Raw genomic sequence first — 557,957 nt, 5'->3', positions numbered from 1 at the left:
ATGGTAAATTAATATTGAATTCATGCAACCTTCATCTAGATTAATTTAGGATGGTAAATCAATATTGCATTCATGAAAATTTCATCTAAATCAATCTAGGGTGGTAAATTGGACAAGTTTCACATAGATTAATCTAAGAGGTCAAAGAATCACAATTTTGATGGATTAATTTTGATGGTGATTTATAGTTCTTGAGTCTCTAACATTGTTGGCAGCTATGTGGCAAACACAAGTCAAAGTTTAAAGTCCAAACTACTAATTAATTTGGTGTAGGACGCAGTCAAAGCATTATACTTAAAACACTTGTTTGTGTTTTGTAGCTTAGAGAACATTTCGATTTCTAAAGGTTAATGAACAAGTGTTTGAAATGTTTTCTTTTATATGTTTTGCATGCTTTAACCTTTAGAGGGTCTGCCTCCCAAGTAGCCTATAAGGACGGGTGAGAGGAAATGACCCAAGTGGTAATGGGCTAGGGTCAAGCTCTTCTAAGCCACTATAAATAAATGTGTCTGTGAGGAAACTCATAAGAGATAGGTGTCAATGTGTCAAACCGACGTAAGTCTCCCTCAATATTTGTGTGATACATAAAACCCAAAAGGGGTGGGAGGCCTCATTAATTTGACTGAAACATAGCATATATGGCCACCTGAACAGATGCCCTTGCTAAAAACCCCTTGTTTTAGAAGCCAAAAAGCTTCTCGTTGTTGTTACAAGAGGTCAGACCTCTGATATCGTCTCACATCCTTACAGTTCTTAGTAGAGATACAAAGCTCACCATTGGGAGTTTTCATGGGGACTGATGCTTGACTTCCCCAGAGAAGTGAGTGTTGTGAAGTGGAGCCAATGGGGTAAAGCATCAAGCATAGTTCAGGAAACCCAAGTGAGATCCAACAACTATTTTCCTTGCCAACCTTAGGATTTGTTGTCGAAGGTGCATGATTGTCTTTTGTCAAAATCAAACAAACATTTTCTCTTTCGTGCTTGTCAAAAGGTGAATAAAAATCTTGGTTATCAAAGTTCAAACAAGTTCCAACAAGTCAAACACAAGTTTCAAATGAAAACAAAGGTTCAAATCTTGTCCAAGTCTTCATCCAACATTCTATGAATATGGTTTGTCAAAACATTGGATACCCTTGTTTCAAAATTCATGTCACTTAGGGTTAGCTCTTGCATAGCTCAAACCTAGGTCTTAGGACATTCATTGCTTTTTATATCTAGTCCATTGCATTTCCATAATTACCATTTTGGACTTAGGTTTAAAATCATTTCCCTAAGTCTTCATTGCAGTGTCATACCAAAGCTAGGTTTTCACTTAGGTGACATCTTGCATTATCATTGTCATACCCAAGCTAGGTTTTCACTTAGGTGACGTTTTTCATTATCACTATCATACCCAAACTAGGAATTTTCTTAGGTTGCATCTTGCATTATCATCCCAAAATTATGTCTTCAATTATGTCATATTCATTACATCTCACAAATCATTGCCTTGCATATGTCCTTCTTGCATTAGGTTATAATATTGCATAGTTCAACCCTAGGTCTTGTCTTAGGTTAACATTGTCACTCATATCCCAAGTTCACATTAAATAATATCATATCATATCATAAGGTCATATCATATCCCAAGTTTTGTCAATATTATACCCCAAATTCATCATACCTTAGGTCATATCATAACCCTAGGTCATATCCTTGCATCATAATCAACTTTGGTCCATATCATAGCATAAGTTTGTATTATATCCATGGGTCATATCATACTTTTAAGTCATTTCATAACTTTGGTCCATTTCATGTCCTTAGGTCATAACATATCTCTAGGTCATAACACATCTTGAGATCATATTCATATCATATCTTGGGTTCATTCCCTAAGTCTAGGTCATCATCACTATCCTCTTGCATAATAGTCTAAAAATTAGGTTTTGTCAAACTTCAAAAATCAAAACTTTAGATTAAATCATAAGTCATTGTTAGGGATGTTAGGTCCCGGAGACAACTATAAATAGTTGTACTAGTAAGGATTAATGGATAAAACATAAACATAAAGTCATCCACAACACATAACACCAATATTTGTACATGGAAACCCTGTAAGGGGAAAAACCACAGTGGGAAACCTTACCCACAATCAGATGATACTACTACAGATAGTAAGTGTACATAAATGTGGTCTGCACATGCAGAAAGGCCAACAGCCTAGAGCTCACTGCTCAATCACAAAATGGGAGTCACACTGACTATAGTTGGATGGTTAAATCCAATAAGAATGTACTGCACAAAATAGCATCTTCATATGCTGGATTCAGTACCGGTGTAATGATTGTAGACACCTAAAATTGTCATGTCTAATTAAATAAATATTCTATTTATTTAATTATCTAAGCTTGATTCTTCTATTAATTAAATAAATCTTTATTTATTTAATTAATTCATTTATCCTCTTCTAGCCTTATTTCTCATTTAAATAAATACATTTATTTATTTAAATTATCCTTTTCCTAAATTAAATAAATATCTTATTTATTTAATTGATCCCACTTCTTCTATTAATTAAATAAATCTTTATTTATTTAATTAATTCATTAACCTTTTCTACCCATGACACATGTCATTCATCTCTTAATGCATACACTACCTACCCCTTTCATTATTTTATTATTTCTTTTACCTACCCTCTAATCATAGCCGACCTCCTTTTACACCTCTCAATCTTATCCCTCAATTTCTTATTGTGTCTTCTATATAAGGAGATGCTTCCTTCATTATCAAACCCTAATCATCTTTTATGCACTTGATTACATTATGATCCTACTTGCAACCACATTCCGTTCTTTGTTGAGCTCTTGTGCACATAAAATCTGAGAGCAAATATATCAAGCAAGATCAATGGAGATAGGAAGAATGGAGATCTAAACCCTATTGGACATGTGATGGTATAACCTTTTTGATTTCATTTGATTTGCATTGTCTTAGGTAATCTTCATATGTTATGGTGGATCTTTGTTGTTGTTAGGCTAGGGTTTTGTGGTTGAATTCATTTAGCCTTTCAATATCATTATTATTGTTATCCATTTTCACCATATACAATGATGATATGCTTATACAAAAACCTAGCTTCACCTTCAAATGATGTCTTCATGTATACCTCTGTTTAATCTCGCATATACCTTCACTCAATTCTTTTTCACATTCCACACCTGATCTTACAAATAAGATCTTACATTTATATCATAACCTAAGACCAATTTTAGTAGGTCGGCTCTACAAGATATTACAATAAACATTTCACATACAATATAATATCTAATGCAATTAACCGATTAAACATGTCAGCTTAATGCATTTACATTAATAATAAATCATCTCCATAGCGTGCCATGCTGATTTGGAAAAGATAAACCTACTGGTGTAACCCTAGATAACCCTGGACCGATTTGTCGGTAAAAGCAAATATGCAAATATGAATATACCAATGATCAATTCTTCAAATCAAAGTGTCCACATGATGTCTTCGACATTATCAAGTGTCTTCCATATCATTCCAGGTACCGGTGAACATTATATCCTGTCGGTGAACCATATACCAGTAATTGTGCAATAGTTACTTGCTTGCCGGTGAATGTTGTTGGATCTCCAAAGTGCTTGTGTTTCAGTAGGTGTTGACATCAATGACAAAACCATACCAAAATACCAACAATCTCCCCCTTTGGCATTGATGGCAACACAAGATGGAAAAACCATCAAAGTGCCAAAATATAAATGCCAAATACCAAAAACCAACAATCTCCTTTAGACAACAATTTCTCCCCCTGGGAGCAACAAGTGTTTATCCAAAGATTTATTTTCAATACCAATCTCTCCTCAAAAGATAATGTGTTTTTCCATATATATCTCTCCCCCTTTGACATCAAATGCCAAAGTTACAAAAATCAAGTTCATACAAAATACCAACTACTCCCCCTGAGAAGTAGCTTCCTCATCAAAGACCGGAATAAAATATTTGTCTTTTAATTCTATCGGTTGATGACAATCATCAACTATCTAAGTCTCTACCAGTGGTGGTATGACTCCAAGCTAATCTCTGAGATATTCAAAAGTCTTCTTAGGCAAAGGTTTTGTGAAAATATTTGCAAGTTGTTCTTTAGTATTCACATAAACCAGTTTTATCTCTTTTTCTTCAACTTTTTCCCTTAGAAAATTCAGTTTGATAGAAACATGTTTTTTTTTAGAATGTAATATCGGATTCTTAGATATATCAATTGCTATAGTGTTATCACAATATATAGTAATGGGTTCCTTGCATTTTACTTTGATGTCTTTCAACATTTGCTTAAGCCATAGTACTTGTGTACAATTAGTTGTTGCTGCAACATATTCTGATTCTGTTGTTGATAAAGATGTACAACTCTGTTTCTTACTCAACCAAGAAACTAATCCCTTTCCAAGAAGGAATGCTCCTCCAGTGGTGCTTTTTCTTTCATCCACATCTCCTGCCCAATTTGCATCTGTGTATGCACATAGGTCAAAGTTTTCATCTCTAGGATAACATTGTAGACACCTAAAATTGTCATGTCTAATTAAATAAATATTTTATTTATTTAATTATCTAAGTTTAATTCTTCTATTAATTAAATAAATCTTTATTTATTTTATTAATTCATTTATCCTCTTCTAGCCTTATTTCTCATTTAAATAAATATATTTATTTATTTAAATTGCCCTTTTCCTAAATTAAATAAATATCTTATTTATTTAATTATCCCACTTCTTCTATTAATTAAATAAATCTTTATTTATTTAATAAATTCATTAACCTTTTCTACCCATGACACATGTCATTCATCTCTTAATTCCTACACTACCTAACCCTTTCATTATTTTATTATTTCTTTTACCTACCCTCTAATCATAGCCGACCTCCTTTTACACCTTTCAATCTTATCCCTCCATTTCATATTGTGTTTTCTATATAAGGAGATGCTTCCTTCATTATCAAACCCTAATCATTCAATGCATTCTAATCATCTTTTATGCAATTGACTACACTATGATCCTACTTACAACCACATTCTGTTCTTTGTTGAGCTCTTGTGCACATAAAATCTGAGAGCAAATATATCAAGCAAGATCAATGGAGATAGGAAGAATGGAGATCAAAACCCTATTGGACATGTGATGGTATAATCTTTGTGATTTCATTTGATTTGCATTGTCTTAGGTAATCTTCATATGTTATGGTGGATCTTTGTTGTTGTTAGGCTAGGGTTTTTGTGGTTGAATTCATTTAGCCTTTCAATATCGTTATTGTTGTTATCCATTTTCACCATATACATTTTGGCACGCCCGGTGGGACTCTTGTCCCTTTTGCATTTGACATCCTTGTTGCAGATTTTGTATTTTGAAGTTGCAGATCTGACGTTTTTGGCAGCATTTTGATATTTTCACGTCTGCGTACTTTCGGATCGTGTTTTTGATTTTTCGGCGCGTCTGCGACATCTGGAGTCGCGTCTGTGTTATTGGCAATATTTTATTTTGCAGGTTCCAGGAAAGCACGTTTGTGTTATAAAGTCACGTCTGCGTTGTTTTTAGCCGCGTCTATGTCCAGAAGACACGTCTGCGTTCTGTAGTCGCGTCTGTGTCACCAAGTCGCGTCTGTATTGAGGGTAATCGTGTTTGTGTTCACCAGTTTCAAATTTTGGGTTTTTATTGATTCAGTTTTCGGATTTTGCATTTAGGGTTTCAGATCTGGTTTATTTTGAGCTAACATTTTTAGATCTAGCTAATGAAATTGGTGCAGCTTGTCTTGAAAGCTAAATCGTTTGGTTGAAGGCCCCTATTTTCACAAAGTCTTTTGGGTTTAAAATTTACCTAACTTGTGTGCTTGCAGGAAGAGGTGATTATTTGAAACAATCCAAACTACTAACAACTCTTTGTTGCAGGTCCTTGGCAAGGGTTTTTGGATTTTTATTGTGTGCCTTGTTTTCATAGACTAGCAAACACTTCAATTGGTGCACTAAAATTGAATCATTGTCTTTTGTGACTTGAGCAATAGGCTCTTTTTGTTTAATCTTTAGAGGGCCTGTCTTCCCATGTGGTCATTAGGACTACTAGTGAAAAGAGAACAACCCAAGTGGTAGCGAGGAAAACCCACCTCTTCCGAACCACTATAAACAAATGTATTCATGGTGAAAACTATGGATAACGTGTGTTGATTAGTTCATACCAACACTATGTCTCCCCATAAACCCGTTTGATCAAATTTATTTGATCATTTGTAGGGCGTAACCCCTACCGGCTGGGAGCCTTCTGTATTTACAGAGCTAAAAGTGCCGCATGTATGGCCACACGAGAAGATGCCCTTACTAGCACCTTTTTGTTTTAGAAGCCCAAATCCTTCTAGTTGTTGGGGCTGGAGGTCAGACCTCTGGTAGCGGCTCACACACATACGGTTCTTAGTAGAGATACAAAGTTCACCACGGGCAGTTTTCGTGGGGACTGATGCTTGGCTGACCCGAGAAGTGAGTGTCGAGGGTGGAGCCAGTGAGGTCAAGCATCTAAGTATCCGCTCTGAATAGCATAGCCTCGGGGGTAAAACCCCATGTGGGATCAACAACTATTGTCTTGGCCAGCCATAAGAATTGTGCTTGACTTATTTTAAACATTCAAAACAATCCAGACCAAACAGCAAAACATTGTGTCTTTTGTGTCTTCAAGTGTATGCAAAACATTTTTTACATCAAACAACACACTTTTCTTGGAGTCATTTTGAGTCTAGACACTTGAAAACATTGGGTCTTCATCAACACTATGTCCTCTTGTCACGAAAAATAGTCAAACAGTCAGATTTGGTCACAACAAAAACAATTTCACAGATTGAAAAAAATTGCACAAATTTTGCAGAAACGCGTCTGTGTCTGACATAATAGCATTTGTGTTGTATAACCGTGTTTGTGAAGGGCAGAATCGCATCTGTGTTCCCAGAATAAACATTACACTTTGCAAAAAAATCTCAGAAACGCGTTTGTGTTGAACAGAGCCACGTCTGTGTTGGGAAATCGCGTCTGTGAAGTATACAGGCGCGTTTGTGTTCGGAACTGAAAAACTGGTACAGTCTAGCAAACAAACACAGTCAGTTTCGGAATTCTTGAGCTTCCTAGGTCATTTCTCCAGGTTTTCATCTAGCATTCAACTTGTCTTTGGGTCTCACAAAGTCCATCATTGCTTCACACCTTACATTACATTCACATTTGTCTAAACTTGAGTCAAAAGGTCACTTTCTTGTCCTCATCATACTTTGTCAACACACTACATACAACAACACTTTGCTAAGTGGTCCCTCATCAAGGTTTCTTACCTTTGGGTCTCATTTGGTCTTACTTAGAGTCAAGGTTAACTTACCTCATCAAGAGAAACTATCCTCTCTTTGGAAGTCACACCTACTCTACTACATACATACTTGGTCTTACACTTTAGACATTACAAGTACACCTCAGATTCATTTACATTTCATCCAACCCTTAGTCTTCCATACTTTTTCCATTTTCATCTAGTCTCACACATTTTGGTCAATACCTAGTTCACGGTTGAAACCTGTCTTCAAAAATCTAGGAGAGAAACTAAAGAGGCTCAAGAGTCCACAAACATGAGTTCTTATGAGTATGACAATGATATCTTTTTCAATTCTGATCATACTACATTACCTGACATGGATGCCTATAGAAACATTCCAAATGTTGAGAACATGGACACTACAAACAATAATGCTACACACAATGACAATATGGACAACTTTTCCGTACATTCAGCAGATGTGGAAGAATCCATTATGAATCCCCATTTCAATCGATTGGTTGAGGAAATAATGAGGAGGGATAGACAATACTTCTTACAAATGATGGCACAAAGTGGAGCCAAGATACCTCATGATTTTGACATGTCTCAAATAATGGAAAATCGACCTTTACAACAACCTCACTCCAACATGGATCAAAGAAGGCCTAATAGTGGAGGCAACAGAGGACCACATATGGTACCTGAATCACCATCATCTTTGCTTCAAAAACCAGAGGTCCTGCATACACATGGTCAAGCATATGATACTCACCTTCGTAGACCATTATGGAAGTCTTATGCAGACAGATATGCTCAATCACATACCAATGCTAAGGATCAACCACCAAAGCAATTGGATATTCAAAGGCATGCTCAAAATTTGGACACAAGGAAACCCCATGTCAAATTTGGGGGCAACACATTAGAACATGACATGCCTGTAGAGTATGGTATACATGCACAAAATAGATATGGTGTTCCTCAACATGAATTTATACCAAGTGGTCCATATACACAGCATCACTATAGACCTCCTCCATATGAACATGTGTATGATCAATATCATCCATATATGCAACATGCTCCTCCTCCAATTGGTGCCTCAAGCATAGGGTATGGTCCAAGAAGTTGATCTCCACCTAAGAGCAATTTGGAACAACAAATCAGGGACTTACAAAAGAAAATGGAGGACATAAATACACCGAAGCCAACATACACAATGAGAGACATATGTCCTTATCCATTTGACAAGAGCATTCCAATGCCTCCTTTTCCTACACACTTTGTGACGCCTAAATTTGATAAGTATAGAGGAAAAGGGGATCCTAAGGCACACATAAGACAGTTTTTCACAGCTTGCATTGAGGTAGTAGCAGAAGAGACATATGTGATGAGATTATTCCCACAAAGCCTAGGTGATCAGGCTATGGAATGGTTCTCCCAACTTCCACCTGGAATTAAGTCATGGGGTGACTTAGCAGAGGCATTTATTCAACATTTCTCCTACAACATAGAGACAAACATATCAGTCACTACTTTGTGCAACACCAAGCAAAAAGAGGGAGAGTCTTTTGCATCATTTTTACAAAGATGGAGGAATCTAGCTAGCAGATGCTCTTGTGAAATTCCACAAAAACAAATGGTAGAAATGTTCACCCAGAATGTTAACAAAGATATTGGTTATGACTTAAGGAAAGCTTGTTTGTCCACCTTCAAGGATGTCATTGAAAAAGGCTTAGCAACAGAAAAGGTCCTAATTGAACAAGGAGTCATTAAGATATTCAAGGAAAACAAAGATGACTTTAAAGGAAAAGACAAGCCAAGATTTTGGAACAAAAACAAGAATATAGTCAATGATGGTGTTGTTGATGCCAATACAGTGCAACCCAAATTCATCTTTTCGGGATCAAGTTCTACAAACAATCAAGTGAATACTCAAACAACTTCCAGATCACAAAGGAAGTACACTCCATTGGGAGAACCACTTGAGTCAGTTTTCAAAAAGCTAGTGGCAAACAAGGTAATCACAGTTCCAGATTTTTGTCCATATGAGCCAAAGGTTAAGCCAAATTGGTGGAATGATGATGAGTATTGTGAATTTCATAAGAGCAAGGGTCATAAGACAAGAAATTGCCATCGACTGAAGAACATCATACAAGATCTCATTGATAGAGGTGACATTGAGATTGAGGGACACTCCTCCAATCAAGAACATGAGATGTTTAAGGAACCATTCCCAAAGCATGACAAGGGAAAAGCTAAAGCCACAGATGACCAAACCAACTATACCAGAGCATCTTATAACTATGATTCAACCATCAATCACATCTCGATGGACAATTATGTCTCTACCATTATCATCAAGGACAAAGCGTCTGAGAATTCTACTTGGAGACCCAGGATTGTCCTAAAAAGTGTTGGATCTTCTTCCAAACCTACCTCTGAATGTCATGTTACAACCCGCCGAGGTAAAATCACTTTGCAAGGTGCTCCAACTAAAAACACCACTTCTTCATCAACCAAACTTGAGCATGACCTTGTAGAACAGTTAGGGAAGACACCCGCGCTAATCTCCATTCTTGAGCTTTTACGCATATCTCCCGCACATAAAGCCATTCTTGACAAAATCTTGAGAGAAACTATCGTTCCTACTGATCTGAATGTGGACCAGTTTCAAGCCATGGTGGGATACCTTTCCGTTCCACATTCACTTACATTCACAGAAGCCGATGACGCCTCCGTAAGTCAACCACATAATGCACCATTACACATTGAAGCCTTCATACACAAACATCAAATAAAAAGAGTCCTGATAGATGGAGGAGCAGGTCTAAACATTTGCACATTGAGCACTATTACACAATTGGGATATTCTGACAAAGCTGTGAATTCTACAAATCAAATCACCATTAAGGCATATGATGACGAAGAGTGTTCATCCAAGGGCACAGTCACCTTACCTCTCAGAGTTGGACCAGTTATGAAGGATGTGGTTTGTCAAGTCCTGGATCTAGATCTCACTTATAACATATTGCTAGGACGCCCTTGGATTCATGAAATGAGAGCAGTCCCATCCACATATCACCAATGCATTAAGTTTCCTCATAATGGAGTGGAAGTAACAGTTAACGGTGATCCTAATCCATTCATATACTGCAATAACCTGAAATCAAAGACTGAGACCATCATTCCCAGTAATCGTGAGGCTGTTCCTTCATCGGCATACATTGATCCTGAGTCGTTAAAACCTTCGACATCAAAACAAGGTGAGCTTAAAGGCAAGTTTCAAGACAAGGGCATGGGGGAATATACTTTAAATCAGACCATGTACTTACGACAAGTCATGAGTTCCCCAAAAGAATATGGAAGACCACATCCTAACAAGCAAGTATCCATCATGATACTCAAATGGGACCCTACTACCTTTCAAAGATGGGGTGAACTAGAAGAGGAAGATTTATACAAAATGCTTTTCAGAGACAATGAAGATGACACACAAGATCACATCAGTCTACCATGTGAGAAATATGGAAAAGGCTTCAAAATTCTACAAAAATTCGGGTATGATGGAAAAAGCCCTCTTGGGTTACGAAAGGAAGGCATCATTGAACCTTTACAACCTGAATTGACTTTCAAAAAGGAACGCTCGAAAGGACTTGGTTTCTTAACTTCCAAGGTCCACACCCAAAGGACAGAAGAAGCCTTGCAAATCAAAGCCACTAGAATTCAACAAGAGGATTACTATTCCACAGATTCCAACGAATGGGAATGGGGTTCAGACAAGTCCTCCAGTGACTATGTGCTCATCAAGACATTCAGAGAGCTAGATGAACCAACAGAAGAAGAGGAATTTTATGACAAGTTCAAAGTTGGTCAAGAAACAACCCATGAGGATTCCACATAGTCCTTGTCTCAAGGTTCCAGGTTGAAATCACATAGGATGAGAACACCTATCCCAGAATGCGCTACTAGTGATGATAATTTGGATTCGTTCGCGATCGAGACTGATGAGGAGAGTGCCATCGATGACCTCAATAATTACCTTGACATACTCGAATATAACTCCATCTTCACTCTTAGCCCCACTAACTTTGAAGACATTAATGGCCTTCCCCTTGTCCACCACCAACTCATTGACTGGGATCATGAAGGATCTGCACAGTTTGACACATTCCAAAATGATGAAGCTTTTATTGACTATCTTTGCATACGAGATGATCTTCCTCCTGGGGACCATAAAGCAGGATACGCTATAGAACTCAACAACGTGGCATATTTTGGTGAGGGTGTCGGACCTTCTAGTCGCAAAAATGTGAAAATAAGAACAAATCAAGGGTCTTATGGTGAAAACCAAACTGTGGCGCTGTCTGACCCCAAAAAAGTAAAAAGAAAGGATGTATCTGAGGGCGAAAACCTCTTTGAGGCACCCGAAGATGGAAGGCTCAACATTCTCCCAGCATCATATGAGGAAAAGTCATCCATGTTGGTAGAGGAGACTATCAAAACAAACATTGGTACAGAAGAGGTACCACACAACATATTCCTAGCTCAATCATTGACAGAGTCTGAAAGGTCAAAATTCATAAGTTTCTTCAAAGAACAAAAAATCAACTTTTCCTGGTCATACGCTGATATGCCTGGATTGGATCCGAATTTGGTAATGCATCATTTGATAGTCAAATCGGGGGCAAAACCAGTAAAACAGAAATTAAGAAAAATGCATCCACAAGTGGCATTACTAGTCAAAGCAGAACTTGAGAAATTATTGGATGTCGGATTCATACGCCCAATCGATTATCCCGAATGGATCTCCAACTTAGTGTCTGTCAGTAAACCAGATCGCAGCATTAGAATTTGCACAGATTTTAGAGACATCAACAAAGCTTGTCCAAAGGATGACTTCCCATTGCCAAATATTGACTTAATTGTTGATCTCATAGCAGGTCATGAAATGTTATCGTTAATGGATGGATTCTCTGGTTATAATCAAATAAGGATCACGCCCGAGGATCAACACAAAACATCATTTACTTGTCCGTGGGGAACTTTCTATTGGAATGTCATGCCTTTCGGGCTAAAGAATGCAGGTGCTACATATCAAAGAGCCATGACTACTATCTTTCATGATCTCATGCACGTAACCATGGAAGATTATGTTGATGACCTCTTGGGCAAATCAATAGACAAAAATACACATTTGGACATACTTTCAGTCGTCTTTGATCGGTTGGAAAAATACAAAGTAAGATTAAACCCCAAGAAATGTGTCTTTGGAGTAACCTCCGGGAAGCTCCTAGGATTCATTGTATCCAAAAGAGGAATTGAAGCTGATCCAGCAAAAGTCAAGGCCATCTTGGAGATGCAACCACCAAGAAATATCAGTCAACTTCGATCCTTACAAAGCAGACTCCAGTCCATCCGAAGATTCATAGCACAACTTGCAGATAAGTGTAATCCTTTTCAACACCTGCTACACAAAAACATCAAATTCAAATGGGATGATAACTGTCAATAGACTTTCCAGATGCTCAAATATTATCTTCTAAATCCGTCAGTTCTGATGCCACCAGTTCCAGATCAACCACTGTTACTATACATATCAGCTACTCCAACAGCATTGGGGGCACTCTTAGCACAACAAATTGCTGAGGGCAAAGAAAAAGCAATATACTATATCAGTCACACAATGGTAGGATATGAGCTAAACTACACACCAATTGAGCATGCATGTCTCGCCGTGGTCTTTGCTTCGCAGAAATTATGACATTACATGCTTACTCATAAGACTAAGTTGGTTGCAAGGATAGACCCACTGAAATACCTTCTCAATAAAGCAACACTTACTGGGCGACTGGCCAAATGGGTAATGATCCTGAGTGAATTCGACATCGAGTATGTGGACAGAAAAGCAATAAAAGGACAAGCCATCGCAGGTCAATTAGCAGATGCTCCCATGATAGATGATGTTCCTCTAAGTTCAAAATTTCCAGATGAATCCATTTTGACAATGTCACATGCAAAGCCATGGCAACTGTACTTCGATAGCTCATACACACAACATGGGGCAGGAGATGGCATCCTCTTTATAACTCCTCAAGGGGATTCTATACCAACATTATACTGCTTATCATTTCCTTGCACTAACAATATAGCGGAATATGAGGCATTAACAACAGGATTACGAATTGCAGTTCAATGGAAGATCCAGGAACTTCGTGTTTTTGGGGACTCCCAACTTGTCATCCGTCAAGCAACTGATGATTACCAAACAAAAGATGAAAAATTAATGCCTTATAAACAAATGGTGGATGACCTGAAACAACACTTCATAAAGATAGACTTTGAGCAGATACCAAGAGAGCAGAATCGCGCCGCAGATGCCATGGCTACAATTGCTTCCCTGATTGATTTACCTCCAAACAAGACCTGCTATGAGTTCTTGGTGGATAACCTTTTGATTCCTTCATATGAGATCATGCCTACTGAGACAATATGTGTTGTCGGTCCCGAATACCAGTTATATGGTTCCATTTTCACATACCTACGTGACAATACTCTACCTCCTGATCTATCAAATAACCAATGTTGCACTTTCATTCGCCAATCCTCTCGATATGTCATTTTAGCTAATATCCTATACCAGCAAGGTCTAGATGGCACTCTTCTTAGATGTTTAGAAAGCGACGAAGCTCAGATTGTGTTACGAAAAGTGCATGAAGGGATATGTGGTCCACATGCTAGTAGTCCTACCTTGGCCAAGAAACTCATCAGGACTGGATATTATTGGCCCAATATGGAGAAAGACTCATATCAGTTTGTCAAGAAATGTAAGCAATGCCAAATTCATGAAGACCTCATACATGCACCAGCACAAGAACTTCAACCACTTGTGTCTCCTTGGCCCTTTTGCCAGTGGGGACTCGATCTCATAGGTTGGATTCACCCTCCTTCTTCCAATGGTCATAAATTCATTATCACTGCCACAGAGTATTTTACAAAATGGATTGAAGTCGTGCCTCTCACACAAGTCACAGGAAAATAGATTGCTACATTCATCCTCAACTATATTATTTGTCGATATGGTATTCCTGTTTCCATTATCACTGATAACGGGCGTCCCTTCAAAAATCAGGATGTTCGTGAACTCTGTGACCGCTTCCATATTTCCCATCGTTTCTCCACACCATATTACCCTCAAGGTAATGGCCAAGCTGAGGCATCTAATAAAACAATCCTTAAATTCCTAAAGAAGACAGTCGACGATGCTGGTCGTAATTGGCATATCCAACTTAATCCTGCACTTTGGGCCTACTGCACAAGTGTCCGCATACCTACAGGAGCTACACCCTATTCACTTGTCTATGGCACTGAAGCCATCTTGCCTATTGAGGTCGAGCTACCCTCTTTACGGGTTTCTTTGCAAAACATCATCAGTGATGAAGACTATAGGGTCTCTCGCTTACAAGAGCTGGAACTATTGGATGAACGAAGACAAACTGCTTTTAATCATCTTAAAGCTTACCAACAACGAATGAGTCGCAGCTACAATCACAAGGTCAAGCCTCGCACATTTGAGGTAGGTGATTTGGTCCTCAGAGAAAATCCCAAAAATCAGCAAGACAAAGAGAAGAAGGGTAAGTTCGAACCAAATTGGCTTGGTCCTTACATCATTACAGCAGCATATGGATCTGGGGCATATCAGCTCTCAACGACAGAAGGTGAACCTTTGGAGGATCCTATCAACAGCATGCACCTTCGCATGTTCTACACATAGCTCTTCAGAGTATCCTAATTCAAAAAATTAAAAAAAATTTAAAAAAATTCAAAAATACAAAAAAAAATTATAAAACAAAAAAATCGTTACTTGGTGAAAACCTGGCAAACAGGCGCCTTGTGACACAAAAAACATTGAAAAATTAAAAAAAGTAAAGAGAAATAATTTCGTCCAACGGTGAAAACCACTTCGATGGCGCCCTGGGCAAGTACCATGGTGAAAACTAGGTCACCAGCACCATGCGTAGAGACATTGCTCCTCCCTCCTTCAGGATTCACTTTCATCCTTTCACTTTGCACACACTCACAACATATTCGTTCATAATAAACTTACCCATTCCCATCATGGCTTGCTATTGATCTCCCTAAGATTGGTTAGCCATTCATAATAAACCTCCATTTTCATCCCTTTCCATCCATAATAAATCAGATCCTATCTGTGGCTAAGGCAAATCCTACGTCTAGTGATGGGTGTGGAACTGAGAACATCACATGTTTCGAGGAGTACAATTTCTTCCAGTTTCTTCAATCTATCCATGCACAATCCGTAATAAAGCAACATTTGCATCACAGATCTGCAATAAAGTTTCATCTTCTCTACAATGAAGTATCGATTTCATGGATTCAGTCAGTTTTAGATGAGACACAGTAGCAACAATGGGCTTCAACAAATCAAATCTTTCAATAGACTCAGACAACATATGGTTCGGTGCTATCTATCCTTTCTATGAAAGTAAACATTGTGACCACAATCAAATAAGACTTATACAAGTGATAAGAGACACTAAACTTGAGGACTACAGTGGATGTTGGTGTCGAGTCTTGGTTTTCTTTTGATTTTATCTTTTGGTGACATGTCTTTTAGCTTTTTCGGGATGTCTTTGACTAGAAAGGCGAGGATGGGGTATCGTCACCTATTCATATTTTCTATCTATGGATTGTCTCTTAGTAATGCTAAGACTGGTCCAAGGATATGAGGACATTGTGAGTCTAGTGTGAACTGGGGCATTCCTTGTTTGTGACTATCTTATCTCCATGCAAATAGGTACAATGACTTTCTGGGTCGAACATATGCCTCGATTGTCATAACCTACTTGCCATAATAAAGCTCAATGATGATAACGCACAAGAAGCTCTTTCACTTTCATATCTTCTATCTTTCATCCCCTTTCTTGATTGACTTCCATCATCCTTCTCGAGTCCGCGTAGCCTGCTATCATATGACTGAGTATAATGACACACCAAAAACATTTGCATTTCATGTAGTTGCACCTGCATTACCACATATAAGCATTTCATACATACATATAGATATCGCAACTACATCACATCTTGCACACAACACCTGTCAGCACAATTTACATTTGCATTGTCATATTCATCCACATTTCATACATTCACATTTGCATCATGCATACACATATAAAACATAAAAGAACAAAAAATATATATATATTGCATTGCATCATATACATATTTGCGTCCATATCATAAGCATCACATAAGAACATCTCATCACATAGGTACACATGCATATAGCTGCTGCAAAGATGAATCATCTCATATATATAATCATAAAAGTGTCATGATACAATGATGTCAAAATCATATGGCTACAAAAGCACCCGCAGGTGTCTACATCATCATACAAAAATGGTACAATACTGATACATAGGGAGCCCTCTGTGGCTATGATGAACTCCCTCCCTCAGAGCCGCCTGACCTCGACAGAATCTGAGCCCCTGAAGGACCCGCCCCAAGATCATCCCTCCTGTCTCCTCTATCTGGTGGTGGTGGAGGACCCATAACCCCACCACTCGATTCTTGTCTCCTCCAGCTCCCTCCCGTAGTTGTTGCTGTCCGTGATGGTCTATGGAAACTCCTCACCTGTTGATCCGCTGGCACTGCACCATAATAGAGATCCCGCCAGTAGGAAATCTCCTCCCCTGCCCGCAGGACATAAGCATATCCTGCCCTTGTGTCCTCCGCTGCCTGTCTCCCCGCCCTCAGTGCTGTCTCAGCCTCTGTATAACGCTAAATAGCCTGATCCCGCTCCCACTCAGTATCTCTGAGCCTCCTCCTGAGCTGATCCCTCTCCCTCTCCAACTCTTGGATCTCATCTGCCTGTCCCTGGTAGATCTCCCTCAGCTCTATCAGCTCATCCTCCTCTACGTCAACCCCCTCCACCTCTGCCTGTGGCTCCCCCTGTACAGGTTCCTGCCCCTGTGCCTGTACCTGTACTGGTACCTATCCCTGTATATGTCCCTGTCCCTGTACCTGTACCTGTCTGGGACCCTGTGCTGCTGGCACCTGTAGCGGCAATCCACCGTGACCCCTCACCACCCGAGCCTGTCTCTCCTCTCCACCCTCCCTCCGTGGTGCAACCTTCCTCTCTCCAACCGCTCCCCTCCTCCTCCATCGGCCTCTGCCCCCATCACCTCCACCATCATCATCATCTCCACCACCGTCTCCATCTAATGGCTCTCCCGGATCCATCAGGCGTGGGAATGGATGCTCTGCCCAGTATGCTGTGTACTCAGAATCCATGCCGACATCCTCAATCTCTGGCCACATGTCCCAGGGTAGCGGCATCATCTCTACCAGCTGCGTAACTGCCTGATCATATGACAATAGGGGCCCAAACTGTGCCTGATCTCTGACAGTCCATGCATACATGCCTGAGCCCCGGGGCATCCTCTGGATCCTGCCAAACTGTCAGCCAACCCTGTCCACTAGCTGCCTCTCCAGCACATAGGGCGTCCGCCCAATCAGATACCTGCTCCAGAAGGTGTAGGGAAGCTCAACTCCATCGTCCTCCCACTGCTCACATCCCAGATATGGCCTCCATATGACCACATCAATATCATCTATCACTCACCGCCAGTGCTCCAACTTGTCAATCTGTGGCTGCAACGTGATCATGTCATATAGGTGCACAAAACTGCATCCATGTCCCCTGCCTCTGAAGTGTATCGGCCTTGTCACTAGCAGATGCTCATAAGCCCACACCTATAATAATGTCACCCCGCAGCCCAAACCCACTGATCCATGGTATACGAATTGATGCAGCTCATAGTAGAGGTGTGCCAACACACACGGTCTCCAAGCATATCTGGTGTGCTATGTCACCAGTGTCTCCAGTGCTCCTCCCCAACCCACAGCCAACCCCCGTGTCGCCCTATCCGGATAGAGGAACCCACTGATCGCTCCTCCTACCACTGCTGGCAGCGCTAGCCTTGTGGTTGTCATAGTGTCCCACGCCACATGTCCTACCCTCATCTCCAGTCTTGGGTCCTGGAATACTCGTCTCAGGGCCTCCCTATCTCCATCTCGATCGTATGGGATCAACTCCCCATCGATCAGTATCCTCAAGATCCTATATACATCCTCGAGGGTGACTGTCATCTCACCCATCGGCAAATGAAAAGTACATGTCTCGGAGTGCCATCTCTCCGCCAGCGCAGTCAATAGTCCCATGTTCGCCCAAAACTCAAGCACATATAGAACATGTCTCAATCCCATCGCCTCAATAACAGCTCGCTCCTCGGCTGTCAGCTCAGGTCGCAACCTCCGAGTAGACGGGAATCTCTCCCGTGACTCCAACATCAGCAAATACTCCTACAGTCAAGCAAATCAATCATGTCAGTCATAGTGGCATTCATTGTTCATCACAAAATGCTACTTTTATCTAAATGCATATGGCTATCTATCCTAGTGACACTCACTGTTCATCACAAAGTGTTGCTTCTATCATAGTGGTACTCCCTGTTCATCACAAAGTACTACGTGTTTGGCACTCCCTGTTCATCACAAAGTGTTACTCACATTTGCACTCACTGTTCATCACAAAGTGCTGCTCATTTCTTAGTACTCTCTGTTCATCACAAAGTACTCTATCTTGGTACTCACTGTTCATCACAAAGTGCCTTGATCTATCCTAGTCTTCCTAGAGGACCTGCTTGAGTGTATCCTCTCAGCAGCTTATCCAATCGACAGCGTATGTTCATCACAGAACTGTCAATTTGACCTAGAAGACGCAACTTCGCACTTTTTAAACATAAACGCACTTACCTGACATAAACGTGCTCAAAGACTGCACAGACGCGCCTAAAAAACATAGACGGGCCTGACAAACACAGACGTGCCTATGCTCTGCACAGACGCGCCTGACAAACACAGACGTGCCTTCTTGGCACAGACGCGCCTGACCATCACAAACGCGGCTGCATTTGACACAAACACGGTTTCAAACGCAAATGCGCCTGGCACAAACACAGACGTGCCTCGCGAGCACAAACGCACCTGGCACCAACGCAGACGCGCCTGGATGTTTTTGGACATTTTTTGGACCCTAGTCTAAGTGCATTTATTGCTCTACCTACCATGCATTAATGACAATATTAAATGCGTCAAAGTACGAGGAGGTTTGGTGGTACTTACCGGCTCTCCTGCCTCTGTTGGCCTCTGGAATCGACGAACGTGGTCAAATCTATGAGTGAAGGCCATCGCTGCTGACTGCTGCTGCTCTATTTTCGCTCTGCACTCTGCTCTTGTGGATGTGTAGATGACAATGAGGATGTATTTTCCCCCATGGTCTATCTTATAGACTACCCCAGCCCTAGCCCTCGTTTCCCGAGTCAGTCTTCATTATCCCGTGACTCTGTCACTTTATCCGGTCAGTCCATTTTATCCTGTCTTTCTTATTGAGAGATTGTCTGCGATCTTTTCAGACATTTTCATCCAATCTCTCGAGGGACATATCATTCCCATCTTGGGGCAACTCTGTATCAGTTCATCTTATCTTCTTTGAAACAACGCGACAAGCCGCATTGTCTCAAAGAGGGGCAAAATGTAGACACCTAAAATTGTCATGTCTAATTAAATAAATATTTTATTTATTTAATTATCTAAGCTTAATTCTTCTATTAATTAAATAAATCTTTATTTATTTAATTAATTCATTTATCCTCTTCTAACCTTATTTCTCATTTAAATAAATATATTTATTTATTTAAATTACCCTTTTCCTAAATTAAATAAATATCTTATTTATTTAATTATCCCACTTCTTCTATTAATTAAATAAATCTTTATTTATTTAATAAATTCATTAACCTTTTCTACCCATGACACATGTCATTCATCTCTTAATTCCTACACTACCTACCCCTTTCATTATTTTATTATTTCTTTTACCTACCCTCTAATCATAGCCGACCTCCTTTTACACCTCTCAATCTTATCCCTCCATTTCATATTGTGTCTTCTATATAAGGAGATGCTTCCTTCATTATCAAACCCTAATCATTCAATGCATTCTAATCATCTTTTATGCAATTGACTACACTACGATCCTACTTACAACCACATTTTGTTCTTTGTTGAGCTCTTGTGCACATAAAATCTGAGAGCAAATATATCAAGCAAGATCAATGGAGATAGGAATAATGGAGATCAAAACCCTATTCGACATGTGATGGTATAATCTTTGTGATTTCATTTTATTTGCATTGTCTTAGGTAATCTTCATATGTTATGGTGGATCTTTGTTGTTGTTAGGCTAGGGTTTTTGTGGTTGAATTCATTTAGCCTTTCAATATCGTTATTGTTGTTATCCATTTTCACCATATACAACCATAATCCAAGATTTTTTGTGCCTTGTAAGTACCGGAAAATCCTTTTTATTGTTGATTCATGATTTTCCCTAGGATTAGTTTGCAATCTAGAAACAATACATACTGCATTCATAATATCAGGTCTAGTTTATGTTAAATACAATAAACCTCCTATCATAGATTTGTATCTAGTTGGATTAACAGGTGTAGATTCATCCCTTTGAGATAATTTGTCATTTGTAGTCATAGGTGTGCTTACCGGTTTAGAGTTCTCCATCCCAAATTTCTTTAGTAATTCTTTCAAGTACTTGGATTAACTCAAAAATATACCTTTATCAGTCTGTGAAATCTGCAATCCTAAAACGAATTTTATTTTTCCAATCATAGACATTTAAAATTCTTGTTGCATTTTAATAGAAAATTCCTTACATAATCCATCTTCTCCTCCAAAGATTATATCATCAACAAATACTTCAATAGTCAAGATGTCATCATTAGTTATTTTGTAATATAAATTACTATCTGCATTTCCTTTAGTAAATTTAATTTTTAAAAGATACTTATCCAACCTTGCATACCAAGCTCTTGGGGCTTGTTTTAATCCATACAAAGCTTTTCTTAACCTGCAAACCATATCATTGTCATCTATCAAGGAAAATCCATCAGGTTTTTCAATATATACTTCCTCTTCAAGATCTCCATTCAAAAATGCACATTTAATATCCATTTGATAAACTTTGTAGTCCTTGTGAGCTGCAAAAGCCAAGAATAATCTGACTGCCTCAATTCTGGATACCGGTGCAAAGGTTTCATTGTAATCAACTCTTTCTTTCTGAGAATATCCCTTACACACTAGTCTTGCTTTATTTCTGACAACTTTACCATCTTCATTAATTGTGTTTCTAAATACCCATTTGGTTCCAATTACATTTTTATCTTTAGGCCGGGGAACTAATGTCCAAGTATTGTTTTTCTCAATTTGTCCTAATTCTTCTTCCATAGCTTTAATCCAAAATTTATCTTCACATGCCTCATTGACAGATGATGGTTCAATTTGAGAAATAAGACATACCTCTTCATTTGTCAATCTTCCTCTTGTCATAACTCCTTTAAATTTGTTTCCAATTATCTGATCTTCAGAGTGATTCAATCTTACATACCAGGGTCTCTTAGTTTGTTGTTGTTCTTCAATTACTGTGGAATCCTCTGATGATACCAAGGTAACTAGATCTCCATTATGTACCGGTGGATTCGGTGTAGGTTCATTTGTCATGATTTCTGTTGCCGGTTCAAAGTCTATATACCTTGAAGTTCCTCTGAATTGTTCATCAATCTTTACATTTGTACTCTCAACAATTTTCTGCAATCTCTTATTAAAACATGTATATGTCTTGCTCTTAGATGAATAACCAAGAAATATTCCTTCATCACTACTAGGATCAAATTTGCCAATATACTCATCTCTTCTAATATAACATTTACTTCCAAAAATTCTGAAATACTTAAGAGTAGGAGTATTACCAAACCATAGTTCATGAGGGGTCTTACCGGTTTCACCTTTGATATGAACTTTCTTGAATGTATAGACAGCAGTGCTAACTGCCTCTCTCCAATACACATGTGGTAGATTTGCTTCTGATAACATACTTCTTGCTGCATCCAAGATAGTTTTATTTTTCCTTTCAACAACTCCATTCTGTTGTGGTGTCCGAGGTGCTGATAACTGTCTTCTGATTCCATTCACTTCACAGAATGTATTAAAGTCCTTAGATGTGAATTCTCCTTCTTGATCTGATCTTAAACATTTGATTTTCTTACCGGTTTCATTCTCAACCATTGCTTTGAATAGTTTGAACTTCCCATGTGCTTCTGATTTTTCTCTAAGAAAAGTAACCCAACACATTCTGGAATAATCATCAATAATTAGCATGAAATATCTATCACCTTGTAAGCTTTTAGTTCTAGTTGGACCACATAAATCAGTGTGAATTAAATCAAGAGCATTATTGGATTTTTCTGGAATACTTTTGAAACTAGCTCTAACTTGTTTTCCAAATTGACATTCCTTACAAATTGTATTATGAGGTTTCACAATTTTAGGTAGATCTCTAACTGCCTTAGAAGTACTGGTCTTTACCATGCAATCAAAGTTTACCTGACATAGTCTCTTATGCCATAACCAACTTTCATCTATATGTGCAATTAAGCATGCCTTTTCACTGTTATTCAAATGAAAGATATTATCTCTAGTCTGATTACCGGTTGCAATTTTCAAACCATTTCTATTGATAATTTTGAATTTTCCATTTTTAAATTGTAATTGAAATCCTTTCTCAACTAATTGACCAACACTTAAAAGATTATGCTTTAATCCTTCAACATAGTAGACATTGTCAGTGTTATGCTTACCATCAAGAGATATTGAACCCTTAACTTTGATTGAACGGGCTTTTTCATCCCCAAATCTTACTAAACCTCCATTGTATTCTTGAAAGTTCAAGAATTTACCTTTGTCTCTAGTCATGTGATGTGAGCATCCTGAGTCAATGATCCATTCATCCTTTGCTTCAACTTTAGCTGCTAGGGCTTGTTCTACTAGTTGAGCAGTAGGTGTCGGTTGATCCTCTATTATAGCAACAAAAACTCATCCATTGTCTGCTCGATCCTCATCATAATCATCAGTCACACCTTCATCAGCAATGTAACAGGATTTGTCTTTGTTCTTCTTAAATTTGTATCTCTGATATTCAGGATTAGGCTTGTATGTTCTTCTAGCTTCTTCTCTTAGTCTAGCATATCTATCAGGGCATCTTGAAGCCATATGACCAATCTTATTACAGTTAAAACATTTAAAGGGTGTTTTACCTTCATACTTACTTCCAACTGGACCTTTTTGCATTTTTCTTGCAAATAGTGCTTTAAATTCTTCAAGCTCTTCATTCTCCTTCTTGGTTTCTTCAAGTTCTCTTGCATAAAAGGCTCTCCAGTTTGATTTGTCAAATGATGGAGCAGATGGTGTTGATGCTTTAAAGGCCAAATCGGTTTTTATAGTAGCTACAAGACCAAATTCCTCAATTTCAAAGGCTGAAAGTTTTCCAATCAATCTATCCCTAGTTACTAATGTATTAGGCATTGTTCTTAACTCATTTATAGCAGTAACCTTCATTTTATATGCTGGTGGCAATCCTCTTAAGATTTTTGAAACAATTTCATCCTCACTCAGAGTTCCTCCACAACATTTAATACCCAAAACAATTTCATTTACTCTTTCCATAAAAGCAGAAATCCTTTCATCTTCTTCCATTTTCAGATGTTCGTACCTGACTTGGAAGCTTTCAAGTTTTGCAATCTTGACTGTGGAATCTCCTTCATTTAGTGTTTCCAAATGATCCCAAATAGCTTTAGCAGTAGACCTATCTGATAATCCCATGATTTGTTGATCTGATAATGCGCTCAAAAGTGTTTCTCTTGCTTTGCAATCATTCTCTTCATCTTTAGCTAAGGTAGTTGGAGCAGTCTGACCAGCTACAACAGTAGTATAGCCATTCTTTGTAACTTCCCAGATGTCTTTACCAATGCAATTCAAATGTGTCTCCATCCTGATCTTTCATATCCCATAGTTGGTTCCATCAAGTTTAGGATTGTCCTTCCTGAAGTAATTAGTAGACATTGGATCTCCTCAAGTTGTTAAACTTCTGCAAAAGAGGACTAAGCTCTGATACCAATTGTTAGGTCCTGGAGACAACTGAGAGGGGGGGGGTGGGTGAATCAGTTGTCTAATAAATTCAAACCAAAAACCAATTAACCAACTTGATGCTTAATACTGGTAAACTAGTTAAGTATGCTGGTAGACAGTGTTAACAGTAAATAGCTATACTAGTAAGGATTAATGCATGAAACATAAACATAAAGTCATCCACAACACATAACACCAATATTTGTACGAGGAAACCTTGTAAGGGGAAAAACCACAGTGGGAAACCTTACCCACAATCAGATGATACTACTGCATATAGTAAGTGTACATAAATGGGGTCTGCACATGCAGAAAGGCCAACATCCTAGAGCTCACTGCTCAATCACAAAATGGGAGTCACACTGACTACAGTTGGATGGTCAAATCCAATAAGAATATACTGCACAAAATAGTATCTTCATATGCTGGATTCAGTACCAGTGTAATGCTGATATGCTTATACAAAAACCTAGCTTCACCTTCAAATGATGTCTTCGTGTATACCTCTATTTAATCTTGCATATACCTTCACTCAATTCTTTTTCACATTCCACACTTGATCTTACAAATAAGATCTTACATTTATATCATAACCTAAGACCAATTTTAGTAGGTTGGCTCTACAAGATATTAGAATAAACATTTTACATGCAATATAATATCTGATGCAATTAACCGATTAAACATGTCGGCTTAATGCATTTACATTAATAATAAATCATCTCCATAGCGTGCCATGCTGATCTGGAAAAGATAAACCTGTCGGTGTAACCCTAGATAACCCTGGACCTATTTGTCGGTAAAAGCAAATATGCAAATATGAATATACTAATGATCAATTCTTCAAATCAAAGTGTCCACATGATGTCTTCGACATTATCAAGTGTATTCCATATCATTCCAGGTACCAGTGAACATTATATCCTGTTGGTGAACCATATACCAGAACTGTGCAATAGTTACTTGCTTGCCGGTGAATGTTGTTGGATCTCCAAAGTTCTTGTGTTTCAGTAGGTGTTGACATCAATGACAAAACCATACCAAAATACCAACAAGGGAGTTTTGACCTTGTCCAACATTTGTCCTTGTTTCATCAATATAATTTTGTCAAACCTAGCTTAGTATCCAAGCATATAGGTGAGACATTGTCAATTTCACCTATTGTCATTTTGTCCTTTATCCTTTTAAGCTATAGACTTCATTTCAATTTCCTAAGGGTCACATCTTTAGGGTTGCATTTTAAAGTTTGTTCAAATCTTGAAAATTCCAAAACATAATTTGCATTCTCAATCATCTAGGTTGCACTTAGTTTCATACCCTTGTCATTCCGAAAATTCCAAAAAAAACAAAAACATAAGTTGCATTATCATTGCACTTAGTTGCATATCATTATCATTTCAAAAATTCAAAAATCCCAAAAACATTACATAGTGACATGTCTATTGAAACGAGATACCAAGCCCCTATGATACAACAAATTGACATATCAACCAATGATTAGTCCAATCGATAACACAATGCAATCAAAATTGTATCGAACCCAACAAAAAGGCAATATTGGTCAAACATTTTATGTTGAAACATGTATCCAAATATGAAAACTAGAGGAGAAACTAGCTCGAGAAAAAGAGATCTTGGAACAAAACGTATAAAACAATGAAAAGATTAGATCCCAAATGTCCAAAACATTTCAAAAATTTCAAGGTCCAAACCCAAACTTTGAGCCAATTGATGTAAAATCTCTTATCGAACGATCAAGCATACTAGCTCTCATCTCTCAAATAGAGATGATGAAACAATTTCAAGCAACAAACACAAATTTAAATCAAGTCCCAAATCAAACTTCATTTGATCAAACTTTGTTCAATCAAATTTTGAATCAACAACATATCCAACAACAACCAATGGTTCGACATATCCCACAACAATAGCAAATAGTTGAACATTTCCAACCAACATAGCCAATGGTCCAACATGTCCAACCAATACAATCGATCGTACAATTTCAATAATATTCTCAACCAAACACAGAATGTCAACAATTGGTCCAACCAACTGTCAAGTATCGACAACAAACTCAATATCGGCAAATACAACCAAAAGTTCAAGAACAAAAGTTGCAACACACATCAAGCCAAATTTCACACATGTCAGACCAATTCAACAAAGTCCTAGAACAAGTCCAAAATCAAATCCCAACCATGTCAGAATCTCTCAAGGATTCAAATGCATCTCCAAAGAAAGGTAGCTCTATTACAAAGCTCTTAAAGAGAGTCCTAAGTGATTTTTCTAAGAATTATCAAAATCATGTACCTATGTCTAGCAACAACTCACCATCCCCTCATAAACAAATTGACTTTCTAGTGGCCTCTATTCCTACACCTTTTGAAGCTTTTCAAGCACCTCCCATATCATCTCCTAAAGCTTCACAAGAGAAATTTCCACCATTGCCTCCAATTGATACATCAAATAATGCATCCTCCCAGGGGTTATCTACAACATAAATACATGCTAATATATGTCTTTATATAAATCCCTTGTACTATTTGGAAATGCAAGATTTAATGCCACCAGGTGATTCTCTTTTAGAGATTCCCATTCAAAGTACATCTCCCTCATGTCAAAGAATTGATCGCTTGCCAAAATCCCCCATGCATATCCAAAGTCCCACTCCATGTCAAGAGGATAATTTGGAGCACGAAGAAATGTGTCTTGAAATAGATCAAGATCAAGATCCCGAAACCTTATCATTCCATCCAATTGTTGACTATAATCCCATCTTCCCAGACACTTATGATGAAGAACATGACACCTTTTCAAATCCCATTGACATTCCACTTCGTAAGAAAGATCAAGATATCCCTTCCATCCTTTTCGATAATCCCAGTGAAATTCAAGAGCAGAGCACCTTTAAAGAGGAATCCAATGATCTTCCTCCTTGTCAAGATCAAAGTATCCTTTCAGATTCATGTCTACCATAAGACCCTATCATCTCTTTAAATCCTCCAAAATATTCCTTTGTTCCCCCATATCCATGTCCTAATCCTCCATGTACACTCCAAGATCTTTTTTTTTATGATCTCATTATTCCTCCCATTCCATCTCATGAAGAGTTTATCATTGATCCCGATCCCCCTTATTATTTTAACGTGTCAATGCAAGATGTTCATGAATCTCCTACATGCACAATTGGTTCCTCAACTTTTCTCCAGTCCGATTCACTTCATGATCCCATCATTCCTATCATATCATGTCCACCTCATAATGGACTCACATCTTCTTCTTGAAGCAAAGAGTATCCTATGGGTCAAAATATTTAGAAAGGAAAAGGAGTAGACCTTCACAAGGAAGAACCCCTCCATGTTAAATAAAATATTAATGGTCGTTTCCTTAGTACCATTCCTCAAGATGTTGGTATCCCTACCAAACTTGAATCCAAACATATGACTTCCCCTTCATCCCTTCCATCCATTTTAGGTCCTTATATCCCTTCATCCCTTATGCAGGATCAACAAATGCACACATCTTTGAGAACCTTCCACCTATCCAAAAGACCTTCATATCATTCCTATCCATCTATACATTCCTTTCCTTCTCCAAGCAATTTATAAGCCAAGCATAAAACTCGTAAGTCCAAAAATCTACATGTATTCAAGGATCAACATGTCACATCTAATCGACATGTCAAAACAAAGCAAAATATGATCCAAAAAGAAAAAAAGTATCCAAAAGGCCACAAAGGCTATATGGGTTCCTAAATCCCTCGTGCAAGCGATGCAAACCAAGGAACCACACAAAAATGAAAAATAAAAAACCATGTGGATCCCTAAGCAGCTCCTTGAAGCACAACGATCTAAAAAAAAGTCCAACTTGGCATCCAAAATTGCTACTCCTCCATCCAAATATTTCAAATCTATTCCTCCATCACCTCCTTCATCCATTTTGGATTTCTATGTCCCAAAATCCATGGCCTTTCCTCCATCAAAATCTCAAAATTTGAGATCCACTTTCCCTCCATCAGTTCATTACCCCTCAAGGTGTGTTGCAATGTTGATCTTGCCAACATTTCCATCTACTCAAGCCCAATTACTCCAATACCCTATCCATTATCCAATGCATATTTTCCATCCTTCCATCCCTCTAATCCAATCTTTTGCATAAATCCTGGTCTCAGTCCCATTTCATTTCCATGTCATTATCCTACCAACATCTTTGACCATACTTCTAATAGTCATGGTCCATTTTCAAGGCTACAATCCAAAAAAAAAGATTCGTGAATCCTTCTTCCATCCCCTATCATGTGTCCATTTTCTACTAAAAGTCAAAAATACAAAAAAAATTGAAAAAAATAAAATAAAATACAAAAAAATGATGAAGAAAAAAAAAAAAAAGAAAGAAAGAAAAGTAAAGAGAAATAATTTGTCCACTGGTGAAAACCTAGCAAACAGGCATCTTGGGAAAGTACCATGATGAAAAACCTAACAAATAGGCATCATGTGTAATCCATGAACTTCTTGCATACCATACTTGGGGGTAGGTTTCATTTATGCTATCACATTGTATCCTATCATGTCCTATTATCCTTCATTGTCCTATCGTACCCCTATCATACCCTCCATTATCCTATCATCCCTCATGTCCATATCCCGTTTTCCACCTTTGATCTTGACAAGGCTGAGGATCTTCATGAACGTCATACATCTTGTTCGCAGCTTTCAGTCTATCACAGCTTTTGGTTTTTATCCATTGGATTTTTAAAACCTTTCATCCATATTCTTTGGTTTATTGCAATCTTTTATCACCATCTTGTAGCCTATCGTAACCTTCAATCCATATACTTTATCCATTTTTTATCTTGCTTATCCTACCCATATCCTACCACCATCCATACACTCTTTTTTCGTCCCTTGACCTTGATCTAACATAAGGACGTAAAATGCAAAACATGGTTTCAAAACAAATCTTGACATGTCCCTCATGCCATGCCATTGCTTTACATTGTCATATCCAGTCCCTTATCCTCTCGCGTTATAGCCCTTGGAAATTGAATCTGATCTATCTCCAGAATAAATGGCCTTTGTCTTCCCTCTATCCACCAACATTTCAGCAAGCTTATTTATCCATTTATTATATTCCTTGCCTTGCTAGACACTGGGGGCAAAATCCTGAAAATCCCTAAAAATCAAATAGAGTCTTGAAAAAATCCCTAAAAATCGAATATCCCAAAAAAATCCATAAAATAAAAAAATGTCCTGAAAAAATCAAAAAAATCAAATAATAGTCCTGAAATAAAACAAAAACATTCATAAAACATCTTGAAATAATCCAAAAACATTGTAACATGTCCTGAAAAAAAGTACAAAAAAAAAATCAAATAATTCAAAACCCCTAAAAATTGGAAAGCATCAAAATCCAAAAAAAAACATTTTTATTTCATCAATAAACTGTCTCTTTTGTACATAGACAAACATTTGAGTGGAAATCGAATAGATAACACAATAAAACATTGCGCTTAACAAATCACATATTAACAGATGAACTTTTCAACCAACCAAGCATTCAAACTGGTCGAACGCGTCTTATCAATCAATCAACATCAATATCATCGGTCTGTCAACATTATCATGGGTCTTATACAAGGTATGGTATACTCGAAACCAGACTGTATTTAGTCTTAGACGAGGTACTGCATTCCCTGAAACCAGGCAACAAGATCGTCCTATCATCAAACAAACATTATCACTTTGACAACAAAGATTTGAATGGCTATTTGACTTGTTTGGATTTGTGAATCTTATTTTTCATTGATTTATCTTTGATCATGTTCCTATGCTACTTGATGACGTCACTGAGTGATTTAGAGTAGCCAGGATGGCTCATGGTCTTTCTTGTTTTTCATTTCCTATTTGTGGAGTGTTTCATAATATTCTGGGTCAAGTATGTCTTAGGATGCTTGGAACATTCCTTGTCTACAACATGTCTATTTTATGCAAAAGGGATTACATTATCGCCCTGGCCTTCATTGCCATGGTGCACAACATCCATTTTGCCATATCAAATAAAGATTCTCACCTACTATTTGCATTTGTGAAAGCAAGATTTCATCACACTAATCATTCTTCACTTCTCACTTGCATTTCTTCCAGCTAACATTTTTTCTATCCCATCAATCATTATCATGCTATCTATTCTATTTGGTCAATCGAGAATTTCTTCATTTGATATCAATCAACTCTTTTTCTACAATCAATTAACATTCTTTCGTTCTTACTAACATTTTTCTCTTTCATCTAACATTTTTCTTTTCTTTTGAGAGATCATTCATTTATTTCATACATAAACAATCTCTCGAGGGGGCATCCTACCTCCATCATTTAGTCTACTAGGGCATGATTTCTAAAAAAAAAAATCTTTGAAACAACGCTCAGAATCACATTGTCTCAAATAGGGGCAAAATGTAGACACCGAAAATTGTCCTAAGTCTTCGATGACACTTTTCACTAACCTTTTTTCGTCTAAACTGATTAAATAATTTTAATTATTTAATTGGTACTAATATTCTTCTTCTACTTTCCTATAATTAAATAATTATTAATTATTTAATTATTAAATTATTGTTCTTCTAAACTATTAATTAAATAATCTTCATTCTTTAATTAATATTCATCAGTATCTATTTCCAATCAATTAACCTTGATCTTAATCTACTAATCCTAACTATTCTTCTTTGATCAAATAATTCTCTAAGTATTTAATCCTTTAATTCTAAGCTAATTATTATTCCATTTTAATTATTTAATCCCCTTCTCCAAAATATTCTAATTAAATAATTTTTTAATTTATTTAATTGTCATGTGTGGGTGAAATAAATAAATTTTATTTATTTATTTATGACCCCACTTATCTCTTCCACTTTCTAATTTCTATCTCCCTTATCTCTTCAACTTGCTAATTCTCCACTAGTCCTTTCCTCTATTTCATTTTGTCATTTCTTGTTGAAAATGAATATTTCCAATATTCATTTTTACTTTTAACTCTTTTCATTTATATTTCTTCCTCAACATTGGAAATGCAATTTTCTTTTTATCCTCACTTAACAATTCCTCTCATTTAATCTCATCCATTGATTATTTTCAATCTCAAATACATCTTAGTCATCCAATCAATCTCAATTTTTCTATAAATTGAGCTCTCATTGCTCATTTTTGACAACCACGCTTCAAGTAACTTTATGTTGTTGTTTTCATCTCACAATCTTGCTTCCACTTGCAATTGCATTTGTAGGTGAAATCCACAAAATCACATTTGAAGGTGAAAGAAGGACAATGGAATCACATGGATGAGATTCTATGTTATGGTTTGCATTTAATTTCTGTTGAATCTTGTCTTCATGCTTTCATTGATTGGATTAGGAGAGTTTTTCATAGCTTGTTAGCTTTCATGGTTGGCTAATGTTAGGCTTTGAATCCTTTGTTCAAAATCCTAGTTACAGTATGTGTGTGTGTGTGTGTGTGTGTGTGTGTGTGTGTGTGTGTGTGTGTGTGTGTGTGTGTGTGTGTGTGTGTGTGTGTGTGTGTGTGTGTGTAAAGGCTGCAACATTCACAAAAGTGATTTTAGTCTATTGGAGGCAGTGAGCCAAAGGTAGCTAAAGTGGTGATAGCATGCTAGAGGTAGTGATCTAAACGTAGTCATAATTCAAATAAATCCTTTATTATATCTTTCTTTGAGGTATTGAATCAAACAACAATTATTTATAAGTCCAATGGACTTCAAGGAGTTGTAGCCTCCTTGGGTTGTACCCCTAAAACAAAGGTGTAAATCGGTTTAATTATTGTGAGGCTAGGTTTGGACATTAGCTCAAGCAACCCTTCTCAAAGTGTTTTTTCCCTATGGAATTTTCCACACATTTGGTGTTCTTTTTTGCACTTGTGTTGATTGCTTTATCTTTCATTTATGCTTATTAGGTTAAAGATCAAAATTAACAGGTGGTGTAGAAAAATTTAAATTTTAAGGGATACTGATTCACCCCTACTCGAAGTATCTAGTGTTTTAAACACTAAACATACCTTTCACCTTTGTCATATCCTCATTCATTTACTTTGTTATATTTTTAGAGGTATCCATAATTTTATCCCCTTCATTCTATAAGTGTTGGTATAGAATTCTCTATACCATGCAAAATTTGGTTGCATATATCATCCACCCAAGATATAGGAACTTCTATGAAAGCACAAAAGACGTAAAATATGAGAGGATAATGCTACTTTTGTAGGGATTAAGGTGTCTCAACCTTTGAGTCTGACATTATTTATTTGGGTATTATTTGTTTAATATGATGCATATTTAATAATATCCCAAGTTGCTAACTTTAATAGGAAGCCATATCATTTTGGGACCCATATGGGAGGAGAATCCCACATGCATAATGAGGAGATTATGATAGAGTGACACTTGACATCTAGGTGCTTCATGAGAGACTTGTAGCTTGTGTGTACTCCTAAGAAGTGCACCATAGTGACACTTGTCACTTGGGTTCTCATTTGGAGAAACTAGTTTATGAAAACTTCTTGGAGTTGCATGGTGGTGGCATGTGCCAAGGCACTTGTGAGTTAACTATGGCTTGATCCCTAATTGGTAGGAAGTTGAAATCCACTTGGAGAGTTAAGTTTGTAAAGTGATATTATGCTAGATTTATGCAAAAAGGAGTTTCTAATGTCATGTCAAGTTTACCCGAAATGTAGGACACCTTTGAAGATGTAATTATTTATTCAGAAGGTGGTGTTTTGTATGTAAGTTTGTTAATATTTGGTAGTTGTTGTTTTTGCACCTATCATCAAATGGAAAGTTATTTTTGTGCATGCATGATGGATTTATCATCTTCCATGATTTATTTTCATGCTTAGGCATGGATTTTATAAACTGCTACTTTTTGCATTGTAAGCTCTATAAATGCAATTGTTTCTAGAGGAGATGTATGTGAGAGGAGTTCATTTAAAAGGGGTTATGCTATCAAATTTTCTCCAGGATGGGGTAGTATGTAAATCTCCATGTAAAGGCCTAGAACCCAAAATTTTTATTGTACCTATTTTATGTTGTTAAATAATACAATGGTTCTCTAGTTTTGGAGTGTGTGGTTTTTTACCTGAAATGGTTTTCCACACATGAGTTATGTGTTCTTGTTCTTCATGTTCAAATGACGTTGATAGATGAAGCTCTTATTTTATAGCAAAATGACCTTGATGCATAAGGTTATATTTTACACAATGGTTTTGTAGGTTTTAGATGACAATCATAGCTTATGGTTTTTTGGATCTGCAGATGGACTATATTCTAGACCCTAGCTCTCTTGGGGTGTTTCTAAATGAGGTTGTTACAGTTCTGCGTGCATGCTTCATGCATGGTGTGAGGTTTTCTTTCTCTCCATGGAGTGTTGGTATGTTATTAGTCACTCAATTTTTCTATGGTGATGTTTTTTTAGATTCCTATAATTTTGTGCTTGATGTGGACATGATTGGAAAATCCTATCTATGTTTGATTTGGTGATTGATTCATGTTGTGCACATGATTATTCTCTTTGAGATCTTAGATTTTCAAGTTATCGATGTGATTTTAACTTTACGTGTTTCATTGATTGGATCTACAGGTTGCACAACATTATGGGTTGTCTTTACCTACATTATTAATGAGATAACTCGGATGTGGACTATATATATCCACCAAGTTGATTCAATGTTGATTATGACTTGTTGGCTATCCTTTTTATATGGTCACTTGTGCATTGGCATGATTTCTTTTAGGTGAGAGGATGGATGATGAGTGAGTAAATGGATAGTCAATTATGGGGTCTTGTAGCATGGTTGTATTTCATTTCTTTGGAAAAATTTGTTGCACTTGGTGTGATAAGAAAAACACTTGTATGTGTGTGGATTTAGATGATTTTTCATATTTGGAATATGGTGTGTCATGATGCTTGGAGATTTTGGTATCATGGTTTAGTGGGATCTTTAGTAGTGATTGTGTATTCATCACTTGGTTGCAAATGATCTTCTTTAATGGTTCAGATGTTATGCAAGGACTTTAAGATCTTGTTGTTGCAAAAGTGTTCTTTCACATTTGTGTCTAAACATTATTTGAAGATGTGTAACATCTTGGAGCCATGCAGGAATTTTGGTTTCTTTGGTTGGGGTGGTGGTAGTGCTTAAGAGTTGATGTTGGTTTAGAGTATGTTGGTATTATGTCATGGAATACTCTTGCTTGCACATTAGAGTTTCGACATGATATATTTCTTTTTTAAATCATGGTATATTCACTTGGAGTTGGTGATCTCCTAGGTGGAGATGGTTAGATCACACTGTCATAATAGATTCCTAATTTAGATGATTGGAGCTTTGATAGGTCTCTAGTAGATTCTCTTTATATTAGTTGTATTGGTCATGTCCTTAAGACCTTAATTTGTAGTACCAGAGCTTTCTCCATTCTCAAATCCAAGACCTCTAGTGTCTCTAGGGTCTCTTTGATCCTTCAATAATTCATCAAGCCTTGCAAAATTGACCCTGAACTTTTCTTTGTATTCATTTGCAGCATTCAGATCACTTCTTAGGACTGTCACCATTCTTTCCAACTCTTGCTCATTGTTCTATGATTGCACCAGCTCAGTTCTCAACACATCATTCTCATGCGCTAGCCTAATGCATTCCTCATATCTGTCTTTTAGAGATATAGCAAGATTTTCTTCATTCTTCTTCTGGTCTTCAATCTCCTTGGACATCCTCATGGTCATGGCTTGCATTTCATTCTTCATGACATTTTTCTCTTAACTCAGCTTCTGACATAATTCCTTAAGGGCATTCTTCTCTTCATCATCTAGATTTTGTAAGAGTTCCTTTCTTTTAACTTGAGCTATTGATAACCTCTCCAACAGGGTAAGGATGAATTCCTTTACAAAATTCAACTCATCTTGCAACTTCAAGTTCTTCAACCTTTCAACATCATAGTTTTCAAGTGCTACTTCAAGTTCCTTCTTTAGACTCATCTCCATGGATTTCGGATACAGGATCTTCCTTAAGTTGTTAGACTTATTTTGAGGCACCAAGCTCTAATACCAATTGTTGGAATCCAAGAACACTGAGAGGGGGGGTGAATCAGTGTTTTGTCGGTTATAATATTTTTAGCCTTATTAACAAATCCACCTATTAACCAGTATGCATAAAAGAAAGTAACAACAAGTAATATTATTGCAACCACATGAATCAACACCATAACATAGAGATTTATATGTGGAAAACCTCAAAAAGGAAAAACCATGGTGGGATTGGAGACCCACAATATCTATCCACTGGCCAACTGAATAAATATTACAAGAGGGGCCTGCACATGTAGGAAGGAACACTACTCATCACAAAAGGAGCCTCACTGACTATAGATCCAAAGTACTGGATTACAAACAAAAACTAAACTTAGAATGTGCATCTGCTATGCTGGATGAGTTCCTATTTAAGCTCTATCTATATTGGTTTATACTGTAACCTCCCTTACTGATAACTTAGATCCCTTCCCAAACCTCTAGACAAATAATCAAGACTGATTACAGATCTTTACATTCACATTCTATTGATCAAGATCTCGCCTGCATAACACCATATAACCTATCACATATCTTATCTGTCATCTCCTTAAAATGACCTAACCCGAACTGACTTATATACCCATTTACATGAATAAACATAAATGCCTTATGTCGGCTTACAATCATATTTCAAATGATAAGACACATGTCGGCCCAAATAAAATATAAACATGAAATAATATGATTGTTGCCACTTCCATGCTTGTCGAATCAATCTCCCATGTCAGCCTTAGAATATCGATTCCAAGTTTGTCGGTTACATGCATGTCGATTCCCTGAATGTCGATTACCATTATTGCCGAATCTACCATCAAGTGTGTTGCCATCAATGACAACACCTATAACCAGGATGAGTGTCAATTGCCAACAATCTCCCCCTTTGGCATTGATGGCAACACTCATGTGAAAAATAGATCGTTGAAGTGCTATACCGGTTCCTGTCTAAAATTTGATCTCCCAAAACTGATCTCAGAAGGTTTCTCCCCTTGAGCTATACATTACTTCTTATGTCCCTTAACATTTTTCACATCTCCAACCTCTCCCCCTTTGACAACAATGCCAAAGGCCGGGGCAAAAAATAAATCAATGAAATTTTGTACAAAGAAAAATTGTGATTACCTGATCTAAATGTACTTGAAATTATTTGGATAAGCACCCTTCAAAAACACCAAATAAATATCCCAGCTAGATTCCAAAGTTCCCAAAATTGATACAAACCCATTCAGAATGTAAGTGTGCAATTCTTCTTCTGTTAGGGTTGCCGGTGTGGGCATGTTCATTTGGTCCATACATTCCTGCTTATGAAGTAACAAAGTATTAAGTCAAGGACTTACCAAACCTCTCAATTCTTTGGCCTGCCGGATTATCTTGTCCTTTTCTTTCTCTAGGGTTGAAATTTCAGAATCTAAAAGCAAAATTTGACCATAAACAAAGTTGGTCAAAGATTCAATACCATCAAAAGTGACTACAATTTGTTCCAACTTGTCCCTATCCGCCTTAATTTTATTATCCAGGTCTACTATTAGTTTTGTTGTGTTAGTGCAAGACCGATATATGTGACTACATTGATGAAGAGCTTCATCAATCCTTGTTATTTATTTTGTCATCTTGGCTTTGTTGGATGTGATCATATTATCACAGGTGACCTTCCTAGTTGTATTATACCTTTCCACCAATTGTCGGTTTGACACTTGTTGAAGAGTTTATACTCTTTTGCAATGTGTCCAGTCAAACCTTTCAATTTACCAGATGGACTTGCAACCTAATCTATCTTGCATTCTGATGCAAGTTGCTGCAAAATTGGAATAGCCTGCTCAATAACCTACTTATCCTCTGATCCTTCCTTCCTTAATTTCTGAGTTGCAACAAACATCAATTCAAAACTACTCAATTTTTCAATATTCTTATTCTCAAAACGATCAAAATATTCTTGACTAGATGAGTCAAGTGCCAATAATGAGGGACCAACAACCAATGAAGATGTCGGTACCTTGACTTCAGTCTGTTCAACCTAACCTTTCTCCTTTGTCTTTTGATCAACTGCATCCTTTACCTTCTCCTTAACACCGGTGGCTTCGCCACTTGGTGCAGTTATTTTTGTAGCCTCTACCTCATGAATTTCAATTGTTTCAACATCAATTACCAAAGGAGGATTGTCTTCTACCGGTATGTTGATCTCTACATCCTATACATGTCTTACTGTCGGAGGAATGTCCTCGGTTATTTTTTGTTCCAAAACCGGTGGATCTCCACCTAGTATACCTTTACCCTTAGCATCAATCGGGATGTCTGGAATGTCAGACTTAGGCAATGTATCTGGTGATGTAAAGAAACTTGGTTTATCAACAAATAACTTAACCCAAGCCTCATGGGTTTCCTTGACAATCTCATTTACTCTGCCCACCGTAAGACTTATATGTCGGTGTCTACTCCAAAAAATTATTTTGTTAGCAAAATCTAGACACTATTGCATCTCATCTCCAATTATAGCACCACAACCTTATGTGTTTTTCTTCCTCAATAGTAGACAATCTCCTAGCATCTAACTTATTATACAAATCTATCGGTATTTGCTTCTCAATATCAAGTAAAGCTTTCTTATACATGTCAAGTATAACAAAACTGATTCCTCTATCTCCTTTTTCTCTTTAACATCCATATCGACATAATAATGTTGTATGTTACTCAAAATGCCATCTTTTGTAATTTGATCAATTAATTCAGCAACAAAAAGAGGACCAATAACCTTAACACTTTTGCCAGATTCAAGAGTTTTATCTAGATCTGATTTCTTCTTCTTATCGGGGGTGGGAGAAGACTCCTTGGCCGATTTCCTTTTCTCAGTACGCTTCCTCTCCTTTGAAATTTTCTTCTAAGCTGCCGAAGGAGTGACTTTGGTTTTCTGCAACTTCCATTCCTTGGGCTTCTTCCTTTGAATCCTCATGTAGATCTTAGGAATATTTGGGGTTTCTTCCTTAGTCTTAGAACTAGATTCAACAGGAGCAATAAAGGTCTTTAGTTTCTTCCTGTTTGATACACCTTTGTCAGTTCCTGCTTCCAGAGAAGCCTGTATAGCTGTCAGAGGATATGTCTTTGCTAAACCAATGATTTTTTTGATCTCAGAGAACATCTTCTGGAAAGCCTATCCAACCTTCTTCATTTGTCCTTCCCTTTTCTTCTTACTAAAACCTATCTTTACTTCACTAAGTACCAAATTTTTTATCCTTCTCATCAATTGAGGCATCTATTAGCATCTTGGCATAAGCTCCAAGATCTGTGCATCAACCTCATAGCCCATTTCAATAACCCAGATAGATCTAGGTTGTACTACCTCCATTAAGGTTTCATCCTTCTTCACCATGAAGCATATGTCAGTAGAGTATTTGTCAACTATATGCTTAGGTATCCTTTCCCTCTTCTTCATTGTTTTCTAAAATGCTTTGAAATAACCCCACATAATGGAGTCTCTATCATATCCCAAATTCCTCAAGACATCCTTAATCTGTTTTCCTACCTATATATCAAAGGCCCATTGCCTCTTACCGGATCCCGGTATCTCATTTAAAAAGAAAAGAATTAAACAAACAATGAGATTTCTATATCGGAATGTACCTTTCTTTTCTCCCTTAATCTTTCCCAAATTTGAAATCAATTCATCGCACATCCACTACATAGATCATATATCACATTTTCCTTTACCATCTTGTGTGCACAGTAGATACGGGAACTAGAAACAGAGTTTAATCGATTGGATTGACTTACCTTGTATCGAATTGCCATGCTTGCAAATTGAACATCTTTATCCCTGATGGCGCTAATCCGCATCGACCGGTTGTCAAAGGTGGCACCGGTTAGCTTGTTCACTTCATTGTTTAGAATCTTCCTCCTACTCGCTGTCTGTGTGACCTGGGGTGAACCGGTGATAGCATGAATCACCTCCTTGGTTATTTTGCAGGGTCGATCAAGCCACATGAACTCACCATGGACTCGGCTCAGCACGTACCAAATCATCTCATCCTCAAACTCGGGCATCTCCAGAATATCGATGAAACCCTGATCCTTAAGAATTTGAAATTCCAGTTTGATCAATCCATCCTCGTTAAATAAAGTGGAAAAGTACATTGATTTAATCTTCGATGATCCTAGATCCTCCAGAGTATAGTGAATATAAGCTCTCACATTTTCCACATAGAGAACTCCGTCAGGAACCCTAGAAAATGCGTCGATGGAGTCATCAACCTTTGTAATTTGATGGCATTGCTTGAATTCCGGATGTGGACAATCCTTAATGTCCACCACAACAGGGGTAGCCACATCTTCCCGAGCGAGAGAAAATCTAGAAGCCATCACGATTTCAAAAAATTAGCGTGAAAAACAAAGAAAATACCTCTCAACCTAAGCCAATGAAAACCTTTGAAATCCGCTTAGAAAATACTGGAAATCGCTAGAAAATGCTCTTATTCGCCTTGATCGCTTTAAACTTGCTTTGCTTCACTTTGAGTATTGTGTGATCAGAATTGAAGCAACTTATCCTTTATATGCTCTGAAACCCTAATTTCTTCTTGACATTAATGCATGCCGACATATCATACCGGATTGAAAATCCATTATCTCAGCGTCGGTTATCCTTCAAACTGACTTCACCAAGATCTGAAACAAGCTTTCAGACCTCTATCGGGGGTAATGCAGAATTTGTAATTAATTTTCCTCCCCCTAAGGCTAATGCCTTAGTTACCGGATGTGTTTCCTACCAGTGCAAGAGCATTCGACTCTACCGGTTGAGTAACGGGGGAATTTGCCTATGTCGATTGATCATCAGATTTCCTAACCCATTGTTTAGCATGAGCTTGCTAGATTTCATCAACCTTTTTCTTTCCCTTCTCATTGGATGTGTCATTCCCTTCCGGTGTATTCTTGCTTCTACAATATTTAGCAATGTGTCCTATTTTGTTGCATGCATAACAAGTAACATTGTTCTTCTGAATTGCCTTGTTGAGTTCTTGAACATTCTTTGACCTACATTGATTAGCCATATATCTAATTTTTCCACATGCATGACATCTCACATTCATTCTACAATCTCCTGTCCTATGATCATACTTCTTACAATTTGAACATTGACCGGGAACTGCATTATAATTCTGATTTTCTCTATTCCTGCATTGACTTGCCCTATGACCAAACTTATTAAAAACAAAGCATCTACCATTGAATTTATGTGCATTGGGTTGCCTTACCGGTGATCTTTGATTCTGATTGTCTAATAGATTCCCTTGATTTGCAGTACCGAAGCTTTCTCCATGATCAAATCCAAGACCTCTAGTGTCTCCAGTGTCTCTTTGATCCTTCAATAATTCATCAAGCCTTGCAGAATTGACCCTGAACTTTTCTTTGTATTCATTTGCAGCATCCAAATCACTTCTTAGGACTATCACCATTCTTTCCAACTCTTGCTCATTTTTCTATGATTGCACCAGTTCAGTTCTCAACACATCATTCTCATGTGCTAGCCTAATGCATTCCTCAGATCTGTCTTTTAGAGATATAGCAAGATTTTCTTCATTCTTCTTCCAATCTTCAATCTCCTTGGACATCCTCATGGTCATGGCCTGCATTTCATTCTTCATGAAATTATTCTCTTGACTCAACTTCAGACATAATTCCTTAAGGGAATTCTTCTCTTCATCATCTAGATTTTGTAAGAGTTCCTTCCTTTTAGCTTGAGCAGATGATAACCTCTCCTACAAGGTAAGGATGAATTCCTTTGCAAAATTCAACTCATCTTGCAGCTTCAAGTTCTTCGACCTTTCAACATCATAGTCTTCAAGTTCCTTCTTTAGACTCATCTCCATGGATTCTGGATACATGATCTTCCTCAAGCTGTTAGACTTATTCTGAGGCACCAAACTCTGATACCAATTGTTGGAATCCAAGAACACTGAGAGGGGGGGTGAATCAATGTTCTGTCTGTTATAATATTTTTAGCCTTATTAACAAATCCACTTATTAACCGGTATGCATAAAATAAAGTAACAACAGGTAATATTAATGCAACCACATGAATCAACACCATAACACAGAGATTTATACGTGGAAAACCTCAAAAAGGAAAAAACATGGTGGGATTGGAGACCCACAATATCTATCCACTGGCCAACTGAATAAATATTACAAGAGGGACTTGCACATGTAGGAAGGCACACTTCTCATCACAAAAGGAGCCTCACTAACTACAAATCCAAAGTATTGGATTACAAACAAAAACCAAACTCAGAATGTGCATCTGCTATGCTGGATGAGTTCCGGTTTAAGCTCTGTCTGTACCGGTTTATATTGTAACCTCCCTTACTGGTAACTTAGATCGCTTCCCAAACCTCTAGATAAATAATCAAGACCGATTACAGATCTTTACATTCGCATTCTATCAATCAAGATCTCACTCGCATAACACCATATAACCTATTGCATCTCTTATCTGTCATCTCCTTAAAATGACCTAACCCGGATTGACTTATATACCCATTTACATGAATAAACATAAATGCCTTATGTCGGCTTACAATCATATTTTAAATGATAAGACACATGTCAGCCCAAACAAAATATAAACATGAAACAATATGACCATTGCCACTTCCATGCTTGTCGGATCAATCTCCTATGTCGACCTTAAAATACCGGTTACATGTCTGTCGCTTCCCTGAATGTCGGTGAAGTGAATGTTGATTACCATGATTGTCAGATCTACCATGAAGTGTGTTGCCATCAATGACAACACCTATAACGCAGATGAGTGTCAATTGCCAATAGGAATTAGATGAAATTAATTGAAATTCAAATTTGGGAGGGAATTGGAGGAATAAATTAATTAATTTAAATGAAATTATTTAAACATTAGAAATGTGATTAATTAAATAATAAAGATTATTTAATCAAGAAATTAATCGTAATTAATTAAATTAATAATATTTAATTAATATTTGAGATAAGGTTAATTGATTAATTAATTAGAGAATAAAATTGAATAATTAATAAGATGAAGAATGATGATTGAGTCAGGTTAGAAGAATAATTAACTTGATTAAATAATCAAAGAATTATTTAATTAATTAGGACAAATAATTAGTACATGATGAAAAATATTTTTCAGTGTCTGCATTTGCCCCTCTTTGACACAATATTGAAATGACATTGTTTCAAAGAAAAATAAAAATTTATGCCCCAGTATGCCCCTGTGACGCCTTATAATGTAAATATGCCCCCTCAGAAAAAGTGGTCAAAAAATTATGAAATTGAGACCATTTTTTTGATACCATGGTAGTGAGAAATTTGGTGAAGTTTCGTGTGATTTTGAGTTCGTTTGATTGTGCTATAATTTCGTTGAAGTTCAATTGGCTCATGATCGTTGAAGAGGTAAAAACCCTAATTTTGGCTATAAATAGTGAATTAGCGCTTTTAATTTGATCATTTGCATTCATTTGATTTGTGGAGCTCTTCTTGATTTTAGTGCTTTCCGGCAAATTTGGAGCGAGATGGCGGGCCACAGAGCGAGGTTGCACTTGTTCGATCGAGTGCGTTCATACCAGAGACTGCCCGGCACTGGAGGCATGGTACGTATTTTGAATATTTTGCTCATTTTTGCCTGTTTTTCCAAGTTTTTTTCCTTTTGATGTCAGAGATAAATTTTTCATCTTATGCGCAATTATATTTTGATTTATGCGCAATTGTATTCAATGATGCCCAATTGATTATTGAATGCACATTTGCCTTTAATAATTCGCATTTGTAAATTTTGACGCGCAATTGTTTTTAGTGATCCGTAATTGTGAATTTTAATGCGCAATTGATGTAATTGGTTCACAATCGAATGTTGTTGATGTGGATTCGTAAATATCAATTCACATTTGTTTATTATGAAATATTTTCAAAGTACTTGATATGATTTTTGTCATGCGAATAAATTATCTGATATTTTCTCATGTTTCGCTTGCAGGAGAACTTTCGTGTGTTGATAGGCAGATAGATGAGGCTTGATGGTCTTGATCAATGAGATGAGTTGTTGGAGGAGGATGTTAGCTTGATTAGGCATTTGGGATTATATCACATCCTTCATCTTCCAGAGGTTACGACAAATAGGGCCATGATCACTGCTTTGGTTGAGCGGTGGCACTCAGAGACTTGTTCCTTTCATTTGCCCATAGGAGAGGCATCAGTTACCTTGGAGGATGTGTGGTGTATCCTTCACGTTATGATCTTTGGTGCTAGAGTTACATTTGGTCTAACATATGGTATTTGTAGTTTATGTGATCTATTTGAGTGCACTGAGCAGGATCTCTAGATATGGGGTAGATATGATATCTCGTGGGATGCTTTGGTTACGATGATTTGATTGTTGCGTTATGCAGTATTGTAGCTAGTCCTTTGATTCCTGATAGGAGGACACATGGATTCCCAGTTGGTTGGGGTAGAGTCATCCATGATATGATCATACACAGACAAGTATTTACTTGGGGTCCGTGTTTATTGGCCACTTTATACCATTACATAAATGGAGTTGTTTATCTTGGACAAAAGTCCATCGGTTGTGGGATCGCATTGCTCCAGGTATGGGCTTGGGAGCATATAGCTATCTTTCGACCTGCTATTCATGTTGATCTTAGCATTGAGGAGCCTTATGCTTATAGATACACAGTTGGTATTAGACATAGGGCATCAGGAAACACCCTTTACTGGAGACACCAGATTGATATTTACAGTATTTCACTTGGAGACCATATCTTGAATTCTCCGGTTGGGCTAATGATGTGTAGCATTTTTTATATTGTTGACAACAGAGATATCTGATTGGGAGACATGTTGGCACTCATAGAGTTATTGATATTCATCTTCCTAGTCGTGTACTTCGACAGTTCAAGGAGGTACAAGGGGTTCCTGATGTTACTGCTTATTTTGCTTGTATATGTCGAGAGATCGAAGATTGGGGAGCTTGTAAACAGTCTCATGTTTCTATTGCACAATTTGATTCTCTTTGGTCGATACAGTGGGGTTGGTCTGTCAAAATTGCAAATCATGGTGCCACACTACAATATGATGCTTGGTGGATACATCATCTACCAGTACCTTTGATAGATCCTACGATTTCTATCTCTCCTCAGCAGATTCAACACAGGAGGGCATAGGGAGAGAGAGGTCAAGGGAGAGGGAGAGGGAGAGGGAGAGGGAGAGATGGTGGAGGCTGAGATAGGGGAGGTTGAGATAGTAGGAGAGGATGTGGTGTAGGTTAGACTGGTCTGATTGCAGTAGCAGAGGCGGAGCAAGAGGATAGTGAGGGTGATGTAGACATCGACGGAGACACTAGTCTATGGGTAGCTCTAACTGGGATGGGAGTGAGAGTGATAATTCTGAGACAGGATCTGTATACACCTAAAAATGGTCTGAAGATAATTAATTAAATAAGCAATTATTTAATTAATCCCCCTTCCCAATTTAATTGAATTCATTAGCAATTTGATTAAATTCCCTCATTCACCTGCTTATTAATAAATCTAAGGATTTATTTAATAAGTTCATTTCAATAGTCCCCTTTGATTAATTAATCTAAATTTATTAATCCCCCCCCATTTAATTCATTTCTTCTAATCCCCTAATTAATTAAAACAAATCAATTTATGAGTTGTTGAAAGTTAATTAGCCTTTTCCTATTATTTGAATTTTTAAATTCAAATTCCCCACATGCCTCCTAACTTATAACCACCTAACCTAACCACCCCCTAACCTAACCTAGTCCACCTAATCCTAGGTTTAGCTAACCCTATCCTAACCTCATCCTAACTTCCTTATCCTAACCTCCTATGGGGTGGATATTCTCCCCTTGAGACACATGGCACTTATGCCACATGTCTCCTCCCTTGGACACTTGTCCTCTTATGAGCAAGGCTCCTTGACACTTGTCACCATAGAGATGACAAGTGTCCTTCCCTACAACCTCTTCTCCAACTTCCTCCAATTTGACCCTTGATATCTTCAGATTCAATCTTGACCATTGATTCCTGCCACCTCACCCCTGACCTTGGAAATCCTATAAATATCCCCAATTTTGGAGCACAAAGGATCCCATCTCAAGCATGGTTATTATAGGCAAATCCCATCTCATATCATTCAAGCATTGTTATTATAGGCAATCACATCTTACATCTAGCTTAATTTGATCATATTCTAGCATAATTGTTGAATCATATAGCATAATCATGCATATCATTAGCATAATTAGTTTCTTGGATCAATCTAGCTTAATTATGCATTCATCTAGCTTGCACATCATATCATTTTAAATCCTCTGTCTTGGTGTAGTCAAGTCACTGGGATTTCTCATCTAGATCTGAGAACAAATCCACACTCACATCTCTTAGGAGGTGATAGGTCATTTTGTCATGGTTTATCTTTTGTTTGATTTCAATTTGCTAACCATGTTTGTAATGATCTATTGAGTGTTTGTGTTGCAGCTGCAGGTATCCTACTTCACACGCACGTACGAGTATATGAGAAAACTTGTATTAGCAGGTGAGAATACTCATACGATTTTTTGCTTCTATGTTTTGAAAACAGATTGCATTTAAGGGTTTTTTATGCTTCAATTTGGCTATTACTAATGCTAACCCTTGCCTGATTTTGAGTTTTCTAGCAACCTAACTGGTTTTTGCAAGACGATTTGTTGAAGATTACGCTTGCCAAAGAAATTCAATTCATCAAAACAACATGATTACTAATGTATTTTTTTTGCAGGTTGCCTAAGAGAACTCAACCAGACTTTGTGTCTTCTTTAATCTTTCTAGGCAGACTTAAATTTGCTAATGGTTAATGAACATCTTGTTTTTATGCTTGAGAAGTTGTCTAAAAGGTAGGAGAGTATGCTCTTGTCTATTTGGACAATTAGAAATCCTGACCCTTGAAGCGCTTCTATGTTTGAAATTTGAATACCTTTAGCGGGCCTGTCATAGCGGGAAAAAGTAATCACCCTGTGAAAACGACCAAAGTGAGTATAGCTAGACCTAAGTTTTCTGCCTCACTCTAAAAAATAGGCCTCTCGAGGTTAAAGTCTCGGAGGATGGGATTATTTGAGTCTTCTCTTTTGAGATCTCTCATATCGAACATTTAGTAGGGCCTCGTGGTCTCAATCACGCTTGTGTGACTACTTCTTGTTTCGGTACCTTGTTGGGCTATAGGCCTCAATCATGCTAGCGCGACTGCAAGGGCTAATTCCAACGGAAATCCTTACTACGAACCCTAAGATAGAAGCTACATGATTCACCTCCGAAAGGGGGATAATATTTATGCAAGAGAGATAGTAACTCTCCCAAGACACTTACCATATCGTGCCCCCTTTAGCATTTGGATTTGGATAATACGACATTTAGAATCCATTGCGTGAGACTCAGCGGTCGTATTCTGATTAGCTATTGGGTGTGTACCTATGTTTGCAAGCAAAGGTTTTCTCTCTTAGCCAACTTCTTTAGGATTTAGCATGTTGTGCTTGAGGTCACTTATCATATCGCGTGTTTGTTGTGTTTTCATCCCTGAAACAGAAACTCAGATTTCTAAAACTAGAAAACAAAAATAAAAACATCAAACATCATTGATCAAAAATCTGTCAAAGTCAAAAAAATTGTCTCTACTCTGTTCTCAGTTGCACGATCTTTCTAGTTTGTCATACGAGAAAGCTAGTTTATCGTACTATTCAGTGTTAATTGTCGTATGAGTCAAATTAGCAGAAGCTTATTTGTTGTCATTTGTCATATGGTTTTGTGGGAAGTGTCGTACGGGATTCCTAGTTTATCGTATGGGTCTATATGAATTGTCGTTTGGGAAAAGTGTCGTACGAATTTATGTCTCTGTCAGTCCAAAGTTGTCTTCCTGCATGTCTTTTTCCAGATCTATCATGTTTGCTTGGTCAATTTACAGTGAGCATAAACACCTGATATATGTTATTATCTGCTTAGGTTTTCTTCTTGGTTCGCGATCAAGTTATCTTTTGTCAAAACAGATTCTAGAACTAGACACCCCAAATTTGTCAAGTATTCATCTTCAACAAGTTCAAGATCCAACATCTCAAAGTGCATCATCGCTTCTTTTTTTGTTGATAAACTGATCACTCAAAACATAGTTTCTCATCAAGATCTATCATCCTCTATCACGAAACTACAACGTTTGGTCAGGATAACCTTGTTCCACACCATAGGATATATTGTTCCTATTGGACTTGTTTTTATCAAAATCATCATCATTGCACTCTGAACTGAGATCAAAAAACTTACAAATCTACATATATTTGAACTATCTTTTCGTGTCATATCACTCTATCATATCTACGTCGACAGTTGGTCACTTATTGAAACACCTCTTAGACAATCGAATCCTTGCACAATATTCAACACGTGTGTATGCCCATTTTAACTAGAGCACAAAGATGAAAGATCGCAAAAACAGAAATAGAAACATTTGAAATAGCTAAAGATCATAGAAACATGGCATGCCAAAGAAAACTAAAAGAAGAAGACATAACATATCAAAATATTAGAGAAATCAAATAAGTCCAAAATCAAAAGCCAACTATGTCAAAACCTCACAAGGATTCAAATACATCTCCAAAGAAAGGTGGCTCTTTTATGCAAATCTTAAAGAGATCCCTAAGGGATTTTGTTGAGGAAGATCAAAATCGTGCACCTATGTCTAGCAATGGCTCATCCCCCCATAAGAAAATTGACTCCCCAAAGGCATCTATTCCTATACCTCTTGAAAACTTGCAAGAACCTTCCATAGCATCCTCACCAAATAATACACCCAACGATGAAGTTTCCCAAGGGATATCCATAATGGCCATCAAACCTATTTCAGAGGATCATATTCAAAGCCCATCTCCTTCATGTCGAAGCATTGATTCCTTGCAAATTGAAGTCCTCATTCATAGAACACTCATTAAAAGTGTCCTAATAGATGGGGGAGTTGGCTTAAACATTTTCTCATTGAGTCTTGTTCGTGCTCTAGGTTGTTCTGAAGATGCAGTTGATCCCCAAAGAAGATCACATTCAAAGCATATGATGAATAAGAGTGTTCCTCTAAAGGGATTGTGGTATTACCCATCAGAGTTGGACCTTTGCAAAAAGACACAGCATGCCAAGTCCTAGACTTGGATTTATCATACAACATACTCTTGGGAAGACCATGGATACGTGACATACAAGCTATTCCATCAACATATCATCAGTGCCTAAAGTTTCCATACAATGGGCAGGAAATCATGATCTCATTAGACTCAAATCCATTAGAGTATTGTAGTAATCTGAAATCGGCTCAAGAGGTTAATGTTCCACATAATAGGGAGGCATCGTCTTCAAGCACACAATCCCAGGGAAAATCATTTGCCTCAATTTCGTCAAGCATGGAAAAACAAATACAGCTAAGAGATCGAGGGAACGGAGAATATTCACTATCACAATTACCACTTTCTCCTCAATCTTATGAAAAACCATCAAACTCTAAACAACACCCCATTGTGAAAAATCTTCCTATATTTGCTGGAGCATCTATCAGTGTTGGGACCTTAACTGAAGAAACAAAAGACAAAGATGTGCTGCAATGACTATACAAGGATGATGAAATCCAACAACAGATCAATCATGTCAGAATACCTATAAAAAAATATGCAATAGGATTTAACATCCTTTAAAAAATGGGATACACTGGAACAGGTCCTTTAGGAAAAAGGAAGGAAGGTATTCTAGAACCAATAGAACCTCATACTCAGCAGGCTACAAACAAATTAGGCTTAGGATATGGAAAAGTTACTCTACCAGAGGACACATCTTCTAGCCAACAACAAGATGAACATGATAACAGACAAGAGAAACTTGCAATTGAAAGGGAAGAAGAAGATGTAGATGTCGATGTAGTTCATGCGTATGCAAGGCAAACGTTAGGAACTAGCTCACTTGAATCAAGATCACATTCGATTGACTTGGACTTAATTGAGGATGATCAGGAGCTACTTGCGAGAGGTCATTCTGACGAGAGTATCGTTCTAGACATTGAAATACATATCAAAAACTTTGACATCTCTATCATGACCCTTAATACCTTCGAAGCATCTCAACCTGAGGACCCCTTACCCTTAATCCATCCTGAACTTATGGACTAGGAAAATGAAAGACATGCCACCATTGATACCTTTCCTAATGACCATGCCATATCCTTATATCTTAATGCAATCAAACCCACAATAACTTCCACCAGGGATTTTGCCAATGCATCTTCCAATCAAGTGAGTGCCAAATCTCCTAGTCACAAAAGTGAAAATAAAGAAAACAATATCAAGTCTACTACTGAAAACTATTTTTGGCAACACTAGACCCAGAAAAAGTAAAAAGAAAGGACGCATCTAATGGTGAAAACCTCCTTGAGGTGCCAGAAGATGGGATATTTGACACCTTACCTGAATACTATCAAGAGAGGTCATCTATCCTGATAGAATCAATAGAGGCAGTTACCATTGACACAATTGATCTACATCCAATAACTTCTCTATCAGAGCACGAAATGCAGCAATATATGGAATTCTTCAAACGATGGCAAATCAATTTTGTCTGGTCATATGCAGACATTTCAGGGTTAGATACAAATCTTATAATACATCACCCAAATATCAATCCAGGAGCAGGCATCAATAATGGAACACAACATGGATCAGGAGCAAGCATTCTATTCATCACACCACAAGGTCATACAATTCCAAAAGCGTACAAATTAATCTTTCCATGTACCAACAACACAGTAGAATATGAAGATTTAGTCACAGGAATCAAAATGGTCGTAGAATGGAACATTACATAACTTCAAGTCTTTGGAGACTCTCATCTCGTCACCAATCAAATCAATGACGATTATCAAACAAAGGATGAAAAGTTAATGCCTTATAAGAAGATTGTTGATGATGTCAAAAAATACTTTGTTGAAATAACTTTTTAGCAGATTCCAAGGAATGAAAACAAAGCAGCAGATGCCATGGAAACACCTGCTTCTCTACTATAGACATAGGAAAATAAAGAGTGTTACAAATTTCTGGTGGTAGAGTTGTTTTACCCTGCTCATAATTGTCCTGATTCCCAAACTATTTGTCACCTTGTTGGGCATGATTCATCCCGCTATGGTCAAACTTATATATACCTGAAAGATAATATCCTCCTTCCCAACTTGTAAAAGAACCAAAAGAGAAACTTTATTCTCCAATCCTCCCATTATACTCTTGTCACGGATACCCTTTTTAAATGAGGTCTAGACAGTACTCTTTTAAGATGTCTCGAGCAAGAATAATTTGAGAAGCCCTTAAATGAAGTACATAACGACATTTGTGGCACTCATTCAAGTGGTCTTGCCCTTTTGGAAAAACTCATACGCTATTATTGGCCAACTATGGAACGAGATTCTTTTCAGATAGCTAAAACATGCAAACAATGTCAGATCCATGGAAATTCAATTCATGCACCAGCACAAAGAGCTTCATGCTTTGACAACATCTTGGCCTTTCTACCAATGGGGTCTTGATCTAGTAGGAAAGATACATCCTCCTTCATCCAATGGTCACAAATTCATCCTTGTAGCTACAAAATATTTCACAAAATGGATCAAGGCAGTACCTCTCATCAATATTACAGGAAAACAAATTGTTGCATTTATCTTGAACTACATCATATATCGCTATTGCACCCATGACCATTATCACTAATAATGTCCGACCATTCAAGAACCAGGATGTACAAGAGATATGTGAGACATTCAAGATCTAACACAGTTTTTCCACACCCTACTATCCACAAGGGAATGGACAAGAAGAAGCATCAAACAAAACTATTCTGAAAATCCTCAAAAAGACAGTGAATGGTGCTGGCAAAGATTGGCATATTCAATCGAACCATGTTCTATGGGCCGACCATACTAGTATCTGCACACCCACAGGTGCCACACCTTTCTCTCTTGTCTATGGATCAGAAGCAATATTGCCAATAGAAGTAGAGATACCTTCTCTATGAATATCCTTAAAAGGCCTTATCCCAGATGAATAATAACGAGTATCTAGATTGCAAGAGTTTGAATTGATCCATGAACGAAGACAAAATGCCTTTGATCATTTGAAGGTGTATCAATAAAGAATGTGTCAAAGTTATAATCACAAGTTCAAATCAAGAACCTTTCAAGCTGGAGAACCGATACTAAAGGAAAATCCATGCAACCAGGCAACTCAAGAAAAGAAAGGGAAGTTTGAACCAAACTGATTGGGTCCATTTGTGGTCACAACAGTATTTGGGTCAGGAGCCTATCAGGTGTCAACACAGGATGAGGATCAGCTTGAAGAATCCATCAATAACATGCATCTAAAGAAGTTTTATATCTGGAAAAGCAGAAAAATCAAAAACAATGAAAAATAAGAAAAATCAAAAACAGTGAAAAAGCAAAAAAATAAAAAACAGTGAAAAAGTAAAAAAAAAATCAAAAATAGTGCAAAAGCAGAAAAATAAAAAAACAATGAAAAAAGCAGAAAAATCAAAAAACAGTGAAAAAGCAGAAAATCAAAAACAGTGGAAAAACAAAAAATACAAAAACAACGAAAATAGAGAAAAAAAACCAAATATGAGAAAAAGTGCAATAAAAGACAAATGGTGAAAACTTGGCAACGGGCGCTATCTGTCAGCTAGCTCTTCTATCTATTAGTTCATGCATCCTTCCGCTGGCATTCATTTCCATTAGCATTGTTCATATCCATAATAAAGCCTTTGTACATATGCAGGCATCGCGGGTGATTTCTCACCATGGTTTGGATCATTGGGTATATCTTAATAAATTTGTTTCTAGGCTTGGGGAAAAATATTGCACCTAGCTGGGGGCAAAACTTTTCATCATTTTGAGCTTAATAAAACAGGTAGAACAATAGTTAGACAACTCTTATCAAGCAAAACTGAGACACATCCAATGGTGAACACTTGATCAAATTATCAACCATCAACCTATCACATGTCGGTGTAAGCACGACACACACTTTTCAATGGATGATATCTTTTGGATAATGATTTTAACACTTTGGTTCAACTTTTATATCTTGATTTTCGCTATCGTGATTTCTGAGTCACTCCAACATGTCTCTGACTAGAGGAACAAGGATGAAACATGATATTTTTCTTATTTGTTGTCTGTAAATTAATCATTAATATGTGCAAATTTGTTTCAGGACATGATCATCGTAGTATCATTGAAAACATTTCCGATTTGCATATAGAAATGGTTAATACTGCTTGTTTTACATAAGCAACACTCGGGTCATCTTGGTTCAATTATACCTTGATGCTTGTGCTAACTTGCCATATCGAAATCCAGGAAAGTAGTGCTCAGGTCATCATGGTTCCATTATACCATCTATGTTTGTACTCACTTCCCACATTTTAAAAAACTCAATGATGACAAAAACACAATAACCTAGTGACTAGTATGATCGCAGCTTTGCATTTCATTTGCATTTAGCTTGCATTTCATTCTTGCACATGATCACAAACACTTATCTTAGCCAAGACCAAATCTCATGCAAGAATCATCAATGTATTATCATAGGTGTATACACAATCAGATCGATGACTCATCTCTTTCCAGATATTGTCAACCCAACGCACATCTTATGCTACTCCCTCGAATATACCAACATCGACACATCTGAATCTTATTGCAACAGAATATCAACAAAATGTCAATTCTTTATCCAATCAATGTTATCAATTCTATCAATCCATCGCATCTGATCCATTCTATCATGTCTTATGCAAGATGTATCTTTCCTGGACCCAGACATTTTGATCAAGTCTTATACAAGATATATCGTTCATGAAACCAAACGCTTTGATCATCTTTATTTTATACAGGAGGTGTCATTCCTGAAACCAGACTAGATCTCAATCTTATCAATTCAATCAAGCTCTATCAATCATCACATCGAGAACCACATCATAATGATCAAAGAACTCGCACTTTCATCAATCAATGTTGCAGAAATCAAATCATTTCTAATCGGGAAATCAATTTCACAAAGATTCAAACACTCCACGGGTCAATTATCTCAATTGATCTCTCGAGGGGGCATCATCGTACCACAATTTATCAATCAATGTCTGGGGCATCCTATCAAACCAATATCACATCAATATCATCAAAATGAGATTATTCTTTGAATCAACGCGTCATCACACCTCGCCTCAAAGAGGGGCAAAATGTGCTATACACCTAAAAATGGTCTGAAGATAATTAATTAAATAAGCAATTATTTAATTAATCCCCCTTCCCAATTTAATTGAATTCATTAGCAATTTGATTAAATTCCCTCATTCGCCTGCTTATTAATAAATCTAAGGATTTACTTAATAAGTTCATTTCAATAGTCCCCTTTGATTAATTAATCTAAAATGATTAATCCTCCCCCCCATTTAATTCATTTCTTCTAATCCCTTGATTAATTAAAACAAATCAATTTATGAGTTGTTGAAAGTTAATTAGCCTTTTCCTATGATTTGAATTTTTAAATTCAAATTCCCCACATGCCTCCTAACTTCTAACCACCTAACCTAACCCATTCCACCTAATCCTGGGTTTAGCTAACCCTATCCTAACCTCCTATGGGGTGGATATTCTCCCCTTGAGACACATGGCACTTATGCCACATGTCTCCTCCCTTGGACACTTGCCCTCTTATGATCAAGGCTCCTTGACACTTGTCACCACATAGATGACAAGTGTCCCTCCCTCCAACCTCTTCTCCAACCTCCTCCAATTTGACCCTTGATATCTTCAGATTCAATCTTGACCATTGGTTCCTTCCACTTTACCCTTGGCCTTGGAAATCATAAAAAATATCTCCCATTTTGGATCACAAAGGATCCCATCTCATTTCATCTCAAGCATGGTTATTATAGGCATATCCCATCTCATATCATTTAAGCATTGTTATTATAGGCAATTGCATCTTAGATCTAGCTTAAGTTGATCATATTCTAGCATAATTGTTGAATCATATAGCATAATCATGCATATCATTAGCATAATTAGTTTCTTGGATCAATCTAGCTTAATTATGCATTCATCTAGCTTGCACATCATATCATTTTAAATCCTCTATCTTGGTGTATTCAAGTCACTGGGATTGCTCATCTAGATCTTAGAGAAAATCCACACTCGCATCTCTTAGGAGGTGATAGGTCGCTTTGTCGTGGTTTATCTTTTGTTTGATTTCAATTTGCTAACCATGCTTGTAATGATCTATTGAGTGTTTGTGTTGCAGGCGCAGATATCCTACTTCACACGCATGACAAGATCATCTAGCAGTGGGGGGAGTGACAACGGGGATGGTGGTAGATAGGACATTGAGATGCCCCAGGTTTGAGATGCGCCAACTGCAGAGGGTGGTAGCGAGGAGGAGGGTGAGGACAAGTAGGTTTATAGAGCTTGGATTAGGAGCTTAGAGGATCTAGTTGTCACATTGTGACAACGTCGGATGGATGATAGGGAGCACTTCCACAGAGCATATGGTACTTTATAGATGGAGAGAGATCAGATTTCTGGAGAGAGGGATAGGGCTTTTGCGAATAGAGGTCATCTCCAGCGAGAGCGAGATGATGCAGTGCAGAGAGAACAGGTGGTTATGAATGCATATGATCAATTTTTTGGCCCAGGGATTGAGGAGTGGAGACATTTAAATTGATTCTTCATTGCTGCTCAGGAGGCTATTTATTACAAATGGGCATATGAGAAAGTTGTTCCCAAGGATCAAAGGGAGCCTAGTTATCGAGCTTTTAGATCTCAGAGTGAGTCTAGCAGGGACACTAGTTGACGAACGAGCAATAGAGGCATGATGGGTCCTCCTAGGGCATCATTGGGCCAGTTGAGACATTTTATCTTGTATTTGATATGATGTATTCTAACACTTTTGAGATATATATGATATGCATTTTGGTGGCGTTCTACATGACTTGTATTATTTCTATGATGTATGGTTCTATATGATGTGTATATGTGATGTGTTGTGTGTGATGCAATGTGATGATATGGTTGTGTAACTAATGTTTCTATGTGATAATTAGTCTAAAATGATATGATATTTATCTAAATGTATCTAATGCATTGACATGTAGATGAGATTAAGCTTGAGTAATAATGCAAGTGAATCTAAGTAACATGCATTTAAATGCAATCTAACTAATGAACTTAAAATGATATGCAACCTATATGAATGGTTTTGTTGTGACATAATACATAGTTGATTATGCCTCTTGATTTAGAAGAAGTGTTGGTAATAAAGATAGATTTGGATTAGACGATGAAGAGAGAGTAGAAAATGAAGAATCAACTGTGTTCACTTGATATCAAAATTGAATGATGTGATAGGAATGATAATGACGAGTACTCTTCTTTGCCTTTATTTGTAGTGCAATACATTATCATCATTGAGCCTTATTATGTAACAATGAATCTTAGTACACCAAGCTATAAGGAACCAGGATGTATAGATATCTCATTGCAAGAAACAAACACGTAGCAGACAAGGAATGAACCCTCCATTCTGGGAATTTCACTAAGGGTTGAGGTATGTGTGGCATTCACAGGCTGAATGCTCCTATCACAGACACCCACTAGATAAATTTCCCTAGAACTTCATTGGTTCACACCACAAAACAGAAAACAAAGTAAAGGATCATGCCCATCATGGCTGCTCTAGTCACTTTTTGGACATCCTTGAGTAGCATAGAAACATCATCTTCGCCAATTGATAAAAGATAAAAACCAAATTAGAAAAAATTCAGCAACTAAACTGACTGTGCCTTTGCTTTGATTTGTTTGATGTGATGGTTGATAATTCCAGGTTTCATAACTTTTGGACCCCGTTTAAGACTGATTTGTCTGGTTTCGAGTGTATTCGATTATGTTTAAGACAAGATAATGATCATGTTGATAAGGATATTTTGACGATTGATAAGACTTGATCAGGTTGGTTGCATATGTTTGATAAGATATTTATATCCTTTGTTGAACTTTGTGCGAAGTGTTTGTTGAATATCTGCTAGGCTATTTGTTTCTCACGAGACATTTTATTGCAAGTTTTTAACTATTTTCGATTTTTAGTTTGTTTTTGAGTTTTTTCAATGTTTAGGGTTTTGTGGATCATTTTCGAATGTTTTTCATTTTGTTATTTTTTTATTGTTTTTGGTATTTGTTCAGGATCTTTTCCTGATTTTTAGGTTTTTTTCATGACTTTATCTGAATTTTTTAATTTTTTAGTGTTTTGCAAATGTTTTTAGATTTTCATAAGATTTTATCTGAATGTTTTTGATTGATTTTGTTCAGGATCATTTTCTGATTTTTAAGATTTTTTCAGGACTTTATCTAATTTTTTTTCTTTCTTTTTAGGATTTTTCGATTTTTTTATTTTTATGGCTTTTTTCAAGACATTTTGTGATTTTATTTTTATTTTTTTATGACTTTATTTGATTTTTTAGGATTTTTTCATGACTTTCCCCCAGTATGTAGACCTATTATGACATGATTATCTAGGTGATGTGTATGGAGACAATGAATTTTTGATGACTTATGCTAATGCAAGATGCATGATGAAGATGCAGTTCCTAATCAAACAAGGGTGAGTATATGCGTCTTTCATTCTTAAATGTACTGATTTAATTAAAGGTGTAAAATGTTTCAGAGATAGGAGCTCAATCCATTCTCCGAAGACTATAGATCATCCAATATTAACACACTATGTAATCAAAATTTATGAATGGAGGCGCAGAAAACTTCTCCATCAATGAAACTTTGATCTTCTTTTGTCCATGTGTGTGCAATTGGATTTATTCCAACTCTTATAACCATCAAAAACCCTTGGAATCCTATGTGGCTAGCTATGTGAGTTATTTTAACGTCAAAAGCATCCCGAATAGAGCCTCTCTACCAACAAACTTTTAGAGATCCGATGAGGTTATACACTATAATTTCTCGAATATTGCTCCATTGCCAGCAGGTGTCCATAGCCCTGATGGAGTTATTCATATGTTCCCTCAGTCAAGCTTTTATTGCACATTTTTGCATGATATTTTGATATTGATTTTGGCATGTTTTCTTTTTTTCTTGCCTTGACTTGTAAGAATTGAAACTTACTTGGGTATGATAATTATAGTGGTGCTGAAGCAAAATCTTGGATTTTTCACTAGCCACATGACCAACTAGGTATCTGCAATGACTTAGAGCTATTGATTAATGTTTGAGATATAGCAATTGATAGATTTTAGGTAACATGACTCAACAGTGAAATCTCTACTCAACAATGAATAAAGCTCAATCAAAAGGTGACATTGAAGATAAATGAGTAAAGACCTCCTAAAATTTCATGAACAAGTATCTAGGAAATGAGACAATCTTCGCTCCTTTCAGTGCAGCCAAGTGAATTGACTCAAGCAATTGCCTTGTTTATTGATGCGACTATATGCAAAAACAATAATGATATGTAGCTAGATGTTGTGCAATATGAAATGCAACTATGATGCACTCTGAAGTAGAGATATGTGATGAAATGCAGTACTTGAAAATTTAAATGAACCCATCCCTTAGATGTAATATCTTTTTAGGTGTATGATGTTTATGGGTTTGGGGAGTGGATCTCCCTCCATTGTTGTGCAAAATTTTGCAAATGGTTGTTTGTTGTAGATTTTCTAACCGTTGAGGTGTGGTTGGTAACGGTATTCCATAGATGTCATTTTCCTCTGTAGTAGCAATCCAAGCATTGGGGAATGAAATTATAGAGTGGGAACTTACCTTTTCTTCCCATTGCTTTATGTTGTTCACATGATCTTCCTCATTATTGGGTATCTTGTCTTTGAGAAATGTCACCTGAACCTGCTGATATTTTGTGCTTCTTTCATCAAGAGATGTCATTCTATCTTCCTCATTACCCAAAAAATCTATTATGGTATTGTCAATAATGTTCCATTCTAGTTGTGGTAGCACTTGGGATTCCTAGTCAATTGGATGCCAATCAATTTTCTTTGGGTGAAGAGTTTCTTGCATCATACATATTTGATTATGATGATGTTTTGTAATGACACAACCTCCCATACTTGGATTGAGATGTTTTACTCTCTTAGCACTTGAACTTTCTTTTGTAGCGAGATATTGTCTTGTCATCATATCATCTTGCATTGGTCCTTTATTATTTCCTTGAGAAAGGAGTTTGATGTCTTCCATACATGATTGAGTTATTAGCACTGATGTTTTCGAGTGTTTTGACTCTTCTTGCCCCCAGCCAATTAGATGTGAATGTGCAAGAGGTTTTTCTTTGCTTTCGTCTGCTAGAGAAGTGATTGACATCATGCAGATCTAGTTATTATGAGCATCTTCATAGACAATGTTATTTATTATGTCCATTGTTCATGGGCTATTGTCTTGAATAGATAGAAACTCATAGTCATGAGAATCGGTCATAATTTCTATATATGTCCCACTATTTGAAGTTGTGTCGCTTATCTCATCTTGCTCTTGTAACATAATTTGTTCCTGACTTGAGTATCTTCTGAATGTGGTAGAAACTCTTCTTAAACTCGGTATTAGACGTTGCAATATTTCCTCATCCGACTCATTAGGTGGATCTAAACTTGTTTCCCCTGGTAAAAGTATTGACAAAATCCAAGGATTAGGCGCATTTGTAGGTAGTGACCCAATTTCTGCAACCACGTTTGCTTGTGAAGTTGTTTCGGGCACCATACTATCAGGTGGTGTCTCATTATTTTCTTGCAAAAGGCATCTGAGATCTTCACTATTTGATTTTGTATGAGGATATGTCATTACTTGCTTGCTTCTATGAGATGAAGAAGGGAGTCTCTGTGTTGATAACTGGTTTTGAGGTATATACTCGGATGCTAGGCTTAGCTTATTTAGTATATCCAGTGTTCGTTGCCTTAATTCTGTTATTTTGGTGACATGCTTATACCCTAACCCTTGATTCTTTGGGTTTTCTTGAGGTAGAATAGGCTCTAATCTCCCTTGTTGTTGTAGTCCCAAGCCCGTGGTACCATCATAACCATGTTTTTGTAGCATTTTAAAACCATTTCCATAATGATCTAAGGATAAGCGAGCTATTGTCATGCCATCTTCTTCTCTATAACCAATGCTTAACATCTTCTTCTAGGGATTCTTCCTCTAAGTCTCCCCATCTAATGAAAGAGCATGAATCTGAATATCTGACTATCTCCTTTACTTTATTTTGTTTCATTACAATATTCTGAGGTTTGTCGAAAGACCTTGGAGAAAGAGATAATTGTTTGGCATTTGATGTACTAGAGATAGAGTATTCCCCACAACCAATATATTTGATATGTAAAGAAGATGTTGTAGGTGTATCTTCTTGTACTTCTCGGATTGTCAATGAGTCCATGTGTGTAATAAGCGATGCTGCTATGTTATTTGGAACTTGATTATATGTGCTTGCTCTTAAAGTATTGCAATATTGAAAGTGGTAGGATCCCCATGCACAGTTATGTATACTCCATTGACTGGGAATTTGATGCATTGATGAAAAGTACAAGGCACTGCCTACACGACATGTATCCATGGGCGTCCCAGTAGCATGTTGTATCCCAATTCTTTGTCCAACACTTGGAATTTGATGTCTGTAGTAATTGGTCCAATTTGTACCAGTAATGTGACCAACCCTTGAGAAGGGCGTTCCTCATCATCGTAGGCCTTGATGTTGATCTTCTTGGTTAAGTCTATGTGAAATTAGGAATAACTTAATTCCTTGATCAACTTAAGAGTACAAATATTGAGTCTTGTCCCTTCATCTATGAGCACTCTTCTTATTCTCTTGTTATGAAGATAAGCTTCTAAATGTAAAGGATAAGCTTAACATGAGTATCCAGAGCATACGATGAAGACTAATCACAGTGGCAACACCACATGCATCAAGAAGATCATAGTGCACAAAGAATGATAAACAGTTCCTTTGTTTGATGAATGCAGTCACAGTCACAGAAAGATGAATACAATTTATCCAAAACAAAGAGATATCAGAGTCAAATGCAACATGCAATATATATCAAACAAGGATGCAGTCCCAGTCATAGGAATATGAATACAATTTATCCAAAACAAAGAGATGTCAGAGTCAAATGCAACATGCAATATATATCAAACAAGGAATAGTGAGATAACTAATGACCCTATCATAGAGAAATTTAAATGTAGCAAGCATGAGAACAGTGAACAATGATAGTTAGATCTCAGACCTAGGGACAACAATAAAAGATATAAGTCATTCACAATGAGCCATCATGCACAGTAAATGTATGGGCAGGGTTCTCAATGCAAAACAAGAGGGTTATCAAAAGAAGCCACTAACAGTTACAACAATAGCACTAACTGACAGTCATTTGAACAATGAGAATGCAGTCAACATCACAGTAGAATATGGTCATAAAGCAACTTAAGGAAAGTGCATGCAAGGTCATTGACAGTAAGCCCAAGCATCCACCATTTTCAGACCAATGGAGTAGCAACCTGGAACTAAAGAGTATTAATGGCTTCTTAAAGACAGTCTACCGAGCCATGAAGACAATATCTAGAACTTAAGTCTCAAAGCCAACACATAAATCAAAGCATGATTAAGACATGTTAGTGTAGTCAAAAGAAAGACATAGAATGAAAAAGTGACAGTCTTAGCAGCCTAATGATATTAGAAGTTTGAATACAGTAATATAGTACTCATCACAAAATTCCAAAATAAAGAAGCCTTTTAGAAACTCTGAGCCAATACATACAACTACATAGCAAAGATTAATAAATGGAAGACATCCTTTAGAGCATGATGTAGCAGTCAAATGTGAGCAACTACAGGTATTAAGATAGTGATTCATACCCTAGAATGGGGTTATAACAATCTAATGCCCTTGTCAAAAGAACAATAAAAAGTATATATTCAGAGTCTTAGTTAGCAAAGAGCCATAAGGAGACCATAATGCAATAAGAGGTGAGTCTCAAGTCTAAGACATCTCAATAATGATCATAGGAGTAGCCTTTTACCGTGGAACCTGTACAATAGGAAACAATGAGTACAATGGACAGACCCAAAGACAGTCTATATAATGCATGAGATCCCCGTACAAATACAATCCTTTGAAGAACATAAAATAAACAACTATAGGTTCACAAAGTTCAACAATACAGATCATCAGTCATGAAGGTCAACAATATAATGATGGAAGTACCATAAAAGATATGTAGAACAGTCATTGTCAAAGGTCAAAGCCTAAAAGTGCATTCATAGCCTTTAGGAAGCTAAAATACAAAGATCACAAAGAATATCATAAATACACAAAGACCAACAACTCAAAACATCAACAACAATCCAAAACAGTGAAAGACCATAGCAATGCCAGCCATGGTGTTCAATATTAGAGTAATTGTTTACAGTTACAGGGAGATATTCAAGATATATGAGTACATACCATCAAAATCATAGTTAGCAGTGAAGAGGTTTCTAGCCAAGAAAGCATATACAGTAATGGTGGAACATTGAAACTAGCAAGTATCATCTACCATGTCATCAGCTGTAAAGATATTTAGAAAGCCCTATCACTGCCAAAACTCTAGTCATAAAGAGTATACAAAACCCTCACAATAGCCCATAATGATATCAATGAGAACATTTCAAAAGCAAGGAGCAGTAAAAAATAACATCTTTCACAATAGTCAGTTAGGGTTTTTGACGCGGCAAATGTCAATAATAGCATGGAAGCTTTATCAATACAGAGAAATCCGATGGAAATACATGCAAAATGTCTCAAAGGAAGCGTATACAAGGAAATTTATAAAAACCCTAGGTACACACCTTGACACTTCTTTTTCTTTCTAGCAGAGAATGGTAACTGTTACATACCACAACAAAGCATGCAAATAAAACCTTGTTTGAGTCTCTAAACCTGCAAAAACTCAACTTTAGATCAAACCCTTGTTGCATGGCAGCCGCAAAGAAAAATTTCCTCATCAACAATGCAAAATCACAATGGAGACTATCTTTAGGGTTCAAAAATCTTTTTGTGGATGCCCTAAATCTTGGGCTTTGTATCACTTTTTTTTTTTTTTTTAAAGAAAACAAATATGCAAGTAATGTTAGGTCTGTGGATAATAACTTAGCTCTTTCGACCTAACACATGTTGTAAAGCCCACTCGTAAGCTCTTATTTTTATTTTATATATTATATTTTAATATATAATAATTACTATTTAATTCTTTAAAATTCTTAATCAATATATATTAAAATATAAGTGGGTTTTATTATATTTATATTTTAATATAATTCTATTAAGATTAATTTTTCTAAATAATATTAATAAATTTATATTAAAATATAAAAAGGGTTTAATTGAAGAATAATAATTTTATTTACACTTATTTAAAAAATAAATTGTTTTTAATTAAGTGATAAAATAAAATAATTCTATAAAAGGCAGAAGTAATGCATAAACTTCATGCAAAATTTCAAAGGGGAATTTTTGTTCTTTTAGGCTATTTTTAGCTATATTTGGCAGTGATATTGCTATTTTCAGAGGGGGAGGTTTTCTTTTTCTCAGAGCTATTTTTGGATCAGTGTCATGCAAATTTTCAGAGGGGGAGGTTTTCTTTTTCAGTGCTATTTTTGGCTGTGTGAATCATGCAGTTTGTTGGAACAAAGAGTTGCTTTTGAAGAGCTATTTTAGGCAGTGTGGCAGTTCTTAATTAGGTAGAGGGTATCTTTTACATGCAGTATTAGTGGTAGACCTATTTTTAGCATTGGGGGCTACTTTTGGCAGGGTTATGCTTGAGTTTTTTATGCTATTTTGGGCAAATTCGTCCAAGGATTTTTCTCATGCAGATTTTCATATTAGGGTTTTTGAAGGAGAGTTATCTATTTATTCTTTTCTCCTCCTTTTTTCCCCTCTAGTTCTTTCTTTTCTGCTACACACATAGTAGAAAAAGCATTGTATCTCAACACTTATTAGTTTTTTAGTTATTGTAATAGAGTTTTTTTTATTCAGTTTGCAATACAGAGTTATTTCCTTATCAACATTTCTTGCTTTTTCATTATTAGGTGAGCAATTTGATAGAGTTATTGTGATTTTTACAATCCTTTGCTCCATCTCATTTTTGCTTTGTAGAAGTAGGATAATTTAACAGTGATTCAGATTGTGGGTTGTGTTCACTTGGTCTCCAATTCTTTGCATGTTGTGAAAAAATCACTTTTCCTACATGTAGAAGTTGGATAACTTCGAACCTTTTCACAAATTGTTTATGGATTAGGTGATCTAATTGATTTGTGAATTGTTTTCATTCAGTATTGCAGCTATTATAGTTTTAGTGCAGTGGTTTAAAACTCCATAATTTTGGTGTATCATCTCCATTAGGATAGATTTTTCGTCACATACAAGCCTTTTTATCATTTTCCCATAAAAAATTTAGTTGTAGGAGATCCATCAAGACAGGAACCCGACCTCGTCTCTGGAGGTCTACTTTTAGTATTGGCAACCCATAGGCCTGAAAGTATTCCCTTGTTTCATAGGATTGCTAGGTTTCACACTTAGTGTTTTTCAGGCGCAATCCTCTGTGACAACAATGCCACAAAAAATGGTTTCATGAGAGCAAGAATGCAGATTGGGTTTTTCCTCTTCATCTTCAAGCAAAACGTGCCCTCCAAAGATGCAATCGGGTTTTTAAAACCCCTTGACAAGTTTTAAATTTCATCACTTTTCCTTCACTTGAACAATTTCGGGTTTTAGTGGAAGAAGAGCAAAAACAAACAACATAGCAACTTGTAATAGGGAAATGAATTTTTTTTTACAAGTTTAAAATGACTTAAACAAAAAGACTTGTAATAGGGAAATAAAATCCCCACAACAACTAAAAGGAATAAAAACATAAAAAACTTGTAATAGGGAAATAAAATTCCCATTACAAGTAAGACACGAGACATAAAATCGCTTTAAAAACTTAAAAAGACTTGTAATAGAAAAATAAGATCCCTATTACAACTTAAAAACACAAAGTAGGAACTTTTATGAGAACTTACAAGTTCTCATTAAATTTGTAATTTTAAATTCAGTTGCAATTTGTCGAAAAAGTTCCTACAACAACTAAAAAGACAAAAAGGGAAAAGGGAAAATAAAAAGCAAGTTACAAGTTACAAGTTTTAAATAAAGTGCACTTGTAATTGCTAGAAAAAATCCCTACAACACAAAAACATAAAGGAAACTCCTAACCTGCAATAGAAAGAAAATTTCCCACCTGCAGTCAGGAAGAAAAAACCCGAAATTGAAGGAAAGACATAGAAAACTAACTCGAAACGCAATGAAATTTGAAATGTGAATCGAGGATGGACTGAAGATCAGTCCAGTTCAACAAGGAGATTTTTTTTGCCTCGGGAAGTGTGCCTTAAGATTAAAATCTTCAACCTGCAGTGATTGCTCTGAAACCCGAAATTGCACAAAAAGCTAGGAAAAAGAAGACTAAAACTCACCAAAACTTGGACAATGATGGCAAAGAAACCCCCCAATGATTTGACACTAACAAATGTGAGTTTTGTATCTTGTAAAATGTTCCTTAGAGACAAAAACAACACATTTAAAGCAAAATTTTGTAAGGGTTGTCACATTTTTGAAAATTAAAAAATGAGGACAACAACAAGAGAATAACATACTCAAGTTTTCAAGATCTACCAGTATTTACAACCTAGATCTCTAAATTAAGATTAACAATAAGCAACCCCATGACGTTTAATACCATGTAAGAGTTGGTATATAATTCTCTATACCATGAATGATTTGGTTGAAGATTGTAGCCACCCGAGATCTAAGAAACTATATGAAAGCACAAGAGAGATCAACTATGAGAGAATAATGTTACTCTATAAAAGAATGAAAATATACAATGATGAATTGATTAATATGTAGATTAAGATTACAAGGGGAACTCCTCAGTTATATAGACTAATGTGGTAAATGGGAATGCATAATATTATGACAATTGTCTTAAAATCTTATGACTTGAATAGGACCTAGGTGATGAACTAGCTATTTCTACAAAAAAAATTACTCATGTTTAATTAGATTTAAGAGAGTAAACAACTAATAATCTAATCTAATTACTCAATTCCATAAGCACAATGAAATAAACAATAGAAATCAGTGACTTAGAAATTAAACACATAAAACTCCCTCATTGACTCCATTGATGTCTTCCATTGCTCTTCATCATTGTGTTGTGTGTCTCTCAATGTTTGTACACTGGGATTCCTACATAAAGATGGCACAATAATTCTGAAGATAGTGGTTCTGAAAATTAGGAGAAGTGGGATAAATTTATAGATTTTGGAGGATGAGAATTGATGATTGAGATTCATTCTGGAATAGATTGGATCAATGATTGAGATTGCTTGAGACAAAGCTAATTGAGAGTTTAACTCATTTGATTGATGAGTCAATTAGATTGATTGATCAGATGACCAAGTCGATTGATTTGTTAACTGAATTGATTACTCTGTTCCAAAAAGGTGATTGAGAGTTGAAAAAGGTGATTGAGGAGTTAATTGAGTTAACTGGGGGGGTGACTAAATAGATTGCTCAGTTGACTTAATTGATTGCCCAGTCAGACTAAAAGTGAGTGGAAGTTAGAATTTCAACATGTGCTGTAAAATTTTGAGATGAAATTCACATTTCATTTTTATTTCAACTTGAATTTAGATTTTCAAAAAGTGAAATGCACATGGAATTAATTGAAATTTGGGAAGAATATGAAATTTAGAATTTAGAATATTTGAAAAGAATGAGCTAGTTAATTAAATAATTTAAAGAAATTATTTAATTATTAAAAAATTAAATTAAATTAAATAATATATATTATTTAATCAAAGGATTAAATCGTAATTAATTAAATAATAAATATTTAATTAATTTAAAGAAAAGGTTAAATGATTAATTGATTAAGACATAATAGAAATTAAATAATTAGTAACATTGGAGAGCTGTGATGAATAAATTAATTCAGAAGAATAAGAATTAGTTTAATTAAATTAAAGAATTATTTAATGAATAATCAGTGCAAGATTGATGAGACATTTTTAGGTGTCTACACTATCTAGGTAAAACACCCCTTTCACACCAACACCACCAGACTCCACTCTTTTCCTTACTGCACTTTTTCTTATTGAGTTACCTATTGAAACTAGAGTTACAACTTTTTACTTTCTCTAGTCCATTTCCCATGGTACACTTGAACTTCGATCCCTAACAAGTGGTATGATTCAGTGGCATCCTTAACTCTCAAACTCCCACATTTTTACGCAAATCACTCGCACCTACCTCCCCATACAACCCAAAATGCCATTAATGTCTAGATTCAACACTACAACTTCTCCATGAGGTATTCTTCCATCTAGAAAATATTATTTAAATTTAGGGGCATAGATTTACAAATACTTACAGTGTTGGAGGATGAAGATTTACATGTACTTACAATATTAGAGTTTGGTCATCATTTCAACAAATTTCATGACCTCTTCTATGAGTTGTTCACTTAAATAAGATGTTACTTATATAATGATGTCGAAATAAATGACCATGGATCCTTTACTTGGGCCATTTGAATGCATTGAAGGAGACATGTTTTTGAATTTTCATTATTCATGAGGATTGTGCATATTTACATAAGATCTTGCCATAAATTATTCTAAGCAATTGTGTTTGAGCAACCAGATTTAATGACGAAAACCCTTGGATTTGCTAGAGATCAAAAGATGAAATTCCTTTGGTTTCAAGGATCAAGGTATGAACCTCTTTTCCCCTACAAGATGATCTCATTTAGAGCCTATGAAGGAGCTTTCATGGTTGCAAATTTTAGTAGTTTTAATTTTGAGTAATTTAGTAATTTGTTGTCACGAGTTTAAGTATTGTAATCTTAGAGTTGTTTTTGTTGTTATTGCACTAGATTGCAATGTATTTTAGATGCCTTGCCCTTTGTTGGCTTCATTTGTAATTTGGGTTCTAAATGTTTATGTTGAAATAATGAGAAAATATAGGTTTAAGTGAGATCTCATTAAAAAAAATAAAATCTTAAATTTATTTTCACAAAATATTTGTTAAGGTCATTACAAAATGAATAGTGTTAAAGGTGTGAGTTTTAGAGTTTTAGTGGTTATGGGTCAAGGATACGTCATAGCCCATAACATTGTCAAGGAGTTAGTGATTGAGAGTAAGGAATGCTTCGTTCTCAAAGCAAATAGGTAAGTGTATCTTTGCATCTCCAAATCCAATTTGAGGATATGTTAAGAAAATATTAAGGGAGTCAGGAATTGTAGGTATTGAGCAATTCATTCATTTAGAAATAAAAACAAGGATAAGTCCAAAATCGGTATTCGATAAGGTAATATAATGTGAGATGTTGGGGATTGTGAGTTTGAAGTACCTCTTACAAGTTACCCAAAGGATATGTCGAAACCTATGATCCCAGTCTAATAATGTAGTGAAAAGTGTTAGGGATGAGGGTTTGGAGTCGCTTCATACCTTGTAGTACATTAGAGGCATTCTTACATCTCCAAATTTAATAAAACATATAGAAGGAAATGTCAAAATTCAAGGTTTAAGGATACCAAGAAAAATATACCTTGATAAAGGGACTACCAAAATTGTAACACCAAAAAGAAACTCAGTGTAGAGAATTACAAAGTAAGGGTTTTCATGAAAAGCATATCGATAAGATAAAGTTAAAAATATTAAAAAAGACAAGGGAAAAGGTGGAGACTAGATTGAAAGGTTGCTGGAATGAAAAATTGTAAGCTCTTAGAGCTATTAGATTTCCACAATCCATTCAAATAATGTATGTAGTTTTTGTATTTGATTGTGTAAAAATTTTTAACCATCAAATCTAGAAATTGCATACATTAATTGTAAGCTCTAACAAGGAAAGATGATGTAGGTAGGGAAAAGATGAAAGGTATGCCAACGTGGGAAATCTTAAAGTATCAATATAGATAAATAAAAAAGGTAGAGTTGGACATAAAGACATATCAAGAAGAAAAACTCAGAACTAAATGGCATACACACAATCCCTAGAAAGTTGAATTAAAAAACCTCCACACTTATAACTCTTGAGACCTTAGAAACTTTTAACACATTGGCAAGCACATCGGGGATGACAACAAATTACACTTAGGAGAAATTCACAAATGGAGACCTATACAAAAATTTCTTGTATTTATTATATGTGATGGGTAAAATGAGGCCATTTCTTATATTCATTTTATGCGATGGGTAAAATGAGGCCTAAGTGCACAAAGGAGATGGGACTCGAGCAACATTTAATATTATTAAATTGAGTCCCAATAAAATCTTTCTTATTTAATAGAGATTTTGTCTAGTGCAAAAAGACTCTCATGTCTATGGTTGGTTGGTATGTACTTAATGCTCTAATCATAAAGCCTTGAATCATCAAAACTTATTTGATGAGTTCCATTATCCATTTCTCCACTCATACAATACTAATAAATGTAAATCTTTGAATTCAAGACTTGTACGTGGAAGAAAATTCAATTTCGCTGGTGTCATCTTATCTATTGCATCCTCTATATCCTCTCACACCTATCCCATAGATAATAATTTCCCAAATCTTTTGTTAGCTCCTTGCCACTTATTATCACAAAGATATTTCTCTCAAGTGTTGAAGATATTTTTGTGTTTACATGATGCCTTGTTGCTTATTCAACAAGCTCCAATTCCAAAATCTTTTGAACTGTTAATAGTATATCACATCCTCATAAGACCTTATACATGCAAGTATCTATAATTTCCTTGAGAAGCATACACTTCATATTCCATTTAATTGAATAAAGGTTCCATTCTAGAAAGACATAAATATAAAGAACTAAGCCTTGCATTTGGAATGAATGTTAATTACAATCTTGACACAGAAGATATAATCCTTTCATATGTGCTAAATGGAGATGAGTGCTATCTTGTATCCGTTGAGATGACTACAAATAAAAACTTGAAATGAATTTGATCTTATCGTGATTGAAGGATCATTATTGTCCTATCTGTTAGGTACTACTAATTATGTAATCCGTGATTCCCATAGTCTTCCCATGTTTCCATGTCTCCACTAATGATATGCTTGGCCTCTTGATTTATCCCATAGTATAATAAAGCGATCGACTATTTTGTTGCATTCCTTTAGGCAATGGTTTATCTAGATAAATTTGGAATTTTATCTATTGTTATCCATGCTCTGTTTAGAATATTTTTTATTTTCTGATATTGCGGTTGACAATTTTTGATACTAGCCATTGAGTCAACTTCAATTTTTTTTTTTTTTGTAAATTGCATAATATCACCTTTTACAAATCTAGTAGCAATGCTTATACTTTTACCTGATTGTTTGTACTTGGATAGATCTTCTTTGATACCACTTTAATCTATTTACTTGCATTATCCCTTGTCACATATTTGAATCCCAAGAACCTAGAAATTCCCCTTCCAACTCCATCAAGATTAAAATAACATTCCTTTTAGAATGAAAGTCCACTTAACCTAAAAGAATGCAAAGAGAAAGTAAACCCATAAACAGATAGGCCGTTGTCTTTCCAGCACCCAAACTTTATCATTAATTATGTTTTTTAAATAATTAAAAATTAAAATATAATGATTTTATTTTTTTTAATTAATTATTAAATAAGATCAATGATAAAGTTTGGGTGCTGGGTAGATGTTGCCCACATATAGCATAATAATATTATTAATCTAATGATAATTATTTAATATAATAAAATAATTCATAATTATAAAAAAAAAATATATTTCTTAATTTATATTATTATAGATGTATTGACGATAGATCTCGATACGACAGAAAAGAAAGTTAAAATCAGTAGAAGAGGAATTTAATACGCACTTGCTATTAGCATTTCGATAAATGATAGTATAGGTCCGGAGGGATTGCAGGGCGAACTGTATGCGGTATTTACCAAGCATAGCAGATAACAATGGTTGAATTGGGGAGTGGAGACGCAGACGGGTCAACTTCAGAATTACTGAAGCTGGTGAGCACTGCTCAAGCTCTCATTTCAGAGCTCCTCAGATTAACTGATCGCCTTCCTTCCGATTTCAACCATCCCCGCTATGCTCCTATTCTCTTTGACCTCAAGTAATTTCCAAACTCTATCTAATTTTACTAAAATATCTGCTACCTCATTTTATAAAATTTACGGTTAAATATCATGCTTCCGGAGAAAAACATTCCAGCTATAAATTACAACTGGACCCTGAATAGCAACGATAATGCTTTGTACTTTTCATTTAATTTTTCATTTGGAAATTGTGGGCGAAGTTGCGCGTCTTTTAATGCCGCGTGGGTTAAACATGGACTATATTCTTAAAATTTGTATACTCGGATTACACTGTAAATGTACAACATTGTCCTTACAGCTTAAACACGCTACATGTTCAGTCAATTGATGAATTGCCTTAACTGGTTGTTGCACTCAGGAGTAGTCCCGATTATCATGACACAATCCCTTGGATTTAGTTTAATCAAGTATATTTATGTTATCAGAAACCTGAAATGACGACAATGGGAATGCACTATTGGCTTGATTATTGGAGCGATACTGGTGATGTGTATGTGAAGCTGGGTTATACATGTGGCAGTATTTTTGCATTACGATCGCATCAGAGAAAACTAGTGGATTGTTTCATTTCAGCCGCATTGTGACATTGTACTTTTTCTTCAGTCGATGTGGCCCGAGGATGTCCGAATCGTCGTTGAGCTCCAGTGCCCCCGTTTTCTCTGTTTCGCATCTTGGCTTGCCCATTTCTGTTCTAAGGAAGTTCAAAACACATCTTAAGCTCTTCTCTAGTTTTATCAACTAAGAAGTATAACAGTGCACCTTTGAATCAAATACAGATGCATTAATATGAATCATTTTGGTGTATCTTTAACATTTGACAATTGAATTGAGTTATCAATTATCAGCTGTGCTATGTATTTAAATTTGTACATTTTGTGCAAACGATATATACATACACTTACACACAATACACTGAACCTGGGAAATAAATATCAGCAAACTGTTGAACCTGAACCAGTAACATAGGTTTAGGATTTACAGGTTACATTTTTTAATGTAAAATAATAAACATTTTATTGTTTGTGGGGGCATTTGATGCCTCTATGATATACCAAAAAATGGGCACGTTCCCTGATTTTTACATCAAAGAGGGGATGGAAAGAGGATGCTTCCTCCCTTTCCTGGTAACTCGAGATGTCTCAAACGTCCATCATGATCCCTGAACCCCGAGGGGTGTGTTGGTGTAAGCTTCAATATCCCTTGGTTAAAATTTACATGATTGTATTCCACATGCTACATATTAGTTTGAATGGCGTTTTATAAGATTTTCACGTGCTTTGAAAAGTTCATTTCCTCTTATGAGCAAACACATTTTATAGTATGTCACATGGCTTGTATATTGTCTTTAAAAATTATTCTCGTAGAACTGTAGGTCTTTCTTGTTAATTTTTTTGATATTCCATGATTCTTTGCAAGTACAGTATTATTGAAGTATGATGTTGTGCAAGCTTGGTGATGTCAACCTTGCTCTCATACCCTTGATATGGAGTCCTAGTTCATGGAACTTGTACCAAAGAACAAGGTTAAAATCAACAAGAAAACATCCATGTTGATTCATAATATTCACAATCCAGGATCCCTTGGGTGTAGATGGAATGGTTAAGCTGTTGAAAGGCACAAATAATGGTGTAAGAATCCCAGGGGCTTTCCAATTCCCCCAGTTATCAAATAGTCATAAACCAAGCATTGCTTACCTATTTATGATGGCTTCAAAACATTGCTTATTGCAACCGAGCAATAGTGTAGGGCTTGTTAGACTGATGTGCTCCATGGTCCCTTGGAAGTGCTTTAGAAAGAATAACGTAATAATTCAAGTAACATCTCTAGATTGAAATATTACATTATAAGTTATGGTTAATTTAGGCTTATTAAGGAATTATGACTTTAGCATAGGATGACCATAAAAGATGAGTTTTAGAGTGAGCTTAGATTGTGATCAAGTGAATGAAGAAGTGGACACTTATTGGTGGCAGGAGTTTACTCCTTCCAATGTGAGCAGCCGTGTCAAGATTCATATAATATCAAGTTTAGATCAATGTACATTTCCATTCCCTAAAGTAATATAATACTTGTTTTATCCAAAATAATAGCCTGTGGAAGATGATCAAGTTGATCCTTCTGGTTATATTGCGGAAATCCCTTTCAATAGTGTATCCACATTTTTGGTTGCCCTTGGATTCCCACTAACTTGGAATGTATATGCTTACATGTGCGCATACAGATAGTTATAAATGAGATCATGTTTTTTGGGTGTGGTTGCCATCCAGTAGGGATTGATTTCCTGCAATCATGCTGTCTGTATATGCTCTGCTTAGAGCATTTAAAGGTTAGTAATTTAATATAACTATCTTCTTTGACCAGAATAGTTAAGAAGTTGCTTTTGATAACTGCAAAAGCTACATCACTGGCCATTTCAAATATTTGATTGATGCCTTTCTGGCACATAAAATGTTAAGTTATTTCTGGATTTCTGGATTAGAGTGTGTTGTAGAAGTATACAAGGTTTATGATAGTTTGAGCATTTTGGAAAATGAGAATGAATACTTTGCACGCGAGACAATCTTACATGGTAGCTTGAAACCTTGAAACCTACAAAAGATGCACTAGTTACAAAATACATTGATATATTATTACTTGAAGGGAATTGGCACAGAATGTTAAACTTATAATTTCACTAGCTTGGGCTCAAGAAGAGGTTTGTTTTCATTAAATGCGATAAATCTTTTACAGAGTAATTATTTCACATGTGCTTGAATGGAAGTTAGAAATAAACATAAAAGCCCAGTTATTAATACGCAGGAGGCCATTTAGATATTGTTTGTCAAGCCTGATCTGATTGATTTGGAATCTGTCTCTTCCACATCATGTCTTAGCCTATTGCAGACATTGGCGAACTGATTTAAGGTCAACTTTCTTTATGCAAAGCCAGGCACTTTATATTGTTAAGGATTTTTAAATTTATATTATAGGCACGAAATTATTTGTCTATGAAAATTTATCATTTTAAAGTGGGTGTTGTGTGACACTCTTTTTCAATATGGTAAAATATGAATTTATTCTGTTACTTTCTTGATGATTTGATGTTTCTTTAAGATTTACTGCGATGGTTCATTTCCTTTTCCTTAATTGTTCACTTCATAGGATTTTGGTACTAAAAATAATTTGGAACCACTGTGTCAGATATCTCAAATCTCCAGAGGTTTTTGAGGAGGAAATTGAAACAAATCCTGAATTACTCGCTCTTGACGATGAATTTCGAGAAAGTTTCTCAATCATATTGGAGAGGTTTTTTCTACTTTTTAACAGCATCCTTCAATACTATCAAGATCTTGTACAATACCTTGATGATTTACAGGTTTGATTATTCCTACATTTTATCATATTTCTCTTATTTTTATCTTTGATGCAAATGCATGGATACCAAAGTTTGGATAAGATTTTGATAACTTTGATTTTGTAATCATTCATATGTAAAATCCCCCAATTAATCTTGCCCAAATTTTCACTTTTCTCCACACTCTAGGCATTACGTCAAATAGTTGGCATGTTACCGAGAATGATAAAACACTTGTTTACAGGTTTGTTAATTTTGTTATAATGGTTTTCAGAGCTTACTGAGCATTGTACCATGTCTAGGAAAATGAAGCCACAATATTACTGAATAAATTTGCAAATAACAAATTGCTGTTACACAGAATATACAATACAAATCTATTGCAGAAAAATTACAGAGATAAACAAATGTATTTCTGACCTCTTTCATAGATTAAGCCTGTTACATTGGGAAGCAGCATTTAATTTCAGAAATCTGCATCGGGCTTAATTGAACTGTATAACATTGGTCTCCTCCATGCCAAGGCACAAACATGACTTCTTACCACTTGATATCCAACCCACAACTGCAGTTACAGTCACTTCCATAAGAGGGTCTGTTCGATCTTCCAATGAGCAGGACACTAAGCCAAACTATTATGCATGATAAAATCGGAATCCAGCAATCAGCACCTTGTATTTCTTGTTATAAGGAAAAATTTGATTCTAAGTTCTTTCTCTTTGGTTTCACTTGTGGTTTTTTTGTAGATTTTGTTGGATTATTTGGATGGACTGCTTTTCTTGTGTCTCTTGGGAGGGCCAGACTCTATAAACATGGCCACATTCATGAGAAGTCTACATTCACGACAAATTTGATACTTGAATGGGATATTTTCAGAGTCTAGTGGTTGCTCCCATTCTATTTTCTTATTCAAAGATTATCTTGTTTGTCAACGGCTGACCAAATTTGATATTAACACTATTCAGGTATAGTTTAAGTATCTCAAATACCTTACAAACTTAGATTTTACAATGTACTCCCCTATAGCATCTATGGTCTTTTCAAGAGATGAGTCTTGCTAGTAATTGTTAGGGAATAGTGGGAGACATACCAACGGTGGCATTGTACTTGACAAATGTTTGGTTGGGTTGGAAGCTATTGTATAGTGCCTTTTAAAATTCTAGTCCTTGTTTTTTGGTAGCAATAACTTTGAGGAAATAGCTTTTGGCATCATCAACAATTCAATTTATCCTGAGATTTTCTATTCTTTTGATCCTAGATCTTAGGGTTCTTGGGCTCTAGGATTGCTCCCATAGGTGTGCATATCAGTACCCTTTATTTGAGTAGCTAGAGTCTTTGTTCTATCTTATCCATTCTAAAGGATATCTTTGGGACGTGTACTCCTTGACATAGCATCTATTTCCCTTTTGAATAGGGAAGTTGGGTTGTGTGAATTTTAACTTGGCATGTTTGCTTGTGACCGATTCTAGGGTTTTGGTGGATTGTTTGGAGTGTTGCTCTTGATCCAAGCCTTAGAAAGCAATCAGGTGCTAGGTGTTTGAGTGAGAGAAAGGCTGGTTTTTATGGCTGCTGTGATTTCATTGTGTGGTCAGGTAGGTATAGGACACAGTTACCATGAAGTGCAGTGAAGTTCTCCATAATGGTGAAACTCAGTCTCTACTACAAGATAAAGAGTTTGTAATGATTGCCATAATTAATTTTTTAAGGAGAGAGTGTTTTGGGTTTGGAAGGGTATATTTTAACTTTTGAAGTAATTTTTAAACAAGGGCTCAATGAAGCTAGATTGGTCAAGTATTTCCTTTTTCCTATGTTATTGATTTGTTTGCTAGAAGCCCTAGTTTCGGTTCCAAACACAGTTCGGGTTCTAGTTCAGTACAGCCAGCGACTGTTTAGGGCACAAAAAATGATTGTGTGCTCGTCTGAAATGCACCCAGATGAACCCAGAACAAATTGCAATTTACTTTCTTTAACATGCAACGAAAGTGATTTTTAAACAAGGGTTCAATGAAGCTAGATTGGTCAAGTATTTTCTTTTTCCCAGGTTATCAGTTGGTCAGCTAGGAGAACATCAATCTTATTATTTAAAAAACAACATTTCAAAAGATAGCACCTTCATTTTTTAGATTTTCTAGGCCCTGATAGATTATCCAGGGTCCATTGTTTTCCAAAGCAATCTCTTTTGCTGCTTCTCTTGAACGCATTTATCTTTGAGATGGCCTTCCTTGCCTTAAACCACTACCCACATCTGCCTTTGTGAAAGCTATTTTTTTTTTCATTTTTACTTCCAACAGGGGTCCAAACTAGATCTTCTTTTTCCAAAAGAGGTAAATCCAAAGAAGAAGGAATCAAAGGAATATCTTCCCCTTCCCCTTGTAGAACCAAGTTCTCTTGGCCATCAAGAAGATTCTGAGACTCTATACCATTTTGAGGGGCATTCTCTTCCTTCTGAAAGTCAAAAGTTTTTCTTGGGAGAGCAATTGAGCCGCCAACTAACCCTTTATCTTGTAGTATCTGATTGTTATCAGAAATTTCCCCATCTTCAAGAGGGGGTTCGTCAAGTGGGAATAGATTTTCTTTCTCCTTATCATTATTCACCAAGGTTTCCTTATTCTGATTTTTGTCCTTTTCTTTCTCTTTCTCCTTTTTTTCAGAAATCTGCAAAGTTTCCACGTGCTGTTCTTCTTCTAGATCAGTTTTTATTGATTTTTCTACTTGATTAACCACTAAACGCTGAAATTATAGTTGTAAAGGTGGGGAAGCGGCCATTTCACCAGCAAACTTAGAACCTTCACCTATCTCTTGGACTGACTAGATCAGAGGAAGAGGACCTTTCTCAACTACTTTATTCTTCAGTTCTGCATTCGTAGGAATTGGAATCTTACATCTATTTATTAGGTGACCAAATCTATTAAGTTTTGATAAAAGAACCCTGCATTCTCATAAACTATAGATTGAGTCCATTTTCCAAACTTGGAGTTTAGGGTTATATGCTGAGGGAGCAGCTTATGCATCTCAACACTAATACATAATCTAGCAAGGACCAGCCTAGACTTTTGAAGAGTAACTTTGTCAATTGTTCAATGGTGCCCAAAAGAATCAGCAATTTTCTGAAGGATTTTAGGACCCCGATGCTCCAAAGGGAGCCCAGGAAGGTGCACTTATGTGGGAGCAATTCTACCCAGGTACATTGAGAGGTCAAAACCTGTAATGTCCCCTTTTGGAAGGACACTAAATCTTGCCCACTATACTTGTAGAATTATTGTAGGTTATGTATTTTCAGTCTGCTGTGGTAATTTGGACAGATTCAATTTGATGCTGTTTCCCTCTTTGAAAGCTGAATACTGCTCTCTTGATGAGTTCTATAGCTGAATGGTTCGATCTGTATTTGATTGCTGAAGGTTCTTTGCTCTCTTAGGAGAATTGATGTTAATTGTATTGATTTCCTCCATTGATTGATTAATCCCCTTCATTGCTTGGAATGAATTCTCTTTTATACTTTATTGGTGGAAGGGTTATCACCTTTCATAAGAATTGAGTCACTACTTTTCATTTTTTTTTTTGATCGGTAATTGGGTCTCTTACGCTTCGACTAGAGCTATGAACCAGTGGGATCACATTGGGGGATCCCATCCCCGTGGTTACATTGCCGAGGTATTAACACCTCCTAGATTTGACTCTTGTGGCTTATCTCTCCGCATTGTTGCCCACAAGCAAGAACCCCTTATCACTCCATCAATCGCGAGACCGCCTTATCTCTCCATCCGGGAAGCCTGGGCTACCTTATCTCTCTGTAAAGTCTCCTTATTTCTCCATGCTGATTCTTCCTTATCTCTCCAATCGCTGCTCCCACCTTATCGCTCCACCAACTTGTCAGATCGTTCACTGCCTGCAACCAAAGTCGAGGCCTTAACACCTTGTACCGACTTTCACCGAGTTTGCATTGTTATTGGGCATTAACACCCCTTTGACTAGCACCATGGACCACAGACTGTACACACGTCACATCACCAGCTAGGAACACGGGAACCTGCAGGGACTCGAACCAAGGATCGCCCAAACAACAGGGCTTCACAATTGCCATTGCGCTGTGGGGACATCCCCACCACTTTTCATTGTTGCCCTTGAAAATAATATATTATTCCTCAAATTGATCTCCCCTTTTTTATCCTCCTCAAATGAAAACTTCTCCCCTTTATATCCTCCAATGTGAGGGAGAGGTCACACCTCTTCTTTATGGATGCCCTTTGGCAAGAGACACACCCTTTCACCATTAGCACCCTTTGAAGGAGTGCAACTCTTCATCACTTCTGCCCTTTGAGAGGGACACAACCTTTCACAATCAGATTTGTACTTTTTATTTAAATCAGATCTTCACTTCTGATTCCCAAAATTATCCCCTCAAATGAGGTTCTCTTCTCCCTTTTATATCTCATGTTTGAGGGAGTCACAACCTTTTATTTCATGTCTTTTGACCATTCATTAACTTAAATTAAAATTTAATTATATTTAATTATACTTTTATATTTTAATTTTAAATTTTATTATTATTATTTACCATTAACTCATATTTTGAAGTGGGGACATTACAGTCCGCCCCACTCAACATTGCTTGTCCTCAAGCAATGATCAATTTAACTAAATTTTCCCAATGCAAGGCTTCCTAACCAACCCCTGAAGATTTGTAATCTTAAGACAAGTTTTCTCTCATCAATTGTAATCGTAAGAACTGTGTTTGGTTGTTTCCTTGAGACAAACACAGGTGAAATCCTCGTTCATTAAGAAGAGGATCAGAAGCATGACAGGCATGTATGACCTTCAAATCCATTTTGATTCATTATTGTTATTCTCATATTATAGATTAACTAAAAATATAGAGCAAAACACGGAGCATACACTTGAAAACATGAAGTATACACATGAAAACACGAAGTAGACACATGGATATATTCGGATACAAGCATACACATGTAGATATAGTTTACTTGGTCCACAAGAAGCAGGAATGTCCAACCAAGACCAAATCCATCCCTTGGGTCAATCACTCTATCATTTCATCCACGAGAGACGGGAGCGTCCGACTAGGACCAAAACCATCTCTCGGAGAACCCAATCCACAAGAGGCAGGAGCATCCAACTAGGACCAAAACCATCTCTTGGGCCAATTCACTTTACTCTTGAGAGGCAGGAGTGTCCAACTAGGACCAGAACCATCTCTCGGAGTAACCAATCCACAAGAGGCAGTAGCGTCCAACCAGGACTAGAACCATCTCTTGGTCCAATTCACTTTATTCTCAAGAGGCAGGAGTGTCCAGCCAGGACCATAACCATCTCTCAGAGTAACCAATCCACAAGAGGCAGAAGCGTCCAACTAGGACCCGAACCAGGACCGGAACCATCTCTTTGGCCAATTCACTATACTCTCAAGAGGCAGTAGCGTCCAACCAGGACTAGAACCATCTCTTGGAGTAACCAATCCACAAGAGTCAGGAGGGTCCAACCAGGACTGAAACTATCTCTTGGGCCAAATCATTAACTCAATTATATGAGATATCTAACTCCATTAATGGTGTTCACCCATAAAGGGCTTGCTGCACCTTTGTGTGATGTTTTAATTAAGTTACTCATTGGCTAGAATGCATTGACTGGTTTATCTTTCCCCCTGTAGGCTGGCAGGATCATGCTCTGATACCACTTGTAATGTCCCCTTTTGGAAGGACACTAAATCTTGCCCTATACTTGTAGGTTATGTATTTTCAGTCCGCTGTGGTAATTTGGACAGATTCAATTTGATGCTGTTTCCCTATTTGAAAGCTGAATGCTGCTCTCTTGGATGAGTGCTATAGCTGAATGGTTTGATCTGTATTTGATTGCTGAAGGTTTTTTGCTGTCTTAGGAGAATTGAGGTTAATTGTATTGATTTCCTCCATTGATTGATAAATCCACTTCAATGCTTGGAATGAATTCTCCTTTATACTTTATTGGTGGAAGTGTCATCACCTTTCATAAGAATTGAGTCACCACTTTTCATTGTTGCCCTTGAAAATAATATATTATTCCTCAAATTGATCTCCCCTTTTTTATCTCCTTCTCAAATGAAAACTTCTCCCCTTTATATCCTCCAATGTGAGGGAGGGGTCACGCCTCTTCTTTATGGATGCCCTTCGGCAAGAGTGTAATGTTCCCTGGCCGTACGGTGTAAGTGGCAAGGGCGAAGGGACTGTTGAATTGGCAGGGGAAGGTTGTAAGGTGGATAGATCGTACGGTGGGAGAGGAGTGGCCATACGGTGGTATGAGGAGGGGGATCGTACGGTGTAATGCCGTACGGTGGAGTGAGGGGCCATACGGTGTAAGGGTTGTACGGTGGGGTGAAGCAAGCTGTACAGTGGATGTTGGATGGCCGTACGGTGGGTGCTGGATGGGATGTATGATATTGGTCCGTACAGTGGGTGTTGGATGGGGATGTACGGTAGTATGCCGTATGGTGGTTGCTGGGGTGTATGGTAGTGTGTCATACGGTAGGTGAATGTGTGCCAAGTTCCGAATGCATGCCAAGTTCCACGCTCGAGCCCTTCAGACACTTAATTAATTCGAAGTTGTATTGAGTGGTGGAATGAATTATTATTATTCCAGGCACAAGAGACTTAGGTGTAGATGATGAATACTCGCACATGCACAGGGAATTATATTGATAATGACGCACAACAAATTACACAGACTCGGAACAGAAACAGAATAGGGTGAGGAGAACTCCCACCGAAACTGCGGATGCCAAGCAGGGAGGATCTCTCACCTCCGAAATGACAGACAAGCAAGCTGAACTCCAACTGGAATTCGCACATACAAAGAAAAATACCAAATTCACATACCTATGACAAAGACTAACTCGGCCATATATATGGGCTCTGGGAAACTTCCTGAAGGGTTACAAACGGGCCGACACAACCAAACTAAGACTTGCCTAATCTAATTAAATAAATGGCCCGAAAGATTTGTTATTAAATTTGGGGCCTTACAATAGTTAATATTATTTAATTATATTGGGGACATTACAAAGAGACACACCCTTTCACCATTAGCACCCTTTGAAAGAGTGCAACTCTTCATCACTTCTGCCCTTTGAGAGGGACACAACCTTTCACAATCAGATTTGTACTTTTTATTTAAATCAGATCTTCAATTCTGATTCCCAAAATTATCCCTCTCAAATGAGGTTCTCTTCTCCCTTTTTAATCTCATGTTTGAGGGAGTCACAACTTTTCATCTCATGTCTTTTGATAATTCATTAATTTAATTAAAATTTAATTATATTTAATTATACTGTATATTTTAATTTAAAATTTTATTATTATTATTTACCATTAACTTGTATTTCAAAGTGGGGACATTACAAAACCAGGTTTTCATTTACATAGGGAAAGCCATTATGGTGTCCTTAATCAAAGAACAAGGGGGCCTTCTGTAAGCACCTTAATAAGATCTTTTTGATAGCAAATCTAAATAGAAAGAGACCATCTACCATGGCACTAACAGAAACACTTCCTTTCAGTTTCCAAGTTTTATTCAACCATTCCCTAAACACATCAATATTAGGTTTGAAAGTAAAAAACTTATTGATAAGAGTGCTCTCCATACCAGATATTGCTTCATCCTTAAGCAAATCTGGTAAATAAATCGCAATGCCTTCTTCAGAATAATGTACAGAAGAACCCACAAAACATTCACTTTTTGGCCATTCCATCAAAAAAAGGTTCAACATCCTGACCCGCAGGTTTCTTTGGGTCTTCAAGAAATTCTTTTGTTTCATCGGCTACGAGGGCTGAAACTGACTGCAAAGTCCCAGGGGCAGATTCCAAGGCAATCTTGTTAAGGCATTTCATAGCAGAAATGAAGCACAGAGATAGATTCTGTAGCAAGGGGAGCTCGCAGGCCCTCCCCCCTGCCATGATTTCCATACTAGCAATCCCGCCCAAGGGTTTCAGAATTTGAATTTTCTATCACACAATGTACTGCATATGTGTGTGTGTATAGTTGTACCCATATGAATTTTTCATATTATGAGTGTGTGTATATTGGTGTATCACATTCAAAAACTTTGTTGGGTCAATGTTGTGGATGAATTTGAGGTCAGAGGAAGTAATTTTAGTTGTCCAATAATTTGGCAATTTTCAGATATACGTTTGACAGATGTGGATAGCTTTTGATGCGGTTGATATCCTTTCTTAGTTTTTGAGGAAAAATGTTGATCAACAACCTTTGCTTGTGGTGAATTGGTCTAACAAGGAAACTTCTTCAATTCAAGAAAGGTGTGAATTAAAACATAACACACACACACACATATATATATATATATATATATATATATGTGATTTATAACTGATGGGTTGAATATCCCTGGTGCTACATAGGATTGCATTGCACAGGTGTAAAAAGAAGAGGTGGGTGGCAAGGTGAAGGTACTTTACACTGCAAAATGTATGATTTAATTATTAATTATGATCTGATTGGATATTCCTATTATATAATGTATTTGTAAAATAAAATAGTTAAATAGTATAGATGTACTGTTTTTTGTATTTGGTATTTTTGTTAAAGGATGATAAGGAGTACTGTCATGGCTCAAAGAAATTCCTTACTTTTATCTTATCATCCCCCCATGAGGATGATTACCTTTAACAGTATCTATCTGCATCATTTCAAGTGTGAGTTATATCTATTCATAGATTGGTTAAGGCTTTGAAGTCATAAAACATTTACATTAATATATCAGACTTTTGACTGTATTAGTACTGTCTTATTCTAAATAATATAGTCATCTGAAGTGATTGATTTGGTTGATGAGAAGAGAGCGTATAACATCTTTCTTTGTCAATCTTCCTTCCATCGGTGTGAAAAACTATTTTTGTCATTAGTTTTCCTGAATTTTCATGCTTTCTAGAAGTGCAGAAGAAATTACATATAGTCAGAAATGTTTGAAGATATGACCTTGTGAACATTGCATAACATAATTAGGTTCTATCCTTCTTTAGCGAATTAAGAATTTTCTTTATTGTGCGAAAGGTATGAATGCAAAATTATTGCTGCTTTTGTTGGGCAGTAAATTTGAATTCTTGAATTACCAGAAAGATTTGCAGAATTTATCCTTCTTTTGTCCCTCTGTTGGGAATCATTCCGCTTTCAAGAATGTGGCTCATGGAATCGAGTAATATAAGTTTCTTGTCTTTATATGTCTTTTGCCTTGATTAGGATCATCCTGCTTTAGTGTTTGGAACAGTTATGCTACTAATTCTCCCCACTCGATCACTTTTTTGAAATCATTGCATTTTAAAATTAATCTATGGAGTCTTATATTTGCTTACTTCAGATTCTCAGATAGATATTTTTCTAGGATAGAACAAGTAATTGCTGAGTACTTCAAAATCATTTTAGCTTCTAGTCGATTGCCTCATATGGAACTTTTCCTTTAAAGTGCGCATATTATTAAGAAATTTAAAGAAATCTTTCTAAGCTAGTTGGAACTTGCTGCTGTTATATTCTTTCATTATATAGGTTCATAATTTTCTTTTATTTTCTTCTAAATCTACTTCATGTCATCTTTAACAGGAACTCTACCTTTATAATATTTCTTGCTTTTGACAGGATGGGGTTTATGTGCAAAGCACTGTAGAAAGTGTTATGGAGGATGGGGATGGACGCCAATTATTAGTTGAAGCTTTAGTTCTTCATGGAGTTATGCTACTCTTATTGGAGCACCGTTTGAATGGTAGTTTGAGGGAACAATTGCTTGTGGCACATCTTCGTAACAAGCGTTCTGCTGAAATTTTGAATCTTGATAATCTATGTATGCTATGCCAAACATATTCTCCTGTGTCTGCCTCACATTTATCATCAGTAGCTACATTTGTTTCATTTCGTCAACCTTCACCATCACCCGTTACATCTACCATGATTTTAGTTCAAAGACCAGAAGACTTGTTTGCAAGGTTCCCTATACCAAAACCAATTGTTGATGTAGTTATTACCCGCTTGCGTGGTGATGATTTGTACAACCAAATTCGCCACTATCCAATCCCTGAACATCGGAGCTCAGCATTGGCTTCCCAAGCTGGTTGTGTGTATGTACTACTACATTATTCTCCAGAACTTTTTGCCAGTGGATATGTAATGAGGGAAATAATTGACAGATTTTTTCAAGATAACTGGATCATTCCAATTTTTATGGCTTTTACTGTGGATCTATCATTCGCATGGGAAAGATACAAATCTGCAAAGTCTGTATTGTCTTCTACTCTTGCTCCAGCATCAGTTCGTGATCTTTGTGATAAACACTACTCCAAGGTCAGTTATGGTGTATGATCTCAAGACCCAAGTGATATAAGTTTTTAATTTGAGTTTTTGCACGTTTCCTTCCTTTTCATGTAGAAAGAGGTGGTAGTATATAGCTTTCAACATGACAGTTGTCAAGGAGATGACATAAGCTTAATTTTTTGTATTCATTTGTTTGTTCATTATCTTCATACGAAAGATCAAAATCAAGCCAACTGTTGTGAAGAGAACAGTATAGAGCAAGATATTTGTGAATAGTGCAATACTTGATTTGTTTGGTGCCTTTGTTATTTATATTGATCTATTTTTCTTTGTGGGAAAATAGATAATTTTTATTATTAAAATATTCAATGTTGTTGTATTAAACAATGAAGATAAAGTCTTCTCAAATAGAAAAAGTACAAGACGATGTTTCTAAAAGAAACAATCGTGAACTGAAACCAAAAATAGAAACTACCTAAAGACGACTAAGATGACCATTAAAGAAACATTACAATATTCTAATACCCTCCTTTAATGGTCATCGTGCTAACTACCAAGAGAAAAATAGAGAAGGCTGCCCCCTTCTTCTCAAAACGCTTTGCGACAAGACCCTGCCACTGACCCTCCCAGAATTTGTAGAACTTCTGGATATCTCCATAAATCATTACAAATCATCCAACTTGATGTTGTGTGACAAAGGTATCACTCCCTCTAGCTAGAGACATTGAGATGAAATTGAAACCACGATTTTGAGGAAAAATCAGCAAACCCTCAACAAACTTTTCCAGATGAGCACGACGCCCCAAATTAGATTGCAAGAAGCCACGATTTTTGAGGAAAAAACCATCAAACCCTGAAATTGAAGATTACAAAGCATCGTTTTTTCAGAAAAAAAGGGTAAAAACCCTAAGACAAGAACATACACCCATGATTTTTGAGGAAAAAATAAAGCAAAATCCAGAATCCAACACGAACATCATGAATTATAGATGAACAGACACGATTTTTGAGGAGAAAAATCGATCAAAACCGGACATGATTTTTTAGGTGTAAAATCGATCAATACCCACAAAAAAAAGTAGAAATCCAAGGCACGAATTAGAATACAAAACTTCGTTTTTGAGTAAAACGGTAAAACCCTTTTACAAAAGCACAAAACCCACAATAATTTTTTATGGACAAAACTTATAAAACCTTCTCAGAATTTTTAAGGGAAAAAATTCATGAAAACCCATCAGAAATTTTTTAAGCAAAAAATTTATAAAAATCCCACCAATAATTTTTTAAGGGACAAAATTATAAACCCACCAAATAATTTTTTAAGGGGCAAAATTATAAACCGAACAATATGCTTCATCGTAGAAGGCATGAACTCCACCAAACCCTAGTTGCTGCCAAAAATAGTTGTAGGAGAATAGAAACCCGCTGAAAATTGCACAACCCTAGTCGAAAAAAAAATCGTGGGCTGTCGCAGAAACAAACCCACGAAAATCACGAGCTCAAAAACGTGAAAAAAATACGCAGAAAATTGCCACGATATGGCCGATAAATTGCGCAGGTGTTAGGCCGTAATTAGGAATAAAACTTTTAAGTTATTGTTTTTGTCATTTTTGTTATGTGTGGAGTCGGCCGTGTGGGTTCCCGTGACAGTTACGACGGTTGGTACCTCGGCCAACTGCTAGATAGTATATATTGCCATGTAAGGGAACTCGACAATAATGTTGATGAACTAGCTTTTGGAATGCAATAAAAAGAAAACATCTTTCTGCCATATCGTTGTGACTGTTACTTAATTAATGCTTTGAATATCATTGTGATTGTTGGTTGAATGTTCTATATGCATTTACTGTTTATTCCGTGAAGTTGAACAATTCATTGTAGGGAGTAAACATTTTGGTGCCGTTGCCGATTTGACTTCCAAAGATCAATATGGTGGCAGGCTGTAACCACTAATGGGCCGACCATTTCAACAATTGTTAATAGTCACTGAAGGTGATACACACGAAGGGCCCACGCAGGCAGAAGCTAGGGAGGATCAATTGACGGAGGATTTGGTGGAATTGTGGGACGTTTCTGTCACTCAGTACGTGCAGAGGGAAGCTTGGGAGAGAGCGGTCCCTAAGGGCATGGTACGCGAGGAACTCACAGTAAATTTTGCCATGTTTGATCTTCTTGGGAGCCTTCCTAGACTGTTGGCATGGAACCTCATTGAATGGCAAGAACAAAGGGAAGAAATTAGTTGGGAACGTCGTCGGCAGCAAATCCTGGAACAGTACGAAGAAAGGAGCCGTAGGGAAGAGGAATAGAGGGACATGAGCAGACGCTGTACCCCTGGCAATTAATGCCCCCATGTCCCAACAAAGACCGACGACGTGGCACCAACAGAGGAGTAGGCGAGGGGTCAGTATGAAGATCCCTACGTATCAGAGAACAAAACGAGCAGAGACGTCGGCTGAGGGAGATTGCTGAAGGCTTCGAGACTTTGGAAAGCTATAGCAAGAGTTGGAGCGTGAGTCGTGAGAGGCAGAAACTGTGTACGTGGAACCAGTTGGTAGACGTCGCGAGCAACCTACCACTGCCGGATGTAGCGGAGGATGATCTCGTCGACCAGGCTGCTCACTCGACATCGAGTGAAGAGTCCGAAACTCTGTCCGAGAGCAATTCATCAGAGCACTCCGACCGTGACGAAGGGGTTGTACGGGACCTACAGGGTGAGGTCGCCGAACTCTTTGAGAATTACTTGTACCGAATTGGAAATTTGTCCCTCGGGGAATACTCCAAAATAGGAGGGTCAGATCCAGAAACCCCGGGAAGGAGGGAGCATAGGAGTGAGGGTGACCAAAGCGAGGAGGATGCGGGTGGATGTGTAGAAAGCTCGTGGACGGAGCAATACAGTCCGGTTCGGTCGAACGCGTACGGTACCTTCCAGGCATGTAATACCTTCCAGGCGGTACATAAAACCCTCCAGACAAAGACAATGGCACACACCTCAGAGAAACAGAAGCTTCCAAGATTCATGGGAGACGGGTCGGAGGACCCCGTATGACACTGCAAGACATGCATAACCATTTGGGAGGCAAACGACCAAGATGACGAGGATTATTGGTTGAAGGCATTCCCAACCACCCTCTGAGGGGTAGCAATTGACTGGTACATGGACCTTGATGCCCAACATAAAACATCATGGAACAATTTGAAGAGGGCCTTCCAGGAGGAATTCAAACTCCTACGTGACGACAATGAAATTATGGTGGAGATTTACAATACCAAACAGGGAAAAAGTGAAAGTGTCCGGGCTTATAACCGAAGGTTGAAAGAACTTTTGAACAAAATGGAGAACCAGTCGACAAACGAGATGAAGAAAAGATGGTTTGTCAAGGGGCTGGTACCGTCCCTTAGGCGGAAGATGAAGGTGGTCCCTCCGTTGTCATATGATGAAGCTTATAACCGAGCGATGGATATTGAAAGCGAGAGTAAAACATCGAAGGGGAAACGGAGGGCAAGTGACGATGACCGTATAGACGGGAGTAGCGACGACGAGTCCAAATCCGTACAAGCTCTCTGGAAGGACATGTTGCGAATGATGAGGGAATTGAAGGCTGATAAGGAGAGCGGCAGAGACGGCAAAGAACTTTGGTGCACCGACTGCAAGGCAGAAGGGCATACGAAGAGAACATGTTTGAGGAAAGCTTTTTGTGACATCTGTTAGGTACTGGGCCATTCCACTAAGGAATGCCCGTACAATTTAAAAACACGGAGCACACAAGTGCTCTACACTCAAGGCGAGCAAGCTACGCCACCAACCACACCACCTAGACAATCAACAAACTCAGAGGCTTCACTTGGAGGATACCGTAATAATTGGCGCGGGAACAACCGTTCTAATAATAACACGCCAAGGAGCAAAATCCAGTACGATGCAAAGGGGAGGCCCATAATCCAATGTCGAAAATGCAATGAGTGGGGCCACTTTGCTCAGGAATGTCAAAGTGGGAACAATGGTGGAGGTTTGTTGTGTAAATGGTGTGGTCCTGGAAATCATGAGGACATTGACTTCTCGAAACAAAAGGGAGTAAATATGTTGGACGTGAAAGAGCCAAACGAGGAGGTACTGGCAATCACAAGATTGCAGAGTAAGAAGGCAGTGTACCCCGATCCCCGTACGGAGAAGGAGAGACTCCGAGAAGCTAAGGCCGATGTGGAATGAGCGATGGCGGAAGAACGTAGGGCCTCACACAACACTGCCAGTACCCCACTCTGGTCAGAGTTTGAAAAAACTATCATCAAACAGATGTTGCAAACCACTGTACCCGTATGAGTGTCTGACCTTCTAGAGACAATGCCACAATTGAAGATGGCTCTTACAAATGTAGTTGGTGAAAACATTGCCAACCAGGAACACTGTCAGACAACAGCAAAACCATTTGGTGCAGATCCCATGGCGGCAACAAAATTACCTGGTACGTTTGCTATAGACCCCATGCTGCTCACCGTAAGCATTGGTTGGAAGCCGGCCGTGGTCGAGATGGAGATAATGGGACAAAAATTGACGAACACCATTGTTGACGGCGACTTAGGAGTGAACGTGTTACTAGAGGAGACATGGAGGGGTCTGGGCAAGCCAACTCTCTGGCCACCAACATTTCATCTGGTCGGTTCCGACCAGCATGGAATCAAGCCCCTGGGGACACCCATGGCACAAAAAGTTGTTGTCGGTACTCAACACTTCTTCCTTGACTTCGTGGTTATACCATTGGAGAAAAAGGTGTATGACGCCCTTCTAGGGAGGGGTTGGCTGATTATGGCGAAGGTGAACCACAACTGGAAGAAAAACACACTCTCCATCGAGGGTGAAGGTTGAAAGTACGTGATCGACCTGAGGAATCAAGCCGTAAGTGAGGAATTGGCGTCGTCTGATTCAGACTCAGATGACTCACATAACTGGGAATGGGACTCACAAAATGGCAAGAAAAGGATGGAACCTGATGACGAGGGGGTTTTGGAACTGGAGGGATGCTCAGAGGATGAAACAAGTTCCCTCGCCAGACTCTTCCATTGGCAGATGGAAGACTACGAAGTATTTCGCCCCGATTGCCACATGTTGCAGATTTGTGAGATCGGGGAATCAAGTGCAAGTACGGAAGATGCAACTTCCCCCCCAGAGTACGGGGAGTACCGTGAGGGGGTAGCACGGGTGGATGATACACCCGCCCACTGGTTCGAACGGGACAGTCATCAAGTACGAGGAGTCCAACGTGAAAAAAGTGAATTTAGGTAATGGTGTTGATCCGAAGGTAATCTTGGTTGGGGACGATTGGAACCCCATACTAAGGCGGCGGCATTCAAAATTTTTCTGGAATACAAGGATGTGTTCGCGTGGACGTGCAAGGACCTGAAAGGGATACCCCCGGAATTGTGCGTATATAGAATACCTCTCGTACTCGGTGCCCAACCTGTACGAAGGAGACTATACAAAATGAATAAGAACTATGCAGCAAAGGTGAATGAAGAAATTGAGAAGATGTTGGAGGCTGGAATCATCTTTAAGGTAGAAACCAGCAACTGGGTATCACCAATTGTCATCTCCCTAAAGAAGGAAGCAAACCAGACTAGGATATGTGTGGACTTTCGATGCTTGAATGCCGTGACTATCAAGGACCCATTCCCAATCCCGTTCAGTGACAACATTTTAGAGGAGGTAGCAGGCCATAAGATTTATTTGTTCTTGGACGGATTTTTTGGATATAATCAGATCAGCATTGCCGAAGAAGACAAGCTGAAAACAACATTTATAGTGGAGGATGGAGTATATACATATACTCGTATGCCGTTTGCACTGTGTAATGCCCCGACCACCTTCCAGCGGATTATATTGCACATCTTTGACGGGATGTTGGTTGGAAGCTTCAAGGCATTCCTGGATGATTGGTCTATTTACAACAAACAGGAAACCCATTTGAACGCACTCGGAGAGTGCATGGAGAGATGTAGGTGGGCTCGACTGGCCCTGAATCCCAAAAAGTGCCGATTCATGGTATCGCAGGGTAAGTTGTTGGGGTACGTTGTGTGCAAGGAAGGGTTGAAGATGGACCTCGACAAGGTAGGGGTGATTGTGAACATGGAGAATCCGGTGGATGTCATGGGGGTGAAGTCCTTTCTCAAGCATGTTGGCTACTACAGGAGGTTTATCAAGAGCTTTGTGCAAGTATCTTGTCCATTGGACGAGTTGACGAGAAAAGGTGAACCATTCACGTGTGGAGCAACACAGGAGGAAGCATTCGAGGAATTAAAATCCCGATTGGTGAGTGCACCAATCTTGGCGTACTTTGATTGGGACAAGGAGTTCCATGTCCATGTGGACACCTCCAACTTCCCCATCGGTGCCACTCTGGCACAAGTAGGCGTACAGGGGTTGGATCACCCTATTTTTTTCACTAGCCGCCTGCTCTCCAAGGCCGAACGAAACTATAGTACGACAGAGAGGGAGGCACTTGGGATGGTGTACTTAGTGCAAAAGTTCCACCACTACCTCTTGGCGACACCATTCACCTTTTATGTAGACCATCGAGCCCTGATGTACCTGGTGAACAAACTAATAATCCAGGGATGGGTAAGCCGGTGGTTGCTATTGCTCCAAGAATTCACCTGAGGGAAGCTGAGGGTGCCAGGAAAACATTGGCCCACCACATTCAACAGAGTCAGACACAGTTGGCTCAGGAGCACTCCCAGGTTATCACATTGGAGGAGACAGTCGCCAAGAATATTCAAGAGTTGGAAGTGAGTGGCAAAGCGAAGGATGAGCTGGTGGCTAAGGTGGCAGGATTGGAGGCTAGATTCGCTGAGAAAGAGCAGCAGTTGCAGGAGCAGGGGCATTGGCTTCATAGAGCCCGCAACAAGATTGTTGAGGCTGCTCATATGGTTAAGTTGGCACGAGAGTGAGAATTGGCAGCCACACAGCGTCTCCAGCGAGCGGGCACATCTCAGTCATCTGTACTTCCAGGGACGCCCTCTCATCCCTCTCCACATTAGTTTCAGTTGCTTCCATCAGCTTCCATTTTGTTCTGTTGTCTAGAAGACTTCTTTTTTAGGGGGGCTGATGTTAGGCCGTAATTAGGAATAAAACTTTTAAGTTATTGTTATGTCATTTTTGTTGTGTGGAGGCAGCCGTGTGGGTTCCCGTGTCAGTTACGACAGTTGGTACCTCGGCCAACCGCCAGATAGTATGTATTGCCATGTAAGGGAACTCGACAATAATGTTGATGTACTAGCTTTTGGAATGCAATAAAAAGAAAACATCTTTCTGCCATATCGTTGTGACTGTTACTTAATTAATGCTTTAAATATCATTGTGATTGTTGGTTGGATGTTTTGTATGCATTTACTGTTTATTCCGTGAAGTTGAACAATTCACCGTAGGGAGTAAACAACAGGTTGCAGAGAATGCAACAGTGAAAATCACAAACAAAAAGCGAGGCGCGAAATACAAATCCAACCTTAGGAAAAAAATTGCAATTGGTGCAGAAAACGGCGCTGAAGCTCGCGTCACCAAAAATTGCACTGTGGACACACAAAATCCGCCCAAAACACAAACATAGGAACAAAAATCGCGAAATATATTACCGAAATGCACAGAAAAGGCCTCAGATGTAGAGTGTGAAAAAAGCGCGAAAAGCACATAAAATCACTTGAAATTGAATGCGAACTTTAGAAAACCCTTGGGGATTAATCGCATGTAGCAACCAAACACAGATCCGCCACCAAGAACCACCCAACAGACGGGTAAAATCCTTCATGGGTTTGAACACAGAAACCGACCCTCTTTTTTTTTCACACAGATCGCACTGAAACCCTAGAAAAATGGTTTTCCCAAAATCCTAAGCCCTCCTGTGAGGGAGACAGGCTCAGACTTGCTCTGATACCATATTATTAAAATATTCGATGTTGTTGTATTAAACAATGAAGATAAAGTCTTCTTAAATAGAAAAGTACAAGACAATGTTTCTAAAAGACACAATCGTGAATTGAAACAAAAAATAGAAACTACCCCAAGATGACTAAGATGACCATTAAAGAAACATTACAATATTCTAATAATTTTAACTAAGATATGCCACCGTCAAAGAAAGGACAATATGATATGCACATTCCCAAGTAGAATTGAGACAGGATGCCCACTTGACACTTCCAGACTACTAACAAGAGCAATTGATGCAAGAATTAAGCTCTATAGTAAAATGGCTGCAGCCATCAATGATAATGACATAGCAGCATAATTCTGCATCCTGGGAAAAAGTGTAGCTAATCAGAAGATTGCCTCCTTGTTTGAACAGAGGTTGTGTAGGTAGCATTGGAGGTACTTGGTGCATTTTGCATTGCCCTTGCATAGCCATCAAACATAGAGTATATTATGTTGCTGGATAGTTTAATACATAACTGCTTATTATGAGTTTATTTCACAAAGATTTTGGTATAATCCTTTTTCTGCATTTATGTGGACAATGTGAAGTGAAGGAAATGATTTTAGCTTAGCAATACATAGTTTTTACTTATTTATGCAATTTATTATTGTTACCATATTTCTGTTGTATATGTATATGCTAAACTTTACTAATAGCTGTTAAGAATACAATTAGACACGATTCACATTATTAGCAATCCACTTGATGGCCATGTATTCACCTTTTGTTGGTGGTGTTTATTGCTCTTTTCATAGAGGATTTGTGTGGTTGGAAGACAACTCAAGAACCGTAACCTCTGGTTTGTGCACTCAGTTTTAGCAAGTCCTAGTCGTTAAATACCTGGGTAATGCTTCACATTGTGAGAAATATATCTAGCTTCCTTCTCCCAAAGTCTGGAAGCACCATAATGGAATGGTGGTTGGGAATTAAACTTGTATCTATCCATTATTTCTTACACTACATTTGTATTGTTTGAGAATTTTGGAAAGAGCACAATATAAAATGAATTAGATTACTAAGAGGCTCAAATCTTCATGAGCGTGTGTTCAACATGGGAGGGTTTGTACTTCGTAGAATTTAAGTGCATTTTATCTAATCTATGTTGGAATTGAGAGAAAGGAGAGCCAAGGCTCAAACCTGTAAATTATTTATTCATAAAAAAACGCTAACTAACCAGAAACTATTTTCTACTAATCAACTAATAACTAACCAAACTAATCACTTACAGTATTAATTATTAACCTATGTTAAGCACTAATTCCTAACACCTCCTGCTAGTGCTAATGACTGTTTGTCCCCCTTTAATGAAATTTTTTCTTGGATGTCGATTTCCATTGATAATATGTAATATACTTGTTTATTAGGCCAGCCTTTTCTTTCCACTGCAATGGTAGGCTTTAGTATGAAACAGTATTCATGTGCTTGTGGAAGTTCCTGTGGTACTCACACACCCAGAATTTCGTTGCCTCTTCTTCACCTTTGTTCAGATCTGTGTTTTTCTTAAGATCCTTTACGACTTCACTAGATGCTTAGAGATCTTGTATGAATGTCAAATATCTGAAATAAATATGTTGCAACAGCAAACTCAGCTGCATAACTGTCCAAACTATTGCACTCCTTTTAGATCTAGAATACTGCACAATTACCTTCTACACAATAATTAAATTTTCATACCTTAACACTTTCTCAATCTGTAATTGTTTTGATATAAAGTTCTCCAAATGCACATCATGCAGATTTCAAGCCAAAATTTTCTTTATTCTCTTTGCACCCTTATATGCCCCTGGCAATCAGTCCTCAAGAATCTCGACTTCTCTTTCATCAATCTCCTTGATAGTCAGTGAGGGATTTTACCATGGATTGAGACCTCATAACCTTTGCAGAGGCTTTTGTTGGAGAGCAACCATAATACTAATATATATATTTAAAATTTTCTGATTATGAATATGAACACAATGGAGGGAAACTGAAAGAATGTATACAATGTAAGAGAAAGGTGATGGAAGTGAATGGTGACTATGAACAAGTTTGCTACATAGTCCTGGTATCTGCTAGTACCGTTGACAAATATGCAAGAAGGGTGGACACTACAAACTCCCGATTTTGTGTGAGGTCCGTGGTATCCGCTAGTACCGTTGACAATTGTGTATCTATCGTCTTGTACCATCCCATCAATAATACTAGCGGCCCACGTTTCCTTAGCATACTCAGCAGAAATCAACCCTCTCCAATCATCTGCAATCTCCCCAATAGAGCATAAATGGGGTCTACTCGATAGGGCATCAACAACAATATTCTTCTTGCCCTTTATATAAGCAATGTCAAAATTGTAAGCTTGTAGCTTACTCACCCACTTCTGCTGAAGATCATTGAGGTCCTGTTGACTAAGAAAATGTTTCAGGCTGTTATGATCTGCCTTAACTACAAATTTGCTCCCCACCAAAAACTGCCTCAATTTAGCTTATGCATGCATAATGGCTAACATCTTGTTGAATATACTGTAGCTCCACTTTAATTTTCGACTCTCATGCTATAGGGTGTTTGTCCTACATTAATACTGCATCGATCCCCTCTCCTGAAGCATCACACTGTAGCTCAATTGGTCTCTTAAAATTGGGTATAGCTAGAACTGGGCACGAGCTTATCAACTGCTTAAACTGATCAAAACACTGCTGTTCCTGCTCTGTCCAAATGAAGGCCCCCTTCTTCGTCAAGTCTGTGAGAGGTGCTACCTGTTGTGAGAACCCGTTGACACAGTGTCTGTAGAAACCATAAAGCCTAAAGAATCCCTTAAGTTGAGTGAGATTTTTGAGTGGAGGCCAATTAATGATAGCTCGGATCTTATCCGGATCAACCCTAACTCCCTCTGAGCCGATGATATGCCCCAAGTAGAGCAACTTTGTCATCCCAAACTCGCATTTGGACTCCTTGGCATACAAGGACTTTGGTGTGTTGAGGTTAGTCCTGTTGCAAATAGTACTGCTTGGACATTTGTCCCAACAACTGAGACATCATATCCTTTCATAGTATCAAATTTCCTCTCAATCCTAGTTTTAGGGCTGATTGACCTAGCCCTCTCCTTTTCCTTCTCAGCCAAAGCACATGTGATGCTCTCACTATTACTGGAACCCGTCCTGTGAATACCAAGAATTTCAGAGACTGTCTCCCCCTTTGGAACCTGTGGTGGTTGCCACTTGATGTGATACTCTTCCCTATTGTAAGTACGCAACTCTTTGTCAGACATCAAAACCCTTTTTTAACAGGATGGTAGGAAGAACTGAGCTCTGATACCACCGTAATGATCCCACCCTATTCTGATTTCTGTAACTTCTGATTTTGCTTTTTGTTTGCTGTTTTTTCTGCTTTTTTTGTGTTTTCTGATTTTTTTTTTAAAGTTTGCAAATTTTTGAATTTTTTTTTATGTTTTGTTTTTGCTGGGATTTGCAATTGAATGAAAAGTACAAGAAATAATTGCTGGAAATGATAAAGACAGCAAGTACAAATAATGAATGGAGGAAATTTTGACTTTATTGAAGTTTAATGGACAATTACATACCAGAACTAGTCATGTGCAGGTCTGATTATGATTAATACATGACAAAATTGAACTGATTTGATGTTTCAGAGGTCTGATCTTCTTCTTGTGGGCTTTGATACGAGATTCCTTAGGTTTGATATGCACTTTCAGAACTGATTAAAATCTGATCAGCTAAAAATGATGCTTGGAAACCCTACGTTCCAAGTGTAGGATGCTGTAAATGGTTCTAGGAATGTACAGCCAGCTATGGATGTTCACAAAATGCTGATAAATGATACCAGATCATCCAGATCTGCTCTTGGATAGGAAACTTCAACAAATTTTCTGATTCTTGTACTGCTGCAACCTGAAAATGTCCTACAATCTTTCTTGAATTTAAATGCTATTTTCAGACCCTTGGGAGATCTTCCACTCCAATAGGCCCTTTGAATTGAAGGGGTTTTCATCCCTACAACTTGTGAATGTAATCCTGTTTGCCAGAGCTCTGAATTTCCAACTCTAACTTGTAAAAATGATGCCAAGAATGACCAAATGGTGGTTCCCAATGTTACTTTATCCTCCTCAAACCGTAATCGAACCTTTTAGGGTTGCAAACTTAAATTTTAACAAAACATTTTTGATTTATTGTTTAAACTTTAATCTACCTTCTCCTCCTTGGGCGTACCTCTTCATGGGCTCACTTAAACATTGTTTAGCCTTTCCTCTTTTTAAAAGCAACTTGACACTACTAAAGAGGCATGCCATGGGGGGACTCTCTTTAATTTTTTACTATTATAAAGCAACTTAATAAGAAGTCCTTTATTTTATTCAATTAAAACATTAAAGTCACTGAACAACTGAAAAGGCTCACAATGACGCTTGCAAGGTTCCACAAGCTCAAGGTGGTCATTAGGTGAATTGCTAGTTTCCTAAAAAAAAGGAGCCCCTCCTCAAAATTAGGAAATTGTCTTTGAGCTCTTGAAATGCCTCACAAACCTCCCCAAAGGTCACCTGACTCCCTTAATGGGGCCCTTATCCACTGTATTAGCCTACAATAACCTTGATGACATTGTGTTGACGTGTCTAAAATCGTGGAACTACGACTTCATTAGGCCAACGCAAAATAGAAATGCTAAGAATCCTATCCTCTTTTGAGAATGACATGCAAAAACAAAGGATGCTGTATTGTGATAAACATCCCAGGAAGCGTCAAAAGTTGCAGAGCCTCAGCGAGAGTGTCCGTGAATGAAAAATTCTCTATTCTCTTTGCCAAAGAAGAGCCTTTTTGCTAAAATAGAAGTTCCTTTGATTGTCTGCAAGTGCCGACTATCAACAAGGAGTGTCAACAAGGAGCATTACTTTGTGTTAGTAGATGTGTGGCCAAAATAATATCCTCACTATGGTATGGGAATATTCTGACTTACAGCAAATAAGACTTGCTTCTTGGTAGCAAATGAAATGGGATTAATGGAATTAAAACATTGTATCCTTCACACCAAAATTTGGTACTTGACCTGAAATCTTCAACACATTGGACAATCCCATAACCCAAATTGAAATTGGAAATTGATATGAAATATTCAATACCTCCATAAATCTTCAAATGTATAAACTGAATCTAGAAACAATCTTCAAACTTTCAGCACAAATGCAATCCTTGGATGAAATCACCTGAAATGGAAAATAGGCTCTTTTTCTTTTCCTCCAATCCAACAATGGAAATCAAGAGGGTTTTCGTCCTCCAATTTCCCTACGCTGAAGGGTTTTCATCTTTAAGTGTGGAGCTGAACACAAGTGCTCAAACTCAGAGAAAAGGCTTTCTTCTTCTGAGCCCAACTCTTCCTTTTATAAACATTCTTTTATTTTAAAATTCCTTCTGCCTAAATCTCTCCAGAAGTGTGTAGAAACACTTCTTTTTAATATAACATAACATTACATTAGACCCTCTTTATAATAATAATACAAAGTCACCTGTTTATGATGTTATTAAATAAAGTTAATAGGCTAGCTTAAAATATTATTATTATATATATATTTTTTGTTTTAAATTATTTAGAAAAGGGTACATGACAGTCCACCCTTCCAAAATTGCTTGTCCTCAACCAATGCAAATCAAATACCTCTGACTCTTCCTGAATGATAATCTCAATTAGACTAGGATCCCAAATCATCCTTGGAAATTTATATGACCATTTGCCCAATTTATTTGTCTATGGGATAACTCCATCACCCTTTAAAGATGCAACATCCTCAAGTTGCTTTCCTTGCTGATCAACAATCTCGTACAAAGCTTTCGCAGACTCTTAAGATCTTTCTAAGTCAGTTGTTTGGTTTGTTCCTGAAATTTCAAGATTACCTGGTGGCTGCCTTACGTTTATCATGTCAATCAGGCTTCCATATTTGCAATATAGAAGTTTTAGGTAAATGGTGTGAATTAAATGAACAGCATTATAAACATTATCCTAGGATGTAGCACTTGGGGTGTGTTGTCTGCTGTTTATTTTATTTTTAAGTTACTGGTGTTATCGGTGAGTTGAAAACTGCAAAATGCAGTCAGTTGCATTTGGCATGTTTATTAGGTTTGTTGAAACTATCTTAAAGAGTTTGGAATAATGGTTACAAGTGAAATATGTTTGTGATATTTATTATGATTTCAAAGATGCTATTGGGTTCTTTAGGGAAGAAAGAGTCTAGGAACTTTCAAGTTGATTGAAATGTACATATTTAACTAGGCTTCTATGTTGTTTAAAATTGAATAACCAAAATTCACCATGCACATTATCCAAAGCAATGAAAAAAGGTTATCAGATAATTATTTTTTCTTCTCTTTCAGGTTAAGGATCTTTTAATCGACTTGAGAGGTCTTATGTCAGATGGTGTTTTAACCCCAGAATATGTTATGAGTAACACTCAAAATCTTCTGTCTTCTCTCAGAAACTGTAATGTCACTCTTCGTTGGCTCCTATTACATCGATGTGTAAGTAATTGTCGAATTCTCTTTTTTCTGGTTCTTTTTTTAATAATGTGTCTCTACTGATGTCCTAGATACTGATGTTGTGATTGTAATTGATGAAAATCTAGTTATATATGCAAACAGAGAATAAACTTGCTTCTTAGCCTTCAGAATATTATTATTAGCCATGCCTACTAATTAGACCTCTTTTTTTTCAAGGATTTCTGTTTTCGGATTAACTGTTTGAAGTAGTTTTACTGTTTTCTACTTATTCGATATATCCTTTTCAAGGATTCCTGTATTTGGGTTGCTTGATGTCACATCTTTGTAAATTGCAGACTGTCAACAAAAAGATTCGAGACTTAATCATTACTGTGGGAAATAGTCATAATGTGAATGAAGATGTATTGCTGTCATTGCTCCTAGAAATTGCAAAGGTACGACCTGCTTTGATTATAAAGCTTATGATATTCTGAAATAATAATTTTTTTTTGAGCAAGTTATAATTGAACTAAGATAGTTCCTCATAGGTTTCTTCCAAAACTCTTCTAGTTTGAACTTATTTATGTATTGTTTGCTAACTCACAGAGTGGTAACAGTTTAATGTTTGTAGTAATTTGTACATCTTTGATAACAAATTAAGCAGTATATGTGTGCTTGATATGCAGCTAGAATTTGAGTTAAAACGGGTTTATAGTAAGCTTTTGGAAGACAAGGAAGATCGCTGGCAGAAATGCAGGTCTCAAGCTGCAGAGCGCATGCAAGAACTTTCTGATTTCTTCTCTGGATCTAAAGTATGAAGCTTGTTATAATGTTTACGTCTTTGGTCCTGGCTTTTTAAATTTCAGTTTCATGTTATTTCTCTACTTTTGTAGTTTTCTCCCCAGGGCTTTATGGAATACTGTAACAAGGATATGCATGATGTTCATCTTTAATGTAGGGAATGTATTTAATGTTCTAGAAGACATGTAGTTATGGCATAAACAAAATTTTCTATAGCAAAGCTGGTCTTCAATCTGTCAGATGTCTCCTTCTGCAATGTTGGTTTGGATTTTTTCTAGAAAATTATTCAGGAAGGAATATCTCTTACATGCTTTCAGGCTCCAATAATGTGCAATTATTCTCAATTGTTTTTCTTCTTTCGTGAAATGTATTAATGCTAGATATACCCAATCACCTCTATCGACTTCCAAAATATTTTCAATCTTGAGCATCCACCCAATTACTATCTGTTCAAAATTTATCATCATACAGAGGATGTGCCTGGCTTTGAAAGATTTGGACTGCTACAGCTCTTAGCATGGTACAGTTTTATGGAATGCCCTTCTGTTGTTGTATATGCAAAACATACTTATAGTCACTGAAGATGTGAACGGAAGCCACTGCAAGGTTCCATCTGATTCTCTTTGAAATCATTTGGGGCTAAGATTCCATGCACAGATTAATTATGTTTTGAAGGTTCTTCATACAACAGCACAGTCCAGTTTGAAGATTTGGTGGACTGTGTGCATGTCCACCAAGTCTCCCCACTGTTGACTCTGAGAAATAGGGCAAAAGCAATCTTTTCAGTCAAACCTTTTTGATGTCTTTGTATGAAGGATGATACCTCTAGCAATGAAGAGTCATCAGATCTTGAATGATAAAAATCTTGATAACTGCTGGTGACCATTATAGCAATTTATTTGTTGATTCTCTAGAAATAAGGGGTCTCTCTCGACTTATATTAGGATGATTCTTTAGATATTCACCTTGTGACCATTATTTGAGGATCATGAGGCAACCCAAACCATAAAGTGGCAGAAAATTTACAAGTGACCAAGAGGTGACTAGTTTTTTCACTGGCTTTTTAAACATGACTAACCACAAGGATTATGGAAATTCCCTTTTCTGTGAGTTAGATTGAGTTAGTTCACAGCAACCATAGGAAAACTAAGGATTTTGGAATTCCATAACTTGACCAGTATGGCTTCCACAAATGTTTAGTGTTTCCTCCCTATGTTAGGAATTCATATCCCTCTTTAACCTTGTACTTACCTGTTTTCTCTGGCCTAGACTATTTATCTTGCCCTTTCCTTCAATGTATCTTGTCTCTCTTTCATGCTGTTATATTTTAATGCCTACTTGCTACCTTTTCAGACTAGGATATGCTTTTGCATATGTTTTAGATCCAATTGCAGTTAATATGTAATTCTTTTTTCCCATTAATGTAGCTTGCTGATTTTTGTATGCTGCTATATATTTATGCCTGCTTTTGATAAATTTTCAGCTTGGGATTCTTCTTTTGACATTTTTGAGGGTCAGTTACATTTTGAAAAGAAAAGAACACAGGGGATGTGTTACCAGCTTCCTACCTGTTCAGAAAGGTTTCTTTCTTATGTGGTTTGGTAGGATTTCTAACCACTTCCGTGAACAGGAGACTCAATGATTGATGTTTTATGTTTTTCAGTAGTAGTTGTTTCTTGCTTGCATGCTCCTTTCTGATTGATTTTCTTTGGCCCTTTGTGGACTTTGATATAGTTCTAGTTAGCTGACAAGTGGAGTCAATAACATGGTAAATTTGATATTTGAAAACATGCTTTTTTCATTTATGTTCAGAAATAATTGTTTTTTTGACTGAAAAACTAACTTTGATGTAATGATGGTTGATATGAGTGCAGGTATTGTCCAAGAAGATAAAGGATGAAAACTTGCAGCAGTGGTTTGGACAAATGTCCATACAGGTCAGAATTTCTTCTTTGTCTTTGTTAGATATGTAATATTGAGGAATTGAATTTAATGAGTTATTCCAAGTAATTAGTTCAGTTTCTTTAGTATGTAGACATAATTTCACCTTCTCTCCCTGTTGGTTCCCTAACTTGTATTCCAGCAACTCATAAAGATTCACCTAATTGTTATGCTCAAAGCTGTTGAAAGTTAGGCCAATGAACAGGAAACACTTTCAATCGTGTTTTCCTCTGCACTTTGGGCTCTGCAAAAGTTAGGTGGATTTTCCTTTCTGATGCCGAGTGTAATTATGCAACAGATGTATATATCGTTTTGTGATCAATTCTGATGCCATGGGAGAAACTGGACTGATCGGTGCCTATTTAGGGTGATAGAGTCAACACAGCATACATATTCATTCACAACACACTAATATACTCCACTGGTCAATTGAGAACTGTCAACTTTTAATAATTTGACCTGCAAAGGGCTAACAACATGGTCCTACTTCAAAATCCATTTTGTAACAATAGTATCCTTGATTATCTTCAATAAAAGAAATTACATTGTTACTTGAGCAAAGACTAACAATGAAAATAACATAGGTGCATCAAATGTTCACTGATAAATATCACAATACTTGATTATTTTGCTCAAAAGAATACTGAATTAGAAATTGGAGACAACACACATAGAGAGCTTGTATTCATATACACTCAGATCAGATTATGTATGATTATTATTTATTACAAAATATTGTAGTTATTGGTTGTGCACCCTGAAAAAAAAAACACAGAAACAATCAAGTCACTGCCCAAAGTCTTTTCAGATCCTTAAAAACTTTTTCCACAACCCTCAAAAATGGCATTGAATCCCTTTTTAAAGACAAGAGAATCCAAGTTCAAGTTGCTGTGAGGATGCAAGAAGGAGAAAACTATAATGGAGATAGCTTTGTAGCCTATTTTGATGAATACAGAGGTCTTGGACTCAAATTTCATGCATAAATGTCTCTGGCCAATTTTTGCAATTTGAAGATTGAGAGAGAGAAGGGAAAATGCGAATTAGCGTCACAAAGATTTGCAACATAGAATTGGTAAACTATTAATTTCCTGCTTTTGACAGGTCAAACAAATGTACAACTCATGTTTGGATTTACAAGTTAGATATATTTTTTTCACAAAACCGTATTATGAAAATTAGACTATAAAATTTCTACCTTTCATTTAAAAGGTAATAGTGGTGGTACCATGGATTGGTCCCCCAAAGGTAGTTTCATCGGTACACATGATGAATTTAGCTAGAGAGTAATAAACAAATTGAATAAGAAAGACCTTGAGATCTTTTTTAGGGAGTTGACTTAATTAAAAAAAAGTGGAATAGTGAATGTTGTAGAGTTCTGAAGATTATTAGTAATGGTACCTTATGTGTTAGAGAGGAGACTTATGTTCTTTTCATGGAAGGATTATCAGAACCTCTTAGAGACTTGGTGAAGGTCTTTGACCCTCCATCTCTCCAATAAACACTTAAGAAATCCTTTTTACTTGAGACTTTAGTGCCCTGAAACAAGTTTTACACAAAAGCACTCCCTTTGGATCAGCCAAAGAAAACTTTCCAGAAAGAAGCGTCTCATGTGAAGCCCTAGAAGAGCATACCACCATAACATAAATGAATTCATGAGGAGGAAATTGTGTTTCACTTGCAAGGAGCCTTGGGAACCTGGTTACAGGTGGGCCAAATACACTACATTGAGGTAGCTTTTGTGAGCAAGGAGTACAAGAACCTGAGCCAAAAAGGGTGGCAGAAGAACAAAAATCATATCTGATTTTTGAAGATGGTGACACTAGTGGAGTATGCTTGCTTCTCTTTCAAGAGTGCCTAGATATCATCCTTTAGAGTTCAGGGAATATTATTGCTGGCGAACCACGATACTCGTATAGTAGAGCTACCCACAACTTCATTAAGGAGGATTTGGTAGTCAAAAGTGAACTTGAATTTGCTGAATTTGGAGGATTCAATGTCTTAGTAGTTGATAGATTCACCATTCATTACACCAAGAAAATCAGGTAATCTTCAAAATCATAGGAAAATGCAAGGTATGTGATGATTTTTATGTTGTGGGCTTAGGAGAAACTGACATAGTTTTGAGTGTATAGTGGTTACACTCCCTCGGAGAATTTTCCCAAAACTATTAATCCATAGAGCTCAAGTTCTGGTTTAAAGGAAAAGAGATCGTTGTCGAGGGAATTTCAAATGAGTCACTCAGCCCTATCTCATAAATAATGATGGAAGTTTCCATCCACAAAGAAAACAATGTATGAGCAACCAAGGTTCCATTCACATCGATGGCTAAGAAAGACACTTATCATGTTCCAAATGTTAAAGATGAATATAGTATCAGTTTCAGATGTTTGTCTCCAAGACTATGACTAGATAAAGGAACTCTTCACATCATGAAGTAGTAATCAAGTTTCCAAGCTGCCAAATCTACTCAGTGCTACCACCCCAAGTTGTAGAAAAGAGAAACATAAACCTTTTGAAAAGAATTACAACACTAAAATCAAAAGCTTACAGAATCAAGTAGAAAGGTTTATGTAGAAGGACAGTAATAAAAGTTGGAGTTTTCCAATGGATCTCAAGATGCAATCAAGGAAATAAGCCACAAACTTGAGAAACAAAGAGGAGCAAAGTTCCTAGTGTAGAGAATTTGAAAGACTAAAGGACAAGATCAAGGAATATTTAAAACAGTATGTAGTTTGTAAGAGGCAGTTTGTACAAGAAGTAAAAACACTTGAACTCCAACTTGTAAGATAGCTAAAACTCAGCAAGAGGCATGCAGCTAACGACAAACAAAGGTACAAACATATTGTGATTAGATTTTACATTTTTTAGCTGAAGTTTAGAATAAGTTGGTAGAAAATGATAAAGTTTTCAAAGCAAAAGTTAGATCTTCCTCAAGATATTGCTGCACAAGAAAGTTTTGCTAAAGTTCATCCAACAACAATGGTCACATATCTATTTGTTCATAATAGTTGATCTTTTTGATATTCATGAAATAAATTACAATAAATCCTTATTTACTGTATGATGAATTCAAGAAGGCATTTTGAAGGTTCCAAAAATTTCATCTCAAGGTTACATTACAGTTGTGTAGCAGAAACATGGTGGTGAGTTTGTTTTTCTGATAAGGTAGTTTTGAAGAAAGTTATCTTGCGAGGGACAGAAGTTGCAAGAACAAAACACATAGCCCAAGTTGGGGATTTCTATGTAATCTACAAGAGCTTTGCAAGGGACTACAAATCAACAAGCAAAGCAATTTAAGAATGGGAATTGTGAAATGCATGCAACACAGAGGAATGAGGAGGCTTCGTAGGATTCACATGAATAGGCGGTAGCAGAATTTATGTAGTTGAAGGAAACTATTGCATGACACAAGAAATTGAGGACATGGATATTCTTAAGGATGATTTGGGATCCTGGTATTATAGAGCCTGCCATTTGGTAAGAGTTAGAGCTGCTCAACTTGCATTTCTTGAGGACAAGCAATTTTTTAAAGGGTAGACTGTCATATCCCTTTTTTTAATTAAATTAATTGGGATTCCATTTCTTTATTTCTTACGGGCTAGGGAATTCAAAGATTTGGAATATGAAAACCCTCTTGGTTTTCAAGCAAGAGCAAAGGATGAAAATCCTCTTGTTTTTTGAGGTGGTTTCATCTAGGAATCATAGTTGAGCTAAGAAGTTTGCAGTGTCTTTTCAGTTTCCAGTTGGTGTGTGAGTTCCATGTGTTTGCATTTCTGTGTGGTGTGTTTGTTTCAACATTTTAGTTTGTTGTAGTACCACTATAGCACTGCTACAATGCTGTCGCTATGGTATCTTGTCAGTACATTAAGTATTTATAAGAACAATTTGTACTAGCATATGAATTATTGTATTTTTATCAATTAAAGTAGTTCTGTTCCAATTTTTCTATATTCTGATATTTTTGTGAGATTTGTGCTGTGCAACATTGATTATTTAACAATTTCTGATGACAATCATGTTGTGCTCTGTCCACATTCCCCATCTCCGATAGGGACCCCCGTTGTTTTTGACCTGCTATCCGCATGTGAGAGAGAGAGAGAGAGAGAGAGAGAGAGAGAGAGAGAGAGAGAGAGAGAGAGAGAGAGAGCTTTGGGTTATGTGTACCAAAATCAGGCTTACTACTGTTTCGAAGTTCTTCCAACGCCCAACCAAGAACCAACTTCCTTCCCAAACTTGAGTTAAGTTCGGCTATGGCAGGAAAAAGTGAACAAGTCATATTTTAAGAGGTCCTTCCTATCCCCTTTGAGAATACCAAACTTCTCCAAGCTTGAAACAAATTTGGATTTAGCAAGATCTTTTGCTTGAAAAGTCCGAATCAAATGCTGAAATTTCCCCTTTTAGAGCCAACAAAAGCTGAGCTGGCTCAATGTGAAATGATGTGAATCTTAACTTTGGTGCTTTATGCCTGAAATTCTTCCAAATACCGAAATCGATACCGAATCTTGCCTCAGAATGATGAAAGTCAAAGTCCAAAGCGTAAGACTTCTGAAACTAGTGTTGGCCGTCAAAAGCAAAGTAAGACGCTTTCCACCTCGACCCTTCCAATGCCGAAATCTTTACTGAACTTTATTGCAGGCATTCAAAAAGCCAAAGTTTTAATACGAAGCCAAAGTTCGGTGATTGATGACAAGGCGAAGTAAAATCGTTTTTGACGGCCCTGCGCATATCGATAAAAGCACTGAGATTCCCAAGCTTAAGTGCTGGCAGATTTAATATTTCGATGTTCGCCTCCCCAAAATGGGAGTAAACGCATTTCCATCGACCTTTCAAACACCGAGGAGAGCATTGAATTTCGCCTTTGAACCATCAAAGGGGTCAAAATTTTAAATCGCCTAGACCAAATTCGGCTCATGCAAACCAAGAGTGAATTAAGGGGTTCTTTCCTTTGATCCTTCCAAAACCGATAATTACACCAAACTTCTTCTTGAAGTTTAAAAAGGTTGAAACTCCGACGTAACTTTGCAAATATCGGCCTTAGCATCGTAGGGGTGAAAACACGGTTTTTATTCCTCTTCAAAAGTCGAAAATAACACCGATTTTTTAGAAGTCTAAATTTAGACAGCCTTAGTAAACACTGATAGTTTTATCGAATTTCATCTTAAGCCTTGAAAAGTCAAAGCACCCAAACAAAGTTCGGTCTTAACTAGTCAAAAAGCTTAAGACAATTTTCTTAGGTATTGATTCAAACACCGAACTTTGTTTAGAGGGCCTGGTTTTCTAGACAGGCGTTTTTGAGCAATGAAATAAGTGCGTGTTCAAAGATGCGTTCAAAACAAGCAAGAAACGAATCACATATTGTGAGAGAAAACAATTGCTAAGGGGAAATCAAAATTGCGCCTCTTAAAGAAAGTGTTGCAGAAGTTTTAGTGGCGCGCTCTAAATCAGATCCTAGCACCTCAAATAGGGATAGGACGTGATATAAAAAAAAAAGAAACATTCCTAGTGCCGATATTTTCACTGAATTTTCTAACAAACTCAAAAAGGTACAGTCTGAATAGAAATTTGGCAAAATATGCTCCAACGAACTTTTTGAAACTTGAAGTGAATGCCTCGATAAGGAGTAGAATGTTTAGTCAACAAAACGACAAAGTGGTAAACTCAAGGAAATTCTCCAACATGTGTAAATGATGAAATCTTATAATCAATGTTTAAGTGGAGAATGTATGTAGATATGATGTAGCTTTATGCTTGGGGGGGTTAATTTGTGATTTTGATGACGTGGATTATGATTATTCACATGACTCATAATATTAGCTCTAATTATTTAAATAATCCATGATGATCGATTCAAGTTAAACTTGCTTTTGCAGATTAATATCATAAAGGAGGTGTAATGTCCCCTTTTTAGCGCAACATGATATGGGGTGTCGTTAGCCTATTTTGACATGGTCCCGAAGGCTAACAAGGACATTGGTGGGATCCTGAGGTGTTTTGGCCTAGGTGTTTTCAGTTTCAGGCCAATCAGTGCTGCTTTGACAGGGTTTCTAGACACTTACTATTTATAGTAAGTTAGTCCCCAAGCAGTGACTTGAAATTTTTAGTGTTTCCCTGGTTGGCATAATTATTAGTAAAAATGTTTGAAGGCGACAATGATTTAAAGAGATTATCAACAATGTTTTAATGTTTAACGATAAAGTGTAAAGTTAAATTAAATATTTAACTTTATCGTTATATTATAAGGTTGGGAATATAAAGTAATGTTTAAAATATTAAAAGTTCCCTTTAATGTGTACATTGTGGGAAATAATATTTTATTCTAAAATGTATTATCCCACATTCAGGAAATGAAGTGTTTTGCATCCAGGAAGAAGATATAAATGGAGGTTGAAAGCTCTCTTTTGGGGTATGCTGGGATGAGATTAATGTTATGCTGTTGGATTTCGTAGAGATCTGATTATTGGGCTTGGAGGACGGAATCCCTCTTTGCTAGCATTCTCTTCGCTGTTGAAAGACACAGTCAGGAGGATTAATGGTGTTTTCATTCAGGAAACACATTGGGCTTCATCTGGTGCTCTCGCATGAAGTTTTTACAGGGGTTTGAAAGTGCAGATTTGAAGATAGTGGTTTTGCTATAGTACCGAGTGAATAGTGTTTTTGCTACAGTACCGCGTGAATAGTGTTTTGCTACAGTGCCACGTGAATAGTGTTTTGCTACAGTACCGCGTGAATAGTGATTTGCTACAGTGCCACGTGAATAGTAAAAATGCTACAGTGCCATGAATAGTGCAGCTACAGTGTGTGAACAGTGTTTCAGCAGGTTCTATACTTGTGGAGTTCAGGTTTGAATTTGTTTATTATCATATAGTCTGTAATGCTCTTCAGATCTGATTTGTATGCTTGAAGTTGGAATTAAATAAATACCATCAGCATTAATCTTCTTGTTTTTGGTATTTGATATGTCTGGTTGTTTTAATATTGAATAAACTTTGAAAGCTTTACAATAATATATCAGCTTATCCAATTTATCCTATTGCAAATCAAGAACCAAAAAAAATCCAGTAGTCAGCTTGCAAGCCAACTGTTTGACAAAATTACACTAAGTAAACAGGACATAACTTTAGTGCCGAACAGGGGGTGTCCATTACAGTGGTATTAGAGCTATAAGTCCTGCCATCCTGTGGAGGTCTTACAGAGACTTTGGAACAGCTGGATAGAGGGAAAAGTGTTTGACAAAATATCAAAACACTAAAATCAGAAATTAATGAATTAAAAAACATGCTAAGCATGTATGTTTAAGCATGCAACAGGGGCCTTATAACTTCCGCCATACCAAAGCAAGACAAAACAGAAATTTGAACTCACAGAGCGAGCAGTCTAGTTCATCCGTGCAGGTGGACATAGAATCCAGTCTTACAGACATAGAGGAGATATTCTTTGATCAGGACAGCAGTATGGGTGACCGAGATGATAGGAATACCGGTCCAGATCAGGGAGAGGTAATGTTCAGACAGTTATTGGGAACATTAGAGCAAGGGCAGCGTATGCAGCAGGAGCAGAATAGGCGAATGGACATGATGTTGCAGCTTATGGCTAGACAGATGGGCATCAATATTAATCCAGGTGATGCCAACAATGGAAACAATAACAATGGGGGAAACGATAACAATAGGGGCGATGATAATAATGGAGGCCGAGGCAACAACAATGGCCCTGAGAATAACATTAATGGTAATAATGGACATGGCAACAATGGGAATGAGGCGGATAACTTTAGACATGTTGCACGCCCAGCTCGAACAGCGAGCTCGAGACCTCTTCTACCCACCTTCCCACCTAGGGGTCCGGTTCAACCAGTGAACGAACCGCAGATTACTAAGTTACAGGGTCAGTTCAGGAGGGACTGGGAGGCCAGTGGACCCGAGTTTTAGGCAGATATTTCCCTCAGAGATTATATGGACTTGAGGATGAGACATATGCCTAGAGCAGGAGGGAGGAATCAGAATTTTGAGCTGAGGAAGAAAGTTGGAAAACTTTCCTTGCCTTATTATGATGCTTCAGGGAAGATGACCGCACGAGCTTGGGTGCAGAAGGTAGATACATACTTGCAGCTTAATCCTATGCCTAAGGAGGAGGCTATCAAGTATGCGGCTATGCATTTGGATGGCGTTGCGCATGAATGGTGGCATCATGGCATGGTGACTCTGGGGCATAATGAGATTACATCCTATGAGGAATTCACAGAAAGATTGATTGAGAGATTTGACACTAGGGATCCCGAGTTACATTTCAAGGAGCTAGCACAGTTAAAACAGTCAGGTTCAGTGGATGCTTACATCGCCGAGTTTCAGCGTTTGTCTATACTTGTTACTGATATCTCTCCTAGGAGATTGTTGGTGTTATTTTGTGATGGGCTTGCTGATCCATTACGTGGTTGGGTGAAGGGACATGATCCACTCACCTTAGCAGAAGCAACTAAAAAGGCACGAGATTTAGCCCCTTCGGTATACAAAGGAAAATACCATTCAACAGATTCTTCCTACCGCAAGGACAAAGACAAAAAACCATTTCAGAAAGAGTATAACAAACCCAAAGAAGGATCAAAAGGACTAGACAGTGAAACCTTGAATGAACTTCGAAAGAAGAAACTGTGCTTCCAGTGTAGAGAGCCTTGGGACTTATCTCATAAATGCCCTCTCAAGGCTAAGGCAAATCAAATGGAGTATTTTTCAGCAGAGGAGTCAGAGTCAGAGGGGGAGGATCAACACTCCGATTCAGATGAGGGTAACACGATAGAGGAGAGCAGCATTCCTAAGGATGATAGATCGTTGGCACGCTTGACAGGGGCCCAAAAGGCAATCACATTTAAGGTCAGGGGTACTATCCAGGGGCAGAAAGTGATATCTCTCATTGACACTGGGGCTACACATAACTTTATAGATACACAGTTGGTAGCCAGGAGAGGTTTACAGATAGAGGAGCATGAGGGTTTTAGGGTCATGGTGGCTAATGGCCAAAAGCTATTATGTACTCAGAAGGTTTCAAATCTTCACATTAGATTTGGAGATGGCTATGAGTTGGAGGATGATTTCTACGTTGTTGACATGGGAGATTACGACGTCATCCTCGGTATGACATGGATGGCATCGCTGGTTGAGTTCACTTTCAACCTAGCAAAGTTGGAAATGAGGTTTCAGCATGAGGGTAGGACTGTTGTTCTTAGGGGACTTTCAGATGGGAGTTGCAGGGTAGTCTCTTTGAAGAGAATGGAGAGACTTTTTCGACATAATGACATAGAGTGGGCAACAGAGTGCTTAGTTATGCCAACTTCACCGGAGCCTCGGGTGAAGAGTCATCCACCAGATATACAGGAGATTCTTGACAGGCATGCCAAGGTATTCAGTGATATTCCTCACGGGGTTCCTCCTGACAGGGGTGCAGAGCATGTTATTGAGCTCGAGGAGGGAGCCAAACCAGTGATGATCACTCCCTATCGTCATCCTAAGAAACATAAAGATGAGATAGAGAAGGCAATTAAGGAGTTGTTGGAAATGGGGCACATCAGGCCTAGCAAAAGCCCCTTTGCTTCAGCTGTAGTTCTGGTAAAGAAGAAGGATGGGACAATGCGCATGTGCATCGATTACAGGGCACTGAATAAGAAAACAATTAAAAACAGGTATCCCATTCCTAGGATTGATGAGCTGATTGATGAGTTGCATGGTGCATGCTTCTTCACCAAAATTGATTTGCGATCCGGATACCATCAGATCAGGATGAGAGCAGAGGACATTGAGAAAACAGCCTTCCGATGTCACTATGGCCACTTTGAGTTTATGGTTATGCCATTTGGACTAACCAATGCACCCGCTACATTTCAGAGTTGTATGAACCAGGTATTCAGGGAGCAGTTGAGGAGATTTGTCTTGATCTTCTTTGATGACATCTTGGTCTTCAGTAAGACCTGGGAGGAACATTCACAACATTTGGAGGAGGTATTATCTATCCTAGAGAGAGAGTCTTTATATGCCAAGGAGTCTAAGTGTGAGTTTGGTATGACAGAATTACTATACCTTGGGCATATTATTAGTGCAGATGGAGTTCGAGTAGACTCTGAAAAGATTAGAGCTATAGTAGATTGGCCTACTCCCACGAACCTCACACAGCTTAAGGGGTTCTTTGGTTTATGCGGGTTTTACAGGAGGTTTGTTAAGGGGTTTTCACAGACTGCAGCACCTTTGACAGACCTCACTAAAAAGGGAGCCTTCGTATGGACAGAAGCAGCGCAGCGATGTTTTGACCACTTCAAACAAGTGATGTCATCTTGTCCGGTTTTAGCTCTACCAGATTTCACGAAGCCATTTGAACTTCAGTGTGATGCTTCAGGTGATGGGATAGGGGCAGTATTGATGCAGGAGAAACATCCCATTGCATTCGAGAGTAGGAAGCTCCGAGGTGTTGAGAGGAGCTATTCTATCTATGACAGGGAGATGTTGGCCATAATGCATGCATTGGCCAAATTCCGATCATACTTAGTAGGTGGACGGTTTGTGATCAAAACTGATCACAATAGCATAAAATATTTCATGAGCCAGCGTGATCTTAATGACAGGCAGCAAAAATGGATCACTAAATTGCAGGCTTATGATTTTGACATAGAGTTTGTCAAAGGGAAGAAGAATGTGGTGGCCGATGCTTTATCCAGGAGACCACATGTTTGTGTTCTAGTTGAGATTTCAGGGGATTGGAGAGATCGGATTGTAGCAGAGTATGCAGGGGATACTTGGGCTTCTAGGATAGTTGCAGGTACCATACAGGATGATAGGTATATGGTGTTGGATGGATTGATCAGATTTCAGGATAGGATTTATTTGATTCCTACATCACTGTTCAAGGGGGAAATTTTAAGGGCGTTCCATGATGCGCCTACAGCTGGACATCCTGGGATCTTCAAAACTTACAGGCAGATCCGTGAAAGGTTTACTTGGAGGGGACTTAAGGATGATGTGCAGAGATATGTGAAGGAGTGTGCAGTATGTCAGCAGAATAAGGGAGAGCACACTTTTCCTGCAGGGTTGCTTCAGCCTTTGCCCATTCCAGATAGGAAGTGGGAAAGCATATCCATGGACTTCATCACCGGACTACCTAAAGTGCAAGGGCGAGATTGTATATATGTTGTGGTAGACCGCTTGACAAAGTTTGCCCATTTCTTCGCTATACCATCTACTTACACAGCAGCGCAGGTGGCAGACCTCTTTTACAAGGAGATATTCAGATTGCATGGGTTGCCCAGGTTTATAGTGAGTGATCGGGATAGCAGAGTTTTGAGTGCTTTTTGGCAGGAGCTCTTTCAGTTGTGTGGTACGGAGCTCACACCCAGCACTAGTTATCATCCACAGACGGATGGTCAGACAGAGATTGTGAATAAGTGGGTTGAGGGTTATCTGCGAAATTATGTGACTGCACAACAGAGGGCCTGGGTGAGATGGTTACACATGGGGGAATATTGTTACAACACGACATATCATATGTCTATCAGGATGACACCCTTCATGGCACTTTATGGCTATGAGGCGCCGAGCTTTGTTGACATAGCCTTGGGGGATAGCAAAGTACCCAAAGCCCGAGACTCATTGCAGGATAGTCAGGACATCTTGAGGGCGCTCAAGGAGAATATACAGCAGGCACAGAATCAGCAAAAGTTGTATGCCGATCAACATAGGGTGGAGCGTAGTTTTGAGGTTGGTGACATGGTGTATTTGAGGGTACAACCATATAGACAGTCATCACTCAAGAAGAGCGGAGCTGAAAAGTTGAAGCCTAGATTTTATGGTCCCTACAGGGTGATTCGCAGAGTGGGTGAAGTCGCCTATGAGCTTGAGCTTCCAGAGGGCAGTCGGGTGCACAATGTGTTTCATGTGTCTAGGCTTAAGAAAGCCATTGGTCAGAGTGTAGTGCCTTCTGCAGATTTACCCCCTTTGGATGAGGAGGGGAAGCTTGTGTTAGTACCCGAAGCTATTCTGGATGTCAGGGAAAGGACACTCAGGAACAGAATCGTTAAGGAATACTTGGTGAAATGGAGAGACTTGCCAGATGAGGATGCTACATGGGAGAATGAGCAGGTATTGCAACATTCAGGACCGAATTTGCTTGAGGACAAGCAATTTCAAGGGGGGCGGACTGTAATGTCCCCTTTTTAGCGCAACATGATATGGGGTGTCGTTAGCCTATTTTGACATGGTCCCGAAGGCTAACAAGGACATTGGTGGGATCCTGAGGTGTTTTGGCCTAGGTGTTTTCAGTTTCAGGCCAATCAGTGTTGCTTTGACAGGGTTTCTAGACACTTACTATTTATAGTAAGTTAGTCCCCAAGCAGTGACTTGAAATTTTTAGTGTTTCCCTGGTTGGCATAATTATCAGTAAAATCGTTTGAAGGCGACAATGATTTAAAGAGATTATCAACAATGTTTTAATGTTTAACGATAAAGTGTAAAGTTAAATTAAATATTTAACTTTATCGTTATATTATAAGGTTGGGAATATAAAGTAATGTTTAAAATATTAAAAGTTCCCTTTAATGTGTACATTGTGGGAAATAATATTTTATTCTAAAATGTATTATCCCACATTCAGGAAATGAAGTGTTTTGCATCCAGGAAGAAGATATAAATGGAGGTTGAGAGCTCTCTTTTGGGGTATGCTGGGATGAGATTAATGTTATGCTGTTGGATTTCGTAGAGATCTGATTATTGGGCTTGGAGGACGGAATCCCTCTTTGCTAGCATTCTCTTCGCTGTTGAAAGACACAGTCAGGAGGATTAATGGTGTTTTCATTCAGGAAACACATTGGGCTTCATCTGGTGCTCTCGCATGAAGTTTTTACAGGGGTTTGAAAGTGCAGATTTGAAGATAGTGGTTTTGCTATAGTACCGAGTGAATAGTGTTTTTGCTACAGTGCCGCGTGAATAGTGTTTTGCTACAGTGCCGCGTGAATAGTGTTTTGCTACAGTACCGCGTGAATAGTGATTTGCTACAGTTCTGCGTGAATAGTGTTTTGCTACAGTGCCGCGTGAATAGTAAAAATGCTACAGTGCCGTGAATAGTGCAGCTACAGTGTGTGAACAGTGTTTCAGCAGGTTCTATACTTGTGGAGTTCAGGTTTGAATTTGTTTATTATCATATAGTCTGTAATGCTCTTCAGATCTGATTTGTATGCTTGAAGTTGGAATTAAATAAATACCATCAGCATTAATCTTCTTGTTTTTGGTATTTGATATGTCTGGTTGTTTTAATATTGAATAAACTTTGAAAGCTTTACAATAATATATCAGCTTATCCAATTTATCCTATTGCAAATCAAGAACCAAAAAAAATCCAGTAGTCAGCTTGCAAGCCAACTGTTTGACAAAATTACACTAAGTAAACAGGACATAACTTTAGTGCCGAACAGGGGGTGTCCATTACAGTAGGTCATGCGTAGATGCTTTGAACAAAGAAGGCTCTGCGATGCTACTGTTCGGAAGATTCCTAGGATAAAGCCAAAGAATGAATTCCATGCCAGCACCTTGAAGATGTCAATGGAGCCCAAGGGCGAAGCAAGAAGGGTTGGATAAGCAAGGACCCTTACCACCACCACCGGCAACAAGTTGAAAGGCAGGGCATGATATTGAAGGCAGGTGCTTGCACAAAATGCTATAGGAGTATGTAGAAATAGAAAATGAACAGCTGGAAATAACAGAAAGTAAACTTATTGCAAAAGCAATTGCTGTGGGCTTAGTTTAATACAATCTAAAAGGGGCCCCAAGTTAGTTATTTCCCAGCGACCAGACTAACCTTTTTGTGCCTCGAGCCCAGGGAAATTTTGTCTTCTAGTGAGGTTAATTGAAAACAGTTGTAGGTAGCTGAAAGGGTAGTTGGAGGTTGTTGAAATCATTAACCAGAAAGCTGCCAGAACTTCTAGAAGGCAAATTAGAGCCATTGGATGAATGGAATCCTAGCCATTGATTCAGAATGTAAAATCTATAAAAGGCCAGTGCCTCTCTCATTGTAAAGTGGTTAGAAAAGTTAGAATTTTAGAGTTAGACAGTTAGGATTTTAGAAGTAGCAGTAGTTAGAAGTAGAAATAGAATAGAGTAGGATTGGTGGACAAAATTTTTTGTAATGGCAGTTGGAGCAAATGAATAAAGCATTGAAATATGGTGTTTTGCCAATTGCCCTAACTTGTTTGCATGGTTTCTCTTCATCTAGCTAGTTGAAGTTCAATGATCTTAATGGTGAAGTGTGAGGGTATTTGATTTGATTTTAGGTTCATACCATTGGAGGCTTGCTGACTGTAAGTCTCTATGCATGGCTAGTTTGAGCCTATTGTTGTTCTTAGTTCAACTATGAGTATTTGTTTTGGATTGCACTAGAATTGGGTATCCAAAGAAATGTTCGTGGTCTGAAAATCTTTTACTTTCTCTTGGAGCTTGCACTATTCCTGTGGAGTTGTGAATCTATCTCTGGCTGAGCAGGAACTAGTTTTATTTGAAATTTGTGTATCTACAACATCAACCATTGATGTCATTGTCCCTAGGATCTCTAAACCTTGTCCCTTTGCCTTTTATTTTCTCTAGTTTGAGAAGTAAAAGTATCATCAGAATGCCATACGAGACACAAACCATCTTGTCAAATGCATTAGTCCCCTTGTGTTTACCAGCAAATCACATCAACCACTGAGTTATCCTTAGCAAGTCAAGACCTGACAGTTGGAACCTTGAGGTTATCTCCTATGATCAGTCTGAGCAGCATTAGAGATCTCCTTATTCAAGAGAGGATAGGATACACTCAACATTCTAGAGCAAGTTTTTGCCATCAACAAATCATTTATATCAAATTTCAGCATTTACATGTGTTGGTTAGAGTTCAATCATGAATCATCTTGCATCTATATTTGGTGCTGCTATTTGACAATAAATTATATTTAGTTTTTTTGTAGTAGTGGTTGATTTTGGTGTGAGGTGTTTATCTTTTTGTTTAAGGGTTTGAATAGTAAATATTGATTTTAGATGCTATTGTTCAATATTTCATAATTATAGCATAGATGGGAATCCCATAAAATTGTAGAGTTCATAAAATTATTATAAATAGACAATACATAAGAAACATAGAAAGAATATCTGCATATTAGTAGAGGTATTCTCTTCCTGCCGCTCACTCCAAAGAAATTGTCTTACCTTTCCCTAGAAAAGAAGAATCAAATTTGCAATCTGAAGAAATTCTCTACAAATCTCCAATAGTAATTGGCCAGTCCATGGAACTTCTGATTTGTGCTATTTTTTTGGGCATAGACTAATATAAAAAATGTTGCTAATCTTGGTTAGATTGACCACCATACCTTTTTTGAGGATAATGTTTCCTGGATACTCCACAGCCTTCTAAAAGAAATTGTTCTTTTACAACTTTCCATATAGCTGATGTTCTCTAAAACAGCACATAATTATTCTCAGGTTTTCCTTATGTTCTTCGTCAGTTTTAGAACAAATTAGAATGGTATCTAGAAAAAGAGCACAATTTGGTCTTTAGTTTTTATTGGAAAACATTATTCATGATGCTCATTAACATGAAGGGTGTATAAGTAACATCAAAGGGCAAAGCTACAAATTCATAATGGCCATTTCTTGTGCAATGGTTTGTTTTTGGTATATCACCTTCCTTGATTTACATTTGGTGATATCCCAATTTAAGATCCATTTCTAGAGAAGCTATGTGCATCACACATCTTGTTGAATTGTTCATCAATTTTGGGCAAAAAGCATATGCAACTTAGGTGCGGCCATCTTATATGGGCCTTTGAAAAAGGTTTTGTGCCCTACACCAAGTCTATGGGAACTAAATTTCCCTCTCTAGGGGCAATTCAGGGAGATCCTTGGCAAAAACATTTGAAATCTTTTGTAGGATTGGTTACTTGTCTAGAGTCAGTCCACCTTTTTTGTTAGTATAAACAAATCTCAAAGAATTATGTCTGCTAATTCCTTGTATTACCACCGTCTCCTAATTGTCATCTAGATGTCTTACAATTTTGTATGAAACAGTTGATGGTAGTTTTTTGGCCTTCAACTAGTCCATCTTGATTACTACACATGTTTCAAGCATTGTGTATTACAAGTTTGCCTTTGTATTATGATCCCCTAGGATCAATCAGGAACCCTTTACCAAACTATCAATGGATTGATTAACATTTGATGCCATTTCAGTGCTACCTAGGTTGTCCTATTACGGGCTTGCCAATCCACACCATTATAAACAATAGGTGATACAAAATACTGAATAGCACTTGGGTAAATCAAAACAGATACAAAAATGGGTTTGATTTTATCTGTAGCTTCTATCATTGTTGTTTGATGTTTTACTTGGTGAATTTGTACTATTGCATGAATTTGATTGTTGGGTACAATGCTGCCTTCTGATCTGAAACTTTCTAATACTGGTGGTAGGCGTTGTCTGAATATGTGTGGACAACTCCTTAGTAGTGTGTTCCTAACACTCAAGGATGCAGTAGAATTTCTCTTGTTAGAGATGCCACACAGTTTAGCCTTGTGATGTTGTTTGTCCTACTGTTGTGATCATCATTGTTCTGGTAATGTTGTGATCATTGACTTTGGCTGCCATGTTTCTTAGGAATTTCCATGGTTGGTCTTTTGTTTCCATGGACATTGCATCTGAATTCTTGCACTGCACAGTTGCTAGTTTTGGTGGTATTCAAACCCAACATAGGGTGAGGTGAAATGATTTTCATTTGATAGTGTTGAAAGGTTGTCTTTCCAATTATGATTTTTCCGCTGTGGGGTTCGTACTATTATCTTGTCCTTTGCCTAACCAGGCTTTCCAGAAGGTATCAAAGTCACAAGCTCTAAGGTGGATACTATGACCCTGATTGTGGAAGGAAGGTCATTGATGTATCAGTTTAGCTTGGTGGGTTCATCACTAATCTAACCTACATATTTGAGGACACATATAAATTGGGAGTCTTATTCCACTACTGACATGATATCTTGGCTAAGCAATTAGAATCCATTAATCTAGTTTGTATGATAAGTATCAAATAAATAATGCTTGCAGAGCAACTCTTCAAAATTCTCCTATGCAATTGTGTTTGTCTTGGTTATTTATGTGCTCCTAGTAGTCCCACGACAAGGAGGCTTCTTTTGTTAGTTGGAAGATTGCCAACTTGGCCTTACCATTATTGAAGAACATTTTGAGTCCAAAACATCATTGCATTCCTACCAACCAAGCTTTGGCCTTTGTCCCAAATCGTTTCCCTTTACACTCAGGGGGGTGTACCTTCATTAGTTCTCTAGTGATTTCTTCTCTTTTTGGTTGCATTCTTCTACTACCATGAGTTGCCAAAGAGAGTACGTTGCCACATGAAGGGCTGGGTGTCATTTCGCTATGTAAATTTCATTCTTGCCCAATAGATTGGTCATGGTATCTCAACATTTTAAATCTTGTTTCAGAGACATGCTAGGCTTGATGTCTTGTTATATCAATAAAATCTCTAATTCTATTGGCCTAGGGGGAGGATAGTTTTCTTTCCCTGCCACCCATGGCTCTAAAGGTTTTGGGAGTGCGCTAATCTTAGGTTCTACATTCTAACTATCTGCTTAAGTAGCTTCATGCTTGGGTCTATGATGGATCATTTCACTTGTATGTGCAAGCAATGGAAAATGAATTTGACTTGTCCAAAACTAACACTTTCATTTAACATTGCATTGAAACATTGGTCAATTATCTCACAAGTGTTAGGTAACTACAATGGTTCATCACTTTGCAAACAAAGACCATCATCGGGTTACCGATTAGGTCAAACAATGTCAAACTCAGAGGCCCTAATACCAATATGGAAAACCTAGTTAGTCTTTGAATTTGCCCTTTTTTTTGACAACACAAAATAAAATGTGTAATGATAAGACTTCTTCAAATTAGAAAGGAAAGCTACCTTGTAACCAAATACTAAGCATAACTCTAGAACCGATGAGGATCAACCTTGCTTTTTTAAAGTATGAACAATATAACAGTATGCAAAACAGACAACCTAAAGGAAATGCTTGCCATTTTGTTCCTAGGTATGGGCACAAGTCGAACCAACACTTCTACATCACAATGAGAGATTTAATATCTTTTTGACTAACATGAACAACTTAATCTATGCCATTAAACACACACACACACACACAGACAGATTTAATATCTTTTTGATTAACATGGACAACTTAAATCTATGACATTAAACACACACACACACACACACGCACTTTTTCACTAAAATCTGATACCAGAAAGAATAACTATAATATAAGAATTGAATTAGTTTGAAAACAATAGACAATACTTGATAATTTGAATGTAAATCACATAGAAATCTACTACAATCATGTTGTTTAAAACTGCAATAAAAAGCCTGCAACAATCATTAATTTCTAATCAATATGCCAAATCAACACATAAGATAACACAAGAAGCTTAACAGTAACTGCAAAAGCAATTAGGTGTAACATCACCATTGGCTAAAAATCTGAGTGCATATAGAACTTAGAAGTGTTTATAATATTCTGCATGTATAATTTATTAAAGATAAATAAAATTAATATTGAAGTTCCTATGCTAAAAACAAATTTCTTGCAATTGACACAAGCTCAAAATACAGAAACTGCCCATAAAAGATCGTCTACAACAAGAAGTTCTAAACTAGGATGCTTCTAAATAGACCTAGAAATTTATCTAAGAACAGTGATCCTCCATAATAGCAACAATAAAAAATAGCTAGTTCAATGCATGGACAGTCCCCTCTTAGTGGTTCTAATGTAGCTCCTTCATTTTAACTATGACTGATCCTTTGAAGAAACTTGAAATGTTGGTGACCACTAATGACTAACCATACAATATTGGTGACTTGAATCTGAATTTTTTTTGATGGTGCACTTACAAACTCTTGCCATCTCCAAAAAATTGCAAAGTTGGATGCTTTTAAACTCTAGGTCTTATTTGTAGATGAAACTCTTGAAATCTGCGCTCAGCAATACGTTTTTACAAAATCTTGAATTTGGAACTTTTGGGGTGTCAAAATTGCTGTTCACACTATTATAGGATAAATCCACTACAAGGTCAAGGATATGTCGTTCTTGAAGGTAGATAGATTGGCTTATCAACAAAGAATTAGTGATGATAGGCCAATTGTTGACAGTGGATAATTTCTCTTGGACTTTGGGCTTAGTTGCACCCAAAAGGGTATTCTTAGAGGTAACCTTGAACAAGATTTAAACACAAGTGAGGATAAACAAGTTGAAACAAGTGTAGTAGTATCTAATGTAGACATGGTTTGAAAAGTTGTCACTAGACCATGGACTAACCTATTGCACATCTGACCTCTATTAAGCTAATAAAGACATCATCATTGCAAGACTGCAAGATGTGGGTGTGAAAGACATGATTCTCTTAAGGTGAAATCCTTCAAGGCTTTCTTAGTGAAATGTTGAATCATGAAATGCATACAATCTTACTTCCTACTCCTAAACTACTAATTAAAGATATTATTCATTTTAAGTGTATTGTAATGCCCTGGCAGGAAACCCCGAAGGGATAAAGCCATAACACAAGAATAGAGTGCAATAATTTTTTTTTTAAAGATAAACACAACATTAAGATACACCGAGATATAAAAGATTCAGATTACATAGTGGAAGACATCAACTAACACCTCAAGAATTTCCCAACGTGATTACTTAATTCCACAATTCACTTAACTCACACTAATAAATCCAATAAGCTGATTATCTTATAACGAGATAATTCTTAAACAAGGGTAATTTCTTTCAGAAGAGGAAAATATGAATCACATGCTAATGTTTATCCATAATGATTCATTCATACCTTACATTCAAGCTTTTCATAAAAATATAAGCCATGCATCTAATTTAATAACACACTTTAATTTCATCATAAGCTAATGAGATCTTCCCATGCATACTTAATTTCCTTAACAATAACTGAATGTAATTTATTATACTAAGCTACATTCATTCATGATCCAATTTACTGCATCCAAGAGAGGACTGCATACATGCATTTAAAATTAATTCCATCTTATCCACTTATACATTTTATCAATATGTCAATTCATACATGCTAACACTAAACATGAAACATAAGAATAAAAACATCACATAACACCAAGATGATCTCGGAGTTCACCCCTAAAGGTCTACATCTCCGGGTCTGCTCAACTGCAAGACCCTTCTGATAAATAATAAAGTTACGAATACATGAGGTTCTCATAATTTACAATCCTGCCATCAAGGCGAAACATAATCAATATACAAACGACCACATCGGTCAATAAATACATAAACGATCCCTGGAAAGGAAAGGATCCAGCTGAACATAATCGAAGCTAATACAAAGGTCCATTAGGACATCACAAAACTGAGTCATCGCAACCCAAGGTCTAACATGAGACCAGGTACTCACAAGGGCATAAACAATAGGACGACCCACAAACGTGCTCCTATCAGACAATACAACAACACACTAGCGAACGTAGGGACAAGTGTCATCACACAAACTGGTATGGTTACCATGGCAGGTCTTCATAGGTTCCGGCCCCATACTCTGGGTTACCCTGGCCACCTAGTCCAAACCTCCGGCCCATCCAAGCCTCATGTGGACCCACACATCCTTTCGCGAAGACAAGGATGATGGTTTGCCATTTCAGGCCTTCTCATAGCACGTCGAGTCTGTGTTAGCACTCGTCCCATGTGTGAGGCACAATTATCTTACTTAGAGATTAACATTCTAATCTACTGTTAGGTTATCACTTATTAGACTCACTTTCGACGGGTTACCCAACAGCCACTTTGGGTGCAGCCCCCAATCGAAAGCCACTTTCCCATACGACACTAGACTATACTCAAGCGACCTCAGAAACCAAGGAATACACATGGTCAAGCAAACGGAGTTCAAAAAGGAGGGAACAACCATTTGGTCAAACACGACTCAAAAGAGGTACACTTACTGACGATGCTCTAACCAGAGACCTGACCAACTATGGTCAACCACGAATCATCATTCGACACCCACATAAAGGATATGACCAACTACGACACCACCACAATACGACAGTCAACTCGGAACCGAGGACTGAAACAGGTATCCAAATCAACCATACGACAAGGTCCAATCAAATAAAGCACGACTTGCCATTACTTAAGCAAAAGCGAATACAAAAATTTAAACTCGCATAGGCAATAACCAGAAGATACAATCTTTTCTGAATTGATTTAAACATTAAATGTCGATCAAGTTTTCTAAATAATCTAAGTTAGATTGTAGTTACCTACATAATCTAAGTATAGGTTGTTCTTGATTTTCCAACTCTCTAAGGTTCATTGCATCGAATCGTACATAAATACACCATTATGAGTTCTTAAACCAATTTCACATAAGTATAATTAAACAACCATTAACCGACTAAATATGATATCTAATCTTCAATTAAACATTGTTGTCATATTGGTTCAAAAATAATTTTCTCCAAGTTCATCTATCCAGAACCAAGTTACACTTTTTTGATTAATGAAATATACACATATAAGGAATCCAAGTAGGATAGTCCGTTCCAAATCTTAACAATTATTCCCTTACGCATATAGAAAAATGCCAGAATCAACTATTAATTAATATATGCATTATTAATCCATGATTAATAAAATATAACAAATTAATAATTAATAACACTATTAACAAATCAAGTAATTAATTAGAAAAATATTCATTAATAATAAAATAAAAATTTGAATATTAATTATTGTATGTTTTCCCTTATACAAATAATTAATAACAAATTAGTAATAATTTATTACTTAATAAACATTTAAATCATAATTAAAGAAACTTAATTAAAAATTAACATTAAAGTAAATAAAATATTATATATATATATTTTTTTATTATAAAAAAAATATATAAAAAAAACGTTTCTTTTTTTCTTTTTATAAAAAAAAATCATACATAGGGGAGGGTACCCACGTGGACCCACCCACGTGGCCCCCCCCCTTTGGGAGCTCACGCTGCCCCTTGGGGAAGCGCTGCTTCCCAACGGGAGCACGCAGCACCCCATGGGGAGCGCTGTTGCCCCCAAAGGGAGCACGCAACACCCCTTGGGGAGCGCTGCTGCCCAAAGGGGACACGCAACACCCCTTCCACGTGGTGGGGGAAACTCTCCCACGTGGTTGGGGTTAGGCATTAATCCCTTTTTTTTTTTTTTTTTTTTAATTTTTATTTTTAACAATAATTACTGTTAAACACACAATAAATAAAAAAAATACAGTCCCAGTGACTTTACATAAAATTTTTATTTTATTTCCAGAAAGCATGGGTTTCCAATATTTTCAAATACCCAGATTTAGGAAGGAAAAACTCTCCAAAACAACACCATACTGACAAAACAATAAGGATTAACATCCATTATTCAAACCCAAGCAGATTTATCTGATTAAAGTTTGAATTTGAAAGCATAAATTTGGAATCTAAACCAATTTCCATTGCAAACAGCCAATCTCAATTTTATTTTTGATTTTAAAAACAATCAGAGTAACCAAAAACTAAACTTGGAATGGAAACAACAAGAAGGGGTTTAGATTGGAAATAAACTTGCATCTGATTCATTTTCCCCAAATAAATGAGATTTTTCCCTCTTCACACACAAATTTCTTAAAAATCCAAAACGATTTCTTTAGAACAAGGAAATCAATGAAATTAACCAGAGGCCTACCTGGCTCAGCAATCCTGGCAAGATTGAAGAAGAGCCCCATTCTTCAGCTCAAGAAATTCCCCTTTCTTCCCAAAACCCCCAAATTTTCCATCCAAGAATGTTTTCCCAAAAAATATTTTTCCAAAAATATTCGTCCCCATATTTTTCCAAAGGTCTAGGTTAAATGGGAAAAGTTTGACCAAAATTTTTATTTTGGATTTAAAATTTTTATTTAAAATAAATCACAAAAATCTTTCTTTTCCAACTATATCAATAAATTTAACTTGCTTTTCAATTTAAAATTGATTTTCTCAAATAACTGAAATTAACCTTTCTATTTCCAAAATGCCAACAAGTTTAAGTTAATTCTATTTCAGTTAAATTAAAATCTTTCTTTTCATAGGCATAAACATAATACATTTAATATTTAAATTTAACCATTTAATTGCACTTGCTACCAAACTGAATCGAGCACTTCAATTAATGATTGATCACATAAAAAGGGAGCCCATTGAATTTGGTCCCCAAAATACTAATGCAAAAACATGCATTTAATCGATTTAAAGATTAAGGATTAATTACTCAATTTAACCACACACACCAAACACGCAACCCAAGAACGCCAAACAAACAGACGACCCGCAAACCCAACCAAAGGGAATACTGACGATGACTGACGATGCTCTCTTGAGCAAGACTATGGTCAAACGAGGGTCTTACGACCACCTAATCCAACTCTAAGGATCAAAGAGGTAAACTCAAACCTGCAAATTCCAGGTGGAGATGAACCTCGCACCCATGCGGTACTGTACCTGAAATCTCCTGCAACCAAGAGTCATACATGCATACATATATAAACTTAATGAAAGCGTTAGCTTGAGATAATAACACAAAATAGGAGAATTAATAACTTGCATACGAATTGGTGCAAAAACCACATTAACAGATATGCACTAAAATCAAAACATCTGACGATAACATTATATTATGATAAACTAACCAAGGTCAAACCGAGATTAGAAATTGATTAGGGCAGGGGTACTACATGTATAGAGGGTCAAACACTTCGAGGACCAGAACCTTATATTGGGTTATAGAGTCAAGATTACTAGAGCACACAACATGCAGAAATGACAAAAGAGATGTGATTTGACAACTACCATATGCCATAGTGGAAAGACCATTACAAATAACATTTACAATGTATCAAAGTCTTGTGACACTCATCAAATCAATATTACATTCACACCAACAATTGTAGTGAGAGAAAACTCTTGGCGAAGAAGAATCTATCAGACCTTGTCGTTTGTAAGACTTCCTAAAGATCAACAATTGGCCAAGGAGACATCCAATTACAGAAGTCTACTATATGCTATGTAGCTCTTCATGATTTGCAAAATGAGTTGGTCTAATGGCAACTAGACTTGCAAGTCTTGGAATCCTAGTTCTTTTGTGTTGTAGTCACATGGAAATGAGAGAATGATCCACCTTTGTTTTGGAAGACGAATTGGTATATATAGCACTTTGTTTGGTTGTTGAATCCCTGCAAAAATCAATTGAGAATAGGTTGTTAACAATGTTGCGTTTGGAACAAGTTGAAATCCCAGAAAATCTATTGAAATGTCATCTTCAAGCTTGCATGGAAACAACTTGTGTTAGGAACTTAAGCATCCCATTAATGGCAACGTGGTGTTCTAATCTTCCATCATTGAATTGTGTGTCAATTTGCACCCTTGAGACAAATAATTGTTTCTGAGTGGGAAAATCTCCTTAGTGTTGGTGTGATTTTTATGCACGCTCAACTTAGAATAAAATACCCAGAGATATCCTATTCTCTCTTGATCAAAATCTTCTATGTGCTAAACAGATGGATTGTGTGATCACAAAGATGACTCCAAGGTTCCCAAATTCATACAGATAGTCTCAGTTGGTTTGTTGTGATTTGTTGGTAATCTCAAGGGGGACTTACACAATTGTTGTGATTCTACTGATTTTTGATTTTCGTTTTTTTTGGAACGATTTTTCAATAAGTTCTATTGATCTTACTTCTATCAAGACTTGGAAAAAAAAGGCAAAAGAATGAGGGTTTAGGAAGATAGTTCTAATCCTAATCTAATCCTATGAACTATGGAGACAAAAATTGCAAAAGTGGAATTTAAAGCCAACTCTTGTTTCGCCAAATTCAACAACTACACAAGAACGGTGCTATCTTCTGTAATGTCCCCTTATGTTACAACTTAGAAAATAGGGACAATAACTTATAGAGGTCAATTGCAATGGACTTCTTCCCACAAATTCTCTAATAATACGAAAAATAACCATAAATGACAGATTTGATATGCTGTTGGTGTTATAATATATAAGTATGAATATCATTGACATCCCTGATTCAACACTTAAATGTATGTGAGGGAATCTTGACCCATACTAGGCTGCCTTAGTAATCAGATATGTGTATAACCTATCGTAATCATCCCCTGAAGTTTGATCCAGTCTGACCCAAACAGTTGACAGTATTATTTCCTTGGTTCTGCAATCAGGCTTTAAGCAGTGAATTCTTGGATCTACTAATGAATGACTCCTTGATATGTATTAATCAGAAAACTTCTTGAAGACCCAATGATGAATGACCGCTCCTCCAAGGGCAAATCTGAACTGGATATGGAAAGATATATATACTTGATCCATACCCTATTGAAATGAGTTGGGTTATCTTATTATATAATCAGGAAGGGTGTCTAAAGGGACACGATTCTTGCCTCTTTGAAATTGTTTTCCTTAATTTATCTTTAATCGCAACCTTTCACATATTAACAAATTTGTTATGTGTCCACTTAAATATAATCATAACTGTATCTTATATTAGGTTAATGATTGTAGAGTAATCCCTGTCATCTGTTTAAGTGTCCTCTCTCAAACTGAATCGTTACTTCCAATTATGACATAGTAATGTATTTATCCACACGGTTGCTCTTTTGTCTTAATATATTCACAACCTTCATTAATCAAGTTGCTACCTATCAAAAGGCACTATTAGAGTCGTCCACTATATTTTACATTTCTTTTTGTTTTATATTATTATTTGATAAATATGAAAATAATATTAATAAATATAAGTTATATATTTATATTTTAATTGTATTATTATTTATTATTAAATTCTTTTTCAAAGTGGGGACATTACAGTCTCCCCCACTCAAGATTGCTTGTCCTCAAGCAATGATCATGGAGTGTTCAAAATGATTCTTAATATGAAATGGATTTGGAAATACACATGGAGTAAACATGCTGAAAATACATCAGACATGAAACAGACACAGAGAATACACATAAAACACAGAGCAAACATATGCAAACACAGAGTATACACATGGAAACATATATTGTTAGGTTCTTGACACTCACTAAGAGTATCCCCTACATTAACTAAGAATGTCCTTAGCACTCACTAAGAATGCTCCTGGCACTTGCTAAGAGTGCCCCAAACATTCACTAAGAATGTTCCTAGCACTCACTAAGAGTGCCCTTGACATTCACTAAGAATGTCCCTGACATTCACTAAGAATGCCTTGTTTTCTTGCTGGATGTTTCTCCATCACAGTCTTCTTCTATCTTATGTATGTGTCCTCTTTTGCATTGATGGTTATAGTTCCATGGTTCTTTGCATTTGAAACATAGACTCTTCTTCTTTAATTCATCTCTGGCTTGGCATTGATGCTCCGTGTTCCATTGTTCATGGCATACATAACATTTTCTCCTTATATTGTCCTTCCTTGGATCTCGGCTACAGGTGTGACCTTCTTTCCACTTCTCTTTGCAATCAAAGCAAAGGCCCTTTTTCTTCAATTCCTCCCGGTCATTGTAAGAAAGATATGGTTTCTTGCGTTCATCTTCTTCTTCAAAATGACTATCTTTTGGTGGTACTCTCTTGTGGTGACTTTTTTGGGCAGAGTTGAGTCTTGTGGCCTTAAGAATTGCCTTTTGGAGAGTAGGAGGTTCAAAGGCGCTTACTAGCCCTTGGGTTGCATCATTCAATCCTTCTATGAATAGGTAGATAAGTCTATCCTCGGATATTCCGGGGACCATAACAACTAGCCCCTGGAATTCTGAAATGTACTCCTCAAGGGTCCCTTTTTGTCTAATCCTCATAAGATCTTTGAAGTACTTTTGGGGATGAGTGTGGTCAAACCTTTCAATGAGCCTCTCTTTAAAAGTGTCATATGTTTTGATATTTTTGTGGTCTTGTTTGATGAGACCATTATGTCACCATTCATGGGCGGTACCCTTCAAGTGTAATATAGCAAATTTTATGGCATCCTTCTCTTTCATAGGGCAAAGAGAAAGGTAGGTCTCCAAGTTTTGAAGCCATGATTGAGCTGTAACTTTCCCGGTTCCATCAAAGTGGGAATGGTTAGCTTTCCTACTTTTCTTTGTGTCTCACGGTTAGGTTGGGCTTTCCTCTCTTTATGACTCCTACTAGAATCTGCTCTACAATATTCAGAAAAGGGAATGCTCCTCCTGATTTTAGGGTCCAATCTTGCATATTCTACAACAAGCTCCCTTAACCTAGAGATATGAGTTCCTCCATCATCTTCAGGGGTTTCTTCTCCAATAAAAAAAGAGTGCATATTGATTCTATGGGTAGATTCTTGGGTAGCTCTGTCATTTCCTTCTGATGGGCTTGGTGACCTGTCCCTTCTATTTTCGTGATTTGATTTGAGATCATTTATAGTTGATGTAATGTTTTGGAGTGCTTGGGCAGTTTTTTCCATAAAGTTTCTAAATTCCTGTTCCATGGCTAAAGAGGTTTTCTTTTTCTCTCTTTCTAAAGTTCTTACAACTCGCTGACTCAATTGCATTAACTAGGGCCCTTCCTAGGTTGACAGGAATATGCTCTGATACCACTTGTAATGTCCCCTTATGTTACAACTTAGAAAATAGGGACGATAACTTATAGAGGTCAATTGCAATGGACTTCTTCCCACAAATTCTCTAATAATACGTAAAATAACCATAAATAATGCTAATCAATGTGAGAGTGACATATTTGATATGCTGTTGGTGTTATAATATATAAGTATTAATATCATTGACGTCCTTGATTCAACACTTAAATGTATGTGAGGGAATCTTGACCCGTACTAGGCTGCCTTAGTAATCAGATATATGTATAACCTATCGTAATCATCCCCTGAAGTTTAATCGAGTCTGACCCAAACAGTTGATAGTATTATTTCCTTGGTTCTGCAATCAGGCTTTAAGCATTGAATTCTTGGATCTACTAATGAATGACTCCTTGATATGTATTAGTCAAAAAGCTTCTTGAAGACCCGATGATGAATGACCGCTCCTCCAAGGGCAAATCCGAACTGGATATTGAAAGATATATATACTTGATCCATGCCCTATTGAAATGAGTTGGGTTGTCTTATTATATGATCAGGAAGGGTGTCTAAAGAGACACGACTCTTGCCTCTTTGAAATTGTTTTCCTTAATTTATCTTTAATCGCAACCTTTCACATATTAACAAATTTGTTATGTGTCCACTTAAATATAATGATAACCGTATCTTATATCAGGTTAATGACTGTAGAGTAATCCCTGCCATCCGTTTAAGTGTCCATCTCTCTCAAACTGAATCGATACTTCCAATTACGACATAGTAATGTATTTATCCACAAGGTTGCTCTTTTGTCTTAATATTTTCACAACCTTCATTAATCAATTCGCTACCTATCAAAAGGTACTATTAGAGTCGTCCACTATATTTTACATTTCTTTTTATTTTATATTATTCTTTGATACATAGATGAAAAACTCTGTTCTTTTTTAAAAGACTCGCGAGCCCTAGATGGTTGCGAGTCACTTGCGGTTAAACTTGGCATCGAGTTTTGTAAAAACGCGCAGCGATTAGAACCCCAGAAAATCGCCAAAAATCGCAAAAACTCACGGAAAAAATCGGCACTAAAAAGTAATGAAGGTTACTAAAAGTCTAAAACTGTCAAAAACCTAATTTTGGTTTCATATTTTGTCTTTTGTTGCGACGAGGAAAGGATTTGCACTGTTGCCAATGCGAATAGGGCACGACGACAGGAATAGGGCACGGCAATAGGATTTGCACCGTCGCTGACGCGAATAGTTTTAATCGATTTCCAATAGATTTCAAACAAATTTTTATTGATCTATATTAAAAGTTAAACTCTTTCCCATTGTAAAATTTCAGTTAGTTTCCATCAGCGCTTTAGGATTTGTAGAGTTCATAGCTTTCGCATGTTACTTGCTACATGTTTAACAAAAATGCACAGTTTATGGGCTCATCATTTTGTGTACATTTCAGATTTGTATATGTTATTTTAGGCTAAATTCACAAAATACCGGGAAGGAAAAATTTCTATAGGCGATATTAACAAGTTTCATGCCCAAACACATTGCGATATCAAATACAATTATACAATAATGAATAATCTATATTCTTTTTAATAATAGTTATAGAACAATGTAAATGTTTTTTTTAATAAATTGTTGTATTTTACATTTATATATAAAAAACAATCTATTAAAAAGAATAGAGATTAAATTATAAGAACAATTTATATAAAAAAACGTAGATTAAATTGATAGAATTCTATTGTACCGATTTAGGATTAATTTTTAAAGGTTATGCAAAACACCCACATCAATGTGCTCTTCAAAACTTTTTTGAATCTATATATGTAAGTAAATGTAGATTTGTGGAACTGAACTTCAATTTGGAGGAATATTTTTTGTAGTTATATGTTTGCTGCATATATTTTTCTGGTAAATCATTCATCAAAGATTTAGTTGTGAGTTTGTTTTCTGAGGTTATATTTTGAGAGTTGAGCCTAATCATCTCTTGGTTTCTTATTTATTTGTTTTTGTGCTTTACCATTTGCTTTGTGTTTTTTGTCAGAATGTCATTGTTCTTCAAGGCTTCTAAACTCAAGCTATGCATTACTAGAAGGTTTGTAAGATGGTTTAAGCACATGATATAAATTAAATATTTTCTATACAGGTAGGCTCTCTAGACTACATGATGGATAGAAATGCAGGTCGAAAAGTTCAACGCATGATTTCAGCATTGAAAGAGGTGGAGCAATTTCATCAGGTATTCGGAAAATGAGAGTGATGCCTAAATTTATTGTTTTTTCTAGTATTCATTCCATTTAAAATTGGTCTATTTTTTTTGTAATAAATTAATGTTATTTTGTGTAATTAACATAATAGAAAAATTAGACTATCCTTGTATGCCTGCAATTTCTTTCTTTGCTTGACTCGTGAATGACTTTTGAAATGTGAAGCATTAACATTATGCTTGACAATTTTTTACTTACCCAAATGAAATAATAGAAATATTAATATGCCTCTTTTCCTCGTTGCATTGTTTTTCAAAGTGAAGTGGATGTTATTATTTATTTATGCAAATGATCAATAGTTCCAGTAAAAATTAAGACATGATTCCGCCCACCACATTTTTAACTGTAACTTAAATGGGGAAATAGGTAAAACGTTCCAAAATGCCACTTAAAAAATCCAAAAAATTTAAAGCCTTTATGAAGCATTAAAAACATTAAGAACATTGAAGATAATGTGAGTGCAGCAAAATTTGTCTTGATATCTAATTGGGTTTGTGATAATCACAACCTTCTCTGTTATGGTTTGCCCCCTCAGTAGTGTTTGACCAAGCTTCAAGAGGATCTGAGAAAGCTTCTAGATTCTGATTTATCCCAATGAATTCTACTGTGTGTTCTTTTTTACATTGCCCAGGCTTGGACTAATAGCTTTCAGGCTTGGCACAGTCGAATATGTAGACTTTGATTTCTATCTAATATAAGGTTCTTTTTACCAAAATAAAATAAAATAAAAGTTGTTGAAATATATTATAGTTCAAGAGAAAAGTACATATTTGGATGCTTGGTGGACGAAGGAGAAGGAAGTTGAAAAGGAGAATTCAAAGAGTTTCTCAGAAGTTTTATAAAAGAGCAGTGAGAGACTCATTTGAGGCATGTTGAGTTTATTCATTTTCATGGTTCTTAACCCTTGTGGTTCTGGAGTTTGGATTTGATCCATCTGAGCCTCTCGAGGACAAAAACTCTCTTGGGAAGATCAGTGTCGGGGGTGAAAGATTCTTCCCTAGCTGGTCATTCAGATTTCACATCTGTACTTCAACAAATCGAGGGAAATTTTGTGAAGTCTCATTCTGAGACAAAATTGCAGTATATGGAGGTTCTGTGATTTCATAGAATTCTTTGCAATATGATATTAAACATCATTATGGAATAAGTTTTAATTGGAATTCATATTCCTTGAGGGTTTAAAAGGTATTATTTAATATTATGGAGTTTTGAGCGTGGCCCCTTGTGAAGAGGAAATCAAGCTATTTTATTGAATAATTATAAGCTGTTTTGGATGCCATAGTGGGCTCTATTAGTTAAGCAATTCATTGGTGAATTAGAAATCAATATTTTACTGAGATCTTTGCTTGGCGTGGTGTTTAACATTCCATTGTGAGCTTGTTTAGTGTGGTGAATGAATACATATGATTAATTATTTTACTTGGCATGAAAATTGGTTTGGTGGTCAGGAATTCTCTCTTTAATTCCTTCTTGCATTATGGAAGCTATGGGTTGTCTTTGCTTTTTCATGAGAAGATGAACAGCTGCACGGCATTTGGATTCTTGTTGTGCTTCATATTTTTGGCATGAGGGGTTATCTTTTGGTGTAGGTTGTATGATTCTTGGCGTGAGACACTATTTTTGTTTTGTCATGGCTTCCGGTAGTGATGGTGTGAATCTTCCAAGTGCATGTTGAGTCACTATTTGTAATTGAAATTGAAGATACTAAGTTTTCTACCATTTCTTATTCATAACATAAACTGCTGATTGAGAAACGGTTGGTTGAATGATAGTGGTGATTGCTTGGCATTTATCTTGTGCAGTTCCTTTTCTCCAATCGCAGGTCAGTTTTTGAGTTCATAGAACTCTATACCTTGGTGTGATTTCTGCTATTGGCGTTAGGTTTTGTTAAGGTGGGATTATTATATCTGCATAGTATTCATTTGCTTTGGTGCCGTGAGATGTGGTGTAGTGCTTGGCTTCAGCGTGAGAGTTTTCCTTAGTCATGGGACTCTCTTAGCGTGGATAATACAGCCAAAATGTGAGCTTTAGGAGATAGATGGGTCTGCTAGTGATATCATCACATAGGATATTCTTTCATTACATTGACCTGGTTCCTTGGCATAGGTTTATACAACCTGAGGATATGAAAGAACTTAAGAGCTTGGAGTGGATTCTATGAGTTTTGATGAATATCTATGGTAGTTGGATGATATAGATTTAGAGGTATTGATGTATTCGTATCTTCCATTGGAACGAGAATATACTATGTAATACCCAGAGCAATGGAAATGCAACTCTGAAGTCTTCTGGAAATACGTTGTCTGTTTGGGTCTACAAATGGTCCTTCATTGAGGCGAATGTTTGGAACTCAGTTCAGATTCATTAAGACAACAAACATCAAGCATTTTGGGTGCTCCTTTAAGTCATTATTGGGGAGATATAATTTTGTAGTTGTACTTCTGTAATGTATTCTCAGACCCCTATGTGTTTTAGTTACTACTGTTTAATCTCTGAGTTCTGCAAGTCATTCCTGGTCTGCTACATATATGATATATTATAAGGGAGAAGATTTGGACAAGGACATACAGTTTAGAACTGACAGTGAAGGTCAGCTTGTTCCATTACTGTTCTTGAAATTCTTCTTTGGTTAATGAAGAAGTTGTCATTTCATTTGTTTGCCAAATATAAATGTCAGTTATTGATTCTTCATTCAATTTTGAGCAAATAAATCTTCTTAAATACATGTGTGAAACATTTGCCATTATTCTTACAAATTTGGAAAGATACTTCTGCCAACTCTTTGACAAAATATTCAAAAGGAAAAGTTTAAAAAAATTGGAGAGAAATGTCATGCCCCGTCTTTGATCATCATATTTTTTCCCTAATCAATGAATATAACCTAATCGTAGCGATTAAATTACTGTTAATTAGTGGATGATTTAATATTTAATTTGAATATGAAATAAATGTAACAATTATTACTAATTAGTTAATATTTATTAATGTGTTTATTTAATATTATTATTAGTTAATTAATATTTATTTATTTATTAATTAATATCTGAAATTATTATTAATTGATTAGTATTTATTAATGGATTATATTCATGAAATGATTAATGAAATAAATTACTATCAATATCAAATAGTAGTGGGCCCCGATCCTCTAAGGGTCCCACATAAGGCAGCAATAAAGAAAGTTTGATTTGTCTAAATAAAGTGGGGTGATTTGTTGAAGACAATGAAGGATCGCAACCCCATCCTCCCATCTCTTCGTAGCATATAAAGGGATGTTAAACATCAATGCAGGGAGGAGCAATAGAACAGAAATAATAATTTAATCTGCAAACAAGCAACTGAATCGAATAGGGATAATAGAAATCAGACCGAGACATCATTACAGCCGATATAAATAAAGCACTACAGAAGACATCAACATATTATTATCACAGACATGAATATATACTGTGGAGCAGATTTGAAAGGTAGAATCTGCAGATTGAAGGAGACCTGAATTGAACCAGGGAGGCTCAATGAAATGGAATAGCATCTGATCCAAAATAAGGAATAGAATGATAAAGGAAAGAATTTTGATCTGAATGCTAATAATATGATGTAATATAATGCTGTTAATATAATGATATAGTATAAGGTTCTTAATATAATATAATGCTGACAATATGATGTTGTCAACATAATACTGATAATGTAATATAACATAATGACAGTTTAATGATGCCTTTCTTTAACTAGCTGTTCATATGACGATTACGTAAATTATATGATGGAGTTTGTAAGACCTTTCAATCTCACCATCCAATTATGGAGGGAGAATATAAGGAAGCAAGAGCACTAGGCTCCAGCAGGTACGCCGACCGTGAATGTGGGCTGAGAGGCCAAGTTGACAAGGTTCTTGGTGCTCTTTGGCCTTGTTGGAGAGGGATAGACTCGAGGCGCCTTAGGTGTTTCTCCTTGAGCTCCATAATGGGAACTAGTGTAGGGAGAGAAAGGGTTGTTGAATCCTTCATATAACTATGCAATATATAAGAATGCTGAATATATAATCTATCAAGGCATAATGGAAATGTTGACTAATCTGTTCCAGACTAAGCTTTAGTTGACATTAGTGTCCTTCTATTGTTATCTCTATGTACTGAAATTGTGATTCTATGACAGAATATAAGAGGGTCCCATTAGGGGACAATACTAGAAATCCATTGGGGATTTTACATAGACATTTTGGAGAGGAGATTCATGGTACTTTTTATGGATGGCTTGATAGATCTGTTGAGAGGTTGGATTAAAGATCTCAATCCACCTACCTTGCAGGAAGCCATCAAGAAGGCTAGAGATATGGAGGCTTCTACGTCTAGAAGCAAATTTCAGTCAAAGGGATTCCCTCAAAGAAAGGATAAGGACAAGAAACAATTTCATAGGGAATTACATTAGACATGTAATGATTCTAATAGATTGGATAGCAAGCGATTTAATGATCTTTAGAGTAAGAAATCGTGCTTCCATTGTAGAGAACCTTGGGACCCATCTCACAATTGCAATGTGAAGGCAAAAGCTAAGCAACTGGAGTACTTTTCTGTTGAAGAATCTGCATCAGAAAAATTAGAACAACAATTAGATTTAGAGAGCAATGATGGGGAAAGCTCATCTAAAGAAGAGCAAAAAAGTAATGATACCATTGCCCAACTTTGTAGTGTATAAAAGGTAGTTACATTTAAGTTGTGAGGTGTGTTACAGGGGCAGCGAATCATAACTCTTATTTATGCGTGTACCACTCATAACTTTATTGATGAGGGTTTTGTGGTTAGGAGAGGCTTACAAATAAGAGGAGCATGATAGATTTAAGGTCATAGCATCTGATGGGTACAAACTCTCTTGTACTTGTAAGATTTCTAATATGAGCATATAGTAGGGGAATTTTGAATAGAAGTATGAATTATGTGATTAGTATTGGGGACACCATTGTGGTTTGAGGGATGCATTCGATGTTATCTCTTGTAGAGTTCTCTTTCAACTTGCAAAAAATGGAAATGAAGTTTGAATCCAATGGGAAGAAGATAGTGCTCCGAGAACTATCAAATGGGGGTCCTAGAGTTGTATCCTTTAAGAGGATGGAGCAATTGATTAGACATGATCAGGTAGAGTGGGCAGTAGAGTGTCTTATCTTGATATTCAAAAGTTGCTATCAATGCATAGTGAGGTGTTTGTGAGTATTTCATATTGTGTACTACCAAAGAGAGGAATAGAGCATGTTATAGAGCTGGAGGAGGGTTCCAAATCAATGATTACTACACCTTATAGACCATCTTAAGAGACATAAGGATGAGATGGAGGAGGCCATTAACGAATTACTAGAGATGGGGCACATTAGATCTAGCAAAAGCCAATTTGCATCAGTAGTAGCTCTAGTGAAGAAGAAGAAGAATGGGATAATGTCGATGTGCATTGATTATAGGGCACTTAATAAGAAGAGAATAAGAAATAGGTATCACATTCCTAGAATTGATGAGTTGCATGGAGCTTGCTACTTTTCGGAGATAGATTTGAGATTAGGCTATCATTAGATTCGTATGAGGAAAGTGGACATAGAGAAGACAACTTTCAGATGTCACTTTACACACTTCGAGTTTCTGGTGAAGCCCTTTGGTTTGACAAATGCACCAACTACTTTCTAGAGTTGCATGAATCAAGCATTCAAAAAATGGTTGAGGAAATTTGTATTGATATTTTTTGATGATATCCCGATTTTTAGTAAGACATGGGAAGAGCATATGAGACATCTTGAGGTCTTGAGCATTTTGGGGAGTGTGTCTCTATATGCTAAGGAGTCCAAATGTGATTTTAGTATGACAAAGCTTCTCTACCTTGGTCACATCATTAGTGCAAAGTGGGTGAGAGTTGACCTTAAGAAGATCAAGCCTATTGTTGATGGCCTACTCAATACAAATCTCACTTAGCTTAAGGGATTCTTTGGTTTGCGCAGTTTTTATAGAAGAATTGTTAAGGGTTTCTCACAAACTGCAACTCCTCTTACAAACTTGACAAGAAGGGAGTTTTTGAATGGTCTGGTTCAGCACAAAGGTGTTTCGAGCACTTCAAACAGGTGATGCCTACATGTTCTATGTTGGCAATACCAAATTTCTCCAAACCTTTTGAGTTGGAGTGTGATGCTTCAAGAGGGGATTGGAATTGTTATGATGCAAGAGAAGCACTTTATAGCATTTGAGAGAAGAAAATTAAGAGTTGTAGAGAAGAGTTATATTTATGATAGGGAGATGTTGGCTATCATGAATGACCTAGCCAAATTCGGACTGTATCTAGTGGGAGGTAAAATCATCACCAAAACGGACTACAATAGCATCAAGTATTTCATGAACCAGAAGTATCTTAATGACAAGCAATAGAAGTGGGTTAGTAGACTACAAGCATATGATTTTGATATTGTATATGTCAAGGGAAAAAATAATTTAGTTGCTGATGCACTTTCTGTTATCGGGAAAAAGTGTATAGTTAGTAATGTTAATTATCAATAGTTAGTTAGCCGACGGGTAGGTAGTTAGAGTCGCGACGGTTGGGTCGCACCCCTTCGGCAGTCATATATTGTACCACCTTCGGGTGTTGAGGAAGGTAATGTTAGTCGTGTGACATGTAATATGTACGACAGATATAATATGAACATCCTTTGACATTAATGGAAAGATTATTCTGGTACTTCTTTTGTATTTGCATTGTGCATTACTGTTCGATTTTTGTATTCTTCCTGTTTACCTAGTGAGGTAAACATTTGGCGCCGTTGCCGACACGAACTCAGGACCGGAAGACACGGATGGCGCACAGACACAATGGGCCTACCCGTTGGTGAGGTGAATCCCGAGGTCGACGATGCCCAAACAGAACTCTATATAGGAGAAGACACTGCGACGAGAGAATTTTCGATTCTACTCCAAGTAGCCATTCAGACCCACGTGCGACGAGAGGCGGCGGAGGCAGGAGTCCCACCAAGTGCCGTGTGGACAGCGTTGGAAGTGAGTCCGGAGGTAAATCGGTTGATGAACCATCTCCCTCGACTGCTAGCACAAGCATCGTTGGCACAACAAGCTCGCCTGGAGGAGATTGCCCGGGAGGACCGACGCCAAGAAATTTTGCAACAGTACGAGGAACGGGAAGCAGAACGAGATGGCGCGAGGGGCATTTGAACCGTGACCCATACGGGACGGAATAAAGAACACTTACTGTAATAATTATGTCATATTGTTGGCATAAACTTGTCTTCCACATTATGAATGAATAAAAGTGTTCTACTTTTTATGTCATTAAAGCGGTCTGGGAATTAATGCCCAATACACTGAATAAAGACAAAAATAAGCAACAATATATAGATGAACGTGCAGTAGCCCAACGTGCCTTGATCCTTGAACAGCAAGCGGAAAGGCGACAGAGGTATAAGCGAAGAGAGGAGGAACGCTCCGAAGGGGACGGTGAGGCCAGAGGCCACCCACGGAGTCGGGAGGAGTTACTTGCGGAAACCCGCCGCAGGATAGAGTGTACCCAAACTCAGTTGAGGGAGTTGAGGGACTTGCCACACACACCAGAGGCTAGCAAAACTCCAAGGAGTGGGGAGGAGGTAGTAGAGGGAGAAGACACCGGGGCTGCCAGGAGTGTCGGAGGGACACCGGGGCACGGCGGTCAAGCACCCCTTATAGGATCTGACCCATCAGGAGTAGGACAACAGCCACCACCAGTGGTAAAAAGGCAAGGTATGGCACAAAAACAAAAACTTCCAAAGTTCCATGGGGATGGGAAAGAAGACCCTGTCCGCCACTGTCGCACGTGTGAAACAATTTGGGGAGCGAATGGTGTTACCGACGAGGACGATTGGGTAACACAGTTTCCCGCAACACTGAGGGGCGTAGCCATCGACTGGTTTTCGGATGCGGACAAGGCCAAAATTGGCACATGGGCAGACCTAAAGAAGGAATTTCAAGCAGAGTTTCGTCTCCTAAGAGACGATAATGAGATCGTAGCCGAAATCTACAGCACGAAACAGAGGAAGGACGAGACTGTCCGAACCTACAGCCGGCGGCTCAAAGAGCTGCTAGGAAAGATGGAGAACCAGCCGGCAGACGGATTGAAAAAACGGTGGTTCGTGGAAGGCCTAAAGAAATCCCTTAGACGAAAAATGAAGATAGTACCCCCTTCTTCATATTCGGACGCCTATAACAGGGCAATGGATTTAGAGAGTGAACAGAAGACGTCCAAGAAGAAGAAAAATAAATCCTCGACGGACGATGATTCCTCTTCGGACAAAAGTGATAGTAGTGATGACGACTCTAATCGGAAGGTACGGGCTCTCCAAAAAGATATGGAGCGAATGATGAGAGAGATAAAGGCAACGAAAGGAAGCACAAGCAAGGGCGACGAAGGGGAGTTATGGTGCACGGACTGCCGTACCGACGGACACACCAAGGGGTCTTGTCCGAAAAAAGCATTTTGTGATATTTGTCAGATTGCCGGACATCTTACCAAGGAGTGTCCGTACAATATGAGGACTCGTAGCCAACAGGTCCTCTTTGCAGAACCATCTGCGTCAGCTGGCACGTCCCAGCCTGCGAGCAACAACGCCTCGTCTGGCGGCTACCGAAACAACAGGCGAGGAAGAGGCAATAATAACAATACGAATAATAGAAGCCGAATCCAATACGACGCTAAAGGGCGGCCGATGATACAATGCCGAGCTTGCAATCACTGGGGGCATTTCGCTAGAGACTGTACGGTGGAGGAAGCACCACAAAAACTTTGCAAGTGGTGCGGTCCCGGGGACCATGATGATGGCAATTGTCCCAAATCTGGCGTGAACCTGTTGAATGTAGAAACGGAGGATGCACTCGCCATAACAAGGTCCAAGACGAAAGCAGCCACTTATCCAGACCCCCGTACGGAAAAACAAAAGGCACTGGAGGCACGAGCGGAATTGGAGAGGGAGATGTTGAGGAGCAAGGGTGCACAAAAGCTGGCGGGTACTTCTCGCTCTGAAGGAGAAACAAACATTATAAACCAACTGTTACAGGTCGAGATACCTGTCAAAATGAAGGACCTCCTAGAAAGTATGCCGCACTTGCGAGCGACGTTGTTGCAATCCGCAATAGTAACCCCAGTAGGCCAACCAATACATGGCAAGGACAACCTTGGCGAGACAGCAGCAGACCCATTAACCCTGACGATCAACAATGGTAGACACCCAGCAGTGGTGGAAATGGGTATATTGGGCACCATCCTGACCGACACAATTGTCGACGGCGGGTCGGGAGTAAATGTCTTGCCAGAGGAAACATGGAAAAAATTGGGTAAACCTACTCTCTGGCCGTCCACCTTTACTTTATTGGGAGCAGACCAACACGGCATCAAGCCGCTGGGCACACTCATGGCGCAACAGGTGACGATCGGAACACAGCCATTCGTCCTGAATTTTGTGGTCATCCCATTGAAGAAGAAGGGGTACGACGCCATCCTCGGCAGAGGCTGGTTGGTGGCGGCCAAAGCAAATCACAATTGGAAGAAAAACACCTTGTCCATGGAAAAGGCTGGCCGAAGGTATACCATTGACCTCAAAACTCAACAGGTCAGTGAAGAGTTGGCGTCGGAGTCAGAGTCCGACAGAGACGATACCGACGAAGGGAAGGAGGGCAGGGAACCAAATGATGAAGGCATCTTAGGAATTCAAGCCTGTTCTGAGGATGAGACGGATTCTTTGAGAGGGCTCTTCCATTGGCAAATGGAAGACTATGAATTATTGTATGGGTGCAATATGTTGGGGATCGAAGGACCTGACATGAACGAGTTTCCGCCAGAGTACGGACAATACAAGGAAGGGGATGTCCCTGTGGATGACGCACCAGCGCACAAGTTTGACAAAAGTAAGCCCATAAGGTATGAAGAATCCGCACTTCAAGTTACAAACCTTGGAGAACCTTCAGAACAGAAAAATATTCTAGTCGGCGACGACTGGAATCCCGTCTTAAAGACGGCGGCGTTCAAAATTTTTACAGAATACAAAGACGTGTTCGCTTGGACATATAAGGACCTCAAGGGGGTACCACAAGAACTCTGTGTACATCGGATCCCTTTGGTTCCCGGGGCCGTGCCCGTACGGAAGAGGCCATACAGAATGAACAAAAATTATGCGGCCAGGGTAAATAATGAAATTGACCGCATGCTGGAAGCAGGGATTATCTTCAAGGTCCAGACGAGTGAATGGGTATCACCCATTGTAATATCTTTGAAAAAGGAGGCCGATCAGATAAGAATCTGTGTAGACTTCAGGTGTTTGAATGCTGTCACAATTAAAGACCCATTTCCCATACCATTCACAGACACCATCCTCGAGGAAGTCGCGGGTCACGAAATTTATTCATTTATGGATGGATTCTCCGGATATAATCAAATTTCCATTGCAGAGGAGGACAAATTGAAGACCACCTTTATCGTAGAAGATGGCGTCTATGCATACAACCGGATGCCATTCGGGTTGTGCAACGCGCCAGCTACCTTTCAACGGATAATCCTCCATATCTTCGATAAAATGTCCGTGGGAAACTTCAAAGCATTCTTGGATGATTGGTCCATTTACAGCACGGAGGAGGCACATCTGGCCGCACTTGGTGAATGCATGGAGAGATGCCGACGAGCCCGCCTCGCCCTAAATCCCAAGAAATGCAGATTCATGGTGCCTCAGGGCAAGTTACTAGGGCACATCGTCTGCAAGGCTGGACTGAAGACGGACCCTGACAAAATACGAGTCATCGTGGAAATGGAGGCGCCCGACGATGTTACCGGCGTCAAGTCATTTCTTGGACACATCGGGTATTATAGGCGGTTTATTAAGAACTTTGCCCAAGTATCATACCCACTTGATAAGCTGACACGAAGGGGGGAGCCCTACGTCTGGGGGACGGCCCAAGAAGAGGCTTTTCAAGAGTTAAAATCACGATTGGTGGGTGCGCCAATCTTGACATACCCAGATTGGGACAAAGAGTTCCATGTACATGTCGACGCATCCAACTTCGCCATAGGGGCCACCCTAGCACAGGTCGGCAGCCACGGGCTGGACCACCCAGTATATTTTGCAAGTCGACTCTTGTCAAACGCGGAGAGGAACTACAGCACGACGGAGAGAGAAGCCCTCGGCATGGTATACTCCGTCCAAAAATTCAGACATTATTTACTGGCGACACCATTCACATTTTATGTGGATCACCAGGCGTTGATGTATTTGGTGAACAAGCCAATCATCCAGGGGCGGATTAGTCGATGGCTGTTGCTGTTACAAGAATTTACGTTCAACATCATTGTCAGACCTGGCAGGAGCCACGTCATAGCCGACCAGCTATCACGGATCAAGTCGGGAGAGCCGGCCGAAGGCATTAGCGAGGATTTTCCGGACACCCATCTTTTCCGCATTGCCATCCTTCCTCATTGGTACACCAGTGTGGGTGAATATCTGTCAACATCAAAATTTCCGAAGGAAATGCCACCAGGTGAAAGACGGAAACTTGCATTAAGAAGCCGAACATTCCAACTTATAAATGGTCTTCTCTACAAAATGGGACCTGATCAGATCCTACGACGATGTGTCTTGGAAGAGGAAATCCCAGGAGTATTGAGAGAAGCCCATGAAGGGGCTGCTGGAGGGCACATGGGACCGGATACGACAGCAAGGAAGGTCCTACTAGCTGGCTTGTGGTGGCCGACACTGCATAATGACGCCAGAGAATGGGTGACAAGTTGTGATACATGTCAGCGTGCTGGGCGACCATTAAAAAGAGATTTCATGCCACTTAACCCGGCGCATGCTCAAGAATTGTTCGAAAGATGGGGGTTAGACTTCGTTGGTCCACTAAAACCGAGTCGCGCCCGACGATGTAGATACATTGTCGTGGCGACAGAATATTTGACCAAATGGGTTGAAGCCAGGGCGTTGGCAGACAACTCCGCCGTCAGCACGGCGAAATTCATTTATGAACAGATTATCACCCGGTACGGAATACCGATTCAACTGACAAGTGATAGAGGAGGGCACTTTGTAAATCATATTGTTCGACTACTGACAACCGAGTTCAAAATTTTTCATTCTCTATCGAGTCCGTACTATCCCAGGGCAAACGGTCAGGCCGAGGCAACCAACAAAATCATCGTGTCGGTAATTTATAAGTCCTGTGGGGTGGAAAAGGAAGACTGGGAAGAGCGTCTGCCTTCGGTACTTTGGGCGTACCGCACAACTTACAAAGTAACCACCGGGCAGACACCTTTCCAATTGATGTATGGCCAGGAGGCTGTGGTACCGATCGAATTCATGGTGCCAAGTCTCAGAATCGCCATTGACAACAAACTGGGTGACATGGAAAGCCTTCGAGAGAGACTATACGCCTTAAATAAGTTGGATGAAAGACGGACGATGGCACAGTGGGTGACAGACGTGGCCCAACAACGCAGGAAATACTGGCATGACCAACACATTCGGCGGGCGAGGTTCACACCGGGCCAATTAGTCCTAAAGTATAACGGAAGGAACGAGATTAAGCCCGGCAAGTTCAAAGTGAAGTGGCTAGGCCCTTACAGGATCCAAGAGGTCGCCGCCAACGGATCCGTCAAACTCTCGACCCTCGATGGACAGGTAATCCCAGAGGGCGTCAATGGGTCGAAACTGAAAGTGTATCACCAGAGGGTGGAAGCGCACAGGAGCAGCCCGACAGGAGGTGCACAGTCGCAGTCAGCCAATAAATGAAAAAAAAAAAAAAAAAAAGAAGGGAAAAAAAAAAAAAATAATTAGAAAATTCAAAAAAAAAAAAATTGAAAAATATATAAAGGAAAAAATTGAAAAACATTGGAAAAAAAAAAAAATGAAAAAAAAAGTTAGAAAAAGGGCGAAAAAGACCACCGCACGGTGGCACCACCCACGGTGGACACCACCGTGCGGTGGCCACGTGGTGGGACCACCCACGGTGGACACCACCGTGCGGTGGCACCACCCACGGTGGACACCACCGTGCGGTGGCACCACCGTAGGTGGACACCCACGGTGGACACCACCGTGCGGTGGCACCACCGTAGGTGGAAGCCACCGTGCGGTGGTAGTCCGGAGATTTATAAAAGCCACACAAAGCAAAACGAAGACAAAACGCGAAGCAAAGGCACCGGATGAAGACAAAGGCACCGCACGAGACAAAGGCACCGCACGAGACAAAGGCACCGCACAGGGTTAACGCCGCACAGCCACGCCTACCGAACGAAGGGAGATAAAACGCTGAAGGGAGGGAAACAAACGCCGCACAGCCACGCCTACCGAACAGCCACGCCGAACCGAAGGGGAATAAAACGAAGCTACCGAAGGGAGAAACAACGCCGCCTACCGAAGGGGTATCCCGTGGAGTTACGGTAGGCTTAGGGCGTGTTGTATTTTGGCAAACGACCTTCGCATGTTACACCCCGCGAGCTGCTAGTATCAGTCGCTGAACCAGAATAAGCCCAAAGGGCTTGAACCGAACTTGGCAGCCGCAAGGATTTTTCAAAATTACCGTGCGGTGTAGTGCGGGAGGTGGACGAAGATTTGTTTTGAGCATTTTATTAGCCGGAGGTAGTTGAGGATTACAGCCGTACGGCCTACCTGCCAGGAGGTAGTTAGGTGCCTTCCATCCGACAAGGGCAAATCAAGAAGCGGTTAGCAGGTCAATGGAGTCTGCGGGAAAAAGAAACTGGAAAAAACAATTGCAGGATAGCAGCCATAAGAAGCCGGATGCACGTATTCTCCCTTCAGGTGTTCGAATAGCAGGTGGCACAATGGAAGCCAGGCAGAAGAAAAAGACACCACAGCAGTCCACTGTACGAGGGAAGAACACCTCCACTTCACAGAATATCACTTTTGAGGGATTGAATGGGGTGGAATGTCGGAAATGGTGGCAAGACACGCCGGATGATAATTTGGTGAAAACAAGTCTCCGCCGAGCAGGGGTAGAATGGGCTATACGGATGCCTGTGTTCGCCATTCGCGAGTACGAGGGAGCATTGCGGTATATGGTTGATACCTTTGATAGCCGCTCACGGACGAGCACATTTGAGTATTTGGAGAAGGATATCACCATATCCTTCAAACCTGCAGATTTCACCAGAGTATTTGGCATCCCAGGCATACATGGCAAGAAAGTGGACTTGAAACCGAAGAAGATGACACGGGAAGAAAAAGAACATTGGATTAAGCGAGTGTCTCGAGACTTGACCCCCGCAGAGTTGGCGAGCATCGTAGACGCCACGAAGGGTCGTGGGATGCGCAGGTCCTTTGTCGCAGAGGGTCACTGGCGATGTATTATGGACGTCATCAAAAGCAGGTTGACAGGGTCGGGTAGGGCATCAGACATCGCTCTACCACAGATAGTATTGATGAATGGGTTGATGAACGGAGTCGTCTATGATTGGGCTACCTTGTTATCCGAGCGGATGTGCGCCTTCTTGATGATGGAGCAGCGCACCTTTTACATGCCCCACTATGCCATTGGACTGTTCTTGGAGGCTACGCGAGAAGCAGTGCCAGAGGCTGAGTTGGAGGTACGGCCACAGGGACCCTTGGCGGAGGGTGAGCCTCCTATCATGCATTGGCGACATCTGGATATTGGACACTCTTCCGCGAAGCGGAAACGGGTATTAGAGACCACCGCAGCAGAACCAGATAGTGGGCGAGAAACTTCTAGCAGTGCAGAGGATTCCGAGGATTCAGAGGATGAGGACGACAGTAGTAGGGCCACAGACGAGGGGAGGATGGAGCCCACCGGAGAGCGAGTGTTGTTTGCACCACTCACACTCCCACTTGGCACACTTGTGGGGCCGTCCGCGGGTAGTACTTCGATTCCGGCATTTGGACAGAGCCGCACGCCCGTTACACTCAGGCCCATGCAGCCGGCTGCAGCACCTTCCGTCATACCAGCCGCAGGACCGATTCCCGCGGAGGCATGTACTGACAGCACGGCGGAGTTGTGTGGTCCACCGCAGGGAGGCCTGGCAGAGGAGATAGTTGAGACGGAGCCTCAGGTGCGACTGGATGTCGTAGGATCCGATGCAGTGGTGACGGTTGCGGCCTCCTTGTTGGAGGAGCCCATCACGGGACATGTCTCCAAGGGGGCGAGAGGGTCGGAGGTGTTGAGTGCAGTTCCATCAGTGGCGGCTATGGGGAGTTGGCTGACCCGGAGATTCCAGATGACAGTGACGCCACCCGTAGGAGCAGCTGTACTCTCACCTCGGCGAGAGCCTCCCACTGAGGTGGTGGATCTGGAGGATTCCTCGGCGGAGACGCAGGCACCAGCAGAGCGACAGGTCCTTGGAGAGGGTGTTCCTACCGGCTCAGAGCAGGCGACTGCTACACTTGAGGGGGCGGGAGACACACCATTGGGCCAGCAGGATGCAGTTGGTGTGGTTGAGGAGACTTTTGAGTTACCACGTGGGCCTCCTGTACCTACATCGGGGCTAGAGGGAGAGGACATTGAGGTTTATCTGGCAGATATGGTGACGAGGGGCCGACGAGTGGTGGCCGCGGCCCAGACACGGTCTCTACAGCAGGTTGTGGAGGAATTAGAGCAGGTCCTCCAGTTTATGCGAGAGGGCTGTCCCGCAGCTTTTACCTCATGTTTTGAGGCACGAGGGTGGCCAGTTACCCAGACGGAGGCGATGTTGGAGGCTTGGCGTGTGCCTCAGCCCGTCGTGGAGAGTAGGGTGACGACTCTCGTCCGGGAGATTGAGCAGGTTTATAGGGAGGCCTACTATACCTTACGCCAGACACAGCATGAGTCCGCGGTTCGCGAGGCTGCTCGAGTGGAGTTGGAGCGGGACACGGCCAGGCAACAAGCCTCGTGGGCAGCCGAGAGATCAGAGTTGGTCGCACAGCTTGAGGCAGCCCGTGCAGAGAAGGTTGCGGTGGACGCCCGTCTTTCAGAGGAACAGGGTGCGCGGAGTCTCATCCAGCAGGAGTTAGATGTTGTTCAGGCTCAGTTGGTTCGCATGACGGAGTCCGCCGATACCAAGGAGAGGGAGCTACTGGAGGCTGCGCTTATGGTGAAGACTGCCTTAGAGAAGGTGTTGGTAGCAGAGCGGGATGTGGCGGCACGCACCCAGCAGGTCTATGAGCTCCGCGCCTGCCTGGCGGCCCAGCCACCCGCATCTCACCCTTCGACTTCAGGGACGCTTCCTCAGCCCCCTCCTTGACTTTCACTTGGTTGTATATTTATATTACATTGTCTCCATTTTGTTGTTAGTCGTCGGAGACGACTTCTTTTTTGGGGGGGATGATGTTATCGGGAAAAAGTGTATAGTTAGTAATGTTAATTATCAATAGTTAGTTAGCCGACGGGTAGGTAGTTAGAGTCGCGACGGTTGGGTCGCACCCCTTCGGCAGTCATATATTGTACCACCTTCGGGTGTTGAGGAAGGTAATGTTAGTCGTGTGACATGTAATATGTACGACAGATATAATATGAACATCCTTTGACATTAATGGAAAGATTATTCTGGTACTTCTTTTGTATTTGCATTGTGCATTACTGTTCGATTTCTGTATTCTTCCTGTTTACCCAGTGAGGTAAACACTTTCTAGGAGGCCTCACTTGTGTTCATTGGTTGAGATTATTGCTGATTGGAGAGAGTTGATTTCAGCAGAGTATGCTAAGGATTCTTGGGCAGCAGGAATCATAGAAGGCACTATCCATGATGATAGGTACATGGTGGTCAATGAGTTGATCATTTATATGGATAGGATTTTATTTGTTGCTTTCTTCACATCTTAAGGTGAAGATATTGACAAATTTCCATGATGCACCTATGGCTTTCACCTTGGTTTCTTCAAGACCTATAGGCAAATCAGGGAGAGATTCACATGGAAAGGACTTAAAAATGAATTCCTTAAGTATGTTAGAGAGTGCCCCATATGCCAGCAGAATAAGAATGAGCACACTTATCCAACTGGTCTACTTCAGGCCTTACCCATTCCTAATCAAAAATGGGAATGTATCTCCATGGACTTTATCATCGAGCTACCTAAGGTACAAGGCAAGGATTGCATTTATGTTGTGGTTGACAGGTTGACCAAATGTGCAAAAACTTTGTTTTTTCTACAACATTACTGCAACACTGGTAGCTGATTTATTCTCTACATGGGATGTCCAAAAGTATAGCGAGTGATAGGGACAACAAATTCCTAAGCCTCTTTTGGGAGAGATTTTTTTATTGAGTGGGATTGATCTTATGCCTAGGACAAGCTACCACTCGTAAACAGATGGGCAGATAGAGATTGTGAACAAACGGGTGGAAGGGTGTCCTCGAAACTATGTTTCAAGACAATAGAGAGCTTGGGTGAAATGGCTGCACCTTGGGGAGTATTGCTACTAGCCTACTACCTATCAGATGTTTATCAAGATGTCTCCATTCATGGCATTGTATAGGTATGAGGTACTCAACTTCATTTGATTTGCTCTTTGGGGATAGTAGATTGCCTAAGGTAAGGGATTTGTTTCAAAAGAGCCAAGATATCATGAAATCTTTGACGGATAACTTTCAGCAGGCACAAAATCAGCAGAACCTATATGCTAATCAGCATCGGATAGATAACAGTTTTGAGGTGGGTGACACGGTGTATTTAAGGCTCCAGCCATATAGATAATTTGATGTGGGTACAGCCTTGGGCTAGCCCAGGGTACTACCTAAGCGCCTAGGTCTTTGTGCTGAACCCACAAAGAACCTGGGTGCCTGGGTAGTACCTTGGGTGAACCTAGGAATATACCAAAACTGGACTAGTACCTGGGCCAAACTAGGGTGAGAATCCAAGACTCCAGGGAAGAACTCGGTAACATGGATTTATCTTGAATAAATTACATGCGGGATATTATAAAGAATTTAAAAATAAGTGTTATTGGCAGTTAGATTTAAGGGAAAGCTAATTTTGCATGTACTTATTGTTGAGATTATTGTTTGAGCTTCTAGTGTTGTCTTATGTGTTGATTTGGTATATTTAATATAAATTAGTGATTGGTGTAGGTGTTGTATTGCAGTTTTCATTAACTTGGATATTAAATTCTGCAATTTCCTCTATTCAATTTTTTGGGTCTTGTGTATTGCTTTCAATCCAATCCAATTCTTGTGTGTTACTCATTCTTCTTGGTGTCTTGCTTTTAGCTAGAAAGAGTGAGTGTGTGTTAGCTGTCACAGTGAGATCATTCCCATCGGTCACAAAGATATAAAATCTCTTAAACATGTGTAGAATTGCTAATTAGTCTTGTGTCCATACCTGAGAACCAAAAGGTAGGCAATTTGTAATACGCAGCCCTGTTATCCTGATATTTTTTGAGTTTGGGGTTTGTGGTTTTGTGAATTGCTTGAGTTTGTATGATGATAAATTAATTACATTGAAACACAACAGAAAATGGTAAGGAAATACTCTGCAATTTCAGCAATGTCTGACACAACTAGAAGGAATACAATGGACAGAGATGTCCAGATATAAATCTCAGAAAATAACACTTTTGTACTTCCCAGAAAATCAGATACAGATCTGAAAACAATAATATTTCTCCCTTAAGTTCTTCACACATTCAAAATACTATAATTACATTTAATCATAGACATACCCATAAGCTGCAGCGTTAGAAATGGAGTTTTTTAAGACTGCCATCAGCAGGTTACTACTTCCAAACCCTTGGCGCAGCCTCCACAAATTCAGTACCGGTATGGCTGTAAGTGAATACAGTCAGCAGCAATATAAACATTCCCAATCTGCAGATTAAAGCTCTCAGAAATTAGTCGTCTCCTCTTCAAACCCTACAGACCCAGCCAGTGCTGAGATGATCCACAAGGGGCGGCTACAGCTGATATTATGACCCAGCTAAGTCTGAAGTATGGCCTGTAGTATGCAGTACGGCCTAACAATGTCCAGCAATATTCTTTGAATCGCTCCTCCCAAATGATGTGAATAGCTTTAGAATGATGAACCAATAAATTCTGGAAACTCTTATGCACGAAGATACTCCTTGAATGCTGAATATTGTATTTTTTTAATCTCCAGACTGTATGTTTCAACAGTGTAGAGATTGTTAGCAGAGAGGGATTTTGTCCTCAAAGCCCTTGAACAAACGAACCTCCAATGGAAATAGAAGTTATCCAAAATCTCCAACCAAGCATGAGAAATGAACTCCACTAAGTTGCTTTTATAACATTCTCAAGAGGCTCTACTCTCTTTACCTATCCATGTGGGATAAAACATTTCTTCCTAAATAAGCCTCACATAAGGACATAAAAGAGCTCCCTTTTTTAAAACGAAGTTGTGCAACTAGTCCAAAGGGGTACAAGTCACTTAAGTCATAAAGTGACAATATAATAGACTTAAATAACTAAAAATCAAAATATATTTCTTTTAACGCAATTAAACTTCACTCAACATCCAAGAATAACATATTTCACTGCTGTGAAAGTAGAGGTCGACTCACTGCTAAAAATTACACTTACAGAAATAGCAACTGCTAAAAATAGTAAGTGTGTCCAAACACTGAACTGGCCCAATCTCAGATGCACTAAAACTTACTATAAATAGTAAGTGCTAAAAATGGCCACTGCTAAAAATAGAAAGTCTCAGACAAGTTGTCTGAAATCACTCCAGAAGATGGCGTTCATCTCCATTAATCCATCTAAACTCATTGGTGCATTAGAAAACCCCCTAAAAGCCAACACCAACTGCACTACGAGAGAACCGTGAAAATGGTGATATTACACAATTTATTTAGTTTATTTGCAATGCATGCTCAAAATGCAAAGATTTGATTTGTCCATAGTGTAGAAAGTTGGAGTTCATTTCCTTAAGTTCTAGATTTTAGTTTGCTTTTTTAATTATACAGAAGTTCTGGCTTCTAATTTTAAGCAAGGTTTATTGTTATACGTTCCATTTTGTGTTGTTCTGAAAGGAACAAATAAGGACACTAACTGTTTTTGGCACCCATCAGGGGTGCTGGTTGTAGGTCAGTGGGGCAGACTCCATTATATAGGTGGTACCAGTAATATGGTTCTCAAAATAGTGTATAAGACATCATGACAAGGTTATGCATAAACTTTTTTTTTGTTGACAAAATAATATAATGTTTTATAAGAACTCTTTTCTGTCTTGATATTTTTGTGCATATATCAATATTAATATAGGCATTGCTATAGAACAAGTGCTTCCCTAGCAGATCTGATTTGAAGTTTAAATAGGTTCTAGAATTTTCTGAGAAATATTCTGAGATTCATAGTAGGTTCTAAAATGGGAATTATGGCAGTGATATGTAAATTCAAGTATTGATGAATTTCAGAGGTGTTTTATGGTTGAATTCTCCTTTACAGCTCTTTGGAATTTCTTTTCTCTGCACCAACATCTTAATTGTTTATAGTTGTACTGCTGTTGTTTTCACATGGTTGTCACTTTCAGTACTGGTGCTTCATCTTAGAAATTCATCGAAGAATTAGTTCATTTGTATATATAATCTGTTCAACAATAGCTAGATTTTTTCTATTAATGGAATGCCACTTTGTGCTGCTGCTTAAATAGATTGAAGGAAGCCTGGTGACAAAGCAATACTTGTTTGAGACACGCATGAGTTTACAAGAAATGCTTCGAGCATTCAGTGTGCAAGAGAATACTTTGGCAACAATATCTGTGGTATGTCTAACTGGAATATTCTTTTTGTGTGTAGCATTTTTTTCCATCTTTTGAATTATCAGGTGTTAGTGTTCCTTGCTTAGAGAATCAGATGGTGAAGTGCAAAATTTGTGTAGTGAAAATGGATTCATATACAGAGGCAACAGCCGCTTGTTCACACTAAGAGAAATGCCGTAATTTTGTCATTCCAGTGTTACGATAAAACATTAAAAAACAAAACTTAAGTAGATTATTGACACATGTTAATGGTCGAAAATAATGACAATTGAACTATTATGAGCATATACCAATCATGCATACAAATAGTTTTAGATATTTCACATTTGTTTATGAAAAATATGGTAGAGCCTTGGAAATATATCCTATAGAGCAGTGCATCTAATTATATACTTAAAATTAGTGTTTTAGGACTTGGTGAGTACTTGCCAGGACTTGCGAGTCCTAACGCTCAGCAAGTCAACTCGCCTAGGACTCATGAGTCAAGTCTTTCCAAGTCTTGGTGAGTGCTCGCCTGAGTCTTGGCCTTGGACTTGCTGAATCCTAGGGTCGGACTCCGGAGTCCTAGGCAAGGACTCTCGGGTCTGCCTGGGTGTGTTAAAACAGCAAAGAGTGAGTTCTTTTCCTCATATTTTGGCTCAAACTTGTCCATTTTCAATCACCCATTTTTTGTTATTTTTAGGGCATAGTTCCTGAACCCCCACTTCTAGTCCACGGGGAAATGAAAGTTTGTTCCCTACACCCCTTCTATCGTTGGGTTTTTCTCAAATCTAACACCATGTGCAGCTTATTATTGCTGCCCCTCAATCCATTAGGGTTCCCACTCCCAAACACCCACTAGTTATTGAGTATGAATTATAAATTTCAAATATTGAGTGTTTGAAGATCATAGGACATGTGTAATATTTGAATTATGACAAAATGATAGTCAAATTAGGGTTTTATGTTCTCTAAATGCATTATTTTTTTTTTCTTGTAAAACTATGGTTTTTTTTGCCTAGTCCTAGCTGAGTTTTTTGCTGAGTCCATGCCAAGTCCTGAGTCCAAGTCCTCTTTTGGGCTGCCAAGTCTGAGTCCTAAAAATTTGCTTAAAATAGCGATATGTAGATTCTAGAGATCATGTTATTGCCACAATCGACCTTGTTATTACTGTTGTCTCATTCTACATTGTAGAATAAGTGGTTATACAGATAAGTGACAAGCAAATTCATTAACCTCTATGTATGAACTTGAACTAGATTTAGATATTTGTTAAGCACTACATGCTAATTGTTGTGAGCAAACTTTATTATACAGCGGTATTTGTTAGGGGACATGTTATGTATACAAGATAGATCGTAATTTTGCAACTCAGTGAGTTTTTGATGAAACTCTTAATTGTGCATCCTGTGTTTCAATTGCCAAAAGAATGGCCACTATGCTTCTTAGTGTCCAAAGAATAAAATGGGGAAGGGCAAACGGTAGTAGTAGAATCAGTTTGCTGGAAGCAGAGAAGCTTGAGCAGTGGATGAGCTTTCCCTAAGATTGAGACATTCTTATCCATGGTGTCATGCTTAATTAATAACACCATTTTTGGTGCAGGGTGGTATGTAGGCAATGGAGCATCAAGAAACACAACCTTAAATAAGAAGGATTTCAGCAAACTTTGAGGAAAAGGCTGGTATATAGATAGAATCTAGCAATCATGCCACATATCATGTTACTGGGACTCGAACTATTTCTTTCCACATGCCTCCTAGTGATATTCTCGAGTTTAATGATGCTATTTATGTTCATAGATTAGCAAAGTGTAAAATCCTCAAGGAAACTTATGGCAAATTTTTTTCTTTCTACACACTCTGTCGTTGGTAATTTTGTCAGACTGTTTACAAGTCCATTGGATAGTGTTTTTGCTTGGTTACTTTTTTTTTTCGTAATGTGCTTTGGTTCAATGCATTCATGACACCATATTCACATGTAAGATTTCATATCATAATGCAAACATGGCTGAACACGACATATATATTAACTGTAATTAAAGATTACACAGTATTTTCTGATCACCAATCTGCTGCAAATGAACAGAATACAGAATAGACATACATAAATTGTGACCTTTTCAATCAGTCATTCACTGACTCTAAAGAAGAGCTTTTGAACCCCTCAGATGGCAACGACCACTCAGGAGGGTGTAGCAGACAATTTGGCTCATGTTGAAGTCACTGGCAGCTTCTTACTTCCACGCTAAGGTACAGAACGAGTCCACACTTGTCAATACATGCAAATGCACAGTTCTATGGCTTTTCGACCTTCAACTCCAAAGAACACTTAGCAAGGAAGGGTGGCTAGTATGGGCAAAGATTTATGCAACATGTACAATATGTTTTTGCTATGTATAGTTTGTACAAGTTTGTCTTTGAAGCATTTGATACAAATTTAAAATAAAACCAATCTTTTTGTTCTTAGGGCTGGCATAAAGTGATTTAGCACTATAGCTGAAAGAAAGAGTTCTTTATGCTTTTTCAATTGAATTTAAGCCCTACATCAGCTACCATGCTTATGCTATTCAGCTAAACACAAAAACTGTGTAGTGCAAGTACACAAGACAAGGATTGGTTTAAACAACACAAAATACTCGTTAAGTCAAAAGAAGGGAATCACATGAAAAGCTACCAAATCCACTTCACTAGGATCTGCATTAAATGTCTTATTGTTAATAATAAAAGTACTTAAGTTCACTTCATGTACAAATACAATAAATGTTTGAGCTAAACACAGTATTTGTATTCAAATCAACAAGTACCAACTTAATACCTATTACAGTACAAAGATTCTAATAACTTTTGTAATATCCCGGATAAATTTTTTTTTTTTTAAAGTGCAATAAGAATTACAAAGAAACACATAACCCATTAAGGTTAGAAAATATAATCTCAAAGCTTGTTGAAATTGCAACCCTTCCACTTTCTGATCACCAAGTGCCCAATGTGGGAAGGTGAGAGCATACGGTGACAAGGGGTTTGTTAGCTCACTAATCTGCTGGAAATTATAAAGCAAATACAATACTGGGCGGCAAGCCAGCCCCTTCCACTTATCCAACGGGAAAGCAAGGAACTTGGCGGTGAACCAGCTAAGAAAACAATACTGCAGACACAAATCACTCTACCGCAATATTTCAGCGGGAGGATTGAATTACAAATTACTCAACTCAACCGCTTATGCAGCAGGAGGATCATTACAACCAACATCACTCGACCGCTTATGCAGCAGGAGGACTGAATTACAAATTATCAGATATAGACGGCAAGCCAACCTCTTCCACTTTTCAGCGGGATATGAGATTACAATCCATAATGGGTTAGTAGTACTACTACTTAACCTTACAATAAAGAGAAAAGTGAGAGTAGAAGAATATTGCTGAACATGAGAGATAATGATCATGAAACTCATTCAACATAAAAAACAGCAGGGTGGAAATGCATAACCAGCAACCTATAAACTCACTAAATTACTCATATGTCGCTCAAATCTCACTCAATTCACTCCAAATCACTCCCAAACCAACACTAGACAAGCAACAACTAAGACAAACCAAAAGGGAGCTACAAAAACACTTCAAAATACCTTGCACGCATCCCAATGCACTCTCTAAAACCCATGCCTAGCTAGTATATTTCGATTTGCATTATTAAATTCAAGACTCAGAGAAAAGTGCCACAAACTTACAAGATGTATCGCCAACAACAAGAAGGAAGATTGAACTAGTACCCAGAATGATCAGTCGCTCAGGCAGAGAGGTATGATCAAAAACTTGCTTCAGCCACAGGGAAACCAGCAACTCCAGAAATCACTCCAAACTCCAAAAACACTGAAACATGCAATGAAAATATCATAGATTACAACACGCAACTAGGTACTATATCTCAAGTACGAAACTGGAAACACTAGGGAGCCGCACTCCGAAGCTTCAAAGTTCATACGCCAATCCGGCAGCATAACGACGCAAATTTTCAAGATGCCAAAATGAGAGCCCAAGTCTCATATTTATAACTTCACGCCTCCCAAAATGCAAATGCAAATGGCGCCCAAACTCCACTCAAATTCCCTTTCATTTCGCTTCATGTCTCCACCATGGCGCCCACTTTCCTCTTCCTAGGTGTTGTGACGTTTTCACACATCGCCCCATTGCAAATGGGGACCCTTGCTTTTTTACTTTCTAGGGTTTGTTTCTAGGTTTTTTTAAGGTTTTGTCCGTTAGCCTTTGCATTTTGAGTGTCGCCAAGGGGATCACATGGATAGCAAGTCCGGCTTGAGGAATGTCCTGATCCTGAAATTTTGGCTAAGTCTGGAATATCCTGATTCCGAAATTTTGGCTAAGTCTGGAATGTCCTGATCCTGAAATTTTGGCTAAGTTTGAAAGTCCTGATCCTGAAATTTGACTAAGTCTGGAAACTGAAAAACCTCCAAAAACTAGATTTTGCAATGTAACTCCTGGAGGTCTGAAACCACTCTCAAACATCCTGAAAGTATATATGGAATATAAGTTATAACTCACTTATACTTAAATGTTATATTCCATAAAATTATCCTGATAGAGAGTTCAAAAAGTCAAATTTCACTCCTGTCCTTCACTGAGGATCCAGAGCGAATTTCGCTCCTGTCCCTCTCCAAAGGTCCAAGGCAAAAGCACTCCTGTCCCTCACCAAGGGTCCAGGGCGAAAAAGCTAATTGGAGTCATTCCTGACTTGGTTTGGTCAAATTGAGACATCAAAGGCATGGTGGAGGACAAAATGAACGTGATAAAGCATCCAGATTTGATCAAAGATGATGAAATGATGGAGTTTTTGTCTAGAAAGGTAAAAGCGCTCCTGTCCCTCTCTGAAGGACCAGAGCGATTTTCTTTATATACACATTTTTAAACCTTTCTTGGGCTTGAACTCTTATTCATGACGTATAACAAGATGGTATCTTCCTTAGCCAAGAATTTCGAGATGAAGGATGAAGCACTTTGGCCTAGAAGACAAAAAGCGCTCCTGTCCTTCACTGGAGGACCAGGGCGAAAATCTTTAGAACACCAATTTTGCCTTGCAAAAGCAAGTTAAGCATGCATAGAATGGACGAAGGGGATCATTGCTTACCCCACAACGAGAATCGACAAATAAAAGGTGAAGGATCAAGACCAAAAGTGAAAAATCGCTCCTGTCCCTCTCCAAGGGTCCAGGGCGAAAAAAAATCCTATAGGCACTTTCCTCCTAGAAATCAAGTGAAATTAAACTCAAAGCTCCAATTAAAAATGCCATTTTAGATGCCTAGATGAAGTCTTGGACAAGAAAATGAGGAATGCAAGGCCTAGATTGAGAGTTCGCTCCTGTCCCTCTCCAAGGGACTAGAGCGAAGTTAATGGCATTCATTATTTTTTACCATATTTGGGCGTTAATATCCTCCAAATCGCATTAGATGCCAAATTGCTAACTTTGGAATATTTGAAAAAATTAATTAAATTGGCATTTAATAAATTAATTTTGGGCCTCAAAAAAATCGAATTTCTATTATAAAGGTATTTAAAATTAATTTTTGTGAAATTAAAAATTAAAAGTTGAGCGCACAAGGCATTATTTTGCCTTTATTTGACAAGTCGGCCTACTCCTTTTGAGGTTTTATTTATTATTTCACCTTTTATTTGCTAGGTCGGCCTCATGGGTAAGTGGAAGGTGAGCGCTCTATATATTGGAGGTGTTTTTTCACAATTTAAATCATTCAATCATCCTTTCAAGTGCGAATTTGGAGAGCTAATTGAGGGTGCGAAATCTAGCTGGAGTGAAGCGAATTTCTACTAAGTGTGGAGACTAAGGAGGGCGAAATTCATCTTGAAGGCTATTGGAGAGGCGAATTTCTCGCTAGATTGGAGGATAATTTCCAGTTTTTTTGAAGACATTTGAAGGCGAATTTCCAGATCTTGAAGAAGCTAGTGGAAGGTGGAATTCTTTTCCAAGCTAGAGGAGGCACAATTTGTTCAAGAGAAGGCTTTGATCTACATTTTGCCTAGCGAATTTCATCTATTTTTGCATCATTTCTTAGAGTTTAATTCTCAAGGGGAGGTATGGCGAAATCATCTTGACACCATTATTGAAGATTTGAATTTTGAACTTTTATTTTGAAAATTCTAAGTTTGGCATAGTTAATTAGGAAATGATAACTCAAGATTTATCATGAAGTTTCCTAATTAAAATCTTAAATCTTCCTTTTGAATCCTAATTTCTACACTTCAAGATATATTATTAATTGTGAAATGTTGTGTAGGTATCAAGATGGCGACTCCCAAGCTCGTAAGATCTACAAGTCGGAAGGCTCTCCTCAAGGAAAATCAAGCCAGATCAAGGACGGTCTCCTCCAAGAAGATCAAGCATCGACAGGGACGACTTTCTTCGATCAAACATCAACAAGGGCAACCTCTTCCAATCCAACATTACAAGGCGAGGTACATCAACATCCTGCACATCAGAGACAAAAGAAGTCGGAGCAAAGGGTTCGTTGAAGAAGCAGATAGTTTCAGAGGAGTCAATTAAAGCTAGCTTCCCAGCAACATCAAATTGACATCAACCAAGTGTCAGATGAGGTGGCATCCTAGTCATCACTTCTGCAGTCGGATAGGTCCACCTCAGCATGTCCAGATTCAATGTACCTAACTCATGGAAGGTGGCACAAACTTCGATGTACCTACCCCGGCTATCCATTGGTGGAATTTTCCAGAGAGGACATGTGTCCAAGCAATACAATTTTATCATTGGTCAAGCATTAAATGTTATGTAATGGTTGTAACAAACCCTAATTAGGGTTTTCATTGTTGAATCGTGGCCATTGATCTCAAATTGATCTCAGCCATCGAATTGTATTGAGGGCACTATATAAGCCCTGACATTTCATTTGTAAAGGCATATAGAAGCAGTTAATAGAAGATAGATAGAGAGTAGTTAGAAGGTGATTAGCTAGTTGATAGAATAGCAATTAGAGTAGAGTAGAGAGAGAAGGCAAAGATTGTTGCCAAGATGTTGTAAGAGACTTGTAAAACTTCATTGAAGAAATTGTGAAATTTATGGGTCGATTCGACAATTTGCATGGTCTTTATACTTCTCATATTTGATTTCATGTTATCAGATGAGTGGAAGAAATGTTCTTGATTGATGGTGGAATTCGTATATCCATACTACTAGCAGTTTGTTGATTGCAGACTTGCCTTGTGTAGTCAACTGGAATCATTCAGCTTAAGCTTAACTTCAATTGTCGCTTCTTCATTGATATGCATCAACCTGATGGTGTCTATGCCTGCAGTGATGATTTGAACATCATAAAGCTTTCCTTCGAAGATTGCACTAACCTTGTGGAGATGGTCCTGGGATGTCAAAACAAGACTTAGTTAGAATTCCATCAAAGATCATTCATTGCTCTTACATTCTTGGTGTTAGGATTAGATCCTTTCCTCGCCCTCGTTTTTTTTTTCTTTTTTTTCAAATCTAAGGCAGTAAAATCCTGTGTTCCAGCAATATTCAAAGCAAATCAGAAGTTCAGTCATCAAGTGTAAGTCCCCTTGTGATTCCAGCAAATTACATCATACCACAGAGAGCTTATCCACACGTAGAGATCCTACAACGAAAAACCTTGAAGTCACCCTGATTGATCCTTTTCGCGATATCTTCAGCATTCAGAGGCTTTACTCAAGAGAGGATAAGGTACCCTTGGGTATTTTATTCTGTGTTTGATAGTGTACAAAATACACGTCAACACTAGGCAAGTTCGAACTTTGCCTTATGGTGGCGTTTTTTGCAATATAAAAAACATTAAACAAGAGATGTTTAATCCTCCTAAATTGCCACCAACAAATTCGCCTTTTGACTTAGGAAAATAACACATGGATATCAATTAATTATTTTTTCCCTAAGTCATCCTCAACATTTAATCAATAAATGCAAATATTTAAATATTAAACCTTTGACAAGGAAATAATATTTAATTAAATTACTTATGACTCCCATACTGATCATTAACAAAAAGCAGGATGAAGCGGAGTAAAGAAGACCATAGAACTGCTGCAGGACCAGGACCCTGTCCACTGCCAAAAATAAAAATACTCCATACTGCCACTTACTAAAAATAGTAAGTCATGAATTACTACTCCGAAAGCATGACCTTCGCACCCAATGACAGAGCATGGAAAGCTCAGTAAGATAACATCATTCAAACAACCAATCCCTAACTTACTAAAAATAGTAAGTTCTTGCTTCACCAACGTTTGAAACCCTAATTCTTCATTCCACATAGCCTACAGGTCTCAGGAATAGGTCAATGGACCACTGAAAGCACATCATCGAGAAGGGGACATTATAGTCCGCCCTCCCCAAAATTGCTTGTCCTCAAGCAACTGTAAGGCTGGATGCAGTAAAATCTCCTCATTTTCCCATGTAGCATCCTCTGTTGGCAAATTTTTCCATTTGATCAAGTATTCCTTGATCACCCTTCTCCTCAAAGAACGTTCCCTGAAATCAAGGATAGCTTCAGGAACCAAAACTAGCTCTCCCTCCTCATCAAGCGGAGGTAACTCAGTTATAGCAACAACATTGTGTCCCAGAGCCTTCTTAAGGCTTTACACATAAAATACATTATGAATCCTACTGCTTGCCGGTAATTCCAACTCATACGCCACTTCTCCAATCCTCCTGTTGACTCTGAAAGGCCCATAGAATCGTGGCTTCAATTTCTCAACTCCACTCTTCTTGAGAGTAGACTGTTTGTAGGGTTGGAACCTCAAATAAACCATGTCGCCCACCTCAAAGGTGCGCGCAATTCGCTGCTGATCAGCATACAACTTCTGCTGATTCTTTGCATGGTGGAGATTGTCCCTGAAAATCCTCAGAATATCTTGACTTTGTTACATCATATCCTTCGCCTAAGGGGTTCTACTATCACCAAATACTAAGTCAGCGAAGCTATGAGCTTCATAACCATATAGTGCCATGAATGATGACATCCGGATGGACATGTGATAGGAGGAATTGTAGCAATACTGTCCTGGGTGAAGCCATCTCACCCATGTATTCTGCTGCTTCGAGACATAGTTTCTAAGATATCCTTCCAGCCACTTATTCACTATCTCGGTCTGCCCATCAATTTGTGGGTGATAACTCATGCTTGGAGTGAGCACAATACCACATAATCTAAAAACCTCCTGCCAAAAAGCACTTAGGAACTTGCTGTCCCTATTACTCACAATGTTCTTCGGTAACCCATGTAACCTGAACACCTCTTGAAAGAACACTTCAGCAACTTGGGCTGCTGTAAGAGAACTGGTGATGGCGAAAAAGTGAGCAAACTTAGTGAGTCTATCCACCACCACATAAATGCTATCTTTTCCTTGGGCCCGTGGCAACCCAGTGATGAAGTCCATGGATATACTTTCCCATTTTTGACCGGGAATGGGCAAGGGCTGTAACAAACCAACTAGCAGAGTGTGCTCATCTTTGTTTCTCTGGCATGTATGACACTCCTTGATGTACCTCAAGACATAATTTTTAAGTCCCTTCCAAGAGAACCTCTCTTGGATCTGCTTGTATGTTTTGAAGTAACCTTGGTGACCAGCAAGGGGTATGTCATGGAAAGTCTTCAAAATCTTCTCCTTCAGCTTAGACTCAGCCACAATGAAGATCCTTCCTTTTTATAGAATCAACCCCTCAATGAATTTGTATTTTTCATCATGGAAAGTACTCTCTACAATGTTGGTTGCAAACTGATTTTTGGCATAATCAGCAAGCAACAACTCCCTCCAATCAGCAGCAAGCTCACACAGTGAGCTCAAATGGGGCCTTCTGGACAAGGCATTAGCCACAATGTTATTCTTCCCTTTGACATACTCAATATCGAAGTCGTAAGCCTGTAGCTTACTTACCCACTTCTGCTGCCTTTCATTCAAGTCTTTCTGATGCATGAAGTGTTTAAGACTATTATGATCAGTCTTAACAATGAACTTACTCCCCACAAGGTACTGCCTGAACTTTGCAAGGGCATGCATTATAGCAAGCATTTCCTTGTCATATATCGAATACAGCCTGACAGGCCCTCTCAACTTCCTACTCTCAAAGACTATAGGATGCTTATCCTGCATGAGGATTGCACCAACACCTTCTCCAGATGCATCATACTATAGTTCAAAAGGTTTGGTGAAATCAGGTAAAGCCAAAACAGGGCAAGAACTCATGATCCCCTTAAACTGATCAAAAACTGTCTGTGCCTTCTCGGACCATTCAAAAGTTCCTTTCCTTGTAAGATTTGTGAGGGGGGCAACCAACTGAGAGTATCCTTTCACAAACCTTCGATAAAAGCCACAAAGACCCAAGAATCCCTTCAAGTGTGTTATGTTCTTAGGAGGAGGCCAATCAATGATGGCTCTAATCTTCTCAGGTTCTACCTTCACACCACTTGCACTGATAATGTGACCAAGATAGAGCAATTCTTCCATTCCAAATTCACATTTGGATTCCTTTGCAAACAGGGACTCGGCTTCCAGTATGCTTAACACTTCATCCAAGTGCTGCAAGTGCTCCTTCCAAGATTTGCTGAATATGAGTATGTCATCAAAGAATATGAGTACGAACTTCCTCAGTTGTTTTTGGAAGATTTTGTTCATGCATGACTGAAATGTGTCAGGTGCATTCGTCAAGCCAAAGGGCATGACTAGGAACTCAAAATGCCCAAAGTGGCATCTGAAGGCGGTCTTCTCCACATCTGAAGCTCTCATCCTAATCTGATGATACCCTGACTTGAGGTCAATCTTAGAGAAGAACACTACACCATGTAGCTCATCAATGAGCTCATCAATTCTTGGAATAGGATAGCAATTCTTAATAGTTTTCTGATTCAGGGCTCGGTAATCCACGCACATGCGCATGGTCCCATCCTTCTTTTTCACCAAAACAACAGCCGAAGCAAAGGGGCTTTTGCTTGGCCGTATGTAACCCATGTGAAGCAACTCCTGGATTGCTTTCTCAATCTCATAATTTTGCTTCTTGGGATACCGATAAGGAGTAGTCATAACTGGCTTAGCTCCTTCTTCAAGCTCAATGATGTGTTCTGCACCTCTCTCAGAAGGTCTACTAGGAGGTGGGTTCTCAAACACCTTACTCCTCTTGGTTATCAAGGCCTGAATATCTTCATGATAGCTCCGATTCTCTTTTAGTGGTTCAGAGGGCATAACCATGACCTTACTTCTGTTCGTGATCAATGCTTGAATGTCTGCGGAATAGCTGCCCTTGTCTACCAATGGATTTGATGGCATTATCAAACACTCTGCTGCCCACTCCACTTGGTTATGGTGGATCAGCCTCTCCATCCTCTTCAAAGATACAACTCTAAGTCCACCATTCGACATTCCTCTCAATACCACCTTCTTCCCTTCAGACATGAATTTCAGCTCCATGGTTTGCAAGTTTAATGTAATCTCACTAAGAGATCTCAGCCATTGAATCCCAAGAACTGCATCATCAATCCCACCAATGCTAACCACAAAGAAATCATCTCTAATTTCATGATTTCCCAACTTCAGAGACATGTTGGAAATCATCCGGTTGCAAGATATAGTGGAGCCATCTGCTACCATGACTTTGAAGCCTTCTACTTCCTCTGCCACTAGTCCCCTCTTTGCAACAATCCTCTCATCAATGAAATTATGAGTCACTCCTGTGTCAATGAGAGCAATGACACGATGCTCCCCTATCACACCCCGAATTCTAAAGGACTCATTCTTGTGAATGCTCGAGAGTTGAGCAACCACCCCTCTATCTTCTGACTCAATTTCAAGCCCTTCAGGAGCTTCTTCATACTCGTTGTCCTCAATTTCAGTTTGCTGTTTTGAAATTTCAGAATCTGATCCATCCGCAGAATAGCACTCCATTTGATGCAAATTGCCCTTCCCATCACACTAATGTCCTCGGGCCCAAGGTTCTCTGCAAGACTAGCAAAGATTCTTCCTTCGAAGCTCTTGACGAAGCTCATCATCCATTCGCGAAGGAAACCTCTTGGTCTGATTTGTAAATTTCTTCTTATTCTTTCGGAAAGGGAAAGGTTTGGACTGAATTTTGTTCCTTGGGGCAGCCAACTCCATGCTTCGAGATTTCTTAATAGCTTCTGCCAAGGTGGGCGGATCAAATGCTTTAACCCAACCTTTCAAAGTTTTTTCAAGTCCTTCAGTGAAAAGGACAACTAACCGCTTCTCAGAGATGCTACTTACCATAACTGATAGATTTTGAAATTCAGTTACGTAAGTGTCCAATGAACCTTGCTGTTTGAGTTGAGCAAGTTCTCTAAATTTCACCTCTAGATCCTTGGTGTCAAACCTCTGAATCAACTTGTTGGTGAAATTAGCATATGTGGTGATCAAGTTATGACAAAGGGTGACCAACCCATGGTACCACCATTCGTGGGCCACTCCATCCAAATGCAAAGTAGCGAACTTGATGGCGTCTTCTTTAGGCATAGGCCTCAAGGACAAGTAATTGTCCAACTTCTGCACCCATGCTTTAGCTGTGCTCTTAGTGCTCCCATCAAAATGTGCCAAAGTCACCCTTCCAAGAGCTTGTTTATAATCTCTTGGGGCAGCAAATCTGTTGTCATTCCTCCTTCCACGCTTCATTTTCTGATTCATGAATTGATCCATGGTAAGGATATCTCGGATCTCTCTAAGGAGTGAGGCATATTCCATATAGTTGTTCCTTATTTCATCAGCTGTAGGTATCTCCATTTCAACTTGCTGTGCTTCTCTTATTTCATCAGCTGGAGGTCTTGGGGCTGAACCTCCACTGTTGCTCCCATTGTTACTCCCATTTCCATTTCCTAAAGGAGCATTAGAAGTGCTGACTTCCGGTCCATTGTTGGGTTGGTTAGGGGTCCCAACAACATTCTGGTTAAGTTTGGCCAGCAATTGAGACATCATATCCATCATGGAATTGAATTGTCTCTCAACCTTCTTATCAGGTGCCTCATTCTGTTCTGTAGCCTTATCTGCCATTGGGTCCACTGAATCTGCAGAATCCAATTCCTTCCCTTTGTTTCTCAATACCTCTGAAAATGTATCCTCTTCCGACACTACAGGAATCTAAAATTGCTGTCTCTTCTGTTATCTGTTGTAGTAACGGACGTCTCTGTCACTCATTGAGGATTCTGAATCCTCTGAAACTCACAGGTTGGCAGGAAAACCAACTCTGATACCATTGTAATATCCTGGATATTTTTTTTTTGTTTTTAAGTGCAATAAGAATTACAAACAAACACATAACCTGTTAAGGTTAGAAAATATAATCTCAAAGCTTGTTGAAATTGCAACCCTTCCACTTTCTGATCACCAAGTGCCCAATGTGGGAAGGTGAGAGCATACGGTGATAAGGGGTTCGTTAGCTCACTAATCTGCTGGAAATTATAAAGCAAATACAATACTAGGGGGCAAGCCAACCCCTTCCTCTTATCCAGTGGAAAAGCAACAAACTTGGCGGTGAACCAGCCAAGAGAACAATACTGCAGACACAAATCACTCTACCGCAATATTTCAGCAGGAGGACTGAATTACAAATTACTCAACTCAACCACTTATGCAACGGGAGGATCATTACAACCAACATCACTCGACCACTTATGCAGCGGGAGGACTGAATTACAAATTATCAGATATAGGCGGCAAACCAGCCTCTTCCACTTTTCAGCGGGATATGAGATTACAATCCAGAATGGGTTAGTAGTACTACTACTTAACCTTACAATAAAGAGGAAAGTGAGAATAGAAGAATACTGCTGAACATAAGAGATAATGATCATGAAACTCATTCAACATAAAAAACAACAGGGTGGAAATGCATAACCAACAACCCATAAACTCACTAAATTACTCATATGTCGCTCAAATCTCACTCAATTCACTCCAAACCACTCCCAAACCAACACTATACGAGCAACAACTAAGACAAAGCAAAAGGGAGCTGCAAAAACACTTCAAAATACCTTGCACACATCCCAATGCACTCTCTAAAACCCGCGCCTAGCTAGGATATTTCGACTTGCTTCAGCCACTGGGAAATCAGCAACTCCAGAAATCATTCCGAACTCCAAAAACACTAAAATATGCAATGAAAATATCATAGATTACAACACGCAGCTAGGTACTATATCTCAAGTACGAAACTGGGAACACTAGGGAGCGGCACTCCGAAGCTTCAAAGTTCATACGCCAATCCGTTAGCATAACGATGCAAATTTTCAAGATGCCAAAATGAGAGCCCAAGTCTCATATTTATAACTTCACGCCTCCCCAAATGCAAATGCATATGTCGCCCAAACTCCACTCAAATTCCCTTTCATTTCGCTTCATGTCTCCACCAACATGGTGCCCACTTTACTCTTCCTAGGCAAGTTCGAACTTTGCCTTATGGTGGCATTTTTTGCAATATATAAAACATTAAACAAGAAATGTTCAATCCTCCTAAATTGCCACGAACAAATTCGTCTCTTGACTTAGGAAAATAACACATGGATATCAATTAATTATTTTTTCCCTAAGTTATCCTCAACATTTAATCAGTAAATGCAAATATTTAAATATTAAACCTTTGACAAGGAAATAATATTTAATTAAATTACTTATGACTCTCATACTGATCATTAACAAAAAGAAGGATGAAGCAGAGTAAAGAAGACCATAGAATTGCTGCAGGACCAGGACCCTCTCCACTGCCAAAAATAGAAATACTCCATATTGCCACTTACTAAAAATAGTAATTCATGAATTACTACTCCAAAAACCATGATCTTCGCACCCAGTGACAGAGCATGGAAAACTCTGTAAGACATCATTATTCAAACAACCAACCCCTAACTTACTAAAAATATAAGTTCTCGCTTCACCAACGTTTGAAACCCTAATTCTTCATTCCACATAGATTATGGGTCTCAGGAATAGGCCAATGGACCACTGAAAGCACATCATCGAGAAGGGGACATTACAACTTTTCAGCAGTATTTAACTCATAAAAGTTAAAACACATTAACATATATACCAGTTCAACATCAATTTGAGGAGCAAAATAGGACACTAAATTCTATTGAATGATAAAAAAAGTTAAAAGTGCCCAGATCTTATAATGTTTTGCATGAGAAATAAAATAAAAGCTGACTAGAACTTCTAAGCCACTAATAGTTTGCTGGTATGCAGAGTAAGCTTTTAACAATATTCTGTCCACAAATACAAAATCCTAACTCGGGATATCTTAGCTAGACTTCTTGCTAGGGATAAATGTCAACTGAAATAGAGATCTTCTATAAGATTGTCTATAAAAAGCTGTTTTTTAAATAGCTGCTACAAATTGACTTCTTGGAATACACTTATATTGAAACTGGTGAAAGATAAATATAATATGGCTAAATTTTGCCAAGTTTGACTCCTAGAGTGATTTTGATGAAGCTTTTTTTGTTTTGACCGTGGCAATTATGCTGAAGTTCTGAAACTCTAATAATCCATCTTGACGCTTTGAATCTGAAATGTCTTTGTTTTGATGATTCTGCATCAAACCCTTGCGACCCAGAAAATTATCAATTTTGATATTCTTGATGATGAACATCTTCAAACCCTATGCATTTGGAGAAACTGAAAGACTGATGCTTTGTACTGATATTCTGTTGGTATATGTCTGAGCACTTGCTCAAATGAAGACTAAGCCCTAAAGAAATCTGAGGATGATATCAAGAATGATGAATTTATCACAATAAACCTTACCAAACTTATATGTCATGAATGGCAGCACGATAACTGAAAATTGTCTTCAATATTCTAGGTATCTTTTGAGAATGTTATAAGTTGCCTCTATAAGTCTGCAAAACCATACCTTTAATCTGAAAATCTGCAAGGGACTCCTGCTGTCCTGTCAGAAAATGGTTCTTTTATATTGAAAACATGCTGATATTTGAGACTGAAATCACAGTTTTGAATCCTCTGCAATCTCAATGAAATGGTGAGTAAACCCAGCTGAAGAATGGTGCAACTTGTTGAAACAATGAAGTCTTTTTGCACCGGCAATGATGATGACCAATTTCAAAAAGCTTAATTATAGAATTTCCGTTTTCTTCCCTTAAATCACTATTTAAAAACCAATTTCCTTTGAACATGGATTGCATCTCTATAAATGGCAGACTGACGACTTCTGTTTTGGAAATGTTATGATTGTCCATAAGGGCACTGTCCTATACACAGGTCCAGAAAAACTTGACAAACAAAGACAGTTCCTTTACATGGCATGCTCCAGCATGTGAGTACAAGTTTGGCGAAAATCTGCCTCTCAATGCCATAGTACATGCTTCATACATACCTGTATCCTTTGTTTTACAAAATCCATTTGTCTAGTTTGAGGCATGCACCATTCAATATGCTTTGAAATTAACATTGTTGAACTCCAAACTGGTTATCCTTTAACAGGGCACACACCTGTGCATGCATAAATAGACTTTTTAAAACCCAAAATATGCTGGCCTTCCATGTGGTGTGCATCTGTCAATGGTGATGTGAGTTTGCTTTGTGAAATTTTGTGTTCCCTTTGAAGGGTGTATGCTGATACATTCTAATGTAAACTTTAAACTGCAAAATTTGGCTTTGTCATTGTATGGCACGTGCTAGGTAGTACTGGTTGCAAATCTAAACACTTAAAACTTGTTTATCTTCTCTATGGCATGCACCACTATACCTGCTTGTGAACTTTTCAACTTGAAACACAATCTGTTAACTGCTCTGTTAAGTGCATTCTCAGCCTTTAATATGTAATTTTGGACTTGAAACAAAAACCTTGATTACACTTCAGGAGAGTGTGCACTGGTTAGTACTCACACTATTTTTGTTTGGAACTCTATGTTGAACCTCTTGGTGCGTGCCTAGTAAGGAGCTGGCAGATTTCAACTTAAAACAAAATGGTTGACTGGAACAATGACATACACCTTGTAAGGAACTGACAGATTTCAACTTAAACAATTTTTTTGACTGGAACAAGGGTGTGCACCTAGGAAGGAGCTGGCAGATTTCTATTCAAACAAAAATGGTTGACCCAAACAGTGGTGTGCACCAAGCCATCCCTTTGCAAACTTCACAAGCTCAAAAATTGTTCTCGTGAGCTTAGATCTGCTTGCAAAATTTTGTCAAAAAGTAAATCATGGCCGCCTCCTTATACTGGTGTGTGTGTTGCTCCTGGAAAATATATCTATATGCTTTAATGATTTTCTCTGTTGCTTATTGATTAATTGACTTTGATTGACTGTTATACTTATTCACCTTGCTGGATTTTTTTGAAAGCTATATTCGGCAAATATATGATTGAGAGACAACAAAAAGATACAAACAAACAAGATATAGTTTGGAATTTGATACAAGACAATGAATTTTCAAATTGGTAATACACTCAGCAAGCTGCTTATTTAAGAGCAAGATACTTATGAGGACTAGAATGATATCTGTCCATGCATCAAAGCCTATGATGTATGGTCAACAAATTGAAGATCATGGAGGTAAATTGATGGGGAATACTGAACACTACTAAAATGAATCCATGTAACCAATCTTTTGGTATGAATTTGTTTGCAGAATATAGAAAGCAGAATTCTTCCTATGTATTTTTAGGTCTAAAAGCTCCACATATGAGATTTAGGCTTCCCAGTCATTTTGAAGAGTTTCACCTAACTGGAAAAGGTGGGTCTTGCATTCTATATTCTGGAAATTTTAATTGAAATAGTTTGCTTACAAATGGCTGCAACCAAGTTTGCTCTCTAAATGGATTAACCTCCCAGACTTTTGATCATGAACGTGTCATGATCAATATGACTAAGGATTTGTATGTGTTGCCATATGTTTAACATTTACCAAGGAGTAAGGACAGTTGTTTTTCACTTATTAGTCGTTGATTCAGGCCACCTTTATTAAGGACCATAGATGTCTCTAGAGTACATATATAAATTTGTATTTTTTCATGTACATTTTGAATATTCAATGTTTTTATTAGTACCCTGTTGTCCAGATTGGTCTTAATGGCTTCTTTTTCTTAGCCTGAAAAATCCAATTAATTTAACTAGTTTAAACTGAATTAATTTAGATTTAAGAAGTTGCCTAATAAAAAATTTGTTTAAATATGTATGCATTCACTTGAAAGTTGAAAATAATTTGCAAAGATGGATGTTATTGCTGGTTCAATAAATATAACATTTATAATCGTGTACTGTTATTGTAGGTCAGTGATGCAGCATATGCATGGGGTATAATGGGAATGTTTACAGAGAGGATACATAAAAGCATTGAAGAAGATCCTTTTACATTACAAAAGTTGCAGTGTTTGTTTGTAAAACTTCGATCCTTGTTAGACATACCACTGCTACGAATTTCTCAGAGTGACAGGTGCCTAATCTTATTCTTGGTGCATAGTCCTTTGTGATTGTAATACTGATATGCTTTTTGACTGTATTGATCTGTCATTGGACAATACATGTATTATATTTGTCTTTTTGTCATCTTGTTGAACTTGAATATTGTTCTTTAATACTATTCCTTATATGCTTCCATGTGTGTCATAAGAAATATGTTTCTATATATAGAGAAAGATCTTTTATCAGATTTACATATGAGAGAAATTTTATAATGATGTGCTCCAAAGTTAAAGTTGGCTATGTCCATATTTTTACCGAGGAATCTTACATGTGTTTTGAAACAAACTTGGAAAGAATTTAAGAAAGAAAGGAAGAAAGAAGTAAGCTATATTAATGTCCTCATATGACCAAATTAGATCAATGTGGAATATAATATCCATCAAACAAAAACAGCATAAGGAAGATTCACAGGCAGACAAAGAAAATAACAGAGTATATATATAAAAGTTGTGTTAAGAATCTAACCTTGATTGGCTTGGTAGGAAGATAGGATAATTGATATCTATTAGAATTATATGCTAGCCGTACAAAGCAGCTGGAGAAATAAATTTTGAGGAAGTTGTTAAAAAGGTCAAACCAGAAAAGGAGGCTCAATTTATTGAAGACAATGCTGCAAATTGTATGGTTACCCACAAGTTTCTAAAAGAGAGTTTCCCAACTTTATTTTGGAGCCTATTTGTTGCATACTGCATAAATTTTAATCCTGGTAGATATTTGCAAACTTCTATTTGCTAAATCTTTGTAGAGGGGAATAAATACTAGAAGATATATTTATGATCACACAAGGGATCTCATTATGATGGAGAATTTTACTGAGGGGATGAGCTTGTGTCCCAGTTTTGACCAGATTCATGAAGAAAAATACCCTTCCTCATTTGACTTCCAACATAGGCCTCAAGCATAATTAATGCTTGGTGGGTTACATCTTTTGTTCATATATCTTTACAAGGCCTAATGTTGTGAAGTGCCATTTGAACTGATTTATTCTTTCACTCAACTGATTCTAAGGAAAATTGCATTTCATTAAGTTTATATTGGGTGTATAGGGGTTTGGAAAATGCCCACACAAACTCCATAACGAGAGGCATTGTGAGTAGAAAGCTCGAAACCTAAAAATAGGTTAGCAAGAGAAACCAAAGTCTTGGCACTACGTTAGCTGGTAACCCTTTGCTTTAGACAACCTTTCCTTGAGAAGCAACGTTTTGTTTTAGAAAATCCCCTCACTAGCATTTTAAACTTACAAAGTTAAATATGAAAACATTCTGGATTTTCAGCCTCAAGGTTGGTGAATACTAGATTAATAAAGTTTATGCTAAGTTACCTAATTGGTATGGGTATGTGGGTAGGGTATGCCAGTACCATTTTTTTTTTCTTTTTTTCATGGGGGCTAGGTATGTTTTGGTACATCTGTATAAAAAGCATATAAAAATCATGAATATAAAAATGAAAAATTAAATCTATTAATTAAAAAGAAGTGTATTAATATTTTCCACCCAAAGGCAACTTTTCCAAAAGCAAGAAGGATCAAAGTTCCATTAGATGAACACTCCTCCCTTTAAGAAGACTGAAATTAAACTTCAATGACACCTCCAGAGGAAACCTGGGAGCATCAAGCGCAGCATACATAATCAGAAATTGCCTTGGGAATCTTATTTGGGCAGGCTCCACATAGCCGCTAGAGGGAACGTGTAATAACGCTGAATTTTTGGCATTACTTGAAGGCATCAAAAAATGCAGAGAACTCAACTTGGACATTATTGATATGAAATGGGACTCAGCAATAGTCATCAAAGCAATCATTTCTAATCAGGCATCAAGCTAGAAATTCAATATGCTGATCAATGGTGTGAGGGCTCTATTAGGCGAGTTCTCAAACTATTCTCTCAAATACATCTTTAGGGAGGGTAATGCGCTTGCTGATCTCTTATCCAAAATGTCAATTGACGAGGATGCTGCGTCCATCAACTCAAACAATAGTGAGTCTTGGGGACTGCTCAAAGCCATCTTAATAAGGATTGCAAGGACAATAAAGGATCTCCATGAGCAGATATTGGATATGGTTTCAACTGGTGGATCAGTTATGGCACTAAGGAATTTTAGAATGCATGTACGAATAGAAAAGTGACGGCGGCCCTTAGATGCTTCGGGCTCCATTCGGATGTGACTAGTTTCTATGCTTCAAGGTGGAATTTGTTTTTAAAGTGATCATCGACCCACTTTCTTTGCACATAGAAGGGAAGAATGGCGAGTTCCTTGGTGGGCACTAGCGCAAAGGAAGGCAGATACATCACAATCACGATTTGTGAATGTGATTGTGACAAGTGAGTGGTGACGGTTCAGTTAAAGAACATCTTCCAAATTCAAGGAGATACAGATGAAGACGTGGTTCAGCTCATCATTGGGAAGCAAGTGCTAGCATAGGCACACACACAACGCCAAACTCTTGGAATGTGTCGTTTACAACATTGCTCTAAGCTTGAACAAGCATGATTGGGTTGCCAAAGCAATCAACAAGATGGTAAAGTAGACATATTGAGCATCTGCATTGGCTACATTAAGAGTTAAGACGCCTCAAGGAGAAGTCAACGATTTGGTGTGTTGGTGACACAATCTGCATTACCACAGCCCTAAAGAACGATTTGTTGTTTGAGACTCCAACCGTCTTGCATGATGGTCTATCAAGAAAGAACATGACCACCTATCCATACTTCGACAATTTTTATCAAAATGTCTTGTCTCCAACACAAATTGAGAGATCTTAGGAGTTCATAGAAGGAATTAGGGTCCTGATTTTTTCTCTCTGTATCTAGGACCTTGATTTAAATTTGTTTCCTTGGTTTTAATGAAATGGGAGCTACCCCCATTGGTAGTAGTTTGCTCAAAAAAAGTGTATTAGTATTTTAAATAATGATGTATAACTTATACAAGTTTTTAATTTATAGTTTTTAAATTTTAATTTTTTATTAATTCATATTTTTATTAAATAATTGTTAATATATAGTTTAATAAATAATATACTAATATAAATAATAATATGTATATAATTGTTAATTTATAATTATATAATATAATTATTAATACAAAATTTAATAAACAATATATTGACATCCTAATATATTAATTACTAATATGATATTTAATATATATAATTATATAATCTAACTATATAATTTTATTGTATAATTATTAAAAACTATTTAATAAACAATATACTTTTTGTTAATAAATATTAAATGTGCTTGTCGATTGAGTCCCCATTGCAAGACCCATTGGTCGAGTGACCCAAATGGTTAGATATCTCATAATTAGGTGTTCTCATCGTACCTTTTTGTCACATCTGTAACCATCCTACCTTGCATATTCATCCTAAAGGTAGATATCGAGAAAAAATAGGTCTTAATGATCAGAGTATCCGAGAAAAAAACCTATTACTATGCAGATCGGATCCTTCCTATCTACATATTCATTGGTAGAGGCCTTCTCATTCCCTCGTTTCCATCATCCAACCTATCACTAAAATTGAGCAGACACAGGTAGTTTTAGGAATCAAAAATGTTGTTTAGAGTTTTTTTGAGGTAAAAATAATAATTTTGATTCCACATTGATTCCCCGTCGATTTTGAGTCTAAGGCATTTTGTACTTGGAATTGAGCTTTTTTTGTGATTCAATAACTTAGAGTTTATGAAATAGAAAATGAGAAAAAATACCTTATAAGTTTTTAAACTCATAATAGACTTCCAAGCAATATCAAGTACCTATATCAAGTACCTCTTGTCTCACTTTCTTTGCATCTAATTTGTCCTCATTCCAAATTTTTCCACTCTTCACAAACCACTATGGCTTGTAGAGCTTCTTGCACCTTTATCATGCTCTCTTGGAAAATAAAATAGCTAGAAAATCTAGTTTCCACTAGCTTGAGAAATTCCTTCCTCAAAAAGTCATGAAGAGTAACTGAGTTTTGGTATTAGCATACAAACATCTACATTTCTCTTCCTTTGGTTGCCATTGTCTTCACCCAAACTAATTTTCTAGTATCTTTCAATGGATTGTTCAATGCAAGAGCACATGGGGGCCAAAAAATATCCATTTCAAATGCTCATGTAATTTTAGTAGCATGTAGACATGCTTGTGTGATGTTCAATTAGAAATGAAAGAATAAATTGGAATGCTCATGTAATTTAGCAACATATAGACATGCTTGTGTGATGTTCAATTAGAAATGTTAGAAAAATCTAAAATTGGTTCAAGATCATCTAGTCACATAACTAACAGTATTCTTTGGGATTCATTTGATAATTGTCTTGAATTCCGGCAAGTGATGACTAGAATAATTGGTGGATATGCTTATTAGTTAGGCTTGTTCTATACGAATTGACCAATCTATAACTTGTTCTATCTTATAGCTAGTATGAGCAATGAGCTAGCTTACTAGATATGCACTTTGGGCTTTCTTTTGTGTATTGAAATGTTTTCTCTCAAAATTTCAACTTTAACTAGTGGACAAAGCATCGTAGATGTAAAAGTTTCATTATGGTCTATGCCATGCGAATCTTTGATTGGAGCTTCATAATTGTTATTACAAAAATACAAGACACAAAATGATTACCCATTTATTCGATATTAGTTATTAACAAAGAAGTAAAAGTCTTTTTAAATGAGAGATACAAAAGATCTATTCATAAGGGATAAGATTGACAACTAAGAAAGCAAAGGATAAGAACCTAACTAAAAGAATAAAGAATATTCCTAAAGTTTATCCTAAAGACTTAATTGACCATTATAAACTAAATATTAGGATATTACTTTATCACCATCCCTTAATGGTCAATCTACTAACTACACAAAGTTTATCCCAAAATTTCACAAATTTGTCAAGACTTGAGGACTTAGTAAGAATTTTTGCAGTTTGATGCTCAGTTTGACAATATTGCAAAATCACCGATCTATCTTTTACAAATTGCTTGATGAAATGAAAATGAAGCTCCACATGTTTGGTATGCTTGTGGATGCTTGGGACATTTTCATATCTGAAAGAATCCTATGAAGCCATACTACCTCAAATGTTGCTTTGAGTATTCCTTGATACTCTGCTTCAGTTGAGGAAAGAGCTAGTGCATGTTGCTTCGTTCTTGTCCATGTGACTGCACCCATGCCAAGATTCAAAAATATCCAGGAGTGGATTTTCTGCCATCGAAAAAACATGCCCAATTTGAACCGGTGAATCCAACCAGCCTAGGATCTTTGCATTTATTGTACAGGATACCAAAGTCAATCCTTTTCACATATCTCATCACCTACTTCGCTACAACCCAATGTTCTACCTTTAGTGCGGTCATGAAACGAGAAATGTAATTCATAACATAGCTCAAATCAAGCCTAGTGGTTGTAAGATACATAAGAATGCTCACTTGTTGCTTGAATGTTGACTCATTCATTATCTTTGAGTCTATTTTAGCTGAAAGCTTCAAGCCTTTCCCCATAGGTGTACATGAGATTTTGCAATCTGCCATCTTGAACTTTTTGATTAAACTCCTGACATATTTAGATTGAAAAATAAAAATACCAACACCTAGATGCCAAACTTCTACACCTAGATAATAATGGAGGCCTATGTTTGCCATGTCAAAAGCCTTACTCAAATTAGATTTGATTTGTTCAATCAAATGTGCTTCACTACCTGTAATGATGATATAATCTACGTAAATGATGAGTAGGATGATCTCATTGCCTATGCGTTTGACATACATATTACAGATTTGGATCTGAAGGACTTCATTGGAATCCTTGTTGAACCAAATGCCTACCAATTTTAATGTAGCATATCTTGGGTGGCTGCTTTCAGCCATTTAGAGTTACATATTTGATGCTCCTCTCCTGCAACTTGAAAACCATGAGGCTGTCATGTATGCTTCTTCCTCCATGTCACCATTAAGGCATTTTTTGCATTCATTTGATGGACTTTCAAACCAAATCATGCTGCTATCACTAGGACCAAATGGATGGTGCTCATCTTTGCTATAAGAGAAAAGGTCTCCTTCTAGTCAATAGCTTCTCTTTGTGAGAACCCTTTTGCTAGCAACCACGCTTTGTACTTGACTTTGTAAACCCATTTGCAGCCAATGGGTTTCATCCTTGGTGGTAGGTCTGAAAGATCCCAATTCTTATTTTTCATAAGGTTGATGTTTGATTTTTGTGGTCTCTTTCCATTTAGGTTTACCTTTTGTGTAAGAACCCTACTGAAATTTCACCCAAATTTTTACCCTTTTCTCTTAAGAGTAAATTGTTTGCCACTTGTTGTAATGAATAGTTTCAGTTTTCAAGTGAATGGAGATATGAATGTAGATTAGTGTTACAGAGAAATGCATGTGTATTGACTATTGACAATAATCATTGGCACAAACTAATATCAAAATTGTTGATGTTTATAGCGGCGGGAGATATTTTTCTCTCAAGCTAAATTAAATAAATAAATAAACTACCTTGGCCGACCTAGTTGAGAGAGCTGCATCTCTTGGGTGAAGAGGTGCATGTGTGGTATAAATAAGAAATAATTTAGTCTTTTGATCAAGTTATTTCAATTTACATTCCTGACCTAAACAAATCAACATGGTATCAGAGCCAGGTTGTAAAGGGGAAGATCGCCTGAAAGAGAAGATTGCCCAAACGAAAGGCATCGCTGTCTGTTTGGAGATCATTGGCACCTTCAAGCCCTAGACTAAAGGATTAGAGGAAATTGTTATTGTTCATTGTCACAGATCCAATTGTGGTAATCGCTGTCAGAAAAAGACAAAGCCCATGCTCCGACTGAGATTGACCATTGTCATAGTGTTTGTTGTTCCAGGCAAAGAAAATCACCACCGACTCTTATAGAACAAAGGCATTCAATACTGAATTCGCTTTTTTTTTAGATTGTCGTTTGGGATTCTCTATTAGATCTATCATCGCTATAGTCAAATCAAAATCCATGATCGGAAATAATTGATGGAAAAGAAAACTGCTGCTTTTTGCTGCCTGAAGAGGATACATTGACTGGATGAAGATCGCAGTCATATTATTTAGTCAAAGAAAGACTACTAGGGTTTGCAGAAACTAAAAAAAATCAACAAATGTTTCCAAACCTATGACCTCCTCAAGAAAATAAATTTGTTAGTAGCAAGGCAGAGAGCAGCCATGGCTGCCTTTGTAGCCACTACAATCCCCCGCTCGCCTACAGGACATCTCTTACACTTAGGCCTTAGCCCAGGTTTCAAACCCCTTACATCCAGAGTCAAGCTGCGCAAGCTCGCGATTAAAGTGTCGAAGATGACATAACAGTTTCGTCAAATGAGAAGAACCTCGTGGTTCTTGGGGTCAACGTTTCGAGCTGCAGTAACGGCAATGGAACTGCATTTGAGGTGGGAAGTTCTGCTTCTTTTATTTCTAACTCGAACACAAATGGCAACGAAGCGGCTAGAGTTTCTGTTAATGGCAGCAAGAAAAGGTTAGCATTCGCTGAGAAGAAAAATAGCAACAGTGCGACGACGGGCTCTGTTCAGTTTGACAGCTATATTGGTGGAAATGGCGCTTATGCGAGGGTGGAGGAAGATAAGAGAAGCAAGGTGGAAGAAATCGGGCAAGAGGCATGGTTTAAACGGGATGGACAAGATAATCTTCAGGACAAAGAAAATGAGACTGATTGATAATATTTTGCCTTAAAGAACAAGAATGATTTTCTGGGGAATTGCGATGTGAGATTAAGATGATTGAAACTGTCCATGTTTTGAGGGTTGATTAGGAGGAACTTGAGACGGTCATACTACAGATTGAGGGCATGGTTAGAATTGTTAATGGTGCATACTGGGGATGCAATGCTAAGTTGCTTGGTATTGATACTGACAAGTTTTGTGCTAAGGTTCAGATTGAGAAAAGTATCTATAACGGGAGATTGCTGACGGCATCTTGTGAGGAAGTCACGCAGGCTGAAGAAATGTATGGAGACATAGCTTGCAGCCATAGGACTGAGTTGAGACATCTCTCGAAGAGGAAGAACCTATACAAATTGCGATCCATTTCTTTGAAGAGGAGGAAATAATATTCAGAGGGAGTTTGACAAACCAACAGAGGCAACCTTGGACGAGGAGGTCAGGAGGTTGATGCAAGTACTTGGAGTTTTAGAGGGAGCCCCATCATCAAGAGGTGGAAGCCCTTGTTAATTCATTTTTCTCTAAGACAGAGAAATTTGAGGTGAAAGCCCTTGTTAATGCATGTTTCTCTGAGACAGAGAAATTTGAGGTGAAAGCCCTTGTTAATGCACTTTCTTTGAGGCGGAGAAATTTTGAGGTGAAAGCCCTTGTCCATCTCTGAGACGGAGATGTGGTCCTTTCCACCCTCTCGGAGTAGCCATGGTGGATATCATGTTGAGAAACTCCGTGACAACATCACGTTGAGAGACTCCGTGATGAAACTCTTGTACATCTTTGAGATTGAGATGCGACTCTCCACAATTGGGTGTAGCCATTGTGGACGTCATGTTGAGAGACTCCATGATGAGGATTACTGGAAAAATACCTCTCTAGCTAAGAGGGAGTGTTGATGTTTATAGCGGCCAGAGATTTTTTTTCTCAAGTTAAATTAAATAAATAAATAAACTACCTTGGCCGACCTAGTTGAGAGAGATGCATCTCTTGGGTGAAGAGGTGCATGTGTGGTATGAATAAGAAATAATTTAGTCTTTTGATCAATTAATTTCAATTTACATTCCTGACCTAAACAAATCAACAAAAATAATCTTTCAATATCATTTGCAATAAAGAACAGAAATCTGAAAGGGCTGACCTTTATTAGCAACTATCAACTTGTACATGATTTTTGGTGCTCAGAAATTCTTATAACAGCATTCAGGGAACAAACAACCACACCAATCCCTTGCATTCAGTTTGTCTTCAGCTCCTAAACAACCAGAAATGAATAGCAGCAAATACACTCACCACTCGGAACAACCAGTGACAGCTATCCTTTAGATCATTCTTAGTTGCTGGAACAGAGCTATGGAAAGCTACAGGAATATACAAGAGTTGTCATATGATGTCTAGAAATCATATATAACTCTCATGTCCAAGAATAAGGTAAGTTACAGTAGATGTGGGTCACTATTCATGTCCAATACAATCTCCAGCAAAGTTTAAAACCATCCAATATGGCTAAGAATAGCAGAAATGAAGGGCACATCTGAGAATATGGAAATAGGCAGCCAAGAAGATAAGCAAACAGCAACATCAATGAATGATTTTATCCCAAGCAACAAGATCTTTTTACATTAGTCTCAGACTGAAATGGTATATGGTGAGACTCCCAAGATTGCAGATCTGATATTTGAAGCTTGGCCAAAGAATAGTCCCCGCTTCTCAAATAAAGGCTTATGCTATTTCCAATGCCTTGTTTGCAGTAGCAGGGTTCCCATGTTGCTTTAAGAACACCTCACACCTCCAACAAATGACCTCATTCAATCTTCATATGCTATCCTTCCCCATAGGACAAACAATGTAAGGGCAGAATGCATCGAAACGACCTCCTTTAAGGCCACAAACTCACTCAGGAGCTCACACGTAGCTGAAGAGGGAAATCCATGCCATACTTTTCAGTGCCTTCGACTGTATGAAAATGTAGCTTTCAATACCTTCGGCTATTCTTCTAAAGAGATATAACAACTCTTTTATTTGAACTATAATCATTCATGCCACCAATATAAATCAAATATTGAATTCAGCCATTCATAATGTCCGCAAGTAATGAGAAATAATCTTCAAAACATCATGCTGTGCCATTAATATTTGCCATCGACCAAGATAGATGGTTTCACGGCATATGCATAAATATTTATGTGCGACTCTTGATAATAAGCTAGCTGTCCAAGTCCCATGCCAAAAAAAATTTCCAGCAAACATTTGATGACGTTTTCCTTTCAAGATAATCAACTCAGAATTCGCTCCATTACTTTAAAATAATTGCCCAAGAAATATATTCAATATGGTTCTCTTTGCTAGCTGTCCAAGTCCCATGCCAAAATACATTTCCAGCCAACATTTGTGATAATGCCTACTTAGAATGCTTTGTGATATGAGCCTTTTGTGGAGGCTCTTCTTGGTTGGATTTATTTTTAGCCAATCTTGCAGTGCTTCTTCATAGGACCAAGTTTACCACAATAGTGACGTGATATTTCCAGATTCTTCGAAGTATCTTCAATATTGCCTTGACCTTTCTTCTGAGGCCACTTACATTTGCCCTTGTCTTTGGCTACAACGACCTGTTCCAAACTATGTGAAGCATGACTGCTACCAAACCGCTTCTTCCATCTGCCCTACTGCAAGAGCCTATTGCACAAATCTTCGTACTTCAGGTCAACATTAGTAGATGTGATGTTGAGTGTCTCAATGAAATATTCATATGCTTGTGCTAAAATTTTCAATGTTATAACCACCATATCTTCTTCTATCTTACGACCTTTGGGTTGCGGTTGATTAGGAATGCCTTTGATCTTTATCAAATGATCCCGTAAAGACATCTTCTCATCCATCGTGATTGAGAATAGCATATTCTCCAAGAAGAAGGCCTTGCTTTTATCTTATGTTTCATGCAGATCTCGTAGGTGCTTCCAAATTGCTATATAGGTTTTGCCTGTTTGAACCTTTGGAAGCATCTCTCAACGTGATAGTTTCTCAATAATGCTCATCAGACTTGTCTTGGTCTTCATTCGCAACCATTGGTCAAGTGTCAGTACCAAGGACAATCTTATTGAGGCATCTATAATTTAAGTTCATGAGCATGTGTTGTTTCCAGGTGTTGTAATTCTTGCTAGTGTAGCATTGGCTGCCTTCCAACATGACGTTGGGTAATTATGCCATCCCTCCTGCAATCCAAAATTACAAAAATAAAGAATAGTTTCTGCCTTGAAAGAAGACCACAAAATTTTAGGAGATTCTTTTGAAAATCCTAGGCAACAAACAACACCTGCGATTTATCAAAAAATCATCAAAAAATTTGCAACAAATGTTTGGAAAATTCAGGATGTACATAGAAATCCTAGGCGTTGAACCTGAAAAAATGCTCAAAATTCCATCTTTCAAAAAAATCAAATGCCATGCCCTATCCACAGGTCTCAAACTAGTCAAACTTTTTATAAAAATTTAGCTGATTAGGAAACTCTGGATGGCGCCTTAGATCCAAATTGTCAAAAATGTTAGAACAATTCCCTTCGCGCACCAAAAACATGTCAAATAGGTCTAAGAGCACCAAAAAACCCATGGTTTTTACTGAAAAATCGTTATAAAAACTGTAGATAACTCTAGCTGCTGCAATTATAAGAACGATGCAATTTGTGGAAATCTATCATGATTTTAGTAGTAAAAAATAAACTGTGATTCATCACAAAAATTTCCCACAATTTTTCATCAAAAATCATCATGATTTCTGCTGATAAAATCTGTGATTTTAAGAGGAAAAGGGTGTACAAATTTGACAGAAACTTGGTCGCAAATTTTCAGAAAGAAAATATTCCACGATTTTAATGGAAACTTGGCCGCGATTTAAAAAAATCGAAATTGATTCTGCATGCCATACTGTACCATATTATGTCCTTTTTATTGTTCTATTTCATGTGCGTGAATTGTCATTGTAATATTTCGTAGATGTCACTCGTTCACTGATGCTGAGTTGTGTGACCTGGGCTTTAATAACATATTACAAAAAATACAAGACATAGAATGATTACCAAGATATTCGATATTAATAAAGGATGTCTCCTTAAATAAAATATAGAAAAGATCTATCTATAAAGGATAAGATCGACAACTAAGAAAGAAAAGAATATAACTTAACTAAAAGAATAAAGAATATTCCTAAAGTCTATTTTAAAGACTTAATTGACCATTATAAACTAAATACTACAATATTACTTTTATAATTGTGAACTCAAGTGCACAAAGATAATGTGGTTATTGGTCACATTAATTTTTAGTGGATTAAGGATTCCATAGAAACTTGTTATATATTAGACTTGCGCAAGTTAAAAGTTTAGATGGTTGACTATGGAGAATGAGAAGGCAGGAATACTTTCTCTCTATAATATTTTTTAATCATATTGGATACATTTTTTTGTGTGTGTCCCGTTCTAACAGTAAGAGTCCTCTCTGAATCAAGTGTTCTTATATTAAAGAAAGGTAGCTCTCCAGTCACTTTTTGGAATACTGAATTAGAACTGGAAATAATTTTTCTTTATAATCGAATGTTGTAGATGTTTAAAAGTAGAAAATACAAGTTAAAAAGGAGTTTTTTCACTGCAGTTTTGTTATATTGTATGCTGCTTTTTTGTTGTTTAGTAGTTTATTTGACATTACTTGCCATGTTTCAATTCAGACAAAACTTGCTCTTGATAATTCTTTGGTTTCTCTGATGGGAGGAACTAAGATGCACATGTTTGTAGGTTGCAAAAGTTAATAGTCATTTTCCTGTTCATCTTCAGTGCAGATTTGTTTTCTGTCTCTGAATATTACTCATCGGAGCTTGTAGCTTATGTGCGTACGATACTGGACATAATACCTGTGAGTTTTCATCCAACACTCTACGATCAATTGAATGCGAGATTTTTACCGAAGAGAGAATTTATTTTTTGTGTGCATTCCTAGCACTATCTGTGGTATCTTCACTGATTGAATTTTGTTGGTGCAAATTTAATTTGTCAGTATCTGTTGTTCTATTAGAACTTCTCCAATTTTTTTCATTTTCTGTGTGTGCATGATAAGAAGAAATTGCTTGAATGGAAGCTCTAATTTAGGAGCATATTTCACCAAGTCAATGCTAATGCCAAGTTCAAAATCTTTAGAAGAGATGGAACTTAATAAGATAAGATGACAAATATTCAGCCTAGTGTGTTTTTTAAAATCAGTATAGGGAAGCAGCAGCAGATTTACACTAAGATATACAGCAATTATCAAAGAGCTATTAATGTAATTGTGTAATTGACAGCAATAGATAGATGATTCGATAAACTGGAATCAAATCCCGCAAATATGAACTGATACTATCATTAAAGGTGGAACCTTTGAGGGTACCTTTTCAGACTAAACTAACTTAATTATACTATGTCTAGCAGTAGTGATCCCACAAATATGAACTGATATTATCATTAAAGGTGGGACCTTTGAGGGTACCTTTTCAGGCTAAACTAACTTAATTATATTATGTCTAGCAGCAGAATGTACTTAGTTTACTTGATACTTAACTATATACGAAATGCACCCAACTGCCTCTTATGCTGCATACATATTTTGAACTTTTGTGCATGTAAGGTTATTTTCTTATGGTGTTTGTTGAAATTATTGTTTCATTCTTTATTTCAGTTTTGTATTTAAAGCCACTTTCAACAACAATTTTTTCATCAAAAATTATATTTTTCTTAGTATCTAGTGTGACGGTAATATGTTGTGAAGTGTAATTAGGTGTAGTGTCTGCTAAAATTTAATGATGCTCAACAAAAAAATAAAAGTGCACACTAGGGGATGTCACAATGCAAACATTATATATTCAATTGTAACAGTCAGTGTAATTCACAATTCATTGGAATATTGTGAAAATACTGTATATACAAGTCAAAAGTAAATATTTGTCATGATAAATGTTGAAGTCTCATCATCATAGTAATATATCAGGTTATTCCAGCCTTCATCTCAGTTTTATATTTAAAGCCATTGTCAATGTGATTTTTGTTGTCAAAAACTATATTTTTTGTAGCGTGTAGGTTGTTAGTGTGCTCTAGAAGTTAATGATGCCCACCAATGCCCACTCTAGTTAGTATTAGTTGCTGATGGGTTAACCTATTATTTGGACTCTTGTAGGCTAACATGTTTGGATAGAGAGTCTTAGTGGCAGTTCCACTGGGTTCAGTTCTAGGGCCTTTGCAGTTAGTGTGTGGACTTAGTTGAGGGACTTATTATTTATGGTAAGTCAATCTGGCAGTAGTGATATCTTTAGTCAGGGCACCTGGACACATGGGGGTTATTTAGTGTTGACTCCAGCTTCAGACGACACATCAAAAGACTGAATATTGAGGGAGATATTAATATTTTAGTGGTTAAGTTATTAAATTAACTTATATGGATATTATAAAGTCATAAAGTGACTTTATTAAAATTAGAAGCCACTTAAATATGATAAAATGATTTTTATTAAATCACTTAAGTGAATTTGGACTCCCAAAAAGCAAATTAAACTATGGAGAGTAAATTAAATACATTTAAATGACTTTGGGCATACTTTCTTGGGAAACGTGCCATTTGGAGTTATTATAAAGTTATATTATTAACTTTATTAAAAAGTGGGCCACTTAAATAATAGTAAGTGAATATCAAAAGGGTATGCCCAAGTGGGGAATTAATCCAAATGCTGCATAAAGTATATTAAATACATTTTAAATGTATTTAACTCCCTTCAACAGGAAATCACACTTTTTGGAGAATTATGCCTTTTTGGGTTTATAAAGGCAAAGTAAGCAATTCGACCTCTATTATTGATTATTTGACATTGCTTGTTATTTTGCTCTGTGGAATTCTTTGACAAGGGTTTGAGAGGTTTGGCCATTGGAGAACGGAAGCTCTTTGTGGATTTGTTATTGTGAGGTTGTGGAAGATCAATTGAATTATTGCAATTGGGAAGGCTTCATTCAGGAGTCTTATTGTGCTTCAACAGAGATTCTTTTATCCAGATACTGCAGATTTTTCAATAAGTAAAGGGCAAATCAGGTTAGATGCCCCTTTTAGCAGCATACTTCATTTCAATAAGCACCCGTACAATTTCCAGTTGCTGGCCGTACAATTAAGGCTTGGCGCATGGGGTCCAGAAAAGGGACGTTTTGTCCTGGAGGGCTGAAACGCCTTCCTTCTTGCATTTTGGTTGCACAATTTCCAACGCCTAGCACATACAAATTATTCCATTACTTTTCTGGCTTGAAGAAATAATTTCCTGGACTTGTACACCCATTTTGGTTAGTTTCCCAGCTCTGGTTGACAAACTTCATAATTCTTTATTTAAAATAAGGTGAAGACCTACGGGTATGTTTCATGTATTAGTTTCATTTGCAGCAATTATCTAATTCATAATATAGATTCAATTGCCTTATATTTGGTATGCATTCAGTTTTATGAGCAATTCTTTCTTGGTGCACTTGTTATTTTTTTTTCAAATTGTTCAAAACCCTTAAAAAATCCAAAAACAAATCAGCAATGGTATTTCAGGAGAGTTAGAACCAGCAGGGTTCTTATAGGCACACACTGGAGAATGTCATAAAGTAACTAATGAATTTTCAATTGTAATGGTCAGAGTAATTTGAAGGAATATTATGAAATATTGTACACATAAGTAATAAGTAAATATATGCTATGATAAATGTTGAGGTGTCAATGTCAGGAATAGGTTAGTCACATGTTTGAAGTCATTCAATTTCTTATTATCAAGGAATTCCAAAAGTATATGTGAGGAAAGTGATAATGGTAAAAAAAAATCGTTCTTTTGTATCAATCATTAGATATGATGAGGTGATAAGGGATATTAGATGGAAATCCTATGTGATAATATGTAGAGGAAGTGTCCTTTTTTGTAAGTTTGTGCCATGTCAAGGGTATGAAATTATCTTATTTAATCTTGGTCAAGTTTTTAAGGCCTCTCAAAAGGTACTTCTCTTCTACTCTTTGAGATCTAGAGAGAGTTGAGCATATGTTTAGTTCACATGCTAGCTATTGGATAGTGTATATCTTAGAAGCAATTAAGTAGTGTGCTTGTGAAGTTTCTCCTAGAAAGGCTATTAGAAAGGTAAGTGCATGGAAGCCACATCGATGTGGTATCAGTTGGTAGAAGCCAAATCCTCCTTTTGGGTGATATTGTAATATAATTATAACTCTTAATTAAGTGCTATTTTAGTCCACGTCTTGTAAATATTCTTATTGTTCTTTAGTGTTCAAGTTTTGGGGATATGTTTCTGGGCACAGCAAGAACCTTTTGGATTTTGGGAATGGTGGGGGAATTTTAAGTAAAAAAACATACAGAACATAATTTGAAAAAATAAAATAAAAGTGACAAGAAGCAGTAAAAGAAGCTGCAATTTATCTTGTACATAAACAACATAAGTAAACGAAGCTGAATTTTTACAATCTTCAACAATTTGACAATCAATTGATCATATGATCAAGAAGAAGAATCTATAGTATTTAATTATATTTATGTTATCAATTATTCATTATGCTCAAGATTCAAGATACAAAGTACATGTAACACAAAGAATACCATTGCCAATCTAAGTTTAACTCATTGCCTGATGTAAATGCTGTGGCATATCCTTGTTAGTGAAATTTCTAGATCTGTCTTGCTCTTACAGCTTGACCTCAATCATCCTTGTATGTGTAGCTTGATCCCTTCCAATCTGAATCAGTTCCTTAGTTTTTGCATCTCACCATGCTGTTATACTTCCCTTGTACTTGATTGACTTGTGATCCATGAGATGCAAAGCAATGTGTACAACCACAAACTTCATTATTCTTCTAAAGGTAAGCCTGTTCCATTTGATAAAGTGAATGAAATCCACAACCACTGCCCTTGTCCTCTGCATTATTGTTTTCATCCTCACCAACAGTATTGCAATATCATAATTATTGTTACCACTTTTGTTATTTCCACTTCTAAGAAATGAAGGGCTTAATTAAAGGATGGTAGCCTATTTTATTTCTAGTAGGCCAAGGAACAAAATAAGGGAAATAATTTAATAATAGTATTTTAAGGTGGGTCCAATCATCTTTCCAAAACGGCAACTTAGATATTATTGTTAGAGCAGCTATCTAAATGAGACATTTCAAGGCCTATGTAAGACTTCATTTTAAAAGTGCTTATTTAAAATTTAGAGGGAAAACGAAAATCAAATTGAGGGCCCAAAGGGGTACTTATAAAGGAAAGGCAAATGCTCAAAGCAAATCGTCCATTTTTCATTGTATTGAATTTGATTTTAAAACTTGAGCATTCAAAGATGAGAACTCTTGGTGTGTGTGATCTGGAGGAAAAAAAACTTCATAGTTTCCCTTGTGGATTTCACAATGAAAACCCTCTTGTCCATTGTTGGCAATTCTATTTGTCATTGCATTTGAGCTTATTGTTGTGACTTATATTTGCAAGCAAACTAATACATCATCAACATATATTTTGATTTTTGAGTCTTATTGTTGTGACTAGTTTTATACTTCTCCACATTTGTAATCAAATATTTGTTATTAGATCGACAAGGTTTCTTGTCATTTTTGCTATATTTTCTAGCTGATTAAATATTCTCAAATCTCCTTATACCTTTTCAACAATACTTCTATGTAATGTCCCCTTTCTAGCACATGTTGTATAAGGTTGTCGTTAGCCTATTTCTAAATGGTTTCGTAGGCTAACCGGGACATTTAAGGGATCTTGAGGATATTTGGCCTAATTAGTTTCAGTTGCAGGCAATTCTGAGGTGTTTTGATGTGTTTTTGGGATACTTACTATTCATAGTAATTTAGTTGGGCCAGGTTAGGATCATCAGTGGTTCATGAATAATATCCTTTCAATGGTTATTGATGATATTGAGTTGAGATTTTAATAATCATTTGCTATTTTTAATTAAATTATCAATAAAGTTAAGTTATAAAGTTAAATTAAAATATTTAACTTTATTGATGTGGGAACGTGTTGATATGTATTTTGTACACGACCAAACACAGAATAAAATACCTAAAGGTACCTTATCCTCTCTTGAATAAAGCTCCCGAATGCTGAAGATATCCTAGAAGGATCAATCAGAGAAGCTTCAAGGTTCTTGTTATGTAGGATCTCTACTCGTGGATAAGCTCTTTGTGGTATGATGTGATTTTGCTGGAATCACGAGGGGACTTACACTCGATGACCTGAACGTCTGCTTTGCTGGAATCACAAGATTTCACTGGCCTAGATTTTTTGAAAAAAGGGAAAAAAGGATGAGGGCGAGGGAAGGATCTAATTCTGACACTAAGAATGTAGGAACAATGAATGACCTTTGATGAAATTCTAACTAAGTCTTGTCTTGACATCCCAGGACCATCTCCACAAGGTTAGTGCGATCTTCGGAGGAAAGCTTTATGATGTTCAGATCATCGCTACAGGCATAGACACCATCAGGCTGATGCATATCAATGAAGAAGTGACAATTGAAGTTAAGCTTAAGCTGAATGATTCCAGTTGACTACACAAGGCAAGTTTGCAATCAACAAACTGCTAGTAGTATGGATATACGAATTTCACCATCAATCAAACACATTTCTTCCACTCATCTAATAACATGAAATCAAATCTGAGAAGTATAAAGACCATGCAAATTGTTGAATCGACCCATAGATTTCACCATTTCTTCAATGAAGTGTACAAGTCTTCTACAACAACATCTTGGCAACAATCCTTGCCTTCTCTTTCTATTCTACTCTAATTGCTATTCTATCAACTGACTATTCACTATTAGCTAACTATTCACCTTCTAACTACTGACTAACTATTAGCCTTTACAAATGAGGAGCCAGGGCTTATATAGCGCCCTCAAGACAATTCAATGGCTTAGATCAATTTGAGATCAATGGCCAAGATTTTACAATGAAACCCTAATTAGGGTTTGTTACAACAAACTTAATTTTGACCAATGAAATAATTGCATTATTTGGACACATGTCTTCTCTGGAATATTCGACCAATGGATAGTCGGGGTAGGTACATCGAAGTTAGTGCCATCTTTGATGAGTCAGGTACATTGAATCTGGACATGCTGAAGTGGACCAACCTGACTGGAGGAGTGATGATTGGGATGCCACCTTGTCTTTCCTTCAAATGTTGGACTGGAAGAGGTCGTCCTTGATGAGGCTGGGCTAGAGAAGGTCGTCCTTGTTGATGCTGGGTTGGAGAAGGTCGTCCTTGTCTTGGCCTGGTCTTCTTTCATCTGCCAAAACAAACCAAAAGATGATTAAGGACACATGATAAATTCATTTCAACATAGCATTTTCAACTTAAATTATCAACAAAAAGATATTAACATGAAGTTAGTTCAAGACTCTTTCCAATGACAGGCCCTATAAGAATTTCGCCCTGGACCCTCTAGACGGGTTAGGAGCGAATTTTGCATTCCTGGCTCATTTAGACCTCCTTTCAACGTTACCTCACAATTAGCTCCTCGCCTGGCCCCAACAAGGTGAAAAATAGCAGTTTAACAGGATTTCGCCCTGGACCCTCTAGAAGGGTCAGGAGCGATTTTCTTGATTAGGCCTCAATTACCCCATTTTTCACTCCAATTCATCTTGCAAGGCTTAAATAAACCTCTCTCCAGCCTTTTCATGCCTTAGGAATCAACATCTTGTCTTGACACAAAGAGGAAATAGTGACTTTGATGAATTTCGCTCTGGACCCTTTGAAAGGGTTAGGAGCGAAATTCACCTTTTGCTTGCCTATTCACACTAAATTTCACTTTCTTCACTTCACTTCATCTGGACTCCCCATACTGAATCCACTTCCCAACTTGGCAACATTGGTTTGATCTTCACAAGGCCTAAAAAGTCAAACTCGCTCAAAAACCTAGCCAGGGACAGGACCTATCCAGAATTTCGCTCTAGACCCTTTGGAAGGGTTAGGAGCGAAATTCCAATTTTAGCTCAAAATTCACACTTTTGATGGTCAAACATCTTTCCAAGGCATTCCAAATAGCTTCTCTCACCCTAGTCTAGGTTTGACTTAGCACAAAATTTGGAGAAAAGGATGGTTTTAGTGTTTTTCGCTCTGGACCCTTTGGAAGGGTCAGGAGCGATTTTCAAGTTTTGAGCATGTTCCTCCATCCTTTCAACTTCAATTCACCTCCAAGGCTAAGGACACATTGGCTCACTCCTGTCTAGACCATAAAAATCAAAATATTAACTTGTCTTGCAAAGAAAGTAGGTGATCCTAGGATTTTCGCTCTGGACCCTTTGAAGGGTTAGGAGCGAAATCCTTGGTTTGGGCTAATTTCCATCATTTTTCAACACCAATTAACTTCAAAAGGCAAGAACATGTCTCCTCGCACCCATCCAAGCCATGAAAACCTAACGTTTGACTAGACTTGCAAGGAAAATAGGTGGTTTTAAGATTTTCGCTCTGGACCCTTTGGAAGGGTTAGGAGCGAAAATCACTTTTTGGCTCAATTCCTTCAAGTTTGATAATCATTGCTAAGTCAAAGTCGTTCCTGAGGACCTCTCCCATTGAAACTCGCCTTAGTCAGCACTTGGCTTGGCACAAAATTGGGAATAAAGGTGATTTAGAGAAAATTCGCTCTGAACCCTTTGGAAGGGTCAGGAGCGATTTTCATCATTTAGGCTTATTCCTCCATCATTTCAAGTTGCATTCACCTCAAAAGGCTAGAAAACACTTCTCCTCTCACGTTCAACCCAAGTTTCACTTGATTTTGCAAGGGAAAATAGGTGTTTGAAGAATTTTCACCTTGGACCCTTTGGAAGGGTCAGGATTGATTTTCATCATTTGGCTCAATTCTTTCAAACTTGATAATTATTGACCATTCAAGGACATGCCTAAAGACACCTCTAATCTTGACCCACACTAGACTTGGCATAAATTTGAGGGAAAAGATAGGTTTTGAGAAAATTCGCTCTGGACCCTTTGGAAGGGTCAGGAGCGATTTTCTCATTCTTGACCAAAAATCATCATTTTTTCAACTTGAAACTTCATTGCAAGGTAGAATCTCATCCTTCATTGCCCTAGGAACAAGGTTTCATGTCCAAGAAAGGTCAAAAAGTAGGCTTATAAGGAATTTCGCTCTGGACCCTTTGGAAGGGTCAGGAGCAAAATTTCCTTTCCTGGCTAAAATCCTTCATTTTTAATTTTTTCAAACACTCTCAAGGATTCCATCATGTCAATTCTCTCCTTCAACATGCCTTGGACATCACAATTTGGTCAAACAGGGAAGGAAATGAGGTCTAGGAGGATTTTCGCTCTGGACCCTTTGGAAGGGTCAGGAGCGAAAATCATGATTTGGGCTTGATTCTTCATTTTTCCAACTCAAAATCACCTCAAGAGGTAACTAAACATCATCCTTGACCCAAGGGATAAGGTCTTAAGCCAAAACAGGGTCAAAAGAATAGGTTTACAAGGAATTTCGCTCTGGACCCTTTGGGAGGGTCAGGAGCGAAATTCACCTTCTTGGCTAGAATCCTTCACTTTTCAAACTTCAAACCACTTCGAGAAGCAAAGTTAGATCATTTTCCACCTGAGGAAGAAGGTTTCAAGGTCAAACAAGGTAGCAAATGAAGTTTATGATGAATTTCGCTATGGACCCTTTGGAAGGGTCAGGAGCGAAATTCTCCTTTAGGCCAAAATCTTGTTTTTCAAAAGCAATCAAACTCCATCTCAAGGCAAAAACATACCCATTCATCTCCCATCAAGCCAACGCCTAGCCAAAATAAGGAAGAAAACAAGAGTTATAAGGATTTTCGCTCTGGACCCTTTGGAAGGGTCAGGAGCGAAATCCCTAGTCTTGGCCAAGATCCTGACTTCATTTTCACATTTCTTCATTCAAACAAGCGCTTTTACCTTCATTCAAGCCTCGAAATGCGTTAGTTCTAGGTTTTGGTCAAAGTAGAATGTCCTATGGAGAATTTCGCTCTGAACCCTTTGGAAGGGTCAGGAGCGAAATTCGCCTTGGACCCTTTGGAAGGGTCAGGAGCGAAATTCGCTTTGGACGCTTTGGAAGGGTCAGGAGCGAAATTCGCTTTGGACGCTTTGGACCCTTTGGAAGGGTCAGGAGCGAAATTTGACATTTTGGACTCTCCGTCAGGATCATTTTATGGAATATAACATTTAAGTGGAAATGTCACTTATACTTTAAGTTATATTCCATATATACTTTCAGGATGTTTGAGAGTGGTTTCGGACCTCCAGGAGTTATATTGCAAAATCTAGTTTTTGGAGGATTCTTCAGTTTTCCAGACTTAGTCAAATTTCAGGATCAGGACATTCCAGACTTAGCCAAATTTCAGGATCAGGACATTCCAGACTTAGCCAAATTTCAGGGCATTTGAAGATCAGGATGACATTCCAGACTTCATCACTCACCAACTTGACCTAGCTCGGACCTTCAAGAATGATACCCACTCACAAAGCAAGACACAATTAGCAGCAAGAGCAAAACCAGGCCCTAAGGAAGACTCTCAAAGAAACCCTAATTCTGGGGCCCTGTGGACACACCCTGGCTCAAGCAAAACCTACCATCCTATTGATCCCCTGGCGACACTCAAAATGCAAAGGTTAACAGACAAACCTCTAAAAACCCAGAAAACACACCCCAGAAGGCAAAAAAGCAGGGGTCCCCATTTGCAATGGGGCGAGGTGTGAATACGTCACAATAGAACGTAAGTTAAAAGGGAAAGTAATTGAAATATTAAAAGTTCCCTTTATTAAAGTATGTGGAGACATGAATGTTAAAGGGAAAAAGTATATCTTTTATCCCACATTGGTTGGAAAGTGTGTGAGCTCTCCCAGGAAAGTTATAAAAGGTTATTAAGAGGTCATTTATGGATATGCTTGGTTTATTATTTTCTCTTGAAGAATTTGGGAGCTTTGGCTTTTAGCAGATTTGAGGACGGAAACCCTCGAGCTTGGAGGTAGTGGATGGAAACCCATTGTCAGTCGGAGATATCATTTATGTATCTCACTTCTGTTTCACATTTCTGGAAATGAAGGTACTGCTGTTCTAAGGTACCTTTTTTGTTTGTACTATTCATTTTGCTAGGGTTTGAATATTGTGAAGGAGTTTGGATGCTAGATTTGTTGAGCTGCATATTGGACATTGTTGGGTGCTACAGTGCATGAACAGTGCCATGAACAGTGCATGAACGGTGCATGAACAATGTTGCTACAGTGACACATTATGTACTATCCCTTCGCTAATTTGACCCTGTTTCGCTTATTTGAACCCCAAGGAATATTGTCAAACACTTGGCATACAATGTTTGAAGCCGCTGTGGTGAATTCTTTATTTGTCTTCTTTGGGTTTGTAGGCTGCAACTGAAGTTATGGAAAGCTTCTAACAATGCAAAGTTGTTATAGAAATGATATGCTAGCTGCTTTAGACCTTTACACACACATGTAATGACTGAAATTAACTAGTACAGCTAGTTGACAATAAGACAAACACTTGTCATGCATCCCAAAGTATACCTACAGCCATTAGGCATTTAAGCAAACAGTTGGCATGAGAGCTAAGTGGCTGATGAATGTTGAATGTCACCATGAATGTGGAATATGCAACTTATATCTCCATTAACCATATGCAACCTCCAAGTATTTCATGATATAATCATAATAGCAAATGATGCAATGAAATAATGATTTTCTAATACAATGACCATAGATAGAAAACTTGGAATTTCAATGGCTGCCTTGATATATTGGTTTGATTCTCCTCATATGCAAAGCCCTTGTCAAATATATATAGCTGTTCACCTTTCTAAATTCCCTTATATAGAATTCGAACTACTGTAGCGCACTGTTCATGACACTGTAGCGCACTGTTCATGCATAGTCACGCACACTGTTCACGACACTGTAGCGCACTATTCATGCGCACTCACGCACATTGTTCACGACACTGTAGCAGCCAATAAACCCTCTGTATGATGTTCTCAGTTTGCCATATACATATGCCCTCAGCCATGCCAATAAATCTGAAAATAAATCTCCAATCAGCACAATGTCAACTTCTGGATGAAGCCAACCCTAGGAGCAACTTCAGATGAATATCTCACACCCTCAGATTGCTGATGCAATGAAGTCTTCACGTTCTCCAATGCCGATACTTTGGACAAGCTGCAGAAACCCCAGCTTCTTCTCCAAAGCCAAGAGACAAGTCTTCTCATCAAAAATAACAATGATCAATCCTCCTCTTTTTTCGAAAAGCCTTATATATATTTCCCATGAAGGTTCGATTTTCTCCAATAAGGCATTAAATCAATTAATGATATTAAATGACATTTAATGATATACTAGTTTCACTTTGTCATTTAATATTTCACTTTGGTAAAAGAGCCACAATTAATTAATTAAATGGTCCCCTTTAATGGTACTTGGACCCTTACTTAAGTTATAATATAAAATTATATTATAACTTAATAATATAAGCTGAAAACATTAATGTTTATTTAAACTAAATAAACATTAATATCTCCATTAATACTCAACATTTTTGAACGCCGTTTGAACTGGGAGCTGACATGATGAAGCTGCATATGACCATACCCCTTTCCTAAAAATAGAAGGGGTCCATCTCTAACATCTCAAACTTACTATATATAGTAAGTATAGCAAATAAAGTCCAAATGATACCAAACGAAAGCCAGATCGAAACACACTGAACTCTAGAGACGATACAAGCCTCAGAAGACCCTCTATCCATACTCATTAGCCTACGAGGGTCAGAATGATAGACTAATCACCCAAAAACCATTTTTGCTAAACTGGGGACATTACACATTAGTTTGCTGTCCACAAGATTTTGATGATCAACTTGGCACTTCATTGACACATCTTGCATCTAGGGTTTCAGCGCCCTTTTCCTAGGCTTGGACACATATCTTTGGAGCAGTTTGGGATTATTTTTAGCTGTCATAATCTTCAGACAAAGGGCAGAAAATATTAGACCTACATATAAGGAGTTTCAGACATTATATTAAGCCATTCATGTCATCAAATTGTACCTAAAGGACACATTGAACTTCGAGTATGTTGATGATCCGTCTATGTAATGCATTTGCATGTTGTTGACACATTTCTATATGTTTTATATGTCTGAAAATTAGTGTAACAGACCTGATAAACATTGTACTCAGATCTGATATGATGATAATAAAGTGAAGTTGATAGTGATAAATTGTTGTTTTGTTATGTGTACTCTGTTTTATCAATTCTGTATGTTCTTCTATGTTTGGCATTGTAAATATACATTGAATACAATCAAAACTCAGAAATCAGTCCTAAGAAGAATACATGCCAAGTGTTTGACAAAATGTCAAACCACACAAACTGAATAAATAAGTGCAGAAAGGACAGGGGTTCTTACATTCTATGTGGAATAACCATCAATTAATTTGGATAGTCATCTCTAACCTGTGCTAGTTCTCCATATTGTGTGCTAGGCAAATAATCAATGATAGCATTGTGTTTTCCTTTACTTGCCACTATAGAAAAATTTAATTCTTGGAACGATAACAGCCATTAATAAAGTCTATTATGTATAGCTGTTATAGTAAAAGTCATAATAGCACTTTATGATCCTATAAATACTAAGTTGTCAGATTCTTCTGGAAAATCGCTGGGTCCTGCTTCGGTTCTGTCCAAATTCTGGTCCTCTAGAAATTCTCTCCAAATTCGTTCAGTGTCCTGAATTTGCTTTGTGGGTTCGCTGAGAAGGACCTGGTGTGAATTTTTGGGAATTTCCAGCGAATTTGAAATTCAGTGGCAGAACCCCAGGCCGAATTTTGGTGATTAAATATGTTTTTTCAATTTTTTTGAATTTTTTTTATTGTCTATTTGGTCAACTTGACCCTCCAACCCTAAAATAGACCACTAAAAAGGCCGAAAAGGTAAAACATATCTCAGTTGGGGATGAGACACTTGACAGTGGTGTATTATGAACTTATTTGCTGCTGCATATATGTATATATTTTTTAATTTTTATTTTTATATGTTTTTGTATGGACGAAGCCAAAGTGAACCCGAACCCACCCGAAAATAAATTTGAACGAATTTGCGAACCCGATTCTGGAACCAAAATCTGAATCCGAACTGGGACCGGCAACTTAGTATAAATACATTAATGAATTTCTAAACACGACAGTTTTATAATTTTTGCAGTGAATACATGTCCAATATTTAAAAAAGATGCTAGAAACAAAGCACAAACAGAAAAAGCTATCTAAATATTTGAGTTCTCACCACTAAGTTTAACCAATGGATGGTGAATTCAGTTAGATCACATCAGGCTGCTTTATGTTTCCTACATAGGGTGGATGGGAAATATATTAGATTCCTCCCTTACGAGGTCTAGTGAGTACTTGATGATTATTTAAAAACATTAAAATACTATATATTTGTCCCATATGCATATTGATGCTCTGTTGTTTAGATCTAACTTGCTAAACTGAATCCTAGTGGTATGACTTCCACTTGTGCCTCACATTTCTACCCTGTTAGTATAATTTTAACTCTTTTTATTTTTTAATAATGCATTATTTTTTATTCACTTTGGTACTGGTTAGCTTTCAGCATTTGCCTCGCTTACACTTTTACAACTTAGGTTATTAATTATGTTGGTGTTTCTGCCATCCATATAAATTGATTTGATAAAGCATCACACCTCAACTTGTATGTAGCAGTTTAGATTTATAAACAAACATATGAATGTGTTTTTCCACCTCTCAACTTTTTATAGTGTTCTACATTGTTTTTATATTTATTTGAATGTATATTAAATTGAATGTATTTAATAACAATTTCAAAGGTATGTAATCTGTTAGAGAAAATCCTTTGTTTTGTGAGAGAGCGAACTGAGGAGAGACTTGCTCAATGTTTTTTCCTTTCATTCATAAAATTTTCTTTTGTTTGCAGATAAATATTTTCAAAATCCTTAAGGATCTTGTAGCAAAGCAAGCTCAAAAATTGCATGAATTTCCTAGTCGCATTGAAAAGACCAATCTTCGTGACTTTGTGCAGGTATGAGTTTTATGAATTTGCATACAAACAATATTCAAATTTTTAGCTAATGTTTTTTTCCTTGACACTTATGTGTATGTCTCTTCCTCAAGATATATTGAAGCATAGTTGCTTCTCTTGTGGACTCGTACAATTAGTCCTTTGCATCCTATCTTTATAAGCATACTCATTATATCTTTCTAGGTGCAATGTACAATATACAATAATTTTTTGGTGAGTATTTAAGCAATTTTATGGATCCTTTTCTAGTTCTAGCTGTGGATACTATCCAAGGTTACCGGGAGATGGGGGTACTTGGAGACTGGTACTGGTACTTGTATGGCTAATTTTCAAAAATAGGAGATGGGGGTACTTCGAGATGCCAAATTTTTTTCATATAATTTAATAATCTCCAAGAAATATCATGACATAGAACTTTGAAAACAAGAACAGTGGTAAAGTTTAATGTTAAATTTAAAATTGAACAAAAATTGAAATTAAAATTGCTTATACTGCTGGTACCATAGCCAATCTAAATGGCCTGCGCATTGGGAAGTTTCTGGAGACGTCTTCGGTACCGGAGATGTGTATCTGTCTCTGGTATGTGTCCTAGGGGGTAGGAGATGCGTCTCGTGGTAATGTGGATACTATCTGATTTGAAACTTTTTTATTTGGTTAGAAGTATTAATGTTAATCAGGCATAAAAAAAATGGTCTTGTTTATAGATATTCCATGGTCTTTTAATGATTAGAAACAAAATATGTAAATGTGTAATTAGTTATATTCTTACTCATGTTAAAAATCTATTTCTATATGCTAAGCAAAAATATTGCTTTGTACATGACTAGAAGAAGTTATATTTGCAATAAGTAAACTTTTCAAGTATTGATTCAGAAGTTATGTATATATATTTGCTTGAACATTATACATGAAATAGACTTTTAAATATTGTCATCATTTGTATTTGTTTTAGCTGGATGAGCGATATGGTTTAGCAAAGGCTACTCACCGATTAGCCGTTTTCTCCCAGGTGCATTTCTTATGTGAAACTAAAACATATTTGGAATGCTTATAAAAGTATTGTTTTGAAACATGGATAGTGCTACACTATGTGAAAATATATTAAATTCCTTAATAAGTATATATATTGCACAGAAAATACAAAGTTTCATGGATTTCAAAATTATGGACTTTGTAACATTTATGATGTGCATTTGTCCCGACCTTCTTGTGTTTGAGAAATAGAACACACTGAATAGAATAAACAACTGGTTTTGATTTGAAATCTGTAATATATATCAATGACCTACTTTTGTGGATGCTATATTGGTTGAAGTTCTTATCTTTATATACATTTGGTTTTGGAACATCTTGTTCTGAATTCTCATCTACTCGCATATTTTGGATATCATTTGTAAGCCTTTTTGTTTCGAAATTCCATATCCTATTAATTAACATTCTAAATTTGCTTTAAAACTGTTCTGTTTGCTTCAAGACCTTTTCTTGGCTTTGATGTTAGAGCTTAAGTCAATTGGTTTTTATTTGTTTGAATCTTTTTGGGTGTTTTTGTAGTTTTAATGGTGATGTTAGTTCTTTTATGGTATTCAAAAGATAAATTGGTGGAGAGGATGTTCTTTGGATGTATGCCTTTTAGCTATAGTTTATTGTAATGTCGCAGACTGATTTTTATTTTTATTTTTGTAGTCTGACAATAAACAAAGGAAGAATATTTAACACCTTTTAATCATCAAGATCCTGAGGTGAGAGCATATAGGGAAAGAATTAGAATAATAACATAATAAAATGGTGGTTGGTGGCAATCCACACAACTCAATATTGCAAACTAAAACAAATTCCAGAAGTAAAGATTTGCATATTTTGATGGCAAGCCTTTCTAATTATTACAAGCTATAACTAAAAATGATGGAAATTAGTTCAAGTTTCAAGCCTTCTAGAACAATTACGAACTGAATAATAAATTTGGCAATGAACTGCATAGGTTAACATTATATTAATCTGCAACTGTTATAATATTAGTTCTAGTGGTAAGCCTTCAATAGAAATACAAAATTCATGCCTAATTAGCAGAGTACCACACAATTTTTAATTAAGTTCTTTTAAATCAATGAGTACAACCTCTTCAATAATAAAACAAATAACACAAATATTAGCAATATTCAAAGGTTGGAATAGCATATTCCGACACCCAACACTCAAAGTAACTTATTAAAATGGTGCACTTACATACCCAAGTTATATTTGTGCTATAGAAGTGATTAAATTGTTTAATATTGTTGTAGTGACCCCTGAAATCCTGCCAACATTGAAATTCTCTTTACAAATCTTTATAGGTATCAACGCACTGGAGACACCAATCCCCACCACTAAGCATCAACTTAACAAGAGACACCAATCTCTTCTATTAGGGGGCACTGACCTAATGAACAAAAATTTAGTCTTCTGATTATTGCTTCTTTAAAGCATGATAATCATGTGAATCTCCTTCATAAAATCTGCTTGTAAATCTGCTATGAATCTCCTCGAATGTCTGCTATGAATCTGCTATAAATATCCTTGAAAGTCTGCTATAGATCTGCTATAAATCTTCTTGGAAGCCTGCTATAGATCTCTTTGAAAGTCTGCTAGAAATCTGCTAAATTTAAAAGATCTTTCTTTGTTTGCTTGCCTTGTTTACCCCCAACTCATCTTCTATTAACTCCCATGTGCCTTCCCTCAAGAGAGGCGATCCTTCCAAGAAGATCAACCATATATGAGAATAAATAAATTTATTTTATTTCCCCAAGAGGGGCAATCGCAATAAGGGTGTTGGCCCATTCCTATGAGGCCCTAAATGATATCAAATTAAACCTTCTATAAAGAAGGTTGTCCAACTGATTGTATTTAAATTGATTCCCAAATAATATCATGAGCGTGGCCATATTTAATCAAATTAATTCCAGCGCCTCTGCCACCTTTTTATTTAGATTTATGCGAGCATTGCCTTCAATGAGGGTTGGCCCATTTTTTGTCTTAATGATTACCTTGAAATATGCAATTTGTGGCCTTTGGCCTTCACACCTTTAAACCCCAAACATTACATGTTTTGACAGCAGCACTATGATGACAGTGATTTGGTCTTCTCTCCTTTGACATCAATGACAACAATATTTCTAACACAACCTTGGTCATAAGGTAGTCAAATCTTCTTGGATATGAATGGCACCAATTCAAATAAGTATGGAAACTTATTTATCATTAAAAGTAAGTACGGACCCCTTCCAAAGCAGCAACAATAATATATGCTCAACAATATGAACTAGTACGACCGGAAATAATGGTACAGACCAAAAATGAAATAACATTTGCTAAAACAAATTAAAATATTGGATAATCCTTTCAGATTTGTATCCCACATTGAAAGCTGCACACAAACCCAAAATTTGGATACCGAACATGATTTGAAATCGCAATAACACACCAAACAAATTAAAACTGGAAGATCTTCTGCAAACTATCAATGCACTGTTAATCCTTTGATAGAACTACTCAATGGAATAGGAGTGTTTTCATCCTTAGGCAGGAAGATGAATATATGTAGCTCAAGAGGGGATTTGATATTTAGCAATTGATAATTCTATTCAATGTTCAACTCGTTCTTATTTAGACATTTGAGGGAATTATAATATTTTGCTTTTCTCCTTTGCCCTCTAAAGCTTTATTTTTGAAAAGTGTCATCAAATTTCTTTTTATTAATATTACTTTTGGACTCCATTCCTAGCAACATTTTTTGTTCCTCTTTATAAAACAACTTTTTTAATAATAAAACATAAGCTGTCTTTATATGAATATAATACAAAGTCACTTTTTTGACAAGTTAAATTATTAAATTATTTCCCTTGCACCACCCAACTAGCCTATAGGAAATCAAGTAATAGGCCAAAGGTCTCCTTATGACTTGGAATTGGAAAGGGTTCATGGGAGTCTTCCCTTCTCAAAATTGTTTGCTCACAAGTGATTGTAAATTTGGACGCTTTAAAATTTACTCTCCTTCCCAATTGACATTCTTGCTAAGATATTGCTCCAATGGACCAAACACTCCTTTATGTTCATGTTTCTTTATGTCTGTTCTTTGGTGTCAATGATCTCCTTAGGAAGCAATACCAACTTTCTTTCATCATCCAAGGGAGGTAGGCATAAAATGCTGTCCAAATGCCTTCTTGAGGCATGAGCTATCAAACATGTGGATCTTGCTATGTTCTAGTAGCTCTAACTCATGCAACCTCCCCTATCCTTTGCTTAATGTTGTATGGTTCATAGAAATGATACTAAAGATATTTTTTTCTACTTTTCTTCAGAGAACTGCTTGTAAGTCTGTAGTCTTAAGAAAATCATATCTCCAACCTTAAATGTTCTATACAATGTCGATTTGCATACAAATTCTGTTAATTCTGAGCGTGATGGAGGTTGTCCTTGAGATTATTCAAAATATCTTGGCTTTGTTTAAGCTAATCTTTGGCTTTTGGAACCTTATCCAATCAGAATGAAGAAGCAAATTTTAGAATTTGAGTCATCTGCAGTCCCTTGTCTCCATGTACTATCAAAACACTTCACTTTGAATTCGTATTGCTGCTAAATATCTGCAATATATGCTTCATTCTACTCGCGCAGTATGGTCTGATAATGGCAACCAGTAAATTCCTTAATCATCCATTCCAGCACAGGCCCTCTGCTAGTCAAATAAATCATTTCAGGCGACCTGTTCCTTGTCTTAGCACCCAGCCATGATGTGCCGAATGAATATCTATGCTTCCAAAATGAAGAACACCATACCCAAGAGCAGCGGCTAGAGTAATTAATCCCATGTCTTCAATTTTCAGTCACTTTCAACTTCTTTTAAAATACTACTTGGTACATATCTAAATGAAAATAATCGGAACTCCCTTTTAAATCATAATTCAACTTCACCCTAAATCTTATGCCTCCTGAGAACAAGGAAATTTTTTTTTTTCTTTGTGCCTTGTGAAGCCCATAAACAGCCAAAATTCCCAAATCGAACAGAAAGGAAAACTTAAGTTTGCTTTAGGCTTGGTATGACAGAAATGAAGTATTTGATTCCCTTCAATAGCCACGAATCTCCTTTTGAAAACTCCATGTCTTCAACACTAAACCATGATTCCACCTTTGTTTGTCTTTAGTGCCTTCTTGTCCACTAGTGTTGGCGTAATAAGACAATCAATTTTTTGTCTTTTTCAACTCACCAAGTTACTGTCCCATTGAATATGCCACAATTTCCTGTAGAATTCTGTCTTCATTTTTTGGGTCCTATAGTGCCACTCTATTGGCATTTTACATTAATTATTTAATTAGTGTAGATTTTAGTATAGTTAGTAATAAATAAATTAATAGTTAGTTATAGGGTGTTATTCTTGTAGGGAGTTTTGGAAGTTTTATACGGGAATATATGGCTCTAAATAGCCATTGTGCAGCAATGTATAAATCATCTTATTGTATCGAATAATATCAGTTGCCTTCTACAATGGTATGATTTCAATTACTCTCACTCTCTCTTCCCAAAACATCAAATTCCATGTTTCCAAAACATATGCCCCTTTTTAAAACTTGGAAATAATTCTCATTTTAATCTTCTTTCAAACAATGTCCAACAAAAGAAAATAAGCAGGCACACACACTGCTCAGAAATACCTTCACAAATACGATCTAGAAAACCTAGAAATTGAACACGAAACAAACTCTTTGAATCTGAAAACTGTAAATACCTTTTTGCTCATGCTGAGACCCTAAGTGAATCTCATGGCATCAACTAGGGTGGAGCTCTCACCATTGGAGCCGATCTTCTTCAGAAGGGTTTCCGTACTTAAGAAGGCTAAGACGAACTGTGTCAATCTTGAAAACCAGAAATAAAATTATTAACTTCAACATAAGGCCAAATGAGCCCCTCAACACCTTTCTATACTTTTTCCCACCAACTTCCAGAAAACACCATTTTGAAATTCAGTTTATAATTTAAACACCACTTTAGCTCCAAAAAAAACCTCATTAAAATAATGTAAATTTGACACACAAAGTCCCTGTTTGATGCACCCAAGATTTGAAACTTTTCACCCTGGTTCTGACGAGCTATCACACTGTTGTCCTCATATTTGAATTTTCAAAAATGTGACAACCCCTACAAATTTTTGCTTAAAATGTGTCATTTTTGTCTAAGGCATGTTTTACAAGGTGCAAAACTCACATTTGTTAGTGTCAAATCATTGGGGGGTGTCTTTGCCATCATTGTCCAAATTTTGGTGAGTTTTGGTCTTCTTTTTCTTAGCTTTTTGTGCAAGTTCGGGTTTCAAAGCAGTCACTACAGGTTGAAGATTTTACTATTAAGGCATGCTTCCCAAGGCAAAAATTTTTCTTCTTGCTGATTGGACTAATCTTTGGTCCATCCTCGATCCGCGTTTCAAATTTCATTGCGTTTTGAGTTCGTTTGCTATGTTTTTTCTTCAATTTCGGGTTTTTTCTTCTTGACTGCAGGTGGGAAATTTTCCTTTGATTGCAAGTTTTAATTTTCTCTTGTTTTTGTGTTGTAGGGGTTTTTTGTAGCAATTACAAGTGCACTTTATTTAAAACTTGTAACTTACTTTTTATTTCCCCCTTGCTTTTTATGTCTTTTAAGTTGTAGGAACTTTTTGGACAAATTGCAAGTGAATTTAAAATTACAAGTTAAATGAGAACTCGTAACTTCTCATAAAAGTTCCTACTTTGTGCTTTAAAGTTGTAATAGGGATTTTATTTTCCCATTACATGTTGTTATGTGTTGCTTTTAGTTGTAATAGGGATTTTATTTCCCTATTACAAGTCTTTTTTTATTTAAGTTGTGTTATTTAAAATTTGTAATGGGGATTTTATTTGGCTGTTACAAGTTGTTTAGCTCTTTATTTTTGTGTTCTTCTTCCTTTAAAACTCAAATTTGCCCAAATGAAGTAAAAAATGATGTAATTTAAAACTTGTAAAGGGGTTTTAGAAACCCGAATGCATCTTTTGGAGGGCACATTTTACTTGGAGTTGGAAAGGAAGAACCCGACCTGCACATTTGTTCTCCCAAATCCATTTCTTGTGGCATTTCTCCACTAAATCCATCCTATATTCATGCAAATTCGTTGGTAATCAATGTTTATTGCCACGTTTTTCACCAAAAATGGATTGGGCAAACACGTTTTGCATTTTTGAAGGCATTTTTAGAGACGTTTTTGGAAGTCGTCTTTGCTGGTTATTGCCATGTTTTGGAGCATGAAATTCGCCACATTGCAAACTCGTCTTGTATTCTCCCTTCATTGATGAGTGTTTGTAGTCAAATCTACTTCTATTCATGCCGTTTTTGGAGGAGGAGGTTAAATCAAAATCCGTTTTTGGCTGCCAAGGGTTTTCAGCATGTCTATTTTTGGAGCATTTCAGTTCTTCCCAAGCTCATTTGTTTTGGTCTAGGGCATTTGACCAAGCAAGAATTTGGGTTTCTAAGTGATCTTCCCAATTGATAAGTTATTTGCAAAGCAATTTGTGAATGTGCAAGATTTTCCCCCTTTTCATTTTTACTTGTATTCGGGATTTCAAAACCCAATTACAAGTACCTTTTGTTATGTTGTCTTTCCCTTTGGTAAAAAGAGTTAACCTTCCTTTTACAAAAATTACAATGTTGAGAGTTTTTCCCATTTTCCAAGTTGCCAAGATGAGAATGTCCCTCTCCATATCTATCCATGGTCACATAAAGTTTGCCATTACCAGTTGGTATCATTTTTCCAATTACAAGTCCACTTGCAACCGGAATTTAAAAACCCGATTGCAGTTGTGTCTTCACTTGCAATCAACCTTCCAGAACCCGAAATTGGTCCAAAATGCACTCAAAAACACTTGAAAATGAGTCTTAAAAGTCCAAATACAAGTGCAAACTTGTAGTACCCATTACACATATGAAGTTGCATGTTTGTTCTCCACAATTGCAAGTTAATGCTCTTGTTTTACCACACATGTAATGTAGTTTCCAGAATCTGAAATTCACTTGTGAGCCCATTTTTGCATCAATTTATCCCTTCCCATGTCAGTCTTGTTTGCACACACGACCTACCAAATCAATAAGTTAAGGCATGGGCCTTATTTTGCAAGCAGATTTCAAGATTGGAGGATGATACAAAGAAGAGATACAACAACAATTCATGGATGCAAATTATAGAATGCTTTTAAGACAAAGATGGTCATGACATGAAAAGAGGAAGGCAGCCCTTTCCCTCTTGAAAAGCTAGTACTACCCCAAGCAAGAAGATAAGGTTGAAGTTCGTTGTCCAAGGACACAAAGAACATTAAGGATGCAAATTTCTGTTCCGGTTCGAGATGACTTCACCAATCCCGAATACATCAAGTTCTAGTATCCTGAAGCAGCATGAAGATCATCAAAGACAAAGGATGGTGTAGTTAGAGTCGTGTCTTTGGACACTTAGATTAATTATGCATTGGTAATTTTGTTTTGACAAGTTTACTTGTAAAAAACAACTTTGTAATTGCAAGTTAACTCATCACTTGCACTTTTGTAATTACATGTAAAGCAACTACAAGTTGAGTTCAATTAGGACTGTAGTTGGAATAAGTCATGGTGGTTGAGAGAATTTCTCAAGTTAGTTAGGATCCTCCCACCTTTTTCTCAAGGTTCCTCTCCTATAAATACTTGAGGGGGTCTATTGTAATTGCGATCTTTTGGGCAATGCAACAAAATTCTGCTAGTTTGTATGTGCACTCTAAGACTTTGAGCTTGGATGTAAATCAAATGCTTTCAATAAAAGATGCAAGTTGTGTTGAGACTTTGTGCCAATTCAAGTTGGTATGTGACGACATTTTCTGGAGTTGATTGTGATTTTTGTTCTATTGTTCAGGAGGGATTTAAATTCAATCTTGCAGACTTTGAGCTGCTAATTGTATTTAGAGTTATATGTTTGGTTTTCAAACTTGTTCTTGCAGACTTTAAGCTGCTTATCATATTTGAAGCTAGTGTGGAAAGCTCAAGTGGGCAGATAGCTTGTAGATTTTGTGCTGCTTCTATTTTTAAGACTTGTGCATGAAAGGTGAAATGCATCATATAGACAGACTTTGAGCTGCCGTGTGTTGTAAATTATTATCATTTTGACAAGGTTGATAGGACAGTAGAAGTGCTGAAGACTCTGTGCTTTCATTTCTGCTTTCCCGTCTTGGGGAAGTGACAGAGGTCTTTGTGCTTTCATGGAAACTTTGATTCCCTTTATGTTCCAAAAATCCTACAAAAAAGTTTCGTTTCTGTATTTGCTGTTATTTATTTCCAATTGCTATTAATTTTCTATGAAGAGAAAAAAGTATAGTTTTTGTTGAAAGAAGAAGAAAGACTGTTGTCCCACCCATATTAGATTAGTTTAGTTTGTAGATAGGGGGAGCCTTTCCTAAATTAGGAGAGTATCATACTCACATATTGTGGTTGAAATCACAATTTTGCACATCCCCCAGGTGTACTAAATTTTCAACCAACACACACTAAGGTGCATTTTAAATATTTTAATTAATTTTTATCATCCTTAGTAAAATAATTAAAAGGAAGCCATTAATGCACCAACTTTGTGAAAATTGTTGGAATGCATTGGAATTGAAACCTAATTTAATTGGGGTGATCTTGATGAAGCATAATGACAAATGGAGCCAACCAGGCGACTTACTAAAAATAGATGGCCGCTGCAAGATTCTTGGAGATCACAACAAAAGTTGGAAATCACATCTGAAAGTGTCATACAACTCCACTACCATTTGAGCTCACCAGTAACATCAAATTACCCCTCTGAATAGGCTAGCACTTACCCAAAAAGTCAGTGCCAACTGCAAAGTAGGAGAATCTGAAAAAGGGAACATTACTATAAGACAAATAAAAATGTCAGAACAATTTCGTATCAGAATGGCTTGTTGGAAAAGGACAAAATATTTTGCCATTCAGAAGATAAATTATTTTTTGGTAAGTTGCAGGTGGATTGGTGACTTGGGGAATGAAAGCAGGGGAGGGAGAGGAAAGGCATGTAGGGAGGCATTTGGAAGGCAGGGTCACTAGTATAGGATCCATATATATATTTGTAACTTAGTCAAGTTTGTGCATGTTAGATAGGATTGAGTTGTCTCCTTACGTGTATTTATATTGGGCATTACATTAGACTTGAATGTCATGATATATGTTTAAATTAAAAAGTAATAAGGTCGTGTCAACAATCAATCATCATTGTTCAAGCATCATCATATGCATTTTAAAAAATATTATCATTCTAATCCATATTAGATGATGAAGGTAATGGAAAAATAGAAGATCCACAAATAGTGCCACTAGCATTGGCACTAGCACAATCATGCTTGGTAGTTGTCTCATCTTCAGCATCAAGTGCAATAGGGTGGGAAGTGGAAGCATCAAAGTCAATACACTTGGGCTTGATATCCTACTTCCTTGTGTCCCTTTGTAGCCACTTTGTTTGCGTGAAAAAAGCTGCAAATTTGAAGGCACATACACCAAGTCCTTTGCCTTTTTTGATTGTAGTTGATTGTGCTTTATTGTATTAAGATCAATCAGGAACAACAATCTGAGTTGAACTAAGATCAATTTCATCTTCTTGTACATTCAAATCAGACTTTATCGCAGAAACTCAAGAAAGATATAATCATTCTTAGTTATCTAATAATTTATTATTCGTTTTGATAGTTCAATTGTCAAATACATTTCAACTTAGTTACTATATTTTAGTGTTTCTAAAGGGGACATTATAGTGGTATCAAAGCTATCATCCTGCCATCTTGTGGAAATCTAGTTAATGCAAACTAATGAATGTAGAAGGGGCCAATCCGCTATGACAAAACAAGTGGCAAATGAACTAAGAACCTTTATGGAGCAAACCAATGAAAAATTCGAAAGGACAAACCAATTGATCCTTCAAGCTATCCAAAAGATGAACTGCAACAATACAAGAACTAATCAAAATCAAGGGAGTGATACACATTCCAATCACTCCCAAAATTAACATTCAACTTGAGTCTCCACTCTTAGACCCACCATGCCATCATTTTTTGCCTAGAGAAGAACCTATGCTTGAAGGAGAAGAACCAATGACATATAGTGTAGAAGAACTAGCAGAAATCTATGCAAGGTTGGACCTCAAAGTACAAGGGCGTATTCCCTTTAAGGAGTACTATGAAGTCAAGACCCAAGTTAACTCCAATAGAAGAAGAAGACACATAGACAAAGACCTTAAGGCAAGGATAAGTAAAATGTTCTTAACCTACTTTGATGGTTCGGGAAAATCTACTGCCTAGTCATGGGTCTAGAAATTGGACACATATCTATCACTAAGTCCTATGACAGAGGAAAATGCGATCAAGTTTTCTATTCTTCATCTAGCCGGGACAACATGCAATTGGTGGCATCATGGCCTTATCACTCAAGGTCATCAAAACATCACTACTTATAGTGAATTCACTCAAAGGCTCATCAAGAGATTCGATCAAAGGCACCCAGAATGGTACTTCAAAGAATTATCTCAACTTAGTCAACAATGAATTGTAGAAGATTATACCAATGGATTTCAGAAATTAGCAGTTATGGTCCCCGACCTCTCTGAAGAGCACATGGTTATATTGAGAGGGGGGTGAATCAGTATAACAACAAATTTCACCAACTTAAACTTTTTCAACTTTAATCACAAATATATACTTATCTCATTAACATATTTATTGCATACCAACATTCACACGTGATCTAACAAAATGAAAACAAGATATATACGTGGAAACCCTTACGGGAGAAACCACAGTAAATTATTTCCTTTATATATATTTCTTCTTTTACAATGTTTCGTAGGCACCAACCTACTAGAGGCACCAACCCCTACGTTGTTTGTGAGCACCAACCCATTGCAAGCACCAACTTCCAAATCTGATTTTGTGAGCACCAACCCACTGGGAGCACCAACTCCCAAATCTGAATTTTGTGAGGACCAACCCATTGGAAACACCAACTCCCACTTCAAAATTTTGTGAGCACCAACCCACTGGAAGCACCAACTCCCAAATCTGAAATTTGTGAGCACCAACCCACTGGAAGCATCAACTCCCAAATCTGAAATTTGTGAGCACCAACCCACTGGAAGCACCAACTCCCAATTCAGAATCTATGAGCACCAACCCACTTCACATAAATATGATTTTCCACCTTGACAATGTTGCTATAACAACAGATGATGGATTACTATGAATTTCTTACACAAGACTGCTATATTGTCTTCTTCTAGCCTTCTATGATCTCTTCCCAAATCTGAGATATTTTCTTCAGAAATCTGTTATAAATTCTTTTTCAAAATCTGCTAAGTACTCTTCCACAAATCTGCTCTATAAAACTGTTTTATCCTTTTCATCAAATCTGCTTCTATAAATCTGCAACAATACCATCTATAATGTTGATCACAATTTAATTTCAATGAGATCACAGTCTTCCTCTTTAATATCTTCACATTAATTCCTTCTATAAATCTGCCACAATTTCTGACTTATGATCTGCAACATTCTGATCAAGTCTTTACTCACCAAATCTGTAGATGTACTTCTTTTGAAACTTACAACTATATCCTTGTATACATCCTGCTCAAACTGTATGAGAATAATTTCAGAATTATTACGATTTTCTCCACACTTACTTCTTAATATATATATATATATATATTTTTTTTTTTATTCCATGCACTTCACATGTCTCACACTTCTAAGAACACTTTATTTTCTGAGTTATAATCTCAGAATTATTTTCTTACACCCCACACACTACACGTTCCCCTTTTTTTTTTTTCAACATTCTATCCCACACAACATCTCCTCCGCTCTTTTCTGATTTATGTTCACAGCATTTTCCTTCACTCACTTTTTTCTCAGAGATAATTTTTATTTCATTACTCAACTCTTATTATTTTGTCTTATTCACTGTTTTGTCTTATTCATTGATTGAATGAATGAATGAATGTTTTTAATAATGTCCACGAGGCCAAACAACCTATGGGACCCACAGATAGCTAGCAAAGAAGGCATGCAAAGCCCGAACAAATCCAAACTGTTAAACTTCTTTCTCCTTCTCCTTCTGCATCTTGGATCTTCTGCTGTGTAATTTGATTAGAAAATCTGCAACTCTTGGTATCTTTTCTTCGTCAAATAGACTACTTAAGGTGTTCACATTTAGTGTCTCAACATACTTACTCCGGATGTCACTGTAGGCTAGGCACTCCATGATGTAATGCCATTTAATCTCCACCACCCCTTGCGTGCAATATCTACACCTTCTATCTTCCCATTCCTCTTTGGGTATCATCCATCTCCCAGTTTCGCATCTAAGTTGATGTGGGCTGGTCCTTATTTGAGCAATTAGCATTTTTGCCTTCCACTTTATGTCCATTCCTATGTAGATCTTTTGTGTATGATCATGTGTAGGATTGAAGTGTTTGATATAGTATTCTTTTTTCCTCCCCAACTGACCTGCCCACATGTTTTCTTTGAATTTTTCTTGTACATATTTTTTTATTTCTCCATTGTTATTCGGGTAGTCTTGTAGGTTAATACTCCATTTATTCATCCATTTAATGTTTTGTTTCATCCATGTGCTCTTCCTTCTGTCTAACTTCTCCCCTACTGCCATTTTTGGCTAGCAATGTATCTCCATGTTTTCTAACCTCCTTAAGCAACTTAGCAATCGGAACATAGCTGATGCCTCAATAGGGAAAGTCCCCGCCTCCGCTAGGACAATCTCATATGGGATAGATGATTCAATCTTGAGACTAGTTGTAATTAAATGCTTTTGTAATCTCTCTATTTGCCTCCATTTCCTTGTTGAAGTGCTGCTGCCCCATACCTCACATTCGTACAATACCATCGGAACCACAAGAAGCCCAAAAAGAGTTTTCTTAATTTTCCAATCCCATAGTTCTGCTCTTTTGCATCTATTTTGGAGTGAGTATAAGACTTTCCATCCTCCTTGGATCCTTTTTGTTCTTCATGCTTCCCAGTTGAGTTTATTGTGGAAATCTAGGCCAAGGTACTTATATTCATTGACCACTTGTAAGGTGTTTCCCTCAAAGACAAATTCTCTATGGACCTTCTTTCTTTTCAAGGTAAAGATCGTGACCTTGGTTTTGCTAGTGTTCACTTGCATCCCCGCCTCTTGGCAAAATTGTTCTAGAGCCGTCAAGTGTTCTTTCAAATCTTGTGCTGTTTTTGCCATTAAAACAAGGTCATCCGCATATAAAAGCAGCTTGATTACATAGTTGGTCAGATGAACTCCCCCACCCCCAAACTTGTCTATCCATTCCTCTAACTTGTCAATGTATAGCCCAAATAGGGTAGGAGATAATGGGCAGCCCTGCTTGACCCCAATGTCACTTCTAAAACATTCTGATAGTCCCTATTTTGTTCGTAACTTAGCCCAAACTTGGTCATACAATCTATGAACAACAACTCTACATTGTACTGGAATTTCCAACTCTTCCATTCTACTCCATAATTTGCCTCTAGGTATCGTGTCAAAAGCTTTTTTGAAATCCACTAAACAGCAAAAGACTTCCCCTCCTTGTTTATTCCATACCTTCTCAATCAAATGTTTGAGTGTTATGCAATGATCAATGGTAGAATACTTTGGTCTAAAGCCCGCTTGCTCATTTGCTCCCTTTCCCTCCTTTTCAGCCCAACCACTGATTCGCCTTTCTATCATGCTCCCAAAAAGTTTACAGAAGAGAGGATTGATCATTATAGTGCGGTAATTTGAGGGGTTATTGATGTCACCACTTTTAAGCAAAGGGATGACCACACTAGTTGACCAATTTGTTGGAAATCCATTTTGGATTACTCTATTGAATATTCTTTTGATGTGAGGCGTGAGGATTTCTAATCCCCACCTTAAATTTTCTGCTTGTATGCCATCTATGTCTCGAGCTTTACCTACTGCAAGTTTTCTAATTCCTTCTCTAATTGTTGTCCTCATTTTTGTTACCAAAAATGAAGGACCACTACGATGGGCTTTTTATGAAAAAATAAAAATTATTACTCTATGGCACGCTTCCCGAGGCAAAATTTTGGCTAATGGACTGGCTTAATCCTCAGTCCATTCTCGAACTACGTTTCAAATTTCGTCCAATTCTGGGTTCATTTGCTATGCCTTTCCTTCAATTTCGGGTTTTAAAACCCAGACTGCAGGTGGAGAATTTTCTTCAAATTGCAAGTTTTAATGATATTCATTGTTGTGGTCTTTGTAGGGGAATTTTTGATCACTTACATATGCATTTTTTATTTCAAATATGTCACTTGTAATTTATTTTAAGTTTCCCATTTAATGTTTTTATCTTTTTGTTGTTTTTTGGTCATTTTTAGTTAAAATAGGGGTTTTTTAGCTCAACTGCAAGTAAACTTGCAGTTTGTTCAAAAAACCCCTACTTTAATGGTTTTCACATGTAATAGGGATTTTAAATCCCCATTACATGTGTGCAAGTGTTTAATACTTGTTGTAGGGATTTTATTTCCCCCTTACAAGTATTTTTAAACTTGCAGTTTGTCTTTTAAAACCCGATTTTAACATAAAAGTTCATTTTTGACAATTTAAACTTGTCATTTGTCCAAAAAAACCCGATTTTGGCTTAATGAGTGAAAAAGTGAGATTTTAAACTTGTCATTTGTCTTTTAAAGCCCGATTTTAAGCATGAAAGAGGGAAAAAGTGAAAATCGAACTTGTTGTTTTATATCCAAAACCCGATTTGCTTCCTTTTGAAGAAAACGAACTTGCCTTTGGCTCTCCAAAACCCGAAATGCAAGAGAAAAACGATTTTAGACCTTTTCAAGGCGAAATTTGTGGAGGAATCGTTGGATGAAGGAGGCGTTTTGGGTTTGCATCCTATCTTCATGCATTGTTGGACATCTCTCATGCCATTTGAAGGATACATTCGCTGGTTTTTACCCTAAATCAGCAACCACGCTATTTATTAATGCCACATTTTTAGGAGTTAAATCTATAACAATTTGCACACTCCTAAATCGTTTTGCTCTTTTCTACAAAGGCGTGGAGTATGGGATTGGTTTCAAGACATTTAATAATCCATTGAATGTGTATTGAATACCACGTTTTTTGCAAAAACGTGATTCTCTTTGGCTGCGTTTTAAACCTTTGGCATTGTTACCTCTTCAAATACCTTTGGTGTTATTGCTTCAGCAAATACCTTGATCGTTTTGCTTCAACAAACTTGAAATGAACACTTTCATTGGCATTTTGCTCCTCCAAGTTTAAGATTGCTGCCATTTTTGGGGGCATTTTCACAAAAACGTGATAAGGGTTTAATAGTCCAGTTTTGCTTCTTCATCTCAAGAAGTATTGCATTGTTGGAGAAGCATTTTGATTTTCTAATCAAGGTATGTTCTTCCTTTCTTCTCTTCTTTTTATTATTTTCATGTTTTCTTCATTTTTCGTTATTTGTTACATTTTTCGCATGTGTTGTTCTTCCCTTAAAATTGGTTTTCATGAAAGAAATCTTCCCTTTGAAATGCAATTGTTAAATTGCATTATTCTTCTCAAAATTCCATCTTAGCTTGTATTCGGGATTTTTAATCTCGATTACAAGTTCGCTGGAAATTCTTGTTCTTCCCCTACGGTTAAGGAATTTAATCATTTTTGGTTAAATTTCCAAGCTTGAAAAGTGTGAAATACCCCTCTCTTGCAAATTCGGGTTTTGAAAACCGGATTACATGTTGAAAAGATCTTCCCATTTTCATGAAAATGACTATCCCGGATATTCCCATTTCTATCCATTCACGTTCCCCATATCCGTACTTTCCATTTCCATCATTTCCCGCAAGTCAAAATCCCGTTTTTCATCCGTTTCTCCATTTTCGAATTTACAAGTATACTTGTATTCGGGTTTTAAAATCCCGATTGCATGTATGTACTTTCCAACTTGTATACTTGCGAAAATTCCCCCAAGATCCGAAATTGGTCAAAGTCAAGATTTTCCCATTTCTACATGTCTTCCCTCTTCTTCTCACAAAACCGTGAAATTCAGAGATCAAAGTTTTACCCATTTGAAAAAGAAAATGATATTTGCAGCTGATTATGATGTGGCCTTAACCCTTTTAAGTCTTCATCACAGCATTCCAGGTTCGCAATTAATGTCAAATTTGCCGGCATCGCCAACTCCAAAGAAAATGAAATACAAATATGACAAATACCAGAATGAGGTTGCACCTTCCCAGGTATCTTCTCCATTGGATCGCATCAGGGACACAGAAATAGGGCACGTTGATATGGCAGAATTCATTCACAGGGTAGAAGATCCATAGGATAACAACTTGCAGCGGCTGTTGGACAGCGATATCCATCATGCGTCTTCTTTCCCAGTGGCTGCCCTAGAACCTGAATTTGTTCTTGCATGCGCCCATCATTTTGACAAAGAGTCAAGAGTCATAAAAAATGATGATGGTGAAGCCATAATTCGTCTTGATGCGGATACAATCGAGAAGGTCTTCAAAATACCTCCTGCACCTGTTTATATGGAAATCACCAAAGAAAGTGCAGCAGAGTATTATGTGAAAAGAGAAAAAGATTGCAAGCGCCACATCAATAGGTGGATTCATGAGCCACGTCCTTCCTTCTCAAGATGGGCAAAGTTGTACCGTTGTGATTTCAAGTGGGAGATAGGAGACACCATCACTCTTCTCAGCAGAATGTTAGGCCTTGAGCACTCTAATGTCTTTGAGCCATGGATGTATCAATTCATCATGTTCATACGGCAGTCGCATCACATTTCATGGGGTGAAATCATCAGCGATGCTTTGTGCGAACAACTTGCAGCGGTTCCTACCACTATGACCTTCTTTATGAATTCTTATTTGGTATATTTAGCAGCATCACTTAGACACTTTCCAGGTCTTTCTACCAAGGGTGATCGCTCGCTCATACCAGTTTGGGAATATTATGACCAGCTGCCTTTGAAACCTAGCAGACTACATTTCAGAAGAGTCCAAGACGCATTCTTTGGATATTTTATGTGTCAGTTTGACATGGATCTCAGAAATAAACGAGTATCAGATGAGGCATGGGTCAAGGTATCTGAGTATGGGTGTTTATTCCTGCAATTTCCCACCTTCACCTACATGAGGATTGGGTGCTATGATGGACAACCATACATGCTTCCAAGATACCCGACCGATAGGATAATTCTTATGGAGTTGGGAAGACAGATTATGGCTGTTTATACTCTTCAGTCTGCTAGACACAAGGTTGGAATGGGGATCTCCAGCACAAATCCATTGAAAATTGGTCGATACTCCCTTGTCACATCTGTGAAGGCTAAGGCCATGGAGGTTGAATTGCAGGAAATCAAGCTTAAGAGGTTCAAACCTAGAGCTGATTTTGATTATAGAGGTATGAAGGAAAAGATCAAGAAATCCTTTGTGCATGTTTATCGCATTGAAGACATCTGGGCAGATCTCCGCACAGAAGCTGAAGTCCTGAAGATGGATTACTGCAGGCTCACTGTTGAGCAAATTGTTGACTTGAACTTGGCAGATATCCCACAAGGGATGATTGATGACGGGCATATACTTGATCCTGAATACACTTCACGGAGGGTTGAGGAAGCTCCACTTCCTTTGATCCAATGGTCACATAAAGAGTGCGTATCCATTCTTGACAGATTTCAGTCTATCTTGGCCAACACTAACGCATGGTTGAAAAGCAATGCTGTTAGACTTATCAAAATCAAGGTTGGTAAAGAAGATGATTCTACAGGGCCTCTTGGACGGAAGTCTGAGATTCAAATTGATAATAAGGAGGGTGCTTCATCTTCAAGCACAAGGATCAAATTACGAGTTAGTCGTGCAGTAGTGCTTCCACCTGAAGAGACAACTACTCGTGGGAAGGAGAAATCACGGTTCCATGTTCAGGTGGTCGATCTGGATAATCCAGAAGAGGGGCAGCAATCTGATGATGCGCCTAAGTCTCCAGTTCTAGACACGCCTCACGAGGTCATTCCTCCAGTTTCCATTGAGACGCCTCTTTCTCCTCCTGATTTGCTCATTGATGAGTCTCCTCAGAATGCAGTTCCCATTTCGGCATACGAGCCTTCTCCTGATCAACAGCGAGAAAGTGTGTTGAAAGTTCCTGAAGATATTCCCATTTGCATTCTGAGGAAAACCATTTTGCTTTGTTGAATGGGAGTTGTTAATTTATTAGTGCATTTGCATATTGTATTTCGAGTTCCTTTGGGCTATTGTGGTCATATGTAAACAGTGATATAATTTATTTAGTTTTTATTCTTTTTGATCAAGTTACTAATCAATCATTATACATGTCTTGCGATTTGAAACTGGAATAAGAAATTGTTGCATGTTTTACTTTTCATTCTTTAATTTATGCATGTGATTGTGTAAGCACGTTTCTATATTTTCAAATGAGTGATTCATTTTTCCTGAAGTTTTGTTTCTTCAGCATTTTCTCTTCATATGATCGAAGCCTATTGATTTTCTTTGGCTAAGTATTTTATGACCACAAAAGCCAGAGTTATTGATTTGTAATGATATTTAGAATAAGAGAGATACAAAGCTAGATTCATGTTCATTAGTGTTTATCGTACTTGTTTCCATTGGAAGTGAAAGTTCATGTAGTTTATAGGGTCGGTAATTCCAAAAAGAGTATCATAAAAGAGTTTTTCATTGATTCATATGTGTGTAGCAAATCAAAACCCCATATGGCCATTCTTGATAATTTTACTTGGTATGCAAACATGCATCACTAAAACCAACTATTCTTTATATTATGAAATTTGAGCAATCACATTGTCCAGGTTTAGTATAGCAGTCTCGATTAGTTGTAGGCCAAGATAGACCAAAATTGGGAAAAAAATATGTTTATGATTCAACAATAACACAAAGTATCTCATGTTTCACTCTTGTTTCTAACATTTATTTATCTTTTCACAATTTTTTTCTTGGTATTTGCATTATGTAACATTAGCATGAGATAAGAATGCCTTTCTAGAGTCTTAAAGTAGAGGAATCTGTTCGGCCATCATATGCTTGTTGTTGTCATAAAGGAATGCAAATAATATGTCATCCCTTTAACATTTATATTGTGTCATTTTCGATCTTTAAAATCAATTTATGAAAACTTGCACTTAATAGGTTGAAATATTTTTTCTTCAATTTGACCTCTGTTTTTTTAAACTCCCAAATCCATATAGATTTCATTGTCAATTGAATATCTGTAGATTCTTTGTTTATTTCTGTTCTTTATATCAATGAGATTTAGGGCATTTCTTTATAGCGTCTTTTTATCTTGACTTTGCATTTGCTGAAAAAGCGTAGATACTAACTTTCTCTAATACAATGAATGTGCAGGGAATATTGGCAATGTCAAAAACTTTCATTGGGGTTATAGAGTTGGTATTTTCTTATTCACTGATGTGAATATTGTAAATTTTTCTTTCCACTTAATTATTCTTTGAAATTTTTTCTTTCACCATGTTCAATGTGTTCTTCATGTTTTAACATTTGAAAACTTATAGAACATGATTTGAAATGAGTTGGGAAAAGGAGTGAAGTTAAAACACCTTACTGAAAATCTGGTTAATTGATTCAGATGTATGAATGCATGGAAGAAGGAAAAGTGTGTTGTAGGAAAAGATATTGTATGTAGACACCTGTTATCTGAGTAATCTCCCACCAGATGTACATCAAGAACAAATGGAATGACTGTATCATATGAATCTTATCTCTTGTGACCTTTGTAGCTTTGTCGACAAACATTTTGGGCTCACATGCCAACTATTAATTGACTTAATGTTTAAACCAGTTTTGGCTTCATCATTTTTTCGAAAAGTATCATTGAAAGTGGTTTGAGGCATCTCTAAGAGCTTATTCTTAGGCACCATTATCTTAACAGACAACTTTATGTGTTATTTGAGGGATTATGTAGAAAGAACGATTGTTCTTAAGCCATTTTTGGGCCTTGCAATTGCAAGTCACAAGTCTCATTTGCATACAAAAATTGCAATCAGTTGAATTTGCTTCAACTTTTGCATGTGAAAAATGTGAACCCAAAAACTAGTTGATATGTTTCGGTGCATTTGAGTATGTGGGAAAACTGAAGTTGGTGCTTCAGTTGAATGAAGTTGGTGTTTCCAAGAGAGTTGGTGCTCTCTGTGAGTTGTTTCTCACTTATGTAGTTTGGGTTGGTGCCCATTTCTAATGAAAGCTATTGATATGTTGTAGTTTTTTACCCAAAAGGGTTTTCAACGTGAAATTTGGTGTTCTCCTTGTTGATATTTGCTCTCTCTATTCTATCTCTTTGTTTATGTGATTTCATTGTGTCTAAAAGTTCAAAATACTGATTCACACGCCCCCTCCCTCCCCACCCCTCCCCCTCTCAGTATTTTTTGTGTGCTTTTGACACCCGATAGTCAAAGTTTAAGGTCAATTGTTATGCATATATCATAGTTACACAACTTGTACTTGGATCAGAGTTGACAAGCTGATTTTTGACCTGTACTTAGACTCAATGCTTAGAATCTAGAAGCATATAGATTCTTAATTCATTCATGACAATCAACCTTCACATAAAATGCCTATTTTGACTTCATGAATGTCAAGACCCTTAACAATTTGGAAATAAAGTTTTTTAAGCTTGGGAATGAACTTGTTTGATCTGAATTTGACTTCTCCTTGCGATTTTGAGGATAAAATATGCTTAAAATCTGGAAAACTTACTTCAAAATCTGATATTTCTTCTTCAATTTTCATTTGTTACAAAGTCTGGTTTCTCCTCTTAAATTTGGATTTATATTTCTGCTTCTCTTCTACAGGTCTGCTCTGCCTTTTAAAATCAGAAGTAGATTGAATTTGTGTTTGAATGTGGAGAATGAAATATTGATGTCCTCTTTATATGGTTCTCATGATTCACAAAGGGGGTCGGCTATGGCAATACTCAATTATCTTGGAAGGGAGCCAACTTAAGAGACTTTGTCCTTTTGAATCCAAAATTTGCCTTGTTTAATGATTAAAACCTTAAGTTGAAAGGGGATCGGAATTTCGACTTTCATGTGGATTTTTGCCATTTTTTGCTCATGGAAATTCGATGCTTATAAGGACAATTTAGATGATTTAAATCCCTATTTTGGGGTGTTTTAAGGATTAAATTTCATTTCTCATAGTGAAATCGATTTGCATAGGGATACTTGATGATGAAAATGCTAATTTTAAGTCAAAATGAGGACATTTTGAAAGATTTTATTCCCTATTTTAGGCCATAAATAAGGACAAAGTTGAATCGGAAATCCATCTTGCATCCGGACTTTACTTGCATTTCAATATGGACCTCATGAATTAATGTTTTCCTTGGAAGGAAAATCGATCCTAATAGGGATACAATTCCGATTTTAAGGTGGTTTTAAAGACTGCAAGTGGATTGGAATTACACCTTCTATTTGGAATTTGCATAAGGAACAAACCAAAATTCCAAAAAAAATTGCCCAAAAATAGGGATAAAAACCCATCAGAAATGCTTCTTGTATCCGGATTTCACACTTCTTGGTCGTAAATCCACGTCTCATGCAGATAAAATTAAGGGTCAAAATGTGAAATTTTCATTCTCATAGCTTGTCTTGAAGGGAAAAATCCAAGAATTTCAAGAATTTGATAAAAAACAAGGATTTTTCTTCAATGGATTTTCATTTGAAAACAAGGAAAATTGATCCCAATGGAAATTTGATCCTCATGTGGAATTGTGAAAGAAAATCCAAGAATTTAAGGAGTCATTGATAAAAATTTGGATTTTTAAGGAGAATCAAGGTAAGTTATTGATAACTTGTACAAAAATAAGGATTCTATAAAATTTGAATTCAAGGATTTAGAAATCAAATTAAATCGTCAATGTGGATTAGAGAGTAACTTAGGAAGGTTGTTCCAAGTTTAAGGACAAATCAAGAATTATTCAAGGATTTGAAGTAAAATCATCAAAAATTGAATCCATGAAATCTCAAAAACAATCTTCCATCTCACAAAAGCTTTGCATTCTTCATTATCTAAATGCACAAATCCAATCATAATTCCACTTTCAAATGATGAACACTCGGATCAACTTCGCTCGAGGATTATAATTCATTATTTCACATCAAGATTGGGGAAAATCGATATCCATTTGGACTTTGACAAAATGTGCATCATAGAACAAGGACAAATCTGCATTTGATTTTGCAACCTACGATTGAATTCCAACTTTGAAATTCCTTAAACTTGGACAAGCACTTTCATAAAACTCCAACACACTCCCTCCAGATTGACAAGAGAAAAACCCCTCACACAAGTAAAGGCTAACGAACTAAAATCTACTGGCTAGCTAAGACAACTTAAGCTAAAACACCAAGCCGGAAAGTGAAGAAAGTGGGGGTCCACATTTGCAATGGGGCGATGTGTGAATATGTCACAACACCACAATGTGTCAATATATCAAAGTTGGCTGTATTAAGACATCAAGACATCGCTTCTACCATATGTAACGACCACCCAAAAAGGATCCAAATTGGACACTTTTTTCCTTAGCATTCCAATCAATTCATGAGATCATGATATACGTAACATACATTTCGTGCAACAATCAATTAAGTTGTCATAACTCATCATTTAAATTATATCATAAATGATAATGGAGATAAACAACTAGCAAAACCTAGAAGCATACCTTATGAGCTCTATGAGGTAGTGTAGGCTACTTATCCATAGTTTCCTTTGGATCGCTTGAGGTGCAATGTGAACTCTCCATAGTGGATTAGTCTCTATCCACCCCTCCTAGTGGATTTTGTGGCCCGTGGTGAGAGAGAGACATTGCTTTGGTGCACCTCCTAAAGACCAAACACCTAAGTTGTTGACTACCTCAAGGGTCAAATACATAAAACATGTCATTCCATACTAAGAGATTACTTGGTTGTTATCTATCCATTCCCATTAGAAATTCTCCTTTCCCTACAGTCCATTAGACGACCAAGCAACAGGGACATCCATTGCCGGCATGCTGCTAGCCCCTAGGCCCACATGCTCCAGTCGGAATCCGTTCAATTACCCTAGGTCATCACGGATATCCCTCGCCTGCATGCAACTAGCGACATCCATCCGCTATCTAGGGGTACGATTGACAGTCTACTGGCACAATACGCACCTTGACTACTGTCAATCTCGAGTGGATAAGCCTATCTAGAACGGTTCATAGGATTTATCCCTCGGTGATCACCTCAAATAGAGAGGACTAGTCTACGTCTTAGAGGAATACTATACTCTACCTATGCCCTCATAGGATCCTAACTCTATCTATTGCCGTAAAAGTCAGCACCTGTACTTAGTTTAGTGCTATAACTGGAAAAAGAATCCTAAGTTGGGAGTAGGTGGTTTCCCAACCAGCCTCTTCTATGGCTCAGTTATAATTCTAAAGTTGTTACGTTAAGAAAGTTTCATTGAGTTGCTTGTACCCAAAATATTATGCCAACTTCCAACCAGCAGTAGGTTCCAAAGTTGTCTAAACAAAAGCCAATAAGGTCAATATCTCCTTGGGCAACCCGAGACCGCTGGCCTCTACCCAACATTTGGATTATAATTATTGCAACTATTCTGAGTCTAAATTCAGCATTGGTTGGTGAACTAGAATGCTAAGTAGGAGTTGAAAATGGAACTTACTTGCCCCCAAAGGCCACCAAGTGAACATAAATGGAACCAATTCAGTTTTACTGATTATATGTATACCATTTAAATTCTTCTCACATTCCACTTTAATTGTAGTGATTCCCACAATTGTTTACCCATAGAGACCATTCCCTTTTAATCCTTTCTTCAATTTAATATTCCTTTTATGGTTAAACCCTCCGAACATCAAACAGTCATATATTCATAGTTTATGGTTTCACTACGGAAGTTATATTGTTTATTGGTTGTTCCTTTGTCTTAAATGAGCATCCAAATGAATAAATAGACTACTACGAGTAAGGTTATGGTTTCCAACAATCCAAGAGCTGATTTTAAGTATTTTGATATTGTTTAAAGAAGCTATAGGTAGATTACCTTCTGCTGTGCAAAACACATGATAAGTTGCTATGCATACACTAGATGTGGCTTTACCTTATGAGTTCCAACATAGAGAGACTAAGTTCAACATAAGGTTCTAACTCTTTTAATGCTGTATGTAATTTATATGAGGACATTACTCGCTTCAACCAGCTATGAGCATAAAATGATTGATTTGTCATGGTGGATAACCTATAATGCAGCAAGTAGTAATATAGATATGTGTCATTCCTCAACTAAGATTTTGCCCAAGTGTCAATAATTTTCTAATCCATTTTATTTTCAGTACTAATAGTGAGGAAGTTTCTTTTCTTTTCCTTATTTTACATCATATAATCAACACTTACAAATTGCAGCAAACAATATGAGATGGGTGGTGGTTTTGAGTTTAGAAAGGTAAAAATATGCTAGCTGGGTGAATATTCTCTACTTTATTTTAAAATTCATCCATCTCTGGACAAAGTATGAGTGAAAATATGAGCCTAGAGTTCCCTTTCAAATTAATTTTCTAAAGCATCAATATGAGGGAATAAGTTTCTTGTGGCTGTGGTAGCTCATCATGAAGATTATGCCACATTCATGAACTAACGCATCTATCTCTTTATTTCAGTTCAACTATCAAACTTTTAAACAAACATAAATCATTGAGCAACCTAGGGAGGGTGCTTAGGCAATAAGTGACTGCAACAATTAACATAAATAAATTTAAAAGATGATTTCAAGCAATTTCTAGACATGACTATGTTGGTTGAATATACCAACTGTTAACTATGAAATCCTCTTCAAAATGGAAAATCTACTCTACATTTAATAACTAAGAAAATAGCAACAAGCTACAACTGTCAAAATTTCAGTTCTATATTTTATTCCATTCTATTTTTTTTTTTCTAGATAAATGAAAGGATGAGCCAAAGAATCAAAACCTGTTGTTTTGGCAGTACTCTTGACCTACAAATGCTGGTGTGAGGTGTGCAACACCTTCAAACCACACCAAAACCACGTCCAGATACAATATTGCCCTCTTAAGAAACCCTTCTTTACTTCCCACGCCTCAAGTAGAGCTTCCCACAAATTTTCTTCTCCTCTCCCCAAAGATATCTTCCCTAATCAAGGGGGTCGTAGGGTTTTTATTTTCTATTGGCACCATGTCTTTTTTTTCCCAAAACCTGAAACCTTCTGCTGCATTTGAGGGCTGGCATGCTTCTTAATGGCATGGCCAAGCTTTTCCACCATGCCCAAGACTTAACCATTTACTCTTGGCCGTGGAAGAAATAATGGCTCACTGAATGTATCATGCGCGACTCCTGTTTGTCACATTTTATTTTATTTTCTTTCTTTTACGCTATGTTTTGATTGCTTTTCCTTTATAGACCAAGGTATATAATTTTATTTGCCTTTTCTAATTTCCCTTCTCATTTATAAATATTACAACATTTACTTTCAAATATTTTATATTTTTATTTTACGGTCGTATGCATTACCCTTATTATTATTACTATTTAGTTATTTATTTATGCTCATCTAGTTTATATATATATATATACATATATTTAGGTTTTATTGATAATTGTCAACTTGCATACACATATACATATACTAATTGATTCATTTAATTATTTTGCAAATTTATTATTCAATGCTTTTGGCTAGAAGAGACTAAGTTTAATATCATAGTAGTCGTGACTAAATAGACGACTAGAGTCCTAGGTAAGATGAACCTTAGGTGGTCAAAAATTCGTGACCAATATAGATGCTAAAATGGCAAACCTAATAGTTTGTCTCGAATCACCAGATCACAAAATCCACTTCACTTTGCACCTCAAGTACTTGCAACTAAATGTCAATCTTACACAGCTCCACAAATTCATTAGTTCAGGTTAGTCATAAAATATAATCAAAGCATTAAATTAACAAAATCATGATAATAATAATAACATTCCCTAGTAATGGCATTAAACGTTCATAACTAGCACACACATACATATGGGTTCATTTAACATAGTTTGATCATGAAATCCACCCCTAATCCAAATTACCACAGGGCTAGGGGTCAGGCAAGGAATTAATTAGGCTTCTAGGGGATATGACACCATAACTATTTTTTCTTGTTTGATCATTGCATTTGCTGACTTGTCTTTGCATAAGACAAACTAACCATAACCAAACTGAACGTAAATAAACAAGTATGAAGTCTTCTGTCCAAAACTCATTAATGTCATAAATGACAACTTTCCAATACTATGCTCATCAAACACCTAATTAGCCACACAGCTCTTGTGTTGTTCTAATGTGATGATGATGTAGACCACTTTTTACCAACAAACATGCGCTCCAAACTTGCTTTTGACTAGAACAAATATTTCAATATGATAAACTTTGTTGCAAAGTGATATTTTTTATGATGAGCTACCTCTTTGCTTGTATATTTCCTTTTTACATTGAGGATTGAATCATGGTTGTATATGTAATAGCAAATATTTTTACTATACTCCACACATGTTTTGATCCATGCAATTTTGCCAAGATCCTCTTATTCTTAGTCAAGGAAATGAGTAGCCTAAGTAGTCTAGAATAAGGATAGGTGTATATTGTCCCTAGTTTTAGCAATATTGATTTGTGATCATTTGTCCACTTTGTGAGTTTTCCCATAGAACAAGTGGCAAGAAAGGTTACAGCTTCAACACTGCTAGTTTTGAGATAGTTTCAATGTTGGACAAGCAAAGAAGTAAATGAAGCCAAGGGTTCAAATACATGGGGAAATAAATAAAACTCAGCGTACAAATGGAATATGATTCAAAGGAATTTCTCAAGACATTGTTTAGTATAGTTGCCTGTACGAAGGAATTCTTATGTAGTAATGGTCTTGACCAAATAGATCATTAAAAGAACCTTCTTTTTTGAAGTTCAATATTCATTTGTGTTAATTTATATCATTGATTTTTTGGATGTATATGACTCATATGCTTCTATTTGGCATCTAGTTATCACCATATTTTCATGTAGTATGAAATAATTTTTGGGTTTGATTATTGGAGTTAACTCATCAAGCATTAAAATTGATAGAATCCGAGAAAGGAAGAGTAATGCGATTGTTATGATCATAGTTTGGGACGAGTCCATGATTCTCTTGAAGATATTAAGCATGTTTATATGAACTTGTAACCATGAATTTAGGTTGTTTCCAAGTAAATAATTTCTAGATTTAACAGAGTACTTTGCATTATTAACATCTGTTCAGACCAAGAAATTGTTTTTCATCAATCTAATGTTAGAAGTAAGGAACAAATGTAGTAGATAAATAACTTGTTGAGTTTGTCTGAATTGGAGTACATAATTGTGAGTTAAATCATCTATCTTAGTATAGGATGGATTATATTTTTCTTCTTCATTCGTTGGAATTTGCAACCTATACCAAATATGATATCTAACATAAAATATTTTTGTTTGCAGGATCCTAAGCAACTATTGGAGGATGGGATCCGGAAAGAGCTTGCAAGAGAAATCGATAACACACTAAATTCCACTCTTGTATTTAATTCTAGTATGTATGGCACAAAGTGATTATATTGTTAATTTGTTTTGATGTTTTTTGTATACTTGGATGATATGTTTGGTCTCTCGATAATGGGAAATGAATACTATTTATAAAACTTGCCCTTTCTGAAGTTAGAAAAATGAAGGTACCAAAAAATGAGAATAATTTGCCAAACACACTTTGGAACATGTTCATGGTTATTTATTATTGTATGAGGAAATTGCATTGGTGGTTGTAAGTTTATTAGGCAAATAGGATGTGTTATTACCTATGCTCTTTAGTGATGCGTATCCTGCCCTAAATGCACTTGATCCTTGTAGGGGGCATTTGAAGGACACAGGGATGGTTTTACCCCTACTATTTTTTTTAAATATGGGGAACATCTAAAAAAGAATAGGGACCCCAAGGGGATGTACAACCTAGACAATTTTTGAGTGTAGTTTAAAAAATTCTAACACAATTAAAAAAAGGGATAGGTAGGCTCACAACCCACGCCCTTTTAAACTCTACCTAAACCTAAAACAACCTCAAAAACAACTAAAACAAAAAAATTATTTTTTATTATTTTCCAACTTGTCAAGAAGAGTAGGAAAATAAGCAGCAGTGAAAAGAGGAGAACATCGATGATGAAGAAGGCAATAGAGCATCAAATCCACTACATTCGAGTGAAGCTTACCATCTACTATTTGTTTGTTCAATTTCCTTAGATATTTTTATAAATTTTTGAATTTTCAAACACCAAAGGAGAGCATTTTATTTATTTATTTTTCTTCAATTTGCACTTTTAATTGTGTTTTATATTATTAACAAAAAGAAACAATGAGAAGCAGTTGGGGTAGTGAGAGTGAAGAGAAGTTCAAATGCAACAAAAGAGTAGAGGTCGTAGAAGTATGGCTGTCAATGAGGTTTCCTTTGGGAGTGGGAGTGTAGGGGTGTAGTAAGGTCAACAAGATTGACTAACTCATTTAAATGTTGTTCCAAACCCCTCAAAAAATATGCAAAAGATCCATTTAAGCCCAAAAAAACTCTCTTACAATTTGCAACACAAATAGACAATGATAAGAAAAAAAATTCAAGGGGGAGTAGAGTATGACTATGTCATTTATGTAGCAAAGACTCTAAGGGCTGATGTACAAGGGTTTATTCTCATCTTCTATATAGACAAGGGGTTAAAGGCTGTGAGAAAATAAGTCTAGTTGAGAAGGTTGAGATAACCAAGTTACACATATAGGGGGAGCCAAGAAAGAAGGAAATTCCATTGAAGAGTTTCCAACCTAGTGTGTGTGATAACCCCTACGGTATCACCTAATGTAAATTCATTAAATAATATTAATATATTAAAGAGGAAATAAATCATTGAATATTGATTAACTAATTAAGGTAATATATAAATAAATGATTAAAAGGTTAATGTATTTAATATATAAAATAATAAAGAAAAAGTATTATTAAGTAAATGGTTAAAATGTCAATATATTTAATATATAAAATAATAAGGAAAGTATTATTAAATTAAAATATTAAATACAAAGTCATATAAAACTACGAACTACGCAAATACAAGGGAGCCATCAGGACTACCCTTCCCCCCCGCACGAAGTGATGCGACGGTAGTCGCAGCCTAGGCTGCGACCAGCGTCACATCCCTTCGTTTGGAAGGGACTTGTGGATGGATGCAACCCTTCCCCTCCACGAGGTATAAAGGAAGAACCTCAGCGCAGGGAATGGGGGGAACAGAGAGGTAATACGGGAAAAAGAGAAGGTAGACGAGAGGATATAGAGAGTTAAGAAGCACAGCTGCGTAGGCAGAGGGAAGAGTATAGGGAGAAAGAGCAGAAGCGCCACAGGTACGTATATGTGTGTGGATGTATGTGCCACACACACACATATAAATATACTTGTAGTCTTTAATAGTTAAGTCATTATTATTATAATGTGTAGTTACGAAATTATGTCATGAATATTATAATATGTATGTTACAGAATTATGTCATCATTATTACAATGTTGTATGTTACAGAATTTTAGCATAATGTTGTATGTCACAAGATTAGAATTTAAGTAATAATGATAATATGAATTATAATTCAAATGATATTGATAATATGAATTGTTATGAAATGTTGTATATCAATGAATGGCAATAATGTGATTATATGATGGAGGCTATCGGGGGGAAATCCCCGTAGTCTAATTCACGGATTATGATAATCCCTGGTAGGCAGTATATACTGAATATCTATATGCATATATGTTATGGCTTGGTTGACAAAGTTCATCCAAGAAGAGATGGATCTAGCCGGTCCTCTCTGGTAGACTTGGATGATGAGATGCATCATCCAAGGCAAGGAATTGATCATATATGATGGTCTTCCTTGGTGTGGCTTGGGTGTAAGAAATTACATCCATGACAGGAATCGAATTAACCTTCGATCTCCTGGTAGGGCTTGGGTGTAAGAAATTACATGCAAGATAGGAATCGAATCAACCTTCGATCTCCTGGTATGGCTTGGGTGTAAGAAATTACATGCAAGACAAGAATCGAATTAACTTTCTATTTCTTTGTATGGCTTGGAACGAAGATGGGTTCCAAGAAGGCAAGCTTCACAGCCGCCTAAGGACATGTCCTAGTATTGCACTCATATCCTTTTTATTAAATAAGAATAGAGATTAGTGTTAATTAAGTAATTGAAGTTTAATTGCAAATTAGATTAGTTATATATATATATATATACTTGTTGTATTCATACAATCTGTTTTGCAGGGCAATGATCTCTAACTAGTAGGGACATTACAGTGGTATCAGAGCATAATCCTGCCAACCTATGGGAAGGATTCTTAGTTTATGATCACATATCAGAGAAAGAAAGGTGCGAAAGCAATGGCCGATCAATTAGCCAAACAACTTCAGACTTTCATGGAGCAAACCAATGAGAAATTCGAAAGAATGAGTCAATTAATCCTCGAAAGTACAAACAACAACAATAGAGATATTCCAAACCCTAGAAGAGAGACACACTCTAATCATGGCGATGACGAATGATCTCGTCGAAGTTCTAGACAAACAATTCCCGAATTTCTTCCTAGAGAAGAACATGTCAGTGATGAAGAGGAACCAACCACACTTGGGGTGGAAGAAATCACCCAAATTGGTGGAGGAGCACCTAACCTAAACGTACACCAGGAGGTTAAAGATCATGCCATGAATCATTTCACTCATAATTGAGTTTATATGGTCATTTTAATGTATTTTGAGTCATTATGAGGTCATATGTAAGGCTAAAAGAGCCAATTGTAACGAGTTGTCCAAGTTGTCCTAATAAGGTCCTGATTGAGTTTATGAGGTCAAATTTGTATAAACAAGTCATGAAAGGGTAAAAAGGTTGTAAAAGCTCATTTGAAGTCCATTTTGATGTATTTGAAAAGTTCATGTGAAGTCTTACAAGTTTGGAGTTCATATTCATCAAAGTTGCCATTTGTGGCATTAAATGTTGTCAAGCAAAAAACACTCATGTTTTGCAATGTTGTAAAAGGGTTGTTGATTGGTCTAAAGGTGGTTGAGTTAGTTGTAACTGCCATATGGATGTGTGGAGGTTACAAAAACCATCATTTGGTCGAATCCAATGGGTGTGTGTAAGATTGGAGGAAGGAAATGAATAACATTTGAAGTTTTTACACACTCCACATTGTTTTCTGGGTATAGCAGTCTGATCATTCACGTTTTTCTTTATGAAAAATCATTTGTATCCATTGGAAATGTATTGGATATGATAATGGCATGAGTTAAATTTGTTTTCCCTTTGGTTTCATTCAATTTAAACCATTTTGAAGCAAGTTATGCAAGATTTGGTGAAAGCTGTCAAAACACCCTCCAAATTGGGGTTTGTGGAGAGTTTCACTAAAATATTTTGATTGCACCATTGGAAATTGTTGTAAATTTGGTGTTTTATAGAGGGTTGCATTATATTTAAAATGAATTCAGTTTCAATGTGATTGGCTAAGTATTTTATGAGATATTTGATGCCCTAGGCGGACTGGGAATGAAGAATTTTTGTTTTTTTTGTAACAGTCAAAACGGTCTTGGTGCAGAGACCATAACTCTTAAATACACCATTGGATTGTTCTAAAATTTGAATATGGTTTTAGAAACCTAGTTTTCTACAACCTCACTGAAGAGATCTTCAAAATATGGTCGGGTTTGAAAGTTAATAATAACAGAGTACGGGTCTATTAGACTGTCATTAATTGCATGATGCATTGTTTGGGTCTTGAATAATGTTTAAAGGGTTATAAATGATATGAAATGTTTGATATTGGATTGTTTGGTTGAAAATAATCTTTTTAGATGCCTGAAACATATCAAGGTTGCAGATTAATGATTATTTAAGGTCATTGAGCACCCTAGGATTGGGACTCCATGGTTGATTTGGGGTTCTTGGTTGGTTTTTCATGATGCTCTGCATCACAAATTTATGCTAGATTAGAGTTAGAAGTTCAGAGGGTGGTTTCCTTCAAGGACTTCTGTGAGTCCAAGACTAATGAAGGTAGAAGGAGAAAGCCTATGGGTAAAGACCTCAAAGCTAAAGTCAACAAAATGTCCCTACCATGCTTTGATGGGTCAAGGAAGGATATCGCCCAAGCTTGGGTCCAAAAATTAGATACATACCTTTCGTACAGCCCCATGACCGAAGGAGATGCTATAAAATTTGCCATACTCCATTTAACCGGAGCAGCCCATAATTGGTCGCATAATGGTCTCATTACCCTAGGACACAAAAATATCTCCACCTATAATGTGTTTACCCAAAAGCTCATTAGCCGGTTTGACCAGAAAGACTCCGAATGGTACTTCCAAGAGTTGACACACTTTAAGCAATCAGGAACCATTGAAGACTATATAGACCAATTCCAAAACCTATCAGTAATGGTCCTCGACCTATCCCAGAGAAGGCTTACTTACATGTTTTTAGAAGGCTTGAAAGACTATTAAAATTTTTGTAAAACCCTTGGAACCACATAATTTAATAGAGGCCATTAAGAAAACTAGGATGGTCGAATTTAGTGCCCCCAAGAACTCCTCAACCAAAACACCGCATAGGAATGAGGGACCCCAGAGGGACTGTCAAGAGAGACCCTGCCGCTTTTGCAAGAAACCTTGGAGTTTGAATCACCAATGTAAGTAGAGAGAGGAACTCATGGAGAAAGGGTTATGTTTCAAATGCAAGGCCCCATGGGGGAAAGGCCATGAATATAAAAGAGGACAATTAAATAACACAGAAGAGATACGAGATGAGGAAAGACCCTATAAAAGGGCCAGGTTTGAAAACAAAGAACCAAGCACCTTGGTAGTCATCACTCAAGGAAGTGAGAATAGATGCTTCAAACTCAAAGGGATTATCAAAGGACAGAAAGTAATCGCTTTGGTAGAAACAGGAGCCTCACATGACTTCATTAACAAACACTTAGCAGCAAAGAGAAGGTTAAAAACTCAAGAGTTTGGAGGGTTTGAAGTGATCATGGGCAACGGAGTTATAGACAGGTGCATTAAAATTATACCTCAATTGGAAGTCACCCTGGGGGGCATACAATTACAAGGAACTTCTTTGTGGTGAACCTAGAGAATGACATCATCTTGGGGATGCCATGGATAAACTCATTGGGACGGTTCACCATGGATAGTCCAAATCGGGAGATATGCTTCCAACATGAAGGGAGAGAGATAACATTAAAAGGAAGTCCCGATGGCTCTCCAAAGATAGTATCATGTAATAAAATGGAGAAAATCCTTAGGCATGATCAAGGAGAAGGTCAAATCGTTCATAGTGATATACAACCCATCCTTAGGAGACACAAAAAAAGTGTTCGAAGACATTCCCCCGGGCTTACCCCCAAAAAGGGGATTTGAACACTCCATTGAATTAGAAGGAGCAAAACTTGTCATTACCACTCCTTACCGCCACCCTGTTGATGTGTCTTTTGTACACGACCAAACATAGATTAAAATACCTAGAGGTATCTTATCCTCTCTTGAGTAAAGTTCCCGAATGCTGAAGATATTGCAGAAGAATCAATCGGAGAAACTTCAAGGTTCTGTTATGTAGGATGTCTACTCGTGGATAAGCACCAGTGGTCGTTGTGTTTGCTGTTTTACAAGGGGCCTTACGTACTTTCAAGGAAAGCTTGTTTGTACAACTACTTATCTAATGAGGAAACAAGATTCTCTTAATACTAACTGATGTTTCAAAAAGATCAAAAGGATAAAGGTTTTAAGGAGGTGATACTTAAACTAATCCTAAAGAACGAGTCAATGAGGACTGGTCTTGATAGAACTCTACCAATTTCAGTGTTGCCAAAGGATTACAACTCCACTGGAATTGGTGCGATCTTCTAAGGGGATTCAGTGGTTTTCAAATCATCAATGGGATAGATACTATCAGTAAGATACATATCAATACCACAACAATGATTGAACTTTCAAACAATCTTAATGTCTCTAGTTGACCACACAGGGCTTACTTACAATCAGTAAGGAGCTAGTGGTTTGGATTCTGAGTTTTACCAAAGATCAAGCACAACATTCATCCTTCAATCTTAAAACTTAAATGCTATCTCTACTAAGAGTGATTCAAGAAGATAAACAACCATGAAAATAGCCACAAGGATTGCAATAAAACACCATAACTTCAATATTTCATTGATCTCATAGCCAAAGAAAACAACAATTGTTCAACTTTTTCTCTTCACTACTTATTTCTCTGCTGCTGACAATATTAAACTAATTTCTCTTTTTAAATTCTAACTCTCTAACCTCTAAAATGAAATGAGTGAGGGCTTATATACCACTCTCAAATACAATGAATAGCTTGGATCAAAAGAAGATCAATGGCTGAGATTTTGACACCTAAACCCTAATTAGGGTTTGATACAAAAAAGTCCCCATTTAGATAAACATTATCAATCCATAGCCAATAAGAATTGGCAAAAATAACGAGGAAACATAGCCCAATGGGAATAAAGTTGCCACATGATTTTATAACAACTTTTCATCTAGAACTTTGTTCCCTTTCCTATGCTCTTTTCTAGCATATTCAATGAATTTGGATGTAATCCTCTCAATCTCAGCAATTGGAATCTCATGAATATTCTTCATTCATTCTTCCATGTGGAGGACTTGATCAAAAGCAGTGAGAGGAGTCATCTCCCATCCAGGCTCTAGCTCTTTTGTTTTCTTAGTCAGGAACATAGTAGCATACATCTGACCTCGCTGCTCCTCTGTGACCATGTTCTCTTCCTTGCAAAAAATGATCTTGATCCTGTCTTCCAACTCTTGCACATCCACATCTGTCTCAATCTCAATCCTTCTGTCAAGGATCATACACAATATATCAAACACTTTGTCTTGAATAGGGTGGATGGTGTCTTCAACTCGGCTGCATTTGGTATTGATATCTTCGAAAAGAACTTCCTTCATCTGGAGCAAAGTTGACCACTGCAGAAGGCTATGGGCTTCTCCATCTATTATCTTCTCTTGTGCTAGAATCTGCCTCGATGTCCTCCTTATTGCTTGCAAGACGGGGATGACAACATCCCTAGTGTGAGCGAATGCATCCACAATTAGCAATAGATTATGAATGATCTCAAGAACCTGGATAGCCTGATGGACTGTCTTCATCATCCTTGTTGCAAATTCAATGGCTTATTTGTAAGATTCATCAATCCAAGAACTCATGAGTTGGGCTAAGTTCTTCATCTTTTTTGCCTCATTTACCGATTCGGGAGGAAGTGCCTGCAAAGGTGATATTGTTGGATCTTGTCGTCTCAATGGCTGACTAAGATGACTAAAGTAATTTCTCCAAGCACTAACCTCTCTTTCTATCTTCTTATTCTTTTCTATTTCTTCCTTGAGTTTGTCATTAAGTGTTCTCACTGAATCGGTTGCTTCTTCCATGGCCTGCTCAGAGGTAAGTGGACCAAGATCAAATGTCTCTAGATCATATTCCTCTGCTAGAATCTCATCCTCATACTTGTCCACCACTGGTGTAGCTATCTGTACCTTTCTGGATCCTGCTTCATCTCTAATTACCTTTGACATCGTCGTAGCCTTCTTCTTTTCTATCTCTTCATGAGAACTTCCTATGAGACTTTCCAGGTCGAACACTTGTTCTTCCTCTTCGACCACAACTACCCTTGTCAGTCTTTCTTTTAGCCAATTTGGAATAGAAGACTTTCTTTCCCTCACTTGTATTTCCTTAGGCAGAGGTCTATCTTCTCTGAAGTGGGATGTTGCTTCATCATCATTCCTTCCTTCTTGTTGTTCATTAGCCCTAACCTGGAGAGATTGATTTGATGAATTCTGAGGTGTTTGTCCTTTACCTTGTTTATCATTCTGCACCATGGATTCCATAGACTCATCAATCTCATACACTATCTATCTTTGATCTTCTCTTTGACTTGTTTCTTTTTCATGCCTAGAAGATGTACTCGGCGGACGATCAGGATTTACTTTTTGCTTCTTCTTGGAAGGTTATCTCTTCTCAGGTCCTTCCTTTCTCTTCGATCTCTTGGAATGAAAAGCATTCTCACTCACACTTGCTTCTCCTTCCTCTGTTCTTGTTTCTAGGGTGAATGTCATAGATACATTATGCTCTTTCAACTTTTGATGTAATGTCCCCATTTTGCGAGCATCAGAGTTTGTAAGAATTAGCCTATCATTTGACCCTCGTAGGCTAACAATTATTGATAGAGGGCCTCGTGTGGCAATTACTTGGTGATTAGAGACATTACTCTTCAGCTGGACTCAGGTTTTGGCCTTTGCACAGGTTTTTCTAGACTCAGTTCCACATACTTACTATTTATAGTAAGTCACTATTCAGGGTTTCTATTTTTAGACAGGCATCCAATCACATGGAGAACAGGGAGAGTCGACTCCTGGCTCAGATGGCTTAGCAATCAGACAAGTACATCAAGAGATATTAAAGTTTAAGTGACTTAAGTGATTTATTTAATATTTTAATATTATTATAAAGTTCTAAAGTAACTTTATAATAATAAAGTCACTTTAATATAATAAAGTGCGTTAAGTGAATAATTTAGTGTAGGAATAAATCTTTTATCCCACATTGGCCAGGAAGGTGTTTGAGCTCTCTTAAGGAAAGAATAAAAGGAAAGGCAAGAGTTCATTCTTGGCATCCAGTTGATGAATAGTATTTTGATTGATTTTTATTGTGGAGCCTAGGGCTTCCGCAATTTTCTTTGATCATAGGAAACGAAAACTTCCTATTGATAGCAATTTTGAAGGTGTGAAATAACACCTGAATTATTGCAGTTGTGGGAAAGAATACTTCAGTTCTTTCATTTGTGCAAATTGGTGAAGTTTTCTACAAGGGTTTGAAGTTTATTGTTGGAGAACATTTATAATTGGTTGTGAATCATCCTTCTTTGGCACATGGAGTTATATCATTCTTGTTGGGAGAGATTATCAACAAATTATTCAAGGTTTTAAGAGCAGATTGCAAGTTTGTTCTTGCTGCTACAGTGCCGTGAACAGTGCGCATGAACAGTGCCGTGAACAGTGCGCTACAGTAGTTGGAGTTCTATAGAAGGGGATTTAGAAAGGTTGAACAGCTATATATATTTGACAAGGGATTTGCATATGAGGAGAATCAAACCAATATATCAAGGCAGCCATTGAAATACCAGGTTTTCTATCTATGGTCATTGTATTAGAAAATCATTACTTCATTGCATCATTTTCTATTATGATTATATCATGAAATATTTGGAGGTTGCATATGTTTAATGGAAATATAATTTGCATATTCCACATTCATGGTAACATTCTACGTTGATCAACCATTTAGCTTTCATGCCAATTGTTTGTTTAAATGCCTAATGGCTGTAGGTGTACTTTCGGATGCATGACAAGTGTTTGTCTTAGTGTCAACTAGCTGTACTAGTTAATTTCAGTCATTACATATGTGTGGAAAGGTCTAAAACAGCTAGTATATCATTTCTATAACAACTTTGCATTGTTAGAAGCTTTCCATAACTTCATTTGCAGCCTACAAACCCAAAGAAGACAAATAAAGAATTCACTATAGCGGCTTCAAACATTGTATGCCAAATGTTTGACAATATTCCTTGGTGTTCATATAAGCAAAACAGGGTCAGATTAGCCAAGGGATATTACAGTGGTATCAGAGCGGTTTCCTGCCAATCTGTTGGGTGATGGTTGCATTCAATTGGTGGGAAAATCATTTGTGTACAAATCAGTTTTGATTTGATTTTCAGTTGGGTAGTGAAAATGGGCTACATGACAACATTGTTCAGCGATAAACAGGCACTGAAAGAACTTGAACAATCACAATACAAGCTCAGCCGAGAGTTGTTGCATTTAGAGCAAACGCTTTCAAAGTTTGGGTTGCCTAAAAGATTCAATTCACTTCCTACCAGCAAAGGTCGAACACCACAAAACAAAGAAGAAGAAGTGATTAGCATGTTTAAGGAGTATAGCACTCTTCCTCAAAAAATTAAGAAGGAACTTCCTTTCATGAGTTACATGGATTTGCACCCGAGTCCTTGCCATAAGACAGAGTTTGCAAGGAAGAAACATCACACTATAGCTCATGAATTGTTTACACATGAAATGGATAGAGAATCTACACATAAGGATGATACAACTCTTCATCAAAATGATTTGGTATCTTCAAATTCCTATGAAGTATGCAGAAATTTATATGATGAATTTGATAGACATGCTGATTTGATTCAAGAAGACACTAGCACAGCTTTGGGTAATGATTTATCTACATCATCCTTGCAAGAGGTGACTCAAGAAGTTTCTAATATAGAGGCTACTTCTGATTTTCATGACAGCGATGATGAAACTTTGCATGAGCATGAGACAACAGTATTTTCACATGTGCAAAATGATCCTATTGAATTGTCACATGAAAGTACTCAGAAATTGGGTACTAATGATGCATTGTATGTGGAGGATTCATGTCATGGTGAGTCTGATTTTCCAGATCAGACCTTTGAAAACAAGCTAGAAGATTCATATGTTGATACGGAATCCCAAGATCGTGCTTTGGATGGGCATGCAGTTACTTTGAGAGTGGAGGTGTGTGAAGATACTGTCATACCAGCAACTTCTACCTTATCAGTTGAGCCATCCTTTAAGGTACAAAGCAGCAGTACCTTAGATGTTGAGGTGTGCATGGATGAAAGCACACATGATGCTGCTTATCATGTAGTGAGTGATGACGAATCAGCCTCATATCATAGTGCATATTGTGAACCGGAAAACTTGTATGGGGGTCATAAGCTACACAATCCTCATCATTTGGTTGGGCAACTAAAAGTGAATGACAATATGATTGCCACAACCATTGAGCATTTTGATGTTGCTCGTCAGATGTTGGCTACCTATGGTTGGAGTACTCCTTTGACAGATGAGCATGGTGATAGTGGTTTTTCCCTTGCAGAGATACATGCACTTCGAGAAGCAATTGGAATGATGAAACAAAATTACCTAAAACTACTTGCGGACAGGGATTTTCTTCTCGAGTTGGATTGCATTTGTTATGATGCATTGAAGGGAAAGGAGGAGCAGGTCGATGAGCTCACTCATGAGCTTGAGGTGACTATGGACTCATTGCAGAGTGCCGAGTTGGCTCTTCAAGAGTCACAGTTACAGATTGAGAAGCTTACCGAGGAGTTGAGTTTGGCTCAGTCTCCACCAACTGCAGATATAGTACAGTTATATACAGAGGCAGTTGATGAGGATTTTATATCCACTAGTTGTAGTGAGGATGTGGTTACATCTATCATAGATATAGGTACGAAAGTTTCAGCTGGGATAAGTACCTTGGTTGAGAGCAGTAGAGAACCACTAGTTGCATCAAGTTCTCCTGAGGTCAGTACTGTGACAGCTGATGCAGGACAGTTTATTGGTAGCTCTTGTGTCACAATGGTGGATTCTCTTGAGAGTTGTGTGGTAGTACACAACGCTACTCCGTCCTCACAGGGCATTTGCAGAGTGTCATCTAGTTGGGAGTATGGCTCCCATGTTGATTTGTTTCCATCTCTTGGAAGCAAATCTGTCACTTCATCCCATGTAGCTGATTTTGGATGCTAGCTTGTTGTTTTTCAGAATCAAAGGGATCAGCTGCTCGATTCAAGTGTTGTTAGTGATGAGCCATTGACAGAGGTTGGAGCACTTTACCGTGACTACACAGTGAGGAGTGCTCATCATTTTTCTTTTGATCCACACACAGAGGACTTGATGATGCATCCGTGTGGATTGGCTCCAAGATGCCATCCTTTGTGGGATGGGTATTCATCATCTTCAGAAGATGGGATGAGCAGTTGCAAGCGCCCGACTCAGCAGTTTATGGGGGATTACTTGCAGGGACAGCTGTCAGTTATACATCATGCTGATATGTATCCAATAGGGTTTGCTACTTCTATGTCACAAAGTTTTCTTATGGGTACATGGTTACAGGATGACTATGGTGTCAGTGGGCATGATGGTTTGGTTAGTTATCACATCCATGGGAGTTTACCGAGAGCTGTAGAGAGATATTGGGTTATAGACACTTCCAAATATTTTTATCTCTATATGGCGAATGGATGTGGGGTTCAGTTGTTTTGGGATCCAGGAGGCGACAGGTTTGGCACAGTGTATTGGATGGGTCCCATTGGTTTGCTTCACCACTTCTGGCATGGTGAAGTTGAGATTAGAGTAGCGTAGAGGAAGTCAGAGGGTATTAGGCTTGGCAGACTTCCATTCCGGGTTTGGGATCCAGGGATATTGTGTGCAACTATGTTTATGTTGGTGCTACAGGAGTCGGTTAAGGATGTGTGGGACATTTCACAATTCTTCTTTTGGGCCTCCCGAGGATTGGAGTTTCTTTGCAGTGGAGATTGCTTGGGGACAAGCAATTTCAAGGAGGGCAAACTGTAATGTCCCCATTTTGCGAGCATCAGAGTTTGTAAGAATTAGCCTATCATTTGACCCTCGTAGGCTAACAATTATTGATAGAGGGCCTCGTGTGGCAGTTACTTGGTGATTAGAGACATTACTCTTCAGCTGGACTCAGGTTTTGGCCTTTGCACAGGTTTTTTCTAGACTCAGTTCCACATACTTACTATTTATAGTAAGTCACTATTCAGGGTTTCTATTTTTAGACAGGCATCCAATCACATGGAGAACAGGGAGAGTCGACTCCTGGCTCAGATGGCTTAGCAATCAGACAAGTACATCAAGAGATATTAAATTTTAAGTGACTTAAGTGATTTATTTAATATTTTAATATTATTATAAAGTTCTAAAGTAACTTTATAATAATAAAGTCGCTTTAATATAATAAAGTGCGTTAAGTGAATAATTTAGTGTGGGAATAAATCTTTTATCCCACATTGGCCAGGAAGGTGTCTGAGCTCTCTTAAGGAAAGAATAAAAGGAAAGGCAAGAGTTCATTCTTGGCATCCAGTTGATGAATAGTATTTTGATTGATTTTTATTGTGGAGCCTAGGGCTTTCGCAATTTTCTTCTTTGATCATAGGAAACGAAAACTTCCTATTGATAGCAATTTTGAAGGTGTGAAATAACACCTGAATTATTGCAGTTGTGGGAAAGAATACTTCAGTTCTTTCATTTGTGCAAATTGGTGAAGTTTTCTACAAGGGTTTGAAGTTTATTGTTGGAGAACATTTATAATTGGTTGTGAATCATCCTTCTTTGGCACATGGAGTTATATCATTCTTGTTGGGAGAGATTATCAACAAATTATTCAAGGTTTTAAGAGCAGATTGCAAGTTTGTTCTTGCTGCTACAGTGCCGTGAACAGTGCGCTACAGTGCCGTGAACAGTGTGCATGAACAGTGCCGTGAACAGTGCGCTACAGTAGTTGGAGTTCTATAGAAGGGGATTTAGAAAGGTTGAACAGCTATATATATTTGACAAGGGATTTGCATATGAGGAGAATCAAACCAATATATCAAGGCAGCCATTGAAATACCAGGTTTTCTATGTATGGTCATTGTATTAGAAAATCATTACTTCATTGCATCATTTTCTATTATGATTATATCATGAAATATTTGGAGGTTGCATATGTTTAATGGAAATATAATTTGCATATTCCACATTCATGGTAACATTCTACGTTGATCAGCCATTTAGCTTTCATGCCAATTGTTTGCTTAAATGCCTAATGGCTGTAGGTGTACTTTCAGATGCATGACAAGTGTTTGTCTTAATGTCAACTAGCTGTACTAGTTAATTTCAGTCATTACATATGTGTGGAAAGGTCTAAAACAGCTAGTATATCATTTCTATAACAACTTTGCATTGTTAGAAGCTTTCCATAACTTCATTTGCAGCCTACAAACCCAAAGAAGACAAATAAAGAATTCACTATAGTGGCTTCAAACATTGTATGCCAAATGTTTGACAATATTCCTTGGTGTTCATATAAGCAAAACAGGGTTAGATTAGCCAAGGGATATTACATTTGATGCTGTACGTCCACCCATCTGCGAGTGCAAGTTAAAACGGGATCCATCAATGCTCTTAAGTCTGCAACTTCGGGCTCGTTCCAATCTATCTTCACCTCTTTATCCTCCTTCTCATAGGAAGATTGGAGATATCTACCACTGTCCTGGGCTTGATCGGCTACTCTATAAACCTTACATTTCTTGATGAGATCCAAGGGTAATCTGGAATGCATCTTTCTTTTCAGCTCTATATCATCCTGAATATTCATCCAGAAGTCTTCTACTTGAAACTCATGTTTGTGCTTCCTCCCAACTGTCTCTTCCATGTGACCATGAGGGTCAAAATTCTCCCTTGAGGCAAAGGATGTAAACGAATATAGAGATAACTCCTTCTCTGCATCCTCTGCGGCTTGAGAATTAGGACATACTTCAATTGAATTCCCTCGTAGTATGGGTACGGGGATACCATTTCCATGCTTATGTCTTGATGCTCTAGCATAAGCTGCCAACTGTCTAGTCACCTCAAGTAAGATTATCTTGTCTGTAGGATACCTTGGTAACATATAGGGAGGTGAAGGGCATCCATGGACCCTGATATAGGTGAATTTTGGAAACTGAATGAACCATGCACCATGCTTCTTCACGAGTTCTTGTGCCTCCGGAGACAATCGGTGATGAATCCCTCCTTGCAATGTCCTAGTGATATACATCGTGAAGGTGTCATTGATTAGCTTGTAGTCATTCCTTAGCGGATGATGTAGTTGAACATAAGAATCACAAACTCTTATTTCTCCAGGTCCTCTCCCAACAACTCCTCTATGTGGTAGCCCTGCATACTCAAAACTTCTGACTAAGGAATATATAACATATGAACTCATGTGAAATGACTTGGTAGGGGCTAGCCTCCTCAACAGTGCGTCCAGGTTATTACTAATGATTCTAGCCCAATTGAGCTGTCCTTTTCCTTGGACAATCACTTGTATGAAGAAGAACATCCACTTGTCAAAGAAGAAGGCTTGAGAGGCACCAATAACCCGATTGAGCATGGTTATCAAGTCCTTGAATTCTTCTTGGGAAATCAATTCTATGCGGCGTATTGGGAATCTTGTTCAAGCGAGGTTTACTCTTGAGCAACCAATTCTTTTTGATGAAGTTCAGACAAGAATCAGGATCATCCTCGTAGATAGACCTAGCTCCTTCCAAACTTTTGTAGATCATGTCTCTCTGCTCCGGGAGATGAAAAGCTTCACTTATAGCTTCCTCTGAAAGGTAGGCTAGAACAGTTCCATCCTCGGCCACGATCGTTATTGAGTGTGAATCATAGTGCCGGGCACATTCAATCATCAACTCATGACATTTGACTGCGGGGGGGAAGCCTGCGGCCTTGATGATGCCACTCTCAATTATCCTCTTCGCAACAGGTGACGGCTTGCCGATGTAGGGTGCTTCTCGAAACTTCTTCACATTGAAGTTCCCTAGATTGGTGTCTCCGATATTGCCCCACTTGGACACGATCCTGGTCTCCAAATCATCGTTCTTCTGATCCTCCTTGATGAGAGCCTGCCGGGTAGTGGATCCATTGGCTTTGGGGGTCGTCATTTGATACCTACAAGAAACGCTTAAGTTAGGTTTGAGCATGATATCTTAAAATAGGAGATTTGAGACCTTTCAAGGAAATAAAAAGATTACAATTTGAAAATAATGTGATAAATCCTTAGAATTATGAATTTTCAAATTGATATTATTTATGAATTAAATCAGATTATGCAAGACTTAACCTCACAAAGGATTGATATAGAAAATTAAATCAAATCTTCAACATGCCTTGAAATATCTGATTATACGTACCTCCTCCTTGATTTTTAGCTATCAACCTTGAAAAAATGGATAAAGGAAAATGAGAATTTGCTGGATAAGAGGTCTTTGATCACTTTTCAGGTCCTTCCTTTTGATGACTTAACCTTCAATCAGCTTCCAGCAAGAAGTTCGCCTTCAACCAGCTTTCAAGTATTCTTCAAAATCTGGAAATTTGCCTAAATCTGCTCAATTTCGCACCTCTAAATCTGCTCTTCTAATTCGCATAGGAGAGAATGAATAAATGATAAATGATTTCACAAAACACCTCTCCTTTATAGGGCGCTCACATTATTTGCCCAATAGGCCGACTTGACAAATGCATAAATAAATAAAATAAAACCCTTTACAAGCTGGCCGACTTGATGATAAAATACAAAAAAATGTGTTGAGCGCCAAAATGTGGATTATTTGATTTTTAAGATAATTTCAAAGCCTAAAGGTTGATTTTAGGTTGATTTTGCCAATCTTAGGAATTGCTTAATCAAGGTATATTTTCTTTATTTAATCAAGGATAAGACTTAGTGAGTGATTTGAAACAAGAAGAAATGTGCCTTGAAGAATTTCGCTTGTGAATTATTTAAAGAGACAAGGTAAATCAAGGAGATGCTTTTCATAGACACTAGAATGTCCATGGTATGAGAGAGGTTTAGATCACCCCAAGGAGGCTTGTTTGATTATCTCACTTAGGTTCATTTACTCCATCTATCGACACCTTCACAACCTTGATTTGTTACCACATCATGCTCTTGTCATCATGCCTTTGCCTAGCCCAAACAAGGTGAACAATAGGCATCTCCAAGGATTTCGCCCTGGACCCTTTGGAAGGGTCAGGAGCGATTTCCCTGATTTGGTCTCAATTGCCTCATTTTTTCACTCCAAAATCCTCTTGAATGTGAGCATATGCTAGCTTTAGTTTAACAAAGCCTAGGGATCCATCTTTTTAGCTTCTAACATGGGCAAATTAGGTGATGATGAGAATTTCGCTCTCGACCCTTTGGAAGGGTCAGGAGCAAAATTCACTTTTTAGGTCAAAATTCACACTTCTTTCACTCACAATCACTTCTAAGGCAATCTCTAGGGCAAATCCACCTTGATCACTGACTTGGCTCAACACCATCCTAGAGGAAAACATGACATTTTGTGAATTTCGCTCTGGACCCTTTGGAAGGGTCAGGAGTGAAATTCACCTTTTCGGCTTAATTTTCCATCTCCTTCACTTCAACTCATCTTGCAAGGCTTAAATAACCTCACTCCAATCTCAACTACACTCTAGGAATCAAAATCCTGACTTGACACAAGGAGGAAATAGTGGGTTTGAAGAATTTCGCTCTGGACCCTTTGGAAGGGTTGAGAGCGAAATTCACCTCTTGCTTGCTTATCCACACTCAATTTCATTTTCTTCACTTCAACTCATCTAGACTCCCTCATTTTGAATCCACTTCTCAACTTGGCAACATTTGTTTGATCCTCACAAGGCTTAAAAAGGAAAATTCGCTCAAAAACCTAGCCAGGGATAGGACTTATCTAGAATTTCGCTTTGGACCCTTTGGAAGGGTCAGGAGCGAAATTCAAGCTTTAGCTCAAAATTTGCATTTTTGATGATCAAAAACCATTCAAGGGCAATCCAAAGAGCTTTTCTCACCTAGGCCTAGGCCTGACTTCACTCAAATTTTGGAGAAAAAGATGGTTTTAGGGTTTTTTGCTCTAGACCCTTTGGAAGGGTCAGGAGCGAAAATCTTGTTTTAGGCTTCTTCCTTCCTCTTTTCAACTTGATTCAACTTCAAAAGGTAAGAAAACACTTCTTCACACTCATCCAAGCTATAAAAACCCAAGTTTGACTTGATTTTGCAAGGAAAATAAGTGATTTTAGGAATTTCGCTCTAGACCCTTTGGAAGGGTCAGGAGCGAAATTCATGATTTGGCTCAATTCCTTCAAATTTGATAATCACTGGCAAGTCAAAGTCGCGCCCAAGGACTTCTCCTTCTTGAATTTACCTTAGCCCACACTTGAGAGAATAGAGAGGTTTTGAGAAAATTTGCTTTCGACCCTTTGGAAGGGTCAGGGGCAAAAATCTCATTCTTGACTTGATTCTTTATCTTTTCAACCTCATTCTTCCTTACAAGATAAATTTCATCGTTTCTCATCCAAGGAACAAAGTTTTAAGCCCAAGCAAGGTTAAAAAAATAAGTTTGCAAGGAATTTCGCTTTGGACCCTTTGGAAGGGTCAGGAGCAAAATTCACCTCCTAGGCTAAAATCCTTCACATTCTCACACCTCATCACTTCGATACTAGAATGTAGGTCGAAACAAAGAAGGAAATGAGGTTTATGGGAAATTTCGCTCTGGACCCTTTGGAAGGGTCAGGAGCGAAATTTCCATTCTTGGACAAAATCTCCACCTTTCATCGCTTTCAAACATTCCCAAAGGCAAAAACATGTCAATTCACCTTCCAACATGCCTTACAGATCAACACTTAGCCAAAATTAGGAAGGAAATGAGGGTTATGAGGATTTTCGCTCTGGACCCTTTGGAAGGGTCGGGAGCGAAAATCATGTTTTGGGCTTGATTGCTCATCTTTCCTTCTTCAATCTTTTCTGGGGGGCAAACATAGACTACTCTCCTTGCATTTCCATCTTGGTCCTGACTTTGGCTAAAGGGAAAATGAATGCTTTCAAGAATTTCGCTCTGGACCCTTTGGAAGTGTCAGGAGCGAAATTCAATTTTTAGGCTAAAATCCTCCATCTCCTCCACTCTTCATCATTTCCTTAAGACAAAAACATGTCAAACACTTCCATACATGCCTTAGAAACTAGGAAATTGTTTTAGACAAAGAAGAAATTGAGGTGTATAAGGATCTTCGCTCTGGACCCTTTGGAAGGGTCAGGAGCGAAATCCTCACTCTTTAGTTTCTCACTTTCTTTCATCTTAATCAAAACAATCCACCATCCAACTGGCTCTAGGCAAGGTTAAAAAAATAGGTTTTTAAGGCCAAAAGAAGGCTAAATGGAGGATTTCGCTTTGGACCCTTTGGAAGGGTTAGGAGTGAAATTCTCCTTCCAGGTTGATTTTCATCATTTCAAGGTCCTAAACCTCCTCTCTAAGGCAAACATGCATCAAACCTTCTCAATTATGCCTCAAAAGTCAACAATCTTGGTCATATCCCTGACCAAAGTGTAGGAAAAGTGGATTTTGCTCTGGACCCTGTGGAAGGGTCAGGAGTGAAAATCCATGCCTTAGGCAAAATCCACTCTTTCCAAGATCTTCAATCATTCTCTAGGGCTAGAATATGAAAATTTGCCCTTACCACGCCTAAGGAATCAAGGTTTCCAGTGCAAACAAGGAGAAAAAGGTGACCTCAAAGAATTTCGCTCTGGACCCTTTGGAAGGGTCAGGAGCAAAATTCATCCAATTGGGTTGATTTCACACTCAATTTCATTCCTTTCACTTCAAACTTGGTCAAATTTACTTCTCCTTATCACCCTTATGTCTCCTTGCCATTTACTTGGCTCAAATTCTTCAGTTTCAATGCCTTAGACCAAAATTGAGGGTCAAATGAGGATTTCGCTCTGGACCCTTTGGAAGGATCAGAAGCGAATTTCCTCTTCCAGGCTCACTTTCATCATTTTGTCACTTCAAACCTTCTTCGTAAGGCAAATATGCATCCTAGTCTTCGACACCATGTAGTAGAAGTTTCAAACTTGGTCAAGACAAGGAGCAGGGCAGAGGAATATGAATTTCGCCCTGGACCCTTCAGAAGGATCAAGAGCGAAATTCATGGTTTTGGCTCATTTTACACCTCAAACCTCCTTTCCTTGCCTTGGATATAACTTTCCAAGACTTCTTCAATTATCATCAAGTGAATTTGCTCATTAGTTCCTGAAATCGCCTCCTGAATCTCCCCTTGGCCACTGACTCATCCTAGTCGACTCTGACTTGGAAGAAAACAGGACTCTGACATGAAAACCAACACTCTGACCTACCCTGAACTGAGACCTTTCGTCCTTTTAGCACAATCTATTCATCTTTAATCTTCCTGAAAGGTAAAACCTCTTCTAAGACAACCCTAGGGTCAAGGCAGACAACCTATGACCTCCCAAATCCAGACTTCACTTTGTTGGTTGAAAATTTTGTACACTTGGGGAAATATACAAAATTGTGTTTTCAACTACAGCACACGAGTAAAAACTCTCCTAATTAAGGGAAGGCTCCCCCTATCTAACTACAACTTGGAAAATAAAATTGGATGGGACAGCAACCTTTCTTCTTTTTTTAAGAAAGACAATATCCTTTTTCTCTTCACAGAAAAGGATAGCGATTGAATAACAGCAGTAACCACTTTCAAGTAAAATGAGAGAAAGGAAGTGAAGTTTCCTGAAAGCTCAAAGACTCCCGTCACTTCCTTCGGGACGGGACAGCAATATCAAGCTCAAAGACTTGACTATTGGAAGTCCTATCTACCCTTTGCTATACTAAATTTTACAACGAATAAAAGATAACAGCTCAAAGACTGAAATAATCTATTCTTTTAACACAAAGACAAGAACTAATACAAGCTCAAAGACTTGCTGCTATTTCTTATCAAACAGTAATTTTCCTCAACAATAGACGCAAGCTCAAAGACTTGCTGCTCCTTCAAGAGAGTTTCCTATTTTAATTAATCTTCTCTACTTGCAGCTCAAAGACTTCAAATCAGATTGGACTAAGCTCCTTTAGAAACACTTGGCATAGAAGAAATAAAAGATTCAAACTCAAACATGTAGCTCAAAGACTCAAAACTTGAGTAGTCCTTCTTTATTATTTCTTCAAAAACTTTCAATCCACATACATAAGCTCAAAGACTACTTGCTGTAAATTTGGCAGAGTTTTTGCTTGCTTTCCCAAAAGATATATTTACAATGGACCTCTCAAGTATTTATAGAAGAGGAGCCTTGAGAAAAAGGTGGGAGGATCCTAACTAACTTGAGAGATTCTCTCAACCACCAAGACTCCTTCAATAAATAACTGAGACTTCATTAATTAACTAAGAGTCACTCTAACTAACCAAGACTTATTCCAACTACAGTCCTAATCGGACATAACTTGTAGTTGCCTTACATGTAATTACAAAAGTACAAGTAATGTGTAACTTGTATTTTACAAAAATTACTTTTACATGTAACTTGTCAAAACGAAATTACAACTAAAGATTACGAAAGAGAGAAAATTCAACTAAGTGTTGAAAAACACTTAGGTTGCCTTTTGTGAAGACATGAATCCTTGAAATTTCCGGATGCTCGCTTGTAGTTCCTCGGGATTCGGTTCATGAGTGTTCTTAGCAACTACCATAGTCTTCACAATAGTGTCGTGACAACGGAGGAGCGCGGAATTGTCTCTATCCAGGATGGACTGGATCTCATGCAAAAAGGCTTGATGTTTCATCAATGCTTGAATTGAAACTGCCGAGAATTGTTCACTCCTCCATTCACCATGAATCCTCATCTGTAAGTCCGCAAGAACTTCTTCTTCTGGAATTAGCTCTCCATCCTGACTTACTATATTGCAAGAGGCCCTTTCACAATGTGAGACAATACCTTGATAAACTTCATTCCGGAATCTCCTTGCATCACTGATCTCTTCGATGAGGGACTTAAGAACAAGGGTTTTGTTTTCCATGAGTTCCTCAAATTCCAAGTACATGACCCTGGAAGAGATGATGGTGTGCTCCTGCAAAATACTCAGCTGTTGTTGGGGCATGGTACGCCAGATTGCCAGACTTTTCTCAACACTTTCCAGATTCTTTTTGAAAGTGTTAGAAGTCTGATCCAATTTCTCCTCAATGGTTTCCAGCTTAGACATTATTTGAAAAATGTCTTTTATCACTTGCACGCATTGATCATGAAGGTGATCAATCCAGGAATCCAGTGCTTGTACTTTTTGAGCAGCCCTTTCTACTCCACGAATCGATTCTTGGGAACCGGAAGAACCTATGGAGTTACTCCCTTCAGCAGCAGGTTTTGTGATTTTATTGATGGCTGCCATGAGCTGTCGGTTTTCTTCTTCTAGCTTGTCTTTCTTTGCAAGAAGATCGTCACACCTTTGCACTAGTGAAGCAACAGAAAACTGAGCATCATGTTTAATGACTTCATGTGTCTGCTTGCCCAATTCTACCCTTGTAACCTTATAATCAGCAGCTGACATTTCATCAAGTGGTTTATCTGCAATAGGTTCCACAATTTCAGCTACTTTCATCTTGTTGCTATCAACAGTTACCCTGGAAATAGTCTTCGCCTTCTTAGCAACTTTGGATCTGGACTGTTTGAGTTGCTGGTAGTCGAAGGCATCAGGTGAGATCTCTTGCTTCTTTCTTTTCGGGGTGAAAGAACTAAGCCATGGAGGCAAAGTCATCAACTCACTTCCTATAACAGCTGTAGGCAAAGGAGAAGCAGTTTCTGTTTGAATCACTGTGGTCACCCTGGGAGGAATATCTGTTTGAATAGCGACTATGTTTTGCTCAGTTACCAACGGACATGAAGATTGCCTCATGAATTCTTCAAAACCAGAAGTGGAAGTATCAATTTCTGATAACTGAATGCAAGTGGGATTATCTTCAGGAACTTCCAACACACTTTCTCGTTGTTGCTCAGGAGAAGGCCCGTATGCTGAAATGGGAACTGCGTTCTGAGGAGACTCATCAATGAGCAAATCAGGAGGAGAAAGAGGCGTCTCAATAGAAACTGGAGGAATGACCTCATGAGGCGTGTCTGAAACTGGAGACTTAGGCGCATCATCAGATTGCTGCCCCTCTTCTGGATTATCCAGATCGATCACCCGAACATGGAACCGTGATTTCTCCTTCCCACGAGTAGTTGTCTCCTCAGGAGGAAGCACTACTGCACGACTAACTCGTAACTTGATCCTTGTGCTTGAAGATGAAGCACCCTCCTTATTATCAATCTGAATCTCAGACTTTCGTCCAAGAGGCCCTGTAGAATCATCTTCTTTACCAACCTTGATTTTGATAAGTCTAACAGCATTGCTTTTCAACCATGCGTTAGTGTTGGCCAAGATAGGCTGAAATCTGTCAAGAATGGAGACGCACTCTTTATGTGACCATTGGATCAAAGGAAGTGGAGCTTCCTCAACCCTCCGTGAAGTGTATTCGGGATCAAGTATACGCCCATCATCAATCATCCCTTGTGGGATATCTGCCAAGTTCAAGTCAACAATTTGCTCAATAGTGAGCCTGCAGTAATCCATCTTCAGGACTTCAGCTTCTGTGCGGAGATCTGCCCAGATGTCTTCAATGCGATGAACATGTACAAAGGATTTTTTGATCTTTTCCTTCATACCTCTATAATCAAAATCAGCTCTAGGTTTGAACCTCTTAAGCTTGATTTCCTGCAATTCAACCTCCATGGCCTTAGCCTTCACAGATGTGACAAGGGAGTATCGACCAATTTTCAACGGATTTGTGCTGGAGATCCCCATTCCAACCTTGTGTCTAGCAGACTGAAGAGTATGAACAGCCATAATCTGTCTACCCAACTCCATAAGAATTATCCTATCGGTCGGGTATCTTGGTAGCATGTATGGTTGTCCATCATAGCACCCAATCCTCATGTAGGTGAAGGTGGGAAATTGCAGGAATAAGCACCCATACTCAGATACCTTGACCCATGCCTCATCTGATACTCGCTTATTTCTGAGATCCATGTCAAACTGACACATAAAATATCCAAAGAATGCGTCTTGGACTCTTCTAAAATGTAGTCTGCTAGGTTTCAAAGGCAGCTGGTCATAATATTCCCAAACTGGTATGAGCGAGCGATCACCCTTGGTAGAAAGACCTGGAAAGTGTCTAAGTGATGCTGCTAAATATACCAAATAAGAATTCATAAAGAAGGTCATAGTGGTAGGAACCGCTGCAAGTTGTTCGCACAAAGCATCGCTGATGATTTCACCCCATGAAATGTGATGCGACTGCCGTATGAACATGATGAATTGATACATCCATGGCTCAAAGACATTAGAGTGCTCAAGGCCTAACATTCTGCTGAGAAGAGTGATGGTGTCTCCTATCTCCCACTTGAAATCACAACGGTACAACTTTGCCCATCTTGAGAAGGAAGGACGTGGCTCATGAATCCACCTATTGATGTGGCGCTTGCAATCTTTTTCTCTTTTCACATAATACTCTGCTGCACTTTCTTTGGTGATTTCCATGTAAACAGGTGCAGGAGGTATTTTGAAGACCTTCTCGATTGTATCCGCATCAAGACGAATTATGGCTTCACCATCATCATTTTTTATGACTCTTGACTCTTTGTCAAAATGATGGGCGCATGCAAGAACAAATTCAGGTTCTAGGGCAGCCATTGGGAAAGAAGACGCATGATGGATATGGCTGTCCAACAGCCGCTGCAAGTTGTTATCCTGTGGATCTTCTACCCTGTGAATGAATTCTGCCATATCAACATGCCGTATTTCTGTGTCCCTGATGCGATCCAATGGCGAGGAGACCTGGGAAGGTGTAACCTCATTCTGGTATTTATCATATTTGTATTTCATTTTCTTTGGAGTTGGCGATGCCGGCAAATTTGACATTGATTGCGAACCTGGAATGCTGTGATGAAGACTTAAAAGGGTTAAGGCCACATCATAATCAGCTGCAAATATCATTCTTTCTTTTTTCAAATGGGTAAAACTTCGATCTCTGAATTTCACGGTTTTGTGAGAAGAAGAGAGAAGACATGTGGAAATGGGAAAATCTTGACTTTGACCAATTTCGGATCTTGGGGGAATTTTCGCAAGTATACAAGTTGGAAAGTACATACATGCAATCGGGATTTTAAAACCCGAATACAAGTATACTTGTAAATTCGAAAATGGAGAAACGGATGAAAAATGGGATTTTGACTTGCGGGAAATGATGGAAATGGAAAGTGCGGATATGGGGAACGTGAATGGATAGAAATGGGAATATCCGGGATAGTCATTTTCATGAAAATGGGAAGATCTTTTCAACATGTAATCCGGTTTTCAAAACACGAATTTGCAAGAGAGAGGTATTTCACATTTTTCAAGCTTGGAAATTTAACCAAAAATGATTAAATTTCTCAACCGTAAGGGAAGAACAACAATTTCCAGCGAACTTGTAATCGAGATTAAAAATCCCGAATACTAGCTAAGATGGAATTTTGAGAAGAATAATGCAATTTAACAATTGCATTTCAAAGGGAAGATTTTTTTCATGAAAACCAATTTTAAGGGAAGAACAACACATGTGAAGAATGCAATTAATAACAAAAAATGAAGAAAACATGAAAATAAAAAGAAGAGAAGAAAGGAAGAACATACCTTGATTGGAAAATCAAAATGCTTCTCCAACAATGCAATACTTCTTGAGATGAAGAAGCAAAACTGAACTTTTAAACCCTTATCACGTTTTTGTGAAAATGCCCCAAAAATGGTAGCAATCTTAAACTTGCAAGAGTAAAATGCCAATGAAAGTGTTGATTTCAAGTTTGTTGCAGCAAAACGATCAAGGTATTTGCTAAAGCAATAATACCAAAGGTGTTTGAAGAGGTATCAATGCCAAAGGATTTAAAACGCAGCCAAGAGAGTCACGTTTTTGTGAAAAACGTGGCATTCATTACACATTACACATTCAATGCACCATTAAATGGTGCGAAACCTTTCTTACCCTCCACGCCTTAGGAAGAAAGGCCAAAACGATTTAGGAGTGTGGGCAACATTGAAGATTTAACTGCTCAAATCGTGGCATTCATGAGGCACGTTAAAAAAAAACGCAGTTGCTGTTTCTTAGGGTAAAAACCAGCGGATTTGTCCTTGGAATGGCATGATAGATTTCCAAAAATGCAAGAAGATAGGATACAAACCCAAAACGCCTCATTCATCCAACGATTCATCCATGAATTTCGCTTTGAAAAAGTCCAAAATCGCTTCCCTCTTGCATTTCGGGTTTTGAAAAACAAATGACAAGTTCGATTTCTTCAAAAGGAAGCAAATCGGGTTTTAGATATAAAATGACAAGTTCGATTTGCACTTTTTCCTCTTTCATGCTTAAAATCGGGTTTTGGATATAAAACAACAAGTTTAAAATTTCACCTTTTCACTCATTAAGCCAAAATCGGGTTTTTTTGGACAAATGACAAGTTTAAAAATTGTCAAAAATGAACTTTATGTTAAAATCGGGTTTTAAAAGACAAACTGCAAGTTTAAAAATACTTGTAAGGGGGAAATAAAATCCCTACAACAAGTATTAAACACTTGCACACATGTAATGGGGATTTAAAATCCCTATTACATGTAAAACCCATTAAAGTAGGGGTTTTTTGGAAAAACTGCAAGTTTACTTGCAGTTGAGCTAAAAGACCCCTATTTTAACTAAAAATGACCAAAAAACAACAAAAAGATAAAAACATTAAATGGGAAACTTAAAATAAATTACAAGTGACATATTTGAAATAAAAAATGCACATGTAAGTGATCAAAAATTCCCCTACAAAGACCACAACAATGAATATCATTAAAACTTGCATTTTGAAGAAAATTCTCCACCTGCAGTTTGGGTTTTAAAACCCGAAATTGAAGGAAAGGCATGGCAAACGAACCCAGAATTGGACGAAATTTGAAACGTAGTTCGAGAATGGACTGAGGATCAAGCTAGTCCAAGGATTAGTCAAAATTTTGCCTCGGGAAGCGTGCCATAGAGTAATAATTTTCATTTTTCATAAAAATTCCACCGTAGTGGTCCTTCATTTTTGGAAACAAAAATGAGGACAACACACTTAGCTTCGATAGAAACCCTAATCTACCCAGCCCAGTTGACCACTCACTCACTCCAAACCTAGGAAGCAGAGAGAAAACCTAGCTAAGGGAAAGGCAAAATCCAAGAAAAAGAGGGGGTCCCCATTCTAATGGGGCGATGTGTGAAATGGTCACAACACACCCCCACAAATTCAAGGAGGAAGATCTAAATATGCTTGAGGACAAGCAAAATTGAGACGGAGGGACTGTGATAACCCCTGCGGTATCACCTAATGTAAATTCATTAAATAATTTTAATATATTAAAGAGGAAATAAATCATTGAATATTGATTAACTAAATAAGGTAATATATAAATAAATGATTAAAAGGTTAATGTATTTAATATATAAAATAATAAAGAAAAAGTATTATTAAGCAAATGATTAAAATGTCAATATATTTAATATATAAAATAATAAGGAAAGTATTATTAAATTAAAATATTAAATACAAAGTGATATAAAACTATGAACTATGCAAATACAAGGGAGCCATCACGACTACCCTTCCCCCCCGCACGAAGTGATGTGACCGTAGTCGCAGCCGTTGCATCCCTTCGTGCGAAAGGGACCCATGGAGGGATGCAACCCTTCCCCTCCACGGGGTATAAGGGAAGAACCTCAGTGCAGGGAATGGGGGGAACAGAGAGGTAATACGGAAAAAAGAGAAGGTAGATAGGAGGATACAGAGAGTTAAGAAGCACAACTGCATAGGCAGAGGGAAGAGTATAGGGAGAAAGAGCAGAAGCGCCACAAGTACATATGTGTGTGGATGTGTGTGCCACACACACACATATAAATATACTTGTAGTCTTTAATGGTTAAGTCGTTATTATTATTATAATGTGTAGTTACAGAATTATGTCATGGATATTATAATATGTATGTTACAAAATTATGTCATCATTATTACAATGTTGTATGTTACAGAATTTTAGCATAATGTTGTATGTGACAAGATTAGAATGTAAGTAATAATGATAATATGAATTATAATTCGAATGATATTGATAATATGAGTTGTTATGAAATGTTGTATATGAATGAATGGCAATAATGTGATTATATGATGGAGGCTATTGGGGGGAAATCCCCGTAGTCTAATTCAGGGATTATGATAATCCCTGGTAGGTAGTATATACTGAATATCTATATGCATATATGTTATGGCTTGGTTGACAAAGTTCATCCAAGAAGAGACGGATTTGGCCGGTCCTCTCTGGTAGACTTGGATGATGAGATGCATCATCCAAGGCAAGGAATTGATCATATATGATGGTCTTCCTTGGTATGGCTTGGGTGTAAGAAATTACATCCAAGACAAGAATCAAATTAACCTTCGATTTCCTGGTATGGCTTGGGTGTAAGAAATTATATCCAATACAGGAATCGAATTAACCTTCGATTTCCTGGTATGGCTTGGAACCAAGATGGGTTCCAAGAAGGCGAGCTTCACACCCGCCTAAGGACATGTTCCAGTACTGCACTCATATCCTTTTTATTAAATAAGAATAGAGATTAGTGTTAATTATGTAATTGAAGTTTAATTGCAAATTACATTATATATATATATATACTTGTTGTATTCTAACATTCTGTTTTGCAGGGCAATGATCACTAACTAGTAGGGACATTACAGTGTGTCATTGCCCAAACATGCACTAAATAACATTAACTTGGGTAGAGTATGAAAAAGAAAAGACTGAGTGTAAAAAGTCAGAAAAGATAGTAGGAGAATATTGAAATGGATTTTGTGAGAAGGAAAGCTTGAAGGAATCCAATGAGTAGCTGGTCCAAGAAATAACTCATTAACTTTCAAAACTTAGTAAGTAAAATAAAATTCAGAACATGAAGATACATATACTTTGTGGAGTAGATGATGAAGATCGAGTGATTCTGTAGAGTTTCTAGGAAGCTATCATATAATGAAGTAGTCATCAAATTTGGAAACCTGAAAGGCCTCAAGGTTTCTGATGACATTTTAATTCAAACCTTGATGACTACTAGAGAATGTATTGTGGATAAGTGATTAGAGTATGATATTTTATGTGATTAGCAATTAGAAAGTAATGCCCAAATTAAAATGTGCAATAAATTATTAAATAAATTGAGGAGCTCATAGAGAAAATTGTTCAGAAATGAAGTTATGGTTCGAATGCAGTTTTGCACTTGAAAGAAGTGAAATGATCCTTATTTAGAATGCAAACCTTAATTGCATTTTGCATTATAGTCATCCCTATTTGTGATGTATTTACTTTTACTTAAGGTTTAAATTTTGAAAGCACAAAACATGGTTCTTATCTTTAGTTTTAGTTACATTTTTCATCATATACCTAGTTTCTTCCATTTGGAATGCATTTGCTCTGTTTTGAATTTTTATGTTCTGTGTGCTTCTTCATTTGAGCTTGCTAGCATAGCCTATTGTTATGTTCTTTGATTTTCTATTGTTTGTATAGCTCATGCAGAAGAATTTGAGCAGACGTTGCAGGATTTATCAATTTCAATAAAGTCGCAATGTCAATTAATGGAGTATTTTCAGGTAGAATTCCTGAGAGAATTTCTTAATTGCTTTGATTATGGTGATGATAAACGTAAAATGGCATCAGCTGTATTGAAGTATTTCCAAATTATTCTTGGTATGATTTGTAGGAAAGTGAGTTTATTGTAATTAAATGATAATAAACTGATGTTGTAACATTGTCATTTGTGAAGTTATCAAAACAGCAAATAATGAAATATACTGGACAGTACGATCTTGTGTGACATGGTGGAGAACATTTGCTTACAATTACATTGTGTGGTGTTTGTTATACAATGCTTCACTTGTACATGGAGGTCCTCCATTAAACTTCCTCCTTATAGTCATGTGGGTGAACATCCTGTAGTAATTCAGAGATAGGTTGGAGGACCCTTTACAATAGATTTATTCCACTTTCATGTGTACTTCTAGAGCTTGTACAGTTCACAAAATATGACTACTTTACAATAGAATTCTTTAATTTTACTTTCATGTGTACTTCTAGAGCTTCAGCCTTTTCGTTTTCTCCGAAAGCATGGTAGAGTTCTTCCTCATGATCTACGTCCTCTTCATCTTCATTGCATGCCTCCTTTTCTCCTTCTTCGTTGTCTTTATCATTGTCTACTTCCATTGCCGTGAAAAGTACTTCTTCTCCATCACTGCGTGAACTGTCTTCATTGCTTCCCTCCAATGAGCTGATGTCCATTTTTTAATAAAGAATCTTCTTGTTTTTGTAAGAGCTCTACCTCTTCTTGTGGCTCTTTTTTTGATGACGCTTTCTTCCTAACTTAATTCAATGGCCCTCTTCATCCTTGCTACTTTCATTTTTATCTTGTGGACATTTAGAAGCAAAATGTCCATTTTACCACAATTAAAATATGTGAATGATAATTTACCTTGATATTTCCCAGATCCTTTCTTTAACTTTTTTAGGAAATGAGCTTGTTCTACATCCATTTCATTGCTTGAACTTTCACTCGGTTCACATGCTTTGTTCTTGCTCTTCCTTGATGCTTTAAAGTTTGGCTCTCCTTTTGTTGGTTTGTCTTTAATCCTCATTTCATAGGTGGTAAGGATCCCATGCAACTCGTCCTTTGTTAATGTATCTGTATCTTTGTTTTCTTCTATTGCCAAAACTTTAGAATCAAATCTTAAGGGTAAGGGCCTTAGAACCTTTTGAACAATGACAACTTTGTCAACTTCTTCACCAAGTCCTCTAATTATGTTCACAATCTCATCAACAGGAAGAAAATAGGAAGCTATGTTCTCCTCTTCTGTGATCTCGAGGCTTTCAAATTGTTTTCAATGAGTTTTAAGCTTCGCCTTCTTCACTTTACCATCTCCTTCATAGATTTTCTTTAGCTTATCCTACATGTCCTTAGCTGATTTGCAATGCTTAACTTTCACAAACTCGGATTTGGATAATCCACACAAAATCGCATGCTTGGCTTTTTCATCGTTTTCACTTTCTTTCTTCTCAGCCTAATCCGTTGGGGGAGTTGATGGGGATGTGTAGCCATTTACCACTGATTGCCAACATCATATCCTAGGGCATTCAAGTAGGTTTCCATCCTTATGCTCGAAAAGGCATAATTTGTGTCCCTTCAAAGAATGGTGCCTTGTTTGATGAGAATTTGCGTCCTTCTTGTCCAACCATTAGTGCTCTTAAAGATCTACTATCAAGCCGTTAGGCTATATCCGAAGGAACCCACTTTGAGACCAATTGAATGGCACAAATTATATTGAGAGAGGTGACTTAGTATAATAACAAACTTTTACTTTTCAACACTTAATTAATCAGTATAATAACAAACTTTTATGTTTCAACACTTAATTAATCACGATAACAATACTTCAAAAAACTTAATCAACCACAAATGCAAAATCTAGTGTTTAGGAACACAAATAACACACAATTTACGTGGAAACCCATGCAGGAGAAAACCATGGCAAAAGATACCTTTTATATTAGAAACTATTTATAAATTTCGTATGTAGCAACCCACAGTTGATACCAATCCTTTCTAGATGATTTGTAGGTACCAACCCACTGGAGACCCCAATCCCCACAAGTGAGCACCAATTCAGCAAGAGACATCAATCTCTTTAAAAACGAGGCACCAATCTCTAAAAGAGTAAAGTGATAAGTGATGGATCTTCTTCTTAAATCAGATCTGATCCTCCTCCACGAATTTACTAAAAAATTGCTCTCCTAATATCTACTTAAGTCCTTCAGGAATATCTACTCATATATTTGCAATCATTCGCCCTTAAAGTCTGCATGAATCTGCTCACATGTCTGCTCATAAATCTGAACCAAGTCTGCTTATAAGTCTGAAACAAGTCTGCTCACAAATCTGAAACAAGTCTGCTTATAAGTCTGAAATAAATCTTCAAAAATTCTGCTCACATAGGATCCTTATAACTGCTCTAACGTCTGCTTAATTCTGCCTTGAGTAGAAAAGATATTCTATTGATTGCTTGATCAAATGATCTCCTAAATGACCTCTTATTTATGCCAACTATTACACCCTTTCACCAATTGTTGCATCTCCTCAAGTAGGTCAGCCAAGGAGGAAATAAGATTTTTGCCTCCAAAAATGGGCACATATCTCAATGAGATCAGATCACTAGAAAGTATTCTATTTTAAATCGATTGCAGCCCATAGGATGGGGCACACTTTACAAAGAAGGTGGTCCCTTAAGAAATATATTTAAAATTTTTTTTAGAACCCATAGATGGGCAGATCAAAGAAGGAAAGTTGGCCACAATAGAAAAATATTTGTTTTGTTTTGCATTTTGAACTCACTAAAGTTGCCAGTGACAAGCTGATCTCCATTAATTATGCAATGACATCAATGACAACAAATTTCCAATAGTTTATCGCTGCCCTTGATTTTCCACATTGTTTATGGTGACTTTAGTCTATGGGCAGATCGATTTCGTGTTCTACAGGCTTTAGTGCTGCTGGTTGTGGGAGATCTTCCACGTATAGTTATGTTATTTTTCACTTCCACTTGGGAGAGTATTGACCACTGCAGCTGTTTCAGGGTGTTAGTATACATGCATACGGATGATGATTGGTTTATTGTAGTGTGTTGGGTTTGCTGGAGTATTTGGGTCATTAGCTTTGACACTTGGAGATTAAATGTTGGTGATATGTTTTCAGTTGGCGATCACAAAGGCACTCCCTAGTTGGCTGATTTTAGAGTTGGTTATGCTGACATCTTCTATTTTTGTCCCTTGGCAGTGATTGATCAGATTCATTTTAGGGAAAACTCGAGGGATATGCTGAGATTTATGCTTTATGGCTGAGTATTCTTTCTTTTCCATTGCCTAGGATTGAGTTTGGTAATGGGATTGTAGATATGGACTTTATTGAGATGCCTTGGCAGTATATGTTTCATGGTATAGGGTTCAACCCTTTTAGGTATTTCAGCTTGAGATTTGATAATGACTACTTTCTAGTGTTCTAGGAGAGGAGAGTGCAGTTTGGGCTTGATGATTTCACAGTTGTGATCACAATAGCGCAAAGTCAACATGGTGGTCACTTTTTGAGACTGGCTTGGAACCTTGGGATCATATTGGTATGTAGTTTAGTAGCTGTTGGGAATGAGAGAGCCAATGTTGACTTCTTGGAGTTTAGTGCTATGGTGCATCGGTTTGGTTCTTTCAAAGAGCAATTATCTAGGGAGTTAATTGAGTTTATGCATTATGTGATTGATCTTCTTACAAGGGCTTTTCAGGAGGTCTCTTGTGTTGGTACCTTGCAGGATAATGCTTTGAGTAGATGGTGCTATAGATCTCCTTGGTTGACTTGTGGCCCTGGGATCATTCTTGCTTTCAGTTTGGGTTAGTCTGATGATTGTGGGGTTGTATTGACATTGCTTGAGGACAAGTAATCTCAGGGAAGGGAAAATTGTAATGTGCCCATTTTTAGGTTCTCTAGCATAACAATTGTTGCTAATGTTCAGGTTTTGTGTCAGCTTGTTCAGAGGGGTAATCAGATTTTACTAGTAAGCTTAGATGGTTTAATGGAGTTGAATGATAGTTTTGGGAGGGTTTTTGGAAAATTAGCCCATTTTCAGTACTTTTAGTAAGTGTTAGTTTGGAGTCTGGACTTTGACTTGGTTAGTTGGCAGTGCTACTATTTTGGGATAGTCGGTGATTGCATTAATTAATGATATCTTGGTGACTTATGGTGTTTAGAGGTATTATTTAAAATAACATTAAAAAATTTAAAGTTAAAATAAATATTTGATGTTATTTAATTTAGTAAAGTGACTTATATTGGTGCATAGGGAATTATAAGGTGTTAATTAATTTAGTGACTTAAATTGGTGCATATTTTAAATTATCAAATAAAGTGATTCCCTAAAGGTGGGTGCCAACATTAGGGCATTGGGCTTGGGGAAGATTAAATAGACCTTTTGAGCTCATTTTCATTATGTTGAAGATTATTCAATTTATGCTATTTCTCTTTGATTGAGAAAACCATGCATGGTTTGGAGATTGGACTTGATTCATATCAGCCTTCTTGAGGACGAAAACCCTTTTGGAGAAGATTAGCTTTGGTAGTGAATGATCCACCCTGGCTAATATTTGTTTGTTGGAGATATTGTTCACGTTTTTCATGGTAAATTCAGATTTGAGTTATCCTTTGCGTGGTTTCTTTAAGAAACATTTGCAAATTTTTTGGAGTTTTATAAATATAAATATCTTGAAGATTGGACACCTTTGTAGAGCTTTCTTTTGGGATATTGAAGTATTCATTGTTGTGAGTTATTTGGGCATCGGAGATTAAAGATTCTACCTAGCCACTTGCCTTGCTTATCCTTGGCATTGAATTTTCTTATTTGGTGTAAGCTTTGGGGTGAGACCTGTAAACTTTGGCTTGAGAATTTGGGAGTTTCTTGGCATCTATTCTATTTCAAAGTCTTGGTGCCTATTTGCGATATTGGAAGGATTCATGGCCGCTTCATAATTGGCTCCTATGTTAGCCGATTGGTTAGTTTTCTTGGCATTGAGTTTGGAGTTATGAATACCTATTTGCAAGCTTATATCCTTGGCGTGTACTTCAATCCTTATTATGGCTTGAGGCTATCCTTTGCTTTGGTGTGGCTTATTCATATGTCTGCAAGTTGTGGTTTTCAACCATTCTTGGTGTGAGGTTTTATTATTTGGTCTGAAGCCTCCTTAGTTTGGTGTGGGCATTCAATTTGGAGGAAGAAACTCCCCTGGCGTGGAGCATTTTTTCTTGGTGATGTCCACCGTTTAATCCATAGGGTGAGTTGTTGGTAGATGTGGGAGTTCGTAACATTTGCTGAATATTTATAACACATCTACCTGGCCATGGGATAGTATTGGATCAATCTGGAGCTTGCTGGCTGATAGACTTTCATCTTAGCGTGGGATTGCTTCCTTGTGGAAGCATGTATTCTTGGACATGAGCAGCATTCTCTTGGCGTATGTTGTTCCTTCTATGGCACGAACCTTTGAAATGGAGTGAGCTCAAGATCACTTGTCCTGGCCTTTTTCCTGCAATATATTGTTGATTCTTCAATGCTTGTCTTAAGTTGTTGTTTATTATGTGAAGCTGTAATAATATCCACATAACTGTCATGTAATTTGCAATATTAAGGTCGGGTTTGTTATTGGAAAATCTGTTCTTTGCCGTACGATTTAAGATGTTCTTATTCTTGCTGTAATTTTTCTTTCTCTGTAATGCCTATAAACATTGACCATGATATTATTCGAAACATATTGCAAATCTGAAACTGAAAACAATACATTACACCTGAAGGCAAATTGTTTAACAAAATATCTCTGTTGGAAAAGGTGAGTAAAAATTGGGTAACAAACAGAGCTGCCTACTAGAAAAGACTCACTCAGATGGCTCTCATATTAAAATCTTATAGAAGACAATTCCATAATTAACAACTAACCTTATCTTGGAGCCGACTAAAACACTATAGAATATTATGGAAAGGAACAAGTGAATATCTATGTTTGTGTACTTTATAGCTATTGCCCTCTAGTTATTTTTCACAATGGGTGATGATGTATATCCAAAGGTCTCTTCTCAAACCATGTTTCTGGAAATGAGAAGAAGAATGAATCATAGTCAATCCGCACACTAATTATCAAGGGTTGGTGCTTAGTCTTGGGTTCCTTACCTGATCTGTAATATCTATGCTAATATTTAGATTAATTCTCATCATCTTCTTTGTCAGTATGCTCATCATTTGTTGGTTATGTTATGAGGCTGATTTATAATTAGAAAAATAGTTGTGTTATGAGTTCCTTTACATTTGTGGCATTACTTATATTGTTGAGAAAGGTTGATGCATTCAAATATGAATCAAAGTTCATTCTTCAAACATCCAGCTATGCATGGTTAAACAATCTGCACTAGTTGGATGTGAGAGGCACACCAAACACACCATTCATATTGGGGATGCAAAACTTCTCACTTTCAAACAATCTGCACTAATTGAATATGAGAGACGCATGAATCATCCCATCCATATTGGGGATGCAAAAAATTCTTGCTTTATCAAGTCATCGCAATGGTAGAAGATTAAGGGAATGCCTTTGAAATAGAAAAAATGACAGAACAATCTTTGGTATGACTGAATAAATTCAACAAAGATGATGGTTGGATGCTCAATTGGTTTTGTTAAATGTTAACAAATAAAATAAGAAAAAATGATTAATTAGTTATAACTAAACAGCTAAGTAGTTTATTAAATTAATTAATTAAGTAATGACTGATTAATAAAACAGCCTATGTGGTAACCTCCTAATCTCCATGCTATAAGTATATCCTATTTCTTACTTCACCTCTTACCTAGCTAATCTCAGTTGTCTTAACTTGTCAAAGAAACATTTGTATGATTCAATATCCCTATCATTTGATTGTATGTTGGCTTCGAGTTTATCCTTGATGAAGGAGCCTATGAAGAAACATGAAACATCAGAGTTGGATAATAATAAAGTAAAAAGTGACACAGTTGATTCTGTGAGTGTCTCACACAATTACACACTGCAAGCGATCCCTCAAAAACAAAACTAAAATCTCATCATGGTACTAGAAACATATTAATATCTGTTTCACAATCAAAAACTTTAGGTGTGAAATAGAAATAGAAATTTTTATTTCCTTGCAATTGGCCTAGATAGGCTTATGGAATTAGACTACATTACACAAAAATAACAAAGCAGCAGGACCACCCAAAAAGGTAAATTCCCGTAACAAAAAAGCAAAAAGAAGCTTAATGACAAAAAAGGCACACCTATCTAACTTGTGAATCGCATACTTAAGGTCGGAACTTAGAAATTAAAAGTTTTTTTTCTTAAATTCACCTAAACAACTTATGGAATTGGAGTATACTGCACAGAAGTAACAAACTGCAGGACCTTGCACAAAGAAAAATTACCCTAACAAAAGACTAGTGTGAAATATAAGGACACCAAGGCACAACTATCCAGCTTGCAGATAGCAGACTTATTTTACATCCGTGAATAGTTCCCTCAGTATGAAAATGAAAGAGGACAGTAACGAAAAGAAGTTACCTAAACATATAGTGGAAAGACAGTGCTTAATTTCATGAATGGTTCCCTCAGTAGGAAAAGGAAAGAGGACAATAATGAAAATAAGTTACTTAAACATATAGAGGAATAACAATGTTTAATTTCATTATTTTAACAAGCCAAAATTTAGCACCTTTTACTAACTTAACCAATAAGAAAAACTTGATTAAAAATGAAATTTTTATTATGTTTTAATTTAAATTTGGTAGTCATTTTATGTATTGATTTTTTAATAAATGGTTTACTTTTAATTTTTATCATTTTATCCAAAATGGAATCTCTACAGCTACTTTTTAATCAATGGTACAAAGGATGTAAAGTGTGCCTGGACACAAGCGTCCACATCTTATTTGTTTTACCATGAGAGAGACAAACCATTCTAGATCAGTGTGGGGAATAACATCTTTTATAATTGATGTTTCTGTGATTTGAATATTGGCTTCTCTGAAAAGGGCAGGCCATTTTAACCAACTCCAATTGTCCCTTTAACCTAATCTCTGCATTAATTCACTACAGAAACTCCTCATTAATAACAACAAAAAAATTCACAAGAGTAAATGAAGGTCCTTCTCTTCTAAAGAAAGATTGGTGAAGCCATACAAAGCACTTGCTGAAGAACATTATGTAGAGAATGTATTGGGCCAATGGGGCCCTTGTTGTTGGCATTGAAATATTCCGATCAAAGGTTGATGAGGAAGCCAAAAAGGAAGAAATTTCTAACATCTTAGGCCAACCGAATTTCAACAGGAAAGAAAAGTGGGTAATCAGTCTGAAAAACCAAACTTTGAGAAAGTAACTATCATGTAGATATTGATCTAATTGTTCTTTGAGTCCTATGCATAAGCAGGTAAGTTGCTAAAACATGTTGATTGAAGTTCAGTAACTAACATGAGATGACCTTTGTCCTGAGTGATAGCAATAACTAAAATCAAGTTATGGGTCATAATCAAACATGGCTACCAAATGTTTTTTTACTAATTTATGTAAATTCAACAAAGCACTGTTTCTTCTTCAGTTAACCTGCTAAATGTATATGTAACTTATCAACATCTTTTTTTTTTCCTTTGACTTGTACTATCTGTTTGCCAATTTTCAGTTTCCACCATTGAAACTTAACAATGTCTATGTTTAAATATACAACCGGTAAGCAAAATGCCTATCACCTATAGTAGCCTGGGAACTTCTTACCTATATTGGCTTTTATATTGTTTATACCCTTGCGAATTATATGGTATGGTATGAATGTTGCCATTCTTGTAAATAAACAGATATGCATGCTTATTGTTACTGCTTGGTTTCCTTTGTGTCATTGACATTACCTTGTTTACAGATCTGAACACATACAAATATTGGTTTGAACATCCTTTCTTGATATAATTCTTTACAGCTTTATATGTCTTGCAACAGTGAACTTAACATGCATAGGCCTTTTGTTCCACTCAAATAGGATTGTGTTTGGAATTACTATTCCGCATATAGTGGAGAGACTAAGACAAGTTTTTTGAAGGAAACCACCTCTTTGCAAGGGTTTAGTAATAATGCCTTAAACACAAAGATCTTCTATATATGTTTTGATATTCCTTGTATGCAAAACCTGTTAAAAGAAACATCATTTTCCAAAGGTCATGTGGTATTTTCTGTGAATTCTTTTGGCTGTTCTTGATAGTGAGTTTGGTATGGAAGTCTTCAAATATGATTTCACATAATACTTCCCATATACTAATTTCCTCCTAGGTGGAAATGGGGACAAGGGTGTCTGTACTTTGAAGTTACACAAAGTCATTACTTTGAAGTTACACATAGTCATTACTTTGAAGTTACACATAGTCATTCTTTAGGCATCTTCTGCAATTCTTATTGTCATGAACAATGGCAAATGCTTCTTTATTACAGATGAGATATCTTCTCTGTGTTGCTGAAAGTATTATCCTGTTATTAGAGGTTGAATTGCTCTGAACAAATCTTTTAGTATAGTTTGGAACCATGAGACTCAAAAGTATAGGTTAACACCTTGAATTATTCTGCATGCTTAGCTAGTTATATGAGTGTGTTGGAAGTATTTTATATATTGTAATACTCAATGACATTATAATGGATGACATTTTATCTTTGTGATTCAAACTAATATCAAAGTTATCAAACACTTTGTATCTGTTCTATAAGTTTATTTTTATATCAAGTATTCACCCTGTTAATTTGGACACCTTTTTTTGAATTTTTATGATTGTTAATGTTGCTGCTCTATAGCTTTACAGTGATGCATTGTTGATAAAATTGGCAAATAAAATTTAAAATTTAGACAAAAAGGTGATTGGTTCTTGGGGGAATAAATGATTTTTCCTGTGATGAAGCCATGTTAATAATTACACACCATGTAACATCTTATGCCGTAGCAATACAGGATTATGTTCATGCTCATGGACATCAATTATGGCAAGAAGAATTCTCTCGAGTAGTGACAAATAACACAGAGCAGGTCAGAATGCTAAATATTGTAGAATATTGTTTTCTGATTTCTACTGGTTGACTTATCGAATTTTGTAATTCAGTTCACATATAAATGATTTGGCTGGTCATCAATAGGAATGCAATGCCTATCTCAAGAGAACACTGGAACCACAGAGTGCATACCTCGATATCAAGTATCTTTCAACAGTATCAACATTCATGGGTAATTCTTGGAAGTCCTCTGTACTTATAATGCTGTGATTTAATATCAAATATTGATAATAGACAGGTAAAGTGCAAATATTGTAAGAAAAATATCTACTAACACCACAGAGAGTGTTACATTTCACTCTGTTTGAAGTTGCAATATTGGTGCTTCCTACTGAAATGCTAAGATGAAATTCAAGTCTTGCACTTTTTAATGTCCATTCAATTTATGCATAACAAATATTAACCTACTTATGGAATTTAATCGCAAGCTCTAAATTCTTACAAAATAGATGTATCCTATAACTCCCTTCATGAGAAAAGCACTATAAAATAGAGAAGTATACAAATTTATCTAGTGTAAAGTGAACTTGAAATGAAAATTGATGAAACCCATATCAAACTAGGTTACCTTATTCTCCCTGTGATCCCCATATCATAAAATTTTTACTCCACTTATTGATTAGATTTTGAACTCAACACAACCAACTCATGATGATATGAAAGAAATCAGAACAGCAATGAGTAGAATAGAAAACATATCGAAGTAAGACAACAATGGAAATTCATTGAGATTGCAAGATGTGACTTAGTATGTTTTAAAATTTTAATTCTTAGATGCGATCAAGATGTGTTTTTTAGTGCTAGTATATCAAAGGGACAATAAATAAAAAGAGAGGTGGCCTTCCACAAATCTAAAAAGTTAGAGCCAAAATCAGTAGGCTTGTACTGGAGAAGGTAAATGCCAAGAATTCTTCCTGTTGCGGCATACCGAGTTTGTTTTGTCTGGGGTGCAAAAATTGCACAAAATGCTCTTTTCTTCTCTAGATATGTTTTCTTCTGATGTGCCTTTGATATTTGGCCCTGATGCTAGTAATTGGAATTTATCAGCTTCTTGTCAAATTTGGGGCCTATGTTGTCTTGCTTTGGTGTTCCTTCTCTTTCACAGCAATTTCTTTCCATCCATTATGTTTAAAATTTATTTCAATTGTGGGTGCACATTGTTAGGATTTCCCCACTGTCCTGACCTTTAACTACTCCGTTTCTTGGATATACAAAATGCAAATCACTGTAATGCTTTGAGGATTGTATGTAATTCACTGTCACATATGTCAAAATTTGTAAACTTGCTGTGTAGTGCATTAACGTAATTATACACTCATTTTTTGTCACTCCTAACATGACTGTTATGTCTTTTCTACTGATTGTTATAATTTTTCATGGCTATTTACTCTGGCAGGATTTTGCTACTTACATATAGAGTAAATGGAATGTAACTTACAAAACATAGAATATTAGAACATTGAAGTTCTAGGTACAATATAATTTCAGAAAGATAGATCATTTATTCCAATATGCGATGTGTACATGTCAATGATAATAGGTTCCCGACACACACAAAATGAGTACATAAATAGTAGCCTGCGGTTAATTAAGATTACCATCCGCTAGGAACTGTCAAGTGACAACTACTCATCAAGAACAATAAAAACAATTACATTACATGAATTTATTTACCAAATAGTTGATTAGCTTCTACACATTTCATACCTTCGGCTAACTCTTCCCTAAATGATTGGCTTGTTTACTAGGTACATGAGGGCTTGGTGGTCTGCATACAATGTGAATTGCATTGCCAACAAATAATGATGGAACGTCTATACATAGTACACCATTTGCAGTGCCCTCCCTTTCAGTTATACTATAGTTCTTCTCCGCCTTTGAGAGTAACCAACTGACAAAGAACACTGGATAATCCAACCCTTGTGATCCTACTTGTGCAAGTGTGTGTCAAAAGATGGCATAATTTGAAGCATCTTCATGCACATGGAACACCTTGTTCCAATCTTGGTATGCTAGGATAGGTGTGCTGACCAATCTTGACTTGTTTTCACTAAAGGTCTTGCGCCTCCGCCCATGTGAAAGGTTGGCCCTTCCTTGTCAGTATATCCAACAGGTAAGAAATTTGGGTGAAGCTCTTGATGAACCTTCTGTAGTAACCAACATGCCCAAGGAAGGATTTAATCCTATAACATTCTCGAGAGCCTCCATTTGTACGAAGACTCGTACCTTATCTAGATCAGTCTTGAGTCCTACTTTATAGACTATATGGCCAAGCAACTTGCCCTAGGATACCATGAACCTACACTTCTTTGGTTTCAGCGCCAACTATGCTCTCCTGCACCTCTCCATGCATTCTCTAAGTGCTTTTGGGTGAATGACCTGTCCATTGTATATTGACCAATCATCTAGGAAGGCTTTGAAATTCCCCACCAACATCTTATCTAAGATATGTAGAATGATTCGCTCGAATGTTGCAGGGGTGTTGCATAGGCCGAATGGCATCTGGTTGTACACATATGTGCTGTCCTCCACTATAAAGGTAGTCTTTAATTTGTCCTCTTCAGCAATGCTTATCAGGTTGTACCCAAAAAATCTGTCCATGAACAAGTACATCTTGTGGGCAGCATCTTCATCCGATAGTTACTACATTCAAACAATTAATGTACATCTTGTGGCCAGCATCTTGTGGGGTGTCAATGAACGGGATTGGGAATGAGTCCTTGATAGTTACTACATTCAAACATCTAAAGTCCACACATAGTTTGATTTGAGCTGCCTCCTTTAGGGAAATTACAATTGGTTAGACCCATTAACTTGTCTCATCCTTGAAGATTATGCTTGCCTCCAACATTTTCTCTATATCCTCCTCCACCTTGGTAGCAAAATTCTTGTTCATGCTGTATGGCCTCTTTTGTACCAGTTGTGCTCCTAGTATGAGGAGAATTGTGTACACAAAATTCTTGCAGTATGCCTTTCAAGTCCCTATATGTCTAGGCGAAAGTATCCTTGTACTCTGTGAAGATATTAAATGCTGCCAGCTTCAAGACTGTGTCCTAGTCATCGCCAACTAGGATTGTCTTTGGATTGTCTTCATCATCCAAGTTCACTTTCTTCATCTTCGGCTCTTGATATTTTATTTTCCTGTCCTGTTTAAAATTGTGAGCTGGTATGTCATTGATTTTTGCAACTCCTTCCTTGTATTCCCCATACTTGAGTGTGAATGTCTCACTCGTTGCTTTATTCTCTTCCTTGCTTATTTATATGATCTGCAACATGTTGCACTCAGGGTGGAATACTTCATAGTCCTCCATCTGCCAATGGAATAGACCATTGAGAGAACTTGTCTCGTCCTTGGAGCAATTATCTAGGTTGAGCACTACTTCATCGTTTGGTTCTATTGTTCCTACATCTCTCTCGGGTTCGCCCTCTTCTAATTCCCAATTGGAGGATGTCGATGTTGGTGGCAATATTGTATAAAACTAGTTAATTAAGTTGTATTTGTCTTTGTTAGTTCGGTAACTGAGGGATGGTAGTTACGGGTGCGACGGTTGGCACTCGCACCCCCTCGGTACCTTTATATACCTTGGAGGTAACTTGTACGGACACACATGATTATGAATGGAATAACATTTCTGATGTTTTATCTGATACCTATGGCATTATTATTCTGCATTGAGTGTTCTATCTGTATGTTCTAAACTGTTCACCCAGAGGGTAAACATCTGGCGGCGTTGCCAAAATTTATCCGGAGCACGGGAGTATACTACATGGCACACGGATAATGGGACAACCATTGGCCGAAGGGATGAGCAGTAACCCGGATGACGAACCTGAAGAACTATTCGACGAAGAACTAGCACTCATGAAAGATTTTTCCTGCATCCTCCAAGTGGTGATTGAAACACACGTGCGAAGGGAAGCCACCATCGAGGATGTTCCAGAGGACGCTGTGTAGAGTGCGCTTGGTGTAAGTCTGGCGGTAAATCGGTTGATGAGCAATTTCCCCAACCTTCTGGCATAGGCATTTTTGGCTCTCCAAAGCCGCAGGGAAGAGACCTATCGGGAGAACGGACGCCAACAAATCCTATGGGAGTTTCACGAGCACCAGGAGGAGCGCAATGAAACCGATCGAGGGATGAACAATCTGTGAATGTGTACGGACGGGGAAGAATAAAACAATAACACTCCACTGTAGTGACATACATTGTATATCAGGGATGAATTAATAAAAGTGTTCTTTTCAATATGATGCATTGTTCTATTGCATAAAGAGAATTTAGAATTAATGCCCAATTTGCTAAATAAAGACAAAAATAAGAAGGAATACATTGGGGACTCTGAAGCCGCCCAATGAGCATTAATTCTCGAGCAACAAGTAGAACGAAGAAGAAGATTTAAGAGGATTGTCGAGGAAGGAAGCGGCGGAAATGGCACAAATGGCTTTGGCGAGGGCCAGGTTTCCACACTAATAGAAACCACCAGGAAACATTTGTGGGACCTTTCCCTAACATTGGAGGAGATCGGTGACGGGAGTGCAGTAGAGCCATACACACCATACAAAGGTGTTGAGACCAGGAGGGAAGAAGAGACAGAGAGGCCGAGGATACCGGTGCGACGGAAGGTGTCGGGAGGACACAAGGTCACGGTAGTAGAAGCAATCTGTTCGGGACAGGCTCATCAAACCCTGGTAGTCAGAGCAACTTGGTGGGACCCAACGGACCAAATCTCGGCGGAGTACCTTCGGGAGGACAAGTGCCTGGAGGGTGGAGTTCGAGTTCCGGAGGGTAGATTGGGCCGCCACCAAGAAATGTAATGGCGAATCGGCAAAAATTACCGAAATTCACCAGAGATGGGAAAGAAGACCCTATGCGGCACTGTCGTACATGTGAGACAATCTGGTTAGCCAATGGCGTGGTCGACAGGGCCGAATGGGTGGTGCAATTTCCCGCCACCCTACGAGGAGTAGCCATTGATTGGTACTCGGATGCTGACAAAACCCAACTGACAACTTGGGATGCATTACACAAAGCCTTCGAAAAGGAGTTTCGACTCCTCAGAGATGATAATGAAATTGTAGCGGAAATCCTGAGCACCAAGCAAGGGAAAAGTGAGACCATCCGCACATATAGTCGACGCCTCAAGGAATTGTTGGGGAGAATGGATAATCAACCTAGAGATGGGTTAAAGAGAAGATGGTTCGTGGAGGGCCTAAAATCATCACTTAGAAGAAAAATGAAAATTGTACCCCCCACATCTTACGACGATGCCTATAATCGGGCAATGGACCTGGAGAGTGAAGGGAAGACATCCAGGAAAAAGAAAGACAGATCCTCTGAAGAGGAGGACTCCTCTGATGGAAGTAGCAGTGACGAGGGGTCGAGTAAAAAGGTGCAAGCCCTTCAAAAAGATATGCACTGTATGATGAAGGAATTCAAGAGCATGAAGGGAAGCACCAATAAAATTGAGGAAGTATGGTGCGCAGAATGCAAGGAGGAAGGTCACACAAAAGGCTCTTGTTCGAAAAAGGCCTTCTGCGATATTTGCCAAGTGTTGGGACATTCTACATGAAGACACACGGGAACCAAGTGCTCTTCATCTAGGAGCAGCCGTCAGCGACAGCAGGCACATCGTAGCCCCAAGCCAACACCACAACATCATTTGGTGGTTACAGAGGTAACCGAAGGGGAGGAAGAGGCAACAATAATAATAGCAATAATCGAAGTCGGATGTAGTATGATGCCAAAGGACGGCCGATGATTCAGTGTCGGGCATGCAACCAGTGGGGACACTTTGCGCGGGATTGCCAGAAAGAAGAGGCATCACAATACTTGTGCAGATGGTGTGGTCTTGGAGACCATGATGAAACAAATTGCCCCAAGCCAGGGGTTAACCTTCTCAACGTTGAGAAGACTAGTGAGAAAGAAGTACTGGTGATCACCCGCGCTCAAACCAAAAAGGCCACTTATCCGGACCCTTGTACGGAGAAGGAGAGATTACGGGAGGCAAAAGCCAATATTGAACGTGAGATGACGGTCGAACGACGGAACAACGAGTTGGTGAGTACATCATCCCGTATGGAAGCCGAAAAGAACATAATTGGGCAAGTATTGCAGATGGAAGTGCCTATAAGGGTAAAGGACCTTCTAGAGACAATGCCACAGTTGAGAACCGCCATTTTTAGTTCCATACAAACCATTGCTCAAGCACCTTCACGTGCGGCACGGGCGGAAGTTCTGGTCAACCCCTCGGTTGACCCAATGTTGTTGGCCTTAAATAGTGGTCGGCATCTTGCTGTAGAAGAGATGGGAATTCTCGGGGCTATCCTCAAAGACACCATCGTGGACGGAGGTTCACGGGTGAATGTACTGCCAGAGGATATGTGGAAGAAGCTCGGGAAGCCAACATTATGGCCACCCTCGTTCAACTTGGAAGGTGCAGACTAGCACGACATCAAGCCACTCGGCACCCTGATGGCCCAGCCGGTGACAATCGGCACACAACCCTTCCTACTAGATTTTGTGGTAATCCCACTCAAGAAGAAGGGGTACGACGCCATCTTAGGGAGAGGGTGGCTGGTTACAGCAAAGGTGAACCACGACTGGAAGAAGAACACCCTTTCTATGGAGAAAGGGGGGCGGAAGTACACCATTGATCTGAGGACCCAGGTTGTCGGCGAAGAACTTGCGTCATTTGACTCGGATTCGGAGGATTCAAACATATGGGAGTGGGACTCCTATGAAGGTAAAGACAAGAGGGAACTAAACGAGGAAGGAGTGTTGGAACTTGGCGGATGTTTAGAAGAGGACACTTCCTCATTGAATGGACTCTTCCACTGGCAAATGGAAGACTATGAAGTGTTTCACCCGGCTTGTCACATGCTACAGATTGAGGACGAGCCAAGCGAGAAGGAGGAGTTTCCACCAGAATACATGGAGTACAAGAAGGGAGACGCTAAAGTAAATGATGTCCCGACATACAAATTTTTGAAAGATAGGCCAATGCGGTACGAAGACCCCACTGTGAAGGAGACAAACCTGGGAGACACTACCAATCCCCGAAATATCTTGGTAGGCGACGAATGGAGCCCAGTGTTGAAGGTTGCAACATTTAAAATCTTCCTGGAATACAAGGACGTATTCGCATGGTCCTACAAGGATTTGAAGGGGGTTCCGCCAGAAATGTGTGTCTATCGGATACCATTGGTCCCAGGAGCCCAATCGGTACGGAAGAGGCCGTATCGAATGAATAAAAACTATGCTGCCAAGGTGAACGAGGAGATCGAACGGATGCTGGAGGCCGGCATCGTATTTCGGGTGGAGACAAGTGAGTGGGTCTCGCCGATTGTGATTTCACTAAAGAAGGAGGCGAACCAGATTCGCATCTGCGTGGATTTTCGGTGCCTCAATGCAGTCACCATCAAGGACTCACATCCCATACCCTTCACAAATAGTATCCTCGAGGATGTGGCCGGCCATGAAATGTACTCATTTCTCGACAGCTTCTCAGGGTACAACCAAATTTCGATAGCCGAGGACAAGCTGAAGACCACCTTTGTGGTGGAAGATGGAGTCTATGCGTACAACCGGATGCCATTTGGGTTGTGCAACGCTCCCGCAACCTTCCAGAGGATAGTCCTTCACATCTTTGATAAGATGTCGATGGGAAATTTTAAAGCCTTTTTGGATGACTGGTTGATTTTCAGTAGCGAAGACGCTCACTTGGTGGCGCTGAGAGAGTGCATGGAGCGATGCCGAAGGGCCAGGCTCGCCTTAAATCTACGGAAATGCCGGTTTATGGTACCACAAGGGAAGTTGCTGGGCGATATCGTTTGTAAAGCTGGACTGAAAACTGACCCGAATAAGGTACGGGTAATTGTGGAAATGGAGTCGCCCATTGATGTGACAGGAGTCAAGTCCTTTTTGGTACACATTGGATACTACCGGAAGTTCATCAAGAACTTTGCCCAACTTTCATTTCCACTAGAGAAACTAACTCGAAAGGGCGAACCATACATATGGGAATCGGCACAAGGGGAAGCATTCCAAGAACTCAAGATGAGACTGGTGGCAGCACCCATTCTGGCCTATCCAAATTGGGACCGAGAATTCCACGTACACGTGGACGCAGGGGCTTCCATGGAGCAGGGTGTGCCAGGTGTGCCAGGTTATATGTAGGAGGTAATGATGGAAGCAGACGCTCTCCACGATGACCTCAGTGCCTGGTTGAGTCGTTACCAGCTCACACCCATGGCACCTGTAGGGGAGTCCACTCTATCTCCAGGCAGGGAGATGCATTCCTTGGATATCATTGATCTAGAGGAAGGGAGTTCTCCGAGTAGTAGGGCGCTTCAAAGTGCTGTGTCACCCCTGACGGATGTAGTAACCAGTCCTTACAGAGAGGAGGGGGTGCCTGTGGGAGTGCAGCAGGGCGCCAGAGAATTTGAGCAGTTCATTGCTGAGATGACTCTAGGAGCACAGCGGCTTGTGTCATCTGCGAGACTCTAGGAGGATGCCTCCATGGTCGAGCGGATGGAGAGGTTGTTGACCTTTGCCCGCACCGGATGTCGAGAAGAGTTTGGGAGGTGTTTTGAGTCTGGCGGGTGGCCTGAGACGGAGAACTTGGGGATGCTGGAGGCTTGGAGCCTCACTGAGGGGGTTGGCGAGACCCGTATGCAGTCCTTGTTGAGAGAGGTGGAGCAGGCCTTCCGCGAAGGCTATCTTGAGCTCCGGAGGACACAACACATGGCATCCATAGTTGAGGCTTTGCGTGTAGCAGCAGTGATGGCTCGGGAGGAGCTGACTGCTAGGTTTCGAGAGGTTGAGGCTACCATGGCAAAGACTCGGGCAACGATGGACATTCTAGTGGCAGATAAGTCTGCCTTGGTTATACAGCTGGAAGAGGAAAGGGCATCTAGAGAGCAGTTGGAGACTCGATTGGTTAGTGCACTAGAGAGCGTGGACAAGAAGGATAAGGAGGTGTTGGAGGCCGCCTACATGGTGAAGATTGCAATGGAGAGATAGATCGTGGCAAAACGGGATCTGAAGAGGAGGACGGAGCAGGTGTACGAGTTGCGTGGGCAATTGGCGTCCACCACTACACCACCACCGGCGCCTTCTTCATCAGGGATGCCCTCTGAACCCCCTTAGCTTTTTATGTTGGGTTCTGTAGTAAGCAATGTATTCCCCATTTTGTTGTAAGTCGTCTGGAGACGACCTTTCTTTTTTGGGGGGGGATGATGATGGCGGCAATATTGTATAAAACTAGTTAATTAAGTTGTATTTGTCTTTGTTAGTTCAGTAACCAAGGGATGGTAGTTACGGGTGCGACGGTTGGCACTCGCACCCCCTCGGTACCTTTATATACCTTGGAGGTAACTTGTACGGACACACATGATTATGAATGGAATAGCATTTCTTATGTTTTATCTGATACCTATGGCATTATTATTCTGCATTGAGTGTTCTATCTGTATGTTCTAAACTGTTCACCCAGAGGGTAAACAGTCGATTCTTTACCGACTGCCTAGTTCTTGAGGTCAATTATGAACTTCCTCTCGTTGCTCTTAATGGACAGTGTGTTCTTCTATCAATTGTAATTCGCTTTTGCTGCTACCTACGATCCACTACTGAGCAACGCATCGTATGCCTTCTTCTCTAATGGAATGACCACTAAGTTCAACAAAGACTATTGCATGTCGATTGTCACCTTTTGTGCCATCAACGTACCAAGTGGCTTGATGCCATGTTGATCGGCACTAACTAGGTGGAATGTCAGTGACCACAAGGTTGGCTTCCTGAGACACTTACACGTCTCCCCTGGTAGTACAACTGTAAAATAATAAAATTAAAAACTAATAAATATTTATTAGTATATAACCCCAAATGCAACTGAATATGCTGCTTCAACAATTCATAAATTACCCAAGCATAATATAACAATCCCTAGAGAGACTTGACCATAACTTCCAATGGTATAACTCGTTAAGTAGAAGATGGTATAGGTTCGACAAACTATATAAAACTCAATGAAGGTAGTGAATCTAGAAAGGAGTATGGCCAGGTCTATAACTTTTACAACCTTAAATAAATGTTTTGCCTAGATAAATGAACCAAACGATGACCTTTTATACTTGGTGATAGTTGGAGAAGTTGAAACATTGAACTTGAACCAGCGTTAATGTCTCTTGATTATTATTTAACAAACAATACCATATTCAAATCATAACTCTAACAAAAATTGAAAAACCAGACACCACACTTAAACCAACAAAATCTGGAAACAGTTGTGCAACTATTAGCACAATTGTAATCCCCAGATGGAATTACACATGAATATGAAAGTTTTCATTTGCAAATCCATTTGCCAAAAGGGTTTTCATGCTTAGGAAGAAAGATGATTTTTATTTGATCTATGGAGAAAATGGTTTGATTTCATATTTTTGTAATTTTTCTTCAATGCTCATCTCCTACGCATGAAGGAATTATAATATTTTTCGCCCCTTTCCCCCATAAACTTTATTTTAAAAAGTTCTAGAAAATACTTTCAAATAAATACTACTTTTGCAACCTAGACCTAATGACATTATTATAACCCTCTTTTCAAAACAACTTTTTAACACTTAAATTAAAATTGCTTTATATAAATAAAACATAAAGTTACTTATAGGACAACTTAAACTATTAAATGGTTTCCCTTGCATCATCCCAATAGCCTATGGGAAATAAAATAATAGGCTAAGAGTATTTTGATGGCTTACAGTTGGAAATGGGACATGGCAAGCTTCCTCTTCTAATTTAAAGAGTGATTCTACACCACATATTTTGTATTCTAGTGTTGTATGGAGAGGTGCAATTAAAATGCTAACATGCTCTCATCATTAAAGTGTTTTACACCAATGATAGTTTTAACTTTTTGCCCATTATTTTTACACATTTGCAAATGTTTTATACCATTTTGGTTAAATACTAGAATGTCAAAAAAATGGAACTCTGGTTATTGGAGTCACTTCAGGCATTCCTTTATCTTTTAATGCTATAAGCTAATGATAATCCAAACTTTGTTAGCTTTGCATATGAACAAATATTAAATATTATCTAATTTATTCTAGAAGGTTAAAAGACATTAACTTTTGGCTTGAACTTATCAATCTTTTGTTAATGATTATATCTATTTTATCAATGCAGGGAGATTAGTGCAGCAAATTGTCCGTTTAACTGATCCTTCCCGGTCTATGTATCTTGCTCCTATGAGTGGTTGGTAAGACTTTATTCTTTTAACTCTTACCATCCTTATTTTATGTTATGTGTTTAGCATAGATATGCTATGCGCCAACCTGTTGCTCATGCTTCAAACTCAGACAAGCTACCTAAGATAATTATAGACATACTGATTGATTCCTTAAATTACATGTGTACATGGAAAACATGTTTCTTGTATATAATTAATGTTATTTAGAGGTCAGAATATAACAACTACGTTGATAGCTCAGCTTCTGTGAATTTAGTTACCAGAAAAGCTTTAATTCATATTGAGAGAAAACATCTATTCGATATTGAATATTGAAATTGAATTGGTATTTGCTATCTTGCAATCTTTGTTTTAGATATTCCTGAAATTAAAACAAGTAAACACAATTCATGAAAAAAGAGAGTGTACAATCTACAAGAATAAGTTTAGCTAAGGTGTAAGACAATCCATTTATTCTGGTATATTCAAAAGCATATTAAGATTTTATTGATGGTTGTCTTCATCACTTAGGTTTGGTTTTTATTTTCCTTATCTTGAATAATTGAGATCTCAGAAGAAATTCATGCACTGTACTAAGTGTAACATTTTTTATTGTCAGTAAATTAATTGTAAAATCCCATTATGTATGGATTCTCTAACTAGCACAACATCTCTTTAGGTTTGATGCGGTGGGCCAAGAATTGGTTGGTTTACGATCATTCACAATCCTTCAGTCCTGGTATGTTCTAATTATATTCAAATTTGGGATAGATATTGAGTGATAATCTATTGCAGTTAATGTCAAATTTTAAACAAGACAGATGAAATGTCTATGATGAAAATAGATTTGATGGCATTCTTGTTAGCTTTAAAATATTGTGGGGAATAAGAAGTGCATAATTGAACTTAGATAACACTGAACTGTGGGAAAAAAAATTGCGCATTGACCAAAGAAGAGAAGCGTGTAGATCAAATCTGAGATAGCATTTAATAAGGTGGGTAATAATATATCTAAGGTGGATCACTTACATGAAATATGCAATGACATAAAGAGCACCCCAATCTTGTAGGGATTAACATACATTCATACAAATTCGTAATCTTTTAGTATATATTAGTGTGCCTATGAACCAGGAAGGGGACTCCTGATTAGCACAATTCATCCAATACCCCTATGCCCTAACAAATTGTAATGTCCCCCTTTCTATTTTACTTAAGTTTGTGAGTGTTTGGGTCATTTTCCATGCTTGGGTGAGATTTCAGACTTCCTCATACTATAATATGTTTCTTCCATTCCTTGCTTCCTCATTCATATTGGATATCACTATACCTCAATCCCCAACTTCCTACTGCCTTGCTGTTTGTGGACCCACAAAATGTAGTGTCACCATGCACTCAGTATTGCCAACCTCCAATCCCCACCCCTCCAACCATTGCATCCTTCTAGGATGCAAATCCTTGAGTCCTTGTAGTATCACATCCTTTAGGCACTTGGATTCCCCAAATTTTTGGCATCAGGCCTCGGCAGTGTTCTCTATTCAATTTCTGGCAAGCATTTTGTTGAATTCTCTCCTTTTGGTATGCTCCTTCATGGAACCGTGTTGTTCAAACAAGAACTCACTGATCATCAAGGTTGCTAGGGATGCCATTAATAAGTCCAAATTTGAATGTAAAATGGCAGAAGATTTTCAAATGACTTTTAGCATGAGTGGGCACATGCTAGGCCTTCAGTCTCTATATAAAGTGGGCATTCATCAAGTTGAATCATCTTTCATCGTTACGCCAACACATCTAAACCCTAGTTCAAGCACTTGTATTCAGCTGTTGGATTAAGGGATAATAACCCTTGGATTTAGAGATCAGAGGATAAAAATCCTTTTCGTATGTGGGGAGCAACTTCATATGGAGGTTGCATGAACACTTCAATTTGAAGGACTATATCAAGTTATAGACATTTTGGATATTTCAGTAGTGTTGTCATTTTGTTTTGTTTTTTTAATCATTGCAGTATTGATTATCAATGCATATTTGTAGTAGAAGAAAATCAATCTAATCATTTGGGCATTTCAAGTCTAAATATTTTGTTTTGGTTTATTTCATTGCATTAATTCAGATCTGAGCAATTTACATGAATATTTAAGTGTTATTATAGTAGTATGAGGATTTTGAACTTGCCAGCTTGTAGGGTGAACTGTTCATTCACATCAACAATTTAGTGAACCATAAAAGGATTTTATAGATCTCTAATAATCGGAAGGAATGCAGATTTTTTATTTAGATACAATTTTACAAGCACAGAAGAGGCAAGACAAAATGAGCAAGCTACTTGAGAGCCAAGACAAAATGAGCAAGCCTTTCTGCCTTAGAGTAGTAGGCCAATTTCAGTTCCAACTAAACCATCATAGAGAGCGGCAATAGAGGAGATCTACAAATTATTTGAGGAGTATCAAAGATAATATGATGCTTTAAAGCTGCGCTAACTTTTGATTAGTATTGGAAGTATTGTAGAAAGAGATATAAGAATGAAAGCAGCCTGTAATGTCCCGTTAATAGAATAACTTAGAATGTTGGGACAATTACGTTGAATTCTCCTCCTTACTTTAATCGGTACTTATGCGTAGATCCAGTAAGGGAAGATATGCCAAATAACTACTATTGTTTCAATTCAACAATGTGTATATGCAATATGATATATGTACTAATATGATTAATAGCAATGTCTATTACCAGAATATGAAGTATGTTATGAATATAATATTCCTATCTCTTATAGTGATAGTCAATGATACTATGTCTGTTATGAACAATATAAGTATGCAATCAGTATGTATTACTGGCAGCAGTGCGTTTGCTATGTCTGATAGGACAATGTGGTTATGCAAATATAGAATATCCCTTTGAGTGATATGCTGCTGTCGCAGATCTTGACCTCTAGGTTTGCAACTTCAGATATGGATCCTGTGTCTGAATGTTCCTTTTAATACATGCAATCACGATATGTATTGCTCCTTGTTGGCGGCCATGTCTGATATGCTGATATGATTGTTGCCGGGAAAAATCATTATGTTATGTTGTTATATTATGTTTATGTTGTCGTCGGTAATAATGAGTTACGGCGGTCAGTTGGTTAGCCGACGGTTAGGTAGTTGGAGTTGCGACGGTTGTGTCGTGCCCCTTCGGGTATTATATATTGTGTACCTTTTCTTCGAAGTAGGATCATGTTAGTCGTGTCAGATGTAATGTTATAAGCACTTATTGTACATGGACTGTGGAATTAATACAGAGGCTGGTTATTTAATATATTTCCATTATGTTCTGTGCATTTACTTTCTGCATTTAACCATTTACCCGAGAGGGCAAACAATGATAAGCAGATTGTAATCTTTATATCACTCACTGGTGATATGTAACCTTTTCTGATGGTGACTTATATGCTTGCAACTTGAAGGGTTGTTTGGGATTGGTGATTGAATCCTTTATGCACCCGATATTACGCCCATGGCATTTCCTCACTAAATGCGATCTAAACTGGATATGGAAAGATATCAACTCCTATCCTTTTGGAAGTCTCTTTTATATGCTATGAAGGGACATGGATATGGATAGTTGCATCCTTTAACTTTTAAAGGGGCATATCTTTCTTAAACACACCTTTTCATAGTAGACGATTTGTTTACTTAAATCACACCTTTTCATAACTTATTGTTAATTTCCTCCGATTCACTACTGTTTGTTCCTTTATGGTAATTGCTTGTTATCATTGCTTATGGGACTTAAGATAAATATAATTCCTTTGACCTCCGACTTATTTATTTGCTAGCGGTAGTAATGGATTCCATAACCAAATGGGGTCTACACATATTATGATTGCTGTCCAACTGATTCTCATTCGCTGCCAAGAGTATCGATTATCGTTGTGTGGTTACTAACCATCTATTAGTCAGATCGATTAATATGATAACTTCTCTCAATGACTTCACGATTCTTATCGATCAGTGGGTATGATAATTTGTTTGTTTATAGATTTAGGTCTGGACAAGAAAGATATGATCGTGATAGATCATCCTCTCTGCCTACTTCCTTTAATGACCCTTTTTTGATTCACTTTGCAAATTTGTCTGTTTAGAGACCTCACAAAATTGAAAAAAAACTAATGATGTAAGGTCCAATTTTGGGGACATTACAGTCTCCCCTCCTTGAAGATGCTTGCCTACAAGCATTTTTAAATTTTGTCACGAGGGTTCTTGACTTTGAAACCTTGTACCTTGATGAGTGAAGATTTGTAAGGATATCCTATAATAACATTATGAACCACATATGCAAATATACATATATACATGTCTCATTGTAAGGATTAAGCAACTACATCATACATAATACAAGCATGTTAGAGTTTGGGAGGAAGAGACGGGGTGGGATTGCTTGGAGCCGTTTCTACACTAAGACCAAGGGAGGTTGCTTATAACCCCCTTGCTCAACTTGGAGGCTCCTGCTCACTATCCCATCATGGCCTCATCTCCCTAAAAGCACTTGCCATCTTGTGAAGTTGGGGTGAGAATGTGTTAGAACATAATGTTATTAGGGAGCACATCCTTATAACATTTATATATAATGTTCTAATATAAGGTTTTATAACCTTATATATTATATGCTTTATAAGCATATCCCATTTGAAATAATTATAATCTAGTAACTATTAGACTATTAATTATGTATGAGTGGGGGTTATTGAAAAGGTGTGACTAGTGAAGTCACCCTTCCTCCTATATTTAAGGAGGTTCTCTCTCATTTGAGAGGTGTGTGAATTTGGAGCTTTATGGTGAGTTGTATCACTATGCATATGAGGTATTATTGGCCATGTGGAAGTATTGGAGGAGTATCCCCAGGTTCATGTCTATTTTATTATAGACTATATTTGTAAGTGTTTTAATTAAATGATGCTTTATGGGGTTTTTTACCCGAAAGCGTTTTCCCCATGTATATCTTGTGTAATGTGTACATTTTGCATATATGTTTCATAATTCATTTACTTTATAATCTTGTTTATAATGATTAGTATCCTTAGATCCTAATTTCTAACAGAATGTAACCAGGTTACTTGACTCTTCAATTGTAAGGACTCACTTCAAGGTCACTTATGAGCCCCTTGCAACCTCTCTATTGCATCTCAAGCTCACAACACAAGATGGGTTTTATACAATCAATCTTTACGCATTCCCTCTTGCAGGATCGGGTGGAAGACATAAGGGGTTACTTGACTCCTCAATTGTAAGTACCTACTTTTAGGTTACTTACGAGCCCCTCGTGACCCATCTATTACTCTTCAAGCCCTCTCCCATAAAGAGGATTACAGATAGTATTTAGCATGCATGTGAAAACACAAAGTATACATAAGAATGCATGAAGACACCAAGCATACACAAAGTATACACTTGTACAAACACGGAGCATACATTTAGAGAACTATATTGTTAGACTAGGATTAATGCATATTATCTTTAATATGTTAATATCAAAATCATACCATAAGTCTGCTCAGAATTCTTGAGTAAGTATCCTCCTTTCCTTTCTTTTTGAATAGGAGATACTACGGTATCGGTTCCTCCATGAAGCTCCATCTTGAAGTCTCTTCTTTTGATTGTAGGGTCTTAAGATCTCTTTCTTCATACCTTGCTTTCTTATCTATATTCTCCCTTGCTTCTTCGTCAACAGATGCTTCAATCATATGGACTTGACTCCCCTTTCCACATTGGTGTCTACATTCCCATTGTTCATTGCACTTAAAGCACAAATTCCTGTTTCTTTGATCATCTGGTTGTTTTTGGGCATTTCCATCATGGCATACATGTCCATGTTCCCATTTCTCATTACAATACAAGCATGTTTTTCCTTGGAATTCCTTCTTATGTCCCTTATCTTTATGAGGATTTTTGGAATGTGTATTTGATGTTAAACTTTTGGACTTATCTTTGGATGGGTGATTATCCAATTTCATGGCCTTTAGGATTGCTTCCTCTAAGCTTGTGGGGTCCATGGCACTTACTATATTGCGGGTTGATTCTTTTACTCCTTCCACAAAGAGGTAAATGAGTTTTTCTTGAGAAATTTCTGGCACCATGACAGCTAATTTTTGAAATTCGATGGCAAACTCTTCTACTGACCCTTGTTGCCTTAGTTGAGTTAGTTCTTTGAAGTACCCTTGTGGGTGCTTTTGATCAAATCTCTTGATGAGTTTTTGTGTAAACTCGTCATAAGTGATTATGTGTTGATAGCCTTGGGTGATAAGACCGTGGTGCCACCATTCATGTGTAATGTCCCCTTATATGGTCCTTTAGAGTTCGGGACTGATTTCTTTAAAATCAATCGCAAAAGTCTTCTTTTTATTAAACTGATGTTTCAAACGGATGGTTAGAGTGGCAAATGGAATGCCAATTATCTTGATGATTAGATTGTTCAACAGTACTTGTATGAAAATGGTGGTTTCACAGTCTTATCAGAATATTGGATCTCATATATATATATATATATTGGAGGGTGTTTGCAACTTATACTAAGATATAAAAGGTATTCCAAATATAGTGGAATATAGGTTGAGTTGTACAATGTAAATAGGTTAATGATTGTATGATTTATCTGTGTGTCTGCAAGATCCAAACACATCAATAATTTCCTGTCTCTGATATCTCTGGAAATATATGCAGTCCTCCTTTTGCCGATCTGCCAATTACTTATTTGACTTATGACCTGATGACTTGATGGGTGCTATGTCTGAAATCACTTTAGAAAATATGCAAGTGCAAAGGATATTGGTTGCAGATCTCAGATTTTTTTGCCGCTTTCTCCTACCTCCCCATCTTGGATTCATATGACTTGCTCTTATACCCTTTAAACTTGAAAGATTGCATCTCTTGAGGAGTGTCGAGACACACCTCTTACCATCGGATCCCTTCATAACAAATTGATAATGTTGGTTCGATTTCTTCAACAAATCATAGGCTGAAGGATGCTTAATGATTATCAGAGATACCCCTGAATTCTGTCGACTGCCAGACTCCTTTGCGATTCTCTGTGACTCCACAATTAACAAAGGCCAACGTATCTTCCACAACTGGCATAAAAGCTACGGAACCTTCAACGTGAATGCCAGTCTTTTATATTTCTCAGGCCCGACAACTAGGACTCGTAACTTAATAATATCAATCCACCAATATTGCAGAGATCGGCTTATATTGATTAGTAGTAAAAGTCTCTATATCTTAATTATTATTTATCAATACTTCTATAATCGCTATCTCTGAAGATTCGTGGTCAAAGATAATTATCGATCTCATCATCCTATCTTTGCCACATAGCTTTCCTTGTTTCTTTTATATGTGTATGCAAAGGCAGACAAATCTGACATGTGTCAGATTTGGTCTGCCACTAGGTGTTAATTTAATAGTTATTTAATAGTAATTAATATTGACTTCAAATCAATATTTTATTTAATAATTTATTATTATGGAGATAAATGGTGTTTAATAATTTATTATAGAGATAAATGGTATTTAATAACTTATTATAGAGATAAATGGTTATTCATTATTCAATAATAGATTGCTGATAGAAATAAATGGATGATTAATCAGTATTAAATAAGTGTATTGATCTTTACTTTAATTTAATTTTTATGTTTATTCTTTTGTATTTCAATTTTATTATCACTATTTATTATTATATTTCAAAGTGGGGACATCACAGTCTCCTCTCTTTGGAGATGCTTGCCCACAAGCATCTTAAATTTATCGTGAAGGTCCTTGACTTGAACCTTTAGTGAAGATTTGTAAGCATTAAGCAACTACATCATCATACAAGCATGTTAACTTTGGGAGAAAGAGACGAGATGGTTTTCTGAGAGCCATTCCCCATGAAGGCCTCATTTCCCTAAGCACTTACCATCTTGCGAAGTTGGGGGGAGAATGTCAAAACTCTATTGCATCTCAAGCCCACAACATAAGACTTGTGAAGCTGGGGGGAGAAAGTCAAAACTCTATTGCATCTCAAGCCCACAACACAAATCTTGTGAAGTTGGGGGAGAATTTTAAATCTCTATTGCATCTCAAGCCCACAACACAAAACTTGTGAAGTTGGGGGGAGAATATAAATACTTTGTTGCATCTCAAGCCCACAACACAAAACTTGTGAAGTTGGGGGGAGAATGTCAATACTTTGTTGCATCTCAAGCCCACAACACAAAACTTGTGAAGTTGGGGGAAGAATGTCAATACTTTGTTGCATCTCAAGCCCACACACAACACAAGAATGGGTTCGATACCATCAATCTTATGCATTTCCTCTTGCGGGATTGTGGGGAAGATGTAAGGGGTGACTGGACTCCTTAATTGTAAGTACCCACTTTTGGGTCACTTACGAGCCCCTCACGACCCATTTCTTACTCTTCAGGCCCTTTCCCATAAGAGGATTACAAATAGCATTTAGCATGCATGCGAAAACACAGAGTATACATATGAATGCAATTAAGACACTGAGCATACACAACGTATACACTTGTGCAAACACGGAGCATACATTTTAAGAACTAGATTAAAATTAATGCATATTATCTTACATGTATTAATATCAAAATCATACCATAAGTCTTCTTAGAATTCTTGAGTGAGTATCCTCCTTGCCTTCCTTTGGATAGGAGCTACTACGATACCGGTTCCTCCAAGAAGCTCCATCTCAAAGTTTCTTCTTTGTTTGATTGCAGGTTCTTAGGATCTTCCTCTTCATACCTTACCTTCTTACTTACATTCTCCCATGCTTCTTCATCAATGGATGCTTCAATTGTATGGATTTGGTTTCCCTTTTCACATATGCCTTCGCCCCCAAGGTTCATTGCACTTAAAGCACAAATTCTTCTTTCTTTGATCATCTAGTCGTTTTTGGCCATTTCCATTTTGACATACACGTCCATGTTCCCATTTCTCATTACAATAAAAGCATGTATTTCCTTGGAATTCCCTCTTATGCTCCTCCTCTTTATGAGAATTGTTGGATTGTGTATTTGATGTTAAAGTCTTGGACTTGTCTCTGGATGGGTGATTATCAAATTTCATAGCCTTTAGGATTGCTTCCTCTAAGCTAGTGGGGTCCATGGCACTTACAATATTGCAGGTTGATTGTTTTAATTACAATATTGCAGGTTGATTGTTTTAATCCTTCCACAAAAAGGTAAACGAGTCTCTCTTGAGAGATTTCTCGTACCATGACAGCTAAATTTTGAAATTCGGAGACCAACTCTTCTACTGACCCTTATCGCCTTAGTTGAGTTAGTTCTTTTAAGTACCATTGTGGATACCTTTGATCAAATCTTTTGATGAGTTTGTGTGTAAACTCATCATAAGTTCTTATTTGTTGATGGCCTTGGGTGATGAGACCATGATGCCACCAATCATGGGCTTTTCCTATTAAGTGAAGCATTGCAAATTTAATTGCATTCTCCTCCATCAGGGGCTTAGTGATAGATAAGTATCTAACTTTTGGACCCATGAACGTGCTTTAAATTTTCCAGATCCGTCAAAACAAGGAAGGGTTATTTTGCTTATTCTATCTTTAAGGTCCTTGTCCGATTGTCTTTTTCTCTTCATATTAGGGATAGCCCTCATTTTGCAATCACAGTAATCTCTAAAAGACACATTCCCCTTTAATTCGGGATCAAGTCTAGAATATGCTTCTAGGATTGCATCAACATTATCTACCGGTCGGGTGTTCGCTTCTTCTCCTTCTTCCTCCTGAACTTCATTCGATAGGAAGGGGGCTCTAGTTGGCCTCATATTAGAATCATTATTGTTGTGATTATTTTCTGAATGGTTGGAATTGGTGTCCCTTCCATTACTCTGGTGGGGTCTAGTCTGATTGTTGCTGATTGATTGTATAGCTTGAAGGAGAAGTTGATTAGTTCTCTCATTTTGTTTAATCAATTCTTGGGTGGTTTGAGCTGTTCGCTCCATAAAGGTTCCCAAATCATTGCTTAGTTGTTCACTCATCTTGTTTCCCCATACGGTATAGGTTTGCATGTGCTATCTTCCACAGGTTGGCATAAAAGAGGCTTTGATACCACTTGTAATGTCCCCTTATATGGTCCTTTAGATTTTGGGACTGATTTCTTTAAAATCAATTGCAAAAGTCTTCTTTTTATTAAAGTGATGTTTCAAACAGATGGGGAGAGTGGCAAATGTAATGCCAATTATTTTGATGATTAGATTGTTCAACAGTACTTGTATGAAAATGGTGGTTTCACAGTCTTATCAGAATATTGGATCTGTTATATATATATGGAGGGTGTTTGCAACTTATACTAAGATATAATAAGTATTCCAAATATATTGGTATATATGCTGAGTTGTACAATGTAAATAGGCTAATGATTGTATGATTTATTTGTGTGTCTGCAAGATCCAAACACATCGATAATTTGCTGTCTCTGATATCTCTGGAAATATATGCAGTCCTCCTTCTGCTGATCTGCCAATTAGTTATTTGACTTATGACCTGATGACTTGATAGGTGTTATGTCTGAAATCACTTTAGAAAATATGCAAGTGCAAAGGATATTGGTTGCAGATCTCAGAATATTTTGCTGTTTTCTCCTACCTCCCCATCTTGGATGCGTATGACTTGCTCTTATACCCTTTAAACTTGAAAGATTGCATCTCTTCAGGAGTGTCGAGACACACCTCTTACCATCGGATCCCTTAATAACAGATCGATAATGTTGGTTTGATTTCTTCAACAAATCGTAGGCTGAAGGATGCTTAATAATTATCGGATAAACCCCTGAATTCTGTCGACTTCCAAACTCCTTTGCGATTCTCTGTGACTCCAAAATTAACAAAGGCAAACGTATCTTCCACAACTAGCGGAAAAGCTACGGAACCTTCGATGTGAACGCTGGTCTTTTATATTTCTCAGGCCTGACAACTAAGGCTCTTAACTTAACAATATTAATCCACCAATATCGCAGAGAGCAGCTTATATTGATTAGTAGTAAAAGTCTCTATCTTAGTTATTATTTATCGATACTTCTATAATCGCTATCTCCGAAGATTCGTGGTCAAAGATAATTATCGATCTCATCACCCTATCTTTGCTACGTAGCTTTCCTTGTTTCTTTTATACATGTATGCAAAGGCAGACAAATCTGACATGTGTCAGATTTGGTCTGCCACTAGGTGTTTATTTAATTGTAATTAATATTGACTGGAAATCAATATTTTATTTAATAATTTATTACTATGGAGTTAAATGGTATTTAATAATTTATTATTATAGAGATAAATGGTTATTCATTATTCATTAATAGATTGCTGATAGAAATAAATGAATGGTTAATCAGTATTAAATAAGTGTATTGATATTTAATGTAATTTAATTTTTATGTTTATTCTTTTGTATTTCAATTTAATTATCATTATTTATTATTATATATCAAAGTTGGGACATCACATCGTGGGTTGTTCCTGCTAAGTGTAGTACTGCAAATTTGATTGCATTCTCCTCTGTCATGTTTTCACACCTTTGGATGATATGTTTACATGTAAAAAAACATGGAAGGATTATATGAGGCACCTAGATTTGAGCTTGGAAATTCTACCGCGGTAGAGTGATAGTTTTTGCATAAGTCCTCCCGCTGCATAAGTGGTAAGAGTGATAGAATTGAATTTCCTTGTTGTTTGCTTGGCTGGTTCACCGCCAAGTAGTTTAGTTTCTAGCCTGATGGATAAGCAGAAGGGGTTGGCTTGCCGCGCATTGTAGTTTCATTTCAGTTTAAGGTGCTAACAATCCCCGGAACAACGTATGCTCTCACCCTCCCAGATTGGGCTCTCAATGAACAAAAGGTGGAAGGGTTCCCTTTTAGTTGTTTTGGCTTATTTCTCTAACCTTAACGGGTTATTGTGTTTTCATTGTAATCTTATTGAAAAAATAAAAAAAAAATGTGCCAGGGCTATTACATTTTGTCACAAGTTCTAGAAATAAGGAGGATAATAGCATTTAAGAGTTATTGCAGTAGTCTTAATATATCATTGCATAATTCTTGTCCTTGTGGAAAACAATCTAACAGTGATGAAAAGATGAAGGGTGCAATGGAAAAAATAACATAATTGGTTTGGAATCTTAACGCTATAAACAAAAAACTAACTCCAAAAGGGAGATACTGAGGGACACTTGAAGGCTAAACATTTTGACGGGTTCAATATCATTGTTGCTGATAAATCATGCATTCCATGTACCTAGATACATAGACAACTTTATGCAGCCATCTATGAGCATGGGGTATGTGGTGAATCTTATGTTGTGAAAATGTACATGGTTATTGGTGTGTAGGGATTACATTCTCCTGGCCAAGTTTTCACAGGATCATAAGTCCATGGAGCCAAAATTTAAATTTGAAGAAAAAGATGCGGGCTTAGAAGTATCTTTGAATGACCTCCTACAATAGTCATTGCTAAGAGGACTTCTTTGAAGGTCCTTGCTGGTGGGATGACAAATTTCTTAATGATGGATAGCATGTGTGACATTTTATTTTATGGTAAACAACATATTCTTAATTCTGATATTCAAGCTTCTCTAAATCAGCATAGCATAGTGTTTAATAATATGCATCGAGGATTGCCAACTATTAGAGAATTTTGATGCATCATGGAGATGGAAATAGGACTTAAGCCTTCCATGACCATTCCTTACATCCAATTAAAGATGTATAAATATGAAAAGGAGAAAGTTATCAAGGAATGGTTTAAATTAAACCAAATCAGCTCTAGCCCATTTAGCTCTTTAGTGGTCGTTGTTATGGAAACAAAATAGTATTAAATGGTTGTGCATTGATTGTAGATCATTAAGCAGCAAGACATTCAAAGTCAAGTTTCCCAAACTTAGGATTGGCAAGTACATTGTTGAGGTTTTAGGGAGAAGTTCATTTCTCAAAGTTTGATTTGAGATCAAGTAGCCATCAGATTTGTGTCCATGAGGGAGATGTACACACATCTTTCAGATGCCATTTTGAGCACTTTAAGTGCTTGGTTGTTCCATTTGGTTTAACTAATGCATTGACCACTTTGAGATCTATGATGAATAAGGTATTTAGTGGTTAGTTAAGAAAAAATGTTTTGACACCTTTGGATGATATGTTTACATGTAAAAAAACATGGAAGGATCATATGAGGCACCTCGATTTGAACTTGGAAATTCTAGAGCAGCAGTCTCTATTGATAAAAGAATCTTTTGTGTGAGTTTCAGGTAGCAAAAGTTTATACTTGGGTCATGTCTTAGATGCTAGAGGCGTGAAGGTGGATTAGCAAAAGATTTGGGTCTTTCTAAATTGGTCACATTGATAGAGTTGAGAAGACCCTTGGGTCTATACATCTATTGCAAAAAGTTCGTTAAAGAGTTTTTCATAGCTGGCAACCTCAGCCAACATGAAGAAGAAAGGAGCTTTTCCATGGATATAGACAACAAAAGAAGTTGATGGAGCTTAGGGAGGTGAACAACTTATGCCTTGTAATTGCTTTTCCAAAATTTTCACAACTTTTTGTTGGAGAATATAATGTTTAAAGAGAGGGAAGTGAAGCTATTATAGTGCAAAAGGAGCACCCCATAGAAATGGAGAAGATAATTGAAAGATTTAGAAAAGGGTTTCTCTATCTATGACAAGGAGGTTCTTGGCATCATGCATGCTTTTGAAAAACTCAGACAACATTTGGTTTGCCATAAATTTGTGCTTAAGATGAATCATAATAGTTTGGAGTTCTCCCTTGGCTGACATGATTGGCATGATCAACAACAAGAATGAATGAGTAAGCTCCAATTCTATTATTTTGTAGTAGTTGTTAATGCTGTTTCTAGGGTGGCTATTCTCTACTTCATTTTTTTCTATTTCTGGCTATTGGATAGTCTCTATAATGATAGGATATGCCAAGAATATTGTATGCAAGCATCTTAGATGGAAATGTGAAGGACGACCAATAATGATAGTAGAGGGTCACTGTGAAGACCCTAAGTTCCTCCGACTACTGAAGACTGATTGATTGTTGTTTGTTTTGCATCATTTTTGGTTTTGGAGAATATATGCTTTTTTTGTTTTTTTGATTGAATGTTAAATGCATAGGAGAACACACAATGCTGCAACTATAAAACTCAATTTGGATGCATTCAAATAACTGATGTTACATCATTAATGATTGCCAAACCAATTTATATACTTCTAGTAGGGTATGATTCAGAAAAAGCAATTACAATGCCAAAAGATGAACCTGACATAGTTGCAGCAAGCATAAATTTATTCAATCCTCTTTGTAGATCTTGTTTTGGACCTTCAAATGCAGCACTTATTCTCCTTAAAGCTCCTCGAACACTTAGATGAATTTCTGAATTTTTGTGCCTCTTCTTCCCAAAATTGTATGAACCCTAGTATGCACTGCTCAAGAAAAGTACAGCCTAAACTGACAGCAGCTACACGACTTGGAAGAATATTGCCAATGGTGTGCAATTTGCAGCTCCAATTTGATTCACCAATCTGATCATTAGATCCCTTCAATTTGCTTGAAAACTCCCAATACAATACTTCGATTTTTGCACAAATAGAACCTCTGAGTGAAGTTCTCCTGTATGCTGCATTCAATGGATATTTCACCACCTCAATTAGCTGCAACACTGAAGAATTATCGCTCTCCAATGACTGATTGAAGACATAAACCCTTGGCTTCTTCTTGCAGAGAAAATTCATGAATGATATGCACAATAGAATGAATCAATTACTTCTCATCAAAGTTTTTTTATTCTCCAATAGGGGGTCAATTTCCTCCAAAAAGCACCATTTAATTATTAAATGTTATAATTTTCATTCATTTCATAATTTAATGAAGTGACCTTGTGTTAGGCGTCCAAATGGCCCCCTTTAATGTAACTTGACCCCTTCACTTAATGAGTAATCATAATATTATTTTATAATAAGCTTAATGTTTAATTATTAATAAAGTATTACTTTATTAATAATTAAAATTACATAATTCCTTAATTACTCATTATTTTTCAATCCCGTCTGAACTAGAGGGTCAATAACTGCATCCACTGTGCATCTGACTGCCTGTTGACGTGTATTTTGTACACCATCATACACAGAATAAAATACCTAAAGGCATCTTATCCTCTCTTGAATAAAGTCTCTAACTGCTGAAGATTCGCATGAAGGATCAGTTAGGATGACTCCAATGTTCTGGTTAGTAGGGTCTCTACGTGTGGATAAACTCCAGTGGTATGATGTGATTTGCTGGAATCACAAGGGGACTTACATCTGATGATTGAACTTCCGATCTACTTTGCTGGAACACAGGCTCTTACTGCCATAGATTTGAAAAAATGGAAAAAGGATGAGGGCGAAGAGAAGATCTAATCCTAATACTAAGAATGTAGGAGCAATGATTTGATTTTTCATGAAACTCTAACTAGGTCTTGTTTTGACATCAATGGACCATCTCCACAAGGCTAGTGCGATCTTCTAAGGGAAGCTTTATGATGTTCAAATCATCACCGCAGGCATAGACACCATCAAGTTGATGCATATCAATGAAGAAGCGACAAATTGAAATTGAGCTTAAGCTGAATGATTCCAGTTGACTACACAAGGCAAGTCTGCAATCAACAAACTGCTAGTAGTATGGATATACGAATTCCACCATTAATCAATCGCATTTCCTCCATTCATCTAATCATCTACCATCTAGGATTGAAGACTCAACAAGAAACCATGCAAATTGCAAGAAACGACACACTTCACCATTACTTCAAGGAAAATGGAGTTTGTTTACAATCAATGGCAGCAATTTCTTGCCTTGTCCTCCTATTCTACTTAATTACTATTCTATCAATTTCTAACTACTCTCTATCTACTAACTGCTTTCTATTATTTACAACTCTCTCTAATTATTGCTCATTACAAAATGAAATGCCAGGGTATATATAGTGCCCACAATACAATTTGATGGCTTAGATCAATTCGAGATCAATGGCCAAGATTTTACAATGAAAACCCTAATTAGGGTTTGTTACAACCATTACATAACATTTAATGCTTGACCAATGATAAAATTGTATTGCTTGGACACATATCCTCTCTAGAAAAATCGACCAATGGATAGCTGGGGTAGGTACATTGGAGTTTGTGTCACCTTCCATGAGTTAAGTACATTGAATCTGGACATGCTGAGATGGACCTCACTGATTGGAGACGTGATGACTAGGATGCCACCTCATCTGACACTTGTAACTTGGTAAATATTCAACTTGATGTTGTTGAGAAGCTTGCTTTAATTAATTCATCTGGAACTATTTACTTCTTCAACGAGCCCTTGTTCTAACTCCATGTATCCTTGATGTGCAGGATGATGATGTACCTCGCCTTGGAACGCTGGATTGAAAGAGGTCACCCTTGTCCTGGCTTGATCATCCCGACGAAGACCGTCCTTGATCCGGCTTGATTTTTCTTGATGAGATCTCCATTTGATGCCTACACAACATTTCAAAATTAGAAACATGATTTTGCAATATATAACATAGATTAGATTAATTTTAGGAAACTTCATGATAAGTCTTTGAGTTATCATTTCCTAAATAACGATTGAGCTATTGAAATTCAAAATTTCAAAATTCAAAACTTGAAGCAATGACGATCAAAATTCAAAATTAAAACAATAAAACCATATCGCCATACCTCACTAGAGAACTAACTCTAGAATGCAAAACAAAGGAATTCGCCTAGGCAAAAATCGAAATTTGGTGACTTCAACATGATCTCTCTTCAAAAGAATGTCCACTTTAGCAATTCGCCACCCTTGGGATGTCTTTGACGTAGTCTTTGGCAAATTTGCCCAACTCTAATCTCAAGTTCGCACTCCTTTGGATAATATTCGCACCTTGCCTTTATGAAATTCACTCTTCCTTGTCTTCTCCAAAATCGCATATGAATGAAGGTTGAATGATGATGTGAAAATGAAATAAACCACCCTCTCCTTTATAGGTGCTTACCTCATGCATTACCTTAGGCCGACTTGGTGAAAACAAAGATAATTAAAAGCCATTTTTAATAAAAAACCAAGGCCGACTTTTGTAAAATAAACCCAAGCGCTCAATTTGATTTTATAATTAATTAACTTTATGCCTTTATAATTACTTTTTTCGATTTTTAATAGGCAAAATTAATTAATAAATGTTATGCGTTAGTTTTAAATGCTTTTTGATTGAATTTTTTTTTTAATTTATCGATTTTAGCATTTAAAATAAATTAAAAAAAAAAATGTTTTAACGCCAAAAATTTTGAAAAGGTGGAAAAATACAAACCTATCGCTCTGGTCCCTGGGAGAGGGACAGGAGCGATCTACCATTTTGGTCTTGATCCTTGTTTCTTTGATTACCAATGTTCATCATGTGGCAAGCGAGGACATTATCCCTTCGTTCCATGCTTATTGTACTTGTCGTTAACAAGGCATATTGGATGTTTAAATGGTTTTCGCCTTGGTCCCTTGGTGAGGGACAGGAGCGAACTTTATGTTCTAGCCAACATTCGTTATCTCTCAAACTTTACTCTTTGTTCATCACCTTGCAAATGATACCCTTGATCTTGCGAACCTTGATTTTGACGTGAATTTTGAATGAATTGGCAAATATAGTAAATATCGCCCTGGTCCCTTGGAGAGGGACAGGAGCGAACTTCAGTGTCCTGAGCTCATGCTTGCTTTCATCAACTTGCCATTGCTTTCATCGTGTAAAATGAAGTCTTTTGATCCCCCTTGGACACTTGATACTTGATAAGCCTTCCAAAACTTAGTCCCTCATGAAGATTTCGCTCTGGTCCCTGCCTGAGGGACAGGAGCGAACTTGTACTTTCAAGCTCAACTACACTTTGCCACCTTCAAAAATTATCTTCAATGGTCTTGTTGTACCCCATTTCATTCATCTTTGGCTTGGAAATCATTCAAACTTGGCAAGAAATTCATCTAAGTCAAAAATCGCTCTGGTCCCTGACTGAGGGACAGGAGCGAACTTGGGCATTTGGGTCCCTTGTTGACGTTTCATAATCTTCAATTTATCTTCAACAGTTTCAATTCACCTCCTTTCTTGCCTTCGAACGTAAAACTTGCTTGATCTTCGTCTAGAACATGCCCTATGAAGGATTTCGCTTTGGTCCCTGGGAGAGGGACGGGAGCTATCACTTAAATTCGCCCTGGTCCCTGGCTGAGGGACAGGAGCGATTTTGCATTTTGGTCCACTTTTCTTCATGTTTGCGCTTTCAAATTATATTCAACTGATGAAGTGTACTTCCTTGGTTCTCCTCAAATCATCAAATCGTTTAAATCCTGCAAGGACAAGACAATGTTGGATTTTAAGCTTCGGTCCTTCACTGAGGGACAGGAGCGAAATTTGCTCTCTAGGCCAAATCGTTACAATTTTCATCAAAAAATGTCTTGGCTAAGGAAGATATCATCTTACTTAATGCTATGAATAAAAGTTAATGTCCAAAAAAGGTCTAAAATTGTGTATCTAAAGAAAATCGCTCTGGTCCTTCAGTGAGGGACAGGAGCGAATTTGACCTTCTAGGCAAAAACTTCATCATTTCATTGTTTTTGATCAAGTCTGGATGCTCTATCATGCTCATTTCGTCCTTCACCATGCTTTTGATGTCTCAATTCGTCCAAACACGGTCAGGAATGGCTCAAATAAGTATTATCGCCCTGGTCCCTTGGTGAGGGACAGGAGCGCTTCGCCTTGGTCCTCCTGAGAGGGACAGGAGCGAAATTCGCTCTGGATCCTCAGTGAAGGACAGGAGCGAAATTTGACTTTTCGAACTCTCTATCACTTATACTTTAAGTTATATTCCATATATACTTTCAGGATGTTTGAGAGTGGTTTCAGACCTCCAGGAGTTATATTGCAAAATCTAGTTTTTTGAGGTTTTTCAGTTTCCAGACTTAGTCAAATTTCAGGATCAGGACATTCCAGACTTAGCCAAATTTCAGGATCAGGACTTTCAGACTTAGCCAAATTTTCAGGACATTCCAGACTTAGCCAAATTTTCAGGACATTCCAGACTTCACTCAAGTCGGACTTGCTATCCATGTGATCCCCTGGGCGACACTCAAAATGCAAAGGCTAACTAACAAAACCCTAAAAAACCTAAAGAACAAACCCTAAAAAGCAAAAAAGCAAGGGTCCCCATTTGCAATGGGGCGATGTGTGAAAACGTCACAACACTGCCTTACTAAAAATAGTAAGGGTCACTCTCAAGCATCCCTTGACTTACTATGAAATGACCCCCTTATTTATTTTTAACACATCAAAGCACCCGTTAAGGTTAGTAAGGTTAAATACAATGGTGGTGAAAGGAAACTCTTCCACTTTCTATTCACCAAGAGCCCAATATGGGAAGGTGAGAGCATATGGTGAATAGGGGATCGTTAGCTCCAAAGACAAACTAAAGTACAATTCTGGGCGGCAAGCCAGCCCCTTTCGCTTACTCAGCGGGCAAGAACAACTCAATGTAAAATCACTCTACCACTTTCCAATGGGAGGACAGCCATTACAATACTGAAAATAAAATCACTCAAACCACTTATTTAGCGGGAAGACAATTATTACAATACTAAAAGTAAAATCACTCAACCACTTATTTAGCGGGAGGACTTTGAAACCCAATTGAAATAATAGATAGGCAGCTAAGCCATCCTCTTCCACTTCTACAGTGGGAAATACAAAATGTAAAATGCCATAAGCAAAGGCCGATCAATACTACTGATTTCAGCGTTACAATGAGAGCATTAGCTTATAGATGACAATAGGAAATTGATACCTAAACACACCAAAATGCCAGAAATTGATCCTCTAACAAATATGAGCTATCCAGCATATGGAAAGTAACCAAACAGGTAAATAACTCAGGTTTGACATAAATAACAGCTAACTGAAATAACAGACCAGCAAGGAGAGAAATCACCTAAATGCTCATAACTTTACCCACACTCCTCCGAATGATTTGAAATCAAGTGTGAATGATCCTTGAAGAGAGGCTGCCCAAGCCAAAGCCAACAAATTGCTTCAAATCTGAACAAATATCACTGCACTCTTCCCAAGGCAGCCTCCAACATGGTACGACCAAGCAAGAAGGGCACCAAAATCCACGAAGCTTAGCAAAATGGACCGCTTAATCAAGAGGAAAACATAGGAAGAATACCCAGAAACAACGACTAAACTCTTAGATACTCGTGAATGAATTTCTCGTTCAACACTATATAAAACAGCAACTCCAAAACTGAAAACAACACTCAAATTTCAAAAAACAACAAATATCTTCATCTTCGTTGAGCTCAATTTGCTCCTTTGAATGAGAAACAGTCACAATATTCAGCTAGGGGCTATCTTTCAAGCTCGAAATTGAAGGTACTAGGAGGTATGCATCCCTCAAAGCAAGAGTCTAGAATTATTTCGACAACGCTTCGTTATAATAGCCATGTATGCCCAAATGAGGAGTAGAGCCTTGTATTTATACAGAAAAGTCTTCAAATTCAAATTCAACCCCCTCCAAATTGACATGAAATGAAATGAAGTCAAATGCCAACTTGGGCGCCCAAAGCAATATAATATTTACCTTTATTTTAAATCATATATTCCTCCAAAAGGGATGCCAAAATCAACTATTTCTTGGACACTTTAAAGGTTATAATCTTTAAATGAAAAATCTCCAAAATGGACGCCCACCTTATGTCTTGAAAATGATACTTTAATAAAAAATACCAATAAAGTGTGTTAAAGGCATTCAAAGTAATAAAGTGAATTATATCATAAAATTATCTCATTTCCTCCTAAGGCGTCCATCTAGCCTTATTAATAATTCACTTATAAAATATTTTCCTCAAGCATGAATCGCCCAAAATAAGCTCCAAAAATGCTAGAAGACAAGTTGCTCAAACTGACTTGTTGGAAATAGCCATCTGAACTGACCTGCTGAAACCCTGCTAAAAATAGTATTGCTAAAAATAACACTTTACTAAAAATAGCATACTGCTAAAAATAGTAAGTGTTTCCAAAGTGATTTTAACCACATTTTCAGCAGTCATCGCAACTTACTAAAAATAGTAAATCCGGAAAAGTCGTCCAATTCATTTGCATGTCATACCATTGCGAAACTCTCTAAAAACCCAGAAAAACCCAGAAAATAATTTGTCCTCGCCCCCACTTACTAAAAATAGTACGTATACCAAACTCCATTGATTGCTATGCATGTACCATCATTGCGAAACTTTCTGAAAACCCAGAAAGAATCCATAATCAAAATTGTAAAACTCCAACATGCAAGCCACCAATATTGCCAAAACATCCTCCTAGAAAAATAAGAAACCATAATTCTACCTGTGACTGATCAACGGGTCTCGAGATTGGCCAACAGTCCCCAAAACAAACTAGAGGTGAAAAGGGGACATTACATACTATAAATAGTAAGCTCTGAAGAAGAAGAATAACCCATACAAATGCCAAGTCTAGAACTACTAAGCTCTGAAGAAGAAGAATAACCCATTCGCTGACTAGGTTTCCTCAAAGGATCCTCTAACCAACCCCATTAGCCTACGAGGGTCAACTGATAGGCTAATCCTTCTGACTATTTGATGTCTAGCTAGAAGGGGACATCACACTCACATTTTCTTAAAAGACAAAATCTTTAGTGTCCAAGTCTAAGATGAAATAGAAGATTTGGAAACCTTTGCATGTTGTAGTCATGGTGGGAAATCTTTAGTGTCCAAGTACTCCCATTTCTACCACCGCCGGGTGCAGACCACTGTATAGTGTCAGAACCAATGAGTCTATTGGTGTTCCGCCAGGAACATCCGTATTCCGGGTCACCCGACTCTGTGGAGTTACTTGCACCATACGTAGGAGTGTCGTACGTAATTGTAGCATCGTTTCCAGGAGGTCCTTCATCTTCACAGGTACTTCAATCTACAACATTTGATTCAGGTTATTTTCCTCAGCCTCAGAGTGGGAAGTACTTGCCGCTTCCCGAGTGTTCCCTTGTGCCAACATTTCCTTCGCCACTTCAGCCTTCGCCTCCAACACCCATTGCTTCTTCGTGCGAGGGTCCGAGTATGTGGCCTTCTTTGCTTGTGACCGTGTGATTGCCAATACCCGTTCCTCTGTCCTATCAATGTTGAGCAGGTTCACTCCAGACTTTGGGCAAGTTCCATCATCGTGGTCTCCAGGCCCACACCATTTGCATAGTTTTTGTGGAGTTTCTTCTGAGGTGCATTCCTTGGCAAAGTGGCCCCATTGATTGCAGGCTCGGCATTAGATCATTGGCCATCCCTTCGCATCATATTGGATCCGACTTCCATTATTATTGTTATTATTGGTCTTCCCCCCTCGCCGATTGTTCTGGTATCCGCCAGATGATGCATTATTGTTGGCGGTTTGCAAAGTTCCGGTGGCCGACTGCTCTTGCGTGAAGAGAACTTGTTGGCTCCTGGTTGTAGGGACATTCCTTTGTCAAATGTTCGACAATCTGACAAATGTCGCAGAAAGCCTTCTTGGGGCAGGACCGCTTGGTGTGTCCGTCACTCCTACACTCCGTACACCACACGTCGTTTTCTTCAGTCTTACTTGTACTCCCCTTCATGGCTTTGAATTCCTTCAGCGTTTGTTGCATATCCTTTTGGAGCGCGTGCACCTTTTTACTCGATTCGCCACCGCTGTTGCTTTCCTCAACAGAGTCTTTGTCATCGTCGGATGAGGATTTATTACTTTTCTTCTTCTTTGATGTTTTGTGTTCGCTCTCCTGGTTTCATCGCCCTATTATAGGCGTCGTCATTTGACGTCGAGGGTACAATTTTCATCTTCTTCCGTAGGGAGGATTTCAACCCTTCAACGAACCATCGTTTCTTCAATCCATCTGCCGGTTGGCTTTCCATTTTACCCAACAATTCTTTCAGCCTCCGGCTGTATGCTTGTACTGTCTCCTTGGTACCTTGTTTGGTACTGTATATCTCGGCTACGATTTCATTGTCATCACGGAGCAACCGAAACTCCTCCTTGAATTCCTTTTGTAGATTGGCCCATGTGGCCACTTTTTGCTTGTCAACATCGGAGTACCAATCTATGGCAACTCCGCATAACGTGGCTGGGAACTGTTGTACCCAGTCATCCTAGTTCGTCACTCCGTTGGCAGGCCAAATAGTTTCACATGTACGACAGTGTCGTACGGGGTCTCCTTGCCGTCCCCTGTGAACTTTGGCAATTTCTATTTACTTGCCATCCCTCCTTTGGGTTTTGCTACTCCTACGCCTCCTGCGCCTGCGCCTACCGAACCTATGCCTACTGAGCCTCCGCCTCTCGAGCCTACCCCTCTGGACGTTGGTGCTACAGAAACTGGCACGTTAGTGCCCATCGGGTTACTTTGACTGGTAGGGTTTGATGACCCCGAACCGAACAAGTTACTTCTCGTACTGTGCCCTTGTGTCTCCCGGACACCTTCGGCTGCAACGGTACCCTCAGTTTCCCTGTTTTCGGTCTCGGTTCTCGTCTCTCCCTGGTCTCGTCTCCTCTAAACGGTGTGTACGGGTGCACCGTACTTCTGTCGCCGATCTCTTCCAATGTGAGGGACAAATCCCCCAATCGTTCCCTCGTGGTTTCGATTAGCACAGATTCTTGGTCCTTGCTAGAACCATGGCTCCCACTTTCACCACTTCCTTCCTCGACAACCTTTTTGAATCTTCTCCTTTGTTCGGCTTGTTGCTCAAGAATTAGTGCTCGTTGGGTGGCTTCCGCGTCCCCTACGTATTCTTTTTTGTATTTGTCTTTATTTAACAGATTGGGCATTAATTCTACTCTTTCTTCATGGGTTAAAAAAAGATATCAAATTAAAAAAACATAACACTTTTATTACTTCATCCCTTGTACATAATGTATGTCACTGACATACTCATTACAATGGGGGTGTTCTTATTTATTCTCTCTGATCGTCAGAGTTCATGTATTGCGCTCATCTTCTTGGCGGTCCCTAAATTCCCATAGAATTTGCTGTCGTCGGTTCTCTTGGTAGGTGTCTTCCCTTCGATTCTGGAGAGCCAAAAATCCTTGTGCCAAAAGGTTAGGCAGTTCGCTCATCAACCAATTCACAGCGGGGCTTACTCTGAGCGAACTCCACACAGCATCTTCTGTGACATCATCGGCGGTGGCTTCCCTCCGTACATGTGTTTTGATTGCCGCTTGTAGGATACAGGAGAAATCCTTCGTGAGTGTCTTTTCCCCCTCAAACAATTCTTCGGGTTCTTTGTCAAGGTCACTCGTTCCTTCTGGTAATGGTTGTCCCATTATCCGTGTGCCATGTAGTACGTCCTTTTCCCCGTTGCTCCCAGGTTTTTACTTAGGCAACGACGCTAGATGTTTTCCCCGTAGGGTGTCAGGTTAAGACATTGCATAAATGACAGAAGTACACAGAATATATGGAACTCACAAGTGTTCTATTGATTCATAATAAGCTAGTACATACAATGATAGCAATATGTTCGACTACAATAGCATGTCCAAAGACTGGAAACAGATACAATATAAAGGAGTCTAGTCAGTTACCCGGTGCCAACTGCCGACAACCGACGGGTTAACTGCCAATGCTAACACAATTTACCTTAATGCTTAATTACCCGACAACAGCCTCTTTTTCTCTACAACATAAAGTCACTTTTTAAATAATTAACATAAGCTGTCAATATAAAAATATTAAAATTAACTTTTGACGACTTTATAATTTAAATCACTTTTCCCCTTTTTAATGTCAACTAGCTTACAAGAAAATTTTGGAAATAAGCTTATGGCCAAATAATTGCTTATGTGTGAGAAGGGGACATTACATTTCCAGAGATAAGCTAAAGGGCCTTGCCAATCCTTGTTAAAGAGCTTGTCATAAATCAGAATTTGAGCTTGAAAAGATAGCCAAGCAAAGGCATTTTCATTGGATTGATTGTATTTACACAACCTCCACTAATGAAGCCATTGAGGAGCTACAATTGGCTTTGGGTATGTTGTACAATCCTATAATCTATACTCACCTTGTGATGCAGGAGCATCATGCCACCCTAAGTTTTATTTGTTTTGGTAGTTCAATTTTGTATTATCAATCTAGTTAGTTGAGTTGTTTGGGGGCAAATACTCATTGGTGTGCTAGTTGAAGAAGAATCCTAAATGTAAGATTCAAATTTTGGTAGTTAGAGAAGTTGGAACAGTTTAAGGAAAGAAGAGGGGGAATCAATATGGGAGTGTTTTTTTGTAATGTCCCCACCTTTTTAGCATCTCATTGGAGTTCTTAGCCTTTACATTCTCCGAAGGCTAAGTGGAGAAATAAGGAGAAATTGATTAAATTAATTTCTTATTAAGTCATTAAATAAAATAAAATTAAAAAAGGTGACTTTATATTTAATTAATTTAATTAAAAGTGACTTAAGTGATTTATTTAAATATTTTAATGTTATTATAAAGTTATAAAGTAACTTTATAATAATAAAGTCACTTTAATATTATAATGTGTGAATATGTCTTTAATCCCACATTGGCCAAGAAAGTGTTCGAGCTCTCATAAGAAAGAATAAGAAGGGACTTAAGAGCTCATTTTATATCATCCATCCAGAGAATTGATATTTGTTTGTTATGAACTTGGGAGAAGAAGCCAAGGGTTTCTGATTCAGTCAGCCATTGGAGAGCGACAATTCTTCAGTGTTGCAACCATTTGAGGTGGTGAAATATCCACTAAATTTGGCATTTCAGGAGAGCTTCATTCTGGAGTTCTATTTGGGCTTTAAAAAGAAGGGAAGACATCTAGGGTATGCAGATTTTCGAATATATATTAATTGCAGACCTACAGTTTCATTTGGCAGCCATTAAAAATCAGAATTGAAGCAATCATTTCAAAATACAATTGCTGCTACAGTACCCGCACTATAGTAAACGCTACAGTACCGCCGTACGGACTGCTACAGTGCTGCGTGAACAGTGCTGCCGTACGGATTGCTACAGTACCGCGTGAACAGTAATTTTTTCAAAAAAATTAAAATTTGCAGTTGGCAGATTTTTTCAACTACTGGGACAGCAAAAATCAGGTTTTTATCTTACATTGTAATGAATTTGTTTTCCAGGCATATTGGCCATAAAACAAAACAAACATTCCCTTGATAGTTTCGTAAATTAATTCCAGCAGTAATATTATTGTTCCAGTATTATTTTAAGCATAGGAGTTTATTCCAGTATTGTTTCATTGCTCATTATTACCAAAAGAAAACACAAAAAAATCTATAAACATTCAAAAACCAAAACAAATTCAAATCTATTGCATTCAAAAGAAACAGTCAGCAGAGGAGAGCCAAGTTGGGTTCTTACATTGGTATCAGAGCTAAATCCTGCCATCCTGAGGGTTTAGCAATCACATGCAGCCGCCTGAGGTTGGCTCTCACAGATATTACACTCGCAGGCGAGCTTTGTTTGACAGGGAACAAGATTTTGACAGGCAGCCGGGCACCATGGGTGACAGGCAAGGGGGTAGCCCACCCAGAGGCAATAGGAATGAGGAGCAAGAAACAAGGGAATTTTTCAGAGTAATGGCTACAGGACAGCAGCAGATGGCTCAGGCCTTGCAGGCACTCACCACCATGATTGAGCGCATGAACCCACAAGACAGACAGAATCAGGAGCAAGGGGATAACAGGAGTGCAGTGGGGTCACCTAGAGCTCAGAGGACTCATTCCAGGACAGCAGACAGGCCTACACGTCCTACCTTCATTAGAGATGAGCCTGAGGTAGCACCTACAGGAGAACCAGGAGAGGAGATGTTCGCAGATATCCTCATGGCTGCGAATGACGAATGGGATTTATTAACTCCACAGGTGCGAGAGAGGATGACATTCGAGAGGTTTGTTAATCAGAGGAGAGAGCATTACAGGTCACTCAGACAGGATAGGAGGCCTAGAGGTCAAAATAGTGAGCTAAATAGGGTTACAGGCAAGCTTACTATGCCTACATTTGATGGGAGTGGTAAGATGACAGCTCAAGCTTGGATTCATAAGCTTGACACATTTTTGGCACTGAGGCCAATGACAGAGATTGAAGCTATCAAATACGCCACTTTGCATTTGGAGGGAGTAGCACATGACTGGTGGTACCATGGTATGGTAACACTTCAGCATAATCAGGTGACAGAGTACCAGGACTTCGTGGATAGGTCGGTTGAAAGATTTGACAAGAAAGATCCAGAGGTTTACTTCCGGGACTTAGCACAGCTAAAACAAACAGGCAACTTGGAGTATTTCATTGGTGAATTTCAGCGGTTGGCAGTCATGGTGCCAAACATTTCAGAGCGTAGATTGATAGTTCTTTTCATTGAGGGCCTATCTGAACCACTGAGAGGTTGGATAAAGGCATTTGATCCTATTTCTTTACAGGAAGCTATGAAAAAGGCAAGAAGTATGGAACATGTAGTCCCAACAAACAAATTTCAGTCCAAAGGAGCATCTTCTAGTAAGGATAACAAACCATTTTATAAAAAACCAGAGAGGACTGATTTTAAAAATGATTCTAAAGATAAAACTCCAGCACCTTTTGACAGGGAAGCATTAAATGATTTGAGGAAGAAAAAATTATGTTTCTACTGTAAGGGACCCTATGATGCAAACCATGATTGTCCTCTTAGACCAAAGGGCAAAGCTAACAGAGTTATGTGGGCATACTATGAGGAATCAGAATCAGATAATTCAGATCAGCAGTCTGATATAGAGGAAATAGATGGTGAAAAAGAGGAAGACAAGGCTGAAAACTTGTCTAAAATGGAGTCCAAGGATGGGGAAGGAGATGGGCAACTTAGGGAAGCTCGTCTCACTAGTATTAGGCAGGAAGGGTCATTCCGGATGAGAGGAGTGCTTGCTGGACAGCGAGTCATAACTTTGGTTGATACAGGTGCCACTCATAATTTCATTGATGCTAGGATGGTGGAGAAGCGTGGCATACAAACAGAGGAGTTTGGGGGAATTAGAGTGAGGGTAGCTGATGGCTATGTCCTCAAATGTGATCATAAGATCACTGGACTCCCATTGAAAGTTAATAATTATGACTTTAAGGCAGATTTCTATGTTGTGCCTATGGGAGATACAGATATAGTCCTTGGGATGAGTTGGTTGCATGATATTGGGGAGTTCACTCTTAACCTCAAGGAGATGGAGATGAGGTTTAAAGTGAATGGGAAGACACATATTCTTAAGGCAATCAGGGACAGTGATCTTAGGATGGTTTCTTTCTGGAGGATGGCTAGATTGATTCGACATGATCAGGTAGAGTGGGCAGCAGAGTGCATGTTGATGCCATCACAGGAGGGACAGCAGAAGATTGAATATCCTCCTGATATTCAGGAGCTTAGAGTTAAACACTCTAAGGTTTTCAGTGACATTCCACCAGGTAGACCACCAGACAGGGGTATTGAGCACATCATTGAGTTAGAGGAGGGGGCTAAACCCATCATGATTACACCTTACAGGCATCCGAAGAGGTTGAAGGATGAAATTGAGAAAACCGTAAAGGAGTTACTTGCTATGGGCCACATTAGACCAAGTAAGTCTCCTTTCGCTTCTTCAGTGGTCTTAGTGAAGAAGAAGGATGGGACATTGAGGATGTGCATTGATTACAGGGTGCTTAATAGGAAGACAATTAAAAACAGGTACCCCATTCCTAGGATCGATGAGTTGATAGATGAGCTTCATGGAGCTTGCTTCTTTTCAAAGATAGATTTGAGATCAGGTTATCACCAGATCAGAGTTAGAGAGCAGGACATTGAAAAGACAGCCTTTAGATGTCATTGTGGCCATTTTGAGTTTGTAGTTATGCCATTTGGGCTAACTAACGCACCTGCTACTTTTCAGGCAACAATGAATCGGGTTTTCCATCCTCAGTTGAGGAAATTTGTACTTGTCTTCTTCGATGATATCTTGTTGTACAGTAGATCTTGGGAGGAGCACTTGGTTCACCTTGACACGGTGTTGGATATATTGGGCAGAGAGTCCTTGTATGCAAAGGAGTCAAAGTGTGATTTGGGCATGACAGAGTTGTTGTACTTGGGTCACATCATCAGTGCAGAGGGTGTACGCATGGATCCTGAAAAGATTCGTGCCATTGTGGAGTGGCCTTCACCGGTGAACCTTACACAGTTGAGGGGCTTTTTGGGATTATGTGGTTTCTACAGGAGGTTTGTGGATGGATATTCTAGGCATGCAGCACCCTTGACAGATTTGATGAGAAAGGGAGCTTTCTTGTGGACTCCTGAGGCACAGGAGTGTTTTGAGAAATTTAAGGAGTTGATGACTTCTTGTCCAGTGTTAGCATTACCAGATTTCAGCAAACCTTTTGAGCTACACTGTGATGCTTCCGGGGAGGGCATTGGAGCGGTGCTTATGCAGGAGAAGCACCCTATTGCTTATGAGAGCAGGAAATTGAGAGGGCCAGAGCGGAGCTTCAGCATATATGATAAGGAGATGTTAGCTATTATGCATGCTTTGGCTAAATTCAGGCAATATTTGGTAGGTAGCAAATTTTGTATCAAAACCGACCATAATAGCCTAAAATACTTTTTGGGGCAGCGAGATCTCAATGATAGGCAGCAGAAGTGGGTGAGCAAGTTACAGTCCTATGACTTTGACATTACATATTTTAAGGGGACACAGAATGTAGTTGCTGATGCCTTATCACGTCGGCCTCATTTGAGCTTATTGACAGACATATCGGAGGATTGGAGACACTTGATCCTTGCAGAGTATGCAAAGGATACTTGGGTTGAAGAAATAAAAATGGCAAACAAGTTCAACAACGTTGAAGGGTAGAATGGCAAACGATCAGTTAAAATGTGGAAGAAATTTGAGCGGGATCAATTTAAAAATTGTCCGACAAATATTAAACTCGTATCGAGGGTTAACTAACTCATGGCAAGGGTTACTTAACTCTTGCCTAAGGTTAAGCTTATTCATGCACCAAAAATGTCTGACAATTTTTAAAGTGCACCTCATGTCCAAGCTAGAAATTCTTTCCAAGTCCACTTTAAAAACATGGCACAAGCAAGAAATTCTTTCCAAGTCCACTTTAAAAACATGGCATAAGGAAGATGTGCAAAATTTGCCAAAGCTTGAGAAAGAACGTAGGGCCCACTTGAAGATGGCATAGAATAATAATGATATCTTTTTCCTAGTTGGCAATAAAAGATGATATGACATTCCAAGAGAATTAAAAATGGCAAGTAAGATGACTTGGCAATTAAAGTCACAGAATAATATAAATAAATAAAAAAAAAAAATTGTGGCATGCCTTCCTCAAATTGGAATTTCTAGAAGGAGATTTAAAACAAATAAAACTTTCTAAAACATGATGGAAGCTTCTAAGGATAAATTCCAACTTCTTAGAGGGAGGATAAAACAATAAAACTTTCTAATTTTTGAGAATCTTCCAAGCTTCCTTCTAGAAGAAGGCATAGGGTTTCAATTTTCTAAATATAGAATAAAACACAAAGCTTCTAGAAATTGCTAAGAAGCTATAAAGACATGATGCCCATTCATTAATACTTTGTTTGCCAAGAAGAAGATTGTATAGCAAAGAAGGAAGCATCAAAACTCTGTCAAAATTCGCCAAAGTTGAGAGAAGCTAGTAGCTTCAATGCATGATCAGATTATCCAACTTCAAAATCTGCCATGTCTACAAGTTTGGAAATCAAAGTGAACAGCTCTTAGGCATAAAGATTATTAGATTCATGCCAAAATCTGATCATATTATCAGATTACCTTTGCAGAAGTAAAATAAATTCAAGGGTTTGAAGAAAAAAAAATGAAATTCTTCGGAGGAAGCAGCTCCAAAATCCAACTAGATTATCAAATTTTTAGAAGAATTTGGATGAGAAATAAAGAAAAATCAAGGGTTTGGATAAAATAAGTTCGATATTCTCCTTAAATTCGCCATTGATAACAGTTTTAAGGAGAAAATTCTACCTTGAAAATCTCCAAAAGGAAGAATAAAGCAGGTCCAAGGGTTTGAAAGGGACATTCAAAAGGTTCAAGTTCACCATCACCAAGGTTTGGTGATAAAATTCTGAGTTCACCATTGATCATCCTTGAATCTACCTTGGGAAAAGAATTCAAATCTGCACATAGATTTCTCAGAAATCTTTCAAATCTGCCAAAAAAAATAAAAATTCATCCAAGATCGTCCAAGATAGCAAATTGAAAGTGAACTTGCCCGAGGAAGAATAAATTCTGCCTTGGCCAAAAAAAAGTAATCTAAATTCACATTGTCAAACTGCTGCTATCATGGTCAGCAAGTAAGTTTTAATCATTTCCAAACCCTCCTTGGAAGAGGAAGACTGTTTATATCCGATATACATGTGATAACCTTCCAAGTTTGAAGTGAAGCATCAACCAAAATCTGTCCAAAGATGTGGAAAGTCCGCCCTTTCATATCCAAGGAAGAAAGTCATCCAAAATTTGCTGAGGAATAAGACATGTCCAAAGATTTTGTCCAAAGAAACTAAGCACAAAATTTGAGCAAATAAAAAATTGTCCAAGGATATGTGAACTTCGCCCTGCCAAGAGGAAAGCCTTCGAGCATGCCAAACAATCCAAAGCATGAAATTTTTCTTTCCAAGAACAAGATGGCCTGACATATTGGAAGACAATTTGTCCGATCATACTTTCGAAGCCTGCCAAGATGACATGACAAAGAGCAACACAAATTGTCTGATTATATTTCCGAAATGTGCTGAAGACAAGAGGACATGTGACTATCCGAACTTTTCCGATCCATCGAAAATGAAGGATGATTGTCCAAGAATATTCCAAGTCCGAGGACAAGCCAATTGACATGAAGCATGCCAAGACATAAAGACTAACACAAATTTGTTCCAAGAGACGAACCTTAATATGTCAGACACATTCAAGTTCCTAGTTTAAGACAGCCTAAGAGGGAGAAAACATAAATTGGCATATTCACAGTCAGGACATAAGACAGGACTGAAAATTGTCCAAGCAAGTTGATCAAACTTAGACACGAATTTGTCCAAGGCATAAATGAAATATATGAAGATGTCAGATCAGGGACCTCAAATTTGATCCATTAGACAAGAAGACCATCGAGCCGACATGCTATGAGGAAAGACTAATTTTAACAAATTCACATGAAATCATACCAACAATCGAGCAGGAAAATGAATTTGACAAGCACATGAAATCAAGGGTCAATAAAACAAACGGGTGGATAAAGGTTTGATACATGAAAAATGGCTAATTGTGGAATTTTCCACAACCGAAAGAATCAAATTTTGACTAAATGTTGGAGAGGAAACAGGAAGAAAGAAGAAGAACAAAGAAGAAAATAAAGAGGAGATGAATCAAATTCTTCTCCAAATTCAAGGCACCTGAAAGAGTCTCCGGGCATCAAGAAAGAAAAGTCTTCAGACTCGGCGAAAGTATGGAAAGAAATTCCAGATTTTTTGGAGGATTTCATTTCTGAAGAGTCAAAGACAAGCTCCCACATGCAACATAAATTGGCGGCAAGAAGAGTATTCCAGACAAATTTCCATACTTAGGCAAATTTTTCGACACAAATTGAGGAATTCAAGTCAACATGTCCAGGTTCATTGAACACACTACCTCTCAGCAGAAAAAGGGGGTGCAATCCTAAAAGATAGCATCTTGGTGCCACTTGTCTCTCATCCGACGGATATTTGATCTATTTTGGGAAACCCTAATTAGGGTTAGGTTGTTTTAATCTCGACCATTGATTAGAAATCAATCCTGGCCATTTAATTGTAATTGGGGAGCCTATAAATTGAACTCACCCCTCATTTGTAAATCATGGGAGCATGTTGCAAAACATGTTGAGATAAGCAATTGTTGTATACAATTGCCAAAGTAATAAGTAATGCATTGTTCGAATTGATGGTGATTACCTCTTTTATTTTGGAGTTGGCATGGTTCTTATCCCTCATCATAGTTTAGATTTTATTTCATGTATGTTAGAAGAATGAAGGATTTGATAGTTTAGGTTGGTGAAACTTTTTGCTCATACTTTTTTTGGATGGATGATTTTCATTCGATATGTAAAGTTAGCCTGAGCTTTTGATGTGGATGCTTAAGTTCTACTTTGAGTAATATTGTTCAATTGTTGGTGTTATTCGTAAGTGTGAAAATCTTGAGCACAACCTTAGAAGATTGCACATGCTTTGCGTAGTTGTCCTAAGTGTGGCAAAACAAAGTGTTGTTATTAGTTTCACCGAGTTTTTACCGTCTCCTGAATTCTTAGGAATAGATTAGAATTTCTAAACCATATCTCCTTTTCAGTTTTCTTGAAGTCCACAATCTAAAACCCATAAACAATAAACCTCCATTGTGAATTGAACGAGCCAAGCGCAAGTCCCTTTGTGTAATACCAACATATCACAATGCCCATTGAGCTTATCCACACATCAAGACCTGACCAAAGAAACCTTGGAATCACCATATAATCTTCTTGCAACTTCAGCATAAGTGGTGGTTTTTCAAGAGAGGATAGAGTATCCTTTGGTATTTTATTCTAATGTTCGGTATATGATAAAACATACACCAACAGAACAGAAAAGGCTTGTAATGGAATTTTGAAGATATAAATGATCAAGAAGATTGTTTTGTTTTTGTATGCATTGGTTTTGTTGCCAAAACTGTTTAAGAGTCATTGTGTCTCAGTTCCTAGCAAGAGGTTGTATTTGTTTTGGAATGTGAGTATATATTTGTGCAGGTTCCTGTCACCTAAACTAGGGACAGTTCATATGTGGTTGGAAGTGTTCCTGAACTTTCTATCATTATTGTTTTGCATTTATAGTTCCTGTCACTGTTTTGACAGTAAGTTGTAACGTGGGCTATCTGGATGATTGGAGGATTGTTTGTGAATGTGTTTTGTATCATCACCTTGTGTGCTTGAAAAGACTTTGTGTTGGTGTAAATAATTATTCATCTTGGATATTATTACACTTACTTAAGTTTACTTAGGATAATGCATTTCATAGTAGTTTGGGTATGAGACACTTGGGTGTTTGTGCCACATTGGGATAATGTGTGTAGGAGAAATTCCACCTTTTATGGTGTTGATCTTGTTGTTACACTCCACTCTTGTTGTTACACTCCACATTCAGTGGGTGATCCACCTCATGTGGACTATTATATTATTTCTCCTACCTACCCACACCTATTTCCTACCTACCCTTGTTTCTTATTGAGCCACATGTCATGTTTGTGTGCTCACATATCCCTAGCCTTGCCTATATAAGCAAGCTCATCTACATTGTATGTAACTATTGAATTGATTATTGATCATTTTCTATTGATGAAGAATACAGTTTATTCTTGTTCTATATTGTGTCTCTATTTTGTACATTTCATTGAGCTCTTGATCTTAGCAAAATCTCACATGGTATCAGAGCCATTGGGGCTTCATTGATTCGTCTTGAAGAGGCATTATTGCGACATCAAGAGGCAGATCTGAGGAGCAGCATCTTTTGGAGGCGTCCTAAACCAGATCCGACCCCGCCATTGCGTCCAGAAGGCCGTTTCCATGAATTTTGGTTATAAAGTCGGCCTATTTTGGTGAGAAATTTTTTTTCGCCAATTTTGCTATAATCGTACGGATTTTCAAATTTTTTTAATTATTTTCGAAAAAAAAAGAAAAAAATTCATTTTCTGAAAGTTATTTTTCGAAAAAAGTGAAAAATAAAAAAAATTCGAAAAATTTCGAAAAACAAAAAAAAAGGTGTTTTTTGGGGGGTCCGCAGACCCCCCCCCGTGACCCACTGTACCGCAGGTTGCAGACCGCGTACCTGCTGCAGACCGTACCTGCCCGTCGCCGCCGCCGAGAAGACCCGCCACCGCCGCCCTGCATCTCCCTCCGGCCCGCTCGATTGCCCAGACTGCCGCCCGCCGCAAACCGAGATCCGCTGCCGCTTGCAGATCCGCGCCGGGCTCTTCCGCCACCGGCTCCGCCGCTGTGCCGTGCTCCCTCCCGCCTGCCCTCCTGGTTCACTCCCGCCGGCGACCACCACAACTGACGGCCTCACATCCGCCACGTGGCAGGCGGCCACTGGCCCGTGGTCGACACCTTGACACGTCATCTCCGTACGGCAGCCCAGTCGACTTCCATATGACACGTCACAGAGCCACGCAGTCATCCGTACGGCCGCCACGCAGACGCCACGTGGCTCATCCAGCCAGCAAATCCGTACGGTATGGACTGCCACGTCATCTGTCCGTACAGTACGGACGCCCAGTTAGCAGAGAGGCGAAGTTTCTGCGACGGTTATTCGGCCGTCAAATTTAACACAGTGACTTGCTGATGTCAGCGCCACATCAGCATTTTTTCAAAAATTTGGCAAGCCCCTCTCATTTGCATTTTTGATTTTGCAGTTCAACTTCAAATGGCCATAACTTGCTCATTTTTGCTCCTTTTTTCGAGCAATTGTTTTTGAAATGGGCTAGAATTTCATGCTCTCCGCAGTGGTGAAGAAATTTTTTGATTTTGATGCATTGATTTTTTAGAAAATGCAGTTTTTGGTGACTGTACCTGAGTAATCCCAGTTTTTGCAACTTCAGAGGCTTCGTTTGGGGTCATACGACCTCCTTTTCAGGTGCTGTTTTTTTTGAAAGTGCGTATTTTTTCTACTTTCACATGATGCTATCAGATTGATGCCATTGTAAGTAGAAATTGTACTTTCAGATTTTGACCATTTTTGGCTATCTTGTTACTTGTATATTTGCTTGAATCTCAGTTAGATTCATTGCACTATTGATTGAAGTCTCTTGTATCTCATTTGAGAAGTTGTAAAATTTGCATCATAAGCCCAGTTTGCCTTGTTTTGCAAGTGGCTCATTGTAATCGCACTAAGTATAAAGTGCCAAAATCATCACTTGAGGGGGGTTACTTTGATTGAGTGAATTTGGGGGGGTGTCTCTTGTGCTTTTGTGCTCTTGTGTTCCTTCCTTTTTGCTACTATGGGTTCGTCTAAGTTTCCTCTTTTAACTCCACATAACTATGCTACTTGGAAAATTGATGCATGGAGTAAACTTATGGAAAAAGGACTCACTCATTACATTGATGGAACTATTGTTGCTCCAGCTCATCCTAAGGCTGACCCAGTTGGTCACTTGGATTGGCTCACTAAAAATATCATGGCAATTGGTACTTTAAGAAAGTATGTATCAAAGGATCTCATTTTTCATATTGAGAAGTGTACTTTAATCAAGGATGCTTGGAAAAAGTTTCAAGACTTGAATGGTCAAGTTGATGAGATTAGGGGATATCAGATTGATAGTGATCTCACCATGTTAGATCCCAAGAACTTTGATACTATACAAGATTATGTCACTAAGGCAAATGAGTTGAGGGCACAACTCAAAGATTGTGGTATTGATAAAAAGGATACTCAATTGATATTCAACTTGATAGGCAAGCTTCCACAAGAATATGCAGCATTTCTTTCTAGTTTCCAAACCCATAGGATGACAATGGGTTCAAGCTACAAAATGCCTACATTTGATGCTTTCAATGAAATGTTGATGATGGAACAAACTAAATTGATAAGCATGGGCATTCGTAAGGCTTCTAAGTCTCAAGCATTAGTGGCAAATCAAGGGAACAAAGGAAATCAAGGAAAGGACAACTCAAACAAGAAGAAATGGCAATCAAAGCCTAAGGACAAAGCACCATCTTCTCCACAACAAGGAGATTCATCCTCTTCCAAGAGAGATAATTCACCAAAGAGGGAGAGACCTACTTGTGCTTATTGTAAAAAGATTGGTCATGAGGAGCATCGTTGCCATTCTAAGAAGATTGATGAGCTCACACATATCATCAAAATGCATAACATTGATTTGCCTAAAGTCTACAAGAAGGATGATTCATCAACTTCCACTTCCTCACATTCAAAAGGAAAAGGGCAAGCATTCATGGCTTCTACAAGTGGAAAGACTCACTTTTTTGGAACAAGAAAAGGAAAAGCTCTATGTGCTACTATCAGTCATGATTCAGAGAGATGGCTTCTAGATTCAGGGGCTTGTCATCATATGGCATCTTCGCAGTCTATGTTCTCTACTTTTGAGCCTTGCACCATGGCACAGATTTTGATGGGCAATCATACATACATGGATGTGATTGGGAAAGGATCTATTGACATTGGGGATAACTCCTTCAATGATGTGTTGTACAAACAATCTCCTTTCTATCTATCAAATCACACATGGCGCAACTAAGAGAGTTGTGGAGTTCACATCTGACTCAGTTTTCATTAGAGACTTGGAGACTAGAGCTATCATTGCAACTGGGGTGGTTGATCATGCATCTCGGTTATACTCCTTTTCAGATTTTGTTGATGATGATGATTTCACATTTGATGATTCTACACATGATGATCACACTTATTGTGATAGTTCAGATTTTGAGGAGAACTTTGGACACTTGAACATGGGGATTTTCACATGTGACCCCATTCTTGAGCCTTGTATTTCATCTCCTCATATTGATATCACATCACCTATTGCACCTGATGATCCGGATAGTGCGACAATTTTGCCTTCATGTGATTCAGTGCAGCAGGATATTCATTGTCTTCCAGCTTCAGATTCATGGGATGATTACTTGACAGACATTGCAGGTTTGTTTGTGGAATCCTACATTGCAGATTTGGGAGACATCATTGATGACATTCATCTTCTCTTTGATGAAGGTGATCCTTCTTCGATTGTTGCGAGGGCACACTCTGACCCTCTTGTTCATTCTCTACATGATCATTCTTTCGAGGTTGACATGATTGTGGATACTTATGTACAACAGTTGGAGGAGGTCTCTTTATGTTTTGAGGAGACGTGTGAGTCTTTGGGACATGTTCTACATCCATCTCCACTAGATCTTGGAGTGCCTTCTTCAACAGTGTGGCACAGTTTACCACCTTTGGAGGGGGTATCTTTCAGCATCGACATGGGGAGACTTGAGCAGTTTTCAGAGATTCCTTTCATCATGAGTTTTCTTCATACATCTTCCCTTCATGATTGGGGAGACTTCATGGATACACCTTTGGTTTTGTTTCTTCCAAAGGGGAGGAATGTTGTTTGACGTTCGTGGAGCAGTTTCTTCATACATTGAGCTTCTATCATTGGTGCAGATTCCACATTGAGGGGGGGCTTCCTAGCTTCTCTTTTCTCATATGGGGGGGACTTTTTCCTCACATGGGGTTTTGTCCTTCACATTCTTCTATGAGAGTTCTCTTGTATGTTTTTTCATCTCTCTTTTGGGGGGGGGTTTTTTCCCATTGGGTTTTTCTCTCTTTCCCCACCTTGTGAGAGATTTCATTGCATTGGTTTGCATGCATTTGCATTTGTACATGGGTACCTAACATGGCCTCGTAGCCGGGACCCATCTTGCATTGCTTAGTTGCATTGTAGACTTAAGTGCATTCCCCTAAGTTGCACTTAAGGGGGGGTGTTGGTGTAAATAATTATTCATCTTGGATATTATTACACTTAACTTAAGTTTACTTAGGATAATGCATTTCATAGTAGTTTGGGTATGAGACACTTGGGTGTTTGTGCCACATTGGGATAGTGTGTGTAGGAGAAATTCCACCTTTTATGGTGTTGATCTTGTTGTTACACTCCACTCTTGTTGTTACACTCCACATTCAGTGGGCGATCCACCTCATGTGGACTATTATATTATTTCTCCTACCTACCCACACCTATTTCCTACCTACCCTTGTTTCTTATTGAGCCACATGTCATGTTTGTGTGCTCACATATCCCTAGCCTTGCCTATATAAGCAAGCTCATCTACATTGTATGTAACTATTGAATTGATTATTGATCATTTTCTATTGATGAAGAATACAGTTTATTCTTGTCCTATATTGTGTCTCTATTTTGTACATTTCATTGAGCTCTTGATCTTGGCAAAATCTCACACTTTGAATAGTTAGGCTGGGCCTTATTGTATCACTGACAATATGAAACAAAAAAACATCTGTAGTGATTTTGCATCTAAAATGTCATCCTTTCAAGCATGGAGCTTAACCTCAATATTATATAGCTTGTCTTTCATCTTGAATTGCTGGCTGGTGGTGGTGTTTTCTAGAGACAAACTAAAGGGCTTTCCGATTTCTCTTCTAGAGCTTATCAATAGTCAGAATTTTAGCTTGAGAAGATAGCCAAGAAAAGGCATTCTCATTGGATTGATTATATTTACACAACATCCACTAATGAAGCCACTTAGGAACTACTAGTGGCTATGGGTATGCTATATGACCCGAGAACCTGCACTCACCTTGTATGCTTGGGAGGAAACACCAATCCACCAAAAGATACCTGACCCTGTCTTCAAGGGATTTTCTTCAACCAAACTAGTTTAATCATAAGATCATTTTAAGCCCAATTATAGTGATAATACCCTTCAGATCTCTCCAAGTTCTCTTCTTTCTACTTTACAGATTGTGTTTTACCCAGCCACAGGAAAGTTTTGAACCAAAAATAAGAATAGTAAGCTTCTTGATGTGCTGAAGTTCCTGGCAACTGAAGAGAGGAGCTCTTCTGCCACAGATTGTATCCTTCCAGCAGAGGGTATTTCTTCCCTTGAAACCACCTTCTTTGGGCTCGTAAACCTTTTCCCATTTCACTGAAGGGTATTTCTTTCCATCAAGGTACATTACGATTAGAAAGCTCACATTATCCATTCCACTTGGATTATTGTTTCTTTGTGGACCTTTAAAGCTGAAAGATGTTAGATGAGGAGCTCTTGGAGGACTGTTTTCAGTGATTGTAGTCTACCTGCAACGCTTAAAAGTTGTCTCTTCTAACCAGCAAGATTATGTTGAAATCCTTGAATCAGTGCCTGCAATATGGCTTTCTTACACCCATCTAAGAAAAGGGCCATCCGCATGCATTTTATCAGGAGAGAGATTTCTTTAAATTCCCATAGTCCAGGTAACCTGTTTCTGCATCTACAAAATAATTGTCATAGTTTCTTCTCAACTAAGAAGTACCTTAATGATACTTTTTAAATGTACTCAAGTTTCCGAATCAAATAATGACATTTTTTTTCTTTTAAATATGTTCAAGACTGTTTTGATATAATGGAGACTAGGCAAAAGCACAGGAATTTTTTTTCATAGATTGACTTTGCTTCTTATTGTTTACAAAAGGTTGTACAAACAAAGAGATAGTTTGGGTCTTCTTCTGTATCAATTTGTAGTGTTTTATACAGATTGAAAAGTTTTCAGCTGTCCAATATTAACAAAGCATATATGGTAACTTGTTAGATATATCTCTATCGGTTTTTCAATTAGTATTGTTCTGTGAGCAGCTTGGGGCCTACAGGGATGATTGGAATTGATCGCCTTTTAAGTTTTGTGATCACTAGAAGTCTTCAGCATGCACTAACGGTTCTACACATCCAGGTAGGCCTTCTAAACAACACTTGCATTCTGCAAATTTTAAATTTTAGCAACTTTTTAATCCTTTAAGCATTTGTGCTTTGTGATAGAGTCATGCATTGAAAAGTACAGTGTCAAATATCTATAATTTTTGCTAGAGGACAACATAGAAGGAATACTTGCTGACTTAATTGTATAGATGGCAATATGTTATCAGTTTTAAATGTTGGATGCTTGTTTTGAAGTGAAAAATAAAATAAATTTTTTTCTTTGAAACTAAAAAGTGTTATGAGAATTGAGTTAGAGCCATTACTTGGGAAAAAGAGGATTCTGTATTATAATCCTTAAACTATGTAGCTATGATTAAAGATTGATTGCAGATAATGGATTTATGGTTTGAATTAATTTCTAGCACAAAATGATTGCAACCTTCAACTGACTTTATGACTATGTTGCAGCTGAACAAAAGCTACATGGAGCAACTTGAAAATCTATGTACTGTGTTAGCTCCTCCAACTTCAATTCCTTGCCTGGGTGTAACTGTATATAAGCAGGTAATTTCCCACACAAAGAAAACTAGAGAAACCTCTTTTCAAGAAGGGGACATTATCAATGGTTATTGATTTTCTGAAACAACATTGAAATCCTGAAATCTTCTTCAGGTTGATCCCAATCAGAAAACGTTATATTCCTGATTATAAACATTGTAAACCAGTTTGTGTTAGTCACAAGAGACTTGTCATTGTATCTTCTCTTGATAACCTTGACTAGGCTTCAAGTCTATGTCAAGCTTATCTAAAATTTTAATCCAAAGGGCATTAATATAAGTTGCAGTTATATCCAGCGTGTATTTCCTTTTTCTTCTAGTAAGCATCATTAATCATCATGAGGATATAACTAAATGAACCTAAGATGTTTACACAAGTTTAATTTTGGTGAAAATACAAGATATAAATGAACTCTAAGATGTTAAAATTGTTTGGCAAGGGTTCATTGAACGGTAGATAAAGACTCTTTTGGGACTTGTTGTTTGATCTATTCATGGATTTGATCTGTCATGATTAATCTGTAGCCTCGCTCTCTAGAGGCTTAAACGGCTTTAGATGCCACTCTTTAAATATCCTTTTTCTGATTTTCAGATACTATTCTTTATAAGTCCTTTTTTTACTATTTTCAGATAGATTAAAATACAATGAAGTATATTGCTGTCAATAGGGCAATAGCTGACTACAAATTGGCATATTGTCATCAGTACAATCTCATAGACTGAGTTTTGTTAAAAAATACATATTAGGAGAAAAAATAGTTTGAAATATTATTTATGCCTTATTGAATGTTGCTGTAAGGTTTATTCTATTCTTTATTTTGTTTGCTTCTTTGATAATTTTTTTGTAAAGGTAACATTCACTTGCTTTGATAATTGTTACACTAGTTCATCTAATATTAAGCATTTCCTAACCCCTAGTTGTTGGTTGTGCATTTAACTAATATTTTCTCACTGGTTTCTACTTCTTCCAATTCCCATGGTTGACATTATGTTTTTCTTATGTGATGATTTTTTGGGATTGTATTATGTAGTTTTGAATTAATATTCATTGATCCATTTCATCAGTAGTGGATAATAATAACCCATCTCTTATGACCAAGAATAGTCCACTTATCATTTATTCCATCTTGCCAATGTTCATAAGGGTGAAGCACTTCAATTTATTAGGAGGTTATGCAACCCAAGACTACGTGATTTGAACTTTCATCAAAATAGTTATTAAAACTAAGAATCATGGAATTTTATTGCTTGCTTTGATCAGAACAATTGATTCACCATCCTAGAAGTGAGTTTGATTGTGCAAAACAGAAATAAACAACATACGAGGAGTAAACAAATAAACACATTTCTTGGTCAAATTGCATACAACTGCTTGCTTGAAACTTTTAAATTATCCATGTCACTCTCCTATGCATAAGAAATGTGTTAGAAGACTTCCTCGTGCATTGAAACCTTCCATTTGCAATTTGAAATGCCAAAATACATGACTGTTCATTTCTTGTTTCTTGACTCTTATCTCTATGCCATGAAGAAATAATCACTTCCCTTGTTCTGTAGTTAAGTATGTAATACCTTGTTTGATTTTTTTTAAAATAAAACAGACCAGCTCATAATCATAGTAGTTTGACTTTGCATAACCAAACATAAATACGAAACCCTTATTACTTTGTGATGAAATTAACCCAAAATTTATAACTTAAATGTTTATCTATAATCAAATATAATTTTAAAATTTAGCTCATAAAAGAGCAAATTAATCTTTTGTAGCAGCTGCAATTTTAACCCAAAATCGGCAGCAATCTATTTCTTAGTGAAGTGCCCTTCACTGTCTTTGGAATGCCTCTAAATATGTCTGGTGTCCACCTGTAGAATGCTATGACCAGCTATTAGTTGGAAGGATATTTTAATTCAAACTGAAATTGATCAAATTTACACAAATGATGGTTTCCATGTGAAACCACTCGAAGGGATTGTGGGTTTTCATCCTCCAATTTCAGACCTAGAGGGTTTTTGTTGTCAGAATAATTGAATTAAAGTTCCATGTTCCATATGGACTAGACATGAGAAATTAAAATGTTTCTCAATATACATACTTCTCCCTGCTTAGCTTCTCTTAAGTAGAGTCTTCTTCCAATAGCTGTAACTCTTCAAATGCCCCTTGATTGGTATTGTTAAAAATGGATTTTATTTATTATTTCATTTTATCATATTACATAATCTTTGTATTGAGAACTTGCAATAATTAAGCAAATTGTAGGTGTATACTAAAACGCCTTAGAAGGCAATTATCACAGCATTCTAATGTCAATCACCAATGCTAAGTAATTTTGAATTGTAGATTAGGTTATTTCATGAACTCTAGAGTGATTCATTAATGTTTGCAATTGCCTAACACTCACAAATATAATGAAGAATATAAGACATAATATAAATATTTCCTAAATTTTTTAATGTATAATAATATTTATAATCATTATATGATATTAATAATGTTAATTATAATATATAATATTATAGAATAATAATTATATTATTGTTAAAATTTAATTTATATAACTATTTTTTTAATTCTTTTAATTAGTAAGGATTAGGAGGGATTATCTGGACTAGCCCCACATTGGTGGAGGTCACAAGGGGAACTTCCTCCCCTTCAACATATTCAGCTTAGAATCACTATTTTTACTTTATTCAACTAAGGAACTACAATGGACCACTTAGAATTCCAACTTAAAATGCCACTTTGGGGATTTAAAAAAGGATCTCCATATTGAGAACCTTATGGCTTTTGCTATTTAAGCACAGACATAACTACTAATTTTTTGAATAATAGCAATATTAATAATTTATTTAAACAAATATTTATTATTAATTATAAAATTAATTAATATAAAACGTTAATGTTTCCACATTACTGTTATAGATTGAAACTATATTACATTTATATTATAATACTATTAATGTAACCCTCTATTTCAGCGAACCTTGTGCCTAGTTGTGGGCAGATCGACAATTCGATATTCGATTTTCTCTATCGAATGCTCATCGAGGCCAATCTGGTGGTTCCTAGTGTAGGTAGTCTAGGAACCAATAGACCTATACATGTAATGACCTCACTCACGTTGGAGCTTGCTCCCATTGCTAGCTCGGGCATTTTGCCCAAGGTTCTCAATGAGGTCACAATACACTCCATCTCGCTCCCCATTGCGCTCGTCTTCGAGAATTATCAAAAGCTTTATGATTTATCAACAAGCATGGGTTGGCAGTTCTCAAGTGTCAATAAAAGAGATGGGCCTTCCAAGAGATGAGACCTTCCATGACCTCCTCTTCAACCTCAGCTTCAATGCCTTCAGTAGAATGTTCAATTTCTTCCCTCGCATTTTCAAGTATATTGCTAACATGGGCGAAGATTTGCACAAAGAGATTGCCAAAGAAGTGCATGGAGTAGTAGAAACAAATGGAGAGCTTAATGAAATCTATCAAACAACCAATGGTATTGTTGGTCTAGTTTTTATTGTCTAGGGTTTTCACCATTCTATATTTCTTTATTGAAATGTATGAAAAAACAAATCAAAGATGTCCAAAAAGTTTTAGAGGGCAATACATTATGTTCACCATAAGGTTGTTAATTTTGGATCAGACTGTAGCAAATTAGATAGCAATAACAGAAAACAAATCAATGTGCACAAAGAACACCAATATACCCTGGGAAAACCTCCCTCTTGGAGGTGAAAAACCCAGCTATAATTCTCAGATCTTATTATTCAATAATCAGTAGTTATCTTTACAATTTAGCTTCAGCACATGAAGCATTTAACATCAGCACAGTAGTATTAAGTCTGCAAGTTAGGGTGAACACACAAATGATGAACTTATCTGTAATACACAAGATGTTTGCTGCCACAGGGGAGTTATTTGCAGACCTTATCAACTGTCCTCTGTCCTTGCTAGATGATTTGCTGCACTTGAGAGGAGGTTCGCTGCCACTGCAAAGTAGTTCGCTGTCCTAGAAAGATAGTTCGCTCACCTTGAAGGATAGTTCGCTCACCTTGAAGGGTGATTCGCTGTCACTGAGAAGTGATTCACTGATTACTAATGAATTCACTGACACTAGGAAGTAATTCGCTGAATTCGCTGAGTGAATAGATGATCTCTTGCTGAATGGATAATGAAATGATCACAAGCCAACTTGTATGTGTATGTGACAATGCCTTCTAATCGGTCTTAGGTCAGCCTTGTTAACTTTTGGTGCCGAGAAGGATCAGACCTATAATTTACAAGTTACATCCATATAGGTCTTGACTAATTACAAGTTACACATGAGTGGTTACAAGTTACATATGACGCTCAATTAGGGCCCGACTAACATTGAATCATTAATGCCTTCTAAGGCCGGCAGGTCACATAACCGCTAAGTGTATTAGGTCGGCCCTAGAAGGGATCCGACCTAGCTACAAACACCAACAAAGTTATGTGAATTTTCAGTGCAAATTCATTTAGGACAAACCTACAGTCATTCACATGCACTTGACTGGAACCCTTGACGAATTGGCCTCAAAACTAGACTATGTATGAACATGATCTGAATTTGAGCATAGGAGGGGACAAACCAATAACACAGTTTAAAACTTGCCTTTTGGTCTTGGCACTTTTAACCTATCAATAAGTGCTTTGAGCACATAAACTCTAGATGAAATTTGTAACGTCCTAAAATTGGACAACTTTAGGAAATAAATATCCTCCTCAAATATTTGCAAGCTGAAATGATGAGCAAATACCAAATGTAGATGTCAAAATTTACTGAAATTAATGTTGATCAACAATATAACATCCTTGCGAAACCCATATCAATCAAAACGCACAAGTACAACATCCTACAAGATGATTGCCTAAGAAGAACTAGAGGAGCAAAGTGAAACCACCCCTAGAAGGTCCAAAAGGTTACATATTGGCACTCCTTCCACCAAGCCCTAACAAGGCAAGAGCAGTCAGCCTAGGAAAAGAAGGCTTCCTACTGCTCCTTCACGGAAAGAACAATCAGAAGAAGCATTGGAGGCAATTTTACAAATGAGTGCGGAGATGTAATGTCCCTACTAGTTAGAGATCACTGTCCTGCAAAATAGACTGTTAGAATGCAACAAATATACATATAACTAATCTAATTTGCAAGTAAACTTCAATTATTTAATTAAAAGTAATCTCAATTCTTATCTAATAAAAAGGATACGAGTGCAGTACTGGGACCTGTCCTTAGGCGGCTGTAATGCTCACCTTCTTGGAACCCATCTTGGTTCCAAGCCATACCAGGAAATCGATGGATAACTCGATTCCTGTCTTGGATATAACATCTTACATCCAAGCCTACCAAGGAAGACCATCACATATGATCAATTCCTTGCCTTGGATGGTGCATCTCACCATCCAAGTCTACCAGAGAGGACCGGCTAGATCCGTCTCTTCTTGGGTTAACCTTTGACACCCAAGCCATAACATATATGCATATAAATACTCAGTATATATTGCCTACCAGGGATTATCATAATCCCTACATTAGGCTAAGCGAATTTCCTCCCAATAGCCTCCATCATATAGCCACATTATTCATATTACATTCTACAATTCATTATCATTTTTCATTCCATAATTTACGTCTACATTTACATATTCCTTAATTCTCTTTATTGATCCTAGATATATATAAATATTCTACATGACATACCTATATTCATTGCTACATACACATAAGATAATATCCAGTAATATATATTCAGAAATATTCATTAATATATATGTGTGCGTGTGGCACAAACGTCCACACACATATATACCCTGTGACCATTAAACGCTTCTTACCTATTCATGATCTGCAGCCTGTAGTTGCAGTTCGTAATCCGCGGGGGTTGTTTGTAGTCCTCCTGTCTCCCTCTCTTCGGTGTCCCCCTTAACTCTATGGCGGTCTTCCTTAATACCTCGTGGAGGGGAAGGGTCGCACCCCACCACGGGGTCCCTTCTGCGGGAAGGGGTGTGACAGTGGTCGCAGCCCAGGCTGCGATTGCCGTCCCACCCCTTCCCGCGGGGGGGGGCCACCGTGGAGTTAGCGCTCCACATGGGGGTTATCTCACACTTAAATATATTTAATATAATAAATTTACTTTATACAATGCTTACTTCCGTTTAATATTTTAACATCCTTTAATATTAAACATTAACATTATTTGATTCATTCATTTATATTAACCTTATTTAATTGTTGAACATTAATTAATAATCCATTTCCTCTTTTAATACATTATTTTAATAATTGATTTCTTTTATATATTTCTTTTTATAATTAATTTTTTCATTTTATATATGCTATTATCCTTATTGGGATATTTTATTTACATCAGGTGATACAGTAGGGGGTTATCACAGGGGAGGAGATAGAAATTAAAGAAAGAAAAGCGCAAAGGATGATGTCACACCAAATAGTAGACACTAAGGAGGAACAAGAAGTAGGTCCAAAGGATGCTTCCCTCTCCAAAGAACCATCAACTCCTAAAGTCTACCCCTTGGTGGATGAGGATTAGTTATACAACAGACTATTCAAAAATTTCTAGAGAAAACAATACAACATACATTGATATGGCTGTTGACAATAAATTGATCACAGAAAGGGCCTTGATAAGGTACATGGTGGCCTCTAACGGGACATTGAAAGACTTAATGGACAGATTCCTAGACACCCTAATCATTGCACTTAAGTTGAGGGAGAAACCAGCCAAGGAAGAGAAGTTAAAGGAATTGGCAATTGGAGAAGTAAACCTTACCATTACACCACCACAAAAAAAAGGAAAAATAATGGAGATACAAAGTAAGGAGGTCCGATCTAAGAAACAACTAGATAAGCTAATGTTGGAGAAGCCAAAAACAATGCACAATGTACAAGTAGAGATCAGAGAAGCAATCACAAACGCATATCAATAACTCTATGAGGAAGAAGCAAAATATAAGGCATTCTCTTCAGAATCAGGTCGCCTTCCACAAGGACAATCATCTCAAGCCTAGCAATTAGACACACCTTCCTCCTCTACCACCTCTCCTATGCAGTCCATTAAGGACTTTTTAGCAAAACAAAAGTAGATTCAATTTGTGGCCTCTCCGCAACTAATGCAATCACCTTTAGTTGGTTCACAAGTGGATCTTGGAAGCATTGCACCCCTTCCTAAGTTTCAATTGGGGGATAATCTGCATTAGATAGCTTAAGAGGAGATATAAAACATGTGGAGAGCTCCGATCAAATAGAGGATTTGGTGAAAGAATTACAGAGTAAGTTCCCTCAGATCAAAGGGATCTCATCATAACAACTTTTGATGCAATTGAGAACTTTGCTTGATGGGGTGCGAAAGGACACAACATTACAAAAGAAAACAATGAGACAACAACTTACCACAAAGCTACAAAAAGTAAGGATGGATGAAGAATAGAAGAAATGTGCTACTGCTCTCTCCTGCCTGGAGACTCAAATTAGCACCATGAAGAATGCGAAAGTGGGCTTAAATAGTTGTAATGTCCCCTTTTTAGCAGTCATCTGGCAATTCATCATTAGCCTTTTTTGCCATGGTCCCAAGGGCTAACGAGGTACTTATAGGGATCATTGATGGATTTGGCTTAGGCAATTTCAGTTGCAGGCCAATCGGAGGTGTTTTGACAGGTTTTCCAAAAACTTACTATTTACAGTAAGTCAATTTGGGCTCAGTGACTGGTAAATTTTGGAGCAATTTTGGTTGACAATATTTGGTGCATTTAATTCTTCACCCGGATTGCAAATTTAATGGGCCACTAATTATTTGGGCAAAAAAATCAAAAGTTCCCAAAGTTAAATTTAAATATTTAACTTTAGTCATTTATTTAATGCTGGGACTATTGTTAATGGGAAAAATTAAAAGTTCCCCTTCTTTTTTGGAGACATAAGGGATAATAATATTTTATTGTAACTTTCTTTTATCCCACATTTGAGGTGTTTTGGGAAGTGTGCCCAGCTGAAGCCTTAAATAAGAGCATTTAATGAAGATTTGGACATCTTGGAAATTGTGAATGTCTTGGGAATTGTATTTAGTCTGGAAATTTCTTGGCTTTTGGGGACGATCACCCTCATTGGCAACATTTCCCACGTTTGTGGAAGATCAAATCTGGGAAATCCTTAAAATAAAACTGAAGAGTTTTGAGGTTCATGGAATTAATTGCAGGTTGAAGTTCATCAGGGAAAAATCTTGGATTTGGGCAAGTGTGCTGAGTTTGAGGTTTGGTATTGATGGGAAACCCAACAGCAGGGTCGAACTGTGCAAGAGAGATTGGCATTTAGCATTCTACGCTTAAACTGAAGTTCAGGTTGGACATACCAGGCAAGGGTGGCTCGAAGCATCTTCCAGCTATCACCACATATTGTTGGAGTGGTCAAGCAAGGTTCTAACGCCAAAGATTACGTAGTATTGCAATCCACCAACCAGACATAACTACACATTCTGGAGTGCAATTTGGAGGTTACAGGAAGTCGTCTGGACTGTGAAAGGGTACTTGAAGGAAGTCGACTTCAGCAGGGCATAGCAGGCCGTATTCTGCCAAGTCTGGACTGTGTAGCAGATTGGCAACGCTGGTTTTAACTTGCTGTCATTCCCAGCAAGAAGACGTCTGACTGAAGGTGGCGTGTGGGTTTTCTTAACACTGAGCCGACATTTATAACTTGCTGTTGAAGGAATGTATTGGAAACTCAGTCTGGGCTCTAAGTGTTTTGGCAGTGTGGTGACAGAAGATAGCAGCAGATTTAGTAGTGCGAACTGACAGAGGGGTGTGAAGACCATGCAACTTCTATAGCGACCAGAAACCAGGTTCCACATTATGTCGTTTGAAAGTAGAGTTTGTATTCTGCATTTTGGAAACTGGTGATGTGACAATGCTCAAAGATAGTGACTGCAATTTGTGAAGTTAGGAAACTGAGAACTTGGATTATTTGTTATTTATTGGCCCAGTGTTCTGAACTTGGATTATTTGTTATTTATTGGCCCAGTCTTACCTTAAAAAAAAATAATAAATAGAAGATATTTCATTTTGCTATTATTTCATTTTGTTCATGAGAATGTAAAAATGAATGCTTGAAAAACAAACAAACGCACCAGGTTACAACATAACCACAGATTAAACAGCAGAAAGGGAAACAACAGACCATTAATGAAGCCTGCCAACTGTTTGGCGAAATTCCATCAGCTAGTTTGACAAGGGAAAAATTGGCAAATAGCACGGTCCCTTCCAACAGTTTATATCAGTTTTGTCTATAATGGCCAAATGTGACAACACCAATCAAAGCACAAATGGATCAATTGGAGATTCAAATACTGCAGAGGTCAATAGATTAAAATGCCCTAAAAAAATTGGACGGCCAAGTCTGGGTGGAGGTAGAAGCATTGCATGGACAATTTCAACAACTCCAAGATCAAAAGAATAAGAGCCAACACGATTTTCATCAACTTCAAGAGGTGGTAAGTCTGCTGTTGGCCCACACTACCAGAGTTCATGCAAGTTGGGAAACTGCTCTTGGAAATCCAAGTACAAATCCAACAACTTTACCTAGAAGATCCTCAATGGGACAATAATTTTGCCATATACAGCATATTCTTCCAGCAAAATAGAATTGACCTAAGGACAAATCAAGGTTTTGAAGGGGGAATGATGTTTGCAGGAAAGGTGAACAGTTCAAACACAATTCAGCAAATCCTACTGCATCTTACCACAAAGGGTTTATGGAACATGAGATTCGGAAGATAGCATCTAGGATACGGATACTATAGATGGGCCATGTTTCATCCTTTAAATATATGTATATTGAAAGATGTAAATGACGGAAGAAGTCTATAGATGAATGTATATGAATAGATATTGTATGAATGTATAAGAAGATATAGAAGAGTATAGAGGAAGATGTATGATATAAGGAGATATAAGGATGTATATGATGTACTGAACTAATATGAATAATAGAAATTTTTTGGAGTTGTAGATATGATATGTTCTTTATGTTCAGTTAAGTAGTTAGTCTCCTATCTGGATCTTATCCCTGTTCCTTTTGTATGACTTGAGTCCAGGGTACAAACTACAACACTCAAAAACATCTTTGGTCTGTGTACCCTAGATGTCTTGCTAACAATTGCCACCTGTCTTGGGCCTGCAAAGGTGCTCAGATCTATTTAAAGAGACTTTCCACATGTCAGGTTGACATGAGAGTGCAGAAAGGAAGTAGATGAGCACAATCTTGACTGCGATTAAGTGATACATTGACATATGTTCATGGTGTTTCTACATGGACATACATGTTCTTCCAGCTCAGTATAGGAAGTCAATCATTGCGTCGACCCTTACATATGAGTTGTATAGCTGACTTTTCCATGGCCATTCTTGATTTGTCAATGACTATTTACGCAACACATCCTCCAGGTCAAAATATTTAAATCTGGTCAAGTTTCAGATTACCATTGATTCTCCCTGTGAAATGCATGATCAATCATTGATATTCAAACGTAGTAACAATTTGATTGGGTTTAGCATTTCAAATGTAGACATGGCTGGCTCAAGAGTTTTATTGATGTTTTTTAAATAATCTCTTGGCTGACTTGAAGCACGCAACTGTCATGAGTTTAATCATTTTGAGGCTCACTTCTCTATGGAATTAAAATGTATGGACAGATATTTAACAGAGAAAGTTTTTGGGCATTCGGAGATAGTTGTATGTGTGTGTGTGTTCTCTGTGGTGTGCAACATGTTCCATCATTTGTAGCAGAGCTGAACAGAGCAGATGTATTACAAAGTAGATTTAGATTGGATCAAAGAAAAACTAATGTGAAGTAGAGAAGAGAAGAGGTAATTTGAATTGAATCAGAGCTATGAGAAGATTTATGATGTTCATTTGAAGGTTTCTTGCATAAGAGGTTGGTGCCTCCTATAAAAAGGAATTGGTGTCTCTTGCTGAGTTGGTGCTTAATTGTTAGGATTGGTGTCTCCAATATGTTGTTGCCTGCAAATTTTGTAAGTGGGGATTGGTGTCTCTAGTAGGTTGATGCCTACAAATATTGTAAGATTGTTTCATTTTTTTTTTGTGAAACTACATTTGGATAGTAGATCCAACTAGTTCTTCATCGTGGTTTTCTCCATAAAGGGTTTCCATGTAAATCAGTGATCTCTCTTTTGTGGATGTTGTGTACTTGCAATTGTTCTTGTTGATCATGATTGTTAAGTTTTAAATAAGTAAAAGATTGCCTTATACTAATTCATCCCCCAGCCCCCAATATAATTGTGTGCTCATCATCATCCCTTAGCCTATGTGTCTTAAATCAATTCTTTTACTCTTGAGGGGGAATGACAAAATTGTTGTTCAAGTTGTAGCTATTGTTCAATGTGTGTTTGTAATTTCATATATGAATTGAAGTGGACTTTACTATCAAGCTTTGTATTGATATCACTTTGATCTACTTAGTTTGAGGCTTGGTATATGTCCTAATCGTTTAACTCATGGAATCATGTGTCACCTATGTGTTACCATTCCTTCAATACTTATTTATATTGAATAGCTATTCTTTTCTTTTGCTAGTGGGAAGGTGTCATTTGTGTGTATAAATTAGCAGTTATTTCATTCGATATCTGAAAATCTCATTTACAAGGCACAACATTTAATAGTCTAGTGTATATATTCGAGGCAAAAGCATAGGGAGTTAATCATTTCATTTATGCAAGACCCCCATAGTGAATTTTGTGAAGTTGCGTGTATCTGTATATTTCGTCTATAGTTTTAGTCTGCGTCAGTTTAGGTTAGTTCAGATCTCAAAGAGTGTTCACTCCTAATTTTAAGAGAGATTCTACCTCACACACTCTTCCTTTTTGTGTTTTTTTGTAGAACATTTATTGGCTTGTGAATGTTTTTAAGAAGTTTTGATTTTTATCTTAGAATTTTTAGTGCTATTTTAAAAAAATTTGCCGAGGCTATGCTGGAGATTCCTTATGTGGCTATTTTATTTGCAAATACCTGCATTAAAATGCATCCGAGTGACCAAATTTGGTGTCTTGATGACCTTCTGTTTGGAATTTGTGGATGTGTCATCTAATTCAAGAATAGGTATATGTTCTACCTTGAGCTGAAAGAAGTTATCTTAAGGGAGCAAAATTTGTAATTAAAGCAAGTTTGAGTCTCTCTTTCATTTAAAAACAATTAGAAATACTATTTCTTCTTTTCAAGTACCTTTTCAAGAATGTAGCAACTAGGTAATCAAATTGTCTTTATGTTCTGTCTTCATTTTTTATTACCTTACAAAAACATTTGGTTTGGAGTTCATAATACTTAATTTTGGTGAGATACCCTTTCTTTTCAGGTTGAAATAGTGAATTCAGCATGGGAACCTTGGGTTGAATGTTTGGCACATATTGGGCAACTACAATTGTTGCGGTGCTTTATTGCTTCACAGTTACGTTCAGCTTCTAAGGTATTATAACTCCATTGCTTCCCATAAACATATAATGACAAAAGAATAAATAAACTGATATATTTTCCTTCTTAGCACTGTGAGTTAAAACTTCACCATTTGAAGTCTATCATAAACATTAGGAGTTGTAAAAATGAGCATAAGATATGCACATAATTTAGAGTTGATAGAGAAGTGAGACAAGTAATATATAAAGGGTCCTTTGTTAAATGGGGACATGTGCTCGTTTACTAGAGCAAGTAACAAGGTAGAGCGATATATCATGGAAATTTTCTTTAAATTAGTATTTATATACTCAAAACTTCAGCAGTTTTTTTTAAACATTCAACTTCAAGGATATTTGGATCTTGACCAGTAATTTTAGATAAAATAACTGGCTTGAAGACAAAGAAAATGAAACATACATTCATTTATTGTAAGTGCAGGTACATGCGAGCACTGTTGCAACTGCTGTAGAAGGGTTAAATAATGCAGTTGTCTGTGAAATTAAAGGGCTTGACAAGGTATGTTGCAATTGTAATAGAATATATTCAAGTGAAGTAAGTTACAGTTTAGCAGTACAAAAGCACGTTCTCATAATTCATACTTTCTGTAGAATGGAAGTTCCGGGCTAGCATTGGATGAGAATTCAGAGGAGATTAGAAGATGGCTTGGTGAATTGAGAAAACGTGTTCAATTATGTGGCCTATATGCATCCCTTCAGGATATATATATTACTGCTGATTCACCAGATTATGTAGCTCTTTTCCTTTTCCTTGTCACAATCTCACAGGTAAGAATGATGCATGATCATTAAAAAGAAATTGAAGGTATGCGCCAATAATAATGATTCATTGTAAAAATTGCAAAATTTTGCACTAATTCTTCTAAGACAATGAGTGGACCATGCCCCTATCAAAACAGGCGTACTTTCCTTTCACATTTTATATTTCGTACATTATCTAAACTAAGTGTACTAGCTCCACGTGTAAGGGATCCTTTATTTTTAAGGTTTTTCATCATGTTGGTTACTCATTACCCTACAAGTCATACTAATTTCTTAAAAAAATATCATTACAGCAAGTCAGATTTGATGTTGATGTAATGGCATGATTAGTGTTTCTCTGGTTATGTCACTTCCCTAGAACACACCAACTCACAATCCCAAACCCCTGCCTGCTCTGTTCTGGTACTACTGTATACTAATTAAAGTCAAGGTATAAATGGGCTTCTTCAAATGTTGTAAGAGTCACCACTTGCAGATCGAATAATCCATTGTGTTGATCAATAACTTTCAAATTACGCAGAATATTGATGATGTTCTCATCATATGTCATCTGAAAATTATATTTCTCACATTCCGTATTGTACAATCAATTTGTTCAAATATGAAAACCCCCCTAAAATCTATCCAAGCCTTGACTTTAATTCCAATTACTTAAGTCCAATACTACACCACGAAAACAGAATTGCACACATTGAGCACAATACCCAATTTCATTAAATTAATTATAAATGGTGCATGAATTTTCCACTACCATATAAATTGTTTTCAAACCTTAAATGCAAAGGAGACATGATTTATTACAACAATTCTAATAAACAACCATACCTGTTCAACTAGGAGAGACTGATGGTTCATCTCCACATTTCCTTCAGATCAACATACAGTTTTACTGAATGAATCATGGTGAGTCCAAAACTTCAATTACCTTTATATGTTGATTGATGCCATTTATGGTCATTATTTCCCATATAACTTGAAGGAAGCTTTTAGTTGAGTTCATGTACTCCACCATAACATAGAGAAAAAAATAATTATCAACAGTAGCAATACTTTATAAGAGTCTCTAACCCCAATGACAGATCTAATTTCATTTTATTTGTCACTTGAGATGACGAAAGCTAAAGTGTTACACGGTTGACCCATACTGAATCTGGAAAATTCATGAGAAGCAGGAACTTGAATAACAAAGTGAATCCAGGTACCAAGATAGGTTCATAAATAGAAACTGATTGGAAAACACATGCAGACAAGACCACAATTGCAGTAGCCACTTGGTCAGCACCACAACCATGGTATGTCTACCAACATTGAGCACTTCAAATCTAGAATCTGAACTGAATAGTCACCATATTAACTTCTGGTTTGTGTAGGAATTCCTCTAGGGCTCAGAAGAAACCGGATGTTCACAAAAAATTATAAAAGGGAATTATAACTTGACTTTAAAGAATATGTTTCTGGAATTTGGAGGGCAGAAAGAAAAACTCCCACTTGCTGTAATTATCTTCTCTAGACAATTAAGAAGGTAGCAAGGCCATTGCCACTACCATAGAAGTTGATTTTCCTCCACATTATGGGTTTCCAAGATAATATTTGAGTTTTTTGTGTGTTTGTTCAAGTTGAATTTCTGTTTCCCTTACAATATCCTTCTCTAACTAAAATCTTCATTTGTGTTAACAAGTAGCAAATAATTGACTGAATTTGTTGATTCTCGAATTCCAATTGAAAAGTTTACCAATCAATTTTGGTGTTAGAGCTGTTGATTCTTGTGGGTTTCTGGAAGGTTTGTATGATAGTGACAGCAACAGCTCAAAATGTAGTGGCTCACATTGAACCATCAACTTTCCAGCTACATGTCAGTTGTGCTTCTTAATGATTGGCATTCTATTACATGGTCCAAGGCATCCATCTGTAGATCTGCTGAAGTTTCTAGGTATTTGTGTGAGATTATGCATAGTCATTCATAGGAGCATGTGATGGGCAAGGCACAATCTCCTGTGTGGTAGTGTGCAATGACACCAAGAGTTGCATATTGAGCATGAGTCTTGTAGAGGAAAGCATGGAACTTAGTGTGCATGCAAAGATCAAACTCATTGTGATTGTTTGCAAACAAAATGTATTTACGTGGAACTGTAGTTGTATTTCTTGTTTGGCTTTGTGTTTTTGAGAAGATTTCACGAGGTTGTCATGCATTTTGGAGAGAGCTGCAAGGAGCTTGTCAATGAGGCTATTTGTGACGGACATGTATTTTGCGTCTTAATTTAAACTGTTTGATGGAATGCTCTTATAATCACAATTTATTTTGGATGCCATTTTTATTGTGTTTGTTTGAACTCAATAATTGATACATTCATTCTAATATGTATACATTACAGGTAATTTTTGAGCAAGGTGTTGAACCCCTACAAATTTTTGCTCAAAATTTGTAGTTTTCTTCTCTAAGGCATGTTTTACGAGGTTTAAAACTTGTATTTGTTTGTGTCTAACAGTTAGTGGGTATTTTTGCATCTTAGTCCAAGTTTTTTGTCATTTTTTGTTTTCGTTTTCCTTGACTTTTTTGCAAAATCGAGTTTTAGGTTCCCCTTTGCAAGTTGGAACTTTTTGTTCACATTGCAAGTAAATTAACTTTACTTGTAATCGGATCTTAGAAACCCGATTACAAGTAAGCCTATTTTTATAAAGTGTGTTTTACTTGTAATCGGGTTTCTAAGACCCGATTATAAGTTCACATTTTTTAAAAATGAAATAAAATCTTCTTGCTTGTATCGCGTATGCCAAAACCTGGTTTGCCCTTCTTCTTCGCTTGTCTTCTTTTTGGTCTCTTTGATTTGGCAATAAAGGAGGAAGCTCATTTAAAATGTGTTTGGATTGCAAAAGGAGTGTTCTTTTTCAGGTGTCTATATGTGTGTTTGAATGGGACGTTAAGCTTCATTTAGCTTCATAGAAGTTTCATTTGAGATTTGGGCGAATTCTCTCAGCATTCTTGTCTCTTTTTCAGGTATGTCTCATTTCAGTGTTTGCATCTCTTTCTTTGGGGGTCATTTTGTTTTAATCTTTGTCTGATTGTGAATGCGCATTTATCGCATTTTCGCCTCTACGTGTTTTTGAGTGCTTTGTGTTGGGGTTTTCGTAACCTGACTATGTGTTTTCTCTTCTCCTTTTATCAAAGCATTTGTATTTTCCACGCACTTGGGCTTATTTTAACCTACCACCATGAGCATTTGAATATGTGTTTTTATTGCAATTTTCTTCACTTGCAATTGGGTCTCTAGAACCCGATTGCAAGTCTCATTTCATGATAGCATTATTCTTGCAATCGGGTTTTAAGGACCCGATTGCAAGCGTATTTTTCTCATCACCCACTTTCTTGCTATTATGTCTACTTGCAATCAGGGTTTCAAGACCTGATTCCAAGCCACATTGTATTAGCAATTAAATATGCTTACTTGCAATCGGGTCTTGAAACCCCGATTGCAAGCTCATACTTATCATGTGTTTGCAATCATCCCACACTTGCAATTGGGTCTTCTAGACCCGATTGCAAGCTAATACCAAATCATGCAAGCTTGCTTACTTGCAATCGGGTCTTGAAAATCCAATTGCAAGTGTAGATGTCAAAGTTCTTCCTAACTTGCGGTCTTCCATTTTCACATTCCAAGTTCGTTGTGATCCACTTGCATTCTACCTCCCAAGATCCGAAATTTGCCTTTGTTACCATTAGTGACTTGTTCATAATATATCATTCAAGCTTGTCCTCTCATTTTCCCTTTCTCATGATATATATCATGATAGGTCAAGAGTTGGGCATTGTTTTACAAACTCTTTCATTTGAAGAAGGTGTCATGGCTTCTCCAATAACCTATGATGATGTCTTAACTCTTTGGGGTTTTCATCGCAGTGTTACAGATTCTTGCTCAATGACTAAAGAACCAGAATCCCCTTCAAACAAGAGGATGAAGTACAAATATGACATGTACCAGAATGATATCTCTCCTTCTCAAGTGAGCTCTTTTGTCGATGAAATTAAAGATATGGAGATTGGCCATGTTGATATGTCTGAGTTCCTTGAGAGATTAGAAGAGTCACCAAATCATAGCATGCAATTTCTTTTAAATAGTTATATCCATTTGGTTTCCACTTTCCCAGTGGCTGCCCTGGAAGCAAAATTTATCCTGGTTTGTGCTGCTCATTTTGACAAGGGATCTAGGACGATCAAGGATGATGATGGTAATATTGTAATCAAATTGGATGCAAAAACCATTGACAAAATCTTTAAAGTTCTTGTTGCTCCAGTGTATGCAGACATCACCATGAAGAGTGCTCTTGATCACTACAACCAGAAAAAGGGAGATTGCAAAAGGCACATCAACTCCAATTAAGACTCCCAGGACCGTTTGTCTCAATGGCCCAAATTCTACCATTCTAATTTCTTGAAGAAATCAATGACATGATCACACTCCTGAGCAAGATAATGGGGTTGAAGCAATATAATGTGTTTGAGGTTTGGATGTATAAATATATTGTGGTTATGAGGAAGGCTTAGTCACATATCCTCTAGGGTGAAGTGATCAGTGATAACCAGTGTGAGCAACTCTCACAAGTTCCAACCACTCTCACATTCTACATGAACTCCTACCTGGTATACATAGCTGTTAGAGTATTCGGGTATTTACTTGATTAATTAAACAATATTTGTTTAATTATTTAAGTTCCCTTTATCTCTTTTACACTTAAGCTAACTTTAGGTGCATAATAATTAATTCTTTTATTAATTATTATGTGCAAACCTAGGTTTTCCCTTTTAGGGTTTCTTGATCTATTAAAGGTTGAGTTCATTATTTTCTTTGTAAGAAAGTGGTTTTTTACATTACAAATTTTGTGAATATTGAGCTCTCTCTTTTTGAGCATATTTTCTGTGCATTTCTTTCTTTTGTGATTTGCTTCCTTGCTTCTCCTTGTAACAGGTTTTTCAGCTTGCAGAGATCATTTGGGCTCCTGTGGTGTTGTATTTTCTCAACCACAACATGGTATAAGAGCTTCAGATCTGTAGCTATCTGTTCTTGTTTTGAAATTTTCTGCATTAGAAGTAGATTTGGGGTTTCAGAAAGTTTTTTTATGCACCTAGGTATAGGCTTTTTTTCTAAGCACTTTGGGCCTAAATGGACCTCACCATCGTGCTCAGAAGGCCCGAAAACCCCTATGGTCATATAAAATTTGACCTATTTTGGTTCCTAAGCCTCTGGGAGTATTTTTTCTCAGATCCAGGCCGTATGGCCCTGACACGCAAATCAAGAAAAAAATTCAAAAGAAAAAATGCCTTTTTACGACATGCAAGCCGATTTTTTGAATTTTAAAAAAAATTGTAAAAAAATCAAAATATTGCAAAAGGCGTTTTTTTGGGGGTATTGGAGCAGGCACAGGTTTCGTACGCCATTGGTCTGACAGTCCGGCCCTCGGCCCTGTCAGACCAGGCCCGGTCGCTGCCAACCTCACCTTCCCGAGCCTCGCCGACATCCTTCCGGCCCCCGCCAGCACCGGCATCTGGTCCCTTGCCGGCCTCCCTGCGGCCCCCACCACCACCGGCCGCCGCGTCTCCCCGGCTCCTTGCCGCCTGCTGGTCCCCGACCCCCGCCGCTACTCCGGCCATCCCTGCTGCTCCCCCCCGACACCTCGGTGCGCCGACGGAAACCGCCACTTCGGCCACCTCAGCCGCCGCCTGGCCCAACTCCCGCGCCATCGTCCGGCCACCACGGCTCACCACTTAGTTCGGTCGCCGCCCTGACACCGCCACTCAGCCACCGGGGAGCCACCCGCCCAACCAATGGGGAGCCACCAGCCCGCCACCGGAGCGTTGCTCCTTGGCCACCTCCACCCAAACAACCACTAGACTACCTCTTTCTCTTGTTTTGGAGGGGGGTTTGGTCTTTTGGTCATATCTTGAGCATACAGAGTTGTTTTTTCGAAAACGAATAGGCGTCGGAAAGCTGGTTTCGAGCCGGACTTCGTCATGTTGGTAATTTTTTCCAATTTTGCGGTTTGACTGTTTTTTTTTCCAGTCAAAGTGAGGTTTCTTTTTTGCACTCCAGGGGATGTAGAATGGGCATCCGTACACCGTTTTTCGAAAAGTTTATTTTTTTGGAAAGCGTGTGCTGTGTACTTTCTAGCCATATGAGTTTTATTTCTAGATTTTGCTCCATGCATATTTTATTCAGTTTTTTGCTTTTCAACACTCTGGTGGATATCTTGGTTGTTTCAGGTCCTGGGATCTCTTCTCTGGGTAGGATGTCTCTATTTTCGTTCTCCTTTCTATTTCCAGTCTTATTATCATTGTAGCATTGTATTTATGCAAACGCACTGAGATAAAGCGCCATCATGCATTGTTTACTTGGAATCTTGCACTTCTTGTGCCTTGTTGTACATGCACTACTTATACAGTGCCATGAGGGGGTTGATGATTGCCTGTTGTTTGCCATCTTTCTTTGTCCAGTGAGTGTTCCTTCCACGACACCCTGTACTTTTCTTAGCACCTTTGATGTTCCTCGTTCTTCGTTATGCAGTTCTTGTTGGCCGTTATTTTCAGTGTACCTGTCCCTCTCCCTCTTCAACATTATGGGGAGGTTTGTCCTGTTGGTTCTAATGCTTCTGTGGTTCGATTGATCAGCTCTTCAAGCTATGGTGTTTTCATGCCATCTGTATCTTCGATTTCAGTTGTTTGCCTTGTTTGCCTTCTAATTCGAGTAGTGTCATTTGAGGGCAGTCATACAGATTACAGTCTTCTCTACCTGGTCATGTTCTATTTCAGTGGAGGTTCTTCAGATCAGCAGTTATTCTTTGACAGAGTTTGCAAGTTCTTCATGCTTCAGTGGTGTTCTTTTCCATCTCTTTTTGGAGTAGAGTTTTGTTCCCACGTAGTTTTCTCTATTTCTCCAGTTCATAGAGATTTCATTGTATTTGGGTACCTGATCAGGCCTTGTTGCTGGGACCCATCTTTCTTGCTTTCAGTAGCTGTTCTAGGTTTTAGCTTCTTCCTAAGTCTAGCTTAAGGGGGGGTGTTAGAGTATTCGGGTATTTACTTGATTAATTAAACAATATTTGTTTAATTATTTAAGTTCCCTTTATCTCTTTTACACTTAAGTTAACTTTAGGTGCATAATAATTAATTCTTTTATTAATTATTATGTGCAAACCTAGGTTTTCCCTTTTAGGGTTTCTTGATCTATTAAAGGTTGAGTTCATTATTTTCTTTGTAAGAAGAAGGTTTTTTACATTACACATTTTGTGAATATTGAGCTCTTTTTTTGAGCATATTTTATGTGTATTTCTTTCTTCTGTGATTTGCTTCCTTGCTTCTCCTTGTAACAGGTTTTTCAACTTGCAAAGATCATTTGGGCTCCTGTGGTGTTGTGTTTTCTCAACCACAACAATAGCAGCATCACTAAGACAGTTTCCAGGTCTTTCTACCAAGGATGATAGGTTGTTGATACCAGTGTGGAAATACTATGATCAACTCACCTTGAGACCTAGTAGGGTTCATTATAGGAGGGTGTCATGTCCCCTCCTTGATCGTTATTTATAATCTAAATGAAACAATTATTATTATAAACTAATATAATCAACAAATGATTATTTGAAATTATTAATATTTAATTATTAAATATTATTATTATTATTCACAAATTAATATTGAAAATTATTATACACAAATTATTTAGTAATATGTGAATCACATTTTATTATTAATAGAATTATTCAGAATTTATTAATGTGTGCATTACTTATATCAAAATCAGTTCATAATCAGAAATAACTAGAGAGCATACATTAATAGCATTGAATATTGTCTAAGGAATTAAAAGAAAGACAAAATCCTTAACATTCCACTTTCGAACATTAATTTGAATACTTTTAGAGGGATGTCTATTAAATGACAGCGATCAAAAGATTATAAGGGGCAGCGACTAGTTAGAAGACATGAGTTATATGGAGGGAAAGTTTGTGGTTAATAATAATGGTGCCATATGATAATGGGAGGATATAATAAATGGCTTAGAAGTATGTGAGGTTTCTCAGACAGTAATGCTATCAAAGAATAATCATTGAGATGATCGGTTACATAACATGGCAATTCAAACCGAAGATTTACATCTGATCAAAGCGACTTCCGTTAGAATGCATGGTGATTGTGAATCATATCAAGAATATTAATATTGTGCTAAACAATGATTTATTAAGACAGCGATCTATGGAGCAGCGAATCAAAGTATTTTGTGAAGGATATAGTCATACCCGATGACTATATGAGTTTGTGGATGATCAGCGGCAGTGACAATAATATTACAGGCTGCGATTATTGTGAAGGTAGTGCTTAGACAAAGAAGCGACTTTGTTAAATATCATGATAACAATAGAAGTAATCCGATGCAGCAGTTAGCAAGTAATTACATTACAAGAGGCAACAATTACACTACAGATAGCGCACATGATCGATTCTCCAGTAATAATGAAAGTCGAAGTGTGTAAGCCATAAGAGTGATGAAGGTCAAGGTATTAGTGACAGCCCCTGTTTGCAGACTTAGTGCCAGCGATGTAATTTGGTAGTGTATGTAATGTCCCTACTCTGAAATATAATTATTTTATTAACAATAATAAAATTAAAATACAAAAGAATAAATATAAAAATTAAAATTAAAATATAAAATAATATAATTAAATATAATTAAAATTTGATTAAAGTTAATGAAAGGTCAAAAGGCATGAAATGATAAGTTATGACTTCCTCTAAATTGAGATATAAAAGGGAGAAAAGAAACTCATTTGAGGGGGGGAATTTGGAAATGAGAAGTGTAGATCTGATTTAAATAATAAGTGCAGATCTGATTATGAGAGGTTGTGTCTTTTCAAAGGGCAGAAATAATGAAGAGTTGCACTTTTTCAAAGGGTGCTAATGGTGAAAGGGTGTATCTCTTGCCAAAGGGTATACATGATGAAGAGGTGTGACCTCTCCCTCACATTGAGAGATATAAAGGAAAGGAATCAAAAGCATCTAGTAAGGGCACCATTGATCAGATTAGATCAGAATTGTTATCAAGTCACAGGCAGTAACATTTGTGTTCTTGGTGGTATGCATGGGGATGTGCTTAATAAGTATGCTTAATATATGAAGCCCAATATTGTTCTTATGCAGAATTAATAGTAATACTAATATGGACTGCAATATGTACGACAGCCATACTTAATTTCATATATATATATTCATAATACATAAGAAATATATATATACTTATAGTCTAAATCCAAGCAATATGTTAAGTCCCAAGATAGGGTGGGGATCAACGACCCATAAGCCTTGAGGGTATAGACCCAAGATAGGTAAGGGCTGGGATCTGTAAACTTTGAGGGAACCTATTATAGTTGGTCTCTAAGCACTTTGGTAACATATGTAAACCCTTCTCCCTTGAAATGATGTAGTAGCAGGGTTTGATATCTATATTAAGAACTATGAATAATGAAATTAATCAGCTAATGAGAAAAATAGACAAGCACTGTTAATAACTTATTGAAGAAAATCTATCAATTTTAGTATATTTAAATAGACCAGGCAGGGGACATTACAGAGGGTGCAAGATGCCTTCTTTGGTCATTTCATGTGTTTGTTTGATAAGACACTTATGAACAAGAGAGTGTTTGAGGTAGCCTGGAAGAAAGCGAATGAGTAGGATGCATGTTCCTTCAGTTCTTGACTTTCACTTACATGAGAGTTGGTTGTTTTGTAGGCCATCCATACATGCTTCCAAGATATCCTATTGACAAGATCATCTTGATGGAGTTGGCAAGACAGCTGATGACAGTTCATGCATACCAGTTAGCTCAACACAAGTCAGGGATCAATATATCCTCACATAATCCACTGCAAATTGGTAGATGCTCCTTGACAACTTCAGCAAGAGCCAAGGCAATGGAGACAGATTCAAGAAATCAAGTTGAAGAAGTTCAAGGCAAGGAAAGATTTTGACTACTGAGGGATGAAAGATGAAATCAAGAGGGCTTTCGCTCATGTTCATCGCCTTGAGGATATCTAGGTTCATCTTTGTATAGAGGAAGACATCAGAAAGATTGACTATAGCAGGCTTACCTTGGAGCAAATTGTAGATCTCAATCCAACCAAGATTCCAGAAGGCATGGTAGATGACGGGAAAGCACTTGATCCAGAGTATACAGAACAAAGGGTCGCGGAGGCTCCTCTTCCATCTGTACAATGGTCGTACAAGGAATGTACCTCAATCTTTGATAGATTTCAGTCTATCCTTACTAACACCAATGCTTGGTTGAAGAGTAATAATGTTAAAACCATAAAGATTAAGGTTGGAGCAGAGGATGATTCAACGAGACCTTTTGGGTGTAAGTCTTAAGTAAGAGTCAAGTCCAAAGAGGGTGCTTCTTCCTTCGGTACCAGAATCAAGGTAAGAGTCAGTAGAGCTTTGGTTATTCCTCCAGAAGAGGTATCGTTGAAAGGAAAAGAGAAGCCTCAAGTGCAAATTCAAGTCATTGACCCTAATGATGAACAACAAGAGGAGAATGCTCCAGAATCTCCTGCTACTTTGAACTCTGATTCTCTGTCATGTCCCCTTCTTGATTGTTATTTATAATCTAAATGAAACAATTATTATTATAAATTAATATAATCAACAAATGATTATTTGAAATTATTAATATTTAGTTATTAAATATTATTATTAATATTTATTAATATTTAATTATTAAATATTATTATTATTATTCACAAATTAATATTGAAAATTATTATACACAAATTATTTAGTAATATGGGAATCACATTTTATTATTAATAGAATTATTCACAATTTATTAATATTGAGCATTACCTCTATCAAAACTTGTTTATTACAAAATCACCGATCATATTATTAATGCATCGGGCTGTGTTTAATAATGACAAATTTAAATTAGAGAAGGCACGACTCAAGGGGGAGTCATATCCTTTAGGAAGGGTCGTGGCTTGTCAAGAAAATTAAATAACCTGACCACCTTCCTCCAGCAAGATACACGGGAAAGTAAGAAGAGCAAAATATGGAAAGAAAGAAGACGTCGGCAGTCACATTGACTGAGAAAACTCTACGGTATGAATATGTGGGTTGCTAATGATTTCGTATGATGCTGTTTAATATTATTAATACAATTCAGTATTGTTAATACAATTAACATTACTAATACAATCCAATATTGCTAATACAATTCAATATTAATACTACTAATACAGTTAATATTAATACAATTTAATATTGTTAACACAACTCAATCCTGATAGTATGTAATAATATTATTAATGTGATGTAACTGTCATAACCCCTCTTTGGACATTGGATTAAATAAATACGATAATGAAAACATTTATTAATTAACATTTAATAATATTGGAAAATTGTCTCATTTATGAGACTTCACGATTTTCCTTTAATATATGATTATTAATATTTATTATTAGTTATGATTATTATTTATTATTATTGTTTTATTTTAGTGTAACGTTCATATTTCAATTATTAATATTATATTAACTATTAAAGAAGTTTTACCATTAAAACATAAAATAGATATATTGAATATATTACAATGACCGAGTCAACTTAGTTCACTAATTAATATACATTGTATTATGTATATGAATCAACTATTATATGATTCGATTCTATGAGATAATTAATATGAATCGATTCTATGTAATGCTTAATATATAAATCAGTTCTATGTTATGATTTAATATGAATCGACTCTTTGTTAAAACGTGTTAACTTAGTCTTTTAGACGTGTTAATGCTTGACCGTTCTAAGTGGGGGGAGACGTATTGGTTAATATCGTTTATGGTTGTTTGTTATTAATTATACATAACCAATTATATCTGTATCGGTTTGGTTATTAATTCCGATTACATTTATGAATCGGTTTGTCTTCAAAGCCATCGGTCTCTTGGTAAAGAGTCACGAGCTCTTAGGAAGACTTTAAGTTTCATATATAAGTATGATATATCTCTTTTGGAAAAAAAGGGGAGGAGGACATCAACAAGTCAATAATATACTGTATACGTGAATATATACATATAGATCGTGGGAAGTTTGTCTATTATTAGTGATCCATTTTGGATCGCTCCTTGTGAGCAATTACCTTGGGCGTACTATCAATTGCATAAGGTACAAAGTCAGCAGTCCGGGAGAACACCATATCTTATTATAAAGGAAGAAATACCACATGGGAGGCCTCTGATCTGACAGAGAAATCAGAATTTAAGGAAAAAGACTTCAACAGAAATTTAAGTTAATTAATATTAGAAGGAGCTTGCCAAAGTGCTTTGTGGGCCCACCCAATAATTATTCAGAATATTATAATAAAAGAATCTTCCAATAGTATTTGTAGAAAAGGTTTAAGATTTCACAACTTTTGTTTTGTGTTTTAGGAGCAGCTCCACTATAGGGAATGGGGCCCACTTGTAATATTCAGAGATATTGTTTGTGTTTTCAATTTCAACACCACTTAAGCTTTTACAAGGAATTTGGGAATTTTCGTTTGTGATTTGAGCCAAAGGGTTAACAAATGTTTAAGAAGAGTCAACAACATGCTGAAGAATTTTGCTTGGGAGAGTGCCAAGATAAGTACTACTCTTTTAAATTCAATATTTTAATGAAATGTGTTTTTTTTTAATAATTTTATGTTTATTAATATATTATCATTCTCACTTTAATTTGAAATTGATGTCTCAGTATTAAATTATGGTAAGTCTTAAATGGGGACATTACAGAATGTCAATCACCATGGTTTGTCAACCTGTACCGCCACCAAGATGCATTCAAAACTCAACATTAAATGCTCGTCATCTCAATTGAAACAGATAGTCTCTATCAAAATTTAGCCCCAAGATATCGCCTCTACTCGGATACTGATATCCTCATCACCCCAACCTCCAAATTCAAAGCCTCGTTTGCACGTCTATCTGCCTCTTGAGTGCCACCTTGAAGAGTGTGGGATATCTTGAAATCATCAAAGGATTTCAAGCAATACGAGATCATATCGATATCAAGACTTATTTTCCAGCTAAGCGAACTACCACAGATAATTGCATTAACAATCACAAGGGAATCCCCCTCTAGATGAAGCTTAGTCATCCCTATTCGACAAGCCAGAAGAACAGCAAGAATGGCCGCTTTGGCCTTAGCTTCGTTATTTGGACCATTTGGTAACCTTTGCCATCCTTCACCAATTATGACCCCTAGAGAGTTCTTCGCAACACATCCAGCACTCGATGGTCCCAAATTACCCTTGGACGCATCGTCGAAATTGATCTTTGTCCATCCATCTTCCGGGGGTGTCCACTCAACCCCTCTCTCCCCAGTGTCTACCGGATTAACCCGATCCTGCCCATTAACGGGCGAGACAGATTTGATTGTTATGATAGAAAATGAGCATCTTTTATAGCAGATATCATATCTAGAATGAGGTGCTAAAATGTTAAATTAATCCCATGACAAATATTCAACAACAATATTCCTCTAGATAGCAATTTAGGCAAGCTTCAATATTTATTTACCCAGAAATTTCATTTATAGTAGTTCATACAGCTACATGGAAGGGTACAAATCCTTAAAATGGATGTCAAGCATGCAAAAATGGAGCTCAAACTATACAGTAGTGATTGGAAAATGCATGATTGAGTCTGTAAACACCCTTAAAAGATTCCAACATGTCTGAAACTTCTATCAACTAGTAGCAACTCTTAGATATAAGGATTATAACCTTAATTCCTGGAAATCAGCAAGGTATTGGCTTCTGTAAATGACTGATACCAGCAATTGAAAGCCTAAAAACCCTAGAAAATCAGCTACAACATTAATTGCATGGAAAAAAAGATATCCTATTTGTTAGGGGTAAATAACGTATGTTAGTAAGAATAAGATTTATAAGTGTGTTATGTTGTGTTTATATTATGTTTGTCGCCGAGAGGTTCCCATTAGGTAGTTGGGAGTTGGTGACGGTTGGCAACTTGACCAATGGTCGGGTCTATATATTGTTTGGTTGGAACCTTCGCAAGGGGATTATGTATGGACAATTCTGGACACTGGAATAAAGATATAACTTTTCTGGTTTAAATATTATCATTGTCATTTATGTTATGATGTACAATTGTTCTGGTTCATGAATACTTGGTACGTGCAGGAAATACTGTGTTATCTGATTATTCACCAACTATACATTTAGGACTAAACACTATTTATGTAGATCCAATGATATAAACAACACATGCTTTGAAACCCTAGGCATAATACTTGTTTTGGATGTGAATACTGATAAAAGGTTGGATGTGTAGCATTGTAAATTGTATTCGCTTACAATTTCTTCCTCACCTAGACCTCACTTTGGTGCTTCGGCATCTGATGCTCAATGTCTGTCTCGATTTTGCTCATGCCACCTATCAATCTCACATTTTCACCTCCTTCATTGTCTCCCCCCTCATCGCTGGAGTCTTGATTCTCAAGACCAGGGCGTCCAATGCCGTAGCCTTCCTAATCATGACCCATTTTGGGTCCCCACAGTGGTCACTTCATGTGAGCGAGAAAATTGACCTCTTTTCGGCCTACTCCGGAAATTCAACTAATATTTGGGCAGTCAACTATAAAAGGAGGTCTACCTCTCATTTGAAACCTAACTTTTTCAAGAGGCATAACTATGATCCTAATTCAATTCAAGTTAGCAAGCAATCCATCATTCATCAAGCATTGGAGCAGAAGTAAAGTCAGGTTATGCATTCAAGATGACATCCATGATCAATCTTCTTTGAAGGCATTCTACAAGACAACCTTAAAAACCTTGCATGAGGATCAAACACAACTTCATCAAGGTATATTTCAATTATTAGCATTGTTGTTTTAGATCTGACCTTTCCCTCAAAAGGAAAACATTTTGTAGCAATTTCCATTTCAATTCATATTTCAATTTAAAGGTTAATTCCTAAACCGAGAACCCCTATCCCCAACATCTTTCCCTCTCTTTTTGTGTGTAGGAAACAGGTGTAGGAGTTGTACTTGGGAATTTCGGCAGAGTTGATAGCGACGAATAGGTTCAACTTTCGATGGAAGAAAATTTAGAGGACCAAGGCGAATATTACTACCTGGTCTTGAAAAATTAGGTCGAACTTTTGGGAATAGGTTCTAAACATCTTTTGGCCAGATCTTAGTTTGTGGCTCCGTGGGATATCTGTAGCAGTCTGTTGTGGATAGTTGACTTCAATTATTCATGGTTTTAACCTAATTTCATAATTACCTTCCAAATTCAACTAAGAAAAAGGATAACTATCCCAACTAGTGAATCTAATCAGAATTTCAGCCCTTTTCTTATTTGGATTGTGGCTAAATCAATTAGGTTTACTCCTCTTTCAATGTATTGGGTTAATTTGGTTATTTAGTGGTTTTATTATCTTAAAACTCTAATTCCTAATTTTCTACCCATTACAGGGTGCAACACTGAATATCAATTATATTGCAGTTTCAAACTCTACAATAGAAGCAACATCAAGAGTCTGTCAAAATCTATCAATGTAATGTCCCCTTATTTTATACTTTAAGAAATAGGGACATTTATCTTACAAAGATCAATTGCAAGAGACTTCTTTCCTCATTTCAGTATTAATACTTATAAATAATAATAACAATGCAAGAATGACTTAATACGCAATAATTTCCGCTTGCATTATGACGATATGAAGTCAATATCAATGCTATCTTTGTTAATGCATGATAGCTTCGGTAAGATAAATGATTGAATGAGAGATAAATGAAGTCTCTCATTCAATCATTTATCATATCGATAATTATCATAGAAACCTTCAAGCAATTAATTCCTCTTTGATAGCCATTCTACATTTGCATATAAATAACCTATTTAGTTCGATCAAATCCTTAGCATTGATAATCATACTATATCATTTGTTTATGTTCATTGATTACTAAATCATTTTCATGCATTCCGATTTGTATCGATTAACATAATTGATAATAATAAATGATTAATCAATCACCGATTAATATCGGGTTATATGTGCTCCATTATATATCGGGTGGCATGATAAAGTTTACCGATAGTTATCGGTTGTTAAGTATACACCGAATAGTTATCAGCTGTTAAGGCTAAACACATGCCGATAACTATCGGCTGTTAGTATTATGCAAACACCGATAGTCATCGGGTGTTAAATACAATCATACACCGTTTGGCATAGACCGATAGTTATCGGGTGTTGAACATATACCGGTTGGTTAATAAACGCCATGCACTATTATAGCGAAGGGGCACGATCAAGTGATGTCTTGATCGGCCATGTCCAAAAGACATGGCTGGTCAAGGCATCGCTTGACTGTACCCAGCCCACTATATATGTCAAATGGTATGTGTGAGAATGGACAGAGAAATTTATAAATGCTCCTCTCACCTGCCACATAAAAGAAGATAATCAGATTCATAGTATAATTCAGTAATAGATAAAACAAGATAATACTAAGTAGAATATAACTTGCATATTGAATGTAAATTGAAGATCATTAACATGGTATCAGAGCTATAGTTAAATCGAACCTGAGGCTGTTCAATTTTACGTAAAATTCAAATCAAGCATATATTCAAGATCACAATTCTATCAATGGCTAGCGCTATCAAATTTGAAGACAGGCTTGTAGGAGGTGATGACTTCTTCGCATTTAAATTCAGAATTCAAATGATTCTAAAAGAAAATAAAGTTGAAACATTTGTAAAAACTGAAATTGAAGAACCTGAGACTGAACCTGACAAAGCAATCTGGAGAGAAGGAAATGATAAAGCTATCACAATCATAGTTGATGGGGTGAGGAACAACATTATGCCCATTATAAGGAAACATGAAACAACCTTCAATATGTTGAAAGCACTTGAAGATGCTTTTGAGATATCTAATGCTAGTAGAACCTTGACTCTAAAAAGAGAGATAAATCACATAGCCATGACAAAAGGAGAATCAGTCAATGCCTACTTCATGCGAATAGCTGCCCTAAGGGATGAACTGGCAACCCTTGGATATGAGATCCAAAGCAAAGAATTAACACTCATTGCTCTAGATGGGTTGCCTAGCATATGGGAAACATTCGTCCAAGGCATCAGTGCAAGGGATAACTTTCCAAAGTTTGATAGGCTGAAGGCTGACTATCTCCAAGAGGAATCAAGGAAAAATAAGAAAGGGATCAAACAAAAGAATATAGATGAAGATCTCCAAGTTCTTAATACGAACTCAAATAAGAAAGGCAAGCAGAAGCAATTCAGAAAGAGAAAAGGGCGTCATGGAAAGAACTCCTTCAAGAAAGACCTCTCTCAAATTCAGTGTTATAGATGTGAAAAGTTTGGGCACTATGTTGCCAAATGTCTAGAAAGAGCTAAACAAGCCACATTTGCCAAAGTAGGAAAATCCAAAACGGAAGAAGACTCCGAGAAGTATGTACTCTATTCAGCACTAACAAATCATGCATCAAACAAAGTGAACTCCTAGGTGATTGATAGTGGCTCATCCAGACACATCACAGGATTTAGAGAAGTACTAACCTCCATGAAAGAAGAGAATGATGAGGAAGTAACTATCAGAGATGATTCTACACACCCTGTCAAAGGAGTTGGAACCTGCACCATCAAACTAAAGTCGGGTGTATCATTACAACTTAGAGGAGTGCTATATGTTCCAGGCATCAAAAGAAATCTAGTCTCAATATCAGCACTGGAGGACAATGGATACAGAGTAACCTTCATGGACAACAAAGTACTGGCTTGGCCAAAGAACTCATCCATCAAGAAAGCTAAAACAATTGGTCAAAGACAAGGCTATTTGTATGAGCTATGTACAGAACCCAACTTAGCCCTAATTCATGAGACCACATATGCAAATGAAATCTGGCACAGAAGACTAGGCCACTTAAATTTTAGAGCCTTATCATCAATGAGGGACCTTGTCACAGGTGTACCCAAGTTAAAGCAATATCAGTCAGGCGCATGCACAGGATGTGCCCTCGGTAAGAATACTAAGGGTGCTTTTCAGAATAGTACTAGGAAAACAAGTAGAATTTTAGAGTTAGTTCATTTTGATGTGCGTGGACGTATGTCCGTACCTTCATTCGGGTGATTTCTGTATTATATAATTTTTGTTGATGACTACTCTAGGAAAACTTGGATCTACTTTCTGAAATATAAAGAATTAGAAGAGATCCTTAATAAGTTTAAAGAATTCAAATCACTAACAGAGAACTACTCAGGGAATAAAATTAAAACCCTAAGAACTAACAATGGGGGGGGAATACACATCAGAATTATTTAAAGAGTTTTGTAAAAATTCAGGGATTAAGAGGGAGTTAACAATACCCTATAACCCTCAACAAAATGGGATAGCTGAAAGAAAAAATAGGACAATCGTTGAAGCTGCCAAAGCTATGATTCTTGATCATAATCTAAATATCAATCTTTGGGCAGAAGCAACTAGCACTGTTGTATATATTCAAAACAGATGTCCCCACTTTCATCTTGAAGATAAAACCCCTGAGGAAGTCTTTACTAAATCAAAACCTAATATTAGCCATCTTAGGATATTTGGATGCTCTGTCTATACTCATGTACCTAAGGAGAAAAGATTAAAACTAGAGCCTTCTGGAAAAAGGGGAATCTTTGTAGGATATAGTGAAACCTCCAAAGCTTACAAGATCTATATACCTAGTCAAAAGAATATTGAACTAAGCAGAGATGTGATCTTTGAAGAAGACTTAGCCTTCAAAAGAGCCCAAAGCTCTCTAAACTCTGAAGTCTATATACCTACCCCTAACATAGATAGAGATCCTATTCTTGAGCTTCAGAGAGAGAATCTTGAGGAAACTATAAGTGATACTCAAAGTCCACCTAGAGAAAACCTCAAGAAAAGACCACTATGGGCCACCAAAACTATAGCAGAAGCTCAGAAGTTTGTTTCTCCTTCAAGAACCTTCAGGGAACGAAAAAGACCCAACAGATTCACTAGCTATGTTGCCCTTATGAATAATCTCTCTAAAGTCGAACCAAACAATGTATCAGAGGCTCTTGAACATCAAGTATGGACGGATGCCATGTCTGAAGAGTATCAGTGCATTATGAAAAATGATGTTTGGGAGATTGTTCCTAGGCCAACTAAGAAATCTGTTGTTTCATCTAAATGGCTTTTTAAGATTAAACATGTTGCAGACGGTAGTATTGAGAAACACAAGGCTAGATTTGTAGCTAGAGGTTTCTCTCAAAGGGAAGGGATAGATTATGAAGAAACTTTTGCACCAGTTGCCAGATATACATTAGTAAGAGCTGTATTAGCCATTGCAGTATTTAAGGGGTGGAAGGTACACCAGATGGATGTTAAAACAACATTATTAAATGGCGAGATCTCAGAAGAAGTCTACCTAGAGCAACCTGAAGGGTTTGAAGTCTATGATGCTGAGTCTCATGTGTGTAGACTCAAGAAAGCTCTCTATGGGCTTAAATAGGCTCACAGGGCCTGGTATGAAAGAATTGACACCTATCTCTCAGGACTAGGTTTCTCTAAGAATGATGTAGATCCTAATCTCTACTACAAAAGAAATAATGATGATATGCTAATATTGATTTTATATGTTGATGACTTATTAATCACAGGAAATGATCATCTTATAGATCAATTCAAGAAAGATCTATCCAAAGAATTTGACATGAAGGACTTGGGACTCCTTCATTACTTCCTAGGATTGGAAGTATGGCAGAATTCTGACAGCGTTATACTAAACCAAGGGAAGTATACCTTAGATATATTGAAGAAATTTGGAATGCTAAACTGTAGGCCCATGACCTCTCCTATGGAAACCAATTTACATAAACTTAAAGAAGCAGCAGCAGAGTCACAACCCACTGATTCTACTCATTACAAACAGATAATTGGGTCCCTGATGTACCTGGTGAATACAAGGCCAGATATCTATTATGCAGTTAATGCCTTAAGTCAGTTCATGTGTGAACCCAAGGATATACACTTGGTTGCAGTAAAGCACATCATGAGATACCTACAAGGTACTCTAAACCTTGGTCTCAAATATGAGAAAGTTGATATAAACCTCCATGGTTTTACAGATTCAGATTGGGCCGGAAGTGTAACTGACAGAAAGAGCACTTCAGGGTGTTGCTTCAGTCTAGGTTTAGCCATGATATCTTGGATTAGCAGGAAGCAGTCTTCAGTAACTCAAAGCTCCATCGAGGCAGAATACATTGCAGCTTCTATGGCTACCCGAGAAGCAGTATGGCTTAGGAAGTTGCTTGTGGGATTGTTTGGAGAGCCTATGAAACCCACTATTATACATTGTGACAATCAAAGCTGCATAAAACCTTCAGTGAATCCAGTGTTCATTGACAGATCCAAGCATATTGAGATTCCATACCACTACGTGCGAGATATGGTAGACAGGAATGTGATCCAATTAGAATATGTTTGTACAAGAGATCAAACTGCAAATATTCTGACCAAACCTCTTTCCAGAGTGAAGATTGATCACTTCAGAAAAGGTTTAGGTATGATAGAAAGGTAATTTGCTTTGTAATCTGTATTTTGCATATCAATAAGATGTTTAATGTGTAAACTTCTTGTCATGATAGGACATTTTGGATTTTTATCCCCTGAGTTCTTATCTAAGAGATGACGATCTCTCAAGATAATGAACACTTGTATGGGGACATTATAAGGTGACGATCTTATAATGTCCAAACCAGTTATCATGTTGGATCTCTGGTGTATCATGGATGTGCTATGATTGTGTTGTGATAAAACATTTGTATAAAGTGGTAGTGCACATATCACAACTTGGATAAGATAAGAAGTTAATCCTCCTCATATGATTATCCTTAAGTATTGCGTGTTTAGGCAATATTGATATCACATGCTTAAGTGATATCCCGTCATCAAAAGATTGACGTGATGGACATCTGTATCACGTGTTTAGGTGATACTTCATATGATGTGATTAGGTGGTATGATTTTCTAGAATGTCTAAATTAAGTAAAGAATGCTAACTATCAATTGAATTGTGATGCTTGAATATATTGTTTACATTCATCTTACCTAGCTAAGAGGGAGTGTTAATGCATGATAGCTTCGGTAAGATTAATGATTGCATGAGAGATAAATGAAGTCTCTCATTCAATCATTTATCATATCAATACTTATCATAGAAACCTTCAAGCAATTAATTTCTCTTTGATAGCCATTCTACATATGCATATAAATAACCTATTCAGTTCAATCAAATCCTTAACATTGATAATCATACTATATCATTTGTTTATGTTCATCGATTACTAAATCATGTTCATGCATTCCGATTTGTATCGATTAACATAATTGATAATAATAAATGATTAATCAAATACCGATTAATATCGGGTTATATGTGCTCCATTATATATCGGGTGGCATGATAAAGTTTACCGATAGTTATCGGTTGTTAAGTATACACCGAATAGTTATCAGCTGTTAAGGCTAAACACATGCCGATAACTATCGGCTGTTAGTATTATGCAAACACCGATAGTCGTCGGGTGTTAAATATAATCATACACCGTTTGGCATACACCGATAGTTATCGGGTGTTGAACATATATCGGTTGGTTAATAAATGCCATGCACTATTATAGCGAAGGGGCACGATCAAGTGATATCTTGATCGGCCATGTCCAAAAGACATGGCCGGTCAAGGCATGGCTTGACCGTACCCAGCCCACTATATATGTCAAATGGTATGTGTGAGAATGGAAATAGAAATTTATAAATGCTCCTCTCACCTGCCACATAAAAGAAGATAATCAGATTCATAGTATAATTCAGTAATAGATAAAACAAGATAATACTAAGTAGAATATAACTTGCATATTGAATGTAAATTGAACATCATTAACAATCTTTGACTTGACAGTTAAGTGTATGCAAAATAGTCTTGATCAATATATAAATGTATGTAGTCTAATGTAATCAATGTTATGCAAAGATGGGTTATCTTTGCTCTTTCTAATATATTCGATGATGCTTGTGCAAGGATGATATCGAGTCTGCAACTTGCCGTTTCTGGTATAACTCTGTAGGATATGCTGTAGATGAGATGTTTCAATCTGCAGACTTAGAGAGAGATTTGTGCTCTTTTTGATAGGGCAATTGTATGTGTATGCTTTGAATCTCCTTCTCAAATGATAGCAATAATGCTATGTCGGCTATTTCTGATTTGATAATGGGATTATGCTGATAAATTCCTTCAATCCTTTAATGAAGAAGGTTGATTGCTGTTTCAGATTTGTACTTGAAAGTTACGCAATATCTTGGTGCTATTTCTGATATAAATCCATTTAACATGCAACCTCATATGCCAATGGAAAATAATGCTCAAGAGAGCAGATCTGTTAAGGATACAAATAGAGGGCAAAATCCCATTCCCTCTCCTTTGGGATTGAGTGAGGGATTTGTTGTGACGTCTTCACACATTTCCCCATTGTAAATGGGGACCCCTACTTTTTCGCTTTCCAGGGTAGTTGTCTTAGCTTAGCCTTTAGTAATTGTTGATTCTTTGCTATTAGCCTTTCATTTGAAAGACATGTTGTTGCTCAAAAGTTGGTCAAATGGTTAACTCTCGAGGTTAGGCTCCAAATGAAGTTTCTTTTGTCTTAGAGCATTGTCAATCTTAGTAGCTGAGGATGTAAGTTTCATGAAGTTGAGAGGTGCATTCAAGGATCAGGATCATTAAAGTCGCCTAGGTCAATTTGGGTTTGAGATGAGGGTTTGTATCATCAAGTTCTAGTGTGAAAGAGTCTTGAAATGGTTGAGGGTGAAGTATTGAATCAAGATCTGAGAGTCTGTCAAATTTAGTCTTAAAATCAGGATAGAACTTTAATCTAGGCAAGTTGCAATGTTCTCTCAATTTGCTGCCTAGCTAAAGACTTGCAATGACCCCCCTGATTTCCGAGACTTGCAATGACCCCCGTGATTTCCGAAATTTGCAATGCCCCCCCTGATTTCCAAAATTTGCAAAGACCCCCTTGATTTCTGAAATTTGGAAAGACTCCCTTGATTTCCGAAATTTGCAATGACCCCCTTGATTTCCGAGACTTGCAATGATCCCCTTGATTTCCGAGACTTGCAATGACCCCATTTATTTCCGAAATTTGCACCCCCTTAATTTCCGAAATTTGCAATGACCTCCCTCATTTCCGAAATTTGCAATGAACCCCTCAATTTCTGATTTTCTTGCAATGACCCCCCTAAAATCCGATTTGATGAAGAGTTGCAATGACCTCCTTAAAAGCCGCCAAAGTTGAAAGATCAAAGAAAAATTAAATTTTTTTCTACAAAGCTGGCCTCCAAAAGTGCAATTAAAAGTTTCTTTTTGACAATGAAAGTCGGCCTAGGAAACTTTGAAATGAAGAGACATACACTTTCAACCCCAGCACCTATATAAGAAAAGTGGTGACCTTCATTCTAAGCATCAATCAAAGAAAACCATTACAATCTGCTCTGCAATTTAAAGACAGCGAACTACACGAAACAACATTCAGATTGGTAAGGCGAACTCCTTCTATATCAGCAATTGTGAAGAAGACATCAACTTCAAGGCAACTTTCGGATTTACAATCAAGAAGGGTGAATTTGTTTTCATTAGCAAAACGAATCTGATCATTACACATTTGCAAGGAGGGAGAAATCAATTTGATATTCAAATCTGCATGTCCGAAAATCACAATTTTGAAGGCAAAGCTCTCTACAAGTAGCGATTTTAAGGGTTGATCATTTCATTGATCAAACACTCATCTACAAAGGGGCGAATTCACCTATTGCAGCAATTTTGGATAGCAGATTTGATTATCGCATTGATCAAATACACATTGACAAGAAGAGTGGAATCAATTTGAAGATCATTATTCTGATTTTAAAGGCATTTTCAGATCAGAATCTCTTTTTAATCAACCCTACATTTGCATATAAAAGGTGGAATGAGATCTCCAAACATGTGACTCAGACCTTGGAGCACTTCAATGTCAGATAAGGAAATGAAGGATAGAATCACCATCTCATCATCGTCTTGAGGATTTACCAAATTGTAGGTTCGTGAAACCTATCCATGTGTGTTTAATGCTATCTTTGTTTGTTTTGCAAGTGACAACAAGAGGAGTATAATACATTCAAAAGACTTTCATTGCATCGTGGCGACATGAAGAAGTTGGTTGATCAAGACAAGCTCAAAGACCTTCAAGATATCAGCTCAACATGAGGAAGTTGAGACACTAGAGCATGAAGGAGACAACTTCATGATGAAAGAAAGTTTTACAATCTTGAATTCCCTTCGGGAATCCAAGAATCAAAGTCAGTACATTGAGGAGCTAAACTCAACCAGTTGCACCATTCATCAAAGGGCGGATCAATCAAGGTCATCACACAGCCTTCATCAAACATGTTCAAGGAAGCAGATAGTTTCAGATTAGTTAATCGAAGATTGTTAGATCATAACAAAGCTTCCCATCATCATCACATTGAGAAAACTGGATAATGTTGAGTATCAAGAGATATTGCTCAACACTTTTTCATGATGATGAATCATGTCTACAAGAACAAGCAGATTGAGGTGGCATCCCAGTCATCGTTCCAACAATCAGAGGAGTTCCACCTCAGCATGTCCAGATTCAATGCACCAAGGTCATCCATGAGGGCACAAACTCCCATGTACCTACCCCCACTATTTATTGGTCGAATATTCTAAAGAGGACATGTGTCAAAGCATTGTAATTATTTCATTGGCCAGATTAAGGTTTGTTGTAACAAACCCTAATTAGGGTTCCATTGTAAAATTTCGTCCATTGACCTCAAATCAATCGGAGCCATCGAATTGTATTGAGAGCACTATAAAAGGCTCAAATCTGTCATTTGTAAATGTTAATAGTGAACAGAGAAGAGTTAGTAGCTTAGAAATAGCGAATAGCTGATAGATGTTGGATAGTAAGTAATTAGAATAGAGTAGGAGAAGAAGAAATTGTTGTTAGGACTTGTAAATGAGATACTCTTTTCATTGAAGTCATGGTGAAATGTGTTATTTCAATAAGTCCCATGGTTTCTACTTCTTATTCATTTTCATGTTATTAAATTGAATGGAGGAATTTGTTGAACGCATTTGTGTGGAATCCGTTTAGTCCATACCACTAGCCCCTTGCATTAACTTGAATGGTGATCAATGTTTGATGATAATGATTTGAACATCTTTGAAATGCCCTTAGAAGATTGCACTGAGCTTGTGTCAAATCATTCAATTTGATGATGAGACCTCGCCCAGTAGGATTCCATCTAATCATTCACCCATCTTCTTGCATTCTAGGCTTTAAGATAGAATTTCTCAACCCTATTTCTTTTGCCCTTTTTTTTTCAACTCAAGCTAGTTTAGGATAAAAAGCATCACAAGATTGCAACATCAGATGATCAAGTTCCAATGATTCAAGCATTCAACAATTCAACGTAAGTCCCCTTGTGATTCTAGCATAATCACATTAAACCAACGAGCTTATCCACACGTTGTGACCCGACATACAAGAACCTTGGAGTTATCTGAAGTGATCCTTAAGCTAACCTTCAGCATTTGAGTAACTTTGTTCAAGAGAGGATAAGATACTTTTGGGTATTTTATTCTGTGTTTGCATGTGCATGAAAAACACATCAACAGGATCCTTATTAAATATCTTATAATACTAAGCGGTTGTGTCTCTTGATCTGCAACAGACAAATCCTTTCCTTAATCGTGACTCATCATGAATAATGGTTACTTATACAAATCACACTTTTTATTCCTAATTGCTGCCTTCAACCTTCCATATAATAATTGTTTGTAAACATACGCCATTCAAAATCGTATCTTTCCATGTGGACTAGTTCGCACCTATTGAGGATATCAAATTGCATCTTAAAGAGTAGTTACTTAATTAAAACACACCCCCTGAATGATTATTCAACATCTTAACGCCTCCCTATGTTAACTATGTTTGTTGTCTTTTAGTTGTTTCTTTAAGATAATACTCTTTATCTTGGTTACCGTCATACAGTAGCCCTCTATCATTGCTTGGTCATTATAATTTTCACATCCTTTATTTTAGTCACTACTTATCTTCTTGTAAATTCTAGCACAATACCATCATTTCCTTATCAAAGTCGTCCACATAAAATTGATTGTCTAACCAAATAAGCATAATGTTCTAACCATTATATTCAATTGTTTCATCATTGTATGGTCTTCATTATTGTTGTTTTATCCTTCCATCGAATTGCTACTCTTTAATCAAGTAGCTGCATACATATACATGGGTAGATATTATTTGATGTTATGGATCGCTGCATACATGGAGATTGGCTGTCGTGGTCATCATGTATTCGTTTGTAAAGTATCTCCATTGGTAAAGATAATATAAGAGCTTCCTTGTTTGCTTGTTTAGTTTGGGGATATCACAATCAACCCCTGAGTTGTGCAATGATGCTTGGAGTGCAATAATGGTTGGAAACATAAGAAAATAGTAGATCCAATAGGGGTGCAGCCCTAGAATGATGAAAATCAACAATAATTGATGTAAAATCAGTGATCCAATATGAAAACCAAAAGATTTGCTTGCAAGATGCCCAATCATCAACAAATTGTCACAATTGTGTCTCGCAAATAGAATCAACTCCAATGGATAAGAGGGTCTTGTTGTGCCTTGCACACACTCCCCGTCTCTGATACGGACCCCCTCATTCCTTGGTTTGCCTCATCAAGGTCCTAAATAAGTCTTTGGTTTGACAGAGAGAGAGAGAGAGAGAGAAAAAGGTATCCTGAAATGCAATGAGAATCATACTTGAGCAGGTCCATAGTGTGATCCTGGAAGTTTGAGAGTTGCCATGGGAAGCCAGATATCGTTAAAAAATTAGAGAAACTGCGAAGTCACCGACTTATACTAATTAAGGGACAATATCTAGAATATGACTTTAGGTATTGCAAAGCGATGAAGTGCATCGTTGTTGCAGAGTTGAGAGGTGTATTGAGGCCAGGGCTTGGAGCAGAAAGCCCAAATTTAGCCTTATTTAGCAAGCCTGTAACCCTTGCCTTGCAGAACTCAGAAGATCTTTGAGATGACAAATGCTTATAGATAAGCACAAACAAGCAAAATTGAAGTTTGGCCTTTTTTAGGAGAAAGTGCAAGTCTAAAAATCCTTTTAATGGCCTAGTTTATACCGAACAAAACCTCGGAAGGGATGACAAAGCAATGTGAATTAACAAGACAAGCTTCAAGGCTATCAAAAGCCAAGTTCGATATAGTGGGCAAGCAAACGATTTAAAGAATTTCGGCCTTTTTCAACGTGATAGTCAAGGGCGGATGTCTTTGTTTGAGCCCTTGACAAGACCTTAGGAAACACCGAAGATGGGCTAAAACAATTTGAAGACAAAACCAAAAAATACTAAGAGGGGGGGTGGGGGCGGCGAATCAGTATTTTACAAACTTCTAACAAAATTAGTAGTAAAAAGGTAGAATAAACAATCTGAAAGCATATACAAAATACTCACGTACCCAACAAATATATACCTCTTATAGGTGACATTGGAGGCTAAATGAAGGTCTAATATGACTTGGTTCTACTAATAAACTATCAAATCAGAATTGAACACATTGAGAGCACACTGTAAATTGCTGAAGACAATACCTGGAGGAACCCAGCACAACTTAGAACTGAAACACCACTCCAAATTGTATGACCAGCAAGAAAAACAACCCAAAATGCTTATTAATGCTAGATTATGGTTCGGTGCTATTGAAGATAGTAGGAGCCAGCTGATTACTGAAATTTTATTGACTGAAAACTTATGGTGCCCATTGGGTATTATCGCCCATCCTTGACATGGGCCAACCTTGCATTGGGTGAATTGCTCTCTCTTGGGAAAATTAAAAATAGTTGTTTTTACATGTGGTCAACCTCTTTTTGAAGAGGCATGAAGAAGGTATATATGCAAGATGAGTAGGGAAGAAGAAGGAAAGTGTGAGATTTTGCCAAGATCAAGAGCTCATTGAAATGTACAAAATAGAGACACAATATAGGACAAGAATAAACTGTATTCTCATCAATAGAAAATGATCAATAATATCAAAATTACATACAATGTAGATGAGCTTGCTTATATAGGCAAGGCTAGGGATATGTGAGCACACAAACATGACATGTGGTTCAATAAGAAACAAGGGTAGGTAGGAAATAGGTGTGGGTAGGTAGGAGAAATAATATAATAGTCCACATGAGGTGGATCACCCACTGAATGTGGAGTGTAATAACAAGATCAACACCATAAAAGGTGGAATTTCTCCTACACACACTATCCCAATGTGGCACAAACACCCAAGTGTCTCATACCCAAACTACTATGAAATGCATTTCCTAAGTAAACTTAAGTAAGTGTAATAATATCCAAGATGAATAATTATTTACACCAACACCCCCCCTTAAGTGCAACTTAAGGGAATGCACTTAAGTCTACAATGCAACTAAGCAATGCAAGATGGGTCCCGACTACGAGGCCATGTTAGGTACCCATGTACAAATGCAAATGCATGCAAACCAATGCAATGAAATCTTTCACAAAGTGGGGAAAGAGAGAAAAAACCCAATGGGAAAAAACCCTCCCCCAAAAGAGAGATGAAAAACATACAAGAGAACTCTCATAGAAGAATGTGAAGGACAAAACCCCATGTGAGGAAAAAGTCCCCCCAATATGAGAAAAGAAGAGAAGCTAGAAAGCCCCCCCTCAATGTGGAATCTGCACCAATGATAGAAGCTCGATGTATGAAGAAACTGCTCCACGAACGTCGAACAACATTCCTCCCCTTAGGAAGAAACAAAACCAAAGGTGTATCCATGAAGTCTCCCCAATCATGAAGGGAAGATGTATGAAGAAAACTCATGATGAAAGGAATCTCTGAAAACTACTCAAGTGTCCCCATGTTGATGCTGAAAGATACCCCCTCCAAAGGTGGTAAATTGTGCCACACTGCTGAAAAAGGCACTCCAAGATCTAGTGGAGATGGATGTAGAACATGTCCCAAAGACTCACATGTCTCCTCAAAACATAAAGAGACCTCCTCCAACTGCTGTACATAAGTATCCACAATCATGTCAACCTCGAAAGAATGATCATGTAGAGAATGAACAAGAGGGTCAGAGTGTGCCCTCGCAACAATCGAAGAAGGATCACCTTCATCAAAGAGAAGATGAATGTCATCAATGATGTCTCCCAAATCTGCAATGTAGGATTCCATAAATAAACCTGCAATGTCTGTCAAGTAATCATCCCATGAATCTGAAGCTGGAAGACAATGAATATCCCGCTGCACTGAATTACATGAAGGCAAAACTGTCGCACTATCCGCATCATCAAGTGCAATAGGTGATGTGATATCAATATGAGGAGATGAAAAACAAGGCTCAAGAATGGGGTCACATGTAAGAATCCCCATGTTCAAGTGCCCAAAGTTCTCCTCAAAATCTGAACCATCACAAGAAGTGTGATCATCATGTGTAGAATCATCAAATGTGAAATCATCATCATCAACAAAATCTGAAAAGGAGTATAACCGAGATGCATGATCAACCACCCCAGTCGCAATGATAGCTCTAGTCTCCAAGTCTCTAATGAAAACTGAGTCAAGTGTGAACTCCACAACTCTCTTAGTTGCGCCATGTGTGATTTGATAGATAGAAAGGAGATTGTTTGTCAAGTGGGGTACACACAACACATCATTGAAGGAGTTATCCCCAATGTCAATAGATCCTTTCCCAATCACATCCATGTATGTATGATTGCCCATCAAAATCTGTGGCATGGTGCAAGGCTCAAATGTAGAGAACATAGACTGCGAAGATGCCATATGATGAGAAGCCCCTGAATCTAGAAGCCATCTCTCTGAATCATGACTGATAGGAGCACATAGAGCTTTTCCTTTTCTTGTTCCAAAAGAGTGAGACTTCCCACTTGTAGAAGCCATGAATGCTTGCCCTTTTCCTTTTGAATGTGAGGAAGTGGAAGTTGATGAATCATCCTTCTTGTAGACTTTAGGCAAATCAATGTTATGCTTTTTGATGATATGTGTAAGCTCATCAATCTTCTTAGAATGGCAACGGTGCTCCTCATAACCAATCTTTTTACAATAAGCACAAGTAGGTCTCTCCCTCTTTGGTGAATTATCTATCTTGGAAGAGGATGAATCTCCTTGTTGTGGAGAAGATGGTGCTTTTTCTTTAGGCTTTGATTGCCATTTCTTCTTGTTTGAGTTGTCCTTTCCTTGATTTCCTTTGTTCCCTTGATTTGCCACAAATGCTTGAGACTTAGAAGCCTTACGAATGCCCATGCTTATCAACTTAGTTTGTTCCATCATCAACATTTCATTGAAAGCATCAAATGTAGGCATTGTGTAGCTTGAACCCATTGTCATCCTATGGGTTTGGAAACTAGAAACAAATGTTGCATATTCTTGTGGAAGCTTGCCTATCAAGTTGAATATCAATTGAGTATCCTTCTTTTCAATGCCACAATCTTTGAGTTGTGCCCTCAACTCATTTGCCTTAGTGACATAATCTTGTATAGTATCAAAGTTCTTGGGATCTAACATGGTGAGATCACTATCAATTTGATATCCCCTAATCTCATCAACTTGACCATACAAGTCTTGAAACTTCTGCCAAGCATCCTTGATTAGAGTACATTTCTCAATATGAAAAATGAGATCCTTTGATACATACTTTCTTAAGGTACCAATTGCCATGATATTTTTAGTGAGCCAATCCAAGTGACCAACTAGATCAACGTTAGGATCAGCGGGAGCAACAATAGTTCCATCAATGTAATGAGTGAGTCCTTTTTCTATAAGTTTACTCCATGCATCAATTTTCCAAGTAGCATAATTATGAGGAGTTAAGAGAGGAAACTTAGAAGAACCCATAGCAGCAAAAAGGAAGGAACACAAGAGCACAAAAGCACAAGATACACCCCCCCAAATTCACTCAATCAAAGTACCCCCCCAAAAATGATGATTTTGGCACTTTATATGTAGTGCGTGTACAATAGGCCACTTGCAAACAATGGCAAGGTGGACTTCTGATTTTGTTTTACAACTGCCCCAATAGGCTGAGAACTACAAAGCAAAAGATCAGAAGATAGATCTATGCAATACAAATGCCAAATTGGCCAAATAAGACCATATGATGAAAGTACAATTTCTACCCACAATTGCTGCAAACTGATAGCATATTCTGAGAGTAGACAAAAAATAACGCACTTTCAAAAAAAAAGGCACCTGAAAAGGAGTTCGTATGAGCCCGAACGGAGACCTAGAAGTTGCAGAAATGGGGATTGGACAGGTACAGTCACCAAAAACTGAGAATTCTGAAAAATCTGTCCATCAAAATCAGAAAATAATTCCACCACGTGAAAGTACATGAAATTCTAGCCCATTTCAAAAAAAATTGCACCCAAAAAGGAGCAAAAATGAGCAAGTTATGGCCATTTGAAGTTGAATTGCAAAATCAAAAAGCTCAATGAGGGGCCTGCAAAAGTTTTGAAAAATGATGATGTGGCATTGACGTCAGCAATTCACTGTGTTAAATTTGACGGCCGTATGACCATCGCAAAAACTTCGCCTCCCTGCTGACTAGGCGTCCGTACTGTACGGACTGCTGACTGGGCAGATGACTGTGCAGGCCGTACCATACGGATTTGCTGACGTGCACGATGACCTGGTGGCTCTGCGTGGCGGGTGACGTGTCGTACGGACGGCTGTGCGAGAGCCGTGTGGTAGGGTCCTGGTAGCCGACTGGGCTCCGCGTGGCGGGGTCGGAGGCTGGGCGGTCGCCGAAAAAATTTCGTTGGCAGTGTGTGGTAGCTTGCGTCGGAGAGGAGGTAGCGGGCGCCGGAGAGTTTGGGCGGTGGCCGGCGTTGGCGCAGGCAAGCGGTCGCTGGGCAGCGGGGTGGAAGTGGCCGGAGTAGAGACCGACATGTACCGGTGCGAGCGATGACGAGGTGGAAGCGGCCGGAGCGGGAGGTACTCTGCGTCGGCAGCAATGACAGTGACCGCCCGAAAAACGGTACCGCCGGTGCAGGTACTGTGGCACAGTTGCGCAGACCTGCAAGCACGGTACAACAGGTACGGGGGGGTCTGCGGACCCCCAAACACAGCAACAAAAAAAACTTTTTTTTTTTTTTTTTTTGAAAAATTTTCCGAAATTTTTTTTTGACGAAATTTTTTTTTGATTTTTATTTTTCGGAAAATATAAAAAAAATTTCGAAATTCATTCAATAATAGTAAAATTGGCGAAAAAAATTTTCTCACCAAAATAGGCCGACTTTATAACCAAAATTCATGGAAACGGCCACCTGAACGCAATGACGAGGTCAAATCTGGTCTAGGACGCCTCCAAAAGATGCTGCTCCTCAGATCTGCCTCTAGACGTCGCAATAATGCCTCTTCAAGACCAATCAATGAAGCCCCAATGGCTCTGATACCATGTGAGATTTTGCCAAGATCAAGAGCTCATTGAAATGTACAAAATAGAGACACAATATAGGACAAGAATAAACTGTATTCTCATCAATAGAAAATGATCAATAATATCAAAATTACATACAATGTAGATGAGCTTGCTTATATAGGCAAGGCTAAGGATATGTGAGCACACAAACATGACATGTGGCTCAATAAGAAACAAGGGTAGGTAGGAAATAGGTGTGGGTAGGTAGGAGAAATAATATAATAGTCCACATGAGGTGGATCACCCACCAAATGTGGAGTGTAACAACAAGATCAACACCATAAAAGGTGGAATTTCTCCTACACACACAATCCCAATGTGGCACAAACACCTAAGTGTCTCATACCCAAACTACTATGAAATGCATTTCCTAAGTAAACTTATGTAAGTGTAATAATATCCAAGATGAATAATTATTTACACCAACAGAAAGCAATTAACAAAATATCTTCCTAATACAAGCAGAATTGGAGCAGATCTGCAAGCAGATTTATAGCATGCTTTATGAAGGAGATTTACATGACTATCATCCTTTGAAGAAGCAATAATGAAGAAGACAGAAAGTTTTGTTTATTTGGAGGTTGGTGCCTCCTAATGGAAGAGATTAGTGTCTCTTGCTAAGTTGGTGCTTTGTGGTGGGGATTGGTGTCTCCAATGGGTTGGTGTGTACAAAGATTTGTATAAGAGAAATTTATTGTTGCCTGGACTTGGACGATAGATCTATGTATCTTTTCTCTGTGGCTTTCTCTCGAAAGGGTTTCCATGTAAATCTATGTCTCTTAGTTAGTAGATCTTGTGTGATTGCTATTTTCATGGTTGTTGGATTTAAATAAGTTTTATCTTATATTGATTTACCCCCCTCTCAGTATAACTGTGTGTGCTCATCACTATAGGCACAACTTAAAACCCTTTTAAATAAATAATTATACCGTAGTTGCCTTTTTAATATTTTCTCCTTAGGACAACTAAAGTAATGATTATTTAATAATTTTAAAAATCACTCAAGTTGCAAAAAGTATCAAAATGAAACAAATAAGAAATTTTGATCATACCAATACTAAGAACTTAAGACAACAAAGCGAATCAACTTGGCTATTGTCTAAAAATAGAATGCTTCTTCAAGAAGTTGGGAGAGATCCCAAAAGGTCAGAATTGCACTCTAAAAGCATCATGAGGTTTATCAAGACCAACTGAATTCACTTGCATGAATTAACCATTGCTTGACCAATCTTGTGCTCTCCAAAAAAGTTGAGAATTTCCTTTCCTCGCCAATTACCCTATGAGAAAACTCAAAAAATTGATTAATTGTTCACAAACCAATTATGCTTAAAAAGGGGACATTATAATCCACCCTCACCAGAATTGCCTGTCCTCAATCAATTACAAGTCTCAACTTTATTGATTTCTAAATAATCAATGTGGTTCCAGGATCCCAAATCTCTTTAGGAGGTTTGTGAGTCCTATTTGATGTATTGTGTTGCAACTCACATGCAATTAAAACCTCCTTCACTTTTGTTGCTAAAAGAACAACAATCTTACATAAGAATTCAACAAGCTCTCCAAAATTTTGCTTTCCTTGGCCATTTTTCCATTGCACCTTTCAAATATAAATTGGAAATTCTGAGTAGTCATTCACATTTTTCATACCAAGAGTCTTTGAATGATGGTCATAATAATGCAACAATCTTTTGTCCTAAATTAGCTCCAAAGATAACCTATTACAGTTCCCAACAAATTCTTTTGCAAAATGATCCTCGTTAGTGATGTTAAAGTGTTTTCCTTCCAATAAAGGACATAAATCAGCATGGATGCAAGCTTGAAACTGTTGTCCTCATTTTTGAATTTTCAAAACTATGACAACCCTTACAAAATTTTGGTTTAAATGTGTTGTTTTTGTCTCCAAGGTACGTTTTACGAGGTACAAAACTCACATTTGTTAGTGTCAAATCATTGGTGGGTGTCTTTGCCATCATTGTCCAAGTTTTGGTGAGTTTTGGTCTTCCTTTTCCTAGTTTTTTGTGCAATTTCAGGTTTCAGAACAATCACTATAGGTTGAAGATTTTACTCTTAAGGCACGCTTCCCGAGGCAAAAAAAATTCTTTTTGCTGGACTGGACTAATCTTCGGTTCATCCTCGATCCGAGTTTCAAATTTCATCGCATTTCGAGTTCGTTTGCTATGTTTTTTCTTTAATTTCGGGTTTTTTTCTTCCTGACTACAAGTGGGAAATTTTCCTTTGATTGCAAATTTAAATTTTCTCTTGTTTTAGTGTTGTAGGAAAATTTTAAAACAATTACAAGTACATTTTATTTAAAACTTATCACTTGAAACTTACTTTTTATTTCCCCCTTGTTTTTTTTATGTCTTTTAAGTCATTGTAGGAACTTTCAGGACAAATTACAAGTGAATTTAAAATTATAAGTTTAAAAAGAACTTGTAATTTCTTTTAAAAGTTCTGATTTTTAGATGTAATAGGGATTTTATTTCCCTATTACATGTTTTATGTCCTTTAAGTTGTTTGAATCTCAAAACTTGTAAAAGGGTTTTATTTCCCTATTACAAGTCTTTTTGTCAAAGTCATTTTAAACTTGTAAAAGGGATTTTATTTCCCTATTACAAGTTATTTTCACATGTCTTTTTGTTCCTTTCCTCTCACAAACCCGAATTTGCCCAAGTGATGAAAAGTGAAAGATTTAAAACTTGTAGAAGGGTCTTTAAAACCCGATTACATATCTTTTGCAAAGCATTTTCCTTGTAGTTTCTTGCCAAGAACCCTACCTACCTTTCCCTCCAAGGAAGGAGTTCAATTCTGGAAGAGTTTGAATCCGATTTGTGTGGGAAAATCCATGAAATGAGGGAGGCGTGTCATCTTTGAAGCATTTTTGCTGCATCTTGGGCCACATTTTTTGCCAAATGGAAGGCGTTTTACTGTTTATTTGCCATGTTTTTGCCTCCTTTCAATCTATTTTTGTATCATGTATGGAGGCGTTTTTGGTCTCCTAACCTAAGCAATTCATTTCTGTAATGTCCCCAATTTTAGCCTTTAGGCTAATAGGCGTTATAAGGAGAAATTAATTAAATTAATTTCTTATAAAGTCATTAAAATAAATTAATTATTAAAAGTGACTTTATATTTAATTAATTTCATTATAAAGTGACTTAAGTATAAAAATTAAAAATAGTTAAAAGTCACTTAAATAATATTAAATAAATAAAGTGTACCTACCCCCTTCTAGAAGGTGTCATGACAAGTTATGGAAAAGGTTAAACAGAAGAGGGTAAGAGAAGGAAAGCAGACTTGGATTTTGGATTGAAGAATTAATTGGTTTTGTAGAACCTAGTGGGTGTCTGCAGACTAAGGGTCTTTGGGAACGAAAACTCCCAATTGATCGCATAACTGAGAGGGTGAAAGATCTCTCGAGGGGTTGCTTAGAGAGTGAGGAGTACTTTCAGCTTCTCATATTGAGCGTAAAAGAGGATTTATATCAGATCGTGGTTTTGCTTCAGATTTTCAGACTGGGGAAGGTCACTTTATTGATGTATACTTTGGGCAAAACAAGATAGCTATATCCCTTTGGCACCTTGGCGATATTCATTGGTGATTTGTGGAGGCAGATCAAAGACATAAGGGCCTACTATCAACTGAAGTTGCAGACCTTGGATTCCACGATTTGGCTCATATCTTGCCATACATGCATCAATTCTGATTGGTATTGGTTCCAATGTTCATAGGAGACCAAGGCGATAATTTTGGGACCATTAGTAGGGTGGTTGGGTGTCCATTTATTTGCTCTGGAAGAGTCAAGCTGTGACAGGTCCGTGGCCCTTGTAACCCATCGATTTTCATTATTTGATGCCTAAGATTGCTCAAAATCATATTGTGAGAAAGGCGCTGTCCTTTAGTTGGGAATCCGATCATTTGGAAGGAGTATTCGGGGTACTTGTATGCAGATTGCATTGTGTTCTCAGACCAACTATGGCAGCAGCAGGGGCAGTATAAGATCCAGTTCGAACTTACATATTGAAGGCTTCCTTGGATGGGCATTGCTTGATTCTTCAAAGCATCACATCAGCGGTTTATACCAGGTTCCTTGGCATTTCAATTTCATTAGATTTTCAGTAGTTTATGTGAATTGTTGGCTGCCGATTGTCCTCAGAATTTTCCAAGCATTAGATGTCAAGTGTCTAGTCATTGGTGAAGACATTTGTAAATGTTTTTTGATCCTTATCTATTGTAATAAAGGAAGGACAAGTTGCATGCTAATTGTTTGATGTAATGCTTATGTTGATTGAACTCTTGATTATTATATGAGAATGCATACCAAGTGTTTGTCGTAATTCCTACTTGCTGAAGCTATTAATTCTTAGTCATTTATATGCATGTAAGAGTTGAAGTCAGTTGGCCTTTCATTACTATTATCAGTCACGCTTCTCTAGAAGCGGATCTAACATCAATTGCAGCACTCAAACTCCTTTCAACCTCCGATTATCAGACTGTATAATCAGACCAGCAAGCTTGAAGTTGCATATGATGTGTTTGACAATATTCCTTGAGGTGTTTTCCTTATCAGAATAGGCAAGGGATATTACAATCTCTTTGCTTCCATACGTGGGTTTGCTAGGCATATTGACCCGTTCTTTCTCCTCCTCAGATACCGTTTTTTAAGTAGGAGGTTGAATCAAAATCCGTTTTTGGCTGCCAAGGGTTTTCAGCATGTCTATTTATAGAACATTTCGGTTACTTCCAAGTCCATTTGCTTTGATCTAGGGCATTTGACTAAGCAATAATTCGAGTTTCTAAGTGACCCTCCCAAATGGATAAGTTCTTTGAATGCAAGTTGTAATTGTGCAAGATTTTCCCCTCTTTCATTTTTCCTATTTACTTGTATTCGGGTTTTCAAAACCCGATTACAAGTAACTGTGGTAATGTTGACCTTCCCCCTTTGGTAAAAAGAGTTAATCTTCTTTTTACAAAATTTATAAATGTTGAAGAATTGCCATGAGACTCATTCATTTGATTTCGGGATTTACAAATCTGATTACAAGTTGAAGTTTTTCCCTTTTTCCAAGTTGTCAAGCTGAAAATATTCCTTCCCATACATGTACATGGTCATAAGCTTCATTCCCATCATTTCCCACATATCAAAATCCCTATTCCCACCATTTCATTTCACACTTTCATTCATTTTTCCCATTTCAAGTCTACTTGCAATCAAAATTTTAAACCCGATTGCAGTTGTGTCTTCACTTGCAGTCAGCCTTCCAGAACTCGAAATTGGTCCAAAATGCACTCAAAAACACTTGAAAATGAGTCTCTAGCATGCAATTATATGTGAAAACTTGTGTTTTCCCATTACACATGAAGTTGCATGTTTGTCCTCCACAATTGCAAGTTAATGCTCTTGTTTTTCCATGCATGTAATGAAGTTTCCAAAACCCAAAATTCACTTGCGAGCCCATTTTTGCATCAATTTATTCCTTCCTATGTTAGTCTTGTTTGCACACACAACCTACCTGTTGGTGTCTGTTTTATCATCCACCAAACATTAGAATAAGATACCTAAAGGTATTCTATCCTCTCCTGAAAAATCACTACTGATTCCAAGGTCTATATGTGCGAACAAGCGACTTTAGTGGGATAGCTACTCGGGTAGTGTTTGCTGAAAATCTCAAGGGGGACTTGCGTTTACAATTGTCTTTGAAGCTACTGGACTTAGACAGATTTAGCAATTTTAGGCTCTTTTTTTGTTGTTTTAGATTTTCCGGGATTTAGACTTTCAAAAAAGGGAAAAAGGGATAGGGTTTGAGAAAGCTGATCTAATCCTACGAACTCCGGAGACGGTATCAACTGGGTGCTCTCGGGAAACCACACTGAGGACAACTACACAAAGCAGGTGCAATCTTCAATGGGTTGTGCTTATGATTGAAATATTGGCATGCACAGAGGATAGGCTCAGACTAACTTTGCACAGTGAGATGGAAATCATCCATTCACCAAAAGTATGAGCGGAGATACACCATCAATTAACACTTATCAAATCCTTCATTCAATTTAACAACATGAAAGCAAATCTAGATTAATTTTAACTAAAGTGTTGAGGAAATTGAAACCATGCTACTCATTCAAACAATAGATATTACAAAGCCTTAAGAGAAAGTGCACATGCAATAAATTATTCGAAAATGACCTTCACGCAACAATATGTCAAAAACCTCACACTCTCCAAATGAGAGGAGGTAGCCTTATATAGTTTTTAAAAAATAAATGAACGGTCGAGATCAAACAGTGATCAAGGGCCCAAATTGAAAGTTATAAACCCTAATTAGGGTTTCCCAAAACTCTATTAGTTTGAAAGAATGAGAAAGTGACGTGGCACAGCTGCTATTGTCACTGAGGTGAGTGTCTAGTTTCCCCTTTTGCAGATTCGATGTATTTGGACACGATGAACCTGACCTCCTCCATAGTGACACTTGGCAAGTTGCCAATCTGGAAATCGATGATGTCCACATCATCAGTACATGTGGCGAGGATGCCTTCCCACTCAACTGCTTGGGCAAGAAAGTTCTCATCAATTAAGAGAAAATTTGCAATCCTTGAAAGATCGCCCTTGTCAATCATCCCCGAGTCTTTGAAGAAGCTCGACTGAATCCTGGCTCTCAGGTTTTCTGCTTGTAAGTGCTTCTCTCTTATGCTCTTTTTCTTCCAAATCTTTGATGCTACATGAAACACCTTACTCAAAATTTCCCTGACACTCCCTGTTTCTCAAAGCACGTAGTCTCGGATTTCTTCAGAACTTCAATCTTGGTGACCAAAGCATAATATCAGGTGTTAAAGTCATATATATCCCCAACCTGTATGACACCTGCATCCACCAAGCTTCGTTTCGACAGGCCTCGGATAACCTTCAATTGCGGAAGTATTTCATCTTGAATTTCTTCAACATCTTCCCAATTTGTAGCTAGGTCCTAAATTTGGCTAACCAATGAAGAGGCCGACTCATGTGCTGATACTAAATTTTCTTCAAGTATATCAGCACGTGCCGAAGCATCTGAAATCCATTCCTTGGCCTGTGTGAATGTGCCCTTCATGTATTCATAATCCTTCATTGACTCTTGTTGAAGAGGCTGCGTAAGAGTGACCAGTATCTCATGGTTGAGCGGCCGAGTGAGATGGAGAACATATTTCCTCCATTGCTGGTTCTCTTCCTCTACCTTCTTCCTTTTCTCCCTCTCCTGGGCTAGGCTCGTCTTGAGGGCGTTGCAGGAGTCGTCAAGGTACTAGACTTCTTGGTCCTGGGTAGGCTTACCCAACTCTATAGTGGTGATCTTATAATCCTCTGGGGCAACATTGTCCCGAGTTTTCTCTTCCTTTGGCATAGCTATCTGAACTGTCCTGAATCCTGCACTGTTCTGAATCCTCACCGAGTGAAAATTGCTCCACTCCTTTATTAAAAATACTTGTGAATCCATCTGTAAGTTTGCACATAAAAACATGTGATGATTGATTGGAATGATGAGAGCAACGCTAAGACTGATATTTTGACCCCTTATCCTCCATGGTACATTCCTTCCATCATCATCAATTTCGAGCAGTCGTTGCTGATGATCTCTTGCATACATACTCACCAATGAAGTAGCTCCATCATGCTTATGTTGTGCTACTCTAATATTCATTTGAACTTTTCCTAGGGGTCTCCTTAGGGTGCTTAAGACATCTTTGCTACGAAAAATGTTCTCATACCTTAAGCTATAATCATAAAGATAATCAAATTGCTCACCATTAATTGTTGATCCCAATACTTCATCAAACTGAAAACCATCTCCAGTATTGGAAATATCTTGTTATTGTCACTTGCTATGTTACTGAAATCAAGAAGCATCTCAGCGTTTAGAACAAAAAATAGATTATCACAAGACAACTTTTTGTTATAAAAGCAGGTGATAGGAGCAAAATCTCCATGGCTTCATCAACAATGTTTTTGGCATCTTAAAAATTCATGAAAATCATGTGCACCTTAAAACATCACAAAAATCATGTGCGCCTTAAAAAATCACGAAAATCATGTGCATCTTAAAAAATCACGAAAAATCATGTGCCCCTCAACCCTACAAGGGCCTCGACCCCACAAGGGGCACTACCCCTTGACCCCACTAGGGGCATTGCCCCCAAACCCCCATTTGATTTGGCAGGCACACTATAAGTTGGGGTCATCCAATCCAAGTCATTGTCTTTCATTAGTCTTTCCAAATGTTATTTAATGTTTACTTGTCATTCGGAAGACGACTTTTTCTTTTGGGGGGATGATGTAGTTGGCATAAAATTCCTATTGTTATATTTGATAATATTTGTTATCTTGCAATGTATTAATTATTTCTAGTATGTGGGTTGTCACTCAGGTAGTTATGAGTTTGTTGGTTGACGGTTATATTCCTCTCAGCAAACATCGGGTCCTTTAAATATGTTGTGTACCACCAAGGAAGGGAGTATGGTATAATCGGATTAATTGTAATCATTGGCTGACCATCTTTGGTCTTCTTCTCTGTAACAAATTCATGTGTGAATAAAGATATATTTTACTACTATGTTTGATATGCATTATCATTTGTATTATTATGTCTTGTACTTAATTTATCAGATACAGCAGTAAACAAGCAAGGTGACTCAAGTGAAGAGCCAATAGATGCAGATGATAACTCACCAAAGGAGATGAAAGGAGGAACCATTGCCACTCCTTTTGGTACTCCTAGGTACAATTCTTTTAGGGTACGAGGAGTGTTGTAGGGGCAGCGAGTTATGGTATTAGTAGATAGTGGGGCAACTCACAACTTATAGATTTAGATTTGGTGGTCAAGAGGGGATTGCAGGCAAAAGACTTTTAGGGTTTGAATGTGGTAGTGCTAGATTGCTTTCCCATGACTTGCACCAAATGGATTGCTCTTGGCAACTATACTGTCATGGATGATTTCTACATGGTTGACCTTAGAGATACTAATTCTATTGTGGGAATCTAGTGTTTGCACTCCTTAGGGAAGTACTTTCAAAACTTCCAAACTATGGAGTTGTAATTTGGAGTTGATGGTAGAAAAGTGGGTATAAGGGGTATGTCTAATGGTGCACCTAGGATCATGATCACTAAGAGGATGGAAATTATATTCAGACACAATGATGTTGCTTGGGCAGCCTAGTGTTTGATTTCTTCTAAGGCCCTTTTTGATAGTGATGGGCAACATCATATGGATATCCAATCCATGTTGAATAAGCATAGTGTAGTTTTCAATGGCATTCCTCCAGGGAGACCATCTAATAGAGGTTTTGAGCATGTGATCGAGCTAAAGGAGGGCTCTAAGCCCATGATTAGTACTCCTTATAGGCATCCTAATAGGTTCAAAGAGGAGATTGAAAAACAATTAAAGAGTTGTTAGATATGGGTCACATCAAGCCTAGCTCGAGTCCCTTCACTTCTTCAGTTGTCTTGGTGAAGAAGAAGGATGGGACAATGTGGATGTGTATTGATTAATGTTGTATTTTTGCTGCTTACATCAACTGTCATATTTATACCAGCTCTTATTTTCTAGATCTACTATGACAATTTATTATGTTTGGTATGCGAGTTTCCATATTCATGGTAGCATATTATTTATTTTTCATCATTTAGTCATTGGAGTTTGGCATCTATATTATATGTTTCATGTCTATTTTAGTGTAATGTTCTACCCTGATGTGGCGCACTATGAACTGCCACTAAATTTTGGTCTGGAACTGATGTACTGATTTTGTGTGATTGTAGGATGTGTTTTGAGAGTTTTTTCAATGAAAATGTATAAACGATTATACAATAAACATATACCACTTCTTTGCCAACAATAATAATGATAACCCAACTTCAAATGAACTTTATTTACTACTGATATGAGTCTGATTACAAAATAGTTCAGGCCTGATATAATAGCCAACATAACATGACAAAAATGATTTCCAAGTTGCCTTTTTATCAAACTCCAAAACCCTAATTAGGGTTTTTTCGTAAGTGCCACTTTATGATTTTAATTAGAGTTTTATTTAATTTCTAATGTCTTTTATTATCTTTTCTTTCTCCTCAAAAGGGTGCCCACTTTAAGTCACTATTGTTTTATTATTTCCAACTCTACTTGGAGTGGTGTCCAAGGAAAGTGACTTTATTATAAATTCATTTTCATAACTTTATAGATATAGCTTTTAGAGTCACCTTTAAATATCATTTGCAATATTACAAATAACCTAAAAATGCAATGAACTCTACTTTCTCTCTCCTAAGGTGTCCATACTCTCTCTAAGATATTAGGTGACTTGTATCATAAAGTTCACTTTTGATGTCGATTATTTAAGTTAAATATTAATTTAACAACTTTTTTGCAATATCATAAAATAATGCTCTAATACCTCCCGATTCACTTAATTATGTTGTTTGAAACCTAAGAGAATCAACCCAACATGGGTCCTTTGTCCATCATGTTAGTCTACGAGGACCTAGTGATAGACTAACATTGATTGGCTGATGCTGGCTAAGAAGCAAACATTACAGTCCGCCCTCCTCAAATTGCTTGCGCTCAAGCAATGACCTATATCAATTCTACATTAAGCTGAAATGTGTGCTCGATCCCAAATTATTCTAGGACCTCGGTATGTCTTTGCATGTACATCTCCTTCAAACTTTTGCTGCTCCACTTTGATAAAAACATCACTATGCCTCGAATTGTGAAACAACACATCGTGATCCCAATGATGTACTATAGCAAACATACCAATGCCAGGATCCCAAATCATCAAACTATAATATTCATGAAACATGAGAGGATAGAAATATCTCGAAGAGCTATTAACATAAACTCTCCTACTCCGGATGATCTCCCATGGATTTGGAAAATGATCTTCCTAAGTGCATGATCAATCATGCCAATCCACCATATGCTAATGTTATGAATTAGAACATCACTTATCCAACTGAGGATCTCTCTCCAAATGAAGCAACAAGTGCCTCTAATGACAAGGGATGATGGAGGCTGATCAATGTGTGAACCTCCAGCAAGGAAAAGATGATACAAATCTTCCCAGTTCCTCCAATTAGCTATTGTTCCCAAAGGATAATCTAAAATCTTTGTGAACAGCAGTGCAGAACAGCTAACTCCAATGTGTGGACTGCAACCCAATGAATTAGCGTTGAAATGCTTCTTTTAATGTGTAAATCATCGTGCCATGTTCCAAGGCTCAGCTGAAACTTACCCATTCCAAGTAAATGCCACTTAACATGAAGAACAATGATCAAGCATACCTCATACCCTGAAAATGGAACAGATTCTTGCTCCAATAATGCATCATGAGGGAATAGTGTATTAGTGACTTCTCCAAGAGTGTTCCCATGTTCACAAAATGGATCCTCATAATAAGAGTGGTGTGTCAACACAGCAATTGACCCGTGCTCATTTTCATCTGCTGATCTAAAATCAATTTGTGGCAAATCTGAAATTTCAACCTTAACCACATACTTGTCTATCCAGTCTTGAGTGTCTTTGTTGCAAAGTTCGGATTTAGGCTCATTTGATGACAAAGGACTGCTGATCATATTTTAGAAATCATAATTTCTTGCCCATTCTGAGATTAGGACAGCATCATGTCCAACGTTGAGAAGCAACTTAGCAAGCAGTTCAAAGGTATTTGGATTCCCAATCAAGACTGATTCATCCTTAACTTCTTCTATCTGTGCTTGCAAACCATTTCTAGCTGATCCAAAATATGTAGGCACAATCTTCTCTTGTTTCATCATGGTTTGAGTCTTCATTAAACTTCCCAAATGATATGTCTCATCATTGTTAAGCCCAAAATCATTAGTACAACATGCAATTTCTGATTCATAACTTATTTCATGTCTACAAAATTCTGATTACTTTCTATGCTTGGCTGTCATAAGAGGCTTATTCATCAAATGTTAAACCTCTAGAGTACCTCCCCTTTGAAGAAGTAGGGAACTATGATACCCTTCCCTTTGATGTCTCAAATGATCCATGTGTTTGACTTTTTCTTCGACTTTTTGAGGGTGCTGTCTTGCATGGGCAGCCAACAACTTAGCCTCCTTAGTTCTTTCCATCCACCCATTACATAAACTTTGGGTCTTCATTACATCTTCCATGCCATGATAGATAAATTCAGACCTCTTGTAGAGTGGAACTAAATCAGAAGTATCATGTCTAGTTCTTGAATCTTGTAATGTCCCCTCCTTAGGCATCTCAGACTTAAGCGGAGGTTGGCCTACTATTAGGGTCCTGTAGGTCAGCAGTGTGGTTTGGGGACCCAACTGGGGGTTGTGGAGCTTAGCAGGGAGCTTTACGGGCCTTTCAAATTGGAGTTTTGGGGTTCAATCCATGATTAAAATTGAAATATTAAAGTTCGCCTTAAGGGAATATTAAAAAGTGAATAGTAACAAAGAAACATAAGAGGAATAGTGAAAAATGCCCCCCCATCCTGGTAACTTAAGTTGTTTTTAAAAGGGGGTCAACTTCACAATGAGGAATTAGACCCTCAATGATATTTTATGATTTTAAGGCCAAATAGTAACCCCAAAATAGATTGAACTTCTTGGAGAGGATAAAAAGGCATTTTGCCTATCATTTGCATTCATTCTTATGTCTTCAATTTTTAGAACAGCAGCAAGCTTGAGGGTTTGAGAAGCTTGGAGCTTCCAGGAATGCAAACTTCTGGAAGAATTTGGAGATTTGGATGGAAACCCATCTCTCCTAGTGACAGGTTTCATCAGTATCCAGTTTCATTGTGCAGTTGGCAGCCTTCAATGGGGTTTTGAGTGCAGATTTATCAGTTTGAGGGAAGATTTTCTTCAATTAACTGTAGGGAAGACCTTCTAGAGGTCAATACCACTCATTTCTAGCTTATTCTCAGCCAGCTAGCTGCTCCATTTCGGGAAGAACGGCATCAAACCCTAGGTTGTATTTGGGGTTTGTAGTTAATATTGGAGCTGATTTTTATATTCCATTTGCTGGAAATTTGTATCAAACCTATATGCTCAGTTAATGGTATGTATATCGGTCTTTTTAAGTGAAAGAAAGTTATCTTATTTGTCTTCTTTATGTGTTATGCATTATTTTAGTTTGTATCAGCAGTTAGCTTCATTTAGCATTCAAGAATCTTTCAAAAACACTCAAAAAACCAAACAAAAAGAAGAAAACCAGTCAAAACCCTTGTCATCATACGCTGGTCAAAGACTTTATCAGCAAACAAAAAATTACAAAAAACATCAGAGTTTGAATCAGATTTGGTTAATATTGGGTTTGGGATCTTTCAAGTCTTGAGAGCCCTCATTAGGAGACTCAACATCACTTTCATCTTCAAGCTGGAAATCACAATTCAAATCATGTCCCGAATCATCTCTTGGATCCCATACCTCGCTATCTCCAACGAGTTTATGCAAATCTGATTGGTCTTCATTCTCTAACATCATAAGAGGTTCATCCACCATAGTCACCTCCATTCGCCAATCTGAATTCTTTGCTTCTACTGACTCTTCTCTATCCATTTTATCCTCTTCCACATTGTTTCTCATGTTTGGACGTTGCAACACTTCATTCCTATTGATTTCATCAATCCCTTCTATTATTTGCATGAACTCCATAGTCATGCTGTTCGCTCCTTGTTCCGTAGGAATGGCTGCAATAGATGCTTGAGTGTTTATCTTGGATGGCAAAGCATATGCCAAACTTATTTGTAAACAAAGATCATCAATTTCTTCATCTTTTTCTTCAACCATCTTGGTAGCTCGATCTCTACCTTTGAGCAAGTGTAAGTAATCAGCCTTTATTATTTCAATTGCCTTTTTGATAGATTGCAATTATAAATAAAGATCCCTACTTTCAAGAACTTTTTGTCTTCCCTCCATTTGGATCTTACCAATGAGGTCTTCAATGGCTATGTGAGTGTTATCCATTCTTGTAAGTGCTTGTATTACCTTGTCATCTGAAACCACACATTGGTTCTCAATACCTTGCAGTGCCATTGTTAGGCCCACAATTATACTGAGGGGGGAGGGTGCAGGGGGGGTGAATCAGTATAACTCTTTCTTCTTTAAACTTAACCTTTATTAATCAAATAATACAACTTAAATGCAAAGAACACAAGTACACAATATATACGTGGAAAAACTGAATAGGGAGAAAACTACAGCAATAGAATTGCTTTATATGAACAATAGTCTTTACAACTTGTAGAGGCACCAACCCCTCATTCAAAAATTATAATTACCAGCATCACAACTCTTCCCGAATCTGATAGACTTCCTACTCAAATCTGCCACAGGTCTGATTACTTATTTTATCATATCCTTCTTCAAGAACTGCCGCAAAGCAAGCATACTGTCTCCTTTATAATCTGCATCAGAGCCTTCTTATAATCTGCAGTGAACTGTTCATAGATTCTCTATATTCAGATCATGAACCTGATCATAATGAATAATAATCTCAAATTTATTTTTCTTCCAATTCTTGATATATCTTTTGCCTTTTTAGAAACAACAACTCGCATCAAACTGATCTTAATTCCTGTATATACCTTTCATGTACCCATTCAAGAAGATTTGTGTCTTCTCATAACAACCGATTTTGACTTGTCATAATTACTTTTTCTTCCTTAATGATAATAATCTCTGTCTTAGTGTATTCGATCTTATTTCTAATCACAACCAAAATGAATCATATCTTTAATTATTCCGTGAAGTTTACTTTAGAAGCCATATCTCTTTATGAGTTCATGACTTTCCAAAAAGACATGTTATTCAAAGGATTTGTTTTATTATTAACAAAATGTGGCATCTTAAACTGATTTAATTATCACTTTAAGGTGATAATAATATATTGACTAAATTATCTAATACCAGATTTTTTATTTTATCAAATTGTGGCACTAATGATTATTATCTTGTCTTGTGCGATCTGCTCTATTTGACATGTTCCAAGATTTGTTTTGTTCGATCTGCTCCAATAGAGAACTTGTACAGAATGGTTATCAATAGTACACAAGTGTCTTGATCAGCAGCCCAAATGATGATTTCAGTTTGCATAGGAAATCATTTCATGATCTCTGTTTGCATGACATCAATGACAACATTTCAACAGCCATAAGTTCATGATCAAATTCGATTAAGTGACTTGAGCTGCCACTTAAAATTTGTTTTAATTCCACTTCATTTGAGTGAACACTATCTCCATCAATAGCAAGTGCCTTACAAGAAGGCACCATGTAATCCTCAAAAGGTGAGATAGCATTGTGAACAAAATGCATCCCTTCGTTATACTCATCAATATTGATTTCCAAATTTCCCACATAAAAATTTGAGTATTCTTTACCTGTAAGTAGCAACTTTCCCGGGACTGAAAATTGCATTTTCATGTGGAGTTTGCTCCTTGGTTAGGGTTGCAATAAATAACTGATTTCCTAATTTGTCAAACTCCTTAATAGCATATCTTTCAATCTTCATGTGATCTTCAACATCAAATTGATGATGGTGCTTGAAAGAATTGATTGTCTCATGAAACCTTTGCTCAAAATCAGCTCTAGGTAAATAAAAACCAGGTTTGTTTCCAAGCCTTTCATTTGAAAAAATGCTTTCATCGTGCCCTTCATTAAAGGAACATTAATGAACTCATCACAAGAGACATCATGGAAGTCACTAAGCTTAGAAGCATTGCACGATAAATCAGAAAGTGGATCCAAGGCTGCTGTTTTATCGTCTTCATCATAGACAACCTCAACCACAAAAACTGTATGCTTGTCCAAAGAATCATCCTAAAGCCTTGTCACATAGTACTCATGAAGCAAGGCACTATCTCCATCTGAATGATCCTATGAACTTCTCATGTTTGGCTCTTGTCACTGTTTTTAGGTACCCTTTGATGTTGCGGTCCTTGATAAGTTTGGAGAGTTCTTGCATCAACTCAGAGATAGACTTATCAGCATTCATCTTTACAAATTTGTTATGCAACAATCAGGTGATTTTTGAAAGATAAGTCATTGAAACTATTGAGTAATTGAAGACCAAAAGAAACCACAAATCGACTGGAATATTCTAAGCACAGGATGGCAAGAAACCACTCTGATACCACTGTAATGTCCCACCTTGATGTGGGGCACTATGAACTACCACTGAATTTTGATCTGAAACTGATGTACTGATTGTGTGTGATTGTAGGATGTGTTTGGAGACTTTCTTTAATGCAAATGTATAAACATGTAATGTCCCCTTCTTAGTAAGGAGAAGTTCAGTGGGCTATTAGCCTATTCCGGAGGCCCGTAGGCTAACTGGAAGCAAATATTAGGGTTTCCTACTTTTGAGGAGGTCTGTGTGAGCTTTTTGATGCTTGACTAGTTGGAATTCTACGATTCTGATTGTGGATTCCTTCTAGGTTTTCTGAAAGCTTCGTAGAGGTGTGACATGCATTCAGTTCTGAAAAGAATTCTAAACTTACTTTTTTTAGTAAGTTGGTGACATCTGTCAGGGTTTCTAAGTTTTTCTAGGTTTTCTGAGCTCATCCACAAGCTTTGAAGAGCAAAAGTGCCATTTCAGGCAATGCTATTTTTAGCAGTTCAGTGCAGAGCTCCAACCTAGTTCAGTCTGATGGTTTTCAGCACTTCAGTTCACGGTTCAATTTGGCATTGATCAGTATTTGATTTGCAAGTGATTTATTAAATATTAATACTTTATCCTAAAATTTAATATTTAATTATTATGATGATCGACTTAGGAAAGGGAAAGCATATTTTATTCAAAAGATTTTATTTAATTCTCCTAAGTCAGGTACCAAGAATGAGAAGTTATAATGTTTTTTATGTTGCAAATTGTGGACCAAGGAAAAGTTCAAACTTGAAGCCTAGAGGAAGGGGACTTTTATCTTGGACGCCATATGCTTGGAAAATGAAATGAAATGCAACGCCAAATGTGGGTGTAATGTAAAGGCATTTGGTTTGGGCGCATTTGGAGAGCATTTGAATTTGAATTTGGCCAAGCCAAAGTTATAAATAAGAGCCTTGGGCTTTCATTTTGGTATCCATGAAGAAATTATAACGAAGTGCTACTGAAATTTGGAATGAAGTTTCGGGGAATGCATACCTCCTAGCTGCCGCTTGATTTCTTGCTTGCAATACAGCAACTAGTCGATCTCGTGACCTCTTTTCATTCAGAGGAGTGGATTGGAGAACAATGTTGCAGATTTATGTATCAGTTTCAGATGTTTTGGAGTGTTTTTTGAGTGTTCATGTTGTTGGTCGTGAAGTGTGCTGAAGTAGATTATTGGTCGCTGGTCTCAGTATGTTATTCTTCTCGTTCTAGGTATTTCATCTATCTCTCTATTTGGTTTAGGGGATTCATTTTGTGATTTAATAGAGCTTAAAATGGTGTCTTGGATTTTATTTTAGCAAATCACCCCCTTAGCTAGCCATACCATTTGGCTGAGTGCTTTGGGATGGATGCATAATTTTTTGGGATTAGTTTGTTGTTCTAGGCTTGATCTTCTCCTCCCTTGGAGTCATATGCTTTCACTCTCATGTCATTCAGTTAGGAATTTGAGGAAGTTGTGAGTATTTTAGTGGGATTTTGTGTTGCTGGTTTGCATTTCCAGCCTGTTGTTCATTTATATCAGATTCAGAAAATCAATAGTGTGGCGTGTGTTTTGGTGTGGATTGTTCGTGGGTTTTGGTTGTGCTTAGTTTCACTTTGCAAAGTGAGACAGTGTTCTTTATCTGAAGAATCTCATGCTCTTATTTGTAAAGTTGTTTAGTAGTACTAACAGCTACTTCTGGATTGTCAAAAGGAAAAAAAGGAAAAGAAGAGACCCGCTGAATAAGTGGAAGAGGCTGGCTTGCCGCCTACATCTGAAATTTGTAATACTGTCCTCCCGCTGCATAAGCGGTAGAGTGATTGTTGCTTCAGTTTTTTGGTTTGTTCCTGGCTGGTTTACCACTAAGAAGTTTCAGATTTTCTATCACTCGTTGTATAAGCGGAAGGGGTTGGCTTACCACCCAAGTATTGTAATAATTTTCAATTTTTTGCAACTAATGATCCCCTCAACACTGTATGCTTTCACCTTCCCATATTGGGCACTTGGTGATCAGAAAGTGGAAGGGTTGCAGTTTTCTGAAATATTGTATTTTCATTGCTAACCCTAACGGGTCCTTGTTGTGTTGTAAACTGTTAAATTTCAAAAAGAAAATTGTGGGGATATTACAGTGGTATCAGAGTTGGTTGTCCTGCCAGCCTGTGTAGTCAGCAATTCCCATGAGTGATAGAGACATTAGATGCTACAACAGAGAGTAGAAAAGACAACAGTATCAGATTTCGTCTGTTCCGGTAGAAGAGACATTTTCAGAGGTTCTGAGAAACAGAGAGATAGCAGTTGATTCAGCTAATTCAGTTGATACCATGGCAGAAAGAACATCAGGTTCTAATGGGGCTGCAGAGAGAGCTGAAAAGAAGTTTGATCCATGTTGGACATGATGTCCCAGTTGTTGGCAAAACTACATCAGAATGTTGGTGGAATACCTATTCAAAACACTAATGGAAATAATACGAGCACCTCTAATAACTCTGGAGGAAATGGGAATGGAAGTAACCAAAGTAGCAACAATGGTGGAACCCCCGTTGGGTCTGTTTCAAGGCCTTTGCAACCCGTCTTCCTTCCTAGGGAAGCACCGCCACTTGAAGTTGAGGTTCCAATGGATGATAAGATAAGAGCTAGCTACATAGAGTATGCCTCTCTTCCAGCGGAGATTCAAAACATTGTTACCCTTGATCAATACATGAACCAGAAGAAGAGAAGGGATGGGAGATATGATAACCGTTATTCCACTCCAAGAGACTATCAACAAGCTCTTGGGAAGGTGACTAGCTCATTTTGATAGGAGCAATAAGTGTTCAGCTAGAGCATGGGCTCAAAAGTTGGACAACTAGTTGTCCTTGATGCCAATGCCAGAAGAAGACGCCATCAAGTTTGCTACCTTGCACTTGGATGGAGCAGCTCACGAGTGGTGGTATCATGGGTTGGTTACCCTTGGCCATAGCTCAATTAATACTTATGATGAGTTCACCAACAAGCTGATTGAAAGATTTGATACCAAGGATCCGGAGGTGAAATTTAGGGAGCTGGCTCAACTCAAACAGCAAGGCTCTTTAGACACTTACATAACTGAGTTTCAAAGCCTTTCAATTATGGTTAGTAGTATTTCTAAGAAGAGGTTAGTGGTCCTATTCACTGAAGGACTTAAAGAACCCTTGAAAGGATGGGTTAAAGCCTTTGATCCGCTCACCTTGGCTGACGCAATTAGGAAATCTAGGAGCATGGAGTTGGCTGCCCCTAAGTCTAAATTCCAGCCCAAGCCTTTCCCCTATCGAAAGGACAAGAAGAAATTTTCCAATCAGTCCAAGAAGTTTCCTCCTCGGATGGATGATGAGCTCCGCCAAGAGCTCTGAAGGAAGAATTTGTGTTACTCATAGGTGTCATGGAAAGGGCATTGTACGTCAACTGGAAGCCTATTATGCTGACGGATCAGATTCTGAAATTTCAGAACAGCAGACTAACATGGAGGAGAGTGAGTATGAAGAGCTTCTAGAAGGGCCTGAAAGTGATCAAGATAATGGGGGAATAGTTGCCCCAACTCTCGAGCTTTCACAAGAATGAATCATTCAGAGTTCGAGGAGCATTGGGAGAGCATCAACTTGTTGCTCTAATTGACACCGAAGCAACTCACAACTTGCTTGATGCTAGAATTGTTGCAAAGAGAGGCCTTATCACTGATGAAGTTGAAGACTTTAAGGTCATGGTGGCTGATGTGTGAACCATTTGTTGCAAATGGATGGTTTCTAATATGTCTATGAGGCTGGGTAACTATGAAGTCAAGGATGACTTCTATGTTGTCAACATTGGAGGAACTGATGATGTGGTCCTTGGCATACAGTGGCTACGATCTCTTGGAGAGATCACCCTTAACTTGCAAACCATGGTGTTAAAATTTATGTATGAAGGAAGGAAGGTAGTATTGAGAGGGATGTCAAATGGAGGCTCTCGTATTGTGTCACTAAAAATGATGGAAAATTTGATTGGCCATGGACAAGTTGACTGGGCAGCGGAGTTCATGATTATGCCATCCGATCCTGTTGAAGTAAAGAGGCAATATCCTTCAGATATTCAGGAGTTAATCACAAAAAGAAGCGAAGTCTTTGAGGACTTACCACCTGGGAGACCTCCTGATAGGGGATCTGAACACATCATGGAGTTGGAGGAAGGAGCAAAACCGGTTATTACCACTCCATACCGGTATCCTAAGAAGCAGAAAGATGAGATAGAGAAGGCCATCAAGGAACTCTTGGACATGGGGTTTATCCGTCCAAGTAAGAGCCCATTTGCTTCAGCGGTGGTTTTGGTTAGGAAGGAAGATGGGACCATGCACATGTGTGTGGATTACCAAGCATTAAATCAAAAGACTATCAAGAATCGGTACCCCATCCCCCGGATTGATGAGCTACATAGAGCGGTTTTCTTCTCAGAAATTGATCTCAAATCGGTTACTATCAGATTTGCATGAGGGAGTCAGATATTGAGAAGACTGCATTCATGTGCCACTTTGGGCATTTTAAATTTCTAGTCATGCCTTTTGGCTTGACTAATGCTCCTGCAACATTCCAGTCTTGCATGAATAAGATCTTTCAGAAGCAGCTAAGGAAGTTTGTGTTGATATTTTTTTATGACATCCTCATCTTCAGCAAGACTTGGGAAGAGCACTTGCAACACTTAGATGAAGTGCTTAGTATATTGGAGTCAGAATCCCTATTCGCTAAGGAGTCCAAATGTGAATTTGAAATGAGAGAACTACTTTACTTTGGTCACATCATCAGTGCAGAGGGAGTCAAGGTTGACCCCGAAAAGATCAAGGCTATTGTTGATTGGCCTCCACCTAAGAACTTGACACATCTAAAGGGGTTCTTGGGTCTATGCAGGTTCTACAGGAGGTTCGTGAAGGTTTACTTGCAGCTTGCTGCCCCCCTCACCAATCTCACTAAAAAGGGAGCTTTCAGCTGGTCAAAAAAGGCACAAGGAATGTTTGAAAAGTTTAAGGAGATTATGAGCTCGTGCCTTGTTTTGGCTATACCCAACTTCTCCAAGCCCTTTGAATTGCAATGTGATGCATCAAGAGAAGGAGTTGGTGTTGTTTTGATGCAAGAGAAGCATCCAATAGCATTTGAGAGCAAGAAGTTACGTGGAGCTGAGAAGTCTTATTCTATCTATGACAAGGAAATGCTTGCAATCATGCACGCATTAGCCAAGTTTAGACAATACTTGGTGGGAAGTAAATTTGTTGTTAAAACAGATCATAATAGTCTCAAGCATTTCATGCACCAGAAGGATTTGAATGAGAGACAGCAAAAGTGGGTGAGTAAGCTACAGGCTTACAATTTTGACATCGAGTATGTTAAAGGCAAGATTAACATTGTGGTTGATGTTCTTTCCAGAAGACCTCATTTGAGCTCATTGTGTGAGCTTACGGCTTGTTAGCACATATTTTTGCAAAATATTTTGTGCTATCTATTGATGTTTTATATGTTTATTTTCATCATAAGAGCATTTACTACTAGATTGCACGTGCAGGAGATATGTTGTTGTGTCAAAGAAATCCAATTATAGCCTAAATCTGCATGAACAAGTATCACCTGGGCATATTAAGGGATGGCATTAAGTATGGTCACATTTTGATAACCTTCATCATGACAGTCTTTGCATAGCAAGAGTACATTTTAGGGTTCATCATAGAAGCAGGGTCATGAGTGCATTCAGAGATGTTTTCAAGTGCCTTAGAAGTCCATTAGCATGGTTGTGGAAAGTTACATTTGTGAAAGAAAGCCTTCTCTTCATAAAATATAAAATTATGTTTATCGGCGTAAGTCACCTCGATAAGATCGCCTAAGGAGAAAAGGGTGCGTGTTGATTGGCAAAACTCACACCGATGAGTTCGATGGCGTTTTCTCAGGGTGCGATCGGCAGGGAGAAGTTTGGCGAGTTAGTAATCCAACGAGAAGAGCTACACTGATAGCATAACAAGAAGGCGGAGTCATCGGCATAACGTTCTGTTGTGCCTTGCACACGCCCCCTGTCGCCGACAGGGTCCCCCCTTTCCAGTTTTGAGTTTTTTGATCGTCATCCCGAGAATCGAAGCAGAGTTTCTCGTGTCTCCTCGAGCGAGTTCGTGATCAGTTCGTAAGCTGATCGACGTTGGAATAATGAACCAATGAGTCCTCTTGACTGATTTGGCTTTCGGGCGTAAATACCGAAAGTTTGTTCCAAAATTTCAAAGCTTAACGTAATGCAAACATTTCGGACACCAGGTCCGAACTTGGCGAAAGTCAAGTTGAGGTAAAAGGGAAACGTTATGCGCTCCCCCTTTTGGATTTAAGCGTCCGAAGGTGAAAATTCAAAATTTTGAAAGCATAAGGTGGCAATCGCATTCCGGACCCTAGGTCCGAAATTTCCAAAGGGTTAAAATTTTCGAAAAACATAACACTACCCATCCATTTCGGACCTTAGGTCCGAACTTCAGTGAAAGTTGAGTTTTAACGCAGGCGAATGCCCACTTCGGACCCCCGCGTCCGAATGTCAACCAAGGTGAAAGTTGAGTTTTAACGCAGGCGCATGCCTACTTCGGACCCCCAAGCTCCGAATGAAAAGGGCGAAGTAAGGCTTTAAAAGCAACCACATTATAACACGCACTTCGGACCCTAAGCTCCGAAAAGGAGAAAAAGCGTAAGGTTTTAAAACACATATCAAACACGCACTTCGGACCCCAAGCTCCGAATGAAAAGGGCGAAGTAAGGCTTTAAAAGCAACCATATCAAACACGCACTTCGGACCCTAAGCTCCGAAAAGGAGAAAAAGCGTAAGGTTTTAAAACACATATCAAACACGCACTTCGGACCCTAAGCTCCGAAAGGGAGAAAAAGCGTAAGGTTTTAAAACACATATCAAACACGCACTTCGGACCCCAAGCTCCGAATGAAAAGGGCGAAGTAAGGCTTTAAAAGCAACCATATCAAACACGCACTTCGGACCCTAAGCTCTGAAAAGGAGAAAAAGCGTAAGGTTTTAAAACACATATCAAACACGCACTTCGGACCCCAAGCTCCGAATGAAAAGGGCGAAGTAAGGCTTTAAAAGCAACCATATCAAACACGCACTTCGGACCCCAAGCTCCGAATGAAAAGGGCGAAGTAAGGTTTTAAAAGCAACATCGAAATGCATACTTCGGACCCCCGCGTCCGAATGACAAGGGCGTGTTAAGGTTTTAAAACATATCAAAACGCACTTCGGACCCTAAGCTCCGAAAAAGACCAAGTGTTAGGTTTTAAAAGCGACATTAAGATGCGTACTTCGGACCCTAAGCTTCGAATGACACGCAGTGTTGAGTTTTAACGCAGTGCGAAGATTTAACGCAGTGCAAACAAAACGCATTTCGGACCCCTGCGTTCGAACTTCAACAAGGTCGGGCAAACAACGTTTTCGGACCCTAAGCGTCCGAAATTCCAAGGTGAAAGTTTAAAAACGAAGTCCAAAAAGCAAGCAAAACATTAACGCAGAAGGCACAGTGTGTAACGCGGAGGTCAGGACGAGCAAACCCACGAAGGTTAGATTCGAAAACCTCCAATTCAAAATTCGAAAGGAACTCTTAAATCCGAAAACAAGGAGGTAAGACACTGCATCATCCTCCCATCAACCATTTAAAATTCAGGTTGCTAGGCACGGAACCATGTGAAATTGATAAATCCTCTTTCATCTTCCAAACTGCGAAAATTTAAACAGGAAGGATAACCGTTGGGATTCAAATTTTGCAGGGTCATCCGCTCGCCCCACCGCAACAAGGTCGGGCAATCACCCATCATTCGCTCCGATCAGGTAAGTACGCCTTATCGCGTACGGTCATTTAAGATGTGTGAATCAAATAGGCAAATACGCAAAATTTGAAATGCTTAGAGTCTGCATCTCCGTCATTCGAACATCCAAAATTTAGGACTCATTCCCGACGTTTGGCCGAAAACTGCATCTCTTTTCAAAATCCTCATGTTTTGCCTTTGTTAAAATTAATCCAAAAAATTCGAAAGTGAGAACGCTTAGTCATAAATCTTCAGGAATATGATGCTGTTGAAGTTAATCAGATTGTTAGCCCAGAATGATATTAAACTAATCTCGGTCTGTTGAAACACTTCTGTTATTATCTAACCCGCATCGTCATTCTCGTATCACCTTGTAATCCATGTCTGGCTGTGCAGGATAAATGCCTAAATCAGCGGCAGAATCATCAAAAACACCCGCTGCAGCAGAAACCTCACGAGCATCCAAATCAGACGTCCCACGGAAAGTTGAAAGAATGAAGTATCAGTACCAGAGAGGAGGGTTAAGAGAGTCAAAGGTCCAGAGCATCTGGGACAACATTGGTGACACCGACCTTGGCCATATTGATATTCAGGATTTCAGGGATCGGGTCTTCTCACCCAATGCATATGGCAGGCCTAGGCAAATGCTAGAAAGTGGCATCGCCCAAGCGGCAGGTTTTCCTCCAGCAATCTAGAACTATGAGTTAGTAGTGGAAGCTGCTCGGCATTACGAGCCAAAGTCCAGATTAGTGCTTCTGGAAGATATGACTATTGCCGACTTCTCCCCTGAGGCTATCGGTGATGCATTTGATATCCCCTTTCCAAATAATCCCATAGCTACAACAATGGACGAAGCACAAGGGGCATATGATATGAACCCAGCCCGATGCAGGGCATTGATTAACGAAGAATGGTTCAAAGAGAAAAGGCCTTCAAGCACCAGGATTGTGAAAAAGACCCCCAGAAGTGACTTTCATAATGAACATGGCGATATGGTCACCTTACTTAGTCGAGTCATGGGACTCCCTAAGTCCAACTACTTTGAAGAATGGATGTTCTATTTTACAGAACAGGTCTTTGCCGGAAAGTCTAAGTTTGACTGGGCCCAGATCATAAGTGATAACATCCACGCTCAGTTAATTGAGCTTGAGACAAAGAAGTATTTCACCATGACCTCCTATTTGGTCTATATGTTCGCAAAGAATCAGCCACTGCCAGGATTAATAATGAAAGGTGAGATCGGGAATGGGCCTGGTCAGGTAAAGGTTTATGATTGCTACCCGCAGCTGCACTACCAAGATATAGCTCAAAGGGAAAAGAGCAGCCCGGCTTATGCGGTCGGACAGTACGAACGTGTCAACGACGCCTTCACAATGCGCCTAGTCAGGCTAATGCAGGGAGGGTTACACATAAGGCTCTCGGAGCAAGCTACCATTTTAGTGCAGAGGTATGGGGCCTGGTTTATTCAGTTCCCAAGATTCTCCTACATCCGAATTGCTGGCTTTGAAGGTGCCCCCCTTCGACTTCCGCGGTACCCAACCGATAAAGTAGTCCTCATGGAGGTGGCAAGACAATCACGCCCTGCCGGCATATTATTACGAGAAAGCAAGCAGGCTGGATTCGCATTTCCAATGATCATAGGCAACCATGATGTCCAATTGAGAACTCCCACCCTAGCAGAAGAGTCCCTTGCAGAGCTAGCCTCTTATGGCCTACAGGAACATTTCCCAAGAAAATGTTTTGATCATGACAATTTGGCAAAGAGAGCTTACGGTAGGCGCTACAGAGCAAAGGAGTCAATTGAAGATTACTGGAAAAATTGCTCCGATGACTACGAAGTCAGGCGACGGGAATATTCTAGATTGAGTGTGCAGCAAATGCGACTCTTTGAGTACCGTCGGGTCCCGGATCAGCTCACAGACTCGGGGAACTGTCTCCAAGTCCGGGAATTCGAAGCAGTAAGGCATCTCTTGCCAGGCGTTGATTGGTCTCAAGACCCAATCACGGATTTCGAAGCAGTCATGGCAGCCCCGGCAAGATACACAGATCAATGGTTACAACACCAGATCGAGAGGCTAGTCCATGAAGGGGTCCAGTTTACTTACCATCTGATGGGCAGTTTCGACTCTCAATCTTCCGAAGATGAAAGGACATCAGCTGAAAAACCAGAGAAAAGGAAGAAAACTAAGGCTTGCAGAGGGACTCGGACGTCCAAGAGAACAAGGAGGGAGAAGATTCCCATAAGAAGGCCAGAGACCACTTCATCCTCAAGGGATCCCAGTTCGTCCGACGACGCCATAGATTTGGATTGCATACCTGCTCCGCCTTCCCAGAGCGACATAGAGGCATTCCAAGCCAATGATCCTCCTGCTCCAGATATGCCGGACACCGAGCAAAAGGGCCCCAATCCGACTAAGCCGGGTGACCAAATAGAGGAAGGAGAAATCCCATCCACCCAGGGGATCGAAGTGCATGAACCTACCCAGCAGAGCCGCCACGAATTGCTACTCCTCCATGCAGCCAAGGACGACTCAACTGTCGAAGGGGAACAAAGAACAGACGAGATCCATGAGCTCGAGGGAACCAAGGAGCCACCATCACAGGAAGATGTCAGACAATTATTCAGTGAGATAGGGGAGAACTCAGATGCAAACAAGGAGCTTCCTCCTTCTTCCACCCCTCCGATGGTGGGACAGCTGTTAATTTGTGATCAGCCAGTTGAAAGCATGGGAGAACAAGGTGCTAACTTAACCCTATCCTCAACCCAGACAGTGCCTCAAGAGTGGCTGATCGCTAGAGCTCAGCGCAGGGCCGCCACCAAGGTGCCCATCGATCTAGAGGACATCTTCTCACGAATGGATCAAGCAAAAGCAAAAGGGAAGAAGAAACCAAGAACATACTCTAAGATAACCAAGGATGAGCAAAGGAACCGCACTCTTCATATTGCTACCCCGCCCGTAAACAAGCCAGCAGATCAAATAACACTGGCAGATTATAGCATTACGACTGTCCCCATCGGACAAGCTACAAAAGAGCAAGAAAAGGAAGAATTTAAGGACTCAGTGCAGAACATACTCAGACAGCTCGAGGAAATCACGGCTGAAAAGGATATGTATCGGGCCCGTGCTGAACAAGCCGAGGGATACATCGATAAGCTCCTACGGCCACTACACAACCCCTCTGAATCCCATATTCCCCCAATGGCGTTGGCGCAAAGGACCACAACTGAATTTGAAGGAATCCGGGATACCACAAAGGCCGTTAAGGAATGGGTGCAAGACATCAAGAAAAAGGGAGAACAGATCCTCAAAGAAGTAAAGGAAATGGCTCTCCATCGAGAGCTCACTCTCGTCAGGCTATTGGAAGTAAAGAGAGAATCCCTTCACATGCATGAAGTAGCGGCCTCTACCCTTCCCCTCCTAAGAGCTCTTTTCTGGACACATACACAAATTCCCACACTGCCTGACATCCTGGATCCCCATAGCATCAGTGTTCTCAAGGAATGGTACTGGGCCGTCACCATGAAGAACGACGCCCAGGAAATTATTGACAAAGAAAATGACGCATGTGAGGCAATTCTGGGGAACATGCAAGAATTAGGCAAGACCATCCTCCGATCAATGGTTTCGGGGTGGATAAATGACCTGTCCGACAGTGTAATCCGGCCGAATTGGGAGGAAAGGTTGGGAGCAGATAAGGCTTCTTATTCCATTGAAGACTTGAGTTTTGCTGGTCAGTTCCATTCAGACATATTGTGCTTCGAGCGTAATCGCTCCAGCTGGAAGGACGGTTTAAGGCACGTGGACCAGTATCTCGAAGGCATGCAATACAAAATTCGCCACCCTCCCATGCCACCTTTTAATCCCCTCTTCCAATTATGCATCAAGTTTCAGGAATATGTCCGTGAGGAACGAGCAACAGGTCGTGATTTATGGCGAGAATACCTGCATGGCGAAGACCAGTTTCTACAAAAGGAATGTGAAACCAGGATAGAGAAAATAGTTTCTCAAAAATGCCCTTTTCCCTCCAAATCTTAAAAAGTGCACTTTTGTCCCAAAAAGGTGACAGTTGACTTTTGGTCAACATATTGTAAAGTTTTTTGTGCACCTCCCTTTTTGGATTATTTCAAAAGTTGTAATTATCCTTTGGTAGTTATTGCTCCTTTTGGGGTAGTTGTAGATATTTATCCCCCTATTTATGAGTGTGGGTCCCTCTTTTTGTAAGGATGAATCTGGGCCACTTGTCTAGATTAAATCTTGGCCATTCATTCATTTTTTTGGAAACCTATTTAAGGGGACTGGTTTTCCCTCATAAAAAGAGGAAGTTCTTGAATTGTTGCGAAAGCTCTAAAGAAATTTTGCAGGAATTAATACAATGGCTTAAAATTACCTTGAAATTTCCTTGTGAGTGCATGGTCTCCTTCTTCATTTAAATTAGAAAGCTTTTAAATTATGTCTATTCATTTTGCACATCAGTTCTTACCAAGCATCTGATAGAATCTTCACAGTCCATACCATTAGAGGATAGCTGATTGCTTCTTTCCTTTCTGCATGGTTAATCTGGGCTATTTATGATTTAGTTCGATTATCAAATGAACACATATCATGGATGTAGAAGTTCTAATATTGTATTTGATAATATGAAAATCTGGTTTCTCCTTTGAAGATTGCACTGAGTTTATGCAAACATTGTGTCTGAATGACTGATGATGCTTAATTTGGTTTCCCAGAGGTGTCTGTCTGCTTGGGTAAATCTGTTGTCCTAGTTAACATTTACTGTTCTCTTTCTCCCTACCCTTCCTTTCTTTCCTCCCAATTTTATCCCCTTCTTTGAAATCTGCAGTCCTGCTAAATCAGCTTCAAATTAACCAACATCACCTGAAAGAAAATCGTAAGAGGTCCCTGGGAATTCGTATATGGAATTGCCAATCAAACGTAAGCCCCCTTGTGTTTCCAGCAAAAACACATCAAGCCACTGAGAGATCCCGCAGTCAAGACCTGACAAAAGAAACCTTGAGGTAGTCTCCTTTGATCAAACTTAGAAAACAGCATTAGAGACTTCCTTATCTCAAGAGAGAGTAGGATAATCAGTCGGCTATTCTATTCTGCGTTGGCCGTATGGAGTTTGCAGCAATGCGATTTCATCCACGTCAACACGTTCACTATCAGAAGTACAGAGAAAAAGTTACCCCGATACCCGATGAGATTATCGACAGAAGTTATGTCGATGTCGAATGGAGCGGAACACTCGTTGGCAATGTCATCGAGTCAAAGGAAAGTGTCATTTTACGCTACCCTGATACCCGATGGATTAGGTGGCGAAGGCAATGTTATCGGCTTGACCTACTTCGATGAGGCGATACCAAAAGGGGGAGAATACTGAGTCATCGGGGTAACTTAAACTATCGGGGAGAGGTGTTTCAGGTTATGCCAATACCCGATGGAGAAGACAAGTTGGGCACAAAGAAGGAGACTTGATCGGGATAAGTCACACCGATCGAAGTCGAAGTCATCGGGATATCATCGACTCATTGGGAGGAAACATTTTTTCGTTTCACCGATACCCAATGAGAAAGCAGAGATGGGTGCAAGCAAGGAGATCTCGTTGGGGAAACCTATGCCGATAGGCCAGAGAAGTGAAAAGATACACAAGTATGAGGTCGATGTCATCGGGTCATCGGAGAAACATAAAATGAGTTGTTTCGATACCCGATAAGGTGACCCGATGTAACAAACGAGATGTGGACTACGAAGGAGGACTCATCAGGATAACTTCTAACCATCGGAGGAACACATATGGAGCTATACCGATACCCGACGGGCAGAATGCCACGGAGGAATAGGAGGGTACATCGGAATGGCCTATGCTGATGTGACATAAAGGTGAAAGCAAAACCTAGCTAGAAGGCGGAGCCATTGGGGAAGTTATAACCATCAAAATGAGGGAAAATGAGCTACGTCGATGCCTGATGGAGTGATCGGGGAGACCTATGCCGATCAAAAAGACGGGTGGTGCCAAGTGATTGAATCATCGAGAGGAGTTATGTCGACTAGCCGTTGCAAAATCTGATTTTAACGAATCCATCCGCCATTATTAAATACAGGCAACAGATAGGTTTGTGCTTGCACGAGGTAAATCATAGCACCATTTCAATTGAGTAAATGCTCCTGATGTATTAAATCTATATATGGAAGTTTGTCAATGTTACCCCGAGTTTCCGGGACAGGGACGGCGGGACGCGTTTCCGGGACGGCAAATTTTTTTGCCAAATTTGGGGACGGCGGGGGACGGCAAAGGGGACGGCTATTAAAATATAGGAAAAATTTAAAATATATAGGAAAATTTCAAAATTCTAAATGTTCATATGAAAACATGGATAAAGCATGCATACATACATTATATTCATATGAAAACAATAAAACATGGAAATAGCATGTGTATGATCCTATGAAAAGCTGAAAACATTTTAGAATGTAAATTCTGAACATACAACATTGTTAATACTCAATAGACAATATGCAATTATGCATTCATAAATCAGAATTTCAATTCATTCACATTGTCAATATGCATATCATAATAGATATTAAAGAAATAACATACAAAATGTCAAAACAAAGAGGTTAAATTTTCCCTACTTCTATCGACGCGGTTTCCCCCCATATTTTTCAACGGAGGTTTGGGGGCAGCGCCCCTTGCGCACTCCCTGTCGCGATACAGGGCGGGGTCGAGGGGCAGCGCCCCCGCGAGGCCAAAAAAACTTATTCTTTCATAAAGGTGTTGGGTGTTATTTTTCTATTAACTCGCTGAGTTTGGCGATTTTTGGGCGATTTTCTAATCTCTGTGTCAAAATGCCCAAAGGCTACATTGCTGCCATATAGTTTCATTGTCAAAATTATGAATTAAATTAATGTTATCTTTTAATTTTTTTATTTTTAATAACAATTTGAATTAATAAGGGGCCTATATTAGAAAAATTTTAAAAAAAATTGAAAATACAACTTTTTTTATTTTTTTAATATTTTTTAATGGCCTTAGATAAGGGGGACGTCTAGCCATCCCCGGGACGTACGGACGTCCCCGAAGGCTAGGGCAGGCGTCCCCCCGTTTCGGGGACGTCCCCTAAAAATATAGGGCAATTTGGGGACAGGGGGAAACCTCCCCTGGCCGTCCCCAAAAACCCTGGCCGTCCCTAGGACGGGGACGGGGGTTTTTAGGTCAGGGACGCGTCCTCGGGTAACTCTGAAGTTTGTATAATGAATTTGCATAACAGATTGAAGTGAACAGAGAGATTGAAGCGAAACTAAACTGCAAAAAAATGAATTTCAGAAAGCTCAAAGAATTCAAATATGGAGGGTTCTAGTTCCAAAGGCAAGAGGAAGGTCACTGAGGTTTCTGAGAGTGCCTCAAAGAAGTCTAAAGGTGGAGAAAGTGCGCAGAAGCGGAAGTTAAATCAAGACATAATTGACCAGATGAGTTCACCAGGAGCCAAATCCCAAAGTTCTAAAGCTAATTTACCTATCCGTGACCAGTTAGAAGATGATTTTAAGGAAATTGGTGATGTCTGGACCAAGGTTAGAGGCCACGAATTGTTCTTATATCATTATTCACGAAGGAGCAAGCCGACCCCAGTCTCAAACCCATGGACGACTGGATTGGGTAAGCTAGTGGTCCCTAATGTCTTTGTAAATATTCAATTGTTGAAAACTCTGGCTAGGGCTTATAATTCCACGAAAAGATGTATCCAATTACCAAATGGCGATGCATTCATCCGTCTTTCAGTAGCTACCATTCATGAGGTTTTTGGTCTTGGTTTCGAATTCGATGTGCCTTTATCTTTTGAGAAGCTGGAAGAAGAATATACAAAGATGGATACTGTATACAACGGGTGGAACTTGGCCATCCATAAGGCTGAGAAAGGGAAGTTGACAGATGAGGACGGGCCCCCGTTTGACATCACCATTTGAGACAGTATTTGCAATATACATACATGGCATGCGGTCAAGTGGGAGGAGTTGAGGTTCCAGATGTGGCTCGAGTAGGACCTTTAGTACTTGCTGCAAATACACAAATGCATGAGCCAAGGCAATTTGATTATGCTGCCTACATTGTGGAAAAAATGCATGAGGGTTTTTGTAATGTCCCCTACTTGATCTATTTCAATATACTAAAATTGATTGATATTCTTCAATTGGTTATTAACAAATTTCTTATTTATTTTCCTCATTAGATGATTAATTTCATTATTCATAGTTTTTAATATAGATATCAAACCCTGCTACTACTTCAATTTTAAGGGAGAAGGGTCTATGTATTTTACCAAAGCGCTTAGAGACAAAATACAATAGATTCCCTCAAAGTTTACAGATCCAAGCCCTTACCTATCTTGGGTCTATACCCTCGAGGCTTATGGGTCACTGATCCCCACCATATCTTGGGTCTTAACCTATTGCTTGGATTTAGACTACCCCCCTTTGAAACATCTCATTCCCATCTTCTTAAATACTGACAGTAATAACATGATTTAGACTATAAGTCTATGAGTATACTAATTTCTTATGTATTATGGATATATATGAAATTAAGTATGACTGCCATACATATTGCAGTCCATATTAATATTACTATTAATTCTGCATAAGAACATTAGCAGGTTTCATATATTAAGCATACATACTCAACTCATCCCCATGCATACCACCAAGAACAAAGATGTTACTACTTGTAACTTAATAACAAATCTGATCTTATCAATCCATGGTGATGTTATTGGATGCTTTGATTCCTTTCCTTTATATCTCTCAATGTGAGGGAGAGGTCACACCTCTTCATCATGTATACCTTTTGGCAAGAGACACACCCTTTCAACATTAGCACCCTTTGAAAGAGTGTAACTCTTCATTATTTCTGCCATTTGAAAGGGACACAACCTCTCATAATCAGATCTGCACTTATTATTTAAATCAGATCTGCACTTCTCATTTCCCAAATTATTCCCCCTCCCAAATGAAGTTCTCTTCTCCCTTCTATATCTCATTGTTGAGGGAGTCGCAACTTTTGCTTTCATGTCTTTTGACTTTTCATTAACTTAATTAATTTTTAATTAATCATATTTAATTATATTATTTTATATTTTAATTTAATTTTATTATTACCATTTATTATTAAAATTTATTTCAAAGTGGGGACATTACAATTTTTTAAATCTTCAGAATAACCCTGATAAGTCTTTTAAGTTTTATTCGTTATTGATGCATATTATCTTGTTTTATGGACGACCCAGGGGGTTGTGGCCTAAAGAGTTGAAATTAAATGTTCATGGTAAAGATGGACAGGAGCAGCCAATACAATTGTGGGTATCATTGTGGGATTCTCGGTTCATGAGATCCCATTATGTCAAGTTCGAAGAGTTTTTTGTTCAACCACCATACAGAGCTTTTGGGGTTTCTTGTGATGGATCAATCTCAGAAGAAATTAAAAGATTTCTTAGACCCCATGAGCATGGAGATACAAGGGTGAATCATAATTGGGGTGATTGGTACGTATGCCAAGACTTCTCATATGTCAGGGTTTTTGGATTCGAAGGTGCTCCCTATGTGCTACCAAAGCCTGTGCTAGACCGAATTGCTTACTTGGAGATTGTGAGACAAATGAGTGTCTCTAATGCACATCACTTTGGGGGTGTGCACAAACAAGTCTTCTTACCTGGAACTCTGCATTTTGGTGATTTCACCATTGTGTCAACAAGGGCTTATGATGTTATTGACAAAAATTTAATAGAGGATTATAATCTGTATGAGCACACAAGCAGGAAAAATTATGACCACGAGGGCTATATACACCAGTGCAGAAAAAAGCAAAATCTAGGTGATTATTTTCATGAGCATATTGAAGCTTTGGATATCTTCAAAAACAATGAGTCTGAAGAAGCCATGCGAATTTTTCAGGATTTGATTCAAAAATTGGAAGAAAAAAGACAGAGACTGTAGGAGATGGAGGAAGAAGAAGAAGTTGAAAGTGAATCAGGTGAAAATGAGGCTATCTCAAGGTTTAAAATGCCTGAAAAGGAAGAGGAACCCGAAGCACAGGACCAAATTGTTGCAAGGATGAGTGCTGATTTGGATGTTAGGCTAGAAGAGCATACATCTTTTGTGCCAGATGATGAATTTATTAGGTCGAAGGAGTTTAAGTCCTTCTTGTATCATTTTAAAGGAAAGAGGTTAAGAGAAGCAATGCCAGATGTGACACTAGAGAATGAGGCAGAAATGCTCAGAAAGTTGAAGGCGGATATTAATTCAGAGTTAGAAGGCATGACCCCTCAAAGGGGAAGGCAGCTTCTTGCAGAGGCAGTAATCATTTTTTTTCCAGGCTGAGACCTTAGTGCCTCTTTTATTTTTGACAGCCTATTGCATTCATATAAGAAAGATTTCAAGTTAGACATTCAGGGCATAAGTGATATTTTTATTGGATCAAGATATGATCTAGATGACGAGGCTATGCTTTTGTGGGCCCTTTACCCTCCTAATAAGAGGCCAAAGATTATAGATGTGGACAAGGCATTTGGCCACATGATGAAGTTAAAGATTGGTGAAGTGGATCCCATGGTCACAGTGGATATGGGAATTGATATTTCCAAATTAAATAAGGCACAGATGAAGATGTTGGCAAAAGAAGCAGGGAAATACAAGTCATTGTATGAAGAGCTTTTGAGAAGTAGAGGTCAACCTGTACCCCAAATAACAGATGAATCAAAATTGAAGAAGTGCAAGGAATTGCATAAAGAAAACAAGAAGTTGAAAGAGAAAATGCAGAACATAAGGGCAGACACAGCATGTGTCTTATTGTCAAAGAGATTTGAAAAGTTAAATGGAGTTCTTGAAGACTTCTGGACAATTTACCAGAAGAATACGGATAACAGTTTGTCACATAAGAGAATTTCTGACAGATTACAAATGCTCTTGCAGGATATAAGAAGGATAGTCAGGCAGATAGTGCAATTGTTGAGAAAATCCAAAGACTGATAAAAAAGCACGAGAAGTTTGATGCAGACCTGAAGGTTGAATATGATGATTGTCAGGGAATTGTGCAGCATGGTATTCCAAAAGTGATGGATGAAAAAGGGCAGATTAAGGACAAGAATGTATGGATTACAGAATGTCAATCATTACTTAATGCTTCCCTAGGTGTTGCATGGGCTGACACTTTGGACATGGCAGAGACAGTGGACCAGTTGGAAAACTTTGCGACTATAGAGATGGTAGTGCGGGATATCATCTTCAACTCCAGCACTTACAAGGATGAGGTCTTTAATTTATGTCAATTGTAATATGTTTGGTAATATTGTTAGTTGTTCTAGCAGTTAGGGAGTTATTAGTTAGGTTTTTTAGTTTTTAGTTTGTACTAATGAAAGGGTGTGTCCTTTCATTTGTGTCTTTTGAGTCGCATATGTATAGGGAGTCATTTTTGTATACAAGGGGGACACAATTGAAAAAACTCCTATCTTTCAGATTGTTTGTTGGGACTAGTAGTGTTATGTAAAGCAAGTCTGTAGAAATGAAAAGTCATTTTGTGCAAGCAAGAATATCATGAAATACCTGTGAGTCTGTATCTTTTGTATACCTTTTTATTCCAAAATTAATATATAAGATTTGTTGTCTTTATCTTCAGATCATTTTATGTTACATGGTGTTGATGAATCAAGTTCTTTGGATAAATCTAATTAAGATTTGCTGCAGTGTGCCATCACATGTTGTTGTGTAGGAAACAAAATTGTCTTTGTTATTCTTGCAACACATAATGAAACCTTTGCATTGATAGTCTTGCATGTTCGTAAGTTTTTCAAACTGCCTCGAAAGTTGATTGCAAACCTTCGTCCACTAATTAACATATAAATTGTCAGATAAGTGTTGACGTGGACGAAATCGCATTGCTGCAAACTCCATACGGCCAACGCAGAATAGAATAGCCGACTGATTATCCTACTCTCTCTTGAGATAAGGAAGTCTCTAATGCTGTTTTCTAAGTTTGATCAAAGGAGACTACCTCAAGGTTTCTTTTGTCAGGTCTTGACTGCGGGATCTCTCAGTGGCCTGATGTGTTTATGCTGGAAACACAAGGGGACTTACGTTTGATTGGCAATTCCATGTATAAATTCTCGGGGACCTTTTACGGTTTTCTTTCAGGTGATGCTGGTTAATTTGAAGCGGATTTAGCAGGACTGCAGATTTCTAAAAAGGGGGATAAAATTGGGAGGAAAGAAAGGAAGGGTAGGGAGAAAGAGAACTGTAAATTTTAACTAGGACAGCAGATTCACTCAAGCAAACAGACACCTCCAGGAAACCAAATTAAGCATCATCAATCATTCAGACACAATGTTTGCGTAAACTTAGTGCAATCTTCAAAGGAGAAACCAGATTTTCATATTACCAAATACAATATTAGAACTTCTACATTCATGATATGTATATATTTGATAATCGAACTGAATCATAAAATAGCCCAGATTAACCATGCAGAAAGGAAAAAAGCAATCAGCTATCCTCTAATGGTATGGACTGTGAAGGTTCTATCAGATGCTTGGTAAGAACTGCTGTGCAAAATGAATAGACATAATTAAAAGCTTTCTAAATTAAATGAAGGAGACCATGCACTCACAAGGAAACTGGAAGGTAATTTTAATCCATTGTATTAATTCCTGCAAAATTCCTTCAGAGCTTTCGCAACAATCCAAGAACTTCCTCCCAAATGAGGGAAAACCAGTCCCCTTAAATAGGTTTCCAAAAATGGATGAATGGCCAAGATCTAATCTAAACAAGTGGCCCAGATTCATCCTTACAAAAAGAGGGACCCACACCCATAAATGGGGGGTAAATATCAACAACCACCCCAAAGGGAGCAATAACTACCAAAAAGGATAATTACAACAATTGGAATAATCCAAAAAAAAGGTGTACAAAAAACTTTACAATATGTTGACCAGAAGTCAACTGTCACCTTTTTGGGACAAAAGTGCACCTTTTAAGACTTGGAGGGAAAAAGGCATTTTTGAGAAACTACTTTCTCTATTTTGGTTTCACATTCTTTCTGTAGAAACTGGTCTTCGCCATGCAGGTATTCTCGCCATAAATCACGACCTGCTGCTCGTTCTTTGCGGACATATTCCTAAAACTTGATACATAATTGAAAGAGGGGACTAAAAGGTGGCATGGGAGGGTGGCGAATTTTGTACTGCATGCCTTCGAGATACTGGTCCACGTGCCTTAAACCGTCCTTCCAGCTAGAGCGATTACGCTCGAAGCACAATATGTCTGAATGGAACTGACCAGCAAAACTCAAGTCTTCAATGGAATAAGAAACCTTATCTGCTCCCAACCTTTCCTCCCAATCCGGCCGGATTATACTGTCGAATAGGTCATTTATCCACCCCGAAACCATTGATCGGAGGATGGTCTTGCCTAGTTCTTGCATGTTCCCCAGAATTGCCTCACATGCGTCATTTTCTTTGTCAATAATTTCCTGGGCGTCATTCTTCATGGTGACGGTCCAGTACCATTCCTTGAGAACACTGATGCCATGGGGATCTAGGATGTCAGGCAGTGTGGGAATCTGTGTATGTGTCCAGAAAAGAGCTCTTAGGAGGGGAAGGGTAGAGGCCGCTACTTCATGCATGTGAAGGGATTCCCTCTTTACTTCCAACAACCTGACCAGAGTGAGCTCTCGATGGAGAGCCATTTCCTTTACTTCTCTGAGGATCTGTTCTCCCTTTTTCTTGATGTCCTGCACCCATTCCTTGACGGCCTTTGCGGTATCCCGAATTCCTTCAAATTCAGTTGTGGTCCTTTGCGCCAATGCTATTGGGGGAATATGGGATTCAGAGGGGTTGTGTAATGGCCGTAGGAGCTTATCGATGTATCCCTCGGCCTGTTCAGCACGGGCCCGATACATATCCTTTTCGGCAGTGATTTCCTCGAGCTGTCTGAGTATGTTCTGCACTGAGTCCTTAAATTCCTCCTTTTCTTGCTCTTTTGTAGCTCGTCCGATGGGGACAGTCGTAATGCTATAATCTGCCAGTGTTATTTGATCTGCTGGCTTGTTCGCGGGCGGGGTGGCAATATGAAGAGTGCGGTTCCTTTGCTCATCCCTGGTTATCTTAGAGTATGTTCTTGGTTTCTTCTTCCCTTTCGCTTTTGCTTGATCCATTCGTGAGAAGATGTCCTCTAGATCGATGGGTGCCTTAGTGGCGGCCCTGCGCTGAGCTCTGGCGATCAGCCACTCTTGAGGCACCGTCTGGGTTGAGGATAGGGTTAAGTTAGCACCTTGTTCTCCCATGCTCTCAACCGGCTGATCACAAATTAGCAGCCGTCCCGCCATCGGAGGGGTGAAAGAAGGAGGAAGCTCCTTGTTTGCATCTGAGTTCTCCCCTACTTCACTGAACAATTGTCTGACATCCTCCTGTGACGGTGGCTCCTTGGTTCCCTCGAGCTCATGGATCTCGTCTGTTCTTTGTTCCCCTTCGACCGTCGAGTCATCCTTGGCTGCATGGAGGAGTAGCAATTCGTGACGGCTTTGCTGGGTAGGTTCATGCACTTCGATCCCCTGGGTGGATGGGATTTCTCCTTCCTTTATTTGGTCACCTGGCTTGGTCGAATTGGGGCCCTTTTGCTCGGTGTCCGGCATATCTGGAGCAGGAGGATCATTGGCTTGGAATGCCTCTATGTCGCTCTGGGAAGGCGGGGGAGGTATGCAATCCAAATCTATGGCATCATCGGACGAACTGGGGTCCTTTGAAGATGAAGTGGTCTCTGGCCTCCTTATGGGAATCGTCTCCCTTCTTGTTCTTTTGGACGTCCGAGTCCCTCTGCAAGCCTTAGCTTTCTTTCTTTTCTCTGGTTTCTCAGCCGATGTCCTTTCGTCTTCGGAAGACTGAGAGTCGAAACTGCCCATCAGATGGTAAGTAAACTAGACCCCCTCATGGACTAGCCTCTCGATCTGGTGATGTAACCATTGATCTGTGTATCTTGCCGGGGCTGCCATAACTGCTTCGAAATCCGTGATTGGGTCTTGAGACCAATCAACGCCTGGCAAGAGGTGCCTTACTGCCTCGAATTCTCGGACTTGGAGGCAGTTCCCCGAGTCTGTGAGCTGATCCGGGACCTGACGGTACTCAAAGAGTCGCATTTGCTGCACACTCAATCTAGAATATTCCCGTCGCCTGACTTCATAGTCATCGGAGCAATTTTTCCAATAATCTTCAATTGACTCCTTTGCTCTGTAGCGCCTACCGTAAGCTCTCTTTGCCAAATTGTCATGATCAAAACATTTCCTTGGGAAATGTTCCTGTAGGCCGTAAGAGGCTAGCTCTGCAAGGGACTCCTCTGCTAGGGTGGGGGTTCTTAATTGGACATCATGGCTGCCTATGATCATTGGAAATGCGAATCCAGCCTGCTTGCTCTCTCGTAGTAATACGCCGGCAGGGCGTGATTGTCTTGCCACCTCCATGAGGACTACTTTATCGGTTGGGTACCGCGGAAGTCGAAGGGGGGCACCTTCGAAGCCAGCTATTCGGATGTTGGAGAACCTTGGGAACTGAATGAACCAGGCCCCATACCTCTGCACTAAAATGGTAGCTTGCTCCGAGAGCCTTATGTGTAACCCTCCCTGCATTAGCCTGACTAGGCGCATTGTGAAGGCGTCGTTGACGCGTTCGTACTGTCCAACCGCGTAAGCCGGGCTGCTCTTTTCCCTTTGAGCTATATCCTTGTAATGCAGCTGCGGGTAGCAATCATAAACCTTTACCTGACCAAGCCCATTCCCGATCTCACCTTTCATTATTAATCCTGGCAGTGGCTGGTTCTTTGCGAACATATAGACCAAATAGGAGGTCATGGTGAAGTACTTCTTTGTCTCGAGCTCAATCAGCTGAGCGTGGATGTTATCACTTATGATCTGGGCCCAGTCGAACTTAGACTTTCCGGCAAAGACCTGCTCTGTAAAATAGAACATCCACTCTTCAAAGTAGCTGGACTTAGGAAGTCCCATGACTCGGCTGAGCAAAGTGACCATGTCCCCATGTTCATTATGAAAGTCACTCCTGGGGGTCTTTTTCACAATCCTGGTGCTTGAAGGCCTTTTCTCTTTGAACCATTCTTCGTTAATCAATGCCCTGCATCGGGCCGGGTTCATATCATATGCCCCTTGCGCCTCGTCCATTGTTGTAGCTATGGGATTATTTGGAAAGGGGATATCAAATGCATCACCGATAGCCTCAGGGGAGAAGTCGGCGATAGTCATATCTTCCAGAAGCACTAATCTGGACTTTGGTTCGTAATGCCGAGCAGCCTCCACTACTAATTCATAGTTCTGGATTGCTGGAGGAAAACCTGCTGCTTGGGCGATGCCACTTTCCACCATTTGCCTAGGCCTGCCATATGCGTTGGGTGAGAAGACCCGATCCCTGAAATCCTGAATATCAATGTGGCCCAGGTCGGTGTCACCAATGTTGTCCCAGACGCTCTGGACCTTTGACTCTCTTAATCCTCCCCTCTGATATTGATACTTCATTCTTTCAACTTTCCGCGGGATGTCTGATTTGGATGCTCGTGAGGTTTCGGCTGCAGCGAGTGTTTTTGATGATTCTGCCGCCGATTTAGGCATTTATCCTGCACAGCCAAACACGGATTACAGGGTGATACAAGAACGATAATGCGGGTTAGATAATAACAGAAGTGCTTCAACAGACCGGGATTAGTTTAAATATCATTTTGGCTAACAATTTGATTAACTTTAACAGCATCATTTTCCTGAAGATTTATGACTATGCATTCTCACTTTCGAATTTTTTGGATTAATTTTCAACAAAGGCGAAGCATGAGAAGTTTGAATTTGAAAAGAGATGCAGTTTCTGGCCAAACCTCGGGAATGAATCCTAAATTTCGGATGTTCGAATAACATTTTATAAAAAAGGAGACGCAGACCCCAAGCATTTCAAATTTTGCGTATTTGCCTATTTGATTCACACATTTTAAATGACCATACGCGATAAAGCGTACTTACCTGATTGGAGCGAATGACGAGTGATTGCCCGACCTTGTTGCGCGAGGCGAACGGACGATCCTGCAAAATTTGAATCCCAACGGTTATCCTTCCTATTTAAATTTTCGCGGTTTGGAGGATGAAAGAGGATTTATCAATTTCACATGGTTCTAGCAATCTGAATTTTAAATGGTTGATGGGAGGATAATGCGGCGTCTTACCTCCTTGTTTTTCGGATTTGAGAGCTCTTTCAAATTTTGAATTGCATTATTTCTAACTTTGAATTTTGACAAATTTGGAGGCTTCGGATTTAACCTGGCTTTACTCGGGATACGACCTTCGGCTCCGTGGTTTAAAACTGCGTTTTGTGCTGAAGGCTGGGTTTTGCGTTAAAACTGTGCCTTCGTTGGAGCTTTGGCTCTTGCGTTAAAACTGTGCCTTCGTTGGAGCTTTGGCTCTTGCGTTAAAACCTTCCGGCTTCGGATTTAACCTCGGACCTCAAGTTGGAAATAATGATCACCTTGCGGACTTCGGACCTTCGCCTCCGCGTTCTTCCTTTGCTCTCCGCGTTTTAGAACTTCGGACCTAAAGTCCGAAAAGATGAGCGCCTTCGATTGTAAACTTCGCTGTGAAAAGAACTTGGGACCTCCAGCCCGAAAGCGAGCGCACCAGGTTTCAACTTTGCCTTCGCGTTTTTCTTGCTCTGGCCTCCGCGTTTTTCCCTTTGCTCTCTGTGTTTTAGAACTTCAGAGTTTAAATTGGAAGTAATGAGCGCCTTAGGTTTTTTAAACTTGGCCTTCGCGTTTTTGTTCGGACCTGGGGTCCGAAATGTGTTGCGTTATGTTTAAACTTTACACTTTCGTGTTAGTTCGGACCTAAAGTCCGAAATGGATCGCATAACGTTTTTTAACTTTCCCTTTCGCCGAAGTTCGGACCTGGGGTCCGAAATGTGTTGCGTTATGCTTAAACTTTACACTTTCGTGTTAGTTCGGACCTAAAGTCAGAAATGGATCGCATAACATTTTTTAACTTTCCCTTTCGCCGAAGTTCGGACCTGGGGTCCGAAATGTGTTGCGTTATGTTTAAACTTTACACTTTCGTGTTAGTTCGGACCTAAAGTCCAAAATGGATCGCATAACGTTTTTTAACTTTCCCTTTCGCCGAAGTTCGGACCTGGGGTCCGAAATGTGTTGCGTTATGCTTAAACTTTACACTTTCGTGTTAGTTCGGACCTAAAGTCCGAAATGGATCGCATAACGTTTTTTAACTTTCCCTTTCGCCGAAGTTCGGACCTGGGGTCCGAAATGTGTTGCGTTATGTTTAAACCTTCACTTTGGACGAAGTTTGGACGTGGGGTCCGAAAAGGAGATGCATCATGTTAAACTTGACTTTCGCCAAAGTTCGGACCTGGGGTCCGAAAAAGGAGATGCATTACGTTAAAAATTTCGTTTTTTTTTAAAACTTCGCTCTGGGGTCCGAAAGATGCCTCGCGATACATCCTTTATCTTCGTTTTTTTTTTTTAAAAGTTCGGAGCTTAACGCGTTAACAAGACACCGCAACCTCGGACCTAAGCGTCTTTTCGGGCTTTCGGACCCTATGCATCCTTTTCTAAACATTCCGCCTTCATCAAAAATTTCGGACCTGGGGTCCGAAAATCGTTCTCCTATATTGGTAATCTCGGGGGAGGGGGAATCTGTTCCTTAGAGAAAATTTGGAAACTTACACAGAATGTCGGACCTCCCAGCAACTTCGCCAGACTCCACAAATTTGGACTTGGGAGGCATCAAAATACCCAGGCGCTGGGCCGAGCAATTTGATCCTTTAGGAGGCAAAAATCATCTTTTGCCCGTTCTTCGCAAGGGTCGAGTAGCAAACTTTAGGCAATTGGCCTTATAGCTCTGTGTTGGCGGGGTCTGTTGGTTCTTACCATCTTACGCCTATCCAAGGCAATCTTTCAAAATTTTGGAACAAAGCTTTCGGCATTTACGCCCGAAAGCCAGATCAGTCAGGAGGACTCATTGGTTCATTATTCCAACGTCGATCAGCTTATGGACTGGTCACGAACTCGCTCGAAGAGACACGAGAAACTCTACTTGGATCCTCGGGATAACGATCAAAAAAACTCAAAACAGGAAAGGGGGACCCTGTCGGCGACAGGGAGCGTGTGCAACGCACAACAATAAGGCACTGGTCTATTGTTAGTTTTCTGTGAATAAATTTGGTGTGCATAAGGTCCTCATCAGGGAAACATACTTCTTATTTCTATCAGTATTGTTTTTTCATAATTACTTAAGGTTCCAACAGCATTCTTTTATAAGCATTCATTCACTATTAATTACATTCAAGTTTTTAGATTAAAGCAAGTTAAAAGCACATAATAAAGCATAGTTGCAGGAAACATTTTGCCATTCTTGCAAACTGCTAAATTGATAAGTTTAAATTCACTATAAAGAAGTCTCTTTGTGCTTGGGAGATTAAGGTATACCCACCTAGGTCTAGTGGAACCTAAAGTGCAGAGGAATTTGGTCTTTGACCATTCCTATTCATTAGCCAAGGCTGATTGAGAAATCAGTAGGAGATTTGGCAAAGCTCTAGGATTTCCAATATGTGGTTTTGGGAACCAACACGGCTGATTTGAGGGACTTGTTGCTTGCTGTTATGCTAAAAATCAGTTTGCAACCAGCATCATAGAGGGTACTTTTCATGATGAAAAGTACAAATTGGTGGATGGGCTAATCTTGTACAAAGGAAGGATTCTTTTATTGCCCGAATCTAAGCTGAAGGAGAAGGTTTTACATACTTTTCATGACATTCCTCTTGCTGGTCACCAAGATTTTTTCAAGACATTCAAGCAAATCCAAGAAAGATTTTCTTGGAAAGGGTTGAAGAATGATGTCTTGAGATACATCAAGGAGTGTCACACCTGCCAGATGAACAAGGATGAGCATACTACACCAGCTGGTTTGTTGCAACCTCTACTTATTCCCAATCAAAAATGGGAAAGTATCTCGATGGATTGACTAAGTTTGCTCATTTCTTCGCCATTACCAACTCATTTATAGCAGCTTAGGTTGCTGATGTAATCTTTCACGAGGTGTTTAGATTGCATGGGCTGCCCAAGAACATTGTAAGTGATAGGGACAACAAGTTACTAAGCACTTTTTGGCAAGAAGTTTTCAGATTGTGTGGCATAGTGCTTACTCCAAGCACGAGTTATCATTCACAGACTGATGGACAAAAGGAAATTGTGAACAAATGGTTGGAAGGCTATCTCAGGAACTATGTCTCAGAGCAGCAGAAAGCATGGGTGAGATGGTTACATTTGAGAGAATATTGCTACTACTCCTCATATCACATGTCCATCAGGATGTCTCCTTTCATTGCACTATATGGTTACGAGGCTCCCATTTTTGCTGATTTGATGTTTGGTGATAGCAAAACCCCTCAAGCTAAGGACATGGTGCAGCAGTGTCAGGATATTCTGAAAGCCTTGAAAAACAACCTTCAGATTGTATAGAACCAGCAGAAGTTGTACGTTGATCAGGAGCGTGTAGAGCGTTCATTTGAGGTTGGAGACATGGTCTATCTTAGACTTCAACCTTTCAGACAGTCTACTCTCAAGAAGAGTGGAGCAGAGAAACTCAAGCCACGTTTCTATGGACCATTCAAGGTCATCCGTAGAGTTGGTGCAGTGGCTTATGAATTGGAGCTACCAGCAAGTAGCAATGTGCACAATGTCTTCCACGTGTCACACCTCAAGAAGGCACTTGGACACAATGTTATGGTCTCTTCAGATTTGCCTCCTTTGGATGAGGAAGGGCAGTTGGTGCTGATTGCAGAAGAGATTATTGATTTCAGAGAGTGCTCCTTGAGAAGAAGGACAATCAAGGAGTATTTGGTGAAGTGGAAGAACTTACCTGCAAAGGATGCCACTTGGGAGAGTGAAGAGATTCTACAGCATCCAGGCTTGCGATTGCTTGTGGGCAAGCAATCTTGGAGAAAGCAGACTATAATGTCCCCTTCTCAGTTGGAGAAGTTCAATGGGCCATAGTCTATTCCGGAGACCCATAGGCTAACTAGAAGCAGAAATTACGGTTTCCTACTTTTGAGGAGGTTTGTGTGAGCTGTTTGATGCTTGACTAGTTGGAATTCTACGATTTTGATTGTGGATTCCTTCTGGTTTTTCTGAAAGCTTCACAGAGGTGTGACATGCATTCAATTCTGAAAAGAATTTTGAACTTACTATTTTTAGTAAATTGGTGACAGTTGTTAGGGTTTCCAAATTTTTATCGGTTTTCTAAGCTCATCCACAGGGTTCGAAGACCAAACCTTTTGGAGTTGTTTTTAGGACTTGCTATTTTTAGCAGTTCAGCGCAGAGCTCCAACCCAATTCAGTCTGATGGTTTTCAGCATTTCAATTCACGATTCAATTTGGCATTGATCAGTATTTGATTTGGAAGTGATTTATTAAATATTAATACTTTATCCTAAAGTTTAATATTTAATTATTATGATAGTCGACTTAGGAACTGGAAAGCATATTTTATTCAAAAGATTTATTTAATTCTCGTAAGTCAAGGGCCAAGAATGAAAAGTGTATTAAGTTATAATGTTTTTTATGTTGCAAATTGTGGACCAAGGAAAAGTTCGAACTTGAAGCCTAGAGGAAGGGGACTTTCATCTTGGACTCCATATGCTTGGAAAATGAAATGAAATGTAACGCCAAATGTGGGTGTAATGTAATGGCATTTGGTTTGGACACATTTGGAGAGCATTTGAATTTGAATTTGGCCAAGCCAAAGTTATAAATAAGAGCCTTGGGCTCTAATTTTGGTATCCATGAAGAAATTATAATGAAGTGCTGCTGAAATTTGGAATGAAGCTTCGGGGAATGCATACCTCCTAGCTGCTGCTTGATTTCTTGCTTGCAATATAGCAACTAGTCGAGCTTGTGACCTCTCTTCATTTAGAGGAGTGGATTGGAGAACAATGTTGCAGATTTATGTATCAGTTTCAGATGTTTTGGAGTGTTTTTTAAGTGTTCATGTTGCTGGTCGCGAAGTGTGCTGAAGTAGATTATTGGTCGCTGGTCTCAATATGCTATTCTCCTCATTCTGGGTATTTCATCTATCTCTCTATTTGGTTTAAGCAATTCATTTTGTGAGTTTATAGAGCTTAAATTGGTGTCTTGGATTTTATTTTAGCAAATCGCCCCCTTAGTTGGATGTACCATTTGCCTGAGTGCTTTGAGATGCATGCATAATGTTTTGGGATCATTTTGTTGTAGTTTGTTGTTCTAGGCTTGATGTCCTCCTCCCTTGGAGTCATATGCTTTTAGTCTCATGTCATTCGGTTAGGATTTGAGGAAGTTGTGAGTATTTTAGTGAGATTTTGTGTTTCTGGTCCGCATTTCCAGCCTGTTGTTCATTTATATCAGATTCAGAAAATCAATAGTGTGGTGTGTGTTTTGGTGTGGATTGTCCATAGGTTTTGGTTATGCTTAGTTTTAGTTTGCAGAGTGGGACAGTGTTGTTCTTTCTCTCAAGAATCTCATGCTCTTATTTGTAAAGTTGTTAGTAGTACTAACAGCTACTTCTAGATTGTAAAAAGGGGAAAAAAGAGACCCACTGAATAAGTGGATGAGGTTGTCTTGCCGCCTACATCTGAAATTTGTAATACTGTCCTCCCACTGCATAAGCGGTAGAGTTGATTGTTAAATTCATTCCTAGTCCTCTCGCTGCATAAGTGGTAGAGTGATTGTTGTTTTAGTTGTTTGGTTTGTTCCTGGCAGGTTTACTGCCAGGAAGTTTCAGATTTTCCATCACCCGCTGTATAAGCGGAAGGGGCTGACTTGCCGCCCAAGTATTGTAATAATTTGCAGTATTTTGCAACTAACGATCCCCTCAACACTCTATGCTCTCACCTTCCCAGATTGGGAACTTGGTGATCAGAAAGTGGAAGGGTTGCAGTTTTCTGAATTATTATATTTTCATTGCTAATCCTAACTGGTCCTTGTTGTGTTGTAAATTGCTAAATTTCAAAAACAAAATTGTGGGGATATTACAAAACCATCATACAATAAACATATACCACTTCTTTGCCAACAATAATAGTGATAACCCAACTTCAAGTGAACTTTATTTACCACTGAAATGAGTCTGATTACAAAATAGTTCAGGTCTGATATGAAAATCAGACTGCAATAGGCAATGGTAAACCTTATGAACTTAATGATTTGAACATATAACATATAAAAGACATACTTGTATAGTAGCTCCTTGGTTTAGGTACAAATTATGATCACAAAATAACATATAGGAGCTGTTACAATGACTTTAATGGCTGCTTGCCTAGGACTAACTGTCTAATATCAGATATGGATGCAACAGCACAATATCCTCTAGAAAAAGTTCTTTGAAACTTGATGAAGGAAGGCTCCAAACAGCTATCTTGTAGGTTTGATTTCACCAAGCTAGCAGCCACATAGGATACTCAGAAATACTAAGTTGGCAGCCACTTTGGTCACTCAGAAAATTACTCGTAGCTCTTCCCAAACTGCCCTTTTCATCTCAAGAAATACAAAAGAGTAGTCAAAAACTAGGCGACTGGGCCTAGAAATCTCCACTTTTCTATGGAGCTGGTACGACCTGGCTGAAACTGATTATGTTACTAATGGTGATCTTGCAACCCTCAAAAACTACTTAGAATCTGCTCCACACATTGGCAATGAAGAAACTCGTATAAACCATATTGAACAGCAGTAGAAGTGTCTTTTTCAAGCTCCAAACATGCCCAAGAAGGGGTCAGCCTAGCAAGCAGGCACCTCACTCAACTATAACCAGCAAATACTTCTTCAAAACTGATTTTCTTTGTTGTACCAATGAGATCCCTGAAGTAGAATCTCCCTACACACCTTGAGATGATCTTCCACAACTGCAGGTGTATGACTTGTGAAGGGTTTCTTCCACAACTGCAGGTGTATGACTTGTGAAGGGTTTCATCCACACAAGCTGCTCCAAAACTTAGGGTTTAGCCAAGCTCCTCTCAGGAGGCAAGAGTGAAATAATAGCCAACATAACATGGCAAAATGATTTCCAAGTTGCCTTTTTATCAAACTCCAAAACCCTAATTAGGGTTTCTTTCCCAAGTGCCACTTTATGATTTTAATTAGAGTTTTATTTAATTTCTAATGTCTTTTATTATCTTTTCTCTCTCCTCAAAAGGGTGCTCACTTTAAGTCACTATTTTTTTATTATTTACAACTCCACTTGGAGTGGTGTCCAAGGAAAGTGACTTTATTATAAATTCATTTTCATAACTTTATAAATCTAGCTTTTAGAGTCACCTTTAAATATAATTTGCAATATTACAAATACCCTAAAAATGTTGTGAACTCCGCTTTCCCTCTCCTAAGGCATCCATAGTCTCTCTCAAAGATATCAGGTGACTTGTATCATAAAGTTCACATTTGATGTCCACTATTTAAGTTTAATATTAATTTAACTTAACAACCTTTTTGCAATATCATGAAATAATGCTTTGGTACCACTGTAGTGCCCCACATCAAGGTGGGACATTACATTTAGTTTGTTCTAATTAAAAAAAACAAGAAAATTGCATATTTACAAAATTTACAGGTAGGGACATTAGACTCGGTGAGTTTGCAAACGATGCTCATATTAGGGCATCATGTCTTCTACTAATAGGTCACCATTTGAGGTACGCTAGGATATTTGTTTTCTGGTCCACTTGATGTAGTTTTTGATAAGCAAGATGAACAAGTTGGGCAAAATAATGAGGTGACTAAGGCAACAAAATTTGTTGAGAAGATTGTACGAATCCAACTCAAAGTCAAGCAACAATTGGAAAGAACACAAGAATTGTATAAAGAAAGCACATGGTAGAGTTTGGCTTTCCTTGGGCAAGGAAAGGCTGTGGGGGAAATCCAAACTTAAGGGATAGAGTTTGGCTTTACTTGGGCAATGAAGGCTTTAGGGAGAAGTGAAAAAAAAAAGAACAAAAACAATTAAGATATGGACCTTTACAATTTTGGAGGCCATAGATGAAAATGCAATTCAAACTTTATCTCACTACTTTTATGAACATGCACTCAATTGTTAATTGTGAGTGCTTGTAGCTAAATGAGCTCTCCATGCTTGATAAACAAGAAGTATTACTCTCCTTAAAAGACTTGGATGTGGAAGTAAGAGCCATATTCATAGAGAAAGTGATGCTAGAGAAGAACAAGGGAAACCTAATAGTGAAGAATAGGACTCAAAGATAATGAGGTGAGTCAAGTAAAGTATTATTTTAAAGAAGAGTGGAAGAATTCTTCCTCCACATACTGTCTCATTAAGCATTTGAGGAACGAAAAGTCTCCTAAGAAGGGAGGTGTGATCCATTTTGGATCTGAAAAATACATGAGAAGAAAAAACTTAAATAGTAAAGTGAGTTCAGGTAGAAAGACTTTCAGAAATTATAGTGGCAACATAGTTGGGACTGTGACTGCAGTAGTGTTCATTGACAGTGAGCACTTTAAATCTAGAATTTGAATTGAATGGTTATGATTTCAACTTCTTCTGTGCATGAGAACTCTTCTTGATGAGCATACAGTTATCCTAAGAGGGGGGGAGGAGGTGAATCAGTATAACAATGACTTTTATCAATTTAAACTTTATCAATCAAAATAGCATCATTTACTCAATTTCAATAATCATGCATATGAGAAGAACACAATAACACAATATTTATGTGGAAACCCTTACGGCAGAAAACCACGGCAAATTACTTGCTTATATAATAATCACTTACGAATTTTGTAGGCTTAACCTACTAGAGGCACCAACCCCTCATTCAAATTTCCACCTTATCAATGTTACTTCTACAAAGGATGACGGATAATCTTTTTCTCCACAAATTTTTCTATAGCTCTCTTCTTTAAATGCTATAGTATCCTCCTCAAATCTGCTATAAATCGATCATAAATCTGCCAAGACTATGATCTCACTCTTGTAAATTTGCTATATACTTCTTATACTCTTCTTATCAAATCTGCAATCTATCTTCTTATACTCTTCTCATCAAATCTGCAATCTATCTTCTCATTAATGGCCATTGGTGTATATGCTTGATTGTCTTTGCAACACACACAAATTTCTCCTCCATTTCCAATCTCTATATATATGTAAGGGTCATACCCTTTTGAATAGATACTTCATTGAAGAGACATGTCTTCTTATTTGTTAATTGCTGCCTTTTTTCATAATCCCTTCAAATATTAATGCATCCCTTCACTTCAAAAATCGTATCTCTTCTCTTACTAAATTGCACTGCTTGAAATATTCTTTTTGAAGAAGCAAATTGCATTCCTTACAAATCACACCACTTCCAAATGAATCATTACTCATAAGTTTATTTTCTATATTAGTTAACCACATATTAATGTTTTATTAATATAAACTTATTAGCTTAGTCTGCCACCATATTAAATTGCTTGTCATTGTTGGTTGAAAATTTTGTTAACTTGTGAGGTTTACAAAATGATTGTTTCAGCCACAGCACGTGAGATTGAATCTCTCCTACTTATAAGGGAAAGCTCCCCCTTTGCTTATTACTCTAACTTTCTTAAAACAAAATTCTACTTACTAATCCTATTCTAAGCTTGGGTGTTACTCCATCTCATTCTCTTTCTTTAGAATAGATGTTTATCCTTTTCTCTCTTTTCAGAAAGGATATTACAATTTAAAGCAATAATGATTTAAACAATCTTCTAAGTTCGTAAGAAATAACCTAGGAGCACATATATGAAATTTACAAATAAAGAAGCAAAGTTTCTATGAAAGCACAAAGTCTTTTGTTGCTTCTCGAGACGAGAAAATAATGTTGAAGCTCAAAGTCTTCAGCTCACTATTATCTTATCAACCTTTTCCAATAACTTTTGTAGCCCAAAACAAATTTTCTTTGAAATACCAAAATAAAGCTCAATTTCTTTATGGTAATATCCTCCAACAAGTTCAATTCTACCAATTTTGAAATGTAGCATAAAGTCTACACAACCAAATTTATCCTACTCTTTCACAATATTTCTACAAACTGCTTTTACCCAATCAATTCAAGTACCATAACAAGAATGACATAAGAACACACTCATCACAGAACACAACGAACTCAACACAAAGTTTAAGTGCCAAAAATGTTGTCTTTATTGATTGAATTGGCAAAATCACAAATGAACTCAAAGTTTCACTTTGGTTGTCACTTCGGCAGAGTCTAGTTGCATATGTAGATAAAAGATGAAACTTACAATGGGCTCCCTCATATATATAGGAGAGAGGCTATGAGCAAAATTAGCAAAAGCTCAACTAACTATGACTAAGTCAAAAGCAAAGTTCTATTTGACTTAGGACTTGTGCAATCCTATATGTAAAACTGTATATATAAAACAACACCTAAAGTGTCGATTGCCAACTACAAAAATGCACCTACAATTAGAAAGCATGAAAAATGATTGTGTCTGGATGTCCATCCTGAGCATCATCTCCATTTTTCTTCAAGAAATCTTCAAACTTTTGGAGGGCAGCTTGTACTCTTGAATCCTTTGGTTCATCAGAATGGCATGAGATGACTTGAGCTAATGTGATTGAATCTGCCAAACTGGAGTAGTTTTCTTTAGATTTCTTCAAAATCAATCCTAGACTATCCAAGATCACTTGGATTTCTATCAATTTGTCAACTGATGAGAGAGTGAAATCTACTCTCTCAACCTTAGCCTAAACTAGCAAGCTAAACTCTTGTATGGTTGGATCTAGGGGTAGTAACTTGTGATCCTAATGAAGTAAATCACAAGGAAGTTCATCAATCTTGGCAGTGATTCTTTTCACTTTCTTCTCACCTAGGCTTTTTGCTTCTTCTAAGTCTTCAATCAACTACTCTAGAACTTCCATGCGATGCTTTAGCAATTCCTTGTGCTAAACATAGATTTTCTTGGAAGGAATCACAACATCGTCAACCAAAACTGTAGGGAGAAATCCTTGAACTTTGTCTAGGCATCAAATTCTTTTCATGTGTAGACATTTCCTCCAAGAAGACATTCAATGTTGAATCTAATTCAGATTGATCACTTTCCACATTGTTAATTAATTTGGTAGCAGAACTCAAAAGGTGTGTTCCTTGACTGAGCATTATGTCCATCCATTCTCCTATTGCTCTTCCTCGTGAGGTAACCCGCTCAGCTTGTTTTATGACTCGTTCATCAACTAATGAAGTCACTAGCTCGATAACTTCTGAAGAATTTGCTATCTTAATTAACACAGTGGTGAGTTGCTCCACTTGTGCCTTAATTTTATCTTTCTTGACCTTCTCTTCATTGTATCTTGCTACAAGAGCATCAAAAGCTGACTAAGCATCTTCCACTGTACCTTATAGGGTTTGTTTCTCAAGCTCAACCCTTCTTATTACATAGTCCTCTACTTGGACTTCACTTATATTTTTGTTAGGAGGCTCTACTACTTCTACATACTTGTTCTTAGCACTATCTACCTTAACCCTTGAAATGGTTTTGGCTTTCTTTACGGACTTTGGTTTGACAAACACCAATTGACCTAAATCAAAATCATCAATTGAAATATCTTTCTTTTTCCTCTTGGGAGTGTTAGAAAGAAACCATGGTGGTAGGATGGAGTCATCATCAGTACCTATAACCAATGCTTGGGAAGAAGTTCCTTGATCTTGAATGATAGTGGTTACAACTGGAGGAGTGGAAGTCATAACAGAAGATGGGTTTTCCATAGTTAACATATTGGGTAAGGTCCCCATATCTGACATGAACTTATCAAAATCCTCAAATATGGTTGTGGATACTTCAGATTAATTTGGAAAAGTAGAGAACACATTCTCAATGTTATCCCAAGGGGTACTCAAAACAACTTCATTTGTAGCATAAGAAGAAACAATAGGAATGGTCACACTAGGAAAATCTGACATATATGAAATAGTGAATCCAAATGGTATTGATTCAAAAACATGAACCTATGAAGATGTTGCCATTGAAACAAGACTTGATACTTGGGAAACATGCCCCTCTATGTCTCCAGGTTCGATTCTCTTGGGGATCTCTGATAGACCTTCTTCATCAAATTCTTCTTCTTCTTGCTCTTCATGATGTTGTTGTTCTTCTTCTATTTGATCCAAATCATTCGGCTCATCCTCACACTTCCCTTCTTCTGGTTCTTGTTCTTTCTCCTGTTGAGCACCTAAAGTAGAAATTTTTTCATGTTCCTTCCCTTTACTCGTTCCTACATTGAACTTGTATTTGGGAGCTTTGGGTGAAGCAACGGGATCTTGCCTGTTCTTTGTTCTTAGTTCTGATCTCTTTCCAACAAGTCCAGCAGTATCATCCTCTAATCTAGTGTTAAATGGTTTCAACTGGATTCCTTTTTGTGTCAACCAAACATTTGTATTCACAAGAGTCCTTTGAAATCTAGCTCTTATGGAAACTACTTCCTTTTGAGACCATTGGATGTAAGGGAGAGGAGTATGGGCAATCTTCCTACTTTTGTAAACAAAATCTAGGTTATTACCGTCATCAACCAAATCATCAAGAACATCTGTCAAGTTGAGATTAACTATTTGGTCTTTAGTGAGGCGGCAGAAATCAAGTCTCCTGATATCTTCCTCAATCCTGCAATCTGCCCAGATATCCTCAATTTTGTGAACATGTGTATATCTCTTTTTCAACTTGTTATTCATACCTATGTAGTCAAAATCATTCCTAGACTTGAATTGTTTCATTGTCACTCTTCTCATTTCATCTTCCATAGCTCTTGCTTTGAAAACTGAACTGATAGAGTACCTTCCAATAGACAATGAAAATTTAAAACCTGTTTTATGAGAACGTGATTGTTTCTCATGTACCACTACCATTTGCCTTGCCAACTCCATTAGGACAATCTTGTCATATGGATACCTTGGGAGCATGAAAAGCTGATCTTCATAACATCCTATCCTTAGATAGGTGAAGGTAGGAAACTGCAAGAACATACATCCATATTGATTGACGACCTCCCAAGCTTCATCAGAAACTTTATTCTTCTCAAGACCCTTGTCAAACATGCACATATAGGATCCAAAGAAGGCATCATTAACTCTTCTAAAATGATATAAACTTAAAGAGTTTAATTGGGAATAGTGTTTCCAAACTGGGATTTGTCTTCTATCTCCTTCTAAATATAAACCTGTGAAATTCCTCATAGCGGCAGTAGCATACACCAAGTAGGAAGTCATATAGAACTTCAAAGTGGTAGGTACTTGTTGGCATTTTTTATGCCAACCCTTGCAGAGCTAGCTGCTTCTTTTTCTAGCGTGGATGAACTTGAGAGTTCATCAGGGGTGCACACTTTTGCGTCAACAGTACCTTAGTGAGCTGCTCGCACAAGGTGTCACTGATTTGTTTACCTCGAAATATCTTCTTGTTGTTTTCTCTAATGATGTGAATGTATTGATACATCCATTCATAATAAGTATTGGAAGTAGGAAACCCTTTTACTCTACTGAGAAGAATAATCAAGTCATTCACTTCCTCCTTGAAATTACTTCGAGGGAAGGTCTTGGGCCATCTAACAATTGTAGGCCTAGGAGTCTTCAACTAATTATCATTAATGTTTCTTCTGCACTTCTCTAAATGTTTCTCATAATAGGCCTCACAAACTTTATGTCTATATCTGCATATTGCCCTATGCTTGGACACTTAACTAAGAATCAAAAAAATCCTCATTCAACATGGTCACCTTCTTGCCATCTACATCTTTCACACTTTAACTTACAGGATCAAATTGATTAGCCACTGCAAGCATGAACTCTAGATTCTGAGCTGACATAGGAAAAACCGCAACCATTTGAATACTACTACTAATGGTGGGTTCCATTAATAGTAGTGTGGAGGATTCTCAACTCGCCTCAGAAACTCATCAATATCTATGTGGCCTATTTGGGTGTCCTTGATGTTTGTGATGTTTGATGCCACTGCAAATGGTGGAAAGACTGGATAGGGATCCTGCTTCTTGAACTTCATTGTCTTCTTTCCTAGAGATGGCCCTTACATCTGTAGATAGCTTGAATTGCATCAGAGTTCAAAAAGGTCCTCCATAATTAGATGAAAGCATCATCGTGAAAAACACCTTCAAAACTAATAGATCTTTAACATTGGTACAATTTTTATACTTAGAAAAACTTCTAAGTATTGGGTGGAAATTGGGTGTAAAGACCCGATTTGCACATTGACATACTAAGGGCACTCATTGTTTAAATGGAAATCAAGTCTAGAGACCCGATTTACACCTAAAACTAAAGGGTATATGAATCATGCAAATCAAGCCTATAGACCCGACTTGCATTTTTGCAAAGACAGTGTAAAACACGGTTCATCTAGTTCGGGTCCATAGGCCCGAACTACACATGAAAAGAGGTGATTGGGTGCAGTTCGGATCTATGGACCCGAACCACACTTTATTTGGTTTGATTCAAACTTGGTAAAAACTTGCATTGTTATGTAGTTCGGGTACACCAATGAACACAGACAATGGTGTCGTTTGGGTCTATGGACATCATTGACACCAAAAAACAATGGTGAGACTTTCGATGTAGTTTGGGTCAATGAACCCGACCACACCAAACAACAATGCAGCCCGGGTCTATTGGCCCAAACGACACCTTAGCATGGCAAAGAAAAACAACGGTGTGGATAGGATCTATCATCCCATTCTACATGACAATAGTGTCATGTCGTGTAGAGCGGGCCGATAAACCCTAGCTACACGACATACCAGCAATCATGAAGGATAATGAAACAATAACGATAAAGTATGGTTTGGGTTCATGGACCCGAACCATTTGATAATGCAAAGCACTATTATGTGATTCGGGACCATGAACTCGGCTCACACTATCACTAAGATAATTTGCAGGGTGCAAAAAGAGGAGGAAAGTTTGCAGCCACAGGCCCAAACTTGGGGAAAAAATAAAAACATTAAACAAAAACCAAAGCAAAAATGAAAAGGAAAGAAAACATACCTAGAAGAACGATTTGAAGATGGATGAAAATGGAGAAAATTGGTGAGCTTGGCCTCCTAATTCGGATGACAACGGTAAAAGAAAATCGAAAAATGCTTAAAAGAAGGATTCAAAGGGGGAAAAAGAGACCTAACAAAACTCAAACTTGGAAACATAAATGCTCAAGTCATGGGTAATAAATGAGATGCAAATCGACCCGATGTGCACTCAAATGTGCATTTCAGGTTCACAAACCTGATTTGCACTCAAATGACAAACTAAGTGCAAAGTCAGGTTTAGGGTCTGACAATACACCTAAATGACCAAAAATAAAACTAACTTAAAATTTGATACCAAAGATGAATTAATTGCTCTGAATCAAAAAGAGCTTAGAGTTTATGGGCCACAATTTGGACAAAAATCGTGGGAGCTATCCCAGCTGAAATTGGGATAACAGTCACCTTAATATTGGCTTAATCATGTATCTCAATTTGCAACTTGAACATCGACCAGAATATTACATTGCTTGTTTTAAAATCACTGCACATATCATACCCCTTATCGCTGCTCCTTTACTTATATTACTGTCTTATGATGACTGCAATATCAATTACAATCACTGCCTTACTAAATCGCTGTTCATATTAGATTGCCACTATATGAAGTTGGCAATATAAAGACTTGTTATCGCTGATCACTGGCTGTCTTGGTAAAGTCCCTGCTATAAAGGAAGTCGACAATATTGTAAGAACTCGGCTATAGTAAATCACTGTTCTCTTAATTCTCCTTCTAATAGAATTAATGTCTTACACTTGAAATCAAACTTATGAACATCCACTTCTTGCTTCATCTCGCTTCAAGTAATTATGTTGTCATTCCTGCTCTTCTTCAAGTCATAGACGTATCCACCTTCCCATATTTTTACAACAAATTGTCTTGCCCACAGTTACACTATGCCAAATACATTCACAATTGTAATGTGCAACATTAGTTTACCAATCTGCTTTAGATTTATCATAATGAAGAATCATATTCATAATAGGCACTGGCAGACCCGATGCCTTCCAGGGATGTTTGTTTGGTCTATCACTATGCATCATTATCTTTATGCATTGCTATCCATGCTATCCATGTTTATGTGCATGATCACTGTCATAGCATTGTTTTTATCCTTCCAAACAATGCTTGAATGGAGACACCACTGTCAGGAAATGTTGACCTTGTCTAAACTTTATTTGACATTAACAATCTCTCCTTAAACTTAGACATCAATGTCAATATCCTTGCCTCCTTACCTTTGACATCAATGACAAACATTTGTCTTTTTACCTTCAACACCAATGACAACAATTCCAACATTTCTGAGGCCTAGGAGAACCTTTTTTTCACATATATCAATAAAAGGGAACTATAACTTGAGTTTAAAGCATGTTTTTTGAAATTGGAGGATAGGAGAAATATTGTAGAGAGTTAAGCTGTTTATAAGAGGAGATAAGCAGAAATAAAGGCTAGAAAGATGAAGTCCCACTTATAATTATCTTCCCAAGTCTCTAAAGAAGGGTAGCAAGGCCATTTCCCTTGCCATAGAATCTAATTTTCCTCCACGTTGGGGGTTTGGAGGATAAAATACAAGTTTTATGAGTTTATAAAGTTTAATTTATGTTTTGTTTGCAACATTTCTTTTTCTAACAACAAACATCGTTTGTTTTAACATGTAGCAACTGAACGAATTACTAATAGTTTTCAAAATCAAATTTGATTCTATCTTCTCTTTAACTTTTCTAAAATCAGATCTTATATTTTTCAAAATTAAAACGTATTCTATGTTTTCTTTGACTTTTCTAAAATGAATTTTTTCACTTTTATAAATCGAAAGTGTCCCTTTTCCTTAATTTTTCAAAGTCAAATACTATGAGAATTTGCCTATAGCAACCCAAGATCTAGAGGCCAATGAATAGCACAAAAGCAAGAGAGAACAAAATAGACAAGAACAAACTATATTCTTATCAAAATGCAAAATGCCCATCTGGATTTCATACAATGTATGTGAGCTTGTTGTAATGTCCCCTTTCTAGTATTCATAGCATGATGTTGTCGTTGGCCTATTTCCCCATGGTCCCATAGGCTAACCAGGATATTAAAGGGACTTAGAGGCCATTTGGCCTAGACAGTTTCAGTTGCAACTCTTTCTGAGGGGTTTTGTGGCAGTTTTGGGCATACTTACTATTTATAGTAAGTCATTTTGGACTTGGTTGGACATCCAGTGGCAGTGACATGTCGATGGTAATTGTTTAATATCGACAAGAAGATTTATTTATCATTGATATGATTATTGTGCATTAATAAAGCTATTGTATAAAGTTCAAATTAAATATTTAACATAATTAATGCATAGACTATAGTTTGTGTGAAATATTTAAATAAGAGTCTCCTTTATTTTATAATACATGGGAGACATAAGTTACATAAAAGGAGTTATGTTTTATCCCACATTGACAAAACGAAGGAATAGGTTCTTGTGAGAACACTATAAAAGAGATAGAAGAGCTTCCATTTAACATGCTGGGATGGAGATTAATGTTATGCTACTGAATTTCCTAGAAATTTGATTATCGGGCTCGGAGGACGAAATCCCTCTTTGCTAGCATTCTCTTCGCTGTTGGAAGACATGGTCAGGAGGATTAATGGTGTTTTCATCTTAGGAAACACATTGAGCTTATTGGATTTTATAATAGAGAAGGGTAGATTTATGAGTTCACTACAGTGCAGTGAATAGTGATTTTGCTACAATGTCATGAATAGTGTTTTTGCTACAATGTCATGAATAGTGTTTTTGCTACAGTAGTGAATAGTGAAATTGCTACAATGTCATGAACAGTGCTGCTACAGTGCGTGAACAATGTTTGCAGCAAGTTTAGTTTGTTCATTGTAAGGGTTTGGTTGTGCAATAGCTGATGTATTATTGCACATATGCCATAGCTGATTTATTATTGCATACTTTTGAGGTTTAGCAACAGCTGATGTATTGTTGCTTGGGTATTCATCTTGCTGGTTAGAAGTTTGGGAGGCTGTCATTTCATCTGCAGATCACCATAGCACCCAATTCCAGGTTTCTTCCATCATATTTTCATAACTATGCATTGTAGTTGTTGAATACAAGTTTGAATATTTGTCGCAGCCTATAAGGCAATTGTATGTTCACATTTACATTGCAAAATCAGTCTTTTATCAGCAAATGAGGAGTTTCAGATTTTCCATATATTGTAGTATGTTTGCCAAGTGTTTGATAAAATGCCATGTTGAGTAATAAGCAATTTGAATGATATTACATAGTTGTTCACAAGTCTATTTCATTGGAAATCAGTTTTATTAGTTTGCATACAAAGTGTTTTACAATATTCCCTAAGGTCAATTTCTACAAGCCAAGGTTCAAATCAACAGGGGGTATTACACTTGCTTATAAAGGCAAGGCAAAAGGGAATTAGAGAGAGCACACAATCATGACATGTGGCCCAATGAGATGCAAGGGTAGGTAGGAGAAATAATAGAATATTCCACTAAAGGTGGATCACCGACTGAAGGTGGAATGCGATAACAAGATAACACCACAAAAGGTGAAATTTATCCTACAACCATCTTCCCTAGATGTGCAATTCCCTAAGTGTCTCATATGCAAACTACTATGATATGCATTATCTTAAGTCAACTTAAATAAAGTGTAATTATGAGACATAATTGACACCAACACCCCCACTTAAGTGCAACTTAGGGGAATGTAGACTCAAGCTAACAATGCAAGATGGGTCCCGGCTACTAAACCATGTTAGGTACCCATGAACAAATGCAATGCAATCTCTCACAAACGGAGAAAGAGAGAAAAACCTAGTGAGAAAAAACTCCACCCCAAAAGAGAGATGAATACACACAATGCTCTCAATGAAAAGAACAAAATCTCATGTGAGGAAAAAGTCCCCCCCATAAGAGAGAAGAGGAAAGACCATGGAGCCCCCCCTCAATGCAGAAGCTCTTGCAAAGATGGTCCAATGATGTTGACCAAAATTCCTCCCCATTAGGAAGAAATAAAGCCAATGTTGCACTAAGAATGTCGAAGTGTGACAAAACCAAGTACCAATGTTGATGAAGAATGACTGATGAATCACTCACTGCAACATGATGAAGATCAAGCATGGAGACACCTACTTGAGCATCGAATGGATACTCATCAATGGTAGATTGGTACAATCTAAGTCTCACTGGAGCCATGCACAAATTGTACAATGTAAGTCTCACCTGAAGCCATGCACCAAGTCTCACAAGATATTTCCTAATCTACGAAGCATAAAAGGATTACATCAAATATGTCATCAATGACAAGGTACAAAGAAGAATGGCACTTTATATTAGTGCGTGTACAACATAGCTCATGCAAGAGAATACAACATGATGCAAATGTGGAAACATGAAGATGATGCTATCAAAAAGATGCCTTGTAGAAAACTACAGATGAAGATGCCTCCAATTGGCATGTCACCAAGAAAAAATGTAGGATCAAACTGATCAACCCACTTGCCCCCCCCTTGGTTGTCGATTGGAGAACATTGCAATAGGTGGACAAGAAAAAATTCTTCCCAATTTTTCTTATTTATGTGAAAATTTTGTTTTTAAAAACTTATTAAAAAGCTTAATAAAAACATTGAAAAAAATATGATGAAAAAACTTTACTAAAAAATAAAGAAAAATTGATTTTTTTTTTATTTTTGAAAAAAACTTTATCAAATAAATAAAGAAAAAAACACATACATTTTTTATTAAAAAACTTCATTAAAAAATCAATAAAGAAAAATACTTTTTTTATTATTTAAAAACTTAGTTAAAATAAATTAATAAAGTTTAATTTAAAAAAACTTAATAAAAATTAATTTAAAAACTTTTATTAAAATTTTTATTAACAAAAAAGTTTTTATTTTTAAAAAACTTAATTAAAAAAATATTAAAATGTCAAAAATTTGTTGACCCACCCTACGGGCTCTAATCACTGTGTACCTACATGTACACTACAGGCCGCAATCACTACGGTACCTGCAGGCACACTACAGGCCGCAGTCACTACAGTATTCGTAGGCACACTACAAGCCACAATACCTGCGGTACCACAAAAAAAACTTTAAAAAAATTCAAATAAAAAATCAAATGCCCAATAAAAATTACCCCTGTAAAAATCATTTTTTTTCGATTTTATTTTAATTTTTTTTTTTAATTGCAATTTAATAAAAAGTAAAGGGGATAAAATAAAATAAATCCGTACCAATTTGCAACAACGATCGTACTACCAACCAGCAAGGGGAGGTGAAATTTTTCTCACCTTCAAGTCAATTGTTTGGATTTTGACGAATGAATAGGCGATCTTGGGGTTTTGGGTCCTTTTGAGCATGATGGCGGTGACGAATTTTGTCAAAAATGCTCCAAAATTGCAGATCACTCTTAGGACAAGTAACCACCCTCCACCTTTGAATGGCTCTAGATTTGGCCTTCGGTGTCGAATTTGGACGAAACAAAAGGTGATTTTGACTTTCTTGAACTTCCTCAATCCAATGGTAACCTCAGATCTGACCCAACAAACTCCAATATTAACCTGCAATAGGAAGCTCCAAAATTAAAAAAAAACCCAAATTGCATGAAATTTCTCTTAAATGACTATCCATGGCACCCTATATGCTATAATATCATGTGAGAATTTGCCTATAGCAACCCAAGATCTAAAGGCCAATGAATAGCACAAAAGCAAGAGAGAACAAAATAGACAAGAATAAACTGTATTCTTATCAAGATGCAAAATGCCCAACAGGATTACATACAATGTATATGAGTCTACTTATAAAGGCAAGGCAAAAGGGAATTAGAGAAGCACACAATCATGACATGTGGCCCAATGAGATGTAAGGGTAGGTAGGGGTAGGTAAGGGAAATAATAGAATATTCCACTAAGGGTGGATCACCTACCGAAGGTGGAATGTGATAACAAGATAACACCACAAAAGATGGAATTTCTCCTACAACCATCTTCCCTAGATGTGCAATTCCCTAAGTGTCTCATATGCAAACTACTATGATATGCATTATCCTAAGTCAACTTAATTAAAGTGTAAATAGGAGACGTAATTTACACCGACAAATACAATCAGTTATAATTTTTACATTTTCAAAAATGATATCTATCTTGAACTCTTGTTGTTTTCCTTTTTGTTTAATGTCAAAGAGGTTAATATTACTTCAAAATGTAACAAAACAAACATAAAGACATTTTTTCCTACTGAATCTATGTTTATGAAGTATATAACATCTCTTGGTCCAAGGTCTAAATGGAATCTTCATTTGGAAAAGGCTTTTATAGCTTTTGCAAAAATAACTTAGTGAATTGAAGTGGATAAATTGATACATACTGGTTTTTGTTACTCTTTTTCAATGTTGTCAATTCTCTAGTTATCATGGTGTAGATTAAGTTTTAACTATATTTATCCAAATATCAATATAACAAAGACAATTTCTACAATATACTGAAATTGGTTATTACATGGGGTCATTGGCATTGATGGATTGAATCATAATTGTGTGCAGTTGTCGCGATATGTATTGGATACACATTTGGGTACACTGGCTAGCCGGATGAAGAAAAGTGTGCTGGATTTCTCTCCTCTAGTAAGAATTTTTGAAACAAGAAGTCTCTTTTCTTTGAAACATACAATGTTAAAAGAATATTTTTTTCCACTAGTGTTCCTTTCTCTAATGAATAATTATATGTTTTTCTACTTCCTTTAGTTATACATAAGATTCACCATAACTTGTGGCTTCCTTAGTAATGGCAATTATGCATTTCTCTCAGCAAGGAAATCAGATATTGGTATATGAATATCAGTAGTTAAATGCCAATGTTTATGGTTAATGTTGGAAGGATGAAGGTTTCCTTTATGTTGAGGAGCCTTTAATGCTACATGACGATTGTAGGTTCTTCCTAGGTCCATTTAGGTTATGCCATGTTTATCGTGTCATTCTCTAGGTTTACCATTAGTAGTTTCAACATGCGGACTTCATCATAATACATGAAAATTATGCCTTGTTTAAAAAATGATGGATTCAAGATGCAATCCTCCCACATATACAACAGATCTTGGGCTTCTGTTCAAAATAGTTTACAGCAATGCGTAAGTTGCTCAATTTCAATATGTTTTAATATTTTAAATGTATGCTAGGATCATTTTTCCATAGAGAGACAAGTGATCTGCCTATTCACCTTCTACCCTGTACACAAACAAAGATAGCAACCCATTGCCCATTGCTTCAAAGGGGTATGCAACGAATAATTAAACTAAAAGAATCTGACCATTGCAAAGCATTCCATTCGGTAAAAGTCCATGTGTTCAATGCTACTTGACTGTCATTGGGAGTTGAAATAGTTTATATATGGCTTCACACAATTATCAAATCCTCACCAGTTTATAAATTGTTGTCATCTATGCTTCATGTTGACCATTTACATGTTTTCCAATATCAAAGTCAATTTGGATGGACTTCGTCATCAGGTTTGCATGTTTGTCCACCAACTCCACTATGTCTCAAATATGGAAGATTAAATCAAGTATACCATGTACGTAAAGATGGCTCAAGAAAATATGCTCTCTTTTATCCCGTACAAAACAGAAACTAAAGAGTACAAAGCATCTAATATATGGTATGTGTGATGCGTTTATTTTTAATTGCTATTATATTTTGAAATGTCCCTCACTGGAGAGAGTATTAGGTACTATTGAAAAGAATCACATTGTAGCTACTAATTATTGTCATTACGTTCAGCATCTTTTTGTCGCATAGGCTAATGACTCCTTATGTTGACTCAGGTTATAGGCTTTGGTACATTTCTAAAGCAGTTTCATCCTTCACAAACAACTCTTTACGTACAGGTATGCATTTGATTTTGGAAGATTCCTTTCTACTTCAAACACATTAACTAAATATTCATCCTTGCAGTATATGAGCCAGTACGTGCGAACAAAAATTGAGAGCACGACAGCCTCATCCAGTTTCACTCTTCTTGTGAAAAATGGAACAGATGTAACATCAGAGGTCTGTAGTAAAACTGTAACTTTATCAGTGTTCTATCTAATAGGACTTTAATACAAATGAATTAAGTAGATTGATTTATGCTTATTCTAAAAATAAATATGAAATTGACTTCTTCTGTGCCCCTTTTATTTTCAGGTTTCTAAAGCTGTTTTCTGGCTGCTCTATTTTTGCAAATACATGAAAATTTCTCATGATTTTCTTGATTCATGCTTACCGCCACTTATGTTCGGCAATCCTATATAGAAAGCAGTTTTGGCATTAGGTTTTATTAGACTTGTATAGGCATGGTTATGAACAAGCATATGAAAGTAATCAAAATATTCCAATCTATTTATTTTCAGTCAAGGCTCTCTTCTATGTGCAATGTTTTTATAACATTTTTATAATTAAATAAGTCTACAAACAATTAAGCCTCAAGATGGAACTTACAGAAAATAACACTCTTAGAGGTAGTTAACATCTATTTTCTAAATATATTACTAGTTTCACTAACACTTGAAATCAAAATTCAAATATAAATCAAGGATTCACACAGGATTCAAGAAAGAGCATAGCCAAAACATTGTGTCTAATCAAACATCCACTTAACGATTGGTCGCTGTTGTTTCATCGTCGTTGAGAAAAGTTAGCAAAATGATTGAAATAGGAAAAAAAATGCCTTTGTGCGTTACAAACACATGCTCATATGTCTTTATTCCTGCCAAATTAGGCATCACTTTAGAGTTCATGGATGACTACTCTCACTTTCAAAACAAAGGAGGAATCCTCACAGGTGATTTCACAGATTTTATTTTATTTTGGTAGAGCCCAAAATTTTAATTTAAGATCCATTTAAAAGCTTCTTTTAGATATTCACCTAAACTCTAGTGAAATTTTGTGTAAAATATTGTTGTGAAAGAAACACTTCAAAATTTCTCCTCCGGTACCTAAGCCATTTGGCAACAATGTCATTTAGAACCAACAAAGGTAAAATGAAATGGAAGGTAAATGTTTTTAGATAAAACATCACAGCAGGAAGTCCAAAATGACCAGAAATACACGACACTTAATGGAAGAATAAACAGCGAAGTTATGAAAGAGTATTCATATTAATGGCCTTTACCCCAGAGTATTCAGAGTCTGGAAGACGAGAAAGAACATTGTATTTTACCGAATAAGTTATATTAACAATATTTGATTTGATAAAGTATCTACCCAAGTCACTGAATGATTTTCTATTAAACTAGAATAGCAAAGTCAGTCCAAAAATCTGGAATGTTCAGATCTATCCTTAGTCTTTGAACACAGTTCTTCCTTAATCCTTTTGTTTGATGTGCATCTTTCTGCGCTTTATTACACTACAAGAATAAGTTGTCTACGATTTTTATTTTCTTAAACACACGGTGGTTGTTTGAATCGGAATTAATAAGGTCATCTGAGTATCGATTCATGTTTCCTTTGCTACCTTATCGTTTTCTCCCCAAGCTCTTGATTCTACACATCATTGTCTTGCTTGAGAGTTTAGGTCCTTTTCCTCAGCTTGAGGATCAATTTTCTCCTTACGAAAGAGTTTATATGTTATGTAGCATGCTCATTTTATCTTTCAACTAAAGATGCAACATGAAAAAAACTTGAAAATGGATTAATTTAGTGCATCTTGATCCCTTAGACCACTAAGTCTCATGGACGTCATTAAAATTCATTCATTCACCTTTCAAGTTCTATTGCTTTGCCAATTCAGACATTCAAATTATGTTTAGGTTGATTACAATACTTTTATGAGCTTTTCTTTCCTCCACTTTCCAAATGCCAAATCCATGATCATCATATTTCCCTTTTTTATTTTTTGCAACCTACTTTGTTATTTTTTATATACATGTGACAAATACCTTCAGTGGATTTTTAACTAACTTGAATCTGGTCTTGGGGTTGAGTATTTTAAATGTTTAGGCATATTGATTTAGAACCATGATCTTTGAGAGCCATTTGATACTCAAGTTTTTGCATTTTTGGCTAAAGAAATTAAACGAGCATCTTGCATGTATCCTAATAAAGAAGTGATAATACTCTCTGTAAAAGATGTTCAATTCTCAATTCAATGTGCAAGATATATTCTAGTTATATTTTCTTGATCTATGCATTATCTATTTATATGATAAATCTGATTATCTTCTTTTGTATGGTAGGTGAGAGGAGCATTTATTAATTTCTATGTCCTTTCTCACAAATGTCATTCGATATATATATATATAGCAAGCGGGGTACGACCAAGCAATGCCTTGATCGATCATGACCGATCAAGACATTACTTGATCGTGCTCCTTTGCTAATTATATAACTAACAATGACCGATCAAGGCATTGCTTGGCCGTGCTCCTTTGCTAATTATATAACTAACAAACGGTGCATATTAATAACCAAATGTCAACTGGTGCATGTTTATATATTTTAACAACCGATAAATATCGGTGTATGCTTAACCTTTAATCAACCGACAACTATCGGTGTTTGCACGATACTAATAGCCGATAGTTATCGGCATGTTAGCCTTAACAACCGATAACTATCGGCAACCTTTATTATGCCACTTGATATGCAATCTGATATTAATCGGTGCCTTGATTAATCATTTATTTATTATCACTTATGTTAGTCGATATAAATCGGAGTGCAAGATTAAAATCGATGAACATAAACAAAAGATATAATATGATTATCAATGTTAAGGGTTTGATCGAATTGAATAGGTTATTTATATGCAAAATGTAGAATAGCTATCAAAGAGGAATTAATTGCTTGAAGGTTTTATCATAGTTATCGATATAATAAATGATTGAATGAGAGACTTCATTTATATCTCATTCAATCATTTATCTTACCAAAGCTATCATGCATTAACACTCCCTCTTAGCTAGGTAAGATGAATATAAACAATATATTCAAGCATCACAATTCAAATGATAGTTAGCATTTTAAACATTATAGAAAATCATACCACCTAATCATATGATATGAAGTATCACCTAAACACATGATACAAATGTCCATCACGTCAATCTTGTGATGACAGGATATCACCTAAGCATGTGATATCAGTATTGCCCAAACACGTAATACTTAAGGATAATCATATGAGAAAGATTTAAATTCTCATCTTATCCAAGTTGTGGTATGTGCACAAAACACCTTATGCAAATGTTTTACCACAACACAACCATGGTACATCCATGACACACTAGAGATCCAACATGATAACCGGTTTGGACATTATAAGATCGTCACCTTATAATGTCTACATACAAGTGTTCATTATCTTGAAAGATCGTCACCTCTTAGATATAAACCCAAGGGATAAAATCCAAAATGTCCTTTCATGACGAAGAAGTTTACACATTAAACATCTTATTGATATGCAAATACAGATTACAAAGCAAATTACCTTTCTATCATACCTAAACCTTTTCTAAAGTGATCAACCTTCACTCTATAAAGAGGTTTGGTCAGAATATCTGCAGTTTAGATCTCTAAGGGAAAACCCTCCTACTTGAGGGAGAAATACCCAACATAAAATGTCTTCTTTATATATCAAATATGTCTAGCAATAATGCAAGATGCAAGCCCAATATATGTTGCTTCACTCCTTGAAGCAAATTTCACAAGAACAAATCTGATTGGCCTTCTTCACAGGATCGATCTGCTCTAACTAATATATAAACTGCTCTTCACATAAATTGAATGGATCAGAGAATGAGTTTGCATCTTCTATATATATGAGGGAGGCACCCTTTCACCATATGTCTCTTCACAAGGGTGGCCACTACAACATCAACACTCCCTCTTAGCTAGGGAGGAATCCTTGTTAATAATATAGTCATGAAATGACATCCACCATGGCTACTCCTAGAGGGTGGAACATGATTCATCACGATACTCAACATGATGTCATCCATCATGGCTACTCCCATGTATGAGAATGCATATGAACACAAGTGCCCATCACGGAGTTGCTCAACGTGATGTTTTCATCTCATCATGACGTTCACCATGACTACTCTCAGAGGGTGGAACAAGGGCCTTCTCCTCAAACTTCTCCCTCACAGAGAAGAGTGTATTTAACAAGGGCTTGCTCCTCAAACTTCTCTCTCACACAGAAGAATGCATTAAGCATATCTTCATGATGGTGTGGCTCCCTCTGAACCTGATATCAACCTTCTGACCTCCTTGTCTAACGTTGCTTTTGATGAAATGTTAGACTCCCTCTTAATCTGATATCAACCTCCTGACCTCCTTGTCTAAGGTTGCTTCTGATGAAATGTTAGACTCCCTCTAAATCTGATATCAACCATTTGACCTCCTCTTCGAAGAACTAGATCGCAAGGACAAACTGTATGGGTCCTTCTTCTTCGATAAATACTTACTGCTATTAACCCAATCCTATGACTGCAAACGTTGAGTTCTTTCTCCCTTGAATGAAGTCTCTTATGCTTCTTGGTCTATCCTTTCTTTATCTCGAAAGATCACCTGCAAAACATGACTTATAGAACTCTGGCATGTACTTAGAGTAGCATAAACAAGAGCCCCTATGGTCAACATTGCTTCCTCGTGGTTGTTGCACTTTTGCAGGCAAGTACTTGTTTATAGAATGGAAATGTCAAATCTCAGAATCTCCACTAAAGTCCCCTCCATATTCTTCCTGAATTCTTCAAAACTCTATAGCCTAAAGAGCAACAAGCTCTTCATCACTTTTAACTGCTTTTGTTGTGATTCTAAAGATGTCATGCATGTAAGGGGCAAGTTTCTCATAGTACGTTGAAGAAATTGAAACAAGATATTCAAATGCAGCTTGTTGTGTGCGGACACCTACTGACAATGTTGATTCACAAATAACACGCATAATGTAATTGCATGAATTAATGGTATCTCTTTGTTTATTAGTCTTCCTCGCAATCCAACAATTGTTCATTCTTGATTCTTTGCACTTGAAGATTTAGATCTCATTTGATGGTTGCTCTTTGATACACATACTTTTAGTTGTTGTGTTCATCTAACATAACCAGGATCTGTGAGATGTTGAGCCCATATTCACAGGACACTCAGCAATATCAATGTGGCATCGATCTTCCTCAATAATCTTCCCAGGCATGCATTCAAATGAAGATCCTTCTCTGCAAATCTATACATGTTATGAAAGAGAGCATCGAATTGGTTTTGTCTACAGTAAGACCGTCGCTTCTCATGTCGCTCTCTGACTGGCAAATATATGAGTATTGTTTCCAATGTTGTGGTGCTAGTGCCAAACAACATTAAAGATAAACCTTAATGCCCATTTCAATAGATGGAACTTATCTTGATAGATTTCTTGTTTTGACAATGGATTTATGTTGATCATAAATCTCCCATAAAACTGATTACTATCTCTTTACAATCTGTTATAGAATTTCTTACAGTCTCCTCATAAGTTTGTCATAGAATTCTTCACTGTCTCTTCACCTAATCCGTTCATACAATCCTTCATGAATCTGCGAAAAAACTTTGTACATTCCTATTCATTGGACCTGCGATTCTGATCCCCTTTATTAATGTATGATTGTTCTTAATGAATGGTTTACTGCCTTTCATTATATAATTGCTCTGTATTAATTATTACTGTTATTAATTACAACACTTCTATTAATCACTGAACTCAATATGTGTGCATGGGCCCTTATTATATTCGCAATTGCTATCTTCTTTTTATGAGAAGTCCTTCTTTAGTCTTTTGCAGGTCACATATGATAACAATTCATTTCTGTGTCTAATCATTCTTTAAAATATGCAAATAATGGTGTTAAATCCTGATTGTTATATCTAATCTGGGCAACCCTGAATGTGCCAAAAGTAGATGCACTACTGGAGCTGATCCAAATATGGATATATGTAAAACCAACAATATTCGATCAAAAAACATACTCCTCATCGATGCTGACTATAATCATCTCGTGGCCAATAGTTGATATTAGTTTGATCACTTCTCTTAACCGGACTAGCTGATAATGAATATATCGATTACAAATTTCCTTATTCGTTCTATCTAAGTATGGTTTATACGTACAGATTACACCATACTAGACTAATCGTTATAATTCCATTAGTTTCTTTGCTTTTATCGATCCTTCATATGCATTGCTCAAATATCTTGACCGTTTCCAAGCAAGGCATAAACACTTGTATCTTCGTTTGGTATTCATATATGATTGATATGCTTAGATGATCATTGGTTGTTCATACATTGAGACTCAGTCTCTTAAGTCACTGTTTATACATTAGTTGACCCATTGCTTCTCTTTGCTGCATAATATCTCTTTTCCCTTTATCGGATAAAATAGTTGGCACTTATCTTATTTTTCCTCATAAGATCGCATGGATTTACTTGTCTATTCTGTTATTTCCAGTGCTGTAAAAATGAACTTCCTTCCTTGGTGATTCCACAAAGAACTTGGCTCTAAATGTGCAAACTACAGTTGATTCCCTGAGAGTAGAGTCGATCTCCCTTAATATCCGAATTGCATTTAAAATAGGCAATCGGGATATCCAAATCACCACGCTCAGAGAAGTTCCGACCTAGACGAGGAGTTGTCTGATTCCTTCAACAAATCTGATAGGATTTTCAAATCTAATGGCGCTACCCATTAGAAGAATTTTGATGTTGAATATATGCTTGTTTGAATTTTCCACAAAATTGAACAGCCTCAGGTTCAATTTAACCTGGCTCTGATACCATGTAAAAGATGTTCAATTCTCAATTCAATGTGCAAGATATATTCTAGTTATATTTTCTTGATCTATGTATTATCTATTTATATGATAAATCTAATTATCTTCTTTTGTATGGTAGGTGAGAGGAGCATTTATTAATTTCTATGTCCTTTCTCACAAATGCCATTCGATATATATATAGCAAGTGGGGTACGACCAAGCAATGCCTTGATCGGTCATGACCGATCAAGACATTACTTGATCGTGCGCCTTTGCTAATTATATAACTAACAAATGGTGCATATTAATAACCAATGTCAACCGGTGCATGTTTATATATTTTAACAACCGATAAATATCAGTGTATGCTTAACCTTTAATCAACCGACAACTATCGGTGTTTGCATGATACTAACAGCCGATAGTTATTGGCATGTTAGCCTTAACAACCGATAACTATTGGCAACCTTTATTATGCCACTCGATATGCAATCCGATATTAATCGATGCCTTGATTAATCATTTATTTATTATCACTTATGTTAGTTGATATAAATCGGAGTGCAAGATTAAAATCGATGAACATAAACAAAAGATATAATATGATTATCAATGTTAAGGGTTTGATCGAACTAAATAGGTTATTTATATGCAAATGTAGAATGGCTATCAAAGAGGAATTAATTGCTTGAAGGTTTTATCATAGTTATCGATATGATAAATGATTGAATGAGAGACTTCATTTATCTCTCATTCAATCATTTATCTTACCGAAGCTATCATGCAATAACACTCTCAACCAATTTGACTAGACACTATTTCTTTATTTCTTCCTATGGGTCTCTACTTGTCCTTCTCTTCAAATTGTCCATCTTTAATTCAATGACCAAAAAATGTATGGTAGAAGAAGAAATTGTAGACCAAAAGAAATGGTTATCATAAAGTCTATCATCTTGGAATAAAGTTGAATGCTAATTGATAAGATTTGAGATGAATTCCAAAATTTTGGACACAATGGAGTTACTTGGACTACTGTGAATGTCTAAGAAAGAAAAGGATACATTGCAAAAGGGAATTAGAATAGACATATTCCTTCCTTAACATGACGATGCAAATTCAACACATTAAAATATAATGCATCACATCACATAAAACAAAGGAAAAATAATAATAATAATAATAATAACCCTTCATGTATCACATACCATAATGATATGGATGGATATAATCATCATGAACTTGTAATATTTTCAATTTGAATATGCACCTTGTAGAACAATCAGCTCAACTATTCAATGAAACATTGGAATGGCTTCAAGGTATGGTACCTTGCTATTTAAAGCCAAACCTCCAAATGAAGGGTTGCTTCTTTATCTAAAATAAGCTTTGAAGACAAACCAATCCTAAGCCTACTCTAACATTCACCAAGTAAAAAGGAAGAGAAATTAATTGAACATGAAAATATTGGTGACACACCAAAGATAAAAACTTTTAACCTGGTCTAAAAGAACACAAGATTGATAAAACTCACAACCTTACATCATTATTCAACCATAAAACCCATACTCACTTCACTTTGACATAGACATCTCAAACACTAATCTTTCAACCTCAGCCAAAATCCAACCAAATCAAACCTTTCACCAAGTCCAAACCTAACTTTCTCCAACCTTCCAAAACATTTTAACATCAACCTTGGATCAAACATCAAACCTTAGTCACACATCATATTCAACCAACATCCCAAAACCATAACATTAACATCTACATAACACTTACACACACATCCATGTACGCTAGGTGTAGTGCCCTTCCCCTATTCATCCTTTATGATGAGTTATGTTAGATATTGGTGGATTCTTTATGTCCTTGATACTCTTTTCTTTTTGTTTGACTCTTTATATTGACATACTCCTTGATATTAGAGGATCCATTATGATTACTATGATGATGTTGATTCTATACTTTGGTTTATTTATGATGTTAGGCTTAGGATTGGCTTCGTGATTATTCACTATTAGGAGATGTGGTTCATGTTTATTGCTTATGATGATTTATCTTGTGCGAACCCTAATTTAGTATTTACATTAGATATGAATGATGTTGATGTTATTTATTATGTTATGTCTTTGCTATGATGTCTTTGTTTACTAGTACAATTGGTAAACTAAATACAGAAAATAATGTACATGACAATGCGTACCAGACACGGCAGTAAAATATATCTTTATTCACACATGCAATTATTACAAAGAAGATACCAAAGATGGTCAAGCAAGGATTACAATCATTCTAACAATATTGTACTACCTTCCTTGACGATACACAACATATTTAAAGAACCCGACGGTTGTCGAGAGGTACACAACCGTCAACCAACCGACACATAACTACCCGAACCACATAATACAATTAATTAATACATTGTCGAATAGCAAATATTATCAAACATAACAACAGACAATTTATGCCAACAACATCATCCCCCCCAAAAGAAAAAGTCGTCTTCCAAGACATATTTCTAGGAAAATTACCTTTCGTGTGCCCCTCAGTTTTGCACTCAGTACACCATAGTTCATTACCTTCTTTGTTGGTTCCTTTCCCAACCTTCAATTCTTTCATCATTCTCAACATATCCCGTCAAAGGGATCGTACGGTTTCGGATTCTTCATCACTGCTACTCTCATCATCGTCGGTCTTCCTCTTCTCTCGAGAGGAGGTTTTGTTTTCACTCATAATGTCCATCGCCTGATTGTAAGCATCGGCGTACGAGGACGGAGGCACTACTTTCATCTTCTTGCATAGTGAGGGTATCAATCCCTCTGTGAACCACCTCTTCCTCAACCCGTTGGCTGGCTGGTTCTCCATCTTGTTCAATAGTTATTTGAGCCTACGGTTGTAAGCATGTACATTCTCATTTTTCCCTTGCTTGGTATTATAGACTTCGGCCACGATCTCGTTGTCATCCCTCAAGAGTTTGAATTTCTCCTCGAAGGCCTTCTTCAAATTAGTTTGTCTTGTTTTGTATTGGGCGTCAAGGTCGGTATACCAATCAATTCCCATCTCCCGAAGGGTGGCCAGAAATGCCTTCAACCAGTAATCCTGGTCGTCTTGGCCATTTGCCTCCCAAATGGTAATACATGTTTTGCAATGTCGTACGGGGTCCTCTGATCCATCCCCCATGAACTTCGGTAGTTTTTGCTTCTCCTGGGTTTTCACCATTGTTTTCACTTAGAAGGTACTGTGTGTGTTCGCCTTGTGTGTCAGACCTAGGTGGACTATTTTGACTGCTATGTTCTGGTGCTTTTCCTGCACCCTCGGCCACGCAAGCATCCTCTACACATCCACCTTTAGTGTCCCCAACACTCGAGTATTTCCAAGTGTGCTGAACCTAGGTGGACTATTCCGATCGCTACATTCCAGTGCTTTCCTTGCACTCTCGGCCATGCACGCATCCTCTACACGTCCACCTCCAGTGTCCCAACACTCTGAGTACTTCCAGGCTTCGACTCGTCTTTGTGCTCCCTCTGGTCAAGGGTCGGCAGATCACCTAATCGCTTGGTCTTGACCACCCTGTGGCCTCTTCTCACCTTTAATGGGATCTATGAACATGAATCACTCAAGGCTGACCCGATTTATTTTAAGGCAATAGCGCCAAAATGTTTACTGGTAGAACTAGTAAATTAAATACAGAAAATAATGTACATGACAATGCATACCAGACACGGCAGTAAAATATATCTTTATTCACACATGCAATTATTATAGAAAAGAGACCAGAGATGGTCAGCCAAGGATTACAATCAATCTGACAATACCGTACTACCTTCCTTGGCAGTACACAATATATTTAAAGAACTCGACAGTTACCGAGAAGTGAACAACCGTCAACCAACCGACACATAACTACCCGACCCACTTAATACAATTAATTAATACATTGTCGGATAGCAAATATTATCAAATATAACAAGAGACAATTTATGCTGACAATAGTCTTACTACTACAGATGTGAAAGGGACGATGTCACATTACTCATATATGAGTGGGGTGTGATGTTGTGATTCTCTTTCACATATATAGCCATGGCAGGGAAGGGGAAGGAGAAGATAGAGGAAGCACCCCTAAATCTCTCTCTGTTTCCCCCAATTGGGAAATGTGTCAAGCCATTAAAATGATATAGCCACTTTCATGGCAGCAATGGATATCTCTAAGTTACCCACCTAGAAATTCTTGGATTATTGGATCTCTAATATATGGCATAAGAAACTAGGCATCCAAGTTATGTTTTTTCCACATGGCCTAAAAAGGGATTTTTTTGTTTCCTTAGGGATCACGAGATGCAAAAATATGATTATACAGAAACAATTCTGGAAAGTGCACCTTTTGTGCCCTATCTTAGCCACCTAAAGCTATAAATGAAGAAATTATTGCATTATCGTACCCTAGATGGATCATGATTAAGAATGTGCTTCCCTTCTTAAGAGTGTCTATTCCTCAATTAATGGATTCTATTGAGAGTGGATGAGGGCAAAATAGTCCTCCTACACATGAACGCTACATCTTAATGTCCCTCTTACCGAGGGTTGAAATTCCTAAAATTGTTGAGAATTAATCTTATTGAAAGAACACACACTTGTGAAATTAAGTGTTAGGTGGGATTAATGCATGTTATTTGTGTGGAAGGGAAGGTTGTATAAGGAGGAAGTGTCGTCTAATCCTCAATAGAAAGAACCAAAATAAGGAAAAGGGTAATAATGAACTTGCACATGACAAAAATAAGAGTGATTCTATTAACAATAAAAATCCTTCTAGGTTTGGATTTCACAACAAATCCCTAACTATTGCATCTAATAACCATAAACAAAATAAATCAATGTCTCTAAAGTGTTCTACTATATCTACTAATAACAATGTGAACATTTCTTAGAATCATTTGTGGTCCAATACCCATAATTCCAATAAAGATCCTCCTCATAATAAGGATAGCAATCTTACTAACAAAATTGTTAGACTTAACAACAATATCATGTATTATAATAGCAACAAAGCCTCCCCCTTTGAACTGACAAATCCTAAAGGAAATAAGGGGTATATTAGAGCACTACACAATAATATCACACTTGTTTTGGTACTTTAAAGTAATTTTGAAGTATTGGATGAGACCTCGAATGACCCTTAAAATAAGCAAAGTCTTGAGGTTCTTAGTTTGAACAAGGCCCTTGGTCCTATGTGAATGAACATAATGCCAGCCCCACAAATGTTACACGACAAAAGGAATGCTCAATAAATAGTTTTGGAGAAAATTAAGCTAAACATTGCTAGAAACAAGAATCAAGCCCATAGTAATAAGTCTGGTGACTCTAAGAGAGATGCCTCACTTTCTTTATTAAATGATTTAATGATAATTGTAACAATAAAAAATTGAATGAAGGTGAGAACCTGGGCAATAACTAGTGCAGCAACAAAATTGGTTTTAGAAGTACTTCTGAACATCTCAATAACTAAAAATATGATTAATGAGAACCCTCTTATGGAGGCTAACAATGGCAACAAAAACATAATCAAATCTCTAGTTAAGGAGATGGTGTCAAAGATTGAAGCTAGACACCATATTTCTAGCAATCTCATTGGTAGTATTAGGAATTTATATCCTCCATTCCCCAACTTGGAAAATGACCCATATGAAGGAAATATCAATATGTCCTCTCCCTTATCTCATGATAAGGATGAGGAAGCTAATATAAAGTCAACTAATATAGATTATAGGATGACTAATCAATTTCCCTCATTAGAACAAGAGGAGAGGGAGGACCATAATACTAATGAAGGTAGTGAAAAGGATAATAATATGGTGAGTAGCAAAACCTCCCAAGCATCATCTATACCTGAATCCCCCAAGGTGACACTAGATATAATGATGTAAGCTTGAAAAAAGAGGTTAGTAAGCACAATATCTCTTGTGAACTAGGGATTCGTTCTAATATAAAGAAGTATGACAAGACATTGTTTGACAATAGAGAAGGTAGTCTTAATTATAATATGAAGATAGATGGGAAAGAGATCGACTAAATGGATCTTGATATTACCCACCCTACAAGGTTAAATGAATTCAAAACCAATAAGATGAGGATAGATGAGCAATAGGTCAAAAGACTATGTTCCTCTTCTACCCTCAAGGAGAAAAAGAAAGGTAAAGTGATTCCCTTGGGTAGAGGAAGAGTAAGTTTGCCTAAGAAAAATAAAAGGAAGAAAACAAACTAAGTTGTTACTGAGCTAGTAGCCAAGAGACTAGAAGTCAAAGATAAAATTCCTAAATGCAACAATAGCTTTAGGAACCTTATAGAGAATCAATCCAAGAATGAATACCATGAACCTTGATTGTATTTCTTGTTGCTAATACCAGATTATATTGTCATTGATGTCAAACTTTTTCGTCTAAATGTGGTTTGGCTAGTCCAGATATAGCCTTGTGGCCTTCTGTTGTTATGCTTCAAGATGATGAAAAGTGGTATTGTTACCTAATTTTGCCTCCAACTCAATCAGGCAGAGTTGAGATAGCATTTGTACCAAAAGATTTAAAGTGCATATCTGATTATGCTAAGTGCTCATACAAATAAGAGATGCTATCAACTGAAGCAATAGTTTCAATGCAAATGTTCTTTCAAGAAAAAAGGATATGCATCTGTGAATGGGATTGCTTTCTTTATTCATGAATTCAAAAAGTATAGTTTCCCACACAAGCTGTGGGAATGACTCATTTAATACATTATGAAAGGGAACTATACATTTATAGAAGAAAGCATATAAAAGGAGTAGGGATCCATCATTGCCTGAATAACAAATCCCTAAGGCTGAGTTGTCGTTTGACTTCATGATCCTTACACTTTGCTGCTTTAAAAGTGTTTGCAAGAGATTAAAAAAGAGGGATGTTAGAGCTCGAGATGCCTAACCTTTCATATGTAACATCAGTAAACGTACAATTGCCCTTATAAAGAATCAAATAAGTTATGCAGTCATCTCCTCCAACAAGGAAAAGCTGAGAAATCATCATCAACATCCATTAGAATCTGAACTTCATTGTTTCATCTAACATGTTTGTTCATTGTGCAGGTACAGGTATCATATTCATTGCCGAATTATTTTATACTGAAATCAAATATCATAGCATGTGGAGTAAATGGGCTCCCACAAGGTTTGAGCCCAGCATGTTGCAATCTAGTGTTTAACAGAGGCAAGGATCTTTTTCATTTCATGGTAGTTCAATCAAGAAGGGGTTCATTATTCACAACAATGAATTGATGAATTCACTGGTATAAATAACAAATCACTGCTCAATGGAACCACATTAAAACAATAAAGATCAGGCAGCCAAGTCATATCACAGATCAAATGATGGATTTAAGTCATGTTTGAATGCTCTCATGACAGATTTAGAATAATAACAGCTCATTCAATGTAATATCCCTTGCCAATTCTGATATAAATTTTGATCTTTTTGGCCTAGATATTTCGTTAAACACTTGGCTAACAAGGTCTCAGTTTGTTGGTCTTAGTTTCAGTTTGATATGTCCTTATTAAAATGACTATAGATAGCTTCCAATTCTTGAGAATCAACACTACAACGCATAAATTATCATCTAGATGCTTAAATGAATCTTTGGATCCTTAACCAAAGCATAGAGATGAATTTTCAATATAAAATATGCACCTACAGCCAAGTGGAATTTTGACAAACATTTGTCAAGTAAACTGACATCATCAAAGACATATCAACAAATGATGAGCTACAACTTATTCTCCTTTATTCATGAAATGATTGGTTTATTACAATGACCATCAAGTACCAAACACTTGGCAATTTAGCAATGAATTCTCAATAAGTCTGAGGATTTATGATAGCCATGGATGTTTGCATATAACCGAGAAATACAAGGGAAATAAAAATGCCAAATGAACCTGATATGGATTGCCTAACTCATTCCTTGAAGAAGCAAGCCATATCGTAGATTTTGAAGCCTCCAATCAGCAGATTCGAACTTGTCTTCAAAAATCACCCTTGTTGTAGCTAATGGAATGATAATGATTGATAGTTTGTTGCTAGCCTTCGATCTTTCCTCCCAAAATGATCGTCCAATTTTCCCAAATGTGGCGCTTCCTTATTTGGTGATGTTGATGACCAAAATATTGATATATGAGCAAAATCGAAGGGCAAAGTGGGTCTACTACTGTTTTCTTCAAGTCTAGTCTATCATTGATTTCTACACCTTCAAAATCCCTCCAAAGGGATCATCACCTTCTCTCCTTGGTATAGTTGTTGTCCTTCAAATCTTTGTATGTTGCACCAACAATGAAATGTGAGCAAAATCGTGGTAGATAGGGTCTAATATGATTGTCTCGGATATGTCTTTTAACACTTGCAACACCACTGAAAACTCCTTCAAATGCTCCTATCAAAGTGGTCTAGCTCCTTCCAATGTGCTATTACAAGTATGAATCGAATAGAGCCCTTGGAACACAAATTTGTAGTACACACAGGCTGATACAATTCTGAAGATGTTTGAGATGTAAACTCAGGAAATCGAAAGTCTTCTATCACCAAAATTGTCTTCAATGATCTCCAAATTGAATCCTATCAAAATCGGCCCTTGGCCAACAATGAAGCTCAAGTGAAATGATTGATTTGTCCTTCCCAACCACCATAAACTCGTTATGCACAATGTGGGAAACTGAGTATCTCCCACTCCCAAGAAGAAGAAACTAGGGTTTCGTCTAGCCCTTCTATCAATCTGTTGAAGGCTTGTGCCTCAGAGATTCAACTAATGCAAAGCATCAGTCAATTCATCAAATCCAAATCCATTCATCGATGATCATACAATGAGGATCAACCTCTATTTATCTTTTTCCTCCATACATCTCATAAACTTCTAGAGGATTCTAGAAATAACATTATTTCATTTTAGTAACTTTATAATTAATTGTTTTATTTTAAGTCGCTAATTAATTAATTAATTAAATATAAAGTCACCCCTTTTAATTTTAAATTTATTTCATGACTTTATAAGAAATTGGTTAATTGATTTATCCTTATTTCTCCACTTAGCCAAAAGGATAAAACTTCATAAGAGGCTAGAAAAATGAGGAAATTACAGTCCGCCCCTCCTGAAATTGCTTGTCCCCAAGCAATCTCCACTACTCAACAAAACATCCGGAAGAATCATGCCACTTGGATCCCAAATGAAAAACTATGCAATGTCCCTGTCAACATGAAAGAGCTCTTGTAACACCAACTATATCTACTCAATCAATTCAATCACCTCATCACATGCCACAAGAGTATAAGCCTCAACGATGACAATGCCCGAATCCCAAACCAATCCATCAATCCTACTATATGTGATGAAGATGAAATGACTCATCAAATCACCATGAATCTCTCATCCTAGAAAGTTGACCAACAAGGAAATGTGGAAATGAACTCCCACATGCCAATGAAACAACACAAACGGCCACCCAACATTGCTATGATAACATAGATCAACAACATGAATGATGTCATAGATGTCAACATACCAATGTAATCCAAAGAAATCCATCTCATACTCATTATCCATCAAATAGGTATGTTCCCACACACCCTTATGCCATTAAATAGCTGATGTAGACCATGCCAAATCTAAAAATGCCTTGGAAATCAAAGCAAGACAGCCACTAACCCATCCAGAATCAAGGAAAATTGTGTCACCAATCAACAAGTAGATAGTTGCCATATCACAAGAAATAGGTGCCCACATCAAATTTGTAATGTAGGTGTTTTTCTTAACACCCCAAATTAATTCATGTGTGGCTGATCTCATAAGGTCACTATGATCATGTTCTATATGATTGTAGCGCTCCTTGACCTTTTGTAAGTGTTGCCTTGTTTGGGCAGCTAGCAACTTAGCTTGCCTATCTTTCCTTAACCACTCATCACACATACTTTGAGTCCTCTTTACATCTTCTATGTTATGATGCACAAAATCAGACCTTCTACTAGATGCATCATCAACCAATAACTCGTGTTCATCTTCCCAAATCTAAATGCCAACATTTGTAGTCTTTTCTTTATTTGTCATATCATGGGTTAAAGTTGCAAACTCATGAGAATGAGGGAGTAAACAGATGCTGCCCAAGAACAATTCAGCGATGATACCATGCCATAGCAAAATATTACCTTCATCAACCCATGTCTCATGATTAACTTCCCAAACTTGACTGCTATATTCAGATTTTTCTTCATGAGTAGGAATTGTGTCATTAATGGAATCAACAATCACACTAGAGGATGCACTGTAATCACCAAAATAATTCTTACCATTACCCATATCAATCTTATCCTCAAGCAAGTTGTTAACAACATCCTTGTGGGTTAATTTTATTACCTCATGCTTTTCTTTATTTGTTGTCATAAAATCAGATTGTGGGTGGTCTGCATCTCCAGCTTTTGTCATGTGTTTATCAATCCACACCTTGATGTCCTCAATGGATTGCTCATGTGCTGATAACGAACTGTTGATTGGATTCAAAAAATCAAAATTATGTTCCCTTTCATCCCTCCTTATCGCATCCTCATCAAAACTATGATGTTGAAGATCTCATGTTGTCCATGTTGTTATGTCATTATTTTGAAAAGATTTATCCAAATGTGAAGATTCATGCTTCATATCAGTGACATTTTGAGACTCTAACATGTTTCTTCTTTGAATTAGACCATCACCTGCACAATCTCTATCTATCTGAATCTCAAGATCACCAACAAATAATTTCGAGTGGTTCTCACTTGAAATAGTTTGTTCTTCATTCTCTTTCTTGCTTGTTCCCTTTTCTTTGACCATCTTGTCATCTATACATTTGTGATTGAGCTCCCAAGGACCTTTACAAGTGAAGCATAGACCTTTTCTTCTCATTTCATTCCTGCTTACACTATGCTCTTGTCTGAATGTTTTCCCATGATCACTTGTAGGCTAAGGAATTTCCTTTTTCTTCGATTTCCCAAATATTCCTAGAACAAATCTCACAAGTTCCTCATCAAATCAATAGTGGATTTGTTGAAAGCCATCTTTCCCTTTGTACTTCCCCAACAGGATGGCAGGAAACTTCTCTGATACCACTATAATATACCTTGCCAATTCTGATCTTTTTGGCCTAGATATTTCATTAAACACTTGGCTAACAAGGTCTCAATTTGCTAGTCTTAGTTTCAATTTGATATGTCCTTATTAAAATGACTATAGATAGCTTCCAATGCTTGACAATCAATACTACAATGCATAAATTATCATCTAGATGCTTAAATGACTCTTTCAATCCTTAACCAATGCATAGAGATGAATTTTCAATATAAAATATGCACCTACAGCCAAGTGGCATTTTGACAAACATTTGGTAAGTAAACTAACATCATCAAAGACATATCAGCAAATGATGAGCTACAACTTATTCTCCTTTATTCATGAAATGATTGTTTTATTACAATGACCATCAAGTACCAAACACTTGGCAATTTAGAAATGAATTCTCAATAAGTCTGAGGACTTATGATAGCCATGGAATTTTGCATATAACTGATAAATACAAGGGAAATAAAAATGCCAATGAACCTGATATGGATCGCCTAACTCATTCCTTGAAGAAGCAAGCCATATCATAGATTTGGAAGCCTCCAATCAGCAAATTCGAACTTGTCTGCAGAAATCACCCTTGTTGTAGCTAATGGACTGATAATGATTGATAGTCTACTGTTAGCCTTCGATCTTTCCTACCAAAATGATCATCCAATTTTCCCAAATGTGGTTCTTCCTTATTTGGTGATTTTGATGACCAAAATAGTGATATATGAGCAAAATCGAAGGGCAAAGTAGGTATGATATTGTTTTCTTCAAGTCTAGTCTATCACTGATTTCTACACCTTCAAAATCCCTCCAAAGGGATCGCCTTCTCTCCTTGGTATAGTCGTTGTCCTTCAAATCTTTTTATGTTGCACCAACAATGAAATGTGAGCAAAATCGTGGTAGATAGGGTCTGATACGATTTTGTCTCATATTTGTTTTTTAACACCTACAACACCACTGAAAACCCCTTCAAATGCTCCTATCAAAGTTGTCTAACTCCTTCCAATGTGTTGTTACAAGTATGAATTGAATAAAGCCCTTGGAACACAAATTTTTAGTACACACTGGCTTATACAATTCTGAAGATGTCTGAGATGTAAACTCAGGAAATCGAAAGTCTTCTATCACCAAAATTGCCTTCAATGATCTCCAAATTGAATCCTATCAAAATCGGCCCTTGGCCAGCAATGAAGCTCAAGTGAAAGGACTGATTTGTCCTTCCCAACCACCATAAACTCAATATGCACAATGTGGGAAACTGAGTATCTCCCACTCCCAAGAAGAAGAAACTAGGGTTTTGTCCAGCCCTTCTATCAATCTATTGAAGGTTTGCATCCTCGAAGATTCAACTAATGCAAAGCATCAGTCAGTTCATCAAATCCAAATCCATTCATCGATGATCATACAATGAGGATCAACCTCTATTTATCTTTTTCCTCCATACATCTCATAAACTTCTAGAGGATTCTAGAAATAACATTATTTCATTTTAGTGACTTTATAATTAATTATTTTATTTTAAGTCACTAATTAATTAATTAAATATAAAGTCGCCCCTTTTAATTTTAAATTTATTTCATGACTTTATAAGAAATTAATTAATTAATTTCTCCTTATTTCTCCACTTAGCCAAAAGGCTAAAACTTCATAAGAGGCTAGAAAAATGGGGACATTACATTCAAGGCATCAATAACAGTGCATAAGCATGAAGAAATAGAGATATTAATGAGCGGGCTATCAAACAGTAACAAAGCCATTATTGGAAGAATAGAGCAACCAAGCTTCCAAAATACAGTGAGTCGTACAAAGAAAGCATGTGGGTTTTAGAAGATATTCATGAAAAGATTTTCATGAATAATAATCCATCTCTTAAGCAAGGTTCCAGCCATATGAAAAAAGAACAGTATGGGCACACTTCTTCAAAGAGAATGAATGACAATGAGAAGTACCAAGGTATCTCTCATCATAGTCATAAACCCTAGGGTAGGGTTGCAAGACAGAGAATCAAGTCATCAAATGCTTGCAAGGGCAACAACCTCGTGAAGAAGTTAGACAGAGATTTAAAAGAAAGACAGTTAAAGCCCTCACCAATATAGGCTAGATACATGATCAAAATGTAAGATCAATTAAAAGGGAAGTCAAGTCATAGAAGACTATCATGGGAGCAGGGAGAAAGGATCTTTGTGATAATCTTATATTTCATATCCTTTTGAGTTTCATGTGCAGCAGAGACATCAAAAGAGATGTATGAGAAAAATAAAGAGTGATTACACATTAGAGGAAGCTTCAAAACAGTCCCAAAAGAATCAGAAAGCTATAGCTTACATTGAGAACCTTCATGAAGTATTTAATGGTAACTAAGAATGGCATCAACAAATAGAGTGGTCTTTGTATTTCAAGAAAAGTGCAGTCATGACACATACTGATAAGCCCAAATATAATGTCACGGTATCTCGACATAACCAGTCTTTAAAGACAAAAGCAATTCAAGCACCAGTCTTAGTCACGATCGCAACTTCAAAGAAGGTAATAGCCATAGTCTACAAAACGAAACACAGAAAGAGCTCATTCGAAATGAAAAGAACTTACCAAACTTGACCTACCTATGCTCGAAACCTACAAAATCTTCCAGGAAACTCCACAACACAAACCCTCATGGCGGTGCATACCACAAAGAAGCAAAGCAAAGATGCAAGAAAAAAAAAATGAAATGAAATGCTTTTGCTTTGGGGTTTTTTTTACCCTAAAAGTTATCGGTTAAGACCTAGGCGTATTTTTGCCTTTGTTTTAAACAATTTTGCTTCCCACTATTTCCCCTTTGGAAAACAATGTCATGCCTTGTATAACTTAGCATCGAATGTCTTATGTAAAATGTTTCTAAGTGATATAATATTTATCACTTTCAAGCATGTATTTATGCTAGGCTATAGTGTTTAATGTTTTAGGAATGGGTCAAGGGAGTTATTAGAACTTATTGTTGAAAAAATTATGAGGGGGAGAGTATATAGGGGAGTTAGGAACAATTGAAAAACATAAGGAGGGTATCTAGGAACTGTTTTGTAGACAGTTTGATAGGGTTAAATGCATTTTTGAGGAATCATTATGATGGAAACGGTTAAAGCTGACTTTTTCTCCATTTTGGAGCCATTTTGGAGTCTTTTAGATGGCGTAAAAATAGGCTTTTTTAATGCATTCGACCAAGGTATTTTTTTTAGTTCCTATATTCATGCAATTATATGGGAAGCATAAGTATTGTTCAAACTTCATTTTTGAAGTTAGTTCTTGCTAGCTTTTTCTTGCAACTTGTAATCCTCAGAGCTATTTTACAGAAATTGATAAGTTTGTAACTCATTTTCAAAGTTTGACAACATTGTAACACCTTTTTGACAGTAATAGAGCAATTTTGCCTTCTCATATTTCCTGATATTGTGTGCTTGGTGATTGATATAATTTTATGTGATGAATTTTGTCCTTGTGATTGTGTCTCTATTAGCACCTTTATGCAGGAGTACATACATATTTGCAGGTTATATGTTGTGCCAGTGATAAAATTAGTCTCGAGTTGTGAGAAAACATCTTTCTCCTACTAGGGTAGTGAATATTTTAGCCTTCTTATGATTTTTTGATGCAAAGGTTATGAATCTTTGAGTTGTGCAAGAGTACCTTGTGTTAGTAGTTATTATGTGTGTTAGTCAATTGTGTAAATTTCAGATTATCATTTTTGGTGCATCACCTTTAGGAAGTAGAATTTCATTTTATGTTTTCTCCTTTCCTTTTCCTTCTGCAAAATTTAGTTTAGGTGAAGAATCCATAAGAACCAGCTTTCTCTGGAGTTCCATTCTCATTGTAGGTTACCCACAACCTGACAATGTTCTCATGTATCACAAGGTTGCTAAGTTGATAGCTTAGCAAAGGATGCAAGCTTTAGTGATAACAGGTATGTGACTCTATGATTATGTAGATAGATGAAGAAGCATGCTACCTAGTGATAGTTTCAATTGAATGTGATGTCTTGTGGTTCGACTATTGTTAGATTTGTTGGCCCAAAAGTTGTTATATAGACAGTTAATATATGTTGATACAGATGTCATGCAGTGGTATAGAAAATACACACCGATATCTATGATAACAAATTATGGTGTTTCCAGTGTTCTAACTATTATGGTGAGTAGTCCATGTATTTGGCTCTTGTTGTAGAGTATGGTGGATATCAAAGGTCTATACAGTTGGAGTATACTAGTCATGTAATAATATTCAGATCTCAGATGTTCAAATATTGTACTATTAAAGACATGATGGTTTGTGTCTTGGACAATGGAATAACAGTAAGTTTTTGGAGTTGCCTTTTTGATCTAGTTTTTGGCATATCTATGTTAGATGGCTATGCAGTCATTATGCGGTGTTGGTAAACATAACATGTTATCTCTTCTCAACCTTTTTTGTTGATCGAGTGATCTACAAATGAAGTTATGTATGTGTAGCATCCTAAATCGTACTCCCTTACAATTTTGTCCTCATTTGGGCCCTCACCTTGGTGTTTGTTTCTCGAGGCCTGATTTGAGCCTTGATTCTGCTCACACCATGCAAATTATTCATTATTTTCAACTTGCACTTCATTTGCCCCTTGTTTCTTGGTTCCTGATTGGTCAGGACCAGGGCACTAGCACCCTAGCCCTCATTTTTGGGCCCCTTAACAATCACATCATTTTAATTAGCACCTATATTCCGTGTTGGCTCATGTCAGAGAATTAAGTTGTTTTTCGACGGGCAAATATAAAAGGAGGTATACCCCTCTCATTTTCATATATCCAAAAAAGCAATCACAAATCTATCAAGCATCAAATTCAAGTGAGCAAGCAATCAGTCTTCTTTCAAATATTGGAGTAGAAGATCAAGTTTCAAGCATTGGAGTTGAAATTCATGTTCTATGTTTATGAAGACTTCATGAAACCCTAATTACTTGTGGAGACAAAAAAACTCCATTAAAAGGTATATCATTAATGTTTCAGTCATTATTCAGCATCTCCCTCAAAAGGAGAACATTTCCATTATTGCAATTCAATTACATTTCATTTATATTTCATGGTTAATTCCAAAACCGGGGTTTGACCTAACAACCTATTTCTCTTCTCTAGTATTTGTAGGAGCAGGCACGATGCTACAATCTTTAGAGTTGGCTTTATTTACAGTGACAAACAGATTCCCCTTTGGATGACAAAAAGTGTGAAGGACCGATGTGACGAACATATCGGTCCCGACATTTCAGTAGCTCCTTCTGAGAACAGATTTGAATACACTTACATTCCTCATATCCAGGTTTGTGGCTCAATCTAATGACTGTAGCTCACTGTTTGTGTGTTTTCACTTTAATTCCAACACATTTACCCTAATTTTAGCATTTTCACAAGTCAACTTAAAAGAGGGTAATCAATTCAAATCCAATAAATCCAATAAAATTATAATCCCTATCCTTGTTGATTTGTGGCTAGATCTATCGAGTTTACCCCTTTAATGTAGTGGTTTATAAGCTCAAAATTAGTGGTTTTCATACATCTAATTGTGGAAACCCTAATTTTTCGCCACTACATTTTGGTGAACCTGACTCTTTACACCTTTATGTCTGATTTATGTTCTCATATCTAAGTTTTTATGCATTTCAAATTTAAATTTACACTTACAAAGTTTAATTTTTCATTAAATTTCAAAAAATTAGAGGTTAATTTCATAAAAATCCTAATTTTTAATTCTAAAATTGAGCTTGTGGGTTGTCTAATTTGGATTTATTATTTCAAATCTGATTGTTCATGTTATTCGAAATTCAAATTTTCCCTCCTAGATCTAATGTCAATTCAAATTACATAAATTTAGTGGTTGAATTTACAAAAACCCTAATTTATAATTCTAAAATTTATCATGTGGATTGCATAATTTTTCAAATAAAATTTTCAGATCTGATCTGTATGAATACTATATTATGATCTAGATGCATTTATCTTTCAAATTCACAAATCAAATTTCTTAATTAATCAGTTAATCAATCACTTTCACAAAAAAAATTATTGCTTAATCATAATTTTCAAATTCAAATTCAATTTTCCCTCCTTTGTGCATGAGTTTTACTACCATTAGTCCTACCTATAATATTCCCGTGAGAAGAGGTTGTATAATTAAGGCTTCCTAAGGTTTAATTACTAAGGATATGGAGCCTAATTTGGATAACTTGTTTTGTGAGAATGCCGGTGTTTCTTCTATTCCAACAATTGATGTCATTATCCTTATTCTTTACATAATTCTCATGATGAGGGTGAATAACTAACTAGGGTTTCCATTGACCAATTGGAGAAGATTGACAATGAATTTGAAAATATTCAACAATGGATGAGTCAACAATACCCAAAAAGTGAGGCTATCTCATTGATTGAAAGATTAAAAATAATGGTTTAAAGTGATAAAGTTGGCATTGATTTATTGTGTGATCTTGCTCATATTGTTGACACTAATATCATGCCTATGAAAAGTTGTGTTGAAGTCCTTAATTATACTCAAGCATCTAGTCAAGTTAATCATTCTATTCCTATGACCACATCTATGCCTAGTGTACCTACTTTCACATCCACTATCATGGCTACTTCTACACAACATGTTAATCCTATACATGTTAGTCAAGGAGGCAACATTGCTAATCAAAATTCTTTCATACCTCCTTTTGTGATTCTTCCATTTGTAACCCAATCATCTCCCATACCTACCTACCATAGTGTTCCACCTCCTTATTCTCAACCTCCTCTTTCATACAATAATATCACTCTTCCATCTCAATTTAACATTTCTAGTTTCAATCCATCCATCTAAGCAACCATTAATAGCCTAGCTAAAACTGTGTCATCCTTGCAACAACAAATAGCTTCTATGAACCAATCAAAGTTTAATGTGCCCACATTTGAGGTAGCAAGCCCATTATCTAATGATATTGTTAGTGTTGCCCCCCTAAACATGTGGAAGTCCCTCAATTGGAGCTTTATAATGGAAAAGGTGATCCCTTGACTCGTGTGAAAACATTTCAAACTTTGTGTAATGATTTTGCTCATGATCAAAGACTTTTGGCTAAATTGTTTACTAGAATATTTAGAGATAAAGCTTTGTAATGGTATTTTTATTTTCCTCCTTATTTAATTACATCATTTCAACAATTGGCTAATGCTTTCATTCAACAATTTCACAATAGTATTAGTCCTAAGATTACTTTGACTAATTTGATTCATTGTAAACAAGGTGTTAATGAAAAAGTGATTGATTTTATTGATAGATATAAACATTTGTATTCTCAAATCTCTTATCATATTCTTGATCACGATGTTCAAAGAAATTTTATATCTAATTTGTAAAAATACATTAGGGATAAGCTTCTATTTTCTAAGTTTGCTTCCTTTAAATAGTTGTGTGGAGTACTTCATAACTATCAACTTCAAGTGAGTCAATTTGAACAATCTCCTTCAATGGCTCTGGTTGATAAGAATGGAAGTGCTCAAAAACCTATTGTGAAGTTTAAACAGAACAAGGGATTCATCAAGTTCAATGAAAACAACAATACCCAAGTAGTAGTCGTGACAATAGGTGTGTCTCCCTTATCCAAGTATTTTAGAAAATAATTTACTCCTCTTTCTAAATCTTTGCATAGCATTATGACACAATTGTTGAATAAAAATGTGCTGAAACTTTTTCCTATCAAATCGATTGACACATCCAAACCTTTGCCACCTTCTCATGATTCCAAATATTTTTTCCACTATCATCGTCAACCTGGTCATGACACTCAAAAGTGTTATTCTTTAAGGATTAGGATTCAAGACCTTATTGATAACAATACCATATCTATAGCTGGTGTGAATGATAAGGAAAATAAATTTGTAGCTCCTCCTAATCAAAACCTCCAAATCCTTACAAATCCTTTGCCTTCCCATTCTACTAATGTGGTTGAGTGTCAGCATCTTGCATTTTCTCCTAATAACCTTGGCCTTGAGTCTAATAATGTGGTGAATCTTATTGATAAACTTGCACCCCCTAAGGACCTATGCATTACCTTTGATCCTAGTGAGACTATTGAAGCCCCTGATGCCCCACTATATATCACTATGAATATCAAAGACATACTCTCACAAGAGGTTCTCATTGATCCAACATTTATGGTGAATGTGATAACGAAAGAATATCTTTATACTTTACAATTGCATCAAGTAACATATGATAAATTTGATGTGGTGATTAATCTTTGATGGTTTTTCTTGTCCCACTATTGTTTCTATTACTCTTCCCATTGAGGTTGGCACTAAGTAATTAGATGTCATCTTTGCTATCATTCCTACATTAGATCAATTTCATGTGAAGTTGGGACATCCTTGACTCTCTTCCATGAAAGTGGTTCCTTCTACCATTCATAAATGTCTTAAATTTACTCATAATGAAAAAATCATAACAATTAATCATAGCATGTATCAACCCATGGTGAGGCATGGAGATGTTAATCTTGATTACTTTTGGTCTAAACAATTTGAACCTCTTAAACCTAGAAGCGATTCTCTTTTTCAATCTTATCAAATATGGAAGAATGATATGAACTTATCCTTGAGTAAGCCTAGAGATCTTAGACCTATTTCTCCTCCTCGTGATGGACCTGGACTCCTTCCTACACCTTTTATTCCTCTATATGTTGTGGTTCTGCCTCCTACATCTTACAAAGGAAAGCACCCAACATCTCCTATTTTTCAACCTAGTAGACCTTCTCCTATTCCTCCTTCTTTAAAGGAAGAGAAGAAGCCTATGACTATTGATCCTAAACCTTCACAGCCCTCGGCTAAGACTAAAAGAAACCATTGTGCGAGAGAACATCGATGGAGGCATCATGGCAAGGCTTGTGAACTTGCTTCTCAACCCATTTCCTCCCTGAAAACTCCAAATATTGACATGATTGCATTTATCTAGCCTTCATCTAACCCTAGGGATGAAGTTCTACCTAAATCACCAAGATTAAAAAAGCTTAAAAAAATGATGGTTCATGTGTTATTCTTATTAAAGATCCTATTTTTATTAATCTTGATGAAAAGATGGATGAAAATGATGTCCATGCTAAGAATATTGATGCTAATAATTTCAATGATGAATATGAATGTAGAAACTGCAAAATGTCTTTTTCATCATGTACTAATTATGTGTTCTAATTAATTAAGTAATTATTCAATTATTTATGTTGCCATAACTAATGGTGTTGGCACAACCGGCTCATCAGTTAGTATTGTCATTGATGACTAACACTTATCGGTGAATAAGGCTAAGCTCATAGGCAAGGAGGTGTGGTAAATCCCAGCAGTTTACTCATGACTACAAATAGTATGGAGGATTCAGTGCCTCCAAAATATGCATTATTGACACACTTAAGTAGTATGTTGGTAGAAGACTAATCGGTTGAAGGATAAACAAAGTAGATGACCGATTAGTCAAGCACCCGATAGGTGTTGAGATCAGTTTCTTAAAACTGGCAAATGAAATAATGATGCGATCACAAGAGGTGACTCAAATTGCAGTTTAGTAGTCTTATGCACGACCGGAACACTTTGGACAAATAGGTGATTAGTTTGATTGATGATTAGTGACCAGTAGCAAAAGATGAAGAGTTGCACCAGTGAACTAGTGATACAGGTTGAAGAATGATATCCACCGAGAATCTCGGAGTGGTGACCAGTAAGCTGGATGCGATGACCAAAGGTGAGTCAGTCATGGTGAGATATCATTAAACAAATGGATAGTGAAGTCTATAGCAGTTAACAACAAGATAAGTTGAGATTTGTGCGGATTTTTCAGTTCGCATTAAAAAGACAAAACATGACCCAGAGGTTGGTGAAATTATGAGTTGCAGAGGTAGAAAAGGATGAGTTGCTAGCGAAATTGATGGAGAGCGCACAGAGAGAGTGCGGGAATATTTAGAAAGATTTGAACTTCAAATCTACCGAGTGTTAGGTGTAAACTGATTGAGGAATCAGTGGGTATGTGTTGGAAAAATATGGTATAAAGGTTTTTGGCGAAAATCAAAAAGTCTGATTATAAAATTTGCAAAGTGCAATTTTGAAGAGAGACGATCCAGCAAGGTGAGAAGAGGGAAGAACTGCTAATTGAATAGAAGAGTGGTGAAGAGAGTTTGCAGAGCTCGGATAGTGTGAAGAGCAAGTGTAATGCAGAGCACCAGTAGAATGCAGAGAAAGTGTAACCGGTGGTCAAACTGAAGAGCTTCATTTGGATTTGATTAAGCTAAGAGTAGCTATTACAGCATATCATTGTCTTTATTGTTTTCTAATAGCTACAATGGTAAAATCCCTTAACCAGGTGGACTTCAACAGGTCCCTTTGTAAAATCCCTTAACCAGGTGACATCTTAAATGATGATACTAAGTCCTTTAACAAAGCTACCTCTAACAGGGTAAAGGTTCTAACAGGCCTTAAAGAAAATCACTTAACCAGGTGGCACCTAACAGTGTCTTTGTAATCTCCTAACAGGGATGGCTTCTCACCAAGTGTACTCTAGAAGAGTACAAATTTTGTGAGTTTCTACTCACATCGTGGTTTTCTCCCATTTGGGTTTCCACATGATAAATCTTGGTAGTCATGTGTCTTTGATTTTATGTGTGCATATTTCTTATTAATGTTGCTTACTGATAAGTGTTAAGTTTGAATAGAATTTTTCATTAAGTTTAAATCTGGAACAAACCAGTATAGTTTTGATTCACCCCTCCCGTCTTAGCACCGATTGGGACTAACAATTGGTATCAGGACCTTGGTCCTTAGATTCAAAAGAGATTAACAGCTTAAGGAAAGATCCAAGATGATGCAAAAGGAAGGCCCCAAGTTCTCTAAGGAGAATTACACATTATGGTGTGGTAGAATGAAGCTCTATCTAAGAACCCTAGGAGATCAATACTGGAATCATGTAAGCATAGAGTACAATGAACCTATAGGGGTTCTCACTGTAGATCAAATCAAATAGAAACAAGATAACATCACAACTATGGATGTGATTGCTAGTACTCTATCTGATAACGAGTATGTTGAGGTTCAAGATTTGAAAACAGCCTATGAGATGTGGAGTAAGCTGAAGACTATTTATGGAGAAGATCCTCATGTACAAAAGGCTAAGGTGAATAGTTTAAGAGGAAAATTTGATGAGATGAGGATGTGAGGCCTCACCTCGACTTAGCCTGACATTTCAGTGGTTTTTATATTGAGACTATTACGGATACTTTATTTTGATGCGATTTGGGATTTAAAACTTATATGATTTCAGGATTTGGGTAACATTGCTATATATTGATGATTTATTTATATGCTTTATGAGATATAACACTACATGATTGTTAAATAAGATCAAATTGCGGTGATAAATGTCATTATTGAATGTGCAGAACTTTACTATGATAATAGAATTATGATGTATGTTTAAGTTTATGAGAATTAGGATGAATTGCTTATGTGAAATTGCTTGGATAAAAGATGTATTTAATTTGTTCAGATGTAAATTGTATGCAAGTGATGATGTGTATTATTATTCCTTTGAATTATATTATATGTGAATATTTGAAAGTACTAATGTGTAAATTGAGATGCGCAGGAAGTTATCCATGTGACCATGGAAATATTACGGAGAACCAAACCTAGACCTATGTATGTTCATAAGCCGAGATTTGTCTATTTGGAGAGACAAAACCCCATTTGTGTTGTATTTTATTCGTAACAGTATATGTTGCATGTGTGTTAAGTGTTATTTAATTGATTTGTGTAAAATCCACAAGAGACGATTTCATGTATTAAATTGTAAAAGTGTTTTCTTTGTGTCACTTGACACGTGTGGATTTAAGTTTGAATTTTTATTTTTGTCTCTTGGTGGGAAAGTGTTCAACAATAGCTTTTTCAATTAATGTAATGTGATGTCATAAATACCTGAGGTAAAGAATCTTTGGGGTGGTCAACATAGGTTTGACCCGAAAATAAACTTCAGAGGGGTTTAAAATGGGTTAAATGAACACCTAGGGGTAGTTTAATAGGGTTTCTTAAAGCCCATAAGGTATACCTAAGGGTTAGGGGTAATTTAAGGCAAGTTTCTACTCCTAAGTGACCTTTTAGACACCCTAAAATTTGACTTTTCTGAGTTGTGCAAAAATTGAAATTAGAAGATTGAACCTAGTTGTAAACTTTCCTTTTCAAATGAGATTTCCCTTTCCCATTATATCTTACCTTCCTCTTTAGTTTTTAGAAACTTGTGAGAACTCTCACAAGGAGCTTCTTAAGCAAGAAATTGAAAATTGGTGGGTAATCACCCACTCTCCATTTTTGGAGACGAGAAATTTTGAAAAGAATAGAATAGATTTGGAATAGTGAATTTTGGCTAAGGGTAGAAGGAGAAGATCTATGGAATTGGGTAGCTCATCCTCAACAGTACTAACCTACCTTTGGGCAGATTAAGGTTGGTTACATTCTTCTTAAAATGACTTTTCTTTTTGCATGTGTTTGAAAGTATGTTGGTGTAAGAAATCTGCTTCCTTGTGTGTCCTTTTTGGGGATTTCATTTGGTCTTTTGTATTATGTTTTGTATGTGTTTTTGGGAGTCTTCAAGACCTCTTACTCTTGGGAGAGAGGAGGATCTTGTGGGTGGTAGCAGTGACAACCCTCGAGTGAGAGACTCTCGTTGTGAGAGCGATCACAAGGGATTTATGTGTGACCCTTGCTGCATGGCCTGTTTGTGCAATGGGGGTCATAAGGAGGGAAATAAGGCTAGAATGCCTTAGGGGGGCATAAGGAATAAGGGGTTGCAATACTTGATGTATTTGTTGTGCCATGAGGTGGCTACATATTTTCCATACTTGCAGTTCTCCTCAGGGTATTGGTCCACTACCACCCTTAAAAAGGACATCACCAAAGTGTGGTGCAGTATAGCTGGGATGGGAGTGTGTTTGAAATTGTGTGCATTTTGTCCTCTTTGTGTTTGCATGTTTGTTTCTCATCTTGGGTTTGGTTCTCCGAGCTCGGGGGTGGCTACCAGTTAGCCTAGGCTGGGAGGTGAGCTCTCCATGGTCATATCCTTGATCTTATTTGCAGGTTGTTGGAAACAAGGGATTAGGACAAGTGGAAAGTTTGATGAAATTATTTGTTGCAGAATCCTTTTGGAAATGTGTATTATTCCGAGTTAAAATGTCCTCATTTGAGTGACCTATTTGTATAATGGCTATAGTGTCTTTTAAAGAAATTTCTAGAAATGTAATAGTTTAGTTGCTATATTGAAAAAGCAGAAAAGAATGAATCTGGATTCAATTTTCTAAAGTGTTGTATTCTAAATTTTAATGATTATTGTGCCTATATTTAAAAAAATAAAAATGGAAAAGCAACTGAATTCATTTTACCCCTATATACTTGTGAAATAAATCTAGGGAATAAAGAAAGGATTTGATGATTGTATTCATGTTGCTTGAAATGTGAATATTGCAGTTTAGTCTTCCAAATTGCATGATCTGAGTTTATGGATTCTAGATAATGAAAGTTGCAGAAAATAATATTTCATAATTAATTGCAGAAATAAAATCTAAAGTATTACTTTTCTATTTCTATAGTTTTAATTTAGTATATTCTTGATTTGTTAAGTTGCTATTAAAATTATTGATTTTCTGGGAAATTATCCTTTCATTTATTTCAGAAAATTAGTATCTAAATAGATATTTCATCTAGTAAATGTAAAATTTGTTGTATAAAATTAATTTAATTCAGCCAGTTACTTTATGCAGAAGATAAATCTAAGGTTAATTTAGTACATCTATGTTTTAGCAATAAAGTATTTTGGTTTTAAAGAAAAAAAAATATCCTTACTATGAATGAATTAGGAAAGTATTAATCCATTTATATTTTTCTATCTAAAATCAGAATAATAAAAATAAGGTATTTATGCCTGCATGTATATAAAAATGCTATATATATATATATATATATATATATATATATATATATATATATATATATATATATATATACACACACACACATATATATATACATAAATATATAAATATATAACGAAATATATATATGTGTATATATATATATATATAATTATATTTTTTTTTTTTAAATATATATAACAAATTATATTTTGTTTTAAATAAAACACAAAAATAATAATAATAAAAAAAAAAAGACCTTGGTATCCGCCGGACCCACTTTGTCAAACACAGTGGTCGGCAAGTCGAACCACTATGTTTAACACAGTGGGACGACGCGGCTCCCACCACTGTGGGGAACCATAGTGGTCGGCGCCACTGCGGCCCCCCATAGTGGACGGCCCTAAGGCTGACACTGTGGGTGACCACAGTGAGCGGCACCCACAGGGAAACGCCGCCACCTCTCCTCCCCCTGTGTATCGTGCGTCCAATGAAAGGCAGCAACCCCGCCCTCCGCCATGGCCGCCGACCTTTTTCTTTCGGCCTTGCATAACAGAAATAAAGAAAACCCTAGCTGGTTAGGGCTAGGGTGAAATATGTTTAATAATATTAAAATAAAATAAGAGGTTTATTTTATAGAATAAATAAGGGTTAGGGTTTGCATGGGTAAACCCTTTTAGGTATAATATATATTATTATTATATATATATATAATATTATTTATATATATATACATATATAGGACTGAGTTAATTATTTTTAAAATTTTGAAAGATTGAGATGTTATGAAATCATATAATAACGAAGTAATATTTGATTTTAAATTTAAATCAGTTGAGTTGTTTAAATATTAGTGAAGTTAATATTTATTTTAAATTTAAATAGATTGAGAAGTTTTATGAACTAAATAATAATGAAATTAATATTTATTTTTAATTTAAATAGATTTAGGTGTTCATGAAATAAATATTAATGAAGTTGATATTTATTTTAAATTTAAATAGATTGAGAAGTTTTATGAACTAAATAATAATGAAATTAATATTTATTTTTAATTTAAATAGATTTAGGTGTTCATGAAATAAATATTAATGAAGTTAATATTTATTTTAAATTTAAATAGATTGAATGTTTATGAACTAAATATTAATGAAGTTGATATTTAATTATAAATTAAATAGATTGAGCAACAATAAAGCTAGTCCATTTTAATCTGTATTTAATCTCAAATTATTTTCGTTATTTAAGTTAGTAGATAAAGTTCTTTTTAAACATAGTTAAGACCAAAACCGGTTAGTGCGTTTTGTGTTAGCAAACTTATTGTTATTTAGTTGTTATTTTTTTTAAAAAAATTATTCCGTTCTTGCCCTAAATTTTGGGCACGACATTTTGATATCAAAGCAAGGTTTCCACACTAGGAACCTTACTCCACTTACGTTTTGCCTTAGATTATTTAAATTATTTTTGTTAAATTGATTTTATAAGACATTTAAATTTAATTGAATTGATATTATTCTAAAAGAAATTAATTATTTGTTTTACTTTATTTTCCTCTTAGGATGCCTCTGACAATGCGACAAGCTCGCAAGTGCGGACAGGGTCCTAGACGTGTGCGCATAGCACGCGAAGAGGTAGTGAGGGAGGCATCAGTTCCAGAAGAGAACCTAGGAGCACCTCCCAAACAGCCAAATGAACCTAACCGAAACCTCTTAGAAGCAATACATAATCTTATTGGCATAGTTCAGGAAAGGATTCCAGCAGAGAACCCTCAGGTTAGAAATCAGGACTCTGGGAGTCATAGATCAGTTGATAGAGAACGAAGCAGGAGCCCAGCACCTATTCCTGTAGAGAGTCAGGGTGGAAATGAGCTAGAGTTTGTACACATGCCAGGACCACCTCCAATGGTGGAACCAGTTTACTTTGAGAGAGCTCGTTGGGATCCAGGGGATCTTATTAGGGAGGTCATGCGCCTCCAACCACCATCTTTTGGAGGTTCTACCGACGGGGTAGAGGCTGAGGCATGGCTTTTGAGTCTTGAGAGGTTCTTTGCATTGCGTTCTTACGAGAGCAACCTAAAAGCACGTGTCGCAGTCCATCTATTGAGAGGGTCGGCCTCCACTTGGTGGAGACAGGGAGAGTACAAATGCGGATTAGTTCTTGATACGCTCACTCGGGAGATATTCACATAAAGGTTCTGCGAGAGGTACCTATCAGAACACTTCAGACAGCGTCATATAGACAAATTTCACGACCTCCAACAAAAAGGCTTATCAGTAACCCAATATGAGAGCAAATTCTTTGAGCTGTTGCCTTATGTAGATTATCTAAAGGATGAGAAACTTCTTGTAAACCGCTTCATCAAAGGGTTAAATGTCGGTATAGCCAGGCTAGTTAGGATGTCTGCTCCAGAGAGCCTTCGGGTTGCCATGGAGAAGGCATTGATTGCTAAGGAAATTCAGGTCAAACCATAGGACAATAGGGATCGGTTTCAGAATTGAAATACCACACCTCAGACTTATGGATTCCAGAAACCACATTGGAAGGGGAACAACCGAAACTCACAGGGGTTCTCCAAACCCCCTCCTCTGCAACAGACACCACAGAACCAGAGGCAGAAGCCTCCACAGTATCAGTAGGGCTCCAAGCCCAAGCAGTGGCAGACTCAGGGACAGAGACATGATCAGAGAGCACAGGTGCAGTACACACCACCGGCGAGGACTCAGCAGTCCTCTAGGGGTGGGTACAGCGGATCCAGTAAGACAGGAGGTCAGGCTTTCTCTAGGCCTCAGGGCGCCCAGCTTCAGGCATGGGGTGCTTGCTTTACGTGTGGAGCCATGGGGCATATGGCGAGGGATTGCCCTCAGGGTTAGATGGTAGGGAATCAGCGAATGGCCGCTTCAGAGCCGACAGTTGGTGATATGGGCAGGTCCCATAGAGTATTCGCAGTGGTTGACAACTGCCAGGCTAAGCATCAGGCCATGGTCATCAAGTCTGCAGGTATGATCAAAGGTAACAATGTATCTATTTTGTTTGATTCAGGAGCTACTGAGTCCTTTATATCTTCATTGGTTGTGGAGCGTTGTGGGCTAGTGGCAACTAGACAGGGTGTCAGTTGGGAAGTGGAATTAGCTTCAGGGGCTAGAGTGTCAGTGGAATCAGAGGTTAGGGCATGTCAGCTGCAGATTGACAAGACCACAACTTTAGTAGACCTTAGAGTGACACCACTTGGATCTTACGGTATCGTACTTGGCATGGATTGGCTTTATTCCCATAGAGCCAAGATGGATTGCCACCTGAAAAATATCGAGTGTGAGGATGATCATGGTTCGCCCATAATTATCACCAAGATTCAAAGGTCTGTGTCTCTTCGTATGATCTCCGCAATGCAGCTTAAGCGGAGCATGCAAAAGGGATGTCAGCTTTTTGCTATCACTATCAGTGACAGAGGAGAAGAGGAAGAAAAAGAAACATCACTTGACGACCATCCTATCCTTAAGGGATATTCAGATGTGTTTCCTTCAGAGTTGCCGATAATGTTGCCCCGTAGAGAGATTGATTTTCATATAGACCTAGTACCAGGAGCCGAGCCAGTTTCCAGAGCACCTTATAGGATGACCACAAACGAGCTTAATGAACTCAAAATACAGCTTGAGGAACTCCTTGAGAAGGGCCATATTCGTCCTAGCGTATCCCCTTGGGGTGCACCAGTCATCTTCATTAAGAAGAAGGACGGATCTCTCCGATTATGTATGGATTATCGGCAGCTAAATAAAGTAACCATCAAGAACCGATATCCTTTGCCCAGAATTGATGATTTATTCAACCAGCTTCAAGGTGCCAAAGTCTTTTCCAAAATAGATCTGAAGTCAGGATACCATCAGCTGAGAATAGTGGAGAGTGATATCCACAAGACCGCATTTTGCACTAGATATGGTCACTATGAGTTCACCGTAGTTCCATTCGGACTCACGAATGCCCCAACGGTTTTTATGAGTCTCATGAATGGGGTATTCTATACATTTTTGGATCGTTTTGTTATTGTGTTTCTCGATGATATACTGATATATTCTTGGAACGAGAAGGAGCATGAGGAGCACCTAAAATAGGTATTGCAGTGTTTGTGTGATAGCCAGTTGTTTGGCAGTTTGTCAAAGTGTGCTTTCTTTCGATTAGAGGTCAAGTACCTTGGGCACATTATTTCCAGTGATGGGATCTCAGTTGACCCATCAAAGATTAGAGCTATTATGGATTGGCTAGTGCCAACCAGTGTGACAGAGGTCCAGAGTTTCATGGGCTTAGCAGGGTATTACCGACGTTTTGTCGAGGGATTCTCCAGAGTCGCACACCCTATTACTTCTCTTCAGCGTAAAGGGAAGAAATTTGAGTGGACAGAGAAGTGCGAGAAGGCCTTTCAGGAACTCAAGAAGGCACTTACTAGCACTCCTATCCTTGTTGTACCAGATCCCACAGCTGACTTCATGGTTTGTATAGATGCTTCACTAGAGGGTTTAGGAGCAGTGCTTATGTGGGGTGGTAGGGCCATAGCTTTCGAGTCTAGGAAACTTAAGACTCATGAAATTAATTATCCCACTCATGACCTTGAGCTTGCAGCAGTAGTGCATGCACTTGTGAGGTGGAGACACTTCCTTTTAGGTCATCACTTCGAGCTGCATTTAGATTATCAGAGTCTTCAGTACATTTTCACTCAGCCGAACCTTAATGCACGTCAGAGGAGATGGATGGAGTTCTTGTGCAAATATGATTTTGACATTCACTACATCAAAGGAAAGGAAAACTTAGTTGTAGATGCTTTGAGTAGGAGGCGTCACGAGGTTTACACCATATCTATGGGCACGGATTTGAGAGACTGTATACTACAGCACTTGCCAAAGGATGGATGGTATGCAGAGGTTGGTCAGGTAATACGATCTCAGGTTACTCTAGAGGGGAAATATGTGGATTATTATTTGGAGTCCGATGGACTATTACGCCACAGAGGGCGCATTTATGTACCTTCCTCCGGGGGATTGCAAGAGTTCATCGTCACAGAGGCTCATAGAGCTCCTTATGCAACGCATCCTGGAGCTAAAAAGTTGCATGCTGACTTGAGGCAGTTATATCATTGGCCAGGAATGCGGTAGCTCATTGCTAAGATAGTAGCTCGATGCCTCGAGTGTCAGAGAGTAAAGGTGGAGCACCACCATCCAGGTGGGTTGCTCCAGTCTCATGCTATACCAAAGTGGAAGTGGGATACTATATCCATGGATTTCATCATTGGTCTTCTTATGTCTTCTCGTCGCCATGATGCTATCTTGGTGACAGTTGACAAGTTGACCAAAGTGGCCCACTTTTCACCAGTCCATACTACATTCACAGCTCCAGTAGTAGCACAGGTGTTCTTACGAGACATTGTTAGACTTCATGGCATGCCTAGCAAGATTATTTCTGACATGGATTCTCTTTTGACTTCTTCCTTTTGGAAGTCATTACAAGCAGCTATGGGCATTAAGCTCAATTTCAGTATTGCCTATCACCCGGAAACAGATGGTCAGATAGAGAGGGTCAATGAGGTGTTAGAGGATATGCTTCACATGTACGTCATGGATCATCAGACCCAGTGGGAGGAGTATCTTCCCTTAGTGGAGTTTGCCTATAACAATGGGCATCACACTTCTTTGGGGATGCCACCCTATCAGGCATTATACGGCAGGCCTTGCAGGACGCCTTTGAGTTGGGATCGCATAGAGGACAGAGTTGCTATTGGTCCTGAGATAGTTCGGGATATGGAACAGCAGGTGGATTTGATTAGGCAGCGTCTCAGAGAGGCTCAAGATAGACTGAAGAAATATGCTGATGCAAAGAGGATAGATCGTAGCTACTTGGTTGGAGACAAAGTCTTCTTGAGAGTGCGACCACATAAGAGTCCAATCCATTATGGAAAGGGGTCTAAGCTTGCCCCTCGCTTTGTAGGACCTTTTGAGATTCTTGAGAGGATAGGCCCAGTTGCCTACCGTTTAGCATTGCCACCTAGCCTGTCACGCATCCACGATGTGTTTCATGTATCAGTTTTGAGGAAATATATCTATGATGAGTCTCATATTTTAGATTGGGATGCCTTGCAGGTGGAGTCGGATGGGCAGCTAGCTTTGGAGCCCATTCGCATTATGGCATGCCAGACGCTGGCCCTTCGAGGTTGAGAGCTGGACTAGGTTAGGGTCCAGTAGGATTGTTATAATGAGGTTACGGCTTCATGGGAGGACGCAGCACGTATGAGATCAGAGTACCCCCACCTCTTTGATGAGCTCCAGGAGGAAGTTCATGCCTAGAGGGGGAGGGTGTGAGGCCTCACCTCGACTCAGTCTGACATTTCAGTGGTTTTTATATTGAGACTATTACAGATACTTTATTTTGATGCAATTTGGGATTTAGAACTTATATGATTTCAGGATTTGGGTAACATTTCTATATATTGATGATTTATTTATATGCTTTATGAGATAGAACACAACATGATTGTTAAATAAGATGAAATTGCGGTGATAAATGTCGTTATTGAATTTGCAGGACTTTACTATGATAATAGAATTATGATGTATGTTTAAGTTTATGAGAATTAGGATGAATTGCTTATGTGAAATTGCTTGGATAAAAGATGTATTTAATTTGTTCAAATGTAAATTGTATGCAAGTGATGATGTGTATTATTATTCCTTTGAATTATATTATATGTGAATATTTGAAAGTACTAATGTGTAAATTGAGATGAGCATGAAGTTATCCATGTGACCATGGAAATATTATAGAGAACCAAACCTAGACCTATGTATGTTCATAAGCCAAGGTTTGTCTATTTGGAGAGACAACACCCCGTTTGTGTTGTATTTTATTTGTAATAGTATATGTTGCATGTGTGTTAAGTGTTATTTAATTGATTTGTGTAAAATCCACAAGAGACGATTTCATGTATTAAATTGTAAAAGTGTTTTCTTTGTGTCACTTGACACGTGTGGATTTAAGTTTGAATTTTCATTTTTGTCTCTTGGTGGGAAAGTGTTCAACTATAGCTTTTTCAATTAATGTAACGTGATGTCATAAATACCTAAGGTAAAAGAATCTTTGGGGTGGTCAACATGGGTTTGACCCGAAAATAAACTTCAGAGGGGTTTAAAATGGGTTAAATGAACACCTAGGGGTAGTTTATTAGGGTTTCCTAAAGCCCATAAGGTATACCTAAGGGTTAGGGGTAATTTAAGGCAAGTTTCTACTCCTAAGTGACCTTTTAGACACCCTAAAATTTGACTTTTCTGAGTTGTGCAAAAATTGAAATTAGAAGATTGAACCTAGTTGTAAACTTTCCTTTTCGAATGAGAGTCCCTTTCCCATTCTATCTTACCTTCCTCTTTAGTTTTTAGAAACTTGTGAGAACTCTCACAAGGAGCTTCTTAAGCAAGAAATTGAAAATTGGTGGGTAATCACCCACTCTCCATTTTTGGAGACGAGAAATTTTGAAAAGAATAGAATAGATTTGGAATAGTGAATTTTGGCTAAGGGTAGAAGGAGAAGACCCGTGGAATTGGGCAGCTCATCCTCAACAGTACTAACCTACCTTTGGGCAGATTAAGGTTGGTTACATTCTTCTTAAAATGACTTTTCTTTTTGCATGTGTTTGAAAGTATGTTGGTGTAAGAAATCTGCTTCCTTGTGTGTCCTTTTTGGGGATTTCATTTGGTCTTTTGTATTATGTTTTGTATGTGTTTTTGGGAGTCTTCAAGACCTCTTACTCTTGGGAGAGAGGAGGATCTTGTGGGTGGTAGCAGTGACAACCCTTGAGTGAGAGACTCTCGTTATGAGAGCAATCACAAGGGATTTCTATGTGACCCTTGTTGCATGGCCTGTTTGTGCAATGGGGGTCATAAGGAGGGAAATAAGGCTAGAATGCCTTGGGGGGGCATAAGGAATAAGGGGTTGCAATACTTGATGTATTTGTTGTGCCATGAGGTGGCTACATGTTTTCCATACTTGCAGTTCTCCTCAGGGTATTGGTCCACTACCACCCTTAAAAAGGACATCACCAAAGTGTGGTGCAGTATAGCCGGGATGGGAGTGTGTTTGAAATTGTGTGCATTCTGTCCCCTTTGTGTTTGCATGTTTGTTTCCCGTCTAGGGCTTGGTTCTCCGAGCTCGAGGGTGGCTACCAGTTAGCCTAGGCTGGGAGGTGAGCTCTCCGTGGTCATATCCTTGATCTTATTTGTAGGTTGTTGGAAGCAAGGGATTAGGACAAGTGGAAAGTTTGATGAAATTATTTGTATATTCTGGATTTGTTAAGTTGCTATTAAAATTATTGATTTTCTGGGAAATTATCCTTTCATTTATTTCAGAAAATTAGTATCTAAATAGATATTTCATCTAGTAAATGTAAAATTTTAACTTATTAAATTTGTTGTATAAAATTAATTTAATTCAGTCAGTTACTTTATGCAGAAGATAAATCTAAGGTTAATTTAGTACATCTATGTTTTAGCAATAAAGTATTTTGGTTTTAAAAGAAAAAAAAAATATGCTTATTGTGAATGAATTAGGAAAGTATTAATCCATTTATATTTTTCTATCTAAAATCAGAATAACTGTCACTAAAATAAAAATTAGGTATTTATGCCTGCATATATATATATATATATATATATATATATATATATATATATATATCTGTATATATATCTGTATGTATATATGTATGTATGTATATATATATATATGTATGTATATATGTATATATGTATATATATATACATATATATTTCGTTATATATTTATATATTTATGTATATATATATGACACACATATATATATACATAAATATATAAATATATATATATATAAATATATATAATTATATTTTTTTTTAAAAATATATATATAAACAAATTATATTTTGTTTTAAATAAAACACAAAAAAATATATAATAAAAAAAAAGACCTTGGTATCGGCCGGACCCACTATGTTAAACACAGTGGTCGGCAAGCCGAACCACTGTGTTTAACACAGTGGGACGGCGCGGCTCCCACCACTGTGGGCGACCACAGTGGTCGCCGCCACTGTGGTAACCCACAATGAGCGGCGCCCATGGGGAAATGTCGCCGCCTCTCCTCCCCCCTTGTATCGTGTGCCTAATGAAAGGCAGCAACCCCGCCCTCCGCCATGGCCGCCGACCTTTTTCTTTCGGCCTTGCATAACAGAAATAAAGAAAACCCTAGGCGGTTAAGGCTAGGGTGAAATATGTTTAATAATATTAAAATAAAATAAGGGGCTTATTTTATAGAATATATAAGGGTTAGGGTTTGCATGGGTAAACCCTTTTAGGTATAATATATATTATTATTATATATGTATAATATTATTTATATATATACATATATAGGACTGAGTTAATTAATTTTAAAATTTTGAAAGATTGAGATGTTATGAAATCATATAATAATGAAGTAATATTTGATTTTAAATTTAAATCAGTTGAGTTGTTTAAATATTAGTGAAGTTAATATTTATTTTAAATTTAAATAGATTGAGAAGTTTTATGAACTAAATAATAATGAAATTAATATTTATTTTTAATTTAAATAGATTTAGGTGTTCATGAAATAAATATTAATGAAGTTAATATTTATTTTAAATTTAAATAGATTGAGAAGTTTTATGAACTAAATAATAATGAAATTAATATTTATTTTTAATTTAAATAGATTTAGGTGTTCATGAAATAAATATTAATGAAGTTAATATTTATTTTAAATTTAAATAGATTGAATGTTTATGAACTAAATATTAATGAAGTTGATATTTAATTATAAATTAAATAGATTGAGCAACAATAAAGCTAGTCCATTTTAATCCGTATTTAATCTTAAATTATTTTCGTTATTTAAGTTAGTAGATAAAGTTCTTTTTAAACATAGTTAAGACCAAAACCAGTTAGTGCATTTTGTGTTAGCAAACTTATTGTTATTTAGTTGATATATTAAAAAAAAAAATTATTCCGTTCTTGCCCTAAATTTTGGGCACGACAGAGGATGCAAGAAGGAGAAAATATAGAACAGTACAACAAAAGAATAAAGGATGTGGTAAATTCCATCAAAAGTGCTGGAGGAAAACTTGAAGAAGATGATGTGGTCAGCAAAATCTTGAGAACCTTGCTACCACAATATGCCATAAGGTTTTCCGCACTTTAGGAACTCAGATCTTTGGGAATAGTCAATGTTACACTTGACACCCTGATCGATAAGTTGACTGCTTTGAACTGAGCAACTATGATAACAGTATGTCAAAGATTGATGGTGCCTTCAAATCTTCCATGACACTTACACCAACAATGAGAAGAAAAGAAACCAAAAGTAGTTCTACTCCAAGAACCGGTCATTCTCATGAACATGACAACTTGTTATCTGAAGAACAGGAACAAGATGAGCTTGAAGCTCTAATAGAAAGAAGGCTTCCAAGAGGAAAAGGGAAATACAGAGGTAAACTACCCCTGAAGTGTTTCTCATGCAATAAAATTGGTCATATTGCATCTAGATGTCCTAACAATGATAGGAAAGATAACTTTAGAAGATACAAAGAGGAGCAAGAAGGAGTGCTATCTTGCAGAAGGAGTCACCGATGAAGAATCAGAAGGATCTGATGGAGAAGGGATTGCATTTGTAGTGGTAAAGGAAGATAACATAGAGGAAAGTGATATGGCACTGATTTACAGTTCAAACTAGTGTGGAGACTGGGTAATTGATAGTGGTTGCACTCACCACATGACTGGTGATAGGAACAAATTCCTTAGCATGGAAGACTATGATGGAGGACTGGTGAGATTCGGAAATGATGCTCCATGTGCAGTAAAAGGTAAGGGATCTATATCCCTAAATGATAAAACCAATTATGAAGATGCTTGCTGGGTAGAAGGGCTAAAGTATAGTCTGTTAAGTGTTGCACAACTTAACAATAAGGGTTACCGGTTGGAGTTTAATGAAGGAATATGCAAAACAAGTGATAAATTAGGAGGGTTGATTGCTACCGGTAAACAAACTAGAGGTAATATGTTCTACCTAGACACCATTGTAGGAAGTTGCCTGATGGCAAAGGTAGAAGACAGTTGGTTGTGGCACAAAAGATTGTGTCATGTTGATTTTGATTGCATAGCAAAGGTTAGTAAAATGAAGTCTGTCAGAGGTATGCCTGACGTTATGAAACCTGAGAATGCTATGTGCAAAGAATGTCAACTAGGAAAGTTGACCAGATCTAGTTTCAGCAGCAAATCTTATTCATCTGAGAATGTGCTGGACTTAATGCATACATATTTGTGTGGTCCTATGAGGACTAAGAGTTTCTATGGGGACCAATACTTCATGTTGTTTGTAGATGATTTCTCAAGAATGATGTGGGTTGTATTCTTAAAAGAAAAATCTGAATCATTTCACATGTTTAAGGTCTTCAAGGCTCGAGTGGAGAGAGGAACCGGTAAGAGTCTGAAATGTTTGAGATCAGATAGAGGAGGAGAGTTCACCTCTCAATATTTCATAAATTACTGTGAAGAACAGAGGATTATGAGGCAGATGTCTGCACCCAGAACACCTCAGCAGAATGGAGTTGTTGAAAGAAGAAATAGAACTCTAATTGATTGTGCAAGGACTCTGATTATACAGAAGGATATTCCACATGTCTTCTGGAGAGAAGCAGTGAGTATTGTTGTGTATACCTTGAACCGTATACAGGTGAAGAAAGGGAAAAATAGGACTCCATATGAATTATGATGTGGATACTCACCCAATGTGAGTTGCTTCAAGGTATTTGGAAGCAGGTGCTACATAAAGAGGGATGAGTACTCTGGAAAGTTTGATCCTAAGAGTGATGAAGGAACCTTCTTAGGTTACTCCACAAAGAGTAAAGAATACAATTGTTTGAAGAAAAGGACTGGTAAGATTATGAAGAGTGAAAATGTCATATTAGATGATTTGAAAAATGAACAGGATAGCAAGAGTGAACCAGAGGACTATCAAGGATTCGATTACACTGTACCGGTCAAACCTGCTACAGAGAATCCTAATGTAGCTACAAATGAGGAAACATGTGAAGTAGAACACACACAACTGGTAGAAGAAGCTCCAAGAAATGAACCGGTACAACCAAGGTATGTCAGAAACAATCATCCTGCTGACAATATTATTGGTGACAAAAATGCAGGAGTATTGACTAGAAGAAAAGCAAGGGAGAGTACCTGTCTGCTCTCTAAAATTGAGCCCAAAATAGAAAAGGAGGCTATAAAAGATGAAGACTGGATCAAGGCTATGGATGAAGAACTGGAGAAAATTGAAAAAAATTAAACCTAGACCCTTGTGCCCAGACCAGAGAACAAAAATGTGATAGGCACCAAGTGGGTGTTCAGAAACAAAATGGATGAAACCAATCAAGTAGTAAGAAACAAAGCAAGATTAGTCTGCAAAGGGTATGCATAGGAATAAGGGTTGGATTACAGAGAGACATTTGCACCTATGGCTAGACTAGAAGGGGTCAGAATCTTGCTTGCTTATGTTACTTACAGGAAATTTAAGGTCTACCAAATGGATGTCAAATTGGCATTCTTGAATGGTGATCTAGAGGAAGAAGTGTACATTCAGCAACTAGAAGGGTTTGCTTAAAAAGATGGAAGAGATATGGTATGTAAGTTGAAAAAGGCTTTGTATGGGCTAAAACAAGCACCAAGATCTTGGTATGAGATATTGCACTCATACCTTATAAGTATAGGGTTCATGAGAACCAATGACAATGGTAACTTGTATTTGAAGAATGGAAAAGAAGGAAAATATATGATTGCAAAGACTTTTGTAGATGACATCATCTTTGGAGGATATGATGAAATGAGCAAAGGTTTGTAGAAAAAATGAAGAAAGAATTTGAAATGTCCATGATAGGTGAAATAAAATTCTTCATTGGTCTGCAAGTTTCTCAACTAAAGAATGGTATATTCATTAGCCAGACCAAATATATAAGGGAAATATTGAAGACCTTTGGAATGGAAGATTCCAAACATTTTGGAACTCTGAAAGTTACATGTTGCAATCTTTCCAAAGATGATGAGGCTAATGAAGTGAATAAGACACTATACTGGTCCATGATTGGTAAGTTGCAGTATGCAGTGCACAGTAGACCAGATATAGCACAAGCAGTTGCCTTGGTTGCTAGATTTGCTGTAAATCCAAAAGAAACTCATATGGTGGCGGACAAGAGGATATTCAGATACCTTAAGGGGACTGATGAGTATGGTATTTGGTATCCACATAAGGGAAATTTCAACTTAAGTGTCTTCACCGATGCAGATTGGGTAGGGAACATTGATGACAGAAAGAGCACTAGTGGGGGTGCATTCTTTCTTGGAGATAGGATTGTGTCATGGACAAGCAAGAAACATAATTGTATCTCTCAATCCACAACTGAGGCAGAGTATGTGGCTATAGCAATCAATTATACATAGGTAGTATGGATTAAGCAGATCTTAGAAGGTATCCAAGAAAAGGTGACTAAACCAGTGGTGATACACTATGACAATACAAGTGGCATTAACATATCAAAAAACCCGGTAATGCACTTTAAAACCAAGCATATTGCAATAAAACCAGTAATGCACTCTAAAACTAGGCATATTGCAATAAAATATCATTATCTTAGGGAACAAGTATAGGACAAAGAAGTTAGACTAAAATATGTGCCAACCAAGGAACAGGTTGCAGACATATTCACCAAGTCGCTACCTAAGGATACTTTTGAGTATCTCAGAGGTAAGCTAGGGGTAATTCCCCTACATGCTCTAAGGTGAGTGAAGATTGGAACAACATCAATCCGGTATGATTTTTCTGAAAATTTTATGTATTTGGATTGATGATTATGGACTACTCTTGTTAGGGGGAGCAGACATTGCAGTATGTGAAATAGGATGTCTAGACTAAACCTTTGGCATTGTTGTCAAAGGGGGAGTGAAGTCAAATGTGACATGAATGGAAGCCACACTAGTACATTCAGGGATAATTTCTAATGGCCTATCGTCGTAATTTCGACTACTTTTCATCGGACTGTCGACAAATGAAGTCCTTGAAAACTCGTCGTCGGACTTTTCGACAATGCCATTGAACGTCGGAATTCCGTCAACATCGTGAACTCTTTCGACGGCGGCCATGGTCGCTCTTTCAGTCAAAAATATCATCAAATGGCCGTCAGATGGCCGACGCTCCCCCAGTAATATGAATCAACAGCCATCCGACAAGGAAGTGACGTCGGACATACAACATCCTCATTGAATGTTTGTTTAGTTGGCGTCAAAATTCCAATGGCAACCAGAAACTTTGCACCGACAAGAATGTTGTTGGTCCGATGGTTTGGCCGTCGGTGCAAAGTTTAGTTGCCATCGGGATTCCAACGGATATTTATTTTTTATTTTTTTAAATAATTTTTCTTATTATCTAGACGTAAATCACACCTCATAGATATGTACAGCGAATGGTATTCTATCCCCATCAGCTACCAATAGGGGGTATAGGTTTCAAGCTAATATGAGACACACTAATTTCAAGCTATTATGAGGCGCACCATGGTTGAGATGGTCCAACTCTTAAGAGGACTGTATGAACCACTTAGTACTGGTAAACCTATTAAAAATGGGATCAAAGGGAGCAGCTCTGGTGCTGATAGGGAATTAACTAACCCAAATACAAGAGCCTTTAAGGCCAATTTTTTGGAAAAGGAAGGGACAACACCAATGGAAGAAGAGAAACCTAATCAGGGAGATGAAATGACTTTATCTACTTTATCTAAGTTAGTTGTTCTTGTTCTTCTTTGTTCTTTTCATAAGTTAGTTGTATGAATCACATTTGGTTTGCAATGTCTTTATCTACTTGAAACCTACTTTGGATGTTTTTCTTAAGCTTGTAGCCTTTGACTCCCTTGCATGTTTTCAACATTGCCCCCCATGAGGTGACCATTTTAGGTTATCAACCTAATGGGAATGGTACAACTCTATCTTAGTAGAAAAATACAGTTGCCTTCAACATATTCTCCCCAAGTTTGGTATCTAGCTCGAATGACCATTTATCATATTCTATAAAAACTCTAGTACCATAAAAATTTCATAGCACCAATCACATAGAGGTTCACATTCACTAGAATCAAGAGCTTATTCACAGACCAATTGTTCATATCCAATACCTCCTAAATTCCAAATAGATGTCAACACCTTCACAAAACACTTTACAATAAGTTTAAGGTATACTTAGCCCTTCATTTCTCTCTACTTGGGTGGGTTTTTTTCCATTATTTATGGGTTGGCTTTTATCTCTCTTTTTGAAGGGGTTTCTTCTCTTGAAGCATTTCTATTCTAAGCTCACTCTCTCTTTCTCACATTGTATTTGTGGTGAAGGATTGAGGGTCTGATATCTCCATGTATCAAACATTTAAGGACAACAAGATTGAATATACACCATGTTCAATGAATAGAGATTAATTTACCTTGTGTTTGGTGATAGATAGATGAGTGGGGGCCCTATGCATCTGATCAACAAGGTTGGAGATCATGTTGTAAAGGAAAAACACAAGCACTATTGATTGTCCTAGAAGGACAGACTGTGACATATTGAAATTACTAGTGTTATTGCTGCAAAATAGAGTCTTGTTGGAGGGTTTGGGAGGTTGGAAGTCCAAGAGACTGGTCCTAGTTATTGTGTAGGTTCTACAATTCAGTTTCAAGGGGTTTTTTTTAAAGGTATAAATGTGTTTATTTGGCCTTTGGCCATCAACGTTGACAGTCCTAATTGCAAAGGACTAGTAACCATCAATGATAGTATGTGTGGCATTGTTGAGATCCACTAATTTGCACTTATTATGATGTCACAAGCCCAAGGCTATTTTACCGCGATGTTTATATTGCCTTGTAATGTTGGATCAAGCCTTGAAAGGGTGATCAAAATCTAGTGGCCAATAGGTGTGTCCAAGGGTACCCATAAAGGATGGGGTATGAAACCATGGTCATTGTGAATTCTTATGTTATAGATTTGTTGATTATTGTTATCCAGTGAATGACCTTTTGGCCATTTCCTTATATTAAGTTTATTTCTATATCTTCTTAAGCATATTTGTTTATTTTGCTTCTCCCCGGAAAAGTGAATGCAAAGAACCTATTGAAGATCTTATACTTAGTTCTCATAATCACAAGATGATTGTGCTTGATCAAGTATTAGAGTGCGACATATCTACACACCAACAATACTATAGGTAGACTAAAATTAAATAACAATTAACAAAATAGTGGAAGAACGTTAAATTTATAAAGAACTACTATCATACTTACAAACTTACAATAATGTCTTGAAAGTTATTTTCTTTGTCTATCATGTCTCTCAACTATCTTCAATTTCTATTTGTTATCTCTATTAGTTTATCTCAATTTATATATACCAGTGAGCATGCTAACATGAGTACAAGGATCATGTGACAAACACGATCGCTTGCCAATTCTAGGGTTTCTACATATAATCAATCTATGCAAAATGAATTGGTCCCTAAGGAACCCTTGAAAGGGCTTTCTATCAATGGGTAGGCAAAAGTGACGAAGTTTGCCCGACTATTGAACCATGGCCTACACTCCATTGTCTAGATCTTTGCCCCATGATCACTATAATTAGTGGGAATATATTGACAAGGGTATATGGATGCTTTCGTTAAAGGAGTTGTTGCATATCCTTCCTCAATTGTGTAAACTACTTTATGTAAAACTCCATTGGATTTATATCTTAAGACTGAAATGTAAACTTAATTATTATTATAATGACATCAAGCAAACAATAAGGTAAAGAAAAATTGAAGCCAAGCAAAACCTTAGACAAAAGACCTTTGGTGATTAGAAGTGAAAGAAATAATAATAGTATTTCTTGGACTATTTTTTATCGTAGTAGGAAAGGTAAGTCTTCCCTCCCCTTGAAAACTCCTTTGTGTCAAGTTTTGGTTGTTTCTCTCCACTCTTGAGTTGAGTCCTTTTGGGTTGTTGCTGGTTTAGAATGCCTTTAACAATGTTCAACTGAATTGTTGTTAAAGGCCTGTCTAACCTGAGCTTGTTTTGGGTCAGCATCCTTGTGTTATTGCCTTTCTTTTATGTCGCCTACGAGCTATTTGTATATAAGGCCAACACCCTTGTTTGGCTGCTTATTTTAATAAAAAAACAAACACTAAGTCATAGACCTTGGGGGGATAAGCACTCGGAGAATGAATGTGGAGTCAAAAAGCTCATAAAAGCTAAATCAAATTAATGTTTTCAAATGAGGTATTAAGAGAGTGAGAGAGATCATTACTAAGATTAAAACAAGAGTTGAAGAGAACACAAGAATGTCTCTAATTGGGAATGAAAGCTAAGTAAAGAAATAAAAACAAAGACATAGAAGAGAAGAAGGGTAGTGAAAAATAATTTAAAAGGTGAACAAGGAACTTGATGAATATTTAAGGAGCGTTGCAATAAATAATCAAGTAGTTTCTCAATTAGATCATCAAATGATATGACACTTAAAAATCTAAATAAAATTGAGATATCAATTAGCTCAATAAAAATAAAAAATCTAAAAAGAGATGAAATAATTAAGAGAATATGAGGCACTACTAAATTTGGATTAGTTGGAATCATGGAGAAGAGACTACAATGACAGTGGAGAGAGAAGAGACAAGAAATTTTGAGGCTTAGCTAGAAGTTAGAATCTTGATTCAAGAATGAAATACAAAATATTAGATGTATGCATCTAATCCCAAAGAGATGCTTGAGTAGGGTAGTTGTTAAATGTTCATGTTCATTATACCTTGCATATTTTTTTGATATGCATGCATAATTATATCATAATTTTGTGATATAACTAAGCATGAAAGGTAGGGAGAATACCATAAATATTGACATAACATGAAAAGTGGGGAGTAGAGAATCATACACCATATGAATGGTAACATCATTTTGACATGTAGAAAGAATAGCATTATAAGGTTTAACAATGCCATATTTAGGTAAAGTAAATAAACCTTTATCACATAATATATCATCCACATTGATAGATGGTAAATGTGTTCCATGAATATTTACCACAATAGATGTATCATAAAACAAATATGATGAATGAGAAGTGCTCAAAGGTACAATATTATTATTCTTAGGCACATCACAGGGACTATCCACATAAGGAATGAAAATAATATTGATGCAAGAGGAACCACTTGCCTGCAACTTCACTCACTAACACAAATGAAAAGACAAAATAAAGAACATAATTTCATTTCATCTCAAATTTACACAAACATTAATACAAACATGGCCTATTGTATGGCCTCTTACAAACTGCTCACTACTCTTCTACGCAGTCCCAATGTCCACTACGATCACAACCCCTTCCTCTTGATGCACAATCACCTCCCCCCCTCCACCTTCATTTCAAACCGATGGCTTCTTCTTATAGTGCAACTTTTTTTAATCAATCAATATTTCTATCTTTCCACATTCCTCGAATTGATTTGATTGTTTGCATTCACATTGAGTGTTTGGTTTACAAATGAATCACTATCTATTTGATTTCCCCTTTGTCCTTTCGATTTCTAATTTATGGAGTATTTTGATAAACAACTAATTACCCCCTTCTGTCCCTGACTTACCAACTTCCTAGTTTACCATTCAATGAATGGTTCTCAGCCTTTCATTGACCCCTATTGCCAATTTCTTTATTCCCATTCCTTTGTGATCTTTGAGCGAGGAAAACCAATGGTTTCTTTTAAACACCTGGCAATTGATTTTTTTCTTGCAAGTTTCTAAAGCCTTTTCAACTTCAAATTCATTATGCGTATATCCAACTAGCATAGCATTCCATGAGACCATGTTTCTTTGAGGCAATATGTCAAACTGTTTACGTGCCTGTCCATGCTTCCGTATTTTACACATGTGTTCACCAGGATAGTTGCATATGTACCATCGAACATTGTTTCAAAACTCCCAATTGCACACAAGCTAGCAGGACGTCGACAAAGGCTATGTAATTTGGGTCACACCTTGCCTATGTTTTGCATTTTGATTGAATCATGCTTCAATGAATTTTCATTTCTTATTTCAAAGCCTCCATTTTAGCATGAGTAGCAATGCTACTCATAGGGATGTTAAGATGATTCAGATTCATTTCATGGCAAACATTCATATGTCAAATTACATATTTCTTTCAAAAGTTTGAATTTTCTTCAAAGTTGTTTGCTTGATGTCATTATAATAATAATTAAGTTTAGATTTCACTCTTAAGATATAAATTCAATGGATTTTTACATAAAGTAGTTTACACAATTGAGGAAGGATATGCAGCAACTCCTTTAATGAAAGAATCCATTAAAACTCATAGTTGTTGTCACCTCATGAAATGTTATGATTGAAAGATAAGCATAGGATGGGTTTGTTAAAAAGGCTTTAGAATCTTTCAAGAAAACGTGATTGGCATGGTGAAACCCTTGTGAGAAAAAAACTACACCAAAGAGAACAATGCTTGTGTTATTTCTTCAAATGGGTTACAAGAATACTTGTCTCTAAATTCCTCTAGCACTTTATTACTGCTACAACCTACAAAACAACTTGTCTAACCTCCTAGACCAAGCTCCAATTTGCAAAATAAATAAAGGTGAAAAAATGGGATGGTTTTGTAAAACATTTTACAAGCCCAATTTCACATCTCACCAATGCAAAAGGTATGCATTTTGATTTCATAGTATAGAATGGTTTCTCAACTTGTCTATTATGTTTGTCACTTGAGGATAGCCCAACGGGGAGATTGTTAAATTTATTTGTTGAAGGGTTTGGGGGAACTCTTTGAATCATTGAACACTTTCTTGTCAATAATGAGATTTGTGGTATTTTTTCTTTATTGAGAGGTAGAAATCTTTATAGCTTCTCTCATTAAGACTTCTGAAACACATTTATTTTTGCTAATTCACATGGTTTGATGGTGCAGGAGCACCCTAGGGACCTAGGTTTGGCCAAAACGGTAAAAATTTGAGATTTTTGTTTTTTTGGTGTTATTTCATGTAAATAAGGCCATTTGAGGCCATTATGATGTATTTGGACCTAATTGGGAAAGTTTGAGGTCCATTGGGCAAAAACTATAAAAACTTGTTATTATTGTCATGACAACTTTTTAAAATTTGGTTGGGAGGTTGGTTTTTGGCGGTTTGAGATTGTAACCCACTTGGATGGGCATAAATAGGCCTTTGTCACAGCACCCAAGTTTGTCTTGTTGAATTTTGAAAGTTTTACTAAATGAAGTTGGAGATTTTTGTTCATACAAAATTGTTTCATCCTGATTCTCATTATTTTTAATTGTGAAATTCATCATATTTTCATTAGAAGTTGATTGGATATGGTAGATAAGTGAATTACCTTCATTTCATCTTTTTAAGAATTGAGATCCATTGAAATTTGAAAAAGATGTCACTATTTTTCCAAAAACTATCAAAACACTCACTAGGGTTTCCAATGAGTGGGAAAAAATGTATTTTTGGCCTTTTCACCGTTAAAAACTCACACCACTGGTTGGAAAGGCTCTTGTAAATATTTATTTTCATTTCTCTTTCTTGCAGGTCTCCAAAACCTCTGAGACACACGCTAGATTTGATTGATTGGTCTGATATTCATCATGTATTGGACCTCTGGGATAGTAGCATAGAGAAAGTCGAATATAAGATAGGTGAGAGTGAAGTGCCTTGGATGGAATGTTGGAAGAGATGTGTGGGACCACTTCACACCCCATAGAATAATTTAGAAGCCATAAAAAAGTGCCATAGACCAAATATTAATGACTTTCCTAAAGGTACCAATTGTGGCAATCACAATTTTACTAGTGATACTGCTGATGCGGAAGGATCCCCTACTCTAGACCTCTCAAGGGTTCAGTCACTCAAGGAGACACACACAAGAGGATCCTTCTACATGCTAGGTGAAACACACTCTCCCTTCCAACTCCCATTGATCATGATTGATCATCTCATCAATTGCCTAAGGCTGCACTCTTAAGGTTTTGATAACCTACTCACTCCCTTGGACCCAACTCTAGGATCAACACTTGGCTCCTAAGCCTCCTCAATACCCTAACACAAAGGTATACTCTTTCCACATTTCATTTGAAAACACTACAACCCCCTAAACTTCAAACTAGGTTCATAAAACAAAAATGCTCAAGACTTTCATTAAATAAAACCAAAGTTACCTTCTTGTTGTCCTCTTAGATATACCTATACACAGAGGTATATAACTTTTGAATAGGCCCAAAACTCCTCAATCTCTCTAGTGATATTCTGAATAACTTGATTTAAAACAACATATTACAAATTTAGACAAATCCAATGGTTCAAATCCGAGATATTGCCCCTGCATTAGTCCACATTTTCTGTGACTATCATTCTATCACACTATGACAGTCTGCTACTATCTTTGGAAACCCACTGGCTTAAGCCCTTCCTTGGGAAATCCACTTGCTACAACACCTTAGGAAGGTTTTCAACACACTAACCAACACTCCCCTAAGCCTTTCTATCCTTAACATTCTCTGCCATAGCAAACAAATCCTTCTTCACTTGACTGTAACAGTCAATCTGCCCCTGTGATTGTCCTAACAGCCTGAAACCATCATGTAGCACGTGAAAAAACCTTGCATGACACCCTGCACACACCATGGATAGGTATTATACACCCTTTGCCTCATCCCTACCCAAAATGAGGATTGGTTATGCATCAAAACAAAAGATACTACCTTTATGAAGCCACTGGTTACCCTAAGCCAGGGTTCTGGCAGATTTTATGAAAATGCAAATAAATTTGGTAAAACACAATGAAAATTAATGCCACCACCTCCAAATTAGAGTTAAGTCATTCCTCTATCACCTCTAATCAATAATCTCTCAGAATACAATCATGAAATGCATCAAAACCAATGAGAGATCTGACTGTCACATTGAAAACTCAGAAAATGCACATAAAAATATGGTTTTTATTGCTCCAAATGATTGCCTTCCACCAAAAACTCACCATATCTCCCAATATAATTTTTTTACAACCTTTTATAGCACTTGTAGCCTTCAATACCTAACCATAACCACCCAACTACCTCTAACCACCTATTTTTGTCATTTTTTTGCAATTTTGACAATAAAAGTTGCTCAAAAAGTTGTCAATATGAAACAAATTGACCCCTAACTCTACCAACACATAAAAATGGTCTTAATATGACCTTATAAACATTTCAAACATTTTTTATTCCTCACAAACCTATTCTACCCTTCAAAACCCAATTTTAGCCCTTTCTAGGCCTAATTGCCAATTTTGACAATTTTACACTTTTTGACCTTTCTATTACAATTCATTGCATTTATTGGCTCTAATGGCCATTATTACATTGCTTTAAGACCTTAAAGTCCTTTTAGACTTCATTTCTCATTTATTCTCCATGAGGGCCTATCAGCGACCCTAGTGCACCTTGTCTTCATGGATCTTCATAGGTGCTCCATAGGTGCTTCTGCACCAATTGCCTACTCAAACAAGTTATGTTTGGAAACCCCAGGTGTGGATATGCAATGGTAATGAAATGTCCGAAGAGTAGCCCTTAAACTAGTATGCACAAACCTTGGTGTCACAACGGTGTTGGTGTGGCCTTGAGCCAATGGTGATTGACTGTTACAATTAGGACAATGATCTCAAACACAATTTATGATGTTTAAAACTCTAATGTCCCAATCTACTTGTATATATTTTCACAAAACAATGAACAACCCAACCATGGCTATTAATAAGATTTCCCCATAAAATGCATGCAAGACGTGTCATCACTGATAGGATAAGTGACTTGCATTTAGTAAGAGACCTCAATGAGTGGAGTTTCATGCTGAAAAGAGTACTTGCAATAAAGATATTGAAATCAATGAGACATTATGCATTCAAAAATCCACAAGGAAGATCTAATATTTATGAATGAAATTGCAAATCAATCTAAGTTACATGTTTGATATCTTACTTATATCATGGTAACATAAAATGTATATATGCACTCAAGATACCTCTTTGCTTGTTTATTTGAGAATGTTGCTAGGAATTAATAGGTGAATGATACATTGATCTACACACGAATCACTTGTACTTTCCTGATACTTTCATCCCTTGGTCAAGGCCGCGTACCCCCTAACACTTGAAGATTGTTTCCACCCTCTTGATTACTTGAAGTCCATGCTCAAATCACACTAAATCACAATAGTTAGTAGAAAATAATGACCATAGCCAAGGAAGCCCAAATTTACTCATACTCAACATAATAAGAAATAACTAAATCATCTGGACCATTATTCATAACATAACCTCTTTTCACATCATGGAAGGCCAAAATTACAAGGATCACGCTTCTTCGAAGGAGCGATTATTCAGAGCCACCAAACTATCAACAAGAGTAGAAGCTATTAGGCTCATACAATTTTAGGACATATAAAGAGCCACCTTAAAAAACCCACACTAATTGCAAAAGATCAAAAGCTTTCCTAGAACAAAAGTACAATATAACATAAGGATGGCGATAGACTATCAAATAGAAGAATGATCTCCTTATCTTTAACTACTCCCAAAATATTAATTATCATATAAAATATATATATTAAAAAACATTTAACATCTAAAATATAATGTTGTTATTATTTTCCTCTGTCAATTTTGTTCCATCAAATCTTTTATATAATACTCTTTTAAAAATAGTGAACCTTACCAACATTAGAAATGAGGCGAATGTTGATTTTAAATTTTAAAATAAAAAATGGTGAGTATGATCAATGATGCTAAGGTTCTATTCATATTGTGTAACAAGGCACAATAGGATAGGAATATGAAAGATTGACTTGCTACTCTTCAATTTCATATGGTAATTTAATATATATTGTGGACTTTTTTAGACCATACGTCTTAAGATATATTCTATTAAATGTCTCTTTGTGGGACTACGTGTCCACCATCCATCCTCTCTTTTATACATGACAATACATTTCTTTTCATTGACCAAAGGTGGACAAAAATATTTCACCGAAAGGATATCTTAACCGATTCTCATTGAATTAGAAGCGAGAAAAAAAAAATGAAAAATTGTTGAAATATAATCTTCACAATTATGTCATCACGAGTGCAAACAATTCAATGAGGAGGACAAAGTTGAATAGTGTGATGAGGATCAAATCCATCCAATCTAGGAGGCATAATATGAGACTCTTTCTGAACCAATGCTAAGGGCTATTATGATTTGAAGCTTCTCTTTAATCCTCACATTTTGTTGTCACATAAGAGAAATGTGAAGCAGAACTGGGCTGAGCAGATTCAAAGTCTTAGAATGAGGTCGATATATATATGGATGGTAAAATTTGAAAGGATTTATGAAGGCCATGGTAGAAGAGAATATTTACTTCACACTAAGTGAAGTTATGGAGGTAGTTGCCATGGATGCAAAGTGGGGAGTGTAAAGGAGACTTTGGATTCATGAAGAACATTAAGGAGAAAAGGTTAGTTATATCAAGGAAAAATAAAGAAAAAGGGAGGAAGAAAATAGGGAAGAAAGTGAGGAAGTAAAGAGGGAGATCTAATTTATTTTGGTATGTAGCCTCTACTACTCTTTTTCTTGTTGAATAATTTTGCAATATTTTGAGAAGAATGCAAGGCATGAAGTAATGCTCATAAGGCATGAAGGAGCTATGTAAAGAACAAACCATACATATGAATACATGCAAGGCTTGAATCATACATGTAAACCATGAAGGAATACATAAATACACATAAGGTACAAGCATATATGAGAAAGGTTCTCATGGAGTGGACATGTTGAAGACACATCGATCATGAAGAGTACAAGAGAGAGGTATTGATGGAATAGACATCTGAAAACATCCCATTCATGAAGTAACAAAATGCTAAAGAAAATGTCAAGTAATAAAAAAACTTACAAGGATGAGGCATATTCATAACTTTTGGAGTCCCGCCATGGATATCAACACTAGAAGTAACTCATATTGTTAGTGTACATACAAGACAATATGGGAGTTCATTATACCCAGCAACTTGTGGTGTTGTTGTTCGTGTTGGCTATGTTGGACCCTACAATTAAGATTCAATATACATTATTCAATAAGATTAACTATGCAACATAATGAAATATTGAAAAGTGTGTTATCTTATTAAGCTTCGCTTGGTTTTGAGAATAGTTTAATATTCTCTACTTAACAGGACCAACCACATGAAGGTGGAAGCTCATTTGGCCCCTCCCCCCCGCCTAACATCACTCTTGATTCCCCGTTAACATCTAACATTCATTCATTCATTATTTCTACCATTAATAAAATATAACATTCATTCATTAATATCACATAACGTTCATTGACACATGACATTGATTAACATTAATTAACATGCAACATTCATGAATATTAGTTCACACATATCATTCATAGTCATTCATTAGCACATAATTGCATTCATTAACACATAAAAATAAGTCATTATCAAATAAGGTAGATTACAATCATTTCTTTTTTTGTTTTTTCTTTGAAGCTATGAAAAGACTAAGTGGAACATTGTTTTCTTCATCATTTCCCCCCTCTTCAGTTGTTCTTCCCTCTGCTCATGATCTCGATGTATGCCTAGTCCTATACAGAGGGTGAGGACAATGGAGCAAAGGGGGGTCCTCTGCAATAACAAAGAAATGGGTTAAATTCAAAACATTTTTTATTATTGTTACAAGTATTTCATTAATTTAGAGAACATAATTGTTGCGCTCTTTACCTGATGGGGCCACATCATTTTGTCTAGCCTCAACCTCAACATATTGAACACCCTCTAGATCATCTGGAGTTGAAATACTAAAGGTTACATTAATGTTGAACACCAATTGCAATTATATTTGTTTAAAAGAATAACAGTGGTCCTCTTTACCTAATTGGGGAATATCACATTCCCGATGTTGTGTACCTGGATCATGCTCCACTTGGTCACCACCGACTACATGCTCTAAAATATTAACAAAAAATGTTACATTAATTACTACTGTAATTACAAATTAAGATGTTTAATTGTACTATTAATTACATAAATGAATTTGAATGGCAAATGAATACCTCCACTACTAGGATGCACATTCGGACCTTCATGTGCAGGTGGTGTTTCACGATTAGCAGGCTGCATTCCAATGTCATGCACATCGTTATCATTGCTTTCTTATTTGAAACATATATAGTCATTTTATGTTGGAACTCAACATCAATTAGATTATTGGTAAAGTATTCAATTTGAAACAATTTTCATTTAGCTTATTTACCTGTGTGACGGATGCACCAGAATATTGTGTTTGCCCACTCAATTCTCATAGCCGATCAGCCATGGTTGTATAGCCTTGCTAGTAGGCAATTCTCTTGTCATCTTTTGTGGGCGCTCTATTGAATTCAGAGCCCTACATTTTTGCTTGCATTGTTTGATAAAAAAAAATCATTTGCAATTTATAATATTTTGATGCGATATTTCAATTATAGATACTTACAATTCGTGCGGCAAGTTTCATATAACCACCAGAGCCGAGTTTGTGTTTCCTGTGCTTTTCTTATCTTGCCTCGGTTGCCTTTGGTGTGTCACTCAATTTATGAAAAGTTTGAAATATGTTAGATTATATAAATATAAAGAGTAATTAATTAGTACATAATTACATTCTTAATAGTATCTCGTACCTTCTTTTGGTGTCTGGTAGTGCATTTCCTTTTTTCCTTTCAGTTCTCTCCTTGGCATCCAAAATCATGTCCTTCCACTCCCTCTCTGGAATCATGGGGGACGCTCATACTTTAGGTTCTTCTCTAAATGGGTCCTGTATTGGTCCCTCGCATACTTTAGATATGTGCCAGCTTTTTCAAGGAGATTGGTTTTGTCAAAGGTGTCATTTCCAAACCACTCAACCATATGGTTTGTCAATTCATCTTTTAACCTTTTTTCTTGGTCATTCCACATTTTAAAGAAAAAACAAACCTGTTAGATTCTGAAATGAACTGAAGCTACATTTATTATAGTTCAAGAAATGGATCAAAGGAAAACTATCCTAGCAATGATATGAAATCAAAATAGTGGATTAGGGTTAGTTCACATATGATGTACCACCTTTTACGTATGGTGGGCCCAAATATCTGCAATGCAATGTCACTAAGATTTTTATAAAAAATATCATTTCCTGCAAAACAACCATGGGATCATTAGTCCAAAATGAGTAATCAAAAAGTAAATTACAATTAGACTATATATAATAATAATTTTAAAGTACCTGGAACCTTCTGTATCTTTAAGGGAATCATTTCTTCGTTGCTCACCACCAATGTGGCCTACAATGTTCCCGTACTAGCAATACGAGAAGATCCAAGAAATGATGGTATGTTATCAGCAGTAGTCGCCTCTGGCACATCCTCATGTGCATCTCCTGCTGCATAAAATGAATCCACTATGAAATGCCCCCAAGAAAGAACGCTTGAAGGGAAATAAACACATAACAAAAGATAGAGAAAAAGAGGGATCTACCAACAGTGGGCGGGCCAATATAACGTGTAGTAGAGGATGTATGCATGCTACGTGTTGCCGACATTGCAATTGGCAATACAGGTGGGGATAACCTCTGACGAGGTGCCAGCGGCATTTGCATAGGAACATTGACAACACCTAAAGAATAATACATTAAATATATAAAACATTAAATATATGAAAAGTGCAAGAACTGTAAACAAGGATGAACCTTTATTATTAACATTGACAGTATCAAGTATGATGTATTTTGGGTACTCAAAGTGATAAGCCAAGAAAATCGTCATCACCTGCAACACCCTGATCATGGCCACCAGTTTCATGAGGATGCATAAATTGTTGTAAAAACAACACGTACATATTTTAGTTAATGACATAAAAGAGAATAAAATATAAACCATTATTGAACTTTTGTTATAATTAAAGCTTTCATTACTGCTTATTTGCAAGTTTTGTGTTGTCCGCATCAATACTTGCACCCTCTCTCGTATCTCATCAGTCTGAGGCTCCACGGTTGCCAAAGCAACAATCTCTCTACTAATTTTTCTAAGAGACTTTTTTATCAATTCCATAGGGTTTGTGGAATTTCCAAGGTCATCATCGCTTAATCCTGTTAAGTCCACATCTCTAGAGAGGTGCTCAGGTACTGCAACTCCCTTTCCCCGAACATCCGTCTGTGACAAGAATATCATTAACAATTACAAAATTAGTCTAAAACACTCAAAAAAAGAACATAATAATGTAACAGTTTGTTTCTATCTAATTTGTACAATTACAATGAAGTTTACTACTCGGTAGAAGTATCGCGACCTACATCCCTATCTGTGCTATGTGATAGATCCATGTCGCCCTGTGACAAAGAAAAAATATAAAAATGTTAGCGAAATTAAACCAATAGACTTAGCAAAAAAACTTCATAATAAAATGGTATATTGGAGTCATTAATTGGAGGTTGGTTAATTTAAATGGTATACAGTACGTACCACCCCCATGATAGTAACTTTGTTTGTATCTATATGATTCAAATTGTAATCAATTAGAATCTCTTCCCCTGCACTTATTGATTTTATCGCACATACGAATACATGATTTCCCTCGCGTGCCTCAAATATGCAATTGGATTGTTTATTAGTTGACCCAAGTCGCGTACTATTTATAAAACCTGCAACATTCCTTGTTGCTTTTGGCCTTCCATCAATGTATGCAACCACTCATTTACTTTGATCATTATCTTTTTGTTGTATATAATTTGCTGACAGTGCATACCTACGCATACTTTTTTTATATCGAACAATCTGCATCCAATTATTGTAATTGTAACAAGGTTTGACAAACTCCATCAATTCAGCAACTTCGTTGTAACAAAACTTTATGTCGTCCATGGAAAATAGGCCCAAACCATGTAACGACGAAGGTGCTATGTGACATATCCTGTCATTAACACAAAAATCGATGTTTATTGGAGGAAGTTCCTTGGGTACCCTATGTTTTTGTAGATGTTTGTACCTCAATGTCGCCTTTGGTCTCATCATCATAAGAACATGACCCCCCTTGAGCAAGGAAAAATTTCATGTGTTTATTGAATTTTCTTCTAATATTTTGACCTCTAGTTGATCTCCCTATTGTAGACCTACTACATGTCTCACTTTCATTTTCTATTCCTACATTTCCCTCACTCGAGGAAGACACATCTGACAAATACCTATTTGGTGGTACCTGCACTCCATCAAATGAGAGAGTTAGTTTCTAATGAGAGAGATATTTTGTAAATGAGGGTAATGTTGATGAAGAAGTTGGCCCTAAAGTTGATGTTGAGATTAAAATTTGAATAAGTCCAACTAGAGCCTCAAGTGTTGATAATTGTATTAGATTTGCTGCTAATGTCAAGGTTTGAAAAACTAAGGAAGTTTGTTTTCCAAGTAATTTTTAAAAAATAAATTGTTTCTATAGGGTGTATTGACTTGTTATACCTATCGATCCATGAGACTATGCACGATCCTCGTCAAAGGGGTTTAGTTTCCTGCACATGTAATTCAATTATCTTATGTTAGTTAAAAATTACATAGTACACAACATGAACAACATGAACTTTGTAGACAAAAAGAGTATTAAATAAAAAAAAGATGTTGTCATCATAATCATTGTAAATTTTTTAATTCCTTTACTTTATTTTATGTAGACTATGTAGGATCCTCAACTAAATGGTTGACAATGTCTGTAGTCAATGACATGTTCCCACCAAGGGTGATAGCATCACACAAGGACTATACATGAAATCAACACCATCAATTGAGCATCATAAGCATTACATTTTTAAGTTGATAAACAATAAATGCATACGTATCATAAGAATCACATGATGTATCATCATATATGTAATGGAGCATCATAATTAGCATCACATATGTGTCATCATAAACATGTAATCCATCACATATGTATCATAAATCACCATCCATCGCATAGGTAATGAACAATCCACATTCTATAAATAAACACAAAGTTCAAAAAATGTCACATGTATCATCATAAACATGTAATCCATCACATATGTATTTTAAATCAACATCCATCACATAGCTAATAAACAATCCAAATTCCATAAATAAACACAAACATTAAAAAATGTCACATAAATAGTCACTCTCCCTATCTACATCTCCTCGGGGTGGCATAGTTCTACTATAAGGACCTGCTAGAGGTCATGGAACATGAATTAAAAACATCAAAAGGTGCATCATGAATTAATTATGTAATGGCATTAGAATTCAAAACATAATGAATTAATTATGTAACCATATAAGTCAAAAAAAATTCTATCAAGAAATTAATATTAAATAGATAATATACTAATCGCATACCTCATACATTTCATTCATCATCATGACCATCATCATCATCATCATCATCATCATCATCATCATCATCACCACCACCACCACCACCACCACCACCACCACCATCGTCTTCGTCATCATCATCACCATCATCACCATCACCATCATCACCATCACCATCACCATCACCATCACCATCACATTACCTTCACCATCATCATCATCATCATCATCATCATCATCATCATCATCATCATCATCATCATCAACATCATCATCATCATCAGCTTCTTTTCTTCATCATCATCGAGTAACTGTTGATCATGATCATCATCTACTTCATCTTCTACTTCTTTGGTATCTTCTTCTTCCATCACATTATACTTTATCGGCCTTCCTCTTGGATCATGTCTAACAACAAATGACCAACCCGGTTTATGTGGAACCTCTAAATAAAATACCTGCTCACATTGTCTTGGAAGAACATAGGGCTCATCCCCAACTGGTTAAAATGACCTTGTATTAACCATTGTAAAACCATTATCATGTTCAATAACAATTCTATCAGGATCATTTTTATTCAATCGTAGCCTATACCGTTTGACGATGAACAAAACTAATTTGAAGGAATTAAAGTCGCACTCAAGTATATCATCCAAAATTCCATAGTATCTATTTTGAGACTCTTGAGGATGTATGTCATTTCTCGATGAAATATTTGTCACCTCAAAGACTACAATTATCCTAGAATCGCAAGTTTTCTTCATGTCATCCAACTTTTTGATGTGAAATTTATGACCATTGCAGCACATAGCGTTGTGGTGTTTGACCTGCGATATGTCAAACATGTACAAATTATCGCATCATGAGTTGATAAACATATGGGTGATTAATAAATTTATACGTACCTATTTATCTCTTAAACTATATGCTAAATCAATTTCCCTTTGCGTAACATTGGAATCTCCATTATGATGAGCTTATTTAACCAATAAAGCCACACCTTACCATGTTAATGTGCGAGCAGAATGTTGACAACGTTCAATCCATACCATCATCCAATCAACACTGTTTACAATATACAGATATAGTGCATCCCAATCTCGACCAACTGTACAAAAAATAAATAGACGTCTTACAACCGATTTATTTTGAAGATTAAGAATTAATTAACTACAATAACAAATTATAATTACCTCTCACTTTCCTCAATCTACCTTTCCCCATCAAGTACTTCCCTTCGAATTTGTTAATGGGGTTGGGATCCCAAATGCGATCCACGTGGATCTTTGCTGCAAACTTAGGAAGATATTCAGAAATATACACCATAGTCTGGTATACCATATATCCCTCCACCATAAAACCCTTAGGATGTGCTCTTTGTCCAACCAAAGCCTTCAAAAATTTCAAGTGCCTCTCAACCATCCACATTGACCAAGTGTGTACAGGTCCACACAATTCAATCTCCTCAACTTGGTGTATGAGGTAGTATTCTTGTGCACTGAAAAAAGATGAAGGTAGACACTTTTGCATTTCACACATTAGATGAGGAATTTTTCTCTTCCAATATTTAATATCTTCTTTATGGATTTCTTTACATGACAACCACCTACAAGATATTCAAGGCGCAAAAAAATATATTACGTAACAAGTAAAACAAATCGCAAATATAATATCTATACAACGAACTGAACAAATATGACTACCTACCTCATGTATTTTCCAAGATCATATTTGACTTGCTTGACATTATTGTTGAAGTCATCTGGGAGAGATAGAGGTAGAACGTACTGCAACAATTATAAAATTATCTTTTCATTTTTTTCTAACATAATACAATGAAAAGTACATGCGCAGTATACAAATATATAGTAAAAACACAAGAACGTGAATTACCTTAATGAAGGTATGCCAATCATGCATTTTCATCCCTGGCCCAAATTCACTTTTCTTTTATATGAGATTGTTTATGTTTGCAGCAAATCCTATGGGAAATCGATTTTTTCATATGACTTCTTTTATAGCATTGTTTTGTTGGTCTGTTAATAACCAAGGAAGCTCACTTATATTAATCTGATCTCCATGGCTATTTTATTGAAAGACATTTTTCATTGCATGATTGGAATCCTGAATGTCACTACAAATTTTGACAATTTTTTCTTTGTCACGTCTTCCATCCAATATTTTCCATAATGTCTATGTTATATTCTTTCCAATATGCATATTATCAAACAAATGCACAATTTGTAACTACTCATAGTAGGGCAACCTACTAAATTGTCGGGGATAACTTTTTAGTCCCTTAGGAAGGTGGTCATTTATGCCTTGACTACCTTCACGACCATCAATTAGATGAAATGGCATTACCTTGATGATTAATTCTATTATATTCCAACTTCCATAGGTGAGGTGTCATTCTTTGTGGCTTTGATGTATTCTCTTCTTTCCCATTGAAAGGATGTTTTTCAGTATTTTGATACTTATGATTTTTGTGGAGAAAGTGCCTATACTCATCAAACACCTGCTTTCCTAAAAATTTTGAATGATGAGATTTCATCTTTGGACCACAAACTGGACATGTAAATTTTCCCTTTGTTTGAATACCTACAAGATAATGTATAATTGGATTAAATATGTTAATTTTTTTAATTATAATTATCATGTGCAACTTGAACACTATAACATACCACAAAAATGTGTTAGCCCTGGGGCATCGTGTATTGTCCATACAAGCATCGCATGGAATTGAAATTGTATTTATCCTATTGGTCTAGAGACGTCATATATAGTGACACCATTCCATAACACCAGCAACTCGTTGATAAGAGGCTCGATATATACATTCATATCTTTAACTTGGTACTTACCTAATCAAATGAACAAAAACATTACATAATTATTATGACCATTTTACTGCAATATTTATAATTAAATGTAGACGACTATATTTAAATGATAAAATACCTGGAACAATCATTACCAACATTATGTGCTCTCTCTTTATTGACATCCATGAAGGAATGTTATTGTTCATAACAAAAACAGGCCACACTGAGTAAACAGATCTCAGCTCTCCAAATGGATTGACACCGTCCGCTGCCAATGGAAGTCTGAGATTACGAGGTTCTTCTTTAAAGTGTGGCCACTTTTCCTCTATGTCCATAAATGTTGAACCACCCATAGGCATTCGAATAATGTCATCTCAACTTCTATTGTGTGCATGGTAATCCATAAATTGTGCCAAGCTAGTGCACTTGAATAATAGTTGCATACGTGGAATAATGGGAATATAGCGAAGAACCTTGCAAGGAACCCTTTTTATTATTTGATCTGTTCGATATCTACTGATATGACATTCAGGACATTCAGTTTGAAATTCATGTTGTTTGTGATATATAATTTTATCATTGGGACAAGAATCTATTGCTTGATACTCCATTCCAATATCTTTCATAAAGGCAGATAATTCTTGGTCTGAGCGAGGTAGAATATTTGATGGTGGTAACAAAAACTCACCTACCAATCTACAACAAAAAAATATAATTTGTTAATATAAAGAATATTAATGGTACAACATGATTCACCATTTATTATGACATATATGACATGCCTTAACATACGTGAGATTGTTATGTTGGATAAACCATTCATAACCTTCAAGTTCACCAACAACAATACAGCGGAGAGAAGAGTTGTCTGGGAGCATTCGTAAAGGGCCTCAAATGCCTTCTCAAGTAGAGGGACATCATGAAAAACATCAAGGTCATCTTCATCATCATGATCAGTTGCGCCAATACTAAATGTGTCATGGATCAATGTATTTGTACCATCATCTTCAATTGTGTTTTGTAGCTCATGATCGTCATCTTCCATGGGATCATTATCTTCAGCTTTGATATTCACACCTCCATGTTCCTCCACTTTGAAGACCATATTCTTTGGGTTGTGTTGATCCATATCATGTGCTCTGGGGTGCTCGCCCTATATAAAATTGATAAACATAAATAAACCATGATCATAATCTCATCATCAAGTGACTTCTTATGTATATAAATTGTTAAAACGATATAATGAAAAACTTACCAATGGATGATAATCATGTCCACCTTCAATGTGACCATGCAGCCTACAATGTTTCTTAGTTGTTTTGATTAGAAGTCTTCTAGTCTTTAACCCTTTCAAATTTTCTAGGGACAATAACATTTTCCATCACCTTTTCTTTTCAAGTTAGACCACAATCTAGCAATTGTCTCCTTATTTTGTTGTTTGTTGATATTGTCTGACATGGCATTTCTTCACAGGCAAAAAAATTGGTTTATAGAACTAGTTATATAGAAGCTGAAATGTTAGTTATGAAATCACGTTTCAGTATAATATACCAAATTAAATTACTTGAACATAGAAATTATGCAAATTGAACCAAAACCATTTAACTCTTCGTTTTCATCTCAAAACATATCCAATGGCTTTGTGGTGATTTAGAGAAGGTGGTATGCCCATTGAGAGTCATAGACCCAAGTTATAGAGAGTCATAGACACAAGTTATTCTAAAAGGAAAGTAACTATCCATTCCATGCTCATGCATACTTACATGACTAATGTTTCCCTTGTGTATCCTAAACATTGGAGAGACCTTATTTGACTTGCCTAATCAATGTGGTTGTTGTCCTAATACAAAATACTGAGTTCTACCCTCGCCTCTGCATCAAAATTCTCACATCATGTTTCTTCACCAAAACACACTATTCCCAATCTTCACCAAAACACACTTTTTCACTTTCTAGGTTAGTTGTCTTAGCTTAGTTGGTTGTTGTTGATTCTTTGTTGTTAACCTTCTGTTTGTAGTTGCGCAGGAGTTAGCCAAGCCTTTCTCTTTGAAATGAAGTGAGGTTTAACATTCCCTTTGCCCAGCCAAGGCATAATCCTTTCCACTTCTGTCAATCCTGTCAGTGGGTTCCCAAACCCAATCACTCCCATTTCCACCTCCCCTAACACTCTTCACTTCCATTTACCATACCTTCTAACTCACCTACCTGTTACTACTTATTATAGTTGCCATTAGTTTTATATCCAAAGTCATTCTATATACTCTAGTCGGTTACTACTACCGAAACATTCAGTTGGTATGCACAGAGCAGTCGGTTATAGAAGAAAGTAGTCATAGAGCCCAGTATTCACCAAGTTGTCTATCAAGTAACATTCCATGTCTATCAAGCAGAAACAATGATAAACCAAGTTGATATACACCGACTGAATTGTGTTACCAGATTCATTGAATCTAGACACACATGGGAAAATGTGTTCCAAGATCGAGGAACATAGAACCGTTATCACATTGGAAATTGCACTTAAGGATTGTGTATGATTTTGAGGTCATCTATCCAATGAAATATTTTTCATGGTTATTCATTTGATAAATCATGTTTGTAAGATCGAAGCAATGAACCTGATCACCGACATAAGAGATCTATTTATACAGCATCGATTGAGATTAGATAGAGATATATAGAGGTGTATGAAGCAAGACATGTGTGATACATAAGAAAGCACCAAGTGTTATGACTGTTATAGAGACACAAAGGTCACCGAGAAGGATTTTAGAGAACAGTCAAAGAACAGAGTAAACAGAAGGGTTTACCGAGTTACTTTATGGGTTACCGAGGTAAGCTATAAGCAAGGTAATCTCATTTTGAGCACATAGAATCTGCTATAACATTCCAGATGTAAAGTTGCAGATATTTGTAAAGATTTTATTGTAATATTTTGAAGTTGCAAGAGAAACCTTTAACAGGGTAAAAGACTCTAACAAAGTCTATAAATTGTAAAGCCTTTAACCAGGTGCAGCATTTAGAATAAGTGTTGTACAATCCTTTAGCAAGGTAGATCTAACGATCTTGATACTCCTAACAAGGTAAGCTATCAGAAATAGCTGAACATGTAGCTCTAACCGAGCAACCTTTATTATTGCAGTAGTGAAGTTGTGGGTGCCATCCCCACCATAGTTTTTCTCTCTAACCAAGAGTTTCTACGTAACCAAAATATATGTGTTATGGAGTGAATCATGCATGATTGTTATTTATTTGTTTTAGCTTTATGTTATGTTACAACAGCTTTTGGTTTATGCATATCAGTGAAGATATTTTTTGAAGAAAGGATTTGAAGTACTGATTCACCCCTCCCCTCTCAGTACATTAGCTTTCCATATTGGGCCTAACAATTGGTATCAGAGCTTGAATCTTGGAAAAGGGTTTAACAACCTAAGGAGAAAGATCTTATCAATGGAAGGCTATAAACAATCTCGGAAAATTGTGTATCTGCAAGAAGAGTTGGATCATGCTAATCAAGTGATTGTAGACATGCAAAGATAAATGCAAAAATCATTGAAAGTTAGAAGAAGATTATCTGATGATTTGCAGGACTCTCAAGAGTTAGTGGAATAAATTGAAACATCATCTGAGAACAATATATCTAAAGATACTAAAGAGATGATTGAAGAACTGAAGGAGAAGAACAAAGCACTGACTGGTCAGCTAAAAGTAATGAAAAGAGGACATGAACATTTCAGCACAAAGATGACTGAGAATCTTGATGCATTGAGGACAGGTGAAGATAAAATAAGAGATCTAGAAAGAGAAAATCAACAGCTTAAAGTATTAGTATCTGAAAAGAATGATGAATTCACAAGGTTGCCTAGGATTCAACAAAATCTATCAGATCAATTGGGCTATGCACATCATGAAGCAAATCAAAAAGATGATGAGAATCAAGCATTGAAACTTGAAGTATCAAGGTTGACCAATGAACTTGAAACAGAAAAGAAATCCAAGGAAATACTGAAAAAGAGTTATGAAGCATCAAAGATGTTGGATGAGCAACTTAATACAAAGAGACTCAACAAAGTTGCAGGACTCGGTTACAAAGGAAAAGACTCTATCGAGAAGGGAATTCATACAACCAAGAGAGGAGAATCATCAAAGCAAGCTGGAAATAAGAAGAATATCAAAGGAAAGAAGCCTGTTTGCAACTACTATGGAAAATAAGGTCACACTGCTAACATGTGCCAAATCAAAAAAGGTAAGCAACCGAATGTCACTAGGTCTAATGGTTATTGTCACAATTGCAACAAATATGGTCACACATCTAACCAATGTAGGACAAAGTCTACTAGCAATTATAAGAAGGCAAAATTCAAAGGGTTTTGTAAAAACTGCAATAGATATGGACATAGTACCGAGGAGTGTTGGTTTAAGAAGAAAAACTATATGTGGTCTACACACTGAGCAAATACTAGAGGCTATCGAACTCACACAGATCCTTACCGATAGTATTCTGCAGTACCATAGGATTACAATACAAGGATATGGTGTGAATGTTGTGGAAGATATGGACATATAAGTGCCAACTACTTTATAAGGTTTAGAATGAACAACCGAAGATCATGGAGAAATCCTAGTATGGCATGTTTTCATTGTCACAAAGTTGGACACTTGGCTAGAGATTGCAGAGATCAACCTAGAGGAGTCACTGAGGAAATAAAAGGCAAATTATAGATGATTTGGAAAAAAAAAGAAATTGTGTCAAATGAAGAAAGCACCTTATCTACCAAGCTAGGTGCACCTATTCCAAATTAATCTGTAAAGGTACGAAGGGACTGCATTCTCTCAAAGGTCAAATCTTAGCAGTTCCTATTTCATCTTGTACTTAATTCAAAATCTGCATAATTAAAGATGCATTAGAAAATTTGAAATTTTATCAAAGTCTTTTGGAAGCCTGTCAAGTCGGTAAATGTAGGAAGTTTGGCTACTCAGTAAAAGCATAATAAGGAAGTGGTACCGACTGCATTTAATGTCTTTTGACCTAACTGCACAAAGCCTGATAAGGTATATTGTGTACTTAAAGCTTTTGCGCGGTCATTTTTCACTCACCAAGTTTTCAAGAAAGTAGAGAAAAGTGAATCAAAGGCGATCAAACCTCCTCTGAAGCAAATTCAAAGGTATTTACATCAATCACAATGCATTATCAAGATAGTTTACCGATCATATCAAGTTGTTATCATTTGCTAAGTGGGAAGCATCTATCATTTGAAAGTCTTCAAACCCTAAGGATCTTTTGTTAGTATTTATCTGAAATCTACAATGGCACCTAAGATCCAGAAGCTCGTTGTTGTTGAGAACATTGAAAAGCCCTCACTGAAATACTCTTTAACTCCCAAAATTCCATCTGAACCGGATGACAAAACTTCATTTTCACTCATTTCGGATAGAGTTTTATTAGTCGAGGATGTGAGATTCTTCACTAAGTGTCAAGTTGAGGAACTAGGTCATGTTGAGATCAAAGACACATATGATGAATTGTGTACCAATGGGAAATTGGATAGCAAGTATGAACACATCAAAATCAAGGGATTGACTGAAGCCCTAACCTATCCCCGTGTCTTCAAACCCCAATGGGTCAAGTTTGTTCTGAGCAGAGTTCATGATGACTTCATGTGGCTAGAAGAGAAACCGTTTAAGATCACCAAGGAAATCATTCATTTGATCACCGGTTACCCTATTTATGATCATGCCCGAGCTCAGAAAATGATATCATAGAAGGAATTGATCAGTTTAACCGGAGTAGAATATGATTGCAGGGGACTGAAATTGAATAATGTCACAGATGCAGAGCTAAAGTTTGCCATTAGAGTAATGGGTTATTGTTTCTTCCAATCGGCAAGGGAAAATAGTGTACCCTGTGCAGTAGTCGACTTAGCATATAAAATTGTGAAGAAAGGCATGAAAATTGATTTATGTGAGGTATTGTTGAAAAACCTGTTTGAGAATCTCAATACCATAAGGAAGGCAAAGAAGAACAATTCGGCTAATACACTAAAATTTGGATCACTTCTGGTATGCATGTTTTTCTATTTTGAGAAATTCTTTCCATCAGTCGGTAAAGTTATTTGGGAGCTACACCAACCAATCACCCATCAAATCAATGACTTCATCAAGAAGCTAGGTGATAATTTTAATGATATTATGGATGATTATTTCAGCAAGTTTCAGGAGAAGATGCATAACAGATATAGAATTCCACCCAAGTTAGTAAAGAGATACAAGGATGACATATGTTTTGAAGTGGACACTGATTACTGCTATGTTGATGTTGTGGAACCGAGAACTCAATATTTTCCACCTATGGGTTATGAGATTGATTTTGACATCACACAACAATAGATAGATGTTTTTCTTACATTACCAAGGCATGCTACCAAGCTGAGGTATGGAACATATGAAGAAGTGAAGGAAAAAGTAAAAATGAGCATTGTAGTACCCAAGGCTACAAGGAAGGCAACAAAAATGATCAAGGCATTAACAGAGAAATTTGGAGAAGGTTCTTCCTCCACACCTGTCAAGGGAACTATAGTAATCATCGAAGAGGAATCTAAAGCCCAAGAGGCAGCTATAATACTGAGCACTGATTGCCTAAAGGGAAAGTTTTGAAAAGAAAGAAACAGGATACATCAAAAGTATCACTGACTCCTCTAGCAAAGTGACCTAACACGAGCATCTGCAGCATCACTGAGTAAGAAACCAAAGAATGTTGCCACACCAAAGGTAACAAAAACTTACAAGAAATCTACTCGAAGACTCATTTTGGCTAAAGAGTCTAGTGACACTTAATCTGAAGACAAAAACAAATTTCAGATTGTCAAGAGTACAAAGGTAAATATACATAGTGTTGAAAATTTTTGTGCTAATCTGAAGCAATATGGTGGATTTGGATCATTCAGATATGTAAAATATGAATCCAGATCTGATGATGAAAAGAGACAAATAGAAGAAGCTGTCATCTGTACACTTTTGAAATTCCGATTGGTCCCATTTGAAGTATCTAAATCTCTACCAAATGAATTATATTTGCATATTGACAATAGGTGGAATTATGCCATGGACTTAGAGAAACAGATGAGAGAAAGAAGTCTGGTACATCTTTTCCCAGACATGTCGGTAGATGAGATCATCGAACATCTGAAAAACTGCCACACAAAATTCCTAGTCAAGCAAAGAGCCTTGAAATTGATGAATGGCCTTTACTTGGATGTAGAGAATGAGACCAAGGAAAAATGGCAGGAAATCTTTCGAATCAAGAATGCTGGTGAGCAAGCTGAAGTTGAAATAGCTGATGTCACCGAGCAAGATCCTGATATCACCGAGCAAGACCCTGCTGACACTATACAAGTTGATGAGGATATCATGGACACCGAGGCACCAGAACAAAAAATGATAGAAGGGAATGCTTATGCCCAACTTCTATTCAATGAATCAGTTTTGGAACAAGTTCAACCCTATCCTATGGTCAATCAGCCTATTTCAACTGAGGCCCCTTAGGATATGGAACAAGGCACAGAAGGTCACAAGTCAACAGCAGGAGAAGGTACTTCTCAAGAACAAACCTCTCAAGCTCCATCTAGCATTGAAAATGTTACAACCAAGACACCAAGCTCAAAGACACCAAAGAAAACTACAGAGGCTAAAGAAACCGACCAAAGTGTTGCCTCTACCGAGCAACCTACTGAGGGTCAACAAGCCTCCCAATCCATTGTCTTAGTTCAACCAGTAAAAGGTAAAGAAAAGAAAATGAAAAAGCATAGTTTCAAATTAGATTTATCAAAACCAATAGTGTTGGCCAATGTTGATATATCCAAATTAAAAGGGCAAGCACTCATTGAATTCAGTGAACTATGCAAAGCCAAAGATGGACAGGAGAAGCAAATGGCTATTCAAAAGAAAAATAAAGTACTTCAGAAGGTGAAAGAACTCTTAACCGATATGCTACCTGAAGCAATAGTGATAAAAGATGCCGCCATCCACATTCAACTAGATGAAATCCTAACCAAGATAGAGACATCTGGAGTAGATGCATCTAAATATTTTAGAAAGTTAAAGGACAAGGAGCTCACTGCTAAAATGATTGAAGAGGTACAAAAAGCTATTGCTATTGGCAAAGTTAAACTTGTCAAATCTATTGTTGAGTTGACCCCTCAACTCAAGCATATTCTTTATTTATTTCAGAAACTCTGTACATTTTCTTTATTCATTAAAGATATCAAAAATAAAACTGAAGTGATTGAGAAAAAGATCACCGATCTCTCAAATAAGTTGACCACTGAGCCCAATTCTATTAAGAATTTTTATACAAAGTTACAAAAGCTCATGACTCAACAATTGGAACTCAGGAATGAAGAGCACAAGATAAGGATGGACATAATGACACTTCAAACATTATTCATTCCTCGTCTTTCATCCGTCCAAGAACAGATCAACAAAGCTACCTACCTATCCACTCAGCAAGAGGGAAGCACCTTAGATGGACTAATTTCACTGTTAGTTGACATTACAACTCAGAATTCACTTATGGACAGTGTCAAGGATGCCCTCTCTGCCACCCTTACCAATGCAAAGAAAGTATAAATCCATTTTTGACCAATTGCCACCATTGAATGGTAACTAAGTTTTGATGTTTGTCAAAAAGGGGGAGTGAGTATAGCATCAAAGTACCAAAGAGAGAAGTGTTGTATACAGGGGGAGTATACCGAGCAGAACAAAGTATTCATAGACAGTTAATTTTGACAAGAAGAGCAGTGAACCGACCAGTGAACTGAGCAGTTAATACAGAATATTGATCACCGAGCATGCAAAATCAGAGTTTTGTACAGTATATTGATAAGGGGAGTATATCTAAATATACTATTTCATTGACAAAAGTATATGCTGTCAGTTTTGTCAAAATTTTGTAAGTATAAAGATTTTTGAGTTATGACTTTGAAAGTAGTTTTGTCAAACATCTCAACTAATGTCAAAAGGGGAGATTGTTACTACTTATTATAGTTGCCATTATTTTTATATCCAAAGTTATTCTATATACTCTAGTCAGTTACTACTACTGAAACATTCAGTCGGTATGCACAGAGCAGTCGGTTATAGAAGAAAGTAGTCACAGAGCACAATATTCACCGAGTTGTCTACCGAGTAACATTCCATGTCTATCGAGCAAAAACAATGATACACCAAGTTGATATACACCGAGTGAATTATGTTACCAAATTCATTGAATCTAGACACACATGGGAAAACGTGTTACAAGATCAAGGAACATAGAACTGTTATCACATTGGAAATTGCACTTAAGGATTGTGTATGATTTTGAGGTCATTTATCCAATGAAATATTTTGCATGGTTATTCATTCGATAAATCATGTTTGTAAGATCGAAGCAATGAACCTGATCACCAACATAAGAGATCTATTTATACAGCATGGATTGAGATCAGATAGAGATATATAGAGGTGTATGAAGCAAGACATGTGTGATACATAAGAAAGAACCGAGTGTTATGACTATTATAGAGACACAGAGGTCACCGAGAAGGATTTTAGAGAACAATCAAATAACAGAGTAAACAGAAGGGTTTACCGAGTTACTTTATGGGTTACCAAGGTAAGCTATAAGCAAGGTAATCTCATTTTGAGCACATAGAATCTGCTATAACATTCCAGATGTAAAGTTGCAGATATTTGTAAATATTTTATTGTAATATTTTGAAGTTGCAAGAGAAACCTTTAATAGGGTAAAAGACTCTAACAAAGTCTATAAATTGTAAAGCCTTTAACCAGGTGCAACATTTAGAATAAGTGTTGTAAAATCCTTTAGCAAGGTAGATCTAACGATCTTGATACTCCTAACAGGGTAAGCTATCAGAAATAGTTGAACATGTAGCTCTAACCGAGCAACCTTTATTATTGCAGTAGTGAAGTTGTGGGTGCCATCCCCACCATAGTTTTTCTCTCTAACCAAGAGTTTCTGCGTAACCAAAATATATGTGTTATGGAGTGAATCATTTATGATTGTTATTTATTTGTTTTAGCTATATGTTACGTTACAGTAGCTTTTGGTTTATGCATATTAGTGAAGATATTTTTGAAGAAAGGATTTGAAGTACTGATTCACCCCTCCCCTCTCAGTACATTAGCTTTCCATATTGGGCCTAACACTACCTTCCTATCCTCTATCCTTTAACCACCTTTCATACCCCATGTCTTAACCTCCTTCACATCTTAACTTAAACCTACCCTTCCATCTTACACCATCACCTCCCTCCACTAACTTGCAAAGCTTTGATTCCAATAGTTAATAAGATGAGAGAGGGGGGGAGGGGTGAATCATACAAACTTAATCTTCAATATATTCAACAGATTCAACCTCGGTAGCTTATACTTCAGAATATATAGCCAAAATTGTAAAACATTCAAACTCATGAACAAATAACATCACAACACATATAACACCAGATTTAACGTGGAAACCCAAATAGGGAAAAACCACTGTGGGATTTCAGACCCACTAAGAAATATACTCTTCTAGAGTATGCTCAGTTAAAAGCAAATCCTGTTAAAGATTACAAACACATTTCTAGATGTGACCCGGTTAAGGGATTTCCCTTAGATTTGTTAGACTCTTGCACTTTGTTAGAAGTGACCTTGTCAAAGTATTTCAAACACTCGACTAGAATGTTACCTTGCTAGAGGATTTACAAATAAGAATGTTAAGTCTAATCGGTTAAGAGATTTCCTGTCACTTACAAAATAAATAACAATAATAAAATATATCTACAACTTCACATCTGAAATGCTTAAGCAGATTCTATTTGCTCAAAACAATCTTGTCATAAGACTTATCTTGTCCCTTGTTGGGCTTGTTGGGCTTCTCAATCTGTTCTACAATCATATCTTCAATCTTCTGTGCTCGATAAACATTACTGTAGAATCATTGTGCATACATTTGCCCGCATGCATTGTTCATCAACAATTTCTTATTTATAAACAATTTCTAACCACTTAATCTCCTTGATCACATTTCCCATGATCAATCTTAGCCATCAGATCATCAAACTTGACTAGGTTTAATGTATCCTTCGATCTAAATAATGTTTTACCTCGCCTTGGAACTTGCATTCCTTCCTTGGAACTTGTACTAGGTTATTGCGGTTCAATATGTGTTGTAGATCTTCCTCTTGATTTTCCATTGCCGTAGATCCTTAACAAACTTCTTGCGCGACATATCAATCATTTATTCATCTCCAGCTCATCAGCATCCTTCATTAAATAATGCTTTTATTCATCCAATGTGATCTATTATAACTCGGTTGTTACTCGGTTAATACTGAAATTCACTCGGTAGACATTTTGCCTTCTTTAACCGATTTCGATAACCTTAGGGTTTACTGACTAGGTACCTTAGGGTTTACCGACTAGGTTCTTTGCTTGGTGACATAGTACAGTAATAAACTTATAATCAACAACATATGTAGGATACCAAAACAATCAAAACAACATTATCTCATCATTGTCTAACTCGATAATAGTTGCCCATTGAATAACTTATTTCTCCCCTTCATTATCACATTCATTATGTGTCACTTACCGACCTCTTAATACTCATCAAAACATACTTCTCAAGATATGGCAACATCATACTGAATCAAAAAATCAATTTCTTGACATCAATGACAAAATAATATTATTATGACAATAATAATCCTTCTTCAGTTATATCAATAATCTTCAACAACCTTCTCAATATCCTTATTGAAATGCCAACAATCTCCTTTCTATTGAAATGCCAACAATCTCCCCCTTTAACATTGATGGAAATACCAACTTTAAATGGCAATACCAAATTGGTTTATTCCAACTGATTCGGATTCAAATTGTTGTTTAGACTTATCCTGTTATCCTTGAGTTGTTTAAATCTTCTCCTGAAGTCTTCTCCCCCTGTCATTATTCTTTTGTTATCTTATCCATTTAGTCTATCTTTTCCATTTAGTCTTCTCCCCCTTTGACATCAATGCCAAAAAGAAAAAGAACTAATTCATGGTTTCTTCCCCTGTGAAGTGAGTGCCATGTTGTGTTACACATGTATCATCTCAGTCTCAGTCAGAGCAACTTGTCTCTATTCACTATTTCCTGCACACCTTTAGAAAACCTCCTAAAGTGCGTAAATCAACATCAATCCACAAATAATATTCTGTAGAGTCATCGAATTGATGCTTTCACCGAACTCTGTCAGTGAGTAGAAGATAGGGGTAGGACCCCTAGCTTGCTTCTGAGATACTCAAAAGTGTCCCTTGGCAGTGGCTTTGTGAAGATGTCTGCTATTTGCTCCTTTGAGCTGATATATTCCAGCACAACTTTCTTCTCTTGAACGTCTTCTCTGAGATAATGGTACTTTATAGAGATATGCTTTGTCTTAGAGTGCATTACCGGATTCTTTGAAATGTTAATGGCACAAGTATTATCACAGAATATAGTTACTGGCTCGGTAACATATTCATTTATACCTTCCAACAGTTGCTTGATCCATGCTATATTGGTACAATTCAATGCTGCAGTGAAATATTCAGCTTCAGTTGTTGACTGTGAAATGCATCCTTGTTTCTTACTAAGCCAGCTTACTAGTCTATCTCGCAAAAAGAAAGCTCCACCACTTGTGCTTTTCTTGTCATCAATGTTTCCTGCCCAATCAACATCAGTATAGACTTTTAAGTCAAAAACATTTCTCTTTTGATATACTAAGCCATAATCTTCAATGCCTCTCAGGTATCTGAAAATTCTCTTGATTGTTGTCAAATGAGTTTCTTTGGGATCTGCAGAAAATCTTGCAACTATTCCTACTGCATGTGCTATATCTGACCTATTGTGAACAACATATTGCAACTTTCCAATCATGGATCGGTAAAGTGTCTCATCAATAGATGCAGATTCATCATTCTTTGATAGTTTACAGTTAGTAGTCATAGGAGTACTTACAGGTTTAGAATCCTCCATTCCAAATTTCTTCAAGATTTCCTTTATGTACTTGGATTGAGTAATGAAAATCTCATCTTTCATTTGCAGTATTTGTAAACCTATAAAATATTTTATCTCACCGATTAATGAAATCTCAAATTCTTTGCACATTTCATTTCCAAAGTTCTTGCATAGAGAATCATTTCCACAAAAAATAATATCATCAACAAATATGGCTGAGATCAGTATTCCATTGTCCTCGTCATTCTTCATGTACATATTGTTGTTTTCACTTGTTCTTATAAAACCAATCTTGATTAAGTAAGAGTGCAGTCTCTCATACCATGCTCTAGGTGCTTGTTTCAGACCATATAAATCTTTGTTCAATTTACATACCTAATCTTTATTCTTGTCTTCAACAAATCCTTCAGGTTGCTCAATATAAACTTCTTCTTCTAGTATACCATTCAAAAATGTAGATTTAACATCCATTTGATATACCTTGAAATTTTTGAAAGCAGCATATGCCAACAATGTTCTTACTCCCTCAAGTCTAGCCACAGGTGCAAAAGTCTCACCATAATCTATTGCTTCTTCTTGAGCATAACCTTTGCAAACTAGTATTGCTTTGTTCTGAATGACCTCACCTTTTTCATTTAGCTTGTTTCTGAAAATCCACTTTGTACCGATTACATTTTTGTCCTTCGGTCTTGGGACCAATGTCCATGTTTCATTCTTCTTGATTTGATCAATCTCTTATGTCATAGCATTTACCCAATCTTCATTGTTAAATGCCTCTTTTACTATTCTCGGTTCAAATTTGTCATGCCCAAACTTTTGGGCAGAAACGGAATAATTTTATTTTTAAAATACTTAACCTAGTACAACTAACTTATTAAAATAATGTAATACTAGTTTAGTCTTAACGATGTTTTGAGTGAATCAACAACTAAATTAATTAGGCGATAAATAATCTAAGTTATAAGCGAGATAATAATTCTCCAAAAGTATTTTTATTATCTCTTTATCAAATTAATAAATTCGCTTAAACCCAAAGATCTCTAAATAAAACTGCAGGGATACTTCCAAATCTCAATTAGTCTTTTAATTGCCTAGGGACTAACTAATTAATTCCCTAGCTTATTTTAACAATAAGAATAGCTTGTCTAACACTTAACTAGAGGGTCAATTAAACCCATAATAGCATTTGTGCTATAAGATTATTTTAATGAAGACCAAAATAATTTAACTTCTAAGGCTACCTAATGCAAGGGTAATTAATAATATTTCCCCCATAAGCTCAACTCAAAAATGATTCTAAATCTAATTCTTAAATATAATCCTTTTAAAAAAAAACTCTACTAAATAACAACGAATTTCACTAATGGGAGCTTAAATCGATAAAAATCTCAATCTTGTAAACCTAAATATATATATGTAATTAATACACCATAAATGGGTATATATATATAAATAATATATGGGGAAAAGTATGGTTAAAATAATATCTCTCTTTAATTGCAAGGTCTTATGGGGATACCCTATTTAAATTTCAAATAGGGTTTCCCCCCGCCTTTTATTACCCCCCATTTTCTTTTTTTCTTTTTATTTAAACATACCTCACACACAACCTTATTTTATAAATTTGTTATGAGTTTTGCCCTAACCCGAAAATTGGGTTAGGGCTTTGTGTGTGTGTGCTTCATTTTATTTTATTTTGTGTGTGTTGTGTGTGTGTGTGCGTAGGTCGTGTTGGGAGCAGCGGCCAAGGAAAGGTGCGGCGGGAGTGATGTTCACGGAGGTCGCAGCAGGGGGAATGGTGGTGGCGGTTCCCATGGGGCTACACCCGCAGGCTGGGGACAGTTCCGCCCACGGCTACGGTACTCCACAGTCTGTGGACGTCGCCACCCACAGCTGTGGTGACCCGCAGATTGTGGACGTCGCCGCCCACAGCTGTGAGCTCCCACAGTCTGTGGACGTTGCCGCCCACAGCTGCGGCTCCTGCAGACTGTGGACGTCGCCGCCCACAGCTGTGGCCCACTCTTTCTTCATTGCAATTTTTTTTAAGGGTTTTTTATTTATTTATTTAAAATTTCTATTTCCTTAAAATGTATATATATATATATATATATATATATTACAACTCATTTAGGTATTCTTATGAGTCTTTTTTTTTTTAAAATAAACTTTAAAATACATACAGAGATTTTTCTCTAATATTACTTGTAGTATGTTAAAGGGGGGATATTCTTTTTTTTTATAAGGCTGGAAAATATATGTTTTATATTCTGTTTTTTTTTTGTTTTAAGTATTCTAAAACTAATATCTACAATGCATTCTAACAGCAAGCTTAAATATAATCTTTTCTGGTAAACAAAATAAAGCTAGGACTATATGCTAATCTTTTTTTATAAAATAAGCTATTACTATAGGATTTATTTTCTGCATTAAATGAAAGAATAAATGACAGAATTACTTTAATTGCAGCAACATAACTAAAACCAGAATCTAATGTATGAGCTTTCATGTACCATTTCTATTTTGCATAGGAATAAAATGAGCCTTTATTTGCAGAATAAATATAAATGCAACAACTTTATTTCCTTTTTTTTTGTAAATGAAGATTTTAATACAACTCATATATTTCATCTTCCCTTTGCAAAACTTAACCAAATAGAAGAAATACATTTCTTTAAGCAAATTAAAATACAAAGTAAATATTATTACAAATGGGTTTGAAAACCCTACTAGGATTTCCCTTCCATAGGACTAAGAATGAATACATACACTTCTTTTCTTTTGGAAAATAAATACATCAATGGCTCTTTTTTTTTTTTTGCTACAAATAAATACATTTCTTTTTATTGAAACTTTTTCTGCAACATAGGACAGCAACTAATATCTTCCTCTTTTCTTTCCCATCCCAAGCAACCTGCAATAAAAATACAACCTGACCATGGAGAGCTCACCTCCCAGCCTAGGCTTACTAGAAGCCACCCCGAGCTTGGAGAACCAAGCACTAGACGGGTCACAAATAAACTAACAAACACAACAAACAAAGGGCAAACACTCAACATGCATTTTTCCAACCCAAGCTACACTCTCACCACAACTTGTGATGAACTTTCCACGGGTGGTAGTGGACCAAATACCATTGGGGAGATTGTAAGCATAATACAACTCAAGCCACCTCATGGCAAAACAAAATACAACAAATTCATCTCCACACCCTTATGCCCCCCAAAGGCATAAAATTCATATTCTCTCCCCTTATGACCCCCAAATGCATACACAAGGCTATGCAGCAAGGGTCACAAAGGACACCCTTGAGATCACTCTCCATAAGGAAAGCCTCTCACCCAAGGATGTCATACTTCTTCCACCCCAAGACCATCCTACTCTCCCAAGAGTAGGAGGCCTTGGACACTCCCAAAACAAGATCACATAAACAAAGAACAAGGAAAGGAAAATTTACATTTATCTCCTACAAAATATTTCACATATACACATCTCCTCATACAAGCATTTCTTTCTTTCAAAACAACATAAACAACATGACAAAAAGGAAGTAAAACCAACCTTAATCTGCCAATAGGTATGATAGACTTAGTTGGGGATGAGCAGCCCAAATCCACACCAACTCTTCACCAACACTTCACCAAGAATTCTATCCTACAACTATTTTCAAAAATTTCATAATCTCCAACAATGGAGAGTGGGTGATTACTCACTAAGTCCCTAACCCTTGCCTAAGAAGGCCTCTCTCACACTTCCCAACCCCTTGGGTAAGGTGAGAGTTCCCATTGGTTGCTCTTCCCAACCTCTTACATGTTGCTAAAACTGGAAAGGGAAAAGGTGAGAGAGGATGGGGAAGAGAGTTTGACATCAAAAGGGAAGGTTGTCTATCCTAGGAGGAACCTTCTAAGTTGAATTTTCGCTCACCTTGGGAAAACCACTTTTAGAGGTGACTAAACAGTCACATGGGAGTAGTCACATGTTTAAAAATACCCCTAACCCATAGGTCTACCCTTTGGACCTTTAGAAAAGCCCTAAAACTGACCCTAGGAGTCCATTTGACCCCTTAGAAACCCAACTGAAGTTAACCTACGGGTCAAACCTAAGTTGAACACTCCCAAGACTCCCTACCCAAGACAAATTTGGGACCACACTCATGTGTTTGAATGGCTTTGGTAGAAACAAAACTCCCTCCAAGAGACAAGTCAAAATCAATGACACTAATCAGCACATGTGTCAAGTGACACAATAAAATACAATATAAAAATCACACATGGAATTTGTCTCTTGTAGATTTACACAATTAAATAAAATCAAATTAACACACATGCATCATTTACTTTCACAAATAAAATACAATACAAACGGGGTGTTGTCTCTCCAAATAGACAACCCCTGGCTTAACAAACGTACATTGGTCTAGGTTTGGTTCTCCATATTATTTCCATGGTCACATGGATAATTTTCCTGTGCATCTCAATTAACACATTAGTAATTCCAAATAATCACAATTATATATAATTAAACACATGAATTTGATTGCACATCAAACACTCATACATTTGACAATAATATTTCAATATCTCATACATTCAAATTCGATTCCACATAAGCAAGTATCATAATTCTCAGAATTGAACCATTCATATAATAAGCATCATATTTCTATCATCAAAATGAAGTCCTGCAAATCCAATATTGACATACACCATTTCAAAATGATTCTATACTAGCAACATATGAAGTTTCATAATCATAATGCATAAAATGAAGCATCAATATACATCAATGTGATCCAAATCATGGAATCATATAGGTTCTAAATCCATAATGCATAAAATAAAGCATCCATAATAGTCTCAATATGAAAATAACAGAAAATGTTCGGATGAGTCGGGGTAGGGCCTCACAAAATTCAAATATCAGACATGTATTCTATCTCAGTTTGTTCCTTGTCATCACTGGATCATCCTTATCTCCTATAATCTAACTTGATGCATGATTTCTTCTGACATATTTGGCTAATATGGGCTCAGTATGCTCTGTTTGATCTTATTCATCACTTGGTAACTGAGTATTTTCTTCATTTTCTTCATCAACTTTCTTGGTAGGATTTCTCAATTGAACATAAACAAATTCTTCATAATTTTCTGGTTCTTTGAAATTTCCTTCATCATTTCTTTCTGAAAATTCATTAATTTTCACATTTGCACTTTCCACTATTTTGTTAGATGATTTGATCAGACATTTAAATGCTTTACTTCTAGAGGAATAACCAAGAAATGTTCCTTCCTCACTTTTCTGATCAAACTTTCCATTTATGTCATCTTTGTGAACATAGCATCTACTTCCAAATATTTTAAAATAACTTACATTAGGTGTCTTGTCATACCAGATTTCATATGGTGTCTTCATAGTTCCTTTCTTCAGTTGTACTTGATTCAAGGTGTAAACTGCAGTGCTTATTGCTTCTCTCAAAAATGCTTGAGGTACCCTCTTTTCAATCATCGGGGTTCTAGCACAATCTACAATAGATCTATTTCTTCTTTTAGCTATCCCATTTTATTGTGGAGTTCTCGGTGCAGATACTTGCCTTTTTATACCATGATCATTGCAGAATAAGTTAAATTTATCATAAGTGAACTCTCCTCCTCTATCAGATCTAAGACATTTCAGCTTCTTCCTGTTTCATTTTCAACTCTTACCTTGTACCATTTAAACATTTGAAAAGCTTCTGATTTTTCTTTTAAAAACATAACTGACATCATCCTTGAGTAATCATCCACAAATAATATGAAATATTTATCACCATAATAACTTTGAACTTTCATGGTACCACAAAGATCAGTGTGTACAAGATCTAAAATTCCCTTAGAAGTGTAGGACTTACTTGTAAAGCTTGATCTTGTCATCTTACCCATCTGGCATCCTCGGCGCATAGCATTCTCAAGTTTTTCCAAGCTCGATAGACCTCTTACTCGGTGCTTCTTACTTAGTTTGATCAGATTATTGAAATTTACATGACAAAACCTTTTATGCCATAACCAGGTACCTTCTATTTTTGCATATAGACATTTGTTCCGAGTTGAGTCAAAATGAAATGTATTACCTCTTGTTTGAGTCCCGGTAGCAGCTAGCTTTCCATGCTTGTCATGAACTTTGACAATTCCTTTCTGAAATTCTATTCGGTATCCTGTATTATTTAGCTATGCTACACTCAAAAAATTGCATTTCAAACCTTCAACCCAGTATACATCATTACATTTAGCATTGTCAAGAAGTGTGATAGAACCTTTACCTTTCACCGGACATGGTGCATCATTACCAAATCCTACATAACCTCCATCATAATCTTCTAATTTAACAAACTTGTGTTTATCACCTATCATGTGGTGAGAGCATCCACTGTCTATGATCCAAGAATCATTATTATTTATGTGAGATATTAGGGCTTTTTCTTCATACCTTTCTTCATCGGATCCATCTTTGATAGCCACATAAATAGCTTCCTCTATATCAGTTCCATCAAATTTATCATCGTTGGATTCCTCATCAGCTACTAGGCATGTCTTTCTATCTTTCCTTCTGAAGTCTCAGTGTCCTCTGTATTAGTTGTCTTTCTGTCTGTCATCTCGGTATTCTCTCTTTTCACTAGATTATTTGTCAGGACAGTTAGAAGCCATATGTCCTATTCTATCACAATTAAAACATTTTAAAGGTAACTTTCCTTTATACTTACCTTTGCCTCTTGGTAACCTTCTGGCTAATAATGCTTCAAACTCTTCTTGCTTTTTTATTTCTTCATATAGTTTGTGTACCTCTTCCATATTTTTATGAAATCTCTCACTTTCTCCACTATGATTTCCTTTAGAATAATTATTCATTCTATCATTATAGTCATTAGATTCACCAAGATGAAAAGAACTAAATGCAGATTCAACTTTATTTACCGAAGACCCACTGTTATCAAAATTACTTAGCTCAAATGCATGTAGCTTACCGATAGTGGCATCCAAAGAGACTGGCATGTTTGGTACAGACCTTAATTTTTTGATTGCAGAGACTCAAATGGCATAAGCAAGTAGAAGGGTTCTCAACAACTTACTTGTTACATCCTTTTCTTCAATAGTTCCTCCTGCTCCTTTAATTTGATTGACAATTTCCTTTAACCTTGTACTGTATTGTGTTATGTTCTCACCTTCATTCATTCTCATGGATTCAACTTGTCCTCTTAGACTATCTACTTTTGCTCTTTGAACATGTTCATCACCACCATACACAGATATGAGCTTAGACCACATCGCCTTTGCATCATTACAGCCTTCTAGATCATTAAACTCTGAGTCAGTTTTTACAGATGTTATTTCAATCATAGCTTGAATATATGTTCTTGCTTTGCCTTTATCTCTTCCATTGTCATCAGGTTGGTGCTAGGTGCTATGTAATCATTCTCCAGATAATATGTTGCATATTCTTCAATTCCTGATAAATGCAGCTTCATCCTTTTCTGCCATGTGAAGAAACTTGACTTGTTCAGCTTTGGTGCATCCCTTTTATACATCTTTGGATCTTTGCCTCAAGTACCTTTAAACTTTTCTTCCGGAGTCCAAAGCTCTGATACCAATTGTAAAGCTTTGATGCCAATAGTTAATAAGATGAGAGAAGGGGGGGGTGAGTCATACAAACTTAATCTTCAATATATTCAACAGATTCAACCTCGGTAGCTTATACTTCAGAATATATAGCCAAAACTATAAAACATTCAAACTCATGAATAGATAACATCACAACACATATAACACCAGATTTAACGTCGAAAGCCAAATAGAGAAAAAACACTATGGGATTTCGGACCCACTAAGAAATATACTCTTCTAAAGTATGCTCAGTTAAAAGCAAATCCTGTTAAAGATTACAAACACATTGCTAGATGTGACCTGGTTAAGGGATTTCCCTCAAATTTGTTAGAATCTTGCACTTTGTTAGAAGTGACCTTGTCAAAGGATTTCAAACACTCAACTAGAATGTTACCTTGCTAGAGGATTTACAAATAAGACTATTAAGTCCACTCAGTTAAGAGATTTCCTGTCACTTACAAAATAAATAACAGAAATAAAATATATCTGCAACTTCACATCTGAAATGCTAAAGCAGATTCTATTTTCTCAAAACAATCTTGTCATAAGACTTATCTTGTCCCTTGTTGGGCTTGTTGGGCTTCTCAATCTGTTCTACAATCAGATCTTCAAGCTTCTGTGCTCGGTAAACATTATTGTAGCATCATTGTGCATACATTTGCCTGCATGCATTGTTCATCAACAATTCCTTATTTATAAACAATTTCTAACCACTTAATCTCCTTGATCATATTTCCCATGATCAATCTTAGCCATCAGATCATCAAACTTGACTAGGTTCAATGTATCCTTCGATCTAAAAAATGTTTTACCTCACCTTGGAACTTGCATTCCTTCCTTGGAACTTGTACTAGGTTATTGTGGTTCAATCTATGTTGTAGATCTTCCTCTTGATTTTCCATTGCCATAGATCCTTAACAAACTTCTTGCACGACATATCAATCATTTATTCATCTCCAGCTCATTAGCATCCTTCATTAAATAATGCTTTTATTCATCCAATGTGATCTATTATAACTCGGTTGTTACTCGGTTAATACTAAAATTCACTCGGTAGACATTCTACCTTCTTTAACCAATATCGATAACCTTAGGGTTTATCGACAAGGTACCTTAGGGTTTACCGACTAGGTTCTTTGCTCGGTGACATAGTACAGTATTAAATTATAATCAACAACATATGTAGGATATCAAAACAATCAAAACAACATGATCTCATCATTGTCTAACTCGGTAATAGTTGCCCATTGAATAACTTATTTCTCCCCTTCATTATCACATTCTTTCTGTGTCACTTACCGACCTCTTAATACTCATCAAAACATACTTCTCAAGATATGGCAACATCATACTGAATCAGAAAATCAATTTCTTGGTATCAATGACAAAATAATATTATTAAGACAGTAATCATCCTTCTTCAATTATATCAATAATCTCCAACAACCTTCTCAATATCCTTATTGAAATGCCAACAATCTCCTTTCTATTGAAATGCCAACATAACTTCCTTTCCACCTTACCCCTACCCCTATTCTATCCTAGCATCTCCCTTCCCCTCATACCTTATATCTCACACTCCCCTCCACAATACCTACCCCTTTACCCATTTATTCCCCTAAAATCACCTATTCTAACCCACATCCCATAAGTCTTACTTCCTTTATTTCCCTAAGGTTACCTCTACCACACACTTATTAACCTACCCTTTCCATCTTATCACCTACCCCCATCCTATCCTACCCATATCCTATCCCTATCCTAACCTACCACCCTACCCCCTTACCTTTTTTCCTTGCCCCTTATAACTCCCATTATAACCTACATCCCCTTTACCCTTTCATTACCCCCTTATACCTCCCACTCCACTTTATTCCCCAACATATCCTAACTCCAACCCCTTCTACTGCCCACATCTAAAACCTCTTTCCCCCCCATGTATCTCCTTCTTCCATCATTTATATCCCTTATGTGCCTATTATGTAACATTGGAGTAGTAGAGACAAAGCATCATTTTGTCATGAAATGCTCGGCATATAGTGACATTTGTGCCATTTACGAAGACATTTTGAAAATAAATAATTTAAACATGCTTTTTGAGGAAACAAAACTCAAAAAAATGATAAGTTTGCTAATTAAAATTCGTTGAAGAAGAGCAGATCTTGAGAAGAGGTTACATGTTTTTTAAAGTCATAATGCCCTGATTTTATAGGGTGTGTGTTGTCTGTGGGTCTCATGGGCTTCTTTGGCCTCATGGACATTATTAAAATCCATCATCATCATCATTTCATGTGGCATTAAGGGTATCTTTGTGTTCATGTCAACTTTTCTTCCTGTTTGGGCTCCTTCATTGTGAAAATGAGTTTAACTACTAAAAAAAAGTTGTGTGTAAACCCTTATATGCCTACTGCACCACAAAAGAAGCCACAAAAATGGAAATAATCTAAACCACGTGAAGAATCATGCATATGAAGGGCAGCCCCAAAGATTCAATGAGCAGTCAAAGACCAAGTTAAGAAGAGTTTTCAACCAAGATCAGAGATTGAGGTAGGATTTCAACCCAAAGCCAACACCTTACATTGCAAAGGAAAAAGTATGTGCATTCAATTTAGATTGTTTATTGATAAATATATAATCGTTATCAATTACTTAGGAGAGATCATAATTTGTGAATATTACATAAGGAGGAAGAAAATAAGATGTTTGCAGAGATATGATGACAAGCCCCAAGGGTTAATAGTCATAGAAACCACATAGATGTCAGCCATTAAGTAGAAGACAGTGAGAAGAACAATGGGAAGATGATCAAAAATAGATGGAGCAGAAAATGTTACAATCCAAATAGAACTTTTATAGCAACCAAACATAGAGATTAAAAGCTCATGCCTAATGGATAGGTCTGAAGTGCTACAGACAACAAGGATGGAAAGAAAAGTTTTAGAGATGAAGAAAACACATGCTTAGATGGATTTCATTAACACCAAGGAGTAGATATTTGTTCTTGGCCTTTAATTCCTATGAATGCATGCAAACCATTGTCAATGATAAAAGATATAGGTTTGTATAAAGAACCAATAATGGAGAATATGATATTCTTAGGAACACAAGAATATAAGCATGAATCTCAGAGTAGTCACAACATCAAAAGACAGTCCAATGATAGATTTTGAGATCTCTTTTTGGCAAAGAAATTATCAAAGGGTGACAGTTGAGATTTAGGAGAAAGTGGAGCCAATCAAAAGAAGTGTAATATAAATGAAAAACAAAGATCAATAATACAAATCATAGCAAGTATGTCCAAGGACAACAAAGAAATTCACCACAAGCATATAGGAACAATGCCAAGTTGGTAGTTATGTAATCCAAGACAGCTCAAGGACAAAGGCATTGGAACTTGTAGAAATTTTTTTATCATCCAAATGGTATGATGCAACAAGGTTTTATGACAAAAATATAACTATGTGAACAAAGAATCATCTCAAGACATAAAGAGGTAAGGTGGTATCCTTATGATCACAGTATGACAATTACCAATATTATGAAGAGAACTCACATGAATAGATCTAGTCACCTATGCAAACATTTTAGTCATCTTGTGACAGTCAAAGAGGGCAATAGTAATAAGTCTTCATGATGGAAGTCCATTAAAGGTGGTAGTCAATATAGTGAAAAAGCCTAATCATGTTTAGAGAAATAGGCAACCCTAAGAACAAGAAAAAATAGTCATGTGATAATTCATAGGACAACCTTAATGCCCAAGTTTAGAGAGCATACAAGATGAATAATGATAGTCTGCCAGCAAGGATAAAGACAGGGGTAAGTTCAGTGTCAGGTACGTATAAGTATGAATTTCCTGAGTTAGCATTAGAGTATATATCAGCCAGTATGATATACATATTTAAATTCAGATTTGTGCATCATTGAATATAAATTAAGATGTTCTTAATCAAGTCAATGACAGTTAATATCATATTAAGTTAAGAAGGTAAATTTTATCTATTTATTCAAACAGCATTAAAATAACATAACGTTACTGCCAGACATAACATGTAAATATATATATTTGCACATAATCTCAAGAATACATAATACAATCAGATTCAAGTTATGCAAATTATGGTAATACTACAAATTCTTATAAGGAATAACAAACCTATTATAATGAAATGAAAAATAAGTGGTTAATGCTGATACAAAGTAACACTAACATGAAACTTTGATGACAATCTAATACACAGCATTGTTGAACTTACCCCTGTCTCATATAACCCTATGTTGGCTAAGCCCCACCATAATTAGAAGATCCTAACTATTGTCCTAAACCTTGTATTGTCTGTCACAATTTGACAGTGAGTTGAGTTAGTCCATTAGCAAGATTGGGAAAGAGTTTGGTATTGAGTTTGGTGTTGGTGGAAGGTTTAAGGAGGTACACTATCATCATAATTAATGTTAAAGAATGTTGTGTGAAGAAGAATGGCCATGAAAGGAGTAACTATCTGAAGAAACTGTCACAAAAAGTGAGTGTTGCATCAGTGAATCTTCCTTTGACCTTTGGGTGTTTGGGAGGGTAAAGACCCATGGTGGTATATGTTGAGTGGTTGGGAGGGTAAAGACCCACATATCAACTATCTACTTTGACATCCTAGGATGGTGTCCACCTACTCTAAAACCTTGTGGGCACTCTCTATCTGATACTAAAATATATATAACATGTGCCTCTCATATAACCCTATGTTGGATAGGCCCCACCATAATTAGAAGATCCTAACTACTAAAAACACTAGATTCTCCCCTAAAAGGTTGTTGAGTCATAGAAGGCCTAGCTTGATATCCCCATAGTCTCTCATACCTAAAATATCCTTGTGTCAATGATGGTCACATGTGACTACCCTATGGCCCCTACTATTCTCTAGACCTTTGTCCCTAATATTGATACTATTGGGTTTTTCTTTAAAATCCTATAGTAAGTATAAATTCTCCTTTGAAGGATGGGGAGGCCTATGTACGATTTAGTCCCTTGATCAAGGTTACAAAATTCTCTCATGGCTCTTGTGTCCTCCCATGTACCTCCTTTTCCATAAGAGACTTTGTCATAGCAACCCTAAAGTCATTTGGATTGGCCATGTGTAGGAAAACTGAAATTTTGGGCTTTCCACCCCTAATGAAATAATTGACAAGTGACTTTTCTTGAATGTAATCTACAAACTACAAGAACTCCAAAAACTAATTCTCATGTTGAGCCACTACGAAACCTCATTATGTAAATTGTGAAACTCACCTATGCATCTCTATCAAAAATATTTTGAAATAGAACACACTTTGAAGAACTCCAAAATGGTATCCCATGAGAGGGTTTCCAATGTGAGTTGGTGCATTTTATCCTCCCAGTACCACAAGGTAGAAGCAAGTCCTCTCAAAAATTGCATTGCAAATTATGCCTTTAGGTTTCTCACATATAGATGCAACCCAAAGCATAAGTCCAATCTAAGTAACCAAGACTTAGCCTCAACCCCATTTGTGGATCTTAAAAATGTAGAGGATTGGAGATGAAGCAACTCTCGAATATGATCCTTTGGCTCATGATATGTTCTTGCTATAGTCTATACCTCTTGTATTTATGCATGATGAGGCTAGGTAATGTGTATTGATCAATCTTTTATCTCCTCTATGTGTATTTCCCAAATTCAAGGCGAACTCCTAATAAGCTCCCAAGATGCAAGTATATGCTCCTCTACTACAAGTGGATCCTCATGAGGTGTCTTTGTTGTGGGTGAAAACCTATCCTGTATCACACCTATCAAATTTTATAAGGCTTGTAAGCTTTGAGGTCCATACTCGGGCTACTCATCTTGGTGAAAACTCTCAAAGTGATATGACTCTTCTTGTCCCTCATTTGAATGTGCTCCTGTTGAAGCACTACGGCATGGATGATCCTTCCTTCCATTTCCTACACCCTATTTTCTAACCCACACCACATAACCTTTACCTCACTTCCTATCATTATTACCTTTAATATCCCCTCTCTTAACCTCCTTCACTTTCCTACATCCTATCCTAAACCTTAACCTCATACACATTTACTTTTACTTCACCTACCTAACCCCATTCCATCCTTCACATCCTTTTATCTCCCCCCATTCACTTTCCTACCTTCCAAACCCCTAACATATCCTAACTTACTCTTTCACCATTACATCCTTCATCACTTACCTCCCTATCTTATCCTAACCTACACCTCATAACCTTATACCTCTTATCTTCCATTTTATACCACCTTCCTATCATGGTACACTTATCCTCCCTTCCAAAACACTGACAAACAATGGCACTCGATCACTACACAGTGGTCTCACGGTCCAGCAACAGAGAGTTTCTATCACAGCCATATATATCAGCATCCATACCCAAGGTAAGCTCCTCAGCTAGAGCCTACGTTCAGGCCACTTCTAGTGGATGTCGAATACAAGAGTGGCACAATCTGTGGTTCTTCCCTATTTGATCACGCAGGTTTAGGTCATCTCGCTCCTTAATTAGGGTTCACCCTAAGAGGTTATGCCTATAAAGAGGATAATTGATCATTTCATTTGATCAACCATCCCATTCAATCTTATTTATCTCTTTTTCTACTAGACAATGAATATGAGCTATGGAAAAAAATTATGAGCAATAAAATTCATTATAAGAAGGATACAACTTGATCATCAGCTAAGAAAAATGCAAGCTCCTATGTAAAATTCAAACAATTTCATCACTACATCAAGCAAATTCGACACATTGTCACAAACATAAATATTTTTTCTTCAATAAAACATCTTGTGAATGAATTGGTTGATTACCCTACCTTGGTTCTTCAACTGGATCTTGGCAGCACCCCAATCCAGAACTGTTTCCCTCCTTGTAATGCCCATTTTTTTTGTGATGGCAGAGGTCGACGGGATGAAGAGGTGGGATTAATGTTTATCAAATGACTTGGTCTTTTTTTTTTTTTAAGTAATGCCCGCGGTCATCGAAATTTCGATGAACGCGGGCACTTTTTCTCAAAAAACACAAATTTCATTGCCAATTCCTTCTCTTTCAAAACCAAATGTTGAATTATCATCGGAATTCCGACGAATGCAGGCAGTTTTTAAAAAAAAAAAAAAATTTGGTCACAATATACCTTCTCCGTCGAAAACCTCCATCGGAATTTTAGGCCAAATGTATTAGTGCCAGTGAGAGCGAAAGATTCAAACAGAGCAATTGATCGGTACAACAGAAGCAAAATTTATTAGTTGCTAAAAGAGAAGTTTAAAGTGTTGCCATCAATGCCAAAGGGGGAGATTTTTGGCATAACTAATGGTGTTGGCACAACCGGCTCATCAGTTAGTATTGTCATTGATGACTAACACTTATCGGTGAATAAGACCAAACTCATAGGCAAGGAGGTGTGATAAACCCCAATGATTTACTCATGAATGCAAACAGTATGGAGGATTCAGTACTTTCAAAATATGCATTATTGACACACTTAAGCAGTATGTTGGTAGAAGACTAATCGGTTGAAGGATAAACAGAGTAGCTAACCGGTCAGTCAAGCACCCGATAGGTGTTGAGATCAGTTTCTTAAAACTAACAAATGAGATGATGATGCAGTCACAAGAGGTGACTCATATTGCAGTTTAGTAGTCTTATGCATGACCCGAACACTCTGGACAGACAAGTGATCAGTCTGATTGAAGATCAGTGACTGACGGAAAAAGATGAAGAGTTACACCGGTGATACAGGTTGAAGAATGCTATTGTAATATCCCCACTTTGAAATAGAATTTAATAATAAATGATAATAATATCCCCACTTTGAAATAGAATTTAATAATAAATGATAATAATATCCCCACTTTGAAATAGAATTTAATAATAAATGATAATAATAAAATTAAAATATAAAATGATATAATTAAATATGATTAATTAAAAATTAATTAAGTTAATGAAAAGTCAAAAGACATGAAAGGAAAAGTTGTGACTCCCTCAACAATGATATATAAAAGGGAGAAGAAAACCTCATTTGAGGGGGGGGAGAAGAAAACCTCATTTGAGGAGGGGATAATTTGGTAAGGAGAAGTGCAGATCTGATTTAAATAATAAGTGTAGATTTGATTATGAAAGGTTGGGTCCCTTTCAAATGGTAGAAATAATGAAGAGTTACACTCTTTCAAAGGGTGATAATGGTGAAAGGGTGTGTCTCTTGCCAAAGGGTATACATGATGAAGAGGTGTGACCTCTCCCTCAAATTGAGAGATATAAAGGAAAGGAAATAAGGGAAAATCAGGGGAGGATAAGGGGTCTGTTGTGTGGAAAGAGGAAGAGGTCAGGTAAGTAATGAATGAACACTTCATGTTATATATTAACGAATATAAATAATGAACATTTAATTATATACGTTAATAAATATAATTAATACTTATTTAATGTATATGTTAACAAATACAAGTAATTAATATTTTTATATATATATATTAATGAATGGATAATTTAATATATAGGTTAAAAAATATAATTAATGTATATTTAATATATGTTGGATATTTTTATATTAAGGAATGGTTTTTAGGAATATGTGTAAACATATGTTAAATGGATATGTGAAAATATATGTTAATGAATACATATTAATGAACAATTAGGAATATACGTATTAAATAAATGTGAATATTGGTTAAAGAACATTTTTATGAAAATATGTTAGGGAATACATGTCAAATTAGGAAAATGTAAATGTGAATTATAGAATGGAAAATAGTAATCAAATGCAAAAATGTACTATAAATGTGATTATATGATGGAGGCTATAGGGAAGAAACTCACTTAGTCTAAGGGAGGGATTATGATAATCCCTAGGGCAGTATATATACTAAAAATTGATATGCATATGTATGGCTTGGTTGATTAAACTCAACCAAGAAGAGATGGATCTGGTCGGTCCCCTCTGAGGACTTGGATGATGAAGGCATCACCCAAGGCAAGGAATAGACAAGGGTCTTCCTTGGATGGCTTGGGTGTAAGAGGTTACACCCAAGACAGGATTCGAACTCATCTTTGATTTTCTGAAGGGCTTGGAACCAAGGGGTTCCAAGAGGGCGAGCTTCACGGCCGCCTAAGGACATCTTGGAACCAAGGGGTTCCAAGAGGGTGAGCTTCACGGCCACCTAAGGACATTTTGGAACCAAGGGGTTCCAAGAGGGTGAGCTTCATGGCCACCTAAGGACATCTTGGAACCAAGGAGTTCCAAGAGGGCGAGCTTCATGGCCACCTAAGGACATACTTTCGTATGGCATTCGTATCCTTTTTATTAGATGAAAATTATGATTATGTTAATTTAGTATTAAAGATAGATTGCAAATTAAAAAATGGCTTATATATATATGTGTGTGTGTGTGTGTGTGTGTGTGTGTGTGTGTGTGTGTGTGTGTGTGTGTGTGTGTGTGTTCTAACAATTTGCTTTGCAGGACAATGATCTCTAACTAGTAGGGACATTACAGCTATCCACCGAGAATCTCAGAGCGGTGACCAGTAAGCTGGATGCGATGACCAAAGGTGAGTCAGTCATGGCAAGATATCATCAAACAAATGGATAGTGAAGTCTACAGCACTTAACAACTAGTTAAGGTGAGATTTGTGTGGGTTTTCCAGTTCGCCTTAAAAAGACAGAACACGACCCAGAGGTTGGTGAAATTATAAGTTGCAGAGGCAGAAAAGGATGAGTTGCTGGAGAAATTGATGGAGAGCACACAGAGAGAGTGTGGGAAGATTTGGAAAGATTTGAACTTCAAATCTACTAAGTGTTAGGTGTAAAATAATTGAGGAATCAGCGGATATGTGTTGGCAAAATATGGTATAAAGGTTTTTGGCAAAAACCAAAAAGTCTGATCGTAAAATTTGCAAAGTGCAATTTTGAAGAGAGGCAATCTAGCAAGGTGAGAAGAGGGTAGAACTGCTAAGTGAATAGAAGAGTGGTGAAGAGAGTGTGCAGAGCTCGGGTAGTGTGAAGAGCAAGTGTAATGCAGAGCACCAGTAGAGTGCAGAGCAAGTGTAATCGGTGGTCAAACTAAAGAGCTTCATTTGGATTTGATTAAGCTAAGAGTATCTATTACAACAGATCATTCTCTTCGTTGTTTTCTAATAACTTCAACAATAAAATCCCTTAACCAGGTGGAGTTTAACAGGTCCCTTTGTAAAATCCCTTAACCAGGTGACATCTTAAATGATGATCCTAAGTCCTTTAACAAGGCTACCTCTAACAGGGTAAAGGTTCTAACAGGCCTTAAAGAAAATCCCTTAACTAGGTGGCACCTAACAATGTCTTTGTAATCTCCTAACAGGGATGGCTTCTCACAGGGTGTACTCTAGAAGAGTGCAGATTTTGTGAGTTTCTACTCACACCATGGTTTTCTCCTATTTGGGTTTCCACATGATAAATCTTGGTAGTCATATGTGTTTGATTATATGTGTGTATATTTCTTATTAATGTTTCTTACTGATAAGTGTTAAGTTTGAATAGAAGTTTTGATTAAGTTTAAATCTGGAATAAACCAGTATAGTGTTGATTCACCTGTCCCCTCTCAGCACCGGTTGGGGCTAATAATTTAATTAAGTTAATTATTCTTCTAAATGGACTCAATCATCATTCTTCATCTTATTAATTATTCAATTTATATTCCTTAATTAATTAATCAATTAACCCCTTTCTCAAATATTAATTAAATATTATTTATTTAATTAATTACGACTTATTCCTTAATTAAATAATCTTTCTTATTTAATTAATCCTATTTCTAATGTTTAAAAATTTTCATTTAAATTAATTAATTTACTCCTCCAATTCCCCAAATTCAAATTTCAATTAATTTCATCCAATTCCAAATCATCAAATTCACATTTCACCAAATCTGAATTTCAGTTAATTTCATGTGAATTTCAGCATTCGAAAGTCCAAATTCAAATCCAAATTGAAAATGAAAATCAAATTCAATTTCAAAATCCTACAGCACATGTTGAAATCATAACTAATTGATCAAATTAGTTGACTAATTAGTTAATTCATTTAACTCTTCAATCTCCCCTTTTCACTCTCAATCACCTTTTCTGACTGATCAATCAATCCACTTATCTCTCCAATCTATTCAGTCATCTAATACATCTATCCAGTCAACTAGCTAGTCTATTCAGTATATTGGTTAATCAATTGAGTTCACTCTCCAATAAACCCTATTAATAGACCAATCTATTGAGTTAACAAATCAATCAAGATGAGTTCACTAATCAATCTATATCAATTGACTATTAATCAAGACTTGAGTTCAAATCGTCATCCCTTCTATGTTGAAAATCTATATAAACAGCATCATTTACAAATCAGTCTAAAATCATAGTCTTCAAAATAATTGTCTATCTTATGCAGGAATTTTAGTGCAACACCTGAGAGCCAATCAACCAACAATTATGGATAAGAGCAATGGAAGCTTTGTTACATCAATTGAGGGAGTTTAAATTAGTTTCTTTCATTATTCAATTAATTTAGCATTATTTCATTGTCATTTAAGATTTAATTGTAATTGGATTTAGAGTTATGATTCGCTCTTTGACATTTGATTATCTTTATGCTTAATTTACCCCTAAGAAACAATGAATATGTTGATGTTGACAATAATTTATCTAAACGATTCTCAAAAGCATTAATCCTAGCTCCTAGTAACAAACAAAGTGACCCATCATTAGAGCATGGTCCTTGTTTGAAACTTGTGGTAACTCCATCTACTGTGCTCAAAGTTGATCCTCTTGCATCTTGTCCACCTTCCCAAAACAATGTTGAGCAAGATTGAGAGTCGGATGATTTATTTGATTAGCTTCATTAGTATTGTAGATTCTCTCTCTCCTCTCTTTATTGTTCGTAATCTTCTTCTATTTATTTCTTAATTCTTATATTTGTTGTCCCTAGTGTTGTCTACTTGAGGATGATGCAAACATTGAGATCTCTTTGGGTCTCTCCCATGTTGACTCAAAAGACATGTTCCCTTCTTCCCTTGTGGTTCTAATTTCTTTGGGGGATGAGGGACAATTCAATGCAAATATTCTTCATTATATACATTATTTATCATAAGACCATACTGACCCCAAAGTTAAGTAGAACCCTTATGTGTTTTTTTGTTTTATGATCATTATCCTTTGATTTATCCTTCTCGAGGGCATATCATTGTGATAGCGTGTTTGTCTTTTGGATGCATGTATACTACCTTAAATAAATTTCTCTCATTGTTGTGTACACAATTTCTTTAACGTTGGGGCGTACACTCCGCTCATTGCTTCACTCTTTTGCATAACTCGATACTTAAGTTACTTTGCAAACTTAGTCTTTTGCTTTGTAATTTTGGTATTTTTATTTTCATGACTCATGATAAGTGAACCTTACTAGGCTATTAGTCATGGTTCTCTTTCTCTCTCTTTGTTATGATGTCCCTTTTATCTTTATTATGAAGTCGTAAGATACATATAGTCCACTAGGGGCTTGGTGTGTCTTGCCTCTTTAGCATCTTGATAAAAGCTTTTCAATGTGAACCTTTGTAATTTACCGAGAGTATGCTTAGTCTCATAATCTCGCTAAAGTGGGGGTTAAATGTAGCATCCTAAATTGTACTCCCTTGAAATTTTGTCCTCATTTGGGCCCTCACCTTGATTTTGTGTCATGAGGCCTTATTGGAGCCCCGATTATGTGCATACCATGCAAATTCTTCATTATTTTCAACTTGCACTTCATTTGCCCCTTGTTTCTTGGTTCCTAAATGGTCAGGACCAGGGTGTTGGCACCTTGGTCCTCAAGGACCAAAGCGACCTACACCCCGGTCCTCCCAATCAGGACCCATTTTTGGGCCCCTTAATGGTCACATCATTTTAGTTGGGACCTAGATCCTATGTCAGTTCATGTCACAAAATTAAGTTGAATTCGACAGGAAGGTATAAAAGGTCTACCCCTCTCATTTTGATATATCTTAAAAACAAATCATGCATCTATCAAGAAATCAAACATTCAAATTCAGTAAGCAAGCAATCAGTCTTCTTTCAAACATTGGAACAAAAGTAAGGTCGAGTTTCAAGCATTGGAATTGACATTCATGTTCTATGTTTATGAAGACTTCATGAAACCCTAATTCCTTGTGGTGACAAACAAAAATCCATTAAAAGGTATATCATTATTGTTTCAATCATTATTTAGCATCTCCCTCAAAAGGAGAACGTTTCCATTACTGCAATTCAATTACATTTCATTTCTATTTCATAGTTAATTCCAAAATCGGGGTTTGACCTAAGGCCAACCTATTTCCCTTCTCTAGTATTTGCAAGAGCAGGTACAAAGTTGTGATCCTCAGAATTGGTTTTATTTATAGTGACAAACAGATTCCCCTTTAGATGGTGAAAAGTGTGGAGGACCGGTGCGATGGGCCTACCTGTCTAGATATTTCAGGAGCTCCTTTTAGGAATAGATCTGAATACACTTACATTCCTCATATCCAGTTTTGTCACTCGATCTGATGACTATAGCTCATTGTTCATGTGTTTTCACTTCAATTCCAACACATTTACCCTAGTTTTAGCATTTTCATAATTCAACTTAAAAGAGGCTAATCAATTCAAATCCAGTAAATCCAAAAGAATTCTCGGCCCTATCCTTGTTGATTTGTGGCTAGATCTATCGTGTTTACCCCTTTTTAATGCAGTGATTCCTAGGCCCCAAATTAGTGGTTTTCATACATCTAATTATGGAAACCTTAATATTTTACCACTACAGTATGCTTGTGTTTCAATCAGCTCTATATATTAAAGTGGTATGGAAGAATGTGTTGTATTCCTCAGATTGATTAATGAGATAGTATTGCAGATGGTTGTTTCAAGTTTCCTAATGATTTGTGTTTCTTCCTTGGTTTTTCGCAAGTTTTTTTATTTGTTTGGATTGATGGTTGTATGTTGTATCAATTCAGAGTCATTTGTTTCATCTTTTGGGGCTGACTTATATGCTTTTGGGTTATGCAGTAACGTGTGGGTGCATACGTGCTTCTTGAATGCATCTTAAAGGTGTGTCGACTTGGTGTGACCCTTTACACGCTTCATTTTCCTTTATGATTTACTTTGGAGATTGTATTGAGGTCAATGGCTATATATGTACACTATAATTGTAGAAAGTGAAGAAGATGAACAAAAGAAAGTTGTGAAAGAAGAAAATATGCCTTCCCCTACATCTTTTGGGGAAGTTTCTCTTGAGTTACATAAAGTATTGAATATGATTTAATGCCCTGATGGACTAAGGACTACAAGTGGTTTTTATTTAGTGGTACCAACATATGATCAAGAGGTTATTAAACAAGATTTCATCTCATTTCTGATCCAGAACAATTTGGCTCCTATTGATGTTGCAAATCTTATTCTAAAAATTTTAGTGGAAATTTTAACAAAACATGTGGCTTCAGAAGATATTGGTAACAAAGATACTAGCAAGGATTAAGAAAAGGGACCTACTTTAAAAGACACATTACTAAGGAATCTATATATTAGGATAATTGAGAAATGTGCAAAGGCACATCACAAATTAAAGGCTTACTTAAAGAATCTCAGAACGTGCCTTGAAGATATTGTTTGGTTCTATTGTTACTATTTAAGATGGCCTGAAGTCACCAGAGAATTTAAGGAACAAACTATCTCAAATGAGTCACAAATAATTGATTTACACAATTCATTTGATGTATACAAGGATAGTGATGGTATTGTTAGTGTGTAGGGGAAAAAGCGAGACTAGGCTGACATGTCCTAATCCTACCTTTTGACACACATTGTGGAATATGAAAGAGCCTAGAGGTATCACACAATTGGCTACTTCTTTTTGTGGAAGAGAGAGCCATGGGCTACCTATTAGGATTTCTATTCCTTTGTTGTAATTGAAAGATAAAATGATACAAGTTCAATTCCTAATCCCAAAGTGCAAGTATGAACTAATAACAAGATTGCAGAAACAATGGAAAGTTGTAAACACAAGGACAAGACAAGAATGCAAATGCGTACCCAGAGTTAAAATCTAAGTGAAAATGTTCGGGACGGGGGCGCAGGCGCCACTGTCCTGATACTGCCCCTGAAACTGCTCCTGAAACTGCAGTTCTGCCACCTGAAAAGCTGTCTAAAACTTGCTGTCTAACAGAAGGACCAGGGCACCCAATGCCCCTGTCCCAGGGACCAGGGTGCCCAGCGCCCCTATCCTGGCAAGACCAGGTCGCCCCACGCCCCTGTCCTGGTCTTTTGCTCTGCAATTTGGTGTGAAGTTCAGTGTTCGTCTGCTTCCGTCGGATCTGCAACTTGCGGCGTCGTCCGAATCCCGAAACCTGCACTTATATCTGAAAAGGTATGGTGGGCGGCTATATAGGGTTTTGCCTTAGTCAAACCCCCACTTTGGTGATTTCCACCTCCACGAATAGCCAAGTTGTATAGTAAAAGTTGTGTGTGCAGACCTTGTGTGTGTGCAAGATCCTAAAATGCAAGTAAGCAAACTAGAGCAACCTAGAAAGTAAACCCTAATTGCTTGTACATGATAATGTAAATGCTCCAAATCAAGATGCAGAGTGATCTAAAGCATGAATACAAATGATATGATGAAGCTTATGCAAAGACATGAAAACAACATGAAATCATACCCAACCCCAAGGGAGGGGTACAAGCCAATCTTCAGTCGGTGATCCCTTATTGTTCTTCAATGCCTTCAAAACCCTAAATGGATGAATGAAATTGATAGATGCTTGATGGATGGATGTTGAATGTTGTTGAAGTCTTCAAAGATCTGCTCTTTCACTGCATAGAAGGTCCTTGAAACCAAAATCTGATCCTTTCAAATGAAGAAAGAGAGCTCTTATATAGGAAACCCTAGGTCTTAATTTCAACTTTTGGCCGACCTAGAGATTGAATCTCTCGCCAATTTCTTGGGGTTAAGCTTTATTTTATGATTGGATCGCGCTTCTAAAATTTTGAGAAAAATGTTCGGGACCGTGTGCACTCCGGGCGCCATGGTCCCAACAACTTTTCACCAAATTTTTAGGGTCGTCGGATATGATGATTTTAGAGAGAATCCCGAAGTTACAGGTGATTTCGAGATGTTTTGACCCCCGAAATCAAGCCCCCAAGTTCAAAATAGGACCTAATTAGGGTTTTTGATTAAATGATGCATTAGAGGAATAAAATGAAAGGGGCACACTTTAATGAAAAGGGCCCAACTTTATGATATGGGAGATGATAAAATAGAACCCTAGACCTAATTAATTTAATTAATTAATTGCTAAAGGGGAAATGCAATGCAAAATGCAAAATGCGCCAAGGTGGGTGCTAAACTAGGTGTGAAATTGTACCACCCTAGCAAGTGCGTACAATTTCCGAGGCTACAGTTAGAGTTAAGATTAGTCACCTCCATTCATAATTATCCTTGTTGCAAGAACAGAGAGACAAATAAAAGAGACAGTTTTTCTCTCTTGGGGAAATAGTTGAGTCACAATTGTTCTCTCTTATCAGGCTTTTTTAGATTGCAGAAAATGTAGAACAAGATGTAAAGAACCCAAACACCCTTGATATTGCAGTCCATTTGTGTCTTCAATGTGAATGTCATAACCATGTTCTCTCATTTATAATAGGTTCATGGGACTCATTCCTTATAGGTCTTAGAGAATAGTACACGAGCATTTGGCTCACTCAAAAATGTTGATAATCTTGTAATGATTTATTATTTTTTGGGGTAATATGGTGAAAAGTTGGAGATGTTTTTGCGTCTCAGTTTTGAGGCAATATCCTTGATAGGGAAAGCTTCCAAATATGTATAGACAACAAATTACCCTTTGTCCTTGATGTCAAAGGGGGTGAAGTATTTTGGAAAGATAAGCATTTTGAATACTATGCACAAGTGTTGCCATCAATGACAAAGAGGGAGATTGTTGCACATACAAGATTATAGTATCATTAATGTCAAATTTTTTGGTATGGATGTGATCTAGTTGGTCTGGATATAGTCTTGTGGCCTAGTGTTTTTATGCTACAAGATGATAAAAAGTGTTATGTAACTTTGTGAATATATAGATAGATGAAGAAGGATGCTACATAGTAATATTTTTGGTTGAATGTGATATGTCTTGTGGTCTGGATATTGTCAGATTTGTTGGTCCAGAAGTCGCTATATGGTGAGAAGTTGATATATGTTGATAGATATGTCATGAAGTCCTATGAAACATACATACTGATATCTATGATAACGAATAATGGTGTTTCTAGTGTCTAACTGTTCCAGTGAGCAGTCTATCTGTTTGGCTCTTGTTGCAAAGTGTCGTAGATATTAGATGTTTTTACAATTGAAGTATGTTGGTCATGTAGTCATTTGTATTATTGAAGACATGATGGTATGTACCCAAACAATGTAATAATAGTAAGTTTGTGGGGATGTCATTTTGATCCAATTTGTGGTAGATTTGTGTTATGTGGTTATGTAGTCATTGTACAATGTTGGTAGACATAATATGTTATCTCTTCACGGCCTTTTTGGTGATCTAGTGATTTATAGTTGAAGTTATGTATGCTTGTGTTTCAGACAGCTCTATACATTGAATTTGTATGGATGAATATGTTGCATTCCTCAGATTGACTAATGAGATAGTATTGTGGATGATTGTTTCAAGTTTCCTAATGATCTATGTTGCTTCCTTGGTTGTCTACAATTTTTTTTGTTGGTTTGGTCTGATAGTTGTGTGTTGTATTGGTCTAAAGTCATGTGTTCCATCTTTCAAGGTCAACTTATATGCTTTTGGATTATGTGGTAATGTGTAGGTGCATAGGTGTTATCGTGAATGCATATTGAAGGTGTGCTTGGTGTGACCCTTCACGTGCTTCATTTGCCTTCCAAATTTACTTTGGAGATTTTTTTGAGGTTGATGGTTATGCATGTACATGTTACATCTTTGTAGGCCAACCTGATGAATGCTTTCAAGGTTTTGGGTGATATATATATAATGAATAAAATCATTGCAAGTAAATTATGCATGGTGGAGAGAAGCAATGGTGAAATAATACAAAGGTTTGAATATGTAGGAAGACAGAGTTGAAGACTATTTCAAATGTCCAAACTACAATTAGCACTCTAGTAGATGTAGTATTCTTGCAGCTCAACCCTTTTTTGCTTCTAAGTCTATGTATATTTCCCTAAAGAAGTGATCTTTAGTGCAAGACCTCATCGTATCTTGCTCTAAGGTAGTGTGCCTTGCTTGTACAAGTTCTCTTAGGGTGAAATGTGCTCCTTGTCCTGTGGTCTAAATCTTGTAAACAATTATACATATATCATGAGTTTGATTCTCACTGTGGTTTTTTCCAATTTGGGATTTCCATGTAAAAATCTTGGTGTTTTTGTGTGTCTTCCTTGTTATATGTATTGTTAAATTTTATGCTTATGATGAATGAGATGTATGGCATGAAAAAGGTTTGATATGATCAATTTTTTTGTATGTTGATTCACAACCCCACTTTACTTATTTTCTAGTAGTGTTCAACATTTCTTGAAATGTCAAAGGGCTGGAGACCCCTGATAGGAAATACATAATCAAAAGATTTATCAAGATGGAGAGAAACAAAGATATTGTGTTACTTCAAGAGGTTAAAGCTACATGATTATCCCTTTAGACTAACCTCAAACTCATCTAGAAATATATAATATAGTATGTCACCTAGCACATGAAAGGAAAAGGTGGAATTGCACGTCTTCTTTCCCAAAAGTGTGTGTAGTATGTCTCTAATCATGGCACTTCACCATGTAACAAATCAATATGGGTTATCATACAGAAAGATGGATATACTTTTGGAATATGTTTTATATATGCATTGAATGAGTATAGAGGAAGGTTTGATCTATGTAACTTGATATGTAACCTAAAAGACATACCCTCGATCCTAGGGGTTGACATTAACATGATTGAGAATCTAGAAGACAAAAAAGGAGGCATCAACATGGAGTGGAAAGGAAATGAAAAACATTTTTAGTAGAGAATGAAACATAAGTTGAATTTTTTCACCCTCTAGAAGGTATGAAAAAGGAGAATACCAACGTCTAGTATACATACCAGTGCAATGCTCAAAGAGGTGGTAAAAGGATGTATTTTCATCTTAACAGATTTTATGTGAACAAAGACACATTAAGATTTAAACCAAAAAACAATGGATGTAAGTATAATTCTACCCTTACTCCCTCTCTAATCACCACTAAATCAGTGAGAGTTATAGCCAATAATGCTTTAAACAAATCAAGAAGAGAGGAGTGATTTATCCTAACTACTAACTTGTTGAAGGATGAGGATTGCAAAGATGGTATTTACACTAAGGGAGATAATTAAATGGATGCTCAAGGATAGGGATGTTATTGAAAGATGGAACCACAATATGAATTTCTAGAAGATTTTGTTTAAAACCATTGGAAAAAAGAAAGTAATGGATGGGAGGAAAGAAGAAAATAACTTGCAAGGAAAACTACTTGTAGAGAATTTACTTCTAAAGGATTCTTACAATGAGACTCTATGTGAAGATCTTGTTACTGCAAAAAACTCCATAAGGAAAATTTAGGTTCATATGATTTGAGGTCTCAAAGTTAGAGAAATTAATTGTCTTAACAACAAAGACAAAGGTACAAAAAATTTATTACAGTATTTAAAAGAAAAAGGTGCAAAAGAACACATAGAGAAGAGTTGGCATGAAGATAACTTTCTTATTGAACAAGAGGACATCAAAAGGTAGTTCTACCTATTCTATAAGGACCCTTTTACTTTTGAAGACAACTTAACTAAAAGTGGTAGAGTTAGAGAGTAGATCAAGAAAATCATCCCTAATAAAATTGATGATAAAGAGGTTGGTAAGTTAGCTAATGAAATCACTATTGATGAATTCAAGAAAGCAATAATGAACCTTAGTAATGATAAAATATTTGGGACAAATGGACTACCCATTGAATTTTATAAAGCTAATATTCACTGGATATGTGATGATCGGTTGTGAGTTTATAAAGAAGCTATCAACAACGGGTAAATGAGGTCTAATAACAACAAAGGAATCATTAAATTGCTCTCCAAAGAAGAGGATAAAACAGTTATTAAAAATTAGAGACCAATAACACTACTAAATGTCTCATATAAGATTCTTACTAAGATCTTCGCTACAAGAATAAAAAATGTCTTGCCAAAGATTATTAACATCACATAAACTAGTTTTTTTAAAGGTAGATACATCTTGGAAAACCTGATGACTAGTTGGGAAGCTATGAATTGGGCTAAATACTCATAACAAAACCTAGTGATGGTCTTGTTGGACTTTGAAAAGGCCTATGACACAGTGGAATGGTCCTTTGTTGGAATAACTTTGAATTTTTTTGGATGCCTAAAGCCCTTTTATAAGATGGTCAATATTCTACTAAATGATTTTGTGGCCCCAGTAGATGAGAATGGTTCACTTTAGAAGGTGTATGTACTAGAAAGATCAATAAGGAAAGGATAACCATTGGCTCTTGTCCTATTCATAATTTCCTCTAATTCCTTGCACTATCTTTTAAGAAGCTCAATCAATTCTCCTAAAATTAAATTTATTGTGCTTCCTCACAATAAAGAGCTTATCAACATCCAATTTGTAAATGACACCACAATTTTTATGGATTTAAAAGAAGGAAATGCAAATAATATGATGTGGAAACTTGAATTATTTTGCAAAGCTTCAAGTGCAATAATTTAGAAGGTTAAATATATTATACTTGGCTGGAATGACAGGCCCCCTAGCTAGCTACACAAACATAGTTTTTGGTGGGGGGGACACAAAAGAAAGTAAGATACTTGTGGAATCCCTTTGCACTTATCCCCAATCTTAGAGATGTGTGGATGTGAATTAAAACTAAAATTGAGAAAAACATTAATAGATGGAACAACCAATACCTTTCTCTAGCTAGCAAAATTCAAATTTGCCAAAAGATATTGGCTTCTTATACCCTATACCATGCTTCAGTTTGGTTATTTAGTAGCTATCAAATCAATGACATTCAAAAGAAATTATATTATTCCTTTAGTTTGATGGGAAAGGTAAGAAAAATAAGCACCCATTCAAATGGGACTGGTGCTGCAAAGAAAAGATAGAAGGAGGAATAGGTCTTAAGGGCTTGAAAAAGCTTAGTATTTCCTTAACTACTAAGTGCATCATCAAAGCTTTGGAAGGGGAAGAACCCTAGACAATATAAACAAAATATAGCTCATTGTCCGTAAATAAGAAAAAAAAAATGGAGGAATTTTCCCTTACATGACCTTTTACTAGTAGGCATCCTCTTAACCCTACAAGGTCTGTAGTACTAAAGAGCCTTTGGAAGGCTTGGGAGATGGTTAAAGTGAAGATAAGAGGTTGTTTGTATGTTGAAAGTAACACCAAGAATTTTTTTGGATATAGATAATATATTATGGAATTTAGAATATAGAGGAAAACACCTTACACTATTGTAGGGGTGCTCAGCTAGAAGTTGGGACCAAAAAGGCATCAAATGCTTTAGACATATTTTCCATAATGGTTGGTTGAAAGATTGTGTTGAATTTTACAACACAATCACCTACAAGATCAAATGTAAAATGAATAACACCTTCCACAAAATGAGAGTAGCAAAAAAAAGATATATTCCTCAAAAGCAAGGATTACATAATGAATTACAATTGTACAATGAAGTGCTTATTAAAAAAAGCACAAAGATGCCCTAAGATAAATTTAGGAGAACTAAAGTGCAAGCATGAGTAGCTAAATTTTCTCAACTCTAGATAAACTAGATTCACAACTAAGAGAATTAAGCAACTAGAAGCACAACTAAGTGAACTTAAGCAAAAAAACATAACTAGTTGTTAAAATTATCTAACACCATTCTATTGAGGGGTATAAGGAATTGTAAGTTAATGCAAGATGCCATACTTGGTTCAAAAGTCTCAAAATTCCTGATTGACATAATCCCCCCATTATTGGTGTGTATATGCCTAATAGAAAGTCCAAACTACTTCTTAAAAAATTCCTTATACCTCCTGAAGAAATTAAAGACATTACTCTTATAGTTAAGAAAGTACACCCATGTACACCTAGAGAGGTCATCAATCAATGTGAGCAAATACTTGGCCCTCAAAAAAGATGTAGTCAAAAATAACACAAGGTCGCTATAAATTAACTCCAATGGTGCCTTAGCACAATGGGCTCTACCTAAAGGAAAAGAATCCTTGTGATGCTTACCAAGCACACCACCTTGACTTACACCATTTGTGCAAGAAATCCTAGGTAGACCAAGTAACAATGACTGATTTCTCATGTGTTGTAGATACCTATAGTTGAAATGACCAAATTATTCATGCAAAAACTTACTCATTGGGTCTACATGATCTATGAAGGAAGAACTAACAAGAGATGGACTCTCAAAACCATCAAAGCAGTATATTTGAGATGCATGATCAACACTCCTAGTAGATACAATAACATCAGGATCATGAAGGTCTCTTATAACCACATCATGTGGTATGAACTAAATTGTCTTCCCCATCCCAAAATGAAAAATTTGATACAACAAGAGAAGGTTTGTGGAGATGTCAAGAACAACAAGCACGTCCCAATGAAAACCATTATCAAGCTTAATAAGATCTTAACTAGCAACTAAAAGATGAGTAGAATACTCCAATAAAATCTATGTAGTGTTACAATATAAAAGAGAATCAACTAGATTCAAAGATTGTGTCATAAGGTGAGAAGCACTATAATCAAGTATCCAACTAGCATTTATAGACAAGGCATGTGTAAAAAGAGCTTGACCATTGCCAATATCTAAGTAAGAAGACTTAGGGGCTGAAATGTGATGTCACTACATGGCCTCCTCTAAAATCTTTTTTCTCTTCCAAAACTTAATGATTGAATGTCCCTCCTTGCCATAAAAACTACAAGGCTCACCTGAATTCTTCTTTTTTGTCTTGGAGGAAGATATAAGAATTAATAGGTCATGGAGTGGATTTGGAATGCCAACTATCTGACTTTTGAGGGGCCTTGGAGAGATTATCATTGCCCAATGAAGAAGGTGTATTAGGCTTTGGCTTCTTTTGTTTTCTCTTAGAGGGTTGTGCAACCAAAGGTTGGGAAGAGGAACTAGAAAGTGAATCTAGCTAAGACAACAAAGAATTTTCCCTAGTTGGTCACTCACAAAAGACCTCAAAAGAGGAAAAAGTGAAGGTTGTAGCCATAGCATCCATGAAGGCATAAAAAGTGGAAGCAAAGACTTAGGAAGGACCTTTAAGCTTACCCAAGATCAATTAGAAACACTCTTTGTCATATTTCTCCTTTCCACAACCTTTCAACAAAGATATAAGTGATTTGAACTTCTCCAAAAAGTCCCCAATAGTAGGAAAAGAATTAGGAACCAATGTGGTCAACTCTGACTCTAGCTATTTTTTCTTGAACTCATTAACCATCCCAAAAATATCCTTGAACTTAGTCCACATGGCTCAAGTAGTAGTGAAAGACTCAAGGTGAAATAATACACTATAAAAAACATGTATGACAATCAATCCCATAGTCTTATCAATCTTGTTTTTGTGTTGAAAAATCTCAAATGGACATTCCAAGGTGGGTTGGGTCTCATCTAAAGTAGACCACAAACCCCTAGATAGAAGTAATCTAGTCATATAATCCTTTTATGTGTGATAATTATGATATGTGAGATGAATAATAGAGTCCACCATATAGTTGAGATGTGTAGAAGATATGAAAAAAAAAAAAAAATACCCCCCACAACAAGAAAACACAAACCCTAGTGTGATTGGAATGATGAGGAAGCTTGAAAACAAGAAATTACTTCAACTAAAAACATTGAGTACTTGAGTTCAAATTTTGAAAAAAATCCTACAAATCTAGGTAGAGAATTCTAAGAAGTTTCCAACGATATGTGGAAGTCAAAAAATGAAGTCTATTTGTCCAAGTTATGGCCCTAGAAGCATGACAAACAAGGCTGATGTTGGAGTCCTAGCATGAAAAAATTAGAGTATAATTTAATAAAACCAACTACAAATTTAGATCGATAGTGGAACTAGCTTTCCAACAATATATGGTTTGCACAATTTCAACATCGTATGTTGAAGTTATGGGCAAAAAACCACAAGAAATGTTTTTAAGGTTTTGAAGGCTTGATAAATCATGCACATGTTGTCCATACTACTGACGTCAACATGACATCATGATGAAATTAGCAGAATATTCAAATAATATTCCCTGTCATTGAAACAAATATAGATCGTCAGTATATGCGTGTCCTTGTTAGAATAACTTTGACCTTCTACCAAAAATAGTTCGGGTTCGCCAAAAAAATCGTGGGCCGCTAAATAAGCTAAAAAAAATGCCAAGAAAGGATAACATCAACAGTCAAAAAGTATGTATGGGCTGAAAATGATCCTACACAAGCTTGTACCACATCTATGTAGGGAGTACAAGCGCTTTTTCAAACAAAGTTGGCCTCCTTTTTACAAACACACCCCCACATGAAAATTGATGATTTGTGCAAAAAAAATTTTAAGAAAACATTGACAAAGATGGAGCACTTAGAATTTTCCCCTAATGTTAAATTTTTGTAGACCTGGCATACTAGGTATGGACCCATACGGTCATACGAAGTCGTACTATATGATACAAAAATCTATGCCCTTAAAAAAATCGGATTTTTCAACTACTCTAATTTTGGCTATTTGGTAGGTGATTTTAGGGTTCTCGGGCCTCTTGAGCGCAATGGTGACCTTTGTTTTGTGCCAAAGTGCCAATATTTTTTATATACCTTCATATTTTGCCTTAATTTGTATGCCTTAGCCAAATTGACCCAAAATTTTAACTACTCAAATTTTAACAAAATGACAGTCATTCTTAGGATTTTTGGATGCTACAAATCTAATGGTGAGGCTCGTTTCCCTCCTCCATATCCACATAAAAAAATCTTTGACCCTGCAACACTTCTGAGAAATGACACTCTCAAAGCTTCAAAAGGGGTTTCCTAAATTCATGCTTTGATAACATATTGAATTTTGCAACACGAGCACTTGCAAGATACCTCTCACAAAACGAGAGTAGCAAAACAAAGCTATACTCCTCACATTTAAAGATTGCAGAATGAATTACAACTGTACAATTAAATTATTTTAAAGAAAGCACAAAGATGTCCTAAGCTAATTTAGGAGAAATAAAGTGCAATCATGAGGAGCTAAACAAAGATAAACTATAGCTAAACTAGATGCACAACTAAGAGAACTTAAACAACTAGAACCACAACTAAGTGAACTTAGGAAAAAAAGCATAACTAGTTTTTAAATGCTCTAATAGGTTGGACTTTTCTCTCAACTCTGAATTTAATCTTCCTTCTACTCATTGGAGAACATACTCCATTATAAGAAATTCTTGTAAGGATATTCTCTTCCCTATAATTTGTAGTGATGATATAGATACTTACAAAGGTCTAAAATGGTAAGATGGTTCTATGCTGAATAATGTTCAAGTTAAAATTGTTTACAGTTCATTAGCTAATAATGATTCTATTTTTGGATACCTTAACTAGTTCTAGAATGTTAAGCTCAATAACAAACAGTGGCTAAATAATTTTAAGCAAATATGGTCTAACATTTTGGAGCCTAAAATACATGTTTCAGGTGGTTGCTTTTACTACAAAAATTGCCATATAAAATGAAGAATAATGATATTGAAATATGTTCTCTATGTAAGAAACTTGAATCAATACATCATTTTTTTTTTAATGCCTATATACTAAAGAGGTATGGAACATATTTTGTGCAAGTATTAAGTGTTGGAACAATTGAAAAAGGAATTGTTTAAATGAATACTATTTCTAGTTATGTTATTAATTTAAGTAAAGGACATAATATGTTTTGGCTTTGTTTATCAACTGAAAAATGTGGCATAATTGGAAGGTTAGAAATGAAGAGAAATTTAATGGATGTTTGAGAGTACTTGTCGAGTCTTCTAGAAGACTCACATTTTTCATCTCCTCGTGCAGGTTACAATGACCATGGAAATCTCACAAGCAAAATTCCTTACACTGATAGGAGATGGGATCATGATAGTCAATAGGAAAGAAGTAAGATACAAACACATTTGTTCCTACAGTATGTTGACTAAGACACCTAGCTAAATGGAACGGATGGAGTTCATAAGGAAGTAAAATGAAAAGGAAGAAAAAACTAAAGAGACTAAAGAGAAAACAATTAGCCCAAGTTACTTCATCACCCCTAGAAAATACTTCATCATTTAAGATACTAGATATAATCTAAATCTCTAAGCCAACTCCCCTCCACTGGGAGAAATGGATTGGGAAACCAACAATGAAAGTAAAAACAATTAGTTAAGTGTGACACTAGTGTTATCAACCACAGGATGTTATAGATTGTATTGGTTTATTGATACAATACTAGTATTTGGTGCTTTAAGTTGCTTTTTAAAGTATTAAACTTTGTTCTATAATATAATTATTAGTCATGTATGATGTACTTATAACTGGATTGCTACTGTTTTAGAAAAATACAGTTGATAGGTACTACTAATAAACATAACAATGATATGATTACTGCATTTTGTAAAACTTATTTAAACTATATCTAATACAAAAGAACAAATCAAGGAATTTTATATGGAATTCCAAGAAGTCTCCTATAATATTGTACACAAATATTTTTTCCTAGAAGCTCAAGTGGCCAAGCATTAGAGTGGTTTTCCCATCTCCCGCATGGGTCATACCCACATTCAAGGAACTAGTAGGAAAATTTGTTACACACTTTTTTATACAATATCAAACATGAAGTCTCCATGGTAGATGTGCAACACAAAAAATGAAGTAGGGAAACCTTAGCAAATTTCTTACAATGATGGAGACATCCCACTAGTTGATTCCCTTGGGCCATTCATGAACAACAACTAGTGACTATATTTGTCCAAAATTTGGATCCTAAATTGGTCTTTCAATTGAAAACTCAATGTCTTTGCACTTTTGAGGACATCATAAAAAAGGTCATACTTATGGAAAAATTACTCATTGCTAAGGGTCTAACCAAAATCTATCACAAAGACAACAATGGTTCCTCATCAAATAAAAAACCTGCATTTTGGGCTAAAAACAAGAATGTTGTTAATGATGGTGTGACTAATACCAAACACATTCAAAACATACAGATAACATCTAATCCATCAAATAAATCCAAACAACAACACAACTCCAACCAACAAACCCAACAAAATAAAAACACCACTATACCAAAAGGACCACCTTGTCAAAATAATAAATCAAAGAAACACCACTATACTGTGTGGACCACCTCATCAAAATAATAAATCAAAATGTGAATACACTCTAGAAAAACCTATCAAGGTTGCTTTCCAAAAGCTAGTCCAAGCAAACAAGGTCCACTATCCAATCATAAACCATATGACCAAAACCAACCAAAACCCAAATGATACAAGGATAATGAATATTGTGAATACCATCTCATAAAAGGTCGTGATAATAAAAAATATATGAAACTCAAAAGTTAAATCCATGACTTTATTGATAGAGGCAAAATTGAATTTGAGGGACACACGGCAGAATACATCAAATGCTCAACTTAAGATTTACAATGATTTGTTCCCTGATCATGGTAAATACAAAGCCTCATCATCTCACTCGGTGATACCCTATGATTATTCCAATACCATTTTCATCCTTTGATTTCCTCATAGGCCAAATTGAATATATTGACAAAAAAGTAGCCTCTATCACCATAAAAAGTGAAAATTGCACTATCACCACCTTAACAGGAAAGGTAAATGTTCAAGGAGCCTCCTCTTCCTCCATGAAATCAACATCTTAATATAATCTTCTAGATCAACTTGATAAGACTCCTACACAAATATATATCCTTGAACTACTCAAAAAACCACTCATCCATAAGGAAATCCTCAAAAAAGCCTTACTTGAATCCCATGTTCTCGATAACATCAAAGCTTTTCAATTCCAAGCCATGATAGGAAACCTCACCCCACAACACCATCTTGCCTTCACCAATAGAGATCTACAAACCACCAATCCATCTTGTAATAAACCTTTACATGTCAAATTCATCATCAATAAACACAAAATCAAATGAGTCCTCATCGATGGTGGATCAAACTTGAACGTATGTACATTAAGATTAATAAAATATTTGGGATACCGGGACAATGTCATTAACCCATAGAAAAATATCACAGTAAAGGCCTATGATTATGTTGAAAGAGACTCCAAGGGAGCCATCACATTACCACTCCAAGTCAATCTAACTGTGATTGAAACTATTTGAAAAGTATTAGACCTTGATCTCCCTTAGAACATACTACTTTGTAGACCTTGGATCCACTACATGCAAGTCATTCTCTCCACTTAGAACCAATGCTCAAAATACCCACACATTGGAAGAGAAATTGTCATTCCTATTGACCCAAACCCTTCCAGTATTGAAAACTTATTGAAGGGAAACACCTTAACATTTTCCCACTTAACACCCCTACCTCAACATCCTATATTGATCCCAAAAACTTCACATCATCTTCTAAATCCACCCAACCCGAGATCAAGGCTAAGATAGTTGACAAAGGATATTGAGATACAACCTACAAAATGCATTATATGTGGGTCACCTTCCGACTTCTCCAAAATCCTATGGATGACATAACCACTTAGACATCTAGAAGAAGCTATTTATACAATAAAAAGATACTACCTTTCAACACTAAGGTCCTCTAGGTGAAGAAAATATTGAAGAAGATATCTTCTCTTGGCAGCATAGAGAGGATGTTGAAGAGCCCATCAATATATCTAAGGAGAAGTATCCCAAAGATTTTCTTATTGTTGAACACATGGGATATTAGGGGAAAGGACTTGGAGAAAAGGAACAACGCATAAGAGAAATTAAACCTAAATCAAATCCTAAGACTCAAGGCATGTGTTACACCCCAAAAAGTGAGTCAATCTCGACTAACGCTCTAAAAGTTTCTTCTAATGTTGATGATACCAAAGAGGAGATTTACAGAGAACCTTTTGAATACCTTGTCAAAATATTCTCCTCCATCCACATTTGCACAATTACACCATCCACCCCTACTGAACTACAACTTGTATATCCTAAATTAGTTTATTGGGACCAACAAGGACTGTCTTCATTATACATATGTAAAAATGATGAAGCTATGCTAGAATTGTTGGAAACCTTAGAACACATACCACTAGGAGACCATAAACATGGATTTGGGATAAAACTAAATGGGATTGCATACTTTAGAAGTCAACTCAACTCCCTTAGTCACAAAAATAAAAAAATAAAATAAAAATAAGTCCCCTAGTGAAAACCTTATTAAGGCACTTTTAAAGACTAAAAAGGTAAAAACAAAAGACTTATCTTCTGGTGAAAAGATAGATTAGGCGCTAGAAGATGAGGAAGTTAAATTTTCTCTCATTGTACTTCCACAACAAGAAAATTTATTGTAGAATAAACTCAAGAATTCAACTTGGGAAATCCTAAGAATTTTAAAATAACATATATTTCAAAGTCTCTCAATGACGAAGAATTGAAATATATGACCGAATTCCTACAAAAGGTACAAAAATGATTTGCATGGTCATATTTCAATATGCCAAGATTGGATTCAAACCTTGTGGTTTATCATCTTGTAATCTACCCAAATACAAAACTATTCAAGCAGGAACTGAGAAATATGTATCTACAAATAGCTTAATTGGTCAAGGGAAAACATCAAAAATTGTTGGATGTAGGATTCATGCACCCTATTGACTATCCAGAATGGGTCTCTAATATTTTACTAGCTTCTAAACTAGTTAGAAGCATCCAAGTCGACATAGATTTCAAGGACCTTAATAAATCATGTCCTAAAGATGATTTACCATTGCCAAATATTGACATGATTGTCAACCTCATAGTAGGACATGAGATTCTTTCACTCATGGGTGGATTTTATGGATATAATTAAATAAAAATTGCACTTGAATATTAACACAAAATGACTTTCATCACACCTTGGAGAACCTTTTGCTACTAAGTCATGTGTTTTGGATTGAAAAATGTTGGGACTACATATTAACGAGCAATGTCTATTACATTTTATGAGCTCCTTCAAGAAATAATGGAGGACTGTGTGGATGATCTCTTGGGAAAATCTAAGAAAAGAGAAGGACACATCCTCATACTTACCAAAATCTTTGATAGGCTTGAGCAATATAAAGTATGACTTAATCCTAAGAAATGTGTCATTGGGGTCATTTTTGGTAAACTTCTAGGTTTCATTGTGTCAAAATGAGGCATTGAGGTGGACCTCACAAAAGTCAAATCTATACTTGAATTTCCACCTCCTAAAAAATGCCAAACAATTACACAATTTGAAAGGAAAGTTTCAAGTCATTTGTCAATTCATTTCTCAACTAGCAGATAAATGTCAACCATATATTCACCTACTTTACAAGGATATAAAATTTTATTAGGATTACTTTTGTTAGAAATATTTTCAAAAACTCAAAGAGTATCTTGCATCACCACCTATGCTTATACCTCCAATTGAAGGACAACCACTCCTTTGGTATATCTCAGCAACAACAATCGCCTTGGAGGCACTTCTAGTGTAGTTAGATGGAAGTAGTAAGAAATGATCTATCTACTACATCAACCATACTCTAGTGGGATATGAGCTAAATTATACACCTACAGAATGAGGTTGTCTAGAAATTGTGTTCAATGCTCAAAAACAAACATTACAGGCTCAATCACAAGACAAAGATCATTACCAAAATAGACCCACTTAAGTACCTTCTCTGTAAACCAACTCTAATAGGAAAAACAACTAAATGGGTAATGATCCTAAGTGAGTTTGACATAGAGAATATGGACAGAAAATCAATTAAAGGACAAGTGATAGGAGACTAGTTGGTTAAATCCCCCTTACAAGAGGATCGTTTAATTATCACAAAATTTCTAGATGATGTCATTTTGTTCATCACATAGTTAGCCCAATGGAAGCTATAGTTTGATGGATCTTATACTCAACACAGATCAGGAGTGGGTATCCTCTTTCTCACACCACAAGGAGACTACGTACCAAAGTCCTATGAGCTTGCATTCCAATACACCAACACTATAGTAGAATATGAGGATCTCACCACGGGGATTCACATATATATCAAGTGGAATTTTTTGTCTAAATGTTTATGGAGACTCTCAATTAGTTTTTAAGAAGTTGAATGATGAATATTAAAGAAAGGATAACAATCTTCTCCCATACAAATGAATGATTGACAACCCTAAGAAACATTTCACTTAAATCTAGTTTGATCAAATTCCCTAAGCAAGCAATAAAGCAGCAGATGCCATGGCTAACATTGGATATTTGTTAGAGATGCCTAAAAATATTCATAAGATTCTTCATTGATCATCTCTTGATTCCAACATATGATATTTCAAATACAGAAATACTATATTAAATTATCAGCCTTCATTCGTCCTAGTATCAAGACATCTATGACTACCTCCATGACAACACCATCCCACCTAACCTAACCAAAAACTAACAAAAAACATTTATCCACCACTCCTCCCATACACTATCCTTGGTGATACCCTCTATTAAAAGAACTTTTATGGAACCCTTTTACAGTGTCTAGACACAGAGGAAGCTCAAACAACATTACGTGAGGTACATGAAGGAATCTATGGGGCACACTCTGATAGTTCTGATACTAAATATGATTAGTACAGATGCCAAGCTAACAATATGAGAGGGGGGGTGAATCATTCAAACTTAATCTTCAATAAAAACAACAGATTCAACCTCGGTAACCTTATCAGAAAAATAGTAACGCATGTAGACCCATAAATAGATAAGATCAGAAACATATAACACCATATTTAACGTGGAAATCCAAATAGGGAAAAACCACTGTGGGATTTCGGACCCACTAAGAAATATACTCTTCTAGAGTATGCTCGGTTAAAAGAAAATCCTGTTAAAGATTACAAACACATTGCTAGATGTGACCCGATTAAGGGATTTCCCACAGATCTGTTAGGATCTTCACCTTGTTAGAAGTGACCTTGTTAAAGGATTTCAAACACTCAATAAGAATGTCACCTTGCTAAAGGAGTTTACAAATAAGACTGTTAAGTCCACTCGGTTAAGAGATTTTTTGCTACTTCTCAAAATAACAGTAATAAAAATATGTCTGCAACTTCACATCTAAAAATGCTAAAGCAGATTCTTATTTGCTCAATACAATCAATTCATAGGACTTATCTTGTCCCTCTGTTGGGCTCTATACTCTATTATCAAAATAGGTCTTCAAGCTTCTGTGCTCGGTAATCACTATGTAGCATCCTTGTGCATACACTTGCCCACATACATTGTTTATCAACAGTTTCCTATATATAAACAATCTTCCAACCGCTTAATCTCCTTGATCACATTTCCCATGATCAATCATAGCCATCAGATCTTCAATCTTGTCCAGGTTCAATGTATCCTTCGATCTGAAAATGTTTTACCCCGCCTTGGAACTTGGATTTTCACCTTGGAACTTGTGTTAGGGTATTGCAGTTCAATCTAAGTTGTAGATCTTCCTGTCGATCTTTCTTTACCATAGATTCTTTAACAATCTTCATACACGGCTTACCAATCATTTAATCCACTCCAGCTCATCAGCTTCCTTTATTAAATATCACATGTAAACATTTAATGCATTCTGTTATAGCTCGGTTGTAACTTGGTAAATACTAAACTTCACTCGGTAGACATTCTGCCTTCATTAACCAATAGCGATAACCTTAGGGTTTACCGACTAGGTTCCTTAGGGTTTACCGACTAGGTTCTTTGCTCGGTAACATAGTATAGTATCAACCTTTCAAACAATAGCATATGTAGGATATCAAAACAATCTAAACATCATGATCTCATCATTGTCTAACTCGGTAATAGTTGCCCATTGAATAACTTATCCCCTTATTCGTCATATTCTTTCTGTGTCTTTTACCAACATCTTTATACTCATCAAATCATACTTCTTAAGATATGGCAACATCATACTGAATTAGAAAATCAATTTATTGACATCAATGACAAAATAATAATATTAAGACAGTAATCATCCTTAATCAGTTATATCCATAGTCATCAACAACCTTCTCAATATCCTTATTGAAATGCCAACAATCTCTCATTGTAATTGGAATGCCAACCTTCTTCTTGTCTGTTATAATGCCAACACACTCTAGTGGTTTTACTCTTGCAAATAATCTCCTTAGAATGGGTAATTGTTAGCCTAGAATGGAACAAGAGGCTTGACACTTTGTGAAGAAATGTGTACCCTATTAGCAACATAATGATTTGATACATTCACCATCACAAGTGGTGTAACCAATTATCACACCTTGACCCTTCTCACAGTGGGGAATTGATCTCATTGGCACAATCCACCCTACCTCCTCTAATGGTCATAAATTCATAATAATTATGACCAAGTATTTCACCAAATGGGTCAAATCTATCCCCCTTACCTGTACCATTAGTAAACAAATCGCAAAGTTTATCCTTAATTATCACATATATCACTATTACAAAATAATTCCTTAAACCCACATACTAATAATCCATTTCCTACATAACCCATGAGAGAAAAGTGTGCATACAAGCTTACTAAATCACCATTATGCAAAGATCAAATTGACAAGTCAAAAGATAACATAAGATATACCCTAGGAAAACCCTCATGAGGGAAAAACCAGGCCTCCAAAAGCATTCATACTCCATCATATTAATCATCCATAAAACAATATAGAGTTACAATGAACCTTCAAACCATCAAGCCCTCCAATTCATTCTCATGTGTCCAAGCATGAATCTACACATCCTATGTCATTCTCCACAAATGCAATCCTCCAAAGGACTTAATACAATGAAATCACAACACCACTAGCCAACCTTAACCACTAAATATGTGCTTTCTTTTATAGACAAAGTCTCACACAAATACAACTAGTGGTAAAGTAAAACCATTTACCACAAAACCATGTGTTCACAACTAACCCTTGACCCAACATTTAATATTGGGTACTAAGTTTTCTCTTTATAAATATATTTCCCCAATATTAAATAATTACAATATAGTATTACAATGTTATAATACATACAATGGATCCAAGAATATTTCAAAGGAATCTATACCTATTGCACATCCATGTGCAACATCACATAATAAATAAATATTATAATTATAAACATTATTATGCAAGGTGTACAACACCTATTTCCCAACATTCTCCCACTTATTGTATACATTGCATAAGGGTCAATCAATGAAATGCATCATCATATCCATGCATGTAACCACATAAATCTCCAACGTGCTCTTGTGCTTCATCAAGTTACATGCAATAAAACCAAGTGACCATCATATCAAGCAAGAACTCTTATGATCCTCCAACATGCCACCTATGAAAGGAAAGGAACAAGCCAAGGTGAAGATGCACTAATCCATGAACAAAATAATAAAATTCAATGTGATAGAAAAGGCTCCAAGTTGATGTCATAAAGTAAAAAACCCACATGATCGGAAATGACATCCACAACATGTGCCAATACATCCAACCATCCATACCTCCTAGGTATAAAAACATCAATAAACTCATGACAACATCATATCAACCCATAAATTTCAATCTATCAAAATCTATCAATGAAGTAAATACATATCGAGGAACTCCCACTATATGGGTAGTTACAAATCTGAAATGAAGCACAAAGCATATCAAGTCTACCAATAACCATTCATATCAAGGTTTGATAAGAAAATCAAAACATTTAATACCAAGAACAATCACAATGATTCACACATGCAACCCACGTAGGTGCATACTCTCCCACAATTTGTCACCATCCTCCTAAAAAATGAGAGAAAACATAGAATGAAGAGAGACAGCTTGTAAACCACAACATGTCCTACCAAGACCTCAAATAGGCACCATTGTGTCAAGTATGATCTCCTCCAAAAAACCCCAAAAGAGAATCCATAACAACACCTAAAGCAATCATTCAATCTCTTAGATCAAATGAACATAAGTATCATGTAATGCCAACATGGATGTAAACCTCTCAAAACCAAAAATATAAAATTCATAATAATCATTCCCAACGAAGCAAATAATCCCACTAAACCATCTCCTAACATCCTCAAAATTATATCATAATATAAAACCATATGCACAAGGAGATAACTATGCTATATACATCTCTCAAATGAGTCCTCCAAAGCTAAGCATCTCCATAGCTCAAGATCCAAATCTATGAAATATAAGCATAAATATAATGCACTTGAAAGGAACAATGGATAATACCTCTCAAGTAATAAACCATTGAGTATACCAAGAGTGGGGAATGAGAATGCTCACAAAGATATCCAAGTCATCATGACTCACACTAAGAAAAATATCCTCTAAAGTCCATACTTGGTGAATGCTCCTTGGGCTTCCTACTGAAACAACCAACTATCCCAACACATGTCTCTAATCAAAAGGGACTACCAACATCTCCATGTATCCATGCATTGCACATACACCCTTATCTTGTCATTGATGTCAACCCCCTTGGTCCTGAAGGTGTTCGGAATCCACATGGTTACCGAATGCAGTATTTTGGGTGAAGCGACTATATGGATCAGGAAGTTGTATCAGTCATCAGTCATGTTTTCTTCTTTTGATCTAGAGCCCTTTTTGGATTGGATTAAGTTTAACATGTTTCAAATTTATGGGACTAGTTGTTCGTTTTGGGTCAGGAGCATGTATAGCTGATATAATCTTCCTATGGCCAACATGGTGTGATGTTTTTGTTTCAATTTGATATATATAATGATTTGGTAGAAGGAATTTTTTTTTGTGTGTGTGATAACAATATGATGAAAAAGTGATTATGAACAGGGGTGTGGAAAGTCTATGAAAAGAGATTGTGGTGCAGAAGTTATAGTGGATGTAGATTCAATAATCCAAAAGTTTCTACAGGTCTACATATTTAATTAAGATCAAAGTATTGTGTTTTCACGGTGAATATAATTAGCATTAAGAGATGCTTCTATGTATACAGATTCTTTTTTGATATTGTATTTTTGTATCTTGCCCTGAGTGTAGTTAGCTTCAAGTTTGCAAGTCCCTTTTTGTATCTTTCCCCATGAGTAGTAAGCTTTGGTTTGCAAGTCTAGAGCAATTAGCTTTACCTTTTTGTAATCATTTCTATTTATAGTGGATTATCTTGTGGGTTGACTCCCACCATGGTTTTTTCCAGTTTAGGTTTTCCACATATAAATATTGGTGTTCCTATGTGTGTGCTTATTTATTTTGTGAATAAATGGATTAAGTTGTTACTTATGTTATTGAATTTCAAATTTTAGTTTATGTTGATTCACCGCCCCCCCCCCCCCCTCTCAACATCTGGTGTGTTCAATAATTGGTATCAAAGATTAACCACTTGATGTAGATCCAGAGTCTTGAACACTATGTTTGAAGAAGAACTAAATGATGTGGATGTCATGGAATAGAGTGACTATGAAAGTGAAGGTGTGGTTGGCATGGTAGAAGAACTAAGATCTACTCTTGCAGATCTGGATGAAAGTAGATTTAAACTAAAGAAATCTAAAGATAAGATTTCTCACCTAAAAAAGTTGTTGGATGAGGAAAGAAATTAAATGGATGATTTTGACACAAAGATGAATAGAAATACATAGGATTGTACCAAGCTTGAGATATAAGTGCATATGCTAAGAAAGGAATTAAAGGGAGCAAAGCAACAAATTGAGAAAGGATTAAAGTTGAAAGGTGGAAGGGAAGTTCTTGATGTTGTACTTAGTGCTTAGAAGCAAAGAAAAGATAAAGAAGGCTTGGGATATGAAGAAGGAGAATTCTCTAAAGGAAAAGAGAAGATAAATGATCCTCTGGTTCAAAATGTTCAAAAGTCTCCTTTGGTTTCTAATAGGTACACTTTTAAGGATAATTGTTTCACTTGCAATAAATATGGACATAGAGCTAGTGAGTGTAGAAGTCAAGTAAGGAATTAGTCTAATGTAATAAGATGCTATTCATGTTGGCATTATTGTCATTGATGTCAACGGATGTCAAATGGTTGCAGAATAGCACGTAGTAGTCATGATGTCAAGGGATGTCAAGAGGTTGCAGAGAAGTAGGTAGCAGTCGCGCATAACATGCAAGTTATGTTGTGTAATTATGGATAACACGTTGTGTTATGCTACAAGGGTTTTGACCAAACTCATTGCAGCAGTCACCGAGTTCCGAGTTGTGGTTTATAAGCCATGATTTCCACATGGCAGCAATTGTTTGGTTCACGTGTATCTGTGGGTCTCGCGGTATGTTTGAATGCAGGGAAGAGACCGTGCAGGATAACACTTGAACAAAGAAAAGGCCATCTGCAGCTCCTCACAACATTGAAAAGAATGATGCACTAGTTGTGCGGGATAAAAGTTTTATAGGGGTTGAAGACCCCCTGCTATCCCGCGACATATTTGTTGAGCCTTGGCTGACCATGCGGGACATGATAAGTCAAAGGGAAATGTGTCCCTCACTATCCCACACCATGCAAAGTGTGTGCATGGTGTTCATGCGAGGTAACTGCAAGCAGGGCATAGTGACCCCCCACTATCCCGCAGCTTGTTTGAGTTGAGACTGAAGTTCTTGTGGGGTAACACATGCAAAAGAAAAATATGCTTCCCACTATCCTGTATCATCAAAATGTGAGAAACAATAGTCATGCATGGCAACACAAGGTGAAGTGAGATATGTATCCCGCTATCCTGCAGTGCTAAGTAGGACAAGACAATGGTCGTGCGGGGTAACACAAAGTTAGCAATAAATGGTTCCCGCTATCCTACACCATTCAAGATGGGTGTGTGATGGTCATGTGGGATAAGTTAGTGGAATGAGAGAAGGATCTCGTTATCCCACAGCTTGCAGAGGGATGAAAAGAGGACCCTACGGGGTAAATGAAGACAAAGAGAATAACAAAGTCTCTTATCCAACATGGGTTAAGAGGTCATGTTGAGAGTCATGCGGGCTAACAAAATTAAAGGGAGACAAGTCCCCGATATCCCACAATGTCAAAGACCATAGGATAAAACTCTTGCAGGGCAAGGTAAACTAAAAAATTATGCATCTTGCCAGCCCGCATGGGTAAAGAGTGCTCATAAATAATGATGCAGGATAAGGAAATGAAAGAATGGGATAGCCCGTTTAGAGCCGATAGTCCACGTGGGAATTGACCCTGGTTGACCAAGTGACTTGGATGTCAATAGAGAATACTTTTGATGACATCTATGCATGTTGATAGGCACAAGGCTTTTATGTGGAGGCTAATAAATTTTGGGTGTGTGATCTGGACAAAGAATATGAAGACGTGAGGCTCCCTGGTGGATGAAGAAGATATCTGATATCTGAGGCTCCCAGGTGGATGAAGAAGATATCTGATACTCATTTGTAACAAGGTTTCATCACTGCATTGTAAACTTTTATAATTACTAGAAATCTTTGAATGGGTGCTCAAAGCAAGGGTAGGTTCTCCTTTGAGTTGGTGCTCCTTGGGTTGCTGCCCTAAAGTTCAGGGGTTGATGCTCCTTGGGTTGGTACCCTAAAGTTCAAGGGTTGGTGCTCCTTGGGTTGGTGTCTTAAACTTTGTGAACTGTTATTCACTGTGAGGTTGGATTGGAGCAGTAGACTCCAGCAGCTATTCTCACTGAGGTTTTTCCCACTTAGGGTTCTCCTCGTAAATCTGGTGTTGTGGTTTGTTTTGTGTGTATGTGTATGTTCTTGATTAATTTGTAGTTTCAATATTTGCACACTTAGTTGAAATGTTTAAATACACTGATTCACCCCCCTCTCAGTGTCCATTTGTGTTCTTCAATTGGTATTAGAGCCCTAGGTCCCCTTACTGTAAAGCTTCCTCTAGCTTGGGTAGATCCTATCTTGCGAACACAATGGCTAGAAATGAATCCTCCTCTAAAGCCCCTATGTTTGATGGCACTAACTATGCCTTCTGGAGCAGAAGAATGGAAACTTATCCTCTTTAGGCTTTAATGTTTGGATGTCATTGAAGAATGGTTACAATGTTCCTCAAGTTCCTCCTACCGACCCTGATGCTAAAAGAGAATATGAGAACAATGCAAAAGATAGGAATGCAATCTTGAGTGGCTTGTCTGATATAGAGTTCTTGAAAGTCGTGCATTGCACATTAGAAAAAGCAACATGGGACAAACTACAAAGTATATATGAAGGAGATACCAAAGTGAAAGAAGCCAAATTACAAAATCTGAGAGCTCAATTTGAAAACTTGAAAAATGAAGGATGAGGAGAAAATAGTTGACTATCTATAAAGAGTGGATGAAAATGTGAGTGCTATAAGAGGACTCAGAGAAGAAGTCAAAGATGAAGTTATCATCAAAAAGGTACTCACATCTCTCAATCCTAAGTATGACACCAAAGTCTCTGCCATTGAAGAAGCTAAGGATCTGGCCACCTTCTCTATGGATGAACGGTTTGGCTCTCAGTCAGCCTATAAGATGAGAACAATAAGTGTTGAACCTTCAAGGAGAGAGGTTGCCTTCAATACAACCAAAAAAGGGAAAGAATTGGCTGCCAATAAGGAAGAAGATGAAAATGATTCTGATGTTTTTGTAGCAAACTTTGAAATGAAGCTCAAAAGAGGCTCAAGAAAGTACAAATGTAATTTGCCCTTCAAATGTTTCAACTGTGGCAAGATTGGACACTTTGCATCTAAGTGCCCTTATGGAGAAAAGGATGGAGATGAAAAGAAAAACACGAAAGCTCTTCGCAAGGAAAAGATGAAAAATTCTTATAAACCAAGGAGAAGACATTTTTGGAGAAAAGTAAATCTTTACACATTCGAGGATGATACCTTTGATGAAGAAAGTGTCTTTGAAGATTGTTGCAATGAAGGTGAAAGAGAAGTAAATATTTTTATGGCACAAGGAGAACTAGATCATGAGCAAGCGGCTAGTGACAAAGAAGAAGAAGTTGAAGTTAAGGTAGACCTTGAAGGTGAACTTATGAGTGCTCTAGAAGAACTTAGAAAAGTGAGAAAAGAATACAAGAAATATAGGTATGTTGCAGATGAGGAACAAGATTTGCTAAATAAGTCTTTTGAGGAGTCAAAGAAAACTATTTCTGATTTCATAATCCAGCTCGAAGAAGCAAAAAAGGTGTATGAAGTAACAAAATCAGATTTAGTAAAGGTAAAGGAGTATCAAAAATTGGAAGAAGTTTTTAAAAATTTAAGGAAAGAATTGGAAAAGAATAAAGATGAACTTAACATGAGGATTGTTGTCCTCATTTTTGAATTTTCAAAATGTGACAACCCCTACAATTTTTTGCTTAAAATGCTTCATTTTTTGTCTCCAAGGCACGTTTTATGAGATGAAAAACTCACATTTTTTAGTGTCAAATCATTGGGGGTGTCTTTTCCATCATTGTCCAATTTTTCATGATTTTTGGTCTTCTTTTTCCTAGGTTTTTATGCAATTTCGGTTTTCAGAGCAATCACTGCAAGTTGGAGATTTAACTCTTTAGGGACACTTCTCGAGGAAAAAAAATTGCTTCTTTCTAAACTAGACTAATCTTCGTTCGATCCTCAATCCATTTTTCAAATTTCATCACGTTTCGAGTTCGTTTGCTATGTTTTTTCTTCAATTTCGGGTTTTTCCTTCCTGACTGTAGGTGGGAAATTTCCTTTGATTTGCAAGTTTTAATTTTCTCTTGTTTTAGTGTTGTAGGGAAATTTTAAAACAATTACAAGTTCACTTTATTTAAAACTTGTCACTTGTAACTTACTTTTTATTTTCCCCTTGCTTTTTATGTCTTTTAAGTCATTGTAGGCACTTTTTGGACAAATTACAAGTGAATTTAAAATTATAAGTTTAAAAAGAACTTGTAATTTCTTTTAAAAAATCCTAGTTAAATAATTTTTAGATGTAATAGGGATTTTATTTCCCTATTACATGTTTTATGTCCTTTTAGTTATTTTAGTCTTTTTAAACTTGTACAAGGGTCTTTAAAACTCGATTACAAGTCTTTTTGTCAAAGCCATTTTAAACTTGTAAACAGGATTTTATTTCCCTATTACAAGTTATTTTGACATGTCTTTTTGTTATTTCCTCTCACAAACCCAAATTTTCCTAAGTCATGAAAAGTGAAAGATTTAAGACTTGTAGAAGGGTCTTTAAAACCCAATTACATGTCTTTTGCAAAGCATTTTCACTTGTAGTTTCTTGCCAAGAACCCGACCTGCCTTTCCCTCCAAGGAATTAAATTTTGGAATAGTTTCAATCCAATTTTTATGGGAGAATCCATGAAATGAGGAAGGCATGTCATCTTTGAAGCATTTTTGTTGCATCTTGGGCCACATTTTTTGTCAAATGGAGGCGTTTTGTTGTTCATTTTCCACGTTTTTGCCTTCTTTCAATTCATCTTCGCAGCATGTATGGAGGCATTTTTGGTCTCCTAACCTAAGTAATTCATCTCTTTTCTTCCATACATGGGTTTTCTAGGCATATTGACCCATTCTTACTCCTCATTGGATGTCATTTTTGGTGCTTTTGGTTGAAATCCGAGTTTTCTTGGGACGTGGCAAGGGTTTTCAATGTTTTAGTTTTTCTCTCTATTTAAAGAGTTGGTTCTTCCTTTCATCTCTTTCAAGGGTATTTTAACCAAGCAAGGATTCAAGTTTCTAAGTGATCTTCCCAAATGGATAAGTTCTTTGAATGCAATTTGTAAATTTGCATGATTTTCCCCTCTTTCAGATTTTTCCCATTCATTTGATTTTGGGTTTTACAAATCTGATTACAAGTTGAAGTTTTTCTCTTTTTCCAAGTTGTCAAGCTGAAAATATTCCTTTCAATACATGTACATGGTCATAAGCTTCATTCACATCATTTACCACATATCAAAATCCCTATTCCCACCATTTCATCCACTCATTTCACACCTTCTTTCATTTTTCCCTTTTAAAATCTACTTACAGACAAAATTTTAAAACCCGATTGCAGTTGTGTCTTCACTTGCAATCAGCCTTCTAGAACCCAAAATGCACTCAAAAACACTTGAAAATGAGTCTCTACCATGCAATTACAAGTGAAAACTTGTATTTTCCCGTTACGCATATGAAGTTGCATGCTTATCCTCCACAATAGCAAGTTAATGATCTTGTTTTTTCACATATGTAATGCAGCTTCCAGAACTCAAAATTCACTTGTGAGCCCATTTTTTCATCAATTTACCCCTTCCCATGTCAGTCTTGTTTGCACACATGACCTACCAAATCAATAAAATAAGGCATGGGCCTTATTTTACAAGTAGATTGCAATATTGGAGAAATAACAACAACGTGATGAAGCCACACAAGGAGATGGATAAGTGATGTGAATGGTTGAAAGCATAGAATGTTTTCAAGATAGAGATAGGCTCCTTACTTCAGCCTTGCAAAGAACTTTCCTCTTGAAAAGCTAGTACTACCCCAAGCAAGAAGATAAGATTAAAGTTCGTTAGCCAAGGACACAAAGATCATTAAGGATGCAAATTCTCGTTCTGGTTCGAGATGTCTTCACCAATCCTCAATACTTCATGTTCTAGCATCCTGAAGCAGCATGAAGATTTTCAAAACAAAGGATGATGTAGTTGGAGTTGTCTCTTTGGACACCTATATTAATTATGCATTTGTAATTTTATTTTGACAAGTTACATGTAATGTCAAAAATTGTAATTGCAAGTGTCATGTTTACTTGCATTTTGCAAAATATAATTACATGTAAAGCAAATACAAGTTGAATTGAATTAGGACTGTAGTTGGAATAAGTCATGGTGGTTGAGAGAATTTCTCAAGTTAGTTAGGATCCTCCCACCTTTTTCTCAAGGTTCCTCTCGTATAAATACTTGAGGGGATTATTGGTTGAAAATTTTATACACTTGGGGAAATATTCAAAATTGTGGTTTCAACCACAGTTTGTGAGTAAAACTCTCCTAATTAAAGGAAGGCTCTCCCTATCTATATCTAAGCTAAAACTAAATGGGATGAGACAACAGTCTTTCTTCTTTCTTCAAGAAAGCCAATATCTTTTTCTCCTCATAGAAAAGTGATAACAAGTTAATTTAAAATAGCAATGGCAACCTTTTGAAATAAGATAAGAGAAAGGAAATGAAGTTTCCTGAAAGCTCAAAGACTTTTGTCACTTCCTTTGGGACATGACAGTAATATCAAGCTCAAAGACTTGAATATATGAAGTCCTATCTACCCTTTTCTATGCTAATGATATCAAGAACAAATTATAGCAGCACAAAGTTTGAAATATCTTATTTTATTCTACACAAAATAGTAAGAATTAGGATGAGTTCAAAGACACAACTATTTCTTATCATAAAATCTATTTCTAATCTCTCTCTCAAGAATAAGTTTGAGCAGAAAGACTTACAATTCTTCCTAAGAGAAAATTTACTCTAATTAATATTAACCTCCAATACATGTAGCACAAAGACTGCAAACCAAATTCGATTAAGCTCTCTAAGAAACACTTGCAAGAAAGATAATATGGAACACA

The 557,957-nt window shown here is 37.3% G+C and overlaps 1 protein-coding gene across 3 annotated transcripts; it reads left to right on the top strand.

Annotated features, from left to right (window-relative positions):
* Positions 1-70,583: 70,583 nt before the first annotated feature.
* LOC131072079 (uncharacterized) lies at positions 70,584-428,724 on the top strand. 3 transcript variants are annotated; one of them, XM_058008113.2, is made up of 29 exons: positions 70,584-70,873; positions 74,037-74,211; positions 83,827-84,525; positions 98,804-98,947; positions 99,262-99,360; positions 99,592-99,717; positions 101,581-101,643; positions 131,462-131,554; positions 152,182-152,292; positions 170,559-170,722; positions 183,248-183,326; positions 197,449-197,553; positions 198,506-198,562; positions 217,990-218,034; positions 226,147-226,237; positions 255,866-255,939; positions 265,914-265,988; positions 266,096-266,183; positions 277,195-277,267; positions 277,917-277,976; positions 317,690-317,783; positions 318,218-318,313; positions 330,696-330,806; positions 331,232-331,309; positions 331,402-331,578; positions 426,877-426,957; positions 428,154-428,216; positions 428,284-428,379; positions 428,515-428,724. In XM_058008113.2, exons 1-29 carry the CDS (start codon positions 70,713-70,715, stop codon positions 428,620-428,622), a joined length of 3,486 nt encoding a protein of 1,161 aa, XP_057864096.2. In that variant the 5' UTR covers positions 70,584-70,712; the 3' UTR covers positions 428,623-428,724. The 3 variants fall into 3 exon arrangements, with proteins under 3 accessions (XP_057864096.2, XP_057864097.2, XP_057864095.2); XM_058008112.2 differs by having other exon boundaries at positions 70,585-70,873; positions 255,857-255,939; XM_058008114.2 differs by lacking the exons at positions 428,154-428,216; positions 428,284-428,379; positions 428,515-428,724 and adding an exon at positions 427,839-428,145 and having other exon boundaries at positions 255,857-255,939.
* The last annotated feature ends 129,233 nt before the right edge of the window (positions 428,725-557,957 follow it).

The sequence above is a fragment of the Cryptomeria japonica genome, chromosome 3 (assembly GCF_030272615.1).
Source record: "Cryptomeria japonica chromosome 3, Sugi_1.0, whole genome shotgun sequence".
In the NCBI taxonomy this organism is placed as follows: Eukaryota; Viridiplantae; Streptophyta; class Pinopsida; order Cupressales; family Cupressaceae; genus Cryptomeria; species Cryptomeria japonica.
This window is presented reverse-complemented; position numbering and strand designations above follow the sequence as displayed.

What these genes read in the sequence shown, in the direction of transcription:
- LOC131072079 (XM_058008112.2), top strand. Translation starts at nt 70,713, where the DNA reads ATGGTTGAATTGGGGAGTGGAGACGCAGACGGGTCAACTTCAGAATTA. An exon ending in AGTTACGTTCAGCTTCTAAG is followed by an intron (nt 330,807 to 331,231) that starts GTATTATAACTC and finishes TTGTAAGTGCAG; the next exon opens with GTACATGCGAGCACTGTTGC. An exon ending in AAATTAAAGGGCTTGACAAG is followed by an intron (nt 331,310 to 331,401) that starts GTATGTTGCAAT and finishes TACTTTCTGTAG; the next exon opens with AATGGAAGTTCCGGGCTAGC.